At 44.7% G+C, this 421,032-nt stretch overlaps 2 protein-coding genes and 2 pseudogenes across 7 annotated transcripts; 2 read left to right on the top strand and 2 right to left on the bottom strand.

Moving 5' to 3' along the window:
• The first annotated feature begins 4,564 nt into the window (after nucleotides 1-4,564).
• On the top strand, nucleotides 4,565-283,948 carry MYLK (myosin light chain kinase). Of its 6 annotated transcripts, none has more exons than XM_070788721.1 (32): nucleotides 4,565-4,580; nucleotides 93,005-93,172; nucleotides 139,210-139,417; nucleotides 157,922-157,970; nucleotides 159,086-159,251; nucleotides 160,166-160,331; nucleotides 162,378-162,396; nucleotides 163,062-163,597; nucleotides 164,113-164,319; nucleotides 169,864-169,998; nucleotides 173,063-173,215; nucleotides 186,922-187,059; nucleotides 188,586-188,783; nucleotides 189,465-189,714; nucleotides 195,484-195,555; nucleotides 195,988-197,603; nucleotides 204,529-204,645; nucleotides 214,371-214,463; nucleotides 230,370-230,420; nucleotides 231,154-231,281; nucleotides 233,227-233,380; nucleotides 240,817-241,122; nucleotides 251,377-251,409; nucleotides 251,504-251,597; nucleotides 253,050-253,253; nucleotides 258,989-259,206; nucleotides 260,795-260,918; nucleotides 268,942-269,094; nucleotides 271,740-271,863; nucleotides 277,637-277,766; nucleotides 279,236-279,367; nucleotides 281,902-283,948. In XM_070788721.1, the coding sequence occupies exons 2-32, from the start codon at nucleotides 93,008-93,010 to the stop codon at nucleotides 282,150-282,152; spliced, it is 6,390 nt and encodes a 2,129-aa protein (XP_070644822.1). In that variant the 5' UTR covers nucleotides 4,565-4,580; nucleotides 93,005-93,007; the 3' UTR covers nucleotides 282,153-283,948. The 6 variants fall into 6 exon arrangements, with proteins under 6 accessions (XP_070644822.1, XP_070644820.1, XP_070644824.1 ...); XM_070788719.1 differs by lacking the exon at nucleotides 4,565-4,580 and adding an exon at nucleotides 62,077-62,207; XM_070788723.1 differs by lacking the exon at nucleotides 4,565-4,580 and adding an exon at nucleotides 87,132-87,287 and having other exon boundaries at nucleotides 279,239-279,367.
• On the bottom strand, nucleotides 150,091-150,584 carry LOC139183004 (large ribosomal subunit protein eL21-like; annotated as a pseudogene).
• A 958-nt stretch (nucleotides 283,949-284,906) lies between the features above and the next one.
• LOC109564131 (histone H4-like) lies at nucleotides 284,907-285,280 on the bottom strand (annotated as a pseudogene).
• Nucleotides 285,281-311,846: 26,566 nt separating this feature from the next.
• Nucleotides 311,847-400,948, top strand: HACD2 (3-hydroxyacyl-CoA dehydratase 2). Its single transcript, XM_019956706.2, has 7 exons — nucleotides 311,847-312,038; nucleotides 315,001-315,118; nucleotides 325,719-325,737; nucleotides 369,874-369,962; nucleotides 391,081-391,202; nucleotides 393,029-393,207; nucleotides 397,927-400,948. Exons 1-7 carry the CDS (start codon nucleotides 311,884-311,886, stop codon nucleotides 398,007-398,009), a joined length of 765 nt encoding a protein of 254 aa, XP_019812265.1. The 5' UTR covers nucleotides 311,847-311,883; the 3' UTR covers nucleotides 398,010-400,948.
• Nucleotides 400,949-421,032: the final 20,084 nt, after the last annotated feature.

The following is a 421,032-nucleotide window of genomic DNA, read 5'->3' as shown; positions in this document are numbered from 1 at the left end:
AGCTCTGATCTCACATCAGAATTACTGGGGAATTTTTAAAAAACCATTCCCCAAGCCCCACTCCAGATCAACCAAATTGATTTCTGTGAGTGCAACCAGGCAAAAGTATTTTTAAAAAGCTTCACAGGTAAGTCCCACCTCTGGCCAGACTTGAGAACCTTAATCCACCAAAAATGATCTAGGTGGATTTAATGAATTCATAAACTGAGGTGAGCTATTTGTTATTTGACACTTGTCAGAGATTAATAAATTATGATATTTTACCTTCTCTTTTTTCCCTTTCCTTCTTCTTTGGTTTTCCTAACAAGGGCCCAGCAATGAAGGGGACCAGGCCAGAGGAGGGATCTGGAGACAGGAAGGAAGTGCAGAGGACACGCACAGACAGATGGAGGCTAGGACTTGCAGATTAAATTTCTTAGAAAGGCAGCAAAAATAAACAGGCACCCCCTCCCCACCAAGCAGAAGGATATTTTCTGCAACTAGTGTTTTGCTTTTGGGCAATGGGGTTAACTTGCATTATTTTAGGACATCTTAGGGAACAAACAGACATTTCTCTCAGAAGCGGATTTACTTAATCTTAACAAACCAGCCTTCATGCACTAGGTTTGTGTGCTTGGACCATGGCGTTTTTCAGGTTCAGTGATATATGTCCTGTAATTTCATGCAAACCCTCTTGATCTCTAGTCATTAGCCATGTTTATAGGGACTGGTACAGCCCAGCTCCCATTAACTCTTAAAAACTGGCCAGCCAGGATTCCCTTTCATGACAGGACTTCACACTAAGGATAAATTTTTGGAAGTAGAATAAAATTGACATAATAGGGCAGGATACAAAAATCAATAAACAAAAATCAGTTGCATTTCTACATACTAGCAATGATCAATCATAAAAGGAAATTAAAAAAACAATTCCATTTTCAATAGCATCGAAAAGAAAAAGTAGAAACAAATTTAACCAAGAACGTGAACGATTTTTACAGCAAAAACTACAAAACATTATTAAAAGAAATGAAAGAAGAAAAGAAAGAAAAGAAATGAGAAAGCATCTTGTGTTTATGGACTAGAAGACAATATTGTTAAGAAAACTGTATTAACCAAAGCAATCTACAGATTCAATGCAATCTCTCTCAAAATCTCAATGATGATTTTTGCAGAAATAGGGAACAAGAAGTCCTAAAATACATATGAGGACTCCCTAAAATTCATTTAGGGACTCCTAAATAACCACAAAGATCTCAGAAAAGATGATCAAAGTTGGTAGTGAGAGAGTCAATTCCTAGGCAGGTTGATAAGAAGTCCGGGGGTCCCCAAGGAGAGAGGGGTTTGGAATTCTCAAGGAGGAGGAAAGGACACTTTTTTTCCCTCTACATTCCTTAGGATTATATAACAATAATCTATCCTGCTTGAGGACAGTTTCTGGAAAAAACCTTCTGGCTAATCCTGTTATCTTAAAATGTAAATTATGGGAGTGGATCTAGTAAGGTCTTTACAACCTCCAGACATTCTTTTGATTCACTGTAATAACTAATTAAAAGTATATAACTTCATTGCTGACACTGGTGAGGAGGCACTCTCTGTCCCCCTTCTGATGTCTATGTCAGAAGCTTTCTCTCTTTTATACTTTAATAAAACTTTATTACACAAAAGCTCTGAGTGATCAAGCCTTGTCTCTGGCCCCGGATTGAATTCTTCTCCTCCAGAGGCCAAGAATCCCGGCGTCTTTCATGGTTCAGGAACAACCTTTCAGTAGTCTCACACTTCATGATTCTAAAACATAATACAAAGCTCCAATAAGCAAAACAGAGTAGGATGGTATAAAAGCAGACGTATAGACCAATGGACTAGAAGAGACAATGCAGAAATAAACACTTGCACACCAAAATGGCAAGATTAGAAAGACATAAGGAATCAATAATGAGCATTAAATATATATTTACCTATAGAACTAAGAGTAAATAAGGAAAATTATATTGGGTTGCCCAAAAAGTTTGTTCCCTAAGCTATTAAGGAAAAACCTGAAACTTTTTGGCCAACCCAATAGTATGCAAGACTAGGAGCTGACAACTATTAGAGCAGAACTATAATAAAATGCAGCCATGAAATTAAAAGACGCTTACTCCTTGGTAGGAAAGTTATGACCAAACTAGACAGCATATTAAAAAGCAGAGACATTACTTTGTCAACAAAGGTCCTTCTAGTCAAGGCTATGGTTTTTCCAGTGGTCATGTATGGATGTGAGAGTTGGACTGTGAAGAAAGCTGAGCGCCGAAGAATTGATGCTTTTGAACTGTGGTGTTGGAGAAGACTCTTGAGAGTCCCTTGGACTCCAAGGAGATCCAACCAATCCATTCTAAAGGAGATCAATCCTAGGTGTTCATTGGTAGGACTGATATTGAAGATGAAACTCCAATATTTTGGCCACCTGATGCTAAGAGCTGGCTCATTTGAATAAGACCCTGATGTTGGGAAAGATTGAGGGCAGGAGGAGAAGGGGACGACAGAGGATGAGATGGTTGGATGGCATCACCGACTGGATGGACAGGAGTTTGGGTAGACTCTGGGAATTGGTGATAGACAGGGAGGCCTGGCGTGCTGGGTTCATGGGGTCGCAAAGAGTTGGACATGACTGAGCGACTGAACTGACTGATGATAAAATGGATAATAGATGCAACAAAAGGAAAGTGCAAATGAAGAGACCAGGGAGCACTATGCAATATTTCATAGCAGATGCAAAGTAAATATTAGGCAAGAGGAAAAAAAGTTTTAAAGGTATCCTCTAAATCAATGAGGGATTCTTGACTCACAACAAAGGAAAATATCTGAGGAAACCTGAAGCTAACGTTTCAGAGTAGGAAGATGCCTGGAAAAAAAACCCAAACCAAAAAGCATCCTAAGGAGCATCCTGATTTTACACATTAGAAAACTGAGGCCCAGAGACAGTGAGTGACTCCGCAAGCTCCACAAAGCTAGCACCAGACCCAGGTCTAACACTTGGGTCTCACAATCTGGGACTGTCCACCACAGCACACGTCCTTTCTATTTAATTTTTTAAAAATAAGTAGCTGATTTGAACATTTTTAAGATTTCTCCAGAATATCCCATGATACCATTTCAAAATGTCTTCAAACTTGGATCTTCTGTGGGGAAGGTAAGGTAAGGTAAGTCACTTCAGTTGTGTCTGACTCTGTGCGACTCCATAGATGGCAGCCCACCAGGCTCCCCTGTCTGTGGGGAAAGAAGATACAGAAATGCTTTCACAGAGCTGGGTCTGGTTAGCCTCACAGCAGAGTTGGGTGGGGAATCCTGGTGTGAACCTTCCAGACTGTCTCTAATCTTAGGGCATTCTCTCTCCGCCTTTGATAGCTTCTTCCCCTCCTCTGCTTGCTGCTTGCCTCACCATGATCTAGTTGCCTCTCCCTTAAGTAGATATAGGTTATGTCTGTGCTCTGTGCTGTGCTCAGTCGTGTACACTTTGCAACCCCATGTACTGTATGTAGCCTGCCAGGCTCCTCAGTCCATGGGATTTTTCAGGCAAGAATACTGTACTGGAGTGGTTTGCCATTTTTTTTCTCCACAAGATCTTCCTGACCCAGGGATGAAAACCTAAAGCTGTGTCTTCTGTGTCTTCCACATTGCAGGCAGATTTTTCACCCACTGAACTGTCAGGGAGGCCCTAGATATAGATCATACTTGCACGTTTAAAAGTAACTCTGTTAGGTGCTATCCTAAGCGCTTTACCAGGCTTATCTCACTGAAGCCTTACATTCCTGAGGCAGATTTTGTGTCCCCATTTCAGAGACAAGAAAATACAGTAACAGAGATAAGTAACTTGCTCCAAATTTTGCAGCTAGAAAATAAGGGGTAGAGTTCTCAACTCCAGAATCCGCCTAATTTTAAGGACTACGTTATCCAGCCTGAACAAAATTGCACGTTATGCCCAGTTCTGAAAGTGAGCACGTTTTTCGCGACACTTTGTCCGAAAACCAAAATTGCATTCATTTGGGGAATCTACTCGATTCGTTGTTGTTTTTGGTAGCCACATCAAAGAAAAAGACGATTAATTTTAAAGTCAACAGAGTTTTTCCAGTGTGTGGTCTTCTTTTGTGTATCGAGTAGTCTTCCAGGGGAAAACTTGAGAAAACACACTGAAGGCCACCAGTCCGGTGTGCGAGAAGGAGTTGGGGCGGGGCGAGGGAAGGGCTAAGTGGACCGGCGTCCTGCGCCCGGTTCCGCTCCGGATTCTCGGCTCGCGACCCCGGGAGGAGGGCAGGTGGGCGTGGCGGAAGGACCGCAGGTCCATTCCCAGTGCGCTATGCAAATGACATGCAAACCAGCGCGTGTGAGTCCGAGCCCGCAGTTTGGATCGGGACTCGGAGCGTTGGGCTCTGAGGGGCTCTCCCACTTGCTCGCGCTCTCGCTGGGCCGCTCACCCCTGCCCCGACCCGGACGCGCCTCTCCTGCTCCCAGTGCCGCCGGGTTGGCAGCCAGCAGCGCTTTGAGCGCTGAGCCCGCGCTGCGCGCCCGCGGGACGACCCTGCCGAGCGCTGTGCCTCGGCTCCCGGGCTGCCTTCGCTGCGCGGGTGAGTGAGCCCGCCCCACGCTTTTGTCCCGGCGCGGCCCCTGGGAGTCACTCCCCGAAGGCGGGGATCGCAGGGTCGGGACCCTGTATTGGGAGCTTGCTCCATGCTCCACTGTTGGAGAGGGGTTCCTGCGTGCGGCGGAGTTGGGCGCGGGGACGCATAAGGGGGCGACCCAGCACTTCCAAGCAGCCTCGGTTTTCTTTTGGAAGGTGAGGTGCCTGGGGACAGTGACGTCGTTGTCTCTATAGGGGTCATCCGAAAGGGATACCTTTGATTTGAGTGGTGCAAATAGCCGCTAGCCTGCAAGGAAGAAAGGTGGGCTCTTCTCCCAGCTCCCCAGCGCCGTGCAGGATGACTGGGGAACGACAGCTGCGGGGCGGGGGTGCCACGTGAAAGTCCTCCCTGTCTAAATGCAGCCCTGGAAGATACGGCAATGGGTGCAGCTGTGGGGTCCCAGACAAAATTGGGGCGCCAGGCGTTGCAGTCTTTCTCTCCCTCCCTGCTCCTCACTCAAGCCCCTCGCCTGCTGCTCTGCCTGTCTTCAGCCAGTTTTATGGTTGAAAGACTCTTGTTCTCAGATCATTGCGGTTGGAAAGTTTAGGCTAAACTAATTCCCAGGTGTTAGCTGTCAGTGGTTAAGGCAGAACTCCTCCATGGAACTTGTGGCTGCTTACACTCCTCAAGACCCAAAGGACTGAACTTCTAGGAGTGGTGTTGCAGATGTGAAGATGGCTGGTGGGGAGAGTTTTTCAAGCATTTGTTGTCGTTGAGGGGTGAGGAGGGCACATCCTCTAGATAGTAACCTGAAGTAGAAAGACCCAGCTGCTTTGCTGCCTAGCAAGGGTAAAAATAACCATTGCAATGGAAGGAGCTGGGGGGAAGTGGGGGCACACCCAGGCAGTGGGAATAGTACCAGGCCTCAGGCCACTGGTTTCTACCATCCCTCCTCTCCCTGAGTGCAAAGAACAGAGTATGTGAAATCTCCACTTGCCACCCACCCCACAGCCTGACTAGTGCTGTGTCCCCTTTCCACCTGGGGCTGTGGGTTCCTCCCTGTTTTAGTGCAGTCATTTGTCAAAATGCACAGCTGGTCAATAAGTTATTTGTAAATGGTGGGTTTGAGAGGACTGTTTAGGGGACCCTTCACCCTTTAAAGTGTGGGGGATCCACAGATCCAGCAAAGTCTCTGGGGGAAGGGCTTCCCTGGTGGCTCAGAGGGTGAAGAGTCCCTCTTGCAAAGCGGGACACTTGGGTTCGGATCCGTGGGTTGGGAAGATTCCCTGGAGTAGGGCATGACAACCCACTCTAGTATTCTTGCCTGGAGAATCCCCATAGACAGAGGAGCCTGGTGGGCTACAGTCCATGGGGTCACAGAGAGTCAGACACGACTGAGCGATTAAGCACAGGGGGAATGGTAGGTGCTTCTGGTAACCTTACTGGCCACCTAAAAGGCATCTCAGGTTGTAGTAAAATAGTTTTGTTTTCTCCTCACTTTATTTCCCTCTTCCCCTCCATCTCTTTATTTTGTCTTAAATTCTCAACCCCCTTGCGTTTTCTCTTTGGTGATCCTGTCTTAGTCTCTTTCCCTTCCCTGCATACTGCAGCCATGTGGAAGGTGACGCTGCTGGCACCACAGTGCCCTGGGCTGGTATGGAATGTTCCTTCTCAATGCCCAGAGTGAGGTGGGCCTTTTGTCTTCCATCCTGACTGGGCTAAGAGCCTTCAGCCAGAGCAAGTGGGAGCCTGGGCACGGGGTCCTGGCAGACAGGGGTGGGGTGGCTGGATGCTGGCTACTGGACTGGGTAATGGGTACCCTGGGGACTTGCACAAGAGCCTTTTCACCAGGATGTGCATATCTGTTCCCTCACTCATGATGCACAAAGATGCTGGTCCTCAGGCACTACTAGGCATGAACTTGGAAAATTGCTCCAGGTGGCGAAGGATTTGTGTATTTGGTTTATTTTGTGTAGTATCTAACTAACTGAGGAGGGGGGAGCTGGGGTTAGGAGAGAGGCCCTTGCAGAGCCAAAGGTGAGAGAGGAGTTTTAATGGTAGCGGGGGGAGGGCGGTCTGACTCAGCCTCAGTGGAATAGATTGTGAATGCTCTGGGATCACCATGGCCTCAGTATCTATAAGATTGCCCTCTTGCTTCACACACATCCCTCCTTCCCCCCAAAAAATATGAATCTGAGTCTGTGAAACAGAACTAGTTGATTTATTGGCACTTTGTCTTTTAAGAGATTCAAGAGGTGGCAATTTGAGAATGCAGCCCTGCCCCGGTAGGGGTTCAGAGACCCAGTGAACATGTGGACTCTTACTTAGTATCTTTCTGAAAACACTTCTTGGTGCTCTGGAAATATACACCAGGGCCCCTTGGCAGCCTGACTGCCCTTCCCCCAGTTCAAGCCAACACACTCTGATTGGGAAATTGTTCATTCTTATAAGCTTCCTGTCCTATCCTTTCTGTAATTGTGGAGAATTTTAGAGAAACACCCTTAGAAAGTAAACTTTCCCAACACAAGATGTTATCCTCTCCCAACCTGACTATTGTGTCCTTCTCCTCTGAACCCCAGGGAGTGTACCCAGGGGGCACGAGGTAGGACCATTTGCATGGAAAGCATACAAGTGGTGGCCTGGGGCTGGGAGTCCAGAGAGCAGCGCAGATGTCCCTGGAACAGGCTCCTGTGCCGTGTGACGTCTGCCCCCTTCCTTCCACTCCCCCAGCCTCCTGCTCCACAAGCACAGAAAGGTGACTGTGCGGGCTGGGGTCTGCTGTGTGAGTCACTCGCCTCGCCCACCTGTGCCCTTCCGCAGAATTCCCTTGTCTGTCTGTTGAGTTCTGGCTTCACACTTCTCCATTTGTTTTAAGCCAGCAGGTTGAGCACCTGTAGCTCTTACAGCCTGAAGGTGGGTGGACCTCGGGGACTGTCACTACGGCTGCAGATGTAGCCCTCCTGCCGTGTCAGATGCTCCTGCTTGTCGGGGCCGTGGCCCTTGTGAAACCGGGCTGGGACAGGAGCAGAGCCTGGAGGAAGGCCTCCCTGTTTGCTGCTCGTGGGGCTAGGGCTGGACTTCCAGAGGCTCACACTGTCCTCCTGCTCACTGTCCCTTGTGTCTGAGGGCGAATGCCTGTGAGGGACACCCTGCAAGGGAGCTGTGGGAATTTCCATATAGATCTGGCTTCTCGAATATCCCAGTGCTGTCCCCTCCCCCCGCAGTTGCTGCTTTTGTCCCCCTTTCTCCTCTCCCCTCTTCTTTTGGGTCCTGGGTACAGAGCCCTCTGGAGAACAAAAGAAAGGGGTTGAGGAAAGGATCTCCTTTTCTTTCAGATCTGCTGCTTAATTTCCACCTGCTTCCCCTGACTCTGGGCCCCCAGATTGGATGGATGCTAATTTGTGAATGCAGGACTCTATGAGTTAGTTCACATAATCTTTCAGGAACCAAAATGCTTCACAGTTGAGCTTTCATCATCGAGGATGCTGTTTATCTGTTTTGTTTTCAGAGGTTGATATTTCTGCTGCAGAGCAGATCCCCTTCGGAGAGAGAGGAGCATGAGGGTAGAGTACGCTCTTTGGAGTTAAGCTTGGGCTCAGAGCATCCTGTTCACTCACTGGCTGGCTGTTCTTGGGTATGGTATTTAACATCTGTGGGCTGAGTGCAGTTTCCTCGTCGTGAGGGTGTTTATATAAATGAAGTGAATGTGTGACTGTAAAGAGGTATAAAAGAAGGAATAGCTATTATTCTATATATTGAATATTGTTCCCTAGGTCTATGGAATGACCTATACCTCGGCCAACAAGCGTGAATGACAGACCTCCTCTCCATCTAGCCCCGTGGAGGATTATACAAGGAAGGTACTATGCCCAAGGGACTTTGGGTTTTATGGGGAAACAGCGAACATGAATGCAGTATGTAATTAGAAAAGAGGGGTTAGTTCTGTGGTTCAGACTCAATTAGAAGAATTTTGGGTAGCAAAAAATTCAGAGGCTGACGTGACGAGGAAAGGCCGCAAAGCTTTTCCTCAGGGAGCAGGAGAGAGGGTGGTTACTGGCCTGGAGAGAGGAAGGTGGGAATACATGTTTCTTGTCTCCAAAAGCTCTCCTCTCCTCCTTTGTTAGAACCTGGTGAAGAACCTTTGGCCCTGTGGTGAGCTCTCAACCATGCAGAACAGCTTGTCCTGAGATTTATTTGGGGGGAGTTTTCCCTCTGCTGCCCAGAATGTTCCTGGAACAATTTTGTTTTTACTTTATCCTGGGTCAAAAATTATAAGAAGCAAATCTACAGCCAGAGTGAAAGCCCATCCCACAAAGACTTCTGGGCTCCCAGGGCTCCGTGTTCTTTCCTCATGCTTCATTTCTGTCAGCCCACCTGCCAGCTGCATCATAGTGAGGTGGAAACCCTAGTCTAGGAGGCCAAGATGTTGGGTACAGAACTGAAAACAGCCAGAGTTCTTATCTCTTCATTCTGATGGAGGACGGTGATGGGCTGGGAAGGCCTGACTTGGACCAGAGTGAAAGTGAAAGTGTTAGTTGCTCAGTCATCCCTGACTTTGTGACCCCATGGACTGTAGCCTGCAAAGCTCCTCTGTCCATGGAATTCTTCAGGCCAAAACACTGGAGTGGGTAGCAATTCCCTTCTCCAGAGGATCTTCCCAACCCAGGAATTGAACCTGGGTCTTCTACATTGCAGGCAGAGAAATGGATGTAAATTGGTTCTCTCATCTGTCCTTCTGGTTCCCCAGAGTCTTTGAAGGCTGTCTCCTTTAGTCTGAGAGTGCCCTGGGAAGCAAGTTCCTTCCTTATCTGGCCTGACTCTGCCATCACTGCCATATGCCTGCTGCCAAGGCCCCAGAGTACCCTGTGTCTGCCCACGCAGCTCTCCCTGACCCCTGAAATCCCAGCCCCCATCCCACCCAGTACCCAGAGTTGACACCTGGGGCTGGACCTGCCTTGACTCTGGAATGCACCATCCTTTGCAGGAATTTTCACCCCATGAACTGAACATGGAAGCTCTTGCCAGTCTCTACTGACCTTGGAAGGAAAGACTCTTCTCTTTTGCCTGGGATGGACTAGGTGGAGGCTATGTGAAAAACCAGGAAGAGGCTGTGGTTTGGAGCTGTGTGGCACAGCTCCAGTGCTGTCCAGGTCTCTGCAAACACATATTTTACTGGAGAGGGGACCTTTTCTCTGCTTGCCTGAGGAACTGTGGGCAGATGAACATGTGCTTGGTAACCTTTACTTGCGATGGAGTCATAAGTTGTGGTGTCACACTAGGCCATGAGCTCCTGAGGGTAAAGGCCATGGTTTATCTCCACGTCCTTGCTCTTAGTCCAGTAAGTAGCCTTAGTATCTGACACGCCATGGTGCCCAGTCGTCTGTGCTCAAGGCCTGGCTGGTGGGTGAGTTGGAGTGTTCAAGAAAGATCCTCAGGCATCTCCCCTCTGCTGCTCCAGGAGAAGGTACTTTCCCTTATTTGCCTCGCTCCTCCAAAATGTCTTCTTTCTGGTTAGGCATAACTGTTGTGTTTTTCTCCTGAACTCTGTGCATGTTTCCTGTCGAGTACTCAGCCCAACCAGAGAACATGCCTAAAATGCACCTGTTCCTACTGTTCCCCCTCATTCAGGTTAAGTTCTCATTCCACATTTTCGTTTTCATGTCAGCAGAGCATTTCCATAGTCACTTGGTTGGTAACACTGAGGAAGTGGACATGTTCAGGAGAAGACGACAGGCTGTTTCAGTGTACCTGTAACTGGCCTCTTACTACTACGGAAGCTTGTCTTCACGTTCACAGTAGGGCCTCATGCTGGGCATGAGACATTTAATGTAGATACTACTGATTCTACCCCACAGCATTTCAACTGAAGTGTTTTAGGGAGTCCAGGCTTTTTGTTGTGACTGGGCAGCCACCTCGGGCACAAGCTGGTTGCAGATGACCACAGCTGCTCAGCCCTTCTTTCTGTGGTTCCCCCCTCTACGGGTTATCCCAGGCAGAGAGAATCCCTGGGTTTTACTTTCATATTGCTATTGCTCGTGACCAGACCTTCACTACTTCACACTTGGACTATTAACTGTGGCACAAATACATTTTACACTTGACTGCTTTGTTAATCTTAAAGCCCAATCTGGCTGTGTCACTCCACCTTTAGAAACCCTCTGTGGCTCCCTGCTTCTCACAGAAGACCCTTAACCTGAAGCGCAAGGGCCTCTGTAATCTGACCTCCAAGGCAATGGAACTTGTTAATTTATTGTCCCTAAACCCAGTGTGCACTTTCCTCTCTCTCTGCCTATGTGAGCTTATCCTCTCCTGAAATATTCTTCACTTTCCTCCTTGATTGACAAGTCCTTCTATCCTTAAATATTTGTTCAAGGAATGATTAAGTTCCTAATACACGTCAGACACCGTCCCAAAATGGAGACTGCCTTAGACCTCCTGAGCTTCACCTCAGCTTCAAGTTCTCTTCCTCATTTGAACTTCTGTAGAGACTTTGAATTGGTCCCTGTAAATTCTTTTGATTGTGACAAGTCATACATTATTTTGAAAATTTTACATGTTTAGTTTTATTTATGCTAAAATTTTTACATGTACAACTACCTTGAAAAAATTTCAAAGGGAAGACATGCCTAAAGCTTTTATTTCCTAGTAGCAGTCTTTCAGCTCAGTTCAGTTCAGTTGCTCAGTCGTGCCCAACTCTTTACGACCCCATGGATTGCAGCACGCCAGGCCTCACTGTCCATCACCAACTCCCGGAGTCTACCCAAACCCACGTCCATCAAGTTGGTGATGCCATCCAACCATCTCATCCTCTGTCGTCCCCTTCTCCTCCTGCCCTCAATCTTTCCCAGCATCAGGGTCTTTTCAAATGAGTCAGCTCTTTGCATCAGGTGGCCAAAGTATTGGAGTTTTAGCTTCAACATCAGTCCTCCCAATGAACACCCAGGACTGATCTCCTTTAGGATGGACTGGTTGGACCTCCTTGCAGTCCAAGGGACTCTCAAGAGTCTTCTCCAACACCACAGTTCAAAAGCATCAATTCTTCAGTGCTCAGCTTTCTTTATAGTCCAACTCTCACATCCATACATGACTCCTGGAAAAACCATGAGAAACGCTGGGCTGGAGGAAGAACAAGCTGGAATCAAGATTGCTGGGAGAAATATTGATAACCTCAGATATGCAGATAACACCACCCTTATGGCAGAAAGTGAAGAAGAACTAAAGAGCCTCTTGATAAAAGTGAAAGAGGAGAGTGAAAAAGTTGGCTTAAAGCTCAACATTCAGAAAACTAAGATCATGGCATCCAGTCCCATCACTTCATGGGAAATAGATGGGGAACGATGGAAACAGTGACAGAGACGGACCTTTGTTGATAAAGTGATGCCTCTGCTTTTGAATATGCTATCTAGGTTGGTCATAACTTTCCTTCCAAGGAGTAAGGATCTTTTAATTTCATGGCTGCAGTCACCATCTGCAGTGATTTTGGAGCCCAGAAAAATAAAGTCTGACACTGTTTCCATAGTTCCCCATCTATTTCCCATGAAGTGATGGGACCGGATGCCATGATCTTCGTTTTCTGAATGTTGAGCTTTAAGCCAACTTTTTCACTCTCCACTTTCACTTTCATCAAGAGGCTTTTTAGTTCCTCTTCACTTTCTGCCATAAGGGTGGTGTCATCTGCATATCTGAGGTTATTGATATTTCTCCCGGCAATCTTGATTCCAGCTTGTGCTTCTTCCAGCCCAGCGTTTCTCATGATGTACTCTGCATATAAGTTAAATAAGCAGGGTGACAATATACAGCCTTGACGTACTCCTTTTCCTATTTGGAACCAGTCTGTTGTTCCATGTCCAGTTCTAACTTGCTTCCTGACCTGCATACAGGTTTCTCAAGAGGTAGGTCAGGTGGTCTGATATTCCCATCTCTTTCAGAATTTTCCACAGTTTCTTGTGATCCACACAGTCAAAGGCTTTGGCATAGTCAATAAAGCAGAAATAGATGTTTTTCTGGAACTCTCTTGCTTTTTCGATGATCCAGTGGATGTTGGCATGTTGGCATGTTGATCTCTGGTTCCTCTGCCTTTTCTAAAGCCAGCTTGAACATCTGGAAGTTCACGGTTCATGTATTGCTGAAGCAGTCTTTCAGAACCCACTAATAACAAAATTCCTTTGGGAGCGTTGTTGGCAAAATAAACCATGCCTCCCAGTCCCTGGCCTAGACTTGGGTGGGGTCAGGGAATCTCTTGTTTTTACAGGGCTCCCCAGGTGTTTACAGTATCAGCCAGAATTGAGAATCAATCTTCAATGCTTTTTTACTAGGTAATTATTTCTTTGATTTGTGTATTAGGAAGGAATCTTCAAAATTAGCAGAAACCAATTCAGCTAGTTGAAGAGAAAAAAAAAAATGGTAATAGTTGTATAATGAAAAGAGATAACATTCTCATATTTTCTTGATTTCAAGTTACCGTAGGCTATAAGATTTACATCACTTTCCAGATTCTTGGGGAAAAAACACTTCCTTTAATATATACAACTTTAGACAAAGTTTCAATGTGGTTTTAATCATACTGTCTTTCTTCAGTATTATCATAATCAAAGTATTCAGATCCTTCTGAATTGTGTTTTCTATCAGAGTTATACAAGACTTCAAGATAAAATGCTATTTTTGATCATCTGTGCTCATGATTTTTTAATGTTGAGCCATCCTTGAATTATTTTTTTTTTTTATTTAACTTTACAATATTGTATTGGTTTTGCCATATATCAAAATGAATCTGCCACAGGTGTGGGCCTGTGTGTCAGCCCCTTTAGGATCAACAGACTAATTCTGAGGAATATTAAAGAATACCAGGGTTTTATCTACATTTCCTTTAGTTTATACTTTTAGTTCTGGTTTTTCTATAAGAAAATAACATTGCTAAAAGTTAAATATCTTTTTCTGAAAGTTAACTGGAAGCTTTGAAAAAATTATTCAGTACCCAACTTATCACATGTTGCATGTGAATTAGTAGCACCAACTTTCCCTACCTTTGAAAAGTATGCTTTATTTTGATAAATGTAGCAGTTTCTGTTGCCTTTTGATTCCATTGTTTGACAAGTGGTAGACATTGTTTTAGTTACACAATAACTTTTCTTTCCAATGTTGCATCATTATGGAATCTTTTTTAAAACTTTTTTTCACATTAGAAAAACCAAAGTATGATTTTTCTAAATTTTTCTATTTTTTCATACAGTAAAATTCAGTTATTTTAGTGTACAACTTTGCATTTTGACAAACATAGTCATGTAAGTATTACCATAATCAAGATACAGAATATTTCCCTCACTTCTAAAAATCGCCTTGTGCACTGTCCTGGTCAAGTCTTCTACCACCTGAAGACCTTAAATAGGAATCACTGATCTGATTTCTGTACCTATGACTGTGCCTCTCTCAGAATGTCTTATGGTATGTGGCATTTTAAGTTTATCTCCTTTCATTTAGTGCAATGTCTTGGAGACTTATCTATGTTGTTGGGTATACCAGTAGGTCATTCCTTTTTGCTGTTGAGAGTTATGTCATTGTATGTGTTCTCTATTTTCCAGCTGAGGGATATTTGGGCTGTTTCCAGAATGGGGTGATAATGAATTATTCGCTATGAGTATTTGTATACATGTTTTTATGTCAACATAGATATTTACACAAGTGAAATGAAAATCTAGGAAGGGATTGCTGGGTGGTATAGAAAAAAGAAAAAAAAAGTATCTCCAATGCTTTCTTTAAGATGTTTATAGTTTTAGGTTTTACATTTAGGTCTAATCCATTTTGAGTTTTTTTTCCACATGGTGTAAGGTATAGGTAAAGGTTCTTTTTTGCATACAGACATCTGATTACTCCAACACTGTTGTGAAAAGATTATCCTTTCCCTCCTGAATTGCCTTTGTATCTTTGTTGGAAATCAATTGAGAATGTATGTGTGCGTCTGTTTCTGACTGTTCTGTTCCATTGGTTTATGTGTATATCCTTTCAGCAATACTACACTGTCTTTTTGAAAATTAATTAATCAATTATTTTGGCTGTGTTAAATCTTAGTTGTGGCACAGGGGATCTTTGTTGAGTCATGTGGGATTTTTCACTGTGGTGCACGGATCTCTAGTTGTGGTGTGGAAGTTGTGGTGTGTGGGCTCTCTAGTTGTGGCATGTGGGCTCCAGAGCATGTGGGATCAGTAGTTGCGGCATGCAGACTCTCTAGTTGAATACTACACTGTCTTGATTATTGTAGCTTTGAGTTTTGATGGGAGAAATATCAATAACCTCAGATACTCAGATATCATCACCCTTATGGCAGAAAGCAAAGAAGAACTAAAGAGCCTCTTAATGAAAGTGAAAGAGAAGAGTGAAAAAGTTGGCTTAAAACTCAACATTCAAAAAACTAAAATCATGGCATCTGGTCCCATCACTTCATGGCAAATAGATGGGGAAACGATGGAAACAGTGACAGACTTTATTTTGGGGGGGCTCCAAAATCACTGCAGATGGTGACTGTAGCCATGAAATTAAAAGATGCTTGCTCCTTGGAAGAAAAGCTATGACAAACCTAGACAGCACATTAAAAAGCAGAGACATTACTTTGCCGACAAAGGTCCATCTAGTTAAAGCTGTGGTTTTTCCAGTGTGGATGTCAGAGTTGGGCCATAAAGAAAGCTGAATGCCAAAGAATTGATGCTTTTAAACTGTGGTGTTGGAGAAAACTCTTGAGAGTCTCTTGGACTGCAAGGAGATCAAACCAGCCCATCCTAAAGGAAATCAGTCCTGGGTGTTCATTGGAAGGACTGATGCTGAAGCTGAAATTCCAATACTTTGGCCACCTGATGTGAAGAATTGACTCATTGGAAAAGACTCTGATGCTGGGAAAGATTGAAGGCAGGAGAAGGGGCCAACAGAGGAAAAGACGGTTGGATGACATCACTGACTCAATGGATATGAGTTTGAGCAAGCTCCAGGAGTTGGTGATGGACACAGAAGCCTGGTGTGCTGTAGTCCATGGGGCCGCAAAGAGTTGGACACAACCGAGCAACTGAACTGAACTGAGTGGGAATCTTTCAACTTAGTTCTTTTCCAAAGTATCTAGAATAGTCAAAACGATTCTGAAAAGGAAGAATGGATCTATAGATTCAATACAATACTAACAAACCTTCCAGCAGGTTTTTATGCAGAAGCCAATAAGATGATTTTGAAATATTTCATAATCAAGACAATGTGGTGTTCAACTAGAAAGCCTGCAACAAAGATATGATGTAGCCAAATAAATAAATTAATTACCTAAGTTGATTCTCCAGAGAGCCCTGGGGCTTCTGCCTGAAAGTTGGATCGGTATAAGGGAGAAGCATACCTTGGACTGCTTTCCTTGTGGAAGGCAATAGCCTGGCCAGGCCCATAGGGTCTGGGACTCTGATGTTCATTCACATCTGCTTCCCAACCTGGTCTGTAGAACAGAGAGTAGAGGGAGTAGGAATTGCTATAATTTTATGGTGAAAGGGCTTTCTTCCCAGTAATTTCAAGCAACAGTCAACAAAATTTTTCTGAAAAGAGTCAATAGTAAAAATTTTCAACTTAGCAGGCTATATATACTATGTCACAAGTATTCAACTCTTCCTTTTTTGTTTTTGTTTTTTTTTTTTGTAGCATGAAAGCAGCCATAGATAATGTTAATGAATGGTCATGACTATGTTTCAGTAAAACTTTATTTACAAAAATAGACAATAGGCTGGATCTGGCCTGTGGGACATAGTTTGCCCAGCCCTGCTATAGTCTGTTCGGAGAAGTCAATGGCACCCCACTCAAGTACTCTTGCCTGGAAAATCCCATGGACAGAGGAACCTGGTAGGCTGCAGTCCATGGGGTCGCTAAGAGTCAGACATGACTTGAGCGACTTCACTTTCACTTTTCACTTTCACGCATTGGAGAAGGAAATGGCAACCCACTCCAGTGTTCTTGCCTGGAGAATCCCAGGGACGGGGGAGCCTGGTGGGCTGCCGTCTATAGGGTCGCACGGAGTTGGACACGACTGAAGTGACTTAGCAGCAGCAGCAGCTATAGTCTGTTAATGTGGTGAATTACATTGATTGATTTTTAAATCTTGAACCAGCCTTGCATTCTCAAGATAAACTCCACTTAGTTTAGAACATCTGGTCTGCACCTGTCCTTGTCTTTGTTTCTTAGCTTGTCACTGAGGTGGGAGCTTCTCAGAAGCAGGGCCACAGTAATATCACTTCTTATCTCCCATCAAGCATAAAGTGGTGGTCAGTAAATATTGTGCCTGTGTGGGAAGAACTGTATATGTTCATGGTACCTCTGCTGACCTTGCTTTATGGTTCTCTCAGTGGCCTAGAGGAAATGGGGGTTGTGTGGAGGGTTGGGTCCAAGTGCTGTCACTGCAGGCACAGGCTGATCTTTCATTTCAGAGGCTATTTTGGAAACATGACTTAAGTTTGGTCTGTGGGGAGCTGCTTTCTAATTACTCTCTCCTTTTCCTGAGAGTTGTGGTTGGCACAAGAGTTCAGGCATCCAGATGCCAGCCCCAGTGCTGGTGTTCTGAAAGGGCTTGACTAACTCCTTTCAAGGGCCCTGGTCTCCTTTTACTGAGGGGTTTGCAGGTGTGTGGGAGAGTCAGAGCAGGAGGGGTGGGACAGTCTGCCTACTGAACGTGAGCATGGCTGACCATTGTGTCTCTGGGCAGCTGTGTGCCATGGCACACATTGTGCACCACATTGTGCCATGGCAACTCTGTGCACCAGACAGATTTTGTACAGGTACACAGATTCCATCTCAGCTACTTCTCATTGATTGGGACAGTGGATGTGTGGTTGATGGGAAGGGTCTGGGCTTTGCAGCTCTGCAGACCTGGGTTTGAATCCCACCTCAACAACTTACTAGATGGATGAGCCTGGGAAATTATTTAGCTGGTCTGAACTTACCTTCACTCATTTCTATAATGAAGATGCTCACAACCTCCCAGCATTGTTGCTAGGGTTACATTAAACATGTCAACCCTCTCCTGAGAGATGAGAGGGCACTCTGAAGGATATTAAGTGAGGAGTGGTGGGCAAGTCTATAGAGAAATGCAAAGCAAGTTTCAGACATGATGGGAAAATCCCGTTAGAAGTCTAGGGTATGGAGAGGGGCTATTGGTCACTTTGTCCCACCTCAGATATTTTTTCCTGAAGGGGCGGAGTCTGAATTTTTTCTGGGGCAGGGAGTGGCTGACTACCTGGTGTGGGTGAGGCCTTGGGTTTTTTGGTGCTTTTATCTTATTGAGCCTGGTTCACTGGGATGGGAACAGGATCCTGAGATTGTGCCAGACCCTGGTTAGTGGAACCAATCACATAATTGCCTGATATTTGACAGTGCCAGGCCTCTAGGACCTGGTGACAGTCATAGCTGCCCCCACCCCACCATTATACATGTGTAGGCTTCACTGGGGGCATGACACATTTGGCCATCCTTACTGCTCCGTAGGCTAAGGGTGGGGTGAGGGGAGTCCCCCCGAAGTGCCGCTGGGACATTCCCACTCTTTGTGCGCTCCAGGGTCTCTGCTTTCCTTTGTTGGCATTCTAGATCCCTGGGTCCAGCTCTTAGAGGGTGAGGCCCCTGTGTTTCCTGCAGGAAGTCAGTGAATTAAGGAAACTGCTGCTTCCAGGCCCATTCTGCCCACACTATGGAGGAATCTAACCAGAGTTTTTATGAGAGCTCATAAAGTTTGTTGAGGATTGGAAATTAAATAAAGTTCCAGTTTTATCATCCTGAGATGATTTTCTATTATTGTACCTTAAGACAACATTAAAACACAGATACGCTTGTAATATCCCTGGTTAAAAAACAATGTTAATCTTTACTGCATGAAAGATAAAATTCTAACTGTTCAACTCGGCATGCAAAATAGACTACAGTTGGACCCCCACCACATAAGATATTCAGTTATCATTGAGTGGCTATAAGTACTTTTCATTTGGATAATGTTTTATAGTTTACTTAATGTTTCACACAGTTTGCATTTAATTTTTATCAGTCTTATGATGTCTTATTATTAATAATATTAGACTTATTAGGCTATTTAGACTTATTAGACTAATTAATAATAAGTCTTATTATTCTTATTTCTGTTTTATAGTTGAGGATCTAAGGCTCAGGGAAGTTAAAAAGAACTTGCCCAGTTTCACATGGCCATAGTAAAGTCACTATTTTGAGCAGAGGGCAAAAAATAGTGGTTACTTGCCACTTCCTAGCTGTGTGACCTTGAATAGCTTTAGCTCTAAAATAAGGATGATACAGCTTTGTCATAAGATTTTTGTGAGGGTGAAATGAAATAATCCAACCAAAACACTTGGCGTATTGCCTGCCATATAGTAAGGGCTCAGGAAATGTTAGGTATTATTATGATACTCTCTTTAAACTGTTCTGCAATTAACGTTTCCAGTTTTTAGTCCACAATTCTGAGTAACACTGCTATAAATATCTTTGTCCAAATGGATTTTTTTTTCTGTGTCATTTCCTTGGATTATATTCCAGGAGCAGCATTACCAGGTTGAAAGGTATGATCTTCTTTTTTGGCTTTTTTTCCATATCACCCGAGAGCCTATTACTTGAACAATTTTCCAATTAACAGGCCACTCTTGGACCCATGAGAGTGATTCGTCTCCTGGGGATGGTACTTCCCTGTGACCTCTCTCTCAGCCTCTTAGAGGGACCATCAGTCATTGTTAATAAAGGCCAACAGATTCTAGACTGTTTGGAGCCAAGCTGTATAAAACAGGTTGTGCCCACAGCAAGACATAGACCAGGGTGTTCAGCAAACTGTACCCCAAACCCTAGGAGTGGCTGGCCTCTCGCCTGCTCCCTGCAGGCTGCCTGCAGGCTCCCTGGACAGACTTAGCATATGCACTGTTGGTAGATAGGATGGGTGAGGAGTGCTGTTGAGGGAGGTGGGAGCTGCTTCTGAGGGCCTTTCCTGAAATTGTAGGGAGAAAGCCTGTGTATGGGAACCATGAGTGCCTCCAGATTTTTTATATGTGAGGGGGTTACTAGCTTCTTAGGGCCGCTGTAAACAATGCATCACACACTGGATGGCTTAGAACAACAGAAACTTATCCTTTCACATCCTAGAGGCTTGTTGTCGTTCAGTTGCTCAGTTGTGTCCGATTCTTTGTGACCCCGTAGACCCCAAGCCAAGTGCGCCAGGCTTCCCTGTCCTTCACTATCTCCTGGAATTTGCTCAGACTCATGTCCATTGAGTCAGTAATGCCATCCAACCATCTCATCCTCTGTCATCCCCTTCCCCCCCTGCCTTCAATATTTCCCAGCATCAGGGTTTTTTTCCAGTGAGTCAGCTCTTTGCTTCAGGTGGCCAAAGTACTGGAGTTTCACCTTCAGCATCAGTCTTTTCAAAGACTGTTCATGACTGATTTCCTTTAGGATTGACTGGTTTGATCTCCTTGCAGTCCTAGGGACTCTCAACAGTCTTCTCCAGCAGCACAGTTGGATAGTATCAATTCTTCAATGCTCAGCCTTCTTTATGGTCCAACTCTCATATCTGTACATGACTATTGGAAAAACCATAGCTTTGACTATATGGACCTTTGTCGACAAAGTGATGTAGTGGCTGGAAGCCTGAAATCAAGGTGTTGGCAGAGCCATGCTCCTTCTGAAGGCTCTAAGAAGCGTCCTTCCTTGTCTCAGCGTCTGATGGTTTGCTGGCAAGCCATTGGCATTCTTTGGCTTGTGCATGCATCCCTCCAGTCTCTGCCTCCATCTTCGTATGGCCATCTCTTCTGTGTCTCTCTATGTTGTGTATGTGTCCAATTTGCTCTCTTGTTGTACGGACAAGAGAGTAGTCATTTGATTAGGGCCCACCCTACTTCCATGTGAATTCATCATAACTTGCAAAGACTGTATTTCTAAATAAGGTTATATTCACAGGGTGCATGGGAAGGGGTAGGATTTCAACATGACTTTTTGGAGGATGCAGTTCAACCCACAACAGAGCAGTTAAGAAGGAAAAGTGGAAAATGTCCATTTCCTGTATCACTGACTGTGTTGTGGAGGGGGCTTGATGGTGTTATAGACAGTGGTAATGCTGGTGGTGGGAGTGCTGGCTGTTGTCTCAGGGTGGTGCTGCTTCTAATCTTGGACCCCCTCTACCCACCTACCACCCTGGTCTTGGACTGGTCTTGGACTATGTCAGTGACAGATGTAGAGATCAGGCGCATGTGGCTGGGGTGATGCAACCAAGGGCGAAAGGGCTTAGTTACCAAGGGAAAGTGATTTTCCAGTATTGAGTGGAGAATAGGAGGAGCTCAGGACTGGGCAGACATGCAGATCTCAGGCTAAGTCTCAGGCCAGCTGGAACACCATGGCTTCTGTTTCTCCACTGAAAGGTGAGGGGGTGAGACTGGATGGCTTCTGCAGGCCCTTCCTACTTTGTCATCATGTAATTCTTGTTTGAGACTTGACATCTTATTTATTTTTTTATTTTGGTTATACCACGTGGCATGTTAGCTCCTTGACCAGAGAGCAAACCCACACCCTCGGCAGTGAAAGCTCAGAGCCTTAGCCACTGGACCACTGAGGAAGTCCCAGAGTTGGCATTTTAGAGAAGCTCCTTGACCCTGAAGATTGTTGTGAGGTCTGTCTAGCTGATGGGGGTATCTGACATGGGAAGGGTGCTTAATAGGGGACAGCTTCAGGACCTGGTATTTCCCATCCAGGCCTTTCCAACAGGACTTTATTTGAGTCACCTTCTCCAGGAGGCCTTTTCCTGGCCACATTCTCTACAATATTAACCCCACCCCTGATATTTCATGGCCTCTCTCCTGGCTTTGTTTTCTCTTCCTTATACTTAACCCATATACAACATGGTTTATATATTCTTTTCTTGTCTCACATACTCTCTGTTTCTCCACTAGGTGGTAAGCTTGTGGAGGGCAGCGATTTTTATCCAATATTAAATAGTGACTGTCACATCTAGGCAATCAATACATTATTTGTTGAACATTGAATAATTGAAGGTATTATAAATTGGATAAATTTTTAAAGGGATGTACCAGTTATAATCTTTGAGGCATATGATCATTTGTCAGCTCCAGCCCCCAGCATTATCAGACTTTATATTTTAGCCATTCTGGTGAATATGTAGCAGTATCCCCAAATGGTTGTAATTTACACTTCCCTAATGGTTAATGATACTAAGAATTTTTTCATGTGCTTATTGACAATTCTATGTCTTTCTTTCTGAAGTGTTATTCAAATTATTCAACTATTTTGTCCATTTTAAAAAATTATGTTTTTTGTCATTTTATTATTGAGTTTTAGGAATTCTTTATTTATTCTAAATACTACTTACTTGTCAGGTATGTGATTTGCAAACCTTTTCCCTAATTTTGGCTTGCCTATTCATTTTCCTTTTTTTTTTTTTGGTTGTGCTGTGTGGCATGCAGGATCTTAATTCCCTCAGCAGGGATCAAATCCATGGCCCCTGCATTGGGAACATGGAGTCCTAAACACTGGACCATTAGGAAAGTCCTCTATTCATTTTCTTAACAGTGTTTTCTGTTTTAAATTTTGAGATCTAATTTATCATTTTCTTTGTAAAGTTTTTTTTTCCATGTCCTAAGAAACTTTTCTGACTCCCATATTACAAAGATCATCTCTTATATTTTCTTCTAGAAGCTTTCTAGCTTTAATTTCTATGTTTAGATCTGTCATCCATCTTAAACTAATTTTTGTGTGCCATATGAAGTATGTATGTGTTTGCATGCTCAGTCGTGTCCTACTCTTTGTGACTCCACGGACTGTAGCCTGCTGTGCTTCTCTGTCCATGGGATTATCCAGGCAAGAATACTGCAGTGAGTTGCAGTTATGAATGTTGAGCTTTAAGTCAACTTTTTCACTCTCCTCTTTCACTTTCATCAAGAGGCTCTTTAGTTCTTTGCTTTCTGCCATAAGGGTGGTGTCATCTGCATATCTGAGGTTATTGATATTTCTCCCTGCAATCTTGATTCCAACTTGTGTTTCATCCAATCCGGCATTTCCAGTGAGGTACTCTGCATATAAGTTAAATAAGCAGGGTGACAATATACAGCCTTGACGTACTCCTTTCCTGATTTGGAACCAGTCTGTTGTTCCATGTCCAGTTCTAACTGTTGCTTCCTTCAATAAATGGCATGTTAGTAATTTTTATTAGGTTTCAGTATTTTAAGAATGCGGTTAGTTTCTGAAATATAAAAGACCCTCAGGGAAGCTTGCTGAATTTACAAATGGCCTCCAGAAACAGCCTTCTCCAACTTAAATTGCTCAACTTGGCAATTTGAGAACACGTGGTCAGGAAGTCAGAGTAAGGATTGTGAACTGGAGCTGGTCTCTAAATATTCCAGGTGGCATGGGAGCCAGTCCAGATGGCTGATGCTGAGCCAACAGGGCTAAGGCTTCCTGGGGAAAGAGCAGACTGCTTGCCTGGATTCTGCATGGGATCTCTGTGGGCCTGGAGCTCTACAGGGCGGGGAGGACGCTCCTGCCGAAAGCAACAAGTGAGTGAGAGAGCACACTGCCTGCGCAAGGCTGGCATCTTCTAGTGTTGTTGTCTGATGGATCAGAGACCCATCTCTGTCTCTGGTTTTGAATGGATCCTGCAAGATCTAGCTGCACTTCTTGAAAAACCCATTTAAATGGAGTTTGTATGATTAATTTTGAGTCCAGTTCATTCTGAATGTAAACAGCTAGCAGTGTCAATCAGGTATTTGCTGAGTGCTTGCTAAGTCGCTTCAGTCGTGTCCGACTCTGTGCGACCCCATAGACGGCAGCCCACCAGGCTCCCCCATGCTGAGTGCTTACTGGGGACCAAACTCTGCAGTATGTTAGGACACTGCTCCTGCCCTCCAGGAGCTCTCCATCTAGTTGTGGGGGGTGACACCCATACAAAGAGGTGTGAGATAAGTGCTGAATGACCTGACACATGAAGTGGCCAGAGGACAGCTTCAGCAGAGTGCATGAATAAATGCCTTCTACATAGGTTGTCATATTGATGATAGACATTCAAGCCCTTCAGCATCTGCTCTAACCCACCCCTTCTCTCTTCCAGAGGTGAGAACTGACATTTGAGTGCTTCCTTGGAGAGTGACACTTTAAATGGGTATACTCATTTTCCCCTTCTGATGATCTTAAGTCATGAGCTCTGTTCAGTTCAGTTCAGTCACTCAGTCATGTCCCACTCTTGGCGACCCCATGGCTGCAACACGCCAGGCTTCCCTGTCCATCACCAACTCCTGGAGCTTGCTCAAACTCATATCCATCGAGTCAGTGATGTCATCCAACCATCTCATCCCCTGTTATCCCCTTCTCCTCCTGCCTTCAATCTTCCCTAGCATCAGGGTCTTTTCCAGTGAGTCAGTTCTTCGCATCAGGTAGCCAAAGTATTGGAGTTTCAGCTTCAGCATCAGTCCTTTCAGTGAATATTCAAGACTGAATTCCTTTAGGATGGGCTGGTTTGATCTCCTTGCAGTCCAAGGGACTCTCAAGAGTCTTCTCCAACACCACAGTTCAAAAGCATCAATTCTTCGGCGCTCAGCTTTCTTTATAGTCCAACTCTCACATCCATACATGACTACTGGAAAAACCATAGCATTGACTAGATGGATCTTTGTTGACAAAGTGATGTCTCTGCTTTTTAATATGCTATCTAGGTTGGTCATATATTTTCTTACAAAGGAGCAAACGTCTTTTAATTTCATGGCTACAGTTACCATCTGCAGTGATTTTTGAGCCCCCCCAAAATAAAGTCTGTCACTGTTTTCATTGTTTCCCCATCTATTTGCCATGAAATGATGGGACTTCATGGTCCCATGATCTTAGCTTTTTGAATGTTGACTTTTAAGCCAACTTTTTCACTCTCCTCTTTCACTTGCATCAAGAAACCCTTTAGTTCTTCTTTGTTTTCTGCCCTAAGGGTGGTGTCATCTGCGTATCTGAGGTTATTGATATTTCTCCCTGAAATCTTAATTCTGGCTTGTGCTTCATCCAACCCAGCATTTCACATGATGCATTCTACATATAAGTTAAAAATAGGTGATAATATACAGCCTTGATGTACTTCTTTCCCAATTTTGAACCAGTCTGTTGTTCCATGTTTGGTTCCAACTGTTGCTTATTGACCTGCATACAGCTTTCTCAGGAGGTATTCCCTGGTATTACCATCTGGTATTCCCACCTCTTGAAGAATTTTCCACAGTTTGTTGTGATCCACAAAGGCTTTGGCGTAGTCAACAAAGCAGCAGTAGATGTTCTTCTGGAACTCTCTTGCTTTTTCTGTGATCCATCGGATGTTGGCAATTTGATCTCTGGTTCCTCTGCCTTTTCTAAATACAGCTTGAACATTTGGAAGTTCATTGTTCACGTACTATTGAAGTCAGGCTTGGAGAATTTTGAGCATTTTGCTAGCGTGTGAGATAAGTGCAATTGTGCAATAGTTTGAACATTCCTTGGCATTGCTTTTCTTTGGGATTGGAATGAAAACCGACTTTTTCCAGTCCTGTGGCTAGTGCTGAGTTTTCCAAATTTGCTGGCATATTGAGTGCAGCACTTTCACAGCATCATCTTTTAGGATTTGAAATAGCTCAGCTGGAATTCCATCACTCCACTAGCTCTGTTAGTATCTCCATATTTCAGATGAGGAAGTGGGGGGACAGAGGTAGCAGGAGACTTAGGCAGGGTCGCTGAGCTGGTCCCATGGAGAGAACCCAGTAGCCTCGGTCCAGAGCCCACCTTATTAGGCCCACGGGGCACAGCTGACTATATTTATGACTCTCCTCTTTCAAATATACAGCAGGAAGGAGGATTCTTGACATTTCTTTCATGATTTTAACATGTAATCAGTGTCCAACCAGTTTTTCACTAAATATAGCCTCCTGTACATTATGCCCTGGCAGTAGTCAGCTGAAATATTCTTAATTTCAGAAGGGAAGGCAGCAAGACTGAACCACTGTGTTTACTGACCAATTTAGACTGTTTCAGGGCACAGCTTTGAGGATTGGAGCATGCCGTGAGTGAATATTTTAACAATCCATGGCAAGATGACAGCATCTTGGGCTCAGACACAAGAATTAGTTTCAGACAAGACTTTTTTCTCTGCCATAACTTTAACCAGCTGGAATTCTTTTTCATCCTATTCAACCTCCCAAAGTCAGGAATTTTGCCTTTTATTGGGAAATCTGCATTTCATTGTATAGATAGAACGCTATGTCCTTGGCTCAGTGGGTCTCGGAGAGAAGCTGGGTCTTTATTTTATTGCAGGCACTGGGTGTCCTGAGGGTTCAAATACCAGCAAGTCTGTTTTAAGCATGAGAGGCCGGAGACATAGCAATGCTCTGATCACAGGATGTGAGAGGGAAACTGTTCACCCTGGTGGAGTCTGAGCCTTGTACACTTGTGTGTGGGAAAGAGAGAGGGGGGTGCTGCTCTGAACCTCATGGCATCCACCAAGCCTTGGATCGGGACCCCAAGCTAGGCCTGCCAGGATGGGTGCAGCCATACCTGCCAAGGGGGAAGTACAGAGCTGGGAGAAGGGTGTCTGAGCCAGCACACCGGAAGTCATCGTCTAAATCACAGTAGTCCTCTTCAGAGAGTGTGTGTTATCACCTCTTCTTTGGGTGGTATTACATGACTCTAAATGTTTTTGGAACTTCAGTTTTAGAATAGTGATTAATAGGTTTAGAACAGTTCTTCCTTCTGAGGGAGAGTTCTGCCTTTTATTTAGCTGCATCTGAAAACATTGAAAATCCCATTACTTTAAAATGTATTTATGTATATCAATTTATTGTTTCTACTACCTGCAAGAAGTTACTGGTACTTTGATTGCCCACATCTTGCCAAAACCAGATGACATCTGTCATTTAAACTTTGGTCAACCTAATGGGTAGTAAATGTTATCTCACTGTTAATTTTTGCTTAACCTAAAGTAAGATTCGGAGAAGGCAATGGCAACCCACTCCAGTACTCTTGCCTGGAAACTCCCATGGATGGAGGAGCCTGGTGTGCTGCAGTCCATGGGGTCACTAAGAGTCGGACACGACTGAGCGACTTCACTTTCACTTTTCACTTTCATGCATTGGAGAAGGAAATGGCAACCCACTTCAGTGTTCTTGCCTGGAGAATCCCAGGGACGGTGGAGCCTGGTAGGCTGCTATCTATGGGGTCGCACAGAGTCGGACTGAAGTGACTTAGCAGCAGTAGCAAGTAAGACTGGGTTCATTGCTGTGGTTTTTGGCTATTTGTAAATTGTCTGTTCTTGTCCTTGGCTCATTTTTCTATTTAGTTATTTGTCTTTTTCTTCTTGAGTTATAGAAGCTCTTTATGTGATAGTGATATTTGGACAGTCTTTTTAACATCTTGTATTATGAAAGTGAAAGTCACACAGTCATGTCCAACTCTTTGTGATCCCATGGACTGTAGCCCACCAGGTCCTCTGTCCAGGCAAGAGTACTGGAGTGAGTTGCCATTTCCTTCTCCAGGGGATCTTCCTGACCCAGGGATCGAACCCTGGTCTCCTGCATTGCAGGCAGATTCTTTACCAATTGAGCTACTAGGGAAGCCCTTGTATTATGACACAGCTTCATCTTTTGAACAAGGGTTAGATTTCTGGAATTGGCTAGCATTGGGCATGCTTAAATCAGGATGAATTATATGTGATAATTTAAATAATAAACACAATTGGCAAAACTGGTTTTGGGGACAAGCCAGGTGACTCTTACAAACAGTTTCCCTGGAAGGAGCAGAAAGTGCAGATAGACTAGAGCATAAGCTAGTCGTCCTTGGAATTCAGTGTGGTGGCATCAGTCAGTCAGTATCTTGTACAGAGTGAATGGGGAATTGTCAAAAGGGTGATTCTGGTAGGTGGAGGTTATTTAAAAGAGCTTCTACTACAGCTAGCACTCATTGAGTGACTGCTATGGGTCAGATATGCTGTGGGCCAAGAGCCCTGCTGCCCCCTCCCAAATGAACATGCATCCTTCAGAAGACAGTGTGTGGAAAGGTCACAGAACTAGCCTTTTCACCTGTCAAAATATGGTGTTGGGATTTCTCTCGTGGTCCAGTGGCTAAGACTCCTCACTCCCAGTGCAGGGGGCCTGGGTTTGATCCCTGGTCAGGGAACTAGATCACACATGCCTCAGCTAAGAGTTCTCATGCCTCAACTAAAGAACCTGCATGCCGCAATGAAGACCCAATGTAGCTAAATAAATAAATATTTTTAAAAATGCGGTGTTGACCTAGTATTACCCAATCCTCCCAAATCTGTATAACTATTATTCATTATAGAGACATACATATTTTACATCCATCTTTTCTGGTTCTTACTATGAGGCTATTTCTGTAGTAGTTTAGTGTATAGCTTCTACATCAAACTGCTTGGTTTCGAATCCTAACTCTGTCATTTACTAGCTGTGTGGTTTTGTGTAAATTATAAGACTTCTCTGTCCCTGATTTTCTCATTTGTAATACGGAGACAATAGCACCTACACTCCTAGGATGTCGTGTGGATTAAATGAAGTAAGGCATACAAAGCACTCAGCATGTTTGTTCTCAGGATGAAGTAGGGAGAGATGTTTTGGTGAGTTCAGGCCCGTGGCTCTCCTAGGCTGTCCAGGGAATTAATAAACAGGACAAGGGGTGGGTGGGAGGTTAGAGCCCATGTGCATTTCTGGGGAACCAGCCCCACTTTCCTTTCCTTAGCGCTTTGAGGCCTTGCACTCTCTCAAGACCTCTCAGTTCTTCCAAGTCCCACTACATTTTTCTGCCTATTATATACCATCTTCAGGGCCAAGGCCCTTACCGCAGGATCTGGGAACCATTGCAAGTGGTAAAAATAAGCTCAAGAAGGAGGAAAATCCTCAGAGCTCCAGCAGCAGCAAAACCACCAAGCCTCAGGGCCCTGACTGAGAAGGGCCCAGAATCGAATGCCAGTAGTGACCCTAAAGTTCTTGCTGCCTCTGTCTGGTTCTGCCTGTAGTTGAGGGTTGTCGGGGCATAGACCCCAGAAGCACAAATGGCAGAATTGAGGTGGAGGGGAAAATGGATATATAAAGCCAGGTGACAGCCCTAGAGTAAGCTGTTTTAGGCTGGCCTTGCCTCAGTATTAAAAACTAGGGCCATAACCTGTAACACACAGTTTCTCTATAGGAAAGAACAGGTGTCTTCAGATTGTAATAACAAAAACATTATGGGTTTTGGAGTCATATCCAAAGTCAAGCTCTAGCCTGGGTGACTTTGAGAAACCACAGAACTTTTCTAAGCCTGTTTTCTCTATTGAAAAATGAACATAATGGTGCCAACTTTGAACGACTAGCTGTTGTGACAATTAAGTGGGTATGTAAAATGCACTGTCATGCTACAGATGGTCTCTATTAAATAGGAGCTGTTATTATCAGTAAATGCTCAATAAATATTTGAATGGGTAGTGCAGCTAAATGGAAAACTGGCTGTGTTAGGGTAGACTTGGCAAAAAGCAAAACCAAAAATAAGCACACAAAGTAAAGCCCTGGAAGTCAGTCCTGAAATTGATGTGCCTCATCTCATTCCCACCTGGTACCCCAGTGAGACCAATTCTGGGAAGTTCCCAGTGGATAAACAGATGAGAGAGTTGCAGTGGTATGCTACAGGAGGGTGCCAGATTGCGTTGTTCCAACAGAAAGTGAAATTTCTCCCTATATGCTCATAGGCAAGGAAGAAGTCCCTTTCCATGGGAAGGAAAGCAAACTGTGTTGTGTGTTTTCCTCTTATTGATTCCAGACTAAGTTATATCCCTTTATTTATCCAGTAACTATTTAAGGACAATGTCACAGACACTGGAGACTCAGGTGTCCATGCCCCAGCATAGCAAGTTCTATTCCAAAAACTATATGCTATATCAAAATATTTACTGTATTCTCTTTCCATCCCATTCTTTCTACCTGAAGTTTTTACACTTGAATGACTGGGAAAGATTCTATGAGTCTTTCATGTTCTTTCCAAAGTCCTGTTCTGGTTTGTTTGATCAATAAATAGCTTAGATCTAAAAGGAGAAGTTCCCAAACATCCAGGGTAGCTGGAGGCCAAGAGCAGTGGGTCTCTTTGCCTTCCTCACCACACTGTCCTTCTGGACAAAGAAGCTTTAGTAAGTGAAGATCCTTCTCTGACTCCAGAAAGAAATGATAGGCATTCACATATGACCCCCTTGTCCTTTTTTTAAGTTTCATTTTGGGGGTACTTGCAACTTTGGGAAGGAGGACCAGGTTGCTAATTTACATTTTGTTTGCATTTTGGAAACTGCTTCCCTGAATTCATGTCTCTGAGGAACAAAAGGAAAGAGAAAACAAAAAATGGACATCGCCAACCTCAGATGTGAAGTAACCATCTCTGTGGATCACAAAAGAAGAGACTTGCAAAAAGGTGACCGGGGGCTGAAGCTTCTTGTGCTGTGGGTTGGATGGAGGCAGTGGCTGTGAAGAGTGTGGCTCCTATGAAATAAAGGGACAAAAAGTACTCTGCAGACATTGAGAAACCAGAGTAAGGCTTGAAGTGTTAGTCTCTCAGTCATGTCTGACTCTTTGCAACCCCATGGACTGTAGCCTGCCAGGCTCCTCTGTCCACGGGTTTCTCCAGGCAAGAATACTGGAGTGGGTTGCCATTCCCTTCTCCAGGGGATCTTCCCAACCCAGAATTTGGACCTGGTCTCCTGCATTGCAAGCAGATTCGTTACCATCTGAGCCATCAGGGAAGCCACAAGGCTTGAAGTCAGGGCCTTCTGTAAGAGCTCACTGGTCATGAAGGAAGCCTGGGTGTGTGAGAGGGAAGGGAGACTGTCAGCGTGCTGACTGGGACTTAGACGGGAATTGTGGACTGAGGAAAGCAAGGACAAGCGCACAACCTCGCTGCCGGAACTGAGCCCAGCTGCCCGCTGGTTCTATGCCTGCTGCTGCCATGTCCCCGTGGGGCTGTAACACCCACCTGCTTCTGCACTGTGGGCCTGGAGGGCCAAGAAGAAATGGGGTCAGAGAGAGGAACAAAATAACAAAAGTGAGAACAGACTCAGAAGGAACTCGCAGTTCCCAAACTGCAGATCAAGAAACACAAGTAATAGACTCAACTGTAAGAATAAGAAATTATCCCCAATGAAATTAATTTTATAGAATAGACTAAAAAGGAAACTTTATAATAAGTAGGTAGAGGATGTACCCTGTCCTTAAAAAAAAAGGAAAGCGTAACTTTCATTAGTAATTATGAGGACTTCACAGGAGTCACAGTGGATAAGAATCGCCTGCCCAATGCCCAGGACACAGGTTCAATACCTGGTCCAAGAAGTTTCGACATACCATGGAGCAGCTAAGCCCATGCACCACAACTACTGAGCTCACGCTCTAGGGCCTGTGAGCCCCAACTACCAAGCCTGCATGCTGCAACTGCTGACGCCCATGTGCCTAGAGCCTGTGCTCTGCAACAAGAGAAACCACTTCAGTGAGAAACCCGGGCACTGCAATGAAGAGTAGCCCCACTCACCACACAGAGAGAAAGGCCACACAAAGCAATGAAGACCCAGTGAAGCCAATAGTAAATAAATAAAATTATTAAAAAAAAAATAAGTAATTATGAAAAACACAAATAAAATAAGATCAGATGTATATATGAAGTGAAGTCGCTCAGTCGTGTCCAACTCTTTGTGACCCCGTGGACTGTATAGTCCATGGAATTCTCCAGACCAGAATATTGGAATGGGTAGCCTTTCCCTTCTCCAAGGGATCTTCCCAACCCAGGTCTCCCGCATTACAGGCAGATTCTTTACCAGCTGAGCCACAAGGGAAGCCCCAGGTGTACATAAAAAATGTGAGATGAAAAATGTAGTTATTCAAATAAAGACACAATAGATAGGGTACACTGATTCCTAGATACCACTGAAGTATGAGTTAACAGATTGGAGAACAGTACACAGAAACTTACCCTGTAAGTTTAGAGATATGAAAGATAAATTGACAGACTTCAGCTTTCTTTGATAAAAGTTACAGAGAGAGCAGAGGGAATGAAAGAGAAGTGATATTTAAATAAATGGCTAGTAATTTTCCTGAGTTGAGTAACTGTGAATTCTTGGATCAAAAGTATCTCTTAGTACTATGGCGGTTAAATAAAAATTGACCCACAATTACATACATTGTAGTGAAACTGTATAATATCAAAGACAGGAGGCAGACCAATGTATGAATCTGCTTGGGCTGCTATAAAAAAATACTATAGACTTGGTGGTTTAAACAACAGACATTTATTTCTCATAGGTTTGGAGGCTGGGAAGTCCAAGATCACACTGACTTATTGAGCATCAACCAGTGAGAAATCTCCATCACAAAACTCTGAAAACCACTTTTGACACATTCGATCAGTCATAGCACTTTTCCATATGCTGCCCAAATCTTTTCTTGTGTTTCAGTTGTGTTTTCACTTTTCTTGAAATGATAAAGCATAATATGCTGAAAATATTGCTTTTTTTCCTTCTATCTTTAATATTAAAATGGCTATACAAAAATTCAACAATTTTGAAAAGTTTTTTTAAAAAGCATGCAATATGACAGCTCTCAGAATACAATCTAACAAAATTGTTTTGAATAAAGTTAAAGACAACTAAGGGACCTTCCCTGGTGGCTCAGAGGTTAAAGCGCCTGCCTGCAATGCAGGAGACCTGGGTTTGATCCCTGGGTTGGGAAGATCCCCTGGAGAAGGAAATGGCAACCCACTGCAGTATTCTTGCCTGGAGAATCCCATGGACGGAGGAGCCTGGTGGGCATAGTCCACGGGGTTGCAAAGAGTCGGACACGACTGAGCGACTTCACTCACTCACTCAAAGACAACTAAACGCTGCTAGAGCCATCTTATGGAAAAGACCAAACTAACTTTCTGGCTGACCCAGCGGTTTCTGGCGAGGGCTGTCTTCCTGAATGTAGATGGCTGCCTTCTCACTGTGTCCTCCTGTGGCAGGGAGAGAGAGAATGTGAGCTCTCTCGTGCCTCTTCTTCTATGTACACTAACCCAACCTGATCGGGGCCTTACTCTTATAACTTCATTTAACCCAAATTACCTCCATAAAGATCCAGTGTCCAAACATAGTCACATTGGGAGTTGAAGCTTCACCATTTTCAGGGACACAAACATTCAGTCCATAACAATGAAAAATCAGAGTTAAAAATATGTCTTATATAAATAAATGATAGCTCTTTCAGCAGCAGCAGAAGAAAACAGAACTTATGAGTGCTGGACCTAAAATACTATATGTAGATAAACTATCCTACAACAGTGAGAGAAAAATAAAGACCAAAAGTGTAAACTCAAGTCTCTCACTAAAAGAACCATTAAAAGATATTTTAGAAGGAAAAAATCTACAAAATCAAACAATGGGAAAAGATGCACAAGAAACAACAGCGAACACAGAAATTGATTAAATATGTGTGTTCATTTAAATATTGTTCTTCATTTGCTCAGTTGTGTCCAACTCTTTGTGAACCCATGGACTGCAGGACACCAGGCTTCCCTGTCCTTCACCATCTCCCAGAGTTTGCTCAGACTCATGTCTACTGAGTCAGTGATGCCATCCAACCATCTCATCCTCTGTTGTCTCCTTCTCCTCCTGCCTTCAATCTTTCCCAGTATTAAGGTCTTTTTTAATCAGTCAGCTCTTCACATCAGGTGGCCAGAGTATTGAAGCTTCAGCATCAGTCCTTTCAATGAATATTCAGAGTTAATTTCCTTTAGGATTGACTGATTTGCTCTCCTTGCAATCCAAAAGACTCTCAAGAGTCTTCTCTGGCACCTCAGTTTAAAGGCATGAATTTTTCAGCTCTCAGCCTTCTTTATCATCCATCTCTCACATCTGTACATGACTATAGGAAAACCATAGCTTTGACTATACAGACATTTGTTGGCAAAGTAATGTCTCTGGTTTTTAGTATGGGGTCCAGGTTTGTCACTGCTTTTCTTCCAAGGAGCAAGCATCTTTTAATTTCACAGCTGTGCTTACTATCTGCAGTGATTTTGGAGTCCAAGAAAAGTCTGTCACTGTTTCCATTGTTTCCCCATCTATTTGCCATGAAGTGATGGGACTGGATGCCATGATCTTCATTTTTTGAATGTTGAGTTTTAAGCCAGCTTTTTCACTCTCCTCTTTCACTTTCATCAAGAGGCTCTTTAATTGGTTTTCTGTCATAAGGGTGGTATTATCTCCGTGTCTGAGGTTATTGATATTTCTCCCAGCAATCTTGATTCCAGCTTGTGCTTCATCCAGTCCGGCATTTTGCATGATGTACTCTGAGTATAAGTTAAATAAGCAAGGTGACCATATACAGGTGACATACTCCTTTTTCAATTTTGAACCAGTCTGTTGTTCCATGTCCAGTTCTAACTGTTGCTTCCTGACCTGCATACAGGTTTCCCAGGAAGCAGGTAAGATGGTCTGGTATTCCTATCTCTTGAAGAATTTTCTGCAGTTTGTTGTGATCCACAGAGACAAAGGCTTTAGTGTAGTCAATGAAGCAGATGTTTTTTTCTGGAGTTCTCTAGCTTTTTCTGTGATCCAATGGATGTTGGCAGTTTGATCACATATTTAATATTTGATTTATATATTAATGTATGTAAAAAAAGTCCTGTGTTGATTTAAAAATATGATGACAATGAAAATTAAGCAACAATAGCAATATGGGGCAGGCTATTGCATGGGGGATGTTAAATCCATATTCAGAGTCAGGAAGATGATAATTATAGACTTTGTAAGAAAAATTATCATGGCATCAGTTGAGATTCGCTGCATAACAAACAACTACAAAACGTAATGATTTAAACATTATCTTATTTAGCTCTATCTTTGGGGTGACTGGGCAGTTTTTAAAATCTGGGTCAATTCAGCTGATCTTGACTATCACACACATCTGTGATGGGCTGGTGGATGGCTAAATGATCTAGGATAGCCTCAGTCCTGTTTGGAAGTTTACTGCCTGCATGCTGGGATGCCTTAGTTCTTTTCCAAATGCCTCTCAACTTCCAGTTTGCGTTCTGAGGCAGCTCACATGATAATCCATGCTTCCAAATGCAGCCAGAGAGCAAGCCTCCTTGTGCAAGCACTTTTTAAGCTTCCGTTTGTATCATATTTACTAATACTAATGTTCTGTTAGTCAAAACAAGTCATGCAGCTAAGTTCAGTTTCAAGGGGTGGAGCAATAGATTCCACCCCTTGGTAGGAGGAAAAGAATTTGTGGTTGCTTTTAGAATCTACCACAGTCTACTCCTTTGCCACAGATTATTCCCATTTCTCCCACATGTAAAGTTTGCTAATCCTCATTCCAGGTTTTCTGTCTCATCCTATTTATACCAACAAGCTGGAAGCCTGTGATCTCATGATCTTATCACATCAGGATGAATGAGGATTCTTAGATGTGGCTCCTTGGGTAAGGCTCCTCTTGACTCAGAGATCTGTGAATTAAAAGTGATAAGTCACCTCCATATGCACTTGACATACAATGGTGAGACAGAGGCAGGTTAACTGAATAGACACTTGACTTCAGAAGGGGAAGATCAGAAGATCTATAGCAGTCACTGGTCTAAAATTTCCCCTAGGCTCTTGATTAGGGCTCAGTTCTGCTTCCTGGAAGTGCCCTCCCAGTCTATTGTCCTCCAAGGCTCTAGACGCCATTCTTCAGTCCCTTGGTTCCCCATCTTGAGAAATCTTTCCTTTATTTCCCTAAGAAACGGCCGTGGTAACAATTCAGTAGCTGTCTCATCTGGCTTCCAGCCCATCAGTAGTTGCGAGCCTAGAGACCTCTCTGCAGTTTAATCAATTTTAGTTCCCTCTAGTTCAAGCTGATGGTGCTTTTGCTGGTATAGTTCTATTTATTTATTTTTAACATTTTGGGCTTTTGGTGTAACAGTTTATAGTCTACTTTATTCAACAAAAGCTGTACCCACAATTATTTTTTCCCTAGATTTATTCACTGTGATTTGGGATCAGGCTCTGTCATACCTTTTTGTCTAGCTGAGAAAGTATGCTAGGCACTTTCTTAAATCTTTCAGAGGTCTTAACAAGTGGCCATACCCCTGCTTTTCTCTTTGTCCTAAGGTCTCCTTTCACTTTGAGAATCTTTTACTTGAAGACTCTTCAGATATGGGGAGACTAGAGATGAGAGTTTTGTTTTCCAATGCAGCAGGCCTTGGACCCTCTGTTTTCTATCTAAATTCAGGCTACAAACTGAACATTACCTTCTTTCACCTGTCCCTCTCTCTTGCCATCCTTTATCATATGTAGTAAAGAGCACCCAACTGGCACTTTCCAAATTCTCTCTGGAGATCTACTTAGCTGTAACTGACATTTTCTTTCTCTCTCAAGGTACTGCCAACTTCAGGTTTACCAGATGTTCTTTCTGTACATAGTATGAGTCATAATTTTACAAATTTGCTGTAGAATTTCTGCCCCCCCGCCCCCCATTTTTTCAGCCTTTGCAATCTGTTTCCTTACTGAGTTTCTGGTCACTAAACTATTCCAAACCCAACACCACATGTTTTAGACTTTTGTTATGTCAGCACCCTACTCCTGAAATCAATTTCTGTATTAGCTAGCTTATGCTGCATAACAAGCCACCTCAAATTTAGGGACTTAAACTATGGCCATTTTCATTTATATCATTACTTTTTGGGTTGGCTAGGTGGTCTTTTTGGTTTAGACCGGCTCAGGTGATCTCTCAGTTTAATCAAGAAAGGTTTTCTTTCTTGTAGGTGGGTTATTTCAGCTATTTTGTGCAAGGAGTGGGGATTTCCAGGAATTGGGCTACTACCCACTTTTTGGCCTTTTTATGCTCAGCTTTAGAACTGTTATGGCACCTGTGGATGCATAAGTTAGCAAATGCTAATGTATTACAATGAGCATATAATGAGGCTCAAGGTCTACTGAAGTTTGAATCTTCCACCATCTTGGGCCTAATAGGTTCTAACCAGTTTATGTCATATTCTGTTCTTTTTTTTTTCAATTGGAGGATAATTGTTACACAATGTTGTATTGGTTTCTACCATACACAAACATGAATCAGCCATATATATGTATGCTATGCTGTGCTTAGTCACTCAGTTGTGTCTGACTCTGTGGCCCCATGGACTGTAGCCCACCAGGCTCCTCTGTCCATGGCAATTCTTCAGGCAAAAATATTAGAGTGGGTTTCCATGCCTTCCTCCAGGTGATCTTCCCAACCCAGGGATTGAACCGAGGTCTCCCGCATTGCAGGCAAATTCTTAGCCATCTGAGCCACCAGGGAAGCCCAAGAATACTGGAATGGGTAGTCCATCCCTTCTCTAGGGGATCGTCCCTACCCAGGAATTGAACCAGAGTCTCTTGTACTGCAGGTGGATTCTTTACCAGCTGAGCTACCAGGGAAGCCTATATATATGTATACCTAAGTCATATTCTCTTCTTAATGGTTGTGCCATTCTTTTAATGGTTCTGAAACAGAAGGAAAGGGATCAGGACACAAACTTTAAAAGAATGACATAGCCCAAGGACAAGACATAAACTGATTCGAACCAAATAGGTCCAAGACGGCAGACATCCACTAGACCTTGAACCTCAGTATATACTCATTGTGACACATTAGCAAGCTAAGTGACACCCACCAGTGCCATAACCGTTCTGAAGCCAACCATCAAAGATCAGAAAGTGTGTGTTGGGCCAGTTCCTGGAAATCCCCTCCCCTTCCCTAAAACGGCTGGAATAATCCTCCTACTCCTTAGCCTATGAAATTACCCAGCCCATAAAAACTAACCACACCATATTTCAGAGTTGTTCTCACCTTCTGAGATGAGCCACACTGTCTGTAGAGTGAATTTCTCTCTAAATAAACCCATTTCTTACCTTTCACTTTGTGTCTCACTGAAGTTTTTCTGCAATGAGACATCAGTAACTTGAGCTTCAGTAAACCCTGAAACCCGGTGTATGACCTTGTTAAAAAACCATGGGTTCAAGTTCCAATCTGAGATTCATGGTTTCAGCTGTGCCCTGCCCCTCTTCCCTCCTGTCTCAGAGAAACACAATTTTAGGAGGGACTTGATTCATTTGGAGGTAGATAGTTCAAAGCAGATATGGAGGTTCCATGTTGCCATGTTGACCCTGGCTCCTCTAACTTTTGACTCATTTAAACTTAGCTTTTATACTCAAACTTGCTGCCTCGTGGTTGTAAGGTGGCTGCTTTACTTCCAGTTTTATATGCACATTCCAGACATGATGGGGGAAAAATGACAGGTTATGAAAGAGGCATGTACCAACTGAGTTTGCTGTCTTACAATTCAGTTCAGTTGCTTAGTCATGTCTGACTCTTTGCAACCCCATGGACTGCAGTATACCAGGCTTCCCTGTCCTTCATCAACTCCCAGAGTTTGCTCAAACCCATGTCCATCGAGTCTGTGATGCCATCCAACCATCTCATCCTCTGTTGTCCCCTTCTCCTCCTGCCTTCAATCTTCCCCAGCATCAGGGTCTTTTCCAATGAGTCAGTTCTTCTCATCAGGTGGCCAAAATATTGAAGCTTCAGCTTCATCATCAGTCCTTCCAATGAATATTCAGGACTGATTTCCTTTATGATTGACTGGTTGGATTGATCCTGGTTGGATCAATTGACTGGTATAGATCTGATTATACATGTACTTGGCAAAGCAATGCCTCTGCTTTTTAATATGCTGTCTAGGTTTGTCATAGCTTTTCTTCCAAGGAGCAAACTTTTTAATTTCATGGCTGCAGTTACCATTTGCAGTGATTTTGGAGCCCAAGAAAATAAAATCTGTCACTCTTTAAATTCTTTACCCATCTATTTGCCATGAAGTGATGGAACCAGATGCCATGATCTTTGTTTTTTGAATGTTGAATTTTAAGCCTGTTTTTTCACTCTCCTCTTTCACTTTCATCAAGAGGCTCTTTAGTTCTTCTTTACTTTCTGCCATAAGAGTGGTGTCTTCTGCATATCTGAGGTTATTGATATTTCCCCCAGCAATCTTGATTCCAGCTTGTGTTTCATCCAAGCCAGCATTTCTTATGATGTACTCTGTATATAGGTTAAATAAGCAGGGTGACAATATACAGCCTTGACATACTCCTTTTCCTATTTGGAATGTCTGTTGTTCCATGTCCAGTTCTAACTGTTGCTTCCTGACCTGCATATAGGTTTCTGAAGAGGCAGATCAGGTGGTCTGGTATTCCTATCTCTTTCAGAATTTTCCACAGCTTGTGATCCACACAGTCAAAGGTTTTGGAATAGTCAATAAGTCAGAAATAGATGTTTTTCTGGAACTCTCTTGCTTTTTCCATGATCCAGTGGATGTTGGCAATTTGATCTCTGGTTCCTCTGCCTTTTCTAAATCCAGCTTGAACATCTGGTAGTTCACAGTTCACATAATGTTGAAGCCTGGCTTGGAGAATTTTGAGCATTACTTTACTAGCGTGTGAGATGAGTGCAATTGTGCAGTAGTTTGAGCATTCTTTGGCATTGCCTTTCTTTGGGATTGGAATGAAAACTGACCTTTTCCAGTCCTGTGGCCACTGCTGAGTTTTCCAAATTTGCTGACATATTGAGTGCTGCACTTTCACAGCATCATCTTTCAGGATTTGAAATAGCCCAACTGGAATTCTGTCACCTTCACTAGCTTTGTTTGTACTGATGCTTCCTAAGGCCCACTTGACTTCACACTCCAAGATGTCTGGCTCTAGGTGAGTGATCACACCATCGATCATGGTTATCTGGATCATGAAGATCTTTTTTGTATAGCTCTTCTGTGTATTCTTGCCACCTCTTAATGTCTTCTGCTTCTGTTAGGTCCCTGCCATATCTGTCTTTTATCGAGCCCATCTTTGCATGAAATGTTCCCTTGGTATCTCTAATTTTGTTGAAGAGATCTCTAGTCTTTCCCATTCTATTGTTTTCCTCTTCCTTTGCATTTATCACTGAGGAAGGCTTTCTTGTCTCTCCTTGCTATTCTTTGGAACTCTGCATTCAGATGGATATATCTTTCCTTTTCTCCTTTGCCTTTCACGTCTCTTCTTTTTTCAGCTACTTGTAAGGCCTCCTCAGACAACCATTTTGCCTTTCTGCATTTCTTTTTCTTGGGTATGGTTTTGATCGCTGCCTCCTGTACAATGTTACAAACTTCTGTCCATAGTTTTTCAGGCACTCTGTCATATCTAATTCCTTGAATCTGTTTGTCACTTCCACTGTATAATCATAAGAGATTTGATTTAGGTCATACCTGAATAGTCTAGTGGTTTTCCCTACTTTCTTAAATTTACATCTGAATTTTTCAACAAGGAGTTCATAATCTGAGCCACAGTCAGCTCCTGGTCTTGTTTTTGCTGACCATACGGAGCTTCTCCTTCTTTGGCTGCAAAGAATATAATCAATCTGATTTCGATATTGACCTTCTGGTGATGTCCATGTGTAGAGTCGTCTATTGTGTTGTAAGCAACACACTTGCTATGACCAGTGTGTTCTCTTAGTAAAACCCTATAAGCCTTTTCCCTGCTTCATTTTGTATTCCAAGGCCAAACTTACCTGTTACTCCAGGTATCTCTTGACTTCTTAATTTTGCATTCCAGTTCCCTATGTTGAAAAGGACATCTTTTTTTGGTGTTAGTTCTAGAAGGTCTTATAGGTCTCTATAGAACCATTCAACTTCAGTTTCTTAGGCATTAGTGGTTGGGACATAGACTCGGATTACTGTGATCTTGAATGATTTGCCTTGGAAACGAACAGAGATCATTCTATCATTTTTGAGATTGCACCCAAGTACTGCATTTTGGACTCTTGTTGACTATGAGAGCTACTCCATCTCTTCTAAAGGATTCTTACTCACAGTAGTAGATAATAATGGTCATCTGAATTAAATTCGCCCATTCTGGTCCATTTCAGATCACTTATTCCTAAAATGTCGATGTTCACTCTTGTCTTCTCCTATTTGATCACTTCCAATTTACATTGATTCATTGACCTAACATTCCAGGTTCACATGTGATACTGTTCTTTACAGCATTGGACTTTCCTTCCATCTCTAGTCCCATCCACAATTGCATGTTGTTTTCACTTTGGCTCAGCCTCTTCATTCTTTCTGGAGCTATTTGTCCATTCTTCTCCAGTAGCATATTGGGCACCTACCAACTTGGGGAGTTCATCTTTCAGTGTTCTATCTTTTTGCCTTTTCATATTGTTCATGGGGTTCTCAAGGAAGAATATCTTTAATTACAGAGTATTACTGGAAGCCCTACCCAGTAACTTCCACTTATATGTCATTGGTAAGAGGTATGTCATATGGCACTTCCTAGCTATAACAGAGTCTGAAAAATATAATTTGTTTGTTTTTTTGTTTGGCGTGTTGCTTTCCAAAACTAAATAAGGATTATGCTAATAAAGAATGAAGGGAGAATACATACTGTGTAGACATCTATTATTGCCTATACATGTCTATCTCAAGAAGATAGACAAGAAAGGAAATAAACCTTTAGAAAAGTAGAAGTAAGGACACTAAGAAAACAAACAAAATTATATAGAAAGTAATTTAGAGGAGTTATAAAATTGATAAATCCCTAATTAAGTGTTTTTTAATTCAGAAAAAGAGCCACAAATAATGTTTTGGAAGAAAGGGAACTATAACTACAGATGTATAATATATAATAAAAATCATAAGGTTATACTCTGAAGAATTTTATGCCAAAATTTGGATTGGGAGAAGACATGGTTTTCTAGGTAAATTTTTTTTTTGCCAAAACTACTTCAAAAAATACAGAAAATACCAATAAAGCAAAAATCATTAAAGAACTTAAACTAATAACCAAGACTTCCTCACCCCAAAATATCATACTCAGGTGATTTACATCTGTACTGTATTCAACTTCAAAGGAGTAGATAATCCTAATATTACCAAACTGTTTAAAAAAATAGAAAATTAGGAAAGTCTTCCCTGGTGACTCAGCTGGTAAAGAATCTGCCTGCAATGTGGGAGACCTGGGTTCCATCCCTGGGTTGGGAAGATACCCTGGAGAAGAGAATGGCTACCCACTTCAGTATTCTGGCCTAAAATTTCATGGACTGTATAGTCCATGGGGTCACAAAGAGTTGGACACAGCTGAGCAACTTTCACTTTCATTCACTTTTACAATGACAATATGACCTAAATACACGAACCAGACAAGAATACAAGAAAGGAAAATTACAGACCAATCCAATTTATGAACATAAATTCTTATGAAATATTTGTAAATCTGTTTCAAATATTTATATCCTAGGTAGAGTTTATGCATGAAATTAAGAATGATCCAACATCAGAAAATGTGTTAATGTAATAAATCATATTAGCATATCAGTTAATACCTATAATCTATAAGATACCGAAGAAGCAGTTGTCATAATTTAGTGCTTTATTCATGATTGAATAGACTTTTCAGGAAACTTAGAAGGGAATTTCCTTAACTTGATAAAGAGCAGCTATCAAAATAGTCCAGCAAAAAAAAAGCCAAAAGAAGACTCTTGGCTTCTTTTCATTAAAGACACAAAAAAGATTAAGATGCCCTTTCTTGCCATTTATATTTAGCACTGTACAGGAGATTCTAACCAATGCAATAAAATCAGAAAAATGATGTGAATAGTGAAAGGTATGTCCTTATTTGCATACAATATGACTTTCTTGAGGTCTGTAAGTAGAAAATATATAGTAAGAGCTTGCCAGTTTCCCTAGACACAGAATCAACATATCAAAATCTTATTTACCAGTAATAGCTGATTAGAAAAATTAATTTAAAAAATTCTGTTTTTCAATAGTAATAAAAGCCTCAAGATGCCTAAACGTACACCTAACCAAAATATGTACAAGAATATTTTTGGAGAAATTGCAGTTATTAAAAGGAAAAAAAAAGAGCCTTAATAAAAAGAAAGCTGCTGTGTTCTTGAACTGGAAGACTCATAAATATGCCAATTCTTTCCCAATTAATTTATAAAATGAATGCACTTCCAAATAAGGATGAGGAAGTGGAGCAACAGACTCACTCACCTCTGAAAGGAGTATAGATCAGTACAACAGCTTTAAGAAACAATTTGGTTACACCTTTAACCTAGAAATTCTAGTCCTAGATAGAGTCTTATGTGCATCAGCAAACATGCATTAAAGTGTCTATTTCAACAGCAAAAAAAAAAAAGAGGGGGGGAATGGTTTAAATGTCTATCAGTAGGTATATGATAATAGTGGTGTACTCATAGAATGAAATACTATACATATTATGTATAGCAGTTGAAAGAGCCATCATTTTATTTCCTAACAGATGGATCTCAAAACAATGTTGAATGAAAAAACAAGTTATGGAAGGATGCAAAAAGAATAATATTTATATAAGTTTTAAAGTCTGGAAAACAACACTATATAGTGTTTATTATGTTTATATATATATGTATATATTTAGGAATCCATGCAAATGTGCCTGGGAATGATAAACAATAGGTTTGTGATGGTGATTCTCTAGGGAGAAAGGAAAGGGCTTGAAAATGGGAAGAGAGGGCTCAAAAAGAGCATCAAGTGTTTCTGATGTTCTTTTTACTGAAGTTCTGTTTGTCTCTATGTTGGAAATCTTTCACCATTTAAAAGATATTTTATCCTAAATGCAATGAGGTATCCTGGATTGGATCCAGGAACAGAAAAAAGGACATTAGTGGGAAAAGTGGTGAAATCCAAATAAAGTCTGGAATTTAGTAAATAATAGTGTACCAACATTGGTTTTGTAGTTCTAACAAATGTACCATGGTAATGTAAGATGTTATCATTAGGGGAAATTGGTTAAAGGAACTCTCTGCATCATCTTAGCAACTTTTCTGAAAATCTAAAATTATTTCCAAATGAAATGTTTATTCTAAGAAGTGGGGGTTGATTTTAGAATACTCCTAGAGGGCAAGACCAGTCTCTCAGCAAAATCTGATTTATTCCCATTTTATGTTTGTTACTCCCTTAAGGGCGATCTTAGAGTGGGAAGAGCCTGTAACGGAGCAACCTATCCAGCCGCTTTCCTCTGGGAGGTAAGGCAAAGGAGTTATCTAGAAAGAAACTCCTGGAGACTAAAGAGGCTGAGGAACTCAGTGAGCAGGGATGACGGGAACCCAGAAGTTTTGCCTCCTAGGATAATCTTTGTTCTTCACTGCTTCTCATAATAAAAACAGATGAAGTGGAACAGGTTCCCTTATTTGTTTGTTTTGAAAACTGAAGGAAAAGAATTACACATCAACCAGAAATTATTTAGGTGACCACAAAACAGAAGCTAGAGAAGTGAACGAGAGGTTGATACATCATTTTACCTTTGTGTTATGAGCCTTCCTAAGAGGTTGGAGTCTCCCTACGGCCTGAGGGCAGAGTGAGCTAGGATGCAAAGGAACTAAGTGTTGTAGAAGGCATCTGGGCCTCAGTCCTTATCATCAGACCCACTGGATAGACGTATTTGTTCCCATCTTACAGAGGCAGCAACAGGCTTAGAAAGGTAGAAACCAGCAATATTGCAATTATCCCCCAATTAAAAATAAAATGTTAAAAAAGGGTTAAATTACTTCCCCAATGTTATGAAACTATTAAGAGCTATGGGCTTCCCTGGTGGCTCAGACGGTGAAGAATATGCCTGCAGTGCTGAAGACCTGGGTTTGATCCCTGGGTTGGGAAAATCCCCTGGAGGAGGGCATGGCAACCCACTCCAGTATTCTTGCTGGGAGAATCCCCATGGACAAAGGAGCCTGGTGGGCTACAGTCCATGTGGTCCCAAAGAGTCGGACACAACTGAGTGACTAAGCACGGTACAGCACTATTGTGATACTCTGATGTAATAAATTTGTCATGTTTTCTGGAATTAGCTCTTAAAACCATTGTAATTTCTTAAGTGCTAAGAGCTATATGCACATCTTTTGTTCCTAACTCCTTAAATAGCTCTAGAGCATAAAGATGAAATGGGTGTTTTTTGCTATTCATAACGAGCCTCTTTTGACCACAGAGCATATATTCATGAGGTGATTTTTGGAAAGCCCCTAGAAGACCACTGGAAGAGGACTAGTTGCCAGCAGAACCAGCCAGGTGATTAGAGTTGGAACTTTCAGTTCTACTTCCTGACCTCTGGGGAGGGGAAAAGGGCTAGAGAATGACTTAATCACCAATGGCCAATGATGTGATCAATCATGCCTATGATAGGAAGTCTCCATAAAAACCCAAAAGGATGGTGTTTGAAGAGCTCCTTCTTTGATTCATCTATGTGCCAGGAAGGTGGTATACTCCAGACTCCATGAGACAGAAGCTCCTATGCTTGGGACTCTTCAGGACCTCACCCTATGTATCTCTTCATCCGACTGTTTATTCATGTTCTTTAATAGCCAATGTAATAAACTACTAATCTAATAGTTTAGATTAGTTTTATTGAGTTCTCTGAGCTTTCCTAGCTAATGATCAAACTTAAGGAGCAGGTGTGGGAACCTCTGACTTAGAGCCAATTGCTCAGAAGTACAGGTGACTAGCCAGACTTGCAGTTGCCATATGAAGTGGGTGTAGTCTGTGGAATCTGATGTTCTTTCCAGGTAGAGAATGTCAGAATTGAGTTAAATTGTAGGACACTCAGCTGGTGTTGCAGACAGTTGCTTGGTGAGGGGCAAACCCATACATATGTGGTGACTAGAAGTGAAGGAGAATGATGTCATAGAGGAGAGAAAATAAAGGAAAATAAAGGAGAATTTTCTTTTTATGTCTATGTTATAGGAAGCCAAGGCTGACTCTAAGAACTCATAATTAAGGAAGACCCATCTGAGGTCAGGGAGGATAAATTCCCCAGAGCTGACAGCCACTCTTAGAACAGCTAGGGCTGGGAATGATGTAGAACATGAGCCAAGTCAGAACAGCCTGGAACAGACTGAGAAGAGCTTTGAGGGAGTGGGCATCAGGCATGCCAGGGTTACAAGCCTCTGCAGATTCTTCCCTCTGGAAAAGAAAAAGTCATGCGGATAAACTTCCTGCCCTCCTACCCCTCCTTCCTGGGTCCCATCCCAGCTTCAGGGCCCATGTCTGCTAGCCTTCCGGGGAAGGGCTCCCTAAAACCAAAGGCCTTGTTTAGTTACTGTAGAAGAGGCTCATGTGACTTAAGAGGACCCTTCAGGCTTGATTAAGGTGATGTGGGTCAAAGTAAACTGTAAATCTCTATGTAAATGTGGTTATTGGGTGAACAGTGTTAAACCTGGGAGGTTTGTGAGGACAAGAGGGGGGAAAGGGCCTCTTGAGAGAGGTCTCCCAGGAGAATATGAGATTAGTTGAGGTTCAGTGCATTCCTTTGTTGCTCACTCAAGAAGCATATTTGAAGGGATAAGCTTCCTCACTTAGAGCAGAGCATCCCAGACTTGTCTCCATAGTGACAGTGATCAAACAGAGGCTTTGAAACCAGAAAACACCGGGTCAGAGGGATTCTTTTGGAGCTATGCTTCTCTAGTAGAGGACTCAACTATTGTGTGCTATGGAGGAGAGGGACAAGGAGTTTGAATAGCTTCCCTTCCTTCCTGTCTCTAGCTCTGGGGCTTTTGTTTTGATTTTTCTCTCTGAATTGATGTGGCCTTTGGAAAAGGGCTGCAGAAGGAACTAGTCTTCTTTAAAACCTGTGTCAGAATCTGGAGGCATCAACAATGAACTATCTCAAAAAGAAATTAAGGAAACAATCCCACTTATAATAGCATCAGGAAGAGTAAATAAATAAATACATATGAATAAATTTAACCAGGGAGGTGAAAGATCTATACTCTGAATGCTATAAGACACCGATGAAAGAAATTAAAGACACAAGTAAATGGAAAGATAGCCTGTATTCATGGATTGGAAGAATTAATATTATTAAATCATCCATACCACCCAACATGATCTACAAATTCAATGCAGTTCCTATCAAAATTCCAATGACATTTTTCACAGAAATATCAGTAGAACAAACAATCCTAAAATGTGTATGGAACCACCAAAAACTCTAAATAGCCAAAGCACTCTTGAGAAAGAAGAACAAAGCTGAAGGCATTGCAATTCTTGATTTCAAACTATATTAGAAAGCTATAGTAATCAAAACAGCATTGTTATTGTTCAATCAGTCATGTCTGACTCTTTGTGACCCCGTGGAGTGCAGCACGCCAGGCTTTCCTATCCTTCACCGTCTCCAAGAGTTTGCTCAGACTCATGTCCATTGAGTCAGAGATGCCATCCAGGCATCCTCTGTCATCCCCTTCTCCTCCTGCCATCAATCTTTCCCAGCATCAGGGTCTTTTCCAATGAGTCAGCGCTTCACATCAGGTGGCCAAAGTATTGGAGTTTCAGCTTCAGCATCAGCCCTTCCAAAACAGTATGGTGTTGGCATAAAAACAGACATGTATCAATGGAACAGAATAGAGAGCCCTGAAATAAACCCATATGTAGATGATCAACTAATCTTTGACAAGGGTCCAAGAATACACAATGGAGAAAGAAGAGTCTTTTCAACAAACGGTATTGGGAAAATTTTGCTTGTCCATATGCAATGAAATGAAAAGGCAACCTATAAAATGAGAGAAAATATTTGCAAATCATATATCTAAAGGGGATTAATAACTAAAGCATATAAAGAACGTATGTATATCTAGCTCAATAGCAAACTGCCCCCACAAGGACATCAAGTAATTCAAAAAATGAGCAAGGGACTTGAATAGACATTTTTCTAAAAATGACATCTAAGTGGCCAAGAGATATTTGAAAAGGTGCTCAACATCACTAGCCATTCAGTTCGGTTCAGTCACTCAGTCGTGTCCAACTCTTTGTGACCCCATGAATTGCAGCACGCCAGGCCTCCCTGTCCATCACCAACTCCCGAAGTTCACTCAGACTCACATCCATCGAGTCAGTGATGCCATCCAGCCATCTCAGCTCTTCGCATGAGGTGGCCAAAGTACTGGAGTTTCAACTTTAGCATCATTCCTTCCAAAAAAATCCCAGGGCTGATCTCCTTCAGAATGGACTGGTTGGATCTCCTTCAAAACCACATTGAGATATCACCTCAAACTTGTTAGGATGGTTGTTACCAAAAAGACCAGTTCAGTCACTCAGTCATGTTTATGTCCAACTCTTTGCGACCCCATGGATGGCAGCACACCAAGCTTCCCTGTCTATCACCAACTCCTGGAACTTGCTCAAACTCATATCCATCGAGTCAGTGACACCATCCAACCATCTCATCCTCCATCATCCCCTTCTCCTCCTGTCTTCCATCTTTCCCAGCATCAGGATCTTTTCTAATGAGTCATTTCTTTGCATCAAGTGGCCAAAGTATTGGAACATCAGCTCCAGCATCAGTCCTTCCAATGAATATTCAGAATTGATTTCCGTTAGGATTGACTGATTTGATCTTCTTACAGTCCAAGGGACTCTCAAGAGTCTTCTCCAACCAAAAAAGACAAGAAGTAATAAATGCTGGTGAGGGTATGGAGAAGAGGGAACTCTTGTACACTTGTTGGTGGGAATATAAATTGGTTTAGCCATTATGGAAAACAATATGGAGTTTCCTCAAAAAGTTAAAAATAGAACTACTGTATGACCCAGCAATCCTACTTCTGGGTATTTATCTAAAGGAAATGAACTCAGTATCTGAAAGAGACACCTGCATTCTCTTGTTCACTGCAGCATTATTCACAATAAGTCAAGCCAAGATTGTGAAACAACCTAAGTGTTGGTTGATGGATAAATGGATAAAGCAAATCAGTCACACATAGAGTGGAATAGTATTTAGCCATTAAAAAGAAGGAAATCCTTCCATTTGTGACAATATAGATGAAATTGGAGGACATTATGCTAGGTGAAATAAGCTAGGCAAAGAGAGACTTGTAGAGGTGTTCCCCAGTTTTTGAAAGTTTCCTTTACACCACTTCTCTCCATGAAAGAACTACATTAGTACCTGTTTTTGCTAACCGCAAGAAATCCTAAGAGAATTTTTGCTTCTATAAAAAGTGAAAATAGCCCATGTTCGTTTTTCAGTGAACTGTCCAAGAGTCAGCACACACCCTGAGCAGTGAAAGTGGAAATAAGCTCCAACCCTGGGAACTGCACTCAGCATCTCAGCATCAGGCTGCTTTGAACTTTGTCTGTGAGCATCTGTGCTTTATCTCAATTTATTTTTGTGCATCTGTTAGCAAGATGTGTTCTTAAGGTAATTGCTTTTTTTGCTTTATGCTTACTAAAGGTTTCATAGAAATGCTCTACTTTGAAAAAGTGGGGGAAACCTGTACTGTATGACCTTAATTATATGTGGAATCTAAAAAAGTCAAACTCACAGAACCAGAGAATCTTGGTTGCCAGTGGATGGTGGGGAGGGGGACTGTGTGGGAAAATGGGGAGATGTTGGTCAAAGGGTGCAAACTTTCAGTTATCAGGTGAATCAATTCTGGAGACCTGATGTGTAACCTGACTCTAGCTAAGGTACAGTGACTGTAGTTAATAATATTGTATTATACGGACTTCCCTGGGGCTCCAGTGACTAAGACTCCATGCTCCCAATGCACGGGGCCCAAGTTTGATACCTGGTCAGGGAACTAGACCCCACCTGCCACAAATAAGCGTTCACATGCCACAGTTAAAGATCCCAAGTGCTGCAACTAACACCTGGCTTGGCCAAATAAATATTAAAAAATAATAATACTGTACTATGTATTTGAAATTAGCTAATTTAAATAGATCTTAAATGTTCTCACCACAGACAAACATGTGCGGTAACTATGTGAGGTGACAGATGCGTTAATTGTTTGTGGTTATATTTTCACAATGTGTACATATATCAAACCATCATATTGTATAGTCCCCCAAAAGAAGCCGGAGGCATCTTTCTTTTTTAGGCCCTTTTCTTTCTTGGGTATACTGTTACCCTGATATTCTGGAACTGGTCTGAGTTCCCTGTGAAGCCAATCACCATGGCCCTGTGCCTGCTAGAACACGGGTCTATTTGCGGCAGGCCGTGTATACGTTCTTCCTTGTCCTGTCCCATAACTCAGAAGGCCCAGCTTTTTCATCCTGCCTCACAGGGAAGGGTAACAGAGCCTTATAACCATGCTAACATATGAGGTGTTGTCACTTACATATCTAGCTTCTTTAAATTGTACCCCAGTTTGCAAGCATGTATTAAGAGAGACGATTGTTTCTTCTAATCTTCTTGGCTTCAAGTACACTTGAAGTGGCCATTGCCACTGCAAAATGACCTCCCAGGCAGCGCTTCCCAGCTGGGGGTGACTCTCAGCCCGTCAGCCCGTGTGTGGCTTCTCAGACGCCAGACCTCCAGGCCTGCTCCCAGGGCTTCAATTCCCGAGTCAGGGCTGGGTGTCTGTCTGCCCTCTGCAAGCCTTGCAAACACATTCTTAGGTCAGCGTGGTCCTGCCCATGGGGAAGGAGGCTGCAGGGGAGTAAGGACGCGTAAGGAGTGCATCTGAGGGGGCTGGACGCCATGCTGGGGTCACCTGGCCGAGGGCACCTGGCACCTCCCATGGGCCCCTGGCGAGGGGTGGGAGGCCTGCCCTTGGCGTGCCCAGTGCCGGAGCGGGGAGCAAAGCTAGCTCTGGCAGAAGGAAGCAAACAGCCACGGGAGGCCTTTGCAAGCAGTTGCTGGGCCACCCCGCATTAGGGCTCTCCAGGCGAAAAATGCCAGTTGGGGTCCCTAGGCCCGGGCTCCAGGTGGGCACCCAGGGTGTTCTGCCCGCAGGAGCTGAGCACAGTGCAGACAGGCCTAGGCTCGGGAGCTCTCTCCCGCAGAGCAAACGTGAGGGAACAGCCGTGTGGAGGTTGCCTGTATGTTCCCTGGGAGTGTGGGAGCCCTCCCTGGGCACAGGGCCCCAGGGGCCATCACCACTGCAAAATGACCTCCCAGTTAGCACTTCCCAGCCGGGGGTGACTCTCAAAAGCCCTTGACATTCATCTGGGCTTTTGCAGCTGTACTTTGATAATTTGGTTTCTAGACTCAGGTCTGCTTTGACCCTTGAGAGTCAGGTCTGCTTTGACCCTTGGATGGCTCACTGAGACTTGAGCTGTTAAACTGGCAATAGAGGAGTCTCGATTCCGTCACTCATTCTGGTCCCAAGTCCCTCCCTGGTGAGCCACGTTCCACTCCCACTACAGTATCCCAACACCATAACCCCACTTCAAATGGGGCTTTGCCCACAGGTCCAGTAATAGTGAAGCTCTTCTTTTTTCATTATAAGTCTGCCTGTATGTAACCAGCTCTATCTGAAACAACTATATTGTGAACATAATTTCATTGTGTATTTGAAGACTCTGCTAAGTAGCTGTCCCGTCATACTCAGTCTTCTAATGTCAGCTGATACCTTTCTTATAAGAGGACTTCTGGAACCCATCTGGTGTTTTGCATTCGGACTAAAGCTGCTGCTCAGAGCCATACATGGAATTTGAATTTTGTCAGGTGCTTTTTTTGTTGTTGCATCTAATGAAATGATCACCTAGTTTTTTTCATCTAGTCAGTTGATTAATAAATTATACTGATTGATTTTCAAATGTTGAACTAACCCTACATTTCTAGGATAAACCTCACATGATAATGATGTATTTCTATATTTATGTAAGTGTATATATATATATGTGTGTGTGTATATATATGTACACATACACACATGTGTTGTTTAGTTGCTAAGTCATATCCAACTCTTTGCAACCCCATGGACTGTAGCCGCCAGGCTTCTCTGTCCATGGGTTTCTCCAGGCAAGAATACTGGAGTGGGTTGCCATTTCCTTCTCCAGAATGTTCCCGACCCAGGGACTGAACCCATGTCTCCTACATTGGCAGATGTAGGATTCTTTACCGCTGAGCTACCAGGGAAGCCCATATATACACATACACATGTATAGATTTGAGGCTTTTCTTTTATTCTGATATTAGCATTTGATGCTATAAATTTCCTCCTAAACTTTAGCTACTTAAGCTGTATCTCCTCAAATATGATGTATTGTGCTTTCACATCATTCAATTTGAAGTGTTTTCAAATATCCTTGTGACTTCCTCTTTGATCTATGGGTCATTTAGAAGTGTGGTGTTTAGTCTCCAAATATTTGAGGGCTTTTTCAGATATCTTCTTGTTATTAACTTCTAATTTAATTTCATTATGCTCACAGAACATTTCTATATAATTTCATTTCTTTTAAATTGATTCAGTTCTGCTTGGTGGCCTAGAATATGGCTTCTCCTGGTAAATACTTCCTGTGTACTTGAAAAGAATGTGTATTCTGTCTTTTTAGGTGTAGTATCAATTTAGTCATGTAGGTTGATAGTGGTGTTCTATTCTACTACATCTTTACTTACTTTCTGTATACTTTTTTTCTTTTAATCAGTTACTGAGAGAGGAGTGTTGAAGTATCCAAATACAGTTAGAGATTTACTTAGTTCTCCTTTCAGTTCTAAGGGTTTTTGAATAATGTACTTTGGGTCTCTGTTGTTGGATGCATACACACTTAGGAGTGTTATAGTTAGTGAATTAACCTTTTCATCATGAAATCACTCTCTTTATCACTACTAATATTCCTTGTTCTGAAATCTACTTGTGTGGTATTAATATAACCATTTTAGTTTTCCTTTGATTGGTGCTTGAAGCTCTGGGAGTTGGTGATGGACAGGGAAGCCTGGCATGCTGCAGTCCACAGGGTGGCAAAGAGTCAAACACGACTGAGCAACTGAATTGAACTGCATTTTTAATATTTTTCCCTTTTGTTTTTAACCTATCCCTGTCTTTATAGTTAAAGTGGGCTTTTTGTAGACACCATATGATTGACTCCTGCTTTTTTATCCAATCTGATAATCTTTGATTGGTATGATTAGGCTATTGGTATTTAACATAATTCCGAGAAGGCAATGGCACCCCACTCCAGTACTCTTGCCTGGAAAATCCCATGGATGGAGGAGCCTGGTAGGCTGCAGTCCATGGGGTCGCTAAGAGTCGGGTACGACTGAGCGACTTCACTTTCACTTTTCACTTTCATGCATTGGAGAAGGAAATGGCAGCCCACTCCAGGGTTCTTGCCTGGAGAATCCCAGGGACGGCGGAGCCTGGTGGGTTGCTGTCTATGGGGTCGCACAGAGTCGGACACGACTGAAGCGACTTAGCAGCAGCAGCAGCATTTAACATAATTATTTATATGTGTGTTCATCACTCAGTCATGTCCGACTCTTTGAGACCCCATTGACTGCAACCTGTCAGGGCCCTCTGTCCTTGGGATTCTCTAGGCAAGAATACTGGAGTGGGTTGCCATTTCCTTCTCCAGGAATTATTGATATAGTTGGATTAAAATCTGCCTTGCAGTTGTTTCATTTGTTCTATCTTTTCTTTGTAATTATTTATTTTTATCTTCATTAACTTAATGATTATACTTCCTAAAAAAATTTTTTAGTCTGCCCTGTACAATATACATCTTTAATCACAGTCTACCTTCAAATAATATACCACTTATTGTATAAAAGTCTTAAAACACTATACTCCAAGTTCTTCCCTCTCAACTTTTATATTATTGTCATATGTTTTTCTTTTATGTATCCTATATATCTATAGTATATTACTATTGTTTTAACTTTAAACAATTGTCTTTTAGAAGAACTTAGTTTTTTTTTTAAGTCTTTTATATTTACTTAGAGATCTTAGTTTATTTAGATCCAACTTCTTTTTAGTATATTCCTTCTGTTTGAAGAACTTAAAGTTCTTGAAGGACAAGCCTGTTTATAATGAATTCTCTCAGGTTTTCATTTATTTTTAAAAGTTTTTATTTTTCCTTTACTTTTGAGAGAGAGTTTAATGGGTGCAGAATTCTGGGTTAAAAGTTTTTTCTTTCAGTACTCCTAAGTTGTCATTTTGTTGTTTATTGATTTGCATTGTTTCAGATGAGAAGTGTACTTGAAAACTTAATTCTCATCCTGTGTAAATAGTATGTTTCTCCTTTTCCCCAACTGCCTTTAGGATTTTCTCTTTATCTTTTATTTTCAGCAGTTGGAATATGTTATATCTGGATGTGTTTGATTGTTTTTGTTTGGTATTTGTACTGCTTGGAATTCTTTGAACCTTTTGGATCTGTATATTTCATTATTTTTGTAAAATTTTTAGGCATTATTTCTTCAGATATTTCTTTCATATCAGTATCTATTTCTTCTCTTTCTGGGATTCCAATTACACATGAAAGTGAAAGTGAAAGTTGCTCAGTAGTGTCTGACTCTGCAACCCCAGGGACTATACAGTCCATGGAATTATCCAGGCCATAATACTGGAGTGGGTAGCTGTTCCCTTCTCCAGACGATCTTCCCAACCCAGGCATTGAACCCAGTTGTATGGCAGACCAGTTTGATACTATTTCATAACTCTTAGGTGCTCTATTCTTCCCACCCTCTTTATGTCTTTGTGTTTCAATTTGTGTCATTTCTGGTAGCCTATCTTCAAGATCACTAATTTTGTTTCCTCTGTTGTGTTGAGTCTGCCGATGAGACTGTTGAAGCTCCTTATCTTTCATCCACAGAAACAGATAGTAGATTGGTGCTGCCTAGAGCTGGGGGAATTTGAGAGGCTATGGGTAGTGACTGTCGATAGGTACAGGGTTTCTTTTTGGGTGATAAAAATGTTCTAAATGCATTGAGTTGATGGCTGTACAAATCAGTGACTGTACTAAAAAAAACAAGCAAACATTGAATTGTTACTTCAAATGGATTAATGATATAGTATGTGAATTATATCTCAATAAAGCTATTATTGATGACCTAGAGGGGTGGGATGGGGGATGAGAGGAAGTTTCAAGAGGGAGGGGATATATGTATACATGTCGCTGATTCACTTTGTTGTACAGCAGAAACTGGCACAACATTGTAAAGCAATTATATTCCAGTGGGTATTCATTGGAAGCACTGATGCTAAAGCTGAAACTCCAGTACTTTGGCCACCTCATGCAAAAAGTTGACTCATTGGAAAGGACTGTGATGCTGGGAGGGATTGGGGGCAGGAGAAGGGGACGACAGAGGATGAGATGGCTGGATGGCATCACTGACTCGATGGACATGGGTTTGAGTGAACTCTGGGAGTTGGTGGTGAACAGGGAGGCCTGGCGTGCTGCGATTCATGGGGTCGTAAAGAGTCGAATGTGACTGAGCGACTGAACTGAATTGAACTGAACTGAAAAAATAATAAATTAAAAAACAGAAATCTTCATGCTTTAGGTTCAAAGTCTACATTGATATGAATCTGGCAGGAATCAGGGAGGGATAAGACATCTTACTGATGGTGCTGAAGGACAGACAGAACAAAAAGTAATTTTGAAGGAAATGTTACTGTAACTGAAACTAGCAGATGGATAGAGATTACATATATTATTTTATCCTGTGTTGTGTATCTGATTCTAAGTGTTGAAAGCTGACTCTCCTAAGTGCTCTTAGCTAGACCCTGTCTTTATCCTTTCATGTGTTTTGCTAGTTCCTGTGGATAAAATGTGACTTACGGCTGTTAGTCTTGCAGCAAAAGCTTCCGAGAGCTCTCGTGGCTTTGAGTTCTCCCTAGTATTCGAGCTCCCGTCTACTGTGTATCACAGGGTGTGTGACCCACCGGCTGCTGGTCTTATATGGTGGTGTTACTCATCCACTTTAATGACCTCAGAGTTTCCATATTGCCTCCTCCTTTATAAAACAACTTATAAATACAGCCCTAGTAGAGTTCTCCAAATGGAGAATTTTAGTACAATTTCTCTGTAGGGGGTTCACTGTGAAATTCACAGGAATCATATAATGGCCTAACAGATGCTCCTTCTCTTTAGGGAAGGCACACATGTCCCTGAGGTGTTATATGTTCTTAGACACTTGGAAGTCTTCTAGGTGGTTCTTGATGTGTTTAATATGGAATAATCCCCAAAATATATTAAGTGAAAAAATCAAGATACAAAACAGATTGTGTAATATGCTATCATTTGTTTTTAAGAAAGAAAGTGGGGGAAAAGCGTATGTGTACATATTTTTATACATGTCCCTAAGAGACAATGACGTCACGGCTGGATCTGAGGGAAGGAAGTTGGAGCTGAGTACCTAGGAACAGGGGAGGGCGAAAGACCTTTTATTGCATACCCTTTGAATCTTTTGCATTTTGAATCATATAAATGTATTGGCTATTCAAAGAGAAGTACAAGTTTGATTAAAAGCAAAATTCTTCTACCCAGAAATAAACCCACAAGCCTGTGGTCAATTTATCTAAAACACAGGAGGCAAGAATGCACAGTGGAGAAAAGATAGTCTCTTCAGTAAGTGGTGCTGGGTAAACTGAACAGCTACATGTAAAAGAATGAGATTAGAGCATTTCCTCCCACCATATACAAAAATAAACTCAAAATGAATTAAAGAACTAAATATAAGACATGAAAACATAAAGGAGAGGAGAATGTAGACAGAATACTCTGACATAAATTGTGGCTGTATTTTCGGGGGAAATCTAGCTCCTAATGCAAAAGAAATAAAAGCAAAAATAAACAAATGGGACCTAATTAAATTTAAAAGCTTTTGCATAGCAAAGGAAACCATCAACAAGACAGACAATCTACTGAATGGAGAAAATATTTGCAAATAATGCAATCATCAAGGGGTTAACTTCTAAAATATACAAACATCTCATACAACTTAATATTTAAAAAAAAATCCAAACAAGAAATGGGCAGAAGACTTGAATAGACAATTTTCCAAAGAAGACATATTGATGGCTAACAGGCACATGAAAAGATGCTCAACATTGCTATTTATAAGAGAAATACAAGTAAAAACAGCAATGAAATACCACCTCACACATGTTGAGTTGGCTATCATCAAAAAGCCTATAAATAACAAATGTTACTGAAGATATAGAGAAAAGGAAACCCTCACACCTTGTTGGTGAGAATGTAAATTGGTGCAGCCACTATGGAAAACAGTACAGAAGTTCCTCAAAAAACTAAAAATAGAACTATCATGTGATCCAGCAATTCCACTCCTGGGTATATATCTGGAAAAGTATACTTTGAAAAGACACGGGCACCCCAGTATTCATAGCAGCACTATTTACAATAGCTAAGATATGGAAGAAACTCAAGTGTCCATCAACAGATGAATGGATAAAGAAGGTGTGAAAGATGTATGCAGTGGAATATTACTCTGCCATAAAATAATTAAATTCTGCCCTTTGCAATGACATGGATGGACCTAGAGAGTATTATGCAAGTGAAATAAGTCAGAAAAAGACAAATACTGTATGTCATCACTTATATGTAAAATATAAAAAATGAATAAAATACGTATAGCAAAACAAAAACAGACTTACCAGTAAAGAAAACAACCTAGTAGATACCAATGTGGAGAGGGAAGAGGGAGGGGCAAGACAGAGGTATGGCTTTAAGAGATGTAGACTGCTGCTGCTAAGTCGCTTCAGTCATGTCCGACTCTGTGCGACCCCACAGCAGGCAGCCTACCAGGCTCCCCTATCCCTAGGATTCTCCAGGCAAGAACACTGGAGTGGGTTGCCATTTCCGTCTCCAATGCATGAAAGGGAAAAGTGAAAGTGAAGTCGCTCAGTCGTGTCTGACTCCTAGCGACCCCATGGACTGCTATGTATAAAATAGACAAGCAACAGGAATATATTGTACAGCACAGGGAATTATAACCATTATTTTTATAATACCTTTACATGGAGTATAATCTATAAAAATACTAAATAACTATGCTGTATACCTAAAACTAATATAATATTTCAATCAACTATTCTTCAATTTAAAAAAAAATACTTCTAGGATGATTAATCTGACTTGAGACTTAAATTGACCCTTGGTAATTCACTCTTTAGTCTCATTTCTCATCACTTAGGTCTTCCTTCTCAGACCCTCCACCTTGGATAATTGGCCTGCAACAGATATGTTGCAACATCCCCCTCCCTCTCAGAGTCTAATAGAGACTCTGCACAGAGGTGAGACAGCATTTCTAAAATATCTCTGGTGACCAGTTGCCATGCTACTGCTACCGCTGCTAAGTCGCTTCACTCATGTCCGACTCTGTGCGATCCCATAGACGGCAGCCCACCAGGCTTCCCTGTCCCTGGGATTCTCCAGGCAAGAACCCTGGAGTGGGTTGCCATTTCCTTCTCCAATGCATGAAAGTGAAAAGTGAAAGTGAAGTCGCTCAGTTGTGTCCGACTCTAGCGACCCCATGGACTGCAGCCTACCAGACTTCTCCGTCCATGGGATTCTCCAGGCAAAAGTACTGGAGTGGGGTGCCATTGCCTTCTCCGACCAACTGCCATGGTTAGCCCTAAACCTTCTAGATTGGTGGTTCTCAAACTTGAGCCTGATTCAGACTCACCTGGAGGGTTTATTAAAACACACCTGGCTGGACCCACTTTCAGAGTTTCTTGTCTTCAGTAGGTAGAATTGTCAACAAGTTCCCAGGTGATGCTAGTTGGGTACCACACTACCCAATTAGTGCTCTCGACTAGATTCTCCTGTGATGTGTTGATGTGCAGTTTTGGTGTCCCAGTTGTATCCTCGCTTACCAATATGAAAAAATGAAAAGCAGGAGAGGTTTGTCCCTTTCCACAGGCATCCTTATAGCTCCCCATCTTCCTGCTGTCTCCCCAGTTAACAATATTCATCTGGCTCCAACCCCCTCACAGGATGGTCTTCGTGTCACTACCAGCAAGACTGACACATCAGAAGCCTGCATGCCCCTTCATCTGTAGTCCCAGAGCGGACATTCTTGTAATCTTTGCTGTCAGCTCTCTGAAGATTTCACTGGTATTTAAGGCATTAGAAGAGTCGTGCTAATTACTGATTCCTCTTCCAGTGTTTCTCAACGGGGCACAATTAGCATTTTAGATGAGATAATTCTTTATCATGAGTATTCTGTTTAATGTAGGATATTAGCATCCTTGCCTGCCCCCCCACCCTGTCATTATAGCAGTTAATAATCCCACCACATTTCCTAGTGCTCCTCCACCCCTGAAGAATACATGGTGAGGTGCCCTGAGAACCTCTGTGTCTTTTTTTAAAATTTGTCATTGCTGTATTGCTTGCACGCAGAGATAATGCAGAGCGACAGAGAGGCCTGGAGTGCTGCAGTCCATGGGGTTGCAAAGAGTCAGACACAATTGGGTGCCTGAACAACAGCAATAACAATGTCACTGACACTTTATTTCTTTTTTAACTTTTTATTTTGTATTGGGGTATAGCCAATTTGAACTGTGGTGTTGGAGAAGACTCTTGAGAGTCCCTTGGACTGCAAGGAGATCCAACCAGTCCATTCTGAAGATCAGCCCTGGGATTTCTTTGGAAGGAATGATGCTAAAGCTGAAACTCTAGTACTTTGGCCACCTCATGTGAAGAGTTGACTCATTGGAAAAGACTGTGATGCTGGGAGGGATTGGGGGCAGGAGGAGAAGGGGATGACAGAGGATGAGATAGCTGGATGGCATCACTGACTCGATGGACGTGAATCTGAGTGAACTCCGGGAGTTGGTGATGGACAGGGAGGCCTGGCGTGCTGCGATTCATGGGGTCGAAAAGAGTAAGACACGACTGAGCGACTAATCTGATCTGATCTGATTTGATAGCCAATTAACAATGTTGTAATAGATTCAAATGACCCAGCCATACTTATACATGTATCCATTGTCCTCCAAACTCCCCTCCCATCCAGACTGCCACATAACTTTGAGCAAAGTTATATGTGCTAAACAGTAGGTCCTTATGTATGTGTCCATTGCAAACTCCCTAACTATTCCTTCTCTACTCCCTGCTCCCTGCGCTGGGCAACCATAAGTTTGGAGAACTACTCTGTCTTGTATTAAGCTTCTAGACCCTTGCCCAAACCATGTTGCTTTAGCTCCCTGCAAAAATCTCAAGTCATGTTTTAATATTTCCTTGCTTTCGTAAGTGTTGATATTTAAAAGGGGCCAAATAGTGAGTATTTTTTCTGAAAAGCCTATGGGTAGGGAACTTCCCTGGTAGTCCAGTGGCTAAAACTCCGTCCGAGCCTTCAACAGGAGGCCCAGGTTCGATCCCTAGTCAAGGAACTAGATCCCACATGCCACAGCTAAAGATCCCACATGCTGCAACTAAGACCCAGCGTGCATGTGTGTGAATTCATTTCAGTCACGTCCAACTTTGTGCAACCCTATGGACTGTAGCCTTTCAGGCTCCTTGCCAAATAAATGAACATTTTTAACAAGTCTATGGGTAGAATTGTCCGTTCTCTGCAGAGATTAGCCCTGGAAGGTCCAGTTTCTCTATGACATGCCTTTGCATCCTCACAGCATGGAGAATTATGTGACCCATTCTATTTCCCTTTTTTACTGTGAGTGTCATGAAACTCAGGGATAGATGTAATGCTTGACAATTTTGCATAATCCACTTAGGAAACCATTTTACTTGTATTATCAGCTTTTACACAGTTTCACTTTTTAAATATTCAGTTTAATTTTATATTTTCTTGTGAATGACTCTGGGTCCTTTCAGAAACAATCCTTGGTAAGGTTGAGTTGTGAAAGGATTATAGCTAGGAGTAGCCTAATCTGCTGGACAGAAGAATTAGCATAGAATGGGCTCCTCTGTGCACAGGGTAGGATGATGTGGTCTGAGGCACAGGAGGAGGAGGAGCAGGGGAGGAGGTGCCTCCTGCTGGCAGCCAGTGGAGGAGTGGCTGGTGAGGATGAGGTGTCAAGTGTGCTCTGGCTGGAGGTGGAGTCAAGGTCAAGTGGCAGGTGCCTGAGCCCTTTACCAAGGGTGGAGAATCCTTGAGGAGAGGGGCAGCAGATGGACCCAGCTTGCTTGGTTGAGGGAAGTTCTGCTGGGACTTACTGGCTTAGGCCATTAGAGACGCAGAAACTATTACTTACAGAAATGCTGTCCTGCTTCAGCTCCTACCTGGTCCTGAGGGCCACACAGATTATCAGGAAAGTGGGTTCAGATGGGGCCAGCACTCTTGGCATCAGCTTTCTGCTGAAGCTGCCTGTGCAGGTGGGAAAGAAGGTCTAGCCACAGGACTGTAACAGGGTGGGCATTCTACCCCTCCTTGGAGGGCCCAGTCGCTCCCATTTCCACTTCAAAGTACACCCAAAGTCGAGGGTGGGGCACCACCCTAGACTGAATGTTCACCCTCTTGATGTCCTGTGTGATGAAGGGATGTATAAGGACCTTTCCACCTGAAAGTACTTTCTCTGCTTAAATTCCCACCTTGACTATTTAATTTCCTTTGAGTTTACAAGTGAGCAAAGTGAAGTTGCTCAGTCATGTCCGACTCTTTGCGACCCCATGGACTATAGCCTACCACGCCCCTCCATCCATGGGATTTTCTAGGCAAGAGTACTGGAGTGGGTTGCCATTTCCTTCTCCAGAGGATCTTCCCAACCCAGGGATCAAACCCAGATCTCCTGCATTGTAGGCAGACGCTTTACCATCTGAGCCACCAGGGCAGTTTACAAAGATTCCAACTAATAGGGCTTCCTAGGTGGCACTAGGGGTAAAGAACATGTCTGCCAATGAGGCAGACTTAATAGACGCAGGTTTGATCCCTCGGTCAGGAAGATCCCCTGGAGTTGGAAATGGCAACCCTCTCCAGTATTCTTGCCTGGATAATCCCATGAACAGAGGAGCCTGGCAGGCTACAGTCCATAGGGTTGTACACAGTCGGACACTAATGCAGCGACCTGCACAGCTTTACTGATGCACCTTCTGGAAGGGCAGCACATGAAGGGCTCAGAGGTCAGTCATTTGTTCCTGTGATACAGTGGATTTACTGCATGTTCTAGGTATTTGTTTCTCTCTTAAGGAATATATGAGGTTTGCTGCTGGTGGGAAACAGGTTTCTAAAGTGGGGAGAAGGAGTAAGTTTCAGGAGCCTGGGTCAGGCTGAGGGGTGGGCCATGAGGGCTGCCTGCCTGTGGCGTGGATGTGGACTGGGTCCGGGGGCTGTCGGGGTGGGGACTCACTCATTCCAGAGGACAGTCTTCTCCCAGTTGTGGGTACTTTCTCCCTGTGCTGTCAGTAACTCTTCCCCTGGTCATGTCCCTCCAGAGGCCCCAACAGCCTCCCGAGAGGCGTCCCAGGTGGCCTTCCTCCCCACGCCTGCCATGGCCTCTCCCAGACCCTAAAGCCTCACCGAGCTCCATCCTCCCTGGCGTTCCAGCATCGGTCCTCTGTGGAGGAAGAAAGCACCTCGTTCTGGTTCTCCTCGTAACTATTGTTCCTGAACTCTAAACCCATAACCCCCACACACAGTCATAAAAGCAACTATTGTTGTCCTTGGGATGTTTCCACCAGCCACTCCGCTGATGGGCTCCTCCCGGCTGGCCGCTCCCTCTCCCTTTGGTGTGTCTGTCCCTGACTCGGCTTTTCCTGTGCTCCTTTCTGCCAGGCACTGCCCAGGGGGCTGCTAAATCGGCTGCCCCTGCTAGAGTTCAGAACTCTTCAGGAGCATCCTGGCTGAGGTTTCCCCAGCAAGGCAGCCCTCCAGGACTTCTTCCCTTGTCCTCCCGGCCCAGTTGCCACAGCAAACAGCAGAGCCGCCTGTTGGTGAGTGTGCAGTTTATGCTGTTGACTACTCCCCCTCAGCCCACCCTGAGGAGCTGCGGAGAGGGGAACTGTGTGCCTTCCTGGGCAGCCAGGAGGGACCACTGCCCTCAAGGTGAGATGACACCTGGCCAGGGGCCCAGGCAGGTGGCAGTGAGGGGGAAGTCAGGGTGCTTTAGCGCTATCTTCTGACCATGGCTTGGCTGGTCGGAATTCTAGAACCGGTCAGGTTGGTGGGAGCCATCAATGGAGCCAGCTAGGAATCAAGATTGATTAAATGCCCTGGGTGCCCTGGCCTCTACTCTGCTCTTCAGGCTTCCAAACTGCCCCAGACTTCCTCCTCTACTGCTCCAGGAGCCTGCTGTGTTGAGCTCCCCATTCGGTTTTGGTTTCCCCTTTGACTCTGTGGTTCCTTGGCAGGCTGCGCTTGTTGGGGTTGGAGCACAGGTGGAATTCTGCGTTAATGTGGGCCCAGCTATTCTAGGTCCTGACCGAGAGCACCCGTGGCCGCGCTGCACAGGCGTGGCCATCTCCAGTCTGCTCAGTGAGAAGTCCTGGGCAAGGGTAACAGTGAGTGTTTAAATGGTGCCTTCTTTGGACAGCTGTACAATGGTGAATAATTCAAATAACATCCCCAAATATATTTCTCAATAGTATTTCAAACATGTCGGTGATCTTTGCGGATTTCCCATGTGTGATGAGGGGTGGATGGGTTCTTTGCTTTCTGCAGCCAGTGAGGGAGATGGGTTTTCCACTGTCACCATGCTGAGCGTCAGGCTTGGAAGTACTTCAGGGGTCCTCGGCCAGTGTCGGCCTGGGACCATCCATTTGCTCTCCGTGCAAAGGAGGCTGACGGAGCCTTTAACCAATTATGGTGAAGCAAAGAGTGTGAGAAGGAAGAGGAGGGAAAAGAGGAATTAGTGAAAGGAAGCGTGGCCTGTGATTTTATAGAACTGATTGTTTCCCCCACCCCCATGATTCTAAAGCTCCTTTGACCTATGGACCCATCACTGAAGTGAGAGAATAGCCTCTTAGAATACTTGGAAAGACAAAAAAAAGAAGTATGTAGGTGCTGGTCTTTTGTTAATAAAACAAATCTCAAAACTTTAAAGGAATTAAAAAAAAATGACGATGAGGTTGGACTCTAAATTGGCTGATTAAAAAAAAAAAAAAGCTCCTATCACTGCCTGAAGGAAAATACAGAACCTGCAGGTGAGATGGGAGGCATTATTTTAGGATTCGGGGGGACTGGATCAAAGAGAATACTCTGTATGTCTGAGCATGGCTCTCTTGGCAGGGAAAGCCTTAAAGCCATGACTTTGTGAAGTCGCAGAAGCAGAAGATCAAAGGTGGGAGAAATTAATGCAAGTCCCTTTATTTAAAGGCAGGCTTGCCTCAGCTAAAATAGGGCTGAAGGTAGAGCTACTGGGGCTGAGGAGCGGGCCGTGCACGAAGCCTTTTCCGTGCAGTTACCAGCTTTCTGCTCCAGACAGGGAAGTTCGCAATGACGAAAAGAGGACAAACTTCGGTAGAAGACCCACACCTAGTGTGGAAGGGACTGCAGAAACCATCCAGTACTCTTTTCCCTCCCTGACGAGGAGGGGCCTCGCAAATACAGCTGTGAACCTGATCAGTGCAGAGCACCCAGAACTTGGTGCTCTCCTCCGGGGTCCCTTAAAGTCTGAGCCACGGGGCCCCTCACAGATGATGCACTGACCTTTAGCAAACATTTCCTGATAGACTTCTTAAAAGGGGGAGTAATCTTTTGTAAAAAATTGAGGTGTGGTTGATTTACAAAGCTCTGTTAGTTACAGATGTAGAGGAAAGTGATTCAGTCATGCATTTACATATACATTATGTATGTATGTGTATTCTTTTTGTGATTCTTTTCCATTATAGGTTATTACAAGATATTGACTCTAGTTCCCTGTTCTATACAGTAGGACCTTGTTGTTTATTTTGTATATAATAGTATATATCTGTTAATCACAAGCTCCTAAGTTATCCCCCCTTCCTCTTTTGTAACCCTAAGTTTATATGAGTTTGTTTCAGAAAGTTCATTTGTATCATTTTTTACATTCTACATGTAAGTGATGTCATATGGTATTTGTCTTTCTCCATCCAACTCTCTTCACTTTGTCTAGATCCATCCATGTTCTGGAAATGACATGATTTCATGCTTTCTTTTTTAAATTTTTAAATATTTATTTCTTTGGCTGTGCCAAGGTCTTAGTCACAGCACACAGGATCTTCAGTCTTTGTTGCAACGTGCAGGATCTTGTTTTAGCTGTGGCATGTAGCACCTAGTTCCCTGACCAGGGATCAGACCAAGGCCCCCTGCACTGGGAGCCCAGAGTCTTAGCCACTGGACCACCAGGAAGTCCCTATTTCATTCTTTCATATGGCTGAGTAATATTCCATTGACTGGGTTCCATTGATCTGTACCTGTGGGGGTAACCAGATGTGAAGATCTGACCATCTCTGACTGAGGACAGTGTCTGTTGTGAAACAGCCTCAAAACCCCTAAGGGCTGGGCGCACTGGGAGATAATCTGTGTAGGGAGAGAGCTGAGTTTTCTCATCTCTCTGGGATCTGGGATAAGATTTGGATCCTGTCTGTTTCTTACACAGACATAGTAGAAACAGAGGACCTGTGGGATCACAGGAGAGCTTAGAAGCAGTTTCTGGTTGGGGCACTGTGAAAGCTTTGAAGAAATGGGAGGCCACACTGAGGAGGCAGGACCAGAAGCTGAGAGCCCTCCACAACACAAGGGAGACTCTGGGTGTGGGGTGAGAGTTTAATGTGGTAACAAGCCTACAAACCAAGGACCCATTCCATGGAGTTATCCTGGGAACATATTAATAAGTACTAAACTTTTCTGGGTGATCCCTGATCACGGGGCCTGATAAAGCCCATGCTGACTGCTGAAACGCTTTTAAGATAAAAGCTGCTTTTATTCATTTGGTGTCCATTAAGCCATCACAGATTAATTACTTTTTCAAAATAAAGAAAACTATGTCAGAGTTCTGCAAGTAACTTATGACCAGATGTTGAGGTCTTGGGATACCCAGTCACATGCTTAAAAATATTGTAAGAAATCTTCAGACAGTAAAATCTAAAAATAAAGCTCCCCAAATTAAAAAAGATGAATAAGAGAAAAGCACTGTAGTTCAAGAGATTTATTGGCTTCCTTGTTTTTTTATTTTTGAAAAGAATCATGGTATAATTTAATGCCAGATGCTGAGACCGAGATATAACCAGTTTTGTGGCAGAGAGGGAGGGTGCATATAAGATGCAAGAAAATATCCAAGAGAGAAAATGATGAAAATTCCCGGTCACTTATCTGCTTGGGGGTTTACAGTGTTGCCAGTTTTAAGCCAGATTTCCCAGCAGCCCGTGGGTGTTCTTATCTCTTCTTTCTAACCACACCACTTGGCGTCCTGCTGACCTTCAGCTGTGTCACATCCCATGGGTACACATCCCCACCTTTTAGAGGCAGAGGGGAGTTAGCATGAGAGGCCCACCCAGTGCTCTCAGTAAAGGGGGAAGGGAGATTGGAGAGCCTCCTAGGATGATGGTAGGACTTGCTGTGCTCTTGATCACAAATTGAAGGAAGGCAGAAGCTTGTCAGGAATTTTATACAGTTCAAACTGGTGTCTGGTGCTATGGATGAGAATCTAGGTTTAGAAGGAGGGTCTGCCTGCGCTGGTGGGAGAAGTGAGTGGAGCAGAAGAGACCTTGGCCTGCATTTCAGATAGGGGCGCTTGAAAAGGGGACCTTCAAGTTGGAAAGAAGCTTTAGAAGGACCTCAGTGAATGGAACTTTTGATTAAAATCAGGAAGATGAAAATCAAAATGAATAAATAAGGAAATAAAAATTCTTCACTTAGAGTTCTTTTCAAAATCAGACTAAGTATGGACAGACTGTGATAGGGTTGATGACAGTTAAGATCTTTACTGCAGGGTCAGCGGGGGAGACATTTTGTCATTGTCTCTTCTCTAGGTTGTAGTCAATAATCGTGGAGGGTCTGAGATTTCACCAACTGGCAAGCTAGTGAGTGAATTAGCTGCCGAGGTTTCATGAACACTGGCTAAAGGCGAGCTCTGTGAGTTAGGGACAGCACTTTATGATTCGCAACAATGCCAGTGACCGAAGTACCAGCATTTCCTCTCACTGGCTCTTTGAGCTTCAGTCTCCATAGGCTGACACCTGAACACACAATGGAGAGAAATTCTGAGCTTAGGGAACTCAAATCTTTTATAATGCACAGTAACAGTTGGTCTGCAGAGTTCTACAGGACTTGGCGACTGAACAACAAAGCCTGTCTGTGCTTTGCTCCAAAGGAAGACATTCTCTCTTCCAGGGTTATTTATGATACAAATATTCTTGAAAAAAAAGTCTGGAGCAAAGGTAGTCAGTTCCTGTGCCTGCAGGATATGCAGAATGTGAGATGCCCACGGAGACGGACTCTTAGATGCTGCATCTGTACCCAGGGGAAGGAAGCCAGAGTGTATGCGCTGCTGCTTATGCACAGGTGCTGACCAGGAACCCTCTCATGCCTTACCTCATCAAAGCTCAGCAGTGGTACTGTTGTTTTATGAGTAAGAAAGCTGGCAAGTAATGGAGTATCAGCTGCAGGATTTTTTTTTTCTAATTTATATATTTTAAATTGGAGGATAGTTGCTTTACAGTGTTGTGTTGGTTTCTGCCAGATAGCAACAGGAATCAGCCAGAGGTATACATATGTTCCCTCCCTCTTGAACCTCTGCATCCCCCACCTCCCACCCCATCCCACCCCCCTAGGTTGTCATGGAGCACCAGGTTGAGCTCCTTGTGTTATACAACTTCCCATTAGCTATCTGTACTACATATAGCCATGCATACATTTCAATGCTACTGTCTTAATCCATCCCATCCTCTCCTGCCCCCGCTGTGTCCATAAATCTGTCCTCTATGTCTGAGTCTGTATTCCTGCCCTGTAAATAGGTCCATCAGTACCATTTTTCTAGATTCTATATTAATATGGATTAATTAGGATATTTAATATGCATTAATATATGATATTTGTTTTTCTCTGACTTGCTTCAGTCATCTGCAGGATTTATATATACATTGCAGACATTAAAAAAATTTTTTTTGGTTGCACCGGATCTTAGTTGCATCAAATCTTATATCTTAGTTGTGCTGAATCTTACTGGTATCTTAGATATTCATTGCGGCATGTGGGATTTTTAGCTGCGGCATGCAAACTCTTAGTTGGGGCATGTGGGATCTAGTTCCCCGACCAGGGATCAAACCTGGGCCCCCTGCATTGGTGCAGAGTCTTAACCAGTAGACCACCAGTGAAGTCCTTGCATACTTCTTAGAAGCTAAGCATGGTGCTAAGAAATAGCTGAGACTTTATTAGCTGTTTATCACCTGCCTTGCCAGGCACAGTTACAAGTTCTCCATGAACTGACTTATGCATTTCTCATAACTAAGTTTATCAAGTGCTGCAGAGGAAGCTGTGAAGGAAATTGAGGCATGGGGAATAATGGCATGGAGATTCAAATCTGTGGTTTATTCACTGTGCTCTTGTTTTCTTTCTTTGGTCTGCAGGGTCACACCAAGGGGGTCCTAGTGAAACTAACATGAGCCCAGAGGATGTGGGAGGGTTTGGAAACAATGGCAATTAGGGAGAGTTGAAAGAGCCGAGTGTATTTTGTCTGTAGAAGGATAAGGGATAAATTATTGTCTTCAAATATTTGTAGGTGTGTCTTGTACAAAGGTAGAGTTTATCTGACTCCAGGGAACAGAATTGGGTTCGGTTAGGGGAAGCCATATCATGGCTCAGCAGATCCGACTGTACACAGTAACCAGAACTGTCTGCCCTGCCACCCTGTCCTGTCCCCTCTCTGAGAATTTTCCCCTGTCAGACATGCCCAGGAAAGGTTCCTGCTTGAGTCTGGTGGGGGAGTCCTAACTTTGGGGAACCCCAACCTGCCCTAAAGGGGCAGAAGGAGCTAGTCCCAGCTGCATCCTTGGTCCTGTAGCTCCCGGCATTCTTATGAAGGGACTCACCCTCCATCCCTAATGGGTTTGGTTGCATTCCTATAATCACCAGCCTCATGGCTCGGCCAGGTCCTGGTATTTATCTGCAAACGTATCAGTCCCACCATTGCCCAGTTTGGGACAGAATAGGGTTCTTCTACTGGATGGGAGGTTGACTTAGAAGATCTCCCTGGTCTCTTAACTGTGTGGTTCTGTGATTTACTCTTTACTTGTCAAGAAGCCCACACTTGAAAAACCAAGTGGGATCAGTGAGTTGGGTCCAGCACTGCTCTATTAGGACCCAGCTCAGGACCCGTGATCACACCCCTGGTCTTGGGCAGCCCCAGTCCTGAGTGGGGCAGGTCTGGTCCAGATGCAGGTCCAGGAGGGAATTTGGGAAGACGGTGAAAAACAGGCAACTGGTTTAATGGCATCTGCTCCACTCAGCCAGAAACGTCTTCCATCAGAAGCTGCAGACACTGTAAATGTGGTCTCAATTAGCCTGTGCATATCTTTGCAGTAATTAATTCTCATCAAAGGGTTTTAGAGAGTGATGTTTAGCCCAGTGTAAAGAGCATGATCGGGATCTGATCTCTGATCCTGAAATAATGTCTCTACTCTCCCCGATGTCAGGAGGAACTAAAAATATACTTAAAACTCTGAGGAATTCTTGGTTTACTGGACCCATCTCCTTTTTCTATCAATCTCCCTCCAGAAAGCAAGAGAACAAAGAAATGAGTCCAAAAGCCTTAATTATCCAGTCTGCTGACATTATTTTATCTGTACCGCTGATATTAAATTTTACAGCATTGCATTTCAGTCACAGAGCTAAGAGCAGCTTCTGTAAGCATGGGCCTTTGTCCTGCTGCGTGTTGTGGCTAGTGCTCTGTTTTTACCCCCGTCCCACCCTCCTTTAGACTTCTTAAATTCCAAAGCTCTCTGTGGCACCGGAAATTATCTGTCTGTGGAATGTCCATACTTTAGGAAAGTCCCTGAACTTGTATGTTTATCCCCTAGTTCCACTTCCCCCAACTCATTGTGACCATTTGTGGTTGAGTTCTGGCCTGTGCCCATCATTGGAGAAACCTGGATTGGTCAGGGGCTTTTTGCCATGTTTCTATCACAGACATAAATAAAATTCTATCAGTTTCTATCATTGGCTTATGGAGAAGGAAGAGAAAGTCTGGCTAGTTTGTTTTTTTCTTCCTTCATATACAAATTTAATTCTCCGTGTTATATCTTTAATATTTCTGGCCCTTCACATGTATCTTCAGTTTCAGTTTGGCTCTCTGGGCTGTGACCTTTCACCTGATTTAATGTTTCCATAATCACGTATTCCCAGATGGCTCAGTTGTGAAAGAATCTGCCTGCCAATGCAGGAGACATCAGAGACACAAGTTTGATGTCTGGGTCAGGAAGATCCCCTAGAGAAGGAAATGGCAGTCCGTTCCAGTATTCTTGCCTTTTTATTGCTACAACTAGGTCACATTTTGGGGCTTCCCTGGTAGGTCAGATGGTAAAGAATCTGCCTGCAATGTGGGAGACCTGGGTTCTATCCCTGGGTTGAGAAGATCTCCTGGGGAAGGGAACGGCTAGCCACTCCATTATTCTTGCCTGGAGAATTTCATGGACAGAGGAGCCTGGCAGGCTGCAGTCCATGGGGTCGCAAAGAGTCGGAGATGACTGAGTGACTTTCACAGGTCACATTTATTGAGAGCTTCTGGTGTGCCAAGGACTGTGCAGAGGGCTTCCATCTTCATAACCTCTTAAGGCAAGTACTGTTACAGTCTTACCCATTTCACAAGACAGGGCACAGGCTGAGACATGAAAGAGTTTGCTGAAGATCTTACAGCAGAGCTGGAAGGAAGCCAAACATCGTGGTCCCAGAGTTGGCTGATTTCACACCGTCTTCAAACCACCCGCAGGCCCTCTGCTGGGCACACAAGTGTCCCCGTTAGTCCTCTGGGGATTGCAGTGTCTTTTTAAACCCCCTTTCTCAGCAAGTGTTTGATAAGAAGTGTCTGTGCAGGACACCGCCATGGAGATACAATGATGTCCCAACCTGAGTGCTGTCGAAGGGCGGTGCGGAGACAGAGCCTCCATAGAGCTCATGCTGGGCTGAGCAGGGATGCTGTTTCAGGTCCTCTCAGACTCATGGTAGTGATACTGTAAGCTGGAGATGTCTGGGGACACTCCCTGGGCCGTGCTACTTGTGACGACCCCCACAGACATTTCCCCACCTGGAGCCAATGTTGTGACTAGACCGACCCTTGTGGTTCTTATTAAGATTGCAAGACGCACCTCAGTGACAACCGTCAGGGGACTTGGAAAAGACAAGGCTTATTACTGACAGGTCCTGGAGGGTGCAAGACTTGCTGGGGCCACACAGAGAGAGGTTGGGGGGGTGAGAGGACGGAGGGAGAGAGAACTGGAGAGTGAGCAGACCTGGGATTCTGTCTTTATGGGGTTGAGATGGGGATACCAAGGGTTTCGGGTGCATGCTCTTCATTGGTGAATTGAAAGCACAAGAGTAGAAATTAAAGCAGAGGAAGGGAAAAGCAGTCAGTCAAAGGTCAGTTATCTAGGTCTCCAGAGTTCTCTCTCTAAAAAAAAAAAAGGGGATGTACATGGGTGGGACAGCCTGCTGTTTATCTAGTCCCATAGCTGGCAGTGTATTTATTCGAAATGGATTTCTTTGAAGTGGAGGCCTCAGCAATCAAAAGCTAAATGTCAGGCACTTAACATCACAATTGAAAAAGCTAATTGTCAGGCGCCTTTGTCCCTTGCATTTACAGCTTGTCTCCAGGATCTAGGGTAGCACCTGGCAGGTAGTGAGCTTTCAAAACATGTGATGAAGGACAAAAAACTGAGATTAAAGGACGGCCTTTTAAATTATGTACAATGAGCTATATGAAAAACTCCAAGTATTGTCTTATTTTCTGTATTTCATCATGGATTGGAAAGCTTGTCCTAGTCGATGCTCAGGAATCCATGTCATAAAATCCTGTTGGGAAGGCCTTAGAGAAGAGGATACCTGAAGGTGAGGGTAGGACTCAACCGGGTAGAAAAGGCTCCAAGGTATCTGGGGCTCCCCCACTAGCAGGATTATAGAGGAGAGAGCAGAGGCCCCATGTTTTGCTTGATAACAATAGTTATTTTGAACTTCATGACTCAGGTTTGGACCCTTCCCTGTCTTGCTCAATACTTGCCTCATTCCCAAGCCTTGCCTTGGTCAGTTATCTAAGTGTTCATCCCTTCCACTGTGCAGGAATCCCTGGGCCTGGCTCATACCCGGCACCACATCAAGGAGCTCAAAGATCAAATTGGGGCTGAGGAAGGAGAGCAAAATAGTTGAGGAGCCATGAGTCACCCCAGGTGCTACATCAACAGAAATTAAGAGGACCTAGATTTGAGAGCCATAAAGATTTCTAACACTTTGACTCAGTAATCGTTATTCTTAAAATATATCTTGAGGAGATATGATCTAGGGTGCAGCAAAATTATGTTCTTGAAAGTGTGACTTGTGACATTGTTTGTTTTAATGAAAGTGGAAGCAACCTAAATGGCATATAAATAACAAGGGCATGATTGAGTAATGGTGGTTCATCCACTTGACGGAATATTATAAAGTCATTTAAAATGAGACTTAGGAAGAGTGTTCTGTAACCAGGAAAAAGGTTGTGGTTTCACTTGGATGAAAGTCTGAAGATGAAGGCAATGATAATGTATATGTATAATTTTTGTTTTAAAAGGTACATACATAGAAAGATACTGGAAAATGTATATAAAAAATAATAGTATTTATGTTAGAAAAAAAGTCATTTGCAACCCTACTTACAGCCAGACTATCAGCATATACTATTTATTATGAACAATGACAAAAGTGGATGGGACAAAAGAATTAGAGTGAGTTTAAAGTTCATGCAAAAAGTCAGCAACCAATGGAGAGGATGAGGAGAAAAGGGAACCCTCCTACACTGTTGGTAGGAATGGTAAAATTGATGTAGCCATTTTGGAGAGCAGTATGAAGCTTACTTAAAAACCTAAAAGTAGAGCTGCCATATGATCCAACAATCTCACTCCTGGACATATATCCAGATAAGCAAAAACTCTAATTTGAAAAGATACATGCACCACATTATTCATAGCAACACTATTTACAATAGCCAAGACATGAAAACAACCCAAGCAATTGGCTAAAGAAGAGTGGTATATACATACTATATATATATATATATATATATAAGACTATCACTCAACATTATTACTTCAAATAATGCCAATTGCAGTAATTTGGATGGACCTATTGTTGTTCAGTCACTTAGTCATGTCTGACTCTCTGCGACCCTATGGACTGCAGCATGCCAGGCTTCCTTATCTTTCACCATCTCCTGGAGTTTGCTCAGACTCATGTCCATTGAGTTGGTGATGCCATCCAACCAAACCATCTCATCCTCCATCGTCCCCTTCTTCTCCTGCCTTCAATCTTTCCCAGCATCAGGGTCTTTTCTAATGAGTTGGCTCTTCTCATCAGGTGGCCGAAGTATTGGAGCTTCAGCTTCATCATCAGTCCTTTCAGTGAATATTTAGGATTGATTTCCTTTAGAATTGACTGGTTTGATTCCTTGCAGCCCAATGAACTCTCAAGAGTCTTCTCCAACACCACAGTTCAAAAATATCAATTCTTCAATGCTCAGCCTTTTTTATGGTCCAACTCTCACATCCATACATGACTACTGGAAAAATCATAGCTTTGACCAAATGGACCTTTGTCAGCAAAGTAATGTCTCTGCTTTTTAATATTCTGACTAGGTTTGTCATAGCTTTTCTTTAAAGGAGCAAGTGTTTTTTAATTTCATGGCTGCACTCACCATTGCAGTGATTTTGGAGCCCCCCAAATAAAGTCTGTCACTGTTTCCATTGTTTCCCCATCTATTTGCTGTGAAGTGATGGGACTGGATGCTGTGGTCTTCATTTTTTGAATATTGAGTTTTAAGCCAGCTTCTTCACTTTCACCTTCATCAAGAGGCTCTCTTATTACTCTTCACTTTCTGTCATAAGGATGGTGTCATCTGCATATCTGAGGTTACTGATATTTCTCTCTGCAGTCTTGATTCCAGGTTGTGTTCATCTAGCCCAGCATTCCGCATGATGTACTCTGCATATAAGTTAAATAAGCAGGCTGACAATATACAGCCTTGACGTACTCCTTTCCAAATTTGGAACCAGTCCGTTTTTCCATGTCCAGTTCTAACTATTGCTTCTTGACCTGCATACAGATTTCTCAGGAGGTAAGGTGGTCTGGTATTCCCCTCTCTTGAAGAATTTTCCACAGTCTGTTAGGATCCACACAGTCAAAGGCTTTGAAGCAGAAGTAGATGTTCTTCTGAAATTCTCTTGCTTTTTCTATGATTCAACAGATGTTGGCAATTTATCTCTGGTTCCTTTGCCTTTTCTAAATCCAGCTTAAACATCTGGAGGTTTTTGGTTCACGTACTGTTGAGAATTTTGAGCATACTTTGCTAGCATGTGAAATGAATGTAATTGTGTGGTAGTTTGAGTATTCTTTGGCATTACTTTTCTTTAGGATTGGAATGAAAACTGACCTTTTCCAGTTGTGTGGCCACTGCTGAGTTTTCCAAATTTGCTGGCATATTGAGTACAGCACTTTAACAGCATCATCTTTTAGGATTTGAAATAGCTCAGCTGGAATTCCATCGCCTCCACTAGCTTTGTTCATAGTGATGCTTCCAAAGGCCCACTTGACTTAACATTCCAAAATATCTGGCTCTGGGTGAATGATCACACCACCATGGTTATCTGAGTCATTAAGATTTTTTTGTATGGTTCTTCTGTGTGTTCTTGCCACTTCTTCTTAATATCTTCTGCTTCTGTTAGGTCCATACTGTTTCTGTCCTTTATTTTGCCCATCTTTGCATGAAATGTCCCCTTGGTATCTCTAATTTTTTGGAAAAGATTTCTAGTCTTTCCTGTTCTATTGGTTTTCTCTATTTGTTGGAATTGTTCACTTGGGAAGGCTTTCTTATCTTTCCTTGATATTCTTTGGAACTCTGCATTCATATGGGTGTATCTTTCCTTTTCTCCTTGCCAATGGCTCAGATGGTAAAGAATCTGCCTGCAGTGTGGGAGACCTGGGTTCCATCCCTGGGTCAGGAAGGGAATGGCAACCAACTCCAGTATTCTTGCCAGGAAAATTCCATGAACAGAGAAGCCTGGCAGGCTACAGTCCATGGGGTTGCAAAGAGTTGGACATGACTGAGCAATTAACAATTTAAGTTTAATAAATTCTCTTCTTTTCTCAGCTATTTGTAAGACCTCCTCAGACAACCATTTTCCCATTCTTTTTCTTGGGGATGGTTCTGATCACTGCCTCCTGTACAATGTTACAATCTTTCATCCATAGTTCTTCAGGCACTGTCTATCAGATCTAATCCCTTGAATCTATTTGTCACTTCCATCGTATAATTGTAAGAATGGACCTAGAGGATATCATACTAAGTGAGACGAGTCAGACAAAGATAAATACTATATAATATCACTTATATGTGGAATATAAAAAAAGTACAAATGAATCTATATATAAGACAGAAATAGACTCACAGACATAGAAGACAAACTTATGGTTACCAAAAGGGAAGAGGCATAAATTAGGAGTATGGGATTAACACATACAAACTACTGTACCTAAAATAGATAAGCAATAAGAATTTACTTGTTGTATAGGACAAGGAACTGTATTCAGTATCTTTTATTTATAATGAAAGATAATCTGAATAATATACATATAACTGAATCACTTTGCTATATACCTGAAAGTGACACAATATTATAGATCAACTATACATCAAAAAAAAAAAAGTCGGCAACCAAGACACTGATGGTCTAGAAAAGGAGTAAGGACAGATATGAGAACATATCCAAATATAACCCAGTGCATGAAATAACCTAACAATTTCCTAAACCAAGGGCATGTGAAGCATGTGCTTGGCCAGAACAGAGTGAACGTGGCCAGAGAAGACATCCTTGAAGTCATGTCTGATATTCAGATTTAGGGTAGAAGTGATTAGGGTGGTCATATGTAAATTTTGGTTGGTTCCCTTGGACAGACCCGGGGCAAGCTTTAGTAGCGCCTCTCTTTGTTTTCAGTAGAGTCCTGCTTGGGGTAATATGTCATGTGGTCACCCTAGTTTTTGAAAAGGAAGGAGGAAGATGTTCTAAGTTGATGGTAATTGCTCTGCTGGGTGCCTCTAGTGCTTAAGGTTTCCTGATGCTGAGGCAGGCCCAAGCTGTATGGAGAAGTGGTTAATTTGAATATAGCTCTGCTTCCTGATTAGTTATAGGACAATCAAAGGTAGTTATTCCCAAGCTGCCCTAGCATGTGGCTAGAATTCAAATTTCACTCTGACCTAGGAGCTCCTCTTCTACTTCCACCCTCCCACACCTATCCCACAAATTGAATACATGACCATTAAATTTTCCAGTGAGCAGAAGAGTATCTATAGTAAGAGTAGGTCATTTGCCTGCTGAGCCAGCCTCCTAATTGTAAATCTGGGAACAGTTCTCTCTAGAGAAGTTCTTAACTTTTAATAGACGAGCCTATGTATGGCTAGTGCAAAATATGTTCAAATGGTAGAAAATGATAGCTTGAAGTAAGTAGAGACTTGGCCTGGGTGGGCCCTGTTTCTTTCCTGGTGTCCTCCCCCGGTTCCATTGGCTTTGTTAAGGCTACCTTATTGGCACCTCCTTCCTGAGCAGAGCACTGAGTTGACCATTTCTGATTCAGCCTGGGAGCCTAACCTTAGGTTCAACTTGTAAGAAAAGTGGGTTTGTCGGGGAGGCCTCGGAGGCTTCTCCCCTGTGCCCACAGGATGATTGGTCTGACCCCAAGCAACCAGAGATGCCCACCTGGACATTGCAGCACTTGGGAAGTGGACACAGGGGACATCCTTCAGGCAGCATCTCCTTGGAGTCTCAGCTCAGACGGGCTTCCAGTCAGCAGGGAAACCAGACATGCAGCTTACTCTGTGTACGGTCGGACCAATGCTTCCAGGATTTCAGAAATGAAGAGATGGCCAGATCTTTTGTAGATGTTTTGTCCTGTTGTTTGGTTGTGGGTTGTTGTTTGGAGGTGGCAAAGTGGGAATAATCTCTTTGGCTTTCCCTGGGCTTAAGACATTATCTTCTGTCACCCTGGATACTATTTTATTTCTCTAGCTAAGAGATGCAGGAAGGGGTACGGGGAAGCATTGTCTCAACTAAGGTTCCTTGCCAGGAACCTGCCAAGATCAGTCGAGAGAGTGTAAGTACACGCTTGTGCCAAATCACAGCTTTCCAGAAGCTCACTTGGGCCTAGAAACCAAGAATGACAAAGCCATCAAAGAGACAGAACTCAGCCCCGGCTAACAGGTGTGAGAAGGAGCAGGATTCTTCAATATCATGTCCTGAATTTCCTGCATCAGACACTGGACTCTTGGAAAACCCAAGGGACTGCATTCTGTTAAGAAAAATCCTGAACTGGGTAATCTAAAAAACCAGAGTGAGAGTAAAACTGATTCTTACTTCAAGCATGAATGATACATTATTTCATTTGAACGCTTAGAAGTACATTATTAATGTAATGGTATATTTGGTATGGACAAGCACATTTAGTAGTCCCTTTTTGTCCTAATCCACCAACCTGGAGAGGGCTAGCTGGTTAGCTGTGATGCCCACTGGATGGAAGCTTAAATGTTCTAACAACTAGGATGGGCATTTCAAAGCTTTGCAGTGATGGTAAACAACATACTTCTCCTTAGAGTCCTGTTCCCATCTTATTACTGCAGGGGAGAGAGAACACTTAACACCCAATAAACACTAAGCCCACATTCCCCTCTAAGCCGAATACTAAGAAATGCTGATTTGTGTTGGTTGAGCGTCCTGAGCAGGGTTCAGAACTGTGGGGTTCAGGAGTGGAAAAATATGGAAGATTTAATGGCCTGTGAACACCCCAGGGCCCCACTAGCCACTTTATTCCCAATCCCACTTTCCTGCCCTGTGGTTACAGTGTTCTCTTGTGTTGACCTGGCCTCTCCAGGAGGATTCCAAGTCCCCTGTCTTCAAGATGTGTACTCCCTGTCTAGGTGTGAGCCCAGCTGACACTTGGAGTGGCCCTTCATCTTCCTGCTGGCCCCCTGTTCCCGAGTCAGGATTGGAGGGGCATGGGGCTCTTTCCTCCCAACTTGGGCCAGATGAGCTGGCACCTGTGAGCCGAGTCCTCTCTCCAGAGGGTCACACACATGGCCGTGTTCCTGCTGATACACCGTACTCTCTGAGCCCATCAGTTTTCTCCATGCCCTTTCCTCTGGGTTCCCAGGGGCCACCATTTTTCTCAACAGTGCCCCTCCAGAGCGGGTTTGGGGGCGAGAGAAGAGACGACGCATGTTAGCCTTGTCAGTATTTTCAGTGAATGATGCCTGAGGAGGAAGTGAGGTAGACATGATTGGTGGAAAAATTCATCAAGGGAGAAAATGCATCACTCTCTATTGTCATCCACTGTTGCAGTATGGTAAGAACCGGGTGTTCTCAGCAACATCCCTAATCCCCTGCTGAGATGGGGAAGCAGAGGGTGTCTGCTTTGGGAGGGAAGCAGGCTGTGGTGCAGAAGGGCCTCAAGCTATAGCCCAGCATGAGGGTCGCTGCAGAACAGCCGAGGCTCTATGTGGGTGCCCGGCCAGCCCTGCCACAGACAGCACATCTACACTTGAGTGGGTTCTCCTGCTTTCTCAAGGGGTATGAAAGGCAAGCTGAGAGGGGATGGTCTGCCAGCCTCTGGTGAGTGTCCTGGGTCCCAGAGCCTGTCTAGAGGAGGCGTGAGGGGCTCCCCTGTCAGCAGCTCCATGGGGTGTGGGATAGGCTGGGACCATCAGGTAGGGGCTGTGTGAACTTGAAGTCGCTCAGCTTTAAAGAGCCGCAGCTGGAGGAGACACTCCGGAACCTGCAGAGCCGCATGCTCCAGGGAGCAGCACCAGTGTGGGTGTGAGCAGAGTAGCTGGGTTGGGCTGGGGAAGAAGCAGGCAGGCAGCCATAGGTGAGCCACCTTCACCTATTAATTCTCCCGAGGGCTCTTCCCCAGCAGGCTGAGGTGTCCTGATGTCCAGGACCCTCCTCAGGGACAAAGTGAGGAGTGCTGACCCTCCAAAGGTGCTCCCCGAATCTCAGCTTTCTCTCTCTCCTGTTTCTCACTCCCTGATGCTCTGATTCCTTCCTCTGAAGGCATGAATCCTCATGGGGTCTGGGACGGAGCTGGGTAAACACACAGTGATGGGTGTGCAGACATACTGTGCATTCTGACCTCTCAGCCGGGGCCCCTCCTGCTCTGCAGGAAGTGCAGTGTTGATAAACCTGGCTTCATTGGCTCTGTATGGATACCACTGGTAATGTAAATATTCTAAGTAGTCACAGAGGAGTCACGTCTTTTCAGCCTGTTTTCTCTAGCTTTGGAGTAGGCTTTTGAGATGAACATCAGGGGCCTGAGAAGTTGGGATCTGGAAGAAGGTTCTTATAGATGGAATGAACCGCAGGAATGAATGAACTTCTGGAATTTCCTTGCTGAGGGGGGTGTGCGTGCTTGTGGCTGTGGCTTCTGGCTACTGTGTATACATTATGCATCCTGGCTTACAGGGCTTAGCTAATGACTAGCAGCCTGGTTGATCAATTCAGAACCCAAGCGACTGGTAATTGTCAAGTTCCCTGAGCATGCCTCATCCAGCCCCCTGGCAAGAGGTTAAGTAAGGGTAGCTTGTCTGAGCTGCTGTCTGCAGACCAAAGGGAGTGAAGCCCCTGAGGTGCTCAGGCTCACAAAGGCTGACAGGATGTGTGTATCAGGTTATAACTGGTACATCCAGGAGTGATGTTAGAGGTCTTCTAACCCCAGAAATGTTAGGATATTCCCCCCGGGCCCACTGTCAGCAGATCCTGCCCCTGAAATTCAGTGGCTCTTGTCTTAAGTTAGATGCTTCTGTGTGAGCCTCTGGTTTTCTTATTGATAGTCTGAGGGTAAGCTAAGGCCCCCTTGTGTTCTGATGCTGTGTGTAATCTAGGACAAGACACCACCAGCCTGGACTCTGACCCACTCTCAGCTCCTCCCCATGGCGTCACTAACAGTGTGACATTGTCACCTGGCTCTGAACCTTGGAGTCAGAGGCCTGGGTTCAAATTCAGCTGATAAGAAGTAGCTGTCATTGGTAGCTTTGCGATTTTGGATAGATTGCTCAACTTCGGAGTCTCCTTTTCATCTTTAAAGTGATAATCATACCTCTTACAGAGTTGCTTTGAAAATGAAAGTTAACTTAGGCAAAACTCTCAGTACAGTGCCTAGCTCCTAGTAGGCATTCAGTAAATGGATTATTTCGATTGTAGACATTATGGTTCGTCAGCACTTCATTTGGCTGAGTCTGAGGTTTCCTTACTGTGTGATACTGGGGTTGGGTGGAACCAGTGCTTCTCTGACCCTCCCGTCCTCAAGAGAAGTGGAAAAATAATAGTATTCTAAAGGTAGGGGCTGGGAATGTAGCCTGAAGCAGCTTGCAGAAAGCAATCACATTTCTTTGAAGTCTTAGGATGACTTGTAAAATCAACTTATAATTGTCATTCAGTACACCAATGTGAATGCATTGGTTCTCACATAAAAATGCTTCTGCCAAATCTTTAAGTATAATTTATGCACAAGGATAAGTTGCTCCACTCTGAGGAAGGGGGTGTGAGAGCAGGATTTTTAAGATCCTTTCCAGCCCTAACATTCTAGGTTCCCAGGGTAAGTGAGTCTCCTCCACAAAGGACCTGAAATTGGTATCCAAGAATCCTGAAGGGACCTTGGGGTGGTAGGCTCCCCTGTGCCCCTGCCCCTCGTGAGACTGCACGGTGCCAGGGGGGTGCCACTGGTGGAGGAGGGAAGATGACGCAGCCCCTCAGAGTGAAGACTGAAGAAGCCTGAAGGAGGAGCAGGGCTGTGTCTGAGCCTGACTTTCCGTCCTTGGGCTGATATGTGGCTGAGTTGGGTTGGCAGCTCTCCACCACCCCAGGTAAACTTCAGGAAACAATAAACCATTGTTTCTCATCCAGAGCTGGGGGCTGTCCTGGAGACAGGACCTCCTGTCACGGGAGGGCAGGTGAGGGCAAGGGGTGAACTCCATGTGGAAGCACAGGGCTTGTCACACTGCCAAGGTGTCCTCTGGGCAGTTCCGATGCAACAGCCAAGGCCAACGTCTGGGGCTGTGCCTAGCCAGTGGGAGAACAGAGGGGAGTCTGGAGAAGAGCTGCATGCTCTGGGGGAGAACACAGAGATGTTTGGCCTGTGAATGGGAAAAGAGAGCCTCTCTGTGCATGGGGCGAGCTGTACCTACTGATGGTGGCTTGGGTCCTGCATAAACTAGCTGAAGATTACCCAGTAAGCATGGTCTTTCCCTCAGGCATGAGGGGTTGAAAAGAAGCCATCCTTTTGTTTGGGACAAATAATAAGGGGCTTTCCCTAGGTAAGGGCCTGACTACATTAGTCAAATTTGTACCCATCAGATATCATTCCAATTAAATCTAAAGGAATATCAACACAGGTGCTATACTGAAAATTTCCTGTTGGGCATGGTGTTTATTATGATAAGATCGAAAATATCTTGCTAAATTCTCCCGGAAGATATTATTGAATTGAGCTAGGATTTGGAGTGAGAAGGACTGGACTCTAGTTCTGCCTTATTAGTTATGTGACTTTAGTCAAGTCACTTGGTCTTTGAGCCTCAGATTTTCCATCAATAAAATGGGATCGTCATGTATCTCAGTGTGTTGTGAAATTCAAATGAGATCTTGATTGGGAAAGCATCTCGTAAGTTGTCAGTATGTGGAAGTTTATTGTAAATCGAAAGTCTTTTGATAGCATTATCTAAGAGCATTACTACTTTCTAGGCCCTCTGCAATCTACTCTCAGTCAGTTTAATGACTATATCCTTCAGAACCTCTCTTGACCCATCCGTTTTCCAGGTCAGTTTCCTTGCTCTGAGACGTGCTCCACCATCTCCCCTGCCCAGCTCAGCTCTCTACCACAGGACTCACTTGTTTAGATGGTCATGGTTCATTCTCTCTGCCTTGCAAATTTCAGAGATCTCTGGCCTACTGTCTTTGAGGATACATAGGTCTATTTTGTATCCTGGGCCTGTTTCCTCATCTGTAAAGTAAGAGGATTGGCCTAGATGATCCCCTACCAACCCTCACCTTTTGTGAACCACATTCCACTGTGGTAAAAGGAAACATGAATTGAAATACATCTTGTCTAGCCAATGACAAGTAACTGATAAAAAGACATCAGTGTAGGAGCGTGAATTAGTAAATTACTCTCTGTGATAGATAAGGCGATGTTTGCAGCAATATTTCAATGAGCTTGAATGTTTAGGTGATAAGTGATACCTCTCATTGGTCCTCAGAGGTGACTGTTACCAGAAAGCTACCATTTGCTGAGTGCTCACTGCGTGCTGGGCATGGTTAGAAACTGCATTACAGTTACATTTTGTTGGGTACTTTAAGTATCTACTTTGTGTTAGATACTTGACCTTCCCTTTAATCTCCACAGAGCCCCACAAAACAGATATACAGATGGGAAAATTGAAGTTTAGAGAGATTAAGTAAATCATCCATGGTGACCCAACTATTAAGCAGCAGAAGCAGGCTGAGGTGACGTATGTCTGCCTACACAGCCTGTGAGAGATGGCTCACTCAAGTCCACTGGCTGGCATCACCAATGAGCTCACTCTTAGATTGTCACTTTCTTGTTCCTAGTGTCCCAGGACTAGCGATTACCCCAGCAGTGTTCTTGATCCGGTTCTGGGCTTGCCCTTAGAGTAGGAACTGATCGTTGGAAAACCCCACCTGGATATAGCATCCTCCCTTCTCTAGCATGTTGGAGACACCCAGTCTTGGCTCCTTCCTCCTTCCCTTTCTCTATGCACCTGCCCCCTGACTCAGTGCTAACCAAGAGTGGAAGGGAAACTAGAAATCCATAACACTGTTGGCTGGGTGGGCCAGTGGCTACAGCCAGAGGAGACAGGTTTTGTCTCTGGGAGTAATTAGAAAACAATTAGAAAGCAATTGCAAATTTGAATATCAAATCCAGAACCTATAGAAGTTGGTGAGGCAAGTCAGCTTGTCTCATTTTCTTGTTCTGTGTCAGGGTTTGCAAAAGAAGAATCCCCACGCTGCTCAGTAAGGAAAGCTTGGGAGAACCGGGGATGTGCTCAAGCCAGTAGGGTGCTGCCAACTGCTCAGGCCTCAGGAGGTTCTGCAGGAGCTGCAGACACTTGCAGCCAGAGACAGTTTTCAGACTCAGCCCTGGTTCTTATCAGCGACCACATCTCTGCAGCTCCTCCTCTCGACAGTGCTTCCCACTCCCCCTCTCCCTGGAAGACACTTTTTCATTAATTTTGCTGTTAGTATTTGCTGCTCTGCTAAGGGAAGGCACCTTAAGTACTCATTCTACTCCTGACACCTAGTAAGTGCTCGTTAAATAGATTCCTTTTTTCCCCTGGGATTTCCCTTTAGCTCCTTCAGCCCCAGTCCCTCTCTGGACAGACATCATAGAATCAGAAGCTGGACCTGGGAGGGGCCAGAGGCTGAAAAGCTAAGTGCATACACATTCATTCCTAACACAGGTCAAGTCTTCAGAGTCTTCATGGCCTGTGCCCATGTCCCACAGGTGTGCCCTGAGGACCAGGTGAAGGTGAAAGTCGCTCAGTCATGTGTCTGACTGTTGCCATCCCATGGACTATACAGTACATGGAATTTCCAAGCCAGAATACTGGAGTGGGTTGCCGCCCTTCCCTTCTCCAGGAGATCTTCCCAACCCAGGGATCAAAACCCAGGTCTCCTGCATTGCAGGTGGATTCTTTACCAGCTGAGCCATCAGGGAAGCTCCTGTCTAATTCAACTGCCAGCCTGTGAAGCCCTGTGTGGCGGGCCTGGAACAGAAGCCTCTCCTTTCTCCTCTCCTGGTGTCCTGAAACATCTTTTTCTGCTCTGGGCTTGGCTCCCCCTGCTGGAACCTTTCCTACCTGCCCAGGTAGCCTAGCACAGCCTGCAACAGTCCTAGAGTCACAGGTGCTTCCTGTGAAGCAGGTTCAGAGAGGAAGGTTCAGAGAGGCCCTTCAGGTCAGAGCAAGAGAGAAGAACCAGAGACGGGAAGTGAGTTTCTTAAGGTCACACAGCTGATTAGGGCACAGCCACAGTGAGCACCGAAACCTCTGATTCTCCTGAACTATTCAACTGTCAGATGCCGCCTGCCGATTTCTCCTGAACTGGGCCCCTCCTTGGCCAATGCTGCTTCTATCCTCTGAGTTCTGTCATAAATCTTAAAACAACAACGACACTGCCATTAACAGTAGCCACCTCTATGGACTGAACACTTATCATGCGCCAGAGACGGGGCCAGGCTGCTCTTACATGCATGGTTGACCCTCATAGCAATCCTGCAGCTCTGAGAGTAGTAGCAGTAGCTCCACTTTACAGATGAGTAAACGAAGACTCAGAGGTTGTCCCTTTCCTCAGGCCACACAGTTTCACAGTGGAGAATGCATGTTTGACTACGTAGCAGTCTGCTGCCCGCTAAGGGGCATCCTGTGGGTGGGAGCCACGAGCACCGTTCCTCCTCCCCAGGTGGATTTCCTGCGTTCCTGCGGACGAGGTAAGGCTGCCTGAGTCCTCACAGTGCTCGTCTCACAGGCACATGAGTGGGGCTTAGCAGGATGGAGGGAGGAGGCCAGGTCTTTGAAAAGGGGATGGATGAATAAACTCTCCTGTGACCCCAAACTGACTTCTGCAGGGATGATACTGGTAATGAGCTGAGTGAACTTTAGGATGTTGCTAGACTGTGATAGGAATGCACATATTGCTAATTTAATTATAGTCAGGGGCTCTGGCTCAGGCTTTGATTTCTTTTTGCATGTGACTTTTACTGCAGAAAGCTTCTCTCAGCTGGTCTCATTAAATCTCAAATTAAGCAAGAATCCCAACAGGAAGAGAGCAGCTCCAGGAGACCAGACCTCACCCATTCACACTGTACGTTCGGTTGGCTGTGTTTATTTGGTTTGATCCCCTTTAAGAAAATTAAAAAATAACATTCTGCCAAAGATGTGGGCACTCAGGGTACAGCTGCTGAGTGGATGCCCTCCTCGCGCCCTCGGTCTGCTGTTCTGCTCATGTGGCCGGGCTGGTGAGAGCAGCTCCTCTGCTTGCAGAAGCCAGCCCTCCTTCATTGTGTCTTTCAAGAAGAAAGGCCCAGGACATTCTTGGGGAGGGAGGGGCTGTCGGTGGGTTCAGAGAAGAACTCAATTGTGGTGGGGTTGGGGGAGAAGTGGGCTGGCTTTGCCTGATTTCCCTTAGGAACCCAGGAACCCATCAGAGTCTTTCAAGGATGCCAGCAGGAAGCCCAGAGAGTGTACCCAGGGTGTGGTGTAATTGTGCTCACTTCACACCCAGCAAGCCTGAGAAGCTAAGTGGAGAAAGGATGTACGACTTCCATGCCAGGACTAAAGCCAGGACTGGCACCTGTGTGTCTGGAACCAAATGCCAGTAGGCCCCAGGGGATAGATTATTTTAATTGTTGTGGCCTGCTCACCCATTCCTTTCCCTACATCCTTTCTCTCACACTCACATGTGCGCTCCACAACAAAATTAAGTAGCGCCTTAGTTTGGAAGTGATGGTTTTTAAGTGCTTTTTTTTAGCCCAACTTTCAATTTATTCATGTATTTCACAAGCACTTATTGAGAGCTTACTGTGTGCTCATCTGTATTCTAGGCATTAGGGATACAATAATGAATGCAACACACAGAACCCATGACCCGTTGCAGGAGCTTGTGTTCCAGTGGGGGAGACAAATGTTCATCAAATAACCACATGACTACATAGGGGCCAACTGTGATGTGCATGATAGATACACCTTCCACGATTTTGTCCAAATTACCATCCTTGGTTCTGTCCAGTTCAAAATAACTTTCCAGCCCTGTTGCCTTCCAAGAGACCTCTGTCTAGGAGACCTAGATCTTGATTCACCTCTGTTCCTCAGTGGTGAGTAGCAAGTTTTTTTTTTTTTTTAATTCAATTTTTTCCTTTATTATCCATAAAATACTTGAATAACTGGCATGTGCAAAGTCTAAGGTCTTCCAGAGTCTGGGGTGCATATTCAGTCTTAACCAAGAATTCAGTTAACCTGAAGGTGTTACCTTCATCTGTCTCTGTCTTCAAATCTCTCTGGTCCACATGTGTTTAGCCTTTCTCCTTGGGAAAAAAAGATGGGATAGAATTAAGTATTGATTCACCTTCTCTCCCATCTTCCCCTCAAAGCCACACACCAATACTCCTATAAAACCTCTTTTCCCTTTTCACTTGTGTGCTTTTCAGAGGACAGAAGAGGAGATAGTGATGGCGGAGTTGGTACAGGGGAGGCTACAGCAACAGTTCTCAAAGTGGGCCATGCAGACTTTGGGGGCCCATGAGGTTCTTTCACGGGCCCAGGAGGCCCAAAGGTTTTTTGTAATAAAATGTCATTTGCTTCTTTCACTCTCTTTATGTCTCAAGTGACATTTTCCAGTGGTTGCAAATAGTGTGATGTTGTAACTAGCTGGATACAGAAGCAGACATAAAAATCTGTCTTCTATTAAAGAAATAGAAATTAAATACAAATGAAAGGAATTTTCAAAAATGAACAACTCTTCTTACTAAACTTTTTCTTGGTTTTATTTTAAAAAATATATTTTTCTTTAAAAATTATTATCTATGTTAATATAATGAGATCATTATTAATGTTTTTGAATGAATTAGTATTTCTTTACTAATAGTACAGTAAATATGTAATACAGTTACTATTGATAGCAGCAATTCACACATATAAGCTCTTTGGGGTCTTCAATAATTTTAGGAGCATGAAGGGCCCTGAGACCAAAACATTTGAGAACTGCTGAGCAAGAGGCTAAGGAGTCAGCTAGGTGTTAGGAGAAGACCAGTTACTCAGGAATCAGACGTGAGCCAGCAGAACAGCTTGTGTGCATGCTAAGCTGTTTCAGTCATGTCCGACTCTGTGTGATCCCAATGATTGGTTCCTCTAATTCCAAATCCTTATTTCTGATTTGGACATCTGCAGTCTGTCCCAAGGTGTGAATTGTATAGGATGAGAGATTCCTTTAGAACTATGGAAATACATTCTCTCCTCCAGAGCAGAGGGACTGGTCTGGACATCACCTTGCTACCGTGCTTTAGAAGTATGCACTAGGGACCAGTTCTGAAGCTCTCCAGGGGTCGGGACCAGCACTGCTAGATCTTCTCAACATGAACACAATCTGTGGAGTGTGGGTCAAATCTCAGCCCAGATTCCTTAAGATGGTTGCAACACAGGAGTCCCCTGTCCATCTGCTCTCTGGGCTTGCTCCCACTCCAGGGATCATAAACCAGGCTTCTTCAATTCAGGGAGGAGGGAGCTGGGTCTCAGGAGGCAAGGGTCCCACCAGCCTTGGGTAGTCATCCTAGACCAGATGTTTCTAGAGCTGGGTTGTATTCCAGGCCAGATGTGGAGTTAGGGGTGGGTCCAGCCTTGCCAAGGATTCAGCTCTTGGCTTGACAGCGTCCTCCGTTTGCTCTACACTCGGATTGGAACGTGCAGCTCTGAACAAGTCAAAACCTGTGAGCTTCCACTCTTGGTTTCCCCGGGACTCCACTCAGAGCCTCTGCAGCTGGCAGCCAGGGGTTTCAAAGGTCACCCCAGCTGGGCGGATTGAAACAACAGATCTCTCTGACCGAGTGAAATTGGCTGCCCAGGGCAAGGCAAGTTGCAACATCTGCGAGCAGTCAGCCAAACGCCCCTTAACTTTTCAGCCTGGCCCTGGGTTCTGCAGCAGCCCTGGCTCTCCCTCACTGTCCTCCTTCTTGGACAGACCTTGGACAGGCATCTCGGCGGTACCTCAGTGGTGAAGTGGCTGCCCACGCGTATCCCGACTCCTGGGAGAGCTGCCCAGGGAGAGGCCACGGTAAGGCGCGTCCATTGTCTGGCTTGTGGCCCTGTCCCACTGCCTGCTCCCGTGGGTAATGGCAAGTCAGCGGGCTCAGCCCACAGCCGAGGAGCAGCTCGTTCCAGGATTAAGAGCGATTAGGGCATTTGTCGGGATTTGAGGGCTCTGAAGAGAGAGGATTAAGGTGGAGAGAGCGAGCTGTCATTGCTGGGGGCATTTGCACCTGGGTGGTTTGCTGTGTCTGCTGTGTGCCCGTGGCTCCGTGGGTTCATAGCCGACTGCCCGGCTTCCAGTACAGAGCCTGCTGGGAGCCCTTCCCTGTGGGGAAGGTATTGTATTTCCAGATGCCTTGCTGCCAGATCAGGAGCTTAAGGACAATGAGCATTTGAAATGTGTGTACTTTGGGTGGGGAGGGGGCAGCTGGTTTCTCTAAACTTCTGCTGTATAACAGGATTCTTGATTTAAAACGTCTGAGTCTTTGTGCCTCAGTCTTTTTGCCCTCTCTTTTGGCCGTCGTTCCATAGTTGAAAGGGTTCCTTTCTGGGTTCAAGAGAGAATTTGAAGTGCTTTTGATCAAAATAAAGTCAAATTAATGTAGTGCTGTTTTGAATGATGAAAAAACTCTGCTACTTATGAAAACCCTATTTGGAGGTGAGCTTTGGCCCATGCCTTGCGTGTGTGTGGCAGGGTGTGGCTTCCAGCTCTCAGACCACTGCTCTTCTGATCCCCTCTCCTTTTTTTTTTTCTCTTCTTCTATTCCTTTGATCTGCATTTAACTCGTGTTGAATGGAACCCCCTAGCTAGGTGTATTCAATTCTAGTCACTGAGCACTGCTCTGTTGGTAGAGAAATTACTGCAGAAACCACCCAGCCCCGCTGGTGCTCTTGATTGGAATGTGGTCCCTGGGCTGGATGAGGGATTAGAAGGGAACAAGGGTGTTTTGTATTATTATTGTTACTATTATTATTATTCTGATCGAGCATTCCAAATATGTCAGTAATCGTTCACTGGCACTGTGGACAGGATCTGTTTATGTGGCTGATGGCAGGGGGTGGAGCGATAGGCTGAGCAGAGCTGCTTGGTGTACCTAACCCAGCTTGGGAGTGGGCTCTGGTTAGTAACCAGCCTGCTCACCCACCCTCACTCCTCACAATGCACTTGCTGCACTGACTTGCCTGTTCTAACCTGAAGCCAGACTTTCCCACCTGGCCGGGGATAGATGACTTACTTCTGTGTTCTGTGTTTGAGGCTGAGCATATTCCTTTGGCTGATAGCATCCAAGACCTTCAAGAGACCTCAGAAGGTCAGAATCAAGAGGATTAATAGAGAGGATTCTGAGCCTGATGTCACTACTCTTAGTTTCCAGCTCCCCTGAAAGTAGAGAGGAAGAGTCTTGTGTCTTCCAAAGCCAGAACTGAGAGCAGAAGGGAGTGTTACACTCCCCCTCCCACTTCCTTTGTGCAGATCCAAGCCTCTGCCTATCGCATCTCCCCATTACTGGGGAAAGCAGGAAATGCCTCCTCTGAGTCTGGGGCCCTCCAGGAAGCCCACAGGGTATGGCTGCGATCAGAATTCAGTTTGGTTTCCACTTCTTAGCTCTGTGACCTTGGATTACTTGGAGTTGACTTTCTGAGCCCTGGTGTCCTCATTTGTGAAAGGAGAATAATCAGAACTGCCTTGTAGGACCAGGGATTGAGCGAGATTAGGGCCCAGCATGATGTTGGATGCCCGCACCCTGCCTCTTCATTGCTGGGACAAATAGAACAGTGTGCGGGGGCTGCCAGGGCCCCCAGTCCCTCCTACCCACCTTCTCATGGTCTGCCAGCTGCTTCCCACTGCTGTTATACAATAACCGCATGCAGATACCCTTGCTCTGAGGACAATCAGGCTGACCTGGGCTTGCTGTCCTTGGTGGAAAGGATCTATCCTACAGGGTGGGAGACTTGCTTTCCCTTTGGGAGCTGGATGATGATGTTGACAGCTAGCATTTACTAAGTGCCTCTTATGCTGCCCTGAGTGTTTTACATACACTCTCATTCAAATCCTCCCCTCAACCTTGTAAAGTTATTATCATTCCCATTTTACAAAAAGGGACACTAAGGCCAGGAGAGTTGAAGTACCTTGCCCAGGCCACAGCTGAAATGTATCAGTGCCCTGGATTTGTGGCTGGGCATGACCCCTGTGACACCTGCCCTTACTCGACCTGATCACCGCTGTGCTGGCAGCCCAGTGTGTCTGCCCTCTCACTTCAGAGGCAGTGGAGGAGGGTAGATGGAGAAGGGCCCCTCTGGGGCATGGTCCTGGCAGGCCCTGCAGGATGTAAGAACCCCATTCCTCCTCTACCCCATGTTACCCCACTCATCACACACACGTATAATTGTGCACTGCTGTATCCCTTGTTACACAGCAGATGTTTAATAAATATATTTTAAATGAGTGAATGACTATATCCTGATTCTTGCCATTAAAATTATATCATGATTACTTGGAAATGGTTCTGCAAACACATACACAAACACAATGATATAAATATGGCAAAATAGTAACTGTTGAATCCAGCAATAGGTATTCAAGGTACTCACTTTTTACCATTCTTTCTATTTTCCCGTTTGAAGTTTTCCATTATGAAACTAATTTTTGGCTTAAAATTTCTATGTCAATCAATTCCTATTATTATTTTCCTTGTAAATATATACTCATATAAATGCCTGATATAGTTAACCAATTCTCACTGTCGGGTATTTAACTGTTTTTTTCTATTTCTGTTTAACTTGATTATTTTTCTATGTATTTTCCTATAAATAATGTGGTAAACATTCTTTTATGTAAATTTGGAACTATATCTCTGATTTGTTCTCAAAAACACATTTCTGAATGTAGGATTATTGGGGAAAGAAATGGACTATTTTTTTCAGAATCTTTTTTCCAAATTGCTTTCTAGAAAGATTGCATCCATTTATACTCCTCCAAAGGATATGAGTGGTATCCATGGTCTCACTAGTATTTGTTATCTTTCTTTTTAAATGTCAGTTTGGTTATTTTCTAAAAACAATGACTTCTTCTTAATTTGCACTCTTGGATTCTGATTGAGGCTAGACAGCGTCCATTTGTGTTGTGGTCATTTATCTCCTGTGAACTGTCCAAGTGATGGCTTGCTCATTATGTCAGCTGTTTTCTTATATATAAAGTATCCTAATCCTTCATTCTTTTTTGTTGTTGTTTGTTGTTTTTAAATCCTGGGGTGCTTTGTCACTTGTTTATCTGACTGTGTTGGGTCTTAGTGGCAGCACATGGGATCTTGGTTGCCTCATTCAGGGTCTTTTGTGCGGCGCCACAGGCTCTCTAGTTGCGGTGAGCGGGCTCAGTAGTCGCAGCACGGGAACGCCAGAGCACACTGGCTTCAGCAGCTGTGACACACGGGCTCGGGAGTTGTGGGGCGCTGGCTCAGTTGCTCTGCAGTATGTGGGATCTTAGTTCCCCAAGCAGTGATGAACCTATCTCCCCTGCATTGCAAGGCAGATTCTTAACCCCTGGACTACCAGGGACGTCCCAGTCCTTTATTCTCCTTGAAAGCATTGTATCCCAGATCATCATTCCCCTTTTAATGTTGTCGATGGTGTGCTATGACACACAGAAAGTCTCAGGTCTATGTGTGTGTGGTAAGAGATCTCCGCTTTTTCCTTTATTACCTCAACCTCAAACACCCTTCCCACCAGCCAACTCTGACTGCTTACAGGAGGCAAGAGGACCCAGTGGTTAAGAATAAGTGCCACACACCTGGGATCAAATGCCAATTCTGCCCCCTGCTAAATGCCATGGGTGCGTGCTAAGTTGCTTCAGTTGTGTCCGACTCTTCGTGACCCCATGGACTATATAGCCCTCTAGGCTTCTCTGTCCATGGGATTCTCCAGGCAAGCACACTGGAGTGGGTTGCCATTTCCTACTGCAGAGGATCTTCTCAACCCAGAGACTGAAACCACATATCCTGCGTCTCCTGCACTGGCCGGCAGGTTCTTTACCACTAGCGCCACCTGGCCCTAAGCAAATTTCTTAATCTCACTGGGCCTCCATTTCTAATCTATAAAATGGGGGTGATGAGATTCTCTGTCTCCTAGTATTGTAAGGAGAAATGAACTATTGTTTATCAAGTGCTTAGAATAGTTCCTGGTATATAGTAAATGCTACATAAATTTGGGGGTTTTTTTTGTTGTTACTTACTGCAGTGAACCTGTGAGTCTTATCATTTTGAAAGGATTTTGTTTGCAAAGCTGATACCTCATCAGTGAAAGAGAAAGCTAGGTTTATCAAGCAGGGGATGTACCCATTACAAACAAACCTAGGTCTTTGTTATTTTAACTTGTACTTCAAAATACATCTCTCTTTTATTTTTGTTAGATGTTATTAAATTTAAAACTAATTATATGCCCAGACACTACTGTTCATCTCTGTCAGTTTGTCCCATTTGGCATGGGACTTAAGCCTGTGACTAAAGATCCCAAGAAAGTGAACAGAAAAATAAAAACTAGAAATACTCTTTAGTTTAGCAGTTATTTGTTAAATTGCAGTCCTCTGATAGGTCAGGTATGTGGATTCCATGCTGAGTAAGACTGGACACACGGTCCCCAGTGTGGGTCCCCAGAATGGAACCATCCCAGCCCGGTGAGGCACCCACCTGGTTTAGAATCTGGAACAAGGATACTTGGGACACACTCCAGGGGGTGGCACGGGTGTCCAGCAACCTTGGCTGGGCTCTGACGACCTGGTTTCTCTCCACTGCTGCCTGTTTTCCCAGCGTGCTGCTCCAGCCTTCCTGTGGACTTCGACAGCTTTCCCACTCCCCATCTTTCCAACATATCCCTTCTCCTTTTATGAGACCCAGAGTCCATTTCTGAAGTTTGCAACCAAAAACTGGTTCACACCTGTTAATGATTCCATTTCTAGAACTAACCCGAAGGAAGTCCCTTTGTTCCAACTGACCTGCCAGCCCCCACAAACAGCGAGGCCCTGGACCAGGTTTTCTTGTCAGTGATGCCATCATTGTGCTTTGTCTCTTTGGGCGAGTGACTTAGCTCCTCTGGGCTTTGCTCATAAGTGGAGGAGTGAGCCTGGATAACCTTAAAATGCCCCCTTCTCTGATGTCCTGTGGCCTTTGAGGCTTTTTCGCAGTCTGGTCCGCAGAAATGGGATGTCCTCCCCAGCCTTGCTTCCTTCCCTGCTTTCAGCCCCACACTCTTGCCTCACCTCACCCAGACTCCTTGCCGTATTAACCTCAAACTCTCTCCTTCCTGGGAGTATGGATCCCATTTTTCTTTAGCCTAAGAGCCCTCACAGTTCAGGCAAAAGCAGCTTTACTTCCTACCAAGAGTGCCTAACGTGAATACTGATTCTGAAGATTGAATACTATTCGGCACTGATTTTAGATACCCATTGTAAGAGCACTGAGAACCATCTGGTTTTTCTGTTCCTGCCCCAGCTGCCCCTCTCCTGAAAGTTCTCCATAGGATTTGGGGGAGCCCAGGACACGGCCCTGGAAGCTGCTGTCTGGGGTGGGCTGGGCCTTACTCCTACAGCTTCACGAGTTGAGGATAGAGCCTCTGGTTCCCAGAGAGGAGCTCCAGGTAGACCCTGACCTAGTGAGTCTCCCTGTAGAACCCAACCAGCGCCCTGGGTACCCGGCCGCCTATAGGGAGGACGGGCTGTACTTTGTCTGACCAGATCTTCCTTCTTGTTTGCAGACCATGGGGGATGTGAAGCTGGCCGCCCAGACACACGTTTCCAAAACTTCCCTCACTGTGGATCACTCGAGAGTCAGCTCCATGCCCCTGACTGAGGCCCCTGCTTTCACTTTGCCCCCTCGGAACCTCTGCATCAAGGAAGGAGCCACCGCCAAGTTTGAAGGGAGGGTAAGCAGTGAGGCTGTGTGGGTGGCTCGGGCGGGGAGTGGGGCGGTGGAGGTGGGGGTGCTTGGGTGGGTAGGGGGGTGGGGAAGTGGAAGTGGGCTGGGCGGTTGCTTCTGTTCCAGCCTTCTCAGCAGGCTGACCTGGCAGAAAGCCTGCTTTCCTTTGGACCCTCATATAAAATGAATACAAGTCCATTGGCCCTATTTCTTCTGTTTATAGTTGACTTTGGGTTGTGTTGGAGAATTGGGGGCTGGGGAGGGACATCGAGATGTTTTGCTATTTATGCAAGTCATGCTCTGGTTCATGCACCTGATTATAGGAGAAGGGCGGTGTGATGGCAGGAAGTGTACAACTTGGGCTTAAGTGTATGTGTTAGTCTCTCAGTTGTGTCTGAATCTTTGTGACCCCATGGACTGTAGCCAGCCAGGCTCCTCTGTCCATGGAATTTTCCAGCCAAGAATACTGGAGTGGGTTTCTATTCCTTTTTCCAGGGGCTCTTCCCCACCCAAAATCAAACCTGGGTCTCCTGCATTGCAGTGAATTCTTTAACATCTGAACCATCAGTTTAAAGATGTGCCCTCAAATCTGGACAGTGGAAAATGAACTCTCACTTTTCTCTTACTTCCTACCTGGAAGGAGTATTTGGCTAACAACCTCTTGTGTATCAATCTGGTACATCCAAAGCAGTGGGGGTAGGAGATCATACTCCTCGTTTCAGTTCTGTCACCTTTTGCTAATAAGTATTGGTCTCTTGCCCTTACTGGGCATCCATTTCTTCCTCTGCAAACAGACAATGATATTTCCTTGTCCACCTTGTACTAGAAAGGAGAAGAAGATGGGAAGACTATCAGTAAGAACATTGAGGTTATGCCCAGCTGGACAGACCGTTAGTAAGCTGCTGGCTCAAGCCATCAGGAAGTCAGATCATCAGCTTGACTTGGAGATGCACATGGAAGTTAGGAGGTTTGCAAATAATATTTGTCCTGGATTTAACACAGGCAGTCTTCCCCCAAGAAATGCTTTAGAAGCTGGAAGGCTTTGAGCAAAAGACAGTTGAGATGATGAACTCACAGGTTGCACTTTGAGCCTACAAGTTAAGTCTGTGGATGGAAGGGGTCCTGGATGTTGCTGGGCCTTGTCTTTTGGCTGTGTGGTCATAGGTAGAGTATTCAGAGGTATGTTATGTTATCTATACAGGCCTGTCTAGTTAACTGTTTGCTGGTAGATCTGATGTTCCTTGTCATATTGTGTCTTTTACTTAAAGAAGGGGAATGTTGGTGATGCCGCTGAGGGGTCTGCTCTTCTCTCTGAGGTCTATCAGGATGAATGCTCTTTTCTGTTGCTCTGACTGTGGTCCCCCATACTCCCATTCCCATAATTGGAAGGAAAGAAACAACAGGAAAAGTCTCTGGGGATTTAGAAACATGAGTAAAGTTTTAATATATGATACAACATGATGAACACTGAAAATGAGCATGCTAAATGAAAGAAGCCAGACACAGAAGACCACATATTGGATGATTCATGTATCTGAAATGTCCAGAAAAGACAAACGTATGACAACAGAAAGTAGATGAGTGGTTGCTGATGGCTAGGGAGGAGGAGTGGGGAGTGACTGTTGAAGGGTGCAGAGTTTCTTTTGGGGATGGTGAAAATGTTCTGAAATTAGGTACTGGTCATGGTTGCACATGGTTGCATATGGCTGCACATGTTTGGATGGCATTATCAACTCCATGGACATGAGTTTGAGAAAACTCTGGGAGATAGTGGGCTTCCCTTGTGACTCAGCTGGTAAAAAATCCACCTGTAATGAGGGAGACCTGAGGTCGATCCCTGGATTAGGAAGATCCCCTAGAGAAGGAAAGGTTACGCACTCCAGCATTCTGGCCTGGAGAATTCCATGGACTATATAGTCCATGGGGTCACAAAGAGTTGGACACAACTGAGCAACTAAACAACATGGTTGCACAGCTTTTTGAATATGTTATAGAACACTGGATTTACACTTAAAAAATTAAAAGTGAACTTTTGAAAAAAATGGCTTAGCGAAATTGATCCATCTTAGCTTCTGTAGATGGAGAGGTGTTGTTTCATTTGCTGACTGTGGAGGTCATGAAGGAGCTGAGCCTTTGGGCTGTTTGATTGGAACCTTTGTAGAATGAACACTGACCCAGGAGTCCACACATTGGAGTTCTCTGTTGCTCAGTTACCCTCAAGTTGGCAGGTCAGACCTTCTCTGGACCTTGATTACCTTATCTGAGAAGATACAACTAGTTGTTTCTATATTTTCTGGCCTGTAGGGATGTGAAAAGAAAACAAATTGAGGAAGAAAATGGTAAAAGCAGTTCATAAAGTCAAAAAGTATAGTAGTAACAGTATTTTTTTAAATGAGGTAACATTCAAATATGTAAATTTGACTATCTTAAACAATTCAATGGCATTTCATACATTCATGATGCTGATTGCAGTATTCTTAAAGCAGAGCATTCTCTAGGTGAGCATTTTATTTTGCTTATATTGAGAAAATAGTTGACTTTGTATGTTACATGTGGGCTGTAGGTCAAAGTGAAAGTGTTTCTTAGAAGTCAGCCTGTGGAGCTCCGTTACCACTCATCAACTCCCTGGAATTAACCCAGAACACCACCATGACAGCATGCTGGTGCATAGTGGACACAGAAGGAAGAAGATTCCAGAGAGATGTTCGGCGGAGTGTCTGGGCTTCATCTGAGAACTTCCAGAGAAAAATACAGAGGGAAGGTCTTTCACAGAAAGTGCTTTATAAACTAGCGTGTTGTGAGTGTGTATTATCACTGTAGCAGAGGACACAAAGGAATGCCTTGCATCAAGGTAGAGCCATGTCAAATGACTCCAGAATGAGGAAGTGGTTGTTTCGATACCAAAATGCGGTTGCGCAGTGAATGCACCTGATCTGGCAGCCTCAGAGAAGGGAAAGGTAGAGTCTGAGTGACACGAGCAGGAATTTTCTGTTTTAAAAGACCGAGCACCAAATGGGGCCACCTCGTCATATCCTTTAGGCTTTTTCCACTTTGTGGCAGATGCTTTGGGCCAACATGTGACCCACAACCAGCCCCCTTCGCCCTTTGCTTTTCTGTTCCAGAAGCCATTGCACAGTTTGCCTTTGCAGCTTAGAGTGGCTCAGTGACACATTTGGCTGAAGTCTGCTTGTATATTTTTGGGAAAACTCTCGCTTTTCTGATTAAAACAAATCACTGGTTCTCTCATATTCCACCTCACCCTTGCTTCCTATCTTAACTGCTGATTTGATGCCTGGAGCTCAGGCAGTCATATTGAAACTATGAGGGAACAAGCCAGAATACAAAGGGTTGGTCAGTGTGGGCATGGGCAATGTGCATGGTGGTGGAGGGCACAGCAGTGGAGGGAGCATAAAGACCAGCAGCTAAGACACAAAAGTCCTAAGGCTTAGGGAGTTTCCCAGATAGGATCTTTGACTATGGTCATTCACACCGGAAATTTTACAGAAAGTGTTCCTAACTGATAAACACCTAACGAGATGTACATGGAGATACTGTCTCTTTAAATGATGGGAATAAATAGGGGAGAAGACACAGCACAGAGAAGAACCAAAAAACCCTTTCAGACCCTTACCAAATCTACCAACAGTGAGGGAAGTACTTGAGTTGAATGTGCTGCGCAGATAAAGCATCCCAGAGAGATTTGCTCCTCCTTGGCTATGGCCATCTGGCTTAAACCAACAGGGTCTAAGGCTTATTAAGAGGAAGTCAACCATATGGTGTTAAGTGATGATTTAATGTCATTATAGAAAACTACTATTTGATCAGGGTCTACTGCTTAGGCCAAAGCTACCTACCCCCTCCTCTTTCTGTTTTGGCTCTGCCAGCTTAAGAAGATTGTATTTTCCCAGAACTCATTCAACTTTGGATCCATAGCTCATCAGTACCACATTTAGACAACCTGAACCCACATTGTAGAAACCTGTTTCGTCATCTGAACACACCGTCACGTAAGAGCAGGGCCTCTTGTCTGCCCAAGGGATGCACCCAGTGGAACCACGCCAACACTCACGTTCTGAGCACCCAGAACTCTGAAATTCTCTACCAGAGGGCCCTGAGCCCACTTCTAACGCCATCACGGGCCTCTTCCCGTGAGAAGGCTTTCCTGGGACTGAGTGGGACAATGGTCAAGGAGAGCGGTTTGCTTAGGGGACTAAAAAGGTAGATGAAACTCAGGTGTGGGGATCTGTTGTCCACCCATGGGCATAGGAGGGCCAACAGTGCAGACGCAAGTAGGGTGTGGTGTGCCGCTGCCTGCGGGGTGTTACTGGGCCCAGGGTGCAGGCAGCCTCCGTGGACAGGTAGCCAGGCGCCCACACATGCCAGCAGCTCACTGAAATGCCCCCTCCTGTTCTGCTGCCCATGAGGGCAGCCCAAGTGCCAGCAGACTGCCTCCCCCACACAGAGCCAAGTATGAAAGGAGTGAGATGGTAGGAGAAAATGCTGGAATTACTGGAGATTTATCCCCTTTTGCCCTGGAATTCATTCTTATCAGACAAAGCAAACATGTTGATAGGCCCTGGCTGTGCTGTGAATCAAATGAGCTGATATTTGAGTGCCTCTGAAGTACAGCCCAAATGAGGTTTCAGTCCAGACTGAGGGGCTCAGTGTTCACTGAAGGGGCTTCACAATAAAGGGCTGGCCTGGCCTCATCATGGAAGGTGGAGGAAGGGGCCAGAGAAGACTTGATCCATGACAACGTGAATAACTCCTCAGTTTCCACTTTAACCAACAGTGGTATCCTTCCCCCATTAACTTCTTCCCAGTTCACTTCTAACTCAGAAGCGCTCAACCACTTAGAGAAATCTGAAGGAAGCATCTAGTGTGCTTTCTGTCCTCAAAAATCTTTTTGGGGGGAAGGGGGGGGGCGGGGCTCAGCTTACAGAATTTTAGTTCCCCAACCAGCGATTAAACCCAGGCCGAGGCAGTAAAAGCTCCCAGTCCCAACCACTGGACCGTCAGGGAATTCCCTGTGCTCAGAAGTATGAGTAAGTTTTAACCACAGGTTCTTAAGAAAAACTTGTGTGTATAAAACAGTAGGATATGACAGTATAATTAAATGCATGAAATAGTACAATTAAATAGTTTGTACTATAGGAATTTAGAGGCGATTAAGATGAGGTTTGCAGTGGTTTGGAAACTGATTTCTTGCTTCCAGACTTCGGTCCTCCCACTTCGTCCTTACAGCCTTACAGGTCTGCCTGTCACTTCCCTGCTTAACATCCTCGAGTCTGCGATGAGGTTCCTCAGCGCTGCCCACAGGCCCTTCCGGTCAACTCCTGGCTCTCCAGCCCTGAGCCCTTTCCTCCTTCCTCCCTCTAGCATCGCTTGCCCAGCCCTGCTCACCCACACAGATGCAACATGGATACTTTGTTCTGCTATCACCTTTGTGAGAAAGGGCTAACAAGGAAGGCATTTTATCTTCCCTATTGATTAGGAATGGGCACAGAGTGCACCGGAAGGGAACCAGCATTTGTCATTGCCTTATTGGTGTCAGGCATGTGATCTTGGTCCTTTTGTCCTCATGGCAAAGTAGCTTTGTCCCCATTAAAAAAATTTTTTTTTAATTTATACAATTTTTAAATGTTATACTATGCTTATAGTCATTTCAAGATATTGGCTATTTTTGCCATGTTGTATAGTACATCTTGGTAGCCTATCTTACACCCAATAGTTGTACCACTTACTCTCCACCCCTAGAGTGCCCTTCCCCACCCTCCCAATTGGTTCAGTTCAGTTCAGTTCAGTTCAGTCGCTCAGTCGTGTCCGACTCTTTGCGACCCCATGAATCACAGCACGCCAGGCCTCCCTGTCCATCACCAACTCCCGGAGTTCACTCAGACTCACGTCCATCAAGTCAGTGATGCCATCCAGCCATCTCATCCTCTGTTGTCCCCTTCTCCTCCCACCCCCAATCCCTCCCAGCATCACAGTCTTTTCCAATGAGTCAACTCTTCGCATGAGGTGGCCAAAGTACTGGAGTTTCGGCTTTAGCATCATTCCTTCCAAAGAAATCCCAGGGCTGATCTCCTTCAGAATGGACTGGTTGGATCTCCTTGCAGTCCAAGGGACTCTCAAGAGTCTTCTCCAACACCACAGTTCAAAAGCGTCAATTCTTCGGCGCTCAGCTTTCTTCACAGTCCAACTCTCACATCCATACATGACCACTGGAAAAACTATAGCCTTGACTAGACGGACCTTTGTTGGCAAAGTAATGTCTCTGCTTTTGAATATGCTATCCAGGTTGGTCATAACTTTCCTTCCAAGGAGTAAGCGTCTTTTAATTTCATGGCTGCAATCACCATCTGCAGTGATTTTGGAGCCCCCAAAAATAAAATCTGACACTGTTTCCACTGTTTCCCCATCTATTTCCCATGAAGTGATGGGACCAGATGCCATGATCTTCGTTTTCTGAATGTTGAGCTTTAAGCCAACTTTTTCACTCTCCACTTTCACTTTCATCAAGAGACTTTTTAGTTCCTCTTCACTTTCTGCCATAAAGGTGGTGTCATCTGCATATCTGAGGTTATCAATTTGTTCTCTTATATCTGTGAGTCTGTTTCTTTTTTTGTATTCACTAATTTGTTGTACTTTTTTAGACTCTACATATAAGTGGTATCATGAAGCATTTGTCTTTATCTGACTTATTTTAGCATAATGCTCTCATATCCCCATTTTTATAGAAGAAGAACCCAGGGGCTCAGAGTAACTACAGACGTTGCCAAGGTTATGTCAGTAAGTGAAGGAGGCAGTACTTTTGGGTCCAAATCTTGTATTCTTCTCACTGTATGATGTCATCCCTTTCACATGTGGCATCTGGTTCCTTGAACTCAGTGGTTGTTTCTTATTCATCTTTGTGCCCCAGGAGTAGCACAGTGGCTGCCACATGACAGGTGCTCAATAAATGTTTGGTTTCCTTGAGAAGGTGATAGGGTCTGACTCCAGACCTCTTGCCAGTCAAGTTCATAGGCATTTGGTCCCATGTTTCTTAGCGGCTGTTGTCCCCACCCCCATCCTCCATCCTGTTCCCTGCAGTGTTCCTGTCCATATCCATGCATCCCTGCTCCCTTCTTTACCTCAGGTCATGCCTTTATCAAAAATACCCTTCCTTCTCCCACACCATCTTATTCAGCATCAAGGTCTATTTAAACCCTACCTCCTTCAGGCTACTTTCCTTAAGTATATTTTATCTTTAAAGCATTTTATTAGGGGACAGAAGAACCATGGTAATAGGATGTAGAAAATTCCCAATAATCACATAAAATCTTTCGTGAGTAATAACCACAGGAAAGAGTTGACTACCTTGGCCTTTTAAAAATGTATTATTCATTAATCATCTCTGTGCTTATAATTTTATTATAAAGAAAATAATTATTTAAATGTTAAACTATTTTCAAAACAAGCATTCCAGCAAAAGTAAAAATGTTCTGTGCCTTGACCCTTACTTCCAGAGGTACACACTATTAACAATTTGGGTATCCTTCCAGAAATATTCCATGTAAATATAAGCATAAATCTGCATATGATTTTGCATATACAAATGGACCCATGCACATGCACTGATCTGCAACTTGCTCTTTTTGCTTAACATCTCTTGGCATTTCTTTTTAGATGTTAGCACATAGATCTACACCATAGGTAAATCTGAGCTAATTCTTAGCTTTCTAGCCCTCAATTGCTTCCCCCTCTGAATTCCTATAATACTTATATGACTCATTTTTTAAAATTAATGTGCAGCTTTATCAGTTATTGTTTATTGTCTTTTGCTTCCTCATTGCGAATGAGTTGTTTGAGGTCTAGAACTGCATTGTCCAGTACAAGAGCCACATGTGACTACTTAAATTTTCAGTGCTCAATATCCACATGTGGATAATAGCTACCGTGTTGGGCAGCACAGATTATTGAACATTTCTATCATCACAGAAAGCTCTATCAGGGAGGGCTGATCACGGCCTCTCTTGCATTTAATTCAGTCCCCATGTAACCAGAGATCCACAACTAGAAGATATATTGACAATAGCTGTTCCATTCATAGTAGAAAGTAGACATTAGATTCTTGAGAATTTTCTTAGGGCATAAAATTCATTCAAAGAAAAATATAATCCCTGATGAATGAATCTTTGTCTTCCACTTTCATTGAAGAGTGGTAATCTTGGTGTTCCAACAAGCTGAACATGTTCCCAAAATTTCTGTGGCCATCTGTTCCAAGTGATTCCAGAATTCTCATGACAAGGAGGCTGGAGGTGGGTTGCCTGGTGTCAGAGAGTTCCGGAAGTATTCGGAGAAAAAGCAGCAGAATGGAAATGACAGGACAGGTCATGCTGAAACTACAATTGTCAGTAGTTGGTGGCTGCTCTGATTCAAAATGTCAGGCTGAACAGATTTGTTAACTTCTCCTCCCTGCAAATATGCCATTGAAATGAGCAGCAAGGGTTAGAAACAGTTAATTTAGAGTTGTACGGAGAACAAGAGAGGGGAATTAGTGGATGAGGGGTGTCCATGCTGTAACATATGAGAGCCACATATTTGAAATGAAAGGATTTGGAAACTAAGAGTGAACTGTAGGGCAGGTATCAGGATGGCTAAGGGATGTTTGTTTAATATCTCTATGGAGAAAACCAAAGCTCATGGTGTGGATAGTAATCAGTATCAGAAAGTCTTTGTGCTTTGCCACCAGGTAAAATGTGTTGGACGTCCAGTTGCTGTCCAGTTACTCCATGCCCAGACACTCCAAGTGAAGCCCTCCAGTAGACATGCCCCACTCAGGGACATGGAGCTTGCAGTCAAGCCCCTCACTGAGGGAGATAAGACTACACCCAGGGGATGGAAAGCCTACATTTGGAAACTAGTTCATCAGTCATAGATTGTGAAGAGTTAATTCATGGCCACCAGATGTTTGAAGAAAATATCTGTACAATGTAATATTGCTATCAAGAACTTGTTCTTTTTGAAAAGTCAACCTTTAGACAAAGCTCAAAAGTGTTAGTTATAGTTACAGAACAGAAAGTAAACTCTGTAAGCTTTGGCAAGCCATAAGTAAAGGAATGGTGAATGGTAAGGTTGAGGAGAGGAGAGGAAGAGAAAACTACAAGGGCACTACAGTCCTCATCTTACGTGGTGGGAAGTGAGATGCCATCTAAAACAGATGGATCAAATAACAGAGACCTGGGCGTATGACTTAAAACCATAATGATAGAGGTAGAAAATGGTCAGCCCATCGGCCATATTTGGCACACAGACCTTTTACATTTGGTCAGCAGTATTCTCAAAAAAATTTGAGCTAAGACTTACAAATGGAAAACTTACACAGACAATTCATTTCTGAATGGCTTTTCTCAAAAACTATCAGGCAGCACTTCCACGTGGCAACACTTGGTCAGTGGACACTATCCCGACATCTAAGCTCATCTTTGCCAGGTTTTTATAGTCTCCCCCCACCACCCACTCCCAGTCATCTCCCAACATGGGCAAGAATCTGTTGCCAGTTATGACTTTGCTGTTTCCCTAATCACGTTCATGTTAATAGGGGAAAAGCTACAGATGGGTAGGAAGAGCCTCGTGACATTTCTTGTCCCCACTCACTTTCTATACATGTGTATGCTGCCCAGACTCTCTAGGCATTTGAATTTGTGATCTTGCCGTAAATGTACAATAGAAGACCTAAAAATCAAAAAATGATTGGTGAGAGGGAGGCAGTTCAAGTCATTGAAATTTCTCATTTATTGTAGGTATCCACTAAGTGCTTTCTAAATTTTTAGATCAAGAAATAGACCCAGAGTAGATTATCTAGCATTACAGAGTTTAATGATAAGAAGACTAGAAAGATTATTTCAATGGTTATATTTGGTAAGTGATACCATTGCAGGGAGGGCAAAGAGCGAGAGGGAAAGAAACCTTTCATCATTTTGTACCTTCAACTTTTACCTTTTACTTTATGCATGTTTTTATAGCTTGAATTTTTTAAATAGTAGGCAGGAATTACTTCTGTGATTTCTAAAGGGCACAATAAAATTGCCTGTAAAAAGATGTGGTACCTGAGTTCAGTGTCCAGATTCTAACTGATAAATGGTCAAAGATGAATACACAGTTTGCACTGAAAGAAACATAAAAATATATGTGGAAAAATGTATGTGACTTCCCTGGTGGCTCAGACGGTAAAGCGTCTGTCTACAATGCGGGAGACCTGGGTTCGATCCCTGGGTCGGGAAGATCCGCTGGAGAAGGAAATGGTAATCCACTCCAGTACTATTGCCTGGAAAATCCCATGGACAGAGGAGCCTGGTAGGCTACAGCACTGCATCAAAATACCCGACACTGCCTACAACTAGAACACTGGAAATTAAAATAACTTGAAAAATATTTATGTACCTGAAAAACTATTTAATAGCAACATATTAATGCCGAGAGCCCAGCGCTGGGAACTGAGGAAACAAGAAAGCATGCTGGGAGCACCCATTGTTGGTTTAGCCTTTCTGGGGCCCAGATTGGTAGAATGTTACACGCGCAATAAAACACGGATGTGCTTTGTCAAGAATTCTGCTTTTGACACTGTAAGTTAACTCTTGAAGAAGGAAAGAAGTAGTTTGTACAAAGATGTTTGAACCAAATATGATAAAACAGGAAGCAGTTTGTGCTCAAAAGGAGGTACTTAAACAAACACATCATTATGGGAGCTATGCCCATCAGTGGAAATGTGTGTGAATAACACAAAGTGGAGAGAGAAGTAGAGTGAGGAATCTGAGCAGTCTGATCACTGCCACATAAAAGCATGTATGTGTTCACTACCTAAAATTAGAAGAGGATTTGGAACCACGTAAATAGAATTTTTTGTTGTTGTAAGTTCTCTAAGTGTCTTGTGTTTTTTAATTTTGTGGTGACAGTTTACCTCTCAAGGAAGAGAATCTGAGTGCTACCTAGATACATCTGTCTCTACTAATAAGGCCTTTGGGCTTCTGTTATTTTAACATGTTTCTGATTAGTTGACTGTTTGCCTTGAAACGGAAATAAAATTGTGTGGCAAAATGAGCACTGAGAAATGGAGATGCCAGATTAGGGTTTTCTTACTCTCTGCTCACGGTGGCGTGGAGGGACAGGTGTGCGGTGCCAGTTTGGCGTTCATTAGTAGGGATCTACATGGGAAGGTCTGGTTTATTTTTTCACATAGACACAATGTCTGAAGAACCCCAAGGTGTTCACATTTCTTATAATACAAAACTTTCTTCCAACTTTAAATGAAGTTAACAATTAAGTTGGAACTTTCTTAAAAGTTGGCCAAACTGAGTCAAGTTTCCTCTGTACTCTAGATCTTGAGACTACACAGAAAAAAAATGGAATCAACATCATCAGTAAGCTTGCACCTAATGGATTATCAATTTTGGTAATGGAGAATTAAACTTTTCTCTGAAGCCTTTTCTAGCCCCTACAGTCCATTGTATTCTTTTCTATTGCCACAGTTTAGAAGGGTTTTATTCTGCACTCTACAGTTTAGAATTCAATGGGATGAAAACATAGTATGTGGTAGAAAGAACTCTGGACTAGGGTTCTGGTTCCTATGCTGCTGCTAAGTCACTTCAGTCATGTCCGACTCTGTGCGACCCCATAGACGGCAGCCCACCAGGCTCCCCCGTCCCTGGGATTCTCCAGGCAAGAACACTGGAGTGGGTTGCCATTCCCTTCTCCAATGCATGAAAGTGAAAAGTGAAAGTGAAGTCACTCAGTCGTGTCTGACCCTCAGGGACCCCATGGACTGCAGCCTTCCAGGCTCCTCCATCCATGGGATTTTCCAGGCAAGAGTACTGGAGTGGGATGCCACTGCCTTCTCCATCTGGTTCCTGTGAAGCTGCCTTAAAACTTTCAACAAACCACCAAACCTCCCTGATTCTCAGATTTCTTATAACAAGATAATTTAGATGCCCCTGAAGGCCCTTTGTGATCTAAATTCTATGATTTGTATATTGTACCACGTATTCCCTATTTCCCATGTCTAATTCATTAAAAACACACCTCAGTCCCAGCTCCTGGTAAGTGCCCAATAAGGAGAGATTATTTGTTCAAGTCTGTGAATTTTCCAAGTTTTAATCTCTTGTATCACTAAAATAATGTTCTGCTTTTATATAAGGTAGATTTTGAGTGTTGATTTGACCCATTTTACTAACGTTAATTGAGCACTTTACCACAAGCCAGGTACGGTTTTAGTTGCTCAGAATGGGAAGTGTTTAAGGAGAGCTGTATCAGCCTCTGAGGACTGGAGTATTTGGGATCCACAAGTCAGGCTGGGAGGTGGGCTGGTGGTTGTATGCCCGGCTCTTTGTCTCTAATTTGCCCTGACCTCTGGGCTTTCTTTTCCTCATCTATAAATAAAGAGCTTGGACCAATGACTCTGAAGCCTCTTCCTGCTCTAACATTCCATGATTCCATGACATAAAATTTAAACAAGATTTTGGAGTAGAGACCTAGTGGCTTTATCGCTGTGCCCACCAGCTGACCCCAGCTACTACATGAAGCTGTGACACTCAGGAAGGCTGACCTGAGTGGGCTGTTTACAGGTGAATTCAGTTCAGTGAACAGTAGCTTTGTGCAGGCTGTTTGTGCACTGGGGGTAAAATGATGTCAGAGAGGATCAGGAGACTGTCTCTCCGTTCAGGAGCTTCATACTGTCAGTCAGCTGAGGCTGTGAATCCACTTCTCCACACCCAGTCCACACACACCAGTCCCGCAACCCGCCTCTGCTCAGGAGCACTCTGAACTGAGACTGTGTGGGGCACAGTGATGGTGAATAGATGTGTCCTGACAGGGCTGGCCGAGTGATATGAGAATAAGAAACAGGCTGTCATGTTCTCTGATGGGTGACACCCTGGTCCCTGAGCTACTTCTCTAAGAGACGCATGTCCGTTCCCCTCAGAAAACTCCCTCAGAAAAAAAAAGAAAAGAAAACTCCCTCAGGATTCAGGGCAGGCTGAGGCAGTGGGAGCAGGGTGGGGGCCTGTTGAGCGCTGGAGTGTGGATGGGGCTGTGGGAAGGGTTGTCTGTGGAGTGTGAAGGACTTGGCTCGGCTGTCCCCCCAGCTCTGGGAAGCCTGACAGGGGAGTGAAAAATGAGCCTGGAAGAGTTGGAACCAGAAAGGCAAGGAAAAGCAAATCAAACCTGGATCCCAACTTTAAAGGCGTGAGGCTGAGGGAGCCAGGCACCTGGACATACTTTCCACAGCCTGTCACGCTGGCCTCACCTCCTTGGTGAGCACTGAGGGGAAGTTGAGGCCATGGAGGCTGGTTCCCTGGGCTGCGGCCCCCACAGCCAGGCTTCTTAGAGACAGACACTACCCCAGTAAATGCCATACTCTGTGGGGCCAGAGGACAGGGACACTTGCCACAGTTTAGTCCAGAGAGGAGAGGGGAGACCTTGATTTCTGGAAGTGGGGCACATAATGACCTAGAACTGGTGGGTTCCTCACACACATGTGAGGAACTCTGGTGCCTGATTAATGACTTACCTGGGGCACAGCTCTTGTAAAAGCCAAGTCAGTCACCAACCCCATTCCAACCCTTTCATTTTTAACAGCCAGAGCATGACTTTTTGGAGTTTGGGGTAAGACCTGGATACCTAGGTGCCTGAGTCATTGGTGGAGACCTTGTGTAGTGTAATAGTAGTAGTGAAGTTGCTCAGTCGTGTCCAACTCTTTGTGACCCCATGGACTATAGCCCACCAGGCTCCTCCATCCATGGGATTCTCCAAGCAAGAGTACTGGAGTGGGTTGCCATGTTTCTCAAAGTAGGGTCCATCAGAACCCAGCAGAATGCTTGGAAATTCCCATCCCAGTCCCACTGAGGTGAGACCATGGAATCCTCATCTGAGTACACTATCCCTATACACAGGTTCTTCTCCAAGCCACTGACATGAGATTATTGGTCTCAAGAGATGGAACCAAAGGTTACAGCTGCAGGTTTGAGCTGTACAAGGGTGGCAGAGCTCATGGGTGTGGCTGAGGCCATGAGACAGCAGGGGACTGGACTTGCATCTGCGTGTCATTTACTTCTGGGAATGATGCGTCTGACAATCTTGGGTCAAGGGAAGGTGTTCACTTTATTGCTCGAGCACAGGGCTGACTCATAGAGGTCAGTGGTTCTCAAGGATATACTCTTTCTTTATGAACTGTGTGTATATAGTGCTTTATACATATAAAGAGTATGATTTCTCTCCAAACCAATTTTCACCCCTTTAGGGGTGATATTGCCACCATATAAATTAAACTTTATAATGCTTCTAATCCTCTACTAGGGTGGAGGTGAGAGATCAGAAAAGAGCAAAGAGAAAGTATGGGGAGGGAATAATGGAACCTGGGTAAGATAAACACCAGAAATTCGTGGTGTACAGTCTTGTAGAGTTGATCAGGATGGGCTTCACATGTGACTATAAGCATCCTATCCAACCAGTCCAAGCTAAAGGAAATCATTCCTGAATATTCATTGGAAGGACTGATGCTGAAGCTGAAACTCCAGTACTTTGGCCACCCAATGCGAAGAACTGTCTCATTTGAAAAGACCCTGATGCTGGGAAAGCTTGAAGGCAGGAGGAGAAGGGGACGACAGAGGATGAGATGGTTGGATGGCATCACCAACTCAATGGACATGAGTTTGAGTAAGCTCGGGGAGTTGGTGATGGACAGGGAGGCCTGGTGTGCTACAGTGCATGGGGTCACAAAGAGTTGGACACGAATGAGCGATTGAACTGAACTGAACTGATAAGCTTCCTAAAGTCATGATGGTATGAGACTCATTTGTCCTTCAAAAATAAACTCATTCACTCAGGAGGTGTATTCACAGGACATAACTGGTAGGAGTTCTCTTATGCTATGTACTTGGGAATATGTGTACATTTCCTGTGCATAAATAAGGAGAACTTTCTAAATTTTAAAGCCAGTAAGAGATGCTATAAAATATAGCTGTGAAAAGAGATGTGAAAAGCAAAGGACAAAAGGAAAGATACACCCATTTGAATGCAGAGTTCCCAAGAATAGCAAGGAGAGATAAAGCCTTCCTCAGTGATTGGTGCAAAGAAATAGAGGAAAACAATAGAATGGGAAAGACTAGAGATCTCTTCAAGAAAATTAAAGATATCAAAAGAACTTTTCATGCCAAAGATGGGCACAATAAAGGACAGAAATGGTATGGACCTAACAGAAGCAGAAGATATTAAGAAGCGGTGGCAAGAATACACAGAAGAACTGTACAAAAAAGATCTTCACAACCCAGATAATCAAAATGGTGTGATCACTCACCTAGAGCCAGACATCCTGGAATGTGAACTCAAGTGGGCCTTAGGAAGCATCACTACGAACAAAGCTAGTGGAGGTGATGGAATTCCAGTTGGGCTATTTCAAATCCTAAAAGATGATGCTGTGAAAGTGCTGCACTCAATATGCCAGCAAATTTGGAAAACTCAGCAGTGGCCACAGGACTGGAAAAGGTCAGTTTTCATTCCAATCCCAAAGAAAGGCAGTGCCAAAGAATGCTCAAACTACCGCACAATTGCACTCATCTCACATGCTAGTAAAGTAATGCTCAAAATTCTCCAAGCCAGGCTTCAACAATACATGAACCATGAACTACCAGATGTTCAAGCTGGTTTTAGAAAAGGCAGAGGAACCAGAGATCAAATTGCCAACATCCACTGGATCATTGAAAAAGTAAGAGAGTTCCAGAAAAACATCTATTTCTGCCTTATTGACCATGCCAACGACTTTGACTGTGTGGATCACAACAAGCTGTGGAAAATTCTGAAAGAGATGGGAATACCAGACCACCTGACCTGCCTCTTGAGAAACCTATATGCAGGTCAGGAAGCAACAGTTAGAACTGGACATGGAACAGCAGACTGGTTCCAAATAGGCAAAGGAGTACGTCAAGGCTGTATATTGTCACCCTGCTTATTTAACTTCTATGCAGAGTACATCATGAGAAATGCTGGGTTTGATGAAACACAAGCTGGAATCAAGATTACTGGGAGAAATATCAATAACCTCAGATATGCAGATGACACTACCCTTATGGCAGAAAGTGAAGAAGAACTAAAGAGCCTCTTGATGAAAGTGAAAGAGGAGAGTGAAAAAGTTGGCTTAAAGCTTAACATTCAGAAAACTAAGATCATGGCATCCAGTCCCATCACTTCATGGCAAACAGATGAGGAAACAGTAGAAACAGTGTCAGACTTTATTTTTTTGGGCTCCAAAATCACTGCAGATGGTGATTGCAGCCATGAAATTAAAAGACGCTTACTCCTTGGAAGTAAAGTTATGACCAACCTAGACAGCACATTAAAAAGCAGAGACATTACTTTGCCAACCAGGGTCCGTCTAGTCAAGGCTATGGTTTTTCCAGTAGTCGTGTATGGATGTGAGAGTTGGAGTATAAAGAAAGCTGAGCACTGAAGAATTAATGCTTTGAACTGTGGTGTTGGAGAAGACTCTTGAGAGTCCCTTGGACTGCGATGAGATCCAACCAGTCCTTCCTTAAGGAGATCAGTCCTGAGTGTTCATTGGAAGGACTGATGTTGAAGCTGAAACTCCAATACTTTGGCTACCTTGTGCGAAGAGCTGACTCATTTGAAAAGACCCTGATGTTGGGAAAGATTGTAGGCAGGAGGCGAAGGGGATGACAGAGGATGAGATGGTTGGATGGACATGAGTTTGGGTAGACTCCGGGAGTTGGTGATGGACAGGGAAGCCTGGCGTGCTGCAGTCCATGGGGTCACAAAGAGTCAGACACATCTGAGTGACTGAACTGAACTGAACTAGGAGATGCTATTGGGCCGAATTGTGAAGGATCCTGGCTCTGTTGTTGTTCTCTGGTCTACAATCCCTTCCTCCCCAGAACTCACGTCACCCAGCTATCTGTTCTCCTTGCTCCTAAACCAGTTCAATGCCCCCCTGCCCCTGCCAGTTGCTCCTCACCCTATCTCCCTGTGGTCCTGAGCTCTCTGTGCTATATATGGTGATGCTTCTTGAACCTCCCAGTGCCCACTAGTCAGGCATGATCTCTTCAAAGTTTCAGGGCTTAGAGGGATATGGGTCAGGAGATGGGACACCAGCTATGGCAGAGGGCGGGTAAGTGCCTCTGGGAGGCCTAGTTCATCTTGCCTTCATCAAGAAGCAATGGTCAGCCCAGTGCTTGTAAACATGGCCTTGCCAGGGCTTAAATGGTCATAAAATATAGGGTAGGGAACCTTCGGGCCATAGGGCAATGGGAGGAGTAGAAAGGGCACAGACTTTGCAGCCAGGAAGTCGATTCTCTAAGCTCCATAGGGAGCTGGAAATAATAATTCCTGCTTCAAAGCATTATTGTTGGGAGGGTTGATATCAGTACATAGTAGCTCCCTAATAAAATGGTGTACATTATACTGGTAATATGATCAGGATTACTCATTTGTCCAAAGCGCCACTCTAAAAATCATTTATACTCTCCTAAAACCATCTATACATCATTTATACTGTTTTGCATCCTGCCTTTTTCCCCCCAACATATCATTTTTCAAATCACTCTGTCAATATAATTTTAATGGTCAATATTCCATTACATTTGATATGTTACAATTTACTGAATCCATTGGTGATTATCTAGGTGGTTTCCAGTATTTCCTTTTATAAATTAAATTCTGGTGAACATCTTTATACGTGAAGGTTTCAATTCAATAACTAATATTTTATTTTTGGAGTTGATTAGTTTGCAGTAGAGGGATTATGAGGACAAGGGCTTTGGGCATTTTTAAGCTCAAGTGCTTTCCAAAAGACTGTTTGGCTTGACATAGCTCCTTCGTCTGGGAGATGCAAACTCAGTTTGTCAATTTGTCTCCACCAGCTTCTTGCTGCCTCAGCTCACAGCCTGATTCCTTTCTGTATCTGCCAAATTGCTGTCTGAGCCAGGATCCTTCTCAGGGCCCCAGTCTGCATCTGCCTCTGCATTAACCTCCTGGTGCTGGCTTCCTTTTCCTGGTGTCAGACACAAAGGGATGGATTAGATCTCATAGTTTCAGGCTGGAAGATTCCACCGACCACACAGGGTCAGGCCTTGAACTTCTCCTTGCTTTTCTTTTTCTCTTCTCCACACATCGCTTTTCTTCTGGACTACATATTTACTCATTTTAATCTTTCACTTTGAATCATACCCTTATTCAGAGTATATTTGTCTTCATTGGATCCCAGAGGGGAAGACTTAGAGGTGGATACTGTCTGTTCTAGAAGAAAGGGGGCTTCCCAAGATAGGGGCTGGGTCATCTGTGCTGACTCTAACATAGGTGTACACCAGAAACTGGGGTAGCTCCTTGGCACAGAAAGCACTGAAGACTCAGTTCTTGTTCACCAAGCACTGGTGCAGCCTGATTAGGGTGGTGAAATGTGTGTGTGTGTGCACTTGCTTTCTAAGGTTTCCTATGTTGGATCTGTCTTCTCCATCTCCTCTCTGAGAGAGAGTTCTCCCTGAGACCAGACTAGTTCATAATCATGCATGTATCTCTTACAAATGTCTGGCACAGTACCAGGGAAGGGTGCCTTATAGGCCTTTGTCAAGTGAGTGAATGAACAAACCCTCCTCAGTAAATGAGACCTAATGCCCTTTGGTCAGAGTATAAAATACTACAAAATATGTAATAAAAGCTATTGGCAAGAAGCACTCAGAAGACCTCATGGAGAAAATGGGATCCATCCTAGATCATTCTCAGTTCAGTTCAGTTCAGTCACTCAGTCGTGTCCAACTCTTTGTGACCCCATGGACTGCAGCACACCAGTAGTCATGTATGGATGTGAGAGCTGGACTATAAAGAAAGCTGAGCACTGAAGAATTGATGCTTTTGAACTGTGGTGTTGGAGAAGACTCTTGAGAGTCCCTTGGACTGCAAGGAGATCCAATCAGTCCACCCTAAAGGAGATCAGTCCTGAATGTTCATTGGAAGGATTGATGTTGAAACTGAAACTCCAATACTTTGGCCACCTGCTGAGCTAAGTCATTTGAAAAGACCCTGATTCTGGGAAACATTGAGGGCAGGAGGAGAAGGGGACAACAGAGGATGAGATGGTTGGATGGCATCACTGACTCGATGGACATGAGTTTGGGTAGACTCCGGGAGTGTATTCTAAGAGTCACTAATTTATTCTGTTACAAAATAAGTCTGTGATGCTTAACTTAACTGTGCTCTCAAGAATACCCTGGGAGTAGAGGGGTACTGGTGAAATATCTTGCCAAAAGACTAGATGGTCTTGTAATAGCTTTGTGATATCTGACATTTTCTTGCCTATAATCCTGTTTGACCTCCTTGAAAGGCTGTAGTGGAAAAATCATGAATCTGGGGACCTTGTGCAAATGACTTATCTTCTTTGAACTTCATTTTTATTATCTGTAAAATTAGCATAGCAGTGCTGACCTTCGGAGAAGGCAATGGCACCCCACTCCAGTACTCTTGCCTGGACAATCCCATGGATGGAGGAGCCTGGTAGGCTGCAGTCCATGGGGTCGCTAAGAGTCAGACACGACTGATCGACTTCACTTTCACTTTTCACTTTCATGCATTGGAGAAGGAAATGGCAACCCACTCCAGTGTTCTTGCCTGGAGAATCCCAGGGATGGGGGAGCCTGGTGGGCTGCTGTCTATGGGGTCACACAGAGTCAGACACGATTGAAGTGACTTAGCAGCAGCAGCAGCAGCAGTGCTGACCTTCCAGGGCCACTGGGAGGATTAAATGAAATGATATGTGTAGTGTGGTGTATACATTGTGAGGCGGAATGTCCAACCCTTCCATCCCTGTGTAGCAGGAACAGGCATGGCCTTGGGAAGCCTGTACTATGGTCTCTGCTGACCCTGCAAAAGTGCTTTCACCCCAGCATGACCTACTGGTAGGTTGCTTAGGAGAGGAGCTGAGAAGTGACAGGAAAAAGGTTTTGTGTGCAGTTCATGAGTTAAGAGAATATTACTTAATTGCGGGTTTGATGGAAAACATTATGTGAGGTTGGTTCAGACCTTTCCAGAGGTCTGCCAGCAACCTCAGAAGTGGAGCCTTATTGAAAACAGCTGGAGAGGAGGCTGGCGCCCAGCCTCCCCTCGCTTTTCCATGCCCAGAGCTGTCTCGCTCCATGGACAGAGCTCAGCCCCAGGATTCTGCCAAGGCCCTGGCAGCTTCAGCTGGGGACAGCAGTGGCTCTACCCAGATCCAGACTCCAGCTCAAAGGTTGAAACCAGTTAAGCCTGAGAGAGGAGTTGGCCAGGACTACCAGTTGCTATCTCACTCAGGGCTTGAAGTTAACCACTGATGTGCATCTTTGCAGGATGAGTTAACCAACGTGAGATTCTCTGGGCAGGGGTGTTGGGGTGTGTGCTGCCTGCTGGGCGAGTGATGGATGGACTACATAGTCCTTTGAAGTCCTTTCAGAGGTCCTGCTGGACACCAGCTAGGGAGTGAGGGACACTGTTCAAAGCTCCTATTCGGAAGCCTCTGCCCCTCTGCTGCGCAGGACCTTCTGTGAAGAATGTTGCCAGCTTTGCTACAGCCGAAGCCCATTTGGTCTTTTTTCTAGCTGGTCACCAGCCATGCCGATTTCAGCTGGATTTTCTTACAGACAAAAATGGCATGCCATCCCCTCAGTCTTCCTTTCTGAGTGGATTTCTAGTCATAACCATTCCCTTTTTTTAATTTATTTGCCAAAAGATGGCTTCCTAGAAAATCTGCATAATTCAAATTTCAGTAAGTTAGGTTTTAAAATATTTTTCATGTTATTCAAGAAAGTAAAAGACATTCACTTTGAAATTGGAAATATAGAAAAAATTGGAAAAAAAATAAAAAATATAAAAAATTAAAAAAATATTTTAAAAAATTGGAAATATAGAAAAGTATAGGAAAAAAAAAAACAATCCCCCCACTGGAGATAGAAGCTGTTTACATTCTTGTATATTTCCTTTTAATTTTTCCTCTTTTATAACAGGAAGAATGTATATGGTTATTAAACACCATATTATACATATTAAATAATTGTAGTTTTATAAGTTGCCTTTTTATGTAGATTAATATTTAATTGATGTTTCCTCATGTGCCTCAAGATGATCGTTTTTAATAACTGTATAGTATTTCCTCCTATTGTACCATAATTATTTAATTTTAATTAATTTTTTAATGTTTTAGAAAAATTCTTGAACTAGATTTATTTTGCTCTCAGCCCATGATTGTTCAATTAAATTTTTCTTGTAAAAATAACTTACAGCAAGAGAATCGTTGATACACATTCAAAAATGACGCGTGTGTGTGCTCAGTCGTGTTCAACTCTCTGTGGCAACACGGACTGTTGCCCACCAGGCTCTTCTGCCCATAGAATTTTCCAGGCAAAAATAATGGAGTGGGGTGCCATTTCCTCCTCTAGGGGGCTCTTCCCTACCCAGGGATCAAACCCGCATCTCTTGCATCTCCTACATTGGCAGGCGGATTCTTACCACAAGCACCACCTGGGAAGTCCCATTCAAAAATAGAATATCCGTATTCTTCAGTGTTCCGTGAAGGGAAAGTCTGGTCTAAAGAACAGATATGACAAAAAGTATGTTTTCAATTTTGGCTTCTCTGTTTTAATAAGCAAAGAAAATTTTTTGTTGTTTTCATCTTGGTTTTAGCATCCTATCCCTTTTCTTCCTCTAAATTGATCTGGCATCCAAAACTGATTTTTTACATTAAAAAAAAATGAACATTTCAAAGCTTTGCAGTTTCCTTCCTATAGACAGACTTCTCTGGTGGCTCAGATGGTGAAGAATTTACCTGCAATGCAGGAGACCCAGGTTCGATCCCTGGGTTGGGAAGATCCCCTGGAGAAGGGAATGGCTACCCACTCCTGTATTCTTGCCTGGAGAATCCCATGGACAGAGGAGCCTGGCGGGCTACAGTCCATGGGGTCGCAAAGAGTTGAACACGACTGAACGACCACACTACATCCATCCTCATGGACATCTTTGATAATTCCATAGGCAGATATTAGACTTATTGAATCTTTTAAAATCTTTGATAGCTATTTCCAGATTGTTAAGATCATCATTACTATGAAACTTAATAGGTAAGAAAAATGAAGTTCAAATTGTTACTCTCACATCAGCAATGTTTAGGAATTTAATTTTTAACTTTTAATTTTTCTATCCTCTCATAAGCACTGGTTATCACTTTAATTAGCAAACTTTAATAATGAATAGTATCATATTTGATTTCATATTTGCTTGATCACTTTTAAACTTCTTTTTATGTTTGGCTGTCTCATGAGGTTTGGCTGTCTCATGAGCTTCATACCCTTTACTTTTTTCTTTATGTACTCATTTTATTTAGTAATATAAATTATATATATATATATATATATATATAAAGAGCTTCCACCTTTGTTTTCTACATATAACTCTAATATTTTTTGTTTACCTTTTAATTTTGGTCATAATTGTACTTTTGTACAAAAATTTTAAATATAAGTGCCTAAATGTCTTTATGGTTTCTGCTGTTGGTATCATACTTGAAATCTCTAAGCTTATAATATGCATGTCTTCTGGCCTTTGTTACCTTTAAAATTTTAATTGAAATGAATGTTTCTCTGTGTAGTATGAAGTAGGGACCTTAAATGTGATTTTTAAAAAATTATACATATTTACTTAATTCATTCTTTTATCATGCATTTTAAGGCACTTTTATCATATACTGAAGTCACATGTATGGAGATTACTTTTGGATTTTCTGGACTGTTTTATTAATCAATATGTATATTTTTGTATCAGAACCAAAATGGTTTTAATTATGACAGTGTTTTAACATTCCATATTTAATAATATAATTCCACTGATTATTTTTAATCTAATGACAAAGTATTTTTCTTTATTTATTCAAGACTTGTCATATGTTGCTTGGAAAATTTGAAAGTTTGCACATCTTAAGTTTATTCCTAGATGAAGTGTGAGTGTGTGAACGTTTTCTAACTAGTAACAGCTACTAAATATGACAACAATCTTGCTTTTTGAGTAGTTTATAACCAGCTAAAGCCAATATCAGAAATATACTCATGTCTTTAATTTTTTATTATTGAACAAAAATATTAAATATTAATGAACCAAGCATTCAACTCACAAAATAAAATAATAGAACAAACCAAAGAAAATGATTTATTTATATAAAAGAAATGAGTTCATTATAAAGTAGAAAAATTATATTAATGAATATATTTAAGGGCTAGTCTTGGAAATAGGAAATAGCAAATCCAACCAGATCAATCAAAGAAGACCAGAAAATATAAATAAAATTTAGAAATGAGATTCTAACCACAGATCTAGAGTTGACCAAAATTCAACTCTGACAATATTTTTGGAAATCTTTTTTTTTTTTTTTTTTTTAAACTAATTCTTTTTAAAGAATTAGTTAATTTATTTATTTTTGGTTGTGCTGGGTCCTCATTGCTGTGCAGGCTGTCTCTAGTTGCAGTGAGCAGTGGTGGGGCACATACGTCGTTGCAGGGGGCTCGGTCATTATGGCTCTCAAGCTCAAGAGCTCAGGCTTGGTAGTTGTGGTACATGGGCCTAGTAGCTTCATAGCATGTGAAATCCACCAGGCCCAGGGATCGAACCCATGTCCCCTACATTGGCAGGTGGATTCCTATCCACAGGACTGCAATGGAGGTCCCCATTTGGAAATTTTGAAAGAAATATATATATTTTGAAGAAGATAGAAATTACCAAAATTGACTAAAAGAGAAATTGAAAGCATGAAATATTTAGTGGAAGAAATTAGAAGGGTGAGGAGATATCTCCTGAAAACATGCTGAATCCAGATAGTTTTGTGGGTGAGTTCATTAAATCCTCCAAGGAACAGATCATTCCAAGCTCTATATTCATAGCACAAAGGTATGCTATACAAAAAAAAACAGAATCTTTCTTTCCAAGTTCTCTCAACTTTATGCATTCAGCTCTGTTAAGTTCTTAGAAGACTAAGGTTTGGGGTGGAAGGCATCTTAGAGGGTATGAGGTTTCCCTTGACAAGATCCCAGCCCGATGGTCCTCCCAGCGTCCTTGAGAAGACCTCTGGGGATGGGGATCTATCATGTTACACTTGGCCCCTTTCATTGTTCAGGCATTGTTACCCTTCCTTGTATCAGCCTAAATCTGCCTAGATTTTGGACTTTTACACCCCTTTTCTGGAGCTATGGAGCACATAGATTCTTTTATATGAGAGCTCCTCATATATTTGAAGACAGTTATGTCCTCCTTGTGGTGCGTTTCATTCCAGACTAAGTATACCTGTTTCCATCAACTAGCCTTTATGTTCCTTCAGCAAACATCTGCTGAGCACCAGCAAGCTGCCTGCGGGGCAGTAGGCATGGTCATCACGCCACTAGATCATGAGCCCCTTTATCGGTGTCCAGCTAACCTGCAGTGCCTGTATCTGAGAGCATGCTGTCAGTAGCAGTCAGGCAGCATGGCATTGCCCTCTCCTCATTCACACACCATGCTCTGTTAATACAGCTCAAGGTTAAATAAAGTTTAAGGGACTCTTGCCCAGCTGCTTTTACACGGGAGCTGCCCCTGCCACTCTTGATTTTGTCTAGTTGAGGATTTAGAACCTTCGCAGTACTTGTTCTCTGCTAACTTTCTGCTTATTTGGACTTCTGTTCTCTCAGGATGTTGATTCTGTTAGCCTACACGTTATGCCCCTGGTATTGTTGCCGCCTTTAGTTCTCACGAGCAGCTTTGCAGTCTTCTTTCAAGGAATTGATTAAAATGTTGGTGTAAAGGAGAAATATGAAGTCCTGGGACTTACCAGAGAGACCAGGTCATTAATTTAAACATACTGTTTGATCACCTACTATGTGCCAAGAAGATAGAGTTGCTGATGAGCCAGATCTCTGTAGTTCTTTCCACACGCAGCTATGAGACAGGTGAAAGTAACTGCATACAGAAGAAATATGAACTGTGATGAGGCCCACTGAAGGAAGAACATGGGGTACCCTGAGAGCATAATAGCATGACCTAGTTTGGGACAGTTGTAGAAGGCAATGGCACCCCACTCCAGTACTCTTGTCTGGAAAATCCCATGGATGGAGGAGCCTGGTAGGCTTCAGTCCATGGGATCACTGAGAGTCGGACACGACTGAGCAACTTCACTTTCACTTTTCACTTTCATGCATTGGAGAAAGAAATGGCAACCCACTCCAGTGTTCTTGCCTGGAGAATCCCAGGGACGGGGGAGCCTGGTGGGCTGCCATCTATGGGGTCGCACAGAGTCGGACACGACTGAAGCGACTTAGCAGCAGCAGCAGCCGCAGGACATAAAGATGGGAGAGGAGAGACATCAATCTACCCTCTACTCTGTAGTGGATTTAGTAGTCCTGCTGGACATGGAGGGAACTTCATAACAGGCATGGTGTCTAGGCTCCCCCTCTCAGATAGCTGACAGTCTGTCAGGGAGTTCTGCCGAATGTGCCTGGAATAAACAGAAACATAACCTGTGTTAATGGCATAGGTGCTCTCCTCTCAGATTGTTCTGAGCCATTCTGATTCAGAATATTCTCATTTTTTCCAGTTAAGTCATCCAAATATCCTTGGAGTTCCAGGATTTTGAAGTTGAGACTTTATAACACCAGCTCCTCCTTGCACCTGGAGGCTGCCCATGAATCTCCTGTCAGATAATGTGTCCTGATTTTATATGGAAAGTATGGTCACTGTGCTTGCTGTAGGGCAGAAAGAAATATGAAAGGTGATGTCATGGTGATTAGTTTGCCCCAGATTTTCTAGAACAGGCCTGATTTTAAACAGATAAATGTCTGCTGGTTTTTAAAATGTGGTCACTTTACAGAATACTGTAAGGGTTGAAAGCTGGGAGGTAAGAGAGATGAGAAGGGCCTGGATACTTGGGGAGACTCTAGAGGGGGAATGAGTGGTCTTAGAGGAGGTGGGGGGAGGGTGTCTCAGAATTGCTCCTTGCTTGGTCCCACTAGCTGCACAACTCTACGGTTCTTGTTTACCTAATGGTGTATGTGAGCATTTAAAAAATATTTTTATTTATTTGGCTGCCCTGATTCTTACTTGTGACATGCAGGGAATTTAGTTGCAGGGGTCTAGTTCCCCGACCAGGGGTGGAACCTGGGCCCCCTGCACTGGGAGTGCAGAGTCGTCGTCACTGGACCACCGGGGAAGTAGTCAGTGAGCGTTTTAAAAAGGAAAAAATCAGGATAAATCTGATGCATGAAACATCCTACAGACAGACAGAAATGGAACTTTGCTGCTGGGAGATGAATGAGAATCGGTTGTATTGGCATTTAACATGGCTGGAGGATATTTTCTTCATCTTTTTTTAAATTTTTCTTTCTTGGGCTCACTTCACACCTCGTGGCTTGCAGGATCTTAGTTCCTTTATCAGGGATTGAACCTGCCTCCTCAGCAGTGAATATGTGGAGTCCTAACCACTGGACAACCAGCGAATTCCCTTTTTTTTCAACTTTTAGAATAAATGCCACCTCTTTAGAGGTGGAGCGCTGTCCCCAGCCTGCAGTCTACAGGTGTGTTTAGAAGTGGGTGTTCTGAGGCCAAGGTGTGGGGTGGGGTTGGGAGCATCAGTGGTCTGAGCCCTGAGTGGTGTCAGGGGTCTTTGCCTTAGAGAAGGCCTGGGAAGGTCACACGGGTCTGGTGTTCCAACTGCACAGTTGTAACTGAGGACTCTGACTCTGCCATGGCCTGCAATCGTGGCTTGCATGTCTACTCTGGGGGCAAACCTTGCCAGGGGCAGCAAAATCAGCTCCAGAGAAGCTGAGGGCCAAGGCAGTGCTGGGTTTTTCCGCTTCTCCCTGTCCAGCAAAAGGAAGGGAAAAACACCAGCCTTAGAAATGGAACCCTGACCTAATTAAACTTAAAAGCTTCTGCACAACAAAGGAAACTATAAGCAAGGTGAAAAGACAGCCTTCAGAATGGGAGAAAATAATAGCAAATGAAGCAACTGACAAACAACTAATCTCAAAAATATACAAGCAACTCCTGCAGCTCAATTCCAGAAAAATAAATGACCCAATCAAAAAATGGGCCAAAGAACTAAATAGACATTTCTCCAAAGAAGACATACAGATGGCTAACAAACACATGAAAAGATGCTCAGCATCACTCATTATCAGAGAAATGCAAATCAAAACCTCTATGAGGTACCATTTCACGCCAGTCAGAATGGCTGCGATCCAAAAGTCTACAAGCAATAAATGCTGGAGAGGGTGTGGAGAAAAGGGAACCCTCTTACACTGTTGGTGGGAATGCAAACTAGTACAGCCACTATGGAGAACAGTGTGGAGATTCCTTAAAAAACTGGAAATAGAACTGCCTTATGATCCAGCAATCCCACTGCTGGGCATACACACTGAGGAAACCAGAATTGAAAGAGACACGTGTACCCCAATATTCATCGCAGCACTGTTTATAATAGCCAGGACATGGAAGCAATCTAGATGTCCATCAGCAGATGAATGGATAAGAAAGCTGTGGTACATATACACAATGGAGTATTACTCAGCCATTAAAAAGATACATTTGAATCAGTTCTAATGAGGTGGATGAAACTGGAGCCTATTATACAGAGTGAAGTGAGCCAGAAAGAAAAACACCAATACAGTATACTAATGCATATATATGGAATTTAGAAAGATGGTAACAATAACCCTGTATACGAGACAGCAAAAGAGACACAGATGTATAGAACAGTCTTATGGACTCTGTGGGAGAGGGAGAGGGTGGGGAGATTTGGGAGAATGGCATTGAAACATGTATATTATCATATATGAAACGAGTTGCCAATCCAGGTTCGATGCATGATACTGGATGCTTGGGGCTGGTGCACTGGGATGACCCAGAGGGATGGTACAGGGAGGGAGGAGGGAGGAGGGTTCAGGATGGGGAATGCGTGTATACCTGTGGCGGATTCATGCTGATATATGGCAAAACCAATACAATATTGTAAAGTTAAAAAAAAATAATAAAGTTTTTTCTGACATTAAAAAAAAAAAAAGAAAAGAAATGGAACCCTGGCCCCAGCCCTGGACCCAGCTGAGAGTCTCTGGACAGAAAGTGGCTTGGGAATAAACACTGCTCTCATGCTTGTGTCCTGCCACTGGGAGCAGTGGGCTCTGGGCCCCAGGCATGCCCCTTCCTTCTGGGTTGCAGACTGGCTTGCCTTCCCTTGGGTTTTGGGGCAGGAATACCCTGTCCTGCTCAGGTGGGCTCCAGTGTTGGTGAAACACCATGGGAAGGTGTAGGTGAGAGGCAGAAAGAGTTTCCAGAATTTCCAGAGGCCAGGAGTTCCCTGAGAAGGTGTGTTTAGAAATAGGTGTGCTGAGGCCAAGGTGTGGGGTGGGGGTGAGAGCCCTGAGTGGTACTAGCAACAGTTAAGCTTCTCCAGGCTAAAGTGGGCTCTTAGGGGCACAATAAGTTTACAGACCCTTCTAGTATCCAACCTGAAGCTGACCCTTTTTGTAACGCAAAGTATGAGCCAGGCCATCTTTTTCAGCAGCCTGCTTTCCTGAAGGCACCCCTCAGGCACCATTCATCTGTGTAAATTGCTTCTCCCTGCCACTTCCTGACACTCCCCAAGGGACTGGCAAACCCATTCTTACCTTTTCCCCATCCCTCAAGCCTGGAGGTGTCTATAGCCAACTTGTCTAATTCCTTAAATACCTTACTTATTAGGGTGACCCCTGTGTCTGTCAGCACATCCACTCCTGTTTAGCAGCTGTGTGAGCTGCACCTGGAATGCTCTGAGCTGGGTGGTCTGAGCAGTTACCTACAGTGAGGCCGCGGCCAAGCCCTGCCTACAGGCTCCTTGACTCCGTGCTACAACAGTGGCACCTATTGAGTTTCCTACAATTCTCTGTGATTAGAAAGGAAAGCAGATGCCCAGACTTTTTGTAGACTGTTTACCCTCCTCCTTTCACTGAGGATATTCTAGGACATGGGGAGAAGGGCTCTTTGGGCTACAAAACTTACAACACAGGAAGCCCTCAAGCTTCTCTTGGAGCAGTCTGGGAAATGGACTGATTTTGAATCTCTCTCAACCAGCCAGGGGTTGGTCTGCTGATGTCAGGCACACAACTTTTGGGGGCTGGGGAGGTACCCTAGCATCTAGCCAGTGATGCTGTGTATGGGGCTCGCCTCCTCTGGGGATGAACATGCTTGGTGCCAGCTCAGCTGGGGCCCAGCCTCCATGGATCCCTGAGGATCACATTGTTGAAAGGGACCTTGGCAGGAGAGGGGAAGGAAAGTTTGAGTTTTGTTTTTACTAAATAACTGGGCAACTTTTCCCTCCATTTTTCCAGATGCTTCTTCAGAAAAGAAATTTCAATGGCTTGGACTGGGAAGTCTAAATCTGCTTTAAATGTGTGTTTCGAAATAGGACTCAAACCTCTTTGGCATTCCCTGCCCCCAGCATGCCACCAACAGACACCCAGACAAGCACGGCACGCACAGGCTTGCTCACAATGGGACCTTCTAGGAGGGTCCTGGGATTTGCTTCTGCTCTCTTTCCTGTGTCCCCTGGGGCCCTGCCTTAGAATTCCTGAACAATATCTTGTGCAAGAGCTTCCCTGCATGCAACTCATTTGGCAAGAGTCATGAATCAGGCAGAAGTGGCCGAGGAGCATGCCCCGGGTGACACTAGGGTGTTTGTGGAGGGAAGTGGGTGGAGGGTAAGGAGCCCCAAGGCTCCTGCCAGGCTGTCCTCCCACTGCCCTGGCCTGCCATCCATCTCTGTTCACCCCTCCTTGAGCCCATCCCAGGTGGGGACCCTGAGGGGCTGCCACGAAGTCAGCAGAGTTACCAGGAACCATCTGCTGTCCAGTCAGACTTGAGTGGCTGGTTCTTACACACCCAGCTCTATCAACCACCCACCCCCGCTCCCTGGGGGCTGATGCTGTACTGGAAGGTGGTCCCTGGAATCCTGCTCAACTCACTGCAGCAGCACCATATGGGGCTCCCGACATCCTCCCTGTACTCCTTCAATCCTCAGTCCACACCCCTTCTGCAGCCCTGACTATGTGTGCCCTGTCATCTTGCAGGCAGGGAGCCACTCCAAGACGGAGTGCCTGTTGTCTCCATCTTTTTCCTGGCATGGAGAAGAGGCCTGTGTGGCAGGGGTACAGTGAGCAAGGATGGAGCAGAGAGAAAGAGGCAGGGGCCAGGCCACCCAGGGCCTTGGGAGCCGTGGTAATTGGGCTTTATTCTTAGTGCAATGAGAAATTGTTGGAAATTTTTAAAATAGAGGAGTGACTTTGGTCTGATTTATGTGTTTTCAAACTTTTATTTCTTGTTTTAATACCTAACATAGAGCTATTGTACTAAAGGCAATGTAGTATTTGGCAGAGGGATAAACACACGGCTCATCGAAACAAAACAGAGTTCAAAAATAGATCCACATATATTTGGCTCATTGATTTTTATTTATTGCTGTAAAATATACATGGCATAAAATTGACTGTTTTATCCATGTTTAAGTATACATACAGTTCAGTGGTATTAAGTATATTCATATTGTTGTGTAATTAAACTCCACCACCCATTTCCCAAACTTTTTCCATCTTATAAAACTGAAACTTTGTACCCATTAAACACTAACTCCCCATTTCCCTCCTTCTCCCACTGCTGGCAACAAGCATTCCATTTTCTGTTTCCATGAAATTGATTATTCTAGATCTTCATCTATGTGAGGGTTGGACCATGAAGAAGGTTGAACGCCAAAGAATTGATGCTTTCGAATTGTAGTCCTGGAGAAGATTCTTGAGAGTTTCTTGGAGAGCAAGGAGATCAAACCATTCACTCCTAAAGGAAATCAACTCTGAATATTCACTGGAAGGACTAATGCTGAAGCTGAAGCTCCAATATTTGTCCATCTGATGCGATTAGCCAACACATTAGAAAAGACCCTGGTGCTGGAAAAGATTGAGGGCAGGAGGAGAAGGAGGTGACAGGATGAGATGGTTGGATGGTATCACTGACTCAATGGACATGAGTTGGAGCAAACTCTGGGAGATAGTGAGGGACAGAGAAGCCTGGCGTACTACACAGTCCATGGGGTCACAAAGAGACATGACTGAGCAACTGAACAGCAACAGGTCCTTATCTAAGTGGAATCATACACGGTTTGTCCGTTTGTGCCTGGCTTAATGTCCTTTAGGTTCATCCATGTTGTAGCATGTATTATAATTTCCTTCCTTTTAGAGGCTGAATATATTTCATTGTTTGTATATACCACTCTTTGTTTATCCATGCATCTGTTGATGGACATGGGGTGCTTCTGCCTCTTGGATATTATATAAATAGTACTGCTCTGAACATGGGTGTGCAAATGTCTATTCATGTCCCTTCTTTCCGTTCTTTTGGGTTTATATCCAGAAGTGAAATTGTCAGTCATATGGTAGTTCTATTTTTAATTTTGGGGGGAAACCACTATACTGTTTTCCATAGCAGCTGTATCATTCTATTTTCTCACCATCAGTATACAAGGATTCCAGTTTCCCTACATGCTTGCTAATTTTTTTTATGCTACCCATCCTTAAAATGAGTTTTTATTAAAAGAAAAAGAAAACCTACAAGGACAAATAGAATGAAAGAGAGACAACAGATGAGTAGCAGATGAGCCATGTCAACAAATTGGTGGATGATGGAAAATGAGTAGATGATTGGGTGGCTTGGGTTTTAGCTTCTGTGTTGTGCTATACCCATGTCTAATAAAAAAAAAAAGTAAGCCTGCTTGTGCCAACACAGTTTCTATAAAAGCTGAGAAGTTGGTGGCAACACGAACTTTGAAAGTCTGGCTTGTGGACCTAAGCTGAAAATTGGAGGATTGGTTAAAAATGTAATAACAAGCAGTTAGGGTCTCAAATCCCCTCCCATACTCCATGTGTCAGGCCACTGCTCCTCTCTTGCACTGAAAGATCAAAGTTTATCTGAAGAGAGACTGAACTTAACCAACTCTCAACTCCTGGGCATGAGGTACAACTGCAGGCAGGAAGAGGTGTTGTACTCAAAAGGGAGAGGGGCTAAGTAGAAATCAGTGTATTGAAATGAGTCCCCTCATGGCCTTTCCTCAGTCAAAGTCCCAAATGCTGGCAGACAGACCTAATTACTGTGTCCAGACCACCACCCTCTCAGCAGGAAATCAGAAGTTCCTCTCTGTGGAACCTGATCGTCTCAAGACACTATACTGTTTTCCATAGCAGCTATATCATTCTATTTTATAGTTGAGCATTTTTACCCATTCACTCTATTGGAAGATCCAACAAGTTGACAAGGCCCCACTTGCATGAAGCTGTTAATTTCTTCACTCATATATGTGAAAAGTCAGTGACGGATCACTAGCTATTCCATGGAAGCCTCTGTTATTAAAAAGACAAAAAGAATCAAAAAAGAAACCAAGTAGGAACAGAAGACTACAGAAAATGTTGAAGAAATTTTGTCATACCTCAGAGATAAGAAGTTGCTTTCATTAAACAGAAAGGAGATTATTCAATGCGGTTTTTAAAACATTTGTTTATATATTTGGCTGCTTCGGGTCTTAGTTGCATCATGTGGGATCTTTCACTGCAGTGCACGGACTCTCTAGTTGTGGCATGAGGGCTCAGTATTTGGGGCACACGGGCTTAGTTACTCTGAGGTATGTGGGATCTGAGTTCCCTGACCCAGGATTGAACCTGTGTTCCCTGCATTACAGGCAGATTCTTAACCACTGGGCCACCAGAGAAGTCCCCTCAATGCAGTCTTGAAAAACCAAAAAAAGAAGATTTTTTTGAAATTAATGATAGCCAAAATAATAACTTCAATAGATTGGTTACACGATAAAGGTGAAATCTCTTCAGTTCAGTTCAGTTGCTCATTCGTGTCCGACTCTTTGCGACCCCGTAAACTGCAGCACGCCAGGCCTCCCTATCCATTACCAACTCCCGGAGTTTACCCAAACTCATGTCTATTGAGTCGGTGATGTCATCTAACCATCTCATCCTCTGTCATTCCCTTCTCTTCCTGCCTTCAATCTTTCCCAACATCAGGGTCTTTTCCAATGAGCCAGCTCTTTGCATCAGGTGGCCAAAATTTTGGACTTTCAGCTTCAACATCAGTCCTTCCAATGAACACCCAGGACTGATTTTCTTTAGGATGGACTGGTTAGCTCTCCTTGCAGTCCAAGGGACTCTCAAAAGTCTTCTCCAACACCACAATTCAAAAACATCAATTATTTGGTGCTCAGCTTTCTTTATACTGCAACTTTCACATCCATACATGACTACTGGAAAAACCATAGCCTTGACTAGGTGGACCTTTGTTGCCAAAGTAATGTATCTGCTTTTCAATATGCTGTCTAGGTTGGTCGTAATTTTCCTTCCAAGGAGTAAGCAAGTGTCTTTTAACTTCATGGCTGCAATCACCATCTGCAGTGATTTCGGAGCCCCAAAAAATAGTCAGCCACTGTTTCCCCATCTATTTCCCATGAAGTGATGGGACCAGAAGCCATGATCTTCATTTTCTGAATGTTGAGCTTTAAGCCAACTTTTTCACTCTCCTTTTTCACTTTCATCAAGAGGCTCTTTAGTTCTTCTTCACTTTCTGCCATAAGGGTGATGTCATCTGCATATCTGAGGTTATTGATATTTCTCCCGGCAATCTTGATTCCAGCTTGTGTTTCATCAAACCCAGCATTTCTCATGATGTACTCTGCATATAAGTTAAATAAGCAGGGTGACGATATACAGCCTTGACATACTTCTTTTCCTATTTGGAACCAGTCTGTTGTTCCATGTCCACTTCTAACTGTTGCTTGCTGAACTGCATACAGGTTTCTCAAGAGGTGGGTCAGGTGGTCTGGTATTCCCACCTCTTTCAGGACTTTCCACAGTTTATTGTGATCCACACAGGCAAGGCTTTTTGGCATAGTCAATAAAGCAGAAATAGATGTTTTTCTGGAACTCTTTTACTTTTTCAATGATCCAGCGAATGTTGGCAATTTGATCTCTGGTTCCTCTGCCTTTTCTAAAACCAGCTTGAACATCTGGAATTTCACGGTTCATATATTGCTAAAGCCTGGCTTGGAGAATTTTGAGCATTACTTTACTAGCATGTGAGATGAGTGCAATTGTGAGGTAGTTTGAGCATTTTTTGGCATTGCATTTCTTTGGGATTGGAATGAAAACTGACCTTTTCCAGTCCTGTGGCCACTGCTGAGTTTTCCAAATTTGCTGACATATTGAGTGCAGCATTTTCATAGCATCATCTTTCAGGATTTGAAATAGCTCAACTGGAATTCCATCACCTCCATTAGCTTTGTTCATAATGATACTTCCTAAGGTCCACTTGACTTCACATTCCAGGTTGTCCGGCTCTAGGTGAGTGATCACACCATTGTGATTATCTGGGTCAAGAAGATCTCTTTTGTACAGTTCTGTGTATTCTTGCCACCTCTTCTTAATCTCTTCTGCTTCTGTTAGGTCCATACCGTTTCTGTCCTTTATTGAGCCCATATTTCCATGAAATGTTCCCTTGATATCTCTAATTTTCTTGAAGAGATCTCTAGTCTTTCCTATTCTATTGTTTTCCTCTATGTCTTTGCACTGATCACTGAGGAAGGCTTTCTTATCTCTCCTTGCTATTCTTTGGAACTCTGCATTCAGGAATATCTTTCCTTTTCTCCTTTGCTTTTTGCTTCTCTTCTTTTCACAGCTATTTGTAAGGCCTCCTGAGACAGCCATTTTGCTTTTTTGAATTTCTTTTTCTTGGGGATGGTCTTGATGCCTGTCTCCCATACAATGTCATAAACCTCCATCCACAGTTCATCAGGCACTCTGTCTATCAGATCTAGTCCCTTAAATCTATTTCTCACTTCTACTGTATAACCATAAGAGATTTGATTTAGGTCATACCTGAATGGTCTAGTGGTTTTCCCCACTTTCTTCGATTTAAGTCTGAATTTGGCAATAAGGAGTTCATGATCTGAGCCACAGTCAGTTCCTTGTCTTGTTTTTGCTGACTGTATAGAGCTTTTCCATCTTTGGCTGCAAAGAATATAATCAAAAATTCCTCAAAATTGAAAGATATGCATTATCTACAATGAAAAGACCTATTACCAAGGATCTAGTACAATGAGTGAATAGAGATTTACATACAACAAAGCACCTCATCATGGAGTTCTAGGCTGTCAGGGATAAAGAGAAGATTCCAGAAGCTCTGAAGCAAAAAACCCACACACATACACTGGGTCATAGAGGAAGGATCGGCATGGCATTATACCTCTTGTATCAACACTGGATGCCGACTTCAAATGCCATGAAGCAATACCTTCAAAATTCTGAAGGAAGATTTTCCACTATAATTCTTTTCCTAGATAAACTGCCAGTTGAGTATAAAGTAGACTATTGACACTTTTGGAAATGACTTTTGGAAACTTAAAGATTTAATCTTCCTTGCATTTGTTCATAAGAAACCACTGGAGGAGGACATGTTCAACCAAAGTGGTGGCGCCCAAGAGGATGGTAAAGGAAAGTCCCCAGAGCACTATGCACCAGGCCTAGATAGCATTGAGTTCAGATTTGGAGCACAGCAACAGAATGTTCCAGGAGAGATCTCTCCAATGGAGGAAAAAATAAAAGTCACCGAGATATTTGACAATTGCTGAGATGACGCTTACTCCTTGGAAGGAAAGTTATGACCAACCTAGACAGCATATTAAAAAGCAGAGACATTACTCTGCCAACAAAGGTCTGTCTAATCAAGGCTATGGTTTTTCCAGTAGTCATGTATGGATGTGAGAGTTGGACTATAAAGAAAGCTGAGCACCGAAGAATTGATGCTTTTGAACTGTGGTGTTGGAGAAGACTCTTGAGAGTCCCTTGGACTGCAAGGAGATCCAACCAGTCCATCCTAAAGGAGATCAGTCCTGAGTGTTCATTGGAAGGACTGATGTGAAGCTGAAAGTCCAAAATTTTGGCCACCTGATGCAAAAAGCTGGCTCATTTGAAAAGACCCTGACGCTGGGGAAAGACTGAAAGCAGAAAGAGAAGGGAATGACAGAGGACGAGATAGTTAGATGGGATCACCAACTCAATGGACATGAGTTTGGGTAGCGTCCGGGAGTTGGTGAGCCTAATGTACTACAGTCCATGGGGTCACAAAGAGTTGGACACGACTGAGCGACTGAAGTGAACTGACTGAGATGAATTTTATAGTTCTCTTCAGAAGTTGCATTCTTAAAAAAACCAATCAAACCAAAAGTAAGGCAGGTATTAACTCCAGGGGAAAAAAATCTATTGATAATTGTAATATACTATGTAGCTTGTCAGTGAGCGAAACTAAAATAAAGCAAACACTAACACACTGGCATAATAGAAATTGTCATTAGTTCCTGGGAATAGGGGAAGAGCTTATGGGAAGGTTGAGAGCTAAAAGCTCGTGTTTCATATAGGGAAGTTAAGACATAATGTCTAAAATTTGAAAGAATAAAATAGTTGTGTAAGGTTGTTACTTAGAAACACTGGAGAAGAAAACAGAAGGAATGGCTAAAAGAGTTGAAGATGATTTCCTGAAGGAAGTGGAACTTGGGGGTGGGAGGGGTAGAGCAGAGATCTGCTTTTTTTTTTTAATGACTTACTTATTGACATTTTGACCACATACATGTCTTGGTGAGAGTGAAAACATTTTAGAAAAGCATATTGGGTTATGTTTTTCAGCCTGGTGGCCAGCCAGACACTGACACTGCACAGGAAACAACTTTTGATTTCTTATCTGGCATGATTCTCTATGCAGATGAGGGTGCCTTTGGGCAGTGAGGTTTGGGGAGAACATTCTGCTATTAAGTAGCAAACTCACACTGCTGCTGTCTGCTGCTGGTGCAGATATTTTTGACAGCATCACAGAGGCACTCTCCCGACCACGTTGATGCAGGCAGCCCCAGAGGTCCTGCCATCCAGGCTCCAGCTGCTCACCCCGCTCGCTCACAGCCTGCCACCTGGGAGAGCGAAGCGGAAGGCAGGCTTTGTGTGGTGATGTGTGTGCACATGGAGCAGGTGGTCAGCAGCCGCCGGAGAGACAGCAAAGGTGAGGGAACCAAGCCGAGATGTTTTCGGTGGCGGGGACCCTCTGGTCACTTTTGCCCACCTTTGCTTTTAAATAGAATTGCCTCATATTCTCAGAGAGTCCTCAGAGGATGGGACCTTCCCAGGACAATCTGTGGCCGGATTGAGTCTTGTGCATTTTTGAGTCTCGTGGTGTCTGGGCTCTACTCTTTGAGGAGTCAGAAGCTGCTGCCAAGTGGCCTGTGTTGTTTGGGGAGAAGCCCTCTGCTCCATCTCTCCTGCCAGCAAAGTATGTCTCTCACTCTCCAGATTCAACTATGACAGGCCAGAAACTCCAGATTTATTACCCCAGATTTATTTCCTTCCCGAAACTTGCCCGTGCCCTTGAAATTCCAAGGCTGCATTAGTCAGTGAGGCAGAAATCAAGGGGATGGTCTGTGTCTTGAAGTTTCACATGATATTATGGAGTGGGATGATGGTACAGGCAAAACTACAGATGGGATATTTGTTTTAAAAGGTGTTTTTTCATATTACATAAAATCAACAATCACTTTTCAAAAGGGGTTTACCCTTCAAATAAAAATAATAAGCCAGTTCCACTAAGACAAAAGGTGTTCTCAGTTAAAGTGTTAGGTTTTTAATCTAATTAAGGGTGTGACACCTTGAAGTTGTCTATAAGAATTCGAGTTGTGTAAGAGGAGGCTCAGCAAGCCCAGAAGTTCACAAGTACTGATATTTCTTAGGGCAGAAGCAGTTTCATGCTGTCAAAGCTTTGAGCTGAGTGGATGCTGCTGCTGCTGCTGCTGCTGCTGCTGCTAAGTCGCTTCAGTCGTGTCCGACTCTGTGCGACCCCATAGAAGGCAGCCCATCAGGCTCCACCGTCCTTGGGATTCTCCAGGCAAGAACACTGGAGTGGGTTGCCATTTCCTTCTCCAATGCATGAAAGTGAAAAGTGAAAGTGAAGTCACTCAGTCATGTCCGACTCTTTAGCAACCCCATGGACTGCAGCCTACCAGGCTCCTCTGTCCATGGATTTTCCAAGCAAGAGTACTGGAGTGGGGTGCCATCGCCTTCTCTGGAATGGAGGCTAAGGTACCTTATTACAAGGAATCACGCACCTCAGAGAGAAGAGACAGAGGACCTAACCTTTTGAATTTCTTAATGCACTGTTGTACATGTTTTTTCTCATTTGATCATAAACTTAATTCATGGAAATAGATACTGATATAGTTCCATCTTACAGTTGTATAAACTGAGGGCCAAGTAAGTTAAGTAACAAGGTCAGGCAACTGGTTATTGCTACAGCCAGCACCCACACATGGCTCTGTCTGATTCCAGATGCCATATACCTTCCTGAATTAGGACTCTTGTTTGCAAGTGACAGAAACCAAGTGCATGGGTTAAATGAAAGACAGGTATTGTCTCATATGACCGCGTGGATCCTAAGTCCACCGCAGCTCTGCCTGCCATGCGTCCATCTCCTTCCTTCTCCACTGTGTATGTGATGTCTTACTGTGCACATGGCTTGCTTCTCTTAGGTGGAGGCAAGGAAACAGAGGTGGGAATGGGGAAGGATGACTGCCCACAGGTAGCTTCAGGCTTACATCTTCCCAGCTTAGGATCGCTGTGAAGAGACAGTTTCAAAGTGAAAGTGAATTCGCTCAGTCGTGTCTGACTCTGCGACCCCACAGACTGTAGCTTACCAGGCTCCTCCGTCCGTGGGATTCTCCAGGCAAGAATACTGGAGTGGGTTGCCGTTTCCTTCTCCAGGAGATCTTCCCAACCCAGGGATCAAACCCGGATCTCCTGCATTGCAGGCAGATGCTTTACCATCTGAGCCAACAGGGAAGACAAGAGACAGTTGGTTTAGTCTTGCTTTATTCTAATTGAAATTGTAGGGAAGAGTCCTGATTGGCTGACTTGGATCAGGCTCATTGTGGAAGCTTGAGTGCTTTGGCCAGAAGGCAGCTACTGATGCCTCTCCACTAGACTCACCTGAGGTGGGCAGAAGGGAAGGGAGCAGATCTTCAAAGGAGGGGCTTACCCTGGGAAAGGTGGGCAGGAGATCCTGAGCACATCAAACAAAACCAAGCCACAGCGCTAATTTGCTAAACTTCTGTGACATCACGCACCTCTTATTAATATTTTAACACATCTGAGAGTATGTCTCAGCTCAGTATTAGAAACTGGAGGGTGAGCTTAGCTCCTGGGCCAGCCTCACCAGCTGGAGACGCTGGTTCCGTGGAAGCCTTTGTTAGGGAAGGTAGAGCCAGAACTCAGGGCTTTGTGCAGAGAGGTTCCCAGTAAGGCTGAAATCCCACAGCCATCCCACAGGGACTGGATCTCAAATGGAAGGACACTTGTTTTCATAGGAAAACCCTGAATTTGGAAGCACTTGGAAAACATCAGTGTCAGAGGTTCCTGATTACATTTAGAATTCTGTTTCTTTGACTGCGCCAGAGTTTTAAATGCTTGTGTCATTGAAAGGGAATCAAAAAGTTGCACACACTGATAAGCTTGAGCTAGATAAAAGGAAATCAGACTTCTTGTTTGAAACAGTCAGAAGGGCCTGAGGTATAACCTAAGGCTGCCAAGCTGTAACCTGTCTCATGCTCTTTGTGGAAATTACAGTGTGTTCTCTGTCTGGCAGGTGTGGGGGTGTGGGGGTGTCTGTGTCCTGGGCCAAAGGAAAAGAAAACTTGCCACAGGAAGTGAGAGCGGCTGATCACAGAGAGAGACTTCCGGCATCTTTCCTGAAGACCTGGGTGGCCTTCTCCAGGCCGGTGTGAAGAGTGCTTCTCTGCATTTTGCTTTTGTTTTTCATGGAAATGCTTCAGTTCCTGCTGTTTCACAACTTTGGACTTAAGGGCAGAGAGGGTCCAGCAATTTAAGCCTCTCACTAATTGCTGCTTTTAGCTGGTATGATCTCTTCCTGAAGATTCTGTGGGTTCAGTCAAGGCTTTTGACTGTTGGTAATGGGATTATTCAAAGCCTTAATTAAGTTCCTGCCCAACCGATGGGCCAGGTGCCGGGTGCTGACACTGACCCAGGCCCCTAAACTGTCATGTCATAACTATGGTTCACCCTTCACTCTTCACTCTCATAATATATCCATGATGTAAGTTTCATAGGCATTTTCTGTGGTCTAATTTGCTGGGAATGTTAATATTTAAATTCCTTCTGTGCATCCGTGTCCATTTATTATCTGGATGAGCTTATACTTGGAGATGGGACAGAAGATTCGTCTTCAATGAATTCCTCAGGATCATTGGTGTCTTTGCTATTATTTAAAGTTTTTAAATCACCAGCTCTGTCCTAGTCATTTATCCTAGGAGAATTTATTTATGTAGGAGAAGATGCCTTGAAATAGGGCAAGAAGTTCAGAGTGATGGGCTATAGGCAGGCTGGCAATCATAGGAAGCATGGAGACAGTCGCGTTGCAGAATCAGCTTTGTCTGTCTTGAGGAGGGGGACATCTGTCCAGCAGGTTTCCTTAATTTCCCATCCTTCAGGCTCAGCCTTTCCCAGCATTGATTTTGGTTACCCAGTAGGATTCAAAGAAGTACTTATGGACAACCCCTTCATCTATTATTCCCAAGGATTTCTCAGCTCACTGCTCACATCTTCTTTGTGTATCTTTCCAACTCCCCAGTGTCCCGCTGAGCAGTCCCTTTTCACCCTGGCTTTAGTGTAACCCTGGTTTCTCTCTCTCTCTCTTTTTGGTCTCCCTCCATTCTCATCATGAGCAGAGCTTCAGTTTCATGTCTTGCCCAGCTCGGCACTGCAGCTGTGTGGCTTGGCAGTGTGCAAACAGGGACAGGTCCACCCAGGTACAAAAGACATGCAGGAGATCATCAAAAACAGGAACATCACCCCCTTTCTACCTCTTACCAAGCTGAGAAGGCAGATGTGTAGCTCTGAGTCTTGGGGGTATGATGGTCAGAGAAGCTGACTTTGCTCTGGGCTTACACCCTGGTAGCCTGTTCCAGGCAACCTGGAATTGACTGCAAGCCCTTCACACACATCAGAAAAAAATCAAAAGATAGGTTCGATTCCTGGGTCAGAAAGATCCCTTGGAGGAGGGCATGGCAACCCACTCCAGCATTCTTTCCTGGATAATCCCATGGACAGAGGAGCCTGGCAGGCTATAGTCCATAGGGTCGCAAAGAGTCAGACGCAACTGAAGTGACTGAGCACGCACACCCTTAAGAATGTTTCACTTTCAGTCATTAAGTAGATCTCTAAATAGCACCAGATTCTGAAAAACTTCCCAGCATGGCAGGCAGATGTGACACGGCAGCAAGCAGCCGCCCGCCTGCAGCCCAGCTTTCTCCTCACCAGCCAACACACGCAGAACGAGCCCCCACTCCTTTTAAAGGTCTTTTGAGGCCATAAAGGCTCTTGGGGACATTTTATGGAACTGAAGCACAGTTTTACTATTTTAAATTATTATAGGGGTTATGGTGACTCTATCTTTATTTTTATGACAAGTTGTCAGATATGCCCTTGATTTATTTGATCCCAAGCTTTTAAGAATACAACCTCCAATTAAATGTGGTTACTGTGGCAAAAAATATGATTCTCCTTAGAATGACCCTCTTTGGGGCCATTTCCAAAAACTCATTATGGTGAGAAGTCAGGGCTGCCTACTCATATTCACAGGCATCTCTCCTTATGGTTGCTCGGTTTTCCCTTATGGAGGATTAGAGAGTATTAAAGCTGTGGGCTGGGCCCAGGGGAGACTGAAAGGGGAAGAAAGAATCTTCCCCCAGAAGCTAAGTGGGTCATTATTTAATTCAGACTACTTCAGGGATAGAAGGACCTGAGGCATCAAGAACTGTTTTATCATCAATGAAAGGAAGGAATTACAACCTGAAGAGGTCAGGAAGCCAAGCCAGACCTGGGACACAGGCCTGGATCTTATGTCATCTGTCTTCTCTGTCCCACACGGACTCTCCTAGGGATGTCTTGGGCACATGCATGGCACCCATCCTATCTGTCTTAGGCCGTTGGGTTATTTCTGCTATAATGGAAATACAATAGATGGGGTGGTTTAAACAACAGAAATTTACTTTTCACAGTTTTGGAGACTGAAAAGTCCAAAATCAAGGCCCCAGCAGATTCAGTGTCTGGGGAGATCCAGCTCCTGGTTTGTAGATGGCCAGCTTCTTGCTGTGTCCCCACATGGTAAAAAGGAGTGAGGGAGCTCCCTGGAATAGCTTTTGTAAGGGCACTAATCCCATTCATGAGGGTCCCACCCTTCTGACCTCATCACTCCAAAGGGCCCGCCTCCTAATATAATCATATTAAGGGTTAGGATTTCAACATGAACTTTAGAGAGACACATTTAGTCTATGGCACTGTCCTTTGTTGCTCCAAGGAAACAGCCCTAGACTTGCTTTTAGCATGGCCATGACCATTGACATTTTTCCCAAGTGGGGAACAGATATTGCTTTAACATAGGGGAGGTTTAAGGTCTATAAGGGATAGACATTTATCAATGCTTTGGGTTCTATAGTATTTATCTTTCCAAAAACATAAATTTACAGTGAGGCACAGAGAGACAGCTACTCAACTGATAGACCAAAATTGTGGTCCCAGATCTGTCACTTGATCTTAAAGATAGCAAATCGTTCACTTCTCCAGGCCTCTTTCCTTAGCTCTCAGGGCTTAATAATATGATTGTCCTTGCATGCTGTCACAGACACTCTTGGTACCCCACCCAAATCACCTTCACCAGGCTGCTACACCTGCTCCCAGTTGCTCTGAGTGTCAGTTAAGGGCTTGGCTTCCTGAATCCTTATCTCAGGTTCTGCTTCTGCTTCCCAAGACACCTCCATTATAGCACTGCAAGAATCAAATAAGATTCTCTATGTGGAAGACTCTGAAAACTGAAGTATCACTGGGCTTTTATTGCAGTTTTGACTGGGCTGTAAAAGTCCCAGCTGTGGCTTCTTGGCAGAAGGCCCATGATGAAGGCAGATAAGACGTCCAGGGAGGGTGGGGCTGTTGTCACACACCCAAGATTGTGGGTCTGGGTTTCTCTTCTTTCCCCACCTAGGAGCCCAAGATAGTGGGAAGACAATAAAAATGAGTTTACTTGAAGCTGAGTAATTTTTAGGTAAGGTTAGGTAGTGACTGAACAAGTTTTTCCATATCGGGAGGATAAGAATTGGAGCTGCGGATCATTCAGACCTTGGAACAGAAAAAGGTCATAGAAATTCCTGCTTTTGCTTCAGATACAGGCTGTACAAAAGTCCATTGCAAACTGCAGTTTTCTAAGTGGCACTAGTTTCAGCATTAAAAAAAAATCCTTGGATACTTACTTTAAGGGCACTGCAAAGGTGGATTTGGTGGTGTGGGGTGGAGGGGAATGTCTATGCATGTAGAAAATGAGAGGAAAATAGAAAGGGAAATAGGGATCTGTGTCCTCAAAATCTGGAGCACTTGCAATGTCCCCAGTTAATCATTGATGCCTCCAGCCCTGATGGCCCCAGAGCTGGCACCGCTGCAGGGGGCCAGAGTACTTGCTCATGGAATGCTAAGGATGCATTTGGTGAAGTTAATGATTCATCACCTCCCCCCAGTCCCAGGGCCCTACATCCCTTTCTCTGACACTGACAGAAGCTTACCTGATCATTTTCTGGAGGTGAGGCTGGCCCTGCCTCTCAAATTCACTGTAAGACCAGATTCCCAAGGGGCTTCCTTCTGTAGGAAAGTTTCTTTCCTTAGCTGTTTCCTGAAGATAAGCTTCAAAGAGAAAAAGAATGTGTTGCTAGAGTGATTGTCTGATATTCCTTGGCATGAAGTTTTGTGCCAAGAGGGTACCACAAGATGATATGTTTTTTATATGGATTATGCATTATAAACATGCATAATGTTTATTTGTGTACCACTGTTAATTCCAATTCTAGATTTAGGTACCTTGAGGGGCTCCACAAATTAATAAATGGTTGTGCTATACATTTATTATGTGCATGTGTGTTAAGTCACTTCTGTTGTGTCTGACTCTCTGTGACTCCATGGGCTATAGCCCACTAGGCTCATCTGTCCACAGGATTTCCCAGGCAAGAATACTGGAGTGAGTGCCATGCCCTACTCCAGGGTATCTTCCTGAGCCAGGAATCAAACCTGCATCTTCTGTGACTCCTCAGTGCAGGCAGCTTCCTTACCACTGAGCCACTGGGGAGGTCATATATTCATTATACAGACACACTAATATGAAAGGAACACATATTTTCATTTAATTTTTTTTCTATTTTACAAAGATCAAGTGTGTTATTTGCAAGAATATCAGAAAATGATAGTTAAGTAAAAGGAAAAGGAGCAACCCAGAGGTGATCTCTTTTTGTTTCATATCACAATAGACATTATAATATGCATGTGGTCCCCTTCAAACCCATCACCCTAAGATAAGATATGTGTGCTTGGCAAGGCTGCAACGGTCCAGGTGTGAGCGCACAGCCACCTACCCTCCCCTTGCTCCCATGTGCTGATAAAGCATCCTCTCTGACCTCGCTGAGGCATGTGATGAGAATTATAGTTGCCAGTCACTGAAGGCTTTCTTTGTAAATGCAATTTGGGGTTATCCAGTGAATTTGGGTTTTGCTGCATCTGTACCCATGCTCTCTTGTCTTGGAAGTGGATACATGTGTAAAAGCTACCGCTGCCACCTATTTGCAACACCAACAGTTTCTTTCTCAGGAGGGTTCTATGATGTCTTCTGTGCATTTCCAATGCTAAAATCCCCCAATTCAGGGCCCCAGGGTTTGCACTGATGGGCCAGTCTGAGCCCTGCTCCTCTGAAGAGGAATCCATTCTGAAGGGCTGATTGAGTTTCTTGGTTTTCAGGGCCCTTGGGGAGCTTTTTCTGAAACTCAAAGTGATTTCTTTTCTTGGAACTTATCTCTCCCTGCATTTCCCCCTCAGTGGGGAAACATCTTCTCTCTGAACAAGTTGCTATGAGGCTCAGATATGTTAAGTATTTAGAAAAGTGCTTAACACTTAGCACTCAGAAGATGTTAGCTGCTAACAATTCGTAGAGAGAGTGGTCTCGGGTAGCACTGCCTGATAGACACATTGAGCAAGGCACATATGTAGGTGTACCTTTCCTAGTAGCTACATTAAAACACTAAAAAGAAACAAGCGAAATTAGTTCTAACAATATATTTTATTTAACCCAGTATGTCAAAGTTACTATCTTTTCAATATGTAATCAGTATTTCTAAATTATTGAGGCATTTTACATTCTTTTTCATACTAACTCTTCAAAGCCCCTTGTGTAATTTACACTTATGCTTACGGTGTGACTCAGGATCAGCCACGTTTCAAGCATCTGGTCACCACGTGTGGCTAGTGGCCGCCGTACTGGGCAGCTCAGATCTAGAACCTTGCTACCCAGGGTGAGTTCTAGGGACCAGCAGCTTCAGCAGCATCTGAGAGCTTATCTGAATGGCAGAATCTCAGGCCCACCCCAGACCTACAGAAGTAGAATCTGCATTTTTAAGAAGTATCTGTTGCTTGTTAGAGTGGGAAGCATCGGTCGGTCTAGAATCCCCATGTTCAGTCCCCACCCCTGGGGTTTTGATTTAATTGGTCCAAGGTTGGACCTGGGCACTGGTATTTGCTTTGAATCTCCTGCAGTGATTCTAATCATGGAACCAGGCTTGAGAGACATCTGTGTGGTGGGCTCTGAAGCCAGGATGCCTGACTTGGCCACTTTCTGTCTTCAAGGCCTCAAGAAATCTACCAAAACCCTACATCTCAATTTCCTCATCTCTAAAATGGAGATGAAAGTAATATTTGTTTCACGGGCTGCTTATGAGGATTATATGAGTTAATACATGTAAAGTACCCAGAACAATACCTGATACATAGGAAGTGCTCCTTATATACAAGCTCTCACCCTTTCTTCTTTTCCTTGAAGGTTCGGGGCTACCCAGAGCCCCAAGTGACATGGCACAGAAACGGACAACCCATCACCAGTGGGGGCCGCTTCCTGCTGGACTGTGGTCCCCGGGGGACTTTCAGCCTTTCGATTCGTGCTGTGCGTGAAGAGGACAAGGGAAAGTATACCTGTGAAGCCACTAACGGTAGTGGTGCCCGCCAGGTGACAGTGGAGTTGACAGTAGAAGGTGAGTCCCAGGAGGTGAAACCCCTGGGGAGAGATAAGCCGTCACTTTCCTGGGGCCTGCAGCTCCTGCTTCAGCCCTCTCTTGGGAGAGGAACCCACAAGAGAAAACATCCCCAAATCCCTGAACTCAGGACCTTGTCGTCTGATGGGGGAAATGTGGTCCCCGGAACACGGAGGCATCCAGGAGACAATGTCGGACTACACATCACCTCACTCCCCAGCTTCAGCCTTCCCTTTGCTTCCCCTCACACTGAGACTGAGACTGGATGGACTCCTCATCATGGCCTTACAAGGCCCAGTGCGCTCCTGCCTGGCTCTCCAGACCCATTTCCTTCCGCTCCTCCACTGTGCTCACTGCTTGCTCCACTGTGGTCACACTGGCCTTCTGCTTCTCCTTGAGCAAAACCTCAGGGCCCTCGCCTGCTATTCCCTGTGTAAAGAAGTGCTCTTTCCGCAGCCCTGCCCCTGACTTGGCCCCTCACTTACTTCAGATCTCTGCTCAGACATCGCCTCCTTGGAGAACCGTCTCTGATGTTTCATACCCAGGGCTCTCCATCCTCTCACTCCATCCCAACTTTTCCTTCCAGGGCTATCACTGTCTCCTATTTTACTACTTCCTCCATCCAAATACCCCCTAACTGGAAGCTCTAGAGGAAGAGGGATTTTTATCTGTTTACTGCTGTATCTCCAGCATCTAGAAAACTTCCTGGCATGTGATACTGAACTATTTAGAGAAAGAACAATGTTTATTATCATCATTATAAAGTAATACATGCCCGTCATAAAAAGCTTTGTAAAACTCAAAAAAATATATAGGAGATAAACATACCAGCTTGTTAACACTGATTATTTTGTTGTTTTTCTTTTTCCTTTGTACTTAAAAAATTTTTATTAACTTCAAAAGTTCCAGGAAAACATTTGGCTGTAAGTAAAACTATTCCTTTGTGGCTGGTATATCTCCCACATGCTAAAGACACTCCACCAGTGAGAACATTTCCAGTTCAGGCCACTGGCTCCTGCTTAATGGCCTGACATCTTAAAGGATATGGGCATTCATCAGACCCTCAGAAGTATAACAAATGTCCCTCCACCCTTCCTAAGGGGTTATAACCCAGAGAGTCAGACTCATTTTCTTCTTTCTCAGGAAACAGTCCTCCCAACCTTGATTTCAAGGGGCACTGTGTGCCAGAGAAGGTTTCAGAAGGGGGTGAGGTGTACCCAGGCCAGTGTTTTTCCTGTTTGCTTGCCTCAAGAAAGGACAGACAGGCTGTTTCACAGAACAGGATATGCATAGTTTGGATGCTTTCCCCAAATTCTTCAACTAATTGACTCATTCTTTTTAATGGCCTTCCAGTACCTGTGGGCTGGGGTATTCCATGTGGAAAGTGGTTCCTAGTCAGTCTCTGAATAGCCCCTATCTTGGCCAGTTCTGGTCCTGTATTTTCCCCTACATTACGCACCTTTCATGCCCAAACTTGAGTTGAGGCCCACAGATAAAAATTACTTTATCCTCATGTGTTACTCAGCCCAGGCTGCCATAACAAAATACCACAGACTGCATGCCTTAAATAACAGAAATTAATTTTCTCACGGTTTTGGCAGCTGGAAGTTCAAGCTCAGGGTCCAGCAGGATTTGGTTTCTGGTGAAGGCTGTTTCTGACTAGCCGCCTTTCTGCTGTGTCCTCTCATGGTGGAGATAACTCTGATGTCTCTTGATCTTCTTATAAGGGCACCAGCCTTATTGGATTAGGTGTGTGTATGTGTTAGTCACTCAGTCCCGCCCAACTGTTTGCAACCCCACGGACTGCAGCCCTCCAGGCTCCTTTGCCCATGGAATTTACTGGAGTGGGTTGCCATTTCCTACTCCAGGGGATCTTCCTGACCCAGGGATAGAACCCTCAGCTCTTGCGTCTCCTGCATTGGCAGATGGATTCTTTACCACTGCACCGCCTGGGAAGCCCTCTTGGATTAGGGCCGCACCCTTATGACCTCATTGAACCTTTGTCATGTCTTCAAAGGCCCTGTCTCCAAATACAGCCACATGGGGTGAGAGTGGGGGGGATTAGGGTTTCAATATATGAATTTGGGTGGGGACACAACAATGTTTAAAACATCCCTTTTATGATTTTCTTTTTGGAACCGGGGAAATGAGGAATCTGAGGTCCAAGGTTCTGGTCCCAACTTTTGCCAATAAACGTGTGACTTTAAATTCCATATCTCTGTTTCTGCAGAATAAAGGGTTTGAATTCTCTGGTCTCTACAGTCTGGGCTAGTCCTTGTTTTCTATGATCCATTTTAAAGGAATGGAGTTGGTAGAAGTGTAATGTGTGCTCAGTCATATCTGACTCTTTTGCAACCGCATGGACTGTAGACCACCAGGCTCCTCTGTCCATGGGATTTTACAGGCAAAAACTGGAGTGGGTTGCCATTTCCTTCTCCAGGGGAATCTTCCTGACTCAGGGATCAAACCCATGTCTCTCGAGTCTCCTGCACTGGCAAGTGGATTCTTTACCACTAGCGCCACCTGGGGAGCTATATACAACCCAGGTCACATGAAACCTTTTTTTTTTTTTGATTCCCATCAGTGAGGACATTAGATCTGATGTCTCAACTAAGCAGGAAAAGTTTTATTAGGTCATGGTACTTGGGGAGGGGAAAGGAAAGCAGGAGAGCTGTTAACAGAAGGGGAAAACGCTAAAGCTCTCAACCCTGTCCCCTCCTCTTTGGCTTCAATATGGGGAGACCATTGAAGATGTTTTATTCCTTCTAACACTAGGAGATAGAGAATAACCTAAAGGCCATAGGCCCTTTGAATGTGAATGGCCTGTATTCCCTTTTGCTTCTACATCAAAGACCAGTTTTGGCCCATGTATGGGCCAAAACCCCATAGACCCCAGGCCTGAAAGAATCCACTCTGGTCCCTTATGCCATGGATAAATTGTCAACAGTGCTATGTTAGCCCAAAGGGAATCCCGCAGCGCCCCCTGCTTCTCACCAGCTTTATATCCTATGCTTTTTACTTATGCTTCATATTTAGAAAGAGCAGAGCTTCTGGAATTAAGAGTATGATTCATATGTGGAGCTTTTTAAACCACCTAATGGTGAAGTTTAGTTGGCAGTGTTATCCAATGGTCCTGGATTTTAGCTCCACTAACTTCTAACTATGTAGAAATTAACCTTTTAAACCTCATTTCCTTTCCCAGAAACAGATGCTAATGGCTGCCCCATGGACTGTGTAAGGATCAGCACAGCACTGTCAAATATCAGGCTCTCAGTACATGGTAGCTTTGTGATTCAAACCTGGCATTAACATCCTAAGAACTACTCGCAGAAGGAAATCCTTGCATGAAGAGTGGAAGAGAAAGCTTTCTCCTCTGATTTCCTTTGGTAACCAGGGCCAAGAAACATGCAGTATCTCCCAAGAGGGCAAGCATCTTAATGACAGGACCATTCACGACCTTGTGCAGTGGAATTAAACCCTAGGCTGAACCCTGGAAAGGGTCTGTGTAGCCAGCCCTGACGCTCACCCACCTCCAGACAGCTTGTCACAGAGCTTGGTGTAAAGCAAGGGAGAGATGTGATGCCTGCCCCCTTGGGAGCTTCTCTCTAATGGAGAGGCCATGGGCTGTTCTCTAGCCCCACACTGTCCAGAAAAATACAGTTGATTCTTGAACAGTACAGGTTTGAACCTTGCAGGTCCACTTATACAGGGATTTTTTTTTTCAGTAGTAAATACTACAGTACTACATGATCTGAGATTGGTTAAATCTGTGATGTAGAACTGCAGATACATAGAAACCGCATGTGTATGGAGGGCTGACTATAAGTTATACATGGATTTTCCACTGTGGGGAGGATGGGCACCCCTAATTCCCAAGTTGTTAAAGGGTCAACTATATAATACTGGGAAATCCCATGGACAGAGGAGCCTGGCGGGCTACAGTTCATCAGGTTGCAAAGAACTGGACAAGACTGAAGTGACTTAGCACACATATAATGTGAGCCACATATGTAATCTTATGTTTTCTAGTAGCCACATTTTTAAAGTTGAAATCAATTTTGATAAAATATTTTACTTAATACAATACATTCAAGATTTATCATTTCAAAATATAATCAATATGAAAATTATTCCTAAGATATTTTATGTTCTCTAACATTTGCAGCATATTTTGCATAGTAGCACATCTTAATTCAAACCAGCTGTATTTCAAGAATTCAGTAACGACTGGTGGCTAATGGCTACCATGCCAGACAGCAGAGCTCTAGAAACTCCCACGTGAATAGGGATAAACAAGGTTTACATGGAGAAAAGAGAAGAGAAGCCCACAGGTATAAACAAGGTGGTGGCTTGTCCAGGGCAGTCACTCCATAGTGTGAACCTCGGGCGTGGGGTCGGGTGAGGGGTGGGGAGATATGCCCCTCACCCCATGCTGTGACTCTGAGAAGGCCCTTTGTGTCTCAGGGAACAGATAGTCACTTAAGTCATTTCAAGCAATAGATGGTTAATATTAAGGACTTGAGCTCAGGAACCCAGGGAAAGCCAAACTGGTCAGCCCAGAGGTGATCCGACCTCAGAACTGCTCAGACTCACCCTTAGGCATGTTTAACGCAAATGCAAGGGCACCCAGATCACCTGGGGAATCTTGTGAAAACGCAGATTCTGGTTCTGTAGGTCTGGAGTGCTGCGCACATGCCTACAGTTCTAACCAATTCAGTTCAGCTCAGTCACTCAGTCATGTCCAACTCTGCAACCCCATGGACTGCAGCACGCCAGGCCTCCCTATCCATCACCAACTCTCAGAGTCTACTCAAACTCATGTCCATTGAGTCGGTGATGCCATCCAACCATCTTATCCTGTGTCCTCTTCTCCTCCTGCCTTCAATTTTCCCCAGCATCAAAGTCTTTTCAAATGAGTCGGTTCTTTGCATCAGGTGGCCAAAGTATTGGAGTTTCAGCTTCAACATCAGTCCTTCCAATGAATATACAGGACTGATTTCCTTTAAGATGGACTGGTTAGCTCTCCTTGCAGTCCAGGGGACTCTTCAAGAGTCTTCTCCAACACCACAGTTCAAAAGCATCAATTCTTTGGCCCTCAGCTTTCTTCAGAGTCCAACTCTCATATCCATACATGACTACTGGAAGAACCATAGCTTTGACTAGATGGATCTTTGTTGGCAAAGTAATGGCTCTGCTTTTTAATATGCTGTCTAGGTTGGTCATAACTTTTCTTCCAAGGAGCAAGTGTCTTTTAATTTCATGGCTTCAGTCACCGTCTGTGGTGATTTTGGAGCCCCCCAAAATAAAGTCTGTGACTGTTTCCACTGTTTCCCCATCTATTTGCCATGAAATGATGGGACCAAATGCCATGATCTTAGTTTTCTGAATGTTGAGCTTTAACCCAACATTTTCACTCTCCTCTTTCACTTTCATCAAGAAGCTCTTTAGTTCTTCTTCACTTTCTGCCATAAGGGTGGTGTCATCTGCATATCTGAGGTTATTGGTATTTCTCCCGGCAATCTTGATTCCATCTTGTGCTTCTTCCAGCCCGGCATTTCGCATGATGTACTCTGCATATAAGTTAAATAAGCAGGGTGGCAATATGCAGCCTTGACATACTCCTTTCCTGATTTGGAACCAGTCTGTTGTTCCATGTCCAGTTCTAACTGTTGCTTCCTGACCTGCATACAGGTTTCTCAAGAGGCAGGTCAGGTGGTCTTGTATTCCCATCTCTTTCAGAATTTTCCGCAGTTTGTTGTGATCCACACAGTCAAAGGCTTTGGCATAGTCAATAAGGCAGAAATACATGTTTTTCTGGAACTCTGTTGCTTTTTCGATGATCCAACAGATGTTGGCAATTTGATCTCTGGTTCCTCTGCCTTCAAATCCAGCTTGAACATCTGGAAGTTCATGGTTCACATATTGCTGATGCCTGGCTTGGAGAATTTTGAGCATTACTTTACTAGCATGTGAGATGAGTGCAATCGTGCGGTAGTTTGAGCATTCTTTGGCATTGTAGTTCTAACCAGCCGCTGGTGATGCCCGTGTGGCTGGTCCACAGATCACACTTTGAGTAGTACAGAAGAATTCCATTACAGATGTGATGTATTTATCCTAGTATGAGTGATTCTCAAGGGTGAGCATGCATCAGAATCACCTGAAGGGCTTCTGAAACCACAAACTGCGAGGCTCTGCCCCAAAGTTTCTGGGTTAATAGCTGTAGGATGAGCTGAAGAGTTTTCATTTTAAAAGTTTCCTAGTGGTGTTGATACTAGGTTGATGCACACTGGGTCCAACACTTTGAGAACCAGTAGGCTAGTGCCTCTACCTACTATGTTAGTTCTCCAGAGAAACAGAATAGATCATATGTATATGTGTATAAAAAGATTCATGACAAGGAATTGGCTGTCACCATTATGGGGGCTGACAAATCCCAAGATCTTCAGTCGGCAAGCTGGAGAACCAGGAGACCTGATGGTGTCATTCCTGCCCAAATTCTAACGCCTGAGAATCAGGACAGCGGATGATGTGGTTTCAGTCCTAAGCGGGAAGGCCCTGTAGGTGATGGTTTCTGAGCCTGCTCCACTTGTCTCTGTTGAAAAGCAAAGACACATCCTGATCCTGGCATGTCTCCCAGAGCTGAGAGTGTGTCCCTCTGTCCACACAGCCTTGTGCACCACTCTGTCCCTCTCTGGGCCAGGCCCATTTCAGATAGGCTCCCCGCCCTCTCGAAGTTTACCTCCTACTGGGAAAGGGACTACAAATAGATAACCAATATAACTTGTAGAATTAAGTACTCCCTGACCATGTGTGAGAAACAGAGCCAGGTGGCAGGCCACCCAGAATGTGGCAGCAGAAGGGAGAGTGACCCCACGTCACGGAGTTTAAGGGGGAGGAGTGGCCTTAGTGACCGCTAGCCTAGCTATGCTGGGGTCGCTGACACCAGTGTTATCTGGTGATATTTGGATTTGTAGGAAATGCTTTTACACTATGTTTTGCTACTACCCTTTTTTCGGGGACAGATTTCTCAGATCCCTTTCATTTTCACATTGAATTAGATTGATGACAATATATATTTTGAGACTGTGTCTATTTGCAGTGGCTGAGTTTTAATATTACTCTATTCCTCAAGAACGTCTGTTATGAGTCTCCTTTTGTTGTGTTGTTCTCTTCTTTCATACCATCTTCTTTTACCGAAATCTTCTACCTCCTTTAAAGACCATAATTATATTTCTCATTTGTACTGTTTATAACCTCTTTTCAGTCCATAACACTCCCGATCACTCTCCTTTTTGTAGGTATATATGCCCTATTTTTTTTCTTACCCAGTCAGAATATTAAAATGCTCTGAATTTTTGTCCTTTTCTATCTCATCAAAGTTAAATATATAAACGTAGTAGAGATAAAAGTATTTTTTTTGCTCCTGCAGTCTCACTGGTAAACAGTTGTGTGTCAAGAGTGCCTTGGCAGAGGGCTCACGTGTTTGCTACATGGAAAAGTTAGATGACAAAGGACTCAGTCTCATTCTCTTCTTGAAGGATGACTTCCACATCCTTGTCTCCCTTCCCTCAGCTGTTTCCACCTTCCAGTTTGCCTCCAAAATATATGCCAGCACTGCTGACTGGCCCAGTGTTTACTCCTGATGGTGCCATCTTTTCTCCTCATCTCACTCCTCCATCTGGTTCTCCCATCTCCACCCCAAACCCCCTATACTTTCCCGTTGCTTGTAGTCCTGGCCTCCTCTCCATTCATCAAGCTTTTTTGCATGTGCTAACTTTGTGCTGTTATCTAAGAGCAACAAGACTTGGTAATTGCTCTCAAGAGGCTGACTTTCTTGACCTCATATTTCATTGTTATGTGATGATTAGGCAACAACATCAGGATGCATTTAGGAAGTGCTGACTTTGTGTGGTGCCGTGTGGGAGACAAAATACTTTGTCAGATCCTTTCTGCAAGAACCTGGTTGGTCAGATAAGATCAAGACATGTTGAAAGCTAAGTCAAAACACAATCCCAGTCATAAGATAGCATTGGTTTATCTGCCAAATGATTGGCACTTCAGCTCTGTAAGCTTAGAGGAGGACGAGATCTCTGGAGGCTGAAATGGTCTGTGATGTCTTCTGGGTGGAGGAAGGACTTGGTTAGTCCTGGATGGATCAGGTCAGATGGATGCCATTTGGATGGCAGAATATGATACTAATGACAGGGATGGGAGAACAGTGGAGAGAATTAAGGCCTGGGGTGGAGGGCTGGGCAGGAGCAGAGATAGTGGGAAATGAAACTGAAGGAGAGATTGGGAGGAGACCATGGCAGGTCTGGAGCATGAGGCCAGGTGGTTTGTAGAGTCAGATCCATCTCAGAGTATGAGTGGACAGTTCTGCCCTTCATCGTTGCTTTTCTATTTTCATACTTCATGTCGCTCTCCAGGTGAAAGGAAAAGAACCCGAACTGTTGGAGCCCATTGCCTGTGAATTCATGGCCTGATGGGTGTAAAAATAAAGACCTGGACTATAAAAAAAAAAAAATGAATGAAACCTTAAAAGAAGATAACATGGCAAGACAAGTTACAGACCACTGCTCCCCTTAGCCACAGCTAGGACAGACATACTATGTGCTTATTTCTGCTTCAGGAATCTTCTAACTTATTTTTATTTTTCTGAACGCATGGGTTTCTACCACACGTGATCACAGATTTTTCACATGTTCCGTGTTTGATACACCATCATTTTGCGTGATTCCAAGCAAAAATGGGTTGCTTATTAGTACAATAGTACAATTAGTACAATTAGTACAATTAGTACCATGTTTAAAATAACCTTCCCATACACTGCACTTGCCCACCGGGTGGTTTCTGATCAGACATCCATATAGTAGCTGCAGCCAAATTACTCCCACCACATCAGACCCACAAATGCGGAGGGGCTCAAACCAGAGGTGACTTTCTCTTTATTTCCTTTCTGATAAATTTTTATAAAATCAGTCTTTATGACTTAAGTACTAAAGGGAACACCTGCTACTTGGCTTGGTGTTTTGGGGGGCGGAATCACAATGGAAAGTAACTCTTGAGAAGTGAGCTGGGATGCCTGGGAGTTTTGGCCTCAGAAAGAAGACTGTAAAGGAAATAGCCATTTTCTCTCTTTAGAGGATCTAAATCCTTTTCAGAGTACTTATTTAAGACAACTTAGAGATCACTGGTTGCCATTTATTGAATTATTCCTCCCTCCAAAATGAAACTTCAGGTCACTACTCCTTTGAATTCATTTGGTAGGATATGACTACCTTATCCATCAATGACTGGGAAGTAGTTTGTCTTATAAGTGGTGAATATTTTATTTCAACCCCTTGAGGAAGAATTGGTTCTTTAGTGCATCAGTTCCTGGGGACCCAAACAGAACTCCTGAAATGTCAACTTGATGTCCTTGGATGACCTCCTCAGCGTTATGGAAGGATGAACAGCTGACCCTTGAACAACACAAGTTTGAAATGTGTGGGTCCACTTATACATGGATTCTTTTCAATAAATAGTATTTTCATTTAATTAAGTGTGGGGAAAAGTTTGTCTTTGATTAGAGATCACAATAATCAAATCAAAAGAACTAGGGTTTGAGTCCCAGTTCTGTACAAGTCATTTCAACTTACTCCCCTTGGGTGAGTTGTGTATCAGTTCCTTCATTTTTGATACAGATTAACAGTATGTGAATCTTCTACTACATGGGGTTGATGCCCCCAATCCCCATGTTCTCCAAGGGTCAACTACTTGTTATTGAGTGTCATTGTATAAGAATAATGCACACGTGTACCTTCTGTGGAGAATGCACTGTGGTGTGGCAGTGACCTCCAAAGCTCACTGATTGGAGGCAGTAGAGTGAACCATTTATATGGGGTGAGGCCCCTGCTTATACAGGGACAGGCAGCCCCTGGGATAGACCTGTTAACATGTATGGTCAGGACTTTCATGACTCCTGGAAGACACAGCTAAGACCTTGACAGATGAAAACACAGACCTTCTTGGGAAGGAAGGCAGCCCAGCCACCTCGTCATCCTGAAGTCCCCCCTCCCTCCCCTTCCCCAGTCCATCACCAGATCCTGCTGGGCCAGCTCATTTGTCCCCACTGCCACCATCCCAGCCCATCATCTCTGTCCTGTTGCATGGATTCCCAACTTGTCTCCCCAATTCCACACATCAGTCAGTCAGTTCAGTTGCTCAGTCACGTCTGACTCTTTTCGACCCCATGAATTTCCACATTGCTGCTAAAAAAAAAAAAAAAAAAATCAAACGTATTTTATCACTCCCTCCCTTCAAATCTTCCAACAAGGATTTCTACTTTTAAACTGAAATTCAGGATCTTCAGCAGGCCCTGCACTGGAATGTCCCCTCCCCTATCTTTGAAGCACTTTGTCTTTCTCTTAAGGCTCAAGTTTTATTCTGGCTTTTATTACACACACCAGTCTACTGGCTGGAGCTCTAGCTAATGCCTTATGCATAATAGGGACTGGATCTGCGTTTTAGTACAGATGAGGTCTCAAGGATCCCATGTCATTAGCAGAAAAGTGTTTTGACACCACACTTACAGTCATTTCCCCCATTTTTTCCACTTCTGTGGTCTGTCACTTGTCTTGCTATGTTATCTTCTTTTAAGGTTTCATTCTTTTTTTTTCTTTTACAGTCTAGGTCTTTATTTTTACACCCATCAGGCCATGAATTTATAGGGAATGGGCTCCAACAGTTTGGGTTCCTTTCCATTGATCCTCACAAAGTGTGCTTCTTTGGGTGGAGCAGGCTGGCACTTCAGATGAACCCAAGTCCCTTTCTTTTTGGCTTCCTTCTTTTTCTGAACATTTTCATACACGTGTTTCAGGAAGCTATCTTGGCTCTTAGAGTGCTTAATATGCTTGATAGGCACATTGATTCTCTTGGCAAGAGTCTTGCCCTTAACTTGTTTGTTTACAATGATGCCAACGTCATGGTAGGTGACACTGTAGACTCTCCCAGTTTTGCCATGGTCACATTTGTGGGGCAATCCTTTTTGAATAGTACCCATTCCCTTGATATCTACAATATCACCCTTCTCGTAGATTCACATGTATGTGGCCAAAGGTGCAACTCTGTGTTTTCTAAAAGGCCTAGAGAGGATGCAGCCCCTCCTCTTTCCCTTCGTGTTGGTCATTTTGGCGAATTACTGGAAGATGGCGGTTCCAGCCGAAAGGGCTCATTCTTTTTTTGTTTTCTAATATGTGTTCTGTTATTTATCCTAACACTACTTTTTCTTTTTGCTATATTTTTTTTCTGCTTTTTTCTCTTTATTGAGATGCAGTTGACATATAACATTGCTAACACTACTTGTTATTCTGGTGTCTACCTGTATACCTTTGTTCCTTTATTTCCATGACTACACAGTGTTTTGTGATCATTCACCTTTAAATCCAAACATGCATATGAGTCAGTGCAGGCATCTGTTTTGTTATGTCTTCTAATATGCCTGAGCATTTACATTTTGAAATAGTCATACTTGAACACCTGTTGATGTTCAATATTGAAATTTCTTATTGAAATAAATATTATTATAATTTACTTTCTTTTTATTTCTCCTTAATCTGTTACTTAGGGTTTTACATTTTTTTTCTCTTTGAAATTATATAGATAGATGGTTAGTTTCAAATATTGATTCAGCATGGCACAGGGGACCTTGCTAAATACATGTTATAAAAAGTGGGCACATGTTCTGATTGAGTGAAGAACCACTATTTTAAGCAATCCTCAGTATCTACTTTGAAGTTGCCTACAAGTAGGGTGACTGCTCCCTGGTTTGCCTGGAACAGTCATGATTTATTCCTGTTGTCCTGGCAGAATTATTAATTATGTCCCTTTCATTGTCCAGAGACCCTGTTTAGATAATAAATTGTATCACCACATGTTTTTAGAAGCATTTCTTCTTTTTACCATCATGATCACAGTATTTCCCTCTTCAGCAGCATTCTCTGTGTCTAGTCAGCCTTTGACAAAAAGTGCTAGGTCCCTCCACTATTGAACTTTTCACTCCTAAAACCTTCCAGTATTCTCTTTTACTCATCCTTGAAGAATCTGAAATTACTGTTTAAATACCTTTGGTGCCTTTTTTTCCCTCTCACTAACTTGAGCCTGTCTTCATCAATTCTCTTAACTTACTCTTCTATTTTTGGCATTTCTACCTTAATCCCCTTTCCACTTACTTTTTTTTAAACATAACCTTGCTGTTCTGCCAGATTTTCATACTTTCACAGAATTAATTTTGCCTTATCTGACAATTTGCAGCTTCAAATTTTTGCCTATAAATAGACCTTGTTAGCTATTTTAGTACAAATTCTCTTTTTGCTTTGATGTATTTCTTTGGTGTTGACACACATTAAAATAAGCATTCCTCAATTCCATTTTTAGCTGACTTCTTTATATGTTACCTTTGGATTGTACCATAAACTGCTCTTACTCTGATATACAAGTACCTCCAAACAGCATTCTTTTGTTACACTTTGAGGAAATGCCATATTTTTGCTTTATTTTCTTTTTTTTAAGGAGTAAAGAAATTTTAACTTTTGGATTAAGACATTTGGCTCCCAAGAGTTTTAAAGATGCTTAGTTTAACTTTTTTTTTATTGTGATAAAATACACATTACATTAAATTTGCCATTTAAATAATTTTAAAGTGTACAATTCAATGGCATTAAGTGCATTCACAATGGCGTACAGCGGTCAGCACTGTCAAGCTCCAAAACTTTCCATCATCCCAAACAGAAACCCCACACCCACTGAGCAGTCACTCTCCTTCCCCCTCCCCCAGCCCCCAGCACATATTCATCTGCTTTCTGTCTGTGGATTTGCCTCTTCTGAACATTTCATACAAATGGAATCACATATTTTGTGTATGTCTGACTTTTTTCACTGAGCATAATTTTTCAAGGTTAATCTGTGTTGTAGCATGTGTCATCACTGTATTCCTTTGTACGGTTGAATAGCATTTCACTGTACAGATAGACCTTATATTGTTTATCCATTCATCCGTTGATCAGTCTAATTTTTATTAAGTCTTTACTACAGCATGAAATGAGTGGTACAGTATAGCATTATAAGTGCAGTGAATGGTACAGAGATATTTTATTTTAAACTTTTAATTTTAAATATGTATACAGCTGATTAACAATGTTGTGATAGTTTCAGGTGGAAAACAAAGTTACTCAGCCATATACAGGTATCCCTTCTCCCTCAATGGCACCCCACTCCAGTACTCTTGCCTGGAAAATCCCATGGGCGGAGGAGTCTGTGGGCTGCAGTCCATGGGGTCGCTAAGAGTCGGACAAGACTGAACGACTTCACTTTCACTTTTTCACTTTCATGCATTGGAGAAGGAAATGGCAACCCACTCCAGTGTTCTTGCCTGGAGAATCCCAGGGATGGGAGAGCCTGGTGGGCTGATGTCTATGGGGTCACACAGAGTCGGACACGACTGAAGTGACTTAGCAGCAGCAGCATTCCCCCTCAAACGCTCCTCCCATCTAAGCTGCCACATAGCATTGAGCAGAGTTCCCTGTGCTATATAGTAGAAACTTGGTTATCCATTTTAAATGTAGCAGTGTCTACATGTCCATCCCAAACTCCCAAACTATCTCTTCCCCTCATTCTTCCCCCTGCTGGTAACCATAAGTTCATTTTCTAAGTCTATCAGACATTTTCTGTTTTGTAAATGAGTTCATTTGTATCGTTTCCTTTTAGATTCCACATATAAGGGATATTATATGATATTTCTCTCTCTGTGTTTGACTTACTTCACTCAGCATGACAATCTGTAGGTCCATCTAGGTTGCTGCAAATGACATCATTTCATTCTTTTTAATGGCTGAATAATATTCCGTGTGTGTGTGTGTGTGTGTGTGTGTGCGCTGTGTCTTCTTTATCCATTCAGTACAGGGATATTGTAGATGAGAGTCTTAGTGGTTGACACGTGACTAATGCTGGGGATAGAATGTGTATAAGAGGTTATAACATTTGGATATATTTTCTTCTGGGTATTTTATATTTTTTTATGTTTGGGTCATTTTACTATGTTTGGGTATTTTATTTCACTTTTACCTGCTTATGATCACATTGATTAGAAAAGTTTGCATGCTGCCCCTTTTTTCATAAAATTCATTTGTTTAACAAATATTTGAATGCCTATAATGTGATGGGAGCTAGTGTGGTTACCTCTGCTGGATACAAAGTTCTGGTAAAGATATAGTTTGGAAGTTATCAGCTTATGGGTATTATTTAAAGCCATAGGACCAAGACCTCCCAGGGAAGGGTCCATAGCGCTGAGGAGAGGACCCAAGAATCAGCCCTAAGGTTCTCTTGGTGATGAAGTTCCAGGAAAGAAGGAGGTTGAGGAAGAACAGGCAACCTGTTTAAAAGCAGGAGAGTCTGGAGGAAAAAGTGTTGGAGGGGATGGCCCCTGGTGTCAACTGCTACTGAGTGAGATGGGGAAGATGTTGGACCACAGGGTTTAGCAAGGTGGTAGTCAGAAGGGAGCTCAGTGGAGTGGAGAGGATCACAGTGCAGCTGGAGTGTGCTAAGGAGCACATGATGTAATATTTTAACATAATTCTGAACATTTCATATATTCTGAAACATAATTCAGTGGCAGAAAAATATTCTAATTGTACATTTTAACCACTTATTATCTCCCTATCAATGTGTGACAATTGCATCATTTACAATATTTACTATTACCAACAAGACCACAGTGAGCAGCTTTGTAAACTTTCTTTCCTACTTTTAGCATCATTTCCTTTGACTAGAGAGACAGAAAGGAAGATGCTGGTCTAAGAGCAGAGCAACTTTAAAGCTTACAATTCTCATGTGCTCAGATACTTTCTGAAAGAACTGACTAGTTGGCATTCTTCCAGTGTTATCCAGCATCTTGACTGCAATTGTCAGTTGAGGCCTCCCGGAACAGGTCTTTCCTTTTATCTGCCTATAACTTCTTTGAACCTTGAAAAGAGAATTTAATGAGAAGAACTAAACCCACATTATGGGGTGAAAAATATACACAGCTAGTTTAGTTCAGTTCAGTTGCTCAGTCGTGTCTGACTCTTTGCAACCCCATGGACTGCAGCATGCTAGGCCTCCCTGTCCATGACCAACTCCCGGAGCTTGCTCAAACTCATGTCCATTGAGTCAGTGATGCCATCAAACCATCTCATCCTCTGTCGTCCCCTTCTCCTCCTGCCTTCAATCTTTCCCAGCATCAGGATCTTTTCAAATGAGTCAGTTCTTCACATCAGGTGGCCAAAGTATTGAAGTTTCAGTTTCAGCATCAGTCCTTTCAATGAATATTCAGGACTGATTTCCTTTAGGATGGACTGGTTGGACCTCCTTGCAGTCCAAGGGACTCTCAAGAGTCTTCTCCAACACCACACTTCAAAAGCATCAATTCTTCAGCTCTCAGCTTTCTTTATAGTCCAACTCTCACATCCATACATGACCACTGGAAAAATCAAAGCTTTGACTAGATGGACTTTTGTTGGCAAAGTAATGTCTCTGCTTTTTAATATGCTGTCTAGGTTGGTCATAACTTTTCTTCCAAGGAGCAATGTCTTTTAATTTCATGGCTTCAGTCACCATCTGCAGTGATTTTGGAGCCCCCCAAAATAAAGTCTGTGACTGTTTCCACTGTTTCCCCATCTATTTGCAATGAAGTGATGGGACCAAATGCCATGATCTTAGTTTTCTGAATGTTGAGCTTTAAGTCAACATTTTCACTCTCCTCTTTCACTTTCATCAAGATGCTCTTTAATTCTTCTTCATTTTCTGCCATAAGGGTGGTATCATCTGCATATCTGATGTTATTGATATTTCTCCCAGCAATCTTGATTCCAGCTTGTGCTTTACCCAGCATGATATACTCTGCATATAATTTAAATAAGTAGGGTGACAATATACAGCTTTTATGTACTCCTTTCCCGATTTGGAACCAGTCTGTTGTTCCATGTCCGGTTTTAACTGTTGCTTCTTGACATGAATACATATTTCTCAGGAGGTAGGTCAGGTGGTTCAGGTGGTATTCCCATCTCTTCAAGAATTTTCCATAGTTTGTTGTGGTCTACACAGTCAAAGGCTTTGGCATAGTCAATAAAGCAGAAGTAGATATTTTTCTGGAACTCTTGCTTTTTTGATGATCCAGCGGATGTTGGCAATTTGATCTCTGGTTCCACTGCCTTTTCTAAATCCAGCTTGAACATCTGGAAGTTCATGGTTCACGTACTGTTGAAGCCTGGCTTGGAGAATTTTGAGCATTACTTTGCTACTGTGTGAGATGAGTGCAATTGTGTGGTAGTTTGAGCATTCTTTGGCATTGCCTTTCTTTGGGACTGGAATGAAAACTGACCTTTTCCAGTCCTGTGGCCACTGCTGAGTTTTCCAAATTTGCTGACATATTGAACGCAGCACTTTCACAGCATCATCTTTTAGGATTTGAAATAGCTCAACTGGAATTCCATCACTTCCACTAGCTTTGTTCATAATGATGCTTCCTAAGGCTCACTTGACTTTACATTCCAGGATGTCTGGCTCTAGGCGATTGGTCACACCATCATGATTATCTGGGTCATGAAGATCTTTCTTGTATAGTTCTTCTGTGTTTTCTTGCTACCTCTTCTTAGTATCTTTTGCTTCTGTTAGGTCCATACCATTTCTGTCCTTTATTGTGCCCATATTTGCATGAAATGTTCCCTTGGTATCTCTAATTTTCTTGAAGAGATCTCTAGTCTTTCCTATTCTATTGTTTTCCTCTATTTCTTTGCATTGATCACTGAGGAAGGCTTTATCTCTCCTTGCTATTCTTTGGAACCCTGCATTCAAATGGGTATATCTTTCCTTTTCTCCTTTGCCTTTCCCTTCTCTTTTCACAGCTGTTTATAAGGCCTCCTCAGACAACCATTTTGCATTTCTTTTTCTTGGGTATGGTCTTGCTCACTGCCTCCTGTACAATGTCATGAACCTCTGCCATAGTTCTTCGGGCACTCTATCAGATCTAACCCCTTGAATCTATTTGTTACTTCCACTGTATAGTCGTAAGGGATTTGATTTAGGTCATAGCTGAATGGTCTAGTGGTTTTCCCTACTTTCTTCAGTTTAAGTCTGAATTTGGCAATAAGAAGTTCATGATCCGAGCCACAGTCAGCTCCCGGTCTTGTTTTTGCTGACTGTATAGAGCCTCTCCATCTTTGGCTGCAAAGAACATAATCAATCTGATTTTGGTGTTGACCATCTGGTGATATCCATGTGTAGTATTTTCCCAGCTAGCTAAACAGTTACATTAAGGGGAAGCACAGGTCCAACAATTGCCCACCCAGATGGAACCACGGTGTGAATGTGATGCCACTCTTGTTATTAACTCTTTTTCGCTGAGGTCTTGGTATAACCTTAAACCAGATATGGCTGAGGAAAGTGCTCAGCCGTGAGCTTCATCCTCCACTCCTATGTGCCTATGCATTCATGTAAGTGTGATCTGTGCTGGGATTTAAGAAAGTTTCCCCTTTTCCAGGAAACCCCCTGCAGATCTCCCACTGCAGCTGCCTGCTGTTATCAGGGAATGACTTCTACCCTTTCCATGCATGCTTTGGGTGGAGTTTTATAAACATTCCCAGCCTATCACAAAAAGATAGCAACTTTCAAGCCTATTGTCATCTCAAAAATTTCCTCCTCTCCCCTTCCCCATTCCTCAAAAATATCCTAACCACTTTGTGGCCACTTCCTGGTCACATTGTGAGTTGCTCCTACCAGCAGCAGCATTTAGATAAAGGAGGTGACACCAGCCACCTGGGTCTGCTATTTAACTGCTTCCTACCCAGCACAGCAGCACCACACCCAGGACCAGCAGTGCCCAGTGTCCTGCTGGTGCAGGTTCTGGGAGGTACCGGCATCACTGGAGCCCCTCTCCAGTGATCTGCTTGTTCCAGCTGGACAGATACTGCTGTTTGCTGGGCCTTGAGTGGGGCAGTGAGTGGGTCCGATGGGAACAGACTTGGCAAGAGTGATGCATGTGCATCTCCCTGCTCCATTCAGTTGGCTCCTTTTCTGGAGAGGTCCCAATTTCCACAGGGCATCCCCAAAGTGGAAGGTCCAAGAACATGTAACTGCTCAGCAGAATGGTGGAGTGTTCTAGAACAGGCAGATTGGGATGCTTTCTTGTACAATTACTGGCTCTGTGACTCAAGAGGGTGACTTCATATCTCTGAATCTCATTTTTTCCCACCAGCTTAAAAAATATAGAAGGCTTATGTGATACCAGTCTCCTTAAATTATTGCAGGAAATCCATGCACTGATACATGTAAAGTGACCACCATAGAGCCTGACCCAGTACAGGCTCAATCAGGGTGAACTGTTACCGTCATTATCTCACCCCATACTCCTTGTTGACTCCCTGACTTTTGTTGCTCCAAGTTGGTAATTCAGACTTGGCTCTTCAAACCTTTCTCTTTGTTTCCTACTTGCAGGGAGCTTTGTGAAGAAGCCTGGTCAGCCTGTTGTTTCCAAAGCCTTGGGGTAAGTTCTGGGGTGTTCAACCCAGGGTAAGGGCTGGATTGGCTCCTGTTGCCTTGACACAACAGCCTGGGGAGCAAGTTTTCTCAAGCACCCCAGGTTGTAACTAAAGCAGGAGCCTACTGGGGTGTGACACGTCATTCACACAGCCCTCCCGACCCTGTGGCCTCTGTGGATCGCTCCTTTGGTCCAACTAAATGGAAGTGGGCTATATGGACATAGTCTGCAGGAGTCTCTAATAACCGAGACCAGAGTCAGAAGACCTAAAATAAACAGACTTAGAAGAGGCAATCAATATGTGACTTTTCTTATGGCAAGTAAACCTATATTGGCAAGGGCAAATAAAAATGGCTGCTGTAACAAACAAGCCTCTAAATCACAAAGGCTTAACACAAGCAAAGTTTCTTTCTTACTCAAGCAAAATCAGTTCATATTTTCTCAGACAAGTGGAGAACCTTCCAACCAAATTTCAGGGACCCAGGATCCTTCCATTTTGTGGCTCCATCATCTCTTCGGCAGAACCCTCTGCATCTAGCCAGAAGAGAATCACATAGGAGGTTTTGAATAGTCCAGCCTAAAAGTAGCACATAGTGCTTCTGCTTTCTGTTCACAGTCTGTTGGCCAAAACCTAGGCTTTGGCCAGAGTTCGGTAGAATTCAGGTGTACCTAAATTCACTGGACTTCCCAGGTGACTCAGTGGTAAAGAATCCACCTGCCAATGCAGAAGTTGCAAGAGACATGGGTTCAATCCCTGGGTCAGGAAGATTCCCTGTAGTAGGAAATAGCAAACCACTCCAGTATTCTTGCCTGGAAAATCCCATGGACAGAGGAGCCTGGCAGGCTACAGTCTATGGGGTCACAAAGAGTTGAGCATGACTGAGTAACTGAGCGGGAGGAGGAGCACAAATTCAAGGGGCTAGTAAATGAAGACTAGCCGAATGCTCAGGAGGTAGAGGAAATAGGTTTTGGTGCCACAGATATTTTCCAGGAATGTATTTGAGGCACAGAATTGGGAAGGTTTCCCTTTGCTGGTTTCTGAGCCCATCTTAAGTGACTTGGGTGGGAATAGACAGAAAAAGATCTGCATTGCTGTGGATTTCCTGCTGATCTTTTCCCAGGGACAGATTTGCACCCCCTGCCATGGAGACCCGTCCTAGCATCTGGGGAGAATGTCCACCAAAATTTGCTACCAAGCTGGGCCGAGCGGTGGTCAGAGAAGGACAGATGGGGCGGTTCTCCTGCAAGATCACTGGCCGGCCCCAGCCACAGGTCACCTGGCTCAAGGTAGGGTTCTGTCTGCCCTGACTCTGGGTGAGATCCCTGGGCTAGTGGGACTCTGTCTTCCCAATCAGTCCCTGCCACTTCAACTGTAGACGGCCCTCGAGTTTCTCCTGGCTTTGGTAGCCATGCCTCTTCTTGCCCCTGTGCACGTACTCTCCCTGTCACTCAGCCCACAATGTCCTGTAATCCACACGCTCACAGAACAGCATAAAACTTCTGAGTCAAGACAGACCTGACCATGTCAAGAGAGTGGACTTTGAAGTCTGGGGCTGATTTCAAGCCATAGCTCCCTGATTCACAGAGCATGTGATGCTGGGAAGACATTGGTCTTTTAGAACCCAGGTTTCCTTATCTGTGAGGCAGAGATAATGCCACCAACCTCAAAATACTGTTGGGAGGCTCCACGTGGGCATGCTTTATAAATCACTGGGGCTAGACACTGTGAAGACAGAGGTGGGAAGCAGGGGAGAAGGGGATGAGTGGGTGTAAACAGGGCAGCGAGGAGGTCAAAGCCAGGGAGAGTAAGCTTTTCACGGGTGGAACTCCTGGATAAAAATGAGTGATGGGTGCCTTTTCCCTGTGTCCTGATTCTCCTGTTCTGACCCTAGAACATCATTAAAAGGAAGAGGGAGGCAAAGGAGAACTAAAGCGAGGAATGTAGAATTTTCCACCTCAAACTCAGACTCCTTTCAAACAGGTTCCATGTACCTTCTCTCAGCTGGACAGAACACCACAGCACATCCATAGAGCAGAGTCAGGGCCCTTGGATGGCCCTCAGGCTGCTGTCTGAGATGACAGAGCCCAGAGAAGAGGGCCCTGCTGCCTACCTGGTGTCTGTCCCATGCTGATTGGCAGCAGACAGGACAGAGCTGAAAGGTGAGCAGTTTTTCTGACCAAGCTGCCTGTGCCGTCCACAGGGAGATGTTCCCCTGCAGCCCAGTGCTCGTGTGTCTATGTCTGAGAAGAATGGGATGCAAGTCCTGGAAATCCACGATGTCACCCGAGATGATGTGGGAGTATACACGTGCATGGTGGTGAACGGGTCAGGGAAGGCCTCCATGTCTGCTGAGCTTTCCATCCAAGGTACAGTCCAAGCTCTCCATCCAAGGGCTGTGGGAGGGCTATTGCAGAGCTGTCCCTTCCGGGGTCCCTAAAGGACCTAGAAGGAGCTGCTTGTTCATTACACATCTGTGTGTTACATGTGTCACACTTATGTACTCAGGTATCCATCCCCAGGTCAGCATCTTGAATCAAGAATGGGTGGGCGAGTAGCACAGATGCAGCGAAGGAGGAAGATACTTCACCCGTGTCTGCACATCTGGGTTCAGTTTTTCCTTCTTGCTCAGACTCCTTTTTTATTTACATTTCTAATTGCCTTTTGGAAGAGTGCACATTGCTAGTGTCTTCCCATCACCTCGTATTTACCCAGCCTAAAATTTATCTCAGCGTCCTTCAGATCAGGTGCTCCCTCAACTTAACTCTTCCCTTCTCACAGGACTGGGCATTTCAGACCAGCTTTGGCCCCTGTCTCTTCCTTGCTACAGTCATCAGCCCCAATTAGCTCTTCTCTTGAAATCTCTCTGTGTATGATTCCCCATTCCATTCCCCTTGGTTCTGCCAAGTCCAGCCTGGGGAAACTGGGATGTGTGGACAGAGAGGACGACTGAGGTCACTCCATTTGAGTGGGAACCTTAAGTGGGTTGGTATTTATGGATCAGGGAGTAAGACAACCCTCACTTTCTATTCTTCCTTTCTTACCCTTATCTCTTGTATGACTTTCCTCTTCTCCATCTCCTTCCTTCCTCAGAAAGTATCCCTCCTTGCTCTCTTCATGTTTTTGGCCCAAGTATTTTTACTACCCACAGAAACAAATTTATTCTACATTGCAACCCAAGATGTGTGTGTGTGTGTGTGTGTGTGTGTGTGTGTGGTGTGTATGCCTAGTTGCTCAGTCATGTCCGACTCTTTGTGACCCCATGGACTGTAACCTGCCAGGCTCCTCTGTCCTTGGGCATTCTCCAGGCAAGAATACTGGAGTGGGTTGCCATGGCCTCCTCCAGGGGATCTTCCCAACCCAGGAATCTAACCCAAGTTTCCCACATTGCAGACGGATTCTTTATCATCTGAGCCACCAGGGAAGCGATATATAAAAACATATACATATACAAATACATATACACATATATTACTAAAACCAGTTTCATGAAACAATCCTGAGTATTATATACAATACATGCTGGCATTTTCTCTTCTCCTCTACTTCATTAAGGGGAAAAAACCCTTTTTCTGACCATAGGCTTTGGCTTCACAACTCACTACGGTCTCAGGATCCTACCGTTTTAGTCTCCCTCCTCTACTCTCCCCAGCACTGAATTAAAGAACTGATCCCTTCTGATGCAATTAATGCCAGAATGGTGTGTTTCCTGGGATGTGTTTGAAAATACTCCCAGAAAAAGTCCCTCAAAAACAAAACAGAGAGATATAGATAAGATTGGCAAAATGTTGCTATTTGCCTCACCAGGGTGTTGGCTTTCAGTGTTTGCCATATTCTTCTCAGTACTATTGTACATTTTGCAATTTTCCATAAAACATTTTTTAAAAATAATGTGGTAGAAAAATATATCTAGTAATAGTACATTTTTTTTCTTTGAAGAACTGAATAAAATTACACTTTTTCTGTACGTTTTAAAATGAAGCAGGTATTTGTCAAAAATTATTACCTTAAGGGGTTCTTTAGAGGGCCACATGCAAGTGGAACCGTGTGGGTTTGAAGTTTTGGGTAGGTGTTTATTTTTGTTTGTCTCTCCAACGGTTTTTGTTTCCTTCTTTGGGCTAGAGAACAGGAAGCTACTGTGCCCAGGGTGGGGCAGCAGAGGCTGTACATAGCAAAGGCCCAGGGCAGCGCTGGTAACTTAAGAGTGTCTGCAGGGCTCAGAGGAGTTTATCAGATTAACCCAGAAGTTCAGGACCAGGGGAGCTGAAAGGAGAGGGGGCGGAGGGCCACAGAGGAAGGTGAGCGCTTAGGAAGCCAAACTCTGTCATAAGTGAGAGATTCTTATTTTATCACTTCCTGCTCCTGGTGTATACAACATTCCACTAACCGTCTTTCTACCTTCTCTCTTTTTCCAGGTTTGGACAATTCCAATAGGTATGTGTAGGCTTTGTGACTGTCATCGGTCCATCTCGAAATGCCCTGTTATAGAAAAGAGGGATTGTAATCAAGAAATGCCCTAAATTTCTGAGTCATTATATAGTGGGGAGAACCGCCTGTTTGAGGGGCATTGTTTTATTTGGAATGTTTCATTTTCTATTGTAATTTGCTGCCTAGGTTCTGGGCCAGGCTTGCCATCAGTATTGAGACTCTTGAAGGCCCTGCTCAGTATCTTTACTAGTTAGCCATCATTAGGAAGGGCACTGCTCTGCAAGCATGCCCTCCATGTTCAAGGCCAGAATCCACCTGCTTGTTTTCTGGCTGGAAACTGAGCCAACTGCAGAGAAAGACTTTCGCTCTTCAGTTCAATTTAGCTCAGTCGCTCAGTCGTGTCCGACTCTTTGCGACCCCATGAATTGCAGCAGGCCAGGCCTCCCTGTCCATCACCAACTCCCGGAGTTCACTCAGACTCATGTCCATCGAGTCGGTGATGCCATCCAGCCATCTCATCCTCTGTCGTCTCCTTTTCCTTTCTCTCTTACTCCGTCCTAATTAGTGGGCTTTCATAATTCCTGGAGCCCGTGCTTGTGATGAGTAACTAGATGATTGTTCTCTTCCTTCTTCTTCTTCTGCCCCACCATCCATCCCTCACCACCAAACAGGTCACTCGTGAGAGGAACAAAGGTGGCCGGTACGGACATCAGGAAGGAAGTGACCAATGGAGTCACTCAGGGGTCCAAACCGGATGGCCTGGATGCTGCTGCCGAGAGTAAGAACCGCCCCAGCACCCAGCGAGGTGGCTCCCCGACCTGGGCCACAGGGAGCCAGCCTCAACCCCCCAGGGAATCTGAGCTGGAACCACTGGGGAACTCCCCCAGAAAGGGCCAGAGGGCCCCCGTCCTGCAAAAGACCTCCAGCACCATCACCCTGCAGGCAGCAAAAGTCCAGCTGGAGCCCAGAGCGCCAGTCCCAGGCACGCCCTGTCCTTCCAGAGAAGAGATGGAGGGGCCAGCTGCGTCCCCTCCAGACACCCTCTCCACCAGGCGGTCAGGCCTGGGAAGCCAGGACACCATGGGCAAGGTTGCTACCAGGAAGGTCCCCATGGAGAGCCAGAGGGACACCACGTTTCCCAAATTTGAGAACAAGCCCCAGAGCCAGGAGGTCAGTGAAGATGAGCCAGTCGAGTTCAGATGCGAGGGTGAGTAGAGCGGCCTGAGGTCTCTGGTATGCATCTGGTAGCCCCTCGGGCGGGGGGCCACTCCCTTCCTTCAGCTCAGTGGTCGGAGCCTCCTGTATCCACCATCGCCTTGGACTACAGTCCCCCACCCCGGCGAAGCACTTGATAGGGGTCTCCCCTCAGGAGATGCTCCCTGCAGTGGCCCATTGTTCATGGTTGAAGAGAGCACTGACCCCGAACCCTGATTTTTAGCCCCCACCATGGGAAACCTGTCACCACCATGGCCACCAGGAACAAACCCCAGGGTCCCCTTCTGCAGGCTCTGGCTGGTCTGGAGGCCTGGTGTGTCACTTGGCACTCTCCTCCCAAAGGGCCCCAGCCTCTGTCTTGGGGAGGAGGGGGAGGGTAAGCGAGTAGATCCCAGCCAGAGGGCAGTGGCATACCAGCTGAGCCCGCCCTCAGGCTCAGTCCCTTCATCACCCACTCCACCCCACAAGCACTCTTGGGGGCCTCACGTCCTTCACCTGGCCATGTAGTTTCAGGGATCCCAAAACCTGAAGTGACCTGGTTCCTGGACGGTGTCCCCGTGAGGAGTCAGGAGGGCAGCATCGAGGTTTACGAAGCTGGGGGGACCCATTACCTCTGCCTGTGGAGAGCCCGGGCCCGGGACAGCGGGAGCTACAGCTGCACAGCCACCAATGTCCGAGGCCAGGTGTCCTGTCGCTGGACCCTCCTGGTGAAAAGTGAGTACGTCCCTCAGGGTCCCCTGGCTTCTCTGTGGGAGGACCTTCATGGGGTGCTTCACACATGGCAGTGATGTCATCTCCTGCAGTCCCCTGCCCAGGGGGTACCACCCAAGAGAAACCATTCCTGCCTACTGGCTAAGGTCAAAGGCATTGCTCCAAGGGAGTGATTCCTGATGGGAATTCACAGCAGATCACCTCAGAATAGACAGGCCCAGCCCAGCTGTGAGCTACCTTTTTCTAGTTCCTCAGGTGCCTGTCTGAGGGCGCACTTTGAGCCAGACAGACACACTTAGAGTGACGTGAGGTGATGTGGGTGCCCCTCTCTTCTGCTCATCGTAGTATCTGTTTATAAAAGTAGTGCATGTGCAGTGTGAGGAATTTAAACAATGTGCAATCGTATCGCTCGGAAATAAGCGTTTCTTTTATTTTTAAAAATAAATTTGGCATTATGCTGTTTGTAAACTGGTTGCTATTCTAATTTGTTAATGTTCCATAGGCATTTTTCAGTATTCTTTCTATACTTATTATGTCGTTTGAAAACACGCTTTGTAATGACTATATATTTCCTAAAATGATGTCTAGCCATGGCCTTATTGTTGTTTCCATTTAGATTGTTTTGACTGTTTCCACTTTTTTCCTACTGTAACAAAACTGTTTTCAATAGTCTTCAGTTCAGTTCAGTTGCTCAGTCGTGTCTGACTCTTTGCGACCCCATGGACTGCAGCATGCCAGGCCATGCTGTCCATTACCAACTCCCGGAGTTCACCCAAACTCATGTCCATCGAGTCGGTGATGCCATCCAGCCATCTCATCCTCTATCGTCCCCTTCTCCTCCTGCCCCCAATCCCTCCCAGCATCAGGGTCTTTTCCAATGAGTCAACTCTTCACATGAGGTGGCCAAAGTATTGGAGTTTCAGCTTCAGCATCAGTCCTTCCAATGAACACCCAGGACTGATCTCCTTCAGGATGGACTGGTTGGATATCCTTGCAGTCCAAGGGACTCTCAAGAGTCTTCTCCAACACCACAGTTCAAAAGCATCAATTCTTCGGTGCTCAGCTTTCTTTATAGTCCAACTCTCAAATCCATACATGACCACAGGAAAAACCATAGCCTTGACTAGATGGACCTTTGTTGGCAAAGTAATGTCTCTGCTTTTTAATATGCTATCTAGGTTGGTCATAACTTTCCTTCCAAGGAGTAAGTGTCTTTTAATTTCATGGCTGCAGTCACAATCTGCAGTGATTTTGGAGCCCAAAAAAATAAAGTCTGACACTGTTTCCACTGTTTCCCCATCTATGTCCCATGAAGTGATGGGACTAGATGCCATGATCTTAGTTTTCTGAATATTGAGTTTTAAGCCAACTTTTCCACTCTCCCCTTTCACTTTCATCAAGAGGCTTTTTAGTTCCTCCTCACTTTCTGCCATAAGGGTGGTGTTATCATCTGCATATCTGAGGTTATTGATATTTCTCCCGGCAATCTTGATTCCAGCTTGTGCTTCTTCCAGCCCAGCGTTTCTCATGATGTACTCTGCATATAAGTTAAATAAGCAGGGTGACAATATATAGCCTTGACGTACTTCTTTTCCTATTTGGAACCAGTCTGTTGTTCCATGTCCAGTTCTAACTGTTGCTTCCTGACCTGCATATAGGTTTCTCAAGAGGCAGGTCAGGTGGTCTGGTATTCCCATCTCTTTCAGAATTTTCCACAGTTTATTGTGATCCACACAGTCAAAGGCTTTGGCATAATCAATAAAGCAGAAATAGATGTTGCACCCACCTATCTCTCTGTGAGATTTCCCCCTACTTTAAATGCTATTTAGGGACCCTAGAGCCATGTCCTACTGTTGAGGAAATTAGTAAACTGCAAGGGTAGAGCCAGCACATTTCACGCTGTTGGAAAACTTATGAGACAAATAACCTTCACTTACTTTTTCAGCAAGTAAGTTGCAAACAAAAAGGAAAGAAGGGACAGCCTGTAAGAAACTTAACTGAAAAGACACAGGAGACACCAATAATCACAATACCTGGACTTTGCATGGATCCTGATTGAGATACCTTAAAAAATTTTTTATAAGAAAATCAGGAAAATTTGAGCATTGATAAGATATTCAATATAAAGTAATTAGTGCTATTTTTAAGATGTGATGATGGAATCTGTGGTTTTTTTTTCAAAGTCTGCATATATTAGATATATAAGTTGAGTTACTTACTAGTGAAATGATAGAATTTCTGATCATATCAGAATCCATGTGTGTTGAGTCTTGGTGTAGGGTATGAATGAAGTGAGACTGGCCATTATGAAAGTTGAAAAACAAGTATATGATGATTCACTAGACAACTTTTGTATGTTTCTGTCTACTGTTGTGTGGGTTTGAAATTTGTTATAATAAATGTTTCAAAAAAAAGGAACCTAGTTCATTCACACAGTAGGATGCCGTGCAGCCAGTGGAACAAATGGGCCTGACCTGTAGACTCTGGTGGTGAGACCTGTCCAAGTGGGGATGAGCCAAGCGCAGAGAGGATCGTGTGTATCATATGCTACTTGCGGTAAAGGGGGGAAAATCTATGTACACAAAGCAAACTGATGCTTGTATGTACATAAACATTTCTGGGGAGGCCCCCAATTTCCTTTAGGAAGAGAAAGTAGGGGTCTGTAGGAAAGGGTGAGAGATAGTCTTGTTTTTCACTGTGTACTATTGACTTGCTTCTTAATTGGGAATTTTACTACATTTGTGAATTCCTTTGCAAGGAATATTGCCCATTCATTTGGAGGTGGAAGTGCCTGTAGGCAGAGGTCCCAGGTCAGGAAACCTGACCTTCATCTTTTGGGGCTATGTGTTAGGGTGGGGGACTCACTTGGCATCATGGCCACCAAAGGTTAAAAAAACAACAGGCTTTGGTTGGAGCATTAGCTATTATTATTAAATGGAAACTATGCATTGAGCCTGTACCTACACAAATTGGGAGTGGAAGACAATGTTGATTTTAAGCCATCACAGAGCTGAGGGAGAGGGTAGAAACTGGGCATGCCACAAAGCTTGCTGTTCTTACCAAGATTCAGCTGCATGATCGTTTTAGAATGAAAGTTCCTCAGAATGCTGCAAGTGTTTGGTTAATTTCCAGAGTTCTGAGAAAGCTGATGTTGAGTACTTTGCCAGGGCTCTTGCTCCTTGTCTGGTGGAGAACTTAATGGGAGTCCTAAGTCCTCCATCCCAGAAGTCTGGCTTGCCTGCCTTTCTCCTTGGCTGTTCTGAAGTCTCCAGAAGGCTTCACCAAGATGCAGGCATCTAACACCTCTTTATCTTTCTTCCTATCACTGCAGAAAAGCTGCCTGCTTCCCTTACCAAGACTTCTTCCATCCTTCCCAGGCCCACAAGAAATCAGGTCTAATAATGATTGACCTTCCCACCATTTCTTCAGTCTCTCCCCTTCTCCTTATCTAGAGACCCCTTTCTCCTCCCTACAGGCATGATCTGGTCTCACCTCATCTAAAAAGGAAAAGAAAATCTTCCCTTTGCCTCACTGCCCCTTAAGTTCCCAAGTTTTCTACTTCTTTTACCCCAAAACTTGCTGCTAGTCCAGTCTCTCTGTGCCCAGCTTCCATCTGATGATAAGAGCTAACACCGCCCTGAAAGCCTGTGGAATGAGTCAGGCTTTATGCTCAGACTTTACTTGCATGACTTCATTTGGTAATCTCAACAATCTTAAGAGATAATCACAGTTACACCCATATTCCAAATGAGAATACTGAGCTGTAGTGAGGTTAAGCGACTTGCTCAAGGCCCCATGCCTTGTAAAAAAAAAAAAAAAAAAGCATATTCCTAACCCATGTTGGTCTGACACAAAAGCCCATGTTGTCTGCAGTGCCTGCTAAGGGGATTTCTCTAATGAGGGAAGTCGAGGCCTCCTGGGAGCAAAGGGGTGGAGGTGGTGTCTCCCCTCACTTGCCTAGGTAAGCTGGCATCTCTTCACCCTGTACCTGTCCATTCAGATGCACCACATTCTGACTGTAGCTGTGTTCCCACTGCCTGCTCTCCTTTTAGGGTCCCCCTGGGCTAGAGGAGGAGGTGTGGATGTAGAGTCAGAGAACTGGGTGTGAAGCCTTGCTTCACCACTGGGCTTGACTGTGGGAAATTATTAACTTCATCTGTAAAACGAGCTAAAGATAGCAGTTTCGTGGCATTGTCACTGTCACCTCTGGAAAAGTACCTAGTAAGCCCTCGAATGTTAGTTTTTGCCCTAAAATCTTTGTACTCTCAATATAATAGAGTTTTCCCCTCATCACTGTATTGACTAGCTTCTCTGAAGAGTACCACTGGGCTATCGTCTCATCACAAAATCCAGTTGCCTTAAATCAGCCACCTGGACTCTTCTGCAGCATGTTCTGGTTGTCGTAGAAAAGGTTTTCTATCCCCATTGCTCTTAATTATGGCCCCCAAGCAAAACGTTCTCCAACTCACCTATGCAGAAGTCTTCTGTAGAGTTCAGCTCAGTGGTTCTCAATGAAAATGTGGGGGATTGAGGCCCCCAGTGCTTCTGAACTACTGGTCTAGATTAGAAAACTAGAACTCATGTAAGTCCTTGTCATTTGATCCTGTCTTGGACTTGAAAAAAAAATAACTATAATAATTTAAAATTGAAATGTCCTCACCAGTGGGCATGTGGTCTTTCCAAGTAAAAAGATATTCACAAGAGTGTTCAGGGTCTTTTTGTTACATACAATGTTTTAGTGTTCATCCTTGTATCTTTTGAGTAAACCATAACAGTATACTTCTAATGTATAAATACATTTGGGGGGATTTTTTTCTGTTTTTTTTTTTAAGACTTTTAAAATATGTGGACCATTTTTAAAAGTTTTTATTGAGTTTGTTACAGTATTGCTTCTGTTTTATGTTTTGGGTGTTTGGTCACAAGGCATGTGGGGTCTTAGCTCTCCAACCAGGGATCAAGCCCACACCTTCTGCATTGGAAGGCAAAGTCTTAACCACTGGACTGCCAGGGATGTCCCTATAAATTGTTTTTTGAGTCAGTTTAGGTGATTTATGTTTTCCTTAAAAAATCTATTTTATCCATGTTTTCAATCTAATGAAACATTTCAGCCAAGGATTTTTAAAATTAAAAAAAAAAAAAGTGTGCAGGGTCTTATGGGACACTTCAACAACAATATAAGACAGGAGAAAGTAGAATAAGACCAAGATAAGGGGATGAAGGAGCTCGGTGGATGCTCCAGGACAGTGCAAGTCCAGACAAGACAGGAGGGACCCGCGTCCTGGAGAAGAGGCTGGCCTGGTCCTGAGTACTTCCAGACGTGGAGTGTCTTGTGATGATGAAAAAGACCCTGCAGTCACCCTGCTTCAGGCTCCAAGTCTCCACATGGTGGTACTGCCTGCTTCCCTGTGTGATGATGGATGAGGCAAAGCCAGGCCACTGAGAAAGCAAGCCCTGGGTGCCCAGAGCAGAGAGGTGGCTGGCTGTGGTCAATCCGCAGCCTGGGCCGGTGGTCATCTGAGACGGCCTGTCTGTCCTTTGCCCTCACAGAGCCAGCCGTGATGGAGGTGGCCCCGTCATTCTCCAGTGCCCTGAAGGACTGCACCGTCGTTGAGGGTCAGGACTTTGTGCTGCGATGTTCAGTGCAGGGGACCCCATTGCCTCGAATCACTTGGCTGCTCAATGGTGAGACCCCCTGCTCCAGCCCCCCGAGCCTTTGGCCTTGCCTGAATTCCTGCTTAGCTTCCCCATATATCACTCTGAATTATTTATGCATGAGAAAGAAGCATGGAGTATAGAGCGAGCATGGGACCTGGGAGTCTGCCAATGCCTGGCTGGGGACACCGGGCAAGTTTTACCCCTCTTTGAGCCTTGAGCTCCTCATCTACAAGAATGAGGCCACCTACCTTTCAGGGTGCTGATTGTGAAAGTCAAATTAGATTCCTTATATACAACAGTTGATGAGATGCCTGGCACATAGGTGCACAAGCAATTTAGCTTCTTTTCATACAGCCAGGCTCACAAGTAGGCTCTCAGTAAATATTTGTTGAGTCAATAAGTGAACAAAAAAACCCACAAATTAATGAACCACAGTAGCAGTTGCTCATGGGATCTTGCCTTTTATTTAGTGGCAGGTGATTTAGGGGTTCATAGACCAGTAATTCTTTTTAACAATATAGTCCTATGGAAACATAGGACTTTCTCAACTTTCTTTTTGCCAAGTAAAGTCCTTTGGACAAAAAAAGAATTATTACATATTATCACCCTTCTCTCTCTCTCTCTGTTTTTGTTTTAAAGAAAAAAGCCTTTAAATTCCAAAAGTGTATATGGGAGAACTCTATCACTAGAACTGAAATAGTCCATAAAATTGATGAAGTTGAATTGCTCTGCTTTTGGGGGACCTTAGGGGAGGCTGAAAGGGCGCCTGCCCTTGTCCTCCTCTGTATTGAGTGGTTGGGTGACCCTGGATGCCCCACTTTACTGCCCTGGGCATCAACCTCTTTATTGGTGTGGAGATGGATTGGAACAGAGGTTTAGGGTCTCTACCAGCTCTCGCAGCTGATGGAATGAACGCTTTAAGGGGTCGGCAGCCCATCACCCGTGCACCAAATAGTCCCCGGGCATCTCTGCACTGTTGTCATGTTGTCATGAACCTGCCTCGTCAGTATGGTTTGCTCAGGCTTTGCTAGAAATGATCTTTAGTCAGCGTAGGAAGTGGCCTTGGTGTCTCCCTATCTGTGGACTTCTTGCGCAGAGAGGTGAGAATGGGGGTCTCCTCCTCCACCCCTTACTACTGACAGAGCTCCTGTGGGATCCCACGACTGTCGGCACAGAGGTGGCCTCCTTGCAGCTGGAACACAGCATGGATGTTAAAGGCTAGGAACAGATCTGAACAAGAGCGTTTCCCTCCCGCTTGGCTCAGGGTCCAGGCCAGGCGTCAAGAAACATTGTCTATAAAGGGCCAGATGGTAAATGTGTCCAGCTTTGCACGCCACACAGTCTCTGTCACAACTACTCAATTCTGCTGTCATGGCACAAAACACAGCCAGAGACCATATGTAAATGAACGCAATAAAACTTATTTATAGACACAAATGTGAATTCATATTATTTTCACACACGTCATGAAATATCCTCCCTTGATTTTTTCCCAACATTTAAAATATGTAAAAACTATCCTTTACTTTCAGACTGTACAAAAACAGGCTTCAAGTGGGATGTGGCCCAGGAGTAGCAGTTTGTTGACCTCTGATTTACGCTTCTCCAGACTGAAAGACAACCCACCTTCTTCCTCTTGAATCGTGGTATTTTCACACTGATCCCACTAGAGGGCGATCATGCACAAGTCGGGGACCCTTGGCCGCCAACTCTGGTTTTACCAGTCTTGGAGCTGTGTCACCCAATTCTGAGTGCCCTGAGCCAACAACTCCTTTCTGGGGCCACCGTTGCACCCCATGCTTGAGGAGTCAAAATGAGCTATGCTCCAGTAAAAGGGGAGCTCTCAAACAGCTTGCCAGTACAGATTTCGACAGCAGAGGCATTTTGCTGGCAGTTGGGGAATATACTGGCATTCTCAAGAAACGAGCTTTTAGGGACACACACACGCACACACACAGAGCAATGTTCAGTCCTGACAGTAGCAGGATCCTGGCCCCTTGGGTCTCCCAGCCCCCAGCCCCACCTCTGTGAAGTGCATCGGGCCAGCGGAATCTCTTCCCTCTGGCCCTGTGGCTGGCTTGGCAGTCTCTGTCTTGGAGATATGAGTGTTGCTATGAGCAGAAGAAAACATTGCATCGTGCAGAGAAGACCTCCTTCTGCCCTTTCTCCCTCTCCCACTGCCCACCCCTGTTTTACGAAGTGCAAACCAGGACCCTGGGGCTGATGGGAAGGAGCTGATAGCTGCTTCCTATATGGTGAATGGACACATTCCTGCTCTAAGGCCAGGACCTTCAGTAATGAAATTTTCTTTTTTCCTGGAAATGAAAACTCACATCCCGAGATAATAAAATCCTGGGAAATGTATAACATTAAGGAAACCACTGAATTTCATGGCACACACTTCTGTCTCCATGTAGGACTTTATGGGACCTGAATAAAGGGCCTCTCATGCAAGGGACTCTTGGACGAAGGGGCCAGAGTTGTTTTTTTAATCCCCTGTCTTTATCTTTTCTGTGAATCCTAAAATGCAACTCATTGCAGCATTAGGTTGAGGGCGAAGAATCGCTTCTGATAAATATCTGCAGTGGGAAATAGGCTCATTGTTTCTGGAAACATCTAAAAAGAGCTGGGAGCCTCATGTGCAGTCTGGGTGAGGTCCATTCTGCCTGAGGCTGGGCTGTGGGCCAGGTGACCCTGTGAGATTCTTTCCAGGCTCAGAATAATGTGAAGTCTAGGATGTGTATCTGGGGACTATTTATTTAAACAGAATGCACAGAACTCTGTCCCTTTCCTGCTTGTATTCTAAATGCCTCTAGAATCTCTCCTCCAAGTCCTACCAGCCCCAGTCTTGTTCCTCCACCCTCACAATCACCCCTTCTCCTTCACCTCCCTGGCTCTTGCCTCTTTCTCTCCCCCTTGAGCCTCTGTCCAGCTGGCTGGGGGTGGTCCTAACACATCATGAACCCTCAGTGGGCCTGAGCAAGTGTGGGGAACCCCAGCGTCATGACAGCAGCCACCCTGCTGAGGACAGGACTCCCACCCCTCTGCCAGCTGCTCCCTGGCCTGAGCCCTCCTGTGCTTCTCTCCCCAGGACAGCCCATCCAGTACGCCCACTCCACCTGCGAGGCTGGCGTGGCCGAGCTCCACATCCAGGACACCCTCCCAGAGGATGATGGCACCTACACCTGTCTGGCTGAGAACACCGTGGGGCAGGTGTCCTGCAGCGCCCGCGTCACTGTCCAGGGTAGGAGCCTCTGGGCAGCCCTCTGTGTTGGCAGAAACACCTTTCCTGCCAACACATCTGCTTTGGAGAATGGGCACCGCACCTGAAGGCAGGCAGGTGGAGGCAATGGCCTCCAGGAGCTCACAGTGTCCAGGGTCTGCCACCGGAGACGGATGTGCAAGCCCAGTCCTCCACCCCCACCCCACTGTGGCTGAGGGAAGATGCAGGGGAAAGAGGCAAAGACGCCCTTGGTTCTAGAGGCTTCCAGTCTGATAGGCAGAAAACCACACCCACTGAGAGAGGACGAGCTCCTGTAGGACTCAAGCTCTCACAAACGACCCCTCATGCACTGGGGGATGCGGGGACACCAGGTAACAGGTGCCGGTACTGAGGCTTCCAGAGAGCCCGTTTGTCCCCTGCTTCCTTCTGCCCTCCCTCCTCCCTGCCACCCAGGCTTGCTCTTGCACCTCAGCAGCCTGGTATCCAGTAATCTGATTAGCATGGTCATCATGCATTGATCAGTGCCAAATGTTTAGTCCCAGAAGTCCCGGGGGGGGAGCCACAGACTCAAGACAGCTGTCTGGGCTGTGGCATTGGCGGGCATGGTGACAGAGCTGGAGAAGGTCTTCTTGGGCAGGGTGTTCAGGTAAGCCTGATTCCCCACCCTCAGCTGGGCCCGGGCCCCCAGGTCCCACAGTGACTGGGGACTGAGTGCTTAGACCGGGTGTGGCGTGCCCTGCTTTGCCAGCAGCTCAGTAGGAGACACGCCATCTGGCTCTGTTCCCCCAGGCTCAGCCTCTTGGGGAGAGTCTTCTTGTATCTGAGCAGCAGCCTTCCAGGGGGCCTTAGAGGTGGTTTCGCTGAAAATGGGGAGGGAAAATCATATGTTGGTTACCTCACTAGATACTGTCACCTCACCTGTGTTTTCTCGATTCTCAAAAACCCCAGAAGCCGGGTTGGAGGGGGCAGCGCTCTTCCTGTCTTTCACAGAAGGGTCTGGAGGTCTCAAGAAGTCAACGTCACTTGCCTCGTGAGCCACAGTGGCCTTTGGAACCCAGATCTCCAAGCCCCTGCTCACTCCCTGTCCTTTTCCAGAGGGCAAGTCCCCTGGCCCAGACTGGGGATGACCCTCACCCCAGGGGCTAGGCAGTGTCACCCCCGAGGGGTAAAGGAACGGCACTGACAGCCTGTCTGCCTAGGAGGGAGACACGCTCTCCAGCCTCTCTGATTGCTCTGTGATTCCTCCCGAGTGCCTGACATGGAGTCACCACCTGGGGACTGGCTCTGCCTCTTCCCAGGAGGCCCTCGCATCCCCGCCTGACTGTGGCCCCAGGAGCTTGTCGGCCTCATTCTAGTTTACAGTCCATCTGTTCTTTCCTCACGGATCTCGCTCATGGCTGATTGAGGGGTCTGGGGAAATCTTGGATCCAGGCCAGAGTTGCTGCTCCCACCTTCCCCCACCCCTGGGCTCTCCTTGGAGGTCCAAGAGGCCTACCCCAAAGTGGTAGTGGTGGAGAGGGTCAGAGAGGTGCATGATGCTTGTGTGGTCTGAGCCCCGCTGGCTGGCTTCAGCCAAGGGCCCTGCTGATCCAGAGCCTGTCCTGGGCTGCCTGTGTTTAGATTGGATTAGAGGGACCCCACTGAGCTAACAGTCCCAGTGGAGGTGGGGGTCCCCAGAAGAGGGGCAAGAAGACTCTGGGGCCATCCTCCTCGCCCCCTAGGTCTGTGGGAGGAGTGGGACCTGGATGGTTGCCCATCCGAGCATGTTTCAAAGCAGAAACAGAGAGGTCCTGTCAAGGACTCTGCCAGAGCTGTTTGGATCTGCTCTGAAAACAGCCCTGTGTGAGCAGGACATCCCTCTAGCCCCCCCGCCCAGTGTGGGGTTTGACTGGCCTGTGAAGGCCAAACAGAGGCTCAACTACCATAAATGGTGAAGGAGGCTGTAAGACGTGGCCACGCTCCGGCCGCAGCGCTGGGCTGTCTGCACAGGATCGGGGAGGCCGAGCCTGGCACAGTGACACCCCTGGCTCCATGCCCAGGGCACCCGGGGGGCTCTGGTCCACGTCCCACACTGGCCTCAGCCATGGAGTTTTTCTTACTTTATTGGCAGCTTGTTTGGCTGCAGTCTCTGTGGTGGCTCAGAGGGTGGGAGATGACCGTAGTGGAGGAGTTTGTCCCATGCAGTGCCGACCACTGTCCTGGCCTCTCCCTCAGCTGCCCAGACCTGGCCTTTCTGTCCCCTCTGTGTGGCCACAGGCCACAGCTGAAGTGTGGACCAGGCTCCCTGGCTGTAAGTCCTGCCACTAGGCTGCTGCGTCCTGCGCTAGTGACGTGGGACGTGCTCAGGAGTCCCAGCCTTTAAGCAAGACGAACTCTTTCCAAATGGCAAGTCTAAGGAGCGGTGTTACCAAAGGATCAACTCTGCTGCACTGGGTGGTTGTTTTTCTGTCTGTCTGGTTGGTTTTGGTAAAAGGAAAGGAGAATCAGAATTAGAGAAAGCCAGTGTTGGGCCAGACGCTAAAGCCATAGTCTGAGCACCCTGTTCAGGGAATTTTGGCCACAAGAGGGTGCCATTCATCAATACCTCTCCCTCCGCTGTTCTTGTTTCCAGGGAGGAGGGGTTCTAGGGCAACTTTTGCTGGAGGAGAGTTTAGCAGATCCTGCTGAAGGCCAGACATGGTGCTTTTTCTCACCGCTTTAGCCTTTTGCCAAGGTTTTGGCAGCATCGAGAAGTTGCTCACTCAGCATTCTGATGGACCTTCTGCACCCTCTTTTCCCTGCTCTGTTCTCTCCTCTGTAACCCCCTCCTCCCCAAATCTGACCAACTTCTTCCCACAAATGTCACTTCTCTTAACTGCTGTACCTCTCTTATCACAGTACTTACTTACAAGCAAATTTTTCCTGAACACCTCCTTGGTCCCAAGCATTGTTCTGGGGAACCTGCCATAAACAGAAAACAGGTCCTGTCTTCCTGCCTTTTACATTCTGATGGATGGTCCAGAGCTCGCTTAATCCAGTATTGACAAGTGCTATTAAGAAAATGGAAATACAGAGGCGGTGGAAGGGATCCTTTCTTAGGTGCATGCTAGAGGAGACCTCCTGGGAAAGGTGACATTTGAGGGGAGACCTCATGAACTGGAAAAAAGACTGCTCCAGGCAGGTGGTACAGAAAGTGCAAAGGCTCTGAGTTGGGAACAAGAGCAGCCTATTCAAGGGCCAGTGAGGCTGCAGCCAAGGGAGTGGGATAGGGGCAAGTGGTAGAGGTTAGGTTCACCAAGAGAGGCGGGAGTACATCATGCAAGTCTCTAGAAGGGCAATGAGGGGAGAAAGCGTTTTGTCCTAACATGAAATTTCCTCTAAATGCCTGTTCAACTGCCTTTTTTGCTAACCTGTTAGCTCCCTGCAGGCAGGGACCATGTCTCATTATTGCATGTAGCACATGTCCTACTGTGTGAACATGTGTTCAGTGAATGGATGAAGGAAAAATGGAGGTGGGTGAGTCTCTGTGGTAGTGCAGGGGGCATTCCCTCCACCTCCTCTCTTGCCTGGTGGCTCAGGGCTCAAGGAGGTGCTCAGCAAACCTACACGCTAGCTCTCAAACGTCCCCCCAACAAATATTCCTGCTTTCCTCCTCCCGTACTAGGAAACAGTCCCCAGTAGTTAACCAGGCCATGAAAATCTTCCCTCCTGACCCAGGATAGAGCCTAAAGGATGATTAATCTAAATTCCTGCAGAACCCAGGAAGATGAGAGGAGAGTAAATATTTCAGTGTGTATGCACTGGTCATTGGTGCAGGGGCTTCCTTAGACTAGAATCTTTTTAATTTCTCTCACCTTGGAGTATCTTTGTCAAGGCTAAAATTCTTAAGTGACTATAGATTTATTAACCTGCTAATGTGCCCATTTAGACAGAGTGTCTCAGCCTAATGGTTTGTTTATTTAAGTGAAGGCCTGCTGGGCTCTTAAAGCACCAAAGGACATAAAATGTGGATAAGTTAAATTTTTAAAAACCCTGATTTCTAAAATAAAAAATGAAATGTAATAACCGTATTTACTAGAGTGTTTGTTTTGATAAAGAGCCTCTAATGAAAGTAATGGGCACCAGGGAATCAGCCATTCTCTGGACAGTGAAAGCATCAGTAAGAGCCCAGCTGGCTTTCAGATTAGTGACAAGCCCTCTGCGGGGCAGCTTGGAACACTCTGTGTGTGTGTGTGTGTGTGTGGGTGTGTTTAGTCGTGTCCGACTCTTTATGAATCTGTGGACTGTAGCCCACCAGGCTCCTCTGTCCTTGGAATTTTCCAAGAATACTGAAGTGGGTTGCCATTTCCTTCTCCAGGGGATCTTCCCAGCCCAGGGATCGAACCTGCATCTCTTGCATCTCCAGCACTGGCAAAGGGATTCTTTACCACTGCACCACCTGGAAAGCCCCTTGCTTTAAGCACTGACAGCCTCTTAAATGTACTAAAAAAGAAAGTTCTGGGGGCTGGTGGTAAAGAACCTGCATGCCAATGCAGGAGACATGATTTGATCCCTGGGCTGGGAAGATCCCACATGATATTGGACAGCTAAACTCATGCTGCACAGCCACTGAGCGTGTCACACCACAGCCTCCTTCTACAGTCACTGCAGGCCATCTGTAGCATTTTTTTACTTGGAGTCCTCGGTCAGGAATGCCATCCAGAATTACGGTTTTGTGTTCCTAATGGCAAAATGCGATCCGTGCTTTGACAGTGTGGTGGAGAGTGTGGTTTCCAGAAGTGCCTCCAGAGGACACATGGGCTGGTTTGGATGCTTTGCCTCTGCGTTTAGAGTTTGATTATAACTCCTAAGGCACTAAGAAGGCTGTGGTTGTAATATAGTCCCACTTCCCATCTGGCAACCCTATCATTACTGGTCAGAGATTCTTTGGGAGGGGGAGGGAGGTCATATGTCGTTGTTTCCTTTCATTCTTTTCCTTTCTACTTCTTCACATTTGCTTCTTAGGGTCTGGAGAAATCAGTGGGGAGAAGGAAAACCAAAAGAGAGGGCACGGCTATGGAGGAAAGGCTTTCTTTTCATGCCCAACAAGTAGACCATTTGCTGACTCTCCAAGTCGGTTTATTTAGTTAGACAGACTTTTTTTGGGAGAGTGTTCACAGACATCCCTGGAGAGGGATTTGTACTGTATGTAAATGCCCTGCCGATGGGGAGCGGCTGGGCAAAGGTAACCCTGATGAGCCCTTGAGTCAACAGTCCTGGAGCTTAGGAAAAGGAGGAGGCCGGACTGAGACCCCTGGACGCTGCTGGATTTTGAGCACCATATCAAGGAAGGAGGGAGGGTTGCGCTTCCGGAGCTGTCTTTCACTGGTGATTCACTGAATGTCCATAGTGTAACAGGGTGAATAGTATAAAAGTGTGTGGAGTGAATTGGATTTACTGTTGGAAAGATATTTTGCATTTTTATGACTAAACAAAATATTTCAATTTCAAAACTTAAGGAAAATCTTTAGTAGCTCAGAGATGAAGGCAATAATTTTCCCTCTCCCTAACTGCATCTTCAGGAGGTCCATGTGTCTGCACACCTGAGAGGTGTGGGGGCAGGGGATGTAGGAAGTAGGGGAGGGCCCTTCCATGTCCATTTTTTTTTGGTGACAACCTGTGGATCCAGGGACGTGGTGTCAGAGCAAGGAAACTGCTGACAGACAGGGCCTGAGGCTCTGACGGCAGGACTTAGTAAAAACTGTGACAGGCAGTGCTCCCTCTTAGGGGGAGCCCTGGGAAGCTCTTTAGATGTTAGAGAATTCTGTCTGTTTCATATTGGTGTCATCATCTGTTTAAACACTTAAAGGTGACATCCTTAATTTTTTATTTTAATCTGACACAAGTTTTGAATGAGCTGGGAACCTTCTAAGGGCCATTTTCAAGGCAAACTATTCATGTACATTTAATGTGAATTCAGTCCATAAACATGGGGCACTTTAGAGAGTGGTAACTTAGCTGGTAAAAGTTGACAGGTGGAAAAAACTTCCAAGAGAAAGTGTCTAAGGAGAAACTCGGAAGTGTTTTTCTTGCTAAACCCTTGTAAAGTGAGGAAGGATTCAGAAGGGAAGAACAAGGGAATGATTGCAGTACAAAAGAAGACACTTGGATCCACACCAGCACCATAACAAAGCTGTAGGGGCTTCTTAATTTTCAAGCCCAAGAAAGCCCAAGGCCTTGCTCATGTCTCCAGTTTTGATGAGCAAGTTTATACCAGTTGTTGTGGTTGTTCAGTCGCTCAGTTGTATCCGACTCTTTGCAACCTCATGAACTGCAGCACACCAGGCTTTCCTGTCCTTCACCATCTCCCAGAGCTTGCTCAAACACATATCCATTGAGTAGGTAATGCCATCCAACCATCTCATTCTCTGTCACTGCCTTCTCCTCCTGCCATCAGTCTTTCCCAGCATCAGAGTCTTTTCTAATGAGTCAGCTCTTTGCATCAGGTGGCCAAAGTATTGGAACTTCAGTTTCAGCGTCAGTGTGACCAAAGTATTGGAGCTTCAGTTTCAGCATCAGTCCTTCCAATGAATATTTAAGATTGATTTGCTTTAGGATTGATTGATTTGATCTTGCAGTCCAAGGGACTCTCAAGAGTCTTCTCCAACACCACAATTCAAAAGCATCAATTCTTCAGCGCTCAGCCTTCTTTATGGTCCAGCTCTCACATCCATATATGACTACTGGAAAAACCATAGCTTTGACTGTCTAGGCCTTTGTCGGCAAAGTGATGTCTCTGCTTTTTTAATACACTGTCTAGGTTTGTCATAGATTTGCTTCCAAGGAACAAGTGTCTTTTAATTTCATGGCTGCAGTCACCATCTACAGTGATTTTGGAGCTCAAGAAAATAAAGTCTGTCAGTGTTTAAATTGTTTCCCCATCTATTTGCCATGAAGGGATAGGACTGATGTCATGATCTTAGTTTTCTGAATGTTGGGTTTTAAGCCAACTTTTTCGCTCTGCTCTTCACTTTCATCAAGAGGCTCTTTAGTTCCTCTTTGCTTCCTGCCATAAGGGTGATGTCATCTGCATGATATACTAGTTATTGTATGAGAATTAATGAGAAAAGTAGCAAATAGCACCTGTTGTGTGGATGCTTAACTTCCTCTAAATAAGAGCTTTTCAAAACCTATAATGAGGATTATATAAGTTCCTGTAAGTGTTAAAACGAGACCATCAGTTATCATTTTTAATGAAGAACATTGTTTTGATAAATGATCTAATCAGTTAAAGCCAGTTTGTTTTGTTTAATTCCTGTAACGACTCCACACTCTGCTTTTGAATGAACTCCATTCTACAGATGAGGAAAACCAATGCTCAGACGTCAGGTCAGCAGCCACAATACGCCAGCTCACAGGCAGCCCCTCTAGGCCTCCAGTTGCCTCAGCCCACATGCTCATTGTGCTGCTCTGGGTCTCTGAGAAGTCATTTGTTTGATACTTTTGCTTCCCCACAGCAAGAGTTTTATGTTTAAGTTCATGACTAGGGACTGTCTTCAGAAACAGTTTCTGATGAGTCAAAACGGAGCATAAATGGCCAAGGAGGGAAAACTTGGAGGGCTTGTGCTGTGCTTAGTCACCCAGTCATGTCTGACTCTTTGCGACCCCCTGGACTTTAGCCTGCCAGACTCCTCTGTCCATGGAGATTCTCCAGGCAAGAATACTGGAGTGGGTTGCCATGCCCTCCTCCAGAGGATCTTCCCAAGCTAGGGATCGAACCCAGGTCTCCCACATTGCAGACCATTTCTTTACCATCTGAGCCACCAGGGAAACCCAAGAATACTGGAGTGGGTAGCCTATCCCTTCTCCAGGGGATCTTCCCAACCCAGGAATCCCCCCAGGGTCTCCTGCATTGCAGGCAGATTCTTTACCAGCTGAGCTACTAGGGAAGCTCTTGGGGGGTCTATATAGGCTCAAAGAGTGGTCTCTCTCTCTGTCTTTGTCTCTCTCCTTCCTTCTCTCTCTCCATGTTCCTTTCTTCTCCCACCTTCTCTCTCCTCTCCTCTCATTCCTCTACCCCTTTCCTAAGTCCTGCTATAGTTTAATCTACATGACATCATTTTTTACTTGTCAATAAACTGCTTATGGGGTTCCCTGGTGGGTCAGACAGTAAAGAATCTGCCTGCAATGCAGGAGACCCAGGTTCGATCCCTGGAAGATTGGGAAGATTGCCTGGAGAAGGGGATGGCTACCCACCCCAGGATTCTTACCTGGAGAATCCAATCAACGGACAGAGGAGCCTGACTGGCTACAGTCCATGGGGTCACACAGAGTTGAACGTGACTGAGCATGTGCACTTCTTATAGCCGCTCTTAATCTCAATTCTTGTCTTTCCCACCAGAGGACAATCCTGTTCCTTTTCCCTTCTCTCAGTGTGGAACAGAGCCCCCAACACCCGGGTACCCAGTTAATGGCAGAGAGAGCCAGTGAGCGAGTGGAGGGCCATTGGCTAATTGACCAAGTACCTGAGCAACAGACAAGTTCACTTCAGAAATTTAGTCCTAGGCCAATAAATCAAGGAGCCTCAGCCCGCCCTAGGTTCCAAAGAGAAAGGGCCCTGTGGGCTTGGTCTCAGCAGACCAGAGGAAGCACAGCTGTGGGGGAGACCTGGGGTATATTTAATCCAGCCCCATTTGAGCTGGGTTGCAAGTCTGCCATTGCATCCCTCCTCCCTTGGTGTACCACAGCCAGAGTCTGCCCTCCCCAAATGAAAAAGGCTCAGGTTGCCTGAGGTGCTGTGGCCCCGGGGGCCTCTTCCTTCAGACCCTGGTCCACCTACCCTGCCTGAAACCAGGACTGCACCAGGTGCCAGCTAAAGCAGGACTCCAGGAGAGTCTCTAGAGAACCAGCAACTCTGGGCAAGAGCACAAGGACAGAAAGCTCCCAGGGGAATCTAGCTGACTGGCCTTTGTTCTCAGGTCAGGAAGGCAGCATCCAGACCAGGACCCCATTGGCCATGTCAGCTTTTCTGCCAGCTTCCTTCTCTGAGTCCCAGCTCATTCTGCTGTAAAATGAGGGCACATTCTTCCCGACTTCAGAGGGTGTTGAACATAAGCTGAGAGCTGCGGATATCCTTTAGAATCGTTAAGTGCTGACCTTTGTAAGGCATTGTTATAATGTTATCTCAGTGGCAGCTGAGACCTTTCAGATCTCTGACCAATTATATGTGAATACCCTGATTTGAGAGGACACCATATTGTATCATTTCTCATCGTATCAATAATTATTGTCAGATTGAGTTTGCCTAACCAAAAACAGTTGGATTAGGAAAGGCACAAAACATTTATTCTTGTACTTATTATGTGCCAGATATCCTTTAGCTGTTTTACATGTGTCATTTCTTTGAATCATCTGAAAATCCAGCAGTATTTATCATGCATTATACTAATGATGTGTGTATTACCCTTAACACTTGGGCATTATTGTCAGTAACTGATGATAACTGTATCCTTATCAGTTTAGAGGAGAGAACCCTGAGGCTTAGCTTGGGGGACTTGCTTCAGATCACACAGCTCGAGCTAGAAGCTCACAACATCCATTTCCATCCATCTCTTCTTATTGTATCTAAGTCCACGCAAGAGGGAGCATAAACTGATATGTGATCTATCGGCCACAGATGAGCCGGGATAAGTTGTGTATGGCTTTGGAATTAAATGACCAGCACACACCTTGCCCTTTGCCCTGACTTTCCCTGCTCTGTGTTAGCTCTTCTCCCTTGTCAGGTGTCTAGAATGGGGGTCCACATAGCACATCTGTCCTCATGGGGAGTCCAGCACGGCCATCCCTGCAGGTGACTGGCTCCCTTGGAAAAGACAATCTCAGAACACCTTGGCCTCATGGTCAGGAGGCCTGGGTTTGAGCTCTCAGTCTGCCTGTCACTGGCTCGGGGACCTTGGGTACCTTTCTTCACCTGAGCATGTCCCAGCCTCACTCCAGTAAAGTTGGGTGGTGGGCTTGGGACTGGGGTTTCAGGATTCAAGTTAGGGCTGCTTTTCTGGGGTTGCCTAAGGAAGTTGCTTGCCCTAAAACGGACATCCTCATTGGCTCCGGGATCTGAGCCCAGAGTGTGTTTGTAGGGGAGGTTTGGTTGTTTTTCTCATTCTGTGAAGGCTCTGGGGCGGCAACTGGGGCTGAGCCCGGCTCTCTGTGGCTCTAGTCCCACGTGACCCTGAATGGCAGGCTTGAGAACAGGTTCATTCTGCACATTTGCTCCCTGTCACTTCCCTCTGCTCTCTGTTCTTGCTGTGGGGCCCTTGCTGGGGAGGCACCAACAGGCTCAGAGACGATGGGTGACACTGGAACTAAATGCCTGCCTGGGGCAGTTTCCACAGATTCAGACACTGTCACTCCTCTCTCTCTGAAGGAGTACAGTGAAATTTTATTCTCAAAATTTAGATTTACTTTAGATATATCCATATTTTTAAGCAACACATTTGTATTCTTAACAGTATTTCCCTTAGGTGACATAAAAATGAGAATCTTTAATCCTGGGGTGAGGCTCCATTTGTTCTTCTGCTGCTGATATACCCACCAGGTAATTAAGCCCAAGAGGTAGATGTGAGTGAGCACTCATGCCAGCCTCACACACCTGCAAATGTGGATGATGGGTAGCTGGAGAAAGTACTTTCATATATTATCTCTTTAAACCCCCCAGGTCCTGTAATAGTACTATTATTCCCCTAAATACAGTTGAGGGAGTTGAGCTTTAGAAAGAGAGAGTGCCTTGCCCAAGATCAAGTCCCAGCCTCAGATCCTACATTTCAGTGGCTTTCAGAACCAGTGAGCTGTCACGTGGGAGGCAGTGCCCAGGACACCCTGTCAGGGCAGGGAGGTGCAGATAGGCATTTAGTTGCACTGGCTGAGACCTGTAGGGTGGCTTGGCTTTGCCAAAGCCCAGGCCTGGAAACTGAGCGGTAGGAAGACCTAACACATGGAGGGGTCAAAGAGGAGCTGTCAACTGCTTGCAGGAAAGGGAGCTGGAGGTTTTGATGTTCCTGAAGCATCTGGGAATGAGAGTCCATCTGCAGGGAGCTCTGTGAAGCTGGGACTCTGGCCAAGACAGTGGAGAGGCGGGAACTGGGAGGGCTCTGGACAGGCGAAAACATTTTGTCCTTGAGCCTTCTCATTCTATGCAAGAGGAAATTCCTCAACTCTCCCGAGGCAGCCTGCTTGCCCAGGGAGATCTAAGCATTCCCAATATTGAGTCCCTCAAGCCCACCGGTTGGGCCTTCTGCCAAGGGTGTCTGACTGCCCCTGTCAGAAGGAATGATGCCAGAGCGTGGGTCCTGTGTCCCCTTGCACTCTGGCTCCAAGCCCTTCACACAGCCCCTGCCTTGGGGTAACTTGTCCTCCCACCTCTCTGGTCTTCCCAGCCTCTCCCACTCAGTCCCAGAGGCTGTGCTGGGCATGTTCTAAGTATGCCATATTTTGTTTTCATTTAGTGGCCAGTTTGGAGTTAGGCCTTTCCCAGGTATGTAAATCAGCCTAGAAATGTATTGTCATGGCCACAGGCTTCCAGGAGAAGATCTGGTTTGTGTGGCTGTGGGCTAAAAAGAACTCTAAATACCACAGTCTCCCTGCCCCCAAACTTAGAGTTTACCTTAGCGATACCATAACCTTCTTTGTCTCTACCCCTGCCTGCTTCAGACCCGCCACCCCCCCCACCCCCACCAAGACAAAACCAAAAAGACTGAAAAAGTTATTACTGAAGATCAAGACCGTGTGGCTCACAGGACGAAAGGCAGGGTCAGAGACTGAGCAGCTGGGAGCTGTGGGAAACAGATACCAACTCACCTCTCCGCTGCCCCTTTCCCTTTGGCTCTCATGAGGCAGGTCAGAGCCCAGCTTAGGGAGGATTCTGAGAATGAAGGAAAGCCTGTTTATTACCCTACCTCCCCCAGAGAACAGAATGGGGGTGAGTGGGCCAGCCCTGAACCCAGAGAGTTGTTCTAGTTTCTGTCTTTGGCTAGCTGGGACACTCTTTCCCTCTCCTAGAGAGAGATTTTCTCCCCATTTTGGCTGTACGACAAACTACATATATTTATGGTGTTTACTTTGAACCTTCGTGCATGAAACCTTCACCACGATTTTAAGAAATGAACATCTCCATCACTCCAAATGCTTTCTTATGCCCCTTTACAATCTATCCCCCAACCCCTGCCCCAAACAACCTGTCGCTATATTTTGCTTTTTCTAGAATTTTATATAAATGGAATCATCCAGTATACTTTCTTGGTCTGCTTTCTTTCATTCAGTGCAATGTTGGTGAGATTTGTCCTTGTTGCAGTGTTTTTGTTAGCGCTGAGTAGTATTCCATTGGTATGGATACATCATAGTATGTTTATTCATTCACTTGTTGATGCGCATTTGGGTTTTTTCCAGTTTGGAGCCATTAGGAAGAAAGCTGCTATGAATGTTTGTGTACAAGTCTTTGTTTGGACATGTGCTTTCATTGCTCTTGTGTAAATACCCAGGAATAGAATGAATGGATCATGTGCTAAATGATTAACTTTTCAAGAAACTGTCAGATTGTGTTCAAAAGGGTCTGAACTATTTTGCACTCACACCAGCAGCGTAGGAGAGTTCTGGTTGTGCCACATCCTTGCCAGCATGGTACTTAGGATGATCAGTCTTTAATTTTAGTCATTCTAATGATGTAGTGTCTTTGACTTTCTTGAAGTGCTTAAAATCTCAGGCGATGGTAATGGAGCACCATGCAGTCATAGAAAACAATGAAGAAGCTCTCCAGTTCTGTTTTATGAGAGACATCTAGATATGCAGTTCTACCTGTGTACCTGCGGGTTCTGCATCTGTAGATTCAAACAACCGCATATCAAAAATATTTGAGAAAAAAAATTCCAGAAAGTTTCAAAAAGCACAATTTGAATTTGCTGTGCTGGCAACTATTTATATAGTACTTACATTATATTAGGTATTATAAGTAATCAAGAGGTGATTTTAAAGTATATAGGAGGATTTTAGGTTATATGCAAATATTATGCTATTTTTTTTTTATATAAGGTACTTGAGCAGCTGCAGATTTTGGTATCAGCAAGGGGTCCTGGAACCAATCCCCTGCAGATACCAAGGGATGACTGTATTGTTAGATGAAAAAGCAAGGTGCCAATCATTGTATATAGTTTGCTGTCAGTCTTTTAAGAGAAGACAAATAAAAGTGCATACCTATGTGCTATTGTGTGTTATACACACGGACCATCGTTGGCATGATGAACAAGAAGCTGGAAATTGGTGGCCTCTGGGGAGAAACATTTGGCCAGAGGACAGGGGTAGAAGGGAGACTGTACACATACTCTATGTACCTTTTGAACTTTATGCCATATGAATGTGTCTTATTCAAAAGAGTAAATAAAATTTAAGGGGTAAAAATCTCATAGGATGCCAAGCGTTGGCTCTCCCCCACCACTTCCATCCCCCAGAAGTGCTCCTGGGGACCCAGAGCCTAGGTTGGACATGGCTCTCCAGAGGCCTCATCCTTTCCTGCTGGGAGGCAAGAGCACCGTCATGCCATGCAGGGAAATGGGCACGCCTTGTTTTGAGGGGTCTCCTGGGCCTCCCACACTCCTCATCTGGCAGTAGTCGGTTTCTGGTGGGAACATGAGCCCAGCATGTTCACATGCTGAGTGTTCCTTTAGTCCGTGTCTGTGGAATGAAAGAGTGAATGTTCACCCCACATTCTGTTTGCCACACAGAGAAGAAGAGTGAGGAGAAGAGCGAGTACCTCCTGCCTGCAGCCCCCAACAAGCCCGTCGCGCCCCTCTTCCTGCAGGGCCTCTCTGATCTCCAAGTCATGGATGGGAGCCAGGTCACCATGACAGTCCAGGTGTCAGGTCTGCCCCGTCTCTCTCCTCTGGGCATACGTGAAAATGGGCATGGTTGCAACATGGGCATTGCTCCCCAACATCCTGCACAGCTCATTGATCCATCAGAAAATCAGCCTGAAACTGTCAGTCAACGGACCTGCAGAAATGAAGCCTCTTGGCCCCTCGTTTCTGCTTTTTCTGGGCAGGATTTTCTGGACTCAAGGTTAAACGGTTCAGGGGGGGAAAGATGGCCATGCTAGAGAGGTGGGGGATTAATTGAAAACATAGTGTGGCCAGTGTAACTGGAGATTATAAACACTGGTCCAAAACCAGATGCTGTGAGAACTCCCAGACTCTCGAAAGATAGTTGCTGTATTCAAATGTTACGGTGAGAAGATGGAACAGAGGCCTTCTCACATAGGGATGGGATGACAAGAGCATGGGATGAGCAGCCCAGTGGAAGACGTCACAGTCCTTGCTGGAAGCCAGCAAGCAAAGCCTGGGGAATCTCCTGGCACGGTCTTAATGACATAGACTTGTGCTGGCCTCTGATAAGTCCTGCTGACAGCCTGGAGGTCCTCTCTGGTTTTACAGTTTCTTTGGAGCGAAGGCGATAAGGACGAGCTGGGAGAGGACCCGTGGTCTCAGGGTGAACTCCCTGCTCCCAAAGGCTGGAGGCAGTCCCTGGATAATACAGGCAGAGGCTGGGTCCCCTCCCCTGCACACACTCCTCAAGTTTAGAAATCAGAGGCCCCCTGGCCTCCAGACACAGGGTTGGCTACCCCATCGAGGCAGGTGGTAGTCTTCACTGTCCTTGAAAGAGCCTGACACCATGCAGCTATTCCCAGGGTCTTGCTCCCCTGGAAGCAGAACACCATGGCTCAGCTCTTACCACAGAGGAACTCTCACAGGTGGCTGGTGTTTTATGGCCCCCCCAAAAATTGCTAGAAGCTACCCCCAGGGAAATAGACTAGCAAAAACTGAAAATGCTATCCACCAAGAGCTGGGTCTGGAAAGCCTGACACCCATCTTCACCCTTGGACATTTGTATGGTACCAAAATGAAGTGCTGATGGAGCCTTTCCTTGGTGAAAACTGACAAGGGAGTTTCTGTGAAGGCCTGTGTGAGGTGTGCGGGGCAGGAAATGAGCTGGAACCCACCGATGCAGCTACCGCTCAGCATTATCAGTCTGAATTCTGATTTTAAAAGCTTTTATACCAATATGTTTTTCATCTCTGAAATTGTTTTGTTTTTCTTTTTCCACTTCTGGATTCTTTCTGGTTTCCCCAAATTTGTTGTTAAGCAATTATAATGAACATGTATTGAGTACTTTCTTTGTGCCAGGTGCTGCTCTAATCTGCTTTTCTGGTGGGCTGCTGAGGGGGTGGTATTAATTTATTTAACCCTCCCAGTAAACCTATGAGGTAGGTTGGGTTAGAATATTTATGGATGGGAAGACTGAAGCAATGCAATGCCACAGTACTAAGCAGAGTTGCCCATAGCCCAGGGAAGCACCTCTCTGACTAGCCCCCTTGCTGCTCCTCTCTGTTCAGGGAACCCGCCCCCGGAGGTCATCTGGCTTCACGATGGGACTGAGATCCAGGAGTCCGAGGACTTCCACTTTGAACAGAGAGGCACTCAGCACAGCCTGTGTATCCAGGAAGTGTTCCCAGAGGACACGGGCACTTATACCTGTGAGGCCTGGAACAGCGCAGGAGAGGTCCGCACACAGGCCGTGCTCACCGTGCAAGGTGGGGCTGACCTGTGACCTGGTGACCAGAAACAGGGCAGGGATGGGTTAACTATGTGGTTACGGTCTCTCCAAAGATGATCTGGAGGTGAGGAAACCATGTGGGCCTACTTTGTTACCATCTCCTGTGCTCCCTTGGTTCCATCCCAGCCCCAGTGGCCAGCTCTCCATCCTCCATCTGAGGCTCTGGCTGAGTGGGGCCACCCTTCCCTGCCTTTGGAAGCTCCTGCTCTCCCTGGATTACTGGTGAGCAGCTGCCTAGAGTGCTAGGAGAGAAATCTCCTAATACACTAACAGTTGGCAGTGACAGCTTTGGAGGTGAGGGCCTATGAGGGCCCTTGCCTTTTGAGAACCCATATTTAAGAGGAGAGACAAGTTAAGCACACACAAGCAGGCGACAGCTCTTCATCACACGGATCACTGTCCTAGCCCAGTGCCCCTGTACATTCTAGGTGACCTCCCCTTGCTACAAGCTCATGTTAATTTTGCCCTCTGAGAAGCAACCAAGACAGATTCGCCATGAGAAGGAGGTGCTCTCCCTGAGTGTTCAATAAGAGTCATTTCTGGATAAGCTGTTCTTTGGGTAACATGCTGTCTTCTGACCTTCACCACCTTGGAGAGTTAGGTGGATGCTCTCGGCTGAAAGGCCTTCCTCTCTAATTCAACCCTCTGCTAACTTCAGAGCCGCAGGATGGCACCCAGCCCTGGTTCATCAGCAAGCCCCGCTCAGTGACTGCCTGCCTGGGCCAGAGTGTTCTTATCTCCTGTGCCATAGCCGGCGACCCCTTCCCCACTGTGCACTGGCTCCGAGATGGCAAAGCCCTGTCCAGGGACACTGGCCACTTCGAGGTGCTACAGAATGAGGACGTGTTCACCCTGGTTCTGAAAAACGTGCAGCCCTGGCATGCCGGCCAGTATGAGATCCTGCTCAAGTAAGTCTGCATGCCCTGCTGATTTCCTCTAACCCCTCTCCACCCAGTCCCTACCTCCTGGCAAAGTCGCTACTTGGGACTGGGAAGCCAGAGGAGCCACAGAAGAATGTGGGGCTGGGCTTCAGGGAAAAGAAAGAGCAGGCTTGGTGCTACTGACAAGCTTTTGTTCTTCCACCTCAAGACAGCAGAGGTTTATTGAGAGCCTTCCCTTCTGAGCACAATTCCCCAGAGTCCTCCATCTTATTACATCCTTGTTTTGTTGCCCCCATTATTTGGTATATGAAGAACATGAGGAAAGATGGGTTAAAATTGGGAAAGCAGCATTATCTATTGTGAAGGGAATATGCTGTGCCAAGTTGCTTCAGTCACGTCTGACTCTTTGTGATGCCGTGGACTGTAGCCTGCCTGGCTCCTCTGTCCATGGGATTTTCCAGGCGAGTATACTGGAATGAGTTGCCATTTCCTCCTCCAGGGGTCTTCCTGACCCAGGGATCAAACCCTGGTCTCTGATGTTTCCTGCATTGGCAGGCAGGTTCTTTACCACTGTTGCCACCTGGGAAGTCCCATGAAGGGAATTTATTTGTTATCTCTCACCCCCATATTGCTTGAGACACCAATAATATTCTCACAGTTTCTATGGGTTTTGCCTCAGGCTTTTATACAAGGTTGCAATGAAGATGTCAGCAGGGGCTACTGTCTCTGAAGACTCGACTGAGGCTTGAGAGGGTCAAGCCTCTCAAGATGAGGGTCCACATCTATGATGGCTCACTCACTCACAAGGCTGTTGGCAGGAGGCCTCAGCTCCTGGCCATGTGGACCTCTCCCTAGGGCTGTTTGAGCATCTTCATGACATGGCAGCTGGCTTCCCCAGAGCTGGTGGTCCAAGGGAGACAGCTAGTTTCAGTCTCCTGTGACCATTCTTCGGCAGTCGTTACTTCTGCCACATTCTATCCATGAGCGGTGAGTCAGTACGTACAGCCCATATTCAGGCAAAGGGGAATTAAGTTCTCCTCTTGGAGAGAGGAGTATCAAAGAGTTTGTAGACATTTAAAACCACTAGAGGGACATTAACTACCCCCATCCATTTCTCCTCCCTTTCAAGGTCTTTCTAGGGAACATGGGAAGGTGAGCTCCATGAAGGCACATTGCTGTGTTCCCAGTGCCTAGAGCATTGTCTGCCTATAGTTGGCATTTGGTAGCTATTTGTTAAATGGATGTGATCCAGAAATATTTTTCTACCTTTAAACTGCTCTAATTCTTGACTCCATGTCCACCCTGGGTTGATGGGGACAGAACACCAGCCCCTAGGGTTGGTATTAGCACTGAAAAAGAGCACTTTTCTGTACCATGACTCTGCAAACAGATTTGCCACATCCTGAAGATGGTTGGACTGCTCTGGCTCAGGTGCCTGGCCTCTTTACAAGGGACTTGTTCTCCTGGATCATTCATTTCCCTGTACTGAGCCCACGGTGTTCAGGGCTCTGAGCTACAGACAGGCTCTGTAACCACATGCCAAAGCTACTGCCATGATGGAGCCTTGTTCTAAGTAAGGACAAAACCTAGCATGTGCTCCATCTACTTAGGTCCTTTCTGGGCATTGCTTTATACTTGAATTGTTAGCTTCTGCTGCGTAACAAACCATCAAACAAAAAATATTTGGTGAGTTTCAGTAAAATAGCCACTTATTACTTCTTGGGCATCTTTGGATCTGCTAGGAAATTCTACTTAGCTGGCAAACCTCACTTGAGGTAATACCACATCTGTGGCAGCTGATGAGATGGTTGTGGGCCAATTGATTATCCTATCACCATCAGCAATATGCTCAGAACACACTGATGGCCTTAGCCTTGTTCCTGAACTAGTTATTATCAGGAAGACCAATCTGCCTCCACAATAGAAAATAGTTTCTTCCTCTCAGCCGTGCAAATAATGGAAACTGATTCTGTGTTAGAATAGAGCTTGTCTGTATGAAAGGAATGATGCTTTGAGACAGTACTCATGTACTCAAGCTAGACATCCTAGAAAAGATGAGTTTTTGTGGGATTTTGAGGCAAATGAGGCAAGTCTCATTGGATAGACTGAATGTGAGAGGGTAGGAAAGAGCAAAGCAAGGCTGTGGGAAGCCTGCCAGGCCAGAGTGGAGGGTTGCACTGGGAGGTCGGCAGGCAGACTGTCTGGGCCCAGCTGGGGACAGTCATAAAACTTAGACTGTCTTAGCTGGAAGGGACTTCAGAAGTTATTGAACCGCCTCCTTGTTTAATAATGGGGGAAGCTGAGGCCTCAGGGTCATGGCCACCCAAAGGTGAGTAGCAGAGCCCAGACTGGAACTCTCGGCTCTGTCTTTAAACCAGATGTTCCTCCATTCTTTGTTTCAGTGCACTGGGAACTTGGGAAACCTGGAACAGGATGTCACACTGGGGTCCCCAAACTTGCATCCCTCACCCCTCTTCCCTCCCCTGCGTCCAGCCTCTGCATTCCTTTGGGAGGCTGCTTCCTGGCCTTGGCTTTTTCCCCAGTAAGGAGGCAAGTCCATGGAAAATTGCCCTGGGGAGTGTGTGCCAGGCCTGCCAGGGGCTCCTCTGACTTTTCTCAGACCCAGACCTAGAGAGAAATCAGACCTGTGCCCAGGACAGAATGCCTTTCAAGGACAGAGACTGGGAGGAAGCTGGGCTGAGGGCGGGAGTGGGACAGGTGCTGTCTGTAGCTGCGGGAGCTGGGGGCACATGCGTGGCTGAGTCCTGCCTTCCCTTCCCTAGCTCTGAACTAAATGGGCAAATGTCAAAAAATCAGCTCCAAATTCTAACTGAAATATTTGAAAGATTGATACTTGCCAGGAAATTAGTTCTTTAATTTTGCATATAGAATCCATTCTAGGGGTGGGTGATTCAGTGTGGGGCAGGGTCCAAGATTTTGTAACCAGAGAGTGGGCTTCTGACTCAGAGCTTAGGAGGTAGGGAACACAGAGGATTCTGTTGGGTGCAAAAGGTGTCACTTACAGAATGACAGCCCCATACCTCTGTGGCAGCACCTGGGCTGGGCATGGGGTTGGGGCCTCAGCCTCAGGCCTGACTTTGTAACTGAGTCTGTGCCGACACCAAAGAGGCCCCAAGCGGCTGATCAGCTGGTTAGGTTATCTGGGATGTGGGTCCCAGGTAACCTGCCTCTCTGATCTTTCCACATGAACCCATGATTTGCCCTAAAAGTCTAGCCAAATATTTAAAATGGATAACCAACAAGGACCCACTGTATAGCACAGGGAAGTCGGCTCAATGCTATGTGGCAGACTGGATGGGAGGGGATGGGAGTTTGGGGGAGAATGGACACATGTATGTGTATTGCTGAGTCCCTTTGCTGTCCACCTGAAACTATTAATTGGCTATACTCAAATTGTTAATTGGCTATACTCAAATACAAAACACAAAGTTAAAAGAAAAGAGTCTCGCAGAGATTTTGGTGTGTGGCTGTAGAAATAGTGACCCCCAGATCATGCCAAGAGATGATCTCTTTAGTGGGACTGCTGTAGTATTCCCAATTCTGCCCCTTCAGACTGTCTGGGTGCCCCCGCATGAGGCCTGGAGAAGGGGTGGGCAGCAGGCTGCCTGCACCCCCTTCTTCAAGGCAGGTAATAGAAAACAACAGAAGCCCTTGCCAGCTTCCCCTGTGGGGAGCTGGCACTCACTTCAGCTCAGGGGTCAGGGCACCCGACCATTGAGAGCCTCTGAGGGGCTTGGTTGGGGTGAAGCCTGGCCATGTGGTCAACATCTGCTCCTAAATGTGCATCTGGGCTATGTTCTATTTGTGACAGGAGGAGACTCAGCAGAGACGTCAGAAAGGGCGCCCCGGAAAACATGGCCCCAGGGCACCCTGTCCTCATGCTCCATGCCCACCCCAGACCCTGCACCCTGTGCTTACAAGAAAAGTGGGAACAGAGTGGGCCCTACTAGCCAGCAACCTCGAAGATGCAGGGTGCTCAGGGGCGAGGCCTCAGCCACAGGTGACCCCCATGGCTATTCTGTGAGTCACCCGAGCCCTGGTAGTTTTCTGTGCTGAGTTCCCAGGATGCTTTGAGGGCCTGAGCCTTCCCAGAGCCTGGTGCTGAGAAGGCACCTAAGTGCTGTCTATGGAAGACAACCAGCAGGTACGCAGTAGATGAGAGAAGGTTAGGGAGCACGAAAGGCCAACCTCTCCTCTGTCAAGCGGGTTCCCAGTGTCGAGGAGCAAATAGTGACCCCCAGGACCCTCAAGAATCATCTGCCACACCATGGGCTGCCGGTGCCTGACCTGGAGTTGGCCCTGCATTGGGAGGGAGGCCATGCAAAGCAAGGTAATTGCTTGAGTGCATTGGCAGAGCCACAGGAACATGTGCTCAGCTCTCTGTCCATGTGGGGGTAACATACACATGTTCCCAATCATGGACTGGCAGGTACAGGTGCCCGTCAGGTAGATCCCATCTACATGTGGTCGATATACGCATGTACACATAGACACACACAAACACACATGTGTCCCAGGATAGATTTGTACTGAAGAGCACTGCAGGGTGGGATGGGAAAATTACAAGTCAGGTTCCAACCCTTTTCCCTACTAGCCAGCCCTGTGAGTTTAGGCAAAGTTACTTAACCTTTATAAGCCTAGTTTTTCTCACCTGTAAAAACAGTTGCTGACAGCCACCTCACAGATCTGCCATGAGTAAAGGAGATGGAATATATGAGATGGATTAGGTCTATGGTGGGACCTGGGGCAGGTGCCAGCCCCTGAAGTGCACACGACATGGACAAGTGCAGGAAATGAGTGGGAGACCCCAAGAGCCCAACACTGCATCCTGGAAACCCTGAGCCTCCCCTTCTTCCCTTTACAGTGGGCACAAGAATGCTGGCACAACCTCCCTGGGCTGTTGGGGCAAGAAACACAGTGGCTGTGAGTCATGATAGGTGGAGGGTGCTACATAAAGCATGGTTATTAGCAGGCAGAGTTACCTTTGACTATCACATCTGCCTGCACAGCTTCCCCCAGTCTGAGCAGCACCTTATTGGGCTCCTCAAGAGCCCAGACCTGCCAGCAGATGGCAGCCTTGTGGGATCTGACGGCTGATCTGCTGTAAGCCCAGCACAGCATGGGTATGGTACAGCCCCTTTCCTGAGCCCCTTTCCCCAGCTGGTCATGGACAGTATTAGCAGTGGGCTAAAGAATCCCGAGCTCTCTCTTTGTTACAGAAGAAGAAAAAGGGTCACTTTGGTAGGGATTAGAGGGTGTTTTCATTTCACGAGCAGGTGAAGGGGACCCTGCAGATGGGGGCACCTTGTGAGTAGAAGGAATGACCACCTCAGTATTAAGGGGGCATGGAATGAGACTCAGGGTCACTGGGCAAGGTTAGTGGGGCCACACAGTCTAGACCAAGCAGCTCCATCACAGCCCTCAGCAGCTTTAGTCTTTACTCTTCCTTGGCTGAGTGTCAATTGTATTATTTTTATGATATACTTACAGAAAAGTATTCCTATTTCTGGATGCCTACCTTAGCTGATTCTTTTTTTTTTTCCTTCTTAATCAAGAGCTGAAAAGATAAAGGGTGACCAAGGTCGGGGAGGGCCCTGCCCGAAACCTAGGTCTGGTGTGGGTGTGTTAGGGTCACAGCTCAGTCCATGGTCCCCTCTTCCCTGGAGCCAACCTGTGGCCAAGTTCCTGCCTGCCCTGCCCTCCCTACAGCCCTAGGTCAGGCAGGCCCTTGGCCCAGAAAGCCCTTGATCTGTACTGATCCCTTGAATTCTTCAGGAACCGTGTTGGCCAATGCAGTTGCCAGGTGTCCCTGATGCTACAGAGCAGCCCGGCCAGAGCGGTCCTGCGGTGAGTGTCCCCCGGGGGTTGCCAGGCCAGACCCTGTGTCACTATCCACCCACCTTCCTCCTGGTCCCAGCAGGCCCAGCTCGGCAGCCCCAGATTGTTTGTATCCTCTAGCTGAGGCTGCCGGAGCCAAGACAGAGAGACTGGAAGGGGAATGAGGGAGGGAGAAGGGGGGGGCGGTAAATTTTTTTCTTTTTTTTTTTTGCACACACCCTTATAAGGCTACTGAAGTCATTACCGATGTAACAAACCAACTAAGCAAGCAAGCGCCTCTCACCAAAGTTCCCTTCTATAAACACGGCCTGGCCAGCCCCCCTGGCCTCCCCTTTCCTCCGCCCTCCCTCCCTCCCTCGGGGATTTGCTCTCCCTGACGTCTCTTTCTTACCCAGCCCCTTTTCCTCCTGCTACTTTCCTTTTTCCCTTCACTGGTCGCAGGGGGAGGGAGCCTGCCAGCTGCGAGGGCCTCTGTGGCCGAGGAGCTGGTGCTGATGGTGGTGGTGGTGGTGACGGCTACGGGAGCCTGAGGCCTGGCTGGCCGGTGGCGAGAGGGCAAGGTGCCCCCGCAGAAGACGACGGCGAGGACGTGCGTGGGGTGCTCAAGAGGCGCGTGGAGACACGGCAGCACACGGAGGAGGCCGTTCGCCAGCAGGAGGTGGAGCAGCTGGACTTCCGCGACCTCCTGGGCAAGAAGGTGAGCACCAAGACCTTGTCTGAAGAGGACCTGAAGGAGATCCCAGCCGAGCAGCTGGACTTCCGCGACCTCCTGGGCAAGAAGGTGAGTACAAAGACCTTGTCTGAAGAGGACCTGAAGGAGATCCCAGCTGAGCAGATGGATTTCCGCGCCAACCTGCAGCGGCAGGTGAAGCCGAAGACCCTGTCAGAGGAGGAGAGGAAAGTGCATGGCCCCCAGCAGGTGGACTTCCGCTCTGTCCTAGCCAAGAAGGGGACTCCCAAGACCCCTGTGCCTGAGAAGGTACCCCCTCCAAAACCGGCCACGCCAGATTTTCGCTCAGTGTTGGGCAGTAAGAAAAAATTACCAACAGAGAATGGTAGCAATAACACTGAGGCCTTGAATGCCAAGGCAGCAGAAGGTCTCAAGCCTGTGGGCAATGCCCAGCCTTCAGGGTTCCTGAAACCCGTGGGCAACGCCAAGCTGGCTGATACCCCCAAACCCTTGAGCAGCACCAAGCCAGCAGAGACCCCCAAACCCTTGGGTAATGTCAAGCCAGCTGAGACCCCCAAACCCTTGGGCAGCACCAAGCCAGCAGAAACCCCCAAACCCTTGGGCAGCACCAAGCCAGCAGAGACCCCAAAACCCTTGGGTAACGTCAAGCCAGCTGAGACCCCCAAACCCTTGGGTAACATCAAGCCAACTGAGACCCCCAAACCCTTGGGCAGCACCAAGCCAGCAGAAACCCCCAAACCCTTGGGCAGCACCAAGCCAGCAGAGACCCCAAAACCCTTGGGTAATGTCAAGCCAGCCGAGACCCCCAAACCCTTGGGTAATGTCAAGCCAGCTGAGACCCCCAAACCCTTGGGTAATGTCAAGCCAGCTGAGACCCCTAAACCTGTGAGCAATGCCAAGCCAGCCGAAACCCTCAAACCTGTGGGCAACGCCAAGCCAGCTGAGACCCCCAAACCCTTGAGTAACGTCAAGACAGCTGAAACCCCCAAACTTGTGGGCAATGCCAAGCCAGCTGAGACCTCTAAACCCTTGGATAACGCCAAGCCAGCTGAGGCCCCCAAACCCTTGGGCAATGCCAAGCCGGCTGAAATCCCAAAACCCACTGGGAAAGAAGAACTTAAGAAAGAGATTAAGAATGATGTGAACTGCAAGAAGGGCCATGCAGGGGCCACAGATAGTGAAAAGAGACCAGAGAGCCGAGGGACAGCCCCGACCTTCGAGGAGAAACTACAAGATCTCCATGTGGCAGAGGGTCAGAAGCTGCTGCTCCAGTGCCGGGTGTCCTCTGACCCCCCAGCCACCATCACTTGGACACTGAATGGAAAGACGCTCAAGACCACCAAGTTCATCGTCCTCTCCCAAGAAGGTAAAATGGCTGGGGCCGGGAGGAAGGGAAACCCTGTCCTAGCCACCGTCAGCTCCCAGAGCCCTGCTTGTTGACGGTGCTCATAGCCCAGAGCCGGGTGGGAATGGCCGCTTTCTGCGCCCCTCACCCACAGGCTCAGTGCCCACCCTGGGCCTGGGGCACACACTCCATTGCTGGCAGCCAGAGGCTGGAGTCTGGTCCCAGGGCACATTCCCAGACCTCAGCATCTGTCTGGCAGAGCCCCCTCCTGGCACCCCTAGGCGTGGCTCCTCAAAGGAGCCCTGGGTCTGGGCTGATACCCCATCTCTGGCCCAGAGAGGGCTCCAATCACAGGCTTGGACATGGGGGCACCAAGCTGGGGCTGGCCGGGGGCTTGGGGCTGAGAGCTGCCTTTGAAGCAGCATTTTCGGTTCAGGGCAGGGTTTGTAGTGATGGGATGTGATTTGAGGTCAACAACAACTTGAGTCTTGATAACACTGGATTTAAAGGGACCTGAAGGGGAAGCAGCCAGGCGGACAGAGCCACTCACTTCCTAATTTGGATGAGGCTTGTTTGCTGGTATTTCACATTCTTGGGTTGTGGAGAGAAGGGGGGTGGTGCATAAATCCTGCCATCTGGGGCCTTTCAGCATTTGGAATTCTCAGATGGGCCAGTTTATACCTAGAGAAGAGATGGGGGTGAAAGGGTCTCTTCCCTGACCCCTCCATTTGGTTTGAAATGTTTTCATAAATTCCAGTCCTGAACGAGAGCTCCAAGGATAGCAGGCTTCCCACACCCCACTCTCGTGGCCGGCGCTGGAATAGAGTCTGGCCTGAGCTCAAGGCTGAGGCTGGTGGCCCTGGACGGGGCAGGGTACATGGCTCCCTGGGAAGTGGCACTTTACCCTTGGTGAGTAGAGGGCAGCCACCGCAGAGGCCCTGCAGGACAAGTCCTGTCAAATCCTGATCAGCTGAGACAGAAGCACTCCCCTGGCTGCACTGCCCTCCTCCTACCCTCTGACAGCACCCCTCTCCACCCCCTCCCTCACCCTTCATCTGGCTTCCTTCCTTCCTCTTAAAAACCCTAATGAAGTACTTGAAGATAGCATTATCCCTCTCAGCTCACGATAGAGTTTCTCTCTTCACTCTGCAACTCAGACAGCAAATCTGGGCTGGCTGAGCATTTTGAATCTAACTGCTGAAGGAGTAAAGAGGAAACTGGCCCAGAGAGAGAAAAAGGGTTTATTTTCTGCTAATGTGTTGACATGATAGCTTTTCCACGTGAAAATCCTCAGTTTGGTAGGGGCCTCCAGAAGTCATCTCATCCATCCCCCTGTCTCTGCTCATTCTGGCCGTCCACACATAGGAGGACATGGGGGATCACCATGAGATGATGATGATGGGGGATTATCTGAGATGTCCAGAGCAGTGGATGCCAAGCCTTCCCTGCCACCTCTGTCAGCCTGTCCTGGTTGGAAAGTGTAGGCATAAGACTGACTCCAAACCTTGACCAGGAGTATTTCCCATCTTATCCTGTGGTGACCTCTCAGAGCAGGACGGAAAGTGAGCTGCTGCCCTCCTGGGGACAGGTGTGGTCCCACAGGTCTGCTCACGGTGAGGGGCATGGCTGCAGCACCCTTAGGGAAGCCGAGGTTAGGACAGCTGAGGACAATATCCACAGCCGTACAGCTGTTCTGGGACCTGCGTGGAAACTGCAGAGCCACCAAGAGTTGCTTGTAAACAATTCACTGGACGAAGCAATGAAAGCAGACCTCAGCCCTGGTCTCAGACACACCCCCAAGCCCTTAGACACAGGCTGCTCATACCCAGGGTGCGGGGTGGGTCATATCTGCTGGGCACCGAGAGCCTGGCTACTACAGTATTGCCTCCCACAGAAACCACCTCAGACGGACAGTTTAGGTCCAAAGCTGAAGAAGAAGAAATGATTTTAAAAGGCCAGCACAAGAAGTTTGGTAGAGGGACAGGATTATAGAGATAGCCCCAAGTCCAACCTTTAAAAATATTCTAAATATTTGTAATTCCTCTTTGAAAAATAAGAATAGCTTGGATTAATTGGACACCACGTGCCAGACACTGACCTAGGCATGTTATTCTTTTCACTCATTTAATCCTCGTAACCAGTATACTGCCCACGTAACAGAGAAGTTAAGGGCTTTACCAGAGGTTGCACAGCTAATTAATAACAAAGCTAGTCTTGGAATGTAGGCAGTTGAGTTCCAATGCCTAGACCACTCTGCTCCATCACCTCTTAGTTATTATAATTCTTGTTAGTGTGTCAGCATGCTGGCCGTTCCCTGATCAAGTTCCCCGAGAGCATTGCCTGTGAAGGGAAAAGGCTAATGGCTCTTCATTCCTCCACACTGTCAACAGCTGTCAAGAGGCTGGAAGACTGGTGGTGGGCTCTGGGCTGGTGAGTTTTGGTGTTTTCACTGCAGTGGAGGAAGCGGACCTTGACACGGGCCTATTGCCTTGCCAAGGTAGGGAGGGGGCTTGGTCTCAGAGCAACGACTGCACTCTGTCCACCATCCCTTCACTAGCGCTTCACTCTCCAAATCTTCAGGTGCCCAGGTCAAACGCAGACCCAGGAGAAAGCCTGGGGAAAAGCCTTGTCAGTGACCACTTCCACAAACCCCACTGCAAGGAGTAGGGCCTCTGAGAGGTGTGAGTGAATCTGCTCTCAATAGACCTGGAAGAGAGGACACAATCGCACAGTGATAAACCTCTTCCAGCCAAGTGCCGGTGATGAGCAGGAGGAGAGGGAGGGAGCTGAGTGCTGGGCCACAGGGAGAGGCTGGTGGTGAAAGGGCTGGACCTTGATCTGAAGCGTGGAGGCGGGCAGGGCTCCCAACAGGAGAGGGGGGGTGTGGGCTTCCCAGATGGAGGAGCCTGGCTCCCAGCTGCCAGCATCCTCCAGGCTGGAGAGGGGGGTGAGGTCCATTCCATCCTCTATCATGCTGAAGAACTCAGTTCTAAAGACAGTAGGAGCCCTTTAAGAGTTGGGAATAGGAGTGGTAGACACAAAGCTGGGGTTTAGGGGCTTTGATTGGTTCTGTGCCCAAAGACAAGGAAAGGGCATCCTGAAGAGGCTGGGGAGAAGTATGGTGAGGCCTGGACTGGCAAGGTAGCCATGGCCACAGACAGGAAATGACTGGTTTAATAAGCAAGGGCAGAGTTAACAGAACCTGGTGCCTAGGTTGAAACAGGGTTGAGGGGGCAGGGGTTTGGTAAGGAAGAGGAGGGTTTCAGGACCACTGAGTGTCTGTGTGGGGGTGACTGGGTTGCAGTGATGGCGTCAGTGGAAATAAGGAAGCTGGCATTTTGGGGTGTTTGTAGGGAGAAGGGGGTTGCTAAGTGGGTTCTCCATCCTTCACACCCCTCTGAGTATCCTCTCCACCCCACCTCCCTGACTCAGCACCCTTCTTGCTCCTCTGCACTGAACCGTGTGCTGTTACCTCGGCTAAGATCAAGGTTCCCTTCCTCCAAGCCTCACTCCCAGACTGTGGTCCCCAGGCCTTTGGCCATGACAGACCCCTGTGCTCTCCCGCCAGCAGTGTGCATGTCTGTGACCCGCTGCTAGTGGATACTGTTCATAGGTTTCAGGGAGCTTCTCTGAACGCTGTAGCTTGAATAGGGCTCGTAGCCCACGGGCCCCACAGAACATGATTATGTTCACTCCATCTAGTGCCAAGAGAGCAGAAGAGGTGTGCTGACAGTCAATTGAATAGACTGCATTCTTGGAGGGACCTGTGGAGGTGTCCTTGCTTTTCCTGCATCTCCCAGAGCTACAGGGCAGACGGTGCTCACTTACAGCAGCTGGGCCTGCCCTTGGGCCTGCAGGGTGGCCTCACCAGGCCCTTCTGGAGCAGAGCTGCTCAGGCCTTGGCCCAGGACTGGGAGGCCCGAGGACAGACAGGGAGCTCTGCGCTGCTGCTGAGAATTTCTTTCATCTTTATGCCTTATTTTCTGTCCCCAGACCAGGTTTCTTCCCCCGGCAAACATTTCTCCTCATCTATTAATGAGGATTCATTTTTGTTGTGTTGTCAATGGGTGATTCATGTTTTATTGCCATCAGTGTGGGATCTTGCAAAGGCTTTTTAAAACCTGTGTAAGTCCATCCCACAAAACAAGGATCTACGCCACACTTACTATGTGCAAGGCAGTATTCCAGCCCATTTCATTGGATGCGTAATCCACTTGAAGAATTCTGAGCTAAGAATTTCTTTCCCTTTTAGAAACCATATTATCTCTTTCAAGGGTCAGTTATGTTTGATTAAGTGTTCATGACTTTCTTACATATATCCTACCAGATCACCTGTTCCAGAAACTATGCCTTGGTCATTCTCAAAAAAAAATGTTTTTTTTTAACTGACAGTATTCCAGGCTCAGGAAAAACATTCACAATAGTCACAGGCACTGCCCTCCAACAGCTAGGGTGGGAGAGAGGCACGTGTTTTGTAATGGCCTTGGGAAGTGAACTCAGGGCGTAGAAGAGGCCCATCTACGGCTGGGGGTGCTTCAAGATGGCCCTGTCCCTGAGGAGGTGACCCGGAGCTGAGTAGCACTGTCCTGGTGAGCCAGGGGCCCTGACACAGAGAACAGCCTCAGCAGAGCCTCTGGGGCTTGGGGCCACTCCCTCCCCCTCACACACCCCACCTCCCCTCTCCCCACACACTCAGAACCCAGGCAGGATCGGGGGAGGGCCTTCAGACTCTGTGACCTTGAGGGGCTCTCCCAAGGCGGGTTCTAGCTGAGCCATTCATTGGATCCCTGGTTCCCATCCCCCTCACCTTCTTCTCAAAATTCCCCACCAGACTGAGGCTTCTCAAAAAAACTCTGGGAAATGGTTTTTCTTCTGGAGGTCAGGAATAAGCTGTCCCACAGGAAATACCAGATTCTTCAATCTGGGCTAGCCCAGCCTCCAAGCCTGCCGGGGCCCTCCCCCAACCCACACACATGGCCAGGGGTCTAAGCTGTGAGCAGCTAGGAAAAGCTGCCTTTATGATATCCCACCCCTCCCCCCGCCTCCCACCCCAGCTCCCGCCGTGAAGGGCGAGGGCTCTGGTCTACATGTCCCACCTCTTCTGAGGTCTCACTACTGTTTTGTGCCATTTTGGTTTAAGGCTGAAGGCAGCTGGGGGACTGAAGTTTAGAGACAATCAGAGACTCAACCAGGAGGTTCGCTGGGAGTGGGCCTTAGCCTCAGACTGAGGAAAAACAGCAGGATGGGGTCTGTGTCTTCTAAGCCTCAAGTTTGGAGGCCAGAGGTCATCTTCTCATGCCCCTGCCTCTCAGATGAATGGAAACTTCTCTCTCTAGAAGATAGTTTCTCTCATTCCCTGATTTCTGTGCCTCATAGTTCTCACTTTCATGACAGAATTCCTGAAAATCCAGCCTAAATCCTTTCCGTGGCAGTTTCTGCAAATTCTGTGCCTAAGCACAGGGGACAGAGACCCTGAGGCATTGCGGTACCATGTAGGAGAGTGGAGGGAGGCCCTGCTGAGGGGTGGGGTCTAAATGAGAGTGTAGGAGGGGGTGCAGATCAGCCATCCTGCCCCAGGGACTTGGTAGAACTGAGGTTTCCCTGTTGAAGACTTCACCCAGGTGCCAGGAAGTAAACAGCGCTTCTATCCCGCTTTCTCCTGCAGCCTTGGTAAGATTCTCTGTGCAGAACAGACGCCGCCCTTCCTGTCTCCGAGTGTCCTTGTATTTGTCGGTCCAGTCTGTGTGTCTGTCTAATGGGGGCGCAGGTACTTTTTCCATCAAAGGCCGTGCCTCTGCACATTCACACCTGGGACGCACAGAGCTCTGCCAGCTCAGGACCAGTGATTTGTGCCGAGCAGTGTGGTGGAGAGGGAGGTGGCCGGAGCCAGTGGCTCTAGATGGCAGGATGCACACGGCTCTGGCTGTGTCCTCCTCCTCATGTGATGACAGCTGCCATGACAACAGGGCAGCTTCGAGCAGGATGCCGTGCGGCTGGCCTGTGTGTGTGTCCGATGGCAGGAGCGAGGGCACTGCTGCCCCCCTGCCTGGCCCAGCAGGTCCAGTCCTCAGGCGATCTCTCCCCACACCCTCAGGGAAACTCCCCAGAGGGGCCCTCAGAGAAGGAGCCAGCCCTGGGATGAGAGAGCCAAGGTGGTCAAGGACCAGACTCCCAAGTGTACACCCAACCTGACCCTTCTTTCCCTCAACCAGGCCGGGAGGGGCATGCTGGGGCAAGGGCAGACCCGTAGAAAAGAGAGCTGTCCCATCCCTCTCTGAGGGACCAGAAGACCCTACCCTGGGGGAAGCAGCCCCGCAGTGCCCCTCTCCCAGCCCAGGGCCCCTCGTCAGCCAGGAGTGTCAGCTCACATACCGTTCCTGAAAAGCCAACTCCAGAGTCTCTGGCTGGTCTCTATCTCCTTCCAGCAGATCTGCCCACAGGCCAGTGTCCCTGCTGGGCAGGGGTTTCTGCCCTCTTCCACTCACCTATTTGTTCAGAACGTCCTTTTCCAGAATGCATTCCCAAAATCATCACAGTCAGCTGGTGGAGCGTACTCACCTGCCTCTGTCCCTGCCACAGTCTGGGGACCTGAACTTGTCTCTCTTGGTGATGTCCAGTGCGAGGGCCTGGTCCATCTGCCCCTTGCACTGTGCTACTGCTCTCCAAGGTCAGGGGCTATTTCTCCCTCTTCTTCTTACCTTGCTGTTGTATATTTCTATGAGAGAACTCACTAGAAGCGGGGGTTGGGTGTATTTAGGGATCAGTTATTTTGGATCTGGGTTATCTGTGGGCTTTGATGAGGAGAGTGGGTTGGTTCCCACAGGACCTCTGACTTCTGGGCTCCTGAGGATGCCTGTGTGAAGCGCACTCGCTGTGATACTCCCAGTGCCAGGCAGATGTTGGGCTCAGACCTGGTCCACTCAATACATCTTCCTCCTCCCCACAGGCTCCTTGTGCTCCGTCTCCATCGAGAAGGCACTGCCCGAGGACAGAGGCTTATACAAGTGTGTAGCCAAGAACAGTGCCGGCCAGGCTGAGTCCTCCTGCCAAGTCACCGTGGACGGTAGGTGGTGTCCACCCAACACAGCCCCACACAGAGTCCCACTTATCAGCGCCCACCGTCCCTGAACAGATCTGCCCCCAAAGCGGCCATCCCCACCAGAGGCATTCTCATCGTGGATGAGAAACCATCTTTTGCAAGACGAGGCAGGAAGGGAAACAGCAGCTCTGCTTGATGGTTCCTCGTGGCCTTGCAGCCCTGCCCTCAGCTGGGAGGAGGGCTGCTCACCTTATGGGCCCCCTCCCCGGTCCTAACCGCACTCCCATGCTAGGCAGGGAAGCTGGACACAAGACAGGAGGAGAAAGGAGAAAAGACACACCCACAGGAAAATGACTACATAGTATTTTACAAGCCGAAACAAACAAGTGTCAGTGCTGGCTGGACAGACCCGTGAGGCGGGAGCAGAGTGGGGTCCAAGTGGGGGCACTTCTTCCAGGAGGTGAGTCGGGGGCTGAGGGTTTGGGTAGAGGGGCCAGGCCTGCCTCTGTGATTTGAGAGGAATAATCATAATGTAACAGAGGGAGGGGATGAGAGGCGTGAGGGCAGAGCGTCCTGCCACGGCTGAGTGGAGCTTCCCGTGAGGAGGGGGCGAGTCCAGTCCTGTGGGGATTTGTCCTAAAGACACGCAGGTAGCGTGTGTGTGAGTCTCCTGCTGTCCTCCGCGTTTTGGAAGGAAACTAGATGGTTTAGGCCCCCGCCTCCACTTGACGTGACAGGACACCGGGCTCCCAGGGAAGGGAGAGCGTCCCTCGTGAGGTTTGCTGCTCTATTAGGGCCGAGCTAGGGCCGGAGTCCCATCTGGGGACTCACAGTCCAGGGCCCATTCTTAGTATTTTGTTACTTGCCTGCAATGGCCTACAAAGGTAGTTTGGGGAAACAATTTCGTGCCTTTGAAATGCCTGGCTAGTAACTATCAGTGACATGTTAAAAGCTAGTGTCCAAATAAGGCATCTTGAAGACCAGCTTTGTTGTTCCTCTGCCTGTGAACACGATCGCTTGACTTCTAAACTCCTAACCTGTTTCACAAGATGTGGAATCGTTGTCTCTGTTCTGGATATTGTAATGTGATTTCCTGATCATGAAAGCCGAGATCATGATACACAATGAGCGGGAGAAAAGGAAGGAGAGTCTTAACAGCCAAAGTCTTTAAACACACACACACACGCATACACAATGGCAACACAAATTAAATTGTCAGTTGCCAATAGTAAACCTGAGATTGTAAAATGCTGTGTGTGTCTCCCTGGAGTTCTGTGAATGTGTTTGTCACAGATATTCTGAGTTCAAGGGAGAAGATTCGATGGGTCAAAGTATACAGTCAGTTCAGAAGGGGGTTTGAAGCACGTGTTTTGAGACCAAGGGGCTGCTGCTCCTGATTCCTCTTGTCACCCACCCAGGTCAGATCCTGTTTCTTTCTAGACAGGTGCTGTAGAATAGTGTTCCTGGAAACTTGGCTTCAGAAGCCTATTTCTAAGAGCCCATACTTGGGAGCCATGCTGATTTCCGAAGGAAGCCCCTCTTGCTGATGAGGTTATATGCTTTTGGAATCCCTGGCCTCTTTGGGTCCTATTCACATGTCCAGCTGAAGGCAGGACAGCAATTCATTCTTATCTGCAAAGTGTCAACACCTTCTCCAGAAAGAGCAAAATGGTTTATTTTTAAAACCAAACTTTGTTTTCAAAGTAAAATGTCCTTTTTCCTTATAGAATACATTTGGGGATATTTTTAAAGGTTTGGGGAATTCATCCTGCAACTCAAGGCGCTTTTGTTGCCCCTAAGTTGGTCTTCTTAGTAGACTCCCTTAGGAGACTAATAGACTCCCTTGCTGTCTCCATGAACGTTGACCATCATAATTTATCTGTGGTTCCTTTGGAGAGACCCTTGCAGGGTTTGCCCTCCAACTACAGATTGGGAGTTGGGTCTTAGGAGAAGAGCTAGGAAAGGGATCAGAGGGAAACCAACTGAGATAACAGCGCTGACTCCAGGTTAACTGGGTTTCAGTTTATATTTTTTCAAAGAGAAAAAAGGGCAGCCCCTTCCACACCCACTTTCTTTTCCCTGTTGCTACACATGGAGATATGTTCTTGTCCTGCATGTGAGTTGCTTTCTTGCCACATTTAGCTTTATCTTTCCATCAAGAGCCACCTCTAAGCACATAGTTAAGGACTGCAGACTTCTGAGCTGCTCCCTGGCCCCCTTTCAGCATCTCTCCCACTGTGCTTCTCTCAGCTGAATAGGCTTTGAGTCCTGCTCTGTCCCCCGATCCTCTCAGCTCTCCCCACTCCCTTACTCAGTAAGACCTGGTGGTAGTACCCAATGGGTCCACGAGCCCTTTGATCTTATAGGCAAATTTCTGTGTGTTTGTGGATTAGAGCATTTTTTAAAAGATAGAGTCCATAGTTTTTAACCATATTCTTAAAATGAGTCATGAATTAAAATAGAGTGAAGAACCACTTGCCCTAAGAAGTAACCTTGACTGAACTTTTAAGCCCAGTCATTGTGCAGGGTCTTCCATTTCTCTCCATCTGCAGCTTCCCGCTACACCTCTGGATAAGACATGTCTTGCATCCCTCCTAAGGGGCTGCAAGGTCCCTCTCCACTAGGGGTGAGGAACACAGCTGCTGCTGATGTCAGACTGGCCTCGCCCCCGACAGTCACTCACCATCACTCGGGTAGCCTGTGCTGGACACCACTTAGACTCTACATCTGTGGCCAATAGAATGATATATTTCAAGACCTCATGAAAATGACTTTGGTTCATTGGCTGTTCTGTATTAGCCACACTGCTGCCTCCCTCAGAGGGAGGTAGCCTTTATATTGCAGCACATCTGGCTCATTTAATCCTGCTGCTTCGGTTGTTTCCATAAGAAAAAGGGTGCTCTGTGCACTGTCTTGATTATGGTCATGCCGCTGTTCCATCCAAGGTAGCAGCAGGCATGTCAGCTTGTACTGCAGAAAGCAGCTGAAGCCTGCAGTGGGTAAGGATTTGTCAGAAAAAAAACCCCAACGAGGAGAAAAGGCTGGGCTTCAAGGCCTGCCATGGCCAAAAACTCTTGTGCATTTTTAGTTTATGCAACAATTGGGCAGGGTAGCCTTCTCATTGGGAAAACCCAGGTTCAGTGAGGATCAGAAGCCTTCCCCAATCACTCAGTACGAGGGGATGCCACGTCCCTGACTGTCTCTGATTCCAAAGCCCAGGCCCTTTGAGCCACCCTGCTCAGGGAGTCACAGCATGAGTTACCCTGGCAGGACTTGAACCCAGGTGTGTCTGGTTCTAAAGTCTGCACCTTTCCCTGGACTGTGTGGTGCCCCTGAATAACACTGAAGTTTCCACTGTCTGAGAGAGCCAGGTCTCCCTTACTAACAGCCTTTCTTGCTGGGAAGCCCTGCACCTCTGTGAGTGGCCCAGGTGAGAGGTGAGAAGGCAAAGCCCTTTGTAGGCCCCAACTCCAAGACAGGGCAGCTCTAGCCACCCTGCCCAGCTGCCCCACCAAGGGCTTCGGGCCTCAGCCACCTGTGAGATCAGAGGTTTCACAACCATGGAGGGTGGTGTGTGTGTGTGTGGTGGGGTGTAGCGTTCCAGTGGGCATTCGTTCAGCCAGTACATCAGTGCCCGCCCTGCCAGGCACTGCCCCGGGGGCTGGGGTTCAGAGCAGTGAATGAAACAGAGGCTCCTGGTCTCAGAGCCTTTACACTGGAGTGAGGGAGAGACAAAAACACGGATGAGCAGACAAGTCCTACGATCTCAGGCGATGACACGTGCTGTGGAGAAAGCAAAACGGGGCAATGGGGAGGGGAGGCCTGTCTGAACAGAGGCCTGAAGACGTATGGGAAGGAGTCTCAGCAATAGGAAGGAAGAGTAAGGGCGGGAAGCTCAGCCCTGAGCTGAGGCTGTGAGCAGGCGCTCCCAGAAAGAGAGGTAAGGAGGCCAGTGTGGCTGAGCACCAGGCCAGGGGCAGAGAGTGGGAAATGAGGCTGAGGACCTGCAAGGTCACGTGGGCTGCAACAGGACACCGGATTTTATTCTAAGTGAGATGGGACAACACTGGACGTGGTAAAGGATCCCTCAGGTGGTGACCGGACCCAGGAGGAGGACGAGGAGAGCAGGTGTGAGGTGGCCATGATGTCCAGGGAGTTTAGACTCCATGGGAGAGGTGGGAAATGACCAGACTGATCATGTTCTGACAGTACAGCTGATAGGAGTTGCTGAGGAACTGGAAGAGGAGAGAAAGGGAAGTCAAAGGTGACCCTTAGTTTTTGTGAGAGAGCACATGTCAGCGGTGGTACCAGCTACTGGGGTTAGAATGTGGGGGGCAGGGTGGGGGCGGAGTCAAGCATGTGGAGTTTAAGGGTATAAGACATCCATAAGATATCCAAGGGGGCTTGTCACGTTGGCCGACATTTAGACAAATCTGGAGTTGAGGCAGGAGTTGGGGTTGGAGGCAGGATATGAGGAGTCAGCTGCATGAGGCCATTGAATGTCCTAGGATTACATGGGGTCCCTAGGGGTGGATGTGGATGGCAGAGAAAAGGAGAGAGCCCAACACTGAAAAACAGGGCTGGACAGTGGTCTGCAAAGGAGACACAGAGGACTGGCTGCAGTGAGACAGGAAGAAATCGAGGAGAGAGGGTTGCTCTAGAGGCCAGAGAGCGATCATTTCAGCAAGAAAGGATGATGGAGGTCAATACGTCAGATGCCTCTGCCAAGTAGAATAAGATGAGCCTGAGCGTTGGCCTTTGGGTTTGGCAACTTGGGGTGATTTGTGACTGTGAGAAGGGAGCTTCAAGCCTAACTTGCGGTGCATGCAGCTAACTACCCATTGGCTCCTAACTGCTGCAGTCCACCACCACTATGGCCCGGTAACGCTTCTGATTGCTGAGTTGACTTCGACCCACTCTTTTCTTGGCTTCGATCTGCTCCCACTCCCATTTGTTCTTTGTATTGACTCAGGCAGCTAACGTGTATTAGGTTGAACTAAATCAAATTACCATTTAGCAGGTCAAAAGCACCTGAATATTGGCAAACAGTGGAGAAGGAAATGGCAACCCACTCCAGTGTTCTTGCCTGGAGAATCCCGAGGACCGGGGAGCCTGGTAGGCTGCTGTCTATGGGGTCACACAGAGTCGTACACGACTGAAGCGACTTAGCAGCAGCAGCAGCAGCAGCATTGGCAAACAGTATGGTTCAACCTGAAACATGAGTATAAAGTACTTAGCATCATACCAGGCATGGACTGGGGCTTCCCAGGTGGCACTAGTGATAAAGAACCTGCCTGCCAATGTAGGAGATGTAAGAGACGTGGTTCAGTCCCTGGGTTGGGAAGATCCCCTAGAAGAAGGCATGGCAACCCACTCCAGTATTCTTGCCTAGAGAATCCCATGGGCAGAGGAGCCTGGTGGGCTACAGTCCATGGGGTTTCAAAGAGTCACACACGGCTGAATCGACTTAGCCCAGACGCCCAGGCATGGACTAAGTACCCAATAAATGCCAGCTGTTACTCCACATCTCATCTCCTCCTCTGGGAGGTGTGGCTATTCTCATTTTCCTGGTGAAGAAGATCAGGTGCTTGCCCAAGGACGCATGGTCACTGGCCTGCAGAGCTGGGAAGACACTCATTCTGGTTCGACTTCTCTCTCCTGGCCTTGCCAGCATGCTGCTTGCTCCAAGGCAGAGAGAGAGGCCAGCCCCTCTGCCCTACCCATTCTGGGGGCTCCTGGAAGCTCAGACACTCTGCCAGAAGCCTCCCAAGACATCATTCTCCCTACTGAGAGTTGCAGCTCTGGGAATGACCTCTCTTGGGGGAGACAGAAGGAGAAAGGCTGCAGTGGAGGCTGAGCCCAGAGCTAGCCCAGGAGTGGAAGGGTGAGGCGTTGTCCATATAAGGATGTGTATTCCTCTCTGTGTCAAGGCCCCCCATCTCCCCACACCACTACCTTCCTCCCCCGTGCTTCTCTGGGGGCACAAGCAGTCCAGCAAAGGCCTTCCAGCCCTGGGGCCCAGATCGAGAAATGGAGTTCAGTTTCATCACAAGCTGATTAAAATAGACAGAAAATACACGCTGCTCTTAAACTTTTATAACTATTATTTTTATCCCCTGGGCAGGCGTGTGAGCACAAAGCTGGTTCTGATTAAGCACATGGTCCTCCCAGCCCACTCCTTGCTGTGGTTCTCACGGACAGACTGATAGTTAATGGCTTGTGGTACAGGCACAACCCCCAAGGGGGCAGGGGTGCTGAAGAGGAAAGAGGGGGCTCCTCCCACCCCTTCAGTGCTCCATGTCTGCAGGAGTGCCTGGTTTGACAGTGAAAGTTGAGCCCCTTTCCCCAGGGCCAGATGGAAAGATAAGCGCAGGGAACGTCTACAAACAGAACTCAAAGCACAAGACTGTCGTCTCTGACTCTTGGTGACCCCAAGGACTGTAGCCCGCCAGGCTCACAGGTCAGTGTAAAGCAGTCACCCACGCTCTGAGGACGGATGCAGGGGCAGGAAACATACAGCAGGGCCTCCGGGAGGGCTTTCTGAAGAGGGAGGATCTTAAAGTGGATTTGGGAAGGAGGCCAGACAATGTGGCAAACAGGAGAAGTGAATGAATAGGTAAATGATCACCGTTGCATGCCTTCTCTCCCTAGAGTCTTGCAGTGCTACAAGGCAGAGAAAATAAGTGTCATTTCCTTTGTACAAATGTGGAAATAGAGACCCAGGGCATGATCCCAGGATTCCTGATGACAAAGGCAAAACTAGAGCCCTCCTCTCTCCTTCCTGACTCTGGTGGTGCTCAGAAGCAAAGCCCACCACAACCCCTCAAGGAGAGAAGGAATCTCAGTCCCTGTCTGCCTTCTTTCAGGCACTCAGGGAAACTGGCCCTCTCATCCTTTGCTTGCTTGGGCCTCAGTCTCCCCATCATTTACATAAAAAGTTTTGGCCCTTCTTTACCTCCCTCCTCTGATGCCCTGGAACTCACTGGGAAAAAGATGGTGAGAAGAGTGCTGATGCCAAGGGAAAGAGGGCTGTGTGCACCTACTCTGTCCTCACCTCCTCTTCCTTAAAAGGGGAAAACAAAGAAGTGTCTGGGTGTGCCTTTCTTTGAATTGTTATTGGTGCTGTCGCTGCTGGTCTGGAAGGAAGGGAAGAAGGGAGGGCCTCAGACAAGGGAAACTAGACTCATCTCCTGACCTTAGTGTATGGCAGCCTCATCCACAAATGTCAGGGAAGTATGGACAGGTTTTCCTGACTCTAGCGGTAGTCCCTGAGACCCGCCCCTACCTCTGCGCTCACCCGCAGACACCCCCACCTGAGCAGAGAGACTAGCAGTTTTCAGCCTGGCGGCATATTATTGACACCAACCCCCACACACAGACCAATCAAGTTGGGATCTGGGGAGTGAGATACCAAGGTACAGGTGCTTCTAATGAGCAGCCAAGGTTGAGAACCAAAGGCTAATAAACATGTACTAAGGATTTTTCTGGAGAAGGAAATGGCAACCCACTCCAGTATTTTTGCCTGGAAAGCTCCATGGATGGAGGAGCATAGTAGGCTACAATCCATGGCGTCGCAAAGAGTCGGACACGACTGAGTGATTTCACTTCACTTCAAGGATTTTTCTGTAGATGACAATGATTTCTATTTCTGGGGAGAATACCCAATAAGAGAAAATGAAATCATCCCTTCCCCATGGCACTTCCTGCTGAGGAGACAGGACACAGGCCATGTTGGTTATGGATGGTGGGGGCCCTGGCTCATCATCTGGGGCTTTTTGGCTCTTACGGAAGGCAGCAGAGGATAACACTCAGCTGGGGATGGCAGCAGGGCAGGGGGATTCCTGGATTACCCAGGTAACAAAGAGTGGGCTGGCCTTGGTTTAGGAAGGAAGCCTATTGATGTAAAGGAATACATAGGGAGAGACCCACATTCTAGAGCAGGAAAGGAACCCAACGCCATCTAGAAGGAGCCATGCATCCTGAGAGGAGCACTGAGTCTGCATGCCGGGGAATCGTACGCGCCCAGCCCCTAGTTCTGTGCTTATGTGCCCACCCGCCAGAGGCCCTAGTGTCCAGTCTAGGGGAGAGCACGTGTTAGCAGCCAGGATTGCCCCACCTTGGAGGAGGGACAGGGAGATGGCCCTTCCTCACCAGCCAAGCCACAGGAATGTGGCCAAGCCTCAGCTGGAAAGTCCCACCCGCTCCTTTCTCCCTCGTGCTTCCTCTTCAGGGTCAGGAATAGGATGCACAGGAAGGGGCTCTGAGTGGGGGAGGCTCCCTCCTAGCACGGCCTCTGAAGGGAGTTCCTTGTGGGGAAAATGCTGGAACCTAGTGATAGCAGCACAGCCAGCTCCTTCTTATCCTGGTCCTCGGGCAGTTTCCCTGCAACTTGCTCCAGTCTGGTCTCTTTAAGGCCCAGTGAGGGCCTTTTCCTTTTCCACTTAGCCCAGCCTAGCACCTTGGCAATTAAAAAAAAAAAAAAAGCATAACGTGAGAGTTGCAAGTTAAGCTTTATTTAGCGCAAAATGAGGACCATAACCCAGGAGACAGCACCTCAGATAGCTCTGAGAAACTGCTCCAAAGAGATGGGGGCGGAAAGGTAAGTATATATGAAATTTTGGTGAAGGGTGAATACATGCAATCAAGCACATATTTTTCCAGAAGGTTTCTGCTAGTCTCGTGAAGCTTGTGCTAGTCACGAGAAACCGTCATCACCATGAAGGATTTTTAGTGTTTTTCTAGATATGAGGAGATACAAGAATTGGGCTCCTAAAATTTGCTCCTGAAAGTATGTTTATCTGAAGTTGTGTCCTGCGCGTTTCCTACCCGCTGCCCTCCCAGAGTGCAGAGTGCCTCGGCTCTGCTCTCCCCGCTGAAATTCTTTCGGGAGGTATTGGAGGTCAGCAGCACCTATTGAATCTTTGTGGAGGTAGATGGCAAGAGCCCATGGCAAATGCCAGTTTGTAGTTGATGCCCTGCTGCCAAGGGAGGGCTTCCCCTGGCATCATCCACACTTGGCGTGAACGTGAAGAGGGATAGTGGAGGACAGGCCTGAGGAGTCATGTAGCATTTCAGCTCTGCCCAGAGGCTACCGCTTTGGGGTTCCACTGGGTCTGCTTTGGGGAGAGTGCAGAAGCCCCCATGACAGGTCCAAGTCCAGAGCGAGTGAGGCATGCCGACTGCCAGCTCAGAGGCCTCCATCTGATCTGGAGGTCTGACTGTCAGTGCCCTTGTTCCAAGGGAGTTAGAGAAAATGGAGGCTTCAAGACCCCTCCAGATCATGAGCCCAGGGGCAGCCACCCTGTGCCTTGCTTCCTCTGTTTAAGAGACCTCTCTGTACAGAGCAGGCTTCTGGAAGTCCAGAATGTTTAGCCCAAGTGGGTTAAGACCCAGTGAAGGGAAAGGCGGTGCCTGGGTGAGCAGAGGGGTCCTGCTGATGCGGTTCTGCTGGCCCGCACCCACAGCAGAGGTGGAAATGCTCACCAGCTCCCAGAGAGGCCTGTCCATCCATCTTCAGGGGGACTTTGCTCTGCACTTGATGTATAAGGCCTGGTGGCACAACTGCTCCGTCTTTGGTGCTCTTGATGCCAGCCCAGGTGCCATCTGCCCCGTAGCACGAAGGGCCCTCTGAGTGGAGCAGGGTGGGGAGGACTATCGTGGTGGGTGGTGGAGGTGGGATTTTTATTGCAACGTCTCTTCTGCTTCTTTCCCTGGGCGGCTGCCGACTCATGTTTGTTGTTCCCATTTAGTTCCAGATGCCCCCACCAGCGAAAATGCCAAGGCCCCGGAGATGAAAGCCCGGAGGCCGAAGAGCTCTCTTCCTCCAGTGCTAGGAACAGAAAGTAAGTACCTGTTCAGCTCTTCCAGGCAAGCCCAGGACCAAGGGCCGCCACTGCCTTGCCCGTGCTCTGCAGAGCCTGGCCCCTGTGCTCACCCTGGTACCCCATGAGCCCCTGGTGACCCTTCTTCATCCCTCCCATGTCTTCCGGCCGAAGGATATCCGTGTCCTCTGTCAGCCCCAGTCAGGCCCCTTCTGCTTCCCACCAAGACCCCTGGGAGACCATCCCCTAGTCTCTCTCAGCTGTCTTTCCTGCCAGATGCACCTTCTCAAGGGGGGCTCTGACCAGATCAATCCCAGCTGGAGTCCCCAGTCGCCCACAGAGCCCACCAGCCCTGTATGGGTGAACCTTTCCAGGTGGCCACCCTGGCACGCCTGCCACACGTGCACACACTTTCTGACGTCGCACCTCAGCCTTCCCATCTGAGTGCTGCCCTGCCCCCCAGCTCCTTTCCCGTGTTTTATCCTCAAGGCAAGCTGAGCTCCTCGGCGCGCTCCAGCCAGCCCTGTGCTCCTCCCCTCGTGCCTTTGCTTGGGCATCTCTGTCTTCAGACAGACTCCCACGGAAAAGCCGTCTCATCCCTGAGTTTGTACTTGCTGTGGCTGAAAGGAGCTCTTCTCTCCTGTGAGCCCCTGTAGTACTCAGCACCCACTTCTGCCAGAAGGCTGTCTCCTTCCCAGTGTCATGGTGACATGTCTGTCTCCTCCTCCCTCCTACTTTGTAAGGTGACTGGGCCAACTCAGGGGTGCGCCTTTCAGGATGACGGTGCTGTGACCTGTTCATAGAAGGGCTTTACCCACATCTTTTGGAATCAGCTTGCAGCTGTGGTCTAAACAGCTGAGCAGGAATGGGGCTTTTTCTGTGACTCTGCACAGCTTTCTCCCTCTTTTTGAATCTCGGCCTCTTCCAGGACCCCCTCATCTTATGGGGGGGCTTTTACAGTCCCACAAAAATGTTTCAATATCTTATAAAATTAGGAAGAAAATTAACTTTTAGATCAAAGAAGATGTTTTAATTTTTAATATTAATATTCATCTTTATACCAATGCAGTTATAAAATGTAACTTACATATATACAGATATATATATTTTTTCTTTAATGAATGAAGGGGCCTTGAAAGGCAAAGGTGCTTAGAGTCCACAAAGATCATAATGCAGCCCTGGCTTCCCCTGCTGCTGCTGCTGCTGCTAAGCCACTTCAGTCGTGTCTGACTCTGTGCGACCCCAGAGACGACAGCCCACCAGGCTCCCCCGTCCCTGGGATTCTCCAGGCAAGAACACTGGAGTGGGCTGCCATTTCCTTCTCCAATGCCTGAAAGTGAAAAGTGAAAGTGAAGTCGCTCAGTCGTGTCTGACTCTTAGCGACCCCATGGACTGCAGCCTACCAGGCTCCTCTGTCCAGATTCTCCAGGATTCTGGAGGCAAGAATTCTGGGATTCTCCAGGGATTCTCCAGGCAAGAGTAACTGAGTGGGGTGCCATTGACTTCTCCTGGCTTCCCCTACTGATGAAATATTGTCTAATTTTGTTAGAACTTTGCCTTGAAAGCTCCAATGTTAACAGGAGGTATGGGGTTTCCTGGACATCCCAACATGCTCTTTCTGTGTTTTAAACAGCAAAAGACAAGACAAACTCCTGAATACCTGTGCTAACAAGGGAAGTGAGCGAGGGTAATTCACAGGCTGCCTCCGCTTTTCCATTACAAGGCAGTGATCTGGAACTTAGTTTTATTCGCATCTCATCAAAGCAACATATATCCCTCCCCAGTGAGGAGCTTGGGTTCCTCATGCACATACCAGCTAGGCTGTCAGGGGGCCCTCTCAGCCTGCAGTATGCTGTGCCAACCGAACTGGAGCGATAATTTCTCATGGATATCTAACTACCCAGGAGCCTCTGAGTATCCAAAGTAGGCATTTAATGAGTTGTTGGAAATGCAGAAACAATTCTTTTAAAAAACCTGGTGAGAAGGGGTTAGTGATTTTACCTTCTGACTTGGGCCTGTGCTCTTGGTTATGGGAGCAAATCAGCAGGAGAGCCGTGGGCTCTTAGAAGAGCACCAAGTGGCAGTGAACTGGTCTGAGTGACTGTTCTTCCCTCGTAGGGGCAGAAGCAGGGATCCCTGGGGTTCCAGCTGGGAGGCCAGCACTCTCCTGTCCTCCGCCCTGGCACATCCATTCCAATGAGATCCCCAGGGAAGGGAGGTGGGGTGGGAGCAGAGTTGTGAAAGAGAGACACAAGCTGGAGACAGTGAGCAGCCTCGTGGGTTTGTGGCCTAGAGAAGTCTTCAGAAAACCCCAGTCGAGTTGTCATCATGCACTTCTAGGGAAGGGGCTTGCAACCCTGGCTGCATATTAGATTCACCTAGGGACCATTTAAAAATGCTGCTGCCTGCTATACCCCAGACTCATTGGATCAGAGCCTCCTCTGGTGGTGGACAGCTTCAGTATTTGTTTCAGCTCCTGGGCCCTCCCAAGGAGGAGGAGCTGGCGAGCAGCTGCTCCAGAGGGAAGCCTGGTGCTCTTGCTCCGCTGGTCTTGAGAAAGCAGAAGCAGGTCTTCTCTACTGCCTCCCTTAAATGTGGAAGCACCTGGGGGCTCCTCAGGCCCAGGTCCTCAGGGTCTTCCAGCACCCGCCTTTACAGAGGGAGCAAGATGCTCTTGGTAGAGGCTGAACCCCATGGTTCTTTCCCCTGCAGAGGGCTCAGGGAATGGGGCTCAGCGGGCAGTGCTTAACAGGAGGGGCGGGGCTGGCTGAAAGTGCTTTCTCTCCCTAGCAGACACACACATCTGTGATAGCATTAACTCCAGCCAACATCGCTTGTCTGCTGAAGGGAAATTTCACTCTGTGTAGAAAAGTCTTCAAGTTGGAGTCACAGACAGATGTCTTACTCCCAAAAGGATGGAACTGTGTGTCTCCATGTATGGTAATGGCCACGCTGAATCTCTTTGCTGGCCCACGACCCCTGCCCCCTCATTACCCCAGCCGTCACCCGCTGGGATGCTGAGAGCATTAGCGGGGTGATTCCTTCAGAAACCTGCAAGTTCCCAGGGTACCTGCGCGCTACCCTAGGGCTCCCTTCCCAGGAGGCTCCTGAGAAGGTAGCTGCCCAAGACAGGAAATGAAGGGGATGTCTTTCAGGGCTGCATCCCGAGTTCTTTTCTTACTTTGGGGGATAATTTGCATTATTTTTTAATTACATACATTAAATATGCCTGTCTTCTTGTTCAAATATTTTGAATAGTACAGAAGTTTACCCAGTGCAACATGAAAGCCCTCTTTCATCTTACCCTAATCCTACTCACCTCCTTAAATATATTCACAATTACTGTTTTATAAATATTCTTATATACACATGCAAATACATCAGTTGAATTTTTTCCCACAGAAGTGGAATTACGCAGTCTGTGCACCTCTTCAACTTGTCTTATTCTGTTAGCATTGCCATCCTCTGCCCCAGGCATTTCTGATTCGATGAGAAAGCCCAGATTCTCATGTCGTTGAGTGGTCTGGCTGTGTATGTGTATTCATTTTTGTCTAGGACTGGGAAGTACCTAATGTAACCAGGAAATACATCTTTCCTCCAGTGGCCAAGGGAAAGCTGAGTGGTTTCCTTGTCAAACAGATGGTGGCCAGATGCATGTCTGGTGGCCTCCCCTTCCCAGCTTGAGTGTTTGGTCCTGTGAAGAGCTGTCAGCTATGAGAGTAGATGGTCCTCGTCCACACATTGCCTAAGAGTCCCTGGGGCCACCGCTGCAGCCAAGCTCTGGGGAACATGAGGGAAAAGCCAAACTGATTTGCCCAAACCCAAGGGGCTGGATGAGAGAAAACTGGTGGAAGTAGAAGTTAACCTGCTGGACAACCAGCTCACAAGTACAGAAGTGAGGAGGCTGTCAGATTTGGGAAGTGAGGAAAGATTTCTGAATGAGGGAGATGGTGAGCCAGGTTACAGATGAGGAGAGAAATGTGGTTTGGTTGATGAGGAATAACATTCCTCTTATTGAGGAAAGACTAGAGGGAGAAATGCGCAAGTGCTACAGAAAATCACAAGGGCCTCTGATTCAGTCATCCGCCCATCGCACCAAACAAGAGTTTTCCTGAGCACCTGTGTAGCAGGCATCATCTTAGACACTCGGTCTGTGTTGCTTCGGGCAAGTCTCATTCCACTGAGCTACGATTAGTTGTTCCATTTTACAGATGAGCTGAACTGAGCCTTGAGAGCTAAACTGCCCTGCCCAGAGTCTGGCAGCTGGTAAGATGTGGGCACTGTGAGGGCAACCCTGACCCACACTCCCCCCACACCAGTCTGCACCTTCCACAGTCTCAGGGCCATCCTTGTGCTATCCAAACAGCGGAGGCACCATCCTCCAGGGGACACGGGTCTGACTGCCCTCAGAGCTGCGGGGAGAAAAACATGACAGCTGGTATGCTTTCCTGGTTCTTGAGACCTGTCAGGGTCTTTGCTGCATGCCTCTCAATGGGAATTTTTTTAATAACTTTATTCTGGTATAATTTCAAATTTACAGAAAAGGTGCAAGAACAGTATAAGAAACTTCCATTATTTACATTTTGTCCTATTGTTTTGTCATTATGTATAAACTCATATATATACAGTTCAGTTCAGTTGCTCGGTCATGTCCAACTCTTTGTGACCTCATGAATCGCAGCACGCCAGGCCTCCCTGTCCATCACCAACTCCCGGAGTTCACTCAGATTCACGTCCATCGAGTCAGTGATGCCATCCAGCCATCTCATTTTCTGTCGTCCCCTTCTCCTCCTGCCCCCAATCCCTCCCAGCATCAGAGTCTTTTCCAATGAGTCAACTCTTCACATGAGGTGGCCAAAGTACTGGAGTTTCAGCTTTAGCATCATTCCTTCCAAAGAAATCCCAGGGCTGATCTCCTTCAGAATGGACTGGTTGGATCTCCTTGCAGTCCAAGGGACTCTCAAGAGTCTTCTCCAACACCACAGTTCAAAAGCATCAATTCTTCGGTGCTCAGCCTTCTTCCCAGTCCAACTCTCACATCCATACATGACCGCAGGAAAAACCATAGCCTTGACTAGACGGATCTTTGTTGGCAAAGTAATGTCTCTGCTTTTGAATATGCTATCTAGGTTGGTCATAACTTTCCTTCCAAGGAGTAAGCGTCTTTTAATTTCATGGCTGCAGTCATCATCTGCAGTGATTTTGGAGCAAAAAAAAATAAAGTCTGCCACTGTTTCCACTGTTTCCCCATCTGTTTCCCATGAAGTGATGGGACCGGATGCCATGAGCTTCGTTTTCTGAATGTTGAGCTTTAAGCCAACTTTTTCACTTTCTACTTTCACTTTCATCAAGAGGCTTTTTATTTCCTCTTCACTTTCTGCCATAAGGGTGGTATCATCTGCATATCTGAGGTTATTGATATTTCTCCCGGCAATCTTGATTCCAGCTTGGGCTTCCTCCAGCCCAGTGTTTCTCATGATGTACTCTGCATAGAAGTTAAATAAGCAGGGTGACAATATGCAGCCTTGAAGTAATCCTTTTTCTATTTGGAACCAGTCTGTTGTTCCATGTCCAGTTCTAACTGTTGCTTCCTGACCTGCATACAGATTTCTCAAGAGGCAGGTCAGGTGGTCTGGTATTCCCATCTCTTTCAGAATTTTCCACAGTTTGTTGTGATCCACACAGTCAAAGGCTTTGGCATAGTCAATAAAGCAGAAATAGATGTTTTTCTGGAACTCTCTTGCTTTTTCGATGATCCAGCAGATGTTGGCAATTTGATCGCTGGTTCCTCTGCCTTTTCCAAAACCAGCTTGAACATCAAGAAGTTCATGGTTCACATATGGCTGAAGCCTGGCTTGGAGAATTTTGAGCATTACTTTACTAGTATGTGAGATGAGTGCAATTGTGTGGCAGTTTGAGCATTCTTTGGCATTGCCTTTCTTTGGGATTGGAATGAAAACTGACCTTTTCCAGTCCTGTGGCCACTGCTGAGTTTTCCAAATTTGCTGGCATATTGAGTGCAGCACTTTCACAGCATCATCTTTCAGGATTTGGAATAGCTCAACTGGAATTCCATCACCTCCACTAGCTTTGTTCGTAGTGATACTTTCTAAGGCCCACTTGACTTCACATGCCAGGATGTCTGGCTCTAGGTGAGTGATCACACCATCGTGATTATCTGGTCATGAAGATCTTTTTTGTATAGTTCTTCTGTGTATTCTTGCCACCTCTTCTTGATATCTTCTGCTTCTGTTAGGTCCATACCATTTCTGTCCTTTATCGAGCCCATCTTTGCATGAAATGTCCCCTTGGTATCTCTAATTTTCTTGAAGAGATCTCTAGTCTTTCCCATTCTGTTGTTTTCCTCTATTTCTTTGCATTAATCACTGAGGAAGGCTTTCTTATCTCTTCTTGCTATTCTTTGGAACTCTGCATTCATACACCATTCATCAAATATTCATATCTATATTTATAATACCATATATATGCTATATCTAGTCATACATATTCACCATTCACCATATAGAGATGGATTTCCCTTGTGGTTCAGCTGGTAAAGAATCTGCCTGCAATGTGGGAGACCTGGGTTCGATCCCTGGGTTAGGAAGATCCCCTGGAGAAGGGAGTGGCTACCCACTCCAGTATTCTGGCCTGGAGAATTCCCCCTGTATAGTCTATGGGGTCGCAAAGAGTCAGACAAGACTGAGCGACTTTCACTTTCACGTAGAGACAAATATATATACTGCCTACAAACAGACATCATGCTCTTGACCTCTAAATGTCTTATTGTGTATCTTCTAAGAATATAACCGCAATGCAGTTCTTAAAATCAGGACATCTAACACTGAACTGATACTGTCTAACCCACAGTCCCATATTTGACTTTTGTCAATTGTGCATTCTTCTTTCTGGCCGCTTTCCCCCCTCCTGATGGAAATGTAGTGTCTGCACTCCTGGAAAACTTTACGCACATCTCCAGCCCAGAGAGGGTTGTCTCCCACCTTTGAAGAAGGAACAGGAGAGGAGCGTGGGCTGGGGGAAAAACATCTTCCACCTGTGGGGGTGTGGGGACGTGGGGGGCTGCAACACCCTTCCTTGTCAGACCTCCAGATGCCCCTTTACTGTGTGTGGCCCATGCTGGGCCAGCACTCAGGCACAAGGTACCACCAGACAGCCCTTGGGGTGGAGAGCAGAGAGTGAAGGTTCTTGGTTCTGCCTCTGTGAATGTGGCCTTGACCTTGGTCAAAGCCCCTCCTCCTTCTACAGTGTTAAGTGGGGACTTTCTCCAACTGACCCCAGGCCTTTTCTAGCTCTGACATCAGGCCATTCAATAGAATGCTGTTCTTTGGAGTGAAGCAGGGTTGGCTAAAGCCCTTCGCATCATCTGGTGTGTGGAAAGTGGAAGCTCCAGCAAGTGTGAACACACAGCAACAGAGACATCCAGACAGGAGGGAGGCTGTATGCATGGGGTCCAGGTTTAGAGTGTTCCAGCTGGAGGGGATCTGACGAGTTTTGTGTGAAAGAGACATTGCTGGGGCTTAAGGAATGGCTTAAGAAAAATACAGAGAGGCAGGATCCAGTGATTAAGACTCTGAGCTTCCAACATAGAGGGTTCGGGTTCAATCCCTGGTCTAGGAACCAGGATCCCTGGTCTAGGATCCCACTTGCTACATAGTGTGGCCAAAAAGAAAAAGAAAATACAGAGAGACACTGTGGTAACAGGCCCAGGGATTCCTCCTATCAGTCTGTAAAGCTGATGATCTTTTAGAAAAGACAGAAACATCCATAGGGCACATGTACGATTAGGGAATAGGAACCAAGGCCTGTCCATCTCTGAAATTTCAGGGGCTGGTCTGAAATAGGGATATAGTAAGTATTTCCCTTTTGAAGTGTCCTCATCAGTTCCCATGTTCCTGGGATCTGGAGATGGTGAAGGCGGAACACCCCTTGTGTCCTATGCCTGGTCTTGGCCTGAGCTTCACCCCTTTTACCAGTCTCTTTGACTTCTCTCACTACTGTCCCAGATTATGATGCTCTTAGATGTCTTTGCCTTGGTCCCCTGAATGTGTCTGTCCCTGAAACCAAAAGTCGATCACCTTGAAAGCATTTTTGGGTATCAAAAGCAGTGTCCAATTATCTTGAAGGGTTTCTCCAGGATCCCATCTTTCTTTTCAATATGCTCTCCAGGAGTCAAAGGGCTGGAAGGAAATGCTGGAGAGGTTAAGACTTGGCATTGAGACTTGCTCGACAGGGAAAGTTGTGGGACCCTGGGAGAGAAGCAGGGCTATTTCCATGAATGTCTTTGAAAGCTGAGCCAACTCCTGGTTACTCCCAACCAAAGTATTGGTCTTGGTGCTCACGCCGCCCTCCAGCACACTGTGTGTGTGGACCTGTGCTTCCACCCCTGGGCTGCTGGGTCTGTCTACTTCCCTGCTCTTCCGTCGTCTCCCACGAGCCAGTTCCGTGGCAGGGTGGGTCCTCCCAGGGATGCCCTGGAGGGTGCCAGTCAGACAACGCTCATGCTGCTGTCCCGGCCACGCGGGCTGCCCCTTTCACAATGGCCCCAATGTTCTGTGTCCCAGCGGCCTGGGGCTGGGTGTTTGCAGTAACAAGAGGATCAGTGTTCCTCTAGAATCTTATGTGACGGCCTTTGCTGTGAGGGAATGTGTACAGGAAATTTGCCCAGAGATGTTCATTCTGGGAAAATGACCAATGTTTTTCCACAAGTTTGTAAGGAGGGGCTGGAAAGGGCCTGATGTGTGTGGGGTGGGGGTGGAGGGGGACAGTGTCGAGGGTGCTGTTTAAAGCCCCCTGGAGCCCTGAGCCTGCCCCGGTGCAGGACAGTGAGATCTAGCCCCATCCCCAGATCCTCACCGCCACCCCCTGCTGTGACACAGCCTGCAGGGTGGGTGCTCCCTTCACATGTCACCCAACCCGTGTCCCCTTCAGGAGCTTGTGGCAGAAAGTGAATGCTTATTTGGGGAATTGTGAAGGGTTTGATGTCTATTTTTAGCTAGCTACCTAAAAAGGGAAATGTCCCCAGAGAGGCAGAGATCCAGGGACCTCCCTGGACCCAAGGCTACTGATACTACCTCCCCAGTTTCCTCCAGCTCTTCATTATCTCAGACCCTTTGGAAGCTGTGAGATCCACCTTCGGGCTCTGTAAATATCTCTCAATGGCTGACTCTGATCTTTCTGCTCTGTGGATTCACTGGAGAGACAGACTCATGTGTCTTCAAATTGAGCAGCGTGGAAACTCCTGTGGGGTGCTGACCTCCTCCCTCCCAGGGCAGAAGGAAGGTTCATGAGGCCAGGACTAGCTGGGTGTGGACAGGCTGGGGCAAAAGCAAAAGATGCCTTACCCACACGATTGGAAGCTAGTCTTTCCAGCCCAGCTCCAGGTTTCCCAGGAGGCTTCTAAATTCAGTGTTTTGACTTTGATGTTTTTATTGGGCTGCTTCACTTCTTCCAGACTCAGTCTCCTGTCTGGGGTGGAAGGCTCAGCACCTGGCCACTTTGATCTAAATTGGTGACAGAGCTAGGGGCCTTCTCCTTTTCATGGAATGTTGCACAGGATTCAAGCCAACGGGCTTCATCTCTGAGCATCAGAGCCCAGGGCTGTGATGAAGTGTTCTCAGGAAATTCCGTGGTAGCAGAGTTCCCTGGGGATTCCACTCATTCCTTTAAAAGGTATTTTCTAGCCTGTTCCCAGTATTGAGCAAGGCCTGGGGATACAGAAGATGAACATGATGGCCCTGTACCTGTCCTCAGGGAACTTGCAGGGTATATGCGTAATGGGGGCAGGTTTCCGCAGTTGCCATGCCTTGTGATAACTGCTGATGAAACCACCTCAGAGGGGTATGGGACCCACCCGGCAGCAGTGATATGTGAATGAGTCAGCAAAGAGCTGACAGCAAAAGCCTGGCACTGTAGAAACTGAAAGGCCTTCAGTGTAGTATACGAAGCGGTATCCCCAGAAGGCACAGGGATCAGCAGCATCCACACCCCAAGGAAGGTCAGGAATCTGTGGTTTTAGTAATTCTCCTGGATGATTATTATCAGGCAGGCTAAATTTTGAGAACCACTGCCATTGAGCATAGAAGGCATGGGTGAGGGTATTCCCCAAGAGTTAGAAAGAAGGCTGGAGATGAAAGCTGGGGACAGATCTCGGAAACCCTTGTCTGATGAGTTGGACTTGATCCTAAGAGGCAATGGGCAGCCACTGGAAAAGTGTAAACAGTGGAGTGACATCAGATGTGCTTTTGACAAAGATCACTTTGGCTCCAGAGTGATGGATGTACTGGGGTGGGGACAGGGGACCACAAGTGTGGGAGGTGGTACAGTAAGGACTAGAATGGTAACAGTGGGGATATGGATAGAGGAACCAAGGAAGTTATTTTGTTGATGGAATTGAAAGATGTTAGTCAGTGTCTGGAAATGGGCAGGGGTGGGTGGGGGGCTTGGGAGAAATGGAGATGAGCAGCAGTGTGGGGAGAAGAACTGCATTTGGTTTCAGATGTTGGGTTTACAGTATGTGCCTGGGGAGATGGTGTCAGGTAGTGGGATGTATGGGTGGGCTCAGGAGAGAGGTCTGGGCTCCAGGGAAAATGAGGACAGCAAACAGAGGGATAAAGAGAGGAGCTTAGGGTAGTTTGGGGAGCTTGAGAGTTTGGGGGGCAGTGCTGTACCAGGAGGGGTATACTGCCTGGGACTGGCTGTCTGGGAGAGGGACAGACCCTGGGCAAGGAGAAGGAGGATGCTCTGCTCTCCTTACAGGCCCTGTGGCCAGAAGCCACCATGGGGTTTGCAAGGATGGTTACATCTTTTTCTATTTCTGTGAAACTCCTCTCTTACAGTGGCTAATGCAGAAAGTTTAGGATGTTGGAGTAGAAGGTGGGGGACTAAAGGCTGACAGCAATAGTAAGATAATAAGAAGAAAGCATCCAGAGGAAAAGAAACTGGTTAGTGACCCAAGAGGTACTGAGAGTTTGGGCATCTGGACCGGTGAGAATTTTACCTGTACTGAGGCCTCTCTCAGCAGGAGAGAGCTCATATAGGTATAAAGCTGACCTGGCCAGCAGTGCAGGGACTAAACAGATGAAGGAAAGTACAGAGAAGTCCTTTGGGGATCTGTTTGGGGAAGAAAGGAGAATGGTCGGGGGAGAAGCTGGGGAGGGGAGGGTAAGACTGGTGTTGGAACATGTACTTTATGCTATATCTTCACGGACACAATGGACATGGGTTTGGGTGGACTCCGGGAATTGGTGATGGACAGGGAGGCCTGGCGTGCTGCAGTTCATGGGGTTGCAAAGAGTCAGACACGACTGAGTGACTGAACCGAACTGAACTTTATAACATAGCTTAATTCTTTACAACAAATTTTATTTATTCTCCCCACATTCTTTGAATGGGGACACTAAAGCTCCAAGAGGTTACATAGCAAGTTTTAAGTCACACCCCTTAGGGAGTAACAGGGCTATATTTGAACCCAAGTCCAGGGCCAGAGCCTATGCCCATTGCATTTCTGCAAAGAGACAGAGAAGGGTTTTAAGGCCCTGATTTGAGGATGGGGGAGAGTGTCCAAGGGAGTCAGGAGACAACAGGAGAAAAGCAGCCACATGCTGGGCAACAGAAGGCTTAAGTCCTGTTTCTAATTCAGCCACATGTCATTTTATGAACCCAGCAAGTCATCTGACTTTTATTCAAATCCATCTCCTTTTTCATGAAATGGAAACAATGTGAAGTGCCCTACTTGTGTTTGGTTGGGGTAAGAACCCAGTGAAAAAAGGATGATGACATCATGGATTAGAAACTCAGCTTGCTGAGTCTAGCTCTCTGCAAGAAATCAGGTGCTAGAATCCAGTAACTCTGCTTTCTAGTCCATTAATCATGTTCTCCTAAGCCCAGAACATATATTAATGAATTTCAGCAGATGGGCCTCTAAAGTATACATAGACTAGGATACAGAACATTGTTAATGTTTAAAATAGCTGTGACTGATGGGAACCAAATCAGTTTCAGATGCTAATGAATTCAAACAGGAGATGCTCCAAATTTATTGAACAACCAGAAAACTTTGGCCTTCAACCATATTTAACTATAACACAGAAAGACAGATATTAGTTCAGGCTCTGCTTCTGGCCATGTAAGTTTACCCACAGGCCCCAAGATAGTATAGGGGGAACTTTGGAGTCCTCACTTTTACTGTATGTCATCTTTGCCTCTTTATTAACTCCTCACCCACGGCTCCAGAGGCAGGCACCCTGCCCCCAGAGCTTCTCCCCAGTTCCACCAGTGTGCACAGACTGGGCGGCCTCAGCGTCAGCGCTGTGTTGTCTCACAGTTCTGAAGGCGGTTTCTCCTGAGGCCTCTATCGCCTTGGCCTGCAGGGGGCAGCCTTCTGTTCGTGTCCTCACGCGGCCTTTGCTCTGTGCGTGTCTTCCTGGTGTCTCTCCATGGGCCCAAATTTTCTCTTATAAAGACACCAGTCAGCTTGGATTAAGGTCCACCCTAGCAGCCTCCTTTTAATTTAATCACCTCTTTAAAGTTCCTGTTTCCAAATATAGTCATATTCTGAGGTACTGGGGGTTTAGGGCTTCAATGTATGAATGGGAAGCGGGGGGCGGGGTGCAGCTCAGCCCATAACAGCAGCCCTCCGCGCTCTCCCGCTCCCAGGAGGTCAGGTCCTGGCTCTGGGAGGAACCCCCTTTTCCTTCCCAGAAGGGTCACTCTCTTCCAGTTGGGCCCTCCCCCTTCCCATCTGCCCTGGGTGCAGGTGGGCAGGGGCTTCATGGCTCAGCCCATCCCCAGGGTTCTGTACCCCCTCTGGTGCCCACTCTGAGGGGTCTGGGAGTGCCCGGGAGCATTTGCTTCCTAGCATCTCCGGGCTCTTCCTCTCCTAGTCCTAGCCTTCTGCTTTCACATCTGGATTCTTCTCTCTCACTGTAGAAGAAACCTTAGCTTGACATTTCCTCTTCTGTCACCCTGTCTCTCTGTGTCCCTCTCATGTTGGGAATTCTTGATGGGTTAGCTGACTCACTACCTGTTTTCTTGAGAATCTCCTCTAGAGCAACTTCTGACCCCATATCCTGCCCTCTCAAACTGGAGGTGGCGGTGCCTCTCCTGCCCACGCATCACCCGATGTTGGTCGTACCTTCTTAGTGCCCTTCCTCCTCCGTGCTGGGTCTCAGGGACAGTCCCTCCATAGCCCTTCTGCCTCATCCCAGCTCCTTACTGGTGGCATCACCTCGGATAAGACCCTTTTTCATCTTTCACTGTACTTTCCCCCCAAAGAACTGACCCATCCTCACAGTTCCCATTAATGACTGCATGTTTGATCCTGTAATCTTTCTCTTTCACCTTCCACCAACTCTTTCTAGAATTCTGATCCTGGACTTCTAGCCTATATACTGTTTAAACCCTTTTATCAACCGCATTCTCTTAGACCAAGCCAAACTCCTCATCTTTTACTCCCAAATTCCCTATTGCATCAATAAAAATTTTTCCCACTTATTCAAGCAAGAAATCCCTGAGGAATCTTTGTTCCTGTCTCTTGTTTAGCCCTTAAAATCTTTTAAATTTTCTTCCATCTCGTATTTGTATTTTATTTTCTGGAGGCTTTACCAAGGCCAGACCTGGATCAGTTTCTTCTAAGAGTATGGCAATAGCCTCCTAATTGGATTTTCTCATGCCCTGGAATTGGAAAGACCTCCAGAGGTCCTCTAGACTAGCTGGACTCTTGTTTGAGTCAGGACGCCCTGTTACTCAGAACAAAGACCTAACTCGCACATTCATTATAGACCAGAACTGTCCAGTAGAATTTTTCTGTGATGATTGCAATGCTCTCTATCTGCACAGTGGAAACCACTAACCATGTATGGCTGTGAGCACTTGACATGTGACGAGTGTGACTGAGGGACAGAAGTTTTCTATCTTCTTAAATTCTCCCAGCATCTTCATGCCACTGCTCTCTGAAACCAGCCCTGCGCTCTAGCCACCTCCCACCAAACATCATCCTACTGATCTTCCACCAAACATCATAAACAGGACTCTCTACTCTGAGACACTCTGTTCCTAATCAATAGGACTCTTCTCTGCAGGTCAGATCATCACAAGGGACTTCCCTGGCAGCCCAATGGCTAAGACTCCGCTTCCACTGTAGGGGGCAAGGGACTGATCCCTGGTAGGAGAACTAAGGTCCTGCATGCCACATGGTCTGGCTAAATAAATAAGATTATGCCTGGAAATGTCAGTTAACAGAAAATATGCTACCATGAAGAAAAAAAAATTTTTTAAAAGATCATCTTTCGGGTCCACTGTTCTGTGTCCCACCTTCCAGCCATCTCACCAGACACTGTTCTCTCTTTCTCCTTCTTTTGAACAACTACATCATGTTGATGGGACAAACATTGTTTAACTTTCTGTTTAACTTTTATTTTGAAATTTCAGAACTAGAGAAAAGTTGTACTATTTAGTACAAATAATCCTTGTATACCCTTCACTCACATTCTTCGAATACTGATGTTTTATCATGTTTGCTTTATCATATATTCTCTCTCCTCTCTGTTTTCCACTTATCTTTCCTTCTACCTCTTCACAAACATATACACATATACATACATGCACTTTATTTTTTATGAGCAGTTTGAAAGTAAGTTTCACATATGGTATCCTCTACACCTATATACTTCAGTATATTCTTCCTAAAAATAAGGACAATCTCTTATAAAACCACAGCTATTTGATGTAGAGTGGTTCAGGAGGATTGCATTGATTAAGCAACTCTTTCCCCTTTTTCATATTAAGGTATAATTTATGCACAATAAAATTCACCCGTTCTATTGCACAGTCCTTGACAAATGTTTATAGTCCTGTGACTACCACCATGACCAAGATACGGCTTCACACCTTAAAACATGTCCTTATGCCCCTCAGTAGTCAGCCCCTCCCACGCCCACCTTTTCTCTGTCCTTATAGTTTTGCCTTTTCTAAAACGGCCTACAGAGTTATACAGTACATAGCCTTTTTCTTCTCTTAGCGGAAGAGAAGGATGAATCATTAAGATTCATCATGCTGTGTATAACAGAAGTTTGTTTCTTTTTGTTGGTGAGTGAGTGGTATTTCCTCATGTGGATGTACCACAGTCATCCATTCTCCAGTTGAAGGGCAGGTTTTGGGCAATCACAAATAAACCCACTACAAACAATCACATACAGATGTTTGTGTGAATGCAGGTTTTCATTTGGATAAGTAGGTTAGATAACTTTTGAACAAGGACCTGAAAAAAATATGAAAACAAGCCATGAAGATAGTTGGGAATATTTTTGCATAGTCACCATATTACTACTTAGACCAATGAATAGTTTTGTGCTGCAAAACTGGTCTGTTTGGGTCATTTATCTTATGTGAGTTATTTGGAGAGTGTGGCCTTAAGAATGGAGGGGACCATTGATTGGTTCCTTCATTTGTTCATTCATTCACTGATCCATTCAACAAACATTAAAAAAATAAATAAAAGCCACCAATCCATAGTCTGTTACAAAAAGGAAGCCTGAGACCCTTGGATCCACACCAAGGACTAAATTTAGTCAGTTTATCTGACATAATTTCCTTTATGAGTTTCCTGAAAGTTAGGGTAAGAGAAGAGTTAGTGAGTTTGGGATTATCCTCACTGAAATGGAGAATGGACACTTAAGCATTTTTGAAGTGTTTATCTCTATGGAGGTTCCAGGGATCCCTCTGGAGGCCCCCCGAGAAGGGATATTCATTTGCTCGTGAGGTTGTCCATGTGAGTCTGCAAGGTCTCCAAAGGCATATTCAAGTGAGGGCTCTGTCTGGATGAGCGGCCAGAGGGTAAGACTGCGCCCTTCCAGGACTTAGGAGCCTTGTGAAAACACAGAAGATAACCTGTGAATGTCTTTGTTTCAGGTGACGCAACTGTGAAAAAGAAACCTGCCCCCAAGACACCTCCGAAGGCAGGTAATTAGTCACAGCAGCATTTAAGGACAAGGGAGTCATCTGGCGTGAGGGGTTTTCCCTTTGCTCTGCTAGACTGATCACTGGGAATGTGGTCCCAGGAGACCACACCCGACCCTGGATTCAAGCTCTGCAGTGGTTGGGCTGAATTTTCCCTGAGTTTCTGCAAGTCTGGGTCCTCCACCCTCTTCCACCACTTGCCTTTTCTCCTTCTCTCCTGGCATAAAGCCTGCTCACCGCTCTGTCCCCTGGTCTGCCCTTGTGGAGATGATCCACCTGTGCTGTTCTCATGGTCTGCTCTGTAGGTCCCTGTCATAGGAAGCACTGTTTGTTTTCCATGGAAAGACGTTTGAGGATGTGAGCCAGTTTGAGCCTGTCAGCCAGAGTGACCCGGATGTTAGATGGCAAGGCACTGCATAGTTAAGAAAGGAGTTAAGACACAAGATTCAAAAAATTAGGGGAAATCACAAATACCAGAGCAACCAACCAACCAAGAGTCATGCTGTGTAAACTGTATGGGTCGCTTCTGTTGGAATTAGGATCAAGAGACCAACAGACCTAGCAGGCCCGTCAGCCTAGGTATGTGGAGCAAAGGTCACTGCCCTCAGTCTCACCCTGAAGGTTCCGGAAAGTGAGAGAGGAGTCCCAGACCAATATGACCGGAAGTATCAGATGGTATCAGAGCATTTGAGGCTCCCTCCTCCTCGAGCTCACTCTCCCTCTTGTCCTCCCCCAGCCATGCCACCTCAGATCATCCAGTTTCCTGAGGACCAGAAGGTGCGAGCAGGAGAGTCTGTGGAGCTCTTTGGTAAGGTGGCCGGCACCCAGCCCATCACCTGCACCTGGATGAAGTTCCGAAAGCAGGTCAGTCCCAGTGGCCCAAGAATACCCTGCACAAATTCCAGAGCAACTCTGGGCCAGAGGGGATGCGAAACATGATAGAGGGAGCATCACTGTTCACCAAGGGGGCCTTAGACATGCGAGAGCCCCTCACCACCATCACCCACCCACCAAATTTGAGCTCTTAGTAACCTTTTCTTCAACACCTAGCAGGAATGCCTGTTTTATAGACAATTTGTGTGATAGAGTATGAAGGACATAATAGAACAAACCACCCATGGCTCCCACCTGATTTTGATATCTCTGCCTAGAATTCTACTCGGAGTCAGGAAAATCAAACCAGTGACCTGAATGACCTCTCAGACCCCTGAGCTTTCTGTGATTCTGTGCCAGCTTACTGAGCCCTATCTGTGGCAACCACTTAGGCTTAACCGCGTGCCGGAGAGATAAAAGTGCGTCCGAGTATTTGAATAGATGACTTGTACGTTAAACAGAATTTTGGCTTCCTGACCCAGAAATCTAACTACCGTTTATAAGAACAGTCCTATGGGAAAATGTCTGAATTTCCAAATAACTGGTTCCTTTTAAAGGAGCTTGGGGAGCTTATCCGTTCCTCCAGTCCCACGCTGGCAATGTGTACCCACATGCCTCATCAGCAGAGACCCTGGAACGGCAGGCTGGCCCTGGGTCAGGAACCCCACAGAAGGTGTTATGACTTCTTGAAGCCTCTGTTGCTCTGTTCCCAACCCATTCAAACTGTCCTAAGGCCCAGAGGTAGGAGGCTAGTACTAGGGAGGAAAGAAGGGTTGTTCTCAAAAGACAAGAAGAGAAGCTGGCCTTTTCCCAAAGCGTGTTTGCTTGGGTTTTGTCTGGGTTAGTGTGTCTGAAGTGAGATGCAAATCTCAAGCCTCTTCAGAGACATTTAGCCAAGTCCCAGCTCCATCCAACAGAACTTTCCGTAGTGATGTCATTGTTCTGTATCTGTATCTGTATCTGTATCTGTATCTGTTATCCAGTATGGTAGCCACTAACTACATGTGGCTGTTGAGCATGTGAAATGTGACTACTGCAACTGAGAAACTGAATTTTACATTTCAGTTAGTTAAAAATGGTTATAACAGTTTTGTAGAGATAGAATTCACACATCCGAAAATTCACCCTTTTATAGTGTACACATATTCACAAGGCTGTGCAACTATAACAATTTTCTAATTCCAGAACATTTTTATCACCTCGAAAGGAAAGCCCAGATCCAATAGCAGTCATTTCTTCCCTTCCCCCAGACTCTGGTGACCCTAACCTATTTTCTGTCTCTAAGGATTTGCCTATTCTGGGCATTTCTCATAAATGGAATCATATGTGTTCCTTTGTGTCTGCGTTTTTTTTTTTTAACTTAGCATAATATTTTCAGGGCATATCCATACTGTAACATGAACCAGTACTCCATTCACTTTTATGGCCAAATAATATTCCATTGTCTGGGTGTACCACGTTTTCTTTATTTGTTCATTCACTGATGGACATTTGGGTTATTTGCCATTCAACTAAGATTTGAGTAGCCACATGTGATCGGTACTGGTATTTGACAGCACAGAGGAGGTCGGAACCTTCTGGGTGGGCTTTGTACCTGACTTTGATCAAATGTGTTCTCCCACCCTCCCATCCCAGAGCAGGGGAGCGGGCTGGGATGTTTCTCGTTTCCAGTCTAGGGCAGCGAGTGAAGGCATAGCTTACTCCCAACCCCCAGACCCTGCTCAGCACCCTCCCTGCCTGCCCAGATCTGGGCACTTTCAGAGCAGCTTGGCTCTGGATGCAGGAGAAGGGGTCCTGAGTGGGAAGCCCAGAGTGCAGACAAGACCAGCCCCACACCACTATCCAGCTGCATCTCTTAGGGGGTGTGGGGCGTGGCTTGGAGCCCCCTTCCTTTCTGGCTCAAGTCTCCAGCGCCTGCCCCACTCTCTGCCCCCAGATCCAGGACAGCGAGCACATCAAGGTGGAGAACAGCGAGCAGGGCAGCAAGCTCACCATCCGGGCGGCGCGCCAGGAGCACTGTGGCTGCTACACCCTGCTGGTGGAGAACAAACTGGGCAGCAGGCAGGCCCAAGTCAATCTCACCGTGGTGGGTGAGTCTGGGGAGGGGCGTGCAGAAGGCAGGATGGTGGGCTTCCAGGCCTCCCCTTTGGGGTACTCCCCCAGCACACGTGTTCCCTCTGCCCACGGCCTTTCTTTCTCTTCCTGTTCTCACACTGTGGCTGCCCTTCCTGCTTGTTGAGAATCAGATCTTGCACATACAGTGTTTTCCTTTTTCTGTGAATCTCCTCAGGCTTCCCTCTCTAGCCTTGGGAGACCCCAAGTTCCACCACCACAGCTCTCCCTAGCTAGCCCCTGTGACACCCTCTCCCCTGGTCCTGTCCCCTCCCAGTCCCCTGGCAGACCCTCACCTGGAATCAGCGCTGCCTTTCACCTTCACTGCCACTCTGCCTGAGCCCGTGGTGCAGCAGGGAGATGACATCAACTCACAGCCTCAGCCCTGGGCTCTGTCAACATCCAGGCTCAGCAGAGGCATTAGTGCTGGTCAGCGCTGTCTCCCACTTCCCTGTGACAGCCATTCCTTGAGACTCTTTACCCTGCAGGCCTCAGCCTCTGGCCTCTCTTAGACATAGGAGGCATGAGGCATGAACTTGCTCAGCTTGATGGCCCCACACCTGCAGGCGTCTCTCTGTCCCCATGTTGACTCCACCCTCCAGGCTCTGGGGGTTGCCCACCTTTCTCCTCAGACTCCAGGCTCCTGAGGGCTACAAGCCCCCAACCCTCATAAGTCCCCAACCCTTCTTTTTTGCAACTTCTCTTTTTCTCCTATAAATGTTGCCAAGGCTCCCCCATCATCTTCCCCATGTTTACAGGCACAACTCTTGCAGTATCTCGTCTCTCTGGCCACCCTAGTGTCTTTCTGCTCTCTCTCCACAGCCAAACCCTCTGAGAGAGCCAGTCTCTACTCTGAGTCTGCTTCTTCGCCTCCCTGGCAACACTCTTTAGTTCCCTGCAGCCTGGCCCCCAGGCCCTGTCCGACTGTGGGGACTGCCCTTCTGAGGCCACTGTGGCCTCCTAACCCCTAGGCTGCTCCCTTTTTCTTGTCTTCTGCATCATAGGACTGAGTTCAGAGTCTGTCTCCAGACTCTTCCCTCTCCACCTCAATTGCTATGCTTTTCATGCTCGGGTCTACTCTTTCCTGAAATAACAAGCAAGCTTCCTAACTGCCTTCCTGCTGTCTGTCGTGTTCAGCCCACTGTCCGCTCACATGGCAGGCATTCAGGACCTTGAAGGAGCAGCAGATGGACAGCAGGCGGTCCCTGCACAGGTCCCTGCTCAGGTGGTCCCAGTGCACTCATGGGCCTTCACACGAGGTGCACACGAAAGCCTTTCTCCTGGCATTCATTGATTTTATCCTCTTGTGTTTAGTTTCCTTGTGCATGCATGTGTGCGTGCTCAGTCACTCAGTTGTGTCTGACTCTTTATGACCCCATGAACTGTAGCCCGCCAGGCTTCTCTGTCCACGGGATTCTCCAGGCAAGAATACTGAAGTGGGTTGCCATGCCCTCCTCCAGGGGATCTTCCTGACCCAGAGATCGAACCCACATCTCCTGCATTGCAGGCAGATTCTTTACTGCTGAACCACTGGAGAAGCCCTTGGTTTCCTTAGGGCAGGAGTTTTTCTCCCTGGGAATGCCAGTGGGCCAAGGTCTCAGGGAACAGTTTCTCATCTATAAAAGACAGCAGGGACCCTTGTCCCCCTCGCTGTCTCTTTGGTGACTCCAGATGCTTATTCTAATCCGTTCCTCCTGGAGTCAGGAACACTCTGGTGGGTGGGCAGTTGGTACTGGTGATCCAGTTCATCTTTGCCCTCAAATCTGTGCCTGAAGTATCAATTTGGCCCCATGCCCCACCCATCAGCAGGCAGCGGTTTCCAGTTTTCCTTGGTGTTCTCTCTCATCTGCCCTGGCTGGGGGAACTTTAGGGTCAACTCCCTGGAACTGCTCTTCTGCGGCCAGTGCCCCCAGCCCTCGCACTCCGCACAGTGCCACCAGCTCCCCGCCCCCATCACCACCGCACGGCCTGCAGTTGTGGCCTTTTATGGTCTAGTTTCTCATTCTCCTCGGCCAGTGCTGACAGGGCCATTGGCGTGGCTGCCCGCCAGCTGGCAGGAGCAGCATGTTAAATGCCGTCCTGGAAGGGGAATGGAATGGAGGGGAAGGGCTTTCTGTCTGCCTCCCTCTCGGAGAGCTAAGAATAGAATTGCTCAATAAAATGAGAACTTGCATTGATGGACACAGCAAATCCGCATTCATTCAGAGCCTGTGGATTTAGACTCAGTCCAAAGTAAACCTGGATTAAGCCCAGATTTACCTGCCTGTCTCTAGGGACATCTGTGTATTATCTGATCAGGGTTGATTAAGTAGATCTAAAATGTAAATGAGAAGAAACAGAGTTTGTTTGGCCTACTCTGGGCTGTTTCCAGCACTTCGGATGCATCCATTTGTAAGCCCACTAAATAAGGCCGATTTAGCACAACTTCTACTAATTAGCAGTAAACTTCTCCTCTGTATGTTCTTTAAAATACCCCGTTCTTTTCAGGTAGTTTATGACTCCTAGAATTAAAAATCATAAACTATCTGAAAAGAAAGGAGTACTTTAAAGAACATACAAGAAGAGAAGTTTACCACTAACTTTATGACTCCTATTTTTTAAAAAAAGGGCTTCCCAGGTGGCTCAGTGGAAAAGAATCTGCCTGCCAGTTCAGGAGACCCAAGAGACGTGGGTTTTATCCCTGGGTTGGGAAGATCCCCTGGAGGAGGAAATTGCAACCCACTCCAGTAATTTTGCCTGGGAAATCCTATGGGCAGAGGAACCTGAGGCGCTACAGTCCACGGGGTCACAAAGAGTCGGACACGACTGAGTGATTGAGCACACAGCACACGGTTTTAAAAATGATGATCAAAATTAGCCTTTGCCTCAGTTACTTTAAAAGAGTGATGTTTAGCTATTTTGAAGGCTTATTATTATTATTATATGTTAAAGGACAGATAGTGGAGAAAGGGAAGCCTGACGGGCTACAGTTCAGGGGTCGCGAAGAGTCCCACACGACTTAGCAACTGAACAATGGCAACGAAGGGCAGTGCAGGGACGTGTGGTGCTCAGAGGGCCGCTGCCCGTGCCCGGTCTCCAGCCTCAGCCTGGGAAGGGTGAGGGAGGGCCGCTGCCCGTGCCCAGTCTCCAGCCTCAGCCTGGGAAGGGTGAGGGAGGGCCGCTGCCCGTGCCCAGTCTCCAGCCTCAGCCCGGGAAGGGTGAGGGAGGGCCGCTCCGGTCGGAGAGAGCAGCTTGCCCCAGACGAGGTCCTCATGTGACTAGTCCAGCACAAGACAAACAGACCACTCTGCAGATCTTTAAAGGAGACGAACACAGCAGAGAGGTTCCCCAGGTACCCAGTAACCCCCCAAGGCTATCTGAGCTAGGAACTCGCATGATTTTTAAGGACAGGTGATTTCACTTCATAACACTTGGCTTGGGCTTGAGCAAGATGCTTTCTTGATCTTATGTGGCCTGATAGCCTAGAAAATAACAGGCCCCTGGAATGAGGGTTTGGAGACATTTCGAATCTCCTTTTGGCTCTGCCACTGGCCAGCTGGGTGTTCTCGGTAAGCACAGCACCTTGCCTAACCCCAGAGGGCCAGGATTACCCAGGTGCACAACCTAGGGGCCCTCGCAGCCCTGCCAAAGTTTAAAAGCTGCAGGTGCGTGCAAAGGGAGGTCAAGGTGGGCTTCGATCCAGTCAAAGACCATCTTCAAATGCACAGGTGCATAGAGATTGTCAGCAGAGAGAAGCATCAGAGATGAGATCCTTTGATTTCCCAGAAGTGAGAACATTTACTAAACATTTTCTAATCCTGGATCTATTGCCACCAAAGACCCTTCCCTTAGACTCAGCATTTCCCATTCGGCTAGGCCAGTGTCCAGGGAGTTATGAGAGAATTCCACAGAAACATGGAGCTCGGGGCCCCAGTCACCGAGCCCACCTGGCCTTTGCCAGGCCGTGCCCAGGCCTCCCTCCCAGACTGAGTTTGTCTGCGTCATCCCCAGCTTGTCCAGCCTCTGTGTGCACTCTGTAGGTTGGAAAGAACAGAAGGCATCAGGCACAGCCCGTGGCTCTAAGGGCAGTCGCGGAGGTGGGGGCTTCCAATCTCCCATGACTTCAGACTTGCCTCTGTTCTGAACTCCCTAATTTGGCATCAGATTCCTTGAAAGCATTGAGGTTTCACTTGGAATTAAAAATGTTCTCTCCAGTTTTGCATCTTCTCTTGTGCTTCAGGCCATGACATATGACTGGTGCCTGTTTTTTCCTCTTTCAGCCAAGAGACATTTGGAGCAGGTTGGGGGATTAATAGTACCTCTTCCAAAATAGCCATTTCTCAAAGTTTTCTCTTTTTCACTAAAGCAGGAGGGGAATATATCAGTCAGTAGAGTGTATCTATATTTGTTGTCTCAAACTACAGGACACTGAACGTGTCCAGTCAGAAGTTTTCCAGGCATATCCTCTAAAGGAGGCAAGGAGTCTGTCTTTCATCCTTCTTAGGTCTTTTTACTTCTTTTGCTGGATCTTAGAGGATTTGAATCACTTGCCTGTAAGAGAGTTTAGAGTAATAAACATCTTAGCCAACACCAGAAATATTTATAAAAAGACCAATATATCTTTTAGAACAAACAGTTTTTCTAAGAGAACATGTTGAACAACCAGTGAAAGTGGTTCCATCACAAGAGGCCTCCAGAGTGACTGTCACCAGCAGGGAGGGGCTGTCACAGCCCCAGAGTCATTCCAGGGCGAGTCAACCCAGATTTGGGCTGCAGGGGATGAATGGCTTCCAGGCAGTGCATTCCTGGCTGGAATGAAGAAGCAGCAGGATTTGGAGGGGAGGGGATGAACATGTATGTGTATAGGCATGTATGGTATGTATGTGTATAGGTACATGTGTATGCACACGTATGTGTGTATGTGTGTGTTTATATGTATATGTATATACACACATACACACACAGAATGTTTTTTTTTCTTCTCCATGTGCTTTGGTCATCTGCAGGAATTTTCTTTGGCCTTCCTACCTAGCTGAGGGGTAGGAAAGTAGGAATCAAGTACATTACCTGGGTTTGCTTTATTTGATGCTTGCAAAACCCCTGAGAGACTGATATATAACCCCACTTTCCAAATGAAAAAGCAAAATAGTCTTGAAAGTTAAGGAATTAGTTGGAATTCACATAGCTTACAAATTCGCAGAGCATAATACATGACCTTTTTTGTTTGAGAACTCTAAAACTCAGATTGCCTTGGAGGAGATGAAGGTTACTGAAGATCTGTATCTGTCACTAAACCGACTACCTACACAGACTAAATCTGAAAAATAGGAGAATTTTGTTCAGAATTTTGTTCAGATGTGCTTAATCATGCTTAGTTGCTCAGTTGTGTCTGACTCTTTGCAACCCCTTGGACTTTAAACCACCAGGCTCCTCAGTCCATGGGATTTTTCAGGCAAGAATACTGGAGTGGGTTGCCATTTCCTCCTCCAGGGGATCTTCCAGACCCAGGGATCAAACCCGCATCTCCTGTGTCTCCTGCATTGCAGGCGGAGATGAACAACTGTCAAAAATCTCAAAACTCAAGAACCTCATTAATGAACATACTGGCTGCTGTGATCTGCCTTGAAGTTGGCAGTGTTACTGGTTCTTAGCATTACTGGTCTGAGTAGGAAGGTGGCCAGCCCAAGGGACTGCTCCTAGTTTGTATCTTTGGCTCATTTTCCGGCCCTTAAAGATGACTGTGATTTGCTACTGTGGTTTGCTTTGAAATTCTCTATCTCATTTTATACCAGTCCTAGGAGGTTGGAGGGCTTCCCTGGTAGTTCAGTGGTAAAGAATCTGTCTGTGATGCAAGATACCCAGGTTTGATCCCTGGGTCAGGAAGATCCCCTGGAGGAGGGTATGGCAACCCACTCCAGTATTCTTGCCTGGGTAATCCCATGGACAGAGGAGCCTGGCAGACTACAGTCCATGGGGTCTCAGAGTCGGACATGACTGAACAACTACGCAGCAGCAGCAGGAGGATGAAGAGAGGGTGGGAGTAATGTTTTATAAAGTCAGAAATGAACTTCTGCAGTATTGATGACAGCTGCTGCTGCTAAGTTGCTTCACTCGTGTCCGACTCTGTGCAACCCCGTAGATGGCAGCCCACTAGGCTCCTCTGTCCCTGGGATTCTCTAGGCAAGAATACTGGAGTGGGTTGCCATTTCCTTCTCCAATGCATGAAAGTGAAAAGTGAAAGTGAAGTCGCTCAGTCGTGCCCAACTCTTGGCGACCCCATGGACTAGAGCCCACCAGACTCCTCCGTCCATGGGATTTTCCAGGCAAGAGTACTGGAGTGGGGTGCCATTGCCTTCTCCGATTGATGACAGCAAGGCTACTCAAACAGGGTGTTTTCCTAAGAATATCTCATGACAACCTTGTGATCCAATGCTGTTATCATGCACATTTTCAGAGGAGGAAACTGAGGCACAGAGGCTGAGAAGTAGTGAATGAAGACAGAGCTGTATTCAAGCCCTGTGTGTAACTTCAGCGCTCACTGTGCTGTACTGACCCTCAGCAGGGCAGGCGTTTCCCGTGTCCCAGAGAAAGCAGAGACTGGTTCCTGTTATGTCTGAGGCCACTGGCCTCAGGCCTGGAGGAGACACATGCACATACACACATTGAACTCTCTTTCGAGACATATTTTTGATGGGAAGCAGTCCACACCTCCTGCGGAGCTTCCTAGATCTGTTTACACTGAGAAATATGTTTATGACTTGGGCAAAGCACAGGAAATCATGACGTGTAGACTAGAAACTAGCCAAAAAAGACGGTATATTCAAGCAAATAGTATTTGTGTTTGTTGGGCTTTCCACATAGACAGGTGTTTGCATAGGTGTGACTGTGCAGAGGAGGGAAAGAGAGCCGGGACCAGGGACCACAGCTGCTTCTCCCTCGTTGTTGTTCAGCTGCTCAGTTGTGTTCGACTCTTTGCAACCCAGCAGACTGCAGCACACCAGGCTTCCCTGTCCTTCACCATCTCCTGGAGCCTACTCAAACTCATGTCCATTGAGTCAGTGATGCCATTCAACCATCTCATCCTCTGTCTCCCCGCTTCTCTTCCTGCCTTCACTCTTTCCCAGCATCAGGGTCTTTTCCAACGAGTCAGCTCTTTGAATCAGGTGGCCAGAGTATTGGAGCTTCAGCTTCAGCATCAATCCTTTCAATGAATATTCAAGATTGATTTCCTTTAGGATTGACTAGTTTGATCTCCTTGTTGTCCAAGGGACTCTCAAGAGTCTTCTCCAGCACCACAGTTCGAAAGCATCAATTCTTCGGCATTTAGCCTTTTGTATGGTCCAGCTCTCACATCTGTAAATGACTAGCTAATTCAAAAACCTTCTCACCCTGCAATTCTGCACAGCTGAATGATGCTATGCTTCTGTTTCCCCAGACAAGCCAGACCCCCCAGCCGGTACACCTTGTGCCTCTGACATCCGAAGCTCCTCACTGACCTTGTCCTGGTATGGCTCCTCGTATGATGGGGGCAGCGCCGTACAGTCATACAGTGTCGAGATCTGGGACTCAGTGGACAAGACGTGGAAGGAACTAGCCACGTGCCGCAGCACTTCTTTCAACGTCCAGGACCTGCTGCCTGACCGAGAATATAAGTTCCGTGTGCGTGCTATCAATGTCTATGGAACCAGTGAGCCAAGCCAGGAGTCTGAACTCACAGCCTTGGGAGAGAAACCTGAAGAAGGTAGGCTGCCTTCCTTTCATCACTGGCTTGAGATAAATGTACATGACTTACCTTGTGTGTGTAGAAGTCTGAATGGAGAGTGGTACAGGGGAACTGACAAGACTTTGCTGGTGACTGTCAGGGTCTTTTGGGATCTTGCTTTCCAATGTATATACTGAACCATACTCTAAAAGGGGTACCTGTGATCTTTCAAAAAATATTGAACCAGCAATTTTGATACACTGCCACCAGGGGGCGATGGTGTGTTAATCAGGAGTTCAGTTCAGTTCAGTCCTCAGTCCTGTCTGACTCTGCGACCCCATGAATCACAGCATGCCAGGCCTCCCTGTCCATCACCAACTCCCAGAGTTCACTCAGACTCACGTCCGTCGAGTCAGTGATGCCATCCAGCCATCTCATCCTCTGTCGTCCCCTTCTCCTCCTGCCCCCAATCCCTCCCAGCATCAGAGTCTTTTCCAATGAGTCAACTCTTCACATGAGGTGGCCAAAGTACTGGAGTTTCAGCTTTAGCATCATTCCTTCCAAAGAAATCCGAGGGCTGATCTCCTTCAGAATGGACTGATTGGATCTCCTTGCAGTCCAAGGGACTCTCAAGAGTCTTCTCCAACACCCCAGTTCAAAAGCATCAATTCTTTGGCACTCAGCCTTGTTCACAGTCCAACTCTCACATCCATACATGACTACAGGAAAAACCATAGCCTTGACTAGACGGACCTTTGTTGGCAAAGTAATGTCTCTGCTTTTGCATATGCTATCTAGGTTGGTCATAACTTTCCTTCTAAGGACTAGGCGTCTTTTAATTTCATGACTGCAGTCACCATCTGCAGTGATTTTGGAGCAAAAAAAAAAAATAAAGTTTGACACCGTTTCCACTGTTTCCCCATCTATTTCCCATGAAGTGATGGGACTAGATGCCATGATCTTCGTTTTCTGAATGTTGAGCTTTAAGCCAACTTTTTCACTCTCCACTTTCACTTTCATCAAGAGGCTTTTGAGTTCTTCTTCACTTCCTGCCATAAGGGTGGTGTCATCTGCATATCTGAGGTTATTGATATTTCTTCTGGCAATCTTGATTCCAGCTTGTGTTTCTTCCAGCCTAGCATTTCTCATGATGTACTCTGCATATAAGTTAAATAAGCAGGGTGACAATATACAGCCTTGATGTACTCCTTTTCCTATTTGGAACCAGTCTGTTGTTCCATGTCCAGTTCTAACTGTTGCTTCCTGACCTGCATACAGATTTCTCAAGAGGCAGGTCAGGTGGTCTGGTATTCCCATCTCTTTCAGAATTTTCCACAGTTGATTGTGATCCACATAGTCAAAGGCTTTGGCATAGTTAATAAATAATCAGGAGTACAGTCCTGGAAAGCTGGAATTCAGGTAGACCTACATACAGTTTCAGCATCTTCCCCTACCATCCCTCTCCCTCCTTTCTGCACTCCTATTTGAGGGCCTACTCAGTGTCTGGTACCTGGGAAATGAAGACCACTAAGAGAAGAAGCTTAAAATCCAACAGTGAAAATCTAACAAAGTCTATAGTGAAGACCATAGTTAAGACTAACTATCTTGAGATGGGCCACATCCATTTGATATTATAGCGGTAAAAACAAATTGTGGAGATACAGCAGAAAGCATGAATAGTTTTGCCATAAAGCTTGGGAAAGTCTTCCTAGAGGTAATACTTACATTGAGTCTTGGAGAAAGGAATAGGATTCCAAGAGACAGGTCAGACAGAGAGAAGCATTCCTCACAAAGGAAACACCGTGAGCAAAGTTACAAATTGGTAGAAACCACATTTTGAGTCTCTCATGTGTGGCCAGGGGAATATGCTGCGTGAGGTAGAATAGGAGGAAGCAACACAAAAAGATAGTCTAGATAAAATTGTGAGCTATCAAAGGTTTTCAAGTAGGGGCTTGATATAGTTAGGTCTTTTTTTTTTTTTTTTTTTAGAGTTTGAGGAAGTGTAGACCTTTACAACTCAAGGTGTGGTCTGGACCAGCAGTCTTGGGATCCTGGGAACTTGTTAGAGATGCAGATTCTCCACGCCCGCCCCGTCCCCACCCCCCCCACCCCACCCCCCGCCACTTCCCTAATACCTTTTGAACCTTCATTTTAACATCATCCACCCTCAGCCCCCCATGGATTCATATACACATGAATGTTTGAGAAGCACCTGAGCAGATGGGGTGGGGGGTGAGATTGAAGTCAGTAAGATATTGATTGGGCCTCTCTGTTGTAGTCCAGGAGAGGATAGTAAGGGAACCTTAGGAGGTAGAATTCACCATTCCTAATCACTTCTTGGGCAGGGAAAAGTTAGAAGACTCTAAGATTACTCCCACATCTTGGCTTGTAACTAAACACAAATTCAGGAGCCATTTAGAGATTATTATGTTTTATGGTGGCTAACATATTTAACACTTGCTATTAATATATAGCCAATTAAAGCATTTTGCATGCATTATTTCATACATCTAACTCAATGAAGTAGATACTATTATTACCCCCTTTTTACAGATAGGGGTGCTGAGGTTTAGAGGAATGAAGCTACTTGCCCAAGGTCACAAAGCTTGAGAATGGTGTGCTGAAGCTTGAACTCAGAGCCGTCTGGCCCTGAGCCTGAGTTCCTTTGGTTACACTGATGGAGGAGGTTAGGCTGCCTCTTAGTGATTTAGAGGTTAGATAGCAGGGAGTCCCAGAGGAGGTGGAGGCTCTGGTTTTGAGGTGTCTGAGGGCTGTCCACAGGGAGGTGTCTTCAGACTGTTGAATGGTTGAGTCCAGAGCTCAGGAGAAAGGTTTAAGCTCGAGCTGTCTTCACTGTTGAATTGGTAATTGAAGCCATGAGCATCAGTGAGGGCACAGAGAAGTTGGTAAGGAAAGTCAACACTGATGCAGAAATGAAGAAAGCTGCATGACCGGGAGAAAGGACGAAGAGGGGAAAGAACCAAGGGGGGTTGCTGTGTTGCAGAAACACAGGAAGCAGCAAGTGGCAAAGAGGAAAGAGATGAGGGTGCAGGAGGATGTCTGGGTTTAGCCCTTTGCTGTGCAGTGATCTTTGAGAGCAAAGTCCATAGCTCTTCTGTGCGTGCTCAGTCACTCAGTGGTGTCCAGCTCTTTTGCAATCCCATGGACTACAACCCATCAGGTTCCCCTGTCCAAGGACTTCCAGGCAAGAATACTGGAGTGGGTTGCCATTTCCTATTTTGGGGGATCTTTCCGACCCGGAGATCAAACCTGCATCTCCTGCATTGGCAGGCGGGTTCTTTACCGATGAGCCACCTGGGAAGCTTCCATGGGGTAGAAAATGGTTGGCCTGTGGCTAAGGAATGAATGGAAGAAGGAGGCCTGTGTGGAATGTCACTTCAAGAAGCTTCCTGTGAATAGAAGAAAACAAGTGCTGTGAATTTAAGATGGAGAAAAAGTTGGGGGCAGGAAGGGAAGGGAGAGGGAAAGCAAGCAAAAGGGTTCTAGGAGAGAATGAGCTTTAAGATGCGAGGCAGAGAGGAGACTAATGGACCAGTGGCTCAACAGAGCAAGAGCCTGAAGCCACCCTGAGAGCCAGAGGCATCATAAGTGTGGAAACTGTCATGACACGGTTACCCTCTTTAGTTTTAAAATTTAGGGTTAATATAGAAATTAAACTTTACTCTCAAGTTAAACAAGGGCTCCAGAGAGAAAGTTTGGAGGATACCAATGGAAAACACACCAAATTTACGCTGTCTTGGGGGCCTTTGCCCCGGTGAACCCTGGAGATATGTGGAGATCAGGTCTCCTTGAGAGCTACAGCCTGCTGGGTGGGGTTGGGGGAGACCTGGCCCAGGCCCAGGGCAGCCCTGCCAGCCTCTGCAGTTTCCGGGGGCTCCTGCCATTAGCTGCTCACAAATGCCTGCTGAGAGAAGCAGAGCCACACAACTGCCGTCTGCAGCCCTATGACGCCCCCCTTCGATGTGAGCAGAGTGGGAGCAAAGTGGGTGGAGTCGGGGTGCCAGGGCAGGTGGCCAGGCTCCAGTCTGCATGTTTTTAGAATATTACTTTGTCCAAGAAGACGACTCCCCACCTCTTGGAAAAGTGACAGAAAGGGGATAACGTGGCAGTGAGATGCACATTAGGGGGGAAAGGAAAGCTTCCAAGGTCCTTTATAGCATACACCAGGAGAGACTGCAGAATCCCTGATGAGCCCCACACAGAGGGCCGGAGGCCACAGAAGCTGCCAGTATGGCTCCTAAGAGGCCTGGACAGCAGCTTCCAGGACTGCGAGGATAGTCTGTGGAGAGAAGGGGCTGAGATCACTTGGCTCCAGGCAGGTGGCCCCTCCCTTCTTCCCCACAGTCAGTTGAACCCCCCACCCCCACCCCTACATACACACTGTGGTTCTTAGATTCTCCTCCTGGGGTCCATCCTGGCTGGGAGCAGACAAATGTTGAAATGTTGAAATCTCCTGCAATCCAGAGGGGGTCCAGTCCACTCAGGGCTTCCAGGCTGGCAGCTCCCACCCTCAGAGCCAGATGAATGGTCTCAGGGGGAGGAAGGGGAGGGGCTGATCAGCGTGTCCTCTAAGGGACGGAGGATGGGAGGATGGGAGGATGGGAGGATGGGAGGATGGGAGGATGGGAGGGGGAGGGTAAGGGGGTGGGACTTCCAACTGAAGCTCTCTGTGGACTGTTCAGATGCCTGTTAGTTATAGCCAGGGTCGATTGTCTTTTTTCTTTTTAAAAGTGCCATGGGTCTCAGTGTAAATGTGTGTGTGTGTGTGTGTATACATGTACATGGGTAGAAGCAGGATGGGGTAAGTAGGTGATTATGGTAGGTTATTGCTGCGAGCCAGTGGGGTCTGGTCATCAGAAAGGCAGTACCAGGGAGCCCTACTTACTCTAAGCCCCACTCACGTTGATCCTCATCTTCCCCAGAGCTACCACGGCCCCTCTTCCCACCACTTCAGCAACTGTAGCTTTTGGCTTCATCCTGACCTCGCAGCTCCGTCCCAGCCCTCACTCTGCGTTCGTGCAGTGTGTCCTTCACCTGCCCTGCACTCCCGGCGCTGAGGGTGCTGGGGATACAGCGGACGCCACAGCACTGCATAGAGGCCCCCACCCAGCTCCAGTGGCCTCCTTATGCCTGGGCCACCTCTCAGACAGGCTCCCTAACCTGACAGCTCTCCTCCTTGACTTCCCAAACCTGGGTAAACTAGCACCTCCCCTTCCCCCTACCCCGAAAACAGCCGCTCTCTCCCATCCCGCCCCCAGGAATCTCCACTCCCACCCACTCCATCCACCCCACCCCCTCCCCCGGAAGCTCCACTCAGCTCTAACTCCTAAATCCACACTATCCTTGCTCCTGATCCGAATTTGTTCTAGTCTGTATGCCTGCATGCATGCTCAGTCGCTGAGTTGTGCCTGACTCTTCATGACCCCATGGACTGTAGCCCGCCAGGCTCCTCTGTCCATGGGATTTTTCAGGCAAGAACACTGGAGTGGGTTGCTATTTCCTCCTCCAGGGGATCTTCCTGACCCAGGAATCAAACCTCTGTTTCCTGGTAGGCAAATTCTTTACCACTGAGCCACCTGGGAAGCCCTCTGGTCTGTATAGTTGTTAGCAAACAGCTGTGATAGAGGCATCTTGCAGAGGAAGGGCTTCCTTGAGCCCCAAGGGTAGTTAGAGATGTAGAGCCCCCAGAGATATAAGGAAGATCAGCAGCTCACCCAGTGCAGGGGGTGGGGTGCTGACCATGGCCATCCTCCTGAAGACGGGGGCGCCCTCTAGTGTCCACTGGGCACACAGTGGCACCTGGCTGTGCAAAGGGACCACTGTGTCCAGGGAGCCCACTGAGCACAGGCCCTGTGAGGGCAGGAGCGCTATGCCTCTCCTCTCCCAAACGCCACTCCAGGGGGATGGGACTCATCTGACTGCAGAAATATCTCAGAAACATATTCCAAATAGTTCTTGCACTTAACTCTTGCATCTCACAGCTCTGAGTAGATTTTTTAATATTTCATTGAAGTTCTTCCAACTGCAATTTAGCTCCTTCCTCAGTGGAAAGATGGATGCCGAATGGCCACCTCTCTCATTACTGCCCCTTGATGCTCAGAGAGCTTGACTAATTGAACTGAGGTCTTTCCCCCACTCCTCTGGGACTGTTCCTCACCTGACCGTTCCCCCTGCAAACAGAGTGGAGGCAGGACAAAAAGGAAAAGGAGGAAGGGAAATGTCTCAGCCTGGAGCCTTGGTCCACGTCCCACACAGAGGAAGAGTTGCCATGTAGCAGTGAGACAGAGACAGGCGGGGATTCCCCGAGCCTGAGCTGTGTCCCTACAGCCATGGATCAGGAAGGCGCTCCGCGTCTTGACTGCTAGGGAGAAAGGCAGGAGGTGAGGGTAGGTGTGGTGTTTGAGGTGACGGCAGCTAACTCCACTTCTAACTGGTGTCAGAGAGATGGGGAGAGGCGAGTTCTAGAACTGCCTGCTCTTTCAGGGCAACCTGGAAGATGCCTCTGGGGGACAGGTTGTCGGAAAGTCCCTCGAGGGCTCACAATACTGCTGCTGCTCCTTCACTAGGGGAAGACAGACCATTTTTCCTGGAGATTCCAGGTCAAGAAAGCTTGCCTCTCTGTCCTCTCCCACCCTGCTGCTCATTTCACACCAGCATGTGTGGTGTGGGCACCGAAAGGTCAAGACAGGTCAAACCACTGTCTCAGTTGGGGCCTCCTGACTATGCCCCATCAGGACAATGGAGTTCCCTGACACTAAACGTAGCTATTGTCATTAATATTTTGTCTCTAAGTCCCCATCCAGTAACTGGCATCCACGGGTACTTAGTGATTGAATGGATGTTGAATCTCTTGCTTTCTTAAAGTCCTGTGTGAAATACCATTGTTGAACTCAGCTGAACATTTCTTGAACCTGTTTATTCTCCTTATGGTAACTCTTGAGATGTGATTTCCATATGCCTACAGCCTTCCTCCTATATGGGGTGTAACACTAATTTGTTCTCCCAAGTTACAGTATTCATTAGTTGGTGAAAGTTCATAACCCTAACCTTACCCTTGGCTATTGTGATTTTTGTCTTTACTCATGTCTGCTTTAGGCCCCTTTCCCAACTAGAGAGGCCTAACCCTTTCTGACTGTCTTCACATGGCAGCTCTTCCTGTCAATGACCCATACTTCTTCCAGCTCCATCAAGACTTAACAGCCAGCGTTCCAGGATCACAGGACCCCAGGTTCTACCCAGGGCGGAATAATAATACCTATTTGCAGCCAGAGCACATTTCCCCAGTGACAGCATTCTGTTGGCCAGAGCAATTGGCTGAGGAACTGGGCTCCCATTTTCGGTCCTAACTAGATACCCCAGGACTTGTCAGGCTGAAAGTGTGAATGATCTGATTCTCCCTGACAGTGTGACTCCATCGCCACCTTCCAGGTGCCTCACTGTCACGCACGTTCTGATCGGCTATGACTCTGGCAGTCTCACTCTCAACTCTCAAATCTGTGATTTGATTTGATCAGTTATACTCACATCCCGGGAATTTCTGTGAACCCTACCACTACTCTGAGAGTCCCCACTGATCGTGTTGTATTTTTATTTTTCCCTGGCATTTTCCTTTATGGAATAAATATTGCTTCCAATCCCACTTGTGTTCTAAACTTCACCCACAGTGTTTTCAGAACTCTATACAAATCAGAGCCTCTTTTGTTCCTGGTCATGTGCTTATAATCTCTTTCAAGACTCTTTTCTAGTAAGGGGTCCTTGTCTGGTATGGGAACTGTGTGGCTTTTCTCGGGTTGTCTGCTTAGATTTCGGTCATTTGTTCTGCCCTCAGCTGAACAGAGGGGCTCACTGTCCACAGTTCTGAGCTGCACCTTGTCCCTGACCCGCACCTTCATCCCATTTGTGAAGCTGAGCCCACTCCCATACAAACCCTCCCTGCTGGCCAGCATCTAACAAACCCCTCCACCCATCTGTTCTGGTCTTCCTTCTACCTGCCGTCCACTTCCTATCCTCAGTCTTGCTCTGCTGGGACTTTCAGCAAATCATACCCTTTTCCTTCATCTTGTGCGCACACACACACTCTAGAAATCTTTGTCCTCCCTCTCTGGCTTCGCCGGATCCTTCCACATATTCTGGAAGCCTCCCTTGGCTCCCACTGTCAACTGGGACACAGTCCACATCATGGCCAAACGGCATCTAGAACATCACAAAGCATGGACCCCAGGGCTAGCCAGGACCCTAGAAATCACCCAGAAATACAGCACTTTCCTTTTACAGATGAGGAAACTGTAGCCCAGGAAGCAAAAGGTACTTGGCCATGATCAAGAAGCCGCAATGGCCCTTTAGGAACAAATTCAGTTCAGTTCAGTCACTCAGTCTGACTCTTGGCGACCCCATGAACCACAGCACGCCAGGCCTCCCTGTCCATCACCAACTCCCGGAGTTCACCCAAACCCATGTCCATCGAGTCGGTGATGCCATCCAATCATCTCATCCTCTATTGTCCCCTTCTCCTCCTGCCCTCAATCTTTCCCAGAATCAGGGTCTTTTCAGATGAGTCAGCTCTTCGCATCAGGTGGCCAAAGTATTGGACTTTCAGCTTCAACATCAGTCCTTGCAATGAACTGATCTCCTTTAGGATGGACTGGTTGGATCTCCTTGCAGTCCAAGGGACTCTCAAGAGTCTTCTCCAACACCACACTTCAAAAGCATCAATTCTTCGGTGCTCAGCTTTCTTTATAGTCCAACTCTCACATCCATACATGACTACTAGAAAAACCATAGCCTTGACTAGATGGACCTTTGTTGGCAAAGTAATGTCTCTGCTTTTTAATATGCTGTCTAGGTTCATCATAACTTTCCTTTCAAGGAGTTTTTAATTCCAAGTGTCTTTTAATTTCATGGCTGCAATCACCATCTGCAGTGGTTTTGGAGCCCAGAAAAATAAAGTCAGCCACTGTTTCCCCATCTATTTGCCATGGGGACCGGATGTCATGATCTTAGTTTTCTGGATGTTGAGCTTTAAGCCAACTTTTTCACTCTCCTCTTTCACTTTCATCAAGAGGCTCTTTAGCTCTTCACTTTCTGCCATAAGGGTGGTGTCATCTGCATATCTGAGGTTATTGTTATTTCTTCCGGCAATCTTGATTCCAGTTTGTGCTTCCTCCAGCCCAGCAAATTATGCTAAAGCAAAGGAAAACCAGGACCTCGGGACTGGGTGTGTTCCTCTGGACACTCATGTCCCTCCTCCCACCCTGACACAGCTGTGTGAACGGCCAGCATGGGCTGCTCACGTCCCTCCTTGCTGGTTTCCTGCATAACATCACCCTTCTCACTGTATTCCATTATTTCCTCTAAGACACAGCTCAGTGGCTCCTTCTTCCCAGATTAATTGCTCTGACTTTGTACTTATCCCACTTGGGTCACTTTCCTCCATTGTCTACTTGGTTTGTGTGGCAATACCATGTGCTTCCCCATATAACACTCATAATGGGTATTTCAAGTATATGTATATTTGCCTCTCCAACTAAATTATAAGCTCCAAGAAATCACACCATGATGGAGAGATCACACCATCTGTATTTTGTTTTGTATACCCACAATCACTGGCAAGATATCTGGTACATGGCTAGAATTCCAGAAAAAGCTCAAAAAATGGATAAATGGATTTGATACTAGTAGAAACTATAAGAGGAGAAGGCATTGGCACCCCACTCCAGCACTCTTGCCTGGAAAAATCCCATGGACAGAGGAGCCTGGTAGGCTGCAATCCGTGGGGTCGCTCAGAGTTGGACACGACTGAGCGACTTCACTTTCATTTTTCACCTTCATGCACTGGAGAAGGAAATGGCAACCCACTCCAGTGTTCTTGCCTGGAGAATCCCAGGGACAGGGGAGCCTGGTGGGCTGCCATCTCTGGGGTCGCATAGAGTTGGACACAACTGAAGTGACTTAGCAGCAGCAGCAGCAGCAGAAAGGGACTATCCAGGTTGTCTGTAGGTTCTAGAAACTAGAAAAATGTGAAGATGGACATGTCTAGGAGACCTTGAGGATAGAGAGGTGGGGATGGAGGAGGGGCTGGGTGGGGTGAGGAGGCCAGGGCCTGTCAGTGAATACGTGGCCCTGTTGCAGTGTGAAGCCTCTGATCCCATGGCGATGCCCAGAGCTCTGGGCTTATAGTCTCGTGCTTGGGAAGGCTGAAGCCAGACAGGGCCCCCAGCTTCCTTAGCTCACGGGGCCTTCAGTATTAATCACCCGTATCCTCTCTGCCCCCAGAGCCGAAGGACGAAGTGGAGGTGTCAGATGATGGTGAGTGCTGGCCCTGTCCTTGGGTAGACTCAAGGGGTGGATGGGGGTGAGGAGGGATCTGATGGCTCACACTCACCCCGCCCCAACCCTGCAGATGAGAAGGAGCCTGAGGTCGACTACCGGACTGTCACGGTCAATACCGAGCAGAAAGTGTCCGACTTCTACGACATCGAAGAGAGACTAGGATCGTAAGTGGAGTGGGAAGTGGAGTGGGCCCCCTTCTGGACCCCAGAGTGAGGGTGGCGCTGGCCCCGAGGTTAAATTCCATGCCTCCTCTTCCCGTCCTTCCCTGGGTTCTGCCAACTCCCCAGACTGAGGTTCCGGGAAGACTTGACCTGCGAGTACCCACAAAAGCATCACCAGTCCAGGGCTCTCTTAGGAGCTGCTGTGCCCGGGGCTCAACTCCACAAGCTTGAGCAGGTCCTTCCTTCTCTGCGCCCCCACCCCCATCCCTCCCCCAGGACATAACAGGGCAGCTGGGCTGGCTTGGCCTGTCTTTAAGATCCCTTCCCTTGGATCTGTGCTCCCATTCAACCAGTCTAGCTTTAGTGCTGCAGCAGAATATGCCTGCTGGATACACAGTTCCCATCATCACCCCTCACACTGTGAGCTTGGTCCACAGTCTTTGCCCAGGCTCTTCCCTGGGTTGTGGAGACACCAATGGACTCAGACCCCAGCACTGAGGCCTGGGCACAGCCAGGCTGTCCCCACCAGCAGCAGCAGCATCCAGGGCCTCCTGCCTCCCTCTGACCATCTGTCCTTGGAGGAGGATGGAAGGTGGAAGAAAAAACAATGGGGCTCAGCTTTTATTTCTGGAGGGTTTCTGGCAAGTAAAGGAGTGCCATCAACCTCATAAGAGTCCTGAACAAGGACCCTGTGCTGTGGCAGGAGTGAGGTCAGAAGAGTCACCACCCATCACCGCACAGGGAAGCAGGGCCTTGCTAGGCTGTCTCCACGACCCTGGTGCTGAAAAGTGTGTGGAGGGAAGGCAGTTGCCCAGAAATTCTCTGTATTTGGGGAGGACTTCCTCAGCCTGATGTCATGGATCCCTTGGGGGGAAAGGAAAAAAAGTCTGTTGCCAAGACTGAGGCCTCAGCCCAAGGAAATGACGGTCCTAAAAGAATAGCAAGGACTTCCCTGGCAGTCCAGTGGTTAAGAGTCTGCGCTTCCACTGCAAGAGGCATGGGTTCAATCCCTGGATGGAGAGCTAAGATCCCACATACCATGGTGCGGCCAAAAAAAGAAAGTATTTACTAATAGAACAGCAGGACTAGACAGAGTTTGGGTAAGAATGTGGGGCCAGACACGGGCTGACATTGACCAGTGACGGAGAGCAGATTTGTCAGCCTTAGCAATGTGCTCCATTGATCTAGAGCAGGGACTGGCCAGCTTTTTCTGTAAAGGGCCAGATAATGAATATTTTAGGGTTTGTGGGCCAATTCGGCACTGCAGCTCCTGTTCTGCTCCTGAAACCCAAAGGCAGCCACAGACAATGTGGGCACAAATGGGCGTGGCTGTGTTCCAGGAAAACTTTATTTATAAAAAGAGGGGCAGGGGCCACATGTGTCCACCAGGCCGCTGCTTGACCATCCCCATTTGGTGGACAGCTGGGCTAAATTTCTCTCTTCTTTCATTCACAGTGGGAAATTTGGACAGGTCTTTCGACTTGTAGAAAAGAAAACTGGAAAAATCTGGGCAGGGAAATTCTTCAAGGCGTATTCGGCCAAGGAGAAAGAGAACATCCGGCAGGAGATCAGCATCATGAACTGCCTGCACCACCCCAAGCTGGTCCAGTGTGTGGACGCCTTCGAAGAGAAGGCCAACATCGTCATGGTCCTGGAGATGTGAGTGGCCCGGCGAGGGGTGGCCCTGGTGCAGTGGGTCCGGGAGGCCCTCCTGTTCCTCCCCTACTGCCCCCCCACCCTACCCCCGCCCCCCAAGATGGAGAGCACTCCAGGCAGCACTGGGACGTGCACGACACTCTGCAGCCCGTCTGGCCAGGTGCTGACCACTCAGAACAGCCCACTGTGCACGGTGCTGCTCCCGGCCCACTGCCCTCCCCTGCCCTCTGCTCGGCTCCAGAACACAGTGTTGGGTCCTTGAGGACCCCTTTGCCCCTCACCTCCCTGTGCCTCCTTGGTTTCATTCGGGGCATTCTGACCTAAGGTGGCTTTAGAGCAAAAGTGGGGGATAGAGCCTGTGAGGGAGAAGGGGGCCCCGCCTTGCCCCTGCCCTCTGCTCTGTCCCGCGTGCCCCTGGCCCACGCTGGTTTGCTCTCTCTTCACCTCTCACTCACCCAAGAGCAGTGCTTTCTGAGCTGGCTTGTACAGAGGCAGGGAGATGATCAGATGACATTCAGCCAAGGCTTCCCTGGATTCTGTTGTTTCTTCAAGTCCCAAGCTTCTCTTTCTTCCCTCTGAGCTGCTGGTCTGCGTGTGCACAAACACACACACACATACACATGACAGACACATACACACAAACACACACACAAATGCGCATACTAGAGTCGGTAAGCCAGGCCTCCTCCACAGTGTGTATTTTTTAAGCATTTCCTCTCCTCTTTATAATCTGAATTTTAGAAGTATATGATACAATCATATCAAAAAATATAAGAAAATATACAATGAAAGTCTCATTCCCACACCTGTCCCCCATCTACCCCTCATCACCCTGGTAATGAATTTTGTTAGTTCTGTGTCCTTCCAAAGTTTCTTTATTGAAATGCAATCATTTATTATTTATAGATATGGTGGTGCTGGTTTGGTGGTGATGGTTTAGTCACTAAGTCGTGTCCGACTCTTGCGATTCCATGGACAGGGGAGCCTGGCAGACTACAGTCCATGAGATTGTCCAGGCAAGAATACTGGAGTGGGTTGCCATTTCCTTCTCCAGGGGATCTTCCCAACCCAGGAATCGAACCCGGGTCTCCTGCATTGTAGATGGATTCTTTACCAACTGAGCTACAAGGGAAGCCCACTTATAGATATAATTCACATATATTTTCATATTTCTCACCCCTTACCCAAAGAGAAACTGCACTCAATATTCTATACTTGGTTTCTTTGCATTCAACAGTGTGCCTTGGAGAGGCCCATACCAGCAGCCAGTGGTTCCTCATTCTGCCTTCTCCCTGAGATCTCATCATGTACATAGACCACAGTTTATTTGTCTTCTTTTGATAGGGGCTTGGATGTTTTCCAGGCTTCTGCTTTACAAAAAGGCAGTGTTTGTAACCTTGTACATACATCTTTACCCTCATGCCTGCTTTACATCCGTAGGATAAATCCCACGAAGTGTGGGAGTGCTGGAACAAAGGAGATGTGCATTTGAAAGCTTTGGCAATGTTCTGAAATTGCCTCCAACATCCTTGAATTGCTCATGCCGAGACTCAGGGATCTCAGTCCTTTGGAGAGGACCCTGTTAACATCTCAGTGTCCTTTCCTAGGAAAGCCGAGGCCAGCGAGGCAGCCCCAGTTTGAGGGGTGACTCCCTGCACTTCTTGAGCCTTTTGGTGTGTTTCCTTTCGGTCTGTGCTCCTCGGGGAGGGTAGTCACGGTGAAGAGACAGACTTGAGTCTGAGCAACCTCACTCCAATCCCTGCTCCGCCTCTTGTTGCATGACCTTGAAAAAGTTACCCAAGTGTGCCAGTTGTTAGTTTTATTATCTGTAAAAGGAGGCTGTAAACCACCCCATGAATAAAGTGGGGCTTAGATAGAATAACATGTGTCAGGCAGAGGCTTTATAACTGAGAGTTATTCTTAGGAGTATGATGCATTGACTTTTTCTATATCCCAGTATTTTCTCCACTTAAAATTATTTTGTGAGCATTTTAACACACAACCGAATGTGTGGAAATCCTACTTTTCAGGAAGCCCGGGGGCAGCTTCTATGACTGTTGAGCCATGATTCTGTAATTATGAAATCCTTCCACTGAAGAGCAGTATTTGATGAGACTCCCTTTTTAAATTCTGCAGTTCTGTGTAACTTTCACACAGATTCAAAGAAAATCCTCATTCGTCGGTTGGAATCAGTTTTCAACCCCCAATTCAAACTTCGCTCCACACTTCTAGGGAAGATTCAGCCCGAGTGCATGGCCTCAGTCGTCATGCCCCCACAGCAGCCCTGTGGGCTGCTGCTGTTCACATTTATTGTACAGCAGGTTGCTTGGTCCAGGAAGTGTGGGCATGTGGGGACATGTGAAGAAATGTCTCATCTTTAGAAATCAAACCTTGAGCAAGTTCATGAGAAGGTGCAGGAGGGGGTAGGAGGCAGCCCAGCCTGGGTGAGGCCGGGCAGCAGCACCAGTGGGCAGAATACCATACTTAGCTTGGAATTGGGACTTGGCAAGCTGGATGGAAAATGTTGGGAGAAAACGTAAGAAGGCTTCATCTGGTCTGGCTTTCATCCCTCTGCCCCACGCCTCCCCCATGGACAGGAGTGAGTCTTCCATGCACAGACACCAGATGATTCTCCTGCACTTGCAGTAAGGAGCTTGCCCCTTGATAGGAGCTCGACTAAAGTTGAAGGAGTAGATTGGTACTCCGTCTGTCCTTCCCTTCCAACTTAAATAGACCTGGCATTGACAGGAAAAAGGTTGGCTTTCAGCAGTACAATTTGTTCTTCTCCTTGTTTGATGGATAAACAGATTAAGAGAAGGACAATCCCTGGTGATACAGAAAAATGAAACTGTATTCCAAGGTCCCAGCTTTCAGATCAGTTGCCTCATATACACTGAGAAAGCAGAGTTAAAGTATCTTCGGCCTTTCTAACCTTTGATTACAGGACAAGCCCCCACCATTGTAGCAGTGTTTCTCTGTTACAAGGGTTCCTTCAGACTCCTCTTCAGGGGGTCAGGGATGGTCCTTGTGGGACATTCCAAGTGGTGGTAGGACCCTGAGCACCCAAGCAGATGCAGCTTAGGCTGAGTCATCCATTGCCTGTCTCACCTTTGCGCTACCATTGGCAAAACTGATCAAAGGAGAAGCAGCTGGCTGCCATGACACAAGGGCAGGGGCAGGGTGTGGAGCCCCATAGAGTAGCATCCTTCTGGCTGCCAACGAGGGCTGGCCATTATCTACAGTTGGGGGATAAATACAGTCCCTTGGGATAAGGTGGGTATTCATTAGTTCATTCACTCTCGCTCTCACTATTTATCTATTAAGTATACATTTCCTTGGCCCAATCTTGGCCTGTGGCTTTATCCCATTTCTGTGGATGGTAGCTTCTTTCCATCCACAGTCTTGAGCATTTGGAAGATAAACCTATACAGAAGCAATAATCCTATTTGTGTAAGCCCTACCATCCTTGAAAATGAACCACAGGAACAGTTTTCAAAATACATTAAATAGATTTGAATTGGTGTGAATCTGTATGCACCTTTGTTGAATAGACTACCTCTAGAAGTGCAGCAGTAACCATCTCCATGGCTCAGATTTCTACCACTCATTGCCACAGACATTCCCAAGGACGCTACAAAAAATACAAAAAAAAAAAGGTTGCTTGCTTTTTCAGAATATTTAAAACCAAACATTTTGGGATACCTTGTCTGTGCCAGATATTGCCAGGTATAAACAGGGGTCTAGAGATGAACCAGACTTTTTCCAGACATTTTCACAAACAACATTAAAACAAAGCAGACTTGATGCAAAAAGTTCAGAGATGAGACTATGGGAACCCACAGAAGGAATGATCATATGATGAAATCGAGAGTGGTTTATCAGGGGACGTGAATTTCAGCTGGCCTCCCAGGGGTGGTAATTGAGTACACCAGTATTTCTCAAACTTATCTGATGGTAAGAATGACCTGGGGTACTCACTGAAAATACGGATCACAGACCCTGACAAGATTTTCTAAATCAGAATCTACAGGAGAGAAGCTTGGGAGTCTGTATTTCAACTATAGCCTCCTCTGCAACTGGTTGTTTTAAAATAATAATTAATATTACTGAGCACTTACTATATGCCAGACACTTTTCTAAACACTTTACCTGAATTAATTCACTCAGTCTTCACAGAAACCCTGTGAGGTGGCACTATTTTTACCAACACCTTGCAGATAGAAACGGGCTCAGAGATGTTAAGAACAGCCCGAAACCTAGGAACTTATGAAGGGAAATTAGAGTTTGATTTAGAGCCTGGGTGGAGAGCAATAGAAATGAAGGGCTTGAGGACAGAGGCGCCACCTCCTGGCTGCGCAGGGACCTCCTTTTCAGTTGGTTCTAAAGTGTTGGTTCTAGCGCCCCCCAGTGGCCACTGGAACAAACCGACCTTTACCAGTTCAGAAGTGAAAGTCTGTCCTGTGGTGATGGAAGCCTGCAAAGGCTTCAGTGGTCCCATGGGCCCCATTGTGCATCTTTGTCTGTCTCTCCCTCAAGGGCCAGTAAACAAGATCCATTTGACCCCTTTAAGGTTGTCAAATGATAATTAACATGTTCTGAGCACCCACTGTATGTCAGGCATGTTTTACCGAAGTTCCCTTCACTCCTAACTATTATGGTGTAGGGACAGGTGAGGAAACTGGGGCTCAAAAGGGTTAAGTAACGTGCCAACTATCACACAAAGTCAGGGTTCAAGCTCGGCTCTTGCTCTTCTTTATGGTGACTTCCCTTAGAAGAGGGAAGGCCCTTGGAAGAGGACAGGCCTAGAAAGAAGCCCACTCAGCCTTGTTCAGCTGATGGATCTATAGGCCATTGTGGAAAAGAGCGTACTAGTGTCTGGATGCTACATAAGTTACCAAGGAGAGCTTTAAACTTTCTGAGCAAGGAAGGTGGGTTGGAGGGCTGGGAGAGAGGCCCCATGCATTTGCACTGAAGGGAAACATGTTGGCTGGCTGTAGCCTCCGGGCCAATCCTTAGCAAAAGGTGCCCGCTGCAGGCCCCAGAAGCACCATGGCCAGGATCCAAAGTCTATCTAGGCAGGAAGGATGTACTACACTCCAGCCTGAGCCAGGGAGCCAATGAGACAAGTTAGTTATGGATGGAGGAGTAAACTGATGCTATAGGCCTAGCCAGAGGAAGCAAATTGGTCACAACTGCAAGTATTAATATGAGTTACAGCCAATTAATTTTAGAAAATGTGCTGAAGCTCCTTATTATTGGAGATATTTTTCTGTTTCTGGCTTTGTGAAGCCACTGCTTATAGAGACAGTGAGTATTTTAAGCTTCAGTTCTTTACGGCTGAAAGACATGGCTGGAGAACAGGATGGTCCCTCACATCTACAGTTATCTGGGGGAAACAGGCTACCTGGCAGTTACCCTTTCTGCTCAGGAGAGCGTTGTGGATCTCTCAGCTCATGACCATCTCTGAAATTGTCCAGCATAGATGTTTCCCTGAATCCCCCCAAGGCTTAGCAAGCACAGGCAGGGTCCCCCAAGCAGGAAACCAGGAGGCCTGTGTCCTTCTAACACAATGGAAGACTGAGACCCACATAATGAGGCAGTGGCCTAGAACTCAGAAAGCTGCAGAACATGCCCAGCACCCCCAACCCCTGGGCATTCCTGCCCTTGACCTCTCCCCTAGCCTGCCCTAGGCCAGTTTCCCCGCTCCTATGGTCTGAGTGCCCGCTCTGTCCCCACAGCGTGTCCGGGGGTGAGCTGTTCGAGCGCATCATTGATGAGGACTTTGAGCTGACGGAGCGGGAGTGCATCAAGTACATGAAGCAGATCTCAGAGGGGGTGGAGTACATCCACAAGCAGGGCATCGTCCACCTGGACCTCAAGCCCGAGAACATCATGTGTGTCAACAAGACAGGCACCAGGATCAAGCTCATCGACTTCGGTCTGGCCAGGAGGTTGGGTAAGGCTGAGCTGCCTCCCCTGTTGTCACCAACGCATCATGGCAGTGGCTGTTTGTGCTCCATTTCGTGGGTGCTAAGGGGGATGCCCCAGATTGGAGCTGAGATCAGAGACCGTGGAGACTGCCCCTCCCACTTGCTAGCTGTGGGAACTTACATCTCAGATTATCTGTAAAATGGGGTAATAATGGTACCCACCTCATAGAATTGTTAAGGGAATCAAATGAGCTAATACATTAGAATGATAAGAGCAGTGCCTCGGGCATAGTAAGCACTGTATAGTGAAAGTCGTGTCGGACTTTTTGTGACCCTGTGGACTATACAGTCCGTACAATTGTACAGACTATACAATTCTCCAGGCAAGAATACTGGAGTGGGTAGGAGCCTTTCCCTTCTCCAGCAGATCTTCCCAACCCAGGGATCAAACCCAGGTCTCCTGCATTGCAGGCAGATTCTTTACCAGCTGAGCCACAAGGGAAGCCCAAGAATACTGGAGTGGGTAGCCTATCCCTTCTCCAGTGGATCTTCCCCACCCAGGAATCAAATGGGGATCTCTTGCATTGCAGGAGGATTCTTTACCAACTGAGCTATCAGGGATGCCCGAGTACTTATAGGGTCAGCTATTGGTTTATATTATGATGATTATTTTCATTCTGGCGCCTTCATCAGCAGAACATTCTGGTGACGGTGCATCCTGCTGTCCAGTCTCCAGAGCACTTTCACATCCTTTCCTTCATTTGATTCTCACAGCAACCCTGTGAGGTAGGCAGGGCAGATTTGTGAGCCTCAGTAATAGACCAGGAAGCTGAGGTCCATGTAACTTTGCCCAGCAAGTCCCACCACGAGCTGCAGTGGAATCAGGCCCTGGGTCTAGGCCAGGGTCCTCTGAAGCATCTCTGCTGTTCCTGCACTTGCAGGAGGCAGGGCATGACAGGGGAAGGCAGACGGGGACTTAGTACCCAGCCCTGGAATCATTTTGGTGGGTGATGGTCCTTTAGGGCTCAGAGGCACCACCTAGGGGTTATGGCTTTTCCTGACTAACCTCCCGGCAGCTCCTGGGAGGAGAGAAGGGGCGCGAGGTTCAGGAGTCAGACTACTGGGTTAGGTCCTGACCACCATTAACTGGGTGGGCGAATCAGTCCCTGGGCCTCCCTTTCCTCCTTAGGAAATGGGGGTCATGCTCCTTCTTAGGCAAGAGTATTAAATAGGAAAGTCCTCATAAAGCAGGCAGCGGAGCACTCACGACAGAGTGCACAGTGGAGGTTATTGTCAAGCACAAGTCACAACCCCTGCATCGGGAAGCTCGTGGGAGAGACAGACGCACAGAAGGCCATTCCATCCGGGGCAGGGCTGTCACAGTCTCTCCCCACTTCCCCAACCTCACCCTAGACATCTGAGCTGCGCGTGCAGTTTGTCCGTTTTACTGGTGTGTCTGTGCACTTTTTCTGTGAGGAGACCATTGTCTCTGTGCCATTTTACAAGGGGAGAGCTGCTGAAGGCCGGCCTGACTTGTGTCCCTCCTGGCATTAACTCACCTCGGGTTGGCTTAGGGATGTTCCAGTGATTGATCGCTCTCCATCCTGGTTGCAGAGAATGCGGGGTCTCTGAAGGTCCTCTTTGGCACCCCGGAGTTCGTCGCACCCGAAGTGATCAACTATGAGCCCATTGGCTATGCCACGGACATGTGGAGCATCGGGGTCATCTGCTACATCCTGTGAGTCCTGGGCCGCACGAGGGAGGGCCCCAGGCTGCCCTGATGTTGGAGGAACCAGGGCAGGGCCTGACGGGCAGCCCACCCAGAGTCAAGAGGGCCACAGGCTCCCAAGCCCCTCCTCACCGCCCTGCCTCGCTCCTGTGCTCCTGGTGACGTCCACAGCCTGTGTCACACTTCTGTGGGAGGGTCTAGCTCCATGCACACGGTTCCCATTCTGGGTCCATCCTCATCCCTAAGGCTGGCCAGCCTGGGGCCTTTGGTCAGGAGGGCAGGAATATGGCTGCTGCTGCTGCTGCTGCTGCTATGTCGCTTCAGTCATGTCCGATTCTGTTCGACCCCAGAGATGGCAGCGCAGCAGGCTCTCCCGTCCCTGGGATTCTCCAGGCAAGAACACTGGAGTGGGTTGCCTTTTCCTTCTCCAATGCATGAAAGTGAAAAGTGAAAGTGAAGTCACTCAGTCGTGTCCCGACTCCTAGCGACCCCATGGACTGCAGCCTACCAGGCTCCTCCATCCATGGGATTTGGCTGGTGCTGTGTAATTTACCTTCGCATGTGTTTGTGGGTCTGTAGAGAAGCAGAGAGGGAGCCTAGGTACACATCTCCTGTGGGTGTCATCCTCAGGGGACTGCACCCCATCCTCATGGCAGCAGGACACCACTGCCAGCCTCATCTCTGAGTTCAGTATATGGACTGATTTGATGACAGAGCCTTTAGTGGGGCCAACAGACAATGGAAAGCTACTGTATAGTAATTAGAAGTGGGAAATTAGGTGGAAAATAGGGAGTCATTCATTTACAAATGCTGCAGAAAAACAAGGAGGCCAGGGATTCAGACCAGGTCTGCACAGACCGTAATCTGCGTGAATCCCCTGGGCCTCTCCTTAGATCACAGGTTCCGATTCAGAAGTTCCGGGGACCCGAGAACCCACATTTCTGACAGGCTACAGGTATCTGATGGTTCTGGTCTGAGCTCTACACTTTGAGCAACAGACCGTAGAGCACACCCTCTTGCTGGAATCTGGCTGATTCAGTCTCTGAAGTCCCAGGCTGCAAGCAGGCATTAACCTCAATGGAAACCTGAGCTTTGTGGCAATGCACAGTTATGGGCTGGTTTCCCTGAAACTGCAGCTGTGCATGTAGTCATTTTGAAAAAAAAAAAAAAAAAAACTGCTGTCATTAAAGCAAAAGGACAAATTAAACATTCTCATAGAAAACCTGAAGGAGACCTCTACAGGTACTTTCTTAGATCCCCCGGGTCTTTGGACCCCATTGTAAGAAATGGCTTTAGGTGATTCTGTTGCACAGCCAGGTTTAGGAACCACAGTTACCAATGCTTTAGCAGAAGTGGAGTGATTTTTTGGTGCAGTGAGGCGTTTACATGTGCTCAGGAGTCTGACTCTCCCGGTGGCGTGTTAGGACGGCTTCACTCCATTGAACCTGTGTCACGGGTTCTGGACCCCAGAGAGTCATGTTCTTCTTTGCTCGGGGTCACCCCCACAGCACAGCCTCCCCCTAGGGCAGCAGAGGAGAAACTGTGGCCAGGAGTGCCTCTCCAGAAGAAAGAGAGCTGAGGAGCAAAGAAAACTACACCAGACTCTGGTTCTGGCCCCTTGGTAAATAGAGAGAGCCAGGCAGCCAGGGCTGCACCAGGCTGGATGGTGCTCTCACTGGGTCTTTCCCTGGGAGAGACACCTGACTCTTGAGAAAGCCTTTTGTCAGCTACGTGTGGCCTGGCTCAGTCCCTGGGTCCCCCTGCAGCCATCGAGGAGACTCATCTTGCTGTCTCCATCAGTTTTCCCACTGGTATAGGATCCGGATCATCAGTTTGGTCCTCAGGACAAACCTGGGAGTGGGGCGGGGCAGGGAGTTGATCATCATTTGATATTCGGTTCACGGGGCCCACGGAAGCCCACAGGGCCACCCACTTCCATAGTCCTAGAGGGTGGCCGGCTGTCCCAGTTTATCATCACTGCCAGGTCTCCCAGGACACAGGGCTTTCAGTGCTGAAGTGAGGACCATCCTGGGCAAACTAGGAAGACTGGTCTTCATGCAGGTCAGGGCCAGAGCAGTGACTAGATGCTCAGTGAATGTGCTGAGTGAACACAGCTATACCCAGACCCAGCAACTGCCCACTTGCAGCCCTCCCAGTAGCCTGGCTCCAGTCACCCTATCAGGGGTAGCCTGATCCCCATTCTAACATCGTACACCATGATCGCCTGTTCTTGAACTCTGCATAAATGGAATCACACAGAAAGGCGTATCTGGCTTCTTCTGCCCCACCTTGTTTGCGAGCCCCATTCGTATCCTGCTGTGAGGCTTTAACTGGTCCTTCCCAAGGCTGTGTAGTGTGCCGCTCTCTGAACCTCCTCCAGTTTCCTCATCCATTCTATGCTGATGGGCTCTTGACTAGATTCCAGTTCAGGGTATCGTGAGTATCCTGGTGCGTGTGCTTTAGTAAATGCCTTCATGCGTTTCTGTTGGATCTAGATCTAGAATTACTGGGTCACAAGAGCACTTTATTTTAAAATGAAAATTCTTTGAAGAAATAATTTGGATATCACGTGACATGGTTTGCTAGATTACTTTTAAAGCTGAGACTTAGAAATGGGGAAGGATTTTTTTGAAATGGGGAGAAAATAATTGTGATGAACAGGGCACCAGCCTAAAGGGATCTGGATGGGGTGAAAGGAGGGTGGAGAGGTGCGTGTCGAAGGGAGGCAAGCAGGCAGTAGGGGAGATGACACAGGCCAGCCCTACACAACCTCCCCATATCCTGGCTCCTGCCTCCTGCCCCAGCCGGCTTCTCTTCCCCCTGGGACTTTTCCACTGGCTTCCACAGTGGGGATTGAGGTCTGGGAGTCTCCCTCCTGAACTAGGGCTCTTCGTGGGGATGTGGTGTGAGAACAGAAGGTGGAGCAGCCAGCCAGGTGACTTCCTCTCAGCCCTGCTACGTGGCATTCTGCAGCTGCTGCTGGAACCCCCCCACCTCGCCCCGCCCAGGCAAGGTTCTCAGGCGGCCCTCTTGTACCTCCATCCCTCTGTATGGAGCTTGTTTGTCTGTCTGGCAGTCCTTATCAGGGTTACCTTCCTTGTTAGTTCCAGAGGACCCCACCATCTCCTTCCTGGGGCCAGTGAGAGATGGAAAGTTGGGGGCTGGGTGAGAAGAGATGTATCACTCAGCACATATTTGGCTAGCACCTCCTAAGTGAGCAGCCACGCCCGGTAGGTTGTTCTGACTTTGCTGAAGGAATTCCTCCTCACACCTTTGGAGAGATCAGGGCAGATCCTGTTACAGCACAGGAGACCCAGCCCCACGGCCAGCCCAGGGTCCCCAGGCAGGGCAGAGATGCAGCTGGCGGGGTTGTGGGGCCCCCACCCTCTCACCCCTGATTCTGAAGGGAGAGAAGAGATTTCATGAATCTGCTGAGACTTCTGCTGTTAGCAGTCCCCGTGTGGTTTCTGGCAGGAGGAGAGAGGGCTGGGCTCTCTTGGCCATACTTCAACCTTAAAGACATTCAAAGCCTCCTTTCCTCTCCTGTCTCCTTTCCCCAGTTTCCTGAGGACTTGGTGTTCCTCTGCTGCCTGTGGAGACCCATCTCTGTGTCCTGTTCTCATCCCTACTCCAGAATTCCTTCTCCTCCTTCCCTCCCTCACACCTCCAATCTGCTTTCTCCTCCCTAGCATCTTCCTGCTGTGCTCAGCAGCAGACTTCCCATTCCCAGCTAATTTGCAAGCATGCAGCATGGTCCAAGGCTCAGCAAAGAATCCACCTGCCAATGCAGGAGACACAGGAGACACCAGTTTGATCCCTGGGTTGGGAAGATCTCCGGGAGAAGGAAATGGCAACCCACTCCTCTGTTCTTGCCTGGGAAAATCCCATGGACATAGGAGCCTGGTGGGCTACAGTCCATGGGGTCGAAAAGAGTTGGACACGACTGAGCAATTAAGCACACACACACACACTATAGTCCAGAGAGCCAGGTCCATCCCATCTGGAGTGTGACTTCTGGGGACAACATCCTTGTGAATGGGGAGAAGTCCCACTGCCCAAGCATCGGGTACCTACCCAGACTCAGATTTGGATGCAGGGCTCTTCACAGGGATCCAGGAGCTCCACCCAGGGCTACCTCTGCCCTCTTAGTCCCTGAGTCCAGACATGCTCTCTGACTCCAGCTCCTGTGACCTCCAGGCACCCCATAGCCACACCAGGTCCAGAAAACACCTGCAGGTTTTGCTCCCCAGGGACCGGGGCTGTGGTTAACATGACTAAACCCTGGGTTGCTGTTTCGTGGGCTACTGCACAAAACAATGCCCAGCTCTTCCTCTGGGTGCCCCCAGCTCTCTCAAATCTTCCCAGCGCACCAAGGAATGAGTATCCCAAGGCTAAAATGGGAGAAAAGACTAACCCCTTCCTAAGCACTCAATAGTTCTGCTGGCAGATATGTGGTCCCCTTTGCTGACTGTTCATACAATAGGGTCATCTGCTGTTTAAAAAAATTATAGATAAAGTGTAGTTTAAGAGGCATTTTTGCCTGACGTTCTGTCCTGAGAGCAGAATGGGTCTCTGCATCTGGTGAAGTTTGGCTGCAGTAAGAGATTAAGAATTAAAAAATCAGAACACCCTGAAGTCATATCCTTTGCTGACTCATTAGCACAAAGACTAATATTTAGCCATTAAAAATGAACATGAAGACTGTATACACTTTTGAAAGACAATGTCAAGTGAAGACATAGAGGATCCAAGAACTTGCCCACATTGATTACAGTTTTGTGAAAACCAAACAAATTCATTGGTTATGTCGGGAAGGAAAAAACTTTCCTTTACCCTTTTAGATTCAGTTCTTGGGGGCTTGGAAATCAAACTGACAAAAGGCAGATTAACAAAAAGAAAACAGATTTAATTATGTACATATAATAAATGTTCATAATGGTGTTTATAAAGAAATGTGACTCAAGATGCATTTAAAATTTGGAGCTTATATACTACTTTAACAAAGAGTGATAAATTGTATAGAAATGACTGGACAAAGGAAAAAGGGTTTGGAGCTTCCGGAGGGGCTAAATTGTGACAAGGTGAGGAGGAAATGTATAGAGACTGTTTAGCAAGATCTGATATGCAGATGAGGGTCTTTCTCCTCCTCCTGATAAGAGAAGAAATGGACAAACAGACCAAATGGAAATTCATGTCACCTTAACAAAGAGACATTTGTGTCCTACTTTTAGGTAGAAAGAGGTGGGACAAAGAGTTAATTGCCTTCAGCTCAATGCAATGTTTGTACCAAAGTCCACCTTTTGGGGTGGTGTACTCTGATCTCCTTCAGTTAAAAATTAAATAAGACCAGGAAAAGAGGTGAGCTTCTAATGATAAAGTTATTATGTTTGTTGGTTGGATTGAACAACCCAACCACATATGAAGTGAAGTGAAGTGAAGTCACTCAGTCATGTCCGACTCTTCGCGACCCCATGGACTGTAGCCTACCACACTCCTCCATCCATGGGATTTTCCAGGCAAGAGTACTGGAGTGGATTGCCATTTCCTTCTCCAACCACATATGATCCTATGCAAATTCTAGCACTTAAAAAAAAAAAGTCCAAGAAAGAAGGTTTGAAAATTCTGCAAAATCCCACCACCAAGAAACAGGATTACTAAAATTCCAATGCTCTCTTCGTCATCATGCTCTGCATATTGTGCAAGTTTTATTTTAGAGACACATTCTCTTTATCAGGGGGAGTTCTGGGGAAGCTGGGGCAGTTGAGGAGGCAGCCAAGGCTCAGGGGGATCTCAGATGGAGGGGCTGCCAGGAAAGAGGACTGCCAGAGGCCAGAGACCAGGAGGCTGTCCCCGACTGTGAACATCACACAGAGATTAAGCCCTATTTTTGCAGGATTGCAGTTCCTAATTAGGAAAGGAGGTTTACAGAAGGGGGCCTTTCAGCATTCCACAGTGGGGTTGTTGGCTTTCCCGCAATCTCTTGGCACACTGCAGGACTTTCCCCTTTGTCTCAAATGGAAAATGCAGAAGGAAGGAAGACAGAAGGAAGCACGTAGCTGAGGGGCAAGAGTCAGGCTCTATCTTAATGGGACTAGTCAAAGTCACCCCAGGGTCAGAGAGCCAGGAATGCTGGGAACCCCTAGGAATTCTAGCCCAATGCCCTTGATGTGTAAGGAGGGACTCAAAGGCCCAGAGAAGAGAAATGAGTATTACATAACTGCTGAGACTCCCACCCTTGCCTCACTGTGAGGTGATCAAGAGTGATTGTCTCCATGCCATCTCAAAATGTAAATTACTGTCTTGCTTTAAGACATTTTAATGCCATCTATAAAACTTTCTTATTCAAAAGCACAAATATGTTGATTAGGGTGAGATCAGTCACTCTGAAAAGCCATTTTTTTTAATGAAGATTTTCACCGGAGGGTTCTTCTTCCCTTGGCAAGATTTCCTTGCAGAAATGCAATGGGTTTTGTTTTACAAAACTTAATATTCAGGGACGGGTGTATTTCACAAGCTGAGGCCTCTTGAATGGCAAAACAGCTCCCGAAGGGTTTGCATTATTGTTTATGATGATGGATTTGGGGCAAGGGATGTTAGTGAAGCCTTAACTGTGAAGGTTGATGGCACAATACATCTCGAGGGACAGACAGGACTAGATACATAATTTGTGGGGTCCAGTGCAGCATTAAAAAGTAGGGTGGCTTGTGCAACATTATTAATAATTTCAAAATTATGGCAGCAGAGCATTAAACCAAGAGTGGGGCTCTTCTAAGGCCTGTGAGGCTAGCCCTGGATCAAGGTGGAAGGCTGGAGAGTTGGGGTGGAGATGAGGTGTCCAGAGGTGAGGCTAGTAAGCCAGAAGTCTGTTCCATTTGACTTTGAGATAGTTCACCTTCCAAATTCTATTTGGCTTGAGCTATTGGTAAATGAATCATTCCCGGGAGCACAGATTGATGAGGCAATGGGGGTGAAGTATGTACAGAGGAGCTGTGTAATAGCTATGGTCACAGACCAAGCTTTTTATTGCAGACCAGGCCTCCTGCCAGTGCTCTAGGCCGTGGCTGACTTCATCTTTCCAGAAATGATTGTACAAAGTAGCAGTTAAGAAAGGGGCTCACTGACTGCAAGACCTTGGGCACGTTATTTAACTCCACTCGGTGTGGCAGTTTCCTTATCTGTTAAACGAAGTGATGAGTTACCTGGGTTAAAGAGTGGTGTCAAGACTGAATCTACTTTAGTTCTCTGCCCAGTGCATGGCACATAGTCAGTGTTTGATAGACATCTGCTGTCATGATGAGGACGCAGGAGAAAGAGAACAGGGAGAGGCAGCGTGGCGACCACTCCATAGTTCAGTAGCAGGTTGTCCATCTGATGGAGGAGGAAGCTGACACACAGAAATCGGGGTCCAAGGTCACCCGGCAAACGAACCGGCCTTGGTCCCTTGGAGGGAAGCTTTCTGGTTTGGCCTAAATGCCTCAGGAGCTTTGAACTCAAGTGTAGCTGGATCCCCAGACTCACACTGCAGGCTTGAGGTTCACTGTCCCTGGAGAAACCCTTGCTGAGCCCTTTGTGGGCTGGCCCTGATCTTGGTGCTGAGGGTGAAAGGTGAGAGGGCGGGACAGGGCAGGGTGACAAGTGCTGTGTCACGTGACTACAGGGTGTGGGGAGGGGCCCCGGGGAGGAGGGGACTCGTCCTCCAGAATGTTAGAGAAGGTTCTGTGGGGCCACGTTCTAGCCTGGGCATCCAGGGAGAACAGACGATAGGGAGGAAAGCCCTGCTGTATTGTGCGGAAATGGTCAAGTGAAGAAAACTCCTTCCACCTCAGCTTCACAGGCAGGGGATGTCAACAGGTGGGGGGCATCCCAGAAGTACAGAGAGTGAGGCTGAGAGCATGCCCTCTTCTTTCCCGGGTGGGAGGAGAGGCGGGGGTGCTGGCGGTGCCCTCACCTCTGACCTCAGTGAGCGCTCCCCTGGGGGACCACCCTCTCTACCGGCCTCCCCCACTCACTGCTCTCCTCTCTTATCCCCCAGGGTCAGTGGACTGTCCCCCTTCATGGGTGACAATGACAACGAAACCTTAGCCAACGTTACCTCAGCCACCTGGGACTTTGACGACGAGGCCTTCGACGAGATCTCCGATGACGCCAAGGATTTTATCAGCAACTTGCTGAAGAAGGATATGAAGTAAAGAGTTGAGCTTTTAGTCTTTTGGGGCTCCCCACACCCTGGACTGGGGTCCAGAGGCAGTGACTTCCTTTCTCTGTGGTGGGCTCTTTTGCACCCCAGGACAGGAGGATGGGCATGGTGTGCATGAGGGCCCAGAAAGGGGTCTTCCTGGGCCCCTGCTCCCTGGGGCCGGACACTGTCCTGTCTTTAGAAGCACAGACACCTCTCTTGAAAAGCAACCTTTGACTGAGTGTTGAGGGAAAGAGGCAGCTCGCGTATGAATAACAGCCCCTTTTAGTTTCCATGTACAGCTGTGGCCAAGAGCAATCCTGCTAAAACCTTCTAGGCTTTCAGGGAAGAGATCCTATTTGTGGGGCCTGATCATACTCCCAGCTGTTCTGGCTTGATGCTTATTTAGTAGCTATAATATGTAGGAACTGCCTGCCCGAGTACAGCCAGGTGCCTTCCACCACTGGTCAATGAGACTGCTATCCCAGCTCCGTCTCTGTCCCACTAACAGTGCAGCCTGTGCGGTTCCCCAGCCCCACCTCGCAGGGCTGCACAGAGCTGCCAAGGTGGTCAGTGCATGACTGTATAAAACATCTGCAGACATCAGGAGGCTGGAGCGTTCAGGCATGTAGACAGCCTCAGGCCCAAAGTGCTTGTCAGTATTTCAGTGAGAGAAGCTTGGAACAGTAGAGGAGGCTAGAGCAGAGGAGAGGTCTTGCATGTGGCTGGACAGGATTCAGTGGAGCAGGGAAGTGGCTCCCTCACAGCAGGAAGGTGAGTGGGGCTCTGTGTGTGCAGGGAGGACTGTCCTGCCCCAGGGAAGGGAGCAGTGGCAGTGTTAGGTGGGGACAACTGGCTACTGGACTCCTCATCTGTGAACAGGTGGCCAGATGACGCAAGGCCTGGTTCAAACACCGGGCGTTGCTTTTGGCAATAGGAGCAGCTCTAGGCATTTCCCCAGAAGATGGTGAAACTCGCCCCCACAACTCCACACCCCTGCCCCTCCAAGGCTGTCCCTCAACTTGCCTACTCTGGAAGAAATCCTTTTTGGGATAGAAGAGTACAGTTGCTAAAGGAATGAGGTTAGGGGGTCTCTTAAGTGGTTCTGTCTGGTTTTCTGGTTATGCGGCCACCTCTTAGTCCTTTGTAGCCAGCTCTGGGCCAAACTCCTCACCAGAGGGGACAGTCCACGGTCTTTGACAGTGAGGTCCTCTTAGCGTCTTGCTGTCTCCGTCTTTATATCAGAAGTAGGCCCGACCCAGGGAAGATCCGGATGTTGTGGGGGGCCTGGATTTCCTTCTGGTGTGAGGGATCCCCACTTCCAAGGTGCCCCAGGGAGATGGAAGCCTCCCTTCTAATGACTCTGGTCCAAGGATGGCTTCTGTCAACCAGGCTTCGTTTACCTGCGGTTTGGTAAATGAGGTATTGTTTATATCACCTATCTTCTCATCTGACCTTGAATTTATTCAGTAATGTGCTGGCTCCTCTGTGCTTGTAAAATGGACTCACCCAAGAATTGATTTCATATAGATCAAGACACTAGATTCCCATAAACTCAAACTCAGCATGTCTTCACCCAGAAATCTCCATCTATCAGCACTTTAAAAAATGTTTTTTATTATAAATAAATATATATAAATTGTACAAATTTTGAATATATGAAAGTTAAAATAATCCCTATCCACTTATAAAGATCACTACATTTTTCTATATTTAGCAAATTTACTTTTACTCATTATGTTAGCACTTGGTGCTTTGGATTTTACTAGTCCTTCTATCGGAGAAGGCAATGGCACCCCACTCCAGTACTCTTGCCTGGAAAAACCCATGGACAGAGGAGCCTGGTAGGCTGCAGTCCATGAGGTCGCTAAGAGTTGGACACGACTGAGCGACTTCCCTTTCACTTTTCACTTTCATGCATTGGAGAAGGAAATGGCAACCCACTCCAGTGTTCTTGCCTGGAGAATCCCAGGGACGGGGGAGCCTGGTGGGCTGCCGTCTATGGGGTCACACAGAGTTGGACACGAGTTGCTGCTAAGTCGAAGCAACTGAAATATGTCTAGATTCCCAGAGCTTTCAGAAAATTAAATGAATTTCAGTGGTCTAAGGTTGTCATAATTCATAGGTTGAACATAAGACATACCTCTTTTGAGTTTTAATAGGCAAAAATCTGATGCTCCACCACACCATAAGACTTGAGAGTTCACTGATTCTCGAAGATTTGGACTTAAGGTTTCACTCTTCCCTCCATCAGACAAACAGGTAGAAGGATCCGGCATCCACAGCTCCCAGCCCTCATGTGACCAGCAGAATGACCCCACCCTGGAATATGGTGCCCGTCATTCCAAGACATGTCTGTCCTCCAGCACTTAGCCTCTCTAGACCCCAAGGGCAGGTCATGAGACTCCAGCTGCCCATCAATGTTTAGGCCTGCTTAACACTAATCTATCCTGGGTCTAGTCATTGTAACCCAGACCAAGAGAGGAAAAAGGTTAGGATCACCATGATTCTCATCACAGTGGATGGATTGGGAGCAGACAGTCATGGGCTCTGCCCCATGTTTCTAGGGACAGGTGACCTCCTGTTTCTGGTCTGACCAGCAGTCTCTGAGATCCCCTTCTGCTCAGAAATCCTCTGATCTCTGCCTCTATCAGAAACCGCCTGAACTGCACCCAGTGCCTTCAGCATCCATGGCTAATGAAAGACACCAAGAACATGGAGGCCAAGAAACTCTCCAAGGACCGGATGAAGAAGTACATGGCAAGAAGGAAATGGCAGGTAATGGCAGGGGTCACTTTGGACTGGTCTCTTGCCCCTCATAATTGCTTTATTCAAGCCACCCTCATTCCCAACTTGCCCTGACCTCACTCCATAAAAATGTTTACATTTATTTCTGAAATAGTCTGGGACCAAGACTGACATTTCATGTCTTTGTGGGTAGGGAGGAGCAATGTCACTTGCAGGACTATTTGGCAACCCTGGAGAATGTGATCTTGTTATAGGCAGTGTGATGGTTTTAACATTTCTCCACCATGAAGGAGGTGGGCATGTGATCTACAATGAGAGACATGGGGGGTTGTGCGTTACTAGCTGCAGATCCTTAACCAAGTTACTTAACCTTGCTGTGCCTTCATTTACTCATCTGTAACATGGGGATAATAGTGGTACCAAATCACAGCATCGTTGAGGATTATATGAGATGATCATCATCTAACCTCTAGTACATTAACTGGCACATAGTAAGTGTTCACAAATGAGATCAGTAGCTAATATGTACAGAGAGCTGGCTCTGTGTCAGGGAACATTTAAAGCACTTTCTATGCAAATTATCTTTTAATCCTGGGAGGCAGGTACTACTGTTATCCCCAATTCTCAAACAAGGCCGAGAAAACTTAGGAAAGTCACCCAGGATCACAGCTAGTAAGCATGGGAAAGCCAGCATTCAAACCCAGAGACTAGCTCCAGTTACACAGTCTTAATGACACACAATTTAATGACACAAATTGCTTCTGATTGTTAGCAGATGGAGAAAATTATCATCCAAATCCATAGAGAACTTATCATCCTCTATTTTATTTTTATTATCACTGCTGGTAGTGTAAAATTCCTGGGCTACTGGAGGGTGCATGGTTTCTATACTCAGTGAGTATATAGTAAAGCAAATAGACATAAAAGGACATAACACACAGCTAGAATTATAAACGATCAGTATAGTTTTCCATACCCATATATGTGAGTGTGGACAGAGGATGGAGCCAATCACACCAGACTTGGATGTGGTTGTCAGGAAAGGCTGCCAAGGGCAGGAGTTTGAAGTTGGCCGCGGAACATGGGTGAAACACAGAGAGGAGGGGAATACAGCACAGACGGAGGAAAAAGCTCAGAGCTATGAGCCAGCCCTCACCCTGGTCATGCCGGCCTGACAGGAGAAGTCTTTTAGCTGGGCATTCAGGGGACCAGGGCTTTAGACCTTGCCTCTGTGGCAGAGAAAAAGAAATCACTATTCTAGGGGCAACTGGGACACTGGTGATTTGCCACACAGAATGCCCAAACCACAGGCCATTGAAAGGCTGAGAGAAGCAGGAGAGCCAGGGGCTTCGGGAGTGAGGGTCTGAGGGACGCCGCCCCCTGCGCATCTCAGCAGACCCCCTGCAGTGGGATTCAGTTCTTGGTTATCCCCTCCTGAAGTTGAGTGATGTCCTCACTTCGCTCAAGTACCTGGTGAGTGGGAATGCAGTGCTGCTTACCTCACCTTCTGGTGCCAGTAGGGTCCAGTAAACTCAGAGGAGCACATGCTCTTAAAAAAAAAAAAAATGGGGGGAGAAGCCACAAAATCAAGGGTTGGCTTTATGAATGATCCTGTGGCCAGTAGATCTCAAAGAAATAGCAGTATTTCTGAGGTGCATAGGGTGACTGGTGTAGGGGTGGGGCCGTTCTCAGAGCAGGAAATCTCACTGGGTTTTGCTTGGACGAGGCTGTGGGTTAAAGGGCAGCCTTATCATGTCAAGCTTCTGGGAGCATCCACACATCTGCTGGTGAACCAAAGCCAGAAAGAGCCTAAACCCAAGGGATAGGCGCAGAGAAAAGATATGGAGATTCCAAAGGAAATAAATGGAATTTTTCAGTCAGATGGGTCAGGAAACCATAATTTGTGGTGATATTTTAATCACTTACGTGTTTTCTTGCTGTTTATAGTGTGATTAGCCATAAGGTTTTTTGAAAATGAGAAAGAAAATGAAGAATTCCAAGAAGGAACATTAACTTCCTATTTTAATATAGGTAGCAGCATTTGTAAATAGCTTTTCCACAGAAACAGTGGTTAGGCTTCATAAAATTGCATAGAAAAGTAGTCTACCAAATCCCATTCAACACATAATGTCCCTGAAGCTGGTTCAGCTGCCTCTTACCATGTTGTGTTACATTTCTTCCTTAGGAAAATGTTTTCCACATTTTCAGCTCTGGATACCAAGACCTTGGTACCCCTGGAGTAGGGGTTCCCTCTTGGAGCAGCTGAGGCTCAGTGTGGTGAGGCAGAGTACAGTGGAGGGGGATGGAAAGGGGTGCACTGTGATGGAGGGAGAGGGGCACATGGCCCAGACTCTACAACTGCATAAGAAATGGTTCCTAGTTATCATCTGGGTGTGGTTTTCATAAAAGGGGAAGGTAGTGACATGGGAACAAATCCTAACAAGCAAGGCAATAGATGGATGACTAATCATATTACTGATCTTAGAATGAAGTTATTCTGAAAGAGAGTAGGGTTGGTTTTATTTTTTTAATTTATATCAAAAGAATGTTGAAAAGACATGGTGAGTGGTGGCATTGAGGGTGGGCAAGTTGAGCAGGACCACAGGGCTTCTGCATTGCAAAATGGAAGCAAAGGACTATGAATTGGAGGCTTGTGGGCAGCTCTCTTTGTTCTCTGAGAACCACAAAGACTTCAGTACTATGAACCAAAGGGCCCTGGGGAAGAAGGCTTTTGACTCAATATTGCATGGAGTACTCTTGGCCCTTGTTGTTGTTTAGTCACTAAGTCCTGTCTAACTCTTTGCAACCCCATGGACTGTAGCCTGCCAGGCTTCTCTGTCCAGGGATTTTCCATGGAGTGGGTTGCCATTTTCTTCTCCAGGAGATCTTCCCGACCCAAGGATTGAACCTGCATCTCCTGCATTGCAGGAGGATTCTTTGCCACCAGGGAATACGGCACTCCTGGCCATTACATTTAGATAATATGCATTCTCAGGGGAAATTGTAGTCTTGGGGCTGTCGGTGTATAGTTAGGGCCCATGATGGCTACCTGACTGTAGGGTGATCACCTTGCCTGGATTTTCCAGGGCCTGTCTCAGCTTTATCCCTGAAAAACTCTCATTGCGGGTAATCCCTCAGTCCTGGGAAACCAGGCTGGTTAGTCATCCTTGCTGCCTTTCCCAGGGGAGGGAGTCTGTGCTGTGTTAGGAAAACCATTGACAGACTCTGCCCGCCTAGAACACAGAAACCCAGTGTAGGCAATTGCTCTCCAGTAAGAAAAAAGGCTTCCTCAAAACAAGGATGGGACTTCTCAAGAATTGAAACCTCCTTTGATGATGGTTTAAACATTTCCAAAAGTCTTGGGTAGCAAAGCAGCAACCTATTTTTAGCTCAAAGGCATAAAACTGGAAGGCTAGAACATACATTGTTCTTTTCCAGTTCTGATAATAACTTCCCTACCAACTTTTTTTCTCCATGAATCAGCTTCCAAAGATTGACTTCTGATGTGTAGGTTATTTTTAAGATTTTCTTTATCGAGTGCTTACATTTCTCCCTGTTTTAGAAATTATATGGTCTATCGCTCCATCTGATGGAAAATTTCCCCCAGTGTGTGGTCTATTTGTTTGTTATTTGCTGCCTCCTCTGAAATGTAATGGTTTGATTTGCCTTGTTCTCATAGCTTCCTGTGAGTCGTTTTGTTAATAGAAGAGGAAAGACTTCACTTTTCTACACCATACACATAAAGACAGTCCTGCCCCAGGTTCTTTGGGATTAGAGAGCCCATGGATTCAAGGGGAGCATTCCCTGCTACCATTTGTATGTCTGAATCATAGTCTTTCTGTAGAAGACTAGAGCTGTAGGGAGATTTGAATCTTCCCGTCCAACTATAAGGCCCAGTGAGGGGAACTGACTTGTACAAGGTCACAGCATAATCAGTGGTTAGAGAACTAACCTGTCCTTTGTTAGGAATGAACCGTCTCAGTTTAGAGATTCCAGCCTAGGGCAAGCTAGTCTGTGTTGAATGAAGGCAATGGAGAGCTGAGAAGGGCTGGTTAGGAAGTAGTCTAGTCCAATGTGGACTCAGTAGGGAGGGCTGCTGTGGCTGACACCGCCTCTGAGCCATTCCTGAGGTCAGGTTAAGCTCCCCTTGGGAAGAGCTGGGTCTCCCCACACTCCAGCTAGCAGAACAAACAGATCAATGATGTCACCAGTAACAGCTTCTCCCAGAAGAGTGTGCAAGTTGCCAGGTGGTCTGTCTGCCAGGGCATGCTCTGCAGGGCCACAGTCCTTCTGCATACAGTGGGTCATCATCCCTCACCTTCTTCTCTCTTCATCACCTCCCCCTGGGGCCTCCTGGGTTCCTTTTAGAGTAATCTAGCTTCACTGTGGGCCAGAGGGCCAGGGGCACAGTGTTATGTGAGAGGGTGGATGACCAGAGGACAGGGCGAGATGGAATGCCTGTCGAGAGTGCGTGAAAGGAGTCTACAGCCAGGATGGGATGTGACATAACAGGAAAGTAACTGTGGTTACAGGAGTAGGTCTCTGCTTAAACCACACACACACACACATTTTCTGTATGATTCCCTAGTACTCTGAAATTCTTTACTTTTGAAATAATTTTTTAACTGAAGTATACTGGCCTGCCTGAAATGCTTTAGCGTGTGAAGTTAATTCAGGAGGAAATGGCTTTTCCAGCACAGTTTGAGGTTCAGTGGGTAAGTGCCAGCCGTTGCCTTTGCACAGGCTATTTCCTTCCTCTCTCAGTAGCCAGTCTGTGGTGACATCTGCTCCCTGGATGCCCAGCATCTGGATTCTTCAGAAGATGCTTCAGGTGCAGGGCTGGAAAGCACTGGTTATGCTTTAGTTTCTTATCTTAGTCTTTCATTCCATTGACCTTAGGAAAGGGGTAGAATCTTAAAGGTGTGGTTGGGGACTTCTTGACCTAAATCCTGTACTGGGTAGAATTTTCACAATACAAAGAAAATGTTCAAGTCCTGGCATCTTTTTCAGTAGGGATTCTGTCCTCACCCAAGGCGCCCCAACTCAGAAAAGCCAAGAGCTGTGCTTTTCATTTCTTCGGATGCTGGTTTTTGATGCCTGGGTGTATGTACCTCAGGGAGGAACACCCCTCCAGAACTCCACTGAAGACTTGTGCTGGGGCCAGCAGAGTGTTTCCCCAAATCTCCTAAGTATCTGAATCATAAACAGAACTAGATGAGACCTAGATGAGACCTTGGAGATCATCTTGTCCAACCCCCTCCTTATAAAGAGAAGGAAACTGAAGCCCAGCGAAGTTAAGCCCGAAGAGGCTACTTGCCTATGATCAACAGAAGGCTTTTTGGGTTTTTTTTGTCTTTCCAACAGGACCTGTGGGATCTGTAGTAACTGTTCTCTTGCCCAATTAAAATCCTATCACTAGCATTGTTTTATGAGAAACAGCCCCACTGCGCCCCGTCCGCAATAAGTCTTTGGAGCTGTCTCAGCCCGCAGTTGCTTTATATAAACTATCCCTTTTATGGGAGTTGAAGCACAGTATGAAAAGGGTTTTTGTCTCATGTTGACCTTGTTTAGTCACATTAACGCACGCATCGGTTCCAGGCCCCATTCCATTCTCCGAACATCTTCTGACACGCTGATAGTGCTGAGCAGAGCAAGGTTGGGCTCACTCCTCTGGTGGAGCTCAGCACTCGGGAGGCCCTCGTCTCAGGGACAGCTGCTTCTCCCGGGCTGGGCTTTTCTCCCTGAGCTGCTCAGCTGGAACCAGGGACACGGCCTGAGCCCAACGCCAGTGTCTATTTTCCAGAAAACGGGCAATGCTGTGAGAGCCATCGGAAGACTGTCCTCTATGGCAATGATCTCAGGGCTCAGTGGCAGGAAATCCTCAACAGGGTCACCAACCAGCCCGCTCAATGCAGAAAAACTAGAATCTGAAGGTAAGGGACTCCAGAGAGATTTTCTTCAGCCAAATGGGGAGAAAGGAAGGGTTGGGGTTGGAGGGGGATTTAGAGTTGTTTTTCTTTTTTAAGGTGGGAGATTGATTTTATTTTTCATTAATACAACCTACAAGGAAAAATTCAAAACTACTTTTACTTTGCCCTGACAATAATTACTAAATCTAGTAATTGCTTTTTAACTGTTTCACCTGAGGTTGAACTATTTTCAGAGGGAAAGTTATTCTTTGTCTAATACAACTAGATGGTCTTTTCCTTATACTTTACACAAGAATTAGCAAAAACTGCATGAAAAGTTTCCTTCTTATTACAAAAGCAATGTTTGTATGACAGGCAGACATAAATAAGTCGCATATAGTGGTGTACTTTTTAAAAATATGCTTCAATTTTTTTAATGTGTCTTTGTGGTTGTCTTTTAACAAAAATTGACTCAGATAGTCCATATTTTTTGGTAGTTTTCGTGATGCTGAAACATGTTGTTTGAATTGGATAGACAGGGATTGGCAGGGCCCCTCCTAAAGTCCAACGGGGTTAGTTGCTTGCCCACTGTCTTAGAGATGCTACCCCATCTATCTCCTCAGTGAAGGCCTCGGCCTCTTCCTGCTTTGATACATGTAGGGTCGGCCTCTATCATCTTGAGCTGCCTCATTTAGCCGGAGATACCACCTCCCCGCTGCCTGATGCCTTTGGTATCCAGAGGCAAGAAGCTGAGTCTAGACCCTGTTGTACACAAGGGATAATTGATCAAACTGCTTACTGAGCTGCCCTGATGTACCCGGGGACCGACTGCTGCACATGGACCTGCGCCCTCCTTCTCTACCCCTGCCCCCCCCAGACGACCCAGAAATAGCCTGAAGGGGAAGGAGAGGGTCAGGAACCCCTCCAAGTTATGGCTTTTCCCTGGACCCATCCCAAATCCTGGTCCAGAGTCACACACTGTGAAGGCAGTATCCTTGTGGAATAGACTGCTCCACAGCAGGCAATAGGCAAGTCGACAACGCCTCTAAGATCTGTCTCTTCCGTCCCAAGGAGCAGATGAAAAAGGCCTGCTGCTGCCACCACGGGAGGAGGGTAGGAGGAGGCCCGAGGGCTGGTGGCCTGGTACGCTCCCGTGCTTCTTAGATACCCTCAACTGGATCCTGAAACGGCATGAACTGCAGCCAAAAATCCTTTTTAAAGATTATTTCCTTTTCCAATGTGTCAGCATAAGGGAGGGGGAAGTCCAAACATTTCCCCAGTTTGGTCACAGTTCTCTCTTCTGCCAAAACCATTTGGCAGCAGGCTACCCTGCCCCCAGAAGAAAGGTGTGCTTATGATTCAGTCCTCTAGGCTGCATTATTTGCTAAATCATAACAACTTGGAAAAAACAAAAAAAGTCAGCTCTTTTAAACCAGGGAAGAGGAAAGAACAGGGAATAAAGAAATGGCCATATCCTCTTCCCTCCCTTCTAGAAGATGTCTCCCAAGCTTTCCTGGAGGCTGTCGCTGAGGAGAAGCCCCATGTAAAACCCTACTTTTCCAAGACCATTCGTGACTTAGAAGTTGTGGAGGGAAGTGCTGCTAGATTTGACTGCAAGATTGAAGGTAAGTCTCCAGCTGTCCTTCCCTGTACAGGGAGTGTGGTGGGCCGGTGGGCCCCTACTGTGCGCTCTCGGCAAGATGGCAGTTCTGGAACAGCCAGGCTGTGAGGGAAAACGGGTCAGAGGGAGTTGGCCCACTGCCCCCCTCCACCCACTGAAGAACAGTGCTGTTTAGTCACTCTGATATTTCACCCACTTACATCAGCCACTAGACCCAAGTTAAAAGTGGTTTATCATGGACCTATTTGGCTCTGGAACGTGCTTATTGAAATGAGCTTTGCAAGCTTCTAGGAGGCATGTGAATTGACCACAAAAGGCTCTCACAGGGAGGCTGGTGCAGAGCATAGTATGGGGAGAAGACATTTCTGCTGTTAATCAGCGGCCCTTGTGACCTGGGGCAGTGTTTTAGCTCTTCTGAAGCCCAGGGCCTCCTCTGTAAGACAGTGTCTAATGCTCTGAGTAGACTCTGTGAGATGACACAGATAGAAAGGGGAAACCTTTCCAATCTTTTAAATACGTTATGGAGTCATAGGGGAAAGTTGTGGGACTGGTTAAGTGCAGAGAGAGCCTGCAGTATGACTTTAGAGAGAGGAAGTTGGGATGCAGGCCTCTGGCCTGTCTGCCCTGTGCTTCTCTGCCAGCCAGAAATAACGTGGTCACAGTGAGTCGTTGGAGCTCAAAGAGCCCTAAGGGGTCTTAGCATAGCACCTGAGGAGTCAGCAGTCTTGGTGACACACAGCATTTAAGTTTCCACAGACTGCAACATTCTAGAAAGAGAAGAGGTATGATAAGACAGGCCTCTCTGCTTCGAGTCTGTGACTGTCATGTGACAGAGTTGCAGGGCTCTCTGCCACTTTCAGTCAGACTGACTGCCCCAAGGCAGCAGAGCACCGGACAGCAGAAAGAACAAACTGTGCCTTCCACATTGTAAGAGTCTCCAGCAATCTGGCTGGATGATGCCTTTTGGGTAAAATAGCCCAAAGGTAGGAATGAAGAAACAATTTTTCTCCTGCATCACTGTATTATCAAGTTGGCTTATAAATGCCTGGCCTACCATCATCTTTCATGTTTTTCATCCAGTTGTTTCAGAGTGGATGTGCTGCCTTTGCTAGTGCAGAAGTGCTCAGATAGGGGGCTCTGCTGAGAGCTTTGGGGCCACGGCTTGTAGCTCTTGCCGTCACCACTGTCTTTGGGTCTTAAGTTCTTTTTCCTTAATTTGTTTTAGAAAATATTATATAATTATTATCTTTTTGCTTACTTTTCTCTTTGGAATTATTTTCTTGGTATTTGCATTGCTTTGACTGAAGTGCCGAGGGGAAATTAAAGCATATGGATGCTGTTCAATAAAAACAAAATTCTACTCAAAAAAAATGTTAGAATTCTTAAGTTGTTCTGTGTAATTTTTATTCTAGTTGGAGATACAATTTTGTCCTGTAAAACAACTTCTCCAAAAATTTAAAAACAAGTCAGTTAGAAGGCAGAAAACATTTTTATTGCTGAACTTTGCAGCAGTTTGACTAATACATAAAATGAGACTAATCAGTGTGGTCAGTGTCTGTTTATCTACAGGCATATTATCTGTCTTTGGATCAGAGTAAGACAAATACTGCTTTCTTTTTCTTAGCAGTATTATCAGTTCCTCCAATTTATGTTTTACAGGTCATTATCACCTTCAAATTATAATTTATATACCATAAAATCCACCCATTTTAAGTATACAATTCAATTATTTTTATAAATTTACACAATTGTGCAGTCTTCATCAGAATCCAATTTTAAAACATTTCCAACACCCTCAAAAGATCTCTTGCACCCATTTTTACTGACTCTCATTTTTTTAAATTTAAATTTATTTAAGTTCAACTTTTTTTTTTTTTTTTTTAATGGCTACACTGGGTCTTTGTTGCTTTTTTTGCAGGGCTTTCTCCAGTTGCTGCAAGAGGGGCCTACTCTTTGTCACGGCATTCAGGCTTCTCATTTTGCTGGCTTCTTTTCTTGGGGAGCTCGGGCTCCAAGTACTTGGGCCTCAGTAGTTGCAGCATGCAAGCTCAGTAATTGTGGGGCGTAGGCTTAGTTGCTGCATGGCATGTGAAATCTACCCGAACCAGGGGTTGAACATGTGTCCCCTGCACTGGCAGCCAATTCTTACACACTGTGCCTCTAGGGAAGTCCTTAAGTTCAACTTGTATACAGGAAAAAAAAAAAAATTTCCTTTTAATCCAAGAAGATAGTTAGTTCTAGGAATGTGATTAGAGTTGTGGAAGTGTTCCAGAGAATAATCTATTTCTGTATTAAGGTGGGAGGTGGCACAAGCCCTACATGGATGAGAAGTGGGATACATGCACAATACCTGATGTGAAGTTTCAGACATTAGTATTTACAATATACGCCCATATTCAAGTGTAAATATCAAAATAGATGCTAAAAGCTAACATATCTACCCCCCATCCCCTTAATCATTAGAGGTAGCTCAAGAGTTTGTGTGGGAAAACCTTAAATAATAATTTCTGCAACTTGTGTTCCCTCCCTGTGATGCAGGATACCCGGACCCTGAAGTCGTCTGGTTCAAAGATGACCAATCAATCCGGGAGTCCCGCCACTTCCAGATAGACTACGATGAGGATGGGAACTGCTCTTTAATCATTAGTGATGTCTGCGGGGATGATGATGCCAAGTACACCTGCAAGGCTGTCAACAGTCTTGGAGAAGCCACCTGCACAGCAGAGCTCATCGTGGAAACCATGGAGGAAGGAGAAGGAGAAGGGGGAGAAGAGGAGGAGGAAGAGTGAAACAAAGCCAGCGAGAAGCAGTTTCTAAGTCATATTACAAAGACTATTTCTCTAAAGCTCAAAAAAAAAAAAAAAAAAAAAAACCCGCAAGATAGTAAAGCACCCGCTGTGATAGGTTACTTAGTTAGGTTATTCGGGGGTTGATTCTTCAGCAGCAGTGGTTGACACCCAGCAGTGTTATTGATGGGCATTACTTTAAATTAGCTGGCACCTTAAGATACTAGTACAGCTAGATTTCATTTGGGGAAATCACCAGTAACTTTCTGACTAACTGATTTTAGAGAAAAAGTAATCAAAAGGGAGCTTTATCTGGGCAAAGTCATAAATTCCCCAACTGAAAGCACTCATGAAAAATAAGGCCCTCTGGTCACAGCCAGCCCAAGGGTCCCTGGATATGGGGACTCCCCAGCTCCTCCTCCAGGGAACTGGGTCTTCTCCAGGCCTGTGGCACTTCATTCTGCAGGCAGTTGAGCCATTTTAATTTATGAGGCACATTATTTCCAAAGTATACCATAGACATTTGAACTTTTCATTTCCATCCCCTGTTCTACCTGCCAGTTTTTCTGGATCTGGACTTGCCATGAGTTTAAGCATTAGGGACACTTCCTAGATTCTGAAGACATATATCCTGCTCTCATGGATGACTGGCTTCCTTAGAAAAATAAAATCTCCTTTCTTCCAAAATCAGTAGAAAATCTAAACTTATCCCCTCTGAAGATGTCTAGCAGCTTCAGACATTTATATAAGAACCTATGGGAAAAAAAATCCTTGATAATGTGCTTTTTCCCCCTGAAACCAGGATTCATATTTGTGCTGTTTAGAATATCAGCTCTGCATGTGTGGTAAAGATTTTTGTGTTTGAATGTATGAAAAAGCAGTTTGCTGAGAAGTTAGTCTTAATTATTTATTGGCCACTATGAAACAGATTTCAACTGAAGAGCTATAGAACTCCATGTACTTTGGAATCTCAGCCAGGATAGTCTTGAGTTTAATATACCTTCATTTTTAAACATGTTCCAAACAGCTCTGTCTACCTTCTGGGTTCCACAAGGTTCTTCTTGGGTGTGCATCGGTCATGCCTTGCCCCCAACCTTGAAATATATTCTTAACCTGATACATGCACTCAGACTTGCATCTTTAGGAATTTCTAACTTTCTTTCACTACATTGGCACTTAAATTTTTCTTCATAAAACTTTTTGCAGGTCATAAACAAAGGCCATAAACTGATATGCCTAATACATTTCCTCTGTGTGTGTGTAACATTCCAAATATTTTTTTCTTTTCATCCACTATTTGTAAAGTGCAGCAGTTTAATATTTCAAGGGACTTTTAAAGAGTTCTGTAAGAACCAATTTTAAATTACTTCAGTGCAATCCTACACAATATCAGCATTAGAATTTTGATGTTACTTAGTCTTATGTTATCTTCCATTCTATTTTTATCTGCTTCTTGCTGCTAGTTTCAAATCGCCAGTATTTTGCTTTTTAAGCAGTTACAATATTTTTCATAATAGCCACAGTATTGCCACAGTTTATTATAATAAAGCATTTTAAAGTTGATTTAGAGCATTCAAAGCTTTTCTTCATCACTTTTCATTGTATTTAGACTATAACCTTCGTGTGCGTATGTGGTATATGTGTGCGCATGTGTGGTGTGTCTTTTTGTTTACAGGTTTTTTGATGCCTTCTTGAAGTTGTGTTAATGTTCTCCCAGTTTATTATGCCATCGGATGGTAAATGAGAACACTACAACTGTAGTTAGCTCACAGTTTTTAAATAAAGGATACCACAGTGCATGCCGCTTGTTCAGTCTCTGCAGCCTTCTTTTCCTTTCCACACCACCAGTTGCGGATGACCGAAATAGATCTCAGAAACTAGTAACAAACGCTCTGCTGTGTACATGCTTTATGTGGTTCTCTTTTACTAAGGAACAGAATGACTTAGGCAGTTCTAGTTTGTACTAGGTAGCCTCATTTGCACATTTACTTCAAAATTTCTCTCGAGCATCATTTTGGTTCAATTACATTCTAATATCTATAGTACCCTCATAGTGCTAAAATCTATCTGACATTTTTAGTATGCCACAAAATCATCATCATAACTAATATTTCTTACCAGCACTTGGTCTGCATTTGTAACTGTGGTGCAGTTTGTTATTGGCAGCCAAGTACTATCTTTGCATGTCTTGATATTGAAGCATTTGTTCTCAGGAAACCATCATTCCTGTAAGTCTGTTATCAGAGAACAGATGGTGGAGTCCCCCCATGTCTTGAGTATTCAAACAGTATTGTAGATATTCTAGAAAGAATCAAGACATATTATTAAATGCTGGACTAGATGATTCTATGATTCCACAGTATAGTCTGGAAGGAATCCATTGTCCGATAATGTTAAATTGTTTCATGTTTTTTAAGACAACCACAATTTACAAGTGTTCCTACTCAGGAAATTTTATTTTTAAAGAAAAAGACCTTTTATTCCTTGCTAGTGAAAAATGTACCTTATGTTCTGAAAAATAACAAATAATTTATTTTTATCCTGTTCTCACCCTAAACATATTTAAAAAAAAAAAAACATTGATTATTCCTTACATTGCAGAGCTTCATATTAAATGAATTTCTATGTCAGCCCTAACTTCACTTATAGAAAGTCTCTTTTTATCAAAATGTTTGAGTTTTACTTCCCACATTTTACCTGCTTTTATTTTTTATTTATTTATTTTTTTATTTATTTTTTGCGGCCCTGAAAAGGGCCTTTAGTTTTTCTAAACGTTTCAAGCTAGATGCTTTGCTCAACCACCAAAACCGTAAAGGGTACGGCCCTGACGTTTGAGCGCGTAGACCACATCCATGGCGGTTAACAGTCTTGCGCTTAGCGTGCTCCGTATAGGTGACCGCGTCCCGGATCACATTTTCCAGAAACACTTTCAGCACCCCACGAGTCTCTTCGTAGATAAGACCAAAGATACGTTTGACGCCTCCACGACGAGCCAGACGCCGGATAGCTGGTTTAGTAATACCCTGAATGTTGTCCCGCAAGACTTTGCGATGGCGCTTAGCACCCCCCTTGCCGAGGCCTTTGCCACCCTTCCCACGACCAGACATGGTTGCTGTCGCAATCTACCTGCTTTTAATACATCTGTGCTAATGAGTATTAAGGAAGTGAAGAATAATTGAATTTTAAAGAAACTAAAATCTCCACATTTCAAGAAAACACAGATAACACTACATCCTTTACCCCTTGGGAACTCCTCTGTTTTTTGCGAAGGAGGCTAACATCTGTGACAGTCGTTACTGAGGCTATTTGCCCCCAGCACATGATCAGGACCACGTTCCCGCCTCCCTGGCCAGGTAGGGCTGTGTGTCTAATCCTGGTCAGTGGTGATCCCCTCCGGTCCAGAGAATTTAAGTACTGGTGCAAGACTCTCCATAATGATTGTCAGATGGTGGCTACTTTATCCACCTGGGTCCCAAGCCAACCCCAAGTGGGTACATAACACAAGCAAGAAATAAATCTTCGTTCTTATAAATCGCCAAGATATTAGTGTTCTTTGGGGCTGGAACATAGCCTAGACTATCCTTTTATAAGGTCATTACCATATTCTAGATCTGTTCTGACCAATATCATAGCCATGACTCACCAGTGGCTATTTAAACTTAAATTAATCTAAATAAAATTTAAAATTCTGTTCCTCAGTTGCACTAGCCACATTTTAAGTGCTCAATAATTACGTGAGACTAGTGGCTGGCTACCTTATTGGACAGCACAGATTAGAACTTTCTATAAAGTTCCACCAGGCAGTACTGTTCTACATGGACTATGAAGAATAGAGAAACTCCAAATTTTACCTTAACTATGCATATTGCTTTTCAAATTATTGTGAGATTAAAACTTAAAAGTTGGTATGAAATCAATCTGGAGAGTATGGTCTATAATTTCATGAATTGTATCAAATAACAGTTTCAACATTTACATTATTGTGTTTGATTATTTATATTCACATATTTTTTCACTTTTTAAGACATTTAAGAAGCACCAGTTCTGTGCTTCTCACCACAAAATCTAAATAGATGTGCAATTTATGAGCAATTACTGAATTACTTGTGATATGAAGCAACCAGTTAGGCCAAAAATCTCTGGTGTTTTTGGAACTTGGAGCTACTTGGGATAGGGGAGCCTCCAATGAGGATCACTGAGACAGCAGAGAAAGAGAGAGAGAGCATCTCTGGGGCAAGATTTCCTTGACAGTGAACCAAAAGGAACCAGAAGGGGCCATCCTGACAGCTAGAATCCTTTCAACCTCAATGGCTTTGATCATAACTCCCTTCCCGTTGGAACCGGAAATACTCAGGAGACCTACAGCATGTGGAGACAACAGTCAATTTCTAACTGCTGGTTGTATGAAATTTTAGCTCATAGGCCTTCTGGTGTTCCAAATTCTTGTACACTGCAGGGAGGGCTTCATGCCAGAGACCACAGCCCCAGTAGTGACCACACAGAACTACATGATAAATCTTCACATTATTTGATTCTCTGGGACTAGATTTCTTCCAGCTGGAGATAACTAAGGAAGAAGAAGGTTACAAATTAACCCGAGTCAATTTCTTATTATTAGCTTCTTTGGGGCAGACATCAGTAGCTTCCAATGGTTAAGAGACAGGTTAAGCTATGGGACTTCACCATAATCTTGCTCCAGATGGTATGTTACAGTGAATGATAGACTCTGGTCAAATTCAACAAACATTGATTAGCAAGCCAGTATACAACCTATTCTGTAAGCTCCACGACATCCTAGCTCTATCTCTCCGCAAGGCACCTTACCTGTTCACTGAAGGCAAATGCTGCAGCGTACTAGGGTATGATCTAACTAACCAGGTTAATCAGCCAAGTGGAGTCAGTTACAGATGTGCTTCTCACTGGAGCCCTGTAGCTTGTGCCTAAGTTCCCTCATCTATAAAATTAAAGTGATAATAGTTCCTCTCTCACAGATTGTTATAGAAATTAAAAGAGCTGATGCACAGTACCTGATACTTATGGAAAGCTCTATTCTTCTAGCACTTGGAGACACTGAGATGTGTCAGAAATATCCTCTACCCTCAAGGAACTGATAAAACTTCTGTAGAAGCAAAACAAATATGTGGAAAAGTTATATACTAATGAAAGATGGAACAAATTATTTCAATTCCACCCCTCCAAAAAGAGGATCTTTGAAACTGAAAGTGCCCATCCAATTGTACAAAACACAGTTGTTTTGAGTTTACGAAATGTTACAACTGCCCTGTTTTCAGGAAAATTTAACTTCCAGTCTCTAAGTACTCTCTTCACAGTCAAAGGAGAAAAGTTTATTTGACCTTTGGAGATGGTCAGATTTCCTATTTCCTGAGGAAATTTCTCACGATTGGCTTGACTTTAAACTCACATTTAACATTTAATCCCCAAATGTTTGCTAATTATAAATTCGTATTTACAAAAGCTAATTTACATTGACTTATTTCTGACTATACTAACCACAGAACAAATAGGGCCCTGCTAGGCAGTTCCAAGAAGAGGCTGTGTAGATGAAAGCTTGACATGCTTCTGTTTTCTGGAGAACTAAGAGATAAAAGGTTTAGAAAACAGGAAGTTACCATAGTAGAGAGAAGACCAAACATGAACTCCTGAAGACAAGCAGTAACTCTGCTCTCTTCAGAACCCCATTAAACTGAGAATAAAGGAATAATGTTTTAAACTTATAAACCCCTCAAAGACAAATACAGGACAAGAAAGAAAAAAAATCAGAATTTTAGAAGATGGAAAGCAAACAGACAAATGGGTAACTCAGAGCACAGAAGTTAAAACCTGCCTTCTTGCAGGGAAGAAAGCCAATAGGAAGACAAGTCAGTTTTCCTCTGAAGAAGCCCCAAAGGTTAGAAACTGAGGAACTATGTGCCTATGAAGGGGAACCTCAAAAGCAATGTAAGGTAACAAGTCACTGATGTCAACCAAGGTCACTGAGGTCAAATCAGATAAAAATTCCACCCAGGAGATCAGCGCAGAAGTAGGATGGGACACTTAGGAGTTAAGACAGACAAGGGTCCAGAGTCCAGGAAGTCAGTCTGAATATGTCAGTAGTACCCATGGTCATAATACAGAAAATAGCCTGACTCTAGAAAGGCATTTGCTTGCTCAAGGAATTTTTGAAGACAGATAAACTCATTTAAAGTTAAAGTGGTTGTCCAAAAAACCAAATCATTTAGACTTTTAATAATGTACTCTGTTAATGAATGTTGTACTCCTGCCTGGAAAATCCCATGGATGTAGGAGCCTGGTAGGCTGAAGTCCATGGGGTCGGTAAGAGTCGGACACGACTGAGCGACTTCACTTTCACTTTTCATTTTCATGCGTTGCAGAAGGAAATGGCAACCCACTCCAGTGTTCTTGCCTGGAGAATCCCAGGGACGAGGGAGCCTGGTGGGCTGCCGTCTATGGGGTCACACAGAGTCGGACACGACTGAAGTGACTTAGCAAATGTGGAAGCATAGTTAACTAACTTCCATTTAATCCAACTTGCCTGACTTAACCACAACTTTCATTCCTTCTGTAAAATAAATTAACTGATGCCCACATCCTTCTGTTCTACTAACTTATGCCCACTAACTGAGTAGTACTATTTACCAAGAGTCAGTTGGATTTGTTCTTAAACTTCTTTATGCCAGTTGTACAACTGTAATTTAATTATTATATAAGTCAATAAAAATGGAGTGCTAAAGGGAAGAGAAGCTGTTTCTATGGAAACTAAATTGAGACTAGTGGTCATTCTTGGCAGGTTGGACACTTGCATTTATCTCCTGCCTCTCAAAATCTCACTAAAATGAAGGTAAAGGCACAAAAGGCATTAAACCCACAGGGCAAAGAATAAGAGAGGTGATACATTAGACTTGAGTTGTTGACAGAATTTTTGGATAGACTAATTGGTAATTAATTTTGTTTCAACTTGTTCCACTCTGCAAGCATCTATAGGGGTTATTGTTGTTGTTTACTCGCTAAGTCATGTCCGACTCTTTGCGATCCCATGAACTGTAGCCCATCAGGCTCCTCTGTCCATGGGATTTCCCAGTCAAGAATACTGGAGTGGGTTGCATTTCCTTCTCCATGGGATCTTCCTGACCCAGAGATCAAACCAGCATCTCCTGCATTGACAGGCAGATTCTTTACCACTGAGCCACCAGGAAAGCCCATCTGTAGGGGAGAAAACCTCTAAAAGCAAGTTGAGTCTTAAATATAGCTAGATAGTACACTTTAGTTTGAAAATCCCAGGAAGCCCCAAAATGTAACCCACAAAACTGTTGTCTCCTATTCCTTTTGAGTTTCCCACCAAAGATTCAACTGACACAAAAATATAAAAGAATTTACTGATTTTGTAAGGAAGGTAAATAAGGGAGTTCACATTGGTCAGCATTTCATTTGAAAAATCCTCCCAGGTCTGTCTCTTCTCCTAGGTTTCTCTCTTCTTTACTCCCCTCATGATGTTTTTATCTTTCACTCTCTTCCTTCCCCACTCTGTAGACCAATTTAAGTATGCCCAAGATAGGGAGAGAAAAAAACCAACACGTCACTGATAACTATCCTCATTAGAAGACAGGAAGACATAGGGCTTCCCCAGTGGCTCAGATGGTAAAGAAGACAGAAAGGGATTCATTTTTGAAATTTTTTTTAAAAAATCACTCAAAAAACCACTCATTGGGGAAAAAAAGCAAAAGACATACAAATGGAAAGACCATTTAGAAAAACCCTAATGCCTGACCAAAGATAAACACTAATAATATATTGGTATATTCCCTTGCAGATTTTTTCTTTAAAGACAGATACATCTAACCATCATAAAAATGAGATCTTAGTACACAGTATGTATAGTCCACTTTTCTACTTAATATCTTCTAAACAGTTTCCACATCAAATGTATCTCTGCATTATTATTTCCCAAGCTTTTTAAATGTTTTTCAAACTTGGAGAAAGGGTGAGAGAATAGTTCAATAAACATCCTTAAACCCCTCAGTAGAATATTGCTCTGAACATCTCACTTTTCTGCACAATTCAGGTCTTCTGAGCAAAAGCATTTACAATCAACTCAAGAATACTTGTATAAGGAACTGAAGGAGATCAGAATGTGACACCCCTGAATATGCCACATTGACATAAGGACTATTTTGAGCTGAAGGCAAGTGAAAAACAGCAGATGCAGAAAAGGCTCTCCATCCTCCCCCAATCTGCCTAAATACAAGGCATAAATTTCCCTTTGTGAATGCGTCCCCCTCCTGTCTCTTACATCAGAAAGAGCAGAATAACTCTTAATCATCAGACGCAAGTTGACTAAACTCATCAGAGTCCAGAGATGGCAGCTACATAACAAACTTTACCAAAAACAACCCTTAGTTTCCATTAGTTTTCCCCACATGCTTACCTTCTCACAATTTACTACCCATAAAAACCTAAACCCACTTTACTTTTTCTTGGCACTTCTCCACAAATTTATTGCTCTTTGTTAAAATGGTATATAACCCTCTGGGTCTGATCACCTCTTTGGGATTTTTCACTTCATTTCTGTTAGGCCTCCCATATGTATATGAAGTAAACCTTTTTCTCCTGTTAATCTTTTGTGAGTTGAATTCAAAGGGTGCCAGACACTGAACCTAAGAGGGTAGAGGACAGAGGATATTTCCGCCCCCCCTACAGAGACATTCCAGGGTAGTAAAGCTTAGATGTTTTTCTCTCCCCAGAGATGGTTCAGAAAAGTAAAGACATCTCCTTCCCCTCTTGGAGAAGACTGCCTTACATTCTAGAATAAAGACAAGGTCACCAGCAGCCAAACATCAGAGTTTCCTAATTTCAGGGCTTGTCTCCTGTAATGCACCCCACTGCATAGGCAGGTGCCGTCTGGTCCCCACTATGTTGCCCTATGTGGATGGGACTTGGGAACCAACATAAGATACTGCTCTGGCTGCTGCTTTTGCCATAAGTAATAAACTGTTTGTGCTTTCAGACTCAGAGGGCTTATTATTTATATTGAACATATATATATATAATAGTATAATATCTGTATGTATAACATTTACAGCTTATATATATACGTTCCAAATAGGAAAAGGAGTTCGTCAAGGCTGTATATTATCACCCTGTTTATTTAACTTATATGCAGAGTACATCATGAGAAACGCTGGACTGGAAGAAACACAAGCTGGAATCAAGATTGCCGGGAGAAATACCAATAACCTCCGATATGCAGATGACACCACCCTTATGGCCGAAAGTGAAGAGGAACTCAAAAGTCTCTTGATGAAAGTGAAAGTGGAGAGTGAAAAAGTTGGCTTAAAGCTCAACATTCAGAAAACAAAGATCATGACATCCGGTCCCATCACTTCATGGGAAATAAATGGGGAAACAGTGGAAACAGTGTCAGTCTTTATTTTTCTGGGCTCCAAAATCACTACAGATGGTGACTGCAGCCATGAAATTAAAAGACGCTTACTCCTTGGAAGGAAAGTTATGACCAACCTAGATACCATATTGAAAAGCAGAGACATTACTTTGCCAACAAAGGTCCGTCTAGTCAAGGCTATGGTTTTTCCTGTGGTCATGTATGGATGTGAGAGTTGGACTGTTGAAGAAGGCTGAGCGCCGAAGAATTGATGCTTTTGAACCGTGGTGTTGGAAAAGACTCTTGAGAGTCCCTTGGACTGCAGGGAGATCCAACCAGTCCATTCTGAAGGAGATCAGCCCTGGGATTTCTTTGGAAGGAATGAAAGTGCTGAAACTCCAGTACTCTGGCCACCTCATGCGAAGAGTTGACTCATTGGAAAAGACCCTGATGCTGGGAGGGATTGGGGGCAGGACGAGAAGGGGCCGACAGAGGATGAGATGGCTGGATGGCATCACTGACTCGATGGACGTGAGTCTCAGTGAACTCCGGGAGTTGGTGATGGACAGGGAGGCCTAGCATGCTGCGATTCATGGGGTCGCAAAGAGTCGGACACGACTGAGCGACTGATCTGATCTGAACATACACATCCTCTTCCTGCCCCTCTATCTGGACCCACCCACCCGCACACACCCTAAGTCACAAAGTGCACCCTGAGAGAGCAAACTCTGCCCTGCTTCTCTTCCTGGGAAACCCCACATTCTATCTACCTAGTCCAGGCCCCAGTTCATGTGTGCCCCCATGGTGTTCAAAAGAAGAGAACGTCTCCTCATTGAGAGCCTTGGGTGGAGAAGCCAGCTCCCTCATCACTGGGTGCTGGAACTTGGGCTGGGTAACAGAGAGCAAAGCCTTGAGGTTGCCCTTTGGGAGGAAGGCCCCTCAAACTGGCAGTAATGGTCTCCATGGACAAAAATCTGGGCCCCTTGCTGCTGCTGGGCCCTAAAAGAAAACTATATATTAAAATATGGGAGTGGTGGGGAGAGGGTAGGCCACCTTGTTAGCTTGCAAGCAGAGTAAAAATTTCAGACCTTTTATAGTTTGACTTAACAATCATATCATTTGCCACATTTGCCCTTTGCTCACAATTTTTCGTACTTGTCCTCTCTGTTACACACACATACACAAACACACACATGAACAAACGCTCTCTAGTTTTGCTGAATCATTTGAAAGTAAATTTCTGCAAAATCATTTTAAAAGTCTGGATGGTATACTGTTTTAAACCTCTATCATAATTTAACCAGTCTGTACTGTGAACATTTATTTATGACAGTTTGATATTATAAATAGCACTGTGATGAGCATTCATAACTAAATCTTTTTCACATCCTAAATTCCTGAAGATAAACAGATTCACAGACACAGAGAACAGACTTGTGGTTGCCAAGGGGAAGGGGAGCAGGCAAGGGAAGGATTGGGTGTTTGGGATTAGCAGGTGCAAACTATTATACATAGGATAGATAAACAACAAGGTCCTCTATATGGGAATGGAACCTTAAAAAGGGTGGATACACACACACACGTCTGATTTATCTTGCTGTATAGCAGAAGCTAACACAACATTGTAAATCAACTATACTTCAATAAACAATTTTTTTAAAGTTTAGCTAAATTCCTTGAGATAAATTCCAAGAAGTATAATTATTGGGTCAAAGAACATTTGTGGTTTGAAGGTTTTCATATGTATTGCCAAGCTGCCTTTCAGACAGTAAATCTATCAATCTATACATTCAGTAGCAAAGTTTAAGAATACCCATGTCATTATATCCTTGCCAACAGTATCATTTTTAAAGAAAAAAAGAGGGCATCTACCTCATTATTTTAATCATTATTTGCTCATAAATGTTATTGATCTTCATTGGTGAGTTCATTCACCATTTACAAGGAGACCCATTGCCTGAAGCTGATCATAGAAAGTCGTCAAGTACTAAAATAGTTATCTCACAGCCTCTCATAGAGGGCATCCTCGCTCCACATTGGCTCAGGTGTCAGTTTCCTCAAGCTCAAATTCTCAAAAGAATAATGTGATACAACCTTTTCATGTTAGGTCATATCATTGGCCATTCTATGGGCTAGCTAACTGGAAGTTTAGAGTGGAATTTAGAGCGTGAATTCTTTTATTCACCCCTCCTTTTCTCCAAGTTTTTGTATGATAGTGAAACTAGATTAGGAAGGTGGGGAATGACCTCAGAACTATCGCCCAAGTGGCCGTTAACACAGAGTCCTCCACTTGAAAAGATGCCCAACATCACTAATTATTAAAGAAATGCAAATCAAACTACAAGGAGGTGCCACCCTACATCGGGCAGAATGGCCATCATTAGAAAGTCTACAAATAACAAATGCTGAAGCATGGGCAGAGAAAAGAGAGCCCTCCTACACTGCTGGTGGGAATATAAATTGGTATAGCCACTGTGGAAACCAGTGTGGAGGTTCCTTAGAAAACCAAAAATAGGATTACCATACGATACAGCAATCCTACTCCTAGGGGAATACCCAGACAAAACTACAATTCAAAAAGATACTGGCACCCCTTTGCTCATGGCAGCACTATCCACAGTAGCCCAACCATGGAAACGACCTAAATGTCCACCAACAGGTGACTGGACAAAGAAAATGTGATACATATATAAATGGACTACTCAGCCATAAAATATGAAATAACGCCATTTGCAGCAACATGGGTGCAACTAGAGAGTATTATACTAAGTGAAGTAAGTCAGAAAGAGAAAGACAAATACCATATGATATCACTTATATGTGGAATCTAAAATACAGCACAAATGAACCTCTCTACAAAAAAGAAACAGACTCACAGACATACAGAACAGACTTGTGGTTACCAAGTGGGAAGGGGAAGGGGGGGAGGACTGAGAGTCTGAGATTAGCAGATGTGAACTATTACGTACAAGATGGAAAAACAAGGTGTTACTGTATCACATAGGGAACTATATTCAACATCCTGTGATAAGCCCTAAAGGAAAAGAATATATATAAAAAGAATGTATGTCTATAACTAAGTCACTTTGCTGAACAGCAGAGATTGGCATTAACATCGTAAATCAATTATATGTCAATAAAAAGATAATAAATTTTAAAACTCCAGAGAGCCCTATAAGGGTATGTTTTGGAGTGTGTGATCAACCATGAAGAATGCTGACACTTGGATGTCCACCTTCCTGCATTGAAGATAGATTGTCCAGTAGTACAGGATCAGAATTACACCCCTCTTCCCTATCCACAATCACAGGCAGAGAAACTAGGAAAGAGAGAGAATGGTGCACTGAAGCTTCAGTCTGGCTGCCTTTCAATTTATGACTCTGCGCACAGTCTCTCATCCCCCAGTTAAAACATGGCCCAGTGGATTTCACAGATCATAATCATATTACTCTTTCTTCTTCCCTGTGGGACCAGATATATTTTTTTCCTGATATTTCCTGTGATGGGTATCTTTCATTTTTGGTCACCCAGTATCTAAACACACTTCCTATTTGAAGAGAATTCCAATAAAGAAGCTCAAGTGTAGGGAGATAACCCCTTTCCCAGAACCATATGCTCCTACCTAAGACCTTGACTCTGGAGTAACACGGAAATAAATGGCAGCTTAGAATCTTTCTGGAGGTGATAGAGGAAGCAATAATGGCAGCATCCAATGCCCAATGACAGCTGTGCCAATGACAGAAGTTATTGGATACTGACCAGATTCTTCCTGTGCATTGATTTTTAGATGCCTAATTTCCCTTGGCTCCTGTTGATGTTTCAAACCGTATTCTTCAGCTTTTTCATCAATTTTGTGAGCTGCCCAATGTCCGTTCAATACACCCCTCTTCTAACTAGTCTGTTTTGGTCTTCACTGTTTCGATTCATACGTAACCCCCTCTGGACAGAAGTTGCCTTTTCTATGGAGATGACAAGATGATGGAGAGGGGTGCCTCCCTATCAACTGCTCCTGGGTCATGTGCCCAGCTTGAGTCCAGAAGTATCGACTGTCCTGAGTGTGTGATAACAGTCTTAACATCTCTATATGCATTCTTATCTGTAGTCAGAGGGATGAGGATCATAGGGTACAAAATATGTCTACTATCTGTTACCAGGTCTTTGCCTGCCTTAACATCTTTATTAACCCAGATTAACTGCAATAGCACCTTAGAAGATCATCCTCATGCAGTATTTCCTAACAGGATGTATCTCTCCATTTATTTAGGTCTTCCTTACCATCATTCAATAATGTTTTATGATTGTCTACATAAAATTGGAACAGTAGCACAGAGGCCATGTAATTAATTATACATACACGTTCAAAATTGTTTTCCTGGTGAACAGAACAGTTCATCATTATGAAAGATTTTATCTCTAGTAATGCTTTTTGGCTGCCATCAATATAGATGTATTCAATGTAGTAGTTTTCAATTACTGCAGTAACAAATTATCAATACCAAAAACTTAGTCGTTTAAAATAACACAGATTTATTATCTCACAGTTCTATATGTCAGCAGTCCAATAGAGGATTCACTGGGGTAAAATCAAGATGTTGGTAGGCCTGCAATCTTTTCTGAGGCTCAAGGGAAGAATCTATTTTGTTTTCCAGATTCTGGGAGCCCTCTTTCTCCACCTTCAAAGCCAGATAAAGATGCATCTCACTATTTCTTCCATAGTCACACCCCCTTCTGACTGATTCTGATTCTTCCTCCACCTCCCTTTTATGATTAAGGGGACCCACCCAGATAATCCAAGATTATTTCATCTCAGGATCCCTGACTTAATCACATCTGCAAGATTCCTTTTATCAAAGAAGGTAACTTCTATGGTCTGACTGTCTATGAACCCCCTCAAAATTCATACGTTGAAATCAACGGGTAATGCCCTAGAAAACTCAACTTGATCAGTCTCTTGGTCGATCCTAGCACTGGTATTAGCATTCTACCTTCACAGAAATCCTGGCTTTCAATTTTACCGATTACTGTTCTAGTTTCAATTTATTGTTCTTCACCATCACCAACAAAAGTCCTCTCTCCACTTCTGATCCCCACTTTAGAGATATCCTTTAATGATTTCCCACAAACTCATCAATTATTTACAAACAATGCTTATAATTTTTCTAATCTTTGGGGTTTTACCTCTATCAGTCTCAGTCTGTCTCTTTGGTAATGGAATGTGATAGGCTGAATAACAGCCCTGCCCCAGATATGTCTGTGCTTTAATTCCTATACTCTTATTTATTCAGTAAAGGGGACTGGCCATGTGATTAAGGATCTTGGGATGGGGAGATTATTCCTGACTACCTGGTTGGGTTTAATGTAATCTCAAATGTTGCTATAAGAGAGAAGCAGTGGGATAAAATCAGAGAAGGCGTTCCAACAACAGAAAGAGAGATTGGAGAGATGGACCTGTGAGTTAAGGAACGCCAGCTCCTAGAAGCTGGAAGAGGCAAAGAATGGATGGAGCCTTCAGAAGAACCAGCCCTGCCAACACCTTGACTTTATCCCTGAAAGAATCATTTTGGACTTCTGACCTACAGAACTTTAAGAGAATCAATTCCTGATGTTTCAAGCCACTAAGTTTGTGGTAATTTGTCACATGGGCAGTAAGAAACTAATAAATGGGAGTTGATTTACTTTACAGATAATACTTTTAACCTATAACTATTTAAGAAGTTGATTCATTATTGAGTCTTAGTTCTTAAATTCCCCAGTCTAGTACTCAAGCCTCAACTATTTATTTAAACTCATTTTTCTCACTTCACCTTGGTTATCCTTCTGTAGACACATGGCTGTATCCTATTACATTTCTTACCTTTTATCTTCTCTCACTTTAATGACATTCACCCTTGTCGTAACACCTCCCTTACTCTCTTTATGATTACGTTGGAGACACATCTTCAAGAAGCTTTTCCTGACCTCTCTGTCCTCACAACAATACTGCTTTGTGATTCTCAGAAATGAGTGTTTACTTAGACCTCTCTAACTTGTTTAACATTCTTGATTATTCTTTGAATGTTGCAATTCTCTCAATAGGAGACTGTAAGATACTCGAGGCAGATAACATGCATTCAGGATCTGTTGTTATATTGGCTGTGTTTGTTTTCTGTTGCCACTGTAATAGATTATCATAAACTGGAAGATAATCACACTTCACAATTCTGTGAAGTCTGAGATCAAGGTATAAAAAGGCAAGTCTGTACTACCTCTGGAGGCTCTAAAAGAGATTTTTACATCTTTCAGATTCTGGTGACTGTCAACATTTCTCAATTTGTGGTTCATCACTCCAGTCTCTGCCTCTGTTGTCACACTGCTTCCTTCTCTGACTGCTACTCTCTTTTTCTCCCTGTGTCTATTCTGTAAGGATAAGCGATTGCATTTATGGCCCACCAGTATAATCCAAGATTATCTTCTCATCTTAAGATTTTTAATTTAATCATATCTGTAAAGACCCTTTCCCCAAATATAGTGACATTCAGATACTTGACATCATTGGTGGGTGGGGGGTGGGCATTTTTCAGCCTACCATAACTGCCCAACATCTATTCTCGTCTTCTGGTAATGACTCCCTTAATACTTTTAACTGGTAACACTGTCCTGCAACTAATACATTGTCATTTCACCTGACTCCCTCTACATAACCTTTGAAAGACCAAGTACTTATCTTTCATTTAGGACCATGAACCCCAGTGCAACCTCACAGATGCTCCATAAAAAAAAAATATTTGCTGATATGAATAAAGAAGTATTGTATACCACCATATGTACAGTGGGTTCCCTGATAGCTCAGCTGGTAAAGAATCCACCTGCAATGCAGGAGACCCCCATTTGATTCCTGGGTCAGGAAGAGCCACTGGAGAAGAGATAGGCTACCCATTCCAGTATTCTTGGGCTTCCCTTGTGGCTCAGTTGGTAAACAATCCGCCTGCAATGTGGGAGACCTGGGTTCGATCCCTGGGTTGGGAAAATCCCCTGAAGAAGGGAAAGGCTACCCACTCCAGTATTCTGGCCCAGAGAATTCCATGGACTATACATTCCATGGAATTGCAAAGAGTCGGACACGACTGAGCGACTTTCACTTTCATATGTATAGTAATTAAAGAGATGTTTCAGTTCAGTTCAGTCGCTCAGTCATGTCCGACTCTTTGCAACCCCACAAACTGCAGCACACCAGGCCTCCCTGTCCATCACTAACTCCCAGAGCCTACCCAAACTCATGTCCATTGAGTTGGTGATGCCATCCAGCATCTCACCCTCTGTTGTCCCCTTCTCCTCCTGCCCTCAATCTTTCCCAGCACCAGGGTCTTTTCAAATGAGTCAGCTCTTCACATCAGGTGGCCAAAGTATTGAAGTTTGGGTATCAGGTAATTGATGGTTAAGAGACTTCCACAAACCAAAAAAACCCTTTAACAAAGCAATGAACAGAAAGAGGGGTCTGCTGGTTGAAGCAGTTTCACTGTCCTGGTTTCCTCAAGCAGACAGGTTTTCCGTGTGAGCCAACATCCCTCTAACATAGAATACTGTAGTGGAAAGATGTTCACTCCAATCGACACCTTACCCTTAGCCGACTGCCTAATCGCATTATCCTTGACCTGCTTCGGTGACAGGTGAGCCTACGTGGCATCGGGCAGGAAGATGAATTGGACATACTTCAGACCCTCAAGAATGACATTGGATCCTAAGTCACACAGGCAACTTTAATCGAATAGGAAAAGGGCATACTTCTCGCTGACCCTGAAGGAAAGTTACATGGCTCAAAATAGCCTGGAGTTTAAACTCCCCTCCAGGTCCTCCCCACCATTCTATGCAAAACAAAGAACTCTCTCACCCAAAGGGGAAAAAAAAAAAAAAAGGACATTAAAGTTGATTACACCCAGCTCCTAGCCGGTCCAGCCTCTGGCCTATCTCCAGAATTCCTTGCCCCAGTAGTTTAAGAGATAATTACTCCAAACAACCTTGGAGAAGAACAGGCCCCCTTAAGACAGTAGATTTCCACATATATGCCTATATATGTTTACTCTTTTCTTGGGTTAGTGCAGCAGCTCACTAATCTGACTGCTGCCCCTTCTTGCCTCATTAAAGATGATCTGTTCCTGTGAAATGCCGGTCTCTTTCTTTTTCCAAACCTCGCCTTCTCTAACTCCCTAACCCTACATTTTTTGGTGCCAAAACCCAAGAGGTTGAGGTTCCTTCTCGTTCTCCATGGCCAGCTCTTCAGAGCATGGAAGCCTGCTGAGCTCACTTTTCTGCCAGGGCTTTCAAGACCTCCTCGAGAGGACGCCCTGTGCCTTCGTGAGCGGTACAAGTCCTGTGTACAGGGCTTTATTGGTTTTCCACGTGACCTGAGGAATACTGGCCTCTCTCTCTCTCCCTCTTTTCTCTACATTTTCTTTTCCGCAAGACGGACCAACTCCAGGACAGAGGCCTTTTGCCATTTGACCTCCCTCCATCCACCACGAATTCTCGCCTGACGCAGTAGCCCAGGTAAGCCATAGACTATTGTCCTTTCCGGATTCCCAAGGAACCCTCCAGCCAAAAGGCCTTCTGGAGAGGCACTTGAGGGATACCCCTCCCTCCTTCAGAGTCTCTCTCTCTCTTTGTCCAGTCAAAAGATTAGGTGACGACCTTTCTCTCGACCGGAGAGTCGCTAGCCATTTGCTATGGGGTCAAGCCAATCTGACCCATGGGACTCTCCCTTGGCCTGCGTAAAACAAAACCTCAAACCTCTACTCTTGATCGATCTCAAGGTTCATAAACTCGAGTCACTTTGCACTCAAATTTGGCCTCAATACAAACTGGATAACCAAAACCGCTGGCCTGAGTTAAGGACTTTAAATTTCAATATTTTATCAGATCTCACTAACTTCCTCAAACGGAATGGCAAATGGTCGGAGGTCCCCTATATTTAACCTTAGAAGCTGTCCTTCTCTCTGCAAGGACTGTTCTACCTATCAAATCCTCCTCTGCTCTCTCTCCCTCTCCATTACGAAAGAATCCAAATCTAAAGCCCCTAAAAGCCCCCCTAAACCCTCAGTCCCCAATTTTGATCGGGCAGATGAGCCTCCTCCCTACCGCCCTGGAGAGAAAGCTTCTGGAGACGAGATTCCATTCACTAGCCCTTCCTCCTCCAAAACAGGAAGTGATGACTCCAAAACCCCAAGAGATTTCCACCCTCCTCCATCAGCCAGGACCCGAAGCAAACACGTTTCCTCTCAGAGAGGTAGCGGGACCGGAGGGCCCTACACGGGTTCATGTGCCTTTCTCAATTTCTGATATGAGCCAAATTGAAGAAAAATTTGGATCCTTTTTAGAAAATCCTACTAGATACAGAAAAGAATTCCTCCGCCTTACACAAGCATATCATTTAACCTGGAATGATATTTCAGTTCAGTTCAGTTCAGCTCAGTCGCTCAGTCATGTCCGACTCTTTGCAACTCCATGAATCGCAGCACGCCAGGCCTCCCTGTCCATCACCAACTCCCGGAGTTCATTCAGACTCACGTCCATCCAGTCAGTGATGCCATCCAGCCATCTCATCCTCTGTCGTCCCCTTCTCCTCCTGCCCCCAATCCCTCTCAGCACCAGGGTCTTTTCCAATGAGTCAACTCTTCCCATGAGGTGGCCAAAGTACTAGAGTTTCAGCTTTAGCATCATTCCTTCCAAAGAACACCCAGGGCTGATCTCCTTTAGAATGGACTGGTTGGATCTCCTTGCAGTCCAAGGGACTCTCAAGAGTCTTCTCCAACACCACAGTTCAAAAGCATCAACTCACAGTCCAACTCTCACATCCATACATGACAACTGGAAAAACCATAGCCTTGACTAGATGGACCTTTTTTGGCAAAGTAATGTCTCTGGTTTTGAATATGCTATCTAGGTTGGTCATAACTTTCCTTCCAAGGAGTAAGCGTCTTTTAATTTCATGGCTGCAGGCACCATCTGCAGTGATTCTGGAGCCCCCAAAAATAAAGTCTGACACTGTTTCCACTGTTTCTCCCTCTATTTCCCATGAAGTGATGGGACCAGATGTCATGATCTTCGTTTTCTGAATGTTGAGCTTTAAGCCAACCTTTTCACTCTCCTCTTTCACTTTCATCAAGAGACTTTTTAGTTCCTCTTCACTTTCTGCCATAAGGGTGGTGTCATCTGCATATCTGAGGTTATTGATATTTCTCCTGGCAATCTTGATTCCAGCTTGTGCTTCTTCCAGCCCAGTGTGTATACAGCCACATTACATCCTAAATGCCACTTTAACCCCTGATGAAAAGGAACGGATATGGCAGGCAGCCCAGACTCATGCTAATCAGCTCCATAACCAAGATTTAGGACTAATCCAGTGGCTGATGATACAGTCCCTTTAACTGAGCCATGGTGGACATATCAAGCATCATATGATCACCTGCATCTTATGGTCACCTGTTTACCAGAAGAAATGCTAAAAAGCTCTCACATTCATGTTAACTATGTTAATATTAGGGAAGTGACTCAAGAAAAAGATGAAAATCCTGCCCTTTTTCTTTCACGGCTTACTGAGACAGTCCAAAAATACTCTAATCTAGATGTTTCCACTCCCACCAGACTTCTGTACCTACAAGTCTGGTTCATAAGCCAGTCAGCCCCTGGTATTTGCCGAAAACAATGCCAGTTAGAGAAGGGCCCCGAAACCCCTCAGCGAGATCTCCTAGAAATAACCTTTAAAGTTTTCAACAATAGGGAGGAAGAAGCGAAAAAAGAAAAAAAGGAAAGAAAGGTCAAATATGCTTTATTCATTGCAGCTATCCAAGTAAAAAATTCAACCCCTTTGGCCTATCAACCTTGGCCCACCCCTATGGGACCTAACCCTCTAGGCCCCTGCTTCAGATGTAACCAAACGGGACACTGGGCTAAGTTCTGCCCAAATCCCTGGCCACCCACCAAACCCTGCTCCACCTGCAAACAATGGGGCCACTGGGAAATGGATTGTCCTCAGACACTAACCACCAAATCTCGGGGTCCACCCCAGGCCCAACAACAATGGGCCAGAAACCAGACTCAGGGAAGCCCTGGCACCCCAGACCATGGTTCCTCGGATGAGGTTAGAGATGATCCAATTGTGCCTGAGTTATTCCAGTGACAGAGCCCAAGCTCCAGACCCCAAGTCCGCTCCATACGGACGGACTCGGAGCTTTGGGTAATTGGCATGGTGGCCGGACACAAAGTCTCATTTCTAATAGACACTGGAGTGGCCTTTTCACTTTTAACCTCCTTTAAGGGGCCTCTCCAACCTTCAGAAGTAGCCATCAAAGGGGCCTCAGGCATCCCTTTTTATCCCAAAATAACCCCTCCTCTCCTTTGTTCCTTTGGCGAAACAACACTAACACATTCTTTTATAGTAGTTCTCCCATGCCCAATGGCACTGATGGGACGCGATCTTCTGGCTAAGCTGCAAACTTCTATAAAACTCCCATTCTTAGATCCCATATCAGTTCTTTACATCCAAATGGCACCCGAACCCCTGGCCAGCCCTCACTCCCAAAACCTGTCCCCTGACCTTCCCCCGATAGATCCTCAGGTCTGGGACACTGAAACCCCATCAATAGCCAGACACCATTCCCCCGTGCAGGTCTTTCTTAAAAATCCCTCTCAAGTAATAACCCAAACTCAATATACCCTGACCACAGAATCCCAACAAGGACTTAAGCCAATAATCTCCCGACTGCTCAAAGCCGGCGTTTTGCGGCCTATCTGTTCTCCTCATAATACTCCTATACTGGCAGTCAAAAAGGGACCCCACTCCTGGAGTCTGGTCCAAGATCTTCGCAAAATCAGTGAGGCCATAATACTCGTACACCCCGTGGTCACTAACCCTACACCCTTCTCTCACGTACTCCCCCTGACACACTCTATTTCACAGTATTGGACCTCAAAGATGCTTTCTTTACTAGACCTCTACACCACTCCTCACAGCCCCTATCTGCCTTCACCTGGACGGATCCAGACACATATCAATCTCAACAATTAACTTGGATTGTTTTACCACAAGGGTTTAGAGATAGCCCTCATTTTTTCAGTCAAGCCCTTCAAAGAGGCCTACAAACTTTAGACCTAGACTCTATTACCTTACTCCAATATGTAGACGATTTATTGCTATGTAGTTCCTCTCGCCTTAACTGCCTAGTCCACACTGAGATGGTATTAAATGCCCTTAGGCAACTGGGGCTACAGAGTCTCATTCTCCAAAACACAAACGGCTTCCACCACTGTCCATTACATGGGATTACTTCTCACTCCCACATCCAAAATAATCCCAGCTCAGAGACTTCAAGCCTTGACACAGATCCCCAAGCTCCAAACCAAGAGAGAACTTCTTTCTCTATTAGGTCTATTAAACTTCTTCCAAATATGGGTCCCAAATTTTGCCTTCCATGCAAAATCTCTCTACCAAGCTACTCAAGAAAATTTAGATGAATCCTTATTGGCCCCCCACCTCTCTCCACACTCCAATACAGACTCTTATCAAACATTTACTACAGGCCCCTTCTCTTTACTTACCTGATTACACCAAGCCTTTGTTCCTTTTTGTACATTCTCGACAAAGACATGCCTTAGGGATTCTGTGCCAAAAAGGGGGGTACATATGGGGCCCTCTAGCTTACTTATCTAAACAACTCCATCTTATCATGCTCGGATGGCTACCTTGTCTCCAGGCCTTAGCTGCAACCACCCTCTTAATACCTGAAGCCCAACAACTAACCTGAAATGCTTCTCTAAATATACACTCACCTCATTCCTTCAACGGAGAAGGCAATGGCACCCCACTCCAGTATTCTTGCCTGGAAAATCCCATGGACAGAGGAGCCTGGTGGGCTGCACTCCATGGGGTCGCTAAGAGTCGGACACGACTGAGTGACTTCACTTTCACTTTTCACTTTCATGCATTGGAGAAGGAAATGGCAACCCACTCCAGTGTTCTTGCCTGGAGAATCCCAGGGACGGGGCAGCCTGGTGGGCTGCCGTCTTGGGTCGCACAGAGTCGGACATGACTGAAGCGGCTTAGCAGCAGCAGCAACATTCCTTCAAAGATTTACTCTCTCATTGGGCTTTCCTTTCTCTGTCCCCTGCTTGACTACAAATCCTCCACACATACCTCCTTGATACATCCCTTTCTTTCATGCTTTGTAAACCTCTTAATCCTGCTAGCTTACTCCCTACACCAGATCCAGAAGCAGAACACCTATCTCATGACTGTATTCAGACCTTAGATATGACACTTAATCCATTTGAACATATAACTGATCAGCCCCTTACTGACCCCAAAGTCCCATCCTGGTTCACAGATGGCAGTGCCCAGAAACAAGCCTCATTTGGGGCTAGATATGCTATAGTTCAGGACAAAGCCAACAAAGTTATCCCCCCTCACCTCATCAGGTCAACCACACTCCCAGCTCACACATCCTCACAACAGTGAACTGATAGCTCTTACACAAGCTTTGACTCTAGCCAAAAACCAAAAGATAAACATTTACACTGACTCCAAATATGTCTATAACATATTACATTCTAACATAATCTGGAGGGAGAAGGGATTCCTCACTCAGAAGGGCACACCTATTCTCAATGCTTCTTTTATTTCTGAACTCCTCCATGCGGCTCAGCTCCCCAAACAAGCTGCTGTAATACATTGCTGGGGACATCAGTGACATAGTCCTATCTCATTTTATAACAATATAGCAGGTTACAAAGCAAAGCGGCAGGCCGCCTATTAGTTCTGTCTTTACTATAGCTCAAATTGATGAGCCTAACATCCACACATTACTTTCATATTTACGTTCCCCCTCCCCCCCCCCCCCCCCGCCCCCGCAACAATAGTAGACTTAAGACTTTCCTTCAGGACTTTATTGAGTTAACTAAGGATGATGTGACTTATTTAAATAATCTCACCCAAACTTGTACCATTTGTCAGTGGACAAATCCTAATTCTAACATTCACCCCCCTCCTTTCCCCCCCACCAAATTCACGGACATCTTCCCACACAAGACTGGCAGGTAGATTTCACCTACATGCCACCTGTAAAAAGTGCTATATTTCTCCTAGTCTTCGTAGATATATTTTCTGGATGGATTGAAGCTTTCCCAACTACTAACAAATGAGCCCCTACTGTGGCTCAGCCTATTCTTACTGAAATCCTCCCAAGATTTGAAATGCCTTCCTCCCTCCAGTTTGACAACGGGCCCAAGTCCACATCCCAAATCACCCAGAATATTGCATGAGCCCTTCAAATTCCTTGGAAGTTGCACATTCTTTATCATCCCCAGTCTTCTAAGGTTGAGAGAGCCAACCAAGTCCTAAAAGAAACTCTGACCAAATTAATGATCGAACTTTATCAAGACTGGACTAAACTCCTCCCTTTAGCCCTCTTAAAGGTTTGGGTCTTACCAAAAAAACCCTTAAATATCAGTCCATTCGAGGTCATGTATGGGAGGCCCATAATACCTTTGGGTCTTCTCCCTCCCAGGACAGTCCCAAACTGCCTTCCCACCTTCCTTTTCCTTTACTTGCCCAGATATGAGATGCCCTTTGCAACACATAGATGACTTACTCCCTCGACCACACCCCAATCTTCCATACCCATCCCTTCAAATAGGAGACAAAGTCTATATGGCAGTTCAGTCCCACTCAGATCTAACCCCAAAATGGCAAGGACCCTACATGGTAATTCTGCTGACCCCTACCGCTGCAAAAGAAATCACCCCTTGGGTACACATCACCTGATTAAAAAAGGTTATGCAGCCCAATGATGAAAATGCTTGCCAGACTAATACTTATCAAGTTTCTCAAATAGGCCCTACAACTCTAAAGTTCTCATGGCTTCCACAGACCCCAAGTGGTGACGGATGAGCCTGTCAGTTTCACGGCTGCAATTATTCCTGGAACAACTTCTGGCAGATATCTGGGTCTGAAGTCCTTAAGGATCCATGCTCGGACACATTGAAGATTACATCTCCACCATGTGGCTACAGGGAACCTTTTATAACTTTTACCCCTTTAAAATCCAATTCTTTCCCATAAAAATCTATCTTATACTCACTTCCCCAAATGTTGTTTAACATCTTCTTATCTTCCCTTCTTCCTCTGACCCACGAACTCCTTCAAAATCCTAACCTCAACTATCTATTCTGGACCCTTAATTTAACCCATACCCTTCTCAATGCTTCTAACCCACAATTGGCTAAAGACGGCTGGATATGTTTATCCGTAACTCCTCTGGGAGATTCAGCCCTCCCCACATCCATCCTCGACTGGACCACAGGTAACATGTCCCTACACCACTCATACTGTGGAGAGCCTTTACTCGTCTCATATCTTAAATATCTTCACACTAGTGACCAAATCAGAAATTTAGACATACTCTTAAAATCTTTACTCACCAAATTTCCCTCCTTCAACAAAAAACCTCCAATAGGAGGCCCTATTGCCCAGAAATTAACAGTTACAACCAGCTCCTTTTTACATATCCAGAAATTCCCAAAACAGTTCATATGCCCAATCCATGGACACAATCCCTAACTCCATGTGCATCCACACCCCCACCTTACTCTTTGCCACTGGAAAGGCTATATGTAATGTTTCTGGTCCTACAGGACACTCTTTAACCTTTACAGGGCGGTTTCCTTCAACATATTCCTCCACCTTTCCCATCGTTGAGGCCACCTTAGCGGGGTGTCTGAGAGTCCTTGAATGAACAATCAAAACCTCCCCTTGACTCCTCTTCACCATCGACTTCAGCTGTTGTATTACAAAACCTGGCTTCTATTTCCTGTGTGGGACGTCTACATACCTCTGTCTACCTACTAATTGGACCGGGACCTGCACCCTTGTATACTCCAGTCCAAACATTTTAATAACCCCCAATGATCAACCCTAGCCTATTCCTCTCATCCACAAATGAATAAAATGAGCCATTCATTTCATTCCCCTCTTAATAGGACTAGAAATAGCAGCTGAAATTGGAACAGGAACCGCCAGCTTAACCACCTCCATCCAAAACTATCAGACACTATCTAAAGACCTATCAGACAGCTTCCATGAAATAGCTCAAGGCCTAATAACTATCCAAAATCAACTTGATTCCTTGGCTGCCATAGTATTACAAAATAGAAGGGGATGAGATCTATTCACTGCAGAGAAGGGAGGTCTAGCCTTTTTCTAGACGAATCCTACTGTTTCTATGCCAACCAATTAGGTATTGTCCAAAGAGCTGCAAAAAACCTTACAGATCAAGCCTCACGAATCCGCCAGAGATTAAGCAACTCCTGGCAGTCATGGTTAACAGATTGGAACTAGATGCCTTGGGTTTTACCCCTCCCTTCTCAGACCATTCATTTTTATCATCCCCCTACTTATCTTTGGGCCTTGTTTGTTTAATCTTTTCCAGGGATTCCTCCAAGACCGAATCCAAGACATTTCCCGAGACCAAGTCAAGACTGTTCTTTTGCTTGAGACCCTGACGGCTAGAATAGAAAATCAACACTACGGGACTTAGACTTCCTTCCTCCTGGACCACAAACCCCTGACCCTCGTTTATCAGCACAAAGAAGCCCTGAACATTAACGGTGCCCACCTCTCTTTCTCTTTTTGTATATATTCCTTAGGGTCTAAAATGAAGGAAAGTTACATGGCTCAAAATAGCCTGGAGTTTAAACTCCCCTCCAGGTCCTCCCCACCATTCTATGCAAAACAAAGAACTCTCTCACCCAAAGCAGGGAGAAAAAAAAAAAAAAAGGACACTATGGTTGATTATGCCCAGCTCCCAGCCAGTCCTGCCTCTGGCCCATCTCCAGAATTTCTTGCCCCAGCTGTTTAAGACATAACTACTCGGAACAACGTTGGAGAAGAACAGGCTCCCGTAAGACAGTAGCTTTCCACATAGATGCTTGCTCTTTTCTCGGGTTAGTGCAGCAGCTCACTTATCTGACTGCTGCCCCTTCTTGCCTCATTAAAGTTGATTTGTTGCTGTGAAGTGCCAGTCTCGCTCTTTTTCCGAACCTCGCCTTTAACTCCCTTACCCTACAGACCTCCACTATTCTAGTGTTGTAGCCACGGGTTCCGGGAAACAAACTCACTCAGAAGGACAATGCAGATAGTGAAATGCAGTTTATTACAACGGCGGGCCCAAGGCAGAGTCTCCTCTTAGCCAAGGACCCCAACCAGTTTTTGTAAAAACTTTATATACCCTAAGTATACATGCGCAAAACCACCTCCCCAAATTCCCCAAAACTAGTCTGAACAAAGGAAGAGAAAGATACAATCAGAGTTAACCTGTGATTCATATGCCTTAGGCCTAGGTAGTTAACAGTGGACAATTATCAATAGGCCTGTGGTCATACCCCAATAAGCATAATAGAATTTATGATTCTATTTGGTTACACAGATAATTAGGGTATTCTTTTAGGCAATGGAGAGTCTAGGTATGAGCCCTGGGGTTCTTCCATCTGGGGGCCTGGTTTTCCAGTTGGTATGTCATTTTCATAGATACTGGGCATATAGCTCAAAGTCCACAGTCCGGCCCAAGATGGAGTCCTGCTTTCAAGATGGCGCCTGTTCTGTCTGTTTGAAGAAAGTAGGGAAAATCATGAGACCATTCAGGTATGACCTAAATCAAATCCCTTATGATTATACAGTGGAAGTGAGAAATAGATTTAAGGGCCTAGATCTGATAGCTAGAGTGCCTGATTAACTATGGAATGAGGTTCGTGACACTGTACAGGAGACAGGGATCAAGACTATCCCCATGGAAAAGAAATGCAAAAAAGCAAAATGGCTGTCTGGGGAGGCCTTACAAATAGCTGTGAAAAGAAGAGAAGCGAAAAGCAAAGGAGAAAAGGAAAGATATAAACATCTGAATGCAGAGTTCCAAAGAATAGCAAGAAGAGATAAGAAAGCCTTCTTCAGCGATCAATGCAAAGAAATAGAAGAAAACAACAGAACGGGAAAGACTAGGGATCTCTTCAAGAAAATCAGAGATACCAAAGGAACATTTCATGCAAAGATTGGCTCAATAAAGGACAGAAATGGTATGGACCTAACAGAAGCAGAAGATATTAAGAAGAGGTGGCAAGAATACATAGAAGAACTGTACAAAAAAGATCTTCACGACACAGGTAATCATGATGGTGTGATCACTGACCTAGAGCCAGACATCCTGGAATGTGAAGTCAAGTGGGCCTTAGAAAGCATCACTACGAACAAAGCTAGTGGAGGTGATGGAATTCCAGTTGAGCTATTTCAAATCCTGGAAGATGATGCTGTGTAAGTGCTGCACTCAATATGCCAGCAAATTTGGAAAACTCAGCAGTGGCCACAGGACTGGAAAAGGTCAGCTTTCATTCCAATCCCAAAGAAAGGCAATGCCAAAGAATGCTCAAACTACCGCACAATTGCACTCATCTCACATGCTAGTAAAGTAATGCTCAAAATTCTCCAAGCCAGGCTTCAGCAATATGTGAACTGTGAACTTCCTGATGTTCAAGCTGGTTTTAGAAAAGGTAGAGGAACCAGAGATCAAATTGCCAACATCTGCTGGATCATGGAAAAAGCAAGAGAGTTCCAGAAAAACATCTATTTCTGCTTTATTGAATATGCCAAAGCCTTTGACTGTGTGGATCACAATAAACTGTGGAAAATTCTTCAAGAGATGGGAATACCAGACCACCTGATCTGCCTCTTGAGAAATTTGTATGCAGGTCAGGAAGCAACAGTTAGAACTGGACATGGAACAACAGACTGGTTCCAAATAGGAAAAGGAGTTCGTCAAGGCTGTATATTGTCACCCTGTTTATTTAACTTCTATGCAGAGTACATCATGAGAAACGCTGGACTGGAAGAAACACAAGCTGGAATCAAGATTGCTGGGAGAAATATCAATAACCTCAGATATGCAGATGACACTACCCTTATGGCAGAAAGTGAAGAAGAACTCAAAAGCCTCTTGATGAAAGTGAAAGTGGAGAGTGAAAAAGTGGGCTTAAAGCTCAACATTCAGAAAACAAAGATCATGGCATCCGGTCCCATCACTTCATGGGAAATAGATGGGGAAACAGTGTCAGACTTTATTTTTCTGGGCTCCAAAATCACTACAGATGGTGACTGCAGCCATGAAATTAAAAGAGGCTTACTCCTTGGAAGGAAAGTTATGACCAACCTAGATAGCATATGCAAAAGCAGAGACATTACTTTGCCAACAAAGGTTCGTCTAGTCAAGGCTATGGTTTTTCCTGTGGTCATGTATGGATGTGAGAGTTGGACTGTGAAGAAGGCTGAGCGCCAAAGAATTGATGCTTTTGAACTGTGGTGTTGGAGAAGACTCTTGAGAGTCCCTTGGACTGCAAGGAGATCCAACCAGTCCATTCTGAAGGAGATCAGCCCTGGGATTTCTTTGGAAGGAATGATGCTGAAGCTGAAACTCCAGTGCTTTGGCCACCTCATGCGAAGAGTTGACTCATTGGAAAAGACTCTGATGCTGGGAGGGATTGGGGGCAAGAGGAGAAGGGGACGACAGAGGATGAGATGGCTGGATGGCATCACTGACTGGATGGATGTAAGTCTCAGTGAACTCCGGGAGTTGGTGATGGACAGGGAGGCCTGGCGTGCTGCGATTCATGGGGTCTCAAAGAGTCAGACACGACTGAACGACTGATCTGATCTGATCTGAGTAACTTAAAAGGCAGGGAATAAACCTTTGGAGACTGAAATCTTCAACCTAGCTACGAGTTAACATAAAGGGCAGTTCCTGCCTGCCTCTGGGGATGATGGGAAACGAAATGTGCGTCAAATGACCTGACTCAAAACGGAAGGTTTACTCCGGCCGTATTACGGGAGAAGATAGGACCACTGGGAGAAGTCACAATGACAAGAGAGAATCAAAGAATCATTTAATCCAGTATGGAGGCGGAAATTATAGGAAAGAGAATAACCACGGACGACGATGCATCTAGATGGTAGAAACAGCGACCCTGCCCAGCAAGGCCAAAGACAATATTGACCTATCAAGATGGCGCGGGAGGTTATTCTCGGGAGGGCAAAAGCGGCGGTGATTACTCCGTTCCAAGATGGCGGTGGCGACGGAGGCTCGCGGAGGGGCGGAAAGCGCCGGGAGCGTCTTTGCCCTCCTCCAAGATGGCGGCCGCCGTGGGCGTTGTCCCTGGCTCCGCCCCGCGGCCTCCGCTCCGCCTCTCCCGCGTTCTTCCCCCCCGCCCTCTCGCTGTGGCCAGTCGGGGCGGTGGGGCTTACGAGAGGAGAGTGGATGCCCGGCACTTGACATGGCGGCAGCGGCGGCGATTGCGGCGTCGAAGGGGAATGGGGGCGGCGGGGGCCGTGCCGGGGCCGGCGAAGCCAGCAGCTCGCGGAGGAAGAAGGGCCCAGGGCCTCTGGCCACGGCATACCTGGTCATCTACAATGTGGTGATGACCGCGGGGTGAGACTGGGGTTTTTGAAGGCGGGGGAGAGCCTGGCCGGGGAGGGGGTTCTGCGGCCAGAGGAGCGGCCCGGCTCGGCCCGCCACGCGCAGCGCAGCCCCGGCGGCGGGAGTCCGGGCCCCGGGACTTGGGCGCTGAGGGCAACGAGGCTGGATCCTCCTCCCCTGTGCCTACCCAGGACTCTCGCCCGGGCCGGGGACCGAGCAAGTTCCCAGGCACCGGGTGTGCCCGGAGCTGGAGTTTCGAGGCTCCATGGGGGCTCGGGGAAGGCTGCCTAGGTGGTGGTTCGGAGGGCCTTGGGAGGACAGGTGGGCTGGCCGCACGTCCAGGTCTGGGGGGCGGTGTGCCGGGCGATCCTGCAGCGCGGAGAGCCCAGGCGGCAAGTCACGAATGGCGAGCTGTTCCCTCTAAAGGGAATGGAGGGAGCTGTGGTTGCAGAGTGACCATTTGTTTCCGCGGCTGTTTTCAAAATCCACGATGAGCTTTAATGTGAAAGGTGGTGTCAGAGCGTTCAAAGTTTTTGCCCAGTGACATGAGCAGTTCTGTGCTTTAGGTGAATTTAGACTTTATAGGTCCATGGGGTCGCTGGAGTCGAACCCGACTGAGCGACTTCACTTTCACTTTTCACTTTCGTGCATTGGAGAAGGAAATGGCAACCCACTCCAAGTGTTCTTGCCTGGAGAATCCCAGGGACGGGGGAGCCTGGCGGGCTGCCGTCTATGGGGTCGCACAGAGTAGGACACGACTGAAGCGACTAAGCAGCAGCAGCCGCAGACTTTATAGGATGGGTTGGAGCAGGCAGGACTCTAGAGATGGAAGGCAGAGTTACTGGGGAGGAGGGGAATAGACCCTGGAAACAGATTTTACCCTCTCTTGTTTCTTATTTCAGTCCATCCCTTGTCACAGCGAGTTTTGAGTTCTAGTTATGACACTGACTAGCTGTGTGACCTTGGATAAATCATTTAATTTCTCTAGACCTCCGTTTTTTCATCTGTAAAAACTAAAGAGTTGAGCTAGGCGCTCTCCAAGTTTCTCCAATTCTTTCATCTCCTGATTTTTGATCACAGGATCAGACGAATATATAGATTTTTAAATTGTATTCATTTGTAAAAAATTTTTTTTCATTTTATTTTGAAAATTTTCAAACATACAGAAAAGTTGAAAGAACTGTATAATGAACATCTAGTTTGATTTATTTTTAAACTAGATAATACAATGGCCAAATGCAAAATTGAAAATATATACAAGGGCATACAGTGAGAATCTACCCTCCTATCTTCCCTTTCACACAGGTTTCCTCCCTAGAAGGCAGTTAATTTTGTCTGTCTTTTAAGATACTGATACTAGCAAATTGTATAATCATACCCCACCCCTTTTTAAAAATACAAATTCTAATCTATTAGCATTTCAGCACCTTGCTTTTTCACACACACATATGCACAAAACGTATCTTGAGAAGATCATAGGGGCTTTATGACTATTGCTAGAAATAATATTGAAACCTAGGCTCAGAGAAGTTGTGACTTGCTTATCTTGTTTGAACTCACAGAACTTGTTAGTAGTAGTTCTGGGTCTAGAACCCATGTCTCTTGACTCAAAGACTAATGAAGAAATATCACATGCAAGCTTACTTTATCACATAAATGGTCACAGTGTTTTTAAAAGAATATTCAGGAGTGTTATGTGTGTGTTTATATATAAAAATTCTTGTCATATTAGTAAGGGCATTGTACTGAAGATAGATTTTTAAGATACATTGGGGAAGGTGAAACGAGTATTTTTAAACCATTAACATAGAGAATAGGGTGGTGGGTAAGAAATGGTATCTTAAACCAGGAAGACAAGTTGGGGGTATGAGAGTAAAGTAAGGTTTTTTCTAGGCCACTAATTGGTAAAGAATCTACCTGCAATGCAGGAGACCCGGTTTGATTCCTGGGTCCGGAAGATCCTCTGGAGCAGGAAATGACTACCCACTCCAGTATTCTTGCCTGGAGCATCCCGTGGACAGAGGAGCCTGGCAGGCTGCAGTCCATGGGATCGCGAGAGACACGACTTAGCAACTAAACCACCACCACCAATACTGAACCAGTAACACCATTAAGGAATTAATTTCTTTCTTTTTTTTTTTTTTACAAACTCTTGTTTGATGTCTTTGCATGATAGTTTCTAGAAATAACAGACCACATTCCCCATTGCCTAGTTAAGATTGTACACATAAATAAGTCTGTTAGCACCTTCAAGGAGACATACTTTAATAAAGGTGTACAACATTTCAGTATGGAACTTAACAAATAAAAAGCTACAAGATCTGAGAAATTTATTTTGGAGGAGAGTAGAACAAATGTGTGTTCAGAGCCATATGCCTAAATGCTTCCCTTTTGCATTTTGTATTGATCTGACTTTCTTTACTGAATTGATTTTGAGACTCTCAGCTTAAAAGCCTTTTATTCTTAAAAAAAAAAAAAAAAAAGCTATTTATTCATGTCATTTGTAGTCTTTTAAAAGAACGGCTTTTAAGGTACCAGTAAGATACTTACATATATAGTTTAAAACATCTTATCTTCACCCTGTTATTATTACAGACCCTTTAACTGCACAGGGCATTAAATTTTCCTGTAATAGTTTCTTTTGTCTTGTACTTTCTGGCACCTAATATAGCCGCTCAAGGACCAATTTAGCTTATTCCCTTCCTTTTGGCCTTGTTCTCAATAGGCAAGGTTGCCAAAAAGCCGAGCTCCAGATGGGTGAGGTGCCACTGTGCTTTTACAAAAGCACTCTTGGTAGGATGTTGCTGATGGTGCAGCATTTCTGTGCATTACATACAGCTTGGCATTTGAGGGTGATAATCCATAAATCCAGGACAGATTCTTGAGGTCACCTTTGGCAGTATCTGTCATTGCCATGTCTTTCTATTATAATCCTACTTAACTTTTTTTTTTTCCTGATTGCTCTTTTTCTTAGGTGGCTCGTTATAGCAGTTGGTCTGGTCAGAGCATACCTGGCTAAGGGTAGCTATCATAGCCTTTATTATTCCATTGAAAAGCCTTTGAAATTCTTCCAAACTGGAGCCTTATTGGAGGTGGGTCCTGAGATTTGTTGCTGTTGATTTCTATTGTTAAATTAAAAACAAGCTACTAAATAATACTGAAGTAGCCATGTTTCTTTTGGATTTGCTTTAAATGTTAAAAACTTGCCTCATAGTATGCTATGTATAATGTTGATGTCTGATTTATCTCTTTGACCAGGTAAAGTAGATCTCATTTAACTTGCATTACCTGGAATGTGTTTTACATTCAACTTCTATTGGAAATCAAATTAAACAAACTTATATTAGGATTAAAAAAGTTCCAGGAACATTCTAGGGAACTGCTAGCAAACTCGGATACTCTTGGGGCCTGGCATATAATGGGCACAGTGAAGTTGGTAAGTGTAGGATGTCAGGAGTGATAGATATAAAAAATAGTAGAGACTGTCTAGAAGCCTCCAAAAATTTTTTTAAAGAATAGTTTACTAATTTCCCTGTATTAAGGATAATGTATATATCCATTCCTGTCTTCTGGGTTAAGTACGTTAGGATTTTTGAGTGGCAAGTGACAGAAGCCCAATTCAAATTATTTTAAGCAAAAGGAAATTTATTGGCTTCCATAGTTGGTAAAGATATAGGGTTAGCTTACAAAATCAAAGGAACCAGCTCAGGAATGAGGAATGAGAACCAAGGATTTGATGTTGCAGACTCTCTTTCCATCTCTCATCTCTGCTTCCCTGTTTCTCTTTGAATATTGGTCTTAGGCTCTCCTGCACATTGCCTTCGCCACATGGTGGGAGAGAGCTTAGTTTTCTTAGCATCAGGGAAGGATTCTGGTTGGCCTTACTTAGAACAATTACTCTTGCCAGTGATGTGAGATACTTGATTGGTCAGATCTAGGGCACATCCTTCTGGCCAAGAAACTGTAGACTTTGTTGATGGAAAAAGGAAGATGAGATAGCTTTGGGCACACACAATAGCTGTCATAGTTCATTATGGTGAAAATTTTTCAGGTTGCAGAGCAGATCTGGTATTCAGTTTCATTTCACTTAGCCTCTAGGCCAAGCCCATCATGATGTTTGGAAGGATATTTAAGAAAAGACCATTTATCTCTATGAAATAAAATGTGTTACTTCCACCTCTCCCCTAATTTTTGAAAGCAGAAAGTTAACAGTTTTTGTTTTTTTTTCTCTCAGAAAGCAGAGAGATTTTGATACTGTCCTTCCTTATATATTTAAGGTAGATAGTACGATGTAGAGAGCCTCCAGCCTGAGCTTGAGTGCCTTATTCTAAGCATGCTAGTTTTACTAACTTACTTTGTGAATTTGGGTGTGTCATTTATCTCTTGTCTGCCTCTTTTTCTCATTTGTAGAATAATTAGGTGGAAGTGGATTTGTAAAGTTCCTTTCTACCCTAATAGTTTAAGGAAATTTTAGCAAATAGTTGAGGCCATATTTTAAACTTGGAGGCTGAAATTCTTTTGGAAAGAGGCAGTAGTAAATAAGTAGAACTTGTCTCCCGGACCTTTGGCCCACACAGTTCTCTAAAGCTACAGAGAAGCAAATTTGGAATCAAGACCATTAGAAACTGCCTCAGTGCTTGATACAGTAAGAAGTTGTACCCCATTGGAATAATGAAATAATTTAAAGGGGATTCTGTCTCTGTAAGACTTGGTAATATTAGAGGTATAATTTTTAAAATTTAAGAATATCTTAGGGAAAGTAGTGACCTTAAATAGTGTGATACAAAAATCCACTTAGGAACCAATTCTTAGCCTGGGAGGGATTAGCCCATTTATCCTTATAGAATTTTTAATAGGGATTTAAGAAAATACTTTGGAGTTTTGGTTTTATCTCTATTATCCCCAGTAAAAACCAATTTGGTGACAAATCCTAGATTTGATTCTGGAAAAGGTACTCTGCAAAATGAATGAAGACTCCCTGCAATGTGCAGTGTATTAGCTTTGTAGATGGCAGCGGTGGGAAGGGACCCCCTCAACTGGGGAGAAGAGATCAGGCTTGCTAGAACAGCGTTTCCTGAGCTGTCCATTAAGGAATGTTTTCTTGCCTACCCAGCCTAGATGGTATGATAATTACATGTGCTTTGTATTGTTTAGTTACAGATAAGTTGTCCTTTTGTGAATTATTAGTGCTTAATAATAAACCCTGTTTATAGGAGGAACAAATGTGTTCAGGGAGGTCAGCCACTCACTTGTACCTCTGTAAGAATATTCTGAATTATAATTTGTATGATTATTCCTTAGTAGGTTCTATGAGAGTTTGCTTTCAGAGGAAATAGACTTTACTTGTTCTCAAGAAACTTCGAATCTTCTCAGGAAAATATAACACTTTGCTTTTTAAAAAATTTAAAAACATTTACTAAGCATGTGTAAATGGACATGTAGTAATGTAATATAGAAAGACTTTCTGAGGAAATTAAATGAAGTTTTGCAAAATATGTACAAGATATATTGAGTTTGTGAAACAATAATGTAGCTTTTTAATAAAATAGAAATCCTAATTTTTTTCCCACATACTCATACAAGAATGTCTTGAGTAATTTTTATGGATAGTTTTCCAAAATATTCCACAGGTGATAGTTAAATAAGTATGTGCTTGAGTCACTGTGATGGGTACCATGGAGACTGAACCCTGGCTGATAAAGATATTAAAATTTTATTGAGTAGATAATTATGTTAGGACCGTTGGCTAGAGATTATAGAAACCTCCTTGACTGACTTCATCTGTAATAAGGGGAATTTGTTATAAATGTATAGTATGTCCCATGGACCCCAGTGGTGGGGCTGCATCTGGGACCTAGTAATGGCCTGGAATCAGGGACTGGAGCACCATTGGGGACCCAGGAGTTCTTGCTGTGTTTCTTTACCATGTTCTCTCTCTTTCTCTGAGTCTTCTCTTCCTGCAGACTGGTTTTTGTTTTTTTTTTTTTTGGTTTCTTAGTCTATGTGGCAGACCATGGTAACAGAAAACTCCTGAGATTGTAGTTTCTGCAATCAAGAGAGCAGCTAATTAAAAGCAATCTTATTTGCATTTCCGTATTCCGAGTGAAGAGCCTAATTGTCCAGCTTAAATTAGGTACTTACTTCTGGTCCAGTCACCTATAGACAAGAGCAGGATCACATTAACCATATAGAAGTTGGAGGGAAGGGACAGTCTCTAGAAAAGTGGCTTTAGGCAGCAAGCCCAAGAAAGTGTGTACCAAAGTCATGAGACACAGTACAGTGAAGATAATGAGATATGAGATGATTTATAAGTTGATAGAAAGTAAAATGCTGATAACTTTGTGAGCCAAGAGATCAGTGTGTGAATAAATACATTGTTTCTTGAGTTGAATCTGGAGTAATCCTGGGAGTTAAATAACATAGGTAACAAAAGTATATTTTTTAAATGCCATTCATAGATAAATAAAAGATGGTATCTCCATACTGTAAAGTGAATGAATTACTGGTACTTGTTACAACATGGATGAATCTTGAAAACATGCTTTGTGAAAGAAGCTAGAAACAAAAGGCTATGTGTTTGATTCCATTTATATGAAATATCCAGAATAGGCAAATTCAAAGAGACAGAAAGTGAATTAATGGTTGCCAAGGGCTGTGACTGCTTATGGGTACAGGATTTCTTTTTAAGGTGATGAAAATGTTCTTGAATTAAATGGTGGTATGGTTGTACAACCTTAGAAACATAACTGAAAATCACTGAATTGTATACTCTAAGTGAATTTTGTGATATGTGAATTATATCTCAGTTTTTAAAATACCATTCATCTATAATGACCTATGGATAAATTTTCTTTTTACTTTATTCTTTTCTGAGGTGTCCATGATAGTCCTGGATAAGGAAGGACTCTCTTTCCTGTTGAGAACTGGGTTAAAATTAGAAATTGGTAGATTGATCCTACATTATGGCACTTTAAACTTATTTCTAACAGAATTTGGATTTCTAAATATATTTAGTTAACGTAAGACTGTAATTACCACAAAGACACTTTCAGGTACTTGTAATTGGATGTGCCTCTGTGATTGACAGTGAGGATTTCAATAAGGTAAGGACTGCTCTGCAGAGACATTCATTGTTTTTGCTAAATAGACCATCTTCCACACATGTCCATCAGTACATACACCATTTACCAGCCACTGTCCATCTTGGACTGTCTAATGGACCACAGGCACCCCTTTTCCTTCTTATTGTCTTCCAGATCCCTCTAATGCTTGGAACCCTCTTATCTACCAAAAAAAGAAAGAAAGAAAAAAGTTTCATTTGTTATCTTTTCTCTTGAGCTGATTTAGGGTTGGGTCTGAAATGGCCAAACTGGTTGGTTCTGGGGAAGGAAAGAAGACAGTTTTGTTGTTTTCTAAGTCCCATCTCTGTATTCTGCTCTGACTCTTATACCTCACCTCACAACTCTCCTCAGATCCTTTAATGAAACAGGAAACTGATTTGGATATTTCTCTGAAATACAGAAAATTCTTAAGAACTTGTAGTATCCTTAGGAAGAGGGCTCCAATCTTGTCTCCCTCCTGCGTTTTTGTCTTTTTCAACTACTGAGTTTTTTTTTTTTCCACAGAAATATTAGGTGATTGGTTTCTGTGATGTTACTAATACAGTCATACATTTTAGGCACATTATCTGTTAAGTTTGCTTTTCTGAACTCATCTGGGTACCTAACCATCACCTGTAATGTTTTTCTTCTTTGTGGAAACATGCTGATTTCTCAATAATGATTTTTAAAAGGAACTTCTGAAACAAGCTATATGCACATTTTAGACTACTTTTTTTCTGAGCCCTTGTTTTGAGACACCAGACCTCCTAGTCTTCTGAAGAGCAAGCAGAGCAAGTCATAGTGGAGCTACCTGACACAAACGGGAATGACAAGAAACCAGACAAACCAGCTTCAGAAACTGAAAACCAGAGGGGAACAGAACTTGGGTATAATTAATAAGTGTCACAACATCAGAAGGGAAGAGGGAGACTGTGGGAAACAGGAGTCCGCCCACACAGGCCTCACTGCTTAACAACTCAAGCAAATAGAAGCAAATTGATATGGTATTCAGAGAAGACAGGTAATGGCTGTAAAAAAGAGCATGCTGATTTTTTTTTTTTTTTAATAAAGAGAATGAAAATATCAATGGTTGCAGTTCAGGACAGGAAGGAGTGTGCAGTGCAGAAAAGTATGTAATATGTACTGAAGATTCAAGAAAGGCAGGAGTTCCTGGTTATGGTCTCAGATAAAATAGATTACAGAGCAGAGACCTTTGGTGGACTAGCTAATATGTAAATGATTATCAGTACCACAGAAAAAGCATACAGGAAAGTAGTGGAACTTAACAGACTAATAGTGTAGTAGAACCAAGATATCTAGAAAAGAGATTGAGAGTATCGAACCTGTCAAGATATATGGCTACCAGAAATAGAAAAGATTGGAAAGTATAATTCAAAAATAATCAGGAAAAATTCTAGAAAATTATTTGGAAGTGAAAGCCCCTCTCAGTGTGATTATTGAGAGTGTGTGGAGTAATACATAGGAGCTGTTTTTCAAGGGAAAACTCTTCCCTTCCTGAGTACCTGCTTGTTAAATTTTTAAACTTAAAATGAATATAAGTGATTTCTAACAGAAAAGAGAAAATCTTCAGATGTAATAGTAAAACAACTTGGAACCTTAGACTTTGAAAAATAAAAATATTCTTATGAAGCCAGGAGAATGCATAGGTCTCTGAATAAGAGACCATGCAGTTTCCTACAGATGGAGACATTTTGAAAACACTTACCAAAATAATAGAACTTTTAAAGAATCCCATCAAAAGGTTTCTAACTGATGTATAAATAAATAAAATTAATTCTTTAGACCGGCATTGTCCAGAAGAACTTTTGCAATGATAATACTTCAAATCTGTGCTATCTGTCCAATACACTAGCTACTGTTGAGTCCATGGGGTAGGTGAGACTGAGAAAATGACTTTCTAGTTTTATTTCCTTATAATTTAAACTGAAATAAGCTCTACTGCATTGGCAGCATAGCTTTAGACCGTGGTACAGATTGCAAGTCTTCCCTGTAGCTCAAATGGTAAAGAATCTGCCTGCAACTCAGGAGACCTGGGTTTGACCCCTGGGTCGGGAAGATCCTCTGGAGAAGGGAATGGCAGTCCACTCCAGTATTCTTGCCTGGAGAATCCCATGGACCGAGGAGCCTGGTGGCTACAGTCCGTAGAATCGAAGAGTCGGACACGATTGAGCAACTAACAGTACTACTACAGCAATAAGGGTGGAATGACCCAAACCTTCATTCCCAAGGAGTCCGAGTCCTTAGTCATTCTACCTCTGTTTGGTTTCTGTAAGTTTTTCATTAACCTTTACTATTGGAAATACTAACAGGTGCCTCATATCTGGCTTCTGTACATAGTCCACTTTGCCTCCATTCCCTATGGCAACGTGATCTCAATCAGGATCAACCATTCCATCCATCAGTAAACCCTGTTTTTGTTTATGTTCAGTAGCATAAATAAGGAGCCCAAAATGGCCAGGGGGCAGTCTAATCTTCCAGTTCAGTAGAACCATTGTTGTGTCACCTGGTGCAGCCAGTAACCTGTGGAGACTAAGATCTTTTAAACCAGTAGAGCTCAGCATTGCCAGAATGGAAAGCAAAAATTCTTCAGGTGAGTGAACAGGGGTAATAGTGAGAGTAGCCACTCCTGCTTCCTCCTCTGGATTCTTGGAACTTTGTAATCCGGTTGTGAGGAATACAGCATCTGTGATTCCAAGTGTAGACAGTGTCCTGTGAGGCAGAACCCCATTATCTGAAGGTAAGATTCCCCAATTGGCATTATAACTTAGTCTTCAGTAAAGCATTCTTCCTTTCAGCTAAGCCAGGCATTTCTGGTTGATGAGGTGTGTGGTAAGATCAGATGATTCAGTGGGCCTGAGCCCACTGAATGATGTATGGATTTCTTTTGCTGTGAAGTGTGTTCTTTGACCAAACACAGTACTGTTGAAATGCCATGATGGTGGATAAGGCACTCTGTGAATGTATAGATGGTAAGGCTGGCAGAGCCATTGTGGTCAAAGAAGGCAAACCATATCTAGAATATGTGTTTATTCCAGTAAGTACAAATATCTGCTCCCTCCTTGATGGACAAAGTCCAATGTAATCAACCTACCATCAGGGTGTATGCTATCCTCCTGGGAAATGGTATTTTATAGGGCATTTAATGTTGATCTCTGCTGTTAGCAGATTAGGCACTCAGCAGTAGGGTTAACCAGGTCTGCCTTGCTAAGAGGAAGTTCATGTTGCTGAGCCCATGCATAGCCTCCATTCTTGCTGCCATGGCCAATTTGTTCATGAGTCTATTGAGGAAACACTAGGGTGGCTGGGAAAAGAGGCTAATTGATATTAATAATGTATATCATTTTGTTCACTCTTATTAAGAGTCTCCTTTACAATGGATGCAGTTTGGTGAGCATTCATGTGAGATAGGCTTCCCTAATAGCTCAGTTGGTAAAGAATTCACCTGCAATGCAGGAGACCCCAGTTCGATTCCTGGGTCGGGAAGATCCACTGGAGAAGGGATAAGCTACGCATTCCAGTATTCTTGGGCTTCCCTTGTGGCTCAGATGGTAAAGAATCCGCCTGCAATGCAGGAAACCTGTGTTCGATCCCTGGGATGGAAAGATTCCCTGGAGGAGGGAAAGGCTACCCACTCCAGTGTTCTGGCCTAGAGAATTCCATGGGCTATTCAGGAATATATTGAATATCTTGTTCCTTGAATACCTTTGACTTCATCTTCTACCACCAGCCGGAGAAAACTGCTTTTAAAAGACTGGCCCGGTTGGATCAGGCCTATCCATATAATCTCTGTACCTGAAAGTCCACTGACTTCAGACTTCTAACTACATTTGCAAAATTCCTACCCTGTGGTTCCTTGTTTAGTGTTTGATTGGATAATTTAGGAACAGGAATCTCACGGGAATCATCTTTACTATTCTACCACAGTTGGAATGAAGAGGGAACTTAACTGAAATAAAGATATCTCAAAATTGAGTAATTTGTTCACTCTGCACATTCTGTTCTGTAAGCATTATAGCATTTTCAGCTGGCATAGTTAGTTGAAAAGGATTTCAGTGCAATAGTGTTATAACTGCAAAAGCAATGAAACTGATTGAAAATATGAAACAGACTTGAGATTCCTGTTCAGACTTTAGGTTAATGGCAACACATGTAATGTAGGAATCTCATTCAATTTCTTTAATATAACTACTTTAATAGTATTTTATATTGCCTTTGTTTGAATCACTTTCATCCTAAAAGTATTCCCAGTCTATTACACAACCACGTTATCACATCATCTTGGTATTTTCTTTGGTTTTTTTTTTTTTGTCTAGTCCATATTCTTTTCCTTGTCTTACCATTCAAAGTATATCGTCTCCAAGTTCTTTTTACAGACTAGGCACAGGTTATATGTCTCAATGGGATTTCAAGTGAGAAGGATACGTTTTTGGTGATACTTTCCTACTGCCCTATCCTGGGACATTATCTAGGGGATTATTTTGACATCACACAAATAAATAAGACCTAACTTGATTTGTGATAATGTTTATGCTTCCTCATTTCCTCTACTTTGTTATTTACTTGCTGTCATTATTCTAACTTCAGTTAAGATTCTTTCCCTATGTTCATTATTGTTTTAATACTGTTTCTGTTCTAGTGCTGGCCTGTGCCTCTGCTCTGTTATTTTCCTATTCTTGCCCAAAGTGCTTTCTGATACTCTTATTTTTAAATCCAAACATATTAATCATAAGTTGATACCTGTATCTGAGTGCTTCATTATGTCATTGTGTCCCCAAGCATTTATATGTGGAAATACACGTTTTTTTAAATAAACAACTTTCTTCTGATTCCTAATTAACATATCAGTTAGGATGTTGTTTATTTGTTTTCATTTTTATATAGGTGAGTTATACCATCTCTGAATTATATAATAAAGAAGGCAGTATAAAATATGTGATTAAAAGGGAGAGGTTGGGTCTCATGTGACTAAGATCTGTTGTGTCACACAAAGAAGATATGAGTGGCCTTAAGGGTTATATGTCCTTTTCTGCAGTGTCCCTGTTGTGAATCAGCAGCCTGGCTGTCTTGCCACATACATGAATAGAGTAGGTTTTCTGTCTAGGCATTATCATCTGTTACGTCTCAAAGGATGCTGGTTGCTCATCTTTCATTCCATTTCATTTTAATCAGCATGTAGCTTAGTTTTCCTTGATCTTGCAACAGGAGGTTCAGCTTATCTTGTAATATTCACACATTTGAGATTCTTAGTAGTGTTTTCTTTTGAAAAATGTAAGATTTGAAGTTTAGTAATTCTTTTGTTCTCTTATCAGTTATCAACAAATTTGTGCAGCTTGATTTTTTTTTTTTTAATCCAAGCCACCCTCTGCCCCACTGTCTTCAAAAAAGACTTAGCAGAATAGTAGACTTGAGTACAGAATCTTACTAGGCATGTTGTAGATAAAGTTAAGTCTTGTCAAGTTATAGTTTTTTCAGATATAACTAATGTACAGTGAAATGATAGAAAATGCAGTAGACTAGAAATAAAATCTAGGTTCTTGATCCTGAATATCACTTACTACCTTGTTTAAGTTGGACAACTTTTCTAAGTCTTTGTTTTTTCATCTGGAAATAGAGGTATATGTCCTGCCCATCTGCCAGGGTTATTATAGTTTCAAACAACACAATGACAGCTACAGAAATGTTAATTCTAAAATGCACTGCAATAGTTGTTAGTCTTATTGTCCAGAAAAACTTTGGTCATTAAATCAATCTTATAGATGGCTTCAAATTACTTTAGTATTACCACCCAGGTTAAGGTGCTAGATACAGGATGAATTAGAAGGGGATTTGGAAAAACCTAATTGGCTGGTTAGATGGCCATTGAGGTAGAGAGGAGATAGCAGTCTCGTCTATGCACTGGAAATAAAAAACTGGGGAAGATGTGCCAGAAGCATTGGCAGGACTCGGAAACTTGCTTGATTTGGGGGTGAGGGAAAGGAAAGAGCAGTTGAATTGAGAGTGGGAGGTTGGTGAAGAGGCAGGTAGGTATGAAAGAAAGAGAGGGTGAACTATCTGTTGAAGCGTGCCAATCTAGCTTTAGATGTCCAAAGGAATGTGGGGCTGGAGTTCAAAGAAATCTGGGATTAGAGATTAGATGGGGCCCAGGGGTGGAGCTTTGTAGAATGAATGTCTGTGCTGAAGGGCCTGCCAGGCAAGGAAGGTGTCTTCTGATTCTGTGCTCCACAGTCTGTGACAGTTCCGTACAGTGTGGCTCAGGGGACTTGGACACTACTGCTCTTGCTAGTTTCTGTCTTACAAAAGAAGTCACTGCCATCTGCTAAGCTATAGGGTGAGATGTACTCCCTAGCAAATCCTCCACAGATAAATAAACTAAAAATGAACAAAAAACTGAATAAGAATTTGCATTTTGTTAAATACCCTGTAATGAAGTTTAAAAATAGAATGTTCATTTTTAAAATTCAATACTGCTGGCAGACACTGCTCTATTCTGAGTGAAGGCTAATTTGTATGAAATAAAGCTATTAATATAATATTCTTTACTAATTCTCTTTCCCCCCTTTTTTCTCTCCAGATTTTACACTGTGCAATAGGTAAGTATAGAACCCCCCCACCTGCTACTTAGATACTGTGAATTCTGCTTTTTTTTTTTAAAGTCATAAATGATAGGTTGATTAGATTCTTACTGAACATTAAAAAAACTAAACTTGAATGATTATTTATAAAATTGCTTAGGCTCTTGGCTTCTAAAGTCATAGGTACTATTTAGATGTTCATTGAACATTTTATTAAATGCCATGGCTATTTTTCTGTGTCATTTTAAAAAGGTTTCTCCTACCTTCTGAATAAAGGATAAATAGAGAAACACTAACATATTTATAACCATGTGACTTGGAGTGCTAGACTTTGTTGAAAGCCCTCTTTGATTACTTAAATGTTATGTTCTCTGCCTTATCTCTTAAAATGGAGTACTGTGTATATTGCCTACCTCATAGATGAATATTTAATGTATGTGAGAGGGATTGGAAAGTACAAAGGGTTATACAAATGTGAAGGATTTTTACTAAAAGCAGATGCAGTGTGTTTCCCTTTGGGAGAATGGGGAAGGTTATCAAATTCTGCTGTAGAACTGAGGCAAAGCTTCTAGTCTCGCGTGGCTAGACTCCTCTCAGCAGAAATCAATTTTGGAAAGTTGATAGACCCTGCGGAGTAAGCCCATGGTGGTTGCTGTCTGTATATTTGGATTTCTTACTCCAAGGGAGGATTCAAAGTTGATAACTCATTGAGAAGCACCAAAGGTCTGAAAACTCCAAAACTGTGCACTCAAACCATTAGGGCCCTGGTCAACATAATTGATAAATGAAATGGGCATTTATTATATTTGGGGCTCTGAGGAATTCAGAGATGAGGAGACTTACAGTTTAGGTGGAAACCGAGCAAGCTATCCACCGTGGGCCGTAAAGGGATCACTCTGATACCTGGACTCCATTACTTTTAAAGAAGACAGATATCTTCTTTATAAAGAATTGCACCTCAGTTATTTTCTCACTAGAAGGAGGTCTGCAATCAGGAGTTTCTGAAATGATTTGCAGAATTTTGTATGAAGGTGTCTATGTTTATTTGGGAAGGTAGGTAGCATTCATAGCTTTCATAGATTCTCAGAGTGAGTATGTGATTCAGAAGGTTAAGAAAGACTGCTTTAGCACCTTTAAGCAAGAGATTTGAAAGGAGCTTGGAGACTCATTTATTTTCAAATGGTCTGAGCTTTACCAGAGAAGTTAAGGGACCTGGACCAGGTCACATGGTCACTAAACGGTACAGCCTCACTTGGGACCTGGCCAGTCTAAGCCAGAGCCCACCTGCCTGACTATTTTATGATGATTGGGTTTCAGCTGGTGTATAGTCTTTGGTACGTTCTCTTTTTAGTCCTTTATCTATAGTTTTGAGACAAAAAATGTGTCCCTTCTTAAATGCTTAAATTTGCAGATTGGGGATTATATTCAGCCAGACAGAGTTCTGGAACCACTTCAGCCCTCTCCACGTGACTCAGCCCTGTTCCCCAACTCTCTTAACCTTCAGCTGCCTCTGTGTAAAGCTCTTAGATGTGTGTTTTGCATATTTTAGTATTTTAATTATTATTTAACTGTATTTTAATACCCAAATCTCTTGCGTCTCTCTTATAATATATTCTCAGGCCTCTTTATAAAATTTCTACTCCTAGAAATAAGATTTTGGGCAAGTATATTTATTCATTCACACCAGGAACTTGATTGAATGCCTCCCAGATGGGGCAAGACACTGATGGGTAGTGGGAGTAGGGAGGTAAATAGGCACAGACTTGGGCTCAGGAGGCCCACAGTCAGATGGCCCCCCTCGGCGCTTCTGTAATGGGATGCACTCCGAGGACTAGCATCTATGTCACACTCTGCGCTGACGGTTCATTGACCCGTGTCCCTAGGTCTTCGTGTGGTGCATGACACACAGGAGATACTTTAAAATTCCTTCTTATTTTCTCAAGAACCTTGTTCTATCAGTGAGTCTGTCTCTTGCATCATCACCCTTTGTCATCTGCCTTTTCCATCTCAGCTCACAAGAATGTTCCATCCTGAAAATAATTGTTAACCTCACCTTTGACCCTTCCTTCCCCGCTTGTTCCTGTATAATTCCTCTGCATCCCTTTGACCAGGCTCATCAATGCTGCACCCTCTCCCTTACCCACACTTTCATAGCCAGGTGGTCATCAGGTTTGCTCAGTTCTGTTTTCTAAATAGTTCTGAGTCTCCTGTTTTTTCCAGTCCTATTCAGGACCTGAGTATGTCTTATCTGGATTTCCATATGGATCTCCCTGAACTTGTAGGCTTATGATATTAATATTAGTAATAATAACAGCGATTAATATTAATATATTAATATTATTAATAATATAATAAGTGTTTACTGTGTCCCAGTGCTTTACATTTATTATTTGTTTACTTCTCAATTTACAGTTGACAAGACTGAGGCGTAGAAGGTTTTATATCTCTCCAAGGTTCATGTAGCTAATAAGCCCTAGAGCTAGAAGTTGAACCTATGGCTGTGTGGCTTCAAGTCTGCTTACATCTCTCAAGGGATTTAGTTAAAAGATAATTCTGAGCATGTCACTTGTGTGCCTAAAACCCTTCACTGGTTTAAACTTCTTCATGATTTGGACCCTGCCCTCCTCTCTAGCCTTACCTGTGTCCCTGCCTCCCACCCCATGCTTCAGCAACCCTGACCTCATGGTATCCCACACCCGGCCCACTCCCCCACACACCCCCCAATAAGCCATGCCGCTGCGCTTTTCTTACCTCTGCTCTGTGCCCAGGCTTTGTGCTCTGCCTGTAGTGGTAGCCCACCCTCTGCAGCAGGCAACTTCTCCTAGTAAACTCTCCTGCCACCCACTGGCTAGATTATATACCATTCTTCACTTTCCTCTAATACCCTGCAACTCTTTTATTGCACTTTCCACAATGTATTATGCCCTGTCACTGTACCTATATCTCTCACCAACATCACTGAATGTTTCTGAGAATGGGAACTGTTTCCTGTTTTCTGTGTCTTAGCGCTTAACAGTTTATGGCTCCTAATGGGAGCTCGGTGAACTTAATCCATCTTGGTGATCATAATGCTACTAAATTCTGGTGACATTTTCCAAAACTTGTTTCAAAATGTTTTCAGTTCCTTAAAATTCAATAAGAATAATCATAAATAGGCTGTTTTTAGCATTGGCCTAAAGGCAGTCCTTTATTATTATTATTATTTTTTTACTCATGATTTGAGTTTACTTTTGGAATGATGGTTTATTTTCCTGTGTCTTTCTGCAACTTCACTGTACCAGCTTGGTCTTTTAGAAACTTGTTTTAGAGCCTTGCGATGTCTTTAGTTTGCATATTGTTGATAAGAAATCTAGACCTCAGTCAGACCTGGGTTACTTACTAGCTGTGACTTTCAAGATGTCACAACTTCTGTGTGTCTTCCTTTCTTCATCAATAAAAGGAGGATAATAATACCCACCTCTAAGGTTATTGTGAAAATGAAATAGGACATGCCTGTAAAACATGCATGAGAAAATGGCAGCTATTAACAATACTAATGTCATAGAATATTAAAAGTTTTATTCTGTCCCTAATGTAATGTTCCATATTTAGATTAATATAACTTTTCCATATTCTGACTTTTCCTCAATTGCAGTTTCTGTGTAAGTGAGGACTTAAGGGCGGCCTATTCTTAGTATGGGTTGGAGTTGCCTGTTCATAGTTTTGACAGTGAAACAGTAAACTAAAATTCCACATGGGGGATTCATTTCTGTGATAAAGTCAAGCCTCTGTCTTTCCAAATGTGTTTCTATGTCCCAGATCCTGATAGTGCAGGAGCAAGATTTCTTTTGGTGAGGAGCAAATGATAGCCCATTTAAACACATGTTGAGGACATATATTTTTAAATTAAGGTATAATTGACATCTAACACTGTACTAGTTGCAGGTATACAACATAATGATTTTATATATGTATATGTTGTGAAATGACCACCACAGTAAGTTTAGTTAACGTCCATCACCTCGTATATTTACAGTATTTTTCTTGTAATAAGGACTTTTAAGGTCTGCTCTCTTGGCAACTTTCAAGTATTTGATAGAGTGTTACTGACTGTGGTGGCCATGCTATGTGTCATACGCCCAGGACTTACGTATGTTATAGCTCGAAGTTTGTGCCTTTTGCCCAGCTCCATTCATTCCCCCTGTCCCAGGCCCTGCCTTTGGCAACCGCCAGTCTGTTCTCTGTATCTGCGAGTTTGGGTTTTTTCCCTGGATTTCACATACAAGTGAGATCATACCGTGTCTTTTTCTGGGATAGTTATTTCTTAAATTCTGTGGTTGCAGCCCTCAGCTCAAGATTTGTAGTGCTTTTATTTGTGCAGTGTTTTTCTTTCTGGAAATGAGGATTTTAAACCCAGTTGGTACACATCTTTTACAAGGCTACAAAGAAGAGTTGTGGTTTTCTTAATCATGTGGTACAGTTTATATTGAAAGAAGTTACCTGCTTTTCTGTGTTTTGCTCGGATTAGATTGTGGAAGAGGCATATTGGATATGAGTGGTTCCCAGCTGACTCCAGAGTATGGTTACCTTACTTTGTTGGGATAGAAATTAGAGGTAGAGGGATAGGAACTGGTGACACTGGTAAGATGTGACATTGTGCGTTTGGTGAATCTTTGTGTTGAAACTTGTTCTTCGGTTGCTCAGTCATGTCTGACTTTGCAACCCCATGGACTGTAGCACGCCAGGATTCCCTGTCCTTCACCATCTCCCAGAGTTTGCTCAAACTCATGTCCATTGAGTCAGTGATACATCCAACCATCTCATCCTCTTTCATCCCCTTCTCTTCTTGCCTTCAATCTTTCCCAGTATCAGAGTCTTTTCTGATAAGTGTTGGAACTTATACTGTCAGTATAAATAACTTTAGAAGTTCTTGATTGAAAAACTGTAGAACAGGAGCTCAGTCACAGCCCAGAGGGTATTGTGTCTGAAGTTGAGTATTAGTACTCTAATATCATCAACAGACAAGGACAGAAGCCCTCACTTAGCTAGGCCAGATTTGTGGTTTTAAATATTTGCTGTATGTTCTAGCTTGCACACCTCTCTCAAACTGATGACACTTCTGTTTATTTTTAAAAAGTGAATTTTAAGAAATTTGGTATTACCTTACAAAGGTGGCATATGGCTTCAGACTGATTTTATTAAGTAACAAATGATGCCAAGGAGGAAAGGGGCAGCTGCTGAAGAGACAAGTACCAGAAGACCCAATCTCCTCCCACCAGAAATCTCTTCCCTCCCACCAGTGACAGAGAACTAAGTCCTCTCCAAACTGCACACCTCCCATCTCCCCCTGCCCCACCCCCCAGAGGGTCAAGCATTTATCAGTCATTTCCAACGCAGTGTTGTGAAAGAACAACCCTCAAATATCACAGAAGCCAGACCCAGAACCCTCCACAGTGCAGCAAAAGAGAACTCTGAAAGGAAAGCATCGTGGAGGGAAGGGGTGATTCCCCCGGGTCTGCTCACCTGGAATTCTGCTTTCACCCGCATCCAGCCCTCATAGGTATGGCTAGGCACAGAGACAAAACGGCTTTCCTTGGTTCCTCTTAGCTTAGCTGACATTTTAAAAATGAACTTTACCAAAAGTGAGAAAGAACAGAAACGGAATGAGTATCAGAAATACAAACAATATAAAAATAGTCATATTCCCAAAATACAAATGTCTGATCCTGAGATCTGTCTCCCGTTTTGTTGCTGGGAGCTGACATGGGGTCGCATGGACCTTGCTGGCTCTCTGCCACCCTGTTCTTACTGTGTTCCACCCTGGGACCCGTTTTCCCAAGCGCATTTTCCTGGCTGGGGGAATAAAAGATGGTTCAGGTTTCCATTCAGAAGCTGCTTTCTGCCTGGGGGCATGCTTAGTGGTGGTACTCGCAGGGGAAGGAGAAGCCCTTTGAGGTGGGGAAACGACTTGACCTTTCCCAGCAGGCCAGCCTGAGTCCATTGCCTGGAGGGCTGTCTGGGTGCAGTGGGGAGGTTAGAGGCCTGGTCAGCTCCTTGCAGTTCTTTCTTTGTCGTTTATTAATGAGCATAGTCATTTCCCAGCATCCTCACACCAGAACTCCACCACGGCCATGTTCAAACCATAATCTTTCCCAGATCACTCAAGCCATTCAGACCAGCCTAGCTTAGTCTCCCTCTGCTTTGGTACTTTGATTAGTCTGTTGCCTCCTGATCACATTTTGCCTCCTCCTCTCTAGACAGAGAGAGAAGAGGAAAGAAAGATAGTTTTAGCACCTGCATCTTCTGCTCCTGGATGCCCAGAGTTTCACTGTTCTCTGAATAAACTTTGCATTTTCACACTCCATAATTTTGTACATAAAATGTCCTTTGCCTGGAACACACAGCTCCCTAAGTTGTTCCCAGCTCTGTGTGAATGTACTGAGATGAAGGTAGAAATAGGGCATGCTCATCAGGAGCCCAGAGTGCCTGAGCAGGGGAGGTGGGGGACTTACCCAGAGCTCATGCACACTGGGCTTAACCAGAACTCAGCGGGTCCCAGGGTTGAGCCAGTGAGAACAGGAGGGAAGAGAGCCAGCAAGGTCCATGTGACCCCATGTCAGCTCCCGGTAACAAAAGGAGAGGTAGCTCTCAGGATCAGAGAGCCTCCTGGCACCTAGCAAGCACTCAGTAAGCTGTAGTGGCTTCTCCATTGATTATTAGTGGGCAAAATGTAATCCCTGAGAGTTTCTGTGTTCACTTGGAGTTCAGAAGGGAAAGCCATGAAGAGAGCCTAGATCAAGGAGTTTTACCCTTTGCCATCTTTATAGGAACAGCTTTGGGTTTGGTTTGAATTGAAAGCTGTTATTGAGATATTTAAAATCTCTTCTCTGTGAGGTAATATTATCTTGTTTTCCAGGCCATCAGGAATCAAGCTAAGGCAAACCAACCCCACTGGAAATATCACTAGCTGTGTGATAAGTCAGCCATCCTCCCCCTAGGTGTTAGTTTTCACATCTGAAGAACTAGGAGTTGGACTAGATAATAGATAATCTCTTAACATTCCTTTCAGTGGGACGATCTGAAATGCTGTGAAACTATGAAGTAGCTCTAGAGATGTAGGTCAGTTATCTGAGCGGTGATATAAAAGGAGGCTGCGTGTGTGCTTAGTCACTTCAGTGGTATCTGACTCTCCGCGACCCTGTGGGCCATGGCCTGCCAGGCTCCTCTGTCCTTGGAAATCTCCAGGCAAGAATACTGGAGTGGGTTGCCATTTCCTTCTCCAAAAGGAAGCTACACTAGATGTTTAAATATACCTGTGTGTTTGTGTGCTAAGTTGCTTCCGACTCTTTGTGGCCCTATTGACTGTAGCCCACCAGGCTCCTCTGTCCATGGGATTCTCCAGGCAAGAAAACTGGAGTGGGTTGCCATGCCCTCCTCCAGGGGATCTTCCCAACCCAGGGATTGAACCCACATCTCTTAGGTCTCTTTCATTGGCAGGTGGTTTCTTTACCACTAGCGCCACCTGGAAAACCCCGTTTAAATATACCTATGATATGAATATTAGGAAACTTGTTTAAGTATAGTAGTTTTAGTACATTTTCCCTCTCAGTGCATTTTTTTAATTGAAGTATAGTTGATTTAAAAGTTGCAGGTGTGCAATATAGTGATTCACAGTTTTAAAGGTTGTACTCCATTAATAGTTATTATAAAATATTGGCTGTAATCCCTATGCTGAACAATATATCCATATAGCTTATTTATTTTATACAGAGTAGTTTGTAACTCTTAACCCCCCTACCCCAATCCTGCCGTTCCTCGTTTCTGTCTCCCCACTGGTAACCACTGGTTTGTTCTCTATTTATGTGGGTCTGTTTCTTTTTTTGTTAAATTCACTTCGTTTCATTTTTGATTCTACATATAAGTGATTTTATACAGTATTTGTTTTTTTCTTTCTGACTTACTTTACTTAGCATAATGTCCTCCAAGACCAACCATGCTGCAGCAAATGGCAAATTTTGATTCTTATTTATGGCTGAGTAGTATTCCATTGTATGTCTATAGCACATCTTTATTCATCTGCTGAGGGACATTTAGGTTGCTTCCAGATCATGGCAATTGTAAATAATGCTGCTGTGAACATTGGTGAGTATGTATCTTTTCAAATTAGTGTTTGGGTTTGCACCAGGAGTGGAATTGCTGAGTCATATGGTAAGTCTATTTTTAGTATTAACAAGAAACCTCCATACTGTTTTCCACAGTGGCTGCACCAATTTACATTCCCACCAACAGTGTACAAAGGTTCCCTTTTCTCCACATCCTAACCAACATTTGTTGTATTCTTTTTGATCATAGCTATCTGACAGGCTTGAGGTGATATCTCATTGTGATTTTGATTTGCATTTTCCCTTTGATTAGCAATGTTGAACATCTTTCCATGTGTCTGTTGGCCATTTGCATGTCCTCTTTGGGAAAATGTCTGTTGAGTTCTGCTCACTTTTTAATCAAGTTGTTTAGGTTTTTTTTTTTTTGATGTTGAGTTGTATGAACTGTTTGTCTATTTTGGACATGAGCCCCTTATCAGTTATCTCATTTGCAAATATTTTTTCCAATTCAGTAAGTTCTGCTTTCTTTTTGTTAATGGTTTCCTTTGCTGTTCAAGAGGCTTTATGTTTAATTAGGTCCTATTTGTTTATTTTGCTTTCTCAATGCATTTTGAAAGCCCCATCAGAGAGTGGAATTAGAATCATGAGAAGGACACTCACATTCTATGGCATACATTTACCCATGATCATCACTAGATGGCACCCTTGTATTAGTAAGGAGATACACTGCCCTAAAGGACTCCTGGAGGACGTCTAATAAAAATAGACAGTAATGAGTCAATAGCTGAAACTGAGGAATGAGCGAGTTAAGAAGAGAAAAGAGAAGTGGATGTTTTTCTATCACTGTCTCATGCTGCTGCTGCTGCTGCTAAGTCACTTAAGTCGTGTCCGACTGTGGGACCCCATAGACGGCAGCCCACCAGGCTCCCCTGTCCCTGGGATTCTTCAAGGCAAGAACACTGGAGTGAACATTTCCTTCTCCAGTGCATGAAAGTGGAAAGTGAAAGTGAAGTTGCTCAGTCGTGTCTAACTCTTCGAAACCCCATGGACTGCAGCTTACAGGCTCCTCCGTCCATGGGATTTTCCAGTCAAGAGTATTGGAGTGGGGTGCCATTGCCTTCTCCACACTGTCTCATGACTTGATCATTAATATTTTAGGTAATGAAAAGCTGAAACTTCCTGCATTGCCCTGGAAATTCTCTTATAAATATTTCTTAATTATAGGCACAAGGTACCTTTAAAATTAAAAATTAGCTTAATTTGGTTAATTAAAAAGCTAGAGGAAACAAAAGTATTTTAGAAGATCTCTGGTCAGATGGTTTGCGAGAGTCTGAAGTCAATAAACCTTCCATTTATGTTCTTAGCTTCAAAAGCAAAGTTAGTCCAGCAAAGCTGGAAATACCATCTAGTAACCGAGTTAACTCCATTGAACCAAAAAGTGGAAGTTTAGCAAAAGAATTCCTTGGTTTGTGAGTCCGTGTTAGGAGTTAAATGGTAAAAAATGTGTTAATGAAGGAAGCAAGAACACTTTGGAATATCTGTATGATGTAGTATGTCTGACTTTTATAGTCTGTACAGCTTTCCTGGGAAAGGAATTTTTTCCTCTTCGTAGTGAACATCTTCCCACTAGTATTTTTCTTTTTTTTTTTTTAGTATTTTTCTTTTAATAACAGTTCCTACCCCTCTATGTTCTTTCAGTTAGTAGTCTACATTTGAGATTCACCCATTTCTTCACATGGTTTGAAAGTTCATTCTTTGTTATTCCTGAATAGTATTCCACTGTAAGAATGTACAGTTTGTTTATCTGTTTACCTATTGAAGGACTCTTGATTGCTTCCAGTTTGGGATGGTGATGGATAAAAGTGCTGTGAATATTTGTATGCTGGTTTTGAAGGGATGCATACATTCTACTTCATGTTTACTGTCAACATATAAAATTCAGTATTTATCTATAAGCTTGGTCTAGATTTTTTTAAATCTTTTATATCCTCACTTATGTTTTGTCTGAGTGATCCATCTTGCACTGAGTGGTAATGTTAAAGTCTCTACTTATTAATGTGTTTCCAGTTTTCCTGCCTTCTATAGCTTCTACTTTAACAAACATGTTGCTTTATTATTTGGTAGTATATGTTTGTAACTGTTGTAACTTCATTGGGAGTTACAGCTTTTAGCACTTAAAAAAAAAGTCTTTTATGTATGGCCTTTCTGAATCACTTTTGTATTAGCATAGAGTTGGATCTTGTTTTGTGACCCAATTTGAAAAATCTTTCCTTTAGTAGGTGAATTAAACACATTTACAGTTATCCATAGGGCATGTTCGGTGTTACTTTGTTGCATTTTTGTTGTAATTGCTACATATACTATTATTATTACATTTATCTACATGATACGTTTTCTTTGCTTTTTAAAATATTTATTTTGGTATTTAGAAGGTTTTGCAGTTGTTCTAGTGGTTACCTTTGTATTTTTACCTTTCTAAAGGCCCTTAGTTCTCTGTATTCTTATTTAACCTGTTCCTGTCTGGTTTGTCAGGTTTTAAAGATTTGTTTTGACTCTCACCTATTGCCTGTGCAGTCAGTAAGCTTATCTACCTTCTTTTTTCCCACTCCCTTCCCCTCCCATTTTTTTACTTGCATTATTTCCACTTTGTCAGAACCTGTAACATTAGGAGCCCGGCGGGCTGCAATCCATGGGGCCAGAGAGAGTCAGACACGACCGAGCACAATGATGATAACATTTACATAGTCTCTCCCTGAGCACCGCCCCCACCCCGCCCGCCGCCCCGTCCTGATCTTTGTTTTAGTTCACGCTTTAAAATATCAAATGTTTACTGTCAGTCTTTCTCCCGAAGTTTTCTGTTATCTTTTAGTTGAATGAAATTTACCCTCTTGTAGTGTTAGGAACCGTGAAGGGTCTGAGGTTTTACCGTACTTATAAGCTAGCTGGTTACCCTTTCATGGATGGTGGCAGCACGTAGTGGTCTGTGTTACAGGAGAGGACCATGGAACTTGGGGAACCTGTTGCTTTTATGGTAAGTAGAAGCAGACTTGCTCTTTGTTTTAAGGGTAGACACTACCTTATCCTTCGGGGTTACTCCGTGCAAACACAAACCTAAGAAATGACCTGGGTAAAAAGCAGTCAGGCCTTGCTCTTTTGGCAGGTATATTCAGGGATGCTCAGGGCTCATGGCAGATTGCCTTTCCCAAAAAGCAGATTCTTAAGAAGAGCTTGTGGGCACAGTGTTTCCCTAGTTCATACGTGTTTAAGACTTTTTATAACCTTGATATTTAAAGGGCTAATTTGTTCAATATAAAATCCCTAGTTGACACATTCTTCCCTTAAATTTCTTAAAAATGCTGTTCCATTATTGCCTTGCTTATATGTTTCTCCTGGGAAGTCTGATATCTTGCCCTTTTAAGATATTTTGTCTTTTTATCTGAAAACCATAAGGATTTTGTTTCTACCTTTATTGAGATATTAAAAAATATGTGTATTTATAGTACACAGTATGGTTTTAGTATGTATGCTGCTGCTGCTGCTAAGTCGCTTCAGTCGTGTCCGACTCTGTGCGACCCCATAGACGGCAACCCACCAGGCTCCCCCGTCCCTGGGATTCTCCAGGCAAGAACACTGGAGTGGGTTGCTATTTCCTTCTCCAATGCGTGAAAGTGAAAAGTGAAAGTGAAGTCGCTCAGTCGTGTCCGACCCTCAGCGACCCCATGGACTGCATGCAGCCCACCAGGCTCCCCCGTCCATGGGATTTGCCAGGCAAGAATACTGGAGTGGGGTGCCATTGCCTTCTCCGTTTAGTATGTATATACATTGTTAAACGATTGCCGCACTCATGCTAATTAACATATCTGTTCCCTCACAGTTATTCTTTTTTTTGGTAGTGAGAACATGTAAGATTGTTCTCTTAGCAGATTTCAGATACACAGTATACTGGTATAACTAGTCACCATACTGTACATTAGTTCTCCAGAACTTATTCATCCTGCGCAGCTGAATCTTGGTATTCTTTGACCAGCATCTCCCCGTTTCTCCCGTCCCACAGCTCCCAACAACCACCATTTTGTTCTTTGCTTCTATGAGTTTGACTTTTCTTAGATTCCACCTGTGAGTGAGATCATGGAGTATTTCTTTCTTGCCTGGCTTATTTCACTTAGCTTAGTATCCTTCAGGTTTACCTAGGTTGTCCAAATAGCGACTTCCTTTTTTAAGGCTGGATAATAAATGGGTGTGTATCACAATCTCTTTGTTCATTTATCCATCGATAAACACTTAGATTGATTAAATATCTTAGCTGTTGTGAATGTTTCTGCAATGAACAAGGAAGTGCAGACATCTCCTCAAGATACTGATTTCATATCCTTTGGATGCGTACTCAGAAGTGGCTTCACTAGATCATATAGTTACTCTATTTAAAAATCTTTGAGGAACCTCCATACTATTTTCTCTAACAGCTATACCAATTTATATTCCTATCAACAGTGTGTAAGAGTTCTGTTTTCTTCACATCCTTGCCAGCACTTGTTATGTTTTGGCTTTTTTAAAATAGCTATTCTAATAGGTATGAGGTGGTATCTCATTGTGGTTTTGATTTGCATTTCCCCAATGATTAGTGGTAAGCTTTTTTCATATACCTATTGGCTGTTTGTATGCCTTCTTTTGAGAAATGCCTATCCAGGTCCTTTGTCCATTTTCTGTTTCGGTGTTTGTTTTCTTGCTATTGAATTGAGTTCTTTATATATTTTGGATATTAGCTCCTTATCAAATACATTATTTGGAGACATTTTCTCCTATTAGACAGGTTGTCTTTTCATTCTGTTTGTCATTTCTTTTGCTGTGCAGAAACTTTTTAATTTGATGCAGTCCCATTTGCCTTTTTTTATTTTGCTGCCTATACTTTGGGGGTTATAGCCAGAAAACAATCCCCCAGGCCAATGTCAAGAAGCTTTCCCCCTGTGTTTTCTTTTTTAAATTTTTATTGATTGATTTAATTTTTTATTTTTTAGTTGTAGTGGGTCTTTGTTGTTCACGTGGGCTTTCTCTAGTTGAAGCAGATGGGGACTACTCTTGACTACTGTGGCAGGCTTCTCATTGCGGTGGCTTTTCTTGTGGAGCACAAGCCCTAGGCGCCTGGGCTTCCGTAGTTGCAGTGCATGGGCTCTGTAGTTGTGGCACACAGACTTAATTGCTCCATCGCATACGGGGTCTTCCCAGACCAGGGATCAAACTGATGTTCCTTGCATTGCAAGGCGGATTCTTAACCACTGAATCACCAGGAAAGCCCTCCCTATGTTTTCTTATAGGGCTTTACAGTTTCAGATCTTATATTCTATTGTCTTTGATCTGCCTTGAGTTGACGTTTTACATGGCCTGAGATAAGGGTCCAGTTTTATTCTCCTACATGTGAATATACAGTTTTCTCAGCACTGTCATTAGAGAGACTGTCCTTTCCCCAGTATGTGTTGTTGGCAACGTTTTGTTGACCATAAATGTGTGGATTTATTTCTGGGCTCTCTATTCTGCTCCATTGGTCTATATGTTTCTTTTAATGCCAGTATCAGGTTGTTTTGGTTACCAGAGTTTTATGGTATATTTTGAAATCCAGGTATGTGCTGCCTCCAACATTGTATTTTGTTTGTTTGTTTTTTTGTTTGGAGTTGGGTGGTTCGCTCAAGATTGTGTCAGCTTTTCAGGGTCTTCTGTGGTTCCATATGAATTTTAGGATTTTTGTTTTCAGTTTCTGTAAAAAATGCCATTAGAATACTGCAAGGGATTGCCTTGAATCTATAGATCACTTTGGGTAGTATGGACATTTTAACAATATTAATTCTTCCAATCCATGAATGCAGGATATCTTTCCATTTATTTGTATCTTCAGTTTCTTTTATCAGTGTTTTATAATTTTTAGTGTACAAATCTTGTATCCCTTTGGTTAAATTTTATTTTGAAGTACTTATATATGTTTTGATGCTACCATAAATGGGGTGATTTTTTAATCCCTTTTTGGTATAGTTCATTATTAATTAATGAACTATTAATTAATAGTAATCAGTTAATTATTATTGACTGATTTTTCTGTGTTGGTTTTGTGTCCTACAGCTTCACTAAGCAGTTTTGTTTTGGTGAAGTTTAGAGTTTTCTATATATAAGACCATGTGATTGCAAACAAAAACAGTTTTCCTTTTCCTTTCTGATTTAGATGCCTTTTGTTTCTTTTTCTTACATAATTGCTCTGGCTAGGACTTCCAGTACTATATGGAATAGAAATGGTGAATGCTGGCGTCTTTGTTCCTTATCTTAGAGGAAAAGCTTTCAACTTTTCACCATGGAATATGATGTTAGCTGTTGGTTTGTCATATATGACCTTTATTATGTTGAGATACATTCCTTCTGTACCTAATATGCTGAGTTTTTGTCATGAAAAGGTTTTGAATTTTGTCAAATGCTTTTTTGCATCTGTTGAGATGACCATATTATTTTTATCTCTCATTTTGTTAATATGGTGTATCACATTTATTGATTTGCATATATTGAACCATTTTTACATTCCAGGTATAAATCCCACTTGATCATGTATGATCCTTTTAATGTGCTTTTGAATTTGGTTTGCTAGTATTTATTGATAGTATAATAGTAGTAGTATCATTTTTGCATCTGTGTTCATCAGAAATATTGGCCTGTTTAGAACTATTCACTCCTTTTTCAGTTTTTTGGAAGAGTTTGGGAAAGACTCATATTAATTCTTTTTTAAATGTTTGGTAAATTCACTAGCAGAGCTGTCAGGTCTTGGGCTTTTCTCGTTGGGAGGTGTTTGATTACTGATTTCAATCTCCTTACTCATTGGTTTGCTCAGATTTTCTATTTCTTCTTGATTAAGTCTTGATACCTTGTATTTCTAGGAATTTATCCATTTCTTCTAGGATGTCTAGTTGTTGGCATATAAGTGTTTGTAGTACTCTTTTCGGAAAAGGCAATGGCACCCCACTCCAGTACTTTTGCCTAGAAAATCCCATGGAAGGAGGAGCCTGGTAGGCTGCAGTCCATGGGGTCTCTAGAGTCGGACATGACTGAGTGACTTCACTTCCACTTTTCACTTTCATGCATTGGAGAAGGAAATGGCAACCCACTCCAATGTTCTTGCCTGGAGAATCCCAGGGACGGGGAAGCCTGGTGGGCTGCTGTCTATGGCGTCGCATAGAGTTGGACACAACTGAAGCGACTTAGCAGCAGCAGCAGCAGTACTCTTTTATGATCCTTTGTATTTCTGTGGTATACATTTATAATTTTATTTATTTGAGTGTTCTTTCTTTTTTTTCATAGTTTAGCTAAAGATTGGTTAATTTTATCTTTTAAAAACCGCAACTATTAGTTTCATTCATCTTTTGTACTGTTTTTCTAGTCTCTATTTGATCTTTGATCTATTTGCTTTGATCTTTATTATTTTTCTTTCCTTCTGCTAACTTTGGTCTTAGTTTGTTCTTCTTTTCCTAGTTCCTTGAGGTATAAAGTTAGGTTGTTTAAGATCTTTCTTAGTGTAAGCACTGTTGCTAATTCTTCCCTCTTGGAACTACCTTTGTTGTATCCCATAAGTTTGGTATGTTGGGTTTTCATTTTCATTAGTTTCAAGGTATTTTTTTTAATTTCATTTCTAATTTGCCAGTTTTATTCCTGATATTGGCTCTAACTTGATAACCATTGTGGTTGGAATAGACCCTTGATATGATTTTAATCTTCTCCCGTTTTTTTTTTTTTTGGTATTTAAAGTCTAATAGTTTTACTATAGTATACCTTCAAGTTGACTGTTACAGGGCAATTTCCCAGGTACCCAGTAGCCTCTTTTGATATGTAATTCAGGCCTTCTTTTATTCCTGAAGAGTTTTCCTGAATCACCTTATAAAACTTTAGTTCTGTTTCATTCTTCTGTTTTTCTTTTTCAGGAACTCCAGATACATGTATGTTAGGTTTTGTTCGCCTCCCCTTTCAGCCACTTTCTCTCTTATCCCTTTCACTTTCTTTAACCTCATTTTTATTCTCTTGGTTGTTTGCTTCCTTTTCTTCAGTGTCTTTTGTTTACTTCTCATTTGAATCTATTCTGCTTTGATCACCTTGAAATTTAAGTAGTCTTTTGTTCATGTATCATTTCATCTTTCTCTTCCATTTCTGTCCTGAGGTCAGCTTTTGTTTCACCTCTGCCTGCTTTGGCCCATTTCTGTTCTTAGTTTTTGAACTTCTGATTAAAAGTAATTTTTCATATACTCCAGTGCTTATTTAAGGGTATTCAGTTTGGAGTGTTAAAGTTTCCTTTGGGATTTTTTTTTTTTTAGTGCATTTTCAGTAGCTAAAATATTTGATCTTTTTTTTTCTTCTGATAGTAGTTTTGTGTAGTTGTAAATTGCTTTCATATATTCATTTTGTGGATAGTGTTGGAAGTTTGGTTTGGTTTATAAGATTCCTAGCTTGAGGGCTTTCCTGGTGGCTCAGAAGTAAAGAATCCGCCTGCCAATGTAGGAGACAAAGATTCCATCCCTGGTCTGGGAAGATTCCACCTGCCACAGAGCAGCTAAGCTTGTGTGCTACAGTTATTGAGCCTGTGCTCTAGAGCCCAGGACCCACAACTACTGAGCCCTCGCACTGCAACTACTGAAGCCCGCACATCCTAGAGCCTGTCCTCAGCAACAAGAGAAGCCACAGCATGAGAAGCGGCTGCACAGCAACTAGAGAGTAGCTTCCACTCACTGCAGCTGGAGAAAAACATGAGCAGTAATGAAGACCCTGCACTGCCTAAATAAATACATAAAAATTTTAACAAGATTATTAGCCTGAGAACACTTTTATCTGTAAACATAGTGAAGTGTAGTCTCTTCAAAGGATGGCTTTTTGTTTGCGGAGATAAGAAGAGGAATTGTATGCCTGTCAATTGTTTTGAGCTCTCATTTGTGTTACAAGAGTACAGATTTCCTCCTATCTGTTTCCTCGTTCACCATCCACTCACCAGAAGACATCTCTCCTTTCCTTTTTTACCCATTTCTTGCCCAGAAGTAATGCCTTTTTGAGGTTGCCACTCGAACCCCGCACACAACTAATTCCCTTCTCTGTCATCAGTGTTCTAATTGACAAGGTGTTTTTCTCAGTGTTTTTATAGTTAGGGTGGACTGCCTCTTCCTGGGGGAGTTTTTAGCTCAAATTTAAGCCCTCTATTCCTCTCTCTTTGCTAACATGCCATTTTTCCAAGCTCACTTTCCATAAAAATTTGCATTGGAAGCTCAAGACATGCCTCTGCTGGAATTTGGTGTTTATACTTCTACTTACATGTGATTCGAGTCTGTAGTCATCTATATATAACTTTTAGTTGTCCTGAGGGTATAGATTTCATAGTTTTATTTGTTGCTGATGGTCCATATAGATTTTTTGGAGGATGTATAGAATTCATTATATAGACATATTGTGATTTTTAAATCAGTGCTCTGTTTGTTGAATATTTAAAATATGCAAATAACTGCATCTGTAGCTAAATCTGTACGCAACTGTGACTATTCTCTATGGATAAATTTATAGAAATAAGTCAAAGATAACATCATATTTCAGGCTTTTATTTCCCATTGCCCTTCAGAAAACCTCCCAGCATTTATTAGGTTTCTGCTGGGTAACAGGCATTGCACTGACTAAAGCACTGAGTACAAATATCAGCAGACCCTGGCCTATTCTTGAGACAGGGTTCAAAGGGGTATGGAAGCACAAGAGAGGTGACAGTGCTTTTTGGAACCCTTTCTTATTGGAGGCAAATTCACTTCTGTCTTCACAGAATAATTCCTCAGCTTTCTTACCTTAATGGAAACCTCGCTCTACCTAAGGACAGCACCACTATTTCTGCTCCTGAAAGTGGGGCTGTTCACTCTTTCACATGCCCATTCTCTGTCCTAGCTCACTTCCTGTGCCTTAGGTCACGGGCCCCTGTCCTTAGAATCTTTCATGGGCTCTCTTTTCTCTCTCTGTCCCTCAAATATTGGTATTCCTTGTGCTTTGATTCTTAGCCTTCTTCTTCCCTTGTGCAGTTTCCCTCCTTGACCTCACCATGCCTTCCCCGTAGCTTCACTGGCTCCCACCTATTCTCTTCCGGGCCAGACCCATCTTCTAACTTTCCAACCCAACTGCTCAATTGATAATCACCACTTGGTTACTCTGTGTACACCACAAACTCAACGTGTATAAAGCTTAACTCCTCATTTTATCTCAGACCTGCTTTTTCTCCTATTCTCTGGATCTGTTAGTGGCATTCCCAGTTTCTACTAGATGCCTAATCAAAGCTCAAACCAGTCAATCCTAAAGGAAACCAACTCTGAATATTCATTGGGAGCATTGATGCTGAAGCTGAAGCTCTAATGTTTTGGCCACCTGAGCTAAGAGCCAACTCACAGGAAAAGACCCTGATGCTGGGAAAGACTGAGGGCATGAGGAGAAGGGGTGACAGAGGATGAGATGGTTGGATATCATCATTGACTCAATGGATATGAGCAGACTTCGGGAGGTAGTGAAGGACAGGGAAGCCTGGCATACTGCAGTCCTTTGGGTTGCAAAGAGTCGAACATGAGTGAGCCACTGAACAACAAGTGGTGACTGCCCTGCTGCTTTGCCTTTTACACCATTTATCCCCATCCCGCACAGTCTCTTGCTCTCTTGCTCTTGGTCTCACTCTCGCTCTTTTCCTTGAAGGAAAGTTGTTTCTCTGTCTTTCCATATTTTTATTGTCTCTGTGCTCTCATGTCTTACTCTTAAATCTCTCTGCTCCTTCTCTTCTTCCTTGCCTTTTCTTCCTCCCCTTCTTGCTCATTTTCTTCATTTCTCTTTTTCCACTTTCTTCCCCATTGTTCCTTCTGCATTACCTGTTTTCAGACTCTCTTCAGCCCTCATTGCCCAGCTTTGATCATGCCTCTGCTCTTCTTCCTGGAGAGAATTTGAGTTAGGATGAGACAGCTTGCAGCCAGAGTACCATTCTTAAGCCTGAGGCAGGGGAGAATAGTGTGGGCAAAGTATCAAATCTTTCGAGACTAGAAGCCAACTTACCAATTTCTCCTTTCCCTTCTACAACAAGAGGTACACTAGTGTTTGTCTCCTGGGCATACATGGGTTTCCAAATAACAGCTCTGGAGTGTCTTTGAAAGCCACAGTTAAAAACAGTGGTGTAAGAAACACCCCCAGAAAGGCTTCAGTCTGATAAAAGAGACCTAAATGATTAGGTATGAGGACTTTAAAGGAATGTCAATCAGTGAGCATCAGCTGATCTTGGTGTGTGTGATGGTGGCTCTTTTTCACAGCCTCCTTGAGATTTGGTTCATCTTTAGCTTTTCTCACAGTTGTAACCTTGAGAGGCACAACTAACAATTCCAGGAGGCAGTTGAGTTGAATAAAGAGTGTTTTGAACTCCTAAGTTATTCTGTTAATGACAGCTACTCAGAAAGGAATCAGGAGTCTATAAATAATGACAGATTAGCACCTTGAATAGACTGTTAGGAATCAAATAGACAGCTTGTTCTTATGATAGATTTTTGGGGCTGGATGTATTATTTCTTTATTGACTTACAAGAAAAGAGAAAAAGTAGAGTATATGATAGCTTAAGGCAGGAATAATCTTTCTACATGTATGTATAATATATATTGTTTAATTTTTTAATAAGTAAGTAGGGTAACTTTTGAAAGGACATTGGGGATATGTTGTTCTCCCCTTCCGCCGTGATTAAAATGGGGTTACTCTTTGCAGGGAATGAGCAGATAGTCAAAATATTAATTTATGATTACATATAATTATGTAATTATATATTCCATGTAGTTACAAATATATGTTTGACCACTTCCAATTTGCCTTGATTCATGCCCTAACATTCCAGGTTCCTATGCAATATTGCTATTTACAGCATTGGACCTTGCTTCTATCACCAGTCACATCCACAACTGGGTATTGTTTTTGCTTTGGCTCCATCCCTTCATTCTTTCTGGAGTTATTTCTCTACTGATCTCCAGTAGCATATTGGGCACTTACCAACCTGGGGAGTTCCTTTCAGTATCCTATCATTTTGCCTTTTCATACTGTTCATGGGGTTCTCAAGGCAGGAATACTGAAGTGGTTTGCCATTCCATTCTCCAGTGGACCACATTCTGTCAGACCTCTCCACCATGACCCGCCTGTCTTGGGTGGCCCCACACGGCATGGCTTAGTTTCATTGAATGAGACAAGGCTGTGGTCCTTGTGATCAGATTGGCCAGTTTTCTGTGATTATGGTTTCAGTGTGTCTGCCCTCTGATGCCCTCTCGCAACACCTACAATCTTACTAGGGTTTCTCTTACCTTGCACATGGGGTATCTCTTCACAGCTGTTCCAGCAAAGCGCAGCAGCTGCTCCTTACCTTGGAGGAGGTCACTCCTCCTGCCCTTGAACCTGGAGTAGCTCCCCTCGGCCCTCCTGCGCCTGCACAGCTGCTGCTCCTTGGACCTGGGGTAGCTCCTCTTGGCCTCCTCCCTGACCTTGGGCATGGGGTAGCTCCTCTCAGCCACCGCCCTGACCTCAGACGTTGGGTAGCTCCTTTCCGCCGCCACCCTGACCTCGGGTGTGGGGTAGCTCCCCTCTTCTGCCGCCCCTGACCTCAGACATGGGTAGCTCCTTTCGGCCGCCACCCGTGACCTTGGACATGAGGTTGCTCCTCTCAGCTACTGCCCCTGACCTCGGACATGGGGTCGCTCCTCGCAGCCACCGCCCCTGACCTTAGACGTGGGGTAGCTCCTCTTGGCCGCTCCTGCACCCTTGCAGCCTGGCGCTCTCCATCGCTGCCCCTGACCTTGGGCGTGGGGTAGCTGTTCTTGGCCGTGCTTCTCTGTGGTCCGTCGCAGCCACCGTGCTTCTGGAAAGAAGCACGTGAACATTTCATGCAAAGATGGGATTAGCATGAACATTTCATGCCAAGATGGGCTCGATAAAGGACAGAAATTGTATGGACCTGACAGAAGCAGAAGATATTAAGAAGAGGTGGCAAGAATACACAGAACAGTACAAAAAAGATCTTCATGACCCAGATAATCACGATGGTGTGATCACTCACCTAGAGCCAGACATTCTGGAATGTGAAGTCGAGTGGGCCTTAGAAAGCATCCCTACGAACAAAGATAGTGGAGGTGATGGAATTCCAGTTGAGCTATTTCAAATCCTGGAAGATGATGCTGTGAAAGTGCTGCACTCAATATGCCAGCAAATGTGGAAAACTCAGCAGTGGCCACAGGACTGGAAAAGGTCAGCTTTCATTCCAATCCCAAAGAAAGGCAATGCCAAAGAATGCTCACATTACCGTACAATTGCATTCATCTCACATGCTAGTAAAGTAATGCTCAAAATTCTCCAAGCCAGGCTTCAGCAATACATGAACCATGAACTTCCAGATGTTCAAGCTGGATTTAGAAAAGGCAGAGGAACCAGAGATCAAATTGCCAACATCTGCTGGATCGTCGAAAAAGCAAGAGAGTTCCAGAAAAACATCTATTTCTGCTTTATTGACTATGCCAAAGCCTTAACTGTGTGGATCACGATAAACTGGAAAATTCTGAAAGAGATGGGAATACCAGACAACCTGACCTGCCTCTTGAGAAACTTGTATGCAGGTTAGGAAGCATCAGTTAGAACTGGACATGGAACAACAGACTGATTCCAAATAGGAAAAGGAGTACGTCAAGGCTGTATATTTTCTCCCTGCTTATTTAACTTATATGCAGAGTACAGCATGAGAAATGCTGTGCTGGAAGAAGCACAAGCTGGAATCAAGATTGCCGGGAGAAATATCAATAACCTCAGATATGCAGATGACACCACCCTTATGGCAGAAAATGAAGAGGAACTAAAAAGCCTCTTGATGAAAGTGAAAGAGGAGAGTGAAAAAGTTGGCTTAAAGCTCAACATTCAGAAAACGAAGATCATGGCATGTGGTCCCACCACTTCATGGGAAATAGGTGGGGAAACAGTGGAAACAGTGTCAGACTTTATTTTTTGGGCTCCAAAATCACTGCGGATGGTGATTGCAGCCCTGAAATTAAAAAACGGTTACTCTTTGGAAGGAAAGTTATGACCAACCTAGATAGCATATTCAAAAGCAGAAACATTACTTTGCCAACAAAGGTCCGTCTAGTCAGGGCTATGGTTTTTCCTGTGGTCATGTATGGATGTGAGAGTTGGACTGTGAAGAAAGCTGAGCACTGAAGAATTGATGCTTTTGAACTGTGGTGTTGGTGAAGACTCTTGAGAGTCCCTTGGGCTGCAAGGAGATCCAACCAGTCCATTCTGAAGGAGATCAGCCTGGGATTTCTTTGGAAGGAATGATGCTGAAGCTGAAACTCCAGTACTTTGGCCACCTCATGCAAAGAGTTGACTCATTGGAAAAGACCCTGATGCTGGGAGGGATTGGGGGCAGGAGGAGAAGGGGACAACAGAGGATGAGATGGCTGGATGGCATCACCGACTCAATGGACATGAGTTTGGGTAGACTCCAGGAGTTGGTGATGGACAGGGAGGTCTGGTGTGCTGTGATTCAGGGTGTCGCAAAGAGTCGGACACGACTGAGCGACTGAACTGAACCTGAACAAATGTATGTGGGTATATTAAGTTATATGTATGTTATATATATAGCAGACGTTGTATATGTATATACATAGTTACATATAATTATAGATATATGGTTATGCAATTTGTATAATTATATAATTACACATTAATTACACAAATTGTTATATTTTTATACAAAATGTATCAAAATATAATTTTATATTGAAAACATGGTTCTGTGTTTACTGATACATTAAAACTACCCCAAAACCAAGTGACTTAAAATCACAAACATTTCCTATCTCATGGTTCTGTGGGTCTGGAATTAAGAAGCAGCTTAGTCAGGTGGTTCTGGCTCTCTCTTGCAATTATACAGTCTGATGCCAGCAAGGACTGCAGTCAGCTAAGACTTGACTAGAACAGAAGGCTATGTTTCTAAGATAACTCACTCACATGGCTATTGGCAGGAGACCTCAGTTACTCACCACTTGTTCCACTCCATATAGGGCTGCTGGAAAGTCCCTTATGATGTGACAGCTAGTGTCCCCCAGAGTAGATGATCTAAAAGAGAAGGCAAAGAGGAAGCCAAAGTGCTTCTTATGATCTAGTCCCTAACATCACACACTATTACTCCTATTTTTTTCTTTTTGTTCAAAGCAAGGCACTAAGTCCATCCCACACTCAAAAGGAAGAAAAGTAGGCTACCTCTTAAAGGGAGGAGTATCAGAGAATGTGTGGGCATATTTTAAAACCATCCATGGGTTTGTTTTATTTGATTTTCTCTTTGCTCTGATTGGAGATAGTGTAGCATAGTAGTTAAGAGCATAGACTGTGAAGCCAGACTGCCTGGTTTTGGTTCTGGTTGTACCACTTACTTGTAGTGCAAGTTACTTATCTTCTTTGGACCTTGGTTCCCTTCATCTATACAATGAGAAAAATAATAGCACCTACTTCATAGAAATTGCGGGAAGTAAATTAGTTAATATAAGTAAAGGATGTAGAACCATAACTGATGCATAGAATACTCTCAGTTAATAGATTTTCATATTACTGTTGTGGTTTGAACAACATAGCCTAATTTGTGTCTCCTTTTACTTCCATATAATTTAAAATAAATCATGTCCTAACAGATACCACTTAGTACAGATTTGCTGGTCATTTTGGCAAGTACTTTGGGAATACACGGCAGGAGCAAAATAAGCTGGTGCCTTATTGTATGAATAGTGTGGACTCCACCTATGGTAGAATAGCCTGTGAGGGCTTTAGCTTCATAATGACACACCATAGGGAAATGGCATCCCTCTCTGTTCTGAAACTCTAAACATGAAAGGGTTTTCTCCTAAACTTTAAAAGAATCTGCTCTGGGATGTATGATCTGTGTTCGTTATTCTTAGGGTTCATTCATATATTCAGCCCATAAATATTTACTAAGTATCTTTGGAGGTCAAAGCAAACTGATTCTTCATAGCACCTTGTTTACTGTGGAGTATCAAGTAAAATACATATTTTCTAGCTCTCTGAAGTTTATCTGCCTTCATATAATATTTTCATCTTAGATCTGTGGTTGATTTGCTTAGATGGAGTATGGTGCTTATGGATAGAGTTTTTCCTTGAAGTAATCTCTGTAGAGGGAATAGGGTAATTACATTTCCAACACAGTTGAAGAAAATGGTTTAAGGGCAACCAACTCTTTATGATTGTTAAATACTTCAGTAAATACTGCATTTATATCTGCTGGATATTGACCTGGCATTGAGTTGCCCTGGCTCCAGAAAGATGTTTTTAAAAGATGCTCATGAATACCACATGTCAAAATTGCAAAAGAGAGCAGATTATAATGCTTTTGATTTTGGACATTAAGTATTAGTGGGTTGGGTTTTTTTTTTTTTTTTTTTTTGAGATATAAACTTAGGTTTAGAGATGATTTAGGAAATCGTTGACCAGGAGGAAATACTACACCAAAGTTCACCATCTTCTTTCGTACAGATGCCATTAGTCTTCATGACTGGAAAAGTATAATTGGAATAACTTCTTTTTAAAAGTGTTATCTTGTCCTGCACTTTGTTGTTGCTGTTCAGTCCCTAAGTCTAGTCCAACTCTTTGCAACCCCATTGACTGCAGCAAGCCAGTCTTCCCTGTCCTTCACAATCTCCCAGAGTTTGCTCAAACTCATGTCCATTGAGTCAGTGATGCCATCCAACCATCTCATCTTCTGTTGCCTCCTTCTGCTCATGCCCTCAATCTTTCCCAGCATCAGGGTCTTTTCCAGTGAGTTGGCTGTAAACATCAGGTGGCCAAAGTATTGGCACTGCAGCTTCAGTATCAGTCCTTCCAATGAATATTCAGGATTGATTTCCTTTAGGATTGACTGGTTTGATCTCCTTGCTGTTTAAGGGACTCTCAAGAGTCTCTCCAGAACCACAATTTGAAAGTATCAGTTCTTCAGCATTCAATTTTCTTTATGGTCCAACTCTCACATCTGTGCATAACTACTAAACTTTTGTCAAAAAAGTGATGTCTCTGCTTTTTAATACATTGTCTAGCTTTGTCATAGCTTTTCTTCCAAGGAGCAAGCATCTTTTAATTTCGTGGCTGCAGTCATCTGCAGTGATTTTGGAGCCCAAGAAAATAAAACCTGTCACTGTTTCCACTTTTTCCCCATCTATTTGCCATGAAGTGATGGGACCAGATGCCATGTTCTTGGTTTTTTGAGTGTTGAGTTTTAAGCCAGCTTTTTCACTCTCCTCTCTCACCTTCATCAAGAGGCTCTTTAGTTCCTCTGCATATCTGAAGTTGTTGATGTTTCTCCCAGCAGTCTTGATTCCAGCTTGTGCTTCATCCAGCCCAGAATTTTGCATGATGTACTCTGCATATAAGTTAAATAAGCAGGCTGACAATATGCAGCCTAGACATACTCCCTTCCTAATTTTGAACCAGTCCATTGTTTCATGTCCGGTTCTAACTGTTGCTTCTTGGCCTGCATACAGGTTTCTCAAAAGACAGGCAAGGTGATCTGGTATTCTTATCTCTTTAAGAATTTTCCACAGTTTGTTGTGATCCACACAGTCAAAGGCTTTAGCATAGTCAATGAAGCAGAAGTAGATATTTTTCTGAAATTCCTTTGCTTTCTCTGTGATCCAGCAGATGTTGGCAATTTGATCTCTCCTTCTGCCTTTTCTAAATCTAGCTTGTACATCTGAAAGTTCTTGGTTCACATACTGCTGAAGCCTGGCTTGAAGGACTTTGAGCATTACCTTGCTAGCATGTGAAATGAGCACAACTGTTTGGTAGTTTGAACATTCTTTGGCATTGCCTTTCTTTCGGATTGGAATGAAAACTGACCTCTTCCAGTCCTGTGGCCACTGCTGAGTTTTCTAAATTTGCTGGCATATTAAGTGCAGCACTTTCACAGCATCATCTTTTAGGATTGGAAAGAGCTCAACTGGAATTCCATCACCTCCACTAGCTTTGTTCACAGTAATGCTTCCTAAGACCCACTTGACTTCACACTTCAGGACGTCTGGCTCTAGGTGAGTGATCACACCATCGTGGTTATCTGCGTCCTTAAGACCTTTTTGTATAGTTCTGTGTATTCTTGCCACCTCTTCTTAATCTCATCTGGTTCCACTAGGTCCTTGCCATTTCTGTCCTTTATTGTGCCCATATTTGCGTGACATGTTCCCTTAGTATTTCCAATTTTGTTAAAGAGATCTCTAGTCTTCCCATGCTGTTGTTTTCCTGTGTTTCTTTGTATTGTTCACTTAAGAAGGCTTTCTTCTCTCTCTTTGCTGTCCTCTGGAACTTTGCATTCAGCTGGGTATATCTTTCCCTTTCTCCTTTGCATTTTTATTCTCTTCTTTTCTTAGCTATTTATAAGGCCTCCTCAAACACCCACTTGCCTTCTTGCATTTCTTTTTCTTTGGGATGGTTTTGACTTCTTAAGTCTAACCAAATGCCCTTAAGATTTTGGGTTCGTTTTCTCAGCTGTAAAAAAAAAAAGATATGTAGAATTGCATTTGGCTGTACACACCAGAATTGTGACTACTGTGCATTAGCCAAATAGAAGTTTCTTTTTCCCATATAACAAGAAATCTGTCCTTCTGCTCTTACCATTCATGAAGATGTGTCACTTTTGTCTTGGTGTGTGTGGTCCTATAGTTGTAACATGGCTCTTATGAGTTACGTGGTGTCATGTCACATTACAGGCAGAAGGTGGCTGCAGGCACAAAGTGGCTGCACAGCAAGGCTTTCCAGAAATAGTTTCTTTTTCATTGGTCAGGACTGTGCCACATGCTTTCTCCAACTGCAGGGGATTCCAAAGAAGCTAGTGTTTTAGCCCGGTACACTGCTATTCCACATAAGATCAGTGCTTTGTTAGTTAGGAAAAGAGAAAAATCTCAGTGAATAATCAACTAGTGGTGGTTGCCGCAAAGGATTTGAATGGTTTAGTCTTGAGCCAGTAGAGTGATCCATGAGTCCATCCACTTGGCAGCAGAGTATAGTAATATTAGAGTACTTGATGTGAATAATCAATCTGCTTTATATTTTAAAGTTGGATTTGAAAAGCATAAACACAGGTTGGTTTACCCCTACATCATATTCAATATGAATGGTCACAAATCTCAGTATCCCTAAGTAATACACATGGTCATGAATCTCAGTAATGACCTTGTACATGATCAGCTCCTCCTGCCAAAGTCTTCATTAGAATAAGGAGTACCTGAATAAACTCAAAAGCTGTTTTCAACTTGGATTTTTTATTATATATATATATATTTTTTTATTTTTTTTTTTGCCAAAATAATTGTAAATCAGTTGTGTGTGAAACAATGCAGGGGGAATAGGGTTTCCTATTGTTTTGTTTGAATTTCTACCCATTTTTATTTTTAACAGAATTTGTACTATGGTGGCTATTAAGTCCTGTCTTGATGACATTTTTAAGTTTAAAGGCCTATTTCTATATAAAAGTAACACATGTATATTCTTTTAAAGGTCAGCTATTTAATACTGAAAGACTTGAAGAAAGTAAAAATCACTTTATTTACCCAGAAATAGTTATCATTACATTTTGATATACACTTTTGTGTATATAAAGTATTTGTATTTTAGGATAATGTATTTTAGATATTTAGGTAATATATTTTAGAATTATTTGTGAACATAGTACAGTGTAAATATCTCTTGACACAGTTTGGAAGACTGGGTAAGAAATTTCATTTCAAACTTGAAAAAGTAAATGAAAGTTACTATTTAATTTTCATTATTCATAGCTGGAAAATTTTAAGTAATATTTCTGGAGAAGTTTGGCATTAATAAATCCTCACTAACTTTGATTTATAACAAGAAATAAAAAAGATTCTGCTCTAAGCCTAGGATTTCTATATTCATCCTTAAGTCCATTTATTTATTTGGGAGGTTCACAACTGAAATATATTCAGGTGAATAGCAAATAATTAATATGAAAGTTGAATTTTTTTTTTACAATGACCATTTAAAGTTCTGTGTAGGTTGGGTCTTTTTGTACCTGAGCATTCATTTGCCTATCGTTTTCATGCTGCAGATATATTCCACCTCTCAAGTTAAATTTAGCTGAGGAATTGTTAGGTTCAGATTATAATTGCTCTTTCTCTTCTCTTCACTTTCCCAGCCTCTGCAGTACTTTGACAAGCTTCACTCCTCCTGAGGCAGTGTTTTCAGTGTGTCTTTTATGCACTGTCGACAGGCTTTTTCCATGTTCTGCTGGCCTCCTACTCAGTGAATGCCACCACCGCCTCCACCCCCGCATTAGTGCCAGAGTGGGAGAGAGCTGGGCAGAGTCATTGAACTTTTAACATCTACTGTATGAACAGCCCCTCAGTAGACCCTTTCTTTTATCCTTCTTAGACCTCTTGCTTACAGTAAGAGTCAAGTTACCCCCAAATGGTTCTTACTGCCTTGATTATGGGCTCATGGTTCAAAAAGCTGGGCTTTCATATAAGTATGGGTAACAGAGTGAAAATACTATGTTTTCCATTTAAATGCCACTGTAACATTATTTATTAGACAAATAACATTATAAATATAACAATGGAATTCATTTTAATGAAAAGAAAAAATGCCCTAAATTCTGCAATTCTGGTCAATAAGTTTGTTTTTCTGTGTTTCCTTCCAGACCTGGTCTATGTGTTTATGCAGTTTTTGCATTATAATCAGAGTGGCTACCATTTGATTTCTGAGTTTTTCCTTTAATATAGCCATTTTTCTGTTGTTTTTTTTTTACATAATCTCTATGGTGATACTTAAATGAGTCTATTTTTCAAATGGCTACTTCACTAAAGGGTATACAGTGATAGGTGAGCCCCTGTTCCACCATCGTTCTCCATTAACCCAGTTCCTTTCCCACTTACCTTAGTTTCTTGTGATGTAACAGGATATATATATATATATATATATATATATATTCTTTTTTTCAGGCTTGATTCTTTCCCTTTATTTACCAGTTTTCGAATAATGTGTTGGTTTCCCAGAATCCTCTATAGAAAACCAGTACAAATTTGCTGGATTTTTTTCCTATATACAATATTTTTTATTCTTTAAATTTTAGATTTGGGGTTTGGCTTTAAAACAGGCAGCAATGTTCCTCATCAGCCTGACAGCTCTCTTACCATGTCACACTGGCTTCAACTAGCAATATTTCATTAAATTCAAAAGGAAAAAGCAGTTTCAATGTTGAGGGGAAAAAATCCAGTTCTGAGAATAGTTAACATTAGTTTGTAAGTTTAAATGAGAGCTAGGTTTCATGTTGCTTTACACACCCTTGTCCTCCCATATAGAACTGGAGATGTCATTTACCTGACCCAGGCAGGCACTGATACTAATAGACACACTCAGATACATACACACACACACACACACACACACACACACACACATTCACCCCTTCCTCCAAACAGCATAGATCAGGCCATGTCAAAGGGACAGTGAAGGTCTTTGCTTCTTATCATTGTGACCTCATGAATTTTAGCATATTTGGTGTTTTTCAGTATGTTGTATCTCTTCTTTTTAGTGCCCAAAATGGCCATCCTTGGCCAGTGGGAATATCTTCACATTGTCTTCCAAGTTCTCTATGATGGAACCTTTGTCATCTTTTTAGTGTTGTTGCTTTCTGATATGACAAGATGTTTCAGGTTTATCTTGTATTCACTGGTATTTTTTTAATTACAAAATATCTTACTGAATTAGATGTATTATTATGCCTCCCAGTGTAAAATGTTCAGGTTGTTCCCATTTTTAAATATTAATTTTTCAACCAGTATCTGATATGTGATTTTTTTTTTAGTCTTCAGATTATGCCTTTTGTGTATATTTTCACATATAATTACTAATCCAGAGTATAAAGATTCATTTAACTCTTAAAAATATTGCCAAATTGAATTGCAAAGGATTATTTTTAATATTCACTAAGATAATCATATAAAATGATAAATTACTCTTGTTTATCATTACTGTTCAGTCGCTCAGTCATGTCTGACTCTTTTACAACCTCATGGACTGCATCCCACCAGGCTTCTCTGTCCCTGGGATTTCCCAGGCAGGAATACTGGAGTGGGTTGCTATTTCCTTCTCCAGGGGATCTTCTGGACCCAGGGATAAAACCTGCATCTCTACATTGGCAGGCAGATTCTTTACCACTGGGCCACTAGGGAATCCCACTCTTGTTTATTACTTTTTTTGCTAATTATGAAATTATGTATACTTCTGTATGTTTGTTTATTATGTTGTTATAATATTATGTGAATTATTTACTTATGCTGTTTGTTTTATTTGCCCATTAGGGTCTTGATTTTTTTAAAAGACAGAAACAATTATTTCTTTATATGCTTCGAATGTTAACCTGTTGTCATATTGGTTGAAAATACTTTAATTCTGTTATATGTTGACCAATAATTAACTTTTTTGAGAATAATCACCAAATTTTAAACATAAATATTAATTTGTTGTATTCGGTTATCATATAAGCTTGGCAGTCACTTTACTTCTTCAGACCTCACTTTCTTCATCTGTCATGTACTGAATTGAACTTGATCTCTTAGATCCTTTCCAGTGGTGACAGTTAAGATTTTCTTAGCTAAAGATCACCGTATTTGAATAACCCTTGTGGTTACTTGCTCTTTTAAATAGAGAATCTTTCCCAAGGAAGCCTTCTTTCACAACTTTCTAGTGAAATTAAACTTTAGTATTCCTTCCCTACCCACAGGGTTTGGTAGAACTCTGAGAACATGGTTTGACAGAAGTGTATTTTTTGGTTTGCTTAAGTGAGATCCTTTGATTGTTGGTTTTTTAAAGTAGTAAGGAAATGATTTTACTCTCAAACTTGTTAGATCTTGCATTATTTCCAGTAAATGACAGATTGGGTTCAGCCTTTTGAGAAAGCTTTATGTAATAGAATTTTCAGAAGTATATTGAGACAAAACTTAGTAAGTTTAAAAATAGAGATACTAATAAGTCTTTTTTTTTTTTTAAGAAAAACTTATTACGTAGCTTCGCTAGGGAAAAATATATGAACTATCCCCATTTCAAAGCTACAATTAACAGTTTGATCTAAAACACCTGCAGTGACCACTAAACCTAATCAGATGGTAATTTACTATAAAAATACTGACTATAATACAGATGTTTGAGTAAGTTTCCATGACTTACACTGACTTTTTGTGTCCTCTTTGAGAATGGCTTCTAATACTTCTATGTTTTCATCTTTTTTCAAAATGTGTCACCCTTTTGTGTTATCCTCAGAATGGTTGGAAATATGTCATTTTTTTTTTCACGTTTATATTTTGCTCTCATTCAGAGATTAGACTTCCAGTAACTTTGTTAAAAAATAGAGACCCCCAAAGTAAAGAAAGTGAAATCACTCAGTCATGTTCGACTCTTTGTGACCCTATGGACTGTAGCCCACCAGGCTCCTCCATCCATGGAATTTTCTAGGCAAGAGTACTGGAGTGGGTTGCCATTTCCTTCTCCAGGGGATCCTCCCGACCCAGGGATCAAACCCAGGTCTCCCACATTGCAGGCAGACGCTTTACCGTCTGAGCCACCAGGGAATTCCACAAATGGATATTTGATAAAGCATGCAGGAGCTCATTTCCTTTAGAGGTCTCTCAGACTTCTAAGGCTTCTCTTACAGCCAGCTTATTGTTACTTTTTACATGTAAGAGCCTCGATTAAGTGGAGATTCTTAATTAGTGGCAGAGACTCTGACCACTGGCCATCTGAAACAGAGGAAACAGTAAAGGCATGTAAAGACATCCAGTAAACTTGAAATCACTACTATAGTCAAAGCCATTTAACATGTAAGTACATGGCTCAAAAAACTGGGCATGTTGGTTCCAATTTTTTCATGTACACTGAATTATACATGGATTGTTTTCTCTCATTACATCTGTCATAAAGGAGCTCTAAGCCAAGTTTGGGTTCTGCCCCAAGCAAGTGCACAAGCCTTCTCCATATCTGTTTAGGTATTAATTTCTCCGACGGTTTCAAGTTATTTTTCCTACCCCTATCTTCTGTAGGCTCAACTTCCTACCTTATATCTTTGTTATATATCATAGTGCTTTTCCAGCTTTTCACAAGTTTGCCTAATACCTGTAAGAAGTGTAATTCCACTGTAAGAGGTTTGAGAGTAAAGACCAAATAACTTGCCATAAATATCGAACACTTTTGAAGTTCCCTTCTTTATGTTTTAATGTAAAAATGGATTTCCCCTCAGAATTTCAGGGAAAAATTAATGAATCATGAAAATACATTATATGTATATCCTGTGACGTTGTCTCCTAAAGTAGAATTGGTTATGCAGAAGTAAAATTTCAATGAAAAATACCTTAAATTGTCCATATAATACAATATAACTTACTATTGATTCTCAGTGAGTCCAGCACAGGCACTTTTTCCTCCAGTGTTGAAAGTGTTTACTCTTCCACATATAGCAGTTGGCTTGCATTTGGGGCCTCGTTGTTCAGTCGCTAGGTCTGTCCAACTTTTTGCCACCCCCATGGACTGCAGCACGCCAGGTTTCCCTGTCCTTCACTATCTCCGGGAGTTTGCTCAAACACATGTCCATCAAGTCAATGATGCCATCCAACCATCTTATCCTCTGTTGCCCTCTTCTCCTCCTGCCCCCAGTCTGTCCCAGCTTCAGAGTCTTTTCCAATGAGTTGGTTCTTTGCATCAGGTGGCCGAAGTATTAGAGCTTCAGCATCAACCCTTCCAGTGAATATTCAGTGTTGATTTCCTTTAGGATTGACTGGTTTGATGTCCTTGCTGTCCAAGCGACTCTCAAGGGTCTTCTCTAGCACCACAATTTGAAAGCATCAATTTTTCAGTGCTCAGGGCCTCATTGGATGACTATTACATTATCTTTGACTGTAAAATCACAATCAGCATGGCCAGGAGACCTGAGACCACCACTCACTCTGTTCACACTGTGAAATCCTGGGTAGAGTTGCCTGCTGCTGCTGCTAAGTTGCTTCAGTCATGTCCGACTCTGTGCGACCCCATCGACGGCAGCCCACCAGGCTCCCCCGTCCTGGGATTCTCCAGGCAAGAACACTGGGGTGGGTTGCCATTTCCTTCTCTAACGCATGAAAGTGAAAAGTGAAAGGGAAGTCGCTCAGTCGTGTCCGACTCTTAGCGACCCCATGGACTGCAGCCTCCCAGGCTCCTCCATCCATGGGATTTTCCAGGCAAGAGTACTGGAGTGCGTTGCCATTGCCTTCTCCGCAGAGTTGCCTACATGAAGTTATTTTTCTATCTTATTTACTTTGGGTTGAGTTCATACTTGATTGCTTGTGGGATGTTGCTGGACTGGACCCTGATGCACATCTTTCACATATACATGCCCCAGTTTGAGAAGCACCTCTGTATTTAAAATTTTGTCATGGAAAGGGAAAAGATTTCTTTCTAACTACATAGTCCTTCCCAATGCTAGACACATGAAGTATTCTTGTACCTGATTTTATATTCATTTCTGTTTTGTGAAAAAAATAAGCATTTAGTAACATTATCCTTTTAACACAAAATGTAATGCCATCGTATAGTTCAGTACATCTTTTTGAAATGCCAGCCTCAAATCTAGAGCTTATCTTAAGAATACCATAATTTTGCTATTGATTTCAGTGTAAGACACAAATTTCTTTTGTCAGAGGCTCAATAAAGTAAGTGTGCTTATGTTAAGTATATTGAAAATTGCTTTCTGGGGGGTCAGGTGCTGCAACTCCAAGAGGAATGGTCAGTTTTCTATATCCCAGGAAAAAAGGAAAGAAAACTGCCTCTCTGTCAGTCCTTTAAAAAACAAAAACAAAAAAAGCCAGACATCTTCCTTGAATTTCATACTCCCACCCTTCTCTTCATTTTGGTCAGAAATATTTTCTGTTTCCCTAAGATTAGCTTGTACTCTAAGAGAAAATATTTAAGAAAATTTCTGTTTAAGATTGGAATTAGTTCAATTTCAGAATTATCTTTTGCTGATGCCAAATGTTTAGTCTCTTGTTAAGAATGATGATTTTATTAGTTTAAAATTTTTAACTCTTATTTTTTATAAGGAGTTTAAGTAATATGTAAAAGTACATAAAGTTTAAAAATGATTCTAGATTCTACCAGTAGTGCTAATCCTGACTAATATTGGATAAGCATCATTCAGGAAGCATTCTCTTTACATATATGTTCATACAAAGAAAGAAGAAGTTAATGAATAGAAGAATCAAGTTGTACAGCTCATGCTATACATGCTATTTTTCAGTAAAATTACTGGGTTTGTAAAAAATAAATACATTGTAAAACCTTTAACCATGAGAAAAACATTATTTATCAAAAGGTCCCTTAAAGTTTAATAAAAAGATTATGAAAAATTTAGATTAAACTTACATTTAGCTATATTTTAGGCAATATTTAATTCTGTTAAGAGAATTAGTATTGCTATTTGTTCTTCCATCAGTTCTTCCCTGACTCCCATTTTAAAATTGTTACTAATTTAATATTAGGACTTCCCTCTAGCTCAAACAGTAAAGAATCTGCCTGTAATGCAGGAGACCCAGGTTTGATCCCTGGGTGGGGAAGATCCTCTGGAGAAGGGAATGGCAATCCACGCCAGTATTCTTGCCTGGAGAATCCCATGGAAGAGGAGCCTAGCAGGCTACAGTCCATGGGGTCACACAGAGTCGGACACGACAGAAGCGACGTAGCACAGCACAGCACACTCTGTTCTATGACCGTAATTACCATAGTTGTTTAGTTTTAGTGTTGTATGTGAATGGATTCATTGCCTACAGTGGACCCCTTTAGCATGACTTTTCTACTCCTGAGTTCTTTATCTTGATTTATGTCTACTTTGTCTGAATTTCTGACACTGTGTGTTTCTCAGGGTCAGTCACATAGGCATTATGTGACAAATTCTTAAATATTTAGTGGTGTCTACCTTTTGCCAGTGACATCTTGGCTGGGTATCATATTCTTGAACATACTTTCTTTTCCTCAGACCTTTGTATTAGTAGTGTTGCTTCATCGTTTATTGACATTGAATGTTGCTGTGGAGAAATTTGAAGCCAGGCTTATTTTCTTGCCACTTTGTAGATAACTTGTTTTTTTTTTTTTTTTTTTTTTCTCCTTGGATCCCAGAAGTATTATTTTTGTAATCAAGAAAGTTCTCGGTTTTACTTTTTCACTGTTCTTTCTGTACAAATGTAATTCTTTCGTTTCTTGAACTATACCCTTAAATACGTTTTCTGTTCTATTGTTGGTTTCTCTACTTTGAGAATAGCAATTATCCTTGTGTTGGATTGTCTCTATCTTCTGTAATTATCATCTTCCTTCCAATTGCTTACATCTTTGACTTTTCTCCTAAATTCAATGCTTGGTTTATTTTTTTAATTTAATTTTTTGGCTTAAATTAGCACCTGTTTATTAGCTCTTAGGTCAGAAGTTCGGTGGGCTCAGGTGTGTTTTTGGCTTGGAAGTGGAAGTGTTAGTCATTCAGTCATGTCCAGCGTTTTGTGACCCCCATGGACTCACCTGCTAGGCTCCTCTGTCCATGGGATTCTCCAGGCAAGAATACTGGAGTAGGTTGCCATTTCCTTCTCCAGGGAATCTTCCCAACCTGGGGATCAAACCTGGGTCTCCTGCATTGCAGGCAGATTCTTTATCATCCTAACCACTAGAGTGTTTTCTGCTTAGTACTTCACAAAGCCAAAATCAAGGTATCAGCTGGGCTGGATTCTTATCTAGAGACTCTAGGGGAAATCTGCTTCTAAGCTTATTGGCAGATTTCAGTTCCTTGTGGTTACAATGCTAAGATCCAATTTCCTTTCTAGTTATTGTCCTTAGGTTGCTCCTAGCAATTGGATGATGCTCTCCCGTCTTTGCACATGGCCTCTCCATCTTCATAGCCAGCAGTGGTGCCTCAGATCCTTCCTGTGCTTCAGATCTGTCTGACCTCCTTCTGCCAACAATGCATGCTTTATTTTACTTGCATTGTGTTCATGTGATTGCTGTGCCTTTTGTCTTGTGAGCAGCTCTGTCCAGCCATTTTCTTTGCTCTGATACAAACATTACTGACTCCGCCCTGACCGCATTTCCACAATGTTTAAGATTCAGTTGTTTTTCCCTCTGAGCTACAGTTCAAGGATGGAGGTTTTCCTGATTTATGTATTTTTCTACACACTGAGGATATGGGAGTAGGGCTTAGAGAGTATATGGATATTAAAACATCAAGCCTTAATAATTAAAACTGTATGCATGTATTGATATAGAAAGATATTCAGGATATTTTTTTTCTTATTTGTTCATTGGAGTATAATTGCTTTACAGTGTTTTGTTGGTTTCTGCTGTACCACATCATGAGTAAGCCATGTGTTTACATATATTCCCTCGTCTTGAGCCTACTTCCACCCTACCCCATCCTACCCATCTAGGTCATCACAGAGCACCTAGCTTAGCTCCGTGTGCTATACAGCAGCTTCCCACTAGCTGTATTTTACACGTGATAGTGTATATGTGTAAAGACTGCCATCGTGGAAACAATTGGAAGAGTGTGTATAAATGCATCTTTACACATTGACTCACGTATTTGCTGTTGATTGCCTAAACTGTATCTCTGGAGTGATAGACAAAGCATTAACTGGTTGCCTGTAGGAAAGGCACCTGAGTGGTGGTAGGATGGATTTGGGAGGGAAGCTTTTCTCCGTGTGTCTTTTTACACTTTAAAAGTTTTGAACAAGGTGAACGAATTACTTATTTAAAGACACATGAGCTCTTTCTTCTGAGACTTAATTACTCCATCCTGGAGTTCTTCAACCCTGTAGAAATTTGGCAAAACTAATACAATTATGTAAAGTTTAAAAATAAAATAAAATTAAAAAAAAAAAAAAAAAGAAAGTATATCCTGTCCCCATAGGGAACTTTGCACTAGTCTTCCAACTCTGTGGGGGATCTGAAAGGCTTAGCATCAGTGAGTGGCTCCCAGTTAGTCATTTCCCCGTCACTTTCCAGCCTCCATGTCTGTCACACTCCAGTCAGAAATTTGTGTTTCTCTCCAAATCTAGGCCTGTTAGTGGAGATTCTTGCAATTTTTTTGATTCACCAGTATCACTTTTGGGGGTTGAGGACAGAGTAGGAGGTATGCAATAATCCCTTCTTTCTTGGCTAGCATTTTTTAAAATGTGTGACATAATGTTTTACCCGATTCCTTTCTGGTTACTGCTAGCCATTTTTGTTGTTGTTATTTAATGTTCATTATTTTTAGTTCAGTGGATTTGGAATTTGGGTAGGGAGATTCTGATTTCAGTTTCCACATTTAATTTAATTGCTGGCACCAACTTTGTGACTCCTGTCTTTCTTTGGTAGTGGGCTCCATCTGAACACTACCCTGCTCTGCTCCTGGCCTGTGTTGCCTTTCCTGTACTTAGCTTTCATCCTGGCCTTGGTCATGTGTAGCTAGTCTCCAGTCCCACTAACCTGGCCCATGTGAGGGATGCATCAGGCAGGAAGGATTTCTCAGTGCTACTCAGCTTCGCAGGGATCAGGTGGTTGGAGCATCCTCGTAGCACCCTGGTTCAGGAGAAATGAGAAACTGATGGCCAGCTCCCCTTTATACAGCTTTTGCTTAACACATCCACACACAAGTGCCTGCGTTTCTTTTACCTGCCAGTGTTTTGCTTCAAAAGTTTATCACCCTTTCAACATAAATTCTCATAATTATTTCTCAATTTATAACCTTGCTTTGCCAAAGATTTGCAGTGCTGACAGAGATATCTTTCTGAAACTGAGAAGCAGTCATGCCATTTTCCTGTTTACAAATGTTTTACTAGCCCCACATCAACTTCAGGGAAAATGTGCTAAAAATAAAAGCTATTCCAAAGCAAATCAGTTATAGCCTGAGAGTGTAAGTTCATGGGAGCAGGGACTTTTCCTTTCCTGTTGTACCCCCAGCATGAAGAACAGTACAGAGTAGGTACTCCAAAAATATTTGTTGAATTAAGTGATAGGTTCCTCTCAATACTTCTGTCCAATAGATAAATCTCATGGACCAAAGAACCTGGCTAACTACAGTCCATGGGATCGCAAAAAGAGACACAACTTAGCTACTAAACCACCCAACAACAATATATACCTAGTAATCATTTTGAATGAATTTTGATCTAGTAATAGCTTACTGATCAGGTTGTAGAATCTCTCTTTGTCATTTGGAAACAGCCAGTTGAAGCAGTCATCCACAGCAAAAGTGTGCAGTTTGGGTAGTTTTAATATGCTATGTTAACGAGCACTGTGTTCAAATAAAGGGTAATGGTATAACAGATGTGATCACAGTGGGACTGACTGTTACAAGTCGAGAAAAGATCTGCTGTCATGAGGGTCAGAAGTGCTGTATACTGGGTGACTGGTTGAGGTAGGTTCTGTGCTGTAGAAACTAAGTAAAGTGAGAGTTGGTATAGATGGCATCACTTGGAAGAATTTCAGGTGCCTAAATAGCAAGATTCTCTGGAACAGGCATATAGGAGCACCTGCAGGCAAAGCTAAAAACATCTGTACATCTGTGTCAAATTAGAAAGCATTGATCGGCTTTTTATTTCCTAACTTACTCAAATTTAAATTTACTGCTGAGGCAGTGCTAAAGCAGGCATGCTTCCATGCTGCTGGTAGGAGTATATATTGATACAACCTTTTTGGAAAGCAATTTGGTGGTATATTTCAAGAGCTCTAAAGGCATTCATGCCATTTGACCTAGTAGTTACACTTCTGGGAAGTGTCCCAAGGAAATAATCCTTTTTTTTTAAAAAAAGGGTCTAAGCCTCAAAAAAATTTTAAGTGTTATTTTTAATACTTAATTACTTCATTTATAGTATCAAGAAATTGGAACAATATATATGTCTCACAGAAGGAAAAGAGATAAACAAATACATTCCACTCAAAGGGATATTATGACTCAAGTTAAAATATTTTTAATATGTTGTAAGATAGAAAATTTCTTAAAATGTTAAATGAGAAAAGCAAGCAACAAGAGTATAAACAATAGAAGTTGAACTGTATTTAAAAACAGAAGAAAAGACCGGTGGGAAATTTACCAAAAAAGTAAATCTTTATTTTTGGTCACCCAAACTTACTTGTTAAGGAAAGCAGTCAAATAATTCTTGTTTAGTGCTTTTGAAAGGGAAACATATAAATATCCATGTTTCCTAGGAAAGGGAGCTTTGTAGTAGAGAAGGGATAATTAGTAAAGCTGTATATAGTTGAACGATGATACTCATCTCCAGATCTCCCAAACCCCTCTGTTTAAAATCACACTTCCAAAGCAATTTTGCAAAAAATGCACCCCTAGATGAGGGTCTCTCAAATCCTAGTCATTCAGTTATTATAAAGGCTGTGCATCTATTACAAGTGAATAAATTGACATTTTGGTTTGTTAGCTAGTCTCCTATGAATTTGATTAATGAGTTGGTTTTTCCCAAGAGACTAATTCTTGCTCTTAAGTGACATAAAATCAGATTTTTGAACTTGGAAGTCTGAGGGCCAGATCCTGGATTTTTTTGATCCCCAACCAAATATAGCAGCAGCCCTAGAGTACTGCTCAAACCATTAGCTGTCTAGCCTGTTGTTTCAGTGATAAAAGAAGAGCAGAAATTAAAGGAAAAAAATATTAATTTTTACATGATGAGCTGGTCTATGAGTTTAAAAAAAAAAAGAAGCTAGAAAGAGTGGTGGTCTTTCCTTAAGTGACAAGTACTTGATAACTCATTTAGGAAAACCTTTGATTGTCAATGTTTTTTAGTTTTTCTTATTGGAATTGTGATCTGGCTAAGTATATTCACTTAATGTTTGACTTACTAATTAGCTTCTTTAGCAGTATTACATATTACACCATCAGGCTCTATACTTCATTTGTGCATTTGTTTAAATAAAAGGTTTATTCACATACCATTCGCTTCATTCATTTAGAGTGTACAGTTTTAGAACATAATCAATTTTAGAACATTTTCATTACCCCAAAACAAAACTGTGTACCTACTGACAATTACTTTCCATTTTCTTCCTAACCTCCTAGGCCCAGGTCACTACTAATCTCCTTTCTGTCTGTATAATTTTGCCTACTCTGGATATTTCATCTTAATTGAATTATATAATACATGCTCTTTTGTAACTGGCTTCTTCACTCAGCATCATGTTTTAAGGTTCATTAATATTGTAGCATGTATCATTACTTCATTTCTTTTTTCTATTACTATTTTATTTCTAATGTCCCATTGTATGGCTATGCCACATTTTATGTATCCCTTCATCTGTTGATGGACATTTTTAATATTTCTACTTTGGGGCTAATATAAATACCACTATAAACATTGGTCGGAGAAGGCAATGGCACCCAACTCCAGTACTCTTGCCTGGAAAATCCCATGGATGGAGGAGCCTGGTGGGCTGCAGTCCATGGGATTGTGAAGAGTCGGACACGACTGAGCGTCTTCACTTTCACTTTTCACTTTCATGCATTGGAGAAGGAAATGGCAACCCACTCCAGTGTTCTTGCCTGGAGAATCCCAGAGTCAGGGGAGCCTGGTGGGCTACCATCAGTGGGGTCGCACAGAGTCGGACACGACTGAAGCGACTTAGCAGCAGCAGCAGCAGCATAAACATTGGTATAAAAGTTTTTGTATGGGTATATATATATAGATGCTTTTGAACTGTGGTGTTGGAGAAGACTCTTGAGAGTCCCTTGGACTGCAAGGAGATCCAACCAGTCCATTCTAAAGGAGATCAGTCCTGGGTGTTCATTGGAAGGACTGATGCTAAAGCTGAGACTCCAATACTTTGGCCACCTTATGTGAAGAGTTGACTCATTGGAGAAGACTCTGATCCTGGGAGGGATTGGGGGCAGGAGGAGAAGAGGATGACAGAGAATGAGATGGCTGGATGGATGGCATCACCGACTCGATGGACGTGAGTCTGAGTGAACTCCAGGAGTTGGTGATGGACAGGGAGGCCTGGCGTGCTGCGATTCATGGGGTCACAAAGAGTTGGACATGACTGAGTGACTGAACTGAACTGATACATGTTTTCATTTCTCTTGGGTATGTATATTCTAAGAGTGAAATTTCTGGGTCATAGGATAATTCTGTATTTAACATTTTGAGCATTTTGAGGCAGACTGTTTTCCAGAGTGGCCGCACTATTTCCTAATCCCGTCAGCAATGTATGAGGGTTCCAGCTTCACATCCTCACCAATACTTCTTATTATGTTGTTGTTCAGTTGCCTAAGTCATGTCTGACTCTTTGTGAGCCCATGGATTGTAGCACACCAGGCTCCTCTATCCTCCAGAATCCCACGGAGTTTGCTCAAATTTGTGTCCATTGAGTCAGTGATGCTATGTAACCATCTTATCCTCTGCTGCCCCCATCTCCTTTTGCCTTCAATCTTTCCCAGCATCAGGGTCTTTTCCAGCATCAGGGTCTTTTCCAGTGAGTCTGCTCTTCAAATCAGATGGCCTAAGTATTGGAGTTTCAGCTTTTACAACAGTCCTTCCAATGACTATTCAGGGTTGATTTCCTTTAAGATTGACTGGTTTAATTTTGTTATTATATGTCTTTGTAATGGTGGCCCTCCTAGTGGATGGACTTCCCTGGTGGCTCAGATGGTAAAGCGTCTGTCTACAACGCAGGAGACCTGGGGTTCGATCCCTAGGTTGGGAAGATCCCCTGGAGAAGGAAATGGCAATCCACTCCAGTACTATTGCCTGGAAAATCCCATGGACAGAGGAGCCTGGTAGGCTACAGTCCATGGGGTCGCAAAGAGTCAGACAGGACTGAGCAACTTTACTTTCACTTTCACTTTCCTAGTGGATGTGAAGTGTATCTATCTCATTATGACTTTAATTTTCATTTCTCTAATGATGTTGAGCACCTCTTCATGTGCTTATTGACCATTTGCATATTTTCTTTGGAAAAATGTCTACTCAAACTCACTTTTAAATTGGGTTTTCTTTTATTATTGAATTATAAGAGCTCTTTATATATTTTACATATAAGCTCCAGATTATACATATATATTTGTAGATACTTTCTCCTGTGGGTTTTCTTTTCACTGTCTTAATGTCCTTTGAGACACATACGTTTTTAGTTTTGATAAAGCCCAATTTTATTTCTTGTGCTTTTGTTTTCATATCTGATAAACCATGGCCTAATCCAGAATCACAGAAATTTACATCTGTGTTTTCTTCAAAGAGTTATTTTGCCTCTTACATTTAGATCTTTGATCCATCTGGAGTGATTTTTTATATTTGGTCTAAGAAAGTGTCCCAGCTCCATTCTTTACCATGTGGATATTCAGTTATCCCAGAACCATTTGTTGAAAAGACAAATATTTTTCCACTGATTTGTCTTGGCACTCTTGTTGAAAAATCAAGTGAATATGAATGTGAGGGTTTACTTCCAGACTCTCAGTTCTATTCCATATATTTATATGTCCATATGTTTATATTTTTATATTCATTCTGTTTCCCTGGAGAAGGAAATGGCACTCCATTATTCCCCACTCCAGTATTCTTGCCTGGGAAATCCCATGGACAGAGGAGCCTGGCAGACTGTAGTCCATGGGGGTCACAAAGAGTTGGACGCAACTGAATGGCTAACACTTTGATTTTCATTCATTCTATAAAGGTTTATTGAGCATCTTTATATGCCAAGCATTGTGCTTGACATGTCCATTTTACTTGCTTTTGAAAACCAAACCGTACCTCTTCAAAGCCCACATCTTTAAAACTCATTCTAATAGGATGTAGCATCTCTTTTTCTTAATGAGATATAAAATAATTTCTTTCGTAGCCAAACCTATAGAGGTAATTTTAGCTTCATATGATTGCACATATGTCTTTTGGCAAGTTGTAGTTTGTCCAGCTATATAAATGCCCAGAAGTCTGAGTGATTTTAGAGGGCTTGGAAGAATGAAAATTGATCAGGGATAGTCCATTGAATGTATTGAAGATAAGGTTAGTTTTAAAGTGGATGAAGAATTTACTGCCTGTGATAAGGGGTTCCTGGCAAGTGTGGAGTTGCCCACATGGAACTTGACAGGTCTGGGAAGTTGGTAAGTCTAGTTACTAATAGCAGTATGACCAGAGAGAAATGGTGGAGGGGTTATTGGACTGGATACCCATAATTCTGCTTCCAGATTTTATTTTTGTAGCAGTTCCTTGCCAATGTGAAGTTACAGAGAGAAGAGAATATTTTTAGATAATGAATTATTACTCGGTTTAAAATGAATTAAAGGAGGGAAGATTTTTATATAATGGTGGTGGCTGGTCTCTAGATACAGACTGGTTGTAGGAATTGAAGGGAGAAGCCAAAGAAATGTAAACTTAGCAGAACTTGATAATTATCAAAAATAACTAAACATGATTCTAGCGTTATAACTTGAGGACATTGGAAAGATAATTGTACCAGTGCTTACCCTAATGAATAAGGTGAGAAAAAATGGTGTATAAACTTTGAGTTTGTCTGCTTGTTGGCAAAATATAAAAAATGCCAACCTGACTGTTAGTGTATCATATCCAGTCTGAAAGCCAGGAGCTTTCAACATTCTGTTGACACAAACTATTGATTTTCCTTTCCATAGTTGCCTATTAATTTCTGAAACCCATATTGTAAAATGAGCTTTCAATGTCTAATTTTAAGCATTAAGCAGTAGTTTTATTTTCTCTGCCTGTAAAAGTATTAAAAAATACTGTACTTTGTCAGTGACTTTGAAAGACCTAGGAAAGTTACCTAGATTCCATGATTTGCAATTACCATTAACAATATTATTGTTTTGAGGGAGGAAAAAGTTTTAATATTGACTACACTGAAAAACATAGTCTATATAGCAATGTAGACGCTCATGATGGCTTTAAACATTAAAATGTGGATGTTTTAGGAAATCTATTACATTTTGAAACTCACTACAATACATTTATTTACCCATCCTAAATTTTCTTTCAGGAATTGTTCCGTCTTCTGTTGTCCTGACTTCTTTCCAGGTGATGTCAAGAGTTTTTCTAATATGGGCAGTAACACATAGTGTCAAAGAGGTAAGCATTTAAATAGACAAAAATAAAACAATGTCAGCATTAACAAGCTTCAGTCAACTTTTCTTTCTCACACGTGTATTATTGCTAAAGATGGAACTCCACAGCGTATCAATATAGCCCAAATAAAATTCACTTGTACTATAGGAATTTGGTTACTTGTGGGAAACATACCCCAAATATACAGAATTGAAAAAAGGAGACTGATTACACTAAGACCTGAAGTCTCAGTTCCCTCTGAGATTTGGCTGGTGTGGCTATGGTCTGCACCTCAGTTATATTTTTCTGGTTCCTTGTTTGAATTCAGCACCATAAACTCTGGACAGCTCCATCGTTGTAGTGGGACTGTTGGGGAAGTGAGGGACATAAATTCATTCCCAGTCCAATCTTTGTCAGACCAGGGTAAAGTAACAAATTTGTTCCTACCCAGTCCACTTGCATTAATGGACTTCCCAAGTGTGCTGAGTCCAATGGTTCAGGGAGATGAGTGCTCTTCTGAGGGTCTGAGGCAGATGCCCAGCCAGGCCAGCTTCTTATAAGAACTGGAGGGAGGAAACCATCATTACCATGGCTATAAATCCACAGCTCTCTTTCATTGTCTGGTATTGGAGAAGGGAATTGTTTTCCAGTATGTTTTTTGCTTTTTAAAAGTCCATTATTGTTAATGTCACCATGAGGCAGAGTACTGGTACCCACCAAGAAGATTCAGATTTCAGTTTTCCAGTCCCAGTAACTTACCACCAGCATTATGGGGTACTTTAGCCTCATGGAATGCACTTATCTATTAGCATTATCCTGGTGTTTTCTTTGTCTTCTATTACTCTGAAATCCCTGTCAAAACACTTGGTTTTTCAGGATTTATTTAGACAGTTTCATTTGTTTTTTAACTAGTGATTGTTTTTAACTTTTTATTAGCATGTGGTTTATACATTAAAAAAATGCACATAGTTAAGTTTTTAATGAAAATTGACTAAGCTAAGGTTGTTGTTCTTGTTACAGATCCACAGAATTTTTCTTTTAAGCTCATTTACTCCTCGAAGATGTCTGTTTACACTTTCTGTGTAGGAAGGATGTAAAACAATCTGATACTTTTACATGATCTCTTTTTAGAGTGGCCACATTTCTTTAAAAAAAGAAAAAGTCAAAAACAGGCAAGTAAATCCTAACGTGACATATTGCCCCTTGTTGTCATTCTTAGTTGTTTCTGGAGTAAGGAAAAGTTACTCTTCATTGGCTTCAACGTCCTTTCTATAAATCATAATAACCTGTATTTCTTCCTTCTTTCCTTTCCATTTAACCAGCAACTCATAGTTTTAACTTCCCAATAGTCTTAAGTGACCTAAACTTTCTTCCTAATAGTAACTCATTTATATTCTTAAACAAGTAATTATGTACTTCTAATAATTAAATGTTAGTTACATGAAGATAGAGTGTTATCAACTGTGGAGTGTAGTTACATGAAGATAGAGTGTTATCAACTGTGGAGTGTTTATAATCAGCCAAGAGAGTCAGATACTAGGTGTTCAGGAGCTAATGCTCCAGCTGATGGATTATTCATGGCCTCTGCTTCTCCTCTCTTCTGCTTCAGTAACCACTCCTGCTTATTTGCACTTCTGGCAAAGAGTATAGACAAGTAAATCAAAAATGCTTACAATTCAAGTTAAGCAATTGTTACCATATTGCTGTTACCAACATTTCCTAGAATTTTCTGGGCAGAGCAATAAGACAGCTTGGCTTAAAAAGCTATTAAATGTCTCTGTGGATTACGGTATGCAGACCTGGCCATTGCCCTTAGTAATCACCCACCTGACAGATGCACAGACTTGCCATTTAACAGATGGTTTCACATGTAGTGTCAACACAGTAATTTCAGTTATATGCTTGTTATGTTTGCATATTCAAAATTGTTTCTCTGCAGCCAATGTTACCCAATTCTACTATCATTAACATATCATTTTCTTAGGAATGTAGTAAATCTTACTGTCTTTCTGTCACCTCTTCTGTTTTCTTTTCGTGTATACCCTATTGATTGACTTATTCCTTGCTCATGTAAATAGGATTCATTGTTCCTACTGCTCCATGATCACACTTCTTGTCTTTTCTTTGAAAAGAACCCATTCACTGTTTTGTTTATGGAAGTAGATTCCCTCTTGACCCACCCCCAGTTGCTGATAGGTAGCTTGAAGACCTGTTAGTGTGGCATTTCAGAGGCCAGTTTGCTGTCCGTCACCTGCTCCTTACCCCCCTTCTCTTAGCAAAGGCTATTTTTTCTGCTGTCAAGTTTCATGTTAGCTATAATTTAGTTTGTCCTATACAACATTATACATGGCTTCCCTGTTAAATGTCCATTCTTCTCTTTACTGAAACATATTTTAAATATCATTATTTTCCTTATATTCAGCTTTATTTTTAATGGTGAGAACCACACAACTAATAACTAAATTCCCAATAACTAATGCATAGGGAAATTGATTCCAGAAATAACTGCTTAATAAAATGTATCTCACTTTATCATATTAATGTTCAAATTCTTTTTACAGTACGTTGCTTTCATCCTCAGTTTCTTTTCTTACATCACATGTCCTCTAAAGTGGACACGCATGCCTTGTTCTCATAGCATTACATTTGGGTTTGGACTCTTGCCCCACCCTCTTTGGCCTGCCTGGATTTTTCTACATTCGTTCCTCTTGTTTTCTGTAATTGTACATGATGTACTAAGGTATAGCCTATATACATTTTAGGACTAGATACTACGTTTTTCATATTTGAGGTAGATTTTCTTTTAAGAGGCCCTATAGAACATGCATTCTTACCTGTCATTTTTATTCTCTGCTGCTGAGAACAGCAGAGAATAGAACAGCAGAGAACTAGTCACATAAATGTTGCCAGGTATATCAGAGAACTAAAAGAGGATCAGATGGTTTTCTTCTCTGACGTATAAGGATCCACCATCACTAGCAGAACTTCTTGATGAGCAGGATATTAAAGATAAAATGTCTCTATGCTCAAAAGCTTTTTCTTGACCTAACATAGCAAATAACCTCCCCACTTCTTTCCTTTTAAAGGGACTCTTTATATAAGCAAAGTTAAGCTTCTGATAACAAGTTCAGGGTGAGATATAGGGAATGTGGGATACAGGAGGAATCAGAAATTCTAGTTAACCTGTTTTCTTTGCAGTTTTTCCACCTGACCCCCAGAAATGAACTGGCTTCTGCGTTAGCCAGGATGGCAACTGCTACTGCCACATCAGGCTTCTGTGGGCATTTATTCCCCTCACCTTCTGTTTGGGTCAGTGTCTTTGTCTCTTCATTGACCTGAAACAGAATTGATGTTTTTCAGAGTGAACTGCAGTAGGAAATGCCACCTTATGTCCCTTACTATGATCCCCCACCCCCCACCCCTATCCCCCATCAAAAACAGAAGTCCATAGCACACATATTCTTCCTTCTCTAAAAGTAGCTAAGCCAAGCCCCAGATTCCTGGACACACAAGTAGGCCACTGTCCCTTTTCTTGGCCAACCCTCTTTGAAGAAGCCCCCACATATCCTCTCCTGAGTTCTCAGTGTGAGATTGCTGTGTTCTTGAGCAGAAGTCCCAGGTTACCACTGTGAGCAGCAGTTAAATAAGAAGTTGTTGGGCTCTCACTGTGACTTAGCCTAAGTGCAGCGAACACCTTCAACACCTTACTAGGTGGGGTAACTTGTGTAAAATAGAGCTTTGCCCTGGATTGCTGAGCCGTCTCTCCTTTCTTCCTTACCCTTTGCCATCATTAGAGAAAAGGATGTTTTCTCACATTCCTCTGGAATGTCCTGTGAGTTCTGATTTCACCAGTCAGCTGATTCCCACTTCTCTCTGGCATGCCACTGGACTTTGTGACACTCAAGTTGCCATCATTGTTAACTTCTCATCAAGCTGCCTACAAAAAGTCTGTCATGCATGTTTAAGAAAGTAATGTCCAGTTCTCTATCATTATGCTGGTTTTGCTGTTTGTTGCATTACACTTTACAGAGGGCTTTATTAAAATATAATTATTCACTCTTGACAGTTGTCTCTTGGGGTAGGTTGTAGATTCCACTTAAAGCTTGGAAGCTAGAGCGGCAAACGACTGTCTGTCAAATGGCAGAGTTGAAAGTAAACTTCTGAATTCAAAGTCTTCCTCCTGCATTAAAGCTTGCTCTCACCAGTTAGAAATGTGATGCAAACACATTCTTACTTGTGTATGCTAATCATACTCTATCCCGTGTAGAGTTGAAAACACCCATTTCAGTTACCCATTCCAGTATTTTTGGGCTTCTCTGGTGGCTCAGACAGTGAAGAATCCGCCTGCAGTGCGGGAGATCTGGGTTGGGAGGATCCCCTGGAGGAGAGTATGGCCACCCACTCCAGTTGCTTGCCTAGAGAATCCCCATGGACAGAGGAGCCTGGCGGGCTGCAGTCCATGGGGTCGCAAAGAGTCAGACACAACTGAGGGACTAAGCACATCACATCTCGGATGCAGAAGCACCTTTCCTCTTCAGCAGTTCTGTCATACCACATGCATATTGAAATACTGTTCTCTAGTCAGATGGTTTATACATGAAATGTACAAATAATCGCAGGCCCTGGGTGCTTGTCTGCAACACTTTGCCAGTGTGCTTCTCTGCTTCTTTAGTGCTCATTTTAGGGCTTCTGATATATCCCTCCAGTTAATTGACCTTTCTTCTTGAAAGTTCCAAGACTATTTTTCATACTGGCATATGGACTATTTGGAACAGAATTCCCCGGAAAGCTTCTTAGAAATGCACCTTCCAGGTCCCACCCCATATTTGATACAGAATTTTGAGGAGTGGAGACAGAGAACCATCACTGTTATTAAGCTCCTTGAATAATTTGATGAGATCTAAGATTTGAGAAATGCTCTTAGATACTGTAATGTGCTGTAATTTTCATTCAGCTTTCCTTTTTCTTCATTTTACTTCCTATCTCTGATTAGTTTCCTGTAGGCATAACCAAGTCTCCCCATCTCTGTCCCTAGTTCAAGAGCCGTAGTCTTGTTCTTAGAGAATGAACGCCTGGAGTTCCCTTACCCAGCTAAGCGGGGGCACTGGAGCTTCTCGTGTAGTCTTCAGAATCCACTGTCCGTGGAACTGCAGCTCAGGTACATATAAGAGGAAGCTTGAGGGCCACCTTGCAGGCAGAGGCAGATTTGAAAGCATGGCAGGAAGAAAGTTAAAGTGTCATTTGTTTTGGGGGTGGGTTGCAGGGAAGGGCTGTATCGTGGGCATGTGCTCCTTGTTGCCTGGCAGTGCCACCTGGTAGGTCATTTATGACAACTTCTACGCAGGGAAATACTGCATCTCTTCTTGGGTTTTCTCAAGAAATATTGTTGTAGCCACATGTTCCAGGAGACAAACTCACTCAGAAGGACAATGCAGATAGTGGAGTGCAGTTTATTACACCAGCGGGCCCACGGCAGAGTCTCCTCTTCACCAAGGACCCCGACCAGTTTTTGTGAAAACCTTATAAACCCTAAGTGTACGTGCCCAAACCCACCTCCCCAAATTCCCTGAAACTAGTCTGAACAAAGGAAAAGAAAGATACAGTCAAAGTTAACCCATGATTCATATGCCTTAGGCCTAGGTAGTTAACAGTGGACAATTATCAATAGGCCTGTGGTCATACCCCAATAAGCATAATAGAATTTATGATTCTATTTGGTTACACAGATAATTAGGGTATTCTTTTAGGCAATGGAGAGTCTAGGTATGAGCCCTGGGTTCTTCCATCTGGGGGCCTGGTTTTCCAGTTGGTATGTCATTTTCATAGATACTGGGCATATAGCTCAAAGTCCACAGTCCAGCCCAAGATGGAGTCCTGCTTTCAAGACGGAGCCTGTTCTATCTGTTTCCTCCTTCAATATCACCTTCCTTGGATAGTTTTTTATTTTCTAGGTAAGTCAAACACTGTATTCTAGAACATGGAGGCTGAGCAGCCATATCTTATATGAGGGTTGGTGAGGGTGGACTTCGGCAGGCACTTACCTTGTGGCTTAGGACAAAGTACTTCACCTTTCCGAGCCTTGTTTTTGTCATCTGTGACAGAGTAATACTAGTATCTGCCCTGCTCATGTCACAGAGTTTTTATGAAGATTAAGTGACAGGACTATATGAAAACAAGGCATCAGTGTTTAGAAATATCAGGGTCTCTGGCTTGCAGTTTTTTTGCTGAGCAGCTTCTGAAACCCTAATGTATAAAGTAGTTTCACTTCAGAAGGAATGCTGCTGCTTTCAGAGATGAAGCACAGTTTTCCTTGTCTTCCTCTTGTCCTCTTCTTTTTCACTCTGTGGAAGCTAAAAGACCAGGTACAGTGATATCCTGTACTATGCTTCTGTTGCTGTTGTGTTGTGTTGTAGGTTTCTTCCTCTGCTGGGTACTCCGGCTGGGTTCGCAGCGCGCTCTTGCTCTTTGCCACCTCCTGGGGTTGCCTCCCTTGTCAGCACATTTCCTGTCGCTGCACATGCTCCTCAGTGTCCCCAGTGGCCATCCATGAACTCGGCCTTTCAGTGGGGGAGGCAGGGCACCTTCTCATCCCCATCGTTCAGATGGGAAGCTGAGAGGCTGTGTCTCTAGGGCACGTTGTGCCATGCCACTGTCTTCTTCTCAGGGACCTTTTTCCAGTGATGTTTCAGCTCTGCCAACAAAAGACATTGGGATACATTCAGTATCTTTTGGCCCCCTGAGTGCTGAGTGTCTAAAGTTCTCCACCCTACTCTATCTATTCCCTTACTTTCTATTTTAAATATTTCTGTAGGTGGATTTGCATCACCTTCACTTTTAAAATTAGCACTTCTCCTAAAGGTAGAAAAACTTCATCATTTGATAGCTAATCAGACGCTGTCAGACTTTAGACAACTCCAAGACAGATGTAGCAGTAATTTAATGCCACTTCTGCATCTGTTAATAATGGACACATAAAGAAAATGTTACTTTTCTCCTTGCTAGATGGTTCACTCTAACATTGTGTATATTTAGCTTAGGTGATTTGAGCAAAATCAGGTTGTCTATTTTTCTCTGAGTGTTTTTCTGTCCCTTTCCAACATTTTCTTGAACTGTGTATAAAAATTTTATTTCAAAATATTGAAAAATATTTGGATCCTTTTGGGTTCTGTGTCAGTTCACTTCTGACACCTCATGTTGCACCTTTCTCCCATTGCCTTGGTTCTTTTGTAGCCCTTGGAAAACTCCAGTGGAACTCCTTTGTTCAAAGTGTATTATACTTTTTTCTTTGATGATTAAGTCAGTTTTGTTTAAAATAAAACATCTTAAACCATGCAAGCCAGAATTACCACTACACCCTACAAGAACATAGCCCCATTTTTCAATTAAGAATTGAATGGGTTCCAGGCTCAACAAAATCAGGAAATCAGTTTCCTTTGTGTTTAATGTTAATCTTTTTCTCTTCTGGCCACTCCTCTTCACCCTTCTCCGTTGGTGACCCTGCCCTACAAACACCCTTACACTTGAAGTTTCTCAGGACTTTCTTTTGCTCTCTTACCCCAAGGGCTGTCTCTGACATCCTTCGTTCCCGTTTCTCAGTTCTGGCATGAGGGGGAGCAGTTACATCAGACAAATTCCCTGCAAGACTGCATAGTTATCCTCATTTGGGAGGGTGTCACGCAGGGCAGGAAGGGCTAGGGCCTGACCTGTCAGCTCAAAGGAAAGTGTCCCACTGTCAGGAGGTTCTTCTGGGACCCAAAGCCAGACCTGCCTGCCTGCCTAGTCCAGACTGCCCAGCACGTGCCCGAGCCCTTCAGGCTGAGCAGTGTTGGCCTCTTCCTTTCCTTCTGCTCCAGAACTTCCAGATTTTTTGTGTCCCCAAGATTCAGTTAGTCTTTTAAAATATTATGTTAATACCCTTCTATCCCCATTTGACTCATGTTCTGGATGTGTCAGTGGTGTCTCCTACTTTCCTCCTATTTTTGATAATGAAGTTTTTAACAAAGAAACTTGTTGGTGGAATTCATCCTCTTCGGGCATAAGATGTTTTCAAACTATTGGGTAGTATCTTAACATATGTAATTGCTGCCACTTACAAACAGTAGGAAGCCTATTTAGAGCCAAATCTGGATAGGTGAAGTCCTGAGATTCACAAAGATGTTTGACTCTTGGCACGGGAAACTCGCATGGAAAAGAAATAAGAGTGGAAAAAGAAAAAAAAGTGTTACCTTTGTTTCCCAAAGAAACAACTGAGATGATATTTACACTGAAATTTCCCATGAGAGCCTCAGTGGTTTCACCTTGGTTGTCTGTTCAGCTTAAGTTGAAGAATGGCTCAGGGAAGTAAGCCTGTTGTTTGAGCTCTGCTGTCAACTTGCACTGTCAGTGGAGAGTTACCAATAAGTCAATTCTGACATGAAAACCAGTTTTCATCCATGATTTGAGAGTAAAGTGAATTCAGATGTTTATTTCAAGCCAAAAAGGGTAATTTTTTGCTTCTGTATAGTGATAGAAGCATGTTGGTTACAAACATTTTTCTTTTGAATATTTCTTCTATCCTGGGACTGTCCATAGGAATTTTTAGCAATGAAAAAAATGTTCTGTGCCTATGCTGTTCAACATAGTAGCTCCTAGTTGTATGTGTGCACATATTGAACCCTTGAAATAACCCTGAGTGACTAAGGAACTGAATTTAATGTAATTTAATTTCAAACAGCCACGTGTAACTGGAGCTTACTGCATGGGACAGTGTAGCTGTAGTTGTTCAGGGTAATATTATTGGGTTGGCCAGAAAGTTCATTCGAAGTTTTCTGTAACATCTTATGGAAAATCTCAAACTTTTTGGCCAACACAATATTTACCATTTTCTTTATTTCAGTCAATTAGGTTTTCATATATTTTATCTCATGTACAAGATTGTATGATTTAAAAGAAAAAAAACAAGTAGCCACAGGAAATTTATATGACATACTTGGTATGCTGTGTTCTTTAAATCCAGGAATTCTTTTAGTACTCTAAATTAAACTCTTTTTTCTTTTTTTTTTTTTTACTGTTGTTCAAGGCTAGATTAAACTCTTATAAAAATCCTGATTGCAGGTGTGGGAAACTGTGTGGTATTCTCATCTGTTGCAAAGATAGCAGTTCATTAACTGGTGAGGTAGGAGGTCATACAGACTCCACCTTGCAGAGACCTGGAGTTGGGCCTTTGCAGTGGAGTCACCATGATACCATGTCCCACGTCTGGCTTTGCTGAAAACCATTTCACAGACCTTGCCTCTCCTATTTGACTTCAAGGATACCTTAGAAATATAGTCAACATTATTATCCCTATGAGCTCAAAGATTCTCACCTCACACTGTAAAAGATGATTGGCATGCATCGTGAGCATTGCTAAAATATATCAGCAGAGTCAAGGAAAGTTAAAAATTATTAGCAATAAACGGCTTTTAAATAGGTGTGCTCCACGGTACAATAAGTGGAATTTTTAAAGCATTGATTAATATTCATTTGAAAACTTTTAATATGTAGGAGGAGGAACTGTCTCATAAATTATCTGCTCCTTTGCCAAAGTGGTCCTTTGTATACTGTTGCTTTTTTAATATAACTATATTTTCAGCATGAATGTGAAATATCAGATCATTTAAAAATACATAAATTGACAAGAATACCAGTGCATTCAGTCTCTTGGCAGTTGACGTGCACAGTGAATGCAGCAGGTAACTGGTCTCGGTGGGAACCTTGAAGACAACAGGGGAACCTGAAGAAATCCCCATTCCCCTGCTCCCATGAAGTATCTATGAAGTATATTTCCATGGCTTCCAGGAGGAGGACTCAATAACCTTTTTTACCTACCCATGTCAAGAAGCCCTGTATAGTCAGGAAGCTCTCATTAAAAGCTGTGATGCATTACAGATAAAATTAAGCATATTACTAAGTCGTCTGCATTTTCCAGAGAATGGAGCCCTTTCAAGTCTGAAGTGAAACCCTGGTGCACTTCGGGAATTTGTAAGACGTGACTTGATAGCCACATGTGGATGTGTGTGGAAGCATGCTGAGGATATGCCTGCATTTGAAAGGGAGGGAGGAGACTAATTATTAGGCTTGATGCATTAAAGACTTGTAACTTATCTTTTCTTTACATTGCCGCCATAAACATTTGTTTTTAACAGGATGAGTTTTGGTATCTTCTCCCCTTTACTGTATTTTGCTCTGGCAAAAATATTATCACAATAGCTGAAAACCTGACAACTATGCCTCTCTTTTGCCTTTTGCATTGGTGCTGTCTTGTTAAGCCAAGTTTAAGGAATCTTTCTTTGAGGTCAGTGTTTCAAAGCAGTACATGTTGAGAGCCTCAAGTGTAAACACTAATCAAATTAACCAAGTTTTTAATATACTAAATACTTTTTTTGATTTTAGAGTTTTTCAAATAGTCATGTTACATTTATGTAGCACCTTGCCATCAGTAGCAGAGCTTATCAACTGGTATCAGATGTCTGTCCCCCAGGTGGGTGTTAAAAGAAATTTCAAGAAGAATAGGATGACTAGAACATCTACATCATCTCAGAACAAAGGTGGTGCTCACCTCAGCTAGTAATTGGCAAATTGATCTAGTCTTATGCAGTCACTTTTTTTTTTTTTAAGAAAAAAGCATAAATACAGATTTTTTTAATGTGAAATCTCTCAACTTAAAAAACTGGCTCAAATATTTTTTAAAGCACTGTACAAACTCAAACAAAACATTTGTGATCCAGGATTATGGGCATTGTTTTAATATTTATGTTCCAAGAGATGATATCAAAGCCTTTGTTTTTATTTTCTGTCTTACATTTTTGCAATTATTAAACCATCATAGAACAAAAGAACCATGACATTTCACAGTGTATATTGCTCATTTCATGTTCTTTTGACCACATCAGTTACACTTCTGACAGTGATCCATCTTGTCCCCTCTAGAGTGTTGAGTAGGCACACTGGGATGATGCATTTAGAGGTCTGGGGGCAGACTGTGGGGTGACTGCACCAGCTCTCCCCATGAGACCACAGTAACCTTCTGCTGGGCATATTGATCTCAGGCTCTCTTGGCAATAAAGGACTGTTGCTTCATAGAATACTTAGGCTGTATTGGATATATATGGTCAAGGTGGAACTAATTAATGACTGTTTTCTGATGCAGTCCTTATACTTGAGTTTGGTTGAAGGTAATAATAGTTGCATGAAAACTGTTAATAACATGCTCTTTGGAGCTGAGAGAATCAAACTGAACTTAGGAAGAACATTGGGAAAGGCTAGCAGCTGGTGAGATCCTTAGACATCCCAGATTTGGTACAGGCTAATGCTTTAACACTTAACAGAAAACACAATGACAAAATATTATTTTGGTAATTAAGCCTAAGAGGCAGCCACCAGCCTGTACTGGATCCCAGCAGTGACTAGCATAGATAGTAGAAACTTAATAAATGTTTGTTGAATTGAATTTTTCTTTCATGGAATAAAAATAATAACTGCTATGTATGAATGGCTAGCACTTTACTCGGAGAAGGCGATGGCACCCCACTCCAGTACTTTTGCCTGGAAAATCTCATGGGCGGAGGAGCCTGGTAGGCTTCAGTCCATGGGGTCGCTAAGAGTCGGACACGACTGAGCGACTTCACTTTCACTTTTCACTTTCATGCATTGGAGAAGGAAATAGCAACCCACTCCAGTGGTCTTGCCTGGAGAATCCCAGGGGCCGGTGGAGCCTGATGGGCTGCCGTCTCGGGTCGCACAGAGTCGGACACGACTGAAGTGACGTAGCAGCAGCAGCAGCAGCACTTTACTGAGTCCTTGATAGGTTTTTCTAACCTCATGTGAACCCATGCAAGGGCAAATATGTTACCTCAGTTTCCATATGAGGATGTTGAAGCTGGGAAAGGATAAGGACATGCAGCCTGGAAGCCTGGAGGTCTGTTTGGTTCCAGAGTTGCAGTGATTGAAGAAGAGGCTAGTTGTAGGAAATTGCCATTCTTTCTTCATATTTCCCGGGAAATGGGCTGAGCAGATAGTAGCATCAAAGTTGGACTAATGGGAACATTTTAGCTTTCAGACCTGCATGTCTGATTTTGTCATAAATGCAGAAATGACTGTGCGTTGCCTATTTACTGCATGCTTATACATTTTTCTCATTGCATGTTCAGAAAAGTTAATTTCATGACCAAGACTTGTTTTGGTAAGCCAAAACATTTAACTAGGCCATCATCCATATTAAAGAGTAGTTCTTAGTTATTGTGTTGTAATGGAAATAATTTTTAATCAGTCCCCCTTGTCATTGTTGGTTAAGAAAAATCTATATAGTTGCATATTTTTCTCTCCTTTAAAAGGGAAGTATATTAATATAACTCACATTTTCCATATAAAAGGAGTATTATTTTCTGGTTTACTGTGTATCCTATCATAAGTTTTTATTTTATTTTTTAATTGAAGGATAATTGCTTTACAGAATTTTGTGGTTTTCTGTCATACATCAGCAAGAATGAGCTATAGGTACACTCTTGTTCCCTCCCTTCCGATTCTCCCTCCCCATCCCACCCTTCCAGATTGTTGTAGAGCTCCTGTTTGAGTTCCGAGTCATACAGCAAATTCCCACTGGCTATCTATTTTACATATAGTATTGTAAATTTCCATGTTACTCTCTCCATACATCTCACCCTCTGCCTCATCCCTTCCCCCTAAACATTAAATCATGGATACTTTACATATGCAGTTGCCATGTGAAAAGCCCAACACTTATCCAGACATTTTTTTTTTTAACCACCACACGTCAGTATTTATTACATTTCAATTTCTTATCAAGGAGGACATTCCTTTTAAGTAGATAACTAGATGAGTTACATTTTTGTTCCAAAAAAATAAAGTTATGGAAAGGACCAGGATTGTCGTCAGAACCGTCCTGTGCCCCAACCCAAACCTTCTGCTGACGTCACTCTCAAGGCAGTAGCCCTGTGACCTCACTCTCCCAGGTGCCCAGCCCTCCTCACCCAAGGCTATTCCAGCCAAGGCAGAGAACGTGCAGGCCAGGCTGCAGACAGGTCAGCAAATACTTATTCAATGCCTTGTCTGCTCTGGTATCGTGCTCAGCACTAGGATGCATGGAAAAGAGAAATCACAGGTGCTGCCTTCACAGGGCTTGCTCAGGAGCAGAGTCAAGCAGTGCCTTAGAGTAGGGTAACTGACAAGGCAGGAAAGACAGGCTGCTGGCACCACATGTCACACTCCAGCTGCCCAGCTGAGGGGTACACCAGCCTGGTCCAGCTCCTAAGGAGCTGTTCTAGTCTCCCAGGCCCACTTGTTCCTCCTCATTGGGTGGTCCTGGAGGTACAATGTGTTAATATGTATAAAGCATTTAGAACAGTGCCTGGCACTTAGTAGGTGCTCAGTAAATGTTAGTTACATATTAGCTATAATGTAACCTTGTCTTTTCCCAAACTTTCAGTGACAATTTTTATATAACTGTACTGAATTCTTCTCTGTGTCCTGAAGCAGAGATATAATTGACTTTTAAAACAGATATAATTGACTGTTCACATAGGAATGAATTCTTTATACTTATTAAAATAGTTTCACAGTTAGCTGGTGAAGATTTATACATAATTACTTTTACCATACTTAAGGGATAATTAGCCCTGCTAATGGGAGTTATCATTCTCTTAATCATCATTATTATCCTAATCTAAGGCATTTATTGAAAATCTCATTTTGCCTTTTAAGTAAGCTAACCCCTTCTTCAAAGGGAGTTTTTGGACCTGCCCTTGGGGTACTTAAAGTATAAGACAGCAGTAATTCGGATGCCAGTTCAGCCTCAGCATTAAATCTATTGTTCTGTCTCAAGTGTGCTTTTATTGACAGTTTTTGTTATAAATGTTTTTACATATTCTTTTATGGTTATGTAGCCCGCCTCTTCCAGCAGATTCAGATTCTTCACATCAAAGGCAATTTATAGAAACCAGGTGATATTGTTTGCTTCTAATTATGTCCCCAAAGTGGTTGCTTACTACTCAGGTGATATTTTAAAATAATTTATTTGAAAATCACTTCAGGTATACAGAAACTTTAAATTAGAACAGTACAAAAGACTCTCATGTTTCCTTCATTCAGATTCTCCAACTATTGACATTTTACTACATTTGTTCCATCACCTACTCCTCTGTATTTGCATATCGTTTTTTCCCTGAACCTTGCGAGCAAGCTGTACATGATGTCCTGTCCCCCCTAAATACTCAAGTGCGTGTTTCAGACACTCTCCTACATCACCTGCATACAACCCTCCAGTACGGAAGCCAAAACTGATAAAATACTACCATCCCCCCAGACTTCACTCAGGTTTCACTAACAGTCTAAACAGTGTCCTTTTTTTTCCCTTTGTGAATGGCAAGTTTGGCCTTGGAGTACTGGAAGTAGAGGAAAACAATAGAATGGGAAACATCAGAGATCTCTTCAAGAAAACTGGAGAGATCAAGGAAACATTTCATATAAGAATTGGCACAATAAAGGACAGAAATGGTACGGACCTAATAGAAACAGAAGAGGTGGCAAGAATACGCAGAAGAACTATACAAAAAAGGTCTTAATGACCCAGACAACCACGATGGTATGGTCACTCACCTAGAGCCGGACTTCCTGGAGTGTAAAGTCAAGTAGGCCTTAGGAAGATTACTACGAACAAAGCTAGTGGACATGATGGAATTCCAGCTGAGCTATTTCAGATCCTAAAAGATGATGCTGTTAAAGTGCTATACTCAATATGTCATCAAACTTGGAAAACTCAGCAGTGGCCACAGGACTGGGAACAATCAGTTTTCATTCCAGTCCCAAAGAAGGGCAATGCCAAAGAATGTTCACACTGCCATATAATTGCCCTCATGTCACATGCTAGCAAGGTTATGCTCAAAATCCTTCAAGCTAGGCTTTAGTAGTACGTGAATTGAGAACTTCCAAATGTACAAGCTAGTTTTCCAAGAGGCAGCGGAACCAGAGGTCAAGTTGCCAACATTAACTGGATCATGGAGAAAGCAAGGGAATTCCAGAAAAACATCTGCTTCGTTGACTATGCTAAAGCCTTTGACTGTGTGGATCACAGCAAACTATGGAAAATTTTTAAAGAGATGGGAATACCAGACCACCTTACCTGTCTCCTGAGAAATCTGTATATGGGTCAAGAAGCAACAGAAACTTAGGTGGAATGACTGACTGGTTCAAAATTGGGAAAGGAATATGTCAGGGCTGTATATTGTCACCCTGTTTGTTCAACTTGTATGCAGAGTACATCATGCGAAATACCAGGCTGAATGAATCACAAGCTGAAATCAAGATTGCTGGGAGAAATATCAACAACCTTAGATATGCAGATGATACCACTCTAATGGCAGACAGTAAAGAGGAACTAAAGAGCCTCTTGATGAGGGTGAAAGAGGAGAGTGAAAAACCTGGCTTAAAACTCAGCATTAAAAAAACTAAGGTCCCATCACTGCATGGCAAATAGAAGGAGAAAATGGAAGCAGTGACACATATTATTTTCTTGGGCTCCAAAGTCAGAGGACAGTGACTGCAGACATGAAATTAAAAGACGCTTACTCCTTGGAAGAAATGCTATGACAAACCTAGAATAGTGTTAAAAAGCAGAGATCTATCTCACTTTGCGGACAAAGGTCTGTATAGTCAAAGCTATGGTTTTTCCAGTAGTCATGTACAGATGCGAGAGCTGGACCATAAAGAAGGCTGAGCACTGAAGAATTAATGCTTTCAGATTGTGGTGCTGGAGAAGACTCTTGAGAGTCCCTTGGACTGCAAGTAGATCAAGCCAGTCAATCTTAAAGGAAATCAACCCTGAAAATTCACTGGAAGGACTGATGCTGAAGCTCCAATACTTTGGCCACATGATGTGAAGAGGCCAGCTCATTGGAATAGACCCTGATGCTGGGAAAGATGAAAGGCAGAAGGAGAAGAAGACAGAGGATGAGATGATTAGATATAATCATGGACTCAATGGGCATAAATTTGAGCAAACTCCAGGAGATAGTGGAGGACAGAGGAGCCTGGTGTGTTACAGTCCACAGGGTCAGAGCTGGGCACAACATAGCAACTGAACAGCAACAACATATACATATATGTATACTCATACACATGTACATCTAAAAGTATATCATTGTGTGTATAAATGTGTGTAAATATATATTCAATGTATAGTTTATATATGTATATAAGTGTATAAATCTGTGTTATAAAATCATGGGCTCATACCAGTTCCTCCAATTACAATCCAACACCATGGTATTCTTTCTAGAGTTCTCCCTTCCATGTTTGTAAATACCTGTTCCAATGGCAAGAAGTCCCATTTTTTGAACTATATTGTTTTATTTACTCGGTTTATTTATTTACAACATGTAGCTGATTTTCCGTCCACACTAGCCATGTCTTCAGCCTGCCACCTCTGTGTCTCTCCCTCACCTCCTCATCCTCAACTGCAAGAGGGATATTCTCCCCACAGCAGCAGGGGTATGTGTGTGTGTGAACCCCAGGAAGACAAGTCAGAACTGTTCAGAGTTTGGGGGCACAGGCTGAGGTCAACATGTGTAAACCTCATTTTTCCCATCTGTAAAATGGGAATTCGAAGAGGTAATATATGTTCAAAAGTGCTTGGCATATAGTATGAATTCAGTTATACTATTATTCAATTATACTGTTATGTAGAATTATTTTTACTGCGGTTGTCATCATAATTATTAAAAAGATTATTTCCCCCAAAGTTAAAAATGAGCAAAAGATATTTCTCAAAAGAAGATACACAGATGGCTGATAAGTACATGAAAAAATGCATACCAACACTACAGTGAGATGCCACTTTGTACTCATTAGGATGGTTACTGTCAGGAAAGAAAAAGGAAAATAGCAAAATGGTGGTAAACAAGTGAAGAAATTGGAACCTTTTTGCACTGTTGGTAAGAATGTAAAATGATGTAGCCAATGTGGAAAACAGTTTGGCAGTTCTTCAAAAAGCTAAACATAGTATTATATGACCTAACAATTCCACTTCTAGGCATACCCAACAGAATTGAAAAAACAGGTGCTCAAATAGATATTTGTACACTCATGTACATAGCAGCAGCCAGAAGGTGGAAGCAATGCAAATGTCCATCAGTAATTGAATCATTAAACAAAGTGTGGTATTTACATACAGTATAATATTCAACCTTTAAAAGGAGGGAAATTCTGATACATGGCTTCAACAGGGATGAACCTTGAAAACATTATACTCAATGAAACAAGCCAGATGCAGAAGGAAACATAATATCATTCCATTTAATTGAGGCACCTGGAATGAACAAGGAAAAGGGTCCTCACAAGGAAGCAAGCATGGTGGCACCCTGCTCTTGGAATTCTAAAACTGTGAGAAAAGACGTTTCTACTGTTTGAGCCACCCAGACTATGGTGTTTTTTTATGGCAGCTAGAGGAGAAAGATAAACATACTCTTCACAGTTCTGCCAAGAACGGACTCTAGTCTTCATCTCCTAGAGTTTACCAGAATCTCTTCTCTTCACAAATGAAAGGGATATCAAGAAGAGAGAAGTCTTACCAGCAAGCTTGATCAGGGGATTTCTTTGAAATAACCAGAGTGGTGAGCAGTAGGTTCCAAAAGGCTAAGAAGAATAGGGTTTCTTCATAGAGATTTGCTTGTGTGGCACCATCTGTTTTTCTTTGAATGTAATAAAAATGACAGCTTTTCATGTACTGATACTCCCTGAGCCTTTTAAAGTCCAACATATGATGCTGTTTGTGTATAAAGGTTTTTCTCTTGTGCCCATTTATTTCTCAAGCTTGAATTTCTGTGTAAACTCCCTTGGCTAAATTACACAAGCCACCCACTCCCCATGCCTCCTCTCTCACTGTAGAGCAGGGGGCTGAAACCTGCCGTCTGCAGTATGGAGGGTCCAACACACAGCTCACTGCCCCAAGCAAAGGAAGATTTCCTGGCTGAACTGCTTGCCCCATGCCCACATCCTCATTTGTGCTGTGAGTGAGGGCATGCAGCTTTGAAACATGGCTTCAAAACATTTTTGGTCAACCTAGCCCAAACTGCTCATTTGTCTCTTTAACTCATTAACTCATTTTAACTCACTCCATTCTACCCCTATTTTGTGTTACTGGATCAGTTCAGTTCAGTTCAGTTCATAGTTATCTGCAAATTAGACAAGCTTGATCTCTGACTTTATATGAGCTCCTTCTTAATAACATGTTGTACTTCCTGTAGATCTGAAGATATCATTTGTGCAAAACGGTCATTTTCCCTATCCTTAGGCTTTTAACGGAGAAGGCAATGGCAACCCACTCCAGTACTCTTGCCTGGAAAATCCTGTGGATGGAGGAGCCTGGTAGGCTTCAGTCCATGGGGTCGCTGAGTCGGACATGACTGAGCGACTTCACTTTCACTTTTCACTTTCATGCATTGGAGAAGGAAATGGCAACCCACTCCAGTATTCTTGCCTGGAGAATCCCAGGGACAGCGGAGCCTGGTAGGCTGCTGTCTATGGGGTCTCACAGAGTCGGACACGACTGACGTGACTTAGCAGCAGCAGGCTTTTTAAAATGATGACATGGTCTTCACAGCTGGATTCTGGGAACAGACTGTTTTCACATTCCTCCTGAGTCTGAGTTTGTCGCAGTCCTTTTGGTCTAACTGAAGGTGTGTGTGAATCAAATACCTTCTAGACTGGACCAGAGCAGAAGGCTGGGGGGCTTGCTTGTCTGCTTCTCCCTATTTAAAAGCCTCCAAGACTACACAGAAACTAGTATCAGGTATCAGAGCACAGGCAGCTGATTAGGATTGAATTGTTTTGCTCCACAGATATCTGTTGAGCTCCTACTTGTGAAAAGCACAAAGTGCTTTTGGGAATCAAAAAATGAATAAAACACGCTTCCCGCTTTCAAGACTATTACAATGCACAATTTTAGAGAAGAACTTCTATTATAGCCTAAAGATCTTTGAGGAAGGCTTTCAGCCCATAGCTGTAAAAGTATATCTCCTTAAGATGAGGATTACAAAGTATATCAAAAAAAGGCAAAGTGTGCTTTGAAATTATATTTTGGTATAGATGGGTTTTAAGCAAGGATTTGCGGACAGACTGAAAAATGAAACATGAAAGCTTTAAAGGGGTTTAGCTTTTGCTTTACTTTGGCTAATATAAGAGCACCAGGAAAACAAAAAGTATTCTCGCTCTTGACAGTATGAAATTCTTACTATTTTAGAGAATAGTGACTGTGGATTTATGAAGTTCTTTGTCAGAGCAATTTAGCTAATCGGTATGTAAATGACTGCTTATTTCATTGTGTAGGCAGATCGTTCCATGTTCACTTTCTGAGGAAGAATAGAAGTGCTCAGTAACATTCCAAATGCAGAGAAGCAAAAGTTAAGGTTACAGTGCCGTACTTGTGTTATATTAGATGTTAGGAGTAAGACAGAGAAGATCTTGTAAATGATATTTGTTTGGTTTGCTCAGTGGAATTTCTTATTCACATACAACTCTCTAACTGCCCTTTTTGGATGTAAGAAAATATAAGTGAATTGAGGTGCAAGGTTGTTTCTTATTCTTACTATTGGTTTTCAAGCGTAAAGGATCATCATAAACTTAGCTGGAGTGGGAAGGCTGGGTGTGCTGAAAGTTAATACCACAGTAATAAATGTTCTTGCAAGATTTGCAGTCTGAGGCATATCATGAGAACATCCCCTAAAATGAAAATACCTAAGAAGTCAGTGAGAGACTTTATTTTGGGGGGCTCCAAAATCAATGCAGATGGTGACTGCAGCCATGAAATTAAAAGACGCTTGCTCCTTGGAAGAAAAGCTATGACCAACCTAGACAGAGACATTACTTTGCTGAAAAAGGTCCATCTAGTCAAAGCTATGGTTTTTCCAATAGTGATGTATGGATGTGAGAGTTGGACTATAAAGAAAGCTGAGAACCAAAGAATTGATGCTTTTGAATTGGTGCTGGAGAAGACTTGAGAGTCCTTGGACTGCAAGGAGATCAAACCAGTCAATCCTAAAGAAAATCAGTCCTGAATATTCATTGGAGGGACTGATGCTGAAGCTGAAACTCCAGTATTGGCCACCTGATCTGAAGAACTGACTCATTGAAAAAGACCCTGATACTAGGAAAGATTGAAGGCTTGAGGAGAAGGGGGCAACAGAGGATGAGATGGTTGGATGGCATCACCAACTCAATGGCCATGAGTTTGAGTAAGCTCCAGGAGTTGGTGATGGACAAGGAAGCCTGGCATGCTGCAGTCCATGGGGTCGCAAAGAGTCAGACACAACTAAGTGACTGAACTGACTGACTAAGGAGCCTTATTAGAAGCATATTGGTTTTTCAGCATGAAAACAACTTCAGAGGAGGCTGAGAATTCCAAAATTCTTCTGGCTTTAGCCACCTCCTGTGATCAGCATGGAAGCCTCTGTAATCCCTGAGTTAAACCAGGCTCATCTGGGATCAGAAGTCACCAGTGGGGGAGAATAAATGGACTTGCCTCATAGACGATCTCCAGCTTCCCTGACATGAATTCATCCTGCCCAGGGAATTAGCTTCATCCTCAGTTGTGTTTTTATCATTATATTGCCCTTCTCTGAAATTTCTTTGGATTCCAAATTGTCATGGAAATCAAATTAAAATTCTTATTAATGGATCCCAAGCTTTTCACCAGTTTACCCTTCTACTGTCTTGCCTAAGTGTTCTTGGCTCCCACAACACCGGTTCACATTCTCCACATCATGTCAGCAAGCAAACACGCAGAACTCCCTCATCGTGTTTGTTTCTCCCTGTGGGCTCCAGCTCAGGTAATCCCCCCCTCCCTGTATCTCTTACTCATCAGTAAGCCGAGTTTCTTCTCACTTGCCCCTCGTCCCTTGGCTCTGCAGTTGTTGTCATAGACATGTCTGTATTCTTTATGTGGCAAGCTCTTTCTGTGCTGTGGGCCCTGAGGTTACAGACAAGGAGCTGTATTGACTTCAACCCCACCAGCTCAACAAGGGGGAAAGGACTCCGCTCTCCACATTGTGAGTGCTTCTTTGTTAAAATGTTTTGTGTGTTTGCTTTTTCCTTTGTCTTCCTTTTCCTACAGGTCCAGAGTGAAGACAGTGTCCTCCTGTTTGTTATTGCCTGGACCATCACAGAAATTATCCGTTACTCCTTTTATACATTCAGTCTGTTAAACCATCTGCCTTACCTCATCAAATGGGCCAGGTAAAGAAGTACAGGAATGAAGACTAACTTTTGAAGTGCTGTACTTTTTCTTTATTGCCTAAATACTGTTTTTTATTTCTAAAACTTGTGTGAGGTAGGGGTTGGATAAAATTCTGCTCTGTGGATTTCATCAGGGCAAGTGACTATGTAACTGTGATTTATAAAAACACTTTTAAATTTTTTATCTCTACTTAAGTGATTTATTTGGGATCAATTCTCTCAGTTAAATTATTCAATAGAGATTTGATAGAGCGTCTCTTTTTTGTCCATAGAAAACTGTACCGATGAGCTTCTGCCATTATGATGGTTTTTTGGGACCAAGTCCAATTCCTGTCTCAGTTTTTCCAACACAATGATTCTTAAATTACTCTTTAATTAATAACAAGTGTTACAGGGCACTTTTAGCATATTATCAGTTTAGTTTGCTTTGATTATTTTTAACAATAGTATTTGTTATGAATTTGGTGAATTTCTGATCATTCATCTGATTATCTGAACTAACCTGTGACACAGTTGTGAGCAACTTTCTGAGTTAGAAATGACTACAGGAATGAGTGACAAAGCCAAAGGCTCAAAATTGTCCTTGGGGCCAAAGTGCCTCATTTCTTAAAAGGAAAACGGTGGTTCCTAGACAATTTGTGAGTTTAATGATTAAACAGAGACATAAACCAAATGTTTCCAAAGCATGGGAACGTCTTTTTCTTTCCTTTTTTTTTCACCCCCCTCCCCCACCCAGTAAACATTTGTATTAGGAAAAGAGGAGAATGGGAAAAGTATAGTGGTTTCTAACCAAGTTGGGCAGCAAAGCTGATAGGAAAATAGAAAGCTGTCTATCCTAGTTATAGGGCAAGTTTATTGACCAAACCCTGCTTTTAGTATTAGAGAAAGATTCCCTCTGTGGCCCCTGCAAGAGTCGTGCTTTTCCACCCTCCTAAGGATGGCTGAAGGTGACAGCGGAGAACATATCTTTCTTTCGTCAGCATATTTCCTGTATGTAGAGGTTTAGAGTCCAGTATTTACTGTCAGCCACAAACAGCCAAAGGCTTTTTAAACATGAGCTGATGATTTATTTAGCAATACTTACACCTCAGAATGGCTTCCAGTTAGTTCCATAGGGTGAGCCTCTCCAAAATTCTTTTTAAAGCATGAGAAACTCCTTTTTAAAGTGAAGAAAATTGTGTAGAGTCACCCATGTGATAGTAATTGGGTTTTTTTTGGGGGGGGAGGGGGACTGGAAAATTACATAATGACCAAAGCTATCATAAAATTTTTAATATTTTTTAAACTTAGCATGTATTTTATTTTTCACAATAGCATGCACAGGCTTTTGAAAACTTTGCAGAATATACACATTGGATATGCTGCTTTTTTTCAGTCCAGAGACCAGAATTGGTGTGCATTGTAGGGATTCTTGGACACCTTGTTTCAACACCTTCCCCCCCGAAACCCACACCCACCTATGAGGCAGGACCCTTCAGTATGAACCATGACTCCATGCCCCTGCTTTACCAGTATTTGACATCATCTCAGTTATTTTAGGGGGTTGTTTTGAAGAGTTGTTTATTTAGTCAGGCCAGATTTTGAGGCTGACCAAATACATTTTATTTTAGAACATTCAGAAACATACCTGCTTTGGCCCTTTTCAAAAACTGGCTTGTAAAACCTGAATTTAAGCAGTGGGTAAACAGCAAAGTGTATAAACAGTAGCTTTCTACAAGACCAGTACTGATTACTTACAATCAGTACTGGTTGTGGGGGTGGGAGGGTGCATCTTTCTACTGAAGCTGGCTTCAAACCTCAGTAATGAATATTTTGTTTTGTTTTAGGTACACACTCTTCATTGTGCTGTACCCAATGGGAGTGTCCGGAGAATTGCTCACAATATATGCCGCGTTGCCCTTTGTCAGGCAGGCTGGCCTGTACTCCATCAGTTTACCTAACAAATACAATTTCTCCTTTGATTATTATGCATTCCTAATTCTGATAATGATCTCTTACATTCCACGTAAGTAGATATTTATGCATATATTTATTTATGTTTTAAAAATTGGCTCAACAATAGCTAGAGTTAAATGCCTTTGGTTGTTTTTACACCATAAATCTAATTTATCGGGGACGCTTTGGTTTTCATTGAAGCTGACTGCCAGAGAGTTTTCTCTGGTAGTAACTGAATAAAGATGAATTCCTCTCAGCTGCTAAAATGCAGCCCTTAGTGTGTGTGTGTGACACAGTGAATGCCAGCATAGGTTAACTGCCTATTGGAGGAAAGGACTAAGTGGAAAGCAAAAAAAGAAACCATTAGAGACCTTACCTTGACTTTTTCAGTCTCTTAAAAGCTGCTTGTTATGGTATTTGAAAAACACTGTAGAGAGAGTTTTACACTTTCGCTATATCAAAATAAACATTACTTCACTTTTAAGGAATTGGTAGTTGACTAGAAACAAGTAAAATAAAAATAGATTCATTGATTAATTTTTCTTTATTTCTTTTTTGGAAATAAACACTTAAAGTCATCTGAACAGGACGTAGCATTCTCTTCAGGATAGTTTCCGATTATTTTAATAGTCCTGCTGAAGGTTTAAATATATAGATACTCAAATCTGCCTACCAGCACATTAACAGAGAGAAAAGGCCACGTTTGAGGCTTCCCTGAAGTGAGTCTGGTTTGCTGAGGATGAAGAGTTGTTTACTCCTTTACTCAAATTCTGATGTTCAGTTTCTATCCTATAATTGATTTCCACATATCCAAAAGTACTGTTTTACCCAAGGCCAAGTAAACTGAATGCTTCTTCTCCCTTAGCTACTTCCGTTGGCATTATGACTCTGAATCTTATTTTAGGCTGTAAGATGCTATATTCTCCCCTAAACCTCAGGTTAAATTCAGACTGGAAGGTTGGATTTTTCTTCAGCCCACAGCATTAACTGAATGAATCATCCTAACAGTCACAGGTGACAAGCTTGTGTCCCCTTGTGGGAAAATGCATTTCATACACTTTGAGGGAAAAAAACGACATCCCAGTTTCTTGTGAACATTTATCTTGGAGAGGTTCTTGGACGCACTTCTGCTTTGTGATTCCTTTTACACCCTTTAGTAGCAATCAAGTCCTCCTCTCTGTTGCTGGAACCAGGGTGGCTAAAGGCCATCTCTCTCCAAGTGTAAAAGGTAGTTGATTTTCAAACAAAAGATAAATATGGAAGAGTGTAAAAATTTAAGTAGTAAGAATTAACTTAGAGCTTCTCACCTTTCCGATTGTGTTTCATTTCCAGTCTCTAGAGCAACAATTCCTAACTGCAGTTTTGCCACACCCAGGCTAACCAGTATTATCCTGATGAGCACCACAAGATGTATTTAAATTCAGCATAAGTCTTTAAATGGAGATAAATGCTGTGTTGGATAACTGGGAACGGGGCCAGGAGACTATCATGAAATCAAACCAGTAACGAAGTGCTGCCCCATTAATGGAAACCTGGGCCCTACCTCAGAGGTGCTGCCAGGTTTCCGGTCTGTTGCAGGTGGGGCTGTATTCCAGGAGCAGTTCTCCGGGAAGCTCAGGGCACTCTGCACCTCCTAGTCTCTTTGTGCCACGGGGGCCAACCAGAGCCAACCTTTTGCCTCACCCTGCTGACCTCTCGGTAGAGAAGGGGCCTGGTCAAGCACAGGATGACAGGATTCCTGGAGGAAAACAAACCCAGTTCTGTGGGATTTTCCTTCGTGGCCTTAGAAGAGAAGAGAGCACAGACCTAAGAGTCAGCTGTCTTAGAGCAGGGAAACTCCTCTCAGCCAGCGTCTGCTTTCCGTACCTCAGTCCTTCCCCCTTCTACCATTCTCAGCCTCTTTTTAATGAGAGAACTTGGCTTGGTTAAAGTCCATACTCTTTCATTTCTAAGGTAGCTTAACTCCTGTAGGACAAAAAAAGGATTCATTTCAAGGACAGAGATTAAAAGGTTCCCTTCAAATCCCTAACTCCCCACCCAGGCTCAAGATGGCAGCGCAGACCCTGTACTGCTGCACATCACTCGTGTCTGCTGGCGCTCACTGTGCTTCTGGCCTGAGCCAGTGGCCCTGAATGTTTTTAGTAGTTTATGTTGTTAATACTGAGACCAGTTTGTACAGTTCATTCCAGCCAACTGCACGTTTCCAACTTTCCAAAACTTTGTATTTATAAGAAGAAAATGCAGTCAGGAGAGGTTGCTGTTGCCATGCAGCCTTCTTTACCAAATCTGGGTTCCCTTCCACAACTTAGGTTTCTTTCAATCCCCTCTCATGGGACGTGGGTGATGTACATGTCTTAGAAAGCAGCACCTCTTCGTTATGGCCCTGACCAGATGTTGCACTGTCGTACCTGCAGGCCATGTTGTGCGTGGCCTGTGAGCCGCAGCCCTGGGAGTTTTCTCATATTGGGGTGCTTTGGATTCCCTTTGGGGTGTTCCTCTCCTCTGCTGCAGCTGCAGTATGAGTATGGACAGTATCTGTTTACATTACCTGCCCTCCCCCTTTTGCAAATTGGTGAAAGCTAGCTGCAGGGCTGGGGTTTAAAAAAGGCAGAGAGAAACGAGAAACAGTGATAGAGGGTAGGGTCACCAAGAAGCAGGGCACTGTCCACGTTGTCAGTAACCATAACCGCCCTCTGATTATTAGAGAAACAGAAGGAACTTGCCCCAAACAGAGTGTTTCCAGTTGCCCTCTGCCTTCAAGTCTTAAGAGCGCCCTTCTCCTTACAGGAAGGTGTGCCCAGTGACACTGCAGCCACCCACCCACCCACCCTCCGGCACAACAGGACAGACACATGCAGAGCCGCCATCTCCATCCTACATGTCCTAAACTATAAGAGCAGAGGCTAGAATTCTGAACAGCCTGTTGTCAGGTTGAGATTTTCAGCATAGTTAAAAGCAGGCAACCATGCATCTGGAATTATTTCAGTCACTGTAGCTGGTGTGACCATGTGAGTAATTGAGATGGAGACAGTGTCCCCCAAGTTCTGGTCACCAGGGAGTCACTGCCAGAGGAACAGAGAATCTCTAGCCCAAGTACTCCCATTTTCCCCGTCTCCCCCACACATTTCTTTCTCCTGGGCACTGAGCAACTTCTGGAAGAATACAACAAAATGAAAGGGCCATATCTGCTCCCCAGTCCTGACCAGGAGCCTCGTAGCTGGCAGGCCCTTGCATGAGGATGAAGGTGTATTTAGGCATCTGGTTGCCACTAAAGGCCTATTGAATGGCTTTTGGATTGTTGTCCTACGTCAGACCCTGTGGGTCCATAGCCACACTTTATATGAGTGACATAATCACAAATGCAGCCAGTGGAAAAGTCCTTAGCGTTCTTTGCTGCAAAGTTTCCCTTTACTAAAGTATATCTATAGAAATATGACTAGCCTCACAGTTTTAAATGATTACAATTAGCATTCCTTATGGTTTAATTATATCCTTACTTCCAGTTTTTAGATTATAGAGCTTGTCAAGTTTTCTGGTGTTCATACCAAAATAGTTCTCTCACTGTTGAATTTTATGCACAAGCTGGGTCTTTTCTGTGAATAACTTCCTGCCTGCAAATAGTGAGTGGAGTGGATGGCAGCGCTGTTCAGCGCCGAGGCCTCCTCTGCAGTTTATCAAATCTGTGTGCACACACCCACTGATGTCTTGGTACTTTGGGAGGATCGTTTGACATTTGGCCAACTTGGAACCCATTTGGAAAGAAAGAAACTGTCAGAGAAGAGTTGGCAGTAGTAGAAATCACCTCCCCCAAAACACAGGTTACTGTCTAAAATACAGAGAGTGGAGCCGTTGAGAAGGGAAGGTGGATGGTGTACGTCCAAGACCATCTCACTGGAATATTTTATGTGGTTTTTGAACCCCCAGTTTACAGTAACCTTGTGAAGGTCAGATAGCTTAAGCTGGCATCTCCCAACAGGGACACTGTAGGCCTTTGGGATGGGACAGCTCTTAGTCACGGAGGACTGTCACGTAGTGTGGATGTTGGCATTACTGGCCCCTTGCACTGAATGCCAGTAATATCCCCACTCCATCCTCCCAGGCAGCACCACCCTGTTCAATCGAGAGCCAGTCCTTTTTAAAGTAACTTATGAAATGACCAAGAACAGAATCTCCAGTGCGTAAGGGTTTGCTTTTCACATCCAAACGTGGCTTAGTGGTGTTCAGATCAAACACCACTCCGCGGTCTTCCCAAAGAACAGCATTTCTCTGGAAGTACCTTTGGGACATCCTCCTGGGTGACAGAGCAGGGGGACAGGGAGGGTGAGACTGAGGGTCAGGAGCACGGAGCCTGGTCCTGACTGTCAGTGATTTGCTGTGAGACCGCAGGCAAATGCCCAGCCTCTCTGAGGCTTCCATTCCTCCTCTGTGAACAGGAATAGTAACTCTAGCACTAGAATTCACCCCCCGGTTGTTGGGAAATCAGAGAATAAGTGTGCAGATAGCATGAGCTTGTGTAAAGAGTATTATTTGGCAGCTCCGTGGCATCCTGATTGGTAATGCCAGTGGCAGTGGTATCTGACACTCCAGTCCACGTTACCTTCCCCCTCGGCTAAAGCAGGAAACGAAGTTTCTTTGTGTTTTTCTTCTTTCTCCAAGCCCGTCTTGTTACCATCCTTGGTTGCTGGGAGAGAAAGTGGTCGGAGTCAGAGAGGACCTCAAGTCCATGTGCTTTACGTAGAACCTGTGGTTTTAAATCATCTCCTTAACCAGTTCTCTCTCTTCTTTGCAGTTTTTCCCCAGTTATACTTCCACATGATACACCAGAGAAGAAAGATCCTTTCTCATACTGAAGAACACAAGAAATTTGAATAGTTCCTTCTTCCTGCACATCCCCAGAAACAAACTTTCCAATGACAAAAAATGCTGCAGACTTTTTCAGTTCCCAATACGTTTCATAGAAAATAAGTAAGAACTATTTTTAAATACTAAAAAAATAAATAAATAAACCAAAATCCAGTGTCATGTGGGCCTGGGGTTTTCTAAAAAACAAAACAAAAAAACGAAAGCTGTTACATAAAACATCCTGGCCGGTCCATTTCAGCATGCTCTTTCAACCAGAAGTTCCCAATATTTATGATGGCGCTGGAAAGGGATTTGGCATTTTATATCCTCCTGTTTCCTTCACATGTCTGATAAATAAAAGATCTGTAACACTAAACACTTGAGCGTTACAGTCTGACCCATGAAGTTGCGCCCACTGAATGCCCAGCTTGGAGCAGGTACGTCTCAGTCTGCAGTGTGTTTAGCATCCCCTCTCTAAGCGCTTGACTGCATGCTGGAAGCCGTTTGTTCTCTGGCATGCTCTGAAGTTATGGCTGGGACCTTCCCCTCATATCTAGTGAATGAATTATACAATGTACATGTCTGTGAAACTTTGGGGTAGTGCCTATAATCAGAAAACAACTAGAACCGTTTTGTTTTCATTCGAGTCATTACTGCTTGCCACTACGAAATGTGCTTGAATTTAATAAGTATGTGTATATTGTAGAGAAGCTACCTTAACTGGGGCTCAACCTCAATCCTATTTTAACAAAACTGGACAGTTCTGAGGAAGGGAAAGCTCAGTAGCTAGTCAATGACAGGTACCTTTCACAGTACCATTCTCAGAACACCCTGAGTAAGGAGTTTGCCAGGAACTATTCTTGCTTAGGGACCTGAAGCCAGTCTAGTGCACAGAAGTAGAGAATCTGTTCTTGAAAGCACATGGAAGGTGTTACTCTAGAAATGGAGTTTGGAAGAACAATCAGGAATGGGTTTATGTACCCTTATTATTTTACTTTCACGTTCTTATTCAGCTCTTCTGTTTGTATACTTTTCCTTATTATGGTGCTATGTAATTCCCACCAAGTTGTAAGTCCAGAGGCAGTGAAATGTTCCAGTTGGGCAGTCATGAACTAAAAGTAGTATCGTCCCCGCATTTTGGAGCAGCCAAGAAATACTTTGGACATATGGACATTGTCTAATTAACGTCTTGTCTACATACTATAATTGCTAAACTGTGCATTTAAGACTTTTCAAGAGTTGGATGAAAATGTAAAGCCCAAGTTTAGACATGCATTAGATTTTAAATATACAGTGTTCTTTACGGAAACATTTTCCCTTTTTTTTTTTTTTAATTGGTTGATCTTTTAAAAGTCTAGCTTACTAGCTTACTGACTGGTTATCAACTAAAGTATAATTACGAATATTAGAAGGGTGTCATAATGGAAAACTTTTAAATGCTCATTTTAATAGAAGCTTGAAAATAAAGATGAAAATGAGAAGAAAATATGCAGCCTGAAATTTAATGCAAGCAGATGTATAATACATTAATTTTGAATTGATCATTAAAATTCTGCTTCTTAAAGGCAGCACTCTTGACTTGGGTGTGGTGAGATTAGAATCTATTCCTGTATTTGATAAACAAAACATGTGGGAAGATTATTTTTCATGCCTTTTTCTCTTATTTTTCCAAAATGTCTTTCTACCATAAAATAGAATCAATGTGGGTTATATTAGCCTTATTACTTAAGTTGAGTAAGATTTTTTTCATTTGTGTTTGAAATAGTTACAGAAGATGGGATGAGAAATGCAAATTTTCCAGGACTGCTGGATTGGGAGTTTTATTCGGTCCTCTCTATTATAATTTGTCACTATTTATGAAAAACAATCTGTCACAAATAGTGGTCATGCATCAAATTGAACTTTGACAGCAAGAACGCAGTGAACAACTCCCTTCTCAAAAAGGGTCTCAACCCCAGTGTGTGTTTTTGTCCGTCAACATTTAAAATGCTCATTGCAGATAAGTAAGGCATGCACTGTGTCCTTCAGTCACCTCTCTCAGTAACTGGTTTCTTTATCTCTAATGTGAATTCATTTCTCTTTGGAAGTGGTGGTGTTCGTTTATGGACTGAGAACATCTAACCCCACCGGATATCACATCTTCTTATAAGGTGTGGATGAGGAAGGTGGTGTTTTGGTGGGTATTTTGTCAGACTTAACCACTTTCATTTCCGGGCAGAGTCAAAGGCATCATCTGCCCCCCTCCAACCCCTACCTGATTGGGTGTTTCAGTTCCCCCCCTTCGGGGACCACCTTCTGGCAGAGAATTCTTTGAGATATGCAGTAGTGCTGTATCGACACAAGCTGCTAATCTGCATCTTGCTGTGTTCTGTTTGCTAAGGTTGGGGTCATTCATTTAACACGTACTGACAGTTTTCAGAGGCTCCGTATAGAGTTAGTCATGGAATAAAGCACATCCACCTGTTGGAAACGTTTCTCTGGAGCAAACTTCCAACAGGAAGGGCTTAGAAGGTGTAGCTTTGAGGCATGTGAAGAGATTGTGCCCTCACTTCCACTTGTGTTTTTGGTTATTCATTTATAATAAAAGGTTGGCATCGATGTGGTACAACCTACAAATTAGTTTCAATTCTGAGTTTTGGATAAAGCGTTGTAAGACAAAATCGGTACATACCGCTCCTTTGAAATTTGGGTAAAAAATTATACAACCATATATAAAGTCATTTTTATATTTTTTCTATGTTGTGAAAACCAAAACTGTAATTTTATAAGTCTTTGATTCACTAAAATTATATAATTTAAATGTATTTTTTGTATATTTAGAAATAAGGAGTTCAAAGACTATGCTTAACTTTCTATGCATGCATTTGGAAGCTGTTTTTACCTGATAATGTAGTAATAAGTTGTATTCATAAAATACTGATCTGTGTTGCATTTCAAAATAAACTAATGTGTGCTCTGCCTGGATTTGATATTTGACCAGTAGATCTGGTGATTTTTCACATTGAGTTGGCCTGAAAATGGTATTGTAGGATTATGGAAGTTTCAGTTCCATTATAGATTCTAGCTCTTTCTTAAAAGTTTTTAAATCGATTTCTGCTCTTCATAATGGTTCTACACTTAAAGGAAAAGCAGACAAATTATATTAAGAGATTTCAAAAAAATCATTCTTCCTAGCAGTCAGTCTTCAAGCTTACCTCGCTAGTCTCCAATCTGGCTGCAGAGGGACAAGACAGATTCATCATATAGGTGACCAGGAGAAATAAAAAATTAATCAGTAAAAGATGGAGGGCCCTTGTCTTACAGTGTGTATGTATGTGAGTTTTAATCTAATTTTTCTAATATAAGTTGAGAGAGGAAATACTGTTGCCCAGCAGTGTTCACCTTATAAAACAAGTACTCAGTCAAGCGGTCCAGTACCTCCTCCTAAAAACACCTCCAAGCACAGAGCAATCCTAGAAACTGCTTTACACACAGTGACAGGCGGGGAGAAAGACTGAGAGGATACTCAGCTCGGCTTCTCCAGCCCGCGAGTTCTAGACCCCGGATTTCCTCACCTCAAGCGTGCTAGTGTGTCCATGTACCAGTCCCTTTCTAGGTATTTCTCTAGGTGGTCTCAGGATGCCTCAGCAGGGGCATGAGCCCACCTGAGTCACCCTTGTCCAGGACTGTGGAAAAATGTTCCAAAGAGGAGCATATTTTTTCTGAATGCTGTCTGGTCACAGTTAGAAATTACCAGCATAGTGGTTAGAACAGCCTCTCTCCTCATACAGAGTTAATCTACTTCGGAGATAGGCACATTTATGAAAAGAAAATTATTTCAGCTGAAACTGAGGAACAGATGGTAAAGTTAATAGTAGAGGCTATCCAGAAAATACAACCTTTCCATCTTAGAGTGGCAATGGGAAACCAGCCAGGTCTTTGTAATTTGTCATTGTCATGTTTTATGGCAATTATGTGTACTATGTTAACATAAGCTCCAGCCTTAGGAATTACCATTGGTATAATTTAGACCCACTGTTACACACGCAGTATTCCGAAAATACCTCTGTGTTGTTCTGTTGCCTTTAACAAGAATGAAGAAACTAGCTTTGCAATTCCTTATATTTTTTTATCCCAGCATTACAAATAGACTGGTTCGTTGTTATACAGTTTAGTGGTGAAGAAACTGTTCTAAACATCTATTACCAAAAATAGCTATACCTATTAACATTCCCCTGCCTGCAACTAGGAACCAGAGTTGGAAGAGAGCTGTGTGGGTTTTTTTGACCTACACTTTGATTTAAACATGTGAGAAGCTAATCTGGGTTGGTTTTTTTTTTTTTCAAATTTAGAGAAATACCCCTTACTGTTACAGGGTAAGATCTCATTACCAAAAATAATCTTTTTTCCCCCCACAAAAAAGGCAGTTCACCCTGAGTCACTTGATAAGCAAAAATAAAATATGTGAGAGGCAGTGTACTTTAAGCACCTAATACCCGTTTCATAAATCTGTTTATGTTTGGAAATTGTGTTTTCTGTTCGCTAATTCCAGAACATGGACTTATTACCATGGCAGCGCTTCCACATCTATCTATGACCGTGAATGCAATCCAGATGCTTTTTCATGCTGGACTTAGTAAAGCCCTAAGGCCATTTCCGCCTCCGTGTTGTCGTAGCTAGGTGGCCCCACTGGGGGGCAGCACCTCACAAGCGATTGGGGGTCTGGGGAATCCAAGGCGTTTGGAACACAGCTTTGACCCAAGGGCAGAAAGGCACACTAATAAAGGTCAGTCACAGACTTCTACTGTCCATATAAAGTAAAGGCAGCCTCATGTTCTGGAGGGGTACAGGAAATAACACTTTTTTAGAGCAAAAAACCCCAGTTTGGATTTGAGCTCTGAGGCTCCAGCTGTTCTCTTCCTGCGGAGACCTCCCTGGCTGGGACTGCGCAGGCTGCCTGGTTTTGAAATAAGAGATATTGGAGCTGGTCATAAAGCAGGTGTTAGTGCTCCTGCTTAATGGAGAGCCTGCTTGTTAATCTCTGAAACATTCAGGGAGGTCAGTTCCCGCTCTTCTTCTGTCCCTGGATATTTTTGGAGGGTGGCCTGGGCCATGAGAAAATATCAGGCCACCTTATAAGGCCGCGTCTGGCCCCGAGAATGCTTGTCTGCAGCATGTCCAGTACACTCTGTGGGTGTGAGTTGACTCTTGGACTGTGAGTTTTCTCACAGATTTAAAATACTTCTATTCATGCCAGGGATTATTCTCACTCTTTAACAGGCTTAAAGTCTTCCTCAAGAGCTGTTCAAATGACACCAATTTTGGCCATACCCAATAGATCACCCACGGCATATGTAATCCCTCACAGCCACACTAGTTGTGCCAGGGCAGATAGTCTCCTGCAGGTGGTTTATTTATTTTGCTAGTGTATGTCAAAGTGGAATCCACACAATATTAGTTCTGGGGGCAATGGGAGCACAAGTATATTAGGGAGTGGGGCGAAGGAGTCTGTGGTTTAAAAAGTTGAAATGAAGAGTTTTCTCTCCTGCTGGACTTTGTATCTTTTCACATGTGAATACAGTTTGTGAGTCTCCAAGGAAGGGGGAGCTGATACAGGGCCAAAGCCACTTTCAACCTTATCCTTGAAGCATCTTCAGGGCTAAAGCTCCTTGAACACCGTGAAAAATACTAATCTGTTGGCAGCTTTCCCCATCAGAGAACGTTAATGCATCCTGAGGGAAAAAAAACAAAAGAGGGCTTAGCCTGGGATCTGGGAAGATTTTCCTTGGTTTTTTGTCTGTTTGTTTGTTTTTTAAAAAACAACCATCCCAAATAGGTAAGTGAATTACACGTTAGATTGAGAACCCAGATGTCAGCAGCCCTGGATGGAGTCTGCCATCCGCTCGTTTCTGCTCCTCTAAAGGGAGCTTCCCAGTGGATGAGAGCTTGTCTGAGAAGACCCAGATGGAACTGCAGCCCCAGATTGGGTCAGTCCAACTCCCACTCCCCGTGTGCCCACACCCCAAGTTTATTAAGCTCCTGCTGTCAGAGCCCTTTACTCAGGCTCGTGTCCTTGAAGCTCCTGGTGTCTTCCTGACTTTACCGTCAATCCTGAATACCCCCAGGTGCTGGCTACTTTGTCCTGGTGTGCCCTGTTACGTGACAAGGCCCCAGAGTTCCTTTTGCTCTGGGCCCTTGTCAGTTGGCATCTTCCCCATGTCAGCTCACCGTGTTCATAGATCCTTAAAGCCAGGGAAGACATCAGTCTCTGCGCAGAAGAAACTTGGGACCTGAGAGGGCATGTGACTTTTCCAGGGCCACACAGTGAGACAGCTGGGACCAGCTCTCTGCCCCACCCACACAAGGGCAGCTCCAGGGCTGTGCCCTGCCCTCTGCTGCCCACACCCATCATGGCTTTGCTGGAGCTCCTAACCCTCTCTAGTTCCCCATCTCCCTATTCCCCAGTCTCTCATGCCCATGACCCCTCAACCTTCCCGACCTTCTGCCAGACTCCACTGTTTGACCACTGTAATCAGGAACCCCCATGCCCCCTGCCCTCCCATCACACCCTCTTGGCAAAACCCCAAGCTCGGGTCATGTGCCTTCTCCCCTTGCCCATGCCTCACCCTGGGGGCTGCCTGCCTGGCACTGCCCAGGATTCTCTTAAACTCCATCCTCCTTAGACCTCTGACTCACTCCCAGTCCCAGATTGCACCCCCAGTTTGACAGAAATCTGCAATCAGGTAGCAATTGCTTCGGCTTTCTATTACCACACCTAGAGACTTACCTATACGGAGCATACCCTTTGCTTTACCTCCTGTTAGAATGGATGGGGCAACCCTCTGTCCAAAGTTAATCCCTTCCTTGTACTCTAGATGTTTCCACCCGCTACGCTTCGGGCCCTCACTGCAGCCGTCCCATCCTCTCTGTACTTTGTCTCGGCCATCTCCTCCCATAGAGTTTCTCCCCATCTTGGCTCTGACCCTGGGCCTCCTCCCTCTCTCCTCCTGTTCTCTGGGAGAGGCCCTGCCAGTGCTCCTCTAGTCTTTTCACCTCCCACTCTTCCCATCTCTCCCACCACTCCTCCTGCTGGCGCGGCTCTCTTCCAGGTCACTAGTGACCTCCTTGTTGTGAAATCCAGTGTAGACTCTGTGGCCTTTGTCTTAGGGTTGAAATTGGGGTACTACTGGCTGAATGTTAGAAATAATGGTATGGCTTTGGAGTCGTACCAGTGGGGGCCCAGTAGCACTCCATCCTCATTTTCCCTCCCTGCTCCTTGCGTCTCTAATGAAGGTGTAGGCAAAAGAAAGGAGGGAGAACCAGCCAACAAAATGTGTAGTGGTTAACTGAGTTGAGCCCCAGGAGAGCATCCTGGGAAGCTCCTCACAGAACACTCATGATTTCTAAGCTAGTAAGAGGTAGTGGTTCAGACTAAAAGGCAATTGTGAGGCCTGCTCAGCTTACCTCACCATATTCTTGTTCATCCCAGATCTTAGAGCCTACCACTGTGATAGGGAGAAAGGCTGACCCAACACATCACCAGTTCCAGGGAAGGGAGGTTCAAAGATGGTGTGCATGTGCCACCATGCTTGGCACCAGGCTGGCCTGGGCTGGGAAGGACAGGTAAGCATCCAGGCAGAAAAAGCAGATCCGGCTCTGCTTACCACTTCATGGTGAGAAGAGCCAGAAGAGAGCCCCTCACCCCTGTACACCAACCTCTTAATGCCCATTGACTCCACTGCCTCTCACGAGCAGATGGAGCTCCATCAGAATCTTGAACCTGAGCACGAAGATTAGCATTCTTCTTCCTTGGGAAGGAGCCAAGACATGCTGGGAGAATGAAGAGGGACCTTGGATTCCCTCCCGGGAAGCCAATGTCGTTCTTGAAATGATCTTTGCTCTGGACAGCCTGTTCTGGTTTCCTCCTTCCTCCTTGACAAAATTTGCTCAAGTCTCACTCAAAAGTTGAGTGTATTAAGAATCACTCAGGGTGCTGGACAAAATCAGATTTCTGGCTCCCTCAGACCTACTGAATCTGAATCTCTAGAGACAGAGACTAGGAGTGTATTTTTATCCAAGTCATGGGGGGATTCCAGTCCAGAGGCTTACTTGGAAGAACATGCCTTGGGGGTCCTTGCCTTTGGGGTCCTCACCCTGAGAGTTCTATTCTAACTCCTCTTCTCACTTCAAACCCAAGTTCTCCGACCAGGTTCCCAGCCTCTGGACCAGATTTGGCTCTTGAATGTGATCTGTTTGACCCGTAGTACTTGTTGCAACTGAATCAGAAGATGAGGCAGCAAAAGTTCACCTTCCCATATACTGGGCATCGGTGAGGACCAGAAGGGCTGCCCCTTGGATCAGGTACTTGGAAGGGATCAGGCTCAGGCCCCAGTGCCCCTGCCCCTGCCCAGCCAGGCCCCCTGGCATCTGATACAGGAACTGGAGAGGAGGAGCAGGGCTGCCTGGGCTTCAAGCTTCCTCTCTGTACTGAGGACTGCAGCCTCCAACTTAGGCCTGCCTCCATTCTAGAGTGCCACCAGACACCTTTCCTTGGGCATCTCAAAGGCACCCAGAGCTCAGCCTATCCAAAACGAAACTCCCCTCCTCCCCCAGCCACACACCTCTTCCTGCTCCCCCCTTCCTAGTCTTTCCCATCTCACTAGATGGCACCCCAGCCACCTGCTGGTCAAGCCAAGAACCTGGGAGTCATCTCCCTTCTTGTGTTCCGTCACTAGCCCTCACTTAGCTTTCAATCAGTTGCTAAATCCTACTGTTTCTATCTCCTGAGGATCAGTTGAACACATCAACTTCCTTCCTGCACCGCCTCTTCTCTTATCCGAGCCACCGCCGTCTCAGCTGGACAGCAGCAGTAACCTCCCAGCCAGCTCCTGGCTTCCACGCCAGGCTCCCCTCAAATCCATTCTTAACACAGCAGCCGAAGTCTCCTTTTAAAACGCAGGTATTATCATGTCAGTCTCTGTTTCAGCCTTCAGTCCCTCCCTGTCATTCTTGGTATGAATCCAGACCCCTGAACATGACCCAGTGACCTTCTGAGACTGTTGTCCGCTCCTCCTCTGTCCTTCTGCACCCCACATTTGTGAAGGCCTATCAGGCCCTCAGGGCACCTGGCTCTCACCTCCTGCCCTTTGTACCCACATTCCCTCTGCTAAGACTCTCCCTCTCCTCCCGGGAACTCCTCACTGTCCTTCAGGAGTGTCTGCGGCGTGGCCACCGGGAAGTGCCTGCCCGAGGTCCTAGGACCGGCCCTGGTGCACCTCCTGGTGCTACCACAGTGGAGCAGGGGGGCGGGGGGAGCAGGGCAGAAAAATCAGGAGACTGGCAAGATGAGAATTTCAGGTAACAGTGAAGTATGCCTCACAAAACAGTGTCACTCGTGAAGACCTGTGACTGCCCACATTGCCCTCCAGGTTCCCACCGCCATCTTCCCTCACCTGTTCGCCTGCTGAGACTACAGACTCCACAAGACGGGGACTCCCCGGCTTGTACACCACTGTATTTCTCAGTGCCCAGCCTCACACTAGGGTTTGGGGGATTGGCAGGAAACATAAGTGATTAAACAGGGCATTTCAGATACCAGTAAATTCTTTAGAGAAACAGGAAGGCCATGTGTTTGGAGGGGCCTAGGCCTCTGAGCAGTGGCAGAGGCAGGACTGGATTCAGACCCCACAGACCCTGAAGCCCACAGCCGTTTCCGACCACCACCTTGCCTTCTTGCTCCCCAGAACACAGGGGCCTTGGTGGGGGCAGGAGGTGTCTCACCCAGAAAATCTCTCAAAGGGCACAGCTGCTGGCTCCTTAGAGACTTTCAGCCTTCCTGGCACCTTGAGGTCCCCTGGAAACCCCTTGGACTGGATCCCTCAAGAAGCCTAGTGGGAGGTTGAAATCCAGGAAGGGGTCTCACCTCCCAGGTTACAGCCTGCAGCACCCTGTCTGACACATCTGGTCTGAGCCCTGGGGTCTAAACTTAATACCGCCCCCCGCCAGCCCCTCCCCACCCAGACTCAGCCTTTTCTTTAGTCACTTCTCCAGCAAAGCTGTTGACAGCTAAGAGTCTGGTTACAAAGGATTCTCGCAGGCCTGCTGGTTTCTTATCTGCAGCAGAGGCCAGAGCTGCTCCCCAGAGCTGGACTGGGCCTGGCCCACCGTGTCCACATGCCATGGGCATCTCTGTCCACAGCCTAAAGCCTACATCTCCTTGCTTATCTCCCCAGCCTTAGGATAGCTGACCAGGTTGAAAGCTCCAGGCACTGATCACAGCCTGCCAAAGGCTTGGGGCTGCTTCAGTTCATACCCAAAGTCAGAAGATGAACCTCCCCACCTGCTCCGTGGAGAGCTGTCACCGAACACCACCCACCTCATACCTTCCCAAACCTCCTGCCCACGTCGCACATGAGGGAACTGTGACCTGTCAGAAGCGGGAGGGGCCTCAGACTAGCATCGTCACCTCAAGGCTCCACCTGTCCCAAGTTGGAAACTGGTTCCAAGGAGAGAAGGGGACACAGGTGGTCAGTGGCAGAACTGGAACCCGTGTTCCCAGCCTGCAGCACGGCCCTGCAGGCCACTTCCGGGTGTGCAGTGATGGCACTTCATGCTCCTTCCAGGGACTTGAAGTCCCTATCCACGGAGGCAGAGCCTCAGCTCCCAACACTGTATCAGGTGTAGACTTACAAGGAGATTGGAGAACTGGGGGAGATCGACCCTCCCGGGCTCTGGAAAGGATGTCACAGACACTGCCCATACCTGGAAGCCTGAAGGGCACGACGGGGGAAGGGGGGTGGTCTGTGGTGGTGGTCTGTGCCAGGCAGACCTGTGAAGGCTGGAGGCAACAGGAGGAGGAATCTGCCTTGGGGTTAGAGGGGGTCTCATCTGGCCACAGAAGCCCCCTGGTTGTACAGGCCCAAGAGGGTACCCCAGAGTTTCCATAGGTATTTACCCAAGAATGAAAGTTGGTGGCACCTTCTGCAAGTCCCAGCTCCCAGCATCAGCCCCTCTTCCCCCTGCTGGAGAAGCAGAGCCCGGGATGCAACCTGCAAATGCTGGATCCGAGGCTCGCCCAGCCTCCTGTCAGGAATCTCAATTCAGAGCCAGGCAAGTTGCCTTGCCTGGTATATTTAGAAAAGTCAGGCTCCGGTTGCTCCTTGTTCCCTTACAAAGTGTGAACTGCACCCATCACATGGAAATGTGATTCACTTCTCAGCAGCCAGGCAGAGCAGCTTCCCACCGCCTCCAAGCAACCCTCCCTCTCTGCCCCTCTCAGCCCTCTGGCACCCGCAGTTTCGTGTACTCTGCACGGAGCCCAGGGCCCTGGGAGTGCTGTAGCCACACAGAAGATGTACAAGGTACCTCCAGGGTCAAAGGCAACGTACCTCTCTTGTATCTTTCTGGCAATGCATCGGTCTGACTCAGTCTGGTTCCTTTCTAGAAATCTGTGTGCTTCTTTCTCACAGCCCTCAATTCTCAATCCCCCCAGGGCACACTGCTCCTCCCGCAGCTGTAAGCCCTGGGGACGCTCACAGTTTGATGGTGAGACCCTCATGGAAATAAGTGCAGTAAAGCTGAGGTCGCATCCTGGCAATCTATGAGCTGAACTTTTTTTTTTTAATTTTTCCTTTTTCTAAAATGATATTCTAAACTGTTTTGGTTACTAACATCTTTAAATTAAGAGTGTTGACATTAAAAAAGTTGATTTCCTGCTTCTCTTAAAAATAAAAGACCTGGTGTTTTCTGGCCTAGCCCTGCAGGGCTCATGTGGTTACACGTGATCCCTCTTTGGACAGGAGGGTTCTCTGGGCCACCCTGCCAGGCCACGTGTTCGCTTGTGTTTCAGACAGGTAGCCCCACACATCTAGGGTCTCCTACTCTAGCAGGCCTACACCTGGAGGTAACTGTGTACAGCAGGTATAAGGCAGGTGTATACCCCCTGCCAAAGAGACACAAAAGAGATGTAATTTTTCCCTCTCTTCCTCTAATTTCTCATTCTCACAATCCTCAATCTCCTGAATTTATCTCCTTTTTCTCCCCACCCCTCTGCAGTGCCCTATATTATTGGTTTGTGTGGTTCTATTTTCGCCCCGCACCAACCTCCCCAATCCCTGCCTGATTCCTTAGAGAGAACGCATCGTGGAGCTTCAGGGTCAGGCCTGAGCCTGATTCCTGCTCCACTTTCTGCCCTCACCATTTCCCTGAGTGTCTTTGGCATACAAGATGGGGATGAAATAATACCTAGTTTGTGGGGTTGCTGGGAGGATTAAATGAGTCATCGCCCTGCACATTAAATGACTGATGGGGCTTGAGTGTGCTTCAGTGGAGGGCAGAGCAGAGGCTGTGGGAACCTCAGCCACTTCCCCACCTCATGGTCCTAGGAAGGAAGGAGTCCAAGTGCCTGGCTGCTCCCCAGGGGTGCTGGTGCCTCTGGTCCCCAAGGAAAGAGCTCCCCTAAATGATGAGTCTCATCTGGTTGGAGGACATTGGAGGACACTGCTCAGGCCCAGGCTGGGCTGTATGCCAAGAAGCCAGTCCAGCAGGACAAGCCAGGGACTCAACCACGGTTCCCCTCCTTCCCCAAATGACCAGCTCCGGTGCCTGCCCAGGGCTGTAGGCACATCCACCTGGGGTCTTGACACTGGAGCCCAATCACAGACTGAAGAAACCATCAGCAGAGGCCTGACCAAGGCCAGGGTGAAGGTAAACACCTCTCCCCAATCTGGGAGACGCCAGCTTGGTGAAAGTGCACTGGGCTCTGTAACGGATCGGTCTGTGCCCCACCCCATCTCCCCAGGATGTCATCTGCCCTCAGGCAGCATTGCCCCAGGGTAGATTTTTGATGGTATTTCTGTGATGAAAATGTTCCCAGGGAACCCAAGAGAATCAAAACCCAGAGACACTTCCTCCAAATGCAGAATGACTAACCCGTGTGCTGGTCCCTAATGCAAGGGCGACCCATGGACAGTAACAGTAGCCAATATTTAGCTCTTACAGCGTGCCAGGCACTGTTCATATTTTTCATGTATATTAAGCTGTGTATTTCTCCCAAGAGTTCTATGAAGTCAATACTGCTAGAGTCCCATTTTATAGATGATGAAACTGAGACATAGAAAGGGTAAGCAACTGAGCGAAAGTTACCTGGCAGGTGAGTGGCAGAGCCTGAACATAAAGAGAAATCCTGCATACTTCATGACTACACTGATTATATTGCTTTTACTGTTGCTCCAAGGCTATAGGAGCCCCCAGCCCCACTCTCTGAATGCCAAAGAACTGATGCTTTCTAACTGTGGTGCTGGAGAAGACTCTTGAGAGTACCCTGGACAGCAAAGAGATCAAATCAGTCAATTCTAAAGGAAATCAACCCTGAATATTCACTAGAAGTAGTGATGCTGAAGCGAAAGCTCCAGTACTTTGGACACCTGATGTGAAGAGCCAGCTCATCAAGATTGAAGGCAGGAGGAAAAGGGGGACAGAAGATGAGATGGTTGGATGGGTTCATCGACTCAATGGACATGAGTTTGAGCAAACTCTGGGAGATAGTGAAGGACAGGGAAGCCTGGCATGTTGCAGTCCATGGGGTCACAAAGAGTCAAACCTGACTGAGTCACTGAACAACAACAGACCCTCTCTCACCATCTGAACTCATCTCCAGCTGCAGCCCCTAACCCGTTTCCTGAGATGGTGACCAGTGAACACCACGTGATGCATGCCCAGCAACAGGCAAGTGCCTGGGTTTGACCATCATGAAGAACTAACCCCCTCTCATTCTCAAGTCAATCCCTGATCCTCTTTCCTTTGCAGTCACAGAGAAACATCAAGTAGCCCACTCAAATACCCACAAAATGAAAAATCCCCACATCTCTCTTCTTCATCGTTGTCATCCTGCTCAGTCCCAGCCAAAAGGATTTCCCTCAAATGCCCGAGGCAGCTCCTTGCAACCCAGCAGCCTAAGTCCCCTTCGCAGAGACTGGAGGGCCTCTTCTGCCCCCCCAGGGGCAATGAGAGGAGACCTTCACTCACAGAAAGAACATGCTCAGAACCAGACACAGTAGAGCCCCATGGCCTCCTTGCTTGGACCCTGGTGGGAGTGTAGTAGTTCTTCTGGAAGGGGAAGTCATGCCAGGTGGGGCCAGTAGGCGGAGGGCAGAAGCAAAGAAGAGAGATCTGCTTGGATGCTGACTCTCTGACAACACCCCTAGCACTGCAGAGCCCAGAGCGGGCACTCCACACCCCTGAAGGGTAGTTCCTCCAGGAACTCTGGCTGCTGCTTGGGGCTCCCACTGTTTTCTTGAGCCCCTTGTGTCCCTGTGTTAGCTCCCAAGCACTCAGGGGCCTTAGAACAAGCAGTACAATCTCTATTCCACAAGCCCTCTAAATCCTGTCGTTCCCCATCTTTTGGGTTCCCCAGGCTTGATCACTGCTCCCATCTCCCATGCAAGCACTAAAGTCTTCTGCTCCAGTATTACCTGGCTTCCCCAAGGAGAAGCAAACAGTCCCCAGCCTTCTCTGAGAATCAGGACAAAGGAGTGAGGACACGGTGGAGCTGCAGAACCACACCCCTTGCCAAGCCCCAAGAAGGCCTGGCCTGCCCCACTGGAAGACCTGCTGTCTAAGTGGCCAGGAGCCTCCTGATTGCAGATTATAGGTCCAGACAAGCCTGCCCAGTGAGCCTCCCTTCTCCCCTGCAGGACTGATGCCCAGGTTTGCAGCCGGTGGAGAAAACAGCAAGATCTTTCCCCCAAGCAGGAACTCAACCTCTTCACTTAGAGGCTCAGCCTCACAGAAGCAGTCCATCACACACACAGCGACCACAGGCCCTGCTCACTCTTGAAGCCAGGCTGTTCCTGGTGGGCTGAGCACACACCACAGGGGCTGGCAAGTCTGGAACCAGGTTCCCGGGGTCCACCGATGGCCATGCAGTGAAGGGAGGTGGCTTACCCACCCTTGATCTGGATTTGAAGGACTTTGGGGGCCCGGGGGGATCACTCACAGTGGCCCAGGCTCTCCAGAGGACAGCCCATTGCAGCACAGGCTTCAGCCAGCTCTGAGTAGGACTGCGCTCTCTCCCAAGGCTCTCACAGACCATCCTCACATGTCTCTTCTAGCTTCTGGGGGCTTTAGTTGCCTTGGGATTATGGTCCCAGAACTCTAGTCTCTGCTTCTGTCTTCACAAGCCCTTCTCCCCCATGTTATCGTCTCACATCCCTGTCTCCTTTCCTTTCTCCCATAGGAACACCAGTCATTGGATTCAAAGCCCATCCCAAGTCCCAAATGATCTCATCTCCAGGGCAGATCATAATCTCATTTTGTTCTCAAAATATCTTAATCCTTAATTATATTTGCAGACCTTATTTCCAAATAAGGCCACATTCACAGGGACCAGGGGGTAGTACTTGGACATATCTTTCTGAGGGACATCATTCAACCTGCTACACTCAGTTGCCTCCTCTGTAAAATGGGACAACAGTAGACCTGCCCCATGATGCGGTGAGGATCACGTGGGTTAAGACAGACACAGAGCTTATAGCAGGACCCGGCACCCTGTAAGTGGTCAGTCAGCGCTAACTGCTGCTATTACCTCTCATCCTTCCAAACACTGCTGGGTGCAACTTGCTCTGAGCTGCACCCACCCGCTTCTCTCTCAACCAACAAGAGCCACTGCTGTTCCATGGCCTCTGCAGATCCCTCCAGCTTTATCCCAGGACCTGTACCAAGCAGAATGGAGGCTGGTCTCCTCTGCCGACCCATTGGCTCCTTTTAAAATACTAAATCTTATTCATCTTTTTAAAGAATAACCTTTTTTGAGTTGTATGAAAATATCCCACGTGTGGAGACGTCACAGAGCAAACATATCTCATCATCACGAGCCCAGATGTTTCTGTTTTCTCCTGACAATGTTACTGATACCCTCACCTCTGTCTCTCTAGCATCTGATACAGAGCCTGCGATGTGGGAGTGGGGCACAGATATTTGTTGATAAATTGAAGGAGGAAGGCAGCCTGAAGGTCAGATCAGAAGTAAAGGAGCTAAATGTACAGCCAAGCACTCCATCTCTTGAGGGGGACTCTGGTGTGTCCTGCGGTGATAGGATCATGGAAGGACAGCTCCAGGCCGGGGGAGCTGTCCAAACCGGTAAAACGGGTGTCAGTGATCACATATGATGAAACAGTACCTGGTGTCAAGTAAGCTCTTAGCCCAGAGCCATGACACATCCTGGAATGGAAACGGAACAAGAGACAGGCCATAACCACTGGCCTGGCTATGTTAAAGCACATCACCTTTGTTTGGCTTGTTTACTATTTACTACTAATTATTATGTAGCATAGTAGCAGTATGTATATAATTAGGTGGCAGATTAATTTTGTTATTAGTTTCACTTAATTATACTGCTTAACTCTGTTTACTGTCTCCACTACCCGCTTGAACAAAAACAAAACAAAACAAAAAACCCTCTAAGGCCCACTGCAAGGAGATCCAACCAGTCCATTCTGAAGGAGATTAGCCCTGGGATTTCTTTGGAAGGAATGATGTTAAAGCTGAAACTCCAGTACTTTGGCCACCTCATGTGAAGAGCTGACTCATTGGAAAAGACTCTGATGCTGGGAGGGATTGGGGGCAGGAGGAGAAGGGGACGACAGAGGATGAAATGGCTGGATGGCATCACTGACTGGATGGACATGAGTCTGAGTGAACTCCAGGAGTTGGTGATGGACAGGGAGGCCTGGCGTGCTGTGATTCATGCGGTCGCAAAAAGTCAGACACGACTGAGCGACTGAACTGAACTGAACTGAACTGAAGGCCCACTGCTCATGTCTGTTTTCACAGTTGGAGGAGGTGGGGGGCGGTGCAGCCCCGCCTTCACAATGCAAGTGAGTCCCTGGCCAGAGTCACCCTTTCAGCTGCTGCTGAGAAGTGTCTCATCCTGAGCCCTGCTGTCCTGGGCCAAGGGGCTCCTCTCCATCAGCCCTGCTGATTGACGCCCATGTAACAAGCACGCTGCACCAGACTCTAAAAGCCTCAGAGGGGGTCAGTCCCCTCTATGTGCCTGGGGTCGGGGAGGGGTCATCTGGCTCCAGAGCTGGGGGATGGCTGGGATAACCTCAGAGCCTCTGCTGGGTGCCTGCGTTCACTCAAGGGAAGTCCACCCTGCCCCTACCCGCCCTGACGCCCGGCTCCAGCCAGCAGCTCGGCCACTAGCTCGCCTGTTCCTTCCCCCACCATCCTCAGTTCTCTTGTTCCTTCTGTGCCTCCTGTCCCTGGTTTCTAGAGTGACAAGCACCACAGAGATGCTGATGGCTCCTCGGTTCCAGTCAGAAAGCTGGGCTGGGAGGAGGCAGGAAGCCACAGAGAGAAAAGCCACACAAGGTGTGTCTCAACGCTGGGCCACCGTCACTTCCAGAAGAGAGAAGTACCCCGAGGAACCCCTGCAAGACCTGCATGGGCTCCAGCCACCCTTGGGCTCCATTCTCACTGTGAAGCTCTTCTCTCATCCAGCCTCATTCTGAGTTCTCACGTAATAGGACAGTTCCCTCGGCCTCCCTTCTTGGTGAGATTAAACCACAACCAGCCAGCCTCCTTTGGGGAAGCCCCTTTGGAGCCCTGGCCTCTATCCCCTCCCCTCCTCTGCCCTCACACACCAAGGCCTTCTCAAGACTACACATCTCGGGTTCCTTCCACAACACAAGAAGCTGAGGTTCACAGGGCACGATGGCCACTGTCTGCGCTGATACCTCCAGACCTGGTCTCACTTGCTCTTCTGGGGGCCCCGTGAGGTAGATGCTTTCATTCCCTGTCACTGATCCACAGGTGAAGAGGATGAGGCTCTGACAGGCTGGGAACTTGCCCAAGACGCACAGCTGGCAAATTCAGAGTCAGGATTTGAAACCAGGTTTATGCTGCTCTAGAGCCCATACCCACTCCAGCACTCTTGCCTGGAAAATCCCATGGGAGGAGCCTGGTGGGCTGCAGTCCATGGGGTTGTGAAGAGTTGGACACGACTGAGCGGCTTCACTTTCACTTTTCACTTTCATGCACTGGAGAAGGAAATGGCAACCCACTCCAGTCTTCTTGCCTGGAGAATCCCAGGGATGGGGGAGCCTGGTGGGCTGCTATCTATGGGGTCGCACAGAGTTGGACACGACTGAAGTGACTTAGCAGCAGCAGCAGAGCCCATGCCTTTTTTTTTTTTTCCCAGCACTGCGTGGCATGTGGGATCTTAGTTCCCGGACCAGGGATTGAACCCATGCCACCTGCAGTGGAACCATGGAATCTTAACCACCGCACCACCAAGGAAGTCCCCCCATGCTCTTAACTGCTGCTTTCTAGCTCCTCCTCTCCTGTCATCATTCAGCAAACACTGGGAAGCATCTCTTCCAGGCTGGATCCTGCATTAGGTGCTGAGGATGGGCCCACGAACAAGGCAGAAACAGACGAGATTTTGTGGAGCCGACACCCAGGCCCACCCAGCAGGTGTGAGCTTGTTCTCCTGGGTCTCTGAGAGGCCTGACATGGTGGGAATCTGCAGCACTGACTCTGTTCTCTGCTGAAGAGGCAGATGACTGGGAATAAGCAGTCTGTCACGGAGCAAGCTTCAGGCAGCTGCTGCTGCTGGGCCTCAAAGCTCCCTATATCCTAAAGCTTGAACATCAGCTGGGCCTTCCTCCTTTGGGGTTGGCTCTCCAGCAAGGGAGGAAGGCAATCCTTCCCTTTGGCTCCCTCAACCAGATATCATTCCAGCTGGAAAATGAGCCCGCAGAGCTCTCCAACTCCCCTCCCTGCTGCCCTTTCACCTGACCGGGCAAATTACCTGGTCAGCAGGACTACCTCTCTGGGCTGGTGGAAGGCAGACAGAAATACTGGGGGTGAGGGTCTGAAACTGGCCGGCCAGCCTGCTCTCCCTCTAGGCAGAACAGCTGAGGAGCCTGAGGGCAGGGAAGGGATGCCACCTCCTCTGAGAGTGGCTTGGTGCCAGAATCACGCTGCACTGGGAGCCACGAATCCCTTTGACAGGTGGGTGTCCATCGAGGCTCTGATGGGAGGTTACCCCTGAGACAGCAGTGCTTCTCAAGTGTGGTTTGGGATGGCTTCCATCTCATCAACAACTAATTCAAGATTTGGGGCGTGGGGTTCAGAGACCTGGTTTTCAGAAGCGCCCAGCTGATTCTGAAGCACACTCAGGTTTGTGAAGCAGGAACCAGGGGACTGAAGTCTAATCCAGACAGCGAGACCACCCAGGGGATGAATTCATTAACCTAGAAATTGGGAATGAGCTAAACCTGCACCTTCCCCATGCGCGTACATCAGAAGGAAAGACCGGAAGGCCCCCCATGGCTCCCTTCAAGGAGTGGGGTCCCCTTCCCTCTCCACCTCATTTTCAGATTTCATCTCAAACACCCATCCTCAAGGAAGCCCCACTCAATAACCTCTGGCTTCCAGTTCCCTGCAGTCGTTCTTGTTGTTCCTTATTTCTTTCTTCAAGCCCTAGTCAGGTGGCACGAAATGTGTGGGTGAAGTTCTGTGGCGCCTTCTAGAATACAGACTCCAAGAGGGCAGGGGCTCTTGCTTTGTTCACAGCAGTATCTCCAGAACTCACACAGTTTGGCATGTAGTAGGCGCTCCTAGAGGTTTGTTGGATGCTTGGCTCAGGTTGCAGAGCTGGGAGAAGTCAACTCAAGCAGAAGGGAAGAAGTGGGAAGACAGACTGCATCTTGCGGTCTGCAGGGCCTTGCTGCAGGGCCAGCTAGGGATTGCTCAGCCTGCGTAGGAATTTCACAGGGCCGCGGAATCCTCCTGCCATGGAATCAACCCATCCACCTCCCAGCATCTAAGCCCTTCTGCTGTTCTTCTCAAAGATCCCTGCCAGTGAACATTCCTCAGCACACCTTCTCCCTTACTCGTGACGGTGGGTATGCTCTTTTCTATGGGAAGGTCTTCTTTGATCTGACTCCTGTGTTTCCTACACCATCTTTATCCCCCTTTCCCTCCTTTGGAACACAGACTCTAATGTTACCAGAACTAGACAGGAGCTTAGAGATGACCGAAGAATGCAGCTTTCAAGGCTTTTTTTTTTTTTGTCTCTTAAGTAGGAAAAACCCTTTTCCAAAAAATCAGAGTCTGAATCCTGAAATGTGAGGCCAACAAAAGAGGAGCAGCTCTGATTTTTATAGGGGGTGGAGGAGCTCGGAGGAACCCAGTTTGAAAACAAGTGATAGGCAACATTAGGGGCGCTCAGCAGTTGTGGTTTTTAGAAAGTGTGTTTTGGTATCATTTGGGGGACTATGCAATGGCACCCCACTCCAGTACTCTTGCCTGGAAAATCCCATGGATGGAGGAGCCTGATAGGCTACAGTCCATGGGGTCGCTAAGGGTCGGACACGACTGAGCGACTTCACTTTCACTTTTCACTTTCATGCACTGGAGAAGGAAATGGCAACCCGTTCCAGTGTTCTTGCCTGGAGAATCCCAGGGACGGGGGAGCCTGGTGGGCTGCCGTCTATGGGGTTGCACAGACACGACTGAAGCGACTTAGCAGTAGCAGTAGCAGGGGTCTATGTGTTTTGTGTTTTCTCCTTTATGGTTTCTTTTTTGCCAAGAAATTGGCAAAGTTATGCAAACATGTTTCCCAAATCTCCAAATCTTTGAACAAAGATGGTCATCATTTTCTCAAACATTTCCACACAGGGCTGCAGAGTAAGGCCCATCTTTTTTGTATTATTTACTTATTTATTTCTTTTGGAGTGTGTTTTGAGCACAAACCATGCTATCTCAACAGAGATCCAATTGGAATGAGAAATGGTGGCGGCCTTGTTGCTGGGACTCATTAAGCCTTTCAGCCCCAGGGGCTTGGGGATTTTCATGGAACCAAATTCCTTCTTGGGACTGTTAACATAATCCCATAATTGGAGCATTAAGGGACCTATTAGCTGCTGGCTCAGTGCTCTAAGGGAGCTCATTCCCAAGGACCAGGAGGCAGGTCTAGGCACCTTCGTGGTTTCCCATGAACTACAGGCTCTCTGCCTCCCATCCTCACCTTGCCTTCCACCTTCAGCCAGCTCCCAGACCCCAGTGCGAGGGAGTGTGAGGGGCCTCAGAAGAGTGGGGGCAGCAAGACCCGGACCGTAACAGTTCTCACTGTTCACCCATCCTCCATGCGCCACCCTTAGAACCTTCGTCAGTATACTCATACTTTGTTAGTCAATGCAATCATACTTTGGGTGTGTGCATGCTCAGTCGTGTCCAACTCTTTGCATAGACTGTAGCCCACCAGGCTCCTCTGTCCATGGGATTTCCCAGGCAAGAGTACTAGAGTGGGGATCTTTCTTCTCCCAGGGGAACTTCGTGATGCAGGGCTCAAACCTGCATCTCCTACGTTTGCATTGGCACACGGATTCTTTACCACTGAACCACAAGAAAATCTCTAATCATCCTTTAGGTGCCATTTATTAAGCTTCTAGTATGTTCCAGGCACTGTGCTAGTTCATCTAATGCTGATGACAAGAAATGATAATGGTGTTATCTTCATTTTGCAGATGAGAATACCAGTTTTTCAGAGGAGCCTGAGCTGAGCCAAATCTTATTTCATTTGATATTTGCATATATTATTTCTTCTAATACTAATAGTGGTTAACTCTTTTTAAATGTTCACTATGTTCTAAGAGCTTCACATGTATAAATTTATTTATTCCTCAGGACAACCTTATGAAATTGAGTATTATTATCATCCCCAGTTTGTATATGAAATAACTGAGCCACAGAATGGTTAAGAATCTTGCCTGAGGTTAGTTCCTCAGCTCTCAGCCTCATCACCAGTTCTAGGTAGTCTCAGCTCACTTCAGGCCTTGACGTGTTCCCTCCACGACTGGGGAAAACAGCACTGGGAGTGGTTAAGAGCAGGGACTTTGCAGTCAGACACACCTGAGTCCCAATTCCAGCTCTGTCTGCATGAGCGTGGGTGAGTGGATTAGCCGTCCATTGCTACATAACAGAGTGCCCCAGCATTTGGCTGCTTAAAACCACAAACATTTACTATCTCACGGTTCTGAGGATCAGGGATGGGCAAGCAGCTTCCTGCGTGGTTCTGGATGGGATCTCTCATGACACTGACATCATCCGAGGCTGCAGGCATCTCCAGGCTCACTCGCGGCAGGACTTATGACCAAGTTCACTCACTGGAGCCTCTCCACAGGACTGCCTCACCACCAGGCAGCTGGCTTCCCCCAGGGACAGTGATCCCAGAAAGCGAGAGAACACCCAAGATGGAAGCCACCATCTTTTATAGGACTCAGTATCAGAAGCAAATTTTGTTAATTTTTATCCTATTCTAGTCATTAGAAGTGAGACGGTAAATCCAGCCCACGCTGATTTTGGGAGATTACACAAGGATGGCAAAAGTGAGGAGGAGAGGAAGATTGGGTCAGCTTAGAGGGCCTGCCATGGGCTTCCATGGTGGCTCAATGGTAAAGAACCCACCTGTCAATGCAGGAGACCTGGGCTTGATCCCTGGGTTGAGAAGATGCCCTGGAGAAGGAAATGGCAACCTACTCCAGTATTCTTGACTGGGAAATCTCATGGACAGAGAGGAGTGGCAGGATACAGTTCATGGGGCTGCAAAAATGTCAGACATGACTTATCTATACAATGGGAATCAGAGTCCCTGCCTCAAAGAGTTCTCTTAAGGCCTCAGTGAGATAACACCTTTATAGGCAGATCGGAACAGTGTCAGCAAATAGGGAGTGCTCCACAAGTGTTGGGTGCTCTCACCACCAAGGCTGTTAGTTACTTGCGGGCAGGAACACTGCATCTTTCTCGGTCACATCTGACCCTTCAGTGCCTGCCTAGCTCAGCACCTGGCATGTCCTTTCACTGCAGAGTGCCAGGCACTGACAGCACGGGTGCAGGTGGGGGTCAGAAGGTGCACACTCTTTGCACCACTACCAAGGCCTGTGGGAGAGGCCTCTCCAGGACATCAGGAACTTCCTCCAAGACCCAGCCATGGCACCAGGGCCTCTGGCTGCTGCTGGACCTCAACCTACTCTACCCAAAGATGGTCAAGCAAAGCAAAGACCACGAG

This window comes from Bos indicus, chromosome 1 (assembly GCF_029378745.1).
Source record: "Bos indicus isolate NIAB-ARS_2022 breed Sahiwal x Tharparkar chromosome 1, NIAB-ARS_B.indTharparkar_mat_pri_1.0, whole genome shotgun sequence".
Lineage (NCBI taxonomy): Eukaryota > Metazoa > Chordata > Mammalia > Artiodactyla > Bovidae > Bos > Bos indicus.
Note: the sequence above shows the minus strand (reverse complement) of the source record. Positions and strands in the feature narration are given on the sequence as shown.

Bases quoted from the DNA above. Each gene is read 5' to 3' on its own strand.
- HACD2 (XM_019956706.2), top strand. From the start codon at position 311,884: ATGGCGGCAGCGGCGGCGATTGCGGCGTCGAAGGGGAATGGGGGCGGC. The intron at 312,039-315,000 runs GTGAGACTGGGG...TCTTTTTCTTAG, and splicing joins AATGTGGTGATGACCGCGGG to GTGGCTCGTTATAGCAGTTG. The intron at 369,963-391,080 runs GTAAGCATTTAA...CTTTTCCTACAG, and splicing joins TAACACATAGTGTCAAAGAG to GTCCAGAGTGAAGACAGTGT.
- MYLK (XM_070788721.1), top strand. From the start codon at position 93,008: ATGGGGGATGTGAAGCTGGCCGCCCAGACACACGTTTCCAAAACTTCC. The intron at 188,784-189,464 runs GTGGGGCTGACC...TGCTAACTTCAG, and splicing joins GGCCGTGCTCACCGTGCAAG to AGCCGCAGGATGGCACCCAG. The intron at 231,282-233,226 runs GTCAGTCCCAGT...CTCTGCCCCCAG, and splicing joins GGATGAAGTTCCGAAAGCAG to ATCCAGGACAGCGAGCACAT.